This window comes from Cetorhinus maximus, chromosome 27, assembly GCF_964194155.1.
Source record: "Cetorhinus maximus chromosome 27, sCetMax3.hap1.1, whole genome shotgun sequence".
NCBI lineage: Eukaryota > Metazoa > Chordata > Chondrichthyes > Lamniformes > Cetorhinidae > Cetorhinus > Cetorhinus maximus.
In genome coordinates, this window is record NC_135905.1 from 8035769 (window position 1) to 8553139 (window position 517371).

Sequence of the window (517371 nt, forward strand, 5' to 3'; positions counted from 1 at the left end):
AACCATCTTCAGATCCTTCATCAGTGACCTACCTTCCATCATAAGGCCAGAACGGGGGGAGGTTTGCTGATGATTGTACAATGTTCTGCACCATTCGCGACTCCTCAGATACTGAAGCAGTCCATCCAAATGCAGCAAGACCTGGCCAATATCCAGGCTTGAGCTGAAAAGTGGCAAGTGACATTTGAACCTCATGCCGCCAGGCAATGACCATCTCCAACAAGAGAGAACCCAACCATTCAATGACATTACCATTGCTGGATCCCTGACCGTCAGTATCCTAGGGGGGGTTACCATTGACCAGAAACTGAATGAGATTAGACATATAAATACTGTGGCTACAAGAGCAGGTCAGAGGCTAGGAATCCTGCAGCGAGTACCTCGCCTCCTAACTCCCCAAAGCCTATCCACCATCTCCAAGGCACAAGTCAGGAGTGTGATGGAATACTCTTGACTCGCTTGGATGAGTGCAGCACCAACAACACTCTAGAAGCTTGACACCATCCAGGTCAAAGCAGCCAGCTTGACTGGCACCCCATCCACAAACATTCACTCCACCACTGATGCAAGGTGGCATTGCAGGAACTTATCAAACTATTTTAGACAGCATCTTCCAAACCCACTACCATCTAGAAGGACAAGAGACAAAGACACATGGAAACACCACCTGGAAGTTCCCATCCAAACCACTCACCATCCTGACTTGGAAATATATCGCCATTCCTTCAATGTCACTAGGTCAAAACCCTGGAACTCTCTCCCTAACAGCACTGTGGGTGTACCTACACCACATGGACTGCAGCGGTTCAAGAAGGCAGCTCACCACCACCTTCCCAAGAGCAATTAGGGATAGGCAATAAATGCTGGCCTAGCCAGGGACCCCCACATCCTATGAATGATTGTTTTAAAAAGCCAATCTCCTATCCACACTAATATGTTACCCCCTACACCATGAGCTTTTATTTTCCGCACTAACCTTTGATGTGGCACCCTATCAAATGCCTTCTGGAAATCTAAGTACAGCACATCTATAGGCTTCCCTTTATCCACAGCGATTTTAATCCTTCATAGAACTCTAATAAATAGGTTAAATGTGATTTCCCTTTCACGAAACCATGCTGACTCTTCCAGATTACCCTGAGTTTCTCTAAGTGTCCAGCTATAACCTCCTTAATTATCGATTCTAATACCTTCCCCACTACAGGCATCAAGCTAACTGGCCAATAGTTTCCTGTTTTCTGCCTCCCTCCCTTCTGAAATAGAAGGGTTATATTTGTTGCTTAACAATATGATGGAACTTTTCCAGAATCTAACAAATTTTGGAAAATTAACACTAACGCATCTACAACCTCATTAACCACCTCTTTTAAGACTCTAGGATAAAGTCCAACAGGACCCGGAGACTTGTCACCCGGCAGCTCCATCAGTTTGCTCAGTACCGCTTCCCTAGTGATTGTAATTTCACCAATTTCCCCTCTCCCTTTCACCTCCTGATTTACAGCTATTATTGGAATGTTTGTTGTATCCTCCATAGTGAAGACAGAAGCAAAATATTTGTTCATTTCATCTGCTATTTCCTTACTATCTACTATTAACTCCCCATTGTCACTCTCGACAGGACCAACAACACTCACTTTACTTACTCTTTTCTTTTTTAAATACCTGTAGAAACTCTTGCTATCTGTTTTTACATTTCTAGCTAGCAACCTCTCATACTCTAATTTTTTACTCCTGATTAACCTTTTGCTCAATTTCTGCTATTCTTTATATTCTGACCAATCATTTGACTTGCCATTCATCTTTGAGTGATTATATACTTTTTCCTTAAGTTTGATCCTTTCCTTAACTACTTTAGTTAACCATGGAGGGGGGTCCTTCCCTTAGAATTTTTCTTTATAGCAGGAATATACTTAATCTGAATATTCTGAAATATCCCCTTAATGGTATTTCCATCGCTGAATTCCCCCACTATCAACATCCTAGGGGTTACCATTGACCAGGAACTGAACTTGACCAGCCATGTAAATACTGTGGCTACAAGAGCAGGTCAGAGGCTGGGAATTCTGCAGAAAGCAATTCACCTCCTGATTTCCCAAAGCTGTCCACCATCTACAAGGCACAAGTCAGGAGTGTGATGAAATATTGTCCACTTGCCTGGATGAGTGCAGCTCCAACAACACTCGAGAAGCTCGACACCATCCAAGACGAAGCAGCCCACTTGATTGGCACCCCATCCACCACTTTCAACGTTCACTCCCTCCACCACCGATGCACAGTGACAGCAGTGTATACCATCTACAAGATACACTGTTGCAACTCTCCAAGGCTCCTTCAACAGCACCTTCCAAACCTGTAACCTCCACCACCCGGAAGGACGAGGGCAGCAAATGCATGGGAATGCACCCACCTTCAAGTTCCTCTCCAAGCCACACACCATCCTGATTTGGAAATATATCGCCATTCCTTCACTGTTGCTGTCAAAATCCTGGAACTCCCTTCCTACCAGCACTGTGGATGTTCCTACACCACATGGGTTGCAGCAGTTCAAGAAGGCAGCTCACCTGCACCTTCTCTTTAAAGGAATGATAATGGGGGACTTCTGTAGACTGGGAAAAAACAGTTGAGAGGGCAGGAATTCCTCAACTGTGTCCAAGAGAACTTTCTTGATCAGTACACGTCTAGCCCGATGAGGAAGGAAGCATTGCTGGATCGAGTTCTGGGCAATGAATTGGGCGTGTTTCAGTTGGAGCGCTTTTGAGAAATAGTGATCACAATATCATTGGGTTTAAGCGGCTATGGAAAAGGACAGGAAAAATAAAATGTGACAATATTCATTTGGAGGAATGGTAAGTTGAAAGGGATCTGGCCCAGGTAGCTAGGGATCAAAGATTGTCAGGTAAACCATGAATGAGCCTTTAAAGAGGAATTGATTTGGGGATAGATTATTTATACTCCCACAAGGGTGTAAAGGGGATCCAAAGCTAGAACTTCCTGGATGACTAAAGATCTAGAGATTAAAAAGAAACGGAGAAAAGAAGCTTGTGATAAATGTCAAATTCATAATTCATAACCAGGCTGAACATTAAATACAGGGCAGGACTGAAAAAGAAAACAAGGAGCAAAGAGTGTCTAAGAATAGGTTAGCAGGTAACATAACTGAGAACTGAAAAGCGTTTTGTAAACATATAAATAGTAAAAGAGCTGTTTATAAAAAGGATAAAGCTGATTCAACCCAGGATGGAGGAAGAGGGCATGACTGAAGTACTAAATGACTATTCTGCATCTGTCTTTAATAGAGAAGAAGAATGTCAATATGACAGTAGAGGAGGTGGTAGTGGAGAAATTGCATGGGATAAACTGAGGAGGTGCTTAAAAGGTTGGCAACATTCAAAGTAGAAAAGTCACCCAGGTGGGATGCATCCTAGGTTACTGAGGGACACAAGGGTGAAAATAGCAAAGGCTCTAGCCACAGTCTTCTAATCCACTGTAGTCATGGGAGTGGTGCCAGAGGACAGGAAGATTTCAAATGTTTACCTCTACAACCCACCTCCGATCTAAAAAGGAGAGAGGGAAAAACCCAACAATTGCAGACCAACCAGCCTAAAGTCTACGTTGGGGAAACATTGACACATTAATCCAGGACAAAAATAATTAGCACCTAGGAAATTATGGGTTAATAAATGAAACCCCGCATGGATTTGTTAAAGACAAATCATGTTTGACTTTATTGAATCTTTGAAGTAATGGAGAGGGTTGATGAAGGTAGTGCAGTTGATGTGCATCTGGCCAACCTTCAAAAGGGATCTGATAAAGTACCACATAATAGAATTGTAACCAGAATTGAAGCTCATGGGATAAAAAGGGCAGTGACTTAAGTGAATACGAAATTGACTATGGAACAGAAAGCAGAGAGTTGTGGTAAGCATCTGTTGTTCAGACTGGAACTGTGCAATGGTGTCGGTACTGGGACATGTCTATAACTAACCTGTACTTGGGTATACAAGGCATGATTTCAAAGCTTGCAGGTGACACAAATCTCGGAAATATAGTAGACGGTTAGGAGGATAATGACAGATTTCGGAAGGACATAGGCAGACTGATAAAATGGACAGACAAATAATACATAACATTTATTGCTGCGAAGTGATTCATTTTTGTAAGAAGAATCAGAGGCATTATAAACTAAATGGTCCAATTTCAAGGGGGACGCAGGAGTGAAGAGATCTGGGGGTATATGTACACAAGTCTTTGAAGGTGGCAGGACAAGTTGAAATGGCTGTTTACATATCAGTAGGCATTCTTGGATTTTTGCTTTATAAATTGAGCTATAGAGTACAAGAACAAGGAAATTATGTTAAACCTTTATAAAATACTGGTTAGGCCCCCGCTGGAATATTGTATTCAATTCTGGGCACCACACTTTAGGAATGGCATCATGAAGACACTGCATGTGGGCAGGCAAGATTTACTAGAATGGGACCAGGGATGAGAGACTTCAGTAATGTGAAAAGACAAGAGAAATTGGGGTTGTTCTTAGAGGAGAGAAAGGTAGGCAGAGAATTGATAAGCAGGGAATTAATAAAGATGCTTAAAATCTTGAATGGTTTAGGTAGACCAAATAAGCTGCAATGTCTGCTCTGACAGTAACCAGAAGAGACAGATTTAAGATAGTTGGCAAAAGAACCAGAGACGACATGACGAAAGATATACTCACGCAGCCAGTTCTGATGATCTGGAATACATTACCTGCAAGGGTGGAGGAGGCAGATTCAATAATAACTTTTTATAGGGAATTGGATAAATACTGGAAAAGGAAAAAAAAATGCTAGGTTATGGGGAAAGAACAGGGGAATGAGACTAGCTTTCTGAGAGCCAGGGAAGGTACAATAAGCTAAATGGCCTCTGTCTTTGCTAAATTATGAAAAAAAAAAATTTTAAATTGATTTTGGTTGCTTGTGATACATTATTTAATATCTTAAATATATCAGATATGCTTTCTGACATCACCCAGCGTCACCTCCCCTGCTCCACCCACTGCCTTTGATCTGTCATGCTACTTGCCCAATGTATGGTAGTGTTGGTTGGATAAGCAGAAACTTCCTCCAATTAAATATTGGGTAAACAAACCGTCACAACAAAAGTCATTGCCACACATTCTATTTGCTAGCCACTGACCATCCCCCTCACTGGCAACTTTAAGACCGTTCGCAACCTTGACATCTTATTTGATACTGAAGTGAGCTTCCAATCTCATATCCTCGCCATCACCAAGATCACCTAGTTCCATCTCCATTACATCACCCGTCTGTACCCTGGCTCAGTTTATCATCTGCTGAAACCCTCATCCATGCTTTTGTTACGTCTAGATTTACCTCTAGATCAACTATTCCAGTGGTCTCCTGGCCAACCTTGCACTCTCTGTAAACTTGAGTTAATCCAAAACTCTGCCTGTATCCAAACCGGCACCAAGTTCACCCATCAACCCTTTGGTCGACCTACATTGGCTCCCAGTCCAGCAGCACCTTGAATTTTAATGTTAGTATGTTTGTTTAAAATCCCACGATAACCTTCCCTTCATTATCTCTGTAACCAACTTCAGACCTCTATGCTTGTTCAATACTGGGCTCTTGTGCATCCCTGATTTTAATCACCCAACATTGCTACCCATGCATTCAGCTACCTAAGCCCCGAGTTCTGTAATTTACTCCCTAAATCTCTCTATCTCCCCTCCTTTTAAGACACTGCTTTAAAACTTGCCTCTTTGATCAAGTCTTTGATCGTTTGTCATAATATCTCATGCTGTTGTATCGTAGTTTGACTGGTAATGCTCCTGTGAAAGGCAGTGGGATGTTTCACTGCATTGAAGGTGCTACATTAATGCAGCTTGATGTTACGGAATATAAAAATAAATTTTTCAGAAAATTAATGTGATTTAAGGCCAAGAAATAATAGTGAGGCTTGCCCTTTAGGTTTTGTAATTCTGGTATATAATTCATGTTGTTATGAAAGCCATCTTTTTTCAAATCAGCAAATGGTTTTGGTTATGCCATTATCATATAGGAATCTTTTTTAATTACTTCTACAACTTTGAACCAGGTGCTGCCAACTCCCAAACAAGCCTCAACTTGATACCTCAGGCAAGCCCTGACACCACTCAATAAGAGTGTCACTGAAGCAAAATCAATATTGACATAACTGTTTTGGGTCTCTCATACACATGAACTTCTAATGCTGCAATTACTAATTACTTCCATCTAGTCATCTATAAATTTTGACTCTGGCCCCAAGCTTTCTTTTCTGTCCCCTTTTACTGTAATTTCCTACTTCTCTCCCTTTCCCTGCTTCTTGACAATACCATGTCAATGTCATTTTTCTATCCCATCCATCCATTATTACTACTAACAGAATTCCTATTGTGGTGGCATTCAAGGTTCTACTCTACTAGAGTTGGTGGTTGAAGTAGGAACTATAACAATTTCTAAGAATAAGTTCGCTAAATAGTGGAAGGAGAGGGAATAAAGGAAAGTGGGAGTGGGGCTAGTGTATGGTGTTAATACTACTCATTTAGAGGTCAAACACAGGCTAGTTAGATTGAACCTGTTTCCATGTTCTAGTTATTTATATATTCCTATACCACTAATCTCCTTACCTAGTCTGGCCTACATGTGACCCCATACCCACAGCAATGCCTTCTGAAATGGCCCAGCAAGCTACTCAGTTGTACCAAACTGCTACAGAAAAGTCCAAAAGGAATGAAACTGGACAGGCCATCTAGCATTGACTTAGGCACTGGAAATGGCACACCCAGCCCTCTTGACCCTGCAAAGTCCTCCTTACATGTTGAAGTCCTTGGTGAAGCATTGAGAGTGGCAAGGGCACAGAATGTACTCTGGTTTGGAACTAGAATGTACTCAGGGTTGGGACTTGAATGTCCATCACCAAAAGTGGCTCAGTAGCACCACTACTGACCAAAGTGGCCAAGTCCTAAAGGACATGTCTGCCAGACTGGGCTTGTGGCAGTCGGTTTGGGAACTAAAAAGAGGGAAAAACCCACTAGACTTGCCCTCACCATTCTACCTGTCATGCATACATCTGTCCATGACATTTTTGGTAGGAGTAACTACTGCATAGTCCTTGTGACGATGAAGTCCCGTCTTCACGCTGAGGAACTCCATTATGTAGTGTGACATTACCACGGTACTAAATGGGATAGATTCAGAACAGATCTAGCAGCTCAAACAAAAACAAAAATACCTGGAAAAACTCAGCAGGTCTGACAGCATCTGTGGAGAGGGATACAGTTGACGTTTCAAGTCCGTATGACCCTTCATCGGAACTAAAAAATATAGAAATGAGATGAAATATAAGCTGGTAGAGGGGGGTGGGAGGGACAGGTAGAGCTCGATAGGGGGCCAGTGATAGGTGGAGGTCAAGAAGAGACTGCCAAAGATGTCATAGACAAAAGGACAAAGGGGTGTTGACGGTGGTGATATTATCTAAAGGATGTGCTAAGGATGGCCCCCTATCGAGCTCTACCTGTCCCTCCCACCCCCCTCTACCAGCTTGGAGGGTTGGATAGACGAATTCTTTGGAGGTTTGTGCGCTGTCTCTGACGCCTTAACTTCAGGTCTGCATATTCCTGACAAAGTATCTTTGTGTTCGGTGCCTTCCCAAATTAACCTTCTCCATTTTGGTCAGTCAAAAGTCAGGGAGGATGTTTGACCTCTTCAGGGATGGTTTGAGGACATCCCTAAAGCATTTGCCTTGTCCTCCTGGGACTCTCCTACTGCAGCTGAGTTCCAAGTACAGCAGTTGTTTCGGGTATCTGGTATCAGGCTTATAAATTATTTGCCCTGTCGAGCTGGTTTTGAGTGATTAGCACCTCGATGCTGGGCATGTTGACTTGGGAGAGGATGCTGATGTTGGACCACCTTTCTTGCCACCAGATTTGTCCCTCGTCCTTGCTCTCTACCACCCTTGACCTTGTTCTCAGCTGTTATTCTGGTTTATCGCAAAGACATTATCACTACTTACACCCTACACATTTTTCATCTCTGAACATGAATCAATATGATTCTTTGATCAAACTATTTCATTGAATAATCAGTGCAGTCTGCAGGATTAAGAGGAAAGCTCCTGGTGTAAAATGTAAAAAAAAATGCAATATAGTTTTTTCCTCCCAAACATTTCTGCTAATACTGTGTTAGGATTAAGGATTGAACAAACTGAGTAGAGGCAGTTGCTGTTAAAATATTTACGAGAATTGAGAAAACACTTTATTTGTAGAATTGGATAAAGCAAGATTTTCTTTGCTTATAGGAGGCCAAAGATTCAATTACAGTGCTGCAAGAAGACTAGAGGTTTTAAACGCTGATGTGGGTTTTGAGAAAAGTTCATTAATGTAAAATGGAATTATCAGCAAGCAAGTGGATAGAGTTGTGTGATGGAAGAGTAGTTAGTGATATGAAGAAGGCACAAGAGGCAAGGAAAGCCCCTGACTTTCAGTAAAAGTGTGGAGGATGTACTGTTAGCTATACAGAGCAATTTGAGAGGAAATTAGAAACCCATGGAGATAAATCATATTCTGGTAACAGGTTGAGAGCTGTGTTACGGACTGGAGAGGTGTTAATTTAAACAGCATTAACTTCTCCTCTCACCGCCTGTCCATAAACAGAAGGGTGTTTTGATTTGTTTCTGACTTTATAAGTGGTGGTGCATTTTCCAACCCTTCGGTTCTGGTGCGATCCAATTTTCTATTAATAAGCCCACAGCAAACTCGAGATAGAATGAACTCAAAGGATTAAATTATTTGCACACACTCAAAATGCAAAAGAGGGTTTGCAATATCCCCTCATATTCAAATAGGAAAGAAAGCAATAGAGAAAAGAAAGCTTTTCAGTACCGAGACCATTAAGAAAAGAAATATATTTTCACGTGGGTTCCAGAGTCCAGAATCAAAGTCCAATGAGATATTCCTTCACAGAGGTCAGTGGGTTGAAAACTGATGCTGGATAATTCATTTTTCTGGTGTTGTTGACTTCACATGGTGAAATAGTCATGCAGAGATGAATCAATCTTATAGGCGATGGTATGGAATTTCCAGCAAAAGCAGTGTAGATGGGAGCCAGGTGTCCAACCTGGACCAGAGCTCCTTCGAAGTGGCCTGCTAGTCAGATGTTAAACAGCAGACTCAGCTTTGCAGTTCAGCGAAACAATACAACTGGTTCCACAAGCCAGAGGCCCATGTCACATGACTCCCACCACTCCACACCACCTTTGACAAAGGTTGTATCCCTTTTCTGGGTCCCCAAGATAGTTAAATGTCTCAACCATTAAGAATTGAAAGGAAGTTGCGGAGCCCCTTGTCTTAGCAGACGAGCAGACTCCTGTTGGCCAGCCTGGATTATGAAATGCAGTTGGCCTTTGTATAGCTCTCTTTGAATTTGGTCTGTGCAGCCCACAGGGGACCGTTAAGTTGCTCCCCAGAGATAACGATGTGCGAGTTTCCCCAGTACCACCAGGTAGCTTCCTTTGTTCAGTGGTCACAGATAGACATAGATTCAGCCATATAAGGATCGTTGTTCAGTGTTTTAAATTTTAGAAATAGCCATGAGGATATCTATATACATTTTATAAAAATATACAGTGAGGTCTTAGTCCCTCACAGCTGCATAGCGCCAGATTGCATTGAAGACATGCAAGGAGATGGCAGCTGATTTGCTATTGTGCTCAAGATACATAGAGTACGGGTACATAGGGCAGATAACAGGATTAATAGTGGAATGCTGGCAATCATGTATTAGGCCAGAAGTTCCAAGGTGGCATTGGCAATGAACTGCAACTTTAGAAAATATCAATGTTAATGCAGTCATTGTGTTAAGTAGGTTGAATAAAAGCAAACATCCTAAGAGAAGGAAAATTTAGACTAAGATTAAAGAGATGGCATAGGCCCAAGTTATGTTCAGAACGAGGTCAGAGCTTCCATCTTGGAAATGATGGGAGGGAAACAATCATAGGTCTTACTGGATCGGAGAGGTCTTCTTTGTAACAAACCACCTTCAAATGGTTTACCCTGCCTATTAAAACTGACATCAACTGTTATCCCAAGTTGGTTAACAATTGTTGTCAGTTGTAATAGCAAACAGAATAGAGTACTGAAAGAAGGTTCCTTATCATAATCCTGGATACTATATTGATTGTTGGCCAGTCAGAAGGCGAATATCCCAGCATTTACTGGTGCCTTTGGCAGGGAGGGGGCAATGCTTCACAGCTTGTGTTCTTGGCATCTAATCATATGTTAAATCATGACTGGAAGAAATACAAAGGCGCAAAGATGCTATTTGTTTATTGGGGATCACCCCTCTAGCATCCCTAATTCCTCACATTTGTATTCGTGTGCATTTTGAATTCCCATAATTTCTCTACCTCAACTATCTTCCCTTTCTGCTTATTTATCACCTTTCAACTAAAACACCAGAGTGGATGTTTGTTGATAAATATATTAACTAAACAAAAAAGGTATATAGTAATCTTTCACAGGGTGGGACGTTCTACTACATTAATGGCACTATATAATTGTAATTTGATAACCTGCAGGTTATCCTCCCAATTTATTTACCCTACCTTTTCTGTTGTATGGAAAGTGCCTTTAAAAAAAGCTCAAAAGGGAAGCCTCTAAACAATCCTGCATTTACTTTGTACAGTTATTCAAAGTTGCTTTATTCAAATTTTCTGTTCATTTAAATTGCAATCCTGCAACATATGGCTTGCGATGAAAATGTATGGAAAATTTGTTGCTCTGCATATTTTTAATTTCTTTATCAGTCCAAATTTCCTCCACAATTGAGGTTTGAACAATGGAATCTGATGCTTTATTCTAATTCAACCCTATGATCAACATCAAATGGCCCAGGTGTAGCTGCACCAGCTCCCCCACCTGAATCATTGAGCGAAGGTAGAGCAATTTGAAAATGCAGCTTGTCAAAAGTATTATCATTTGAGGAATCCTGCATGGTCATAAAATATGTGGAGGGGCACCCTGGAAAATTAAGATGTGGTACAGAAAGGCAACCATATCCCCATGACTCAAAAAAAAATGGGGGAAATCACCACTGATGGGAAGAAATTTTCTTACCAAAAGAAGTAGATTTGCACCTCAGCTGCGGAGACTGGTTACAAGTTTCATCCAAGCATTAGCTTTCACCAATGAAAAAAGTCTTAAGAAGTTGGTTATTGTCATGGTTTGCACTTGCATGACTTGTGGGAGAAAAGAAACTTGCTGGTAATTGATAATTCAAATAGAAATCCAAATGTTTTTGTGATACTTCACTACATCTTTCACCAGCAGAAGCAACAAAAGGTGCGGATGATTGGTGAACTTTCTTTAGAGTTGCTGAATCGTTTTGACCAAAGTATGCCATTGAAAGACAGGGGAGTCACCTTAATAGTTGACATCTGTGGGGTTTGCTTGAAGTACACGTATATACATGTAAGAGAACTAATATTTTAAGCACATGAGATGTTTGGTGTAAAATGTGGTTGCCATTTATGATGCTGACCTACCATTATTGTTGAATGTCCTGCTGGCACTCCATGTATCCACTCATCAGGAGGGGGCGCCGAAAGCGGAACGTATTGCCAACTGCTTTCAGCACTGTAAGTGTATTCTATTCACAGAGGAAATAGTTGCACTGGATTCTTTACAGGCATAAACAGCGAATCTCTTAAGCACCTAAGTTCTCGATTTGCGACTGCTTGCAGACCTGAGTTTTGAATTTGTTGTCTGTGTTAAGGAGGATGCTGAATTGTTGATGCAATGCAGGAGGATGGTGCTGCTAGAAGTGAGAAAGAGGCCCAAATGTTGCAATGTGCAGAGGAACCAGCCGCCACCATGACCGTGGCATCCAATTATGTGCAATTGCTGAGGAAGTGGCTGCTAATTAAGGCTGATAGCTTGATGGAACTTTTCTCTGCACTAAATACAACAAACTGCCAATTTTGTGGATGGATGTGATATCACAGGAAGTAAGCTAAAATCCAGTATTACACAAAATGATTGAAGTTTGAGTTGCACAACTTGTGCACTGCTTTAGCTTTTATCATATGGATTTTTATGGTTGCTTTGATGTTTTATGGATTTTTTAATGTGCTGGTTCATGTAAAATTGTTTAATTTCCAAAACTCAATAATTAATTTTTTTCATGCAAAGAAGCCGGTCTTAAACTGCATATGTAAGGACATTTTTTCCTTCAGCCTGTACCTGCGCACAGGACAAGGCAAATGGAAAGAAAGACTTGCATTTATATAGCACTTTTCTCAACCACCGGACATCTCAAAGCACTTTATAGCCAATGAAGTACTTTTTGAAGTGCAGTCACTTACAATGCAGAAAAAGTGGCAGCCAATTTACACTCAGCGAACTCCCAGAAACAGCAATGTGAAAATGACTAGATAATCTGTGTTTTTATTTTTTTGAGGGATAAATATTGGCGAGGATAATGGGGGGTAAGTCCCCTGCTCCTTTTCTAGATTGTTACGATTCCTGTAGAAGCCGATAATTAAAGAGAAATTCAAACTTCCAATTAAAAACTGAAAGAATGACACAAGTTGCATGTTTTAAGATGTATACTGTTACAAAAGACGGAAAAGCTCTATTGACTAAACACTTGTAGGCAACTTATACTTTAAATCACAAAACGGAATATCCACTCCTCTTCTCACAACCGAAAAAAATGTACTTCACAGGTATACATTACACTGCCCTTAAAGCAGACGTTCAGTTCTCCCAAAATCAGTCCAAAGTGATTCCTGGCTCTTAAGGGTTTACTCTTCTTTTCCTTTCTCAGCCTGGTAACTTCTAAACCCCAGAACTGTCCTTCATGGTGAGATTATTACTGGAGATTTCTCCCTCTAGCTAAAGCTAGCCAAATCTTCCAGCGTCATTTTTAACTCACCACGAATTTTGTCATTTCAATCCAAGCACAAGCTTCCACCTGCATTCCAACATAGTGAACTGTAGAGACTTTCAGCTTCTAGCTGTTCTCCCTGTCTTTCCTGGACACTGGCAAACTAAACTGTCTGTCATATTCAGTGATATTTTAGGAAAGCCTGACACCTGACATTACAGTGGTTTCTTCTGTACCCTTCCCATCTCAAAGCCCATCACCATAGTAATGTGCATCACATGGGCCTTGTATCCAGGTAGAGATGGTGATTAGCTATCTTTGAGAGCCCAACTACTTTTAACCTTGGAAGTAAATGGACAATTTAAAGCACAACTGCTTACAACCTTGACATCCTCAACACTTTTCTGGGACTTTGGAGACTCACAGTCTATCCACTGTTAGCACACAGGCTGCTTCCATTGTCCCCAAGTGTAAGCACCTTGCATCTTCTGCCCAGTAAAACAATCTGGGCCCCTTTAATCTCTAACATTCAAACTGTTAGGCTTGCTGTCAGGCAGACTTCAGAGCAAGTCATATGACCCTCTTCCTTTTATTCTAAATTAAAGACCCAGTCCCAAAACAACATCATCTTATATACCTCATAATTGCAACAAAATAGTGCCATGGGATCTTGTACATCCACCAGAGCAGACAGATAGGGCCTCAGTTTAATGTTTCATCTAACATATTGCATCTTCGACAATGTTTCCTCAGTGCTGCACTGGAGTATCAGCTTTGATTTTTGTGCTCAAGCTCTGGAGTGGGTCTTGAACCCAGAACTTCATGATTCAAAGGTGAATGTGCTACTAACTGAGCCACAGCTGATAGAGTGTAGAAGGAACAGGTCAAGAGATGGCAATCTTTTTCAATTTGTCTCAAGTCATGAAACTACGTTTAGTACAAATGGATTAAGCTTATGACTCAGCAGAAACGTGGATTGACATGTGCATTCTGAAATCCATACTCATAGTAAGCAATGTATAAGAGCCAGCTATATTGCACAATGACCTCAACATTTTGATAAAAGCAAAATACTCTGGATGCTGGAAATCTGAAACAAAAACAGAAAATGTTGGAAAAACTCAGCAGGTCTAGCAGCATCTGTGGAGAGAGAAACAGAGTTAACATTTCGAGTCCGTATGACCCTTCTTCGGAGCTGAAGAGAAGTGGAAATGTGATGAAATTTATACTGTTTAGGGAGGGTGGGGAAGATGGAGCTGGATGGAAGGCCAGCAATAGGTGAGGACAAGGAGGGATTGACAAAGATTTCATGAACTAAAGGACAAAGGGAGTGTTAATGGTAGTGGTTAGTGCTAAAAAAGGTACTAATAGTGGCAAAAGGTAAGAAAGCAGAATGTGATTATAGCAGAACAAGAGTAGCATTGTATGAAAGAGCAATATGGAACAAGTAACAAATGGCCCTGTAGGGGATGGGGTCGGGGGAGGAGCAGTGGTGAGGGGAAAAGGAATAGAAAATGGGCTAAAAAAGGGGATAAAACCACGGATGAATAAATAAAAATAAGTGGATAAAAAATAAATGTAGAAAAAAGGGGATGAGGATGGAGGAGAGAATTCATGGTCTGACGTTGTTGAACTCAATGTTAAGTCCAGATGAGCATATGTTTCTATTCTCAGCAAATCAAACCAATCGAGAACTTTTTTCCCGACCTTCAGTTTTCCCCTTTCTGCTTCAGGAAGAAATGACTCACCTGGTTCGAAAGACACTGGCAACTGCAGACACTTGACTCATTGCCATTCATGTTTGAACCTGAAAAATGAGTATAGATAGGCTGTTTCTTCAGGCAAAATATCCAAGTAGGGCTTGATTCTGTTCTCATTCCTATCGGTGGCCACTGGACAACAATCAGCAATGGGAGTTTCTCAACCTTTTTTACATCTTCTTTGCCCAAGACTATAGGGGCCATTAACGCTGCAGTGTAGGCTCAAGGGGCTGTATGATCTATTCCTGTTCTATCTGAAATTGGCTAACTAACACAGACCTAGAATAGATTTTTCTGCGGTCCTGCTTTGAGTGGCTCAGTATGACACCCAGCTTTTTATTAGATGGCTCAGTGGGTAAATTAAATGACAGGACTAGAATGACACATTAACTGTCTGCATATGCTGTCAATTTTACTATAGCAAAATAGTGAACCAAGAATTGGTAGAATGGGATCTTGAACATTTCGCAAAAGAAGTTAACATTATTGGCTAAATCAGGAATCATTTTTATCTCAAATTACACTTGACCAACTCATGATCTTAGCAGAATATTGAGCATGTTTTAAAGCTGTACTGTGCCTCACTGCAGAATTACAAATGGAATAAAGTATAAGAACGCAGCCGTAACATGAAAGAATTAACCAAAATTATAATGTAGTTGGAAACCTTTTAATCAGACTAGTTTGAGTGAAAAACCTAACTTCATGCAGAATAATCCTGTCATTGGTTTAATATCAAAATGTTGTAACCTTCATTTCACCTGTGCCACCATAACCACCATTTAATCAAGGGGTCATGTGGCCGATTTGGATTTTAATAAAGTGAGCTATGTGAATAGTGAATGCATATCTCCTTGTCGATATACAATGAGCCCTGCCCTGAGGAACTCAGTGGCACATCATTGCCCCACCTTTATCTGACTGTTGGAAACTTGCATGCTACTTAAAGACTCACACTCTAAAATATTTAACTGTGGTGAAATTTCCCAACAAAAAAAGGTTCCAAATTGTGAATATCCAAAATGCTTCATTACAGCATACTGTTCTACAGTTTGATCTATTAGTTTGAGTCAGGGTTTGCGATAGTTGCCCAACTGTGGTTGTTATTACCTGCCAACAATGAAGCCTGTGAGCAAACAGAAAGGAGGCAATATATCACCACCACCCATGGATAGAAATTACCACACTAGGTAATTATTCTCTTTCTGATTGAACTAGCAAACTTTTTAAAAATGAGGTAAGATTCCATGTTTTATTCTAAGAATGAAGGGTTGAATTGCTTTGGATGCCTGTGTAAAGCTGGTTTTTCAAAATGCAACAGCTATGGACAACTACGATTAACTTTAATATACTTGGCTATCAAAAGATTTTTTTAAATGTTTGAACGAACAGCTTAGTTTAAGTAATTAGCAGGGCAACTTCACTGGGAGACATTGAAGCATCCTAGGTGAACAGTCACTAACACAGGATGCTTTGGTGCTCCTTTCACTCCATATAAAAGGATATTTCAGCACTCTGTCTCACAACACTGCACCAGTGTTCCCTTCCAATAAGATCATCACTTGTCTCTTAAAAATACAGAAAAAAACAGATTGGAAACTTAAAATTAAAACACAAAAACTTATCTAAATTGATTGTAAGAAGGAAAATTGCTCTTTTTAAAATCTTATATGCCAAAGCAACTTTGATTTTGTAGATCAGTGCATCATTAACAGCCTCCTTTTTATAGAAAACTAGTTTTGCAAAAGAGCAGGATTCAACACAAAAGTTTAAACATTTATTACATTTCACCTTTGGGACCTGAATACAAATGCTGCCAACTTCTTCTTTCAGCTTCTTCCATTTTAGTTGGGGTCAGCACAATGCTGGTTGCCCTTCTCCATCTCCTGTCAGTTACCCATTCTTCTTCCGATCCTCTTATGTTTAAGCCTCTCTCCACTGCATCCTTCCATCTGAATTAAGTAGATTCTTGATTGACAAGGGATTCAAAGGATAGTGAGTAGACAAGTTGGAGCCACGATCAGATCAGCCGTGATCTTGTCAAATGGCAGAGCAGGTTCGAGGGGCCGAATTTTTCTTTCATGGGACGTGAGCGTCGCTGGCTAGGCCACCATTTTTATTGCCAATCTCTAATTGCCCTTGTGAATGTGGTGGTGAGCCACCTTCTTGAACTGCCGCAGTCCATGTGGGTACACCCACAGTGCTGTTTGGAAGGGAGTTCCATGATTTTGAATCCAGCGACGATGAAGGAATGGCAATATAGTTCCAAGTCAAGATGTTGTGTGGTTTGGAGGGGAACTTGCAGGTGGTGGTGTTCACGTGCATTTGCTGCCCTTGTCCCTCTTGGCGGTAGAGGTCGTGGGTTTGGAAGCTGCTGTTGAAGGAACCTTGGTGAGTTGCTGCAATGCATCTTGTAGATGATACACACTGCTGCCACTGTGCATTGGTGGTGGAAGGAGTGAACGTTGGAGGTGGTGGATGCAGTGCCAGTCAAGCAGGCTGCTTTCCCCTGAATGATGTCGAGCTTTTTTGAGTGTTAATAGTGCTGAACTCATCCAGGAAAGTGGAGAGCATTCCATAACACTCCTGACTTGTGCCTTTTTGATGGTGGACAGGCTTTGGGGAGCCAGGAGGTGAGTTACTTGCCGCAGAATTCCCAGCCTCTGACCTGCTCTTGTAGCCACAGTATTTTTATGGCTTGTCCAGTTCAATTTCTGGTAACATGGTAACCCCCAGGATGTTGTTAGTGGGGGATTCGGCAGTGGTAAAGCCATTGAATGTCATGGGGAGATGGTTGGATTCACTCTTGTTGGAGATGGTCATTGCAAGGCATTTGTGGCCAATTGCTCCTAATTTGTATGTTTGTATGTTGTATCCGAGTCTTAGGACTTCCTCTTTTCCTTCTGGCAGTCCCATCTCTATCACTCGCCTCACCACATGTTGTCTTTCTCTCTCTCATCCATGTCTTCAGTGATTTTAGAAAGGATAATGAGTTGGAAACTGCAGTGGAATGAGAAATATCTTCTCCAAGTTCTTTAGAGTATCAGAGAGGGGTGATGTGTGTATGTACTTTCAAAAGACCTTTGATAAAATATCATCTAATAGAATTCTTGGGCATGCAACTTGGAAATGTGGTAAATAGTGAGGAGAATAGTAACAAACCAGGAGGACATAGACAAAGTGGTGAAATGGGCAGACACAAGGTAGATGAAATTTAATGCAGAGAAGTGTAAAGTGATTCATTTTGATATGAAGAAATAATATTAACTAAATGGCACAATTTTAAAGGGGGTACAGGAACAAAGAGACTCAAGTTTTTGAAGGTGGCAGGAAAAGTAGAGAAATATCAGGAAAATTAGAGAAATATGTTTTAAAAAAGAACATATGGAATGTTTGGCTTTATTCATAGAGGACTAGAGTACAAAGCTAGGAAGTTCTCCTAAACCTTTATATAACACTGGTTCGACCCATCTGGAGCATTGTTTCAGTTCTGGGCACCACACTACAAGAAGAATGTTAAGGCCTTAGGATGCAGAGAAGATTTATTAGAACTGTACCAGGAAGGGAGATATTGTTTCGTGGAGGCATTAGAGAAACAGGTGTTGTTCTCCTTAGAGCAGAGAAGGTTAAGGGAAGTTTTGATGGAGGTGTTCGAAATACTGAAGGTTTTTAATACAGTAAATAAGGAGAAACGGATTAATTGGATAGTTCTTTGAAAGTCCCAGCATGATGCACTGCATGATTCTGCTGCATTATTCTAAAATTCTATGAAATTAATAACCTAGTAACTGTTTTGGCCCTTATTAATATTCCCTTTGCATTACATGTCCACCTAAAGCATTTAATAATGTTTAATACTTTTTCTACTGCTGAAAAAAGAGACATGTTGCTCAAGCTTTCGTCTGGCACTCATCAGGACAAACGCAAGAGTGCCAATTCAAATGATCACAACAATTTATATCACAGGTGAAATGGGGTGTTGACTGGTTGGTAAGTTGATTCTGATTCGCCGAGACATTGCCATGGAGAAAGCAATGGGGAATGGGCTCCCCAGCTTCTGTGTCTTTCAAAAAAGATGCAAGGTTAGAACGGGTCCCTGTGTATGAACGTATGTTGCTTCTAGCAAGTGTAAATAAACACCATTACTAACTTGACTGATTATCTTAAATTGGTTGTTACTGTAGGTATTAGCGCACTCAGGATTGTTCATATTACAGTAATACAAAGGGAAAATACAGAGGATGTTGGAAATCTGAAGTATAAACAGAAAATGTTGGATATACTTAGCTGCCCTTTCACTTCCTCCCTTCCCAAGTTCATAACCCCAAACACTCCCTCCAGGTGAGCAGTTATTTGCTTGTACTCCCTTCAATCTAGTATACTGTATTCATTGCTCAGAAAATGGCCTCCTCTACACTGGGGAGACCAAATGCAGATTGGGTTATCGCATAGCTGAACAGCTCCATTCAATCCCTAAGCATGATCTTGAACTTCTGGTCCCTTCCAATTTTAATTCCCACTCCCACTCTGACTTTTCTGTCCTCTCCCTCCTGTACTGTTCAATGAAGCTCAATGTAGGCTTGAGGAACAGCAATTCATCTTTTGATTAGGTATTTTCCAACCTTCTGTACTCAACATTGAGTTTAACAATTTCAGATCATAACCACTGCTCCCATTTTTCTCCAGACAGTAGGTGCGGATACCATCTACATTGCCTCCAGATCCATTTTTGTTTTACTTGTCTCATCACCACACTCTTCTGCCTTGCACCACCATCCCTTTTGCCATTTACTCTCTCCTGCCTCCCACCCTATCACAGACCTTTCCTATTGTTTTTTATTCACCCAGACCCCACCATCCTTTCCGTGCGTCTGTACACACTTAGATGTTACAGATGTAACAGGTTTTTCCAGCCTGAGGAAAGATACTGACCAGAAGCGTCAACTCGTTCTTTCTCCATAGATGCTGCATGACCCCTGAGTATTTGTAGCATTTTCTGTTTATAGTTATATTACAATAATTCTGCAGAAGTGAATCTAATTACAGTGCTGTATTCTAAACATAGCAGGGCTTGTGGCTTTTACATTACTTGCTTGCCTAGACCATACCTGACATTGGAAAAGATCCACCATCTGAAATTTGAAGTTGTGTATTTGACTAACATTACCTGCATATTTGTCAGAAAGTTTTGATCACAACTGTCATGTGTGTTATGATGATATAAAAGCAACAGTCGCTCATAATGGATTGTGCAAAGACGTAGGTTCATTTACTTGTGAACAGATATACATGGATAAAAAGCTTGAGGCTTGCAGAGCTGGGTGTGTGTATTCTGCTCCAGGCTGAAGTGAAACTGAGGTTGGATCACATGACACTTCCCTTAACGTGTACAACATCCCCCGCCTTTGGTAAGAGATAGCAACATCCCATCACTTTAAGGCATATTACAACAACAACTCCATCTTGAGAGCTGTAACTTAGGGACTTGCCATGATCTGCAATTGTAATTGAAAAACCAAGTTAAACTTTATGTACAGAATTTCTGTGTTAATTTTCTATAATACCATTGTTTTACAATTCAAAACTGAAGGATAGGAAGAGAATAATTGTGTATACAAATGCCTGTTTCTTGCATGCAGAAACAAAAATAGGCAATAGGTAATAATGTGTAATAGGAACTCGGAGTGCCTGCCTCATGATAGAAGGAGTCTGACTGGAACAGCACAACCATATGTGTCAACCTCTTGGAAGTGGCCCAGCACCCTGTAGACTCGACTAGCTGACATGGGAATCTGTCACTGCCTTGGTTTGAGGCACTGACTTTGTTCTCCCCTCTTTGGGATTTTGTTGGCTGTTCCCTGCAGTAAGGAAGTCTTTTTGTTTCCTCATTATCTAAGAGTCATGGATGTGTGAAAACTAGGCCACAGGTCATGGGTTATTTCTCCTTGTGAAAATAAGATGTGACATGAACCTCCCCACTACGCCACTAATTTGTCATCCTCATGAATGCTGCTCAGAGCCACAATTAAAATAAAATACATGAAGACCCCAAAGAACAGACAAATCAAGTTATTAATGGTGGAAATGGCCACTGATGGTAATTGCAGCACATCCTTTAATAAATACCTTAGACATGTTTAGCCATTCAAGAATAATAGCGCCAGGCTGACAGGGGTTAGTAGGTCAAGCCCACAGAAACAAGAGGCCAAAGAAAGGCAATTGCAGTTTTCTATTCATCTTACCACAAATCCGCTTTGTGCTGCATTAACTGTTTAATTACAGACATTGTTTCTGTAGCCTTGTAGCATCTAATTATATTTCTTTCATATCTCTGTTTAAAAATACTGCAAAGATGCAATGTGTATTCAGGACACACCGCAAACCCCACGGTCCATGTTATCATGATTACAAAACGTGATTGACGCAGGATTATCCCTTGTGCACGGGATTATTTAGGATGTGTCAAAATGATAAGGGCTCAAAATATTTGTTGCCTCTATGGGAGGATGGAAGCTATCCATACTGATTGGTACATGTGGTAGGGATTCAGTTAAAAATTTGAAGTGGGTATTGAGTCTGCTTTCTCCTTCCGCATTGTGAACCAATGCTCCAATTTAAAAACAGAGACAAAATTGTGCACTGATGGGTGTAGCCTTGTGTCGAGACTTGAATCTGGTTAATTACTGTTTGGTTCGTAGGACTCCAGTTGTCTGTTGGCTTTCAATTTACAGACAGTCTCATCACAAACACACAATCATCTTAGTGAATATCAAGTGGTAAATTGATTTGTTTGCTTCCCCTCTTTTTTTAGTGTCCTAAAAACATTTTCCCAAAACGTACAGCCAGTTTACCAAGAAATCTTATGTTTAAATCAAGATTCCAGTCACCTGTGGTTTTAGATCAATATCTGCATACCTTGAAGAGCAAGGGTAAACATAGTACTCTTCCCAGGAATGAAAACGTGAGTACAAGCATCCCACTGTGACCCAGCTGCAGACGATTTTGTCTGAGTACTGCCAGGGGGAGTGGAGAATGGCAGTCATACGTTCAAATTAACATGATCCCTTTTGCCAAGAGAATTTGAAAATTAATGTATGTAGCATTTTACTTTAACTGAACCATGTCTACATGGCCCAGTCATCGCAAACCAACTCAAAAGCAAAATACTGAGGGTGCTGAAAATCTGAACTAAAAACAGACAATGCTGGAAATACTCAGCATGTTTGGCAGCATCTGTAGAGAGGGCAAACAGTTAATATTTCAGTTCAGTCTCCTTTCCTTTTCTTGTCAGGTAATCAATTTTAGCATGCATAGGTTTGGAAAAGTGAGCATTAGCTGGTTATTTGATTATAGATGATATCACAGCCAAGCTTGATTCTGATACTGACTCCATTCTGTATGCATGCTTCCAGAGGGAAAGATGCATGATAATGAAGAGTGGGAGCCTTGACAGTGATTTTTTTTATTGTTCTTCCCCAGGTTAGGAATGTTAAGCCCATTTTTACCCCAGCTGAGCCCAAGTTAACTTGGTATGAACTAGGGATTGAACTTTGCTATAGTGATCAAGATGTTCCGATCTTGAGTTCATGAACATGTTGTCTCCTTCAAAATCTATGCCCATCTTTCCTGCAGCTCCATGTTTGAATCTCCAAGCACAGGTTGCCACCCCTGCCACAGCAGTGACACAGCCAGACACAAATGACATCCTATGTGCATTAGTCCTACTTTTCCCCTTCAGCCTTTGACACGGTTGAAAACGTAATTTACATCCATCATCTTTCCTCCTTTGTCCAACTCACTGCATTTTCTCTGGCTTGGTTCCACCCTTGTGACTACTGCCTCTTAGAACCATATGTGAAGGATAGTACAAGAGCTAGGATTTGTTTTGAGCATTCTAACAGCACTAATTCATAACTTGGAAGTTGGGGAGGGTGGTTGCATTGATATGATCCCTTTTATGACCTCAGGACATCCCGAAGCACTTTACTGTTTTACTTTTGAAATGTATTCACTGTTGTAATGTAGAAAACGTGACAGCCAATTTACACACAGAAATGCTGCATAAACAATAATATGACAAGGTAACCTGTTTTTTAGTAATGTTGATGGATAAATATTGGCCAAGGCATCCGGCACAACTCCCCTTCTTTTCAAATAGTGTCTTGGGATTTTATTTTACAACCACCTGAGAAGGCAAATTGGGCTTCGGTTTAACATCACAAGTGAATAATGGTACAGCCCTACCCCAGTACTGCACTGAAATGGTGGCCTAGATTTTGTGCTCAAATATCCGGAGTAGGACTTGAACTCTCAACCCTTATGACACAGAGATGAGAGTGTTACCTTAAACCATGGGGCCGTTAATCTGGATGCATATGACTTTGTTCACAAAGGCAAAGCAAGATGAGAGTACGTGCTACAGTTTAGCCACAGCGTAGATAATCTGGATGTACATGACTTTGAACTAATCTGGATGTACATGACTTTGAACAAATGCAAGGAGCTGAAGGCAAACAAAGCAAGAAGACTTAGAAATTGAAATGCAGAAGAAAATAAGTGTTGGATTTTCAGCTTTCGCTGGGCCTTGGAATGGAGGTAGGTAGGGCCAAAAATTAACCCTGCCAACCAGTGTACTGGTTTCCTGGCTCCATCCCACCTCGGGATCATTTTTGAGGAGGTGGGATCCAGGGTCAGCAGGACTACCCACCCGCACATGCAGTAGGTAGCCAATCAGGCTAATTAAGAGCCTAGATAAAGCCAATTAAAGGAGGCCAACTGGATTTTTTCAGTTGATCTCCAGGTCCACACAAGTGGCAGGGACCAATTTAGGTGACTGGAGCTGGGACCTTGACAGCAGGTTGGGGACCAGCACTCCAGGTAGGCCTGAAAGCCACAGGGAGTCCTGTAGAGGGGCTTCCCCAAGTCACAATGTTGGCCTGGCTGCCTCTATCTTGTACCTCCCCCTTACTAACCTTGCATTTTCGCTTGCTGCCGTTTTCAAGTTGGAAGGTCTCTGATTGGCCTTCCTTCAAGAGCCCACTCGCTGTTCTTAACTGGACAGTGAACCAGCCCTCTGGGTCTGAATTGGCCATTCCAGTGAAAATCACAGGTGAGTGTTCCCCCGGCACAGGTTCAGGACCCAGAAACAATCCTGACCTCTGCTTCCCTTCCCAGAAGGAAATTCAGCTTTAAATCTTTGAAAGACTATTTGTATCAATACAGAATGTATCCTTATGAGAAAAAAAGAAGTAATAAAAGCACTGGACCAGCATCTCTAAAGAATGTGCTCAAAATAAACTTAAAAGCTGCATAGAAATGTTTTAGAAGACGCACTAGTTAAAGGAAACAAAAGCTAGCGAGGCCTAGGATTTATTCAAAAGTCACTTGGAGAATAATGACATATCATGTTTGCTATTAGATATGGGAATCCAGGCAATTTCTGTCTGTTCAATTATGGAAAGTGCTTAAATTGTAATAATCATCATTTAAATGTTATGTTTTTTTCTGAAGGTGTTTTGAGGGCAATGTGCTGCCAATGCAGATTGAAGCGTTTTCCTTTAAGGGAGTTATATAAAGGCTGCAGATAATACCGCAGAGTTTAACATTATTACTGATTCCGCTGTTCATAAATTATATGGTAGATATTATCTCCCAAGCCATGCTTCCTGAAAATGTGATTTTATGTTTATTAGCTGATAAATGACCTCAACAGATGACAACAAATGTTAAATTAAATTAAAAAAAATAGTTGCCCAAAGTTGTAGGGTAGAATCCTTGCCCATTCGGGATTTTGCTTTTGATTTTGATCCTCTGTATCTGAGGCTGGAGTTACAATGTACTGAGTGCAATCTCAAATAAGTGTGATACTGCCTCCCAACGATTTGAGTACTTGCCAAAACCCTTTCAGGCCGACAGGGACATATATGTGGAGATTGAGTGGTGATTTAATAGAGGTGTTTAAATTATAAAGGGGTGGACAGAATAGATATGAACAAATTGTTTCCAAAACTAAGTGTAAAAGATAGAAAAAATATTTCCAAAGAAGATTATGATGCTGTGATTCATTACAGAAATGATAATTGAAGTGCAGATCACATCAACATTTAAGAATAGGTTAAATAGGTTAAAATTCACAAGATGGCAACCAAGTTAGGAGACTTCAGAAACTTTCTGTATAAAACCACCTAGAGGCCACCAGAGCCTGTAACTGTATTGTGACAATTGACCTGACAAAATTGAATGGGATATGCTGATGTAGCAATTTACAGTGGTAAATGTTAACAAAAACATGTCAGCAATCATAACAACAAGAACTATAGTTTTTGGACAAGAGGTTCATGTCCTACACACTGTTCTAAGTTATGTTGTTTTTTTTTCATTGCACATTTTGGGACATTTTTCTATGTTAAAGCTGCTGTATAAGTACAAGTTACTGTTATTCCAGTGGAATCATTTCGTTTTTTTGCCAGAGATAATCTAGAGGTTATAATTATTCCTAGTAATTATAAAAAGTGCTACTAACATATAATTAGTGATGAGATCAATCTCTAACAGGAATAAAATATCAAATTTATCCCAATGGTGCAAATGATTTTACAATTTGCACTTCATAAAGCATGTCATGTATAACTTCCCTACCCACAGGAAGGAAGGGGACAATTATTGAGAGCCTTTGCTACCTTTTCTTTCCTTGTTTTTTCCCTTTCTCCAAAAAAAGCTTTGAATATATTTCCTAAGGGCCAACCAAGGCTTTGGCTGATGGTTCATGGAGAAGAAATGAAAAGAAATCTAAGGAGACAAAAAGAACATAGTTAATAATGCATTTTGTTTTAGCAAGTTACATAGTAGCAATGTTGGGACACTGGTTCTTAATTGCAACACAGATTTTCAGTGTTGGTTCCAATGATATGTACAGGACCCAGTGAGCACTAGCTCTTGTTTAGATTAATTGTGGAACACTGCACTTTTATCAATTAGTAAGTGATGGTTCACAATTGCATCCTTTAAGGAGGGCAGTATTGATTTATAGTCGTAGAATTAATTGTATTTCTATTGGCTCCAGGCGCCAGGAACTAAATTTCTTCCACACAAAATAGTGTGGAGGCTGGAAATCTGAAATAAAAAAAGATGCTGGGTACAGTGGGTACAATTCTAAAGGGAGTGTGGCGCAGAGGAACCTGGAGGTATATGTGCGCAAATTGTTTAAGCTGGCAGGGAATTTTTTTAAAAAGTAGTTAGTAAAGCATACAGCATTCTGGACTTTATAAATAGGAACATGAAGTACAAAATAAAGGAAGTTATGATAAACCTGTATATAACACTGGTCCAGCCTCAACTGGAGTATTGCACCCAGTTCTGGGCACCGCACTTTAGGAAAGGTGTCAAGGTGTGAGAGAGGGTGCAGAAAAGATTCATGAGATTGGTTCCAGGGATGAGGAACTTCAGTTACTTAGATTGGAGAAGTTGGGACTGTTTGCCTTGGAGAGGAGATTTGGTCGAGGTATTCAAACTCATGAGGGGTCTGTACAGAGTAGATAGGGAGAAACTGCTCTTGTTGGTAGAAGGATCGAGAACCAAAGGGCACAGATATAAGATGATTTGCAAAAGAAACGATGGCAACGTGAGGAAAACTTCTTTATGCAGGGAGTGATTAGGATCTGGAATGCACTGCCTGTGAGTGTGGTGGAGGCAGATTCAATCGTGGCATTTAAAAGGGAATTGAATCATTATCTGAAAAGGGGAGTGGAATTAGGTGAGCTGCTCTTTCAGAAAGTCAAGTACAGACACAGTGCGCCAAAGGGCCTCTTGTGCAGTAGCCATTCTATGATTCTAAAAACTCAGGGTAGGCAGCACCTGTAGAGGGAGAAGCTGCACTAACATTTCAGGTCTGTGACCTTTCATCAGACCTGAAACATTAGCCCTTGTTTTTCTCTCCCCAGAGGCTGTCTGACCTGAGTATTTCCAGCATTTTTCTGTTTTTATTGAAACTAAGGGTGGGATTTTCCGGCCCAGCCCGTCGCTGGGATCATCCGGCCCTACCAAAAGTCAATGGACTTTTGGCTGGCCCACCGCATACACTGAGGTGGGTCCCGACATGACAGGGGCCAGAAAATCATGACGTAAAATCCTTCATTGCTGGTGCTTCAAGAAAATATCAGAGCAAATCTAGCTGAGCTGAGAATGAAGTGATGTATGGTTGCAATGAGTTCAAAATTAATTGGTTATTTGTGAATCCTTTCGGCATCTAATTGAATCCTTTTCTGAAATTAAAATTTGTAGGTTTTCTGTGCAGGTAATTAAAATTTGTCCATTTTGTTTGGGTGTTAATGCTTCTCATCCCCTTATTTGTCTTTCTTTCAGGATAGTTGACCACTGGACCAAGTAATAAAAGCCGTCATCATCTTGTCCTTTTTCCCTCCTGACCCCAGTCCCAAACCATATACATTTAATTGGAGTGGCTCAGGGAGCTAGAACAGCAACAGGAATGAGTGTGCATACAGCTGGTGTTCTTGGGGCCTATCTACTACTGATTCTGCAGATTCAAGGTAAGCTCAAATCTTTCCCCCTTGATCCTAGATTTTCAGTGCTGCACCACTGGCAGCCATGTCGTCAGCCATCTGTTTCCTAAACTCTGTAATTCCCTCCCTGAGCCTCTCATACTCTCTATCTCTCTCTCCTCCTTTAAGCTTTCTTTGAAGATACTTTTGGTTACCTGCCCTATTATCTCCTTACGTTATCTCAGTGTCAAATTTTGTATAAAGGGCCTTGGGACATTTCACCACATTAAAGGTGCGATATAAATGTAAGTTATTTTAAATGTTGGTATTTGAAAATTAAGGTTAATCTGTTGCAAAAAGTAGGAAACTAAATGTCTTTTTCCTCTTTGAGAGGAAGAAAACCTCATTTTTAGAAGGTGTGTTATTTTCGCCCTACTGTTTTCACTCTTGTCTCCGCTATATTTTCGAGCAGGGCTGGGACGGCCGGGGTGGGGGGAGGGGGGGCTGCATGGGAGAGAAGGAAGGTAGATGTGTAATACATGCACAAGGTTCATATTTACCTCCTCCTAATGTGTGGCATGAACTTCACTACACCAGACCCAGGTCTAAAATGTAAATGCCTTTTGAGGTTTGGCTTAACCCTTCACAACATACAAACTGCTGGTTTCTTGGTTTTCAGCCGCTGACTCCAAAAGCATGGACTTTTTTGCAGTCAATAGCTATGTTAATCATTCAGTACTGTACAGTATATTCAAGTCAGAGGTTGAGAGATTTTCATATACAAAGGGAATTGAGAGATATGGCAATAGGGCAGGAAAGTGGAGTTAAGGTAGATGACCTCTCTCTTCACGGACCATGCCCTAAGAGGGTGTTGGCAACCTTGACAACTGTTAACCTTGCTTTAGAGAGGTGGATCATCTTCACAGGTGGTACTTTCATCCAGTTTGTGAGGCCCTTTAAAAAGATCATTCTTTGTCTACCTTGATCTCTTTTAGCAACAATCGTTCCTATCAGCATCAGCCTTCCTAAATCATGATTTCTTATTATGTGCTCAAGAACTTCCAACTGTCTCTTCCTGACCTTGGTCAGCAGAGTTCTTTTGGTCTCAGATTTTACTAGCACCTTCATTGGTAGAGTGACTTGTCCAAGTTTCATTATTTGTCTCAAAAACCACAACTCTGCAGCCTCAATTCTTACTGCAGCACTCCCAACCCTGCTCAAAAATATAGCGGAGACAAGAGTGAAAACAGTAGAGTGAAAATAACACAACTTACATTTATATCGCACCTTTAATGTGGTGAAATGTCCCAAGGCCCTTCATACAAAATTCTTCTCTGCACTGCTTCACTGATCATCCAGCACTGGCTTCCCTATGTCAGAATTGGTGTGATGTCACATTCCAGGATTCTCAGCTTTGTTTTCTTGGCTAATGTTAAATTGATCATAGTCTTTTTTGATTTTTGAGATGCATCTTTGACCATTCAAGTCCTCCATCTTATTTCTTGGTCACAATTTCTATCCGATGTTAATGGACTTCCTAGGTAACACTATTTGCCCACCTATTTGACCTTTTCATCCTTCACCGTGATCTTACATTTTGGTATGATTTTCTTTTTGGACGCTGCTAGACATTTTGTTTTCTTACAATTTATGCTCAGCCCTTTCTTCTCATTTTCATTCACAAAATCTTTTGCTGTTTCTCTTCAGAGTTGACAATAAGAACGGCGTCGTCGGTATATCTTATTAAGGTTGTAACCTCCAACTAAGCCAGGGAGGTCTTCAATCTCCAAGAATATTTTCACTATACAAACTGAATAAATCTGGAGGAAAAAACACCCCTGTCTGACCCCTCTTTTAATCTTCGCAAAATCGTTTAGATCATTCTCTACCATCTTTGTGGTACATTTGCTATCAGAAAGGACTGTAGCGAAAAAAAAGTATTTATATGTTTTATTGATTATAGTAAGGCATTTGATAAGGTGAAACATGAAGAACTGGTGAGCGTGTTAGAGTCTCTTGACCTTGATGGCAAAGATCTGAGAGCAGTAAGAAATCTTTATTGGTAGAAGATGAGCGGCATTTATTGAATCCGTGCTACTTCAAGTTGTAAATGGTGCAGTTATGATTGAAGCAAATGTTACACTCAGTGCATATTTTTGCATGTCTCACCTTATTCATAACTTTTAGTTTTAGTGTTTCTAAGAGGGCCTCTATGCCTTGTAAAATGTTAATCTTCATATACAGACTCCTTCTTGCATTATAAAAGTCTTGTGAGCAAAGCACCTGCCTTTTCAGCTGGGCTTGTGCTTGGTCCCAGGGAGGTCCACTTGAAGGAGAAATTAAAAAGATATTTGTAAAATTAGGACTCGTCTGATGACTGAACACAGTTAACGAATGAGCAACCGAGCCTTAAAATTCAGGTTTGATTCCTAGCATATTTGAGAAACAGATGGGGTAGTGTTAGGAACGCCACAATTAGCATCAGCACCCTTTGATTACAGAGAAGAAATAGGATCAGAAATAGACCATATGGCCCCTTGAGCCTGCTCTAGCATTTAATACAATCATGGATGATCATCGACCTGAACTCCACTTTCTCACTCGGTTCCCATATCCCGAAAACCCTGAATTCCTGCTCTGATCACTATCCGCTAGACAAGGTGTTACTTGATTGTGATACCCACCAAAAAACAAAAGCTGTCGACTAGGCGTCAAGTAAAGCTTTTTATTAGGTAAAGGTATTAAAGAATATGGAACCAAGGCAAGTAAGTTGAGATAGGGGGAGATGGTCGTAATGTCACTGGGCTAGTAACCCAGAGGCCCAGGCTAATGCCTTGAAGACACGGATTCGAATCCCACCACGCCATTAATTTAAATTCAATAATTAAAAAAAAGCTGGAATTGAAAGCTAACTTCAGTAATGGTGACAAAGAAAATATCATCAATTGTAGTAGACACCCATCTTCAGTAATGTCCTTTAGAGAAGGAAATCTGCTGTCCTTATCCGTCCGGCCACATCCAGATCTAGAGCAATGTAGTTGACTCTTCTCTCTGGAATGGCCTAGTAAGTCAGTTCAAAGCAACAAGTGATGGTCTTGTCAGCAACACCCACAACCCATCAAAGAATAATGAAAAAAAAAATCAGCCTATTAGCCTTGATCTAACCAAATGAGGAACAGGTTTGATGGGTTAAGTGGCCTATTCCTATTTAGAAAGTTGGCAATATAAGCAGAAAGAAAGGCAACGTATATGGGAAGTCTTGTTTTAAAAAGTGCCAACATTGTATGAGTAGATTAAACGAATATTTTTGACAGTGCAGCTCGAAAAGTATTATTCAGTTAAGATGGTCGTGTATCAGTTATTTTGCCAAATAAACCCAGAATTGCATTGATGTCATCTGAGCGCCCGGCACTCACTGTTTTATCTTGCTTCTTTCAAGAATGGAGAGAAGAAACCTATTTATAACAAACCTGTCCAGGTGATCGCAAATCACAGTGAAAAAATAAATATTTGATTTTACGTCCATGTGAGCCTATTAGTGCTGGAGAAAATTAACCTATTAGTCACATCTCCATTAGCTGTCATTACTTAAATGAGAAGTAAACCAATATCAAAGTCCAGTGGACATTGGACTTTCAGTTTCTGTTGAAAATAAAACAAGCAGTGAAACACTATGGATGACCCAAAGATTTTTGCTGAATGCTGGCAACGATGCTCTACACTGTTGGGTTTCTAACTACAGGAAGCTCATACAGGAAGTCGTTGTCTGATTGCTAGGGAATTTATTTCTCTCTACACACTGCTACTTCCTGAATGCAGCATACTCAACAGCTCTTGGAGACAATATAAGCAGTTTTATTACATCAATTTTCAAAAAACAGAACAAAACATTAATCACTTGCAGGAAACCAACATTTTTGTGTAGTAATACTAAGTGCAGTAATGTTAAATGGACTTATTGAAAACTAGCATGGTGCAGCACCTTAGAGGAACTGGACAAAACAGATTAAAAATCTGCTTTAGATCTATATTTATGGCCAGAATTTTCGGGTCAGCGGGGCCCGCTGGCCAATGCGTAAAATGACGCACGGTGACATTGGGCGTGCATCCCGACATCACCGCGCATCATTCAAATTTCAGTTTAGCAGGCGCACACCCAAGTCGGCCATTTAAATATCAATTAAAACAATAAACTGAGCTGCCCGTCCAACCTTAAGTTGGCGGGCAGGCAAAGAGCCCAGGCAGCCTTCGCATTTATCATGGAACCTCATCCATGGGCGGGATGAGGTTTCATGAAGGTATTTAAAGTTTTATAAAAATTTTTAATAACATTCATAGGCATGTCCAAGCTGATGTGACACTTTTATATGAGGGGACATGTCTTAAATGCTTTTTTCCTTCATTAAAATTTTCAGAACTTAAACTAATCTCCCTGAGACAGCTCTGTGCGCGAAAGAGCACACTCCCCGACTCAGCCTCCTCCACCCGCCCGCACAGGTAGTGCTCAGCCCGCCCCCCCCACCGCCCTCCAGACGGGGAGAAAATTCTCTCATATGTTTATACCAACAAACAGTGATTTGAGAGAAATATTATAGAAACATAGAAACTAGCAGTAAGAGTAGGCCATTCAGCCCTTCGAGCCTGCTCCTCCATTCATTATGATCATGGCTGATCATCCAACTCAATAGCCTGCTCCCGCTTTCTCCCCATACCCTTTGATCCCTTTCGCCCCAAGAGCTATATCTAACCCCTTCTTGAAAGCATACAATGTTTTGGTCTCAACTACTTTCCGTGGTATTCGCCCTTAGTCCTATGATAATTGTAACAGAATTTTTGTTTGGAGGGCACCATGTTAAAATAAAATCTTCATTTAAATCATGCTCTGGACCAGGGGTAAGCATCAGGTCACATTGATTATTCCTCTTGCACACCAAATCAAACCTAGGCAAATGCTCTCCTATCCTTCCATCTATCTCTAGTTTCTGTCCTGTTTTCCCTCATGTTCTCCTGGAGCTCATCTAGCCTATTAAAATGGCCTATTACTCCATTAGGAACCAGTTAGCTCAGTTGGCTAGATATGTGGTTCAGAATAACACCAACAGAGTGGGTTTGTTTCCTGTTCCAGCTGAGGTAAAATTGGCACCTACTCCCTCCCTCTGCCCCTGAAAGTGGAAGGCAATGGCAAACCACTACTAACAAAAACAGTCAAAATGGTTTAGGATGAAGCATCAGCAGACAGTGAGCCATGGACCTGCCTTCAGGAATGATGTGATGACATTTGCTCCATTTACCTCATTCCTATTAATTTGCTACCCATCTAACTTCCCTTCCTGCCCTGGCTCTTTCCCTCCCTCCCCACTTGCTGAGAATTTAAATGGTTTCTTCCCTTCATAACTGACTTTCAAAAGCAGTAATGGCATTCCTCCTCAAAAATCTCCCCTGTCCTTGTGAATTACCACTTCATCACCAAGCTTCCTTTCCTCGACACAATCCAGAGATGTGTTGATGCGGCCCAAATCTATGCTCATCTTGCCTATGATTTGCTGTTTGAATTTCTCCACTCGGGTTTTCCACCCTCCTGCAGGTTATCAAACAGGCCCAACCAAAGTTACATATGGGGCAGAAATTTACGCTGATCTTGCGGGCACGTGCCCAACCCGATCCGGCGTGAAGTCTCTTGAGATGATGTCGGGCGAGTGTTCCAGCGTCATCTCATGCTGACAAGAGGACAATTAAGCCCATTAATGGCGCAATTGTCTGCAATTTTTTGTCACCCATCCTACCTTACGGTTGGCGGATGGGCGAATCAGCCAGGCAGCTTTTACATTTTTCATCAAACCTTATCCACGGGCAGGATGAGATTTCCGTGATGAAATAAAATATAAATAAATTTCTGTGGACAGCATTTTCAGTAGCTAAATTTTCAGGTGATTTGTTATGATGCATGGACACTTTCTTTCAGCTTCTGAAACCGTTATTTTTGATTTTCAGGTCCTTTAGCTCCCTGAGGCAGTTCTCTGCCTTCAGGGAGCTTTCTCTCAGCACTGGCCCATGCCTGATCTGGCTTTCAGCGCCCGTCCTCTTCCTGCCCCCAACCAGCGTGAAATCGTAGTCGGTGGTCCCTTCCCCGCCCAATCCCAGGCCTGCCGATCTCGCCTACCCACCGACCTAAAAATTCAGGCCATGGTGTCACTTCTAATGGATGAACTTTATCCCTCCTCGATCTCTTTGTGTCATTTGAGACGGTCGACTTTTCCTCCATTCATTTCTGTGGGAATGCCGTTGCTTGGCTTCACTGTTGTTCATTTGATTGCAGCCAAAGCTTCTCCAGCAGTGGGTTCTCTTCCTGACCTCTGGAATCTCCCAGGATTTTAACTTTAGCCTCTCCTCTTCCTCATCCACTTGGGTGGGGATAAGCTTCTACATATACACTAATGGTGTGTAACTCTACTTCTCCATCACCTCTGCCTTTAAGTCACCACTCCTTATGTGCTCTGGGACTACTTGATCAATGTCCAGACTTAGCTAAGCTACAGGTTTCTCCAGTTAAGTGTTGGGAAGGCAGATGCTGTCATTTTCAGCCTGTTCCATCACCAATTCCAACTCCCTCACTGGCCATTTTATCAGGTTGAACCACTGTTTGTGACCCTGTTTTTCTATTTGACCCCAAGCTAAGCCTCCTAACTCCATAGTCCTTCCATCACAAAGGCCACCTTTTTTAACCTCCTTAACGCCACCTGTCTCAAACTACCTGCCTTTGCCACCTCCAGGCTCAACTAATCCAATGGCCTCCTGGCTGACATATAATTTCCACCCCACACAATCTTCAGCTTACCTTTATCCTATCCCTTACCAATTCCTGCTTGCCCATCACTCTTATTCACACTGACCTACAATGACTCCCAACACCTTAACTTTAAAATTCTCATCCTTGTGTTCAAACCCCTTCATGACCTCACCCCTCCTATATTTGTAACCCCCTTCAACCCTCCAAGCTCTTTCTCTGCTTTCCACCCCCCATCGTTCTAAAATTAATAGCTTTTTGCACAGATTCTTTAAGCACAAAGTTTAGTAGCTAATCCCAAAAAGGTGATTTTAATGGTTCAGTTAACTGGTCAATGAATCACCATAATTTCACAAAGAGACCACACCCTTCACATTTAGTTCTCTTTTAAAAGAAAAACATGCTGACCTATACTGGTTCCCTATACTCGAAGCATCAAAGTTGATTTGTCAGCTACAAACCCCTTCCACATTCCTATTTGCCCTACATTTGTCCTTCCTCCAGTCTTACTTCCCCTGAGGTCCACTACCTCTGGCCTTATATCCTCTGTCCAATCTATGATTCTACTGTATAGAATTCCATTCTTAGATCCCTGCGCCTTGCCACTCTCGCCAATTTTAAATGCATCCTTAATGGCCATCCCTTCAAATAAACCTTCGTCCACTTGACATTTTGGATATCGCCTCAGTTGAGTGTGTGGTGTAAACTGTCTGAGTTTATCCTCCAATAATTTGTCATGCTTTTGCTCCTCTGAGTTCACTGCCCTCTGATCCTTCCTTACTCTTCACTTCATGTAAACTCTCCAACCCAAATACATGGCCACCCCTGACCTCACCTTTCCCCAGAGTCTTGCTAGCCCCATTGTATCTATCATTAAAGACAAGGCCATCTCTGATCACTTCCTTGTATCACTGTCTACCAACATCCCCCTTCCATGCCCCAACCCCCAGCCCCTTCTGTATCCGGCTTTGGAAAAAACTATCCCCCAACTCACTTACAACTGTACTTTCAACTCCCAACTGTTTAACTTTTGGCCCTCCGTTCAGCAGAACATTTCTGCAGCTACTGATGTACTCAACCGCAGCCTCACCTCCACCTTTGATGCTGTTATGAACAGGGGAGAGAGGCAAACTGAACACCTTTATTTTCCTCGCTGTCTGTCTGTAAGCAGAGATGTTTTAACATTTGAAATAAGCTATGGCAATTTTAAAGAGACTTGCAGCAAACTCTCTTTAGGGTTAAATCAGGAGTACAGTTTATTCATACATTCAGACCTGGGGGATGGTCGCAACTTCATGTGCACACACAAATGCACAAAATGAAGATAGGAAAGAGGAGCTTTTACAACTATGAATAGCTTAAAAGAAAAAGAACCACAGATATAGATATCAGTTCACATGATTGCCAGAGTCTAGTGAGGGTTCCTTCACGTAGGAGTTACGGTTCAGGCAGGTTCATTTAGCTGGAAGCAGGAGTTGCAGAATTCCTTTAAAGCTGATGGTGACTTTGTGAGGTTAGTTATACAGAGACTTGATCTGCTCGGCAAGTGATGGCAGGAATCATCCAGAAAACCAGGCTTTAAGGATGCCTAAACTTAATGCAGGCTGTTGGTCAGCCTGGAGTCCTGCCTTGGTGTTTGCAGGCCAGAGGTTAAACAGCAGACTGAGTTGCTAGTCTAGAAATGTAATAATAACTTTTCAAAGGGCCAGAAGCTTAGGTCATGTGATGTTGCCCATTGATGAGTCAGTGTCGGGTTAACAAGCAATTTCTGTACCTCTAGTCAAAATCCATTGTTCATCTAAGGAGATTAGCACCTATGTAGGTATAACGAGTTTTGATGGCTCTCCCTTTGCTATAGTACAGGCTGGGGAGACAAGTTGTCTAAATGTGTCCTCACAATGAGAGGCCTGAGATTCCACAAGGATGAGGATTGAGCTTTTGTCCTGTAACAGCTGTTGGAAGTTTTCCAGAAACTGTAACCAACTTGTAAATCATGTGACCCGTAGCAGCCATCTTTTGGTTCAGCAAAGTCCATTTTTTAAAAAGGCAAAAAAAAAAGGTTTGATTTAAACAGTTTACGATCTCTTTCATGTCTTATGGATATGACAATGCCCGCACATCCAATAAAACCATTACTCTTTATGACTCTCTCAATTCTCCAATGCAGCCCTCATCTCATCTTAAGCCCAAGGGATGCAGTCTTGAAAGGTTACGATGGATAGCTGGCTTAGCCATCTGCCAACAGATCTGGCTAGACTACAATAGCACTATTGGATCCTGCTCTTAGCTACTGAAACTGCTCACTATCCCACCACCACTGGAATTCAAAGATAACACCTGGCTTTGTTTTTCAACTGCAAACCGTCTTTTTAAACCCCTTTCTCCTGTCTCCTCTATCCTTACCTCCAACAGTGTAAATGTGAGGAGCTCATGGACTTCTTTGTCACTAAGATCAAGACCATCTGATCAGATGCCTCTGCCATGTCCCTCCTTTTCATTAGCCCACTAGGTAAACTTCCTCTAAACTTTCCCCCTGCCCCAGCCATGAATTCACATCCTTCTCTGGTTTCTCTCCTATTTCCCCTGATTCCCTCTTCGAGCTTATGTTCTCCATGCCAACCATCTCCTGCTCCTTCCATCCTATTCTCACGCAACAGCTGATCAACCATTTGCCCTCTTGGACCCCATGTTAGCTGATATTGTTAACAGTTCTCTCTCTTCAGATGTTGCCCCTCTCTCATTAAGTCTGATGGCATCACCCCTCTCCTCAGCAAAACCACCTCTTGACCCTACGGTCCTTGCAAACTATCAACCCTACTCCAGCCTCTCTTTCCTCCTCAGAGTCCTTGAACATATTGGCTACCAAATCTGTAACTCCATGTTTGAATCCCTGCAATCAAGCTTCCGTCTTGAGCTTGAGAAATAAACTCAGACAGTTAACACAACAGTAAACTCAAACAGTAACAAAACAGCCCTTAACAATGTCACAAATGATGTTTATGTAACTGTGACAAAGGTAATCTATCCCTCCTCATCCTTTTCGATCTGCCTGCAGACTTGGACACGGGTGACCACACCATCCTCCTCCAAGGCCCTCTCCAATGTCATCCAGCTGGGTAGGATTACACTCCCCTGGTTCCAGAGTATCACTTGCAATGGCTTCTCTTCCCACTCCAAACTGTTAACTCTGGTGCTTCCTAGGAATCTCTCTTTGGCCCCTCCTACTTCTCACATACATGCTGCCCGTCGGCAACATCATCTGAAAGCACAGTGTTGGTTTTCATGTACACTGATGACATGCAACTCTTACCTCGTCACCACTTCCCTCTACTCCTTCACTGTTGCTAAATTATCAGGCTGCTTATTCAACATCAAGTACTGGATGAGCAGAAACTTCCTCTAGTTAAATATTGGGAAGATTGAAATCATTGTTTTTGGTCCCCATTCCAAGCTCCTTTGCCTGGCTGCCGACTCTATCACTCTACCAGGCAAAAGTCTGAGACTAAACCAGACTGCTCATAACCTCCGTATCATATTTGACCCCAGTATGAATTTCTGATCTCATATTTACCCCCATCACTAAGACCGCCAATTTCCACCTCCATAACATCACTGGACTTCGTCCTTGCCTCAGCTCAACTGCTGCCGAAACCCCCCATTCATCCTTTTGTTAGCTCTAGGCTTGATTATTCCAATACACTCCTGGTTGACCTCCCACATTCTCCCTTTCGTAAAATTGAGACAATTAAAATCTCTGCTGCCCATGCCCTGACTCACAGCAAGTCCCGTTCACCTATCTCCCCTGTGCTTGCTGACCTACATTCACTCCTCATCAATCATTGTCTTAATTTTAAAATATTCCTCCTTGTTTTCAAATCCCTCCATTGCTTCATCCCTCCCTTTCTCTGTAATCTCCTCCAGTGTCAGAACACTCTTGAGATATTTGCGCTCATCTAATACTGGCTCCTTGAGCACCCCCCAATTTTAATCATTAAACCATTATTGACCATGTCTTCAGGTACCTAGGCCCTAAGCTCTAGAATTCTTCTCCGCCTCCCTACTTTGCTTTCCTCCTTTGAGACGCTCCCTACCTCTTTGCCCAAGCTTTTGGTTATCTGACCTAACATCTCCTTATGGCTTAGTTTTATGTTCTGTTCTATTAACATTCCTGTGAAGTGCTTTGAGATGCTTTATTACATTATAAGTGCTATACAAATATAAGTTGGTGCAAAAGCATTTTAAGAGTTACAAATATATTAATTACTAATTTCTGATTGATTGGAGCCATGTAGCAAGGTTGAGTCTTCAGTTACGTAGTGGGTGAAATGCAGGATTTTGAGCAGCTGTCAGACAGATGGTTGAAAGCCAATGATCCAGGCTGTTGGTGGCAGTGATCCAGAGGATGCAGTAGGGGGAAGTGTTCTGGGGTGATTGGTAGACAGAAATCCTAAGGCAGTCTGCTTTAGCCTAATGCTTCATTTGCCTGCGCACTGAATGTAAGCTGTTTTCAGCTCATGGGTAATGTCAGTTCCTGGAGATTTTGGAGAGGGCCCATAGGAACACTGTGATTATCAGCCTCCGGTAGCTTAACAATGGAGACAAGAACGTGCTTGTCCAATCTACCAGGTGTTTTTGTGGTTTGGATTCATTTCTGTGCTTTAGCTTTTAGCGGTTGCAGTATAGTGGGGGCAAGCTGAGTAGCGAAGATGACTAGAGTGGAGTCAGTGTCCAGATGTAAAACGGTGGAGAAGCAAGATTTTTTGAATGCAGCAGCCATAAATTACAGTGAGGTTTGAAGACAAAGGAGATGTTGGTAACTGAGGCTGTGGTGCTGTTAGCTGAGGCAGCATCCTACAAATGGGAATAGAATCAAAGATCAGAGTTGGCAGCAGAAAAGGATCAGAATTGAGGTGGGTGATGTCCCAGAGAGAGTAGGGGTAGTGGGGCCAGAGAGCAAAGATTAAGCAGAACTAAGAAGCAAACAAGAAGATTTGCATTCAGAAACTAACCGTTTTTTTTAACTTCAAGAAAGATTGCTATTCCTTCTCTCTATCTTCAGAAATTAGCAAACATTTTAGAATGTCCTCTGCCCCCAAGAAGTAGAAGGCATTCTTATAATTACTATACAAGTTCACTTGCATTGCTTCAGTGTGTTTTTTAACCTGAAACAGAGTTACAAAACCAGATGCACAAACAATGCTGAACATTTTATGACCCAGAAAAATAGCTCTCAAAATGGGATTTTTATTCTGGCAAGACAATCACAATTGGTGTGTCTATGTTGGGGCATAAGGACGGTAACAGTGGTGTTTCTCTGACAAATTAATGCAACTAGTTGCCTGCTTCTGCTGGAGTTCTACTGGTGCTATCCCCAAATGCATCTTTAGCTTTTTGGGCTGTCAAAAGTGCTGGCAGGCAACCAAAAAGATAAGATAATTCTCTGATCAAGTTTGTGATCGTGTGCTTGACTGACCATGTGTGAACTAGCATGACAGGCTGTGAAGGTAATAAAGGACCACTTGTACATTGTTAACATTGTGCTTCTGCTTGTTGAACAGGGATGTCTGCATAGTTGGTGCTTGCCAAATGATTGGGTTCAATGACTTTACTGAGGTGGTATCATTAGTAGGGCTAGATTTGCCTGTCAGGAGTTTAATTAAAAATGAGATATGCTGACAGTTCAGCCAAGTTACTCTGAGGGAAATACAATTTATTATTACAGTATATATGTCATGCTAAAATTAATAGCTTCTTGTACAAATTCTGTGGGCATAAAGTTTAGTATCTGGCCCCATTTAAGCACTTTAATTGGCTCAGTTAACTTGTTAATGAATCACCATAATTTCACAATCCACACCTTTCACATTCAGTTCTCTTTTTAAAAATAAACATGCTATTTCCCATTTCAGATCAGTTTGTAACTTTGCATTTTTAATAATTTTGTCTTGCTCTCAATTTTGGGTGCTATAGATATGTTATAGTTGAAAAGCATATTTCTTCTGTGGCGAGGAGTAAGTTTGAATACAAGCGACAGTATAATGCTATGGACTTGGGCATCATCCTGTGCCATAAAATACTTCTATATATATTTTGATTTGAATATCATACAAAGCAGATCATTTCATTTGGACTTTTAAAATTGAAGCCACATTTGCTGTTTACGTGAGATTTCCTTTGTTTCTTTGTCTTGTGAGCTCGTCGTTATAGCAAGTATTCAGTTATGTCTGGAGACGACGCTTGTTTATGGCAACCAAGTTGGCCTGGGAGACATTTGATAGCGTGCAGTGCTTTGTGATGCGGGAATGTCAGGAAGATATAATAATTTTCATAATGTTATTGGAATTTATTGTAAAGCAGAGTAATAGTGGGGTCTGTGCCTATGTCTGTGTATGTGACTTAATTGAATTAAAGGCAGCAGGTCTGAAAGCTTTGATGCATCAAGATAAGTTAGGTTTGAAATGTTAAGTAGGTGAACATGCGGAAGTTTTAGAATGCAAGGTGTAAAGGGAACATTTGCATTTTTAAATAAACCAGCCTAGCTTGAATTCAAAAGAGGGGGGTGAAATGTTTCACGTAGAAAGGAGAAGTTAAGAAACAGTATGTTTATTTTTCCCAAAGATTACTGGTAAAATTCCATTCCAGTACAGCTACAACACTGGCATCTACCCGGCTATGTGGAAAATTGCCCAGGTATGTCCTGTACACAAAAAACAAGACAAATCCAACCCGGCCAGTTACCGCCCCATCAGTCTACTCTTGATCATCAGTAAAGCAACGGAAGGGGTCATCAACAGAGCTATCAAGCAGCACTTGCTTAGCAATAATCGGCTCACTTACGCCCAGTTTGGGTTCCGCCAGGGCCACTCAGCTCCTGACCTCATTACAGCCTTGGTTCAAACATGGACAAATGAGCTGAACTCCAGAGGTGAGGTGAGAGTGACTGCCCTTGATATCAAGGCCACATTTGACCGAGTGTGGCATCAAGGACCCCTAGCAAAACTGGAGTCAATGGGAATCAGGGGGGAAACTCTCCACTGGTTGGAGTCAAACCTAGCAAAAAGGAAGATGGTTGTGGTTGTTGGAGGTCAGTCATCTCAGCTCCAGGACATCACTGCAGGAGTTCCTCAGGGGAGTGTCCTTGGCCCAACCATCTTCAGCTGCTTCATCAATGACCTTCCTTCCATTATAAGGTCAGAAGTGGGAATGTTTGCTGATGATTGCACAATGGTCACCATTCGCAACGACTCAGATACTGAAGCAGTCCATGTCCAAATGCAGCAAGACCTGGACAATATGCGGGCTTGGGCTGACAAGTGGCAAGTAACATTTGCACCACACAGGTGTTCGGCAATGACCATCTCCAACAAGAGAGAATCCAACCATCGCCCTTTAATGTTCAAAGGCATTACCATCACTGAATTCCCCACTATCAACATCCTGGGGGTTACCATTGACAAGAAACTGAATTGGACTAGCCATATAAATACTGTGGCTACAAGAGTGGGTCAGAGGCCAGGAATCCTGTGGTGAGTAACTCACCTCCTGACTCCCCAAAGCCTGTCCACCATCTACAGGGCACAAGTCAGGAGTATAATAGAATACTCCCCACTTGCCTGGATGAGTGCAGTTCCCACAACACTCAAGAAGCTTGACGCCATCCAGAACAAAGCAGCCCGCTTGATTGGTACCACATCCACAAACATTCACTCCCTCCACCACCTACACAGTGGCAGCAGTGTGAAGCACCTACAAGGTGCACTGCAGGAATTCACCAAGGCTCTTCCGACAGCATCTTCCAAACCCACGATCACTACCATCTAGAAGGACAAGGGCAGCTGATAGATAGGAACACCACCACCTGGAAGTTCCCCTCCAGGTCACTCGCCATCTTGACTGGGAAATATATCGCCGTTCCTTCACTGTCGCTGGGTCAAAATCCTGGAACTCCCTTCCTAACAGCACTGTGGGTGTACCTACACCACATGGACTGCAGCGGTTCAAGAAAGCAGCTCACCGCCACCTTCTTAAGGGCAATTAGGGATGGGCAATAAATGCTGGCCTAGCCAGTGATGCCACATACCACGAATGAATAAGAAAAAATTGGTACAATGAGAGACTTATTATTCGAGAGGTAAAGTCCAAAGGCATAGTGAAATAATGTATCTTTGCATTCAAAGGGGAAATTTGTATAAAAGGGATGAGGTTGGGTGCAGGAAAGAAGGAATTCTAAGATCTAACAAGTGTGAAAAGCCTCCAGCATCTAAGCCTCAAGCTGCTGTGTGCAAAGAACTGAAGCCGAGAAAACTCACTTTGAATTCGACTATCCAGGGTGTGTACTTTGCCTGGGTCTGATTAAAATTTGTGTGTCTTACTGTTGCCTTAACTAAAGTGTAACTGGGAATTAGATTAACTAGGAGAGTTAGAAGTTATCATAGTAGTAATTTGTAGACCTTTGTATGTGCTTCAAATCATTTCTTCTATTAATAAAGGTTTAATTTAGTTTTGTAAGAAACCTATAAGACTCAGTGGTCTTATTACCACTGAATTCGAAGGCCACATCTTGAAATACATACAAATTGCGAATCGTTGTGGCAGCTACTTCAAGTTTCCCTCTGGGATTTGAGCAGCTCAGCATTTACCATCAGCTGTGCCATAACAGGAAACCTACACCCAAGTGAGCTAACCTTGCACCATATTGCAAGGTCAGATCACTTAAATACATCTTAAGCATGTCATCTTGAACAATTTGCTGGTAAATTCCAAAACAATTTGTGAAAGGTTCACATTCAATGTAAGTTTTTCTTTAGTCCTTTGAAGCACCAATTCCTTATGGGAGTTCAGTGACTGGGACATGGCTCAAATACTCAATCACACTTGTCTCACTGTCATCTTCCAAGTCAGAAGGTCATGGGTTCAAGTCGCACTCCAGAGACTTAAACATGTAATCTAGGCTGCCACTCCAGTGCACTACTGCAGGATTGTTGCACTGTTGAAGGCATAGTCTTTAAGAGGAAAGATAAACTAAGACCCTGCCATGTCTGCCCCTTCAGTTGGCCATTATACATCCAGGTATATGTTAAAGAAGAGCAGGGTGTTCTCCCAGTTTCCTGACCAGCATTTATCTGACAGCTAAAACAAATGATCTGATACTTATTTCATTTCTGTGTTTGGCACGCTGCTCTGTACAAATTGGGTGCTGCATTTTCTACCTAAACAGTGACTACACTCTGAAGTACTCCATTGGTTTTTGAAGGCTTTGGGCCACCGAGATCATGTAAGCTGTTACGTAAATGCAAGTCTTTCTTTCAATCACATTATGCAGGGTTCCCTAACTTAAATATACACATGGGCCAAAAGACACTGCTCGTGGTACTTTTCCAGTGCTTTGAGCTGCCTGCTGTAGGTTGTTCTAGTCTCCGAAGCTTATTGGAGCGCAGGAATCACTGCTGCCTAGTAAACCATGACCCTAGTCTTGTGTTTGGGATCCTTGTCGTCAAATACTCTTTTTCTCAGTCGGCCAAAGTGGCACATTGGAGGCGATGAATTTTGTCATCTATGTCTGTCTTCATCGAGAGGTAACGCCCAAGATACAGGAAATGGTCCACATTTTCCAGGATTTTGCCTTTGATCAAGTAATAATTCATATTGATTACCAGGCTGATAGAAATAATAGCTTAAGCATTTTCAAAGCATTTGCCTGCTGTGAAATATAACATTTTGGTCCGAATGTGGGGGGATTGTCTTGATCAGGTCCAGGTTTTTATATGGTTTATGACTAATTATGAATCTAAAACATGAGATATAATATGGCCATCCCAGATACACCCATAGTAAAATCACATTTGGAGCATTATGTTTAGTTTGGGGCTGCAAGCTTTATGAAGCAAATTGAGGAAATGTGGAGTGTCACTAGGCTGTTGCCTAATATGAGGGATACATATATAAAGAAAGGTTTGAAGAATTGATACTGTTTTCATTAGTATAGGGGATTATGGGCACTGGGTAGTCGTCCAAAAGTTATGAATTAATTGGACAGACTGTTTCCAGTAACTGAGTCTAGAAGGAAGAGACATAGATATAAGATTAAATATGAGGTTTATGCCAAAAAGCAGGAAAAATTATTTTACATAGAGAATTGTGAAACAATGGAGTGCACAACTGGACTTTGTGATGAAGTAGAGACCATTCAAACTTTTCTTAAAAGTTTGGATTTGTGCTAGAAGGAAAAGGAAATAAAGAGATGGGACTAGATTAGGAATTTGGGATTAGTTCTGCAGCTTTATAGAGGATAAATGCTTGGGTTGAACAGACTGCTTTCCTGTTATAATTTCTAGGCAATGCTACAGTTTTTCCTCATTTTATGTTCACTTGTTCAGTTCCATATCACAGTGATGAAAACAGAAATTTCATGGAGCAAATACCCTCTTATGATCATCTAAATTTGGATTAAAAGGCCCTGAACAAGGTCCTTGAAATTGTATGACTGCCTTTTGAATTTAAATTACCAGAGGAAGTTAAATGCTGTATTGATTTTTGCTGTCGATTTTATTCATTTCTATTTAGATATGGCCTTGCAATAAATTTGATTTGTAGTTTAACCTGTGAAACGTGATCATTGTGTTTTTCTCACTGTCAGAGATTTCAGGAGTGTATATCTGGCATTCTGAACATGTACCCAGTGTGTAAACTGAGTCCTGAAAATTCTTAATCCTATGTGATGCTAACCAATTCACTGTGGATATAATGTTGGCAAGTTTTAGTTTATACAGGATAAGAGTCTGCTTTTGGAAGCCATATTTTGGGTAAGTACGAACAAATTCTCTGGAATAAAGGCAAATTGTAACCAAACATTCAGAAAACAAAAAGTATACCAGATCATCTGATCAAGACAATACTGCTTAAAATTGTTTTCCTATATAAAAGGATTGCCTGTTGCAAAGCTTTCTCTTGAGCAAAAACAACTGCATTATGTTCAGGGCAATTTGCATCACAGAAAATTCATTCAGTTTACCATCTTGACAGGGTCCTAACACATCACTATCATAAATTTGTAAACTTATAAATAACAGTTCAGCAAATTTTAGTAATGTTAATTATCACTTGACCAATCCTTCACTCTTTCATAAGAGTGTCATATATAGATATAGATATGACTACGCAGAGGGTACAATGTAAATATAAAGTATGTAATTGAAAGGTGGCTCTTTTCTATTTTGGTGCTGATCAGGAACTAGTAAAACAGCGCAGTGACAAGCCAAACTGAGAGTTTGGCATGAGCCCGACCATCAGTGAAAACCTGTCAGTTTTGGCAGGTAATATGATACCTTTGACCTGTGCTGGTAACATATTTCTAATTAGAACGTTCATATCTTGAGAGGCCTAAGATTTTAGCCACAAACTTATATAGATTCCTAAATAAATAGACCTTTACCTTTAAAGTAGCTTAGCTTTTTTAGTTTTTAATATTTTTGTTGGAATTCTAGAGGATTTTTCAACATGTTCAGAAATTTAAAATCAAATCACAGTATCCTAGTTGAATGAGAAACAGCAACCGATGCTTAATAAAAAGAATTTACTAGCACAAAAATGATCACAGGCCTGGACCTGTGTCAAACCAGACTTGAAGCTTAAAGTGGCTGAATATTTTTTTGATAGCTTCTCCATGTATTCCAGTTGTTTGACAAATGCCATATCTGTCCCCAGTTGGTCCAAATCCATACAATAGGGATAATGGAAGCTTTCTTAAACCTCTCAGCAATGTGTCTAGTTTACCACATGGCTGGACAATCTGATCTCAGCCAGCCAACAGGAGATTCAAGCTCCAGCTCTTACTTCCCTGTTAGGAAGCAATTAAACTCATTAGCAGGTCATGGCAAGTGTGACACTGAGCCACATAAGGAGATATTAGATCAGACAACCAAAAAGCTTGGTCAAAGAGGTATGTTTTAAGAAACGTCTTACAGGAGGAAAGTGAGGTGGAGAGGCAGAGAGGTGTAGGGAAGGAATTCCTGAGCTTTGGCTCGAGGCAACTGAAGGCACGGCCACCAATCACGGAGGAATTATAATTGGGAATACACAAGAGAAACTCGTCAAAACAATCAATATATAATTTTGAAATCATCTCATTCCAATATGGGCGATGATTCATTACATGAAAAGTGAATGCTGCCCTACTTCTGAGCTTGACAGGATTTACAGCCAATTGCTATTTTAAAGTGCTCACCCAGTTACCATTTCCAAAATGGAGATGGATGCAACCACATTACCTCCAGTAATGTTTAGGAACATGGGAATTAGGAACAGGAGTAGGTCCTTCGAGCCTGCTCCACCATTCTATAAGATTGTGGCTGATCTGATGATGGTCTCAACTCCACTTTTCTGTCTGCTCCCCGTAACCCTTGACTCCATTGTCTATCAAAAATCTGCCTAACCCAGCCTTGAATAAATTCAATGACCTAGCCTCTACTGCTTTGTGGGGAAAGAGAATTCCACAGACCAACGACCCTCTTGAGAGAGAAAAAAAATCCTCATCTTCGTCTTAAAAGGAAGACGTCTTATTTTTAAACTGAGTGATTTAGAAGGCCTTCTCAAGGGCAGTTCAGGATGGCAACAAATGCTGGCCTTGCCACATTACATGAAAGGAAAAAAAATTTAGAAGGCCTGAGCTTTCTTGAACCCTGACTCTGGCTGAGAGCCCTACAGGAAGTGATGGTTCTGATTTAACAATGAAAGGAAGCATTTAATTCATGATTAACTTATCCCATGTCCTGCCTCTCAATAACCTAGAGAGTTATGACTGCACGTGCAGTTTTTAAACTTCATGCAGTAATTTCAGGAGCTTCAGAAAACAACATTCTGATATGCTCCATTGAACGGATGCATTTTACTGATATCTGTAAAGTTACCGATTGTGTGTGTGTATGGTGCAGATATATAATATTTCAGAAGTTGTGAGGTTGAAGGGTGTTAGTGGAGCAAAAAAAACAATCGGCATACAGCAAGGCCAAATTAGTGACAAAGTTTGCATTTATTTTCCTAGCCTGTTTTCACACATCAAAAACTTTATGTAGCTTTTATAACAGGCAAATTTGAAGGAAATTAAGCTTTATTCCTCAAATAATAATGAACCCATCAGATTTAAATCCACCTTTTCAAATCAGGAGAAAACCATTCCAATTAGAGTTTCATATTGTATAACTTTTGTTTAAGTCATGGGGAAGAATTTTCTCCCCGTCAGGGGGGTGAAGTTCAGGAGCGGGTGTGTATTAAGGCCCACCCAGCGTGATGTCCACCAGGAAGCGCTATGCGCTCCCTGTGCAAGCGGGGTGGGGGATTCCCTAAGCTGGAAGTGCGCTCTTTCACGCATCCACGCGAAAGGGTGCGCTCATCTCCCTGAGGCTAAGTGCTGCCTCAGAGAGATCGGCACCAAATTTAAAAATGGTACATGTAGAGAAATGAAATTTCCCTGACATGCCCCCTCATGTGACACTGTCACATGAGTTGGGACATGTCCATCACTTTCAAGTAAACTTTAATTAAATTTTTAAAAACCTACATGAAACCTTATCCCGCCCGTGGATGAGGTTTCATGCTTTCCCTGAAGCTCGCCAGGGCTCCCGGCTTGCCCGCCAACCTTAAGGTTGGACGGGCAGGCCCATTAACTAGTCTAATTACTTTTTAACTGGCCTCAATTGGCCATTGACAGGTCAGCAGGTGCACAGCTGATGCGGCTGCCCCCCCCCCCCCCGCCGACCTGAAAATTGAAATGACGCGGGGTGACATCGGGAGTTCTGCCCAACATCATCCCGCGTCATTTTACGCGTCGGTGAGCGGCCCCGCCCCCCCACACTCACCGATCTCAATATCCTGCCCATAGGGCCAAAGTTTAGACAAAAGTTGTGTCTGTGTACCTAGACCTGTTTTTACATGCGGACTGCTATAGCTTTTACCAGAGTAAGAAGTTTTGATTCTGTTGTAGTCACTGATGAACAACTAACCAGAAATGAAATCACCATCCAAGGTGGGGCTCAAAGCCATGGCCCTGGGATTAAGACACCCATTATCTACCAGCTGAGTTGGCTGGGCTGTTCAACAGGTCGATGTGATGAGTCAAATGTGTGGGTGAAGAGAGTTAGCATGCTTTCCGCTTTTGTGTGCTAGTTTGCTTCTCATTTTCAGCCTGCACCACTGACTAACAACAATGTGAAAAAGGGAGGCAAATGTGTAAGTCTCTCCCTGTCAGTACATAGCGTCTCCATCAACACGTCCTCAGCTGTGCCTTCCTCGTGGCGACACATGGAAACCGGGTTCCTCACAGACCAGGCTCAAGCTTCAGAGGAACTCGAAGGAGGTTTGGCCCCCAGACATGGAATGTGCAGGCCCACCACCATGTGCATACGTCCTGACACTCATGAACCAAACTCTCAGCTAAGGGCAAATAGCTCCACTGTCTTGTACCTCGAGAAGTTGAAGGCTAGGGGAGTAAACCCTGATAAAATACTGGAGTGGATCCCGAAAGGGGACTAATGCCTAAATATGTTATCTTTCCCGCTACCCCAAAACAAAGCCAGTGCCAAATGTAGTGTCTTCCATTCCTTTGGACTCAACTGGGGTAGAGAGTTAGGCCCTAACATTTGAACAGCCCAGGGTCTCCATAAATTTTGCTCAAGCTTGTGCCCTGGAGAAGACATTTTTTAGTTTCGCTGCAGAGTGTTAACAGGAGACAGTGGTTACAAGTGATAAGCCCAATTCGATTGGCATAAAGAATGGGTGCTACGGGCTGCCTCCTCCGACCATCATGTCCCACTGGTCTGCCACTGCCCATCTCAAGTTAGTCAGCTCCTGCTTAGTAAGATGCTGACCCGCCACAGTCCATCAGCTTCAATGGTGCTTGGAGCTTAGAGTGTCTGCTCAACAAGTGGGCGGGATCCATTGCACCAGGTGAACAAGCAATGAATGATGAGGAAGAAGTTGACAACTCATCTATTGGCAAGCTAGAATGTCAGGACCATGTACACTGGCCTGACAGCTGACTTGCAGCTAATCGATAATGCGCGCAAGACAGCTGTGATTCCCATGGAACTTGAATGGCTGAACATTGACATTGCTTCTCTGCAAGAGACCAGGCTTGCGGAGAATGGATCACTGAAAGGAAAACATTACATGTGCATCTGGCAGGATAAGAGTTCAGAGAAAACGCTTAAGCAAGGTGTCAGTTTCACCTTAAGGAGCTTAGTACCCTTGTTGATGGAACCTCCCACAAATGGTTCAGAAGGTGTTCTCTCCATCTATTTCTCAACTCAAACAGGGCCAGCTAACCTCATGAGTATCCGTGCTCCACTGCAGAGGCGAAAGATCAGTTTTGTGAGGAACTTGACACTATCAGCAGAATCCCTAAGTCAAACATCTTTATGTACTGGGGTATTTCAACACAGAAGTGGGCACAGACCATGAGGCATGGCCCTCCTGCTTCGACATCATGGCCTGGGAAAGATGAATGAGAACAGAAAGAGATTACTTGAGCCTTTCTGCTACCATGAGCTTTGTATAACTAACAGCTCGTTTCAGAACAAACCATGCTACATGGTGTCCTGGAGACATCCAAGATCAGGGCATTGGCTCCAGTTAGATCTGATCATCACGAGACATGACTCTGAGAAACATTCTCAACACATGCAGCTACCAGAGCGCTGACTGATACAGATCACTCCCTGCCGTGCACCAGGGTTAGGATGCAGTTCTTGAGGTTTTTTTCATTCAAAAGTAGAAATGCCATCCTCATATCAACATCAGCTATACTGCCTACCCAGATAAAAGCCAACAGTTCCTCAACTCGATTGAATAGGCCCTTTCCGACATTCCCACACACACAGCAGAAGTGAAATGGAACATATTTCGAGACACCGTTTATAATACCACACTCTCAACGTATGAGAAGCAAGAGTGGAGAAGCGCTGACTGGTTCAAGGCTAACATCATTATGATGAACCTGTCATTAAACCTAAGCAGTCCACTCTCATTAATTACAAGAGATATTCAAGCTACAAGACTCTGAATGCACTAAGAGCTGCTTGAAGTAAAGTCCAACAGACTGCTAGGCAATGTGCCAATAATGATTGGTTACAACTTTGCCAGAGTATCCAGATACCCTTCAACACAGGGAATGCTAGGGACCTGTTTGAAAGGATCAAAAAGGCAACGGGGGTCAAACAGCAAATAAACGGATCCATTGAAAACAAAGGCAGGGGAGGTCATCAGTGACTGCAGTAAACATTCGGAGAGATGGGCAATACACTACCTTGAGTTGTATTCTAGGGAGAACACTTGTCAACAAGGAAGCTGTAGATAGGAGGCAGTGACATAGTGGTATTGTTATTGGACTACTAATCCAGAGATCCAGGGCAATGCTCTGGGGATGAATCCCATCATGGCAGATGGTAGAATTAAAAGTTTAATGATGGCCATGAAACCATTGTCGATTGTTGTAAAAACCCATCTGGTTTGCTTTTGTCCTTTAGGGAAGGAAATATGCCGTCCTTACCTGGCCTACATGTGACTCCAGACGCACAGCAATGTGGTTGACTTTTAAATGCCATCTGAAATGGCCTAGCAAGCCACTCAGTTCTCAAGGGCATTTAGGGATGGGCAATAAATGCTGGCCCAGCCAGTGATGCCTCCATCCCTTGGAAAACCTGTCTGATGTGGCAGAGCTGGATATCAAACCCTCGTGGAGTAGCTTAGCAAAACTATTGACTTGTTCATGCCAGGTGCTGGTGCTATATTGCCTGAATTCATCAAGCATGGGAAACTGACACTCCTGCAGTGACACTCCTGCAGTATCTGGACGAACTTCTCTGTTACAGCTGGAGGAAGGAAGGAAGCAGTGCTCCCAGGACATGCGTGATGCAAAAATTGTGACCCTGTACAAGAATAAGGGCAACCTCAGTGATTGCAACAACTATTGAGCATCATGGGAAAAATATTTACCCACGTTTCCCTTGTCAGACTGTAGACCCTGGCTGAACGCATCTACCCAGAATCCCCGTGTGGTTTCAGAACTGGAAGATTTACAATTGATATGATCTCCTCAATCTGGCAACTGAAAGAGAAATGACAAGAACAAAGGAGACCACAATATATTGCCTTCATTGATCTCACCAAGGCATTCGACTGTGTGAGCAGAGGCAGTCTATTTAAGCTGCTGAAGAAATTTGGCTGCCCAGTGAAGCTGCTTAATGTGATCTCTTCTTTCTGTGGCCATATGATGGGTAAGGTTAGTTATGACGGGGAAACATCGCAACCCTTTGATGCCAAACATGGGCAGAGAGGTCAAACATGATTGTGTTCTGGAACCAATGCTCTGGCATATTTTTCTCTTTGCTGCTGTCATATGCCATCAGGTCATCTCAGAGGGTGTCTACTTAGACACCAGAACTGACGAAAAGCTGTTCAGCCTTGCTTACCTGAGATCCAAGGCAAAGGTGTGCCAAGTCCTCATCAGAGAGTTGCTCTAGTCTGATGATGCTGCACTAGCATTCCATATCAAGGAATACCTGCAGCAGCAAATGGACTGACTCGCATCTGTAAAGAATTTGGTTTCACCATCAGGAAGACAAATGTCATAGTCTAGGATGTTACCATACCGCCATCTATCAGCAATGACAATGTGACGCAGGAGGATTTTGATAATTTCACATATCTGGGTACCACAATCACCAGCAATCTGTAACTTGATGCTGAAATCAACACTTGCATCACAAAAACTGCAGCTGTTATGTGCAACCTGAGTAAATGTGTGTGGAACAACAACAACCTGATTTGAGAACACCAAACTGCGAATCAACAAATCCTGTGTCCTCAGGGCATTCCTCTACAGTGGTGAGACCTGGACTCCATATGCTAGGCAGGAGAAAAGGCTGAACAGTTTTTGCTTTCACTGCCTCAGACGCAACTGGCAGGACAAGGTCATCATGACTCAGAGGTCCTGGAGCTTGCTAATTCCATCAGCATACGCTCATTGCTAAGCCAGCGACATCTGCACTAGCTCAGCAGCGTTCATTGGATGGATGACAGCCATGTACACAAAGACTTCCTGTATGGTGAATTAGCACTGGGTCACAACCTCCTGAGCATCCATACCTCCTCCACAAGGACACCTGTTATCACAATGTGAAGATGATGGACATTGGCACTGACAATGGGGAGACAGTTGCTGACTGCTCAAACCTCTGGAGGCTAATTATTTGGAAGGGCGTTTGAAGATGCAAACAGAAGCAAAAAGCTCAGCTGGCCGAGAAGAGGGCCTGGAGAAAAAGAGGCCAGCAAATCGTGCATCTTCTCAGCCCAGTGCCTTCCTCTTCAACAAATGCCGCAGAGACTGCCATGCCAGAGTGGGGCTTCTGAGCCACACCACACGACGTTTAACACAATGACTCAAACCAGTGAAAAAGGCTGACACCAATAACCAGATATCCTGTATTTAAATAAGTTCTGTTGCAATAAATGTACTAGTTTCACCGCAAATGTTTCATTGATCTTTGCTAGTATATATTTCAAAGGCTGTTTTGAACAGTTTGGAAAGCTAATTTTTGAAGTCTTAAATTTTTCTTAAACATGAGGACATTGAGTTTGTGTTTAGAACTTAGAAAAAGGACAGATGCAAAGGAAGCAATTGAATGTCTTTTTATTCTTGCCACTTAGCTTTTCTATGTATTCATTCTCTGAATCACATTGACAGCATTCATTGCCCATCCCTAATTACCCTGAGGTCAGTAAGAGTGAACCACATAATACGGATCGGAGCCATCTAGGCCAGAATGGAAGAGGAGGCAGGCTTTGTTTTGAGTCCTTTTTTAAACACTAATCTAGCAACTTCCAAGATCATTTTCTGCTGTAAACCCATAAAATTATTGAATTTATTTCCCAACTTGCCAAGGATTTGAACTCTTGAAGTCTGGGTTGTTAGTCCAGTGGCTTATTTAGTGTATTGATACCAATGCATTATAGGAAAATATGGCATCAGCCTGTATAGTTTGATGTTGTCCATCATGTTTCTTGTAAGCCACCCTAAACTCAAAGCCTGGTGACAGACCTCTAACCACCGGTACTTGAACCTAGGATATAAGTGGTAGTGTTACACAAGATGTAAAAAGGATTGAGCCTTTTGTTTAATAAGAACAAGTGTGTCCATTGTTTTAGCATCTTTAATCGAGTGAAAATAGCCCGATGCGACTGGCATGTGTAGCAACAGGGAAGATTTTGTGAACTACGTTCCTGACTGAAGGAGAAGCATGGCGGCAGTGTTGGGGGGATGAAAAATTTAAATGTATAATCTATGCTAACTGATCTAACCTTTACAATATTACAATTGCCTAATAACCATTGTGATTCTTTCTCGTGTAAAGGTCAAAATCCTGACAGCATGCTTATGGGAACAGGCATGAAGGCTAATGGTGCTACAGTAGCACCTGAAGATGCAGAACCAAGACTCCATTGTTATTGCTCTGGTCACTGTGCAACTGAAGAAGCGAACAATACATGCAAGTGAGTTACTGCACTGTCCATTACCTGTGGGTGTAAAACACACTGATCAGTTTTCACCTGTAAAGCTGTGAAGTGAAACAGTAAGAGTTTTTGTCATGAGAATTGTGCATTGTTCCTTTTAGATTTTTACCCTGTTGCTTCATTATTGATGTTTAGCCAGGACAGATTTAAAATATTGCTGTCCACCAACACTAAGTCCGTTACTTACACAATTAGAAGTATGGTTGGAACATCTTCCCTCTTGCTTTGAGAGTAGTGAAAAGCTGCAGTGTTAGTCAGGTGGAAAGAAAAGTGGAGTAATTATGCTTTTATCTAATACGTACGATCCTAGTAGCCACACTTTTTAATGACTTGTGTAGCTCTGGTCTGTGGTTCCTTTGGTTCAGCTTTTACTGAACTGAAAATGTACCTCATGACTTCAATAAGTGGTTTTGAATCTTTCTGTTGTCACTTGCCAGTTTTTGCCTTTTTATAGCACAAGGTTTTCAGTATTATGTGATAGTGTCTTCTCTTGTGGCAATGAGTTTCATTTTAGTAATGCAAAATGACATTTATTATTTTAACTTCAGACAGCAGCAAATCTAGCTTATATCTTTAATTTTTGCTTAATGTGCTTTTGTTTTGGTTGTTGGGCTGCATATGATGTTGAGTCAGTGTTCATTTATAGCAGGCCAGTCATTGCAAGTATTATAGGGAGTATCTCCTATACAATGATAGCAATAAGGTCACCTGGATGCCACTGCTGCTATGTATTGTAAATGTTTTACTTTAGTAAAGAATGTTGGAGAACAAAGGCTTGGTTACACACCTCAAATTCATTCTAAATTTTCCTAGTAGAACATAGCCCACTTTCATCGTAACATCAGGGTATATACATCCTCTGTTCTGATTCTGGCCATCTTCCATTCCACCATCGGTGGCAGAGCTTTTAACTGTTCAAGCAGTAAAACTGTAATTATCTCACTAAGTTGCCCTTCTTGCTACGTCTGCTCTCACTTTTGAAATCTTTCTCAAAACTTTCCTGTTTAGCCATGCCTTCATCGCCTCCCCTATTTTTTCTACTGCTTGATATCCATTCTCTGATTGGGCCGTTGCTATGTTAGAAGCACCATTTAAATGCAAATTTTTGTTAAGTTTAACTGTTGTAAGACTGATGTAACTTTGCTTGCTAAAATTGCCATTCCATTCCCAAACAATGATTAAAACCTTAACCACTCTCTCCTGTGTATTGTGCTATGGGTAATATAGGTGTGTCTGACGATTGTTGGTTTACTGGATCAGTTTACCTCTAGCTGCCTGCATGTGGTAAGGAGTCAAACCAACAGCAAGGGTTTCCACCTCTAGTATTATCAATTATCTTCAAACAGTTTGACTAATATCTCACATCAAGTAATTACTCATTTCTTTTTTTATAACACAGAACAAATGGAAACTGTTTTGCTATTATTGAAGAGGACGAAAATGGGGAAATTACTCATGGCTCTGGCTGCATGAGATTAGAAGGAGCAGATTTCCAGTGCAAGGTGAGGCCAATGTTGTAAAATAATGATCTTGATCACCAGTATTATAATATGGATTACTGTTGTATCTTAATTTTGGATATCATGAATAGCTATGCTTTTCTTTATTTGTTCATGGGATTTGGGCATCACTGAGAAGGCCAACATTTATTTTTCATCCCTAATTGCCCTTGAGAAGGTGGTGAGGCACCTTCTTGAACCACTGCAATCCAGCTGGTGAAGTCATACCCACAGTGCTGAAAGGTAGGAAGTTCCAGGATTTTGACCCAGCAATGATGAAGGAACGGCAATATATTTCCATGTCAGGTTGATGTGTGACTTGGAGGGGAACTTGCAAGTCATCGTGTTCCCAAGCTCCTGCTGCCTTTCTTCTAGGTAGAAGAGGTCGCGGACTGGGAGGGGCTGTTGAAGAAGCCTTGGCAAGTTCCTGCAGATGGTACACACTGCAGCCACTGTGCGCCAGTGATGGAGCAAGTAAATGTTTAAGTTGATGGATGGGGTGCAAATCAAATGGGCTACTTTGTCCTTGGAGACCTTGAGCTTCTTAAATGTTGTTGAAGATGGAATCATCCTGGCAATGGAGAGTATTCCATCACACTTGTAGATGGAAGAAAGGCTTTGGGGAGTCGAGAGGTGAGTCATTCATTGCTGAATACCAGCCTCTGACCTGCTGTTGTAGCCACAGTATTTATGTGGCTGATTCTGTTGAGCTTCTGGTCAGTGGTAACCCCAGGATGACGATGGTGGATAATTCAGCATTGTTAATGCCATTGAACACCAAGAGAAGGTGGTTAAACGAACTCTTGTTGGAGATGGTCATTATTGGGCACTTTTGTGGCGCACATGTTACTTGCCACTTATCAGCTCAAGCCTGTATGTTGTACAGTTCTTGTCCAGGCCTGATAACTCAGTTGCATATCTGCAAGAAAATAGTTTTGTAGACCTTTTTATTTTCAGTTTTGCCTTTTTTAAGTTAATGCAAGATTGAAAATGTTCCACCTGTCCCATATTTTAGGGAGCATGCATGTTTGTATTGAATTAGTATAACAGACACAGGTCATTATTTGTCCTCTTCATTGTTATTCACTCTACCTAAGTCGCTTTTTACCTTTCACAGTATTCCTAATTGAAAAGCATACCAATTATTCTCTGATGAAAGATCATCAACCTGAAATGTTAACTCTGCTGTCCCCACAGATACTGCCAGACCTGCTGAGTATTTCCAGCATTTTCTGCTTTTATTTTTGATTATCCGTCAATTGGTACGTCACCCACAATATTGGACTAATCCATTCTTGTCACCCCAACTTCCCTTCAAATCTATAATCAACCTTTTGTATTTTGGCATGTCTAGATTAAGAAATTTATCAATTCATTAATGCAGGCAGATGATCTGGAGACATGAGTTCAAATCCCACCACAGCAGCTGGGGAGTGTTTAAATTCAGTTAGCTAAATCAAGCTGAAAAAGCAAGCTGGTATCAATAACGGTGACTATATAATTACAAGATTGTCAAAAAAACACATATGGTTCACTATGTCCTTTCAGGAAACAAATCTGCCAACCTTACTCCTTCTGGCCTATATGTGACTCCAGACCCTCAGCAATGCGGTTGACTCTTAACTGCCCCTCTGAAATAGCCTGGAAAGTCTCTCAGTTCTTAAAAAGACAATTCACCATTGTTAGGATCTCCGTAGAGATCAATATCTTCTAAAAAGAGATTTGAACTTCCAGTTATTAACTGAAAGAATGTCACAAGATTTCACATTTTAAAACCTTTACTGTAACAAACGACTCAGAAGTACCATTGAATGAACACTATTTTCTTTTTGTGGGCAACTTATACTTAACCTACAGAAAGTGATGTTCTTCTTGCATACGAACAAGGAGCAGGAGTAGGCCATTCGGCCCCTCGAGCCTGCTCCGCCATTTAATAAGATCATGCCTGATCTGATAACCTCAATTCTGCATCCTGCCTACCCCTGATCACTCCCTTGCTTACCAAGAATGTATCCACCTCTGCCTTAAAAATATTCAAAGACTCTGCTTCCAACACCTTTTCAGGAAGACAGTTTCAAAGATTCACGACTCTCCGAGAGAAAAAAATTCACCTCATCTCCATTTTAAATGGGCGACCCCTTATCTTTAAACGGTGACCCCCTAGCTCTAGATTCTCCCACAAGAGGAAACATCCTCTCCGCCCTGTCAAGACCCTTCAGATCTTATATGTTTCAATCCTTGTATACTTATCACTCATTTCACTCTTCAGTCAATTGCAATCCTTTTAGTAAACAATCCACAGTTGCTGCCAGCTTCCAATGGGTTTCCGTATCCACATTTTGCTGATTAGTAACTTCGAGTGATTGTCTCCAGGCGCTTTCCCTCAGAAAGTTCCTTAATCCACCACCAGCCTGTTCCGATGATTCTTCCTCCCTCTGGCCATGCAAGGACAAAACTTCCAGAACCCTTGGATAGCTGCAGAATGCATCTCTTCGACTAGAGACCGTCACCCTCCCACACTCAGCTGTGGTAGCCTGCAAAGCCAAGCCTTTCTCTCTGCTGAGTATACAGAACAGCTGCCTGTCTGTGATAGTCATTGATTTTGTAGGGAAGCTTGTAACCCCATCTCTGACATGGTTTCCTCTGCCCTCCTCTTGGTGTCAACATGAATCACATTAACCTTCAATCCAGGTAGAACTAATGATTAGTTATTCTTGACCTCAGCTCTCTTTTTTATCTTATAAGTTTACAGCACAATTGTTTACATCCGATACCTACAGCATCTTTCTGGAACTTGGGGAGACTCGGAGTCTACTCATTTTGAACTCAGAGACTGCTGCCATAGGCTCTAAGTGTAAATATCTTGCACCTTCTACTCAGTAAAATTACCTAAGCCTTCCTTTGGTCTCTAACAGTCAAAACCATCCAGCCTTACTGTCAGGCAGGCTGCAGAGCAGGTCACATGATCCCTTTCATTTCACTCCAAATTTAAAGATACAGTTCCAAAACATAATAGCTTGAAAAACCTCATCATTGTAACACCGCCAGCTTCTCAAGGACAACTAGGGGTGGGCAGATGTTGGCTTTGCCAGCGATGCCCAGATTCTATGAATGAATTTAAAAATTTATAGCTGGCCCCCTTTGATAGTACTAAAGCTTTACTCTACAATTTGTTCAAGGCACAGAAGCAAAACCAGACTAAGATCCAATGCAGCAAGCTGCTTAATTATAATTGCCTCAAAAGCACACTCCCATAATTGGCTATTTACCTTTTCTGAATTGAACTCCTAAAATTCGCCAGGAGCTACACTCTGGTTCGTCCATTCATACCTATAAAGTATACTTTGACCTTGATAAAATGACCTGGACCTAAACCATTGGAACCAAATGAAAATTATCCAGTGGAGATCCTCTGAAAAAGAGAAAATGTATAAACCCATTATTTTAAAATGTTCTGGTCCTTTTTGTTCATCATGAACTTATCATCCACATCTAAAATTATGACCTCACATTCTGTGCTCCTGCACAGGATTATCTCCCTTTGGATTGCACTGTGAATTAACTATTCCAATAGCAGGTGAAAACTGAGATGCAAAAAAAAAACGTTAATATTTTCTACTAGGCAAGAACAGGCCTTTTATGTAACTTTTTTGTTCATGGAATGTGCCCATCACTTGCAAGGCCAGCATATATTTCCCATACCTTAGTGCCCTTGAGTTGTTGGTGGTGAGCTGCCTTCTTGAACTGCTGTGTTCCATTTGGTGTAGGTGCACCCACAATGTTTATTAGGGAGGGAGTGCCAGGATCTTGAACCAGCGACAGTGAGGTATTTTCAAGTCAGGATGGTGTGTAACTTTGAGGGACATTTGCCAATAGTGTTATTCCCATGTATCTGCTGCCTTTGTCCTTCTGGTGATAGAGGAATGAGTATGGAAGGTGCTATTGAAGGAATTTTGATGAGTTGCTGCAGTGCATCTAGTAGATGGTACATGTACTGCCACTATGATAGTGGAAGGAGTGCTGATCAAGCAGAATGCTTTGTCCTCAGTCGATCTAGTTAAATCCTATTCCCACTACTGTACAGGTGGCCTTCCTTATACTCTGGTTCATATTTTCAAGCTTTTTGAGTTTTGATTTGCTAAGTAGAAAGAAATCGTTGAACTTGTTCAGAAAACTATTTAGCAGGTGAGTTCCATAACTGTATGAATTGTAATGGTTTGAGAAACTTCCATATAATCTTTCATTGTGGCATAGACATAGAAGATAAATCTGTTTTGGAAGATTTGTTCTGAGTGCTAATAAAGTTATCCATTGTCAAAGCATTAATAGATATGCAAGGTTTGAATGAGCAATGAATATCTGCCTGCCAAATGGTTCTTTGCTTAGGTACTGCATTGTGTTTTTTGAACTTGATTAACAGCTCTTTGGAGTGGGAAATGTATTGCAGACTTTTCTTAATATCTTTAGTTTAGTTCCTGGAATTGACAGATACCAGTATTCAGCCATTTCAATTCACTCCAGGTGATATCAAGAAACTGCTGAAGGCACTGGACGCAGCAAAGGCTATGGGCCCTGACAACAACCCAGTTGTAGTACTGAAAACTTGTGCTTCAGAACTAGCCGCACCCCTAGTCAAGCTGTGACAGTGCAGCACAAACACTGCACAATGTGGAAAATTGCCAAGGTATGTCCCACCCACAAAAGACAGGACAAATCCAATCCAACCAATTATTGTCCCATTAGCCTATTCTCAATCAACAACAAAGTATTGGATCATTTAATCGACAGCACTATCAAGTGGCACTTACTCAGCAAGAAACTGCTCACCAATGCTTAGTTTGGGTTCTGTCAGGGCCACTCAGCTCCATTCCTCCTTACAACCTTGGTCCAAACATGGACAACAGCTGAATTCCAGAAGTGAGGTGAGAGTGAATACCCTTGAGTGATTCTCCAAAGCCTGTCTACTGTCTACCAGGCACAAGTCAGGAGTGTGATGAAGTACCCTCCACTTCTCTTGATGAGTGCAGCTCCAACAACACTCGAGAAGCTTGGCATCCCCTAGGACAAAGAAGCCTGCTTGATCAGAACTCCTCCACCATTTTAAAGATTCACTTCCTCCACTGCCAATGCCCAGTGTCAATAGTATGTACTATCTAGAAGATGCACTGTAGCAATTAGCCAATGCTCCGTCGACAGCACCTTCCAAACCTATGATTTCTACCGCCGAGAAGAACAAGCCCAGCAGATGTAAGGGAACACTACCACCTGCAAGTCCTCCTCCAAGTTGCCTGCCTGCACATGCACACTATCCTGGCTTGGAACTATATCACCATTCCTCCACTGTCACTGGGTCAAAATCCTGGAACTCCCTTCCTGCCTACACCATATGAATTGTAGCAGTTCAAGAAGGCAGGGCAGCTCACCACCATCTTCTCAAGACAGTTAGGGATAGGCAATAAGTGCAGGCCTCTAATGCAGTCGGGGGCCGATTGCGGTCGGTGGTCCGTTCCTTGGCCGCTCCCAGGCCGGCTGATCACGGCTGCCCGCTGACCCCAAAGTTCTGCCTCATGTAATGCTCATTCAGAAAGGAGGTTCTGCTCACACTACACCTGAGAAAAACAACATTACAATTACCAACAATACCCACTGAAAAATACCCCGCAAAGTTAGGCTACACATGCAACTGGCATAAATGAATCATTCTTTAAAATAAATGCTGGAATGGAAACTATTTAAAAGAAACTCTGGTTATATTGTCCATCCTTCTAAAATATGCATTTCACCATCTGCTTTTTCACAATTTACTTTTCAATATCTGCACTACTCAACCACATCGTAAGGAATTTCATATTGGACGCACTCAGCTGTCTATGGATTCAAAAGTAATAAGACCACCGAGCCTTATAGGTTTTTTAAAAACTAGATTAAACATTTATTAATAAGAGAAATAAGCACATACATATGTCTACAAATTACTACTATAATAACTTCTAAATCCCCTAATTAATCTAACTCCCAGTTACACCTCCATTAAAGCAACAGTAAGACGGATAGGGAAAAATTTTTACCTTGGCGGGCGGGCGCGCGCCCAATCTGCTTGAGCATAAGTTGATGCACATCGACATCAGGCGAGCGTCGCGGCGTCAACGCGCAGTCGCACGATATTTCGGTCTGCGGCCGTGCACCAGAGTTGGCAGCACGCCCGCTGACAGTTATAAAACCTATTAAAGCCGTTAGCAAAGTTATTAAAAGAAATTTTTCGCTTCTTGCCCAACCTTACAGTTGGTGGGCAGGCAAAAAGGCCACGCAGCCTTTACACTTTTTAGGAAACTTCATCCATGGCCGGGATGAGGTTTCCTAAAGCAAATAAAAATAAAATAAAAGATTTAAAATTTAATTAATAACATGCCCCTGCTCATGAGGGGACATGTTTTATAACATTTTTAATTTCTTTTTTTTTAAACTCTTCATCTCCCTGAGACAGAGCTGCTCTGTGCCTCAGGGAGATTCTCAAGTGCGCATTCGGGCACACGCACCCCTGCCGAGTCTGTCCGATAAGGGCTCAGTTCTGCCCATAGATTTTTAAAAACCCAGGCAAAGAAACATGATACTCTGAACAACCCAATTCAAAGTGAGTTTACTTAACTCCAGTTCGTTGTAGGCAGCAGCTTGAAGCGTAGATGCTGAAGGCTTTTCACACTTGTTAGATCTTAAAATGTCTACCCTTGCACACAGTCTTCGCTCCTTTATACATATTTTCCCCTTTGAATGCAAATTCCCATTGTTTCATTGTGCCTTTGGACTTTGCCTCACTGATCATAAAAATTTATCATAGTAGCAATTTTACTAGTAATCTTTGGGAAAAAAATAAACACACTGTTTCTTCTACTGGTTAGGTGTAATGTTTCACTCCCTCTTTTGAATTCAAGCTAGTCTAGATTATTTAAAAATGCAAATATTCTTTTACACTTTACATTCCAAACTTCCCCCATGTTTATCTATTTAACATTTCAAACCTGGCTTATTTTCTTAAAAATCAAAGCCTTTAGACCAGCTGCCTTTAATCCAATTAAGTCTCTCTCTCTCACACACACACACATGCAGACACATATAGACACAGATACCACTATTTTACAATATATTCCAGTAACGTTATTATATCTTCCTGTCAGGCTCCTAGTCCAGCAACAGCTTGAATTTAAAATTCTCATCCTTGTTTTCAAAAACCTCCATATCTTTGTCCCTCCCTATCTCTATAAACACCCCCAGCCCTATCCTTTGAGATCCTTGTGCTCCTCAAATTCTGGGCTCTTGCACATTCCATTCATCACAACACCATGTGACTTCAGTTGGGTCCACACTAAGCTCTGGAATCCCCTATACTTCTCTGCCTCTCTCTCCTCCTTTAAAATGCTTCTTCTAATCTACCTCTTTGACCAAGCTTATGGTTACTTCTCCTAATAATCTCCTTTTGTGACTGTCAAATGTTGTTTTACTATGTTCCTGTGAAGTGTTGTTACTACATTAAACATAGTATATAAAAATATGTTGTTATTGTTCTTATCAGCCATACTCTGTTTCACAATCCAACCTAACCATTTCACAGTTTTGTTTCCCACCTATCCACTGCATACCAAAGTAGGAATTAGTTAATTTTCCCTTTGAACAACAACTACATTAGTATTTTCTGTTGACTGTCTGTATCCTAAATCATGAACTATAAACATGAAGAAATTATATCCCTTGTTAAATTATACTCTGTTCTTCCCCAAGGCACAAAAAGACAGATTAAACATACAGTAGTTTTTACACTCCCCATGACTTTACATGCTGTTTCTTCAGCCTACCCCTCTTGGCTGATTAAAAAAAAAAGACACTCTAACCCTCTTATTGATATTCCCATAAGGCATTAGAGTCTGATACCTGTCCACAGCTCAGCACTGGAACAAGTTCCAGAATCATTTTTTCTCATTTATATTTTTTTGATTTTTCTTCCTCATCAATTAGGATTAATGGGAATGGAACACTTTTCCGACTTTATGACTCATTTTCAAAAACAGGTGTTGGCAGTTTCAAAACTCGGTTTTGTGTGTTTTGCAGAATGCAATCATTTCCAGGAACCAAGCTAAAGAGAAATTGCTTTTTATTGTTCCCTGAAATACCCTGTAATGTTTCATTTGCCTGGTACTGCATCCTATTGGGGTTTAATTAGGCGGGCTCTGTCTGTATAAATAGACTTTGCAAGCTATGTATAAAGGTTTAAACCTCAAATTTTGTGTCATTAAGATAAATGGCAATTACACCGACAGGTAATGTTCACTTCTTGCTGTGCAATCTCTTCTGATTAATTTTTGAAGGCATCCATTTTGAATGGACCTGCTCTCACAACACAATAGAATCATAGAATTTTTACAGCAAAGAAGAAGATCATTTGGCTGCCTTGCCTATGCCGGTTCTCTGCAAGAACAGTTTAGCTAGTCTCCTGCCTTTTCCCCATAGTCCTGCAATTTTTTCTCTTCAGATAACTATCCAATTCCCTTTCAAAACCATTATTGAAGCTGCCTCCATCACATTCTCAGGTAGTGCATTCCAGATACTAACCATTCACTGTTTAAAAAAAGATTTTCCACATGTCACCTTAGTTTCTTTTGCCATTCACCTTAAATCGGTGTCCTCTGGTTCCCAAACCTTCTGCCACTGGGGGATAAAAATCTGAAAATCACCCTACAGGAAGTTAAAACAATAATAGAAAATAATTTATGTTTTATTAAAATTATCATGCTAATCACATCATTCTAAAATATGGAGTTATTTTGAATAAATATATTCTTAGAACTTTTTTCTCAGTTCACTTTTCCTCATCACTTGTACAACATCACATTGGAAACTAGGCAACAATAAGCAATTTTTTTTTTATACTCATATTGGACCCATATGTTTTTGCTCTTTTAAACATGGAACAGTGGGTTCGACACAACCCTTTCATGTCTGAGAACCAGATTCATGGGATGAAAGTCTCCTCTACCTGCAGATGTGCTACGTGAAATTGGTTTGGGCAATGCCAATCCCAGAAGCCAAGGGCCCATAAGCACAAACTGCCCAAGTTTGCATCAGCTTTATTCTCCGTCTGACAATCTGAAAACATCTGATACATAGAATGGGTACCCTAGATGCAAAGTGTACCCTTCCTAATAACAATACATCCCTCATTTTGATGTACACACAAAATTTACAAAAATGAAGTCTGGGACCATATGCTAGAGCTCACCCCAAGGATATTCTGTCATGCTCCTGTCCCATATTTTATATCATAGTCATTTTATTTAAAGAATGCATATTGTCAGTACACTCGCAAACTTTGGGCTTGATCAGCATGGAGAAAACCGAAGTAATGTACCAACCTGCTCCAGTAAAGCCCTATCTCAAAACAGCTGTTCATATTCTTTCTTCAGTGTTTCCACTGATCTGTTTGAAGTTATGGTAGAAAGCTTAAGAACCCTGTGGAAATTCTACCCCTTTGTCTCTACTGTACATCAAGCAGCGAGGCAAACTTACTAGCAGTGGTAAATCCATTAAAGATAGAACATTAGTTTGTTTAACAGTGTGTATATATACAGAATATGATATGTAAAAATAAAGAATCATTAGGATGTAGCATTTATACTATAAGATAAAATTTAAAAATAATGGATTACTATGTACTTGCATAACTAGGATGCAGCAAAGTTCAAATTAGCCTTTGATCACTTATGATTTAAAATAATATAACAAAGCCATAAACTTTCGTACATCCACCTGTCTTGCAACTTTGGCACATGTGCTGTATTTGAATCGCAAATTATTGTCCACCAGATGAAACATTCTTTTGTTGTTGAATGAAAATTCTGTTTTCTAGAGTTCCAGTGCCCCTGCACACTAGATTGAAAATGGAATATTGTCCAATCCATTTAAAACAGAAGTTCTTATTCCCATGTTGCTCATCAGTAGAGATGTAACCAACATCTTCCTTGGGTCTACATATATACTTTGCTTCATACAGTGACACTGTTGAGTCCTCACTTGTTCTGCATCCTCAAAGCTTCCTTTGACATCACTAAATTCATAAAGCCTCAAATAATTTAAATAATATATGGTATGTTCATGGATCATTTTTAATATCTTTAGCTGTTGCTGGAGATGTATTCAAGCATTTATTTTAAGCAATGTCTTAAAGTTTAATTGATTTGTGATAATTTATAAAAAGGATAATTTTATTGAAAATACTTTAGTTCAAAAAATTAATACAAGCTGCTGTCTGAAACAAAATTTTCCAATAAAATTCATCCTTTTAGGTTTATATAAAATTAATTGATTGTTACAGAAGTATAAGTAGCAAAAAAGAACACTTTCAATCATCTGGAAGATATCCTTGGCGTACTTGCACATTAAATTCAAATTTATTTGATCCACGGAAGTTCTAAATGTAGGTACCATATTTTGAATGCTTAAACATGACCCTAAGCTTTGCATTTCTTGATCTTTATTCCAAAGCATTCTGACAAAGTACCCCTTCTTCTAATTCTCTGACCTCCACATCTGGAAACTGCAGTCTCTAGTTTTTGTTTTAGGAATAACATAAGCCTGCTTTCTAAATAACCAACACAGCTAGCAAGATTATGGGGAAATTATGTGATTCCGTTTTATTGGGAGCGGAGGTATATTCCCTTCAGTTGCCATCACATTTTAGCTGGATGATCTTTGCACTCTGTAACCCATGGGCAGAATTTTCCGTTTGTCGGGCGGGCGTGGAGCCGATCACCGCCAGCGATCGGGGCCGCACTGCCATTTTACGTGGGCAGGCCAATTAAGGTGTGACGTCCGCCGGGAAGCCCTATGCGCTCCCTGTGCGGGCAGAGGGGGAAATCCCAAAATCGAGAGTGTGCTCTTGCGCACGAAAGAGCGCACTCATCTCCCTGAGGCTAAGTGCAGCCTCAGGGAGATCACCTCAACTTTTACAAATATTAAAAACAGAGAAAAGAAAAATCCCTTACATGTCCCCTCATGTGACAATTTCACATGAGTTGGGACATGTTCATAATTTACACAACTTTATTACAATTTTTAAAACCCTACATGAAACCTCATCCTGCCGCTGGATGAGGTTTCATGTCTTTTCTAGTCGCCGCCGGGGCTCCTGGCTGACCCACCAACCTTAAGGTTGGACGGGCAGGTCCTTTAATTGCTTAATTGATCCTGTCAATGGGCTCAAGTGGCCATTGACAGGTTGGCGGGCCCACAGCTGATTTTGCTGTGCCCTTGCCTTCCTGAAAATTTAAATGGGGCGGGGTGACGTCGGGGGTTTTGCCCGACGTCTTCCCGTATCATTTTACGCGTCGGCAAGTGGGCCCCGTCCCCCGCTCACCGATGGTAAAATTCTGCCCCATGAGTTTCTCTACTTTTAGGTAATGGATTTATCATATTCGATGTCCCTTGCGGCATCGATAGTCATTTTTGCTCAAGGATGGACACTTTGCTGCATCTAACCTAACTACTTCCAGTTATATATTAAAAGGAGGGTTGTGTGCAGGCTGTTTGCCCAGTCAGCTGTTGAATCCTTTGACATTGACTCACTATTGTCATGAACACAGAAATATGGTCAGTCTGGTTTCACTGGATTGCAGTTTCCAGATGTGGAGGTCAGAGAACTAGGTTCTTTTAGAAGAAGGGGTATTTTGTCAGAATGCTTTGGAATAAAGATCAAGAAATGCAAAGCTTAGGATCATATTTAAGCATTCAAAATATGATACCTACATTTAGAACTTCCATGGATCAAATAAATTTGAATTTAACGTGCAAATATGTCAAGAATATCTTCCAATGTCAGCTAGTCAGTGAAGTAATCAACTCCATTTTTGTATATTAAGCAGTATAATTGCTTGGGTTCTCATCAGATGTGTAAGGTGCCCAATTAGATATGTCCAAAGATATTTTATTAATGTTTAGTTGTATAAGACTGTCTCTAAAGAAGTGAAGACTGTACTCGTCATTCTTTCAAGAGGTTGAAACTTGTTTTGTCCGGGATAAACTTGTGCGCTGCTGTCCATATCCTTACTTAATCCAAGTCCCGTTCACCTATCACCCCTGTGCTGGCTGACTGCCATTGGCTCCTGGTTAACCAGCACCTTGATTTTAAAGCTCTCATCTTCGTTTTCAAATCCCTCCATATAATTGCCCCTCCTTAACTCTGTTATCTCCTCTAATCCCACAACCTCTGAGTTTTCTGCGCTCATCTAATTCTGGCCTCTTGAACATTCCCACCATTGGTGCCTTCAGCTGCCTGCACCCTAAACTCTGGAATTCCCTGTCTTAACCTCTCTGACTCTCTATCTCTCTTTCTTCCTTTAAAATGACCCTTAAAACCAACCTCTTTGACCAAGCTTTGTCCATCTGACCTAATACGCCAATGGCACCCACATCCCGAAAATGAATTTCTTAAAGACTGAAGTTAACCTGAAAAAGGAAGAGGAAGCTTTTTTGGTGAAAATCTTGAATTCTTGAAAGATATAATGAAAATTAATATAAGTGGTGAATTCTTGGTTTTGAACATAAAATGTAAACTAACCAGCTATTTACTGAGAAGGAAACTAGGTTTGGAAGCACGTAAATCATTGATCTGGGACTTTATTTTTCCTCTGTAGGATTCAACAAAAGTGAGAAAACGGAGAACTATTGAATGCTGTAACACTGATTTCTGTAACAAGGATTTGCAGCCAACACTTACTCCAATTTCTAATTCAGGTAAGCTGAAGGATGATGTGGTCTACTTGTTTATTTGTCTTTAATAGCTTGAAATTATATTGCTAATAAATTTTTGTACAGCAATTCATATAACACTAACCACCTGCCCATATCATTGCATGTGGAGAGTCGAAACCAAGAGTAGCCTTCAGGTGAAGCAATGTTAGAAATTGGGCTAATTGTATCCAGTTCATGAAAGTAATTCAGCTCCACATTTAAAGCCATACTCTACATTTATTATATAATAATTTGATTTTATATTATTATTAACAATTAACTTGCAAAACTTAACAACAACTTGAGATAGCAGGGAAGTAGAGTTGGTTCAAGTGTTGAAGTTTCTCTGCTTTATAGAATGAGGAACTGGCAAGTGCCAAAGTGAGACACTACAGCTCCACCATTGGTAGGGTTGTGTAATTAGGCAATAGAGGTTTATATAATTTTTAATTTTCTTAGCATGTACTGTAGAACAGTACCTGTACTGGAATTGTGATATTCAGCTGCTTCAGTAAAATCTGCAATATATCAAAAGTCTTGCATGTCAACTTGATGCATTATAAATTCCTACGTCCACATTTATAAAGGAAACTGCCTATGTATACATTTCCTTTCCAAGTAAAAAGTGAGCATTATACTGGTTATTGATTTTACAAATAAAAGCTTTCTATTCCTTATCATATTCCTTAATAGGATTTATTTCTGCCTATGTTTCTAGCCTTCGATTTTAAGTATCACTGATTGTGATTAGTTTTCTGATCATAAGCCATTATGGACATATTTTGCTGAATGTCCTTATCACCTGGAGCAGCTGTCTTGCAACTTGTGTCAAACTAACTCTGGTAAATCTATAGTGATGTCCATTTTGACATTACAAATGTGATTGCTGTCAGAATGATATTTTTTTTTGGTATTTTTTTAACATAAACCTTTCCTTTGCAAACAGGTGGACTATTTGAGGGTGATGTCCACCGATTAGGCCTGTTAATCTCGCTGATTGTCTGCATCTTTGTTCTGATTATAATCACAACTGCTTTCTACTTCAGGTAAGAGCTGATTAGAATATGCTTTAAAGGAAAAATAATGTTGCACATGTTCCACTTGTTCTAGCTACTGGCAGTTTCTTAAATTGTTGCATTTTAAATGTTACACAAATATAAAATCTAGAGATGTAGTTGATGTTCCTAGGGTTTTAGCCTTTTTGGGGAAAAAATCATTGGTCGAGGCAGTTGATTGCTTTTGGGAAGGAAACTGTTGATAAAGTTGTTATTATCAAGAGTAGGAAATTAGATAGTTTAGTGTAATTGCTATTGTTCTGTAGCAGGGTGGGACACCAAGGAAAGGGCAAGAAGCTACTATCCTTGTGAGGTGAACATTTCTTAAGTCACTTAGTGCAGGGTTTTCCCTAAGGGTATCCATGGGGCAACTGCCTAGGACATTATTGTCTCTGCTTACAGCTCAGTGCTTCAAACTGGCCTGAAGTTGCAAGACCTGTGAATGATTCCCACAGCCAGCTTGGACACTACTTACTCATGTTTGTGCCTAGAGGTTGAACAGCAATAAAAACTTGCATTTATGTAGCGTCTTTAACATAGTAAAATGTTCCAAGGTGCTTCACAGGGCTGTTATCAAATAAAATTCGACACTGAGCCACAAAAGGAGATAGCTAAAAGTTTGACCAAACAAGTAGGTTTTAAGGAGAATTTTAAAGGTGGAAAGAAAGTTAGATAAGTCCAAACGTTTAGGAAGGGAATTCCAGAATTTAGTGCCTAGACAGCTGAAAACACTGCTGCCAACGGTGGAGAGATTAAAATTGAGATTATGTAAGAGCCCAGAATTAGAGGAGTGTAGAGACCTCAATGAGTTGTAAGGCTAGAACGGGTTATAGAAATAAGGAGTGGAGAGGTCATGGAAGGATTATGAAACAAGGATGAAAATTTTAAGGTTGAAGTATTGCCAGACCAGGAGCCAATGTAGGTCAGCAAGTGCAGAAATCGATAGATTTATGGAAACTAATGACATCAAGGGCTATGGTGAAAGTGCGGGAAAGTGGCATTGAGCTGGCTGATCAGCCATGATCTAAATGAATAACAGAGCAGGCCCAACAGGCTGAGTGATGCGTGAGTGGGACCTTGTATGAGCTGGGAAGCAGGCAACAGAGTTTTGATGACCTCGTTTAATACAAATCTCCATTCTCCACTGTTTAGTGCCGATATGGTTAAATGGAGCCTGATTGATGTCCAATCTATCAAAGGACTAAAAATGTAGTCTGTATGAGGCCTTGGATTGAGCAGAGTAGTGGATCATCACACAGTCACAAATCTTCTTAAGAAACAGTGTCACCCAATGATGATTAGCATATTGTATTTGTATATGTTTTCTATTCTAACATTAGCCTTATTCAATGATAGCACCCTCACTTCTAAGTCAAAAAGTCAGATAGATTGGAGAAGTTAGGACTGTTTTCTTTAGAGAAAAGAAGGTTGAGAGGAGATTTGATCGGGATATTCAAAGTCACGAGGGACCTGGACGGAGTAGATAAGGAGAAATCATTCCCACCCATGAAAGGATCGAGAACGAGAGAGCACAGATTTAAAGAAATTGTCAAAAGGAGCAAGAGCGATATGAAAATAAACTTTTTCACGCAGCGAGTGGTTAGTGTCTGGAACAGTGTGGTGGAGGCAGGTTCACTCGAGGTATTCAAGAGGGAATTAGATGATTATTTGAAAAGCAAAAAACTGCAGGGTTGCGGTGAGAAGGCGGGGGATGGCACTAGGTGAAATGCTCATTCGGAGAGCCGGTGCAGACAGGTTGGGCGGAAAGGCCTCCTTCTGCACTGTAACAATTCTGTGAAAGCCGTGGGTTCAAGCTCCACTGCAGTGCCTTGAGCACCTAATGTAGGCTGGCACTTCAGTGCAGTTCTGAGGGAGCGCTGCACTGCCATAAATGCCTTCCTTTGGATGAGACATTAAAATGAGATTTTGTCTGCCCTCTTGTATCCTTTATTTTTTTCCCCAGTTTAAAGCCTCCTGCCCAGTTTGTGCCAATCCCAGGGGATGTAAGAGCTGTGCAATTTAAAATGGCTCTCTTGCAATTATATGTACTTCAATCTTGTTTCCTTTTTGTTGTTGCATTACAATGGAGGATGATGTTTATTTATAAGCAGTTATTCCACTGTTTATCTGAAAGCTGAACTTTGTTCTGTTGCCTGTGCATTGCTTTTTGTCTCCTTTTTTGGTTTCTGGTACATTAAAAGTGAATGGCTAGCAAAGGATAATGAATACCAATTTTTAAAAAACTTTTGTTTAGGTACAAGGGACAGGCAGACAGGCGTCGCTATAACCGAGACCTTGAACAGGATGTGGCCTTCATTCCACCAGGCGAGTCACTGAAAGACTTGATTGACCAGTCACAGAGCTCAGGTAGTGGATCTGGGCTCCCTCTGTTGGTAAGAGCACTAATTACACAATTTCACATTTTAATTCCCTTGGACAATCACTAACTGACTTGGTTCTTGGTAATTTGTAGCTTATCTGAATGACAATTTATTGCCCTTGTCAGCATTACAGACCTTGGATCCTACCTCGCGCAAAATAGCAGGGATCACACCCAGAATAACTGAGTTGACAATTCAATATTTCATGTTTTTGTTTTGTCCTGTTTAATAGTTGGCTTTTCCAAGCATATCTCAAACCACTTCCAGACAAAAAGGTTTACTTCTAGGCCCCATTAATCCTATAGAATCATGGAGTGGTTACAGCACAGAAGGAGACCAATCGGCCCATTGTGTCCACATCGGCTCTCTGTGAGAGCAACTTGTTTAATCCCATTCTCCCATTTATTTCCCCATAGCCCTGCAAATTTTTTCTCTTCCATTAATTATCCCATTCTCTTTTGAAGGCCTCATTTGAATCTGCCTCCAGCACACTCTCAGTGCATTCCAGATCCTAACCACTCACTGCATAAAAAAAAGTGTTTTTCTTATGTCGACGTTGGTTCTTTTGCCAGTCACCTTAAATCGATGGCCTCTGGTCCTTGATCTTCCTGCCAACTGGAGCAGTTCCTCCCTATCTACTCTGTCCAGAGCCCTCATGATTTTGAACACCTATATCAAATCTCCTCTTAATCAAATTTTATCTTCCCCAAAGAGAAGAGGTCCAGCTTCGTCAATCTCTCCACATAACTAAAGTTCCTCATCCTGCCTTAGAATTCACATGAGGTTGCCTCACATGCCTCGCCCTTTCTTTTTACCTCCACATTCCCTAGTTAGTTAGTAACTTACTCTCTCTTTTTAGCACTTCCCCACTCCCCTGCTGCGTCTCCTCATTGTCAGCTGCAATTGGGAACCTACCTTCTACCCCAGGGTACAACAGGTAGTAACTCCCCTTATCCGATGCTATTTTTTTCCAAAAGAGAGAAACCAGCTGTCAGGTATTCCCCCAGTTTTCACAGAAATATCTGAAGGAGCAGAGAACAAAACTCCCAAAACTCAAGTTTATTATATCCAATCCATTGTGAAGCTCTTTATATAGTTATAAAAAAGATAGATTCTAACTGCAGGAACCCACATTCAGAGACCTTCAATTAGAGAAAGTATACCAAGTCTCCCACTGATGATAGCACAAATTACAAAGGATTGTTATGGTATCAAAAATGGTTAAATGTTACCCACTTTATGACATAATAAAGAATGAGGAAGACTATTCTTACTTCATCAACCAGAAATTAGTTCTTAATTGATTCCAGGGTTTTTGCTTTCACTGCTATCTAAAGTACATTCCACACATTGATCACTTTGTGTGTGAAGAAAAGGCTCCCAATATCAGTTCTAAATTAACCTTTTACTAGTTTGACCTATGGGCCCTTGTCTTCTTTGTTTTTGCAGCTAAATTTAATTTTCTTAATTTACCTCGACAATCTTGTATCTTTTCCTGAGATGAAAAATGCACAAGTTGCTTCAGATTTTCTTCTCGTAACTCAGATCTGTCAGACTAGGGATCAGCTTTATGACTGCCTCAGCAATGTTTGAATGTTTCCCCTAGAAAAACAGAATTTGCATTATATATCATGTTTCACATACTTAGGCCAATGTGACAATTGTTTGCATAATCTTCAAGTTTTCATCTGATAATTTGAAATTAGATGAAGGAAAACTAATAGGTCAACTCCTAAAGGACTAAGTGGATCGCCAACTGCAAAAGAGTAAAGGGAAATGTGGGCTTAGAACACGACGAGGAGATGGTATCTCCAGAATGATGGATATTATTCATATTGGCATTCATTGCCAGACAATACACTGTGCCAAAAGCTAGGTTTAAAAGCAAATTAGACCTTAATATTATTATAGATTCATCAAACAATCCTCCTTATATTTTGTTTTCACTGGAATTTTATTTTAAAAAGCAGTGCAATTTAGATCAAAGATTTTGACCTTCCATATTCGAGTTTCAAGTACATCAGACCACAGTAGCCCACTATTGGAGCATATCAGTACACTGTTGGAACACAGTGGCGCATTATTAAAGAACACTGCCATGCTATTAAAGTGCTCTGGTCTGCTGTTAAAGCATATTGGAATTCTCTTAAAACATTGGCTCAAGTGAAATTTTTCCTGCTGTGTATTAGTGCCAACTATACACAGTAATATTGCAAGAATATAGAGGAAAGGCAACTGTCTTTCAAATGCACAATGAGTCTTTGTTTACATAACTGCCATCAAAAAATACTCAAACTAATAAGCTCCTGACTGCTCAGTAAAATGTTTAAGCATTTTTGTGTCATTCTTGAGGCAAATTAGCATGCGCTGCAGCTTTTGTGTTATGTGGTGATGCTCACTTAGAGTAAAATTTGGGAGAACAAAGGTCTGAGCAACAAGAGCGATTCTGGGTATCAGAAACTCAAGACCAAAAGAACAATGTAGGCAGTTGGGCTTTTTTTAACTTTTGATGCAAGCAGGCTTCATGATGATCATTTAGTCAAGTTTTCGAGATAAGAACTTAACCAAGATTATTTCACTACAGAACTGAATAATTAAGCTATAACCAGTTCAAATGGTACTTGAGTTAAAAATTAAGTGGTTACTGGTAAAAGAGAAGGAAGTCAGATTCCTCAAAATGTTAACAGGGTTGTGGGATAAGCTACAGGAAGCAACCATTGATCAGAGATCATTAGCCCAATGGCTGCCTCCTGTGCTGTAACCATTCTATGATTCTCTGAATAGATTTGAGAAAAAAGTAGACATGCTTTTGAGGAGAGAGGGGATTAGGGAGTAGTGAGAAGTCTCATAATTGGAGTGTAATTATGAAAATTGGCCTTCCCTGACCCTAAAAATAGTTAAATTCTCACCTGTATGTTAATCTAGGTTATTTATATTTTCCGTTTTAGAGAAGGGTTAATTCCCCCCTACACCGTCACCCACCTTTTGTTGGCTGAATGAACAGGCAGGAGATCTACTTTCGATCTTCTGCCAACCGTGCTCTTTCAGCCAACGTTAGAGCAGCCCTAGAGCAATTGTTAATTTCTGATTTTCCTTCCTTTCCTTGTATGGAAGGGCTTGGCCTGGACACCATCCAGTGGCAGAGTTAAAATTAGAAACAGAACGTGTAACAAATCAGCAATATGAACTCTGGTCCTAAAGTGCTATGGAGTCGCAGTACCTCTCTTTGAAAAAGTTGAAGGAATAGATAGTCTTTTGAAGATTGAGGTGATTTTAAAAGCAGAGACTTTTTCATTGATTTTAATCAGTCAGGGACAATGGTAGCCCCAGAAAGAGTATTTTAAAGAAAACATTTTTGCCAGGTCTAAAACAACAACAACTTGTGATTGTATAGCACCTTTAACATAACAAAAGGTTCCAAGACACTTGAATGTTAGTTCACTGCTATATCAACACTCCCATTTATGATAAATTGATGCATCTGGTAAATCTACCTTTTGCTGACTAATATTAAGATGTGCAGGAATTGGTGTCCTTCCTACTTCTAACTCTGTAATAACTCAGGTTTTCTGAAGATGGTAACTCTTGATGGAGAAAGGCTTTGTGGATACCATCAGCCTCTGGTGCCCAAAGTGAGCAGTCTGTTTGTGTGTGGCAGTGACCGTTGGTGAACTGTACAACCATTGGAGTCACATTTGAATTCGATTCTGTTCTTTGCTAACCTACAGACGTGTGCAGTCATGTCCATAGATGTTTTTGCAGCTAGGCTGCAGGATAGTGATAAGTAGCAAAATCCTGGATATTTTCCTGTTTCCCATCCTGGAGGCGCCGAGGCTAATTGTGGCACCACCAACCTACCTGAGATTAATTATTTCAGTACAGAGTTTGAACCTAGCATCATATTGCTTTGTTTGACTAAATGACACACCACAATGAAAATTTACTCTTGAAGCCATTAAGGAAACTGGTGTATCTGTGTTTCATGGCGACGGACCAAAGACAAATCCACCTATACATCATTTGAATGGGTTTTCCTGACAAGAAGATCCTAATTGGCAAATCCTCAAGAGACTGTGCCTGTCATAGAAAAACAGAAAGCATATTAAAATGAACAGAACTTAGTTATAAATTCTGAAAAAGCTTGATTACAAAATTGCTACATTTGGAGAAAGACCAATTTGTTTACAGGTGCAAGTCTCTGCAAGATCCATTTTGTGATGGATTATTAAGTATGAAGCTACATGGTTTACATGCACTAAATGGAAAATGGGTCTTTCTGCAGCTGCAACATTTGATCTCTCTCAGCTGTTTGTGCTTTTTGCTGTTGAGCTGCAATCTCAGCTGTCACCGTCAGCTTTAGAAATGCAGGTATCACAAGTGTGCTATTCTGTTGAATTGGGATTGACAGAATGGATCCTTTCTCCTGTACCTGTGAATGGAAAAAAAAGCTGTAGTTACTTCAAATGAGAAATGTCACATTGTATTTCCCTATTTTACCATGTTGTCGAAGCGTTTCTTCTTGCACTCATCAGGACAACACAAGAATGCCAAATTTCAAACGAACACAACAATTTAAACTGCAGAATAAAAGGGTGCTGATTTGTTGCCAAGTCGACTCTATTGCCATGGAGAAAGCAATGAGGAACTATAGGCTCCCCAAGCTTCCGGGTAATTCAAAAAAGGTTCAAAGCTTGAACATATTCCTATTGTTCGCAGAGAACAGCTCCCTGTACATTAATGCAGGTCGCTTCTCGCAAGCGTAAATGAGCCTCATTACGAGCTTGATTGATTATCCTACATTGGTTGTTAGTGTAGCAATTAGCGCACTCAGGATTGTTTAACAGGTGTTGCCTAATCATGGAATCACATCTAACAGACATTTTGTTTTGAGTATTGCGAGTGCAGGCTGGTTGAGTATGGTCTGTACTCTCTTACAAATAACCGAAGAAACGTGCTGTCTGATTCGATGAGCCAGGCGCTGGAACATACGGCCTATGTTCCTGGTATCACACCAGCACTGAACTTCATACACGATGTTTTACTGACCAAGTAATTAAACAACTCATGTCTTGCCAACCAATTAGCACCCTTTTCTCTTTAGTATAAATTGTTGTGAAAGTTTGAAAGTTGGCATTCTTGCATTTGTTCTGGTGAGAGAACTATGAAAAGCTTCGGCAACATGTCTCTTTTCAGCAATATTCAAGTTCAGTACTACCAAGCAACTGTTTAAATCTGACCCATTAGCATTGCTAAATCTAAGTTGGCATTGAATCCTTGTTTCTAGGACAAATTGCTGCAGAAAACTATCCCAGACACAGTCAAGAAATCCAGTCTGCTTACCCCAATCTATAATGAGAGTTAATATCCCCCATTAAGATTACTTTGCCTTTGTTACAGGTTTGTCTGAGCTCTGCATTTATACAGTCTACCATCTCACAGCTACTACTGGAGGCCTGTACACAACTTCCAAGACAGTCCTAAACCCTTTTTTGTTTCTTAGTTCTACCCATGAAGTTGCCAATGTCTGCTTACCTCCCATTATATTTTCTCTTATCATTGAAATGACTTCATCCATGCATTTGTATAAAGAACACTTATTTGGGCTGTGCATCCTAACCTGTGTTTTTGCTCTACTGTTTTACTCACATGTTTCTTATTTCTCTTTCCTGGTTTAATTATTTTACTTTTTTCATTTTCCTTTTCTCTATAGTGCCTAAAGCATAATTTTTAACTGTTACTCCATTATCTTTTTTAAAAACAATTTGTACTCTTTATTCTACCTTTTCCAGCTAAGCCGCTCTCTTCCTTCTTCCCCATCCCGCCGCCCTCCCACTTATTAGTTTAAAGTAAAGCACTTGTGACTGCCCTATTCATTTCTTATGCTAAAACTCTGGTTCAAGCCCAGTTCACATGCAATCCATCCTGATGGTACTGTGTTCCCACTTGTGCCAGTGTCCCAAGCAATGAAATCCCTCTTTCCCACACCACTAACTTTCAGTCATGCACTAACCTCCCTAATCTGCTTATCACTATTGCAAATTTGTATGTGGCTCAAGTAATAATACATAGATGATGAGCCTTAGGACCCTGTTCTTTAATTTAGCTCCAAGTTCCTGGCACTGTCCAAGCAGGACTGCTTGCCTAAACTTCCATACTTAATTGATCCCAACATGAGTCCCAGCAATAGAATCTTCTGCTTCCTCTGCAATATCCTTTCAAGACACTTCAGGATATCCTTCAGGAAGGCAATATGCCATCTAGGATTCTCGATTCTGCTTACAAAGGATACTACCTGCCCCCTAATTATTGAATCCCCTACAATTACCACATTATCCTTCCCTTCCTTCTCTTCCTCTTCCTCTTCCCCTAAATGATTAACCATGCTACATTATTTATATTCTGATTTTTTACAATTCATATACAAAGTATGGTATGAAAGTGAATCTAAGATTGCACACTGCTGTGTACTGAGCTCTGCTTGTATGCCCAGTGTTACTGATGCTTACCAATATCTGGTACAGTCCTCATATTTTGCAGAGATTAACAAACCATTACTTTGAACATTATTTTGAATTCTTGACTTTTTGCTCGTATGTTGGCAATAATAAACTCCTGTTTTCTTCCTTCCCCCCCCCACACCAATCCTCCATAGGTGCAACGTACAATTGCAAAACAGATTCAAATGGTTCGACTAGTGGGTAAAGGGCGCTATGGTGAGGTATGGATGGGGAAATGGCGTGGTGAGAAGGTGGCAGTAAAGGTGTTCCCTTCTGCGGAGGAGGCCAGCTGGTTCCGTGAGACTGAGATCTACCAGACAGTGCTAATGAGACACGAAAGTATACTAGGTGAGCTATACCACTAATCTAATCACTATACATCAGGTTAACATTATTGGAAAGCTGGAGAGGAGATTTGACCTATGTGCCATCATTTCTCACTGGATGTCATGCTTTCCTGAGATTGCTATAGGAATTTGCTGCTCAGGTAGGAGTTGCTGCACTGAACTTGAAATGCTTGGTTTGTTTTCTTAAAGCATTTTCTTTCTTGCCATCCCTCCTTCCAATTTGTTTCCTGCTATAATCTCCCATCATCTGTATACTTCTTTACCTTATCACTTCCTGATACAGGCAAAGGAGATCAGCTTTTTAGTAATCACATCAAAGATAACCTGTCATGCTCAAGAATGAAATTGCTTTAATCAACAACAGTTACATCTTACTCTACCTGTATCAGAAAAGTCATGGATCCATGATTTTGATAACCACATAGGGTGGTTATGAGAACCTGTATCAGTTGTGCTGAACTTCTCTCTTCAACAGACCAAATCCTAGTACTGCTACCTCTTTGTACCAATTGTGATTAGGGTTCCAAACCCTCCCACTTTAGGTGGGAGTTTACCCAAGTGGGCAATTGGTATCCTCAGTGTTGCTGCTGGCAAATTTGAAGGAGTGGTCCTGCATGCATGGCACCCCAGCCTTTGTGCTTTGCAAATGAGCTGTGTTGTCTAAGCCCTCCTGGTCTCCTCGTTATTCAAAAACAGTGTGTCATTATCGGTTGTGAGGATGACAGCGTAGGGGCCAGTGTAAATCATCTGGAAACGCTTGAGTCCTGAGGGATCAATGGGGAGCAAGAAAGAGGGACTGAGAGCAACACAAACTGGGGAGAGAGAGGGTGGCAGAAACTGATTTGATAATGCCTGCTGGAATATGATGGCCTATGACCGTCAGCTTCAGCAGGCACATCAATGCCTCTAACCAGATGTGGAAGAAGGGTTGGATCATCTCATGCTGCTGCCAAGTGCATGGAAAGGATCCAAGGCAATATTAATGTGTTTTAAATGTCTGTAATAGGTTCTGGTAATGGATACTTGTGTGGAGTTTGATCAGCAGAGAAGACTTTATTCATGACATGAATGTCCCTATTCATGTACGGTTATGAAGTATTTGTTAAAACATTATAAGTAACTTTTTCCATTCCAGTTGATTTGCTGTTCTTGTTTAATAGCAGTATATTTACTCTTCTATCCTTTTTCTCCCCGTTTCTAATTAGACATTTTTTTCCTCCTTTACTCTCAATGTACGGCAGCTTGCATTTACTCTTCAACTTGTATATGGTGACATACGCTTAGTTCTGTCATGATATGTCAAGTGCTAAACTTTGTGTTTTTCCATTTTATTTTGAATAGGATTTATTGCTGCAGACATTGAAGGCAAAGGCTCGTCGACGTGGTTGTATCTCATTACAGATTACCATGAGAATGGCTCACTGTATGACTACCTGAAGTGCACTGTGCTTGATACCAAAGCCCTGCTGAAGTTGGCCTACTCTGCTGCTAGCGGACTCTGTCATCTCCACACAGAAATTTACGGCACGCAAGGCAAGCCTGCTATTGCACATCGTGATTTAAAAAGCAAAAACATCTTGGTGAAAAAGAATGGAACCTGTAGCATTGCTGACTTGGGCCTAACTGTGAAATTCAACAGGTAATGCATGACATCCTGAATCTAAAAGCAAATATTTTGTTAGTAGCGATTGTAACCCTCGGGACTGGGTTGAAATAATAAAGGTATTATTTTACATGAAGCCAAGATACACACTACATACACAACATCTTATAGCATACAAAGAATTATAAAATCTTTCCCACCCAGCTCTTTTGTTGAGAATAAGTGGAGCCTCACATCAGATCTGCATGCAGCATGTTTATCTTCCTGTAACCCTATTTTGAATGGGAAGAAGCACCCTTCTAAGCTCTGCATGATCCTCCTACTTAACTCCAAATAAAACTCTGAAAATGTTGAATTTCCTGATAAGAGCATTTTAAAATAATTTGAACTGTATCCATTGATCCAAAACTCATGTATCCAGCACATCTATGGTACAGACATGAATGTCCTCCTAAGAGAGACATATCTAAAAGTGCAACCCTCTCTATATTTCAATATGGTGTCAGCCCAGAAGGTCAAGTCTGTGCTGGGGCTTGAACCCCATAGTCCTCTAACTTAGAGACAACAGTGCTACCAATTGAGTCAAGCTAACATTTAAGGGTGAAAATGACTGCTGCTATTTATTCAGTGTTTTATCACACACTAGGAATTTTGCCAAGCCTAGTTGCTTTTGGGAGAATAACACACATGATTATTATAATTTATTCTTCCTCCCTGCATTTTTAACTCATGTTTGCTGCAAAATGCTGATTTCTGTACATATAGCTTCCTAGCAATTACTTGAATTTAGATGGTTACCTTTTACCTTGATACCAAAGTCTCTGTATATGTTCCTCCATTTCCCCTTATCTCAGGTTGCTATAGAACGTTTACACAGAAGAGGTAAAAGTCACCATAACTGGCTGCACCAACCATGGCTTTTGGCTTTCTAGTTAGTTCTTTGTTGTCCACATTAAAATGTCTAATAATATCTTTTGGATGGTCAGCTACCAAGCCATCAAACCATGTAGTAGGGTGGGATCCATCTTATTTTTGTGTATTTAGTTGAATTGGGATTAACCCCAAATTTCATCAGTTCCGTTCATGTATATATAGTTGCTAAGTTAGCCTTTTATAAACTATTGACCCTAGAAGTCATCAGAGGATGCCCATTGGAATCTTATTTCATATAAGTTACCTGAAAACTGTACCCAGAGAGACCTTTCTTGGACCAATATGTAGTTCTTAAAGCCCACCATTCAAAGTTCCTCACAAGCAAATCTGTATTTTTGTTGTTGATTTTGTTTTGCAGTCATTGAAGTGCGGGCCTCCATTCTAGATCAACCATATTTGATTTGGGCAGGTAACTCCAAATGATTCTTGGGCTCCTTAGGGTTTCTTCCTAAGTTGTGAGAGTCCAGAACAATATTTAAATTAAGAGCTAGTTTGTTGAGAGGTGATGTCAGAAAGCACTTTCCCACTCGTAAGGTAGTGGAAAACAGGAACTCTCTTCACCCAAAAAGTTATTGATACTAACTTTAATTTAAAATTTCAAAAGTGAGATTGATAGATTTTTGTTAGGCAGCATATTAAGTGTTATGAAACCAAGGTAAGTAAATGGAGTTAAAATACAGAGCAGCCATGATATCATTGACTGACTCCGAGTGCTGGAATGGCTGACTCCTGTTCCTATGTTTGTTTCCCAGTTTTATTTGAATCAGGAAATTTTTATTTCATTTTATATGACACCACCATTCAGAGACAAACATGAGGTTTCAATGCATGGATGCTCGCTGAGGTCACTGTTTCTATGCTTAATGATACAGGAAGTTAGGGTAGTTACTTTCATCCTACATTCCAACCTAGACAGTTTGGTAACTGTACAATGAATAGCAAACTGTTGGTGGGACGCTACCATCTAGTTGGTTAAATGTCCTTATAAGTTGAGTTGGAGATCATATCATTTGTTGGGAAGTCTGGGCGTTTCTTGGATTTCAATTCACAAATTTGTAAAACAACTTCATGGATTTACCAAACAATTCTGTTTAAATTTCTTTTTAATGCACAGGACTAGCCATTGGCAGAACTATTTTGACAGCAGGGGTTGGAGGACCTCAGCTAGGGTCCCCTCCGAAATTTTTATTACTTTGGCAGAGGTGCAGGTGTAATGATTGCCTGAATGAAGAGGAAAGATACATTTATTTACCTCAATGTCTCATATGTATACACACGTCACAAGCCAAGAGCTGGCTAACACTAACTGTCTAGACCAGGGCTTCCTGAACTTTTTCCCACTGAAACCCCATTCTGAGGTTTGAAAATTGTGTGACCCGAGTGTAAGCCAGGTGGGGAGTTAGAGCTGTGAGAGCAGATGCAGGAGAGGGGTGGGGAAGCTGTGAGAGTGGGGAGCGAGAACTGTGGGGTGGGGGGGGTGGTGTTTAAACTGTTGGGTTTTTTAAATTAAATCAATTTCCTTTTCATTGGCTTTTTTGGAGCAGGTCAAACTTAGTCAATTAGGCCATGCCCACCACTGGGGAAAAAAGAGTGCTAGGATTTAAAGGGGCCTTGCAGCTGTTAGCACTCTGTTCGAGCTCCTGTCTTGGAGTTTGCAACCCCAAAATTGCATCTGGGGCTGTGACCCACAGATTGGGAAGCCCTGGTCAAAAGTCTCACATGAAGCATGACCATTGGTGTAAGGTGAATAAATTAATGGGCAGAATTTTCTGCCTGTTGGGCGGGCGGACACGACCCAATCTCCAGGCTGGGAGCTGATCCCCGCCGGAGAAGCGGGCCGCACCGCCATTTTACGTGGGCGGGCCAATTAAGGCCCTGGGCGTGACGTCCGGTGGGAAGCACTATGCGCTTCCTGTCCGGGCGGGGGGATTCCCCAAAAGCGAGAGTGCGCTCTTTCGCGCATGTGCACGAAAGAGCGCACATCTCCCTGAGACATAGTGCAGCCAATTGGCCATTGACAGGTTGGCGGGCCCACAGCTGATTTTGCTGCACCCCCACCTTCCTGAAAATTTAAATGGGGTGGGATGACGTCGGGGGTTCCGCCCAACGTCACCCCGTGTCATTTTACATGTCGACGAGTGGGCCCCGCCCCCTGCTTGCGGATGGCAAAATTCTGCCCAATGTCTTGAAGAGAAATGGAGAATCGTTATTTTGCCAAACATCAGAATTTCTTAATGAATTCAAAATATTTCCATTAGTTTTGAATTCTCCTTCCTAATTCCTGTTCATTGCCTTTTCTTCAAAGTGACACAAATGAGGTTGATATCCCACTGAACACACGAGTGGGCACCAAGCGATACATGGCACCTGAGGTACTAGATGAGAGCCTCAACAAGAACCAATTCCAGGCTTACTTGATGGCAGATATATACAGCTTTGGCCTAGTGATATGGGAGATGTCACGTCGCTGTCTTACAGGAGGTATTTTACAGATCAGATTTCAACATAATGAATTTCTCGGTTGAACTGATTTCATTCAGAACTTGAAATGTAACTGGAACTCCCATACCAAGGCAAATAATGAGCTGTTTTATGTTTGTGCAATGCGTTATTCTGCTGCACAGGTAGATCTATACCCTTTCTTAAAGCCTTGATGTCAAATATACTTTGCCTCAGGTTAACCAGAGTTTAGTTTGGCAAGAGACTGTACAAATTGAAAAATGCTTAAAAGTATCAGGCTCCAGGTTAAAAGCAGCTGGCATTAAATGACTAGTTTGTTTTCCCTCTTTTAAGATTGTTATTTATCTGCAGCTGTATGTGTTATCTGATATATGATTGACAAAATGTACACTAATGCAACACTTTAATTTATATAATTATACATAAATATAGACAGAGATAAAGACAGATGGATGAGTTAAGATGCTCTGAATGCTCTCATCTGTATCTAGTTTGTGACTTGTGAATAATATATTTTGACATATATCTTGGGTGAAACTTAACAAGGTGCAGCACCTATAGGTTTCCCTTAAAATGTTTTGTTAGATAAAGTATTTTGTCCAACCTCAACTATCCTATATTCCATATAAAGACACTTACCTACATATGACAAATTCATGAACAGCCTTGATCATTGAGTTACTTCTTTAATTATGTTGCACCACTTGTATTTTCTATACACCTTCCCATGAGTTTGTTGTGATAGACTCTCTTGATTTTTTTCCCATTTGTTGTCCCGTGCTTCTTCCTCCATTTTTTCCATTTATGAATCCTCCCTTTTTTTACAGATGCTAATTCTTGTTGGGGTATAATCCCAAGGGTACTGGCTGCCTTATGATATCTCAGTGAATTAACCATTCTTCATGCATTAGTCTACACAGTGAGTCACAGTAGGCAATTTAACAGTGGAAGACATCACAATTTAGAGGAATCTTGTCTGCACCCCATTATCTACCTAACCGCAGCTTCCAATATGGGCCACTGGATAACAATCAAGAACACAATTACTTTTGCACTCCAGTAACTTTGAGTCACAGAGGCAAATCGTACCGCCATCCTGGTGCCCTGGTTGAGATTAACTAACCTAGTACAGAACAGCAATCAAACCTGGAACCTTGTGGTGTTCAGTGTATTTTACTGCACCAGGAAATTTCCCACTTCTGATTTTTAACTTGATTTTTTTTCCCTACAGGCATTGTAGAGGACTACCAGTTGCCATATTATGACATGGTACCGAATGACCCCTCCTATGAGGATATGAGGGAAGTGACGTGTGTTAAATGTCTTCGCCCAACAGTTTCTAACAGGTGGAACAGTGATGAGGTGAGGGTTTGATGCTTCTTAATGTGACCTCTAAGGACACTGCAGCCCTTTTGACTGTCTGTGCAAGTGACACTGTTAACAGCTGAAATACATCACTCAGTTCTTTGAACTGAGTTCCCTGTTATCAAAGTTTGGTACGTAAATTGGATCCCTATATTTAAAAGCTAAAGATGTACCAGGAGGGGAAATTTAATAAATCAGATTTTACAGATCAATGCTGATGAAATCTGAAATTCATATTAGATTTCTAGAGTTATCGTAAAACAAAATTATCGTACACTTAGATTTCATGATCATTATGAGCTTGAACTTGCAAATAGCTTTTAAAGCAAAGAATAGATGATTATCATCTCAGAGGTGTAACTAATATCTTAGCAACAAGCCTGCCAATAGGCTGGCAAAGATCTAGCTTGTGTGTAGCTGAAGACCATTTTATCTTCTGGGCCTTGAAGACATTATATTCACCAATGTCTGGATGAGCTAATAGTTGAATGAGATCTTTCTGGGTATACAGTGAAGCCTGCTTCACCCCACCTACTGCACAATGTTCAGGTGGAGTATTGATGACACTCCCTTTCTGTAAAAAGAAACAGCAGGTTTTTGTATCAGGTATGCATGCTGGCTCAGTCTAGATTTCATTTCATAGTTTGTTGCATCAGCTCAGATGTCAGAAGAAGAGAGATTTTATGAAAATAGCCTGTTCTTCCATTCAGTGAGATGTTTGAATGATCCATGACCTAACTCCATATACCCGGTCTTGCCCCATGTCCTACCCATATCATTATTTAGGTTGATAACCTAGCTCAGAATGTCCAGTTGGCACTCTGAATATGGAGTAGATTACTGTCACATTGCATCAGGATGTCAGACAGATTTGCTCATTGATTGAGCAGGGCTGGAATTGGCAGGGGCAAGAGTAAGTTCCATTTGAAGGGTGGCTGGATGAGTTATCTCATGTTGCTTTCCTGCACCACCTGCTGGCAAGTTAGACTGGCCCTGGCAGAAGCTGAGGAGGAGTCTGTAGCACCACAAAATCTAACAAAATAGAGCACACAATTAATTGGGAAGATTTGGGGGAAAATATAGTGAGCCTCAGTCAACTTGGAATTCCAAATTAACTGAGAATTTATATTTTTTTAATTGTTAAGGAAACATTTTTCTGAATGTTAGAACTGCAAGGAAAGCTTTTTGCAGTTTCTTCAAATCAGCCTCTGCTCTTCAATGTTGTCTTTCCCTGACATGCTTGTTTTCACCCCTACAGTGTTTAAGAGCGGTCCTGAAGCTGATGTCGGAATGCTGGGCTCATAACCCTGCCTCCCGGTTGACAGCGCTAAGAGTGAAGAAAACGCTTGCCAAAATGGTGGAATCGCAAGACATCAAGATCTGATTGAGCCACTGAACAGCTGACATTATTGCCCAAAGAGGGTCAGGAACTTCTGGTGTGTAGATAGAGGGCTGGGCATCCAGTCACCCCAATCTCTTCTACACACCACACTAGATAGGCTGCTAATGATGACCTTTAGAATTCAGAACTATTTCACGGATGGCATAGTGTGGGATTAAGGACGTTGAATAATGAACCTCTATGCCATACTTCATAACAACAGCATCATGTGAAAAACAAGACTGTGTAAATTAATGCTGTTGGAATATTTTAAACTTCCTTGGGTTTCCTATGTGTCGCCGTCTTCTTCATGCTCTGTTTGCGGCCTATAGTGGAACGATGCTAGCTGGCACCATGGGAACTCTAGAAATGGTGTCTCACAGCCAGGAGAGATGGTGCTTTCTGTGAAAGCCTCAATTCTGAATGAATTTGAAAAACTATTGCTAGGAGGTTAATAGTTGCTTTTCACCTGCTATCTGTAAATGGGGTCAGGTGAACAAATCTGCCTTTGCCTGTCTTCATGAGCCACGAGGGCACCAGTTATTTCTTTACCCCACCCTCAAAATCTTGTTAAATTGGCTAGTTTTGGGCATTAGCAAGAACTTTGTGAATACTAGCTGCACAGAGTGAGCTTCTGCTGCACGCCAGGTATGAAATGCAATGCTGAGATTTCGTCTCTTCAAGCCCAAATACTTTGTGTTCACAGCTAGCTCCACTGCTCTGATTGCATGTCGGCAATCAAGGGAATTCATTCTTGTCTTCTGGAAACACAATGTTGCTGCCAAGGTTTATAGAACAGTATATTTTCTAGGAATTAGAGAAACCACCGTTCTCATAGTTCTGTTAATTATGTGTCTCAGTTGTCCTCATCAGTACTTATGTATAACCTCTGGTTATAGACTGTCTTAATTTAAGTGTTTTTAATATTTGCTGTCCGAATATTCAAGGAGTATTCAAGGAGTTCCATTTTAAGTCACAGGAAGCCTATTGCTCTGGGGCAAGAGAGCGAGTGAGAATATTTCTTGGTCAGTATGGCTAAACTCTCCACAAAAGGTCAGGCAGTGCAGAGGCTTCAGCCAGTACTGTGATAGTGGTGTGGTAAGTATCTGAAATGCAATTCTGTTAACTTCTCAGGAGGGTTGGGGTGAGAGGGTTACTGACCTTGTATTACAAGGATTCTTCCTATACAAATATAAAATGTTATTAATCGTGAATACAACAGGCACAAGTGAAATGCTACATCTCTTAAGACTTTCAGCAGATGTAGTATGTGTTCTGCTACCATTCTTTAAATTTAGAGTGCCGGTATTGATTTGGTTTAAATTCCATTCCATCGAGTTATCACTAACTATAACGTAAGTGGTATTGGACGTGTTTATTCTCATGGGGGTGAAATATCACTGCCAAGGAATTGAAGCAATCTTGCCAATCCCCATAATCCACCAAGCTATTCCACTGATTCTTCACCCTCCTTAAAGCTCAATGTTGTTTCTCACACTAACAGTGACTGTCGGAAGGTGAGTGTCAGCTTCACTGTGTTCCAGGGAGAAACAAGAATCTGTGATGGTAATGCAAAGTGCTGTTTATTGTAAGCTACATAATGCCAACTCTTGTGTATTTTATTTTATTTGAGTAATTCCAACCATCTTCGTGAATGGATTGATTAATAATCCTGATATAGTGGCTGTCTAACTTGTGCCAGGCCAGATGCCACAGTTTTGCAAGATGTTATGTAACATAATGTTTATATCTTGTGTAGTACAGCTATGAAATCTTGCAAGCTTTTCTTGTAAATATGATAGCCAAAGTAGGGATTAAGGCTTGCCCCTGCCCCGCCCCCCAACCGGGGAAGAATGAGGAAGATACAGTGTTGGCCCATTCATATGAATAGGATTGTTTTTGTTGCATACCATGTACAGTTGTAAACATCACTTCTTGGTTGTCATGTTTACTTTGAACATGAAAGATACAGTGTCCATAAGCAAACTTGAATGTTTATCAGTGAGATGTGATTTTGTGACTCCTGCCCAATCAGTACTACTGCATTACGTATTGCATCATGCCAGCATGTGTAGGCCATGAATCCTGATACACTGCACTGGAGATGGTGAATTTCGGATCTTTTTCCCACAAATATCAAATCCCCATGTGAAAGACAAATGAAACACCGTGACATCAGAACATTATACTTGGATGTTTGCAAATCCGCAGTCTCATCATTGCGTTCCTTTTCCGTAATGTTCTTGTTGGATTGGAACAGCTTTTATCATTTTTAACTTGCTGCAGGGAATTTGCATCAAGAGTGCTGAATCTTCCTTTTAATTGCTATGGAATAATGAATGACCAGTGTAAAAATGGTGAATAATGCTGCCAATTCCTGCATTCACCCTGCCCCTTCTGATCATTCATTATTTTAGTACAATGTACTAAAGGTAATCCTTTTTACTTATCCCCTTAAAACATCACCTGCCTCTCATTGAGGTGTATTCAGTGGATAGAGGAGCAGGAGTTAGTACAGAGAACAACATTGTTGCAATGGAGGTGCAAAGAGGTTCTGTAAACCTGAAAGGGGGAGAAATTCAATGGCCTGTTCCATATTTATTATGGATGCTCTGACCTATCAAAAGGAAACCATGCAAGTCAGGGAGTTTGTTTTAAAGCAAGTGTTTTTAATGATCGTGCCTTTTTTTCTCAAATCAGCCTGCCTTTTTTATTTAAAAAGAAAAAGGAGGGAGAGTTCCATCTGTCGCCTGTCAGACCAGCGTCTCCCTATCAATGTGTCATTGTAGCATAGACAAAAATGTATGAATCAAAGTATTATGAAATCATTTAGTTAGCGTATTTGTACATAATAAATGGACAGACAACAAACGGTTAAAGCAGTAATGTTACTCGAATGCTTATGTCATTGCAAGTAAAATGATTACCATTAAACCAAGTGTACTGATTTATAAACCTATTTTGTACAGCATCTGGTAAAAGGTGCCTTATTAAGTTTACCACAGATTACTTTGCAAAAGGTACATCATGTACACAGATTATGTCCTGTATCTGACTTTTAAGTAAATAACATTATTTTAGTACACAATTGCACTGTTGGCTGTGTTTATTTGTTTTTCTTCCCTTGTGGTTCTTTAGCTGGGGTCATAGCACACAGTGCTACGTGACTGCTGCAGGGTCTGTAGTTATTAGTGGAGACCCAAAGGGTTTGCTGCAACACCCATAATATGACATATAATTTGGTGGATTCAAATAACATGAATTAAAATGTGTGCAAATTTTAAAAACCTGGGTAACAAAATAAGGATGAATAATGTTTTTTTACACTGGCATATTTGCCAGCTCTCATTCCCCAGGCTGTTCTGTGCCCATGACTGGTCTGGTTTTGGAGTTTTTGTTCTTACCTTTAAAAACAATTAAATATATAGCTGAATCCTTGGAGAAAATCCTTCCCCATTCAATGATACTGGTGATTCACCTCCATGAGCCAATTATGCTTTCTTCAGATACAGTCAACAAAGATTGCTGTTCATATGATGAAGACATTTAATCAATTGAACCTCGACTGTATACAATCTATTCAGATACATTATTGATTTTCTCTCAAAGAAATATCCTGCAAATGTTTTCTCTACGCTTCTAACAAAATATCAGGGAAAGAGTAGATTGATTTTGGAAAAATGACATGTTAAGTAGATACACAAGTCTATCACCTTTCTGACCACTCCTCATCTCTCGCCACCCCCATTATGGCCATTTTTTGTAATCTTCTCTGATTGTCACTCCCTAAACTCTTAGCTCTTCCATCTGCTTTCCACTTAACTGCTCTTAACTTTTCCATTCATTACAGTTTTTCTCCCCCTCTCTTGGTTGCTTTCCTCATCAAGGAAGCTTTTGATTTATGGTGTAACTTTGCTAGTCCAAACTTCTAGTCACACTAGATATCTGAGCTGCAGTTTAAATGAGAGGAAATCAGGTGAGCTGAACCTGATGTCCACTTTACTGTCGATGCCTGTGGAATTTCGTAAACTTGGGTGGAAATTATGTCTTATGAAATTATGGAAACATTTTTTAACTACTCTTCTGAAATGCAATGGAAGCAGTTATTGGTTAATTGGAGCATTTATGGACTAAATCCCTCCATGACAGCAACTGCTTTCCACCACAGACCATCAATTTGAATCATTTTATCTTAATATGGCCACAGCAGAGGAGAATGCCTTTCAGCCTGTTGTTTCTGTACTGAATCTCTGCAAGAGCAATTCACCACTTCCCCACCTTTTCCCTATAGCTCTGCAATGTTTTTCTCTTCAGATAATGATCCAATTCTCTTTTGAAAGCCATGATTGAACCTGCCTCCCTCACACTCTCAGGTAATGCATTCAAAATCCTAACCATTTGCTGCGTAAAAAAAGGTCTTTCCTCATGTCGCTGTTGCTTCTTTGCCAATCACCTTAAATCAGTGCCCTCTGGTTCTCAATGCTTCCACCAATGGGAACAGTTTCTCCTTATCTACTCTGTCCAGACACCTCATGATTTTGAATACCTCAATCAGACCTCTTCTCAACCTTCTCCTAGGAGAACAGCCCAACTTCTCCTATGTATCTAAATAACTGAAATTACTCATCCCTGGAAACATTCTTGTGAATCTTTTCTACACTCTCTAATTTCCTCTCATCTTTCCCAAAGTGTGGTGCCCAGAACTGGACACAATACTTCGGTTGAGGTGGAACCAATATTTTATACAAATTTATCATAACTTCCTTGCTTTGAGATTCTATTTTTTTAATTCATTTTATGGGGTGTGGACTTCATGGATTCTCCCGGAGTCGTGGGTTTGGAAGGTGCTGCCTAAGGAGCCTTGGTGCGTTTCTGCAGTGCATTATGTCGATGGTACACACTGCTGTCACTGTGCGTCAGTGGTGGAGGGAGTAAATGTTTGTGGAAGGGGTGCCAATCAAGTGGGCTGCTTTGTCCTGAATGGTGTCAAGCTTCTTGAGTCTTGTTGGAGCTGCACTCGTCCAGGTAAGTGGAGAGTATTCCACCACACTACTAACTTGTGCCTTATGGATGGTGGGCAGGCTTTGGGAGTCAGGAGGAGAGTTACTCGCCGCAGGATTCCTAGCTTCTGACCTCTTGTAGCCACAGCATTTATATGGCTAGTCCAGTTCAGCTTCTGGTCAATGATAACCCCTCGGATGTTGATAGTGATGGTAATGCCACTGAATGTCATGGGGTGATGGTTAGATTCTCTCTTATTGGAGATGGTCATTGCCTGGCACTTGTGTGGCACGAATTTTACTTGCCACTTGTCAGCCCGAGCCTGGATATTATCCAGGTCTTTCTGCATTTGGACATGGACTGCTTCAATGTCTGAGGAGTCGCGAATGGTGCAGAACATGGTGCAATCATCTCCACTTCTGACCTTATGGTGGAAGAAAGGTCACTGATGAAGCAGCTGAAGATGGTTGGGCCTAGGACACTACCCTGAGGAACTCCTGCAGCGATGTCCTGCAACTGAGATGATTGACCTCCAACAATCAAAACCATCTTCCTTTGTGCTAGGTATGACTCCAACCAGTGGAGAGTTTTCCCCCCGATTCCCATTGAATCCAGTTTTTTGCTGGGGCTCCTTGATGCCACATTCGGTCAAATGCTGCCTTGATGTCAAGGGCAGTCACGCTCAACTCACCTCTGGAGTTCAGCTCTTTTGTCCATGTTTGAACGAAGGTTGTAATGAGGTCAGGAGTTGAGTGGCCCTGGCAGAACCCAAAGTAAGCAAGTGCCGCTTGATAGCATTGTTGATGACCCCTTCCTGATGATGGAGAGTAGACTAATGGGGCGGTAGTTGGCCGTATGTGTATGCAGATCCCATATGCTTTTTTAACTGCGCTCTCAACCTTCACCTGCGCCCTGCCACTTCAATGATTTGTGCACACATACACCCAGGTCCCTCTGCTCTTTCACTCCCTGTTGGATTGTATCCTTTATTTTATATTGCCTCTCACCCTGTTTCCTACAAAAACTTGTCTGCCCATTCCACAAACCTGTCCATGTTCTTTTGAAGTTTTAACACTATCCTCCTCTCAGTTCACAGTACTTCCAAGTTTCGTGTCATCCACAAGTTTTGAAATTGTGCCCTGTACACTCATGTCTAGGTCATTAATGTATAACAAGAAAAGCAGGGGTCCTAACATTGACCCCCTAGGGAACCCCACTATAAACCTTCAGCCGGTCTGAGAAACAACTATTCACCACTACTCTCTCATTTCACTCAGCCAACTTTGTATCCATTTTGCTATTATCCCTTTCAGTCCATGAGCTCTAACTTTGTTCACAAGTCTGTTGTGTGGCACTTTATCAAATGTCTTTTGGAAGTCCATGTACACCACACCAGCAGCATTACCTTCATCAGCCCTCTCTGTTACCTCATCAAAAAACCTCAAGCAATTTAGATAAACGCAGTTTTCATTTAACAAATCCATTTGTCCAAGTGACTATGAAATTTATCCGGAATTATAGTTTCTAAAAGCTTCCTAACCACCAAGGTTAAACTGACAGGCCTGTAGTTTATCTTTACATCCTTTTTGAACAAGGGTGTAACATTTGCAATTCTCCAGTCCTCTGGTACCATCCCTGAATCTAATGAGGATTGGAAAATTATGGCCAGTTCCTTCACCCTTTCTTCCCTCCGTATCCTTGGATGCATCTCTTATGGTTCTGGTGACTCATCAACTTTAACTACAGATAGCCTGTCTAATACCGCCACCTTATCAATTTTGATCCTATCAAGTGTCGCAGCTACCTCCTCTTACACCATGACTTGGTCAGCATCATCATCTTTGGTAGACTGATACAAAGCACTAATTTAGTACTTTAGCCATGCCCTTGCCTCCATACGTAAGTCCTCTTTTAGATCCACAATTGCCCCCCCCCCCCCCCTTCCTTTTACCACCCTTTTACTATTTATATGCCAATAGAAGACTTTTGGGTTCCCTTTTATTTGGCTGCCAGTCTCTTCTCATACTTTCTCTTTGCTTCTCTTTTTTGTCTTTTCAATTCCTCTCTGAATCCTATATATTGAGCCTGATCACTCTTTCATGTTGACTTTAAAATAAACTGACTGGTGTAGAATCTAGTACTTTGTCCATATGTAAAGCAGAACTAACCATGCATTCCCTATTTGGCTCTTGATCCACCATCCTTTCTCATTCAGTCAAGGATCTGTTCCTGAGATTGGTACCATTTGCTAAGTCTGGGTCAGTAGCAATCCAATTTCCTCATCAGAAAGAGAGCATGAATGAGCTGTGATAGTCTATCATAAAACAACAGAAAAAGATCATCCAGTCCATCAAGTTCCCCAAGCAACCCATCCAGGGTATTGCCCTTCACACAATTGGCTCACCTGCCACTCGGGCAAACTCCTGGGAGTGGTAAGGATAAACCTGAGGTGAGGGTAAAATTCTACATACTGGAGTGGGGAACTCAGAAAAGGTCAACACGTGGATGGACCCGGCCTATAGTTATTTTCTTAGTTGGGAAGCATATTAAGAATTTCCCACTTCAGTTTTAAAAATATACAGCTAGGCTTTTGTTAGAATTAACATCTTGCAAAATGAATAGGGAAACAAATGGGTGCAACGATCCTATTTGGAGCTGGCTTGCAGTGTCCACAAGTACAAAATAACGGGCAGAATTTTACAGCCCCGTTTCGACGGGGCCATAAAATGCGGCGAGACATTCTAAACCCCATTGACTTCAGCGGGAATGTAAAATTCTGCCCAATGGGTTCTGATGAAAGGTCATCATTAACTCTGTTTCCCTCTCCACAGATGCTGCTTGATCTGAGTATTTCCAGCACGTTATTACAAAATAATGGTTGCTGTAAGACCAGTAGGAGGTCACACAATGAGATTTGCCCACTTTTAGACCAAGGGTTTTGGAAATGGAAGCTTAGCTAAATTATTCTGCCCTTTTGTGCAGTGATGGACTAAGTTAGTAAAAACAAAAGAGCCTGTTGGTGCAGTAATGATGTTTGTGCTAATATCATACTTAGTATAAATATTAAATGAGTTCAAAATTTATTACTGTAATTGTCCCAAAAGGGACGCATCTTTTTGTAATTTCTGAATCAAATGTAATGCATCTACAGGAACGTGAATAAATAGAACCACGAGCTACCAGGAAAATAGGAAGCAGGAGTGGGCCATTCAGTCCTTTGAGCCTGCAAAACCTAGGGGAACTCCTTATAGTGAGTGAGCACAGTGCAACAATGTAAAGGAAGCTGATCAGCAATGGTCTTGTTCCTGAATGGAAACCTCCAACAGTGAATTTGTTAATATTGTCTGATGTTTCTTCTATTTTCAGGTCTGGTAATGAAACCTTAAAATGTTTTAAATAACAGAAATCCACCAAATGTTGTCTCCGGCGGGGTCTGTTGAATTACAACCCCTTGTGTCACCTCTACCCACACATGCTGTCCTTTACTGAGCTGGAGGATGGCGTAGCCCCAAACCAGGCTGTTGTGCTGATGTCTTTTCCTGCTGTTATGAAATGTGATTGTGTGGTTGCCATCAACCGAAAGATAACCAAGACCAGATCCGTGGCCGAACTCCACGGTCACCACGAACACATAGATGCCTTTGAATGGAGCTTTAAAGTAACCTTTTTCCATTGAATAACCATCTCCATAGTTCAGGAAGATCTGGTCAAACTTCAAAATCATGTTAGTTCCTGAATTGTTGGAAAGTCCCACATAAAACGCAACCTGGAATTCTACACAAAAAGTAAGCAAAAGAGATCAAAAGTTAAGCAACTGATTACCTTTTTTTTGTGTTATTGGTTGAAGGATAATTACTGGTCAGGATGTCAGGAGAACTCAGCTTTTTAAATTGTGCAGTAGTACAGACTGCAGCAGTTCAATAAGGTGGCTTATTACCACCTTCTCAGGGAAACTAGGAATGGGCAATGAACACTGGCCTTGCTAGCAACACCCACATCCTGAGAATTTTTCTTTCTTTTAAAAAGTAAATTTGCTACAAAGTTCAGAAAGAAATTTGGATGTAGTTATCAGCAACAACCCAGGCATCATATCAGGATAACACTAGGGCAAACGCATCCCAGTCAAACTTCTCTTAATTTCTGGGAACTGCTACCCAAGGTGGATCAGCTGTTCCACAGACTGGATGAGCAACAGCCTGACTTGATTGTACTTGCATGATCATATCAGTGGGCATTCTCTATTCCTGCCTCAACGACAAGATAAACCCACAAGAGGGAAAACAGTCAAGTATGAGAGCTCTTAGGAATCAACATTGCCTGGAGACCATAAATCTTATAGCTTCAGGGCAAACAAGGGCAAAGAAACCTTTGCTGATTGCCCCCTAATCCTCCCAGGGCCCCACAACTAATCAATTAGAATTGCTCCCTATTAACTTCATTTGGAGGAAGCTGTGAGGAAAACAAGAGCAGAGAATGCACTTTGGATGTAGAAATTTGCATGTCTACCACCAAGAGTGGCTTAATAGTACCACCCTTGAGTCCTGAAGGCACTTCTGCATGGAAAAATGTCCCAAGGCACTTCAGAAACATAAAGGTTCAAACAGATGCCAAAACAAAGAAGCGTAGAGGGATGGGTGACCGAAAGCTTGTTCAAAGAGGTAGGTTTTAAGCAGGGCCTTAAAGGAGGAGAGGGAGACTGAGGGGTTTAGGGGAGGGAGTTCTCTGGCATGGGTCTAAGGTGGCTGACAGCTAGCTGTCAAGGTGGGCAACAGGAGGAAGAACACGCAAAATTCCAGAGAGAGAGGAACAGGGAAGTTGGATGGATTGTACAGCTACAGTAATTAAACACAATAAGGCTGACAAGGTCATGAAGGAATTTAAATATAGGGGTGAAAATATTAATATGGGCAGCAGAGCCTGGGTTAAGCTGAAGTTTATGGAGGGTGGAAGATGGGAGGCCAGCCAGGAGAGCATTGGAATAATCGAGTATGGAGGTGGCAAAGATTGGATGAGGGTTTCAACAGCCAGTGGTCCACCTGGAAAAGGAGGAATGGTGCTGGAGAAGGAGGGTACAGTTCATCACGTCAAAGGCTGCAAAGGAATAATGCACATTAGTCATATTCTTGTACAACTGCTGAAAGGTGCACTTACCCTGTGCATTTGGGATGCTACTTTGGCTGACTGCAATTGAAGCATTTCCATAAATCTCCAGGTGTTTGCTGCCATGGTGGCTTTGCCTGTGCTGTTTTTTCATTCGCTTGGAGCCAAAGCCGCCTCGTCCAATACGGAATGTCCCATTAGAAAGGTTGTGTACACTACCAGTGAGCTTCTGAAACACAGAGATGTGACTGTCAAGGAGCTGTTTTAAAGATGACACGTCTGACTGCACAGTCTCCACTGAATTTGTAAACAGTTCCTTTATTTGTTCCAAGCTCTGATTGTAGTAAGGATCTTCATTATTACAATGGGATTCCAGTTTAATTACTTTCAAATTCAACATTTCAATGTCTTTTTTAATGTTTGATATTTCATTGGAATCATACTTTGAATCGTCCATTTGTTCCTTTTCCAGTGCCTCATGGTTTGCTTCCATGTGTTCAAGGGAAAGGTGGTCTCTATCGTCTATTTCTGAAGAGTTGTCCTTCAAAACATTTTCTCCATAATCCAAACCAATTGATTCCCTAATTTTATCATTTGACCTGCCCTCTTCAAGCACCTGCACCCTTTTGTTGATGTTTTCCAAAATTATTTTATGGGTAGCAAGGTCATTCTCTGTCGCACTAAGGTTTTGATATAAAGCACTAATGGATAGCTTTTGGAGCTCTGTTGCACCGTCAGATGTGATCTCCAATATGTCCTGTCCCGTCACACTCTGCAGAATGACTGTGTGCCTTAAAGCATCTTCCAAAAGGGAACTGAAGGAACTATTGAGGTATTTGATGTGAGAATCCATGGTAGCATCCAATTTTTTCAAATGCCTAATTTCTCTCATAATCATTGTGGAATTCTTCTCAAGTGTTGTGATGTCTTCAGTTAAAGCGTTGATTTTTCCTTGCTGCAAGTACAAGAGGTTCTGGACATCTTGATGTCTTTGTTGAGAAGACCTGAACAAATCTTGAACAGAATAATTTAGATTAATTCGTAGGTCTAGCTCCTGCTGCTTAACATCATTCAGATCAAAGTACATTTTGTCCATAAAGGTACTGGCATTCCTTAGGTTATCAACAACCAAACCATAATCCACAATTAACTTTTGACAGCCGCAAACCTGGTCATCTGCCATTCTATATAACCTTTGTTTCAGTTCTTTCACATCACTGTCAAGGTTGTAAAGAAGTTCCTCGTGACTTGAACTTTGATGGTTAAAGGAAACATTCAGTCTTAAAATGTTCTCTGTGAAACTCATGTTGGTCTCATTCAGTTTTTGATTCATCTCAGTCTTCAGGCCAGCCACCAGTTGTGCACAATTTGACTCCTGCCTCTTCAACTGTTGCTGGAGATCAGAAACTGTTTTTGATGCAGGATGACATAATCCGCAGATTCTATTTAAGTGCGTAAAATTCCTTGAATGAACCTCAACAGTTTCCCTAAGTTGGTCAAAGTCCTGTTTTGACATTCCTTTGACTTGGTGGACGGTTTTCGAGTCGCATGATGAACATGATTTTGAGCCGTTGAGCTCGGTGATCTTTGCTAGACGATCATTTAAAGTGTCGACTTCTTGCCATAGTCTGTCTTGTTCTTTCATCATCTCAGCTGTTGTGTTTTCTAGAAGATGCGATTTCATCTGAATCATCTTCTGACTGCGCTTAACTTTTAGATCTGTCTCTGTTTTAATCATGGTTAGGTTGTGGTCAAGGTTAACCTTCTGGGCGTGCAATTCATAATTTAGCTTATGTTGTTGATCATTCAATATGTCCTCAACCTTCTGCAGCTGCTCCATGTTCTCATCAAGTTTCGATTGTAACTTCGTGCTGATTTCCTCCAGTTCCCTTTGAGGTATTCGCTGTTTTGAGAGCTCATTAATATTCTTCCTGTTGACTTCTATATCTTGTGATAAGTTGAGGACCATATCAGACAGGTGCTGCAGGCTTTTATTAAAGGTTGTCCACAAGGAATGAAGGTGCTGTCTCAAGTAATTTTCAACATGAGGCTTTAATATCTCCTGAAGCGCTGGAAATTCTGTAAAACCAAAAAAATGTTTCATGTAACGGTGAGTGTAAGAAATTTTAGCTGACCAGGTTACAATTCTGTACAACCTTCAACAACGGCCATGATTTGAATTTTTACAAAGCCACCTGTGGAAGGAAACAGCTCAGAGCATAAGGAGGAGTGATGAATGCCAAGGCAAACCAAATACAACAGCAAAGTCATTTAAGGAACCTTTAAGATTGACAACAGGTGGTTTGGCTGAGGAACAGAGTTCCAGGATGGTGAAGCTAGACTGAGCAGTGACACAAAGGGTGCAGAATGGAATATACTGCCAGGGAATTTCAGATAAGGGAATTGGGGTGAGTTTGAGAGATTTAAAAATGAAGACAAGAGTCTTGTAGTCATTGGTCTGGAGTACAGCAGGGACAGAGATGATGGAAGTGTGGAACTTGGGAAAGGCAGAACTCCAGAGACAAGGTTCCTAGAAGTGGAGTTTGTGAAAGATGGATAAAGAAAGTTGGTAAGGGTAGCATTTGAAAAGTAAACAAGCGTAATGAAGGTATAGATGAGGGTCAACAGTGTCTGGAGAAAGATGAGCAATGTTATTATAACATAAGAAATAGGAGCAGGAGTAGGCCATTCGGCCCCTCAAGCCTGCCCTGCCATTCAATAAGATCATAGCTGATCTGCCCCAGGCCTCAACTCCTCTTTCGTGCCAGCTCTTAATAGCCCTCGACTCCCCGATATTTTAAAAATCTATCTACCTCCTCTTTAAATACTTTCAGCAATCTAGCCTCCATAACTCTGAGGTAGAGAATTCCAGACATTTACTACCCCTGGAGAAGAAATTCCTTCGCATCTCAGTTTTAAATGAGTGTCCCTTTATTCTGTAACTATGTCCCCTAGTTCAAGATTCCCCCACTGGTGGAAACATCTTAACATCTACCCTGTCAAGCCCCCTCAAAATCATGTACGTTTATGGAGCTGGAAAATTGCAATTTCTCTCCCAACTCCGTAAAACTTACATTTATCAACACACCATGGGCAGCAATAGGACCATTTACTAGTTTAAATCTACTCTTGTCATGTTTTTATTTATTTGGTGTTTCACCTCATGTCAAACATAAAAGTCCGTCCCCCCCCCGCCATGGTTGCAACATTGCTAGTGCTATAGATCAATGCAATCACTTCATTCATAAGAGCATAAGAAATAGAAGCAGGAGTAGACCAAGCGGTCCATCGAGCCTGCTCAGCCAGTCAATACAATCATGACTGATCTTGGGCTTCAACTCCATTTTCCTGCCCATTCCCTATTTCCCTTGATTCCCCAAAAATCTGTCTATCCTAGCCTTAAATGTATTCTACAATGGAGCATCCACAACCCTCTGGGGTAGAGAATTCCCAAGATTCACAACCTTCTGAGTGAAGTAATTTCTCTGCATCTCAGTCCTAAAAAAAAAAATATCCTGAGACTGTCCTCATGTTTTAGATTCCCCAACCATCAGAAACAATTTCCCAGCGTCTACCCTACCAAGCCCTCTACGAATTTTGTAGGTTTCAATGAGATCGCCTCTCATCCTTCTAAGCTCAAGAGAATATAAACCCAATTTACTCAGCCTCTCATCATAGGATAACCCCTCATTTTAGGTACCAATTTAGTGAACATTCACTGTACCGCCTACAATGTGAGTACATCCTTTCAGTTCAGGTTTGAAGTTGTGGGATTGATGTCATGTAAGACTTTACAAGTTTCAAATGGAAATTTATCCCCTTTGTTCTTGGATTCTCCTGCCCCTCACAACAGCTCTAGTATAAGAGGAAGTGACTTGATCAATGAGTCTCTCTTGGTGTTCTGAAAACAGCCACCAGGAGGTGCAGGAGAGCAATCCTGGGTACTCCCATGCTGGATTTCAGTTAATTTTGATAATTGCAGTGTCCACGGAGTGTCTTTAGGTGTCACTGTTCTCAAGGACAAAATCTAGCGGTCAAAGCTGACAACATTCTCTGTGGAACATAACCACATCCTTGAACGCTTGCAGTGAATTTGCACTCTCGAGTGTGTCAGCAACATAGAACTAACAGCGCAGAAGGAGACCATTGGGAATGTTGTGTCTGTGCCGGCTCTTTGGAAGATGTCCAATTTAATCTCTAATCCTCATAAATCTGCAGATTAGTCCCCTTGAGGTACAAGTCTTTTTGAAGTACCCATGGAATCTGATTCCACCACCCTTTCCTGTTCCAAAGATCGCTAACTCTGAAATTAGAGGTACCTTTGAGCAGTTACTTGGTTCTATACTTTGAAAACATATACTAGTAACCCTGGGGGCCCTTTCTAGCTCAAACATGTGTTCTTATTTTAAAGACCTCAATCAAATGTCCGCACTTGTGAAGTAAAAGTCTCAGCTTTCTAGGCCGATTGTGGTAACTTGTCAGTGCTTAAACGAGATGGCCACCTCATACCTGTGTCTGACCCTTTACCAGGATCTCTATTACCCATCACGAGGGGACCAAAATGGAACTAATATTACTCCCTGAGCCCTGCTTCCCCACCGCTCTCCACACATAACCCCCCCAGTCCCACCCTCTCCCACTGTTTCCGCACCCTACCTGGTGTCAGTAAAAGTGACCCTAAAGCTGTTGGATTGTCGTTAAAAACTCAATTCACTTTTGGGGTGGGAATCAGCTATCCTTACCCTGTATGTGACTCTAGACTCTCACTATATCTCGGCTGCACTGTGATGTAGTCGAGCAAGCCACTCTGTTAAGCTGTCTCAAGACACTACAAAAAGCAGTTCATGAAGGTGGACCACCACCTCAGGGAAGATAGGGATGGACAACAAATGCCGACCTTGCCAGCAACTCCCAGATCTGCAGAATTAGTATTTAAAAATCTCCAACTGCCTAGGAGCGGGAAAGAGGTCCAGTAATAGTTGCTGATGGAGAAGGCTCCTTAACACAGGCTCAGAGCATGTAGTTTACCAGAGACTAAGGCTGGACTGTACCTGTTCTGTTATCCTTGTTTTCCATTGAGGGGTTAATTTTCGTCAGGTTATTCAGTAGTTCTTGGAAGGCTTGTGTGGAGACAGTGGTGACAGAAACATCGTCCTGTAGATGATGCAGCTTCGATTCTGACCCCTGCAGGTCGTCAATTGATGTAACAGGTTCTGCTGCACCAAAAAGCACCACAGATGAGAACATGCAACATCACAGGCAGAACACAGATAAGTAAATGCAATACAGGAATCGCCCAGGTGAAAGAAAGCCTATGGTCCTGTTTCAAAGAATGAGAGGTGGAACAAAATTCTTCCAGGGCGTGACGGGGTAGATGTGGCTGGTGAGTCTGGAACCGGAGGAGACAGTCTCAGAATAAGGGGTAGGCCATTTAAGATTGAGATAAGGAGGAATTTCTCTGCTCAGAGGGCGGTGAACCTTTGGAATTCTCTACCCCAGAGGGGTGTGGAAGCTCAATCACTGAGCATGTGCAAGACAGAAATTGAGAGATTTCTGGAGACTAATGACATCAAGGGATATGGAGATAGTGCGGGAAAGTGGTGTTGAATGATCAGCCATTATCTATTTGAACGGTGGAACTGGCTCAATGGGCTGATTGGCCTACTGCTGTTCCTATGTGCATTCACCTTCTACTATTCTGGTAGTTGCATGGAGTTGTTGACTAATCACAGCACAATTTCCATTAATGAGTCTACAACAAACCCAGGCATGAGATGACGGAACAAACTCCCAGTGATGGAGAGCTTTGAAAACCATAGGTACCTTTGTCCGCCCGAGCACGTTACATCGACATTGTGTCATGTCTCAAATTGCTCAGGTACTGTATCCCAAAACGCTATTTTCTGAAAATCTATCTAATTTTCAGTTGAATGAATCAGTGCTATCTGCTTCTGCTATCTCCCTAGGGACACATTCCACAGAATAGTTCTGAAATTAACCCTTTTGTGGAATAAGCCAAATGGAGCAAGAAGTCCCAAGGATCGATTGCTGGTTGGACTGAGTTATTTGATCTTATCCCAGTCTTGTCATTTGAGTGCAACAACTGCTCTCAGCACTCTTGGGATTAATGCGGGAATATCAGCCAGAGCTCCATTCCAGCTCAGAATTCCAGGAACATATGCGAGTGTGTGTGCATGTGCATCAGGGGATAGCAGGATCTGGTTTGATTACAATGTACTCCACAGTCAAATAGCTTGTATCGACTCAGGTGACCTGTTGGACAGGAGGCCAAACACTAGAGCAAGCCTTTGTAGACCTGTACCCAACAGGGGTCAGCACTATGTGGGAGAGAAAGCAAGCTGAAAACAGAAGAATATAGAAGACAGAATATCCCTGTTACCTTGTCGTGATGAGAGGAGAGTCACCATGGCAACAGTATTTGTGCTGATCAGAACTCAGAGGAACCAGAACAAATACTGAATAAAGTGCAGCTCACAAACCTCACGGGATCAATAAGAAACTAGGATAGAAGGTAAATCCTCAGTGATTGTATATCCCCTCCCCACATCATCACCTCTAGGCCAAACTATTACCACCAAACAAGTAGACAGATTCTTGCTAGGTCTAATAAGAAGGTATACTGGATGTACAGTGAGTTCTTTGGATGGGGACACTTGGCAGTGGTTATCTTTAGTCCCCACCCCCCTCAGTCCCTCATCTGACTGGGTTCACATATACATGAAACACTCTCCTACAAATGATGTGTGGAACAAGCCCCCATTTGATGATACAATGATTAATTCAATTAAATATTAGGAAATTAATGGAATGAATATTTGGGAACAAACTAGAAAAAGTACCTGAGTGAAAATAATCCAACAAACAACAGCTGAAGTTATTTCAAAAGAGAAAGGACCAGCATCAGAGGTGGTTTACATGACACCTGAAGTTAATAAGTTGAAGCCAAAAACAAAGCAGATGTAGAGCTATAAAAGACTTGAGATAAAGTACCACACGAAAGGTTCTTTTACAAGGTGAAGGCCATTATATCAAGGGTAAGTGTAAGAGTGTGTTGATTACAGAATGGTATGTCTTAAAGAAGTCTTTGTAGCCTTCAGTAGCTCAACTAAGTCTTTATTAACTATTAGAACTATTTACACATGTACAGAAAAGGGTAAAGGCTTGGAGCTATGTCCATGTTTAGGTCTTTACACATCTCTGTTCAACACCACACTGACTCCTGGGTTTGGGTCATGTGCCTTCTTCCATCACTGTGTGGACAGTACTGTACTCAGTCCCACATTAACCGTGTATGTGTCAGATCTTTACGCTACAGTAAGTAGATGTTGGTAATGAATAAAGACAACGATTACATGGGGAGCTAGGTCACAATGAGTTAGGGATGTCAATTTCGATTCGATGTATTCCTTAAGGTTTCATCACATGACCTACACCACATGGACTGCAGCAGTTCAAGAAGGCAGCTCACCACCATCTTCTCAAGGTCAATTAGGGATGGGCAATAAATGCTGGCCTAGTCAGCAACACCCACATCTCGTAAATGAATTTTTAAAAAGCACCATTCATCACCAGTATTTCTGCACCAGTTGAAAAGTGAACAGACTTCATTACTCAAGAAAATAATTATTGACTGTCCTGCAAACAGCCTGAATTATCACCAATGTTTTTACAACTGATTAACGAAGAAAACACCTTTTCAGAACCTCTGATTTTTCTCCAGGATGACTGGCAGGAATGTCCTCCAGCTGAATTTTAACTTCTGGAGACATCAAGGCAATCCTGGAGCAGTGATTAAGGTAATGATGCATATTTGGTTAGAATGGGTCTCCCCATCATGTTACTGGGAACCAGTAAGTCCCGGAAAATTGCTGCTCCCAGTTTCTGTTTTTTAACAGCCAGAAGGTGCTGCCCAGGCCCTGCACTGCCCAGACCCCTGCCCAGTTCCTTACTTCATCAACCTCAGGGTTGATGAGGTCGAGGTTGAAAGGCTGAGTGAGTACAACTCTCTCGGAGCAGCTGCTCGGCATCAAGTTGAACCAGGGCATCTGGAGCCGGAACCAGTTCAGCGGTTCCGAAATAACCAACTAGTAGAAGAAAGAAAAGCCATAAGATTTCCTGAAAATCGCAGAGGATTTCATGGGATCAATGCAGGAGCTTCCTGAATAGAGGGATAGAGGGGGAGTGCAGGCTTCCTGCCTGAGAGCTGATTTACATTGTGTTCTGTCACTGACCACGCAGCCTGTGTAGCCACACCTGTCTCCCGAGGCTGCAAACTACACAATAAAGGTTACTCCAGGGACACTACTTGGAACTGGCAGTGAGCCTTGTTTTCTGCTAACTGCTTGCCTCTCCGTTAAAGGGAGGCTCCTTCAGTTTAATGTAACAATTCAGCCGTACTCCCTGGGCAGTTGTGTTTAGAATCTATTTGTAAATAGTTTCGGCTTGTCCATTGCTTATGCTGACAAACTGATCTTAAAATTAGAACCAGGACATTTAGGGTTGGAGAGTCAGTGAGTTTTTGTTTTCACACAAAGGGTACTGGATATCTGAAATTCTCTCTCCCAAAAATGCTGTAGATGCTGGTCAGGTGTCAACTGAAATTTTCAAGACTGCGATCAATAACATTTTATTAGGTAAAGTTATCAAGAGATCTGGAACAGAGGCAGATAAGTAGGTTCTAGGGTATACATCAGCCATGAGCTCACTCAAGGGGCTGAATGGACTACTTTTTAAAAATTCATTCATGGGATGTGGGCATCACTGGCCAGGCCAGCATTTATTGCCCATCCCTAATTGCCCTTGAGAAGGTGGTGGTGAGCTGCCTTCTTGAACCGCTGCAGTCCATGTGGAGTAGGTACACCCACAGTGCTGTTAGGAAGGGAGTTCCAGGATTTTGACCCAGCGACAGTGAAAGAATGGCGATGTATTTCCGAATCTCTTTCCTCACTGTTAACTCACCAACTGGGAGGTGGAGGGCTGCACTCCCTTTTGGATTTTGGATGGGAGAGTGGATGGATTCAGAGGTCACCTGCTCACGTTACTCCCAAATCGTTAAAATGAGACCCAGGATTATTGGGAATTCACCACAAACCTCTACACCTGATTCTCTGAACCTCACTCCAGCCAAGTGACACCACATTCCGAGGGCAGAGCCACTCAAAATTTACGCTTGGGAATGTGAACTCAGAATCAGATTCCTGACAACCCTCTGAGCAAAGTGGAGTATATCTAATAATGTTCCAACTTCATTTGGCTTTGGGTCATTTATGAATGTAATCAGACAGGTTAATTCCCAAATACGTTATTGGAATCTGGACAATGAGAGTAGAGGATTGAGGACAGCCTAGCATTTAAATTGAGATTTTTTTTTCTAAATGCAGTGAGTTGTGGTGATCTGGAATGCGCTGTCTAAAAAGGCGGTGGAAGCAGATTCAGTAGTAACTTTCAAAGGGGAATTAGAGAAATACTTTGAGGGCAAAGTATGTAGAAATGGCGGGGGAGTGAGTTTAATTTGAGAGCCTTTGTCTGTGGCCTGCTGCTGCCACATTTTCACTCCTGAGCACTGGCCAGGGAGTGAATTTGGCTGGGTATTGTGTGGGAGCTTTTATTTAAATGCCATTAATATCACCCAGGCCTCCACAACCCCAAACTCTTTCGGTCCACAGCCAGCTTTTAAAGACGAGGCCTATGGTTTGGTGAACTTAGGGGCTAAGGATTATTAAGACACAGGCTCCAAAATGGGACAGCGCTTCAGGCCAGCTCTAGCATTGTGATACAGCGAGGGTGGAAATGAGGGCAAGGTCTCAATGCAACAGGCTGAACTTCAGTGAGCACAGAGATAGCTGCTGACTGGGGTCCAAAATGTTTCCTCTTCAAGCGTGTTTGGAAACAGGACAGCAAATGTGTCATTTTGAATGATCAAAGTTGCTTTTCAGCCACTCCACTGGCCTGCCCAGTTCAAAGAAGGGCAGAGGCTCTACTTGCAGAGTATCTACAAACACAAGCAATCTTGGCTAATCTGAAAAGTTGCCCATTGTTATTTAATCAGATTGAGGAAGTGGGATTTTTGGAATTTGCCCTCACAGAGATGAGGAATGTTAGCAGTGGGGAATGGAACACTTTGCTATTCTTTCCATGCAGCGTTGATGTGAAGCAGGCCCCACATCACTGCAGCATAGATCAGACGCAAAGTCCCACTCCCTCCACTTTGCCCCATTTAGCGCACTCAGGTTAAATATAGCATAAGGGTGAAATTCCCTCCATTCTCCCTTGGTGATGGGATAAGCTTTATGATCCTGGTACTGTTGCCACAGAGCTTCACGGGACAATCACAGATCAGGACACCCATTCAAACCAGTTGTCGGAACTCCTCGCAGTCCATGAATCAGACAGATCTGTGTTGCCTACAAAAGTCTCTGCTATGAGATATAACGTAATGATGTATCTTAAATCCAACCTTCGAAGAATAGCCCCTACAGTTACAATTTTGGGGTTACACCAGTTCTATATCTCTCATATTTGAGGCACAAATCATTCCCGGACATCAGCCCTCGCTCGCAATCAAACAAACCTTACATGTAAAATATTTGATATTGTCACATTGTACAGAGTCAGGCACAATCCCCATTTGTGGAATTTACGTGAGCGTTTTCATGTTACCCCAGCCTTCGAATAGAGGAAGCATAAACATTGCACCAGACTGTACAACTGATGCTGTGAATTATGACTGAAGCTTGTTAAACATAAAAATCAAAGAATAGCAGAATGGGAATGCACCAGACTCCATTTAGATCACCGGGCAGCGTCCAACTGTACTAGACTGTTGTTTAAAATGGATAAAATTGATCCGTCCCTTTGAGGCCTATGAAAAGGCTTCTTGAAGCCATTTCCCTTTGATAATCTGCCCTTTTTTTCCATTCTTTCAAAATGCGATGTGAGCATCACTGGCAAAACCAGCTCACCCCTGGTTGCCCTTGAGAAGGTACCTTCTTGAACCGCTGCAGTCCTTGAAGTGTAGGTACACCTGTTAGGAAGGGAGTTCCAGGACTTTGACCCAACGACAATGAAGGAACAGCGATATATTTTCAAGTCAGGATGATGTTGGCTTGGAGGGGAACTTGCAGGTGGTGATGTTCCCATGTATCTGCTGCCCTTGTGCTTCGAGGTGGTAGAGGTCATGGGTTTGGAAGGTGCTGTTGAAGGAGCCTTGACGAGTTGCTGCAGTGCATCTTGTAGATGGTACACACTGCTGCCACTGTGCACTGGTGGTGGAGGGAGTGAGTGTTTAAATTGATGGAAGGGGTGCTAATCAAGCGGGCTGTTTTGTCTTGGATGGTGTCGAACTTCTTGAGTGTTGTTGGAGCTGCACTCATCCAGGCAAGTGGAGAGTGTTCCATCACACTCCTGACTTGTGCCCTGTAGATGGTGGACAAGCTTTGGGGAGTCAGGAGGTGAGTTACTCACCACAGGATTCCTGGCCCCTGACCCACTCTTGTAGCCGCAGTATTTATATGGCTAGTCCAGTTCAGTTTCTGGTCAATGGTAACCCCCAGGATGTTGAACAGTTAAATGGACAGTTTAGGGAATGTCCTTGTCTAGGACAGTAAGTGATAATTTGCTGCTTCTTTTTGAGGCCAATCCTGGTCATTTCAGGGAGGTGTGTGTGTTTTGGGGAGTTGGGGGTGGGGGGGGTGGGCGGGGGGGGCGGTTGGGGGTGGGTAACAGGTGTATGTCCGTCGTTAATTCATAAATTAACAAAACAAGCCCAGTTGCAGACAACTTTTTTTAATAACTATAATGTAACTTACTTGGGTTTATGAGTTCTTCGATCACTTGCTCTCCTCCCAGGGCTTCTTTCAGGGAGGCTGGTGCAGTCAGCTCCTCAGGAACTAGGGAAAACACAACAGTTAAAACCATTCCAATTCTTCCCATCCTACTGTGTGTTCCACGTGAAACCATCCCATAATTCAGGAGCACTCGAGGATGGTTGAGATTGTTTTTTCTGCTATGGGTGTTCCTTATATCCAAGTGCGTTGAAGACAAGTCTCAAATGCAAGTATACTGCCTGCATCCAATGCTCCACAGACATGGGGAGAGGTTATAGCGAGCATACATTTAGGAATTGGTGTGTCAGTGGGACATTTATAGAGAAAGAGACAATCGAAGCAAGGAGTCAGGATTGAGAGCCAAAAACTCAACCAGCCTTTGGAAAGGATCAAAAAGGAGAAGCATTAAAAATTGACAGTGTAAGAAACCCAAAAGTCAGGCAACTATTAGAGCAGCTCTGTGTCCCGTCCCCTGTCTGCAAGTTGCTGAGATGCTCATGAGAATGGTGGCTCCTCTGTCACATCACATTGCTTAGCAATGCAGGTCGCCTGCATTTTTTTCTTTATTCTTTCATGGGATGTGGGCGTCACTGGCAAGGTCAGCATTTGTTGCCCATCCCTAATTGCCCTTGAACTGAGTGGCTTACTAGGCCATTTCAGACGGCAGTTAAGAATCAACCACATTGCTATGGGTGTCTAGTCACATGTAGACCAGACCGGGTAAGGATGGCAGATTTTCTTCCCTAACAGGGCATTAATGAACCAGATGGGTTTTGACAACAATCAGTGCTAGTGTCATGGTTACTGAGACTAGCTTTCAACTCCAGATTTTATGAATTGAATTTTAAATTCCACCAGATGCCGTAGTGGGTTTTGAACCCTTGCCCCCTCTGAGGATTAGCCTGGGCTTCTAGTCCAGTCACATTACCCCTGCGCCACCATCTCCCTCATGTGTGCTGCCTGCCTCGATGGGAATGGGTGAGGGCAGATCACAAATCATGATCTCCCCCACACCCAAAAAAAGGGCCTCAGCAACATTTTAGCCCTTGGAGCCACCACCACTCCCACAGTGCGACGTCTCAGTAATTCTAGTAACCTGTTGGAGGACAGATTGCGGAATTGCTCCTTTGAACTTGGGACCAGCGTAATGCTCTGAGGACATGGGTTCAAATCCCACCACAGCAAATTACTGCTTGTTGTAAAAACCCATCTGGTTCACTAATGTCATTGAGGAAAGGAAATCTACCAGCCTTGCACCCACAAGACTGGCACTAAGGAAATGCACGAGTGTGAATAGTTACTTTCCGTTGTATAATTAGATGTGTTGTTGGATAAAGATGTTAATGAAAAGGTTTTCGTGGGTGGGTTTTATTGTAGGATAGTGGCCGAGGAGAAGCTGTGATTGGCCATCTCACATGAACGGGAAAGGGGGGATTTTTTATTTTAAATTCGTTCATGGGATGTGGGCGTCGCTGGCTAGGCTGGCATTTATTGCCCATTCCTAATTGCCCTTGTTCAGAGGGCATTTAAGAGTCAACCACATTACTGTGGGTGTGGAGTCACATGTAGGCCAGACCAGGTAAGGATGGCGGATTTCCTTCCCCTAAAGGGGATTAGTGAACCCGATGGATTTTTCTTAATAACAATCGGCAATTTTAATTCCAGATTTTTACTGAATTCAAAATTCACCATCTGCCATGGTGGGATTTCCCCAGAGCATTGGGGAATACTGGTCACTGACAATACCATTGTGTCACTGCCTCCCCATAAAGGGATATAGTGGAGACATGGCAACAAAGAGAAGCGGTTTTATGGAAACTGGAGTTTGAGCACTCGGTCTCTGACAGCCCGTCCGGAGTGAAGGAATCCAGGATGCATCCTCCCAACCTCCTGCTCTCAAGGTGGCCTCGTGATTCCTGATGGCGGTGACTGCAATGGGGGCAGTGGCTGCGATGGGGGCAGTGATGGCAATGTTATGGAAGTCCCAGCAGACCACCACAAACTTGGCTACTTGCTCCACGGTGAACTGGAGGGCTGTCCCTGAGTGGTCCAGACATCAGCAGTGTTGCTGAACACAATGTTCCTGATAAGCTCTGTAGCTCTCATTATACATGTATTGTTTTTGTGTGGTCAGATGGTGGGGGGGTGGTAGGGTACAGGGCCTTTATCCCTGAACAGCCAGCCTCTGGTTCTCTGTAGAAACCTGAAAATGGTGGGAACAGCAGACTGAATGTGAATTGAAGGCATCGTGGCTGCTGCCAAGATATTGGCCATTCATTGACATGAAGTATTGTGCAGGGTTACACACCAACTGTCCATTGGGAAAATGGTAACACCCTGTGATTCCTGTACCTCTCCCTGTTGTCATGGAGATGCCATAGAGGCATGCATGTGCAGTCAATGATGCTCTGAGCCATCATAAATCCCGCTATCTTGGCAAAGTCCTGCTCACTCTCATTGTTTTCTCCCTAGTAGGGAGAAATACGATGTATTCAGCTCTCCTGGCATAGAGGGCCACCATCAGCTTCTAGCCATCAGCTTCTAGCCAGACAGTACACTGGGAGATGTCTTCTGTTTTGAAATATCCAGACGCATATAAGTTCAAAGCCACCATGAAATTTATGGCCACTCACAGCACTATCCTCACCCTGGGTACGAGACTTCAGGCCTGGTGAAGGAGCTGCCACAGTTCATTGACCATCTCCTCGTTGAATCAAAGAAAAAGAACAAAGAGCAAAGAAAAGTACAGCACAGGAACAGGCCCTTCAGCCCTCCAAGCCTGCGCCGATCATATTGCCCGTCAACTAAAACATTTTGCACTTCCGGGGTCCGTATCCCTCTATTCCCATCCTATTCATGTATTTGTCAAGCTGCCTCTTAAACACCACTATCGTACCTGCTTCCACCACCTCCTCTGGCAGCGAATTCCAGACACTCACTACCCTCTGCGTAAAAAACTTGCCCCGCACATCACCTTTATAGTTTTCTCCTCTCACCTTAAATCTATGTCCCCTAGTAATTGACTCTTCCACCCTGGGAAAAAGCTTCTGACTACCTACTCTGTCCATGCCACTCATAATTTTGTAAACTTCTATCAAGTCGCCCCTCAATCTCCGTCGCTCTAGTAAGAACAATCCGAGTTTCTCCAACCTCTCCTCGTAGCTAATAACCTCCAGACCAGGCAGCATCCTGGTAAACCTCCTCTGCACCCTCTCCAACGCCTCCATATCCTTCTGGTAATGTGGTGATCAGAACAGCACGCAATATTCCAAGTGTGGCCTAACCAAGGTTCTATACAGCTGCAGCATGACTTCCCAGCTTTTATACTCAATACCCCTGCCAATGAAGGCAAGCATGCCATATGCTTCCCTGACTACCTTATCCACCTGCGTTGCCACATTCATTGATCTGTGGACCTGTACACCCAGATCCCTCTGCCCGTCGATGCACTTAAGGGTTCTGCCATTTACTGTGTAATTCCTGCCTGTATTAGACCTTCCAAAATGCATTACCTTGCATTTGTCCGGATTAAACTCCATCTGCCATTTCTCCGCCCAAGTCTCCAACCGATCTATATCCCGTTGTATCCTTTGACAATCCTCTTCACTATCTGCAACTCCTCCAACCTTGGTGTCGTCTGCAAAATTGCTAATTAGCCCAGTTACATTTTCCTCCAAATCATTTATGTATACCACAATCGAATCAAAGTTACCTCAGGCATTGTTACTAGGTGAGGTGGAGATAGGAAAAGTGCTCTCACTGGCCTTCTGTACAGAGCCCTTCTCCTCCTCCCTCTTCATAGTTTACCCTCTCAGCAACCTTTGCTCCATTTGCTGGTTGTTGTGTATTGCACTGAGAAAAGATTAACGTGTGGGTTCACAGCAAGCAGCCATTATTGAACAAACTTTATTTATACCTCACCAACAGAAGGGGCAGCAGAGAAGGCAGTATAACAAAATGCTCAGTTGTTGCAATATACTACACTCCCTCCCCACTTCAAAAAAAACTTACACATTAAATCTAAAATGGTACGTGAACATAATTTTCCACAAGAAAATATGACTAATCCAACATCACGAATACCTGAAATTTAACAGGTTGATTTGCATACTTTTTTTTTACTGTAATCACTACCAAAACACATATATAACTGATATTACCAGAATAAACTTCGTCAAAAAAAATTGTTTTCCTTAAAACCAGTATGTGTTTAACAAAAATATCATAATTTGACGAGAAATAATGAAAAGAACCATTTTTTTCTTCTTCCTTCCTACATATTTTCAATTAATCTATCTGGCTTCTTTCTCTTTCTTTCTGGGTACCCCCTTCCATTTCTATCATCTTGACTTTTCTTTCTCGACATCTCTGATGGTGTCAAATCTAAACTTTGGCTTTGACTACCAAGTCCACTGGGACTGTGATATTGATTAACTCGTATTAATCAACAACCCCAGCTCACTTTGCTGTAGCAGTCAATTTGGTGATACTAGTTTCTTTATGACTTTCACTTTGGACTGCAGGAGCAATTTGGACTGTATGAGGGCTATTATGCTCTCCTTTCGCCAGATTTCCTCTTTCAAGCAAATGATGTACATGACACTGACACAGAATCTCACCAATCTTCATTAGATATACAAATACACCTGGTCTCTTTACAACAACTCCAAACACAGTTCCCCTGATGAATCAGCACCTTGATGGTTTTTCACCGTGATCTTTTGACCAGCACTAAAAACTCTCTCCGTTTCATGCCTGGTGCATCATGACTCATCGCTTTGCCTTGCTTTTCTCTTACTTTGTTACTGACATCAGACTTAAGCAGACTAAAGCTTGCACTGGGAACATACTTAAACAACAACTCATAAAGCGAGGAGTTCTGATGAAGAGTCATACGGACTCGAAACGTTGACTCTGTCTACCTCTCCACAGATGCTGAGTTTTTGCAGCAATTTTTGCTTTTGTTTCATAAAGTGAGCAACCTGTTGTAGATTGTGGGGTTTTTCTGTAAGAGAACAGAAATTTGTCTAGCCTGTGTCAAAGAGAAGCATGGAAATTACTGCCTAGCTTGTCACCTCGCACGTACTTCTGCAAAGACCTCTTCCCAATCTGTACACTTCTTTCTGCAGCACCATTCGATGCTGGGGGATGTGGTGGTTTTAATGTTTGACCCCATTCTTACTCAGAAATATCCCGAACTCTTCTGACATAAACTGTGGGCCATTAACTGACACCAAAACCTCTGGAAACCCATGAGTTACAAAGCACCTTCTCAAAACCTTCATGATTTGGCACTTGTGGAATTGGGCATAGACTCAACATGTATCCATTTGCTATAGCTATTGACCAAAACAAAGTACTCTTTCATTTCCACTTTAAAGAAATTGACATGTACTCATTCCCAGTTTCCTTATGTTTGACCATGTTCTTTATCATTGAGCCAGCTCTTTACTTATTTCTTTTAACTGCGCATAAGGCACTGACCTAGCCTTGTAAAATATTTGCTGTACATTGTCCTTTATCCTGACTTAAGCCTTGTGATGTCTGATTTTATCATTTCCTCCTTGCTGAAAGATCACTTTGTGCTCTCTTAGCACTTCCTCAATGTCAGACATACTCTTACTGATCTCTACTGTAAATAACTTTAGATCTACCTCAATCTCAACCTGGTGGATGGCTGCGAACCGGAACTTTATCACGATCTGGAGTATTGCAGTTTCTTCTACTCCTGCATGCCACATGGATATGATGGACTTTCCCGCAGGCATAGCACTTTGACTGGAAATGGAGGCGTTTAAATGGTTGGTGGCTACCATGGCAACGGTAGCATCTAAATTTCTGATTCTGAGGCTGTGAACTTGGCTGCCACGGCCTAGATCTCACTGACATCGAGTGGACCTCCTCTGCTGGCTCAGGAAAAGAACTCTCTTGAAATCTGCAATTTTCTCTTTCTGCCATTTCCATGCCTGTGGGCTCACTGCAGGTTGCCTACAATGTCAAATTATGCCTTTGCTCAAAAGGTTAGCTTAGGTTTTACGAGTATCCTATGAACATGTCTCTAAGATTGAGTTCTAAATTCACGCCATGCTCACAGTGAAGAGAGAGTTTCTTTAATTCGAGAATGTAAGCTGCAACAGTTTCACTTGGCAACTGCTTCCTTTCACGTAACATAACTGCCAGCAATTTCATTCTTAGTCATGTCATAATATGAGTCCAGAACCTCATTAATTTCAGTATATTCCATAGTAATGGGGTCTCATGAGCAACACTGGTTTGACACTACATCAAAAGCATCTGGACCCATCATGATGAGGAAGACATTTATTTTATCCTCATTTCCTATTTTATTCACTTTCAGCCAAATGTGAAACATTCATTCATAACTACATCAGTCTTCTTTGTTAGGGTTAAATTTCCTCATTGTCCCCAAATACACCATCAGTGTCATTTTTGCGATTATGTACCCTGCTGTACCTTAACATGATTTACACATACAGAGCAACCTTTTGAATTGTTCTCAAACAATTGTTCTTTTGAACTCCCTCAAAATCAACTTTAGGAGTTTCAAAACTTGTGACACATTGTTCTTCTGTCCTTAACTTCTCAAATGAAATAAAAAAAGAAAATTCCATCCCAGCCTCATCCCATCTTTCTGTTGTGTAATGCACTGAGAAAAGGTTAACATGTGGATTCACAGCAAGCAGCCATTATTGAACTAACTTTATTTATACCTCCCCAACAGAGGGGGCAGTATAACAAAATGCTCAGCTCTTGCAACATGGTCATGTTGCAGATCCAGAGGCACTGAAACCAGAGTCCCCATACCTGGTCCAGAATTGGGTCATCAAATCCTGTTTCCTCCCCAAATGTATGGAGCAAGTCTCCAGAGCCCCTTAAGTTTCTGAAACTTACACCAGCGATGCTACTGAGTCCAGCTCAAATGTCTCTCGGGTTGTATCATGAGCCTAAATGTCGTCATGATGTCAGTTGCAAGGTTGTATGGCGCCTCACTAAAAGGTCTGGAGGCTTGTGTGGTTGAACATGAAACGTTTATTGTTAACACACACCTATATATATGCCTCCATGGTATAGCCCTGACTAGGTGCTATCTTCATGTGATTTCTCTCAGACTCTCTCTACACACAGTCTACCATCATATGACTCTCTACATCATACTGTGGGTGGTACTGTTTCCCCAGTCTTTCACTAACCTTTACTAATCTGAATACCCTTATGCTACAATGTCTTCTCTAAACAAGGCACCTGTTACACCACAGCCTTTTCATCCTCTTCACAAACACTGAATATCACACCCGTCACATTTCTCACAGTGGGCCACAAATGGCAAAGATTGTCTCCCATTACCCTGGGTGCGGAAGCCATTTGTTGAATTCCATTTGCACTGTACTCAGAACCCCGACCCTGCCATTTACCTGTGTATTCACACCTGGATCCTATGTATCCAGGACAGCATTTCCACTCCAAGGAGGTCACAATCATCTGCTTCACCTTGTACAAAGGTCTAAGAGCCAGCTGGTACCTGAACAACAATAGCAACAACTTGTATTTGTATAACATCTTTAACATGGTAAAAGCTGCCAATGTACTTGACAAAAACGTAATCCAAAAATATTTGACACAGAGTCACATAACAAGATATTCGAGGAAGTGACTAAAAGCTCGCTCAAAAAGGTACTTTTTAAGGAGTGTCTTAAAGAAGGAGAGAGACAGAGAGGCAGAAAGGTGTAGGGAGGGATCCCAGTGCTTAGGACTCAGGCATTTGAATGCACAACAGCCATTGGTGGAGCAATTAAAATCAAAAATGCTCAATAGCCCAGAATTGGAGGAGCGTAGATGCTTCTAAAATTTATAAGGCTGGGGGAGGTTACAGAGATAGGGAGGGGCAAAAGAATTTGTTATGAAGATGTGCTTCTATCAAATATTGATTTTTAATTCATTTGCTGGAAACGGGAATTGGATTTTTAAAAGGCCGTTTTTTTTTTAAAACAGACTTAAGTGATTTCAACCTGCATCAAGATGGCCGACACTAACTTACATCACCATATATTTCACTTCCAACCCTAAGGACAGGACTCAGCGAGTCTGCAAAACTCACCAAAGACAATGTCTCTTCCCCACCCACCCCCAGCTGTAAAAGGACTCCCTTCCTGTCCTATTGACAAGGTTTCTATGGAAATCACCTACAAAATTCAACAGCTGAAGATGAACAATTAAAAGGTTAATCGCTTGGACAGAACACCTTGACTTTTAAGACAACTCTAATAATTGGAATCTACAATTAAGTTTGAATTACCGATAGTTGGGGAGACATCACATGACCAGCCCAAGTCTTTTGTGTGGCATTGGGCACATGGGTTTCTCAGCAGGATACAACTAGTAGTTGAGTTAAGTGGAGCTCCTGCCTCTCTTTCTCCCTCTGTTACGTGAAATGTTTATTGTTAACACACAACTATATACATATCTCCAAGGTACAGCACTGACTAGGTGCTATCTTCATGTTGACTTCTCTCAGACTCTCTCTACACACAGTCTACCATCCTGTGACTCTCTACATCACACTGTGGGTAGTACTGTTTCCCCAGTCTCTCGTTAACCCTTACTAACCTGAATACTCTTAATATACAATGTCTTCTCTAATCAAGGCACCTGTTACACCGCAACCTTTTCACTCCTCTTCACAATCGCTGAATATTACACCCATCACATCTCCCATCTCTCACAGTGAAGATGTTCACAGTTCATAGCTTGGCATACCTGCAGGCTGAATCCGACGGTTTTGCTTTCAGTGCAGAGATGGTTTAAAGCTGTAGCAGGTCCCTTTGTTTCTCTGGAGACACTGCTGTGGAGTTGAATTCTTTCTTTAAGTAATCTCTGTCTACTGCAGAATCTAACACGAGTATGTATGTGCGGAAATTGGAGTGTATTTTTATTATTTTTACCCTGAACGGTTAGCATAATAAAACTAACCTCTTTCTTTGTTAAGCTCCCATCTCCCCCCTGTCTACCAATTTGACTTCATCTCCATTCTGCAGTAGACAGAGATTACTTGAAGAAAGAATTCAACTCCACCGCAGTCTCTCCAGGAAGACAAAGAGACCAGCTACAGCTTTAAACCATCTCTGCACTGAAAACAAAACAGCCAGGTTCAGCCGGCAGGTACACCAAGCTACGAACTGTGAACTTCTTTAATTTCTTACAGACTATAATTTGGACAAATCCATCCTCCCCTACTCTGTAACCTGTATTTGTGGGTGAACTTCGAGCGTAGGGTTTAGTCGTCTTTTTATGGTGTTAGTCGTCTTTTTGTACCAGGGCCAAATTGCAAAGTATGATGCTTAATCTTGTCTGGAAATGTCAAGATGTGATTGATAAATAATGTGGTTAAACAGGCTGTGATTAGGGGCTGAAGTGGTTAAGCATTTGACAAACTTAAACATGGGTCTATCTGACAGCTAATGCTGAAATAGCAATTACGGAGTATTGTGGCTTATATGTGTTGAAGTTTAAGGGACAAGTCATTATGTTGGGAAGCAAATTATTTGTACCAATGCTTTGGAAAAGCAAATGATGGTTACATATCTTGTAAAATGTTTAGAATCTGTTGTACTAGGAAATGCTTTGAAATACAATGCAGAATTGTGATCTTTGGAATATTTTTGCAAGGAATGTTAAGAGGAATTGAGAGAGTCTGTGGACTGAAATGTAAAGAGATTATGGCATCAGACTAAGCCAATCATGTAAGAGAGATTGGGATATACCCAAATTGGGTAGCCCACCAGAAAAGAGGATACTAGAGACATCGGTGCACACCAATAGAAGAAGGAATCAAAGACCATCAGTCAACAGATTACTTGAGGAGACAGTGCCACAGCTGGGAGGCAAGAACCAGGGTCGAGGAAGACACAGCTGTATACTGCTCCCTATGTTAAGTACCACATAATTTAACCTGTGTTGCCTAATAAATTTATCGTCCCTGATGATCATGGTATGTACCTGTGCGGTCCCCAGTCAGTCACCAACAAGACTCAATAAGAATCTAACACGAGTATGTATGTGCGGAAGTTGGAGTGTATTTTTATTATTTTTACCCCGAACAGTCAGCATAACAAAAACTAACCTCTTCTTCCTTAACCGAGGTTTCCCACCCACTGTGGTTGACAGGGCCCTCGACCATGTCCGACCCATCTCCTGCACCTTTGTCCTCCTCACACCTTCCCCTCCCTCCCAGAACCATGATAGGGTCCCCCCTTGTCCTCACTTTTCACCCCACCAGCCTCTGCATTCACAGGATCATCCTCCGCCATTTCCGCCAACTCCAGCATGATGCCACCACCAAACACATCTTCCCTTCACCCCCCTACCCCTGTCAGCATCCATTCTTAATTAGCACATTTTCTTAGATAATATCACCACCTTTAATACCCCTTTGTTCCTTTGTGACATCTTTTGATTATCTGCTCCTATCACTACTTGCTTGTCCCTACAACCACACCCCCCCCCAACTTCTCTCCCCCCACCCAACCTTAAACCAGCTTATATTTCACCCCTCTCCTAACTTTACTCAGTTCTGCCGAAGGGTCATGAGGACTCGAAACGTCAACTCTTTTCTTCTCCGCCGATGCTGCCAGACCTGCTGAGTTTTTCCAGGTAATTCTGTTTTTGTTTTCCATAGGGACCGTTCCCTCCGGGAAACCCTGCTCTATCCCTCCATCACCCCCAACACCTCAACCCCCCTCCCACGGCACCTTCCCATGCAGTCGCAGAAGGTGCAAAACCTGCCCCTTTACTTCCCCTCTCCTCACTGTCCAAGGGCCCAAACACTCCTTTCAGGTGAAGCAGCATTTCACTTGCACCTCCTTCAATTTGGTCTGCTGCATCCGCTGCTCCCAATGCGGTCTCCTCTACACTGGAGAGACCAAACGCTGGAGGAACAGCACCTCATCTTCCGATTAGGCACTTTACAGCCTTCCGGACTTAACATTGAGTTCAACAACTTCAGACCATGAACTCTCTCCTCCATCCCCACCCCCTTTCTGATCCACGCCCCTTTTTTTGTATTCTTTTTTATTTTTATTTTTATTTGTATTTTTTTTTCCCACTTATTATCATTACTATTATTTTATAAATTTATTTCCATTTTATTCATTATTTTATCCCCAGTTTTTTTGCCTTTTTGGTCTTTTTTCTCGCCACCGTCCCCCTCCCCTTACCTCTGTAAGGTTAATTAGCTTTCTGATGATATCAGCAAAGGTGCCAGAAGAGGTGAAGGGCCTGAGACTGAACAATGGTCACAAAGTTCACGTTCGGTGGTGGGAACAAGTCAAATGCAGATTTTGGGAACTCTTGTATTAAACACACTCATTTGTCTTTTTCCACACCGTCCACCTTGAAAAATGTAATCTTCAATTCTGTCAACGGCATCCTCTAGAGCTCCTGACTCTTAGCCCACTACCTGCCTGGACATCTTCATCAACATTACCGTGTCTTCCACCCCTGGGGAAGCCAGGCCACCTCAATAGACTCAAGCCTTCCACTTGAGAATGTCTAGTAATAGATTTGCTGCACATAGCGTAATATCTTGGCCGGTACTTACACTCCGTTTTGGCAATTAACCATCCCATTCATGCAGGGCTCCATGTTCCTTTGGGCATACCGCTCAACTCCACATGAAACCACGACAGTGGACAATTTGGATTTCACAAAGGCGCACCAGTTCCTAAAGCAAGGGGGGAAAAAGAAGTTTCAAGACTGTAACTCTGGGGTAGGTTTACAGAAGTGAAGATTCCTGTACCTTTCAAAGTGTAATAATGGTTCCTGAACACTAAGATCAGTTATAAAAACTAAATTTTATTTACTACTTCAACAGAGTCGGAGGAGCTGAGATTCTAAAAGCAAAACAAAAGATGGATGTAAAATAGGTAATCTTATCAATGACTGGTTCCTCCAAGTGTGCACAAGGGATAACTAACAGGTAATAAACTAAGGAGAATTAATGACTTATATAAAATGACATATAAATCTCCAAGTACAAAATGAGACAAGAATGTGAGTTGTGTAGCAATTGATGGTGGACCCAAGGTTGAATACTGGGCAGGTATGGTGAGAGTGAAAACAGAGCCATTTTCAAAGACAGTGGACCCCAGCAGACACAGCCATTTACAAGCCCATCAGTATTACTTCAACCCTTGCCATTAGAGGAACTGATTATCAAGAGTAGATTTAAGGGTAAGAAGGGAGTCAAAGGTCATAAGGGGTAAGTAGATTGGGAGTTGGGGGCCAAAGTCAGATCAACCATGATCTATTGAATGGCAGAGCAGGCCCGAGGGGCCGAATGGTCTACTCCTGCTCCAAATTCGTATGTTCACAAGTTAATAAATGGCAATCAATGCAGATTCAGAAAAGGTCTTCCTATTCAGCAAACGTCCTTGACGGTTTCTTTGAGAAATGGCCTCTCAAGTGAACAGTTAAAAATCCCTGTGTACCCAGATTTCCAAAAAGTATTTATCAACATTCCTCATAAAGGTCTGTTGTGGGAATTTAGGATAAATCTTGGAAAGACATTAGAAAGTGTTTGAGGGGAGAAAGAAATGGGAACAGGTTAAATGAGTTATGTCACAAGATGGATCGATTGCTGGATGGGTTCTCCTGGGGATTGGTTTTGAGAACACCACTGTTTTGGATTTACATCAATGGCCTGGATTCAGAAACCCGAGCAAACTAGTCAAGTTTTGAGATGATACAAAACCAGGGGAGACAGCTGCTTCTGTGGAGACAAAACAAGTTGGGGAAAATTTACATGCAGATAGCAAGTTAAATGTAATATGAAATACTGATCATAGGAAGAAAAATTGGGCAATGGATGAATGTACCTGAATATTAATAATGAATTCGACAGAGACATAGGAGTGTTAGGAGACTAAACATTTAATATGTCTTGTACCATGGCACAAAAACACTCAATCAGTCTACAAGAATGTTAAACTATGTAGCCAAGCTGTAGAGTTAGGGTTGCCAACAATCCAGGATTGTCCTGCAGTCTCCAGGAATTAAAGAGTAACCTCCAAGATGCTGGGGTGGGCAACTCTAATAGAAAATCATAGTGGTGTTAAAAAGAGTATATTTTTCATTTATTTTAGAATTCTGTTTATTCATTATATAAAAAAAGTACCTGATCCATCTGGTCTAAACTATTGTAAAGTGTTTTCCGGTTTATAACTATCTCTTTACCAGGGATAGTGAGTCCGTGGGATAACAGCACTCCTGGCATCTGGTTCAGTGTAGATTAATAATATTGCATTATATCTCTCATGTTAGTTATTGTTACAACCAGTCCCAGGGTGAGGTTCCCCCAATTTGTTATGAGCCTGGACAAGGTACCCCAAATTGTTATGCTCCCGGGTGAGGAGGGATGAACTGGCTCCCTTTCTTTATTGAACCCCCTCGGTTCCTCACAACAAAGGTTAATTTAAAAAGGATCCCCTTCCCCTGTGGGTACCTTTCCCCAGTCCAAATTTAAAAGGAGCCAATTTAACCAGGCTGTCTTGAGTCAAAGAAAGAATGAACTTATTAGTTACTAAAAGCAAGGAAAAATAATAAAAACACAACACACACACACACACGCAGGTTAGAAAATGAGAAATTGAGCCCAAAAATAAAAGTTAAAACAAGATAGATGAATCAGCCCTTTGGCTTGTCCATGAGGAGTAGATGACGAAAAGTTGCAGCCACTAAGTTGGGGTGATTCCTGTAGTGCTGCCTTTGGTAGTTGAGCAGTTGGTTTTGGAGATTCTTGGTTCTGCAGGTTAGCTGAAAGAAGTTGCCCTGTTTCCTTTTCGTCTGTGGCTCTGCTGACTTGTGACTTGCTTCCAGCAATCAGAAAGACAGGACCTTTTTACCTGCAAGTGCAGGGATGCCCAGTTGGTGTTCTTCAGCTGTGACCTTCACCGTGCACACATACACCAGAACAGAATACCAGACTAGCACGCAAAACTAGGGGTGCAGTTGGCTTTTTAAAACCCCTTTCATTGTGTATTCCTGGAAGGGAATAAACAAACATGTCTTTTGCCCAAATCTGTTTTCTTTTCAACTAAGTTCATGTTCACAGTCTGGGATATAACTCAACAGGAGATGGTTTTGGCTGAGATGGTAATAATTTCCATTATTTCTGAAACCACAGGATATTACAGTTCAATTTGCATTGTATCTTTTCCTTTAAAGTGCCTCTGTCTGAAGTAGGCTGTGTCACACCTTTTAGGTGCGACATTCCATTCTCTCTGAACTAGTTGTTCAAGAAATCCACATGGGAATTTTCCAGCAAGTGGTTACCTTCCAGTCTCAGCCAGTTCTTATTTGTGTGTCCTTTTTTAAAAAACATATGTCTTACTTAAAAGTCTGTAAGTAATTCGGGGATAGGATCCGTGGTCATGACACTTCTCCACAGGACGAATGAAATGAGATTCATTCTCATTTCATTACAAAAGGAAAAAAATAAATAAATATAAAACAACAAACATACTCATACACACGTTCATTCTCCTGGCCTTGGTTAATATTATCTCTTCAGTTCTAACCGGGTCTCTTTCAGTTCCGGACAGGGCGTCTGAGATCACATCTGATTTCCCGGCAATGTTGGTGATTTTAGGTAGTCCGGTCAGGGAAGCAAACTTCCGATGGCATTCTGTGTCTTAGATTTTTCCACAAAAGTTAATGGATTGTGGTCAGTATAGACAGCGGTCTCTCTGCATCCATTTCGGACATATATCTCAAAGTGTCTGAGGGCCAGTGTAAACCGAGAGTTTTCTTCTCTACTGTGAAGTGCCATTTCTGATGCTTGTTTAGTTTTTTGGAGAAGTACCCGATTGATCTCCCTATCCCTGCTTCATCCTCCTGGGGGAGGACAGCCCCTACCCCGATGTCACTTGTATTGATAACTACTTTAAATACCTGATTAAAGTTCAGAGCTGTAAGCACAGGCTCACCTAATAAAATGGCCTTCAGCTTTTTGAAAGCTGTCTGGCATTTCTCAGTCCATTCTACTTTAACTTTTTTCTGTAGTGGGTCTGTTAGTGGGGCAGGCTACTGTGCTAAAGTTTGGGACCAACTGGTGGTAGAGTCCACACATTCCCAAGAACCTCACGATTCCCCGTTTCGTTGTGGGAATGGGGAACTGTGCTACTGCTACCTTTGCAGCCCTGAGTAGTACTTGCCCTTGACCCACTACATGTCCTAGGTAGCTCACTTGAGCCTGAACGAACTCGCAGTTTGTGAGGTTGGCCGCTAGGTCAGCTGACTGTACTCTCTGGAAGGGGGCTTCCAGTTGCTTTACGTCGCTTTCCCAGGTGATCGCTGTACAATAGGAGGTCGTCTAGGTACACGACGCAATTGGATAAACCCCCAACTAACTGGTTCATCAGCCTTTGAAAGGTGGCTGAGGCATTTCAGAGTCCAAATGGCCCGACACTGGTATAACCCATCTGGAGCTACAAAGGTGGAGATTTCCTTCACAGAGGCAGTCGAGGGAACCTGCCCGTATCCCTTGAGAAAATCTATCTTTGTGATGTAGGCTGCTTTACCTACCCTTCCTATGCAGTCTTCCAGCCGGGGTGTCAAGTAGGAGTCGGCTCGGGTCACTGCATTAACTTTTCGGTAGTCAATGCAGGACCTTGTGGATCCGTCTGACTTGGGCACGAGCACAACTGGGGAGCTCCAGCTACTGCTGCTCGACTCTATTAGTTGGTGCTCCAACATGTAGTTAACTCCTCCCGGACCTGGGACAGCTTCTCTGGGCCTAGACGATAGGGCTGTTGCCTTATGGGAGGGGCCTCTCCCACATCCACATCACCTGGGGCTAGGGTGGTGCAGCCTGGCTTGTCCCTGCACAAGCCTTTAAATGCAGTGAGCAGCCTCGTCAGGTCTCTTGCTGTTCTGCAATTAGGCGGGTGAATAGGGAGTCTAAGTTCTCTAGTATTTCTGTGTTGGCTAGCCGGGTAATAGAGGGTTCAATGTGGGTCTCTCCCAGGTCTCCCTCCAATCCATCCCCACTGCTACCCTCCTCCTCCAGGCTGGTGGTAATAGGACAGATGTGCTCCTTGCTTGTCCCCTTCTCGGGCTGCAATATCGCTTTATCACGTTGACATGACACAGCCTTTGCTTTTCCCCCCAATCTGGGCTCTCAAGTAGATAGTTTACTTCCCAGAGCTGCTTTGCTACTCTGCACGCACCTCTGAACTGGGTCTGTAAGGGTGAAGAGTCACACGGACTCAAAACGTTGACTGCATTCCGCTCCGCAGATGCTGTCGGACCTGCTGAGTTTTTCCAGCTATTTTTGTTTCTGTTTCGGATTTCCAGCATCCGCAGTATTTTGCTTTTATCTGTAAGGGTTCACCTGGTATTGGTAGGAGAACTAAGACATAGGGCGGAATCTTCCCAGGTTTGCACTAAGTGTGGTAGCGGTGAGTAAAATGGCATTTTACCTGCTGGCCGTGATAGTGGGCTTTCACGCCGCATTGTCCCAAACTCGCCGCATCGCTTATGCATTTCTGGAAAACATTTCTGGTTCCAAGGCGGGTGGGCTCTCATTCACCCTCCACACCGTCACCTCGCCGCTTCACCACGCCAGGCACCGCATTTAAAGTACAGCCGCGCTCAGCGCTTCCAGCCCAGGACAGCAGCAAAGGAGACATAGCCCCGAAAGGCAAGAAGCCCTCGAACGCCTTTTGGATGCTCTGGGGGCCGCTGTGATATCCTCTACCCCTGCTCTGGCTGTAAGGGGGGCAGCTACACTACCACTCCAGCTTGGTAGCCAATGGACCCAAGGACACTTTGGGCGTGTGAGAGACATTTTTTTGCACGTCCTCAAAGTGGTGTTCCGGACTCAAACCTTTTAATGGTTGACACAAACAGATTGCAGCAACAAATCACAGCAATTGTGTTCTCAACCTTGAACCTTGCATCACACCCTCCCTCTGTCTTTCATATCTTTCCAGTGATTGCAGCTCTGTTTACAGGCCTAAGCTAGGCTTTGTTCTGTCTGGCAGCCTCTAAAGCTCATAAACTTACCGTCCCCATGACAATGTCTTCCTGCCCTGTCTCATTATTTGACTCCATGGACTTACATTGATTTCTTTTTTTTTTGACTTATCTATTCCCATTTCCAACATTTTGGTAGATTTATTTCAGGTTTATATATTGTCCCTTGCCTGGAAATAGGGATCAGTCCCAGTAATTGGGCAGCAGAATTGGCACCTCAGATTGGATGTATTCCTAGAGATTTTATCACAATTCCCAACCACCTCACCCAGTTACCATTTATCTATCTCCAAAACCTTTATTACCAGTAAACCAGAAGTGTTCAAAGATTATTTTTTTAATGTCCTTATGAATATTCTCACATCCGAGTCCAGGAGATTAAGCTTTCACTCCTGGCAGCATCTGGACCAACCTGGAGGGTTGGCAGCACTTGTTGTATTAGCCATGTGAGCCATGTTGGTAACGCTCTCACCTCCGAATCATAAAGTTCTTGGTTCAAATCCCAAAGCAGGCCATGAGTACAAAAAAAATACAAAGCTGACACTCCAATGGAATACTGAGGGAGTGCCGCACTGTTGGAGGCGCCATCTCATGGATGAGACATTAAACCAAGGCCTCCACCTGCCCGCTCGGGTGGATATAAAAGACCTCGTGCCACTATTTTGAAGAGGAGTAGGGGAGTTAACCCCACTGTCCAATATTTATCCCTCCATCAACATCACAAAAAGCAGATTGGCGCATAACATTTGAGCTCTGAGGTGTTGTACTTGGTGGGGTACCCCCAAAGATGCACTGGGGGAACCCCCATGGAGTCCCCTCGTAAGGTTTGCATGACAATTGCCCAGGAAGTTCAAACTTCTGCTTGGCAACTGCCCTACAATGGGAACCAAATGAAAGTACTGTATAAATCACAAACTTCGGATGGTTCCGACTATCTTGCAGCAATAGTTACCTAGGAAACGTTAGAAGAATTAAAACTTATGGGTAACTATAAGCACTGACACCCTTTGGCTGGTATCCCGGGGCCTCAGAATCCTGTACTGTGAGGAGGACCATTTAGAATGAAGATGGGGATTGGTCTTCAAGTGTCCCAATCACCATATTTCACAGTTAGGGTGCTAATAGATGAGCAAAGGCCGACCTGGGAAGGCAACAGGTTGCCACAGATCACACCTCCCAGAGTTTACTGCATACCCTGGCACGGCCACCTACAACGTTCCCCCTACTTTTGAAAAAGGACGCAAGAATTAGGAGCAAGAGTAGGCCATTCGGCCCCTCGAGCCTGCTCCACTGTTCAATAATATCATGGCTGATCTGATTGTGGCCTCAACTCCACTTACCTGTCTGCCCACCGCACCCCCACCACCCCCATGACCCTTGACTCCCATCGTTCATCAAAGACCTGTCTAATTCAGCCCTGAATATATACAATACACACAATGCAGAATTGTTGTGTGTCTTAGATTCACAGGGCAGGATTTTCTCACAGGCTTCGAGAATCTGTCAAATGGAGGCAGAGGGACCGGCACAGTCATTTTCCAGCGGGCAGTCTGCTGATTGGCCACCTCCAGTCTCCTCCACCCAATTAAACACGTCGATACAGCCAGCCCAATCAGAGGGCAAGCAGCTCTGAAGCCTCAGCAGCCCCGCAAAGAGAGGTGGGTACTGCTGAGATAGGCTGGCGACTGTGAGGGCTCCTCAAAATGGGCACGTTTAAAATGAGGCGGGCCAAGCAGGCAGGCCCCTCCGGACAGTCCATTGGCCTTCCCTTCCTGTGTCACCCCCTCCACCGTCTCTGGGACACGGAGCCTCAGGCTCCAATGGCTCTCCAGATAGCTGTGGGGAAGCTGCCTCCATGAAGCTGGTGGTCTCCCCACACGACAGGGGTGGGGGATACCCCACCCTGGAAAATCGCCCCGTATAGGGTCATTTATTATTTAAATTGACTGCCTGTCTCCTTTTGGCCGCTTGCCGATCCATGTCTTCTTCCGCTCCTGGGAAAAATCTCACCAGTGGGACTGCATCTAGAAGTCCCCCCCGCCAATACGGTTTCCCACCATTTTCCAACATCTCCTGCCTCCCAGCCAGTCACCCCTAGGCCTGGAAAATCCCGGCCATGGAATCATAGAATGGTTACAACACCGAAGGAGGCCATTCGGCCCATCGAGTCCATGCTGGCTCTCTGCAAAGCAACACAGTCTGTTCCACTCCCCTGCCATTTTTCCCTGTAGTCTTGCAATTTTTTTTGCCCTTTGGGTATCTATCCAATTCCCTTTTCAAAGCCCCGGCTGTATCTTTATCACAGTCCTCAGGCAGTGCATCCCAGAACCGATAGATTCGCTATTCCATGGGAAAGTGTTGACTACACCGAGGGGGGGAGAATGTAACAGGCTCGAGATCGGATTGGAGGCAGTTACAGAACTCTACCATCTGCTGTAAAGTTACTTGTGGGCAATCGACATCATAGGCATTGCCAGTGACAGTCAAGATCACCACTGCTACATCCTGCCAACGCCTCCTCCCATGCTGGCAAAGGGACAACCTGACAACTTTAGGAGCTGCCAGTGTCTCTCCTCTCACGTCAATGGGAGCTGGTGGCCTGGAACAGTCTGGTAGCTGGTTCAGTAAATGCTTAACCACAGAACAAGTCATGAGTGGTTGGAACCAATACATATCGTGATTCCATATTCCAGATCCCATAGCTCTGAATGACACTATTTAAGACTCATGTGCACTGTCCCTTTAACACATTATGGGTGACAAGTGGGCATGTACCCTCCCCCTCTTACAGAAGCCAAAGACATACTGACACTAATTCTTTAAATGAGAGTCTTGTTTGTGAGTCACAATAATGATGAGTGCAACAGCCCTGCTCAATCCTTAGGCTCAACACACACGCATATACACAGCCATAGGCACACGCATCTATATACACATGGGCACACTCACACAAATGTACATATGCTCACAGATACACATATATATTTTATATATATATATATATATATATACATACAGACATGCACACACACATGCACATATGTACATGGACACACACACGTGCATATAGACACACGCTCCAGCAGGACTCTGTGCAACAGTCTGGAGCAGGGACGTAGCTGATTTAGGTCTCGCTACTGCCACCCAGTCTGAGATCGAGCTCAGCACAGGTAAAGCACTGAAGCCCGTCCTGTTCCTATGGCAATGGTCTGACATTGAGCAAATGATCAATGAGAGAAATGGCTAATGTTTCTTCCACACTTTAAGAACGGGCCCGCATTCTGCCCCATTATCAGATCACTAACCTCTGTGGCTGGCCTAGTGATTGTTCACTTACACTGAACACACCGAAGAGGGTTAGCAAACCAGTTGTTCAACATTAAGGGCATTTTGTTAAAACACAATTCATTTCTGCAAGGATATCTTACAAGTATTGTTAGGAATTGTACGAGATTGGAGGATATCAGTTTCTGTTTCACTTGCCTTCCTGGTGGTGGTTTTAAGGGTGCACGCATCCTGGTAACTGCAGCCTGCATTAGCCTCTTGGAAGAATCGGAGGTGGTAGTTCGGACATAGGAGAATGGTTTATTGGTTCCCTGGACCACCTCATAGCCCCAGCCACCCAGCTTATCATCAGCACGGCCCTCAACACTTTCAAAGCCTTGGAAGCGCTCAGTCCCTCGATGCCTGCCTGATTCAACCTCGTCTCCGAAGAAATCCTTGTGACTGTTGTCCGCAGCGTTGGGATTCTCCGGGCGTTCCTTCAGCCAGACCAGCCTCAGGCATAGGAAAATGACAAGAAAGCGGAAGGTCATTTTTCCCCCCTCGGTTCAAACGAACCAATTCCTTCCCTGCTGAACGCGGTGAGAATCACGGATGGATTCCTGTTGCCCTGTGAAAACCTCAAACAAAGGAGGAGTAGAAAGTACACTTCTCGACCCTCCCAGTCTGCGTGGGAAATGTCAAAAGGCTGAGGGGGGCAGTGCAGCCCCCGCGTTCCTGTGAAGGTTTGGAGTTGGCACTGAGATTGTACAATGGGTCATAAGGAAACAGCTCACTCAACGATTCCTAGCTTTACCAAAGGACAGGAACAAGGTGGAAGGGTCTTATCTGCAGTCTCAGCACAGGAAAGGGAAGTCTCCAATAGTGAAAAATAATAAATAGAAGCATTATTTTGAAAATGTGTTGCAGCTCGAATGGGCAGGCAGGCAACTTTAAACATCTTCTCAATTCCAGGCAAACAACACCCAGATTGGTGGGTCTTTGTATTATTTTTAACCCTGCCCCCACCAACGTTTTAAAAAATTGATGTCAGAATCTGGCGTTGGCTAGAAAGGCAACAATTACTTGTCCATTCCTGGTCGGCCTGAACAAGTGTTGTTGGGCCTCCCTAGTATTGTAAGGTGCTTGTTACTGACTGAACGGTGGGGCCATTAGGCCACATCTCGATGCTTTGAGAATCAACCACTTAATTGTGGGACTGAAGTTACATGTAGCCCAGACTGGGTCAGCAGGCTCCCTTCATCAAAGTGCATTAGTCAGTCAACCAATTAGCTTGGAAAACATTCCAGAAACTTATTATTTTCTGGCATTGACCCAAAATGCATCAGATTTATTGCGGGGAGTCCTGAGATTGCATTGATGCAGAAATTACTCTCCATTTTATACCACTTTCTGCATTGACAAAAGGAATTTTCATCCAAATGTCCTTCGAATCTCAGTTTCCCACACAAGACAACATCCAACCCACCCAATTGTAAGTGTTGGACCATCCTGAGGAGGAGTAATACTCTCATTGCCAAAGGCAATCAAGCAAAATTTCACACTGAGTTACCCAGCCATTACCGGGGGAGATGCTGGTGTAGTGGTAATGTTACTGGTCTAATAATCCAGAAACCCTGGCTAATGCTCTGGAGACATGGGGTGGAATTTTCCCCCCGTCAGGGGGAGAAGTTCAGGAGCGGGCGTGTGGAGGCGTGCCTCCGATCGGTGCCCCTGATTGGGGGCGCGTCACCATTTTACGTGGGCGGGCCAATTAAGGCCTGTCCAGGATGATGTCCGCAAGGAAGCGCAATGCACTCCCTGTGCGGGAGGGGGGAATGCCTGAGCTGAGAGTGCGCTCTTTCGTACATGCGCATGAAGAGGCGCACTCATCTCTCTGAGGCTAAGTGCTGCCTCAGGGAGATCGGCTCCACAATAAAAAATCTGAAAAACAGAGAAAAAAAATTTCCCTGACATGCCCCCTCATGTGACACTGTCACATGAGTTGGGACATCTCCATCACATTTAAATACACTATTATTAAATTTTAAAAAACCTACATGAAACGTCATCCTGCCCGTGGATGAGGTTTGATGCTTTTTCCAATGCCCGCCAGGGCTCCTCGCCTGCCTGCCAACATTAAGGTTGGACGGGCAGGTCCACTAATTACGTTAATTACTTTGTCAATGGCCTCAATTGGCCGTTGACAGGTCGGCGGGTGCACAGCTGATTCGACTGAGCCCCCGCCGACCTGAAAATTGAAATGAGGCAGGGTGACATTGGGAATTCCACCCGACGTCATCCCACGTCATTTTGCGTGTTGGCGAGCGCGCCCCACCCTCTGCTCACCGACCGGGGAATCCTGGCCATGGGTTTAAATCCCACCATGGCTGCTGCTGGAATAATAATCTGGAATTATGAAAAAAATGCTAGTCTCAGTAATGGTGACCGTGAAGCTATCATTGATTGTCGTAAAAACCCATCTGGCTCACTAATGTGGCAGCAGTGTGTGTACCATCTACAAAGATGCACTGCAGCAACTCAAGAAGGCCCCTTTGACAGCACCTTCCAACCCTGCAACCTATACCTAGAAGGGCAAGGGCAGCAGATACATGGGAACACCACCAACTGCAAGTTCCCCTCCAAGCCATTCACCATCCTGACTTGGAAATAACTGTCGCTGGGTCAAAATCCTGGAACTCCCTCCCTAACAGCACTGTGGCTGTACCTACGCCACATGGACTGCAGCAGTTCAAGAAGGCACCACCAGCTTCTCATGGGCAATAAGGGATTGGCAATAAACGCTGGCCTAGCCAGCGAAGCCCACATCCCCGTGAAAGAATTTTAAAAATGCCCTTTAGGGAAGGAAATCTGCCATCCTTACATGTGACTCTAGACCCACAGCAATGTGGTTGACTCCTAACTGCCCTCTGAAATGGCCTAGCAAGCCACTCAGTTCAAGGCAATTAGGGATGGGCAACAAATGCTGGCTTTGCCAGCGATGTCCACAACCCAAGAAAGAATAAAAGAAAATTCCTGTGCTACCCAGGAGCCAAAGACCCTGTAGACTGATCACCAGGGTCTGCCCCCATTCCTATAATCCTCAATACCATCCTTTGCCAGATAATTTCCCAGTTTATTTTTGAAAGATTTGATCAATAACTATAGCTTTGTCCCTCCCTCGTGCCTAAGGAAAGAGCATTTTGGAAAGACTGAAGATCGTTGAACGAGAGGGGGATTAACCAGTCATCATGGTCCATGTCGGAGCAATAATGTAGAGAAGTGGAGGCTGCAAAATGAGTTCAGGAGATTACGAAGCAGGTTTAGGAGCAGCACTTCAAAGCTGGTATTCCCTGGGTTATTGCCCCAGCCTTGTGCTAGAATAGAGAATAATAGAACAACCAGGGAACTCAACCATGGTTAAAGGAGTGGCGTCAGGGAGAGATTTTCCATTAATGAGGCATTGGCACCCATTCTGAGAAAGTTATTCCGCAATAATGGGTGACATCTGGACAGGTAGGGAGCTCATGAACTGACAAAACCAATAAATAGGGAAGTAACACATCTTTCAAACTGGGAGAGAAAGGACCAAGGGAGAAATCAAAGCAGAAAGAGCAAGTAGAAAAGAAAGAAATGAAAGCAACAAATTAATAGTTAATAAGGTAACAAAAAAGAGAGAGGCTGAAGGAGAAAGTTTCAGCCTCACTTAACCATGCAGCACCGTCAGCTGGAGGGAAGAGATAAGGAGAGATTCTGAATACCTCTGGAGATCTTCAGTGAAAAGCAAACACCAGAACCAGGTTCCAATGGAAACGGGTAGTGAGGAGAATGTTAATTTTGGAACGCTAGATGGCGTTTTTTTTTTTTGTTGCAGCATTGAGTTCCGCAGGATGTTCGAAGCTTTAGGCAGGTCCAGAGTAGATCCACTCAGAAATAAAAACAGAAAATGCTGGAAAAACGTAGGGAGCCTGGCAGCATCTGTGCAGCATCAGATCTGAAGAAGAGTCATACGGGCTCGAAAGGTTAACTCGCTTTCTCTCTCCACAGATGCTGCCTGACCCGCTGAGTTTTCCCAGCATTTTCTGATTCTGCTTCCATTTCAGATTTCCAGCATCCGCAGTGTTTTGCTTTTATTTTAGGTTCACCTGACCTATAGAACCGGGACCCGATAAGCTGAGGCTGTCATCATTAGGAGGTCAGAGCGTGTTTTGACAGAGGGGCTTAAAATCATGAAGGGATCAGACAGAGTTAAACTGTGATTGAAGATTTGAGAAAATAGGGATGTACAAGATTAAATATGAGAGACTTAAGGAGGAGGGTGGAAGAAACTATTTAACACAGAGGGTTGTGAGGCTGTGGAATGTACCACTAGAATGAGTGATTGAGGTAAAGCATGTTAACATTGAAGAATAGGTGAGGTAAGTGGTGGATGGAAAGGACGATAAAAGGGCATTGTGTGCAGGATAGGTGCATGAGCTTTGGGCCACTACACATGTGAAGGGCAAACATTAAAATGGACTGAAATAAAAACAGATAATGCTGGAAATACTTAGCAGGTCAGGCAACATCTAGAGTTAACATTTCAGGTTGATGACCTTTCATCAGAACTGGGGAAGTTAGAAATGTAGCAGATTTTAAGCAAGGGGTGGGTGGGACAGGACACATCCTTTGTTTCTTTCTTGCCCCATCACCCTTCCCTTTGGCCCTAGAAGACTGATTTGTTCTGTCATTCTGTCTTCCACCCTATCATAGACCTTCCTTTCTCCTTGCTGAGATCGAACAGACTCCAGTTTGACTTTTGCAAGGCCCTTAATCCATAGTGTGGGAGTCACGCATCTATGGATTAGATGTAAACACTCTTAAAGGGCGGATAAGTTTGATTTAACTGTTATGATCTGAAGTTATTTAAATCCCCAGCCCTTTAAAGATGAAAAAAGTAGGCTGTCAGTGAGAGTTAAAAAAAATCTCTGTTCTAGCGGTTTCAATAGTTGTTTGTCGAAGTTTTCCCAAGGGGTCTTTATGAATGCCTGGCTGATTTCCAAAAGCTACAATTATCTCAGTACGGAGTTTCTGAGTTCACAGTTTGATTGGCACGTTAAAGAGACTATTAAAGGATTGGCTGTTTAGCAGTACAGAGCTTGGGTATTGCTGAGAAAGCTTTTTATCTTGCACTCATCAGGACACTTCGCAAGAATACCAGTATAAGGGGAAAACGACAATTTATACTGCATGAGTATATGATTCCATGATTGGGCAAAGTTTGCTAAATAATCTTCAGTATGCTAAGAATTATGCTGACAACCAATTTAAGATTGTCAGTCAGGCTTGCAATGTGGCACATTTGCATGTACTGGAAGCTACATATATTAATACACAGGGCCCTGTTCTTTGTAGACAGAAAGAACGTATACACACTTTGCGCCTGTTTCAGCTAAACAAAATAAGTGACAGCCATTCGCTGACTTATTCCTCAGGGCCTTATCAATCAGGGTCAAGCTGCCTGGTTTAAATTTCAGCAATACTTGGCAGTTAATTGTCAGTCACTATCACTGGTGCATTCTCTATGGCAACACCCCTACCAATCAGTATCCACTTGGCAACCAATCAGCACTCTCTTCTCATACAGTATAAATTGTTGTTTCCCCCTTATATTGGTATTCTTATGAAGTGTCCTGATGAGTGCAAGACAAAAAGCTTTGATATCTCTTTTCTCAGCATTAAACGATTAGCTGCATTTGATGCGGGGTATGAATAGACATGTGTTTTTATAAGGGATTAAACACTTGAGATTTACCAAAAAATGCTTTGAATGGGCTTTCATGTATGAGAGTTTTTTAAACTATCAAGTCTATATAGGGAAATCTGTATTAGATTTTTAGAATGTTATTTTTATTTCATCTTCACATGGCTCCTGAGTTCTGCCCAGGGTGGGTGAGTTGGGATGAGGGTATAAAAGACCATGGAAGTTAGGTGAGGGGGGGCATGAGTTGGCATGGACGGTATAAGGGGCCATGGGGGAGTGGGTGCGGGTGAAACGGTGTGAGGGATGAGAGATAGAGGGATTAAAATCTTATAACACAACTGGGATTAAGCCCCAGAGAACCAAGGCGGGCCTTCTAACCGCTCTGCCCTGACACTCCGCCCACCCCCATGGCCACCTACATTCCACACCTGCATCCTCGGACTGAAGATCCGGTGACAAAAGTCCAGGGCCAATAACTCCGCCAGTGCGGCGCTCCCTCAGTACTGCATTGAGGTGTCAGCCTTGATCATGTGCTCAAGTCCTGGAGTGGGACTTGTACCCACAATCTTCTGACTCAAGCACTGAGCTAATTTTGATGTTCTGTTTGATAGCTCCACTGTTCAGCTGGGTAGAACTTATTTTTAATCAACTTATGTCAAGACCTTGGAGCGGGCGCAGAAGAGATTTATTGGAATTGTATCAGGGTGAATAGTTCATGTGAATAGAAACTGGGATTATTTTCCTCAGAGCAGAGAAGGTTAAGGTGAGAATTTTAATAGAAGTGTTTAAAATTATGAGAGGGTTTGGCGGAGTAAACTAAGAAACTGTTTCCATAGGCGGGCAGGCTGGTAGCCAAAGGACACAGGTTTAAGAATAGTTGGCAAAATAATCAAAGAGATTGATTTTACAGAGCAAACCGTTATAATCTGGAATGCACTGCCTGAAAACTGAGTGGTGGCAACTGATTCAAAAATAACTTTCTAAAGGGAATTAGAAACTTACATAAAAAGGAAAAAAAAACCTCAGGGAAAGAAGTGGGAGTGGGACTAATTGAATAGCTCTTTCAAAGAGCTGGCATAGGCATAATGGGCCTAAATAGACTCCTTCTGTTCCGTGTCATTCTATGATCATGTTTTGAGGTTTCAGTCTTCAGCAGGTTGTCCGCCCCATTCCCGTGTTCAATCGGTCCCTAAATTCTCATCCTTGTTTTCAAATCCTTCCGTGGCCTCACTCCCTCCCTCCCTATCTCTATTACCTCCTCTAGTTCCACACGATATCCAATTCTGGACTCTTGTACATCACCAATTTATTTCCTCCTCCATTGGTAGCAGCTATCTGCCTGGGCCCTAGCCTTTGGAATTCCCTCCCTAAAATCTCTCTAACTTGCTCTCCTCCTTTACGATGCTCCTTTAAAACTTTCCTCTTTGCCCAAGGTTTTTGGTCGGCCGTCCCGGTTTAATAACACTCTCAAGAAAGGCCTTGAGGTGCTCCATTACGTTAGAGGCGCTATGCAAATTCAAGTTGCCGTTGTTACTAAATCCAGACTGCCTTTAAGCATTCAACAGTTCAGTAAACTCAGAGCAGTGAACACACAGCTCACCAAACGTTTCAGTCCCCTCATCCTTATTTTTGGCAAGAGCATAGTGATGTGGAGGAGGCCCTAAGCATCTGTGCAGGCCCTCACTGAATGAGGACAGTCAGCTCTGCAGGCACCAAGCTCTCTCCAGCAACGATGTGCATTTGGAGTTGGAACACTAGAGGGGGACAGATACCAAGGAAACAGGAATGCATTTGTAAGGAAGGGCGTTGACTTTTAATTGCCTGTGAGCTAACAGTTCGTGGCGTTGGGGATGAGCTGGGGGGGGGGAGAGGGAGGGGAGAGGAGGGGAGGGGCGGGGGAGGTTGATTGGTAAAGCTTCTACAATGTTTGCACAACTCTAACCTCTCCAGTTTGGAAGTCTGTTGGTCAGAAACACCATTTGGCCAGAATTCTTTTGCGTCGACTGAAGCAACTCGGTGGCCTTGCTACCATAGCAAACAAATCGACAAATAATGGATGTGATGGCCTCGTGGTGTTCCCACTTAGTTCTGGCAGGGTGGCTGAGTTTATTACATGATACGGTTCACCTGTCACTGTTTGTAGTATTTTTTGCCTTAAAACCAATGGTTGTCTTCAACATCTGGGCCATAAGCAGTCGCAGTGGTTCCATTGCATTTTAATAAAACTTGCCATTCCGGTGACAGGTTTGACATGAAACCTGTAGGGTCCCAGCCTTCAGTGTATTGACGGAGTGATCCCTGGTCAGTAGCAGTAGTGTCAAGAGGAATAAAAGGGGGGAGCTGAGGTGATACATTAGCTGCATGACTGCCGACAATTGGCATCTGTGTACTGGCAAATTGACTGAAAAATTGGCTTTATTTTTGCTGGGTGCTTGAGGGGTTTAACAGTCTGTCAGGATCCTGCCAGGTGTGTACAGGGTCAGACAGACCCAAATCGTCTAAAAAATAGAGTCCACAGCACTCAGGGTGATGACACTTAGGGCAGGATTTTTCAGCTGGTGTGCGGGGGGAGGGCCAGACACGCCAGAAATTAAAATGACGTGCGATGACCTTGGGCAGTCCCGAGATATTTTGTCCGGCGGGCGCGCACTGGGAGTTGGCTGCGTGCCCACCAGTATGTAAACGGCCTGTTAAGGCCGTCAAGGGGGTAACCGATGTAATTGTTAACGCTGCCCGTCCAAACTTAAGCCAAGCGGCCTTTATGTTTTTTTAGGAAACCTCATCCACGAGCGGGAAGAGGCTTCCTAAAGCTTTTATTAAGTAAATGAAAAAAAAATTTCCAATATATAAAAACGTGTCCCATCTCATGTTTAATTAAATTTTTAAACCACTTATTTAATAATTTAAATAGCGACTCAATCTCCTTGAGGCACGATTGAGGCGTTATTTCGCATGCATGCTTTCCCCAGCTCTGGGCCTGTTGGTAGCGCTGATTCTGAGGCCTATGTTGGTAGTGCTGATTCTGAGGCCTGTGTTGGTAGTGCTGATTCTGAGGCCTATGTTGGTAGTGCTGATTCTGAGGCCTATGTTGGTAGTGCTGATTCTGAGGCCTGTGTTGGTAGTGCTGATTCTGAGGCCTATTTTGGTAGTGCTGATTCTGAGGCCTATGTTGATAGTGCTGATTCTGAGGCCTATGTTGGTAGTGCTGATTCTGAGGCCTATGTTGGTAGTGCTGATTCTGAGGCCTATGTTGGTAGTGCTGATTCTGAGGCCTATGTTGGTAGTGCTGATTCTGAGGCCTATGTTGGTAGTGCTGATTCTGAGGCCTATGTTGATAGTGCTGATTCTGAGGCCTATGTTGGTAGTGCTGATTCTGAGGCCTATGTTGGTAGTGCTGATTCTGAGGCCTATGTTACACTGTAACCTCACATTGGGTTCTCCCAGTACTAGAGTCGCTGCATCCTCTCTCCCCCCGGGCCCACATCACCCTCCAGTCTGTTTGCAGCAAGTGCTTGTGAATATAGCTTGTCTGTTTTAAATCCTCAACAGGGCATCTAAAAAAAGTGCTTCAAAACATTTAAGCTTTGTCGCTGTTTTGTCACTATTTTGCATTCAGGGGCAGGATTTTACGTCTCGGGGTGGGCCCGACCTGATCGGGTGTAAAATAGCACCTGATGACGTCAGGCGAGCGACCCAATGTCATTGCTCACTCGCGCGATATTTCAGGCACACGAGAGAGTCAGCAACGCGTCCGCCGACGATTGAGAGGCCTATTGAGGCCATTAACCAATTGATTAAAAGCTATTTTTCGCTGCCCGTCCAACCTTACAGTGGGCGGGCGGGCGAATCAACCAGGCGGCCTTCGGATTTTTTTAGGAAACCTCATCCACGGGCGGGATGAAGTTTCCAACATTAATTTTTTTGACAGAATTTTTACTATATCCTTGTTCCTGTGAGTGAGTCCCGTGTGGGGAATTGCTTTGCACCTTCTCAAAGGCTTTATTTCTGATTTTAAAATTCTTCAGCTCCCTGAGGTAGCAGGGAGATTTCAGTGCGCACACACACACACACACATGTGCCCCCACACACGCGCAAACCTTTGCGCTTGCCCTCCTCCCGCCACCCCCACCCCACCCCAGCAGTGCTACGCCCACCCGATGACCTGAAAATCCTGCCCCAGGTAAATATTTATATCCACAGAGTTTTCCGGTTCACACATTCATGGTTAGGCATTCTAGCATCACCCAGAAAATTCTGAAATCTAGATATGTCTAGCATTCTGGACTGGAATGTCCATGAGAATTTTGTCTTGTACTGAACAACGTAGGGACAAATCTCCTTTGGAGATAGTTTCAGCTATCTGGCCTTACACAGTTGCGATATAAAAAGTAAACTTCCAATCTTCTATCAGAGAACCTCGCTCTCCAGCCACAGAATTGCTAGCCTAGAATAAACTACAAGTGAATTTACGACCAGTTAAACATGGCCCATGACTGAATTTCCAATTGACGCTTCCAATGATCAGGTTCCCTCGTGGGAATGTGATGTTGGAGAGTTCATCCTACACCCTTTATAGTCCTGGTTTCAGCCGTTCTCTTCAGTCCCCACCACTAACTCCATACTCTACTACCTCACTGCCTGACCACTACCTGAGGCTAAATCAGTCTGCAATCTTGTCATTCTATTTGACCCTAGACTGAGTGTCCAATTCCACATCCTCCCCCTGATATTTACACACTGCGCAATTGATCTGACCCTGTGTTTACACAGAGAATGTGCAAATGCATAGTGCAGGGCATAGGCTATGTCAAATATGGTAATGTCAAGGAACAGCTGAGTACACTGGATAAAACAAGGGCCACAGGTTCTGACATTCCAGCTGCAGCATTGAAGACTTGTGCTCCAAGACTTGCCGCACTCCTAGCCGGGCTGTTCCAGTACAGCTACAACATTGGCATCTGCCTGACAATGTGGGAAATTTTCCAGGTATGCCCTGTCCACAAAAAGCAGGACAAATCCAACCTGGACAATCACCACCCCATGAAAGGAAGAGAGTTGCAGTTCTTCAATCATCTCAGTCCCGGGACATTGATGCAGGAGTTCCTCAGGGTAGTGTCCTAGACTCAACCATCTTCAGCAGCTTCATCAATGACCTTCCTTCCATTATAAAGTCAGAAGCGGGGATGATCGCTGATGATTGCACAATGTTCAGCACCATCCGCAACTCCTCAGATACTGAAGCAGTCCATGTCCAAATGCAGCAAGACCTGGACAATATTCAGGCTGATAAGTGGCAAATAACATCCGTGCCACACAAGTGTCAGGCAATGACCATCTCCAACAAGAGAGATTCTAACCATCGCCCCTTGATGTTCAATGGCATTACCATCACTGAATCCCCCACTATCCATATCCTGGGGGTTACCATTGACCAAAAACTGAACTGGACTAGCCATATAAATACTGTGACTACAAGAGCAGGTCAGAGGCTGGGAATTCTATGGTGAGTACTCACCTCCTGACTCCCTAAAGCCTGTCCACCATCTACAAGGCACAAGTCAGGAGTGTGATGGAATACTCTCCACTTGCCTGGATGAGTGCAGTTCCAAGAACACTCAAGAAGCTTGACACCATCGAAGGAAAAACAGCCCGCTTGACTGGCACCCCGTCCACCACCTAAAACATTCACTCTCTCCACCACCGATGCACAGTGGCAGCAGTGTGTACTATCTACAAGATGCACTGCAGCATCTCACCAAGGGTCCTTCGATAGCACCTTCCAAACCTGCAACCTTTACCACCTGGAGGACAAGGGCAGCAGATGCATGGGAACTCCACAAGCTGCAAGTGCCCCTCCAAGTCACATATCATCCTGACTTGGAACTTTATCGCTGTTCCTTCACTATTGATGGGTCAAATTCGTGGAACTTGCTTCCTAACAGCACCTGGGTGGGTGCTGTTAGGGTGGGTGTACCTACACCACATGGACTGCAGCGGTTCAAGAAGGCAGCTAACCACACCTTCTCGAGGGCAGTTAGGGATGGGCAATAAACGCTGGCCTAGCCAGGGACACCCACGTCCCATGAACGAAAAAAAAAAAAATCAGTCTACTCTCAGTCTTCGGCCAAGTGATGGAAGGGATCATCGACGGTGCTATCAAGCGGCACTTTCACAGCAATAACCTGCTCACTGACCATCAGTTTGGGTTCCACCAGGACCATTGGGTTCCCGACCTCATTACAACCTTGGTCCAAAAAAGGACAAACGTGCTGAATTCAAGAGGTGAGGTGAGAGTGACTGCCTTTGACATCAAGATAGCATTTGATTGAGTGTGGCATCAAGGAGCCCTAGGAAACTGAGGTCAGTGAGAATCAGAAGGAAAACTCTCCACTGGTTGGAGTCATTCCTCACCACCGCCTTCTCAAGGGTACCTGAGGATGGACAATAAACGCTGGCCTTGCCAACAACACCCACATCCCAAGAATGAATCATTAAAGAAAGCGCCACCTCTATTTTGGACTGGCAAAGGGGAAGCGGCCAGTCCCTGTTGGGGCTGATATCCATCGGTCCATGAAAGAAGTGATGCCAATTTCAGGGAGGGAGTGTGCTGGCGGAGTAAAGGCAACTCCCATGCACTCATCTGAGATGAGAGTGTTGCGAGCTCCTTTCAGGAGGCCACCAAAACTGCACATGGCCCCCGCTTCCTATTGGGCCTATCAGCCAATGGCACTTCTCACCGCTCATTTGCTCCCATTGCATCTCTTTCCTGGCCTGTCACCTTCCTTCATCCACCCACATCCCCTTATCCATGACAGCGTTTAACTGGATTTGCCAGCAGGACAGGGTTGGCTGGGAAATTGCAGTTTTATCCTTTTGTGGGGATGTGGGCATCCCTGGCAAGGTCAGCATTTGTTGCCCATCCCTAATTACCCTTGGAGCTAAGCAGGTTCTTAGGCCATTTCAGAGGGAAGGGAAGTTAAGAGTCAACCACATTGCTTTGGGTCCATGAGTCACATGTAGGCCAGACCAGGTAAGGACAACAGATTTCCTTCCCTAAAGGGCATTAGTGAACCAGATGGGTTTTTACAACAATTAGTCATAAATTCATAAACACCACTGAGATTCCATTCACAGCTGCTATGGTGGGATTTGAACCCATGTTCCCAAAGCATGAGCTTGGGTTTCGCTGGATTACTAGTCCAGTGTCATTACCACTACACCACTGTAGTGTAGTGCCAAGGCAGGCTGGTTGGGCTATTGTGAAGTGTTGACACTAATGCTTGCTGTGATGTGGTGGTGTGTTCCCCTGATCAGAAGAATGGATTTCTCAGGGTACTGGGCTTTCCGGGGTCCCAGACTGGATTCTCTGTGGTGTTGAGTAGGTCATTGGTCTGGGATCTGCTGGGTGTATTTCCTGGGGTAAGGTATCGGGCTGGTTCTGCTGAATTGTCAAAGTTGGGCCAACCGGAAAATCATGCTGGACTGAACTCCGATCAAGGTCACTTAAGGACTGAAATCACATCGTTCATTAGTAAACTCAAATTGTACCGGTCGTAAAGCTAACATTCCAGTCAATGCACATCCTGATGTCAAGTAATCACCTAAAGAGCTTGCTGCAGATAAACAGGATATCCAGAATGTACCCCAGAGAAACACAAATATTGCATTTTTGGCTTTAAAGGCACTGTTTCATGTGGCTGGCAACTGACTGAAGGTTTGGATGGAATGCAGTGGCCATTAATTAACCAGCCATTTCCCATTTGTTACAGAGCAGGGCTGGGATCTGCTATTCATTGATTGCACCCGATGTTTCACTAAGAAGCACAAGTTCTGCTCACTGACAACCTCCTGTCCTGTGAATTATTGAGGAGGCTTAATGGGGGAGGGTAGAGTTCTTTTTCCCCCCCTTGTGAATATTTAGTTAATGCAGTTACAGCATTTATTGTTTATTGATTTCCAGTGACATACAAAGTGCTGGCTGTGCAACTTAGTCTCAGGAAATAGTCGACAGGGAGCTGCTGCAGAATCCCAGAGTTTAAGAAGCTAAGAACAGAATGTAGACCAGGAACCGCCGGGGATGTGAATTTGGCAGCTTACTGCAGAATACCGACTTCATCCGAGGCCAAATCACGCTACATTAAAGGTCACAAGAGGTCATCGGCCTGAAACACTCAGGTACGAGCAAGGTGTGTTCACTGCAAAAACACATACAGTTCCTGCAATAATATTCTGCTCTAGGTAAAGAACTGCATGGGATGGACCGAGGGGTGAGCCACGAACAAGAGGTTATCTTTCACCTTATTTTTCATCCAGGCCTTGATCAGGGCCTGGCATCCATCTCTAAAATGTAAACCAGATTGCAAAAATGTTTTTGTTTAAAATTAAAGCTATCATGGACAAGGACAGCAGATAGATGGGAACACCACCACCCACAAGTTCCCCTCCAGGCCACTCGCCATCCTGCTTTGGAAATATATCGGCCGTTCCTTCACTGTCGCTGGGTCCAAATCCCGGAACTCCCTCCCTAACAGCACTGTGGGTGTACCTACACCACAGGGACAGCAGTCAACAAAATAAAACTACATATTCAGGAAATCTGAAAGCAAAATAAACGCAGAAAATGTAAACCAGGTAGGTTCAAGAAGGCAGCTTCTCAAGGGCAATTAGGGATGGGCAATAAATGCTGGCCTAGCCAGCAAAGTCCACATCCCTTGAATGAATAAAAAAAACATAGAATTTACAGCAGTAAAACAGGCCATTCAGCCTGTATACAAACCTCCTCCCAGCCCCTCTTCATCTCAACCCATCAGTATATCCTTCTATTCCTTTCCCCCTCATTGTATTTATCCAGCTTTTCCTTAAATGCATCTATGCTTTTCGCTTCAACTACTCCTCGTGGTAGTGAGTTCCACTTTCTCACCGCTCTCTGAGTAAAGAAGTTTCTCCTGAATTTTTAAATTGGATTTACTAATGACTATCTCGTGTTACTGGCCCCTTCTCCATGTTTATCCTATTAAACTCCATTCATAGTTTTAAATTCTTCTATTAGCTTACTCCTCAGTCTTCTCTGTTCGAAAAGAGTTGGAAACTTTTTCAATCTTTCCTTAGAGTTCCTCCTAGTTTCGCTAACAGCTTTGTATTTTGTACTTCCCCTGTGCCTCTGTATCCTTTTTATAATGTGGGGACCAGAACTGTTCACATTACTCAAGTGTGATCTAACCAAAATTCTGCACGAGTGCAACATATTTCGCTGCTTTTCAATCCTATCCCTCTGGAAACAAACCCTAGTGTTACGTTTGTGTATTTTATGGCTTTGTGAATTTGCAATGCTAGTGTAAATCAGCCTACATTAGGTGCTATGGTGGGGCTCAAACTCTGAGTCGAAGCAGAGAGGGCCACCAACTGAGCCAAGCTATACCCATGTATGTGCGGCACCTGCTAAGTATAATGTACCAGACTGTAACCCAAAGAAGAAAAAAAGACTTGCATTTATATAGCGCCTGAGGGAATAACAGCAAACTCAAAACACTTCTTGAAAAAATATCAGAAACTATAACAGCTGAGTAAGACCCCCAAGATATCTCTATTTTGGCTCAAGATGTGGTCCACAGGCCTGGATTTTTGCTACCCAGGCAGGTGCACAGTCAGGAAATTTCCGGACTATAAAAGGCCAAGGAGGCGGGTAGAGGGACATGGGTTGGCATGGAGGGTACGAGGGGCCATTGGGGGTGGGTGGAGGAACATGGTTTGGCATAGATTGGCATGGACAGTACAAGGAGCCATTGGAGGTCGGTGGGGACATGGGTTGAGTTGAGTTGGCATGCATGAGGCATGGGGATTGGGTGGAAGGGGTGTGGGAGTGGAAGGGGTGAGAGCTAGAGAGTCTAATAGTGAACAGAACTGGGATGAAGTCCCGCAGAGAACCGAGGCAGCCCTTCTAACAAGCGGCTCCTTTGGGCACCTCCGTTCTGTGTACAGGGGCTGTGTACAGACTCCAACCTGCCCTCGTTCCCCAGAGCAAAAATCACGTCACTCGGGGCACTACCTCCAGAGGCATGAAATTTTCCGACTCCAGCTAACTGTCTCTAAGATCCAGCCTGTAGTGAATAATTAATCGGAAGCATACAGTGAAAGTTGTAAATCTAATTAAACTAGAGTCAAGTCAGGTAAAGCAAATTCATTGTGAAAATAATTTTTTTTGTCAAATAGTGTTTTTGAGTATAATTATTTTGTCTGAGTATTTGTGTTTCATATTTGTGTGATTAAAATTGTTGATTAAAATAATTGCGTGAATGAAGGTAATGAAGTGAGTCGTTGAATGAAATCTGTTAGATATAAGAAACCCTTCAAATAAATTACTTCACAGAAATATTTTTGTGCTCTGATTTTTCAGTTTTAATATTTACCTCATTCAGTTCACATGGAGTAAGGTGACTATCTCAGCTAATCACTTCATAAAAACATTTTCATTATCTTAGTTCTTAAATCTTATTTTTAACTTATACCCCTTTATTTTCCAGCTCTAGGATGCAGACCCCAGTTTGTATTGAATACAGCCAACATTGGAGTCTGATATATTGCCAGTCAGTTTTAATTAGCCAGACAAATTTACCATCTAGATTCACACTTGAATGTATTTGTAGTTGCCGCCCCTGTTGTACCTGATAGTGCCGTACCCCTCGACTCTAACTGAGACCTTCTGATGTTAAGCAGCAGCTCTGCAGACAACCGCTCCCACACAACAAGAGACAACCTACTCAACAACACCCAAGCTCTAACCTTTCAACACTGGAGTGGTGTGACAGCAACTGTCAGACCACCTGCACCTATCATGCAAGATTTTCACTGTACACGTGTTAGCCACTACACCCCTGGAGCTACGGCAACCGCAGAATAATGACCATTGTTGTCATGACTACCATGTCTGTTGCAGTTGCCTACCTTGGCATGAACCCTAATCAATTCCACTGGCCCCTATAATGCTCTAAGTTTTACTTGAACTAGAAATAATCATATAAAAGTGAAATATTGCATAAAAATAAGGACAAAATGTCTGACTTTAAAATTGAAACTGAATTATGAATGGGAAATTAAATACCAGGACATAGCAGGCCTCCGCAGCGCAACTTCTCCATAGTCAAGACATAGGGTTGAGCTGGTTACCCTCACCTCTGAGTCAGCGGGTCATGGGTTCAGGCATCACTGAGCACCATATCTAGGCTGACACTTCAGTGCTCTATGCTGATGGAGTGCTGCACTGTTGGAGGTGCCTGATTCTGGATGAGATGTTAATCCAAGTCTGCTCTCTCAGGTGGAAGTAAAAGATTTCATGTCATTATTGGAAGGGCAGGGGCTTCCCCACCATTGTCTTGGCCAATGTTTATCGCTCAACCAACAGCGCTCAAATAGGTTATCTGGTCATTAGCTCATTGCTGTTTGTGGGAGCTTGCTGTGTAAAAATTGATTGCCACATTTCCTGCAATACAAGAGTGATTACACTTCAGAAGTACTTCACAAGAACGCATTAGGAAATATAGGTAGTTTAAGTAGGTTATATTGGTATTGGTAGGTGTTAGAAATGAGTTTTAGCTTTAAAGTTTAAATTTGATTTGTATTTCTGTATCTGTGTGTTAAGAAAGGTCAAATTGAGTTTTAGTTTCACTTTAAAGAGGTGCCTGCATTTCTAATGAGTTTTACGACTCCTAAAGCAAAGGTAAGCAAACAAGGGTGGAAGAATTGGGCTGTTCCTAGCAACAGGGGTCCAGAGAGGCGGGTCTCTCCCACAGACACACACAGGAGAGAAACAACAGTTTGACTTGGAAGCTGAGGAGTTCAGTTGGTTTTGAAAGTTGCTTCCAGGAGAGACTGGAGCAAAAGGGACAGATAGCCAGTCCCAAGCTAAAGAAAAAACCCAAAATCCAGGAGAATGGAAAAAGGGGAAAGTCCAAAGAAGACCTTCTAGTCAAAGGAAAGACAGGAACCTGCAAAAGGTCCTGTCAAGTTTAAAGCTTCAAGCTGCAGAAAGTAGATTTAAAGTGAGAACAGCTTGCAAGAGGCAAGAAGGTCCAAAGAGACAACTGAAGGTCTGTAACTCTTTGCTATGGGCATGTGAAGCAGTAGTGGTACACTGTTTACAGCTGAGTTGGTGAGTGAGAGTGCATGGAAGACAGCTTGAATGCATGTGGTGACCCAGGGAAGAGGAACATCAGAAGGAAAGTTTGAAACCCTGGAGGTGAACCCTTGCAGAAGGTGTCTGAGAGAAAACGTCGGTTTGGGAGAAGATTGGAAACCCTCATGTGAAAGAAGGAATTCAGGGAGACTGGCTGGTTCACGGTGTGACAAGCATCTGGGGAGAGTTGAGGGGAGATCCATAGCATCTGGTTAAGGTGGCATCTGTCACTTGGTTTCAGAGTGTGGTGTGTCTGACCACAGGGTGCCTTTGGTTTACATGGACTGTGTACTTACTGTGATCATGAGGGTATAAGATAGCTTTTGTAACTTCTGTTATCCTTAAAAATATGTATACATCTGTAAAGGTATAGTTGTGGGTGAAGGAGTATTGTAATATAGTTCATCTTATTTTGTTTAATAAATATTTTTATTCTTTTGTTATAAGTTCAGTAGCGGACTCCTGTGACTCTGTTCAGTAGCTACTCTCCACGTATCTAAACAAACAAATAAAAGTTAGGATCTATCAAGCTGGGTTCCACTCTGGGATCAGGCTTGTCCAAGGATAACCTCAACTTGGATCCTAACAAACACAAGGGATATGAGCAGACCATATGGCCCAATGAGCCTTTTCTGCCATTCAATATGATCATGGCTGATCTTGGGCTTCAACTCCACTTTCCTGCCCACTCCCCATATCCCTTGATTCCCTGAGAGACCAAAAATATGTCAGTCCCAGAGCATCCACAACCCCCTGGGGTAGAGAATTTCAAAGATCCACAAGTCTTTGAGTGAAGACATTTCTCCTCATCTCAGTCCTAAATGATCAGCCCCTTATCCTGAGGCTGTGCCCCTGTGTTTTAGATTCCCCAACCAGGGGAAACAACCCCTCAGTGTTGACCCCGTGAAGCCTCTCCGAAATCTTGTAAGCTTCAATGAGATCCCCTCTCATTCTTCTGAACTCCAGAGAATATAAGCCCAATTTACTCAGCTTCTCATCATAGGACAACCCTTTCATCCCAGGGACCAATCTGACAAACCTTTGCTGCACTGCCTCCAATGCAAGTATATCCTTCCTTAAATATGGTGCCCAAAACTGCACACAGTTTTCCAGGTGTAGTCTCACCAAAGCCCTGTACAATTGGAGCAAGGCTTCTTTAGTCCTGTACTCCAGCCCCCTTGCAATAAAGGCCAACACGCCATTTGCCTTCCTAATTGCTTGCTGTACCTGCGGGCTAACTTTGAGTTCCTTGTACGAGCACACGCAGGTCTCTCTGAATAACAACATTGACAAGTTTCATGCCTTTTTTAAAAATATTCTGTTTTCCATTCTTATGACCAAAGTGAACAACCTCACACTTCTCCATATTATGCTCCATCTGCCATCTTGTTGCCCATAACTCTTCTATATTCTCTTTGCAGCCTCACTGTGTCCACCTTACAACTTACATTCCCACCTAGCTTTGCATTGTCAGCAAACTTAGATACATTGCTCTCTGCCTCTTTGTCTTTGTGGCTGTCACACTCTTTGTAATGCCCTGAAATCATGAAGGAGACTATATAGAAAGCAAGTTTTGCTTTTCTAACTTAAAAGTTGGCTCACTGCATCATTGACATCACTGCAACATTGAATGAGACAGCCTGGTTACAGAGAGTGAATTGGTGGAGGATAGCTCTGGCAATGACATCTTCTGCAGCAACCAGGCTAATTAAGCGTTACATACTGCTGGTTTAGATTTGCAATTCACACTTAGATCACTGTGAAATTGGATAGTCTGCCACTGAAACAGAAGCATTTTGTCACGACCACTCGTACCTATGCACAAAGGGGGGTGACAAATGACATAAAGGAAGAGTTTTATATTGACCCAGATATGTAGGTACAGTAGGTACTAGACCCGTAAGGTTGCAAGTTCAAACCCCTCGCAGGCAAGTTGAAAAACTGGATTCAATAAATCTAGTAATTGGTGGACTGACATCAGAATCATGATCATAAAAGCTGCCAGTTAGTAGCAAAAACCCAGTTTGTTCATTAATGTCCTTCATGATTATATGACTTGCTTTGCGGGAGATTGAATAGTCAGACAACACAGGAAATATCATGAATTTATACAGCACTTTTCATAATCTCAGGACATCACAAAGTGTTTTACAGCCAATGAAGTACTATTTGAAGTCTAGTCATTCTTTTAACAAAGGGAAATATGACAGTCAATTTGCACACAGCAAGGTTTCACGAAGAGCAATGGCCAGATAATCTGTTTCAGTGACATTGGTTGAGGGATAAATATTGGCCATGGCAGCTCCAACAGTGCAACACTGCCTTAGTAATGCATTAAAAATCCTGGGGTGAATTTCTCAGAGGGGTCTCTCTGTCACATGACTTCAGTGGTAGAGTAACCCCAGGAAATAGGCACAAACAGCAGATGGTCAGCAGAACTCCTGCCACAATTCAGCCCCCTTTTGTCTCCCTACACATCCTATCTACAGGACCTAAATTTCCTGGTGTCACATTTTCTCACACTTCTCTCTTCCATTATACAATTTCGTGTTCACTTCAGGGAATGAACCTTGATATCCCTGCATGAGACGTGCTTGCGATAATTGTCCTCTGAAGTGGGCTGGCATGCCACTCAGTTGTACAATTATTAATTTCAAGAAGAAACCCACCATAACCTTTTCAGAAAAACCATGGGAGTCCTTTGCAAGGTAACACAAGATGGGCAATAAATGTACTCACATCCTGAGAATAAGTTTTTTTTTTACAAATGACTGCTCCAACACTAGAAGCAGATAAATTGATCACTTTAGCAACTGATTGAAAGGGGTTCCAATATATGGAGTGTCACTGACCCAAATGATTGGCAGGAAAGTCAAGTGATCTCCTAGTAGCAAAATGCATCAAGCACAAACTGGTCAGCACCAAGACAGCCTTCTAATAGCTAGACAAGCACAAGACATCCTAGATACAGTCTTGATCCAAGAACTGGCATTTGATCAGTTACGTCTGTGGTGGGAAATGTGATCTGCAGGATTTAAATATTATTAAAGATAAATACAAAGCAGAACATAAAGCACATACCAATGTTAGGCTTCACCTCATTGGCACATTTATGCAATTAATAAGGCTTACATTATCAAACTATACTGTACATAAGCTTATTGATGAAATGTCTTAATTTGAATGTATTATTGGGATGATTCATGAATTTTTGGTTATGATTTTAAGAAAGTCTTAAAGTTGGCACCCATTTCAATGCCAAATACTGTAATACAACCTTAAGAAATAATTATAGCTAGGACACATTTGCACATTTGGGCTCCAGCAAGTCTAGCTTAACAGTAAATTGAAGCTAAAGCTACAAAGCTGATTGGCCAGAAGAATGGTCTGAGGGCAGGATCTCCAGTTTTAAAGGGTACAAATTAAGGTTAGATTGTTGTGGGGAAACTAGGAGAGCTCTTCTCACTGGTCAAGAGTTGCAAATATTGGGTTAGAAGTTGTTAGTTGTGTTGATTGAGGTGCACATGCTTGGGCTAAATGTTGCAAAACTATCCGTAAAAAGGGTATAAAAATAGGCGTGTAGCACTGAGGCTTTTGCACTTGCCAAGGGTTAGCATTTGACATAGGACAATTGCTGTGGGGCATTTGTTGGAAGAGAGAGTTAAGGGTAGGGCACTTGCAAGAAAGTTAACATTTACATAGGACATTGACAGTCAACGGGTATTTATCACTGGATGAGGAGTTGCTGTAAGAATCTAGTATTAGGTTTAGTTAGTGGCTAAAGTAATTTCACAGGTTGAGGGGTTGCCATAAGAAGCCAGTATAATACCAGGGCTAAAGTAATTGCCTTAAGGAAGAGAAAGAGGGAGAGAGAGAGAACATGCAGCAGGCAGCTGGGAAATGTGTAGCTTCAGCAGTTAAGGTGGACTGAGAAGTTATGGGTTGAAAAAGGACCCACAAGAGATGAATTCTTAAAGCTGCAAAGGGATTTGTATATATGTTAGAGTTAAGTTGGCTAAGCTAAAGTCTCAAAGGGCATCATGAGTCAAGAGACCATTTTCAAGGAACCAGGAAGAAGAGATCCCAGAAGTCCCGGGATCTATGGGAAAGACAGAATGTCACAGGTTGAGCATGTGTATCGCGCCATGCCTTCACTGCTGAAGTGTTAATTGCAGGAACATAGGAGCAGGAGGAGGCCATTCGGCCTCTCTAGCCTGCTCCACCATTTAACTAGATCATGGCTGATCTTCTATCTCAACGCCATCTTCCCACACTATCCCTATATCTCTTAATGTCATTAAATCAATATAGTCCAATAAAATGCATTAGTTTGCATTCTAAATTAGTGATTAATCCTTTTTGCCAATAAGGTTTTTCCTCAAAGAGAATTTTCTTGCTCTGGGGTTTAGTATAGCATCCGAATCCCTACACCAGAATATACTGCCATAATTCCAAGCACAGCAGGCACAGAGTTGCTTTGAAGCCTACTGGATATTTAAGATGAGAACAAGCCAAAGCAGTTAAATACCAAGCGGGAGCTGTGTGTCACCATCACTACAGAACCCACCTCCATTGTACCACCTACTGATGCTGAGAGTGAGCGGGAGTTTTTGCCTGCTGCAGGATATGAGTTCACTCCGGGTACACGCACCCCTCACCAAGCAGCAGAACCAGGAGTGGTTTGATGACAATGGCAACCTGTTGGGAACATTCCCTGGAGGAAAAGAGGGCACACAGCGCCAACTCTGATCCGAACTCTGCCGGAAGGAAGAGCAAAAACATTACTACGCTGCCTCATGTTAGGGTTGCACTAAATGAATGACCATTAGCGGGGACGAAAACATAAGCTGATGAGATCCAATTCCAAGGCAGACCAGAGTGAGAGAGCACTTCCATCATATTTCAGGTGATAGCCTCAGGTACATACTGCACTTTGAGCACAGACTCACTGCAATACAAACATCATGAACCCTTGGCAGGTGCACCTTGAACTACTGATGCTCAGCGGTGTCACACTGTGACCACAACGATAGAGATCAAATTTCTACCATTACGCTGACTAGCAATGCCATTAAGGCAATGGCGACTGTTACACCTGCAGGGCCAGACCCTTGCAGAGATTTGTTAGTTGTTGTTGTGGAGTTCTCACTGACAAGCTCCACATAACCCCTGTGAAGCGATGGCAGCATTCGACAAAACCTAGGGAATTGGGGTATTTTTTTTCTACACTAAAGGCGCTATAGAAAGGCAAGGAACTGCTTATCAGCAAGAGACACAGCATTACAGCAGTAACTTTCACAGAATTTCACTCCCTGGGAAAATGGGAGTGCTCTTGAATACTCATTTGAAAATGTCAATGGCTCTGGTCTTAATGTTCTTAATCAAAGAAAATTACAGTAATTGGCTTTTATGACTCAGCAAATTCACATTAACAGAAGGATCTCTGCATGATCAAACCTAATTAGTTTGAGATTCTGTTCAAACAGTATATGTATCGCCCCACCCCCTCATAAGCACACACCCTCAACCCCCAATACTGTACCTGCAAGCAATTCACAAAATCTTTTGTTGGCGTGTCAAGTTTAGTCTTAAAGGATTTTTTTAGTTAGTTTACTCTTGTGATGTGGGTGTCACCAATCAGGCTGCTTTTCTTTATAAATATGTGCATCCTGAAGACTTTCAAATAAGGATCACCGAGGGTGAACTGCCATCACATTGATAAAAACAAAAAACTACTGCGGATGCTGGAAATCCAAAACAAAAACAGAATTACCTGGAAAAACTCAGCAGGTCTGGCAGCATCGGTGGAGAAAAAAAGAGTTGACGTTTCGAGTCCACATGACCCTTCAACAGAACTGAGTGTAGTTAGGAGAAAGGTGAAATATAAGCTGGTTTAAGGTGGGGGGCGGGGGGAGAGAAGTTGAGGGTGGGGTGGTTGTAGGGACAAGCAAGCAGTGATAGTAGCAGAGAATCAAAAGATATCACAGACAAAAGGATCAAAGAGGTGTTGAAGGTGGTGATATTATCTAAGAAAAGTGCTAATTAAGAATGGATGGCAGGACACTCAAGGTACAGCTCTAGTGGGGGTGGGGTGGAAAGATTGACAAGGTATTAGTTGTAGATTTTAAAATAATGGAAATAGGTGGGAAAAGAAGAATCTATATAAATTATTGAAAAAAACAAAAGGGAGGGGGAAGAAACGGGAAGGGGATGGGGGAAGGGAGTTTAAGATCTAAAGTTGTTGAATTCGATATTCAGCCCGGAAGGCTATAAAGTGCCTAGTCGGAAGATGAGGTGCTGTTCCTCCAGTCTGCGTTGGGCTTCACTGGAACAATGCAGCAAGCCAAGGACAGACATGTGGGCAAGAGAGCAGGGTGGAGTGTTAAAATGGCAAGCGACAGGGAGGTTTGGGTCTTTCTTGCGGACAGACCGCAGGTGTTCTGCAAAGCGGTCGCCCAGTTTGCATTTGGTCTCTCCAATGTAGAGGAGACCGCATTGGGAGCAACAAATGCAGTAGACTAAGTTAGGGGAAATGCAAGTGAAATGCTGCTTCACTTGAAAGGAGTGTTTGGGCCCTTGGACGGTGAGGAGAGAGGAAGTGAAAGGGCAGGTGTTGCATCTTCTGCGTGGGCATGGGGAGGTGCCATAGGTTGGGGTTGAGGAGTAGGGGGCGATGGAAGAGTGGACCAGGGTGTCCCGGAGGGAACGATCCCTATGGAATGCCGCCGGGGTGGGGTGAAGGGAAGATGTGTTTGGTGGTGGCATCATGCTGGAGTTGGCGGAAATGGCGGAGGATGATCCTTTGAATGCGGAGGCTGGTGGGGTGATAAGTGAGGACAAGGGGGACCCTATCATGTTTCTGGGAGGGAGGAGAAGGCGTGAGGGCGGATGCGCGGGAGATGGGCCGGACACGGTTGAGGGCCCTGTCAACAACCGTGGGTGGAAAACCTCGGTTAAGGAAGAAGGAGGACATGTCAGAGGAACTGTTTTTGAAGGTAGCGTCATCAGAACAGATGTGATGGAGGCGAAGGAACTGAAAGAATGGGATGGAGTCCTTACAGGAAGCGGGGTGTGAGGAGCTGTAGTCGAGGTAGCTGTGGGAGTCGGTAGGCTTGTAATGGATATTGGTGGACAGTCTATCATCAGAAATTGAGACAGAGCGGTCAAGGAAGGGAAGAGAAGTGTCAGAGATGGACCATGTGAAAATGATGGAGGGGTGGAGATTGGAAGCAAAATTAATAAATTTTTCCAGGTCCAGACGAGAGCATGAAGCAGCACCGAAGTAATCATCGATGTACTGGAGAAAGAGTTGTGGGAGGGGGCCGGAGTAGGACTGGAACAAGGAATGTTCCACATACCCCATAAAGAGACAGGCATAGCTGGGGCCCATGCTGGTACCCATAGCCTCACCTTTTATTTGGAGGAAGTGAGAGGAGTTAAAGGAGAAATTGTTCAGTGTGAGAACAAGTTCAGCCAGACGGAGGAGAGTAGTGGTGGATAGGGATTGTTCGGGCCTCTGTTCAAGGAAGAAGCTAAGGGCCCTCAAACCATCCTGGTGGGGGATGGAGGTGTAGAGGGATTGGACATCCATGGTGAAGAGGAAGCAGTTGGGGCCAGGGAACTGGAAATTGTTGATGTGACGTAAGGTGTCAGAGGAATCATGGATGTAGGTGGGAAGGGACTGGACAAGCGGAGAGAGAAGGGAGTCAAGATAACGAGAAATGAGTTCCGTGGGGCAGGAACAGGCTGACACGATCGGTCTGCCAGGACAGTTCTGTTTGTGGATTTTGGGTAGGAGGTAGAAGCGGGCCGTCCGAGGTTGGGCGACTATCAGGTTGGAAGCTGTGGGAGGAAGATCTCCAGAAGAGATGAGGTCAGTGACAGTCCTGGAAACAATGGCTTGATGTTCCGTGGTGGGATCATAGTCCAGGGAGAGGTAGAAGGAAGTGTCTGCGAGTTGACGCTCAGCCTCCGCGAGGTAGAGGTCAGTGCCGCCACATTCCCTGTTGTCCCTGTATGTATCAACCACTGTAAGAACTGTACTTAACACGTCCCCTCGAGCTACTCCAGAGACTGAGCTTGTGCCAGGTGTTCTTGCCTTTTGGTTCCTAGATGTTGTTAATAATCACACTTTAAGTCTATAAAGATCAGAAGCTTTTTACACTTAATTTTGCCATGCTGTCTGGTTCAAAAGAAGGAACTGATTGAACTGGTTGTGTACACATCATTTCAGTCTTGAATGAAATGTGGTCCCCTGGAAGGTTTACACATAACTCATTAGTTCCTAGCTAAGTAGTTCCTAGCCAATTACAAAAATTTACAGATAATACAGCAATATAAAACAGCCCGCTGTAACCATCCTCCTTACTTTATAAACGTTATGTACTGGCCCTATTTCAAGCACTGCACGGAGCATGGTGAATCTGCAAGTGTAAAGCCCTGGGAAAATGAGGTGGTGAAAGGGACAGTTGCATGGTTTTCAATTTCAGCACAATGAAAATGAAGGAAGGAAGAAGCAAGATGTAACTGTAAAGGGTTAACTCTAATAAGAGATACTGAGCATGTGCAAAAGAAGCTATATTACAATGATGTCACTCACTGAGAGAGGATGTCTGAGTAGCATCTCAGAGGGCAGCTCTAGCTACATCTTGGTCCTATCTAGTCTTTGTACATAGTTAGCACGTAAAGAAATGCTTTTTGAACAAAGACTATTGCCTCTCTTCTAGAATGAGAAGCGGCCAAATCCCAAGACAAACCAATGATAACAGAATAACTATCATGGAAACATTTATTACCAAACATGTTAATTGCTGTACTTATTGTAACTGCCTTGGCTATTACCGCTTATTGCGTTTCTTCAAATGAGAATGATTAAGCAGCCAAGAGATGCTCAGGCAGCATTTTCCAAGTTTGAAGAATCAATACTGCACCTGATAAACTGTACAGCAACATCAGCAGAGAATTCATTCATTCGCTTCAACACATCATGTGCAATTCATCAAACTACAGTTCCTTCACAGCTTCACAAGTCCCATCAGCAGCTTCCCTCTCAATCTTTCTGCCTCCACCATTAGTCTTTCTTCATTTGTTGACAATGTTAACCCCGCAATTGGCCTTAATCCCAAATGGAGCACTTTCATCTCCTCCAAGAATCTTAATTTCCTTTTCTATGCCAAGCACTTCTTTCCATCTCAACAGTTCTTTTCTCTGCGAAGTCTAAGTCCCAGCCCAACCATCAACACAAGTCCCATGTATGTCAAAGCTCCAATACCTCTAACACATTCTGAGGACTCAAGAAAACAAAAACTCATCGTCAACAGGTGACGCCCTTTTATCTGTAACATCTAACCCCTCTCCCTCTTGGGGCAAATTGACAACCACATTTGTCTACAGAACAGTTCAAGAAAACCACTGTTTTTGAAGCACTTTGAGGCATTGCTTACAGATGAGATTAGTTATATACAAATGTAAGCCTTTGTCTCCCTTGCTACCTTCCTCGTACCTTTTCTTGGTTCTATTTTACTGACATAGATCGCACCTCACTGAACCCTTTTTTTGCCTTCCTGCACACTCTTGTCCCCTCCCTGTATTCCAAGTTGAAATTAAGACCCATCGCACTGTTTCATATTCTAACTCACTCTTGCCCAAGCTTTGAAATCTGTGGAAATGAAGAAGAGTGACAGGCAGAAAACTTTTATTATGTTACGAGATATAGAACAGTCTAGTAATCAAATGCAGATTATTTCTCTATAACTCAGTAATACAAAGGACTCTGTCCCCGAACATGGGCACCTTCATATGACAAGCCTAAGATCACCAGTATCAAATTTAGACCCAACTCTTGCCAATGCTGCACTCCCCCCAAGGCCAATATGTCCTTCCCAAGGTGTGGTGGCCAGAGCTGCTCATGGTACTCCAGGTGTGCTCTCACCAGTCTTATGATCTCTGTGGAGATCAACAAACCAAAAGAATTGAATTTACCGAACAATCCCAACAAGAAAACCAATGGACAAGATTTCACTTTTGTAGCTTTTACTTTAACAAACAAACAAAAATCAACTTAAGTTAAGCATGAATTAACGGGCAAATTGTGCTCAGTATAACCTATAAATTAAATAGCAGATACAACAAAAATAGAACTCACAGCTTTACTGGACAGTCCACTCGGTATATATGGCACCAATTACAGCCACATGGTCCTTCAAAACTCCGAAGTTCCTCAGGTAGAATTCCAGCTCCTTTTCTTTGAGAATTGAGCCACCAATTCTTATCTAACAGCAGCTCCCAGCCAATCTGAGTTCCACATGCATAGTCTTCACCAAAGTTGCGCACTTTTGCAAAACCCCCACAGCTCTGCTCATGACAGTCTTATTGGCACCGATCCACCAGAATCACCTTTAACTGAACCTTCAGTAATAGCCCCGTGTACTGTGTGGCTGGTTCTGGTCAATTAGTTCCTTTCAAAATAACTGAAGCAGTGGCCGTAACCTTTTCTCCTCTCGTCTCCACTCCCAAATCCAGCTTTCATGTTCACCCTTACTCAATTGTGCCACAACCTCTCTCGAACCTGGTCACATGGGCGAGTATTCACGCCACACTAGGGGGCGTATGGGCCCATTCTCACGCCATGCCCACCCAGGGGATTGGTCCTGGCCTGATCACCTGATCCCCCAAATACATTGCACCCCCCCCACCGACAGGAAACCCATTTTGCCCGGCAAGTCGCGTCATGTCCCGGGACAGGGACTAGAACCAGCTGCTGCTGCTGCTGCCTCTGTCCAAGCTCCAGCTATTCGGCCCAACCTGTGCATGCACCACTGCGGCCTACAGGCAGCTGGCTGACTCAGCCCACAATGGCACAGGACACCAACTCAGAAGGGCTTTGTATTGCTGACACATAACTTCTACCCCCAGGCATTTTAGTCCTCGAAATATAAAGGACAAAATTCCACCAGCCTTTTAGATTATTTCCTGTACATGTTTATGACGTTTTAATGATCGATGTACCTGGACCTCCTCTGCTTCCAGCTTTTCACCATTTAGAGAGTACCCTGTTCTATCCTTTCTCCGTCCAATTGTGGATGACCTCACATTTGGCTCCACTGAAATCCATTTGCTGCAGTTTTGCCCATTTACTTCATCTATTAATAGCTCTTTGTGATTTTATGCTTCTTCCTTCACTGCTTACAGTGCTGCCAATCTTTGTGGTCATCAGAAAATCTGGATATGTGGTTTCCTTCCTCATCTTCTAAGTTGTTAATAAATACAGTGAATAGTGGAGACCCCAGCACAGATTCTTATGCCAGTTACAGTATCTCCCTCGTCATGTGGTGTCCTCGGTTGTCCATTGTGGCTCTCCACACATCTCTACCTCTAGCAGTATTTCCATGATACCATGATATCACGATGGGGCAAGTACACGAGAAGGGCCCCAAGAAGTCCAGGGATTGAGCCCGTGCGGTCGGCACCATTAAGTACCACACTCCTAAATATCTGAGGTAAGTGGCCCAACTGCTGAGTACCGGGCCACTCTCCCTATTCTCCGCCTCCTGCGGCTCTGCCAATTTCCTAACCAGGTCAAAAATTTACTTTCAATTCCATGCGCTTTAACTTTAGCTAAACAGCCTCTTATGAGGGATGAATGAGGACATTACAATCAGTGTTGACCCCATATGTGCCAACCCTCCAGTACTGCCCTGCAGGCTCCAGGACTTAACAGAGCTAATCTCCAGGACACTGCTGTGATCAACCCAGGAGCAAAATCTTCAGCACAATAAAAATTGTGGGTTTTTTTAAACAAAATATTTGAACACTTTGGCTATTGGTAATTAAACAGCATTTGAGATGGGATGATTTCTGACTGTCAGTCAGTGGTCAGGTAATGAAGTATCTATTCGCTTTCTGATTTATACACGAAGACATCCATGAGGATGGATGTATAGGGCGACCAATATCAGGAGTGTGGGGGCAGGGCTGTTGGCGGTCAGAGGTTATCTGATGGAATTGGGCATCAACGCAATGTCCACTACAACTGAATAACCTGCAAATACTCACTAAGTACGAGGAGGTCAGCAGGTGGTTCTTTGGCTATGGAACAGTAATGATGATGATAATGGAACCTTCCACTGAATTGAGAAATGAGTCTCAGTTATTATGGCTGATGGGAGGAAAGCAGAATTGCGAATACACATACATGGTCATGGGTATTGCATAGAGTCTATGAAACTTAGAAGGTATATATCAGCTGATCAAAGTTAACATTGCAATAATTGCACTAGCCACTGTTACTTTCATCTATCTATTCAGCACTTATATATCGAGGGTAGTGTCCTGGTGCATCCAATTCCCCAGGCTAGTGTCTTAGGTCCTCCATCTTCAGCTGCTTACTCAATGACCATTCCTCCATCATTAGGTCAGAAGTGGGGATGTTTGCTGATGATTGCACAACGGTCAGTACCATTCACAACTCCTGAGATACCGAAGACGTCCATGCCCATATATAGCAAGGCCTGGACAACATTCAGGCTTGGGCTGATAAGAGGCAAGTAACATTCACGTTACACAAATGCCTGGCAATGACAGTCTCCAACAAGACAGAATCCAACCATCTCCTCTTGACATTCAATGGCATTACCATCACTGAATCACCCACTATCAAAATTTTGGGAGTTACCATTGACCAGAAACTGAACTGGATCAGCCATATAGATACTTCTTTTTATTCACTTATGGGATGTAGACATCGCTGGTCAGGCCAGTATTTATTGCCCATCCCTAATTGCCCTTGAGAAGGTGGTGGTGAGCTGCCTTCTTGAACCGCTGCAGTCCATGTGGTGTAGGTACACCCACAGTGCTGTTAGGGAGGGAGTTCTAGGATTTTGACCCAGCAACAGTGAAGGAACGGCGATATCTTTCCAAGTTAGGATGGTGAGTGGCTTGGAGGGAACCTCCAGGTGGTGTCTGCTGCCCTTGTCCTTCTAGATGATAGCGGTTGTGGGCTTGCAAGGTGCTGTCTAAGGAGCCTTGGTGAGTTCCTGCAGTGCATCTTGTAGATGGTACACACTGCTGCTACTGTGCATCGGTGCTGGAGGGAGCGAATATTTGTAGATGGGGTGCCAAACAAGCAAGCTGTTTTGTCCTGGATGGTATTAAGCTTCTTAAATGTTGTTGGAGCTGCACTTATCCGGGCAAGTGGAGAGTATTCCATCACAATTTTGGCTTGTGCCTTGTAGATGGTGGACAGGCTTTAGGGAGTCAGGAGGTGAGTTACTCGTCACAGGAGTCCTACCCTCTGACCTGATCTTGTAGCCACAGTATTTATATGGCTAGTCCAGTTCAGCTTCTGGATGTTGATAGTAGGGGATTCAGCAACGGTAATGCCATTGAATGTAAAGGGGCAATTGTTAAATTCTCTCTTGCTGGAGGTGGTCATTGCTTGGCACTTTTGTGGCCTGAATGTTACTTGCCACTTGTCAGCCCAAGCCTGGATATTGTCCTGGTCTTGCTGCATTTGGATATGGACTACTTCAGTATCTGAGGAGACGTGAATGGTGCTGAACATTGTGCAATCATCGGCGAACATCCCCACTTCTGACCTTATGATGGGAGGAATGTCATTGATGAAGCAGCTGAAGGTGGTTAGGCCTAGGACACTACCCTGAGGAACTCCTGCAGTGATGTCCTGCAGTTCAGATGACTGACCTCTAACAACCACAACCCTCTTCCTTTGTGCCAGATAAGACTCCAATCAGTGGAAGGATATCCCCCTGATTCTCATTGACTCCAGTTTTGCCAGGGCTCCTTGATGCCACACTCGGTCAAATGCTGCCTTGATGTCAAAGGCAGTCACTCTCACCTCATCTCTGGAGTTCAGCTCTTTTGAACATGTTTGAACCAAGGCTGTAATGAGGTCAGTAGCTGACTGACCCTGGCGGAACCCAAACTGGGCGTCAGTGAGCAGATTTTTGCTAAGCAAGTGCCGCTTGATAGCACTGTTGATGACTCCTTCCATCACTTTACTGATGATTGAGAGTGGACTGATGGGGCGGTAATTGGCTGGGTTGGATTTGTCCTGCTTTTTGTGTACAGGACATACCTAGGCAATTTTCCACATTGTTGGGTAGACACCAGTGTTGTAGCTGTACTGGAACAGCTTGGCCAGGGATGCAACACGTTCTGGAGCTCAAGTCTTCAGTACTATTGCCAGAACCCATAGCCCTTGCAGTATCCAGTGCCTTCAGCCGTTTCTTGATATCACGGGGAGTGAATTGAATTGGCTGAAGACTAGCATCTGTGATGCTGGGTACTTCTGGAGGAGGCCAAGATGGATCATCCACTCAGCACTTCTGACTGAAGATTGTTGCAAATGCTTCAGCCTTATCTATTATACTGATGTGCTGGGCTCCCCCATCATTGAGGGTGGGGATATTTGTGCAGCCTCCTCCTCCAGTGAGTTGTTTAATTGTCCCCCACCATTCACAACCGGGTGTGGCAGAACTGCAGAGCTTAGGTCTGATCTGTTGGTTGTGGGATCGCTTAACTCTGTCTATCACGTGTTGCTTATGCTGTTTGGCACACCATAGCTTCACCAGGTTGACACCTCATTTTTAGGTAAGCCTGGTGCTGCTTCTGGAATGCCCTCCTGCACTCTTCATTGAACCAGGGTTGATCCCCTGGCTTGATGGTAATGGTAGAGTGGGGGACATGCCGGGCCATGAGGATACAGATTGTGTTTGAGTACAATTCTGCTGCTGATGACCCACAGCACCTCATGACTGACCAGTCTTGAGTTGCTAGATCTGTTCAAAGTCTATCCCATTTTGCATGGTGGTAATGCCACACATCACAATGGGGGGTATCCTCAATGTAAAGACTAGACTTCGTCTCCACAAGGGCTGTGTGGTGGTCATTCTTACCGATGCTGTCTTGGGCAGATGCATCTGCAGCAGACAGGTTGGTGAGGATGAGGTCAAGTATGTTTTTGGCTCTTGTTGGTTCCCTCACCAACTGCTGCAGACCTAGTCTAGCAGCTATGTCCTTTAGGACTCAGCCATCTCGATCAGTAGTTGTGCTACCGAGCCACTCTTGGTGATGGACATTGAAGTCCTCCACCCTTCTGTGCCCTTGCCATCCTCAGTGCTTCTTCTAAGTGTTATTCAACATCAGCTGAGTGGGGGCCAGGCAGTGAGGGGGGGGGTGGGGTGTGGGTATGTGGTAATCAGCAGAAGGATTCCTTGCCCATGTTTGACCTGATGCCATGAGACTTCATGGGGTCCGCAGTCGATGTTGAGAACTCCGAGGGAAACTCCCTCCCAACTGTATCGCCACCTCTGCTGGGTCTGTCCTGCCGGTGGGACAGAACATACCCAGGGATGGTGATGGTGGTGTCTGGGACATTGTCGGTGAGGTATGATTCCATGAGTGTGACTTTGTCAGGCTATTGCTTGACTAGCCTGTGGGACAGCTCTCCCAATTTTGGCACAAGCCCTCAGATGTTAGTAAGGGTTGGCAGCGCTGAGTCAACACATTGCTGTGGGTCTGGAGTCACATGCAGGCCAGACCAGTTCAGGACAACAGAATTCCTCCCCTAAACATCATTAGTGAACCAGATGGGTTTTTATGTTAATCGACAATGGTTTCTTGGTCATCATTAGACCATCTGCTGTGGTGTGATTCAAACCCCGGTCCCCAGGGCATTACCCTGAGTCTCTGGATTTCTAGTCCAGTGACAATACCACTAAGCCACTGCCTCCCACTGTGGCTACATGGGCAAGTGCGAGGCTGGGAATTCTGTGCAGAGTAACTCACCTCCTGACTCCCCAAAGCCTGTCCACCATCTACAAGGCACAAGTCAGGAGTGTGATGGAATACTCTCCACTTGCCTGGATGAGTGCAGTTCCAACAACACTCAAGATGCCCGACACTATCGAGTACAAAGCAGCCCACTTGATCAGCACCCCATCCACCACCTTTATCATTCACTCCATCCACCGCCAATGCACAGTAGCAGCAGTGTGTACCATCTGCAAGATGCATTGCAGCAACTCACCAACGCTCCTTCGACAGCACCTTCCAAACCCATGACCTCTGCCATCTAGAAGGACAAGAGCAGCAGATGCATGAGAACACCACCACCTGCAAGTTCCCCTCCAAGTCACTCATCATCCTGACTTGGAAATATATCGCTGTTCTTTCACTGTCACTGGGTCAAAATCCTGGAACTCCCTCCCTAACAGCACTGTGGGTGTACCTACACTACATGGGCTGCAGCGATTCAAGAAGGCAGCTCACCACCACCTTCACAAGGGCAATTAGGGATGGGCAATAAATGCTGGTCCAGCCAGCGACACCCTCATCCCATGAAAGAATTTTTTTAAATTGTGTCTGTTGTGTCATTACGTTCTATTTAGAAAACTTGTAACATTCTCACATCTCATTTCTCCAGGGCACCACAGAGTGAATTTTGCAGGATGAGGCATCTTGCTTAAACAAAGCAAGATTTGAGAACCAAAGACACCAGATTGGACTCTGAAATCAATTGTCCATCAAGGGTCTGTGCAGATTATAAGATTTACCCTATCCCTTCCAATCCCCTTTATTGTACTGGTTCAGGTGTAAAATATATTGTTTACAGTTTTACAAAAAGAGTATGGGTGTCTGACAAAATTAAGAAGTTTTGCGATTCCGTGTATCTGTTACACTGTAGAGAACGACATGAAACTGAGTTCCAATTTCTTAACTGAAATGTTCAAATCTGGAATTAGCCTTTTGCCCTGATTCATCAGCCCACACCAGAATGTGAAACCTAATTTTTCTGAAATGTTTTAGAATCATAGAAGAATATAGCACAGAAGGAGGCCATTCGGCCCATTGTGGCTGTGCCAGGTCTTTGAAAGCACTATCCAATTAGTCCCACTCTCCTGCAATTTCCCCACAACCCTGTAAGTACTTTCCTTTCATGCATTTCACCAATTTCCTTTCGATAGTTATTGTTGGATCTACTTCCACCATCCTTTCAGGCTGTGCCTTGCATGTCACAGCAGCTCGCAGCATACAAACATGTTTTCTTATGTTATCTCTGGTCCAAGTCAGGGTCATTAATATATATCACAAAGAGCCGTGGATCTATTACCATCGCCTGGAGTCTCCACTCTTTAATGAATATTAACTCATAAATAGCGCAATGCATTTTCAAGGACATTGCAACAAGTGCTGGGGCCAATCAGAGTTAGCAGAGCAGTCAAGTGCCCAAGGGTCTTAGTGTCAGGTGATTAATTATTGACTGACTGCCAGTGAAGTTAGGTCAAAATAGCTGACACTATTTACTCCAATCTGTGTTGTAGACTCATAACACAGTGTCCTCTTGCTCAACAGATATTTCTGTGCCCAAGTTTTGGTATAACCTCACCTCCTATTCATTGTTTGCCTCCTTTCCTGATCTGTTTGACTCTGGCCCTTTAACCCGATTTTTTCAATTACATCTGAATTAGGAACAGGAGTAGGCCACTCGGCCCCTCAAGCCTGCGCCGCCATTCGATAAGATCGGGGCTGATCTGATTTTAACCTCATATCCCTGCCTACCCCGGATAACCTTTCACCCCTTTTTTAAAAAAAACGCTTTCATGCCACCCCCATCCACTCCCATGTCCTATCTGTCTAATTTGAACTCTTCCTTACCCATCCCTGCACAATCTTCCAGATTAATGTTTCATCGGTAGAAACCTGAAAAATTCTTTAGGGGAGGGTGTTGAATGGAAAGTGGGTCCTGACGTGAGAGGTTGTTCATCTCTTGTGGGGGGTGTTATGCAACGTTCACTTAATTCGCTCGGTCAATTCATCAAGGGCCCTAGATTCTCCCGGTAAATGAGGAAGTGGTGAGGCCAATCTGAATGCTAAAAAAAAACTAAGGGCAGAATCTTCCAGTCGGCGTGCAGAGGGGGTGGGCCCAACACACCGACGCGTAAAATGACGCGCCCTGACGTCATCGCGCGTCATCGCGATATTTCGTTCGGCGGGCGCGCGCCACAGTCGGCCCACCGAAATGTTAACGGCCTATTAATGCCATTAAGGGGTTAATTAAAGTGCGTAAGAACGCTGCCCGTCCAACCTTAAGGTTGGCGGCAGGCGAAAAGCCCAAATAACCTTTGCGTTTTTCAGGAAACCTCATCCACGGGCGGGGTGAGGTTTCCTGAAGCTTTTATAAAATAAATAAATAAAATTTCCCACCCTTACAAACATGTCCCAACTCATGTGGCACTGTCACATGGGGGAACATGTTTAAATAAATTTTTACATCATTTATTGAACTGTTTCATTATTTATTCACCCTCCCTGAGGCAGCGCTGTGCCTCAGGAAGATCGCTGCTCTCTTTCCCGACTCTCCCTCCTCCCCCCCGCCCGCACAGCGCTACCAGCCGCGCGTTACGCTGGGCAGGCTTTAATTAGCCCACCCGCGTAAAATGACGGCACGCAGTCAATCACGGGCGGTGATCAGCTCCGCGCCTGCCCCCGCCCAGCCTACCCGCCATAGGAAAAATCTAGGCCTATGGGAAGCATTGATCACAAAATTAGCGATTTAAAAAAGGCAGGAGAGAGGGATTGGGGTTGAGAGGTTCGAGGCTAAAGTTGAGCAATTACAAGTTTATTTTTTGTATCCTGAAGTATCACAAGGACTTTGGGAAAAACTCCCTGATATGGAAGCCATATTCAAATTTTGGTTAGGACTTGCAGTGTTAAGGATAGGGTTACCAACCCTCCAGGACTGGCCTGGAGTCTCCAGGGATTGAAAATCAATCTCCGGGACACTGCTGTGCGCAATCCTGGAGAAAAATAATTGGGACATTAAAAAAGACAGTTTTTTTGTCATTTTATTTGAATATTTCTCTTTACCAATATTGAGAATTGGGGGGAAAAGGGCTGTTTGGTTGACAGTCAAGCATCATCCAATTGGGTAATGAGTCTTCTTGCTTTCCAATTGGTGTAGGAGGGCAGTACAAGGATGGATGTGTTGGCCGACTAATGGCTGAAGCGTGGGGGCAGGTCATGTGATGAAACCTCCAGGAATACACTTAATCACATTTGGCAACCCTAGTTAAGGACTACTGAAGGTGAAGGAGGTGTTGGGGCCCAAAAGAGGGAAGAGAAGTTCTTGAAGGCCATTTTAGTAATGGAGGAGAAAAAAACATCCCTAGGGAACTTCCAAGGGAACAGAAAAAGGCCTAGAGAATAAGCCTTTAAATTAAAGCAAAGATGACCCAGTTTGGAAGCACATTAGACAGACATGAAAATAACTTTGATGAGAGGCAGCACGATGGTAACTTGTTTTAAAAGTGCATGGCCCCACACATTTGTATTGGAGAGCCCAAGACAACAGAAATGAATCACCAAAGTGTTGAAGAACAAAGATCCTGAAGTGTGTAACAGGATTCAAGATCACAGGTGGAATGGTCATATTGAAACCACACTTTTTTTATTGATGGGATGTGGGCATTGCTGGCTAGGCCAGTATTTGATGCCTCTCCCTAATTGCTCTTGAGAACTGAGTGGCTTGGTAGAGCATTTAAGAGTCAACAGGCTTCCTTCTCTAAAGGAAACATCAGTGAACCAGATGGGTTATTACAACAATGGTTTCCTGGTCATTATTAGACTTTGAATTCCAGGTTTTACTTTTTAATTCACTTCAAATTTCACCATACACCATGGTGGGATTTGAACCTGGGTCCTCAGGACATTACCCTGTGTCTCTGGATTACTAGCCCATTGACAACACCACTACACCACTGCCTCCCCTTGACAAACTTAGCTAGGTTCGCACTTTTAAAGTAGTGGGTAGGTCAATAATTATTAACAGTTCCTGTGAAGTTTTATTATTTATTTATTGTTATATATTTATTTGATTTTTATTATTTATTTATTATTCATCAATTATTAACCATTCCTATGAATTTAACAGCAATGGGGCAGTCCTTTGGAAGGACAAAGAACTGAACCGTGAGGTAGAGAGGACTCAAATATATTTCCAAGGAGAAGGGAAGATGGATTGGACCACAGGATCATAAAAGTTTACAGCATAGAAGAAGCTCATTCATCCCACTGAATCTTTGGTAGCGCAGTCCAAATCCCAATCCACTGCCCCCATATCCTGGGTTATCTACGGCAAATGCGTATACCTACTCTTCCGTTAAAAGATGCAGTGGGTTCTGCCTCAACTGTATGCAAAGGAGGTTCAAGTGATGGCACAAGACAGGAATACAGAACTTCACCTTGTAAGGGCCACTGATATTATAAAGATTTAAGGATATTAAAGTGAGATGTCTTATTGGAGGACCAAGAGTGACAGATCTGACGAATTTAGCGGGGATGAACCACATTTTGTGACATTGAAAAGGTCATTGTTTTCACCAAAAAATTGAGGAATTGTAGAATGTGATGCCCAAAACACAGAATAAAATTCCTAGAATCCCATCTAATAAACCTGACTTATTCAGCTAACGCAAAACTCAAAATGTTTGAAAGAATGGAGTAATGCAGCTTTAACAAAATCTATGAAATTAGGAGTTGGATTGAGAAAGCGAGCCAACAAAGCCATCTTCCTTCAGGGTAGCTGTAGAAATGCACCGTCTGGATGGAGGGGGATGGAAAGGAGAACTCATCGATGCTCTAAGAGATTACTTTGGCAGAATTTCAGAGGGAGCAGAGGCAATCAGACGAGGAGTTGACATTTCCTTTCAATAAAGTTGCACTCAGCAGCTCCAATGGTGAATTTATAGAGGATAGGAAGCTGGATTATCAGCAAAGATGTTGTCAACAATTTACAGGATTCTGGCTCGGAGGAGTTACTGGAAAGTGCGAGGGAGCTGGATTCACATCAACGTGAGGAACGGTCGTGAATACAAGATGCTTCAGTGGTGTTAATTCAGCTTCATTGGACACGGAATCTATGTTAAAACACATTCCCACATTGGTATTTTTGTACATTACTGAAAGAAAATTTACTTAAAACACATCAGAGAGCATAAAATGTTAAAATCAACACTCATTTTTAACCAGTTTTCAAGTGATGGTAAAGGCTAGACTCATTATTGAGATTCAGAGCATAGTGGAACAATGACTCAAAGTTCATACAACTGACTGCACACCCTCAATATTCTTCGCAGCCAATGAAGTACTTTTTGACATGGAGTAGCAGCTTTAATGGAGGGAAATGCGGCCACCTATTTGTGCACAGCAAAATCCCACAAACACTTGTGAGGTAAATGGCCAGTTAATTTGTTTCTGTTGGTGTTGGTTGAAGGATAAATATTTGTTAGGACACCAGAAGAGCTCCCTGTTCTCCTTTCAGTCGTGCCATAGAATCTTTTGCATCCACGCGAAAGGCCAGTCAACACAGCAGGTCTTGTCCAAACGATGGCACTTTGACAAAGCAGCACTTCTTCAGTACTAGGTTACGTTTTTTTTATTCGTTCATGGAAAGTGGGCGCCGCTGGCTAGGCCAACATTTTTTGCCCATCCCTAATTGCCCTTGTTCGGAGGGCATTTAAGAGACAACCGCATTGCTATGGGTCTGGAGTCACACCTAGGCCAGGCCAGGTAAGGAGAGCAGATTTCCTTCCCGAAAGGACATTAGTGAACCAGATGGGGTTTTTACGACAATCGACAAAAGGTTGTATGCTCAAGCCCTGAGAGTGTTGAACCCACAATTTTCTGACTCGGGACGAGGGCATGATCACTGAGCCAATGCTGACAGGGCATTCCACCCAATGACAGACAGACATTCAGGCCAACGTGGTCGCTGAGTCGGTCTCTTGGATCCAAAGGGCTGGTTTTGGAGAAACCTCGAGGTAGATCGCCAGCCTATTCTCTTGGCTGGGGGAAGGTGTGTGACTCTGGAACAAGATGGGGCAATAAAACAAAGAACAGAAAACCAAAGGGAAAGGTGAGTTTACAGTCTCCCCTAAGTTGCCGTACAAAGTGCGACACACAATGTCCTCAATGTTTACTTCAGTACTACATAATAAAACCAACCCAGTTATCTTAGAATCTTGGAAAGTTTATGGCACAGAAAGAGGCCACTTGGCCCATCATGTCTGCACTGGACAAAAAACAAGCCACCCAGCCTAACCCCGCTTTCCAGCATTTGGTCCATGGCCCTGCAGGTTATGGCACTTGAGGTGCATACACAGCCACCCTTTAATTGAGTTAGACAAGCAAACAGAGTGTTCTGTCCATGCCCACAGCCTTTCTTTAAATGCCCACTTTTGAACATAGCAAACAGTGCAAAATCTGAATCTACCTACTGGGCCCAATAAGGTAGAGGAAAAAGTAAGTGATCTAACCTAGATTTACATAATGAAGTGGACATTATGAGAATATTAACAAGCATCAAAATTACAAGAGTTTTGTCTCCTCCCCACTACCACAAAGTCATGGACACAGTCTTCTACCCTTTGCTTACGTTGTATACCTGGCTAGAAACAGGATTGAGGGTCACAGTGTTAATTGAGATGGAGACGATTGAATGCTGTATAGGGTATGATGGTTTCTGAGCTACCAGAATCATGGGAAATGTCATGTAGACGTTGTCGACAATGCAATGGTCGATGGATACTGTGGAGTCTTGATTTACCTTTTGGGAGGAGAGAGGAGGGAGGCGGGTGGAGAAAGATTGCATTAGCACAGGAGATCAAATAGTTTGGGTAGATTCTGTTATATCGTATATGAAACCTGGAGGGTGTGAGATTGGGGCCACTTGTTTATACAGTCCTTAAGGTGGTGGTTGAAACGTTGCAGGCCTGAGGGATTTTTTTTTGACTCACTGGAGACATTGGAGATTGGAGGTTTCTGGCTGTTTGAGACAAAATTGTGCCCAACCTTTGTAATGAAGAAATATAATTATTCTTTTTATTTTTTCCAGGTTATGGGCAATATTGTCAAGGCTAGCATTTATTGTGTATCACTGATCACCCAAGCTGGCGTTGGTCCTATGCATGGAACTGCTTCACCCCTTGTGGTGATGGTATAAGGTAAGGAATTCCAGAATATTGACCCAGTGATGGTGAAGGAATAGTGGACAGTGTTCCCATGTATGGTGGACGGGTAGAGATGTGGGATAATTTCCCCACTTTTCTCCCCTTTCAGCTGACTGCAATAGGGTGTACTTTAGTGAAGGAGTGTTTTAATCCCCTTGAGTGCTGTCACTTTACAGGACAGACACGGACAGGCTTTCCTGTAATTATAAGTTGAAAGGAAGGATAAATGTTTATTTTTCACAACTCCCGAAATGTAAATGTGACAAACACTACGCAAACACAGACACTCTCACAAGGAAAGTTGATTTCTAAAGATGTAACATGCACTGAGATTACTAACAGAGCAAAAAGGAAACAGGTCACTTGTTTATACAGCCCTTAAGGTGGTGGTTGAAACGTTGCAGGCCTGAGGGATTTTCTCTTGACTCACTGGAGACAATGGAGATTGGAGGTTTCTGGCTGTTTGAGACAAAATTGTGCCCAATCTTTGTAATGAAGAAATATAATCATGCAGGTAAAAAGAAATAAGCCCCTCTTCTCTGCCTAAGGTGAGTTTTGAGGCAGGATCCTCCCTTGTGCTAGATGGGAGATGGTTTCCCTCTAGCCTTCGTATCTCAGACTAGCTTGTTGAGCAGCCCTTGTGGGTTAAATTGGTATTGGCTCTCTCTAGCCAGTTTCAGTCATGTGATGTCAGTCTCGATGTATGCTATTGCCCATACAATGGGTTGAAGCTGATGTAATTGTCACACAACGGGAGAATGTTTGGTATTCCAGTTATGATTATCCTCCTGGATGATTTTATTCAAAATTCCATCTTCATGGGGCTGGCAGTCATTGTCATTTTAAATCCCTCCATTGAAATGGTGAGGGGTAATCAATCTGCACCTGGGCAGGCTATTTGCATTTTAAATAATGTGCCAGAGATATGTTCAGACAGGTGTATCTCTGCCTGTTCAGAAACCACAGAAGAAGTCACCTAGCTCTGCAGAGTCTATTTTGTGAAGGTACAGTGTCAATATTCCATGTTGCTTTTTAAAAGTAAAGTGTCCAACTCCCAATCAACTGGACATGATCATAACACCATGCCAATGCTGCTCTTATACTTGCTGGTGGTTAAAGGGGAGGGAAGCGCTGTTGCTGCAACATTGATTGCTTTCTACAGTTCATCCTATAAATCATCCATACTGCAGCCACAGTGCATCAGTGATATAGGGGATTGTTGAGCCTGGTAGCAGAGGCACCTATCAAGCAGATTGCTTTGTCCTGGATGGTGTCAAGTTTTTCAGTGTTGTTACCGCTGCACCCATCCAGTCAAGGAGAGTATATGCTATCACATAGCTGACTTTAGCTTTGTAGATGGTTAGGAGACTTTGTCTTCAAGGTAATGAAGTGAGGCCTCTGTTACATTATGGTGATATATAATTATACTATTACAGATGGGCACTATGTCTCATGGATGCCCAGTTTTGGATTGGTAGATGGACTTTAGTCTATCCCATGTGGCATAGTGGTACCACCATGCTGCACAATAACAATGTCTTCAAGATGGAGATGATGTTTTTGTATTTATAAACACTGTGATGGTGATTTCTTCCTTTGCTATCATGTACAAGTGTGCCTGCAAAAGGTAGATTGGTGAAGATGAGGTCAATTAGGTCACTTCTTTGGGTTGGTACCCTTACCACCTGAAGCAGGGCCAGGCAACTATTTCCTTTAGCCAGTTTGGTCAATGCCGGTGCTACCAAACCATAGGTAGTGTTGTACATTGAAGCCCCCCGTCGAAGTACATTCTGTGCCTTTGCTTTCCTCAGCTTCCTCCAAATAATGTTCAACATGAAGGAGCACTGATTTACAATGAGTGACAGGTGATGATCAGTAGGAGGGTTCCTTCACCTTGTTTGACCTGAATACTTCATGTAGTCCAGAAACAACACTGAGGATTCCCAAAGCTAATCCCACCCATGACATACTACTGTCCTCCCACCCAGGAATGGTGATGGAAGAGTTTGTGATGTTGACGTAGAGTTATTATTAAGTGAGTGTTGACTATGTCAGGCTCTTGCTTGACTAGTTTGTGGGACAGCTGTCCCAAATTATGCATCAGCCTCCAGATGCTACATAGAAGGACTCTGGCCCAGGATTGCCTCAGGATTTTCATTGCAGACAGGCCAGTCCAGTTTTAAGTTTCAGTGATCATCTACAGCTATCTTGATCACTGGGCATTAAGAGCTGGAGACATGCGCAGCAAGTCACTGACACAATGAGCAGCAAAAGTCTCTCGCGATACCCTGTACGAAGCTGTCCATGAAGTCCTCCAGAGATCCCAACAGAAGCCTCACAAGTTCCTGGAGACTGTGGAGCTGCAGATCAGTCTGAAGAACTACGACCCTCAGAAGGACAAGCGTTTCTCTGGCACTGTCAGGCTAAAGAGTGTCCCTCAGCCTAAGTTTTCCATATGCGTGCTTGGAGACCAGCAGCACTGTGATGAGGAAGAGCTGCTGACCTCCTTCACATGGACATTGAAGTTCTGAAGAAGCTGAGCAAAAACAAGAAGATGGTCAAGAAGTTCGCAAAGAAGTACGTTGCTTTCCTTGCCTCGGAGTCCCTTATTAAGCAGATTCCTCGTATTCTGGGTCCAGGTCTGAACAAGGCTGGCAAATTCCCCTCTCTCCTCACTCACAATGAGGACATGCTAACCAAAGTGGATGAAGTCAAATCGGCCATCAAGTTCCAGATGAAAAAGGTGCTGTGCTTGGCAGTTGCAGTAGTCCACATTAAAATGACTGAAGAGGAACTAGTCTACAGCATTCATCTGGTCATCAACTTCCTGGTTTCACTGCTGAAGAAGAACTGGCAGAATGTGCGTGCCCTATACAGCAAGAGCAACATGGGCAAGCCTCAGCGCCTCTACTGAGTGCTCGGTGCTGTTGTATATTTTAAATAAAATGTTTTACAGCAAAAAAAAGACTGGGTAAGGGATGTCAGATTCTCTTTGCTGAAAGATATTACTGAACTAGTTGCTATTGGAGCATCGTAACCATTACAATACCTGCTGTACTTTTTATGTTATTGCCCTGCAGGAGAATAAACTGGCTTAACATCACTTGTTTAATTAAAAACAGTGGTCCTGTCTATTTGGAGTGTAGGACAAAGGAGTGAATTATAACAATGACACCAGCTAATAAGACATTGATTTAATCTGAGGTACAGTTCCATAGATACAGACTGCCCTCCAGTAACCCAGTCAAGTGTCTAGGTGTATATGAGTAGTGTTGAATAATTCTGATGCACATTTGGAAATGACGGGCACTATAACCTCATCATCTGTTGTGGTTTTCAGTTCAGTTGGAACTTTTGGCAAGGTCCAGAAAATACTGTGTGTAGTGAATCAAGGCCCAGGGGGAGAGGATTGTGGATCAGACAGTGAGATCGGCCATCTCAAAGTCACCCACCGTATCCTCCTAAACCATCAATACTCAAAAGCAAAGGATCTTTCTCCAGTAGTCTTGGCAATGGATCATTTACCCTATGAAATAACTTGTTCCAAAAATTCTTCAGAGTCATGAAGAGAAGTGCACATTTAAGAAGTCATACAAACTAAATGTAATCAAGTATAAACCTTATTTGATGTCACAGGGTCATGGTGACACTTCCTTATAGATTATGGATTCCACCAAGCAGTTCAGGGAGCGGTGAACCTAACATTAGGTTTTCTTTAGTTTTCTCCCAGTCCTCTCCGACAGGTACTGATACATTCTGAGTGCAGTTTGATGAACACTGCCTGCTCTGCAGCACAAGCTAAGTGGCTGTTCTTTGTGAGCTTAGGCAGTGAATGTAGGCGGGTGTAGGGTGTGGCGGCATTACCTCAGAGCACAGCCACAGCCTCACCCGACATCCAAACGTATATACCTTTCAGCAGGCCAGGCTGTATAGCAAGAGGGAGCAGGAATCCTAGTTAATCCTCACTTCCCCACTAAGGGGTACCAAGACCCATGGTGGTGCTCCTAACAAAAGAAAACATATATTTGCATTTAATATTGCGTCTTGCACAATCTCGGGATGCCCCAAACTGATGTACAACCAATGAAGTGCTTTTGAAGTCTAGACACTGTAAGCATGAGCGAGATCTGTTAACGCAGTACAGACTAGGGACCTTCTGAGTTCTACCTAGGAAGGGGCCGGGGTTCGGGGAATAAGCAGTGCATCTCACCGAGCGCCTGCTCTGCATGCAATCCACTTTTTTTGTGACCTGTTTTCAACCCCAGGTAATAAATTCTCTCATTTGAAAGTGATGTCATTGATTTGTCACCATGTTCAATTCTGTTCAATAGCTGCGAGTTCTCTCCGTATGACCTTGCAAACGTTGCAATTCAATCTTGGAGGTGAGGAGGGAGGTTTTTTATTGGATTTCACCGACATGCTCCAGCGGGTGACATGCACTGCGATGTGGTGACGTCAACACACTGTCACTTCTTCATCAGTGCAAGATTCATGAATTCTCCACACAGATACAAGAAGTAATGCTTCCAGCCTGTGCCTGTAGTGTGCTGTGGCCTGATGTGATGGTACAGTAAAAAATCAATAGTAATAAGCAGATACTTACAATTATGTAAGGGGACTTGGCTGCTGTGATTGTTTTAAAAACAATCCTGCATTTCTTTCACATTAGCACCATCGAATTGCTTAAAAGCTTCAGATTAAATTGAAGGGCCAATGCATCTTGACATCTGACACTAACTGTGCAGCGAGCAGATGGCAATTATTAAACACACACTGTAACAGGTTTTACACAAAGCACTGACGGAACACAAACAAATGGGAGCTCTCCCACAATGCATTTATCAAGCTTCTACTCAATGTGGATGGTGCAGGATGATCATGTGTTAAACACAACACATCGACTTCACAAACCAAAGTCTGTACGTGCAGAATAACACACGACAGCTCCATAGGAACAGGAGTAGACCATTCAGCCCGCGAGCCCATTCGACCATTCAATAAGATTTCAGCCAATCTGTAAACGTATTCTATCCACCTACCTTGGCTCTAGGGTTGCCAGCTGTGATTAAATGTATTCCTGGAGGTTTCATCACACGAATTGCTCCCCATCTCCAGCCAATAGTCGGCCAACACATCCATCCTTGTGACGTGCTGCCTTCCTATGCCAACTGGAAAGCAAAAAGACTCATTACCCAATTCGATGATGCTTGACTGTCAGCCAAACAGCCTTTTATTCCCCACTTTTTCAATATATTTATATCTGGTAAAGAGAAATGTTCAAAGCAAGTGGCATAAAAAACCCAGTCCCAATGATTTTTCTTCAGGGATTGCACTCAGCAGTGTCCTGGAGATTGATCTTCAATTCCTGGAGACTCCAGGTCAATCTTGGAGGATTGGCAACCCTATTTGGCTCATTATATCTTGGCTAGTAAAAATCTGTCAATTTCAGATTTTAAATGATTAATTGAACTACCATCTCATGTTTTATGTGGTAGAGAGTTCCACATCTCTGCACCTCTTTATGTGAAGAAGTGTTTTCTAACTTCTTTCCTGAATGACTCGGTTCTGATTTTAAGGCTACAATATGTCCCCTTGTCCTAGACTCCCCTGCCAGCGCAAATAAATTATTTCAAATTCCTAAAAGTTCAATCAAATTATCCCTCAATCATTTATAGTTCAGGGAATACAAGCCTATTTTATGTACTCTCTCTGCATAGTCTATCCCTTGGAGTATTGGGCGCTATTTGCCCACCAGCTGAAGTGTTGCCTACTTTTGGGAAGGCCCACTGTATTTCGGGCCAATCAGGCACTTCACTGGGCAGCGGTGGGCCTTTCCCCAGGATCAAGGACCCTGGATCAGAAATCCCGACCTCCCGATAGCTGCCGGCCAATCAGAGGCCGGCAACCGTGCATTGCTCGCCAGTGCCGACCGCAGAGGCAGTGGCTCCTCCCACAATGCCCTCACCCTCACCCGAGCATCGCCGAGGGACCCAGGCCACAAGTGAGTAGATGGTCGTAGGGAGGTTCTGGGGTGGGAGTCGCACGGGAGGACGATTGGCATCAAGGGCAGGGGGGTTTAGCGCTGGCAGGGGAGGCCCCTCCTTCCCGATGCCGGGTCCCCAATCAGCTACTTGAGTGCCTTTGAATGAGGGACACCACCCGGAAGCCTGCAAGCAACCATGATAGGGTTTTGGTTTTTGGGCTTCCTGCAGAGCTTGACTCCACCCACCACTGGGTGAACACCAGCAATGCCCACTTAAGGGCCTCAATTGGGATCAGGGTGGGAAAGCCACTCATGAGCCTGATTTGGAGTCAACTTTCCCATTGCTCCCAGGACAGGGCCTCCAATGTGGGAAGTAGTTGGGAAGTTGCTGGCATACAGCCCATGTTCTTTTGCCTTGATGGATTATCCCTGATGTGCATTCCTGATGTCTGTTCTAGAAACAGGAATGAATGTAACAAATACCCAGGAGGAAAAAAAAACAGTAAAAGCTGGGAAATAAGAATACAGTCCAAACTGGTCTTGTATACCTTAAAATGAAACACCAGTAAAACTGGGAAATAAGAGTACTGGTTAGAACTGTCTTTTTCTTTCTGGGTATTATAATTTTGAATACTAGAAAAACAAAATGACATTTTTAATGACCTTTCTCTTACACCATTCATGAGTTTAAACCCTGGTTATTGACCTTGCTTTAGACTATTCTTTGACTCTCCAAACTGCATTCCCCAAAAATGTTTATTTTGGTGCCTGGAAATGTGCCCAGAAAAACACAGATGGAAAGTAGAGACCTTGATTTTATAATAACCCACCCAAGAGATAATTAAACTCTGAGCCTCTAGGGCACATTCGCTAGTTAAGATACACAGAAGCACCAACAATATTTGCCACAGAATTTCCAGACCTCAATAGTGTCCCTTCTTAAATCTTCCTTTCTCAAATGATGTTAAGCTCACATCCAACTTCTCCATCTTTGCTAATAGGCTCTGCTTCCTCATACATAAAGACTACAGTTCCTGTTTGTCACTGCTCCACTTGACATTGATTCATTAAATCTATCTTTCACTCTTATTTGATTCATTAGTCCGGACATTTTTGAACACTGTTGATTTCCCCAATTCTTATCATCTGGTGCCATAGTACCAATGAATATTTTTCTTCAAACATTATAAAATTTGTGCAGTGCAGGGGGAATTAAGCAACAGGTTAGCTCTGGTTGGATTAATTGGAAGAATTGCAGTGTAGTTTCATCACTGAATCTAAAGGAAGAATGTACAAGACAGTTGTGATACTGGCCTTGTTTTATAGTGCAGAAACTTGGGCAACTTCAAGGAGAGAGGATACTAATAAGTTGCAGAGGCTGAGACGGATGTGTGGAATAACGAGAAAGGACAAAATCAGGAACCAGCACATCAGGGCATCAGTGAAGATTAAAATCATAGAGTCATAGAGTTTTACAGCACGGAAAGAGGCCCTTCAGCCCATCATGTCTGCGCCAGTCATCAAGTCCCAATCTATTCTAATCCTGTTTTCCAGCTCTTGGCCCATATCCCTGTATGCTATAGCATTTCAAGTGCTCATCTGAACACTTCTTAAATGTTGTGAGGGTTCCTGCCTCTACCACCCTTACAGGAACACCAGTTCCAGACACCCACCACCCTCTGGGTGAAAAAACTTTTCCTCACATCCCTTCTAAACCTCCTATCCCTTACCTTAAATCTACACCCCCTGGTTTTTGACCCTCCACTAAAGGGAAAAGTTTCTTCCTATCTACCCTATCTATGCCCCTCATAATTTTGTACACCTCAATCAGGCCCCCACTCAACCTTCTCTGCTCTAAGGAAAATAACCCCAGCCTATCTAGTCCCTGTTCATAGGTGACAGTGCAGATGAGGTCATTCATCCATTTCCTGCATCATATGACGGTCCTCCCATATATGCAGTTGGCACTCACCACCCTGGCGATCTTCTTTCATGCAGGGGTGGTGAGAAGAGTGGACCACTTTCTCCCATCTCTCAGGTAAAGGACATCCCTCCTGTCCTCCACTGCATTCAAAAGTGTGTCCAATAAGAGATCGCTGAACCTCAGGGCCGGTGCAATCACATCCTTCTAATAGTGTGGCGACCAGAACTGCACACAGTACTCCAGATGTGGCCTAACTAATGCTCCATCATAACCTCCCTGCTATTGTATTCAATGCCTCAGCTAATAAAGGCAAGTATCCCATATGCCTTCTTAACCACCTTATCTACCTACCCTGTTGCCTTCAAGGGCCCATGGACATGCACACCAAAGTCCCTCTGATCCTCTGTACTTTCTAAGATCCTACCATTCATCGTGTACCCCTTTGCCTTGTTAGTCCTCCCAGAATGCATCACCTCACACTTTTCAGGATTAAATTCCATTTGCCACTGTTCTGCCCATCTGACCAGCCCGTCTATATTGTCCTGTAGTCTAAGGCTTTCCTCCTCGCTATTTACCACACCACCAATTTTCACGTCATCTGCGAACTTACTGATCATATCTCCTACATTCATATCTAGATCATTAATGTACACTACAAACAGCAAGAGACCCAGCACCACAGGACACAGGCCTCCAGTCACAAAAACAACCTTCGACCATCACCCTCTGTCTCCTGCCTCTAAGCCAATTTTGGATCCAATTTACCAAATTGCATTGGATCCCATGGGCTCTTATGGCTGAGACGGATCTGTGGAATAATGACCATTCTCCCATGTGGGGTCTTGTCAAAAGCCTTACTGAAGTCCATGTAGACTACATCAACTGCGCTACCCTCATCTACACACCTAGTCACCTCCTCGAAAAATTCAATCAAATTTGCTAGACATGATCTCTCTCCGACAAAGCCATGCTGACTATTCTTGATTAATCCTTGCCTCTTCAAGTGGAGATTAATTCTGTCCTTCAGAATTTTTCCCAAAAGTTTCCCTGCCACTGATGTTAGACTCACTGGCCTATAGTTCCCTGGTTTATCCCCACCACCCTTCTTGAATAATATTGTGGGAGCACCGAAGAAAGTAGCTGAAAAGAGATTGAAATGGTATGATCATCGGTTGCGAAGAGAGAGAGGAAATGTGGTGAGACGAGTGTTGGAGATGGGACTGCCAGTAAGAAGAGATGAGGAAGGCCTAAGACCAGACGGAAGGATGTGATGGCAAGAGGCTTAAACGCAGCAGGACTGGAAGAAGAATGGGTGACTGTCAGGAGATGGAGAAGGGTGATCAACCAGCATTGTAGCAACTGCAAGTAAAATGGGAGAAGCTGAAAGAAGGAGAAAGAGAGAGCAGGGACCTAGAACAAATCCACAGGGAATTCAATTCATCAATGTCTCCCAGACAGAGCACACTGCACAGAGCCAGAAATCCCAAAGTAACAATGCACAGAAAAACTCAAATCCCAAAGCAAAAATGCACAGAAAGACTCAGGTCCCAAAGCAAAAATGCACAGATTCAAATCCCAAAGCAAAAATGCACAGAAAGACTTAAATCCCAAAGCAAAAATGCACAGAAAGACTCAAATCCCAAGCAAAAATGCACAGAAAGACTCAAATCCCAAAGGGACAATGCACAGAGAGATCCAAATCGCAAAGCAACAATGCACAGAGAGACTCAAATCCCAAAGTGACAATGCACAGAGAGACACAAATCCCAAAGCAACCAAGGTTAACTCCCAAGGATTTTTGGAAATTTGAAATCCCAAGCCATTATCCAGGCAAAATCAAATCCCACATTAATGGTGGGCTTGCCAAACTCAGTAAATTATTCCCGGGTTGTCTGATAAAATCCAAATCTTTCTTCACCTCTCAAACATGCCTTAGTATTTTGTGAACACCAGTTTGATTGGCTATAACTAAAAATAAAATTATAACCCACCTTAAAGGTATTAATTTTAAAACTGTTTTTTAAAAGTTGCTTGAGATGGTTTATGCTCATCAACAAACAAATTCAATTTGAAAAATTGTTTAAGATGAATGCCAGTGATTATAATTTTATTTTTAGTTGTGCCAGGTCAAACTGGCATTCACGGGAGTATTGAAAACCGTCTGCTGCCTAGTGATCTTGTACATTGACAGATGTGAGAAGCAAGTTATCACAGCTGTCCATGTTGCCCAAGTAGGCAGAGTCCTGCAGCAACGTGTCCGTGAGTGGCTGGACAATGTGGGGAGGCAAAGAGGTCCCTGTTACAGGTCTTCCCCAGGTTTTGGGGGAAGGAGGGGGTGTCTAGCCGACACTTGTCGGTGGTGGGTACGAGGTGGTTGAAGAAGTTGGCTTCAGCTCCCCTCCCCCCACAGGGATAGCAATGGGGAACAGTCAGGAGGGTCAGTCTCTTCCTGTCTGTTTTCACCACAATTCCCAACACTCGGAGCAGCACGGAAAGCGGCCAAGGAAAAGGCATGTTCTCCTGCCATGCCAGAGGATTAGGTTGAGGGAACAAATTAATTTGTCAGAACGTGAATTAACTGAGGCAGCAAAACTAAAAGTGCGTATTTTTTCTAAACTTTAAGATAGTGTCTGCAATAGGGTAGCAATATTAATTATACTCCTTAAACACCTGGAAAAAAAAAGCCAACCCATCTCTGTAGCTGAGTCATGGTCTCCATATTGTTTTAGCACAGAATGCAGAATTTATGTTGCAGTTAACTTTTCATGTGCCCGCATTCTAAGGATGGAGCTACATCTGGAAATATGCATATGTCTTTTGTCATATACAGGGAGGTTTTATTTTTAAAAAGCATACAGTGCTGGTCTGTGAAACCACCCCAGCTGTGGCACTCTGCAGTATTTGAGAATGATAGCTACAGAAGTCTTTGCAGCTCTGGGCTGCAGTGATTTTTAGCCAATGCTCTTGATTCCCTGGAACCCATCCAGAAAAGACATTCAGTCCATCGGTCTCCCTCCAGATCAATGTCATTAATATTGCAGCAGCTGATATTCATAGGCACTGCGTGCAGCAGTGGCAAGGCACATCATAAATAGGGCTGGAAAGACTGAGGGCTTCACTCATTGCAGACAGAGAGAGAGAGAGAGAGACTGGTCATAGCAACGGGTGCAAAGAAAAGCTATTTAAGGGCTGGTGCTGAGGAGTTGCAGCAGGTTAGAGTGAGCTGAAAGGAGTGCTCAGCAGCAAGGGCTCTACACTAAAACAGTCCAATCCTTACACCATGGACGTTCTGAGGAAAGGTTTCTCATTTGCCAAGGAGGGAGTGGTGGCTGCGGCAGAGAAAACCAAACAGGGCGTGCAAGATGCTGCAGAGAGGACGAAAGAAGGGGTTATGTATGTAGGTAAGGAAATCACAGTTACGCACCTGCAGCTTGGGGGAAATGTTATCCGCAGGATATTTCGGTGTTTTTTTGTTTTCTCTCTGCTGTTGATTCTTTTTTCTTAATCAGCCAGGGGAGGGACCATGTTTTTGCAGGTCTATGTGTGAAGTGAGAACAGGTTGAATCAGTTTATTGCATCCACCCTGAAGCCCAGTTACACAAGGACAGTTACTCTGTCCCACCAATTAAAATCCACAGTGTGGTTTTCACTAGAATTTAGATTCATTTTGGTACTTACCGTAGGAAAGATTCTCAAAGCCGATATTCAACTCATTGCAATAGGCTTCCCCTCCAACTCTAATCAGTTCTGCAGAATGTGAAAGGTGTATTTTTTTCTGACTTGGAGTATTTTTTTTTGCAACCCCCAAAACTGTACCTGCACCCTGTGAGTTAGTTCTGCACAGGGCTGCTGTGTCTTGCCAGCAACCCTCGTTGGAAACAGACACCTTCGGGACAATCTCTACCAGATTGTGCTCATTTGAATGATGCCTCATCTCAGAGCTCTGTTTCCAGGTTTGAATTGCTCCTCTTTCTGGTCCTAAGGTCAGAAATGGTGCAATATGTCTGTGCTGGGGGCGGGGGGGATATTAGGCTGGTTGTTGTGCGGAAATACTGTAACCACAAGGATAGCACTAAGTGAAAACTCGTCTTCAGGACCAGGGGCAGTGACATTATAGCTGATGAAATCCTTCAGGGTTTTTTTCCCAGCCCTGTGTTGTGGGGGATCAGACTAAGCCAAGAGGCAGGGCTGAAAGCTATGTATTCTGCTGAAGGGAGGAATTCAGCAAAGGGTTGGAAATAGTTGGGGGGGGGAGGGAGAATGGGATTTTTCTTTTTGTTTAATGTTCCACCCGCACAGGATGGAAGAGCCTCACAGCCGCACGTCTTGTTACACAAAGGGGGCCATGAAACAGCACAAACCTTAATGTTCAAGTCACGAGGAGGGCGCCCCAGTTACCTTAACGCATTTTAACATGAATCTTAATCTGCAGAGACCTGGCACATGTTGGCACCTTTAATCTGAGGAGGCACCTGAGGGTTATTGGTGACTGGTAAGTGAAATCTTCACAAACCCCCAGTAAGAATGATAGCTGGGTGAGTTATGGCTAAAGGTGAGTGTGCTTGCTGTTAGTATCAGTTTGGTGAGACAGTGGGTTAGTGACCATACTGCAGTAGGACACGAGTTTACTCAACTGCTTGCACTATGGGCCACACAGCTCGTCTCGGCCACACTATTTAAAAGGATTTGCAAGCAGGGTTGGAGGGGGGGAAGGCTTCCTGATCGAGAGGGACTTTCCTCAAGCCTGTTCCTTGTATCTCAGAGGCAGCCAGCTCAGGGCTGCCCCCATTAATGGGGAAACAGGTCCTCCACTCACCTGTTGAGGACGAGAATGAAGCAAAGGAAGGGGGGAAATGGGGGAGTTGTCAGCAAATCTGTGACTAACAAGAGGACGATTACAGTGGAAACTTAGCTGCTTTTACCAGCTTGTGATGGAGGGTGAGGGGGTTAATTCAATTTAATCCTTTGCAACCAGGAATCGCAGAATTTTAACATCGCAGAAGGAGGCCATTCAGCCCATCGTGTCTGCACAGGCTCTCCAAATGAGCATTATGACCTAGTACCATCCCTTTCCCCTTGTCCCCTTGCACATTGTTTCTATTCACATAATCATCTACTGCCCTCTTGAATGCCTCGATTGAACCTGCCTGCGCCACACTTCCAGGAGGTGCATTTCCAGACCCGAGTTGCCAGGGTTACTGCAGACTGTCAAGCCACCATTAAACCCTGGGAAGAAGCCAGCATTAAAATCAAAGCTACTCCAAACAAACAGCAAATCACTAATGTCTTTGTGCAGATCAAAGAGAAGCTGGTCCATTAGACATCAGGGATTCACAAGAGCCTAGAGAGGAGGGGAGAATTCTCAGAGCTGGAGGTGGTTACAGAGAGAGAAAGAGAGAGAGAGGCCATTAAGGGGATTTGAACATAAGGATTAGAATTTTAGAATCAAGTTGTTGATGGACTGGGAGCTAATGTAGATCAACAAGGCTTTTTTTTGAAAAATATACTTTATTCATAAAATATCTGGAAGAACATTATAAAACATTTCTAAATCGCCATCACAAAAAGTACAATCAACTTTTACACATGGATCATGAGGTGCTGCAATACAATCAATGAGTATTACAGTCATTTCAATATGGTCATTACAGACAGTCAGACAGTGCAATGGTATTGGAGTTATCAACATACATCATGTTACGCTGTGAGGTGCTTCAATACAATTATAATACATTCAATGCATACATTCATTGTGAGCCATACAGCTCGAGAGGTCTATACCTTTCCCAGCCCCTTGGTTCACTATGGCAGAAAGATCTTAGACAGCAACCTTTCAACAAGCACAGGGGTAGCTGTAATTAAATACACCATGTATTGTGGTAGTTGCACGGATCAAGGAACTCCTGCTTCAGTCTGTGGTCTGTGATACACAAGAGTGTTCAAGTGGCCTTTCAACACTCAACGTGTAGGTTCACAGCCCATGGAGCCTCATCCAGCACGAGTCAATGCATACAGGATGAACAGGCAGGTAAAACTGCAGCCTGCTCCCCAGATGAATCAATAAGTAAATTCACAGGCAGGTGTGGTACTGAATCGCACAAATCAGAAAGCTCTCGAGTCCAACTCTTGGTCCCAGGCCAGGCACTGATCGGGGTTAATTATATTTATATCTATCTCTCTTTGCCTAAATTGAAATTTAAATCCAAGCTTTAACCCTGAGATTCCTCTGAGCTTTAGAGATTAACCTGTGTTCTCTGGGTAAGCCAGTTTTGCATGTTTACAGCCCAAATGATTAACATTAAAGAAATAAAGAAAATAAAATATCAGGAGTAGTTTTAATACTTAACAACAGTACCCGCAACTTAAAAAAATGCGTTAATCCAACTTGAAAACCTTAAAATCTGCCCACTTCCCAGCCTTCCATTTGACTTTGGCCCTTAGCCAATGTAATCTAATTTCTCCTAATTGCATCCAATTAAAATATTTAAAACTTTTTTTTACTTACTTTCTGTCCTCCTCCCCTCCCGGTGGCTTCCAGCATCCCTTTTGGAGATGGGAGCAAGGAAAAAGATGAGATTCATTGGATAAGGATTGGTTCCCAATGCTAGCGCTAAAGTCAGAAGAGAAAGGGTTGACAGGTTTAAGCCATGCCACATCAAGGGCGTAATGTGTTTGTCCTGTTAAAGCAGGAATGGGGCAGTGTCTTTGTTGGTGCCCTTAGAGGTGGTGAACCTGCCACAGCTAAGGATTAAATGGGTATCTCCGTGTGCCAGCCAAGCTGTTGGGCATGACTCAGAAAAGGAATTGAGCATTAGAATTACAAGGTTCTTCATAACTGTGCCACCCCAAGATAAGAAAATTGGGCAGTAGAAGCAAGAGCAATGGATTTTATTATTGAACCATCATACCAGGTCACAGTAAAAATATCCCAAAGACCCACGCTCAATAAGAAAAGGTTTTCTGGTTGGTTGCAACTAGGGGAGTCCACATCAAACACACACTAGAATCTGTACATTTATGCAGTGTGACTCCAGCTAGATCCCCAGCAAGTGGTGGATAATGACACGGCACCTTAGCTTCTCTGAATAAAAGCACCAATGAGTCTGGTGCTAGGGTATACACCCAACAAAAGTCAAACTTTGATTGTAGATGTGTGCTATCAGAAGAGGGGAGCAGTTTCGGGGTGCAGGTTACAATGGGGAAAAAGATGCCACTGCCTCTTTTCATTATTAAAGAGGCGCACCCCTGTTTGAAACTGTATATTTGGATGTCAAATGAACAGAGGATTGAGTGTGTCTGTGAAGCCCTTCACAGTTGAATAGGGCACCGCCTCCAGGTGAAATTCTGTCCCTTGCTTATAGAGTGTGAGTATTACCAGACCAACTGTTCCACCTTGTTAAACGGCAATACCTTCACCAGAGCATAGGGAGAAAACTGAAATAATATTCAAGATGTGTGATAACCCCACAGTGGCCCCTCCTTCAACAGTTGCTCAAATTGCACCATGTAACTTCTACTTCTTTTTTTCCCCCAAATAGGCACCAAAACAAAGGAAGGAGTTGTACAAAGTGTGAACACAGGTAACAGATAAACTCCTTAACAAATGGTGATAACTGGAACAGCCATTCCCTTGCAACCCTCTACTGCGTTATTAAGATTTATTTCACATTTCATTGGCAGTGACTGAGAAAACCAAGGAGCAGGCCAGCGTGGTTGGAGGGGCAGTGGTAGCCGGAGTCAACACAGTGGCCAGCAAGACGGTGGAAGGAGTGGAGAACGTTGCAGCAGTCAGCGGGGTTGTTAAATTGGTGAGAATGAGCTTGTGTGTAGTGGAAACGGTCTCGAGGTCCCTATGCCCTGTATTCTGGGCACGCTTTAGCTCTACCTGTTTGACTGGGGTTTCTTACTGCTTTATGTATTCTTTGATAAATTGCAATCTGTGAGTGGGCATCACTGGCAAGATTGGCATTTATTGCCTATCCCTAGTTACCCTGTGATGATGATGGCTGGACCATTTTCCCAAATTGCCATATCGCAGTTTGACACCACTTAGTGGCTTGCTTGACCGATTCAAAGGACAGTTAAGAATCAATCATGTTGGGACTGGAATCAATCACCTCACTTAGAGGCCAAGGCAGGTAAGGGTGTCAAGAATCCCTTCTCCAAAGCGCATTAGTGAACCAGTTTGGTTTTTATGACATTCTGTTAGTTTCATGGGACTTTTTACTGGTAGCACTTTTTTAGTTCTAGAAATTTCTCAAATTCTCAGTCATGGTGGGACTTGAACTCATATTCTCTGGATTATTATGCACCCAGCAACATAACCCCTAACACAACCAAAAGAACAAGCCAGGGTACAGTGGGCTAAAGCACCAATATACAGTGTAGCAAAGTGCCACCACACCCAAATAAACTCACTGAATTCCCAATCTCAGCCTTGTCGCTGTGAGGACAGTATAGAGGCCGTGGAGGGAGGGGAGATATTAAGAGCAAGATAGCAGTGTGGTCGACCCATTGTATTGCAGCTTTTTAAAAATTTACTCTTTCATGGGACTTGGGCATGACGGCCAACATTTGTTGCCCATCTCTAATTACTCTTGAACTGAGTGGCTTGCTGGACCATTTCGGAGGGCAGTTAAGAATCAGCCATATTGCTGTGGGTCTGGAGTCACACATAGGCCAGACCAGGTAAGGATGGCAGATTTCCTTCCCTAAAAGGCATTAGTGAACCAGATGTTTTTGCCACAATCAATGATAGTTTCATGGTCACCATTATTGAGACTAGCTTTCAATTCCAGATTTAATAACTGAACTCAACTTCCACCAGTTTGCTGAAGTGATGGGGTTTGAACCCATGTCCCCAGAGCATTAACCCGAGGTTCTGGATTGCTGGTCCAGTGATATTACCACTATGGCACCATCTCCCCTATTTGGTGGAAGAAGGCTATTGGCAGAGAAAGAGAGATAGGAGAGATTTCTGCCTCATTAAATGGGAAAAAAGGACACACAATTGTTTTGGCTCCTGTTTTTGTACTTTGGATGGCTTTAAGCATCGAAGTTCTGTGTCTGCACTGTGACATCAGCCCTTAAATCTAACCCAACGAGGGGCAATGAAAGCCCCCTTGTTTTTGCTGCTGGCGAACAGTGATCAAAGGTCTGCAATCCAAAACTGTGGCTGGGGTTTAGGAAGATGGAAGGTGGGAGCCTCAGGGCTGGACAGGCTGAAAAATTCAACAACGTGGAGAGCAGAACTGCTACGATGGAGAAACTCTAATTGTTTACCATCAGCGCAATAAAAGAGGAGCCCTACCTGGTAAATGATCAGGGAGAACCCTTGAGAAGTTAAATTGGTCTGGGGCGATAGTGAATCACCCGTCAGTTTTACATCCCACCCGATGTAAATTCGATGGGAAAGAAAGTTAGTCAGGGTGTGAAACAAGTGACCAGTTTCTGTATTGCTGCTTCTGTACTATGCCCACAACCCAATTTCACCCCAGAGGTCACCCCAGAGAGTAAACGTATTTAATTCCTACACATCACCAAACCAGGAAGGAACTGAAGGGCTTGGAGAGGGCGGTAACAAAACAATAGCAAAATAAGAGACTTCGGATGTGAGGTGAAGCTGGAGACGCTTTAGGGCTCCTTTATGTAGAACCGAGCTGGTTAAGAGGACTGTCGGCAGTATTCAGGTAAGGTAAATCGGTCAGCGAGTCAGTAACAAGAGAGCATAAAAAATTAGAAGAGGTAAGAGAGCAAATGGCAGGAAATTGGGACAATGTGGATAGCCCTTCAAGAGAGCTGGTACAGGCGCAGTGGTGCTCTTTTTGTGCTGTAAAACTCTATGGTGATGCCATTTGTCACCTTATTTAGCTGACCTTTATGCTGATTTAATAAGTCCAAAAATTTGATACCACTCCTGAAGAGATTTACTGTCCAGCGCTCAGTGAGTGTGGCTCAGGCATAGACTACCACACTGGGAGTGCTGATTTTCCAGCTGGATCAGTGAATTTGCCCAGTCATGTTTTGCCAGAGATTCTACCCGAGCAGTCAGTCACTTTCCGGATTTAAAATCTGTTTATCGAGCAAACTTTCGATATGAAGGAGAAAGACATCAACATATTTTTTTATAAAATATAAAAATGAATTTTCTCCCATTTATTTTTCCTAATTAAATTATGGGGGTGTTAACTATTGGGCCCATTAAGCTTCTTGATCAATTTTAATCAATTGTATTAATTTCAGAGCTTATACTATGAGTGGAATCTTGTGGAGACAACAGGGGGTCTCTACCGCTGGCTGGAGTGCTGGCGAGACCCCTGCATCACCTTTTTCAGGAGGCCAAGCGCATCTTATGCCACTCAAGCAATTAATAGACCAGTGACGGGTCCTCCCCAGGATCAAGGACCCAGGGTGTGGGAGCCCCGCCCACTAAGGGCTGCTGACCAATCAGAAGCTGGTTGTTCTTCTGTACTCAGCAGCGCCACTGGGAAGGCAGAGGCTGCTTCCAGTACTACACCCAGTGTCGAGAATCAAGGAGGGACCCAGGCCTGGGGTATGTGTTGTTAGGAAGGGGTCATGGGGTGGGCACCGCAGGAGTGTGGGGGGGCGGGGCTGGCAGCAAAGGCAATAGGGTGTTTCTCAGCAGACCCTCTTCTTCTCGATGCTAGGTCCCCCGAATGAAAGAGGGACCCTCCCACTCCCAGGAGCCCGCAAGCTAACACACCAAGGTTTGCTTCTTGTTCTCCTGCATGGCAAGTCCCCTGAAAGCCGTTGGGTTAACCAGTGGCAGTGGGATGAGGCCCTTAAGCGGATGTTAATTGCCCACTTAAGGGCCTCAATGAGAGGTGGGGCAGGAAGGATGTCCATGGGCCTTCCCACCCTGGACTTAATCGGGATGGAGGCAGGAAAATGGCAGGGACCCCGCCCACCGCCCTCCCACCTGATCGAATGCTGCCATCAAATTCGCCACAGGGGAGGGCACAAGATTCCACCCTTCTATCTTCCTATGCATCCAACCATCTTCTGCTCAGTTAAGGCATTGGCAAAGACGGGTGGCTGCAGATTTATTCTGCTGCAAAACCCACTTGTCTCTACCAGTTCTGGTCAATAAGTTGGCACATTATGCATGGAGACAAAGGGGCAATTCACCCACCTGTTGTTAAGCCCGATTCCCACAGAGAAATAGGCTTGAGCTGGCAGGTTCATCGCCCGCTGTGGAACTGAATGTACACACAGAGACCAGGCTTTGCCCTGCAGCTTGTTCTGATCAATGAGGTGCCATTTGGATTGTTAGAAGTGGAACATGGGAACAAAAGAAGGCCATTCAAACCCTCTGGGATAGGATTCTTTTTTATGCTTTCATGTGATGTTGGCATCGCTGGTGAGGCCAGCATTTGTTGCCCATTCCTAATTGCCCTTGAACTGAGTGGCTTGCTAGGCCATTTCAGAGGGCAGGTCAGGTAAGGATGGCGGATTTCCTTCCCTAAAGGGCATTAGTGAACCAGATGGGCTTTTACAACAATTGATGATAGTTTCATGGTTACCATTACTAAAACTAGCTTTATATTCCCGAATTTAAATTCCACTAGCTGCCATAGCAGGATTTGAACCTGTATCCCCAGAGTACTAGGCTGGTCCACTGGATTACTAGTCCAGTGACATCACCTCTACACCACCACCTCCCCCTAAAATAGCAGGGAATAACCAGCCCAGGTGCCCACTTCTGCTGGCCAGTGACACACTGTTGGAAAATTACAGGCCAGGAGAGGCTTGGGTTTGGCTTTGTAGGATGTCTAGCCTGCTGTCTCCAAATACAAAGGTCCTGGCATGAAGACTGACTTGAGGGAGGCTTCAGGCGAGGAGAGGGATGGGCAAGTGTCAATTTAAAAAAGAACAATGAATCAGCCCTTTTCCTGGTCACTTACAGGTTTGTTTGGATGATGTTTGATTGACAGGGAGCTGTTTAATCCATGACAGGTGAAGCAAATAACCCAATAGTACAGGCGACAGTGCTCACTACCATGCCGAAAAGTGGCTACTAAATCCAGGTATGAGTTCCATTCATTTACACGCTAACTGACTATCGGACAGTGCACCACCCCATGTACAACACTGTCCAACTATCCAACAAGATCATGACTGCCCCACCATCCCGAGGCTTCCTGGGACCACACCCTACTCTGGACCACACCCTACTCTGGATCACACCCTACTCTGGACCACACCCTACTCTGGACCACACCCTACTCTGGATCACACCCTACTCTGGACCACACCCTACTCTGCCCCCACCACACCCTCTCCCCCCGACATCAACGGCATTTACTGTTGTCTTTGGTAGTTCACTGACAGAATCACAAGTGCTATTTTAGAGTTGAGAACGTGTATAAGTAACGGCTATTTTAAAACTACAGAGGCTCCCTGTTTTGTACCTGTGTGTGTTGTGGGGGTTGTAGGTACCGGTGTGGGGGGCTGGTGTCAAGGGCGGACTGTTGCTGTTTAATTCAGCCAGTGTTAGTAGTCCTTGTGCCCACCCTCCTCCCTCGATCCCGGGAATGTTTCCATGCTCATCCAGGCCAGTGCTTCTCCTCGAGATGTCCTTGACAATGCTCGCATCCTCTGCATTATTTAACAAGCCCCCATTCTGCGGGTGTGACACTTTTTTGGGAAAGTTTTACTGCAATGCAGATGCGGAAGTCACATGAGAGGAGTGCACTGGTCTGCCTCTCCCCTCCGTGCACATCCTCCTGTTAACCTGTTCTGTGTGTCTTTGCTGAAGTAGGGTTTTTAGGGAACTCCCTAGTGGCTGACTGGGTAGTGAAATATGCTGCGTGATGTCTGCTGTCTGAACGGGTTAACCTGAGCACTGGAATAACTGATGCACTCAGTTCTTAAAATAGCCAAGATCGAACTTGGTCACATGAGTCTGAGCTGCAGAGCTCGGAGCAGCTGCTCTGGGTTAGGTTGTGAATTCTCTGTCCTCCCTCATCCCTGAAACGTCACAGTTCTGAAGCCAGCCGATGTGATACCGGTACAGCCAAAGCAAGCTCGGTGCTGCCGTGATAAAATGCCATCGTTGGAATTGTGGGCCAGAGTGGTGGAAATCACTTCCGTCCCCTTTCCACTCCTGAGCAATGAGAGGATGCTGCCAGTAAGATGGTCAGCACTGGTCAGGGCCTGCAGAGCTCCGTTTACTCAACATATCCTAAGAAATTATATTTTGTTGTGTATCGCTCGTGACTCAGGGTTGCTAACTGTGATTAAATGTATTCCTTGAGGTTTCATCATGTGACCTGCCCCCACGCTCCAGCCACTAGTCGGCCAACACATCCATCCTTGTGACGTATTCCCTTCCTATGCCAATTGGAAAGCAAAAAAAAGACTCAAAAAAGATGATGCTTGCCTGTCAGCCAAAACAGCCTTTATTCTCCATTTTCAATATTTGGTAAAGAGAAATATTCAAAGAAAATGACCTAAAGCCATCTTTGTTAACGTCCCGATGATTTTTCTCCAGGGTTGCACACAGCAGTGTCCTGGAGATTGATCTTCAATTCCTGGAGTCTCCAGGCCAATCTGGAGGTTTGGCAACCCAACTGGACTCTGATTGGTGACTTGCCAACCAACCAGCACTCTCTTCGCATGCAGTATAAATTGTTGTTTCTTTTGACTGTTGGTTTATCTGTCCTGATGAGTGCAAGACGAAAAGCGTCGACAGCATGTCTCAATACTCAAGCTCTGCACTACCAAACAACTATTTATCCAAACATTACTTTGTTGATGAAAATCTGGGAAACTCTGTGGAGAATGTATTCTGTCCTTTGAGCTGAAAGTTCATTTTTGTTTTGTTTTGCGACTTTGGCCCAGAATTTGCTGGCACGAAGCCTCGTGCTGTGAGCACTGTCAGTTAGATTTCTTCTCTCACCCTTCAGCTCCAATTATTTTTGCCCTGAAAATTGCTGGAATTGTGAGCTGATAATGACACAGTGAGAACAACGGGGCGTCTGGGACCTTGGTGAATGACGGGACCAACAGTCTATCTCCTTAACCAATGAGATTTAAGAATTGAGGAAGAGAGAGGGGATTGGCAGGGAAGGAATTAGAGCCAAATCAGATAAAGGAAAGAGAAAGGAAGGGTGAAGAAAAGAGAGAGAAGGGAAAAGTAATAAAAACATTAAAAATGTTTTTAAAAAAACCTCGATGAACAATCTATTAGCTGAAGGAAAAGGCTCCAGAGCTTCTGGGCCTCTGAGGTTGTGTGTCTTTGCAGGAAGATAAACTTTCCCAGGAAGAAAAAGACAGTTCCACATTTTCAAATCCCAGTAAAAATCACTAATACTAGCATCAGGAATACCGGAATTCTTATTCAGACAAGTTTTACTGGTACCCTTCACTTACAAATTTTATTGGTTTTCCCCTTTTGGGAAGGTCCTTCCATCATTAATTACCAGCCCTAACTTGTCGTAGCGAGTGCAATTCATATTTATGGTGCAAATCTTGCAATTTCTTGAAATTCACAGGGAACTTGCAATCCTTTTTTGGGTGAGCCTAACAGTCGAGCGGCTTGTGGCCATTCACAATTCAGGTCGTAGCTCTTCCTCACCACAGTTTTGCTGAATGTTTTGCAACGTGCGCATTAAACTTCCTGGCACATTCCCAGCGATTTCTGGGCCAATGTGTGCATCTTCAATCAGCCATAAAGGGGTTTTGGAATTGGCACAAGAGCAAATAAGTAATAATCTTTTACTAGACAGTGGTTAAGCCACAGTGCGTTGTGCGTTCTTTTGGACACTCTATTATAGAAAAAGTGCATTAATGCCAAAGACAAGGATTAATCTACAAGGAATGATGCTAAAGGTTGGAAGCTATAGTTATGAGAAGAGATTTGAGAGGCTGCTTACCCTGGCCATTCAGCTCATCATTCCTATGCTGGCTGTTATAAGGTGCTATTTAATTCGTCCCATTCCCCTACGCTTTCCTCATTGCCCTGCGTATTTTTCCATTCAAGTATTTACCGAATTCCCTTTTGAAAGTTACTACTGATTCCGTTTTATCTGCCCTCTTACACAGCGTATTCCAGATCATAACACTGTAGTGGGAAGAAAACTGTGCCCATCTCCTCTCTGGTTCCTTTGACAATTCCGTAAAATTTGTGACGCTTGGGTTCTGAAACTCTGTGGATTCTCTGTGACTCTGGCTGAAGGGTGTAGAAGTTGAGGCCATAGTCTCAGGACGAATTGGCAGCAGGCCATCCAGGACTGAGATGAGGAGAATGTTCATCACTCAGAAAGTTGTGAGCTTTGGAATTCTCTACCCCAGAGAGCAGTGGATGCTCAGTCGATGAGTACATTCGAGACTGAGATCGATAGATCTCAAAGAAATCAAGGAGATATGGGGATGGGGTGAGAAAGTGGAGTTGATGTAGAAGTTCATATCTTACTCAGTGGGAGGGGGCAGGCTCAAGGGGCTGAATGGCCTACTCCTGCTCCTGGCCCTTAAATCCTTACACCAGGACCACTTCCTCAAGCAGAGTAGACAGGTGATTTTTTTTGGTAACAATTACGTAATATTTTGATACAGTGACTGAGGAGGAACTATGGGCAGCATATTACTGGGGGGGTGGGGGCAGACGGATCAAACCCCCACCCCGGAAGCAAAATCTCTGAGGAGCCGACCCACGCCATGCCAGCTTGCCCCACAGCCATAATGTGCTGCGGACGGGATGAATAGAGGCCGAGTTGGATTTCCGCCCCTCACTGGGGGCGGTGGGGGGAAGGGGAGAGGAAGTTCTGCCCTCGGGATCTGCCGGGCAATCGGATTGGCCGGCAGCTTCAGCACCAAGGGCGCATTAGTGGGCGCTGCCGAGACTGCAAGCAGGCCCAAGAGGGCCCAATGGATCCTGGAGCCAAACAAGTCCAGGGTCTTGGACAAGGAGGGTTTGGGCAGTTTAGGGAGGTGGGGGGGAGGGCGGGGAGTAGCAGAGGGGTGGTGGGGGGAGGTAGGGTGGTGTGTTTTAAAGGGCAGGTGTGTAGGAAGAAAGAGGGCGCTCTAACTTAGGAGGTCACCCTGCTCGATGAGCAAAAGCCCCCCTCCCCCAAAGACTGTACCCCCATTTCCTTCCCACCCTTTGAAAAAGTTTTTTTTAAAAGCGGCCTGCCCACTCTCGCCTGTCTGCCCACGCCAACCGTTTTATGGTGTGGGCAGCATATTATCGGGGTCGATTGGCTTGTTAATAAGCTCTATTGACCCCTAATTATTTATTTAACTCTGGCAAGCGAGCTGCCGATTTCGGCGCCCGCCCACCTTCCATTTTAAGGGAATGAGTTCAGGGATGGGGCAGGAAGGTGGTGGGGTGGGCACCCACCTATTTTACATGCCCCCACCGCAAGGGCACCTAAAATGCAGCCCTACATCTCTGGTTGGGAAGCCAGCGACAAGGAATCATCAATGTTATTTTGTCAATCAGAGCGAGGAGGAAGGTTAACAGAAATTTATTTACACAGAGTGTGGTTGAAGCTTGGAATGCTTTGCCACCAGAGGCAGGGACCATTGCGCCTCGGAAGGGAAATTGGAGAAATATTTGAAGCAGCAAAGCACACACAGTGATGGGGAGAGAGGAAAAGTGGGATTCATTTGAAATGTTTGCGCACAGAGCCGGGACAGACATAATGGGCCAAACAGGTCCCATTTTGTATGGAATTCTCCAAGAACCCAAAGGAAACCTCCAAGGGAACTAGTTATTGTTTCCTAATGTCATACTACTTAGTGACTTATTTTGCGCAAATCAGGTTGAGAAATATTAACATTAAGGAATGGAAACTCTTCCCCTCTGCTCAAGCATCAAATACCCCCAAATCAACCTCGGCATGGTTTAATCAGAGGGCAAGGCTCCTATATTCTGTGTTAGCAATGTTGTTTATCCCCAGTCAGAGAAGATCAGTCCCAATTGTGCCAAAAAGCATAACTCCCCATGGTCTCTCTCAGTGAGATTGCTCATTGTGGCCTCACGCCCTGTGAGGAATGGGTTATGAATGCAAACCTCATTCCCTGTAAGAAGGAATTGAGAACTTGCCATTTATTTGGAGCTCTTAGAATGAATCAAAGAGACTCGCATTCATTATTTTGAAGTGCACTTATTATTGCTTGCAGCAAATGTGGCAGCCACATTCCATATGGCGCAGTCCGACCAACATGAATGAGATGTTAATCTATTTTTGGTGAGTTTGATTAAAGGAAGAACGTTGATAGGGTTCTTTACACCCAGCAAAGCAAAGATGCCTTCAAACTGATTCAAACCCACTGCTGGGATGCAACAGCAATTAACAAATCCACTGTACCTCCTAGTTGCTCTCCAGTTATACGCTGATACTGATTCATCCCATTCTCATTAGCCCTTCTCTATTACAAATCCAATAAGGCAGGTACTGTCCAATTTAATCTTAAAGGTGATTCGTGTGTTGCTCCTACAGGATATCGCTATGACATTAAAAGCCTTGAATTTGCCCATCTTTCTGAGGCTTTGTAATATGCTTAGCTTTCAGGATCCAATCATATTGGGAAGTCCCCAGGTGAGTGTGTTAAGCTAATTTCTTTCCCAGCGTAAGGACCTGACAATAATTTGTATGGCTGTGTGTCTTGCTAGGATGAATTTGGTAGAGAAATTCCTGCTGAACAGGTGACTGAGGGAGAACACACCTTGAAGCAGCCACTGGCGGAAGCAACAGAGGCCACTGAAGAGGTAGAGTGTGATCTATGAAGAAGACTTTGATCACCCTTTTCTTCCCCTCCTTTCTTAAGTTTCCAAACATTCCATTTTCCTTTAAGTGGCTCCATAATCCAACACTTTATTCTTTGCAGCCCAACCCTTGTTTGTTGACTTATGAACCTTTCCATTTCTTAGTTCATTGATAGATTTGTACAGTTTGGTGCTGTCAATTATCCATGTAGAAATGGTAAATTTTGCATCTCAAGGTAACCAGGCTGAAGAGGGTGTTTCAAAGACGATAGCTTTACAGAAGCATCAGGCAATGGAATATTCCATGAAAATGAAACTAGAAGCTATCAACATTATCAACCCCCCCAAAAGCCACTAGATTTCTCTGACTAAATCCATCAATTTGTTGTTTTCTGTGATATATTCTGCTGAGAAGGAAAGACTGTATGAGAAGGATGCACCATCTGTGGTTAGTTAAGGATGGTGTCAAAATGAAAGAAAAATGTACAATGCTGTAAATATTAGTGGTAGGTTGGGAAAATTTTAGAAACCAGCAATGGATACCTAAAAATAATAAAGAGGGAGAAATTAGCAAGAATGAATGGACAGGAAAAGCTCCTACAAGTAACTAAAATGGAAAAACGGAGCTAAATTGAGCATTGGTCCCTTAGAGGGTGAAACTGAGGAATTAATCATGGGAAACAAGGAAATGGTAGAGTCTTTGAACAAGTATTTTGTATCTGTCTTCACAGTGGAAGACACAAAAAGCATACCAGGAATAGTAGGAAAGCAGATGGCAAAAGGGAGGGAGGAACTTAAAACGATCACGATCGCTAAAGAAGAGGTACCAGAAATACGAATGGTACTAAAGACTGACAAGTCCCCTGGGCCAGTTGGCCTGTGTCCTAGGTTCTTAAAAAAAGTGACTGCAGAAATAGTGGATTGGTTGTAATCGTCCAAAATTCCCTAGATTCTGGAAAGGTCCCAGTGGATTGGAAAACTACAGCTGTAACACCACTATTCAAGAAAGGAGGAAGACAGAAAGCAGGAAACTGTAGGCTAGATGGTCATATAGCTGTCATTGGGAAAATGCTAGAATCAATTATTGACGAGGTAGTAGCAGGCCGGGTGGTCTTGTAGCCCAATGGTAGTGTCCCTACCCCTGGACTAGAAGCTCCGGGTTCAAGTCCCACTTCAAGTGACTCAATGGCCACGGAAGGTATATTCATAACATGGCCAAACAGGTTGATTATCCACCTGTAAACCCTTCCAATATAGCTGATGGCAAGTGGTAAGAGTGGGAGTGTTTCCTGGTCAGCCATAGTGCAGAAGGCAATGGCAAACCACTGCAGTACTTTGCCAAGCATACTCATGGACCAATCCAATGGAAGTCCATGGTCACCATTGCCCTCTTAGGGCATGGTACCTGAAGGAGGAGGAGTAGTAGGCCACTTGGAAAATCATCATATAATCAGGCAGAGTCAACATGGTTTTGTGAAAAGGAAATTGTTTGACAAATTTACTAGAATTCTTTGAAGATGTAATAAGCAGAGTGGATAAAGGAGAAGCAATAGATGTAGTGTATTTGGATTTCTAAAAGGCATTGGATAAGGTGCCACATGAAAGGTTACTACACAAGTTAAGAGCTCATGGTGTTGGGGTGATATACTAGCATGGATAGAGGATTGGCTTACTAACAGGAAAGGGAGTTGGAACAAATTCATGTTGGCGAACAGTAATTAGTGGAGTGCCGCAGGGATCAGTCCAGGGCCTCAACTATATACAATCTATATTAAAGGCTTGATGATGGGACCAAATGTATGGTAGCCAAATTTGCTAACGATACAAAGATAGGTAGGAAAGCAAGTTATGAGGAGGATACAAAGAGTTTGAAGAGGGATATAGATACATTAAGTGAATGGCAAAAATTTGGTAGGTGGGGGAAAATGTGAGGTTGTCCACTTTAGCAGGAAGAACAGAAAAGCAGAATATTATTTAATTAGAATGCTGCAGTACAGAGGGATCTGGGTGTCCTTGTACATGAATCACAAAATGTTAGCATGCAGATGCAGCAAATAATTAGGAAGGCAAATGGAATGGCTTCTAATGCAAGGGGGACGGAGTATAAAAGTGGAGAAGTCTTGCTGCAGCTATTCAGGGCATTGGTGAGACCACACTGAAGTGCTGTGAACAGTTTTGGTCTCCTCACTTATGTTTGGATGTACTTGCATTGGAAACAGTTCAGAGAAGGTTCACTTGGCTGATTCCCGGGATGAAGGGTTTGTCGTGTGAGGAAAGGTTGAGTGGGTTGGACCTATATTCATTGGAGTTTAGAAGAATGAGAGGTGATCTTATTGAAACATTAAAGATTCTGACAGGGGCTTGACAAGGTGGATGTTTAGAGGATATTTCCCCTTATTGGGGAATCTAAAATTAGGGGGCACAGTTTAAAAATAAGGAGTCTCCCATTCAAAACAGAGAGGAGGAAGAATTTCTTCTCTCGGAGGGTCGTTAATCTTTGGAATTCTCTTCCACAGAGAGCAGAGGAGGCTGGCTCATTGGATATATTCAAGGCTGAGTTCGACAGATTTTTGATCTACAATGGAGTTAAGGGTTATGGGGACAGGCAAGAAAGTGGAGTTAAGGCCACCATCAGATCAGCCATGATCTTATTGAATGGCAGAGCAGGCTTAATGGGCTGAATGGCCTACTCCTGTGCCTTTCTTATATTCATGAAAGTCAGGCCATTGCAGAGGTTAATATACATGAAATAAAATAATGATGAGAACACTGTAGCTGTAAATTCATATTGCCTCTTAACCATTGGTGCAGCAGCTCTCTCGTGATGAAGTCCAACTTTCCCACAAGTAATTTACATCAATGGCAATCTGGCCAGGCTGTAATAATGCACAGCAAAGAATATAGTTTGCTGAGAGGTGTCCCCTTAGCTGGAGACTGATGAGTGGTGGGGATTCTCTTACCTCCCCAGTAAAGGAGTTAACAATATTGCAAGCAGTCCGGATCCTTCTGCACTCTGGCCTGTCCTTACCTGGCTAATCTGTGCAGAAGGAGATACACTGAACTGGATGCCAATCTTTGGTCTGAATTTCGCTTGAGGTTATCCACCTGGTTTGGTTGTCAGTTAACATCTGGCACACCCCATTCAAATAATAGCCCACATAATTGTGATCAGCTGATAGTAGATGTAGCTCAGGGGGCGGGGGGGAAAAGAGTTAGCCATGCCTATTTATGTCCCTTGCAGAGGTTAGAGCTATCAATTGATGCTAGACATCAAAACATTCTGTTTGTCTCTTCGCTAAAAGCAAAATGCTGCAGATACTGGAAATCTGAAATAAAAACAGAAAATGCTAGAAAAACTCAGCAGGTCCGGCAGCATCTGTGGAGAGAGAAACAGAGTTAACGTTTTGAGTCCTTAAGACTCTGAGGAAGTCATACGGACTCGAAACATTAACTCTGTTTCTCTCTTCAAAGACGCTGCCGGACCTGCTGAGCTTTTCCAGCATTTTCTGTTTTTATTTCCGATTGTCTCTTCGGTTGGTTCAAACTTTATTCCCATCTGGATCAAGGAAGCAGAAGAATAATTTTCAAGTGGACGAAATAAAACTAAGATAGAATGAGAAGATTATTAGAAAATCTAATTTAAGAGCACATTCGCTATAGTTTTTTTCTGATTGTTACCTTAAAGAATTCTTCATCAGCTTATGAAGATGAACCAGTATTCAACTGCACCTCTGGAAAAACATTTTATCTTTTGGTCTTTTAATCCTATGTTTAATTTTCTGTTCTATCTTTCCATGATAGCCTCTTTCTATCCGCCATCTGTTAATTTTATCTTTGACCTAATCATGAACTCTTGCCTTTCAAGTTTCAGTTGTAAATCTCATTGCTGTGGGGACATTTTCTCATTGTTTGACTCAAATCCAACCTTTCCTTCCCCCAACCCCCAGGTTCCTTCACCGTTGTGTATTTGCCTGTCGGTTTTATATCTCTGCCCCACTGGTTTATTCAAGCACTAAATTGGCACCTCTGTTGTAATATTGCAGTGTGGAGATGCCTGCAGGATTCTGAATACAGGCACAGTGAGAGGGCATAACAACATGAGTTGTTGCATCTTCCCACTTTGTGTGGTAGTGTTGGTAATGGGGTGCTCTTGGTCTATTCTTGTTGTCAGCGTGTGTTGCACTTATGGCTTAACACTGAGGAACATGGTTTTGAACCTCATGCACAGATCACCAGCAATGGTTTATATAGACACTAGAGATTATGGACTTGTAGTCCCATGTCGAGCGCAAACTCCTTCAGTAAAACCATTAAACTCTATGCGCTGAGCTGCCAAGGATTGAAAATCTTTGAAAACTCACCTCAAGTGTTCTGCGGGCACACACTCCAGTATATCACAACATTAAGGGGTGTCCATCCACAAGTTGGCCCATTCTAACAAGTTGTTTTCTCTGCCTCCCTACAGACTGGAAAATGAGGAGCCATCGATTTCTCAGAAGATTCCGGGAGCACTTCCCCTCTCCCCTAAACGTTCACACCAGTGTTGCCATAAAGAATCGAGGACCACAGGTGTCAAGCCCCTAATAGCTAACTATAAAGAGGGGGAATTGTCCAAATCCCTTTCATTTCCAGTCACCTCCCTACTCTCATTCCATGTGTCCCCCTCGGTCGCCAATTTAACAGAGTCCCTTAAATAACCAACTTTGAGCTGCTATTCGTTTCATCACATTCACCCTGTAGTCAGTCGCCTGTCTATCGTCACTCACCTTCATAACAGCACTTCTGTGTATCCATTGTCTGCTTTTAGACACCGAATTACATCGACAATTGCAACTTGTGATGAGTGCAGTGCATGCTGCCCAAATGGCTTTGTGTGTTAGCATTTAAATGTTCTGAGCACATGCAGGTTTTATAATAAATATCCAAATTAAAATAAACTTTAATGAAGTACTGCATCATCTCTTTATATTTATTAATCTTTATCATAAATGCCAACCCTGTAAGATTTGAGGCTGACAATTTATTGATCAGTCAAGCTTGCTAAAATCATTTTTATTCTATCAACTTTTGAGCTCTCTAGTTCACTGGTGATGAATGGGAGGTGTTGTTTTTCCTCTCCTATCTTGACGCCCAGGCATGGAACATGCCACTCCACATTGTCAGTCCAATGCTCTCAGCACAAACATGGTTTGGGATGTAGACTGAGGGTGGTATTTAAAGCAGGCGATGGGAGTATCGCCCGCCAGTTGGAGAGCCAAAGAGAGTCCAGCATTGGTTCCTTTGTGGAAGGCCCACTGGAATTAAGTTCCCATCAGGCACTAAAATAGCCAGAGGCGGGCCTTCCCCGGAATCAAGGACCCCAGGCGGGGGAGGCGGAAGTCCCAACCCCCGCACCCGAGAGCTGCCGGCCAATCAGAGGCAGGCAGCACCAATGGAAGCAGTGGCAGCTGCCAACAATGAACCAACCAGATGCCCAGGATCATTGCGGGGCTCAGGCCACAGGTGAGCGGGATAGGAGTTGTGGGGTGGGGGTTGTGGGAGACGGGCAGAAGGAGGGGGGAGGGGGAGTGGTCAGAGATAAGAGGCAGAGACTGAGCTCGCAGCATGATACAGAAACTGGAATCTACAGAGAAGTGTACAGCACCAGGAAAAGCCATGCTTAATAGATATATGAAGTTAAGATACAGATCTCATTGAAAAGCAGAATAGGCTCAATGGTCTATTCCTGTCTCTATATTCCTATGAATGCCAAAACACATTTTATATTTACAGATTTAGAAACCACAGAGGAAAACACCTTCCCTCAACAGTGTTTTTTGGGAATAAAATCCTTTATCTATTATTAATAAAAACTCACCTATGTCTGCTCGTGCACCATTCATATATTTTCATGTAGAACTAACCTAAACTCGGTAGAAATAGATTGAAAAATATAAGATTCTGCCTGCCTTACTTTGAGAATGTTGCAGATAAAATATACACATCCATATGGTGTAGTCAACTTTGGCTTTGAGAAAGCATTTGATAAAGTTCCACATGAAAGGCTTCTAATTAATCTAAAATTCACAGGAACCCAGGGTGGAATCTATAACTGGTTAAGAAACCAAGCACTCATGAGGTTCAAGTTTGCAGATGATACTAAAATAGACAGGAAGGCAAGTGGTGAGGATGACACAAAGAGTCTGCATAGAGATATAGACAGGTTAAGTGAATGGGCAAAAAGTTGGCAGATGGAATATAATGTGGAAAAATGTGAGATTATGCACTTTGGCAGGAAGAATAGAGGAGCTGAATATTATTTAAATGGAGAAAGACTGCAGAAAGCAGCAGCACAGAGGGGTTTGGGAGTCCTCATGCATGAATCCCAAAAAACTAACATACAAGTTCAGCGAGTAATACGGAAGATAAATGGAATGTTGGCCTTTATTTCAAAGGGAATGGAGTATAAAAATAGGGAAGTCTTGCTAAAACTACACAAGGCATGAGTTAGCTAGAATACTGTGAACAGTTTTGGTCCCCTTATCTAATGAAAGATATACTGGCATAGGAGGCAGTCCAGAGAAGTTTCACTAGCTTGATCCTGGGTATGGAGGGATTTTCTTATGAGGAGAGGTTGAATAGGTTAGGCCTGTGCTCATTGGAATTTAGAAGAATGAGAGGCGACCTTATTGAAATATATAAGATTCTTAGAGGGCTGGACAGGTTAGATGCTGAGAGGTTGTTTCCCCTTGTGGGACAGTCTAGGACTAGAGGGCATAATCTCAGAGTAAGGGGTCTCTCATTTAAGACAGGGATGAGGAGGAATCCCTTCTCTCAGAGGATAGTCAATCTGTGGAATTCTCTACCACAGAGGGCTGTAGAGGTTGGGTCGTTCAAGGCTGAGGTCGACAGATTTTTAATCAGTAAGGAAATCAAGGGTTATGGGGAAAAGGCAGGAAAGTGAAGTTGAGGATTATCAGATCAGCCATGATCTCATTGAGTGGTGAAGCAGACTTGATGGGCCGAATGGCCTACTTCTGCTCCTACGCCTTATGGTCAAAGTCAGACTGATGAATGATATTGAAAATGGGAGACCTGTGGCCTTCAGTTGGTCATTTGTTGCAGAAAGTGCAGAGCTGTTCTTGCAGGCTGCTTTGGCTGACTTGATGATAAAAGTTAGGAGGCTCATCACTGAACCTTCCCGATAAAACCTTAAAAGATGTTCATCTTTTTTGTTGCTTTTTGTACTGTAGCCAGGGGAGCACAGATCTTCAGTACTACTTCCAGGAGCCTCCTCCTCCTCCTCCGATTAGTTATTTAACTCTCCATCACCATTCACACCTGGATGTAGCCGGAATGCAGAGCTTTGATCTGATCTGTTTGTTGTGGGATTGCTTATTTCTGTCTATCACATAAGATAAAAGCAAAATACTGCAGATGCTTTTGGTTTGGTTTTTGTTTCTGTCTACTGCTTTGTGGCATGCATGTAGCCCATGTTGTAGCTTCACCAGGTTGGCCTTCATTTTTAGGTGTGCCTGGTGGTGCTCCTGGCATGCCCTCCTCATTGAACCAGGGTTGATCCCCTGGCTTGATGGTAATGTTAGAGTGAGGGATATACCAGGCCAGGAGGTTAGGAATTGTGGTTGTCTACAATTCTGCTGCTGATGGCCCACAGTGCCTCATGGGTGCTGAGTTTTGAGTTGCTAGACCTGTTTGAAAGCCAACCCATTTAGCACAGTGCTAGTGGTACACAACACAATGGAAGGTATTCTCAGTGTGAAGACAGAACTTCATCTTCACAAGGACTGTGCAATGGCCACTCTTACCTATTCTGTCATGGACAGATGCATCTATGACAAGTAGAGTGTGAGGGTGAGGTCATGAAAGATTTTTCCTCTTCTTGGTTCCCTCACCAGCTGCCACAGGCCCAGTCTGGCAACTACGTCCTTTGGAACTCAGCCAGTTCAGTCAGTAGTGGTGCTACCAAGCCACTCTGGGTGATGGGCATTAAAGTCTCCCACCCACAGTAAATTCTGTGCCCTTGCCACTCCCAACATGGAGGCCCAACCATCTTCAGCTGTTTCATCAATGACCTTCCTTCCATCATAAGGTCAGAAGTGGGGCTGTTCGCTGATGATTGTACAATGTTCAGCACCATTTGCAACTCCTCAGATACTGAAGCAGTCCATGTCCAAATGCAGCAAGATCTGGACAATATACAGGCTTGGGCTGACAACTGACAAGTAACATTCGCACCACACAAGTGCCAGGCAATGACCATCTCCAACAAGAGAGAATCCAACCATCATCCCCTGATGTTCAATGGCATTACCATCACTGAATCCCCCACTATCAATATCCTGGGGGTTACCATTGACCAGAAACTGAACTGGACTAGCCATATAAATACTGTGGCTACAAGAGCAGCTCAGAGGCTAGGAATCCTGTGGTGAGTGACTCACCTCCTGACTCCCCAAAGCCTGTCCACCATCTACAAGGCACAAGTCAGGAGTGTGATGGAAAACTCCCCACTTGCCTGGATGAGTGCAGCTCCCACAACACTCAAGAAGCTTGACACCATCCAGGACAAAGCAGCCCGCTTGATTGGCACCCCATCCACAAACATTCACTCCCTCCACCACTGACGCACAGTAGCAGCAGTGTGTACCATCTACAAGATGCACTGCAGGAATTCACCAAGGCTCCTTCAACAGCACATTCCAAACCCATGACCACTACCATCTAGAAGGACAAGGGCAGCAGATACATGGGAACACCACCACCTGGAAGTTCCCCTCCAAGCCACTCACCACCCTGACTTGGAAATATATCAGCCATTCCTTCACTGTCATTGGGTCAAAATCCTGGAACTCCCTTCCTAAAAGCACTGTGGGTGTACCTACACCACAAGAACTGCAGCAGTTCAAGAAGGCAGCTCACCGCCACCTTTTCAAGGGCAACTAAGGATGGGCAATAAATGCTGGCCCAGCCAGCGAAGCCCACATCCCATGAATGAATAAAAAAAAGTATTGATTCATCAGCTGAGGAGGGGTGTGACAGGTTGTAATCAGCAGGAGGTTTTCTTGTCCCTATTTAACCTGATGTCATGAGAGTTCATAGGATCCGGAGATAATGTTGAGGACTCCCAGGGCAACTCTCTCCTGACTGTACATGACTGTGCTGCCACCTCTGCTGGATCTGTTCTGCTGGTTGGATAGGACATGGTGGGATGGTGATAGAGGTTGCTGTGACATTGGCTGTATGCTATGATTATGGTGAGTACCACTATGTCAGGTTGTTGCTTGTCTATGGGACAGCATTCCCAATTTTAGCACAAGCCCCCAGATAGAGGGCTGACTGGAAAGGGTCATTTCCAGTGCCTGATGTTGGGTGATCTGTCTAGTTTTCTTTTCAACTTTTCCATAGCAGTTTGGTACAACTGAGTGGCCTGAATCTTACATCCATCGGGCAGGCGCGGTCGGCAGGTCCAGAATCGGGCACGAAATGCGCTTCCGTCTGTGATTGGCCCCCGAACACAGTTTCACACTGGCCGACCAATTAACAGCCAGCCAGCCTGAAACACGCGCTGACAAAGCCTCAGCGCTGCCGAGGGGGGAAGAGGGGGTGGGGGGGGCGGGGGGCTGGTGGGCACCAACAAAAGTGAGGATGCGGGTGGGCACATCTAGTGCGCTCCCTGAAGGCATTCGGCCGCTGCAGAGCTGCCTCAGGGAGCTGCAGACCTGGGCAGATTAAATTGAGAAGAAAAAAATGCAGCAAACAGTGCCTATGCGGCACACTCAGGCACCCGACAGCAGAACTCAAAAAACATCCGTCCCCGGATATAATTTTTTATTATATTTCTCTCCGGACATTTCATCCCACCCCTGGATCGTGGTTTCAGCGAAAATGTAAAGGCCGCCTGGCCGATTGGCATGTCCACCAATCGATTTCGATTGACTCCTCAATGGGCTTAACTGTCGGCGGGCGAGCTTCCGATTGTCACGCGCACTCACCGAGCAAAATATCGCGCGAGTGCGCGATGACATCAGGACGCACACCCAACGTCTTCTCACGCAATTTCACACGCTGTTGGGTCTGGCGCGTGCCCACACAACCAGGGTAAAATTCTGGCCGGTGTCTTGCTAGAGGCCATTTCAGAGGGCAGCTAAGAGTCAACCGCATTGTGTGGGTCTGGAGTCACATGTAGGCCAGACCAGGTAAGGACGGTAGATTTCCTTCCCTAAAGGACATTAATGATCCAGATGGGTTTTTATGATAATCTACTAGCTTCATGATCACCATCACTGACTCCAGCATTTTTTAAATTCCAAATTTATTAATTGACTGAATTCAACCTCAGTCCTAAATGATCAATCCCTTATTCCTGAGGCTGTGTTCTAGATTCTCCAGCCAGAGGAAACAACCTCTCAATATCTAACTTGTCAAGCCCCTTTTTAGAGTCATAGAGTCTTGAATCTTGTTTTGTTTTCAATGAGATCGCCTCTGATTCTTCTAAACTCCAGAGAATATAGACCCACATTACTCAGCCTCTCATCACAGGACAACCCTCTCATCCCAGTGAACGTTTCCTCTACTGCCTTCAAGACAATTATATCCCTTCCTTACATATGGAAACCAAAACTGCACACATAATTCCAGGTGGGATCTCACCAAAGCCCTATACAATTGCAGCATGACTTCCACACTCTTGTACTCCAAAACCCCTGCAATAAAGGCCAATATGCCATCTGCCTTCCTAATAACGGAGGGAGTTCAAGGATTTTGACCCAGCAATGATGAAGGAATGGCGATTTAGTTGTAAGTCAGGATGGTATGTGACTTGGAAGGGGAATTAGAGGTGGAGGTGCTCGCACCCACCTGCTGCCTTTGTCCTTCTAGATGGTAGAGATCACAGGGTGGGGAGGTGCTGCTAAAAGGTCTTGGTGAATTTCTACAAGGCATCTTGTAGATGGAACACACTGCAGCCATGGTGAGCTGGTGGTGGAGGGAGTGAATGTTGAAGGTAGATGAGGTGCAAATCAAGTGGGTTGCTTTGTCCTGGATGGTGTCAAGCTTCTTGAGCATTGTTGGAGCTGCACTCATCCAGGCAAGTGGGGAGTATTCCATCACACTCCTGACTTGTGCCTTGTAGATGGTGGACAGGCTTTGGGGATTCAGGAGGTGAGTTACTCACTGCAGAATTCCCAGCCTCTGACCTGCTCTTGTAGCCCCATATTTAAGCAGCTGATCCAGTTCAGTTTCTTGTCAGTGATGACCTAAGAATATTGACGGTGAATGTTGATCACCGCAATTTTGTTCTGAGCCATTTGCATGGTCTGGGTACGTTATTGCTGTGGTCTACCACCTAACTTGGGGACTTAAAAAGGAGCTTACATTGAGGGATGAGGAAATGGGCCAACAACTCCAGCCGAAAGGCCTTTGGGGAGGTGGAAAATTAAAGTCGTCTTGTGCAAACTCATGTCTTTGCGCCACCGATAGTGCCCTCTGAGACACTTCATGTTACAGGAGGGTCCCTGGACATACTCCCCATCCAGGTTTCTTTGAGGTTCCTCCATTGAGGTACTCAGTAGGCCAACAAAACCATGGGTGGGGTGTTGGCAGTGTCAGAAGGAGAGAGGCTTGGAATGCCCCTTCCCTCCTTATTTACATTCTTACAGCATTGGGGAGAGCCCCATTGTGCCCGGTCTCCATCCCATTAAAATCCCTCAGGGGTAGAGATTAGATGTTTCATTTCCATTTCCTCTTTGCAGTATCTAGGAATTGGGTATTCCTCAGGTGCAATGAAGAGAAAAATGTCCCTCCCTTTGTCCTCATAGATCACCCCTACTCCAACTGCCCAATGCTATAGCTCCCCTGTGCCCCCCCACATCTGCTCTCTCCTTGCTCATCATCATGCCCTTTCTATTTAGCACAGAGCTGCCTTGGCATTGCTGACTGCCCTCTGTTGATGAGAGACTGAGATCAGAGTGGGAGACTGGGGAGGCTGTTGATACTCACCCACTTTCCATTGTTCATTGGATCCTCTGGCAAGCTGCTGGCTGCCTGGTGTTGCCCGCTGAATTCCTGGGGCTTCAGGTGAGGGTGATAGTTCCCTGCAATGTGGCTGTTGGGTTTAGACCCAATGAGCATCGACTGAATTCAAAGAGCCACCTCAGATGAAAGCAGGCAGCGAGGAGCCTGAGGAAGAGCACGTATTTGGCAGAATGTCCACCCCAATCTGAGGGAGGTGGCCCATTCCTTGGAAACACTGGGGATGAAACAAAAGCAGCTAACAGGGCAAAAGCACTCTGACAGTAAATGTGGCCTGGAAATTTTTTTCTCATTCATTCATGGGATGTGAGCATCACTGGCTAGGCCAACATTTATTGCCCATCCCTAATTGCCCTTGTTCAGAGGGCATTTAAGAGCCAACCACACTGAGACATTTTAAATCGCCTCTACCTCTCCCTTGGCAAAACACATACACACAGACACACAAACACAAACCCACACAAACATGAACCCCCATATGTGCAGACACACACACACAAACCCGCATAAGTGCAGACACACGAACACACACAAACCCACATTTGTGCATACACATTCACACATATGCAAACACACACAAACCCCAAAATGTGTAGGCACATACATACATATGTGCAAACACACACACACACATGTGCAGACACACATACAAAATAATACATGTGCAGACACACATATATGCCAACGTACATGCACACCTGCAGACATATGCAGATACCCACAGACATACACACACATACAGACATACACACACTGTGTGCAGGCCTACACATGCACATATGTGCCAGTACACACACTATATACACACACAAACACACATGCAGGCACGTGTGCAGACACACATGTACATGTACACTTACACATACACACACACAAAATGGTGGCACAGTTGAAGGGAGGAATCACAAAGATACAAGTAAATTAGTGAAGCAGAATTGAGAGAAATTGCTTTAAAATACAGAGGTCAAATCAAACATTTTTTAAAAACTGAGCAGAAAGCAGAATGGCAATTAATTTATTGAGATGTTTTATTCGGTTAAATGGACTAATTCCTTGTACAAATTTGAGAGATGTAGTTCAACTGTAATAATTTACACCTGCTTCATGTTGCTGATGACAGGTCATTTTCCTAAGCCAGGTATGTTTTTTCCGGCTTTACTAACCACTTCAACCCCTTTTTTCTTCAGAACTTCAGCACCCTCATCAATAGCTGAAAGAACAAAATCGTACTATAAATAAATAAAGTACACCAGTCCAATATTATGAAGCCTATGTGAACATTATTGCCTGTGGCACTGAATAGTACGGTTGACAGTAAAGAAAAGAGCTGTACGGCTTTCAGGAAGATATCAATGGACTGGTCAGTTGAGTGGCAAATGGAATTCAATCCACTGAAGTGTGAGAAATGCATTTCGAGGGGGCAAACAAGGAAAGGGAGTTCACAATAACTGGTAGGATAATGAAGTGCAGAGGAACAGAGGGACTTGGGAGTGAATGCCCACAGAAGCTGAAGGTAGCAGCACAGGCGGGGATAAGGTAAAAAGGCATATGGGATATTTCCTTTATTATCCGAGGCATAGAATATAAGAGCAGGGAGATTATGCTAGGACTGAATAAACACTAGTTAGGTCACAGCTACAGTGCTGCTCACTGCATTACAGAAAGGAAGTGATTGCACTAGAGAAGGTACAGAACAAATTTGCAAGGAATTCTCCAGGAATGCAGAGTTATAGCTACGAAGAAGAATTAGACAGGCTGGAGTTGTTTTCTTGGGAAGAGGGGATTTATTTGAGACGTGTAAATTATGAAAGGTCTGGATAGAGTAGATACGAAGGACCTATTTCCTTAGGGGTTTTTAATAACCAGAGGATGTTGATTTTAATTGGTAGAGGAGGTAGAGGGGAGTTGAGGAGAAATCTTTTTACCCAGCGGGTGGTGGAGGTCTGAAAGAGTGGTAGAGGTAGAAACCCACAACACATTTAAAAAATATTCAGATTTGTACTAAACTGTCATAACCTACAAGGTGATGAATCAAGAGCTGGAAAAGGGTGGGGGGTTAGACTGGATTGGTCTTTTTCAGCCAGTGCAGATACCAAATGCCCTCCTTCTGTGTTGTCTACTGGGTTTTCCGTGTTTCTGTGTTTAGATGTTGCCTGATGTAAGAAAACTGTGAGTAGTGGTGGAGATTGGGCTAAGAATTTTCCATCATTTTCATCCAAAGAGGCAAAGGGAGGAACGGTTAAACTGTACCTTTCTCTACAACCTGCTGTACTTGACTTGCACCCTTCTGAGTTGCGCTTTGTGCTTCCTTTGCTGCGGACAGAAAGATGACATATAGCAACTCAGGTAAAGGAGACATATTCTGACACAATATACCCCACTCCCTCCACTATAAAACTCCAATATACCCCACTCCCTCCACTATAAAACTCCAACATACCCCACTCCCTCTACTATAAAACTCCAATATACCCCACTCCCACCACTATAAAACTCCAATATACCCTGCTCCCTCCACTGTAAAACTTCAATATACCCCACTCCCTCCACTATAAAACTCCAATATACCCCACTCCCTCCACTATAAAACTCCAATATACCCCACTCCCTCCACTATAAAACTCCAATATACCCCACTCCCTCCACTATAAAACTCCAATATACCCCACTCCCTCTACTATAAAACTCCAATATACCCCACTCCCTCCACTGTAAAACTCCAATATACCCCACTCCCTCCACTATAAAACTCCAATATACCCCACTCCCTCCACTATAAAACTCCAATATACCCCACTCCCTCTACTATAAAACTCCAATATACCCCACTCCCTCCACTGTAAAACTCCAATATACCCCACTCCCTCCACTATAAAACTCCAATATGCCCCACTCCCTCCACTATAAAACTCCAACATACCCCACTCCCTCCACTATAAAACTCCAATATACCCCACTCCCTCCACTATAAAACTCCAATATACCCCACTCCCTCCACTATAAAACTCCAATATACCCCACTCCCTCCACTATACAACTCCAATATACCCCACTCCCTCCACTATAAAACTCCAATATACCCCACTCCCACCACAGTAACACTCCAATATACTGCACACCTTCCACTCTAACAGTCCAATATACTCTACAGCCCTGAATCTGAAGTCAGTGGAGAGTAGGGAATAAAACTGGCCTTCCTTCCAATCTCATGTGCTTTCCGCTCAATCAGTTAAGTTAAAATGATCCTCTAATACTCTGATATCCCCATACCCTTATCTCTAATACTCTGATATCCCCCATACCCTTATCTCTAATACTCTGATATCCCCCATACCCTTATCTCTAATACTCTGATGTACCCCAAGCACCTGTCACTAATACTCTGAAAAAACCCCACACACCCGTCTCTAATACTCTGATATCCCCCACACCCTGTCTATAATACTCTTATATACCCCACCCCTGTCTCCAATACTCTGATATAATCCATACCCCTGTCTCCAATACTCTGATATAATCCATACCCCTGTCTCTAATACTCTGATATAATCCATACCCCTGTCACTAATACTCTGAAATGCCCCACACCCTGTCTTTAATATTCTGATATAATCCACACCTGTCTCTTATACTCTGATATACCCAACAGCCTGTCTCTAATACTCTGATATACCCCACAGCTTGTCTCTAATATTCTGATATAGTCCACACCCCTGTCTCGGTTACTCTGATATACCCCACACCCCTATCTATAATACTCTGATATACCCCATACCCTGTTTCTAATACTCCGATATACCCCACACCCCTATCTATAATACTCCGATATACCCCACACCCCTATCTATAATACTCCGATATACCCCACACCCCTGTCTGTCTCTAGAACACTAAGAACATTTCATTATATATCAACGCCCTCGCTCTAACACGCACCTCCATAATTCCCACAATGCAACACTTTCTGATCAACCCCTGACTGTAACATTATTTGATTCCATGTGCCTCACTGTTATATAACATATCCGTCACTGAAACATCGTTATATCTCACACTGTAACAGCCTGGTGTATTCCGCATGCATCAGTGTAACATTCTGATTGATAGTCGTTGCAACTCATAGTAATTTAGGCCCAGTACCTCAACAGCCAGACTTCAATATCCCCCAGAGCTTGTGGCCAACCCTCAATAGCGTGCGGACTGGACATGGTCAATGTGACCACCTGACCTACAAGTGGCGCCTCAAGACTTCGCCTGCCTGTGACAGCCGAAGCGCTGATCAAACCACAGAGCACGCAATAACATCGAGCTCCCGAACCAAGCCTGAGGGCAATATCCTGGAGTTACACTTGCTCTCCAGCAGGGCATTGGACTGGTTAGGGAGCTTGACATTAAAATTATGATGACAGCTTCTGCTTCTGAAGCCTTATAAAAGAAGGAAGAGGAGTCCAATAATTTGGATGAAGCAATGCAAATTACTCAGGAAAGTGGCAATTTAATGTAAAAAAAGAATTCAAGTATCAAATGCATAGAATACAGTAAAGCGCCTAGACTTGAAATTGATCAGGAATACTCTCAGTTTTACCTGTACTTGCCCTGTGACACTCCCTAATGCATCTGCCAGCATAATACTCTAATAATTAAGCCCCTAATATCACAGGTCCTTGCCCAACCAATATATCCGATAAACCATTCTCTGTATAATGATCCTCCCACTAGAACACACTCTGTATGGGGTTCCGAATGGTTCAGAATGGATCTGGACGAACAAAATATGGAGAAGCTAGCAGAAGCACTGTCTCAGATTATCAAAACAACAATGGCTTTCTGTAAAAACACAATAGATTTTTCACTTGAGTCACAAACGTTGGTAGCATTTCACTTCTTCTCAATCCTCTCATCCGTTTGTCACGGTGGACATAACAGTTTCACTCAATCGCCCCGCTTAACTGAGACTGGCAAACTCAACACGCGCCAGGGATCAAACTGGGCATCCTCCTAGTGTAAAATTCAATTATCGATCAGGCAAAGTCAATCATGGAGCTAAACTTTCACTTCTGAACAGCTTAATTACCTTTGTCTTCTGCTGAACCTGTTGCATCGGCCATAGCCTTGTTAAGCTGACTGCCAAACCCAGACATTTCTTCAACTCAAGGAAGGAGACGTTGGTGGTAAAAGGAAAGAGTAACAATGGAGACAGCTATTGCAGCAACAGATTTAGTTGTGTCAGGGTTGTGTGCTGAGCATTTATGGCAAGGTGAAGCTCCGCCCAGGGCGTTCTGTGTTGCAGGAGTTGCCAGTTGTCATTGGAGATACTTCTGTTCATTACCTTGAGGCCAAATATTCAGCGACGAGAGGTGTTTGTGCAAGGAGGGGAGGTGCTGTGCAGAAAATGACAGAATTAAACGAATCGATCCTGAAGGCTAGGGCGGGGCAAAACAGTCAGTTTTAGTTTGCAAGGGAATAGAAATGGGAAATAGCTCATGAGAAAATAGTGGAGGAAAGGAGCAATAAATCTGACCATAGGAACAGTGCTGCCTGTCTCACCTACGACCAGCAGCAAATACCACCCACCCCAATTAGGAAAGAGGTTGAAGTTGCACATATAGCAGTCAGAAGTGAGCATACATTTGCCTCCAACTATCCAAACTGGGTTCACACCATGTTCTGACCCCTTCATTTTAGCTTCCAGCTCCACTCCTAGCATACACCTTATAGTCTCTTATTTAAGCATTGGCTGAGTGTCCAAGGGGCTCTTTAGGAATCTTAGGGCTGGGGTGCAATGTGCTGCCAGTTACTTTAAGCTTGGCATTCCATCAAGAAGGGGGCACATTTGGGGACATCCCCGCCTGGAGTCAGAAAGCTGCGAATCAAAGCGATTTTGACGTCTCCCAGTCCAACCAGTGGACGCGATGCCAGGACACAAAATCATGCTACACCTGGCAACAAATTTGTCAATCTCTCAGCCAACAACAAGGGCAAAGCTGCAAGTTCGGCCCTGGGCTAGCGCTCCTTAAAGGGCCAGGCGCCCAAACTGCAGGCAATATTATTTTTAAGGACTCCAGCTGTGGCAAAGTGCCTGGAAATACCTTGGAGTGCTTTTGGAGGTGTTGTGGTGAAGTTACTGGATTTGCCAGAGTGGTGCAGCTTCCTGTTCTGGTGTCTGGTGACCTGACCATACGAAGGGGGAAACAGGTATGGGGGCAGCAGTGTCTGTGCCTCTGGGTCTGCAACACGACAGGGGGATGGGGCAGAGGCTGCGGAGAGGACAAACTTTGCGCAATGCTCTCTGCCTTGGAGCTGGACTCCTTCATCCTCCTTGTCAGGAAGCCGTGTAGCAGGCCTGCCAAGGCACCCAATATATCGATACCACTATTCTTGAATGACAAGAAAAACTCATAATGGGATGTCAAGTTTACCTATCCATTCGATGGCCTCCTGAGCTGTTGAGTGGAGAAATAAGGTGCCTCCTGCAACAGATTTTAGTGGGCATGTGACGTGCCCCATTGTCTGGGACTCATGGTCACAATCACACTTCAGGTTAACCCCATCTTCCAAAGTAAACAGGCAGGTGCAGCAAGCAATTAGGAAGGCAAATGGTATGTTGGCCTTCATTGCAAAAGAATTCGAGTTCAGAATTGGGATGTCTTACTGCAGTTATACAGGGCCTTGGTGAGACCACACCTGGAATTTTGGCCTGCCTACCTAAGAAAGGATATACTTGCCATAGAGGGAGTGCAGCGAATGTTCACTAGGCTGATACCGGGGATGGCAGGACTGTCGTATGAGGAGAGCTTGGTTCGACTGGGCCTATATTCACTAGAGTTTAGAAGAATGAGAGGGGATCTGATTGAAACATATAAAATTCTAACAGGGCTAACAGACTAGATGCAGGGAGGATGTTTCCCCTGGTTGGGAGTCTAGAACCAGGGCCCGCAATCTCAGGATATGGGGCCATTTAGGATTGAGATGAGGAAAAAATTTCTTCACTCAGAGGGTGGTCAACCTGTGGAATTCTCTACCACACAAGGCAGTGGAGGCCGGGTCACTGAGAATATTCAAGGAAGAAATTGATAATTTTTTGGATATTTGGGGCATCAAGGGGTATGGAGAGAAAGTGGGAATATGGTGTTGAGATAGAGGATCAGCCATGATCATATTGAATGGTGGAGCAGGCTGAAAGGGCCAAATGGCCTACTCCCAGGTTCTATGTTTCCACGATGGAGCATGTGACTGCACTATCCATGCTATCTGTGGATTCAGTCTCCGTCCACCGTCTCCAAGAGAGGTTGAAGCCAGGACCCTCTGATATTGGGCCAGTGACATTTTCTTATGCTGCATGTGTTCACCTGGATATTGGGCTGATAGTAGTTACGTGAATATTAGCTGCTGTTTCCCAGCATGGCCTGTGCAGTTTTAGTGTTCACCTGGTTTGTTTTTCAAGTCTTTGTGACTGGGAATGTCCGCATTGCTCATCACTGCTTCCATCTCACAAACCATGATGGCACCGCAGTGAATGACAGGTGAGGCAATGTGAGACAGCGCTAGCAGTTACTCAGTCGGAGTGGACTTACGTATTCTTGACAACAACTTCCTGCCAGTATTTAGCTGTACCATCCTCTTCAGCGTGCCTCCTGTTGGAACTGGGTGAGTTGCTCATTCAGAGAGCTGGCACAGACACGATGGGCCAAATGGCCTCCTTCTGCATTGTAACAATTCTGTGATTCTGTGAAGTGGCATTTGATTTGATTGCTACCGCATTTGCTAACTCTTAACCATCACATTAGGCTTTGTTTCACCAAGTGTTTCTCAGAGAATGGACGGATAAGCGCACATTTTTTTTTATTCATTCACGGGATGTGGGTGTCGCTGGCTGGGCCAGCATTTATTGCCCATCCCTAATTGCCCTTGAGAAGGTGGTGGTGAGCTGCCTTCTTGAACCGCTGCAGTCCATGTGGTGTAGGTACACCCACAGTGCTGTTAGGGAAGGGAGTTCCAGGATTTTGACCCAGCGACAGTGAAGGAACGGCCGATATATTTCCAAGTCAGGATGGTGAACGGCTTTGGACGGGAACTTCCAGGTGGCAGTGTTCCCATGTGTCTGCTGCCCTTGTCCTTCTAGGTGGTAGTGGTCGTGGGTTTGGAAGGTGCTGTCTTAGGAGCCTTGGTGAGTTCCTGCAGTGCAGTTTATAGATGGTACACACTGTTGCCACTGTGCTTCAGTGGTGGAGGGAGTGAATGTTTGTGGATGGGGTGCCAATCAAGCGGGCTGCTTTGTCCTGGATGGTGTCAAACGTCTTGAGTGTTGTTGGTGCTGCACATGAGGGTACAATGAAAGATACAAAATCCAGTTTGGACAAGGGGGCCATGTTGTTAAACCTTTGGATTACACCGCTATATAATTAAACATTGGGTGGGCCCCGAAGTCCTCTGGAGACAAGATGCTCAGCAGTCACCAACCACAATCTAATCATAGGTGAATCAATCACCTTCTTGGCACTGGACAAAGACTGGTTCACAATCAGTAAGTCCTTTCCCCCCCATGAAGCAGCCTTACTGTCTGATTATAGACTCCCTGCTTGCCCTGTTGTAAACTAGTTGTTAGAGATTGATCAGTGTGATCGACCAATAACCCCACTGTCATTGCAATCATGCAACTACCAGGATGGTAGGAGGCAGTTTGATATAAGAACATAAGAAATAGAAGCAGGAGTAGGTGCTTGGGCCCCTCAGGCCTGCCATACCATTCACTAAGATCATGGGTCATGGTTTACATCAGCTCAGAACTGACGTTGAAAGGTCACAGAGCCGAAACGGAATTTTATGGTCCCGTCACAGCAGGGGCGGGGCTGTAAAATGCAGCAAGCCGTTCAAAACTCCATTGATTTTGGCGTGAGCAGAAAATCCCGCCAGTGGGAGGGGCTGTAAAATTCCACCCATTAACTCTTTTTTTTCTTCCCGCAGATGCTTTCAGACCTGCTGAGTTTTTCCAGCATTTTCTGTATTTTTATTTCAGATTTTCGGCATCTGCGGTATTTTGCTTTTGCATCAAGCGATTGAAATTTTGTTGCAGCCCCTCTAAAGCAAATATATCGTCCCTTAGTTAAGGAGACCAGAAGTGTACACAGTACTCCACTTGTGGTCTCAACAAAGCCCCATACAATTTCAGCACTCCTTAGACTTTAATCCCTTTGCAATAAAGTCTACCTTTATTTGCCTACCTAACTTGCTTGCTGTACCCGCATGTTAACTCTCTGTGTTTCGTGTACAGGGACACTATCTAAATCCCTCTAAACACCAATGTTTACTAAATCCAGCTCTGAAGAAGAGTCATATCGGACTCGAAACGTTAACTCTGCTTCTCTCTTCACAGTTCTGCCAGACCTACTGAGTTTTTCTGTTTTATTTCACATTTCTAGCATCCACAGTATTTTGCTTTTATTTACTAATCCCTCACTTTTAAAACTACTCTGCTTTTCTATTCTTATGACCAAAGAGGGTAATTTCATATTTCACAATATGCTCCATCTTCCACCTCATGCCCAAGCACTTAACATGTCATATCTCATTGAAAATTACAGAATTCTTATGGGGCTAGAAAGGGTAGATACAGAAAGAATGTTTCACCTGGCTGGGGCCGGGGATGGTGGCAGTGGTTTGGTTGGGGGGGGGGGGGGGGGGGGGGGGGGGGTTGAGTGGGGGGATGGGGCACCTAGAACCAGGGGACTCAGTCTCAAAATAAGGGGCAGGCCATTTAGGACTGAATGAGGAGGAATTTCTTCACTCAGAGGGTGGTGAATCTTTGGAATTCTCTACCCCAGAGAACTGTGGAAGCTCAATCATTGAGTGTGTTCAAGACAGAGATTGATAGATTTCTACATACTAATGACATCAAAGGATCTGGGGTTGGGGGTTGGGGGGGCGGGGGGGAGGGTAGTGCAGGGAAATGATGTTGAGGTAGATGATCAGCCATGAGCTAGTCAAATGGCAGAGCATGCTTGAGGGGCTGAATGGCCTACTGCTGCTCCTATGTTCCTATGTTCCTAAACCTTTGCAACATCTTTGCATTCTCCTCATGAATTACTTTCCCACCTGGTTTTGCATTGTTAGCATTGGATCCATTACAATTGATTCCCCCCATCTAAATTATTGCTATAGATTGTAAATGGTTGAGGCCCCTGTACTTATCATGTGGCAGTCCATTAGTACCTGCAAACGGAAAATGACCTCTTGATTCCTACTCTCTGAATTCTCTCTGTTACCTCAGTCCATGTTGATACACAATCCCAAATCCCATGAGCCTTAAATCTTGTATGGCACCTTATTAAATCCCTTCTGAAAATTCAAATATAGAAAATCCCACTGATTTCCTCTTTATCTACTTTGTCAGTTACCCCCTGAAAAACTCTAACAGATATGTCAAACATGACTTCCCTTTCTTAAAGCCATGTTCACTCTGCTTAATCATATTAGAATTTTCTAATTGCCTGTTAACAAATCCCTAATAATAGATTCTAGCATTTTCTCAACTACTGATGCCATAACTGGCCTATAGTTCCCTATTTTCTCTCTCCCTCCTTTCTTGAACAATGAGGTTACATTTACTTACTTCCAATTCTCAGGGCTGTTCTAGAATCTAGTGTTACTGATAGGAGGGATTTAATTAAACAGCCCTGATTTCTCCTCTCACCACCTGTCCATAAACAGAAAAGTGTTTTTGATTTTTGATTCCCCCTTTATAAGCAGTGGTATATTTCTCAACCCTTCAGTTTTGATGTGATCTAATTCTCTATTAATAACCCCACAGCAAACTCGAGATAGGATAAACTAAGAGGGTTAGTTGATTTGCACTCACTGGAATGCGAGAGGAGCGTAGCAATGTGGCCCCCTTTTAATTCATACAATAAAGGTGGGATAGAGAAAGAAAGGGTTTACACGGTAAAGACCACAGAGAAAAGAATTATTGTTTCACTTGAGTCCAGAGTTCAGAATCAAACTCCAATGGTGTATTCTTTCACAGAGGTTGGCAGGTTGAAGACTGATGCTGGATAATTCACTCTGCCAGTAGAGATGACTTCCACAATGGGATAGGCGCATGATATAGAAGTTCAGAAGTCCCCGTAGAAACAGGGTAGATGGGGAGCCAGGCATTCACCTAGACCAAGCCCTTGTTCTGAGCTGCTGATTGCTAAATGGAAGATGGCAGACTATTTGGCAGAACGGCAAGACAATGTAACTAGTTCTCCCAGCTTGGGGGTTGGGGGGGGAGTAACATGTGACTCCCGCCTCTCCAGTTTGGCTTTGACAAAGGATGTATATTCCTTCGTCTGGATTCTTGGGAATGTTAGTGTTTCAACCATTCAGAATTTCAAAAGAGGTTACAGGGTCCTTTGTCCTGGCAGACTAATGGTCCCCATTGGCCAGGCCTGACTTTGGAAATGTAAATGGCCTTTATATAATTCCTTTTGAAGGTTGTTTCTGCAGCTCATAGAGTCATTAGCATCTCTTCAGACTGCCAGAAACTTCCTTTTGTTTGAAAGTCACGGTGAGCCATGGCTTCAGTCATTTTAAAGTCTTTGTCCAGTTTTTCAAATTTTATAAATGATCCAAGAGGATGGACATAGATATTTTATAAAAATATTGGGTCTTAGCTTCACCACACTAGGGAATTCTGGAAGGTCAAAACTCGAATCACAGAAGTGTTACAGCGCAGAAGGAGGCCATTCAGCCCATCATATTTGTGTCCATTCTCTGAATGAGCATTCACTACCTCTGCAGTCACCTCTTTAAAAACCCTAGGCTGTAGGCCATCAGATCCAGAGGATTTGTTGGGTTTTGGTTGTAGTTATTTCTCCAGTACCTTTTATTTTCTAGTTTTAATCACATTAAATCTCTCACTCTTATTAGACCCTTGGTTCCCTGTTATTTCCAGAAATGAACCTTGGTCTTTTCTCATTTGGTAATTCCTACATTCCTGTCTAAAGCACTAGGGCAGCAGGATAACTCCAATCACCACATTTCATCATGGCTTCTCCCCTACACTTTGACCTCTCTGGCACCTTACCCTTAGTCATCAATTCCTTCACTTATGGTCCTACATCCATCGTAACACACTACTCTCACCATCAAACTGCTTAATCAATCCCTCAACTCTGCATACAATGACCCGATTTCCATGAAATGAATCAATCTTCCCCTCTTGTCAGCTCTTTGGTCCAGCTTTCTTTTCTGCTCCCTCAGGCCAGAATCTGAGTGTGTGTGGTTATATATCACCAGATCTGACTTAGTCACAATGAGATTATTCAGTAATTACACTCCTTGCCCAAACACTCTGATCAATTCAAAGATCTTCCTAGAACACAGGGACAACTGTGATTTCCTCTTTTTCTTATCTAAGGCTTTTAGATCTCACATTCCAAGGCCCTCCACCCACTTGCGAAGTGCTCAGGAATTGTTTTGTAATCAAGATCAAAGGCATTTGCACAGGTACAGCTGTTGCTTCCTTCCCTGTTCACACTCTTTCATCTGCCGCCAGTAATCCTCACCCTGAAACATTATCTTTCTGCTGTTCCTCTGCCCTATTTAACTCCAGCTGGTCCATGTCACCTAAATCCTGTTCTATAATCACCTCTCTGCGCAACTCTAGATCATTTAATCCCCCTTCCCACTCCCAAGCTTATTGGCATCATCAATGGATCCTTTTCCTCAGACGCTGACCTTTCCACCTTCAAAATAACATCAGCCCCTCCTCAAAAAGCCCTACCTACCCATCTTCATCTATTGCCTTTTCTCAGTCTTCCATTGGCTCTGGACTGTCACCTCTGTAATATTGTCTGCCTCCTTTCCTGCATCAGCTCATCTGCTGCTGAAACCCTCATCCACGCCTTTGTTACTATTCTCATCCTTGTTTTCACATTCCTCCGTGGCCTCAACCCTCCTTATCTCTATAAACTCCTCCAGCCCACAACCCTCCGAAATCTCTGTGCTTCTTCAGTTCCAGCCTCTCGTGCATCCCTGATTTTCATTGCTTCTCCACTGCCGGCTGTGCCTTCTGCTGTCTAGACCCTGAGCTCATGAATTCCCTCTCTAAACCTCACTAGCACACTCCTTCTTTAAGATGCTCCTAAAAACCTACCTCCTTGACCAAGCTTTTGGTCACCTGTCTTAATAAGTCGTATATTAAATTTTGCTTGATAATGTTTCTGCCTGGGTTGTTCTACTATGCTAAAGATGCTATATAAATGTGACTTGTGGTTGTTGTTGCCATTGTTTCCCAGTTGGGTGCCCATCTCTCCTGTAATTGTCAGCTCAAATCCCTGAATCTGCTTCCACCCTTCTCAAGGCCCAATTAAATCTTCTATAAATGAGACGTAGTACATTAACCATCCTGAACCTTCCCACAGTGTTTGGTATGTTTGACTGCACCATTCTCCTCCAATGCATCTCCTTCATCATCCAGCTCCATAGGACTGCTCTTGCATTGTTCTATTCAAACTTAGCCACTGTATCGTTAACAATGATTCCTCGTCCTTCCCCATCATCATTCGTTCCGGGCTTCCAAAGATCTGCTCTTTCCTCCCTCACCTTCCTTATCTAAATGCCCCCCCGGTGAAATCAAATACAACCATGGGGTCAGCTTACACTCATCATATGCAACTCTGCTTCTCCACTACCTCTCTTGACCATACAACTGTCTACATTTGTCTGAGTTCAAACCCTGGGAGAGTCACAACTTCCCGCAGCTCAACATCAGGGAGACCAAAGGAATTACAGTCACTGACTTCATTCCTTTCCCTGGCTACCCTGAGGCTGGGTTAGACAGCTCAAATTCTTAAGTCGAGCTTCAAATCACACATCCTAACTATCGTTGAGGTCACTTACTTCCATTTTCATAATATTGTCTCACCCTACCCCGACACCACCTTTCCATTGCTGAAATCCTTATCCATGCCTTTTCGCTCCCAGACTTGACTATTCCAGTGTTCGACTTGTTGGCTTCCCATCCTCTGGTAACTCCTAACAGCACCGTGGGTGTACCTACACCACATGGACTGCAGCGGTTCAAGAAGGCAGCTCACCACCACCTTCTCAAGGGCAACTAGGGATGGGCAATAGATGCTGGCCCAGCCAGTGAAGCCCACATCCCATGAATGAATAAAAATAAAGCTCATCCAAAACTCCAGTATTTGTATTATGTCCTGTAGTAAGTCTTACTCATCCATTCCCCATATTCACTGATCAATATTGGTTCCTCACCTCCCAATGAAGTAAATTTACAATCCTTGTCTTCATCTATAAATCTCTCCTTTATTTCATACTACCCTACAACAACCATCTCCACTAGTCCTATGTCTTGTCCCAAACATTCCCTTCCTCTGGCTCTAGGCACCTTTGCATCTTTCCCTCTCTTACCATAGGTGGAAGAGCTTCTTCCACATGGACCCTAGTCTCTAAAACTACCCATATAAATGCCATAAACAGGCTTATCAGCAGAGTTAGAGCTCATGGAATAAGTGGGATAGTGGTATACAAAGTTGGCTGAGTGAGAGGAAACAGAAAGTAGTGGTGAACTTTTCTTCAGACTGGAGGATGGTATAACTGGGTTCCCCAGGGCTTGGTAAGAGAACCATTGACTTTTTTTGATACATGTTAATGACCTAGATTTAGTTGTGCAGGAGACAATTCCAAAATCTGCAGATGACACAAAACATGGAAGTATTGGGAATTGTGAGGGGGACATAGAGCAATAGGCGGACCCTTGAAGATGAAATTTAATGCAGGGCAGTGTGAAATGGTATATTTTGGCTGGAAGAATGAGGAGAGGCAATATAAACTAAAAAGACAATTCTAAAAGGGGTGCAGGAGTAGAGGGTCAGATATGCACAAATTGTTGAAGGTGGTAGGGCAGGTTGGGAAAGCAGTTATAAGGTATATAGGATCCTGGGTTTTATAAATAGAGCCATAGAATACAAAAGCAAGGAAGTTATGGTGAACCTTTATAAAACTGGTGTTCACGTTGGTACCAACGACATTGAATAGACTAGAAAGGAGGTTCTGCTGAAAGAATTTGAACAGTTACCTCCAAGGTAATAATCTCAGGATTACTACCTGAGCCACAAGCACAGCCCTGCAATTATTTTTCTCCTCAGATAATTATCCAATTCGCTTTTGAAAGCCACAATTGAATCTGTCTCCACTACACTCTCAGGCAGTGAATTCCAGATTCTAACCACTCACTGTGTAGAAAGGTTTTTCCTCATGTTGTCCCTTGATTCTTTTGCCATTCATGTTAAATCAGTGTCCTCTGGTTCTCGACCCTCACGCCAGAGGGATCAGTTGCTCCCTATCTACTCTGCCTGGACCCCTCATGATTTTGAACACCTCTGTCAAATCGCCTCTCAACCTTTATCTCGAAGGAGAACAGCCCTAGCTTTTCCAATCTCTCCGCACAACCGAAGATCCTCATCCCTGGAATTATTCTTGTAAATCTTTTCTATACCCTCTCTTCTAGAAAGGAGGTTTGCTGAAAGAATGTGAACAGTTAGGAGCTAAATTAAAAAGCAGAACCTCCAAGTAATAATCTCAGGATTACTACAGGAAGATCTCTGACAGCCTTGAGCTACTCAGGGATACGATTGCCTATGTGCAGGACAGGGGTGTGGAGACCTGCCTAATCAGCCTGGATCAGGAGAAGGCCTTTGACAGAATATCGCACACCTACATGGGGGATGTGCTCTCCAAAATGGGGTTTGGGGAGGGAATCCACAATTGGATCCTACTGCTCTACACCAACATCAGTAGCGCAGTCTCAATCAATGAGTGGGAATCAGATAGCTTTCCTATTAAATCTGGAGTCAGGCAGGGCTGCCCTCTCTCCCCTGTCTTGTTTGTGTGTTGCATAGAACTTTTGCTGAGTCCATCAGGAAGGATCTGGGCATAAGAGGAGTGACGATCCCAGGCAGTGGAAGCACTCAGGTCAAAGCCACCCTGTACATGGACCATGTCGCCGTCTTCTGCTCAGATCCGCTGTCAGTGCGCAGACTGATCCACATCTGCGACCAGTTCAAACTGGCCTCGGGAGCCAAGGTAAATCGTGGGAAGAGCGAGGCCATGTTCTTTGGGAACTGGGCTGACCGATCCTTTGTCCCCTTCACCGTCAGGGCTGACGGCCTGAAGGTGCTGGGGATATGGTTCGGAGGGACCGGGGCATGCGTTAGAAACTGGAAGGAGCGAATGTCTATGCTAAAAAGGAAACTGGGCATGTGGGAGCGACGCTCCCTCTCCATTGCGGGTAAGAACCTGGTCATAAGGTGTGAGGCACTCTCGCTGTTGCTGTACCTGGCGCAGGTCTGGCCCATTCCAGACTCCTGCGCGATGGCGATCACCTGAGCCATCTTTCGCTTAATCTGGAGGTCGAAAATGGATCGTGTCCGCAGGGACGCGATGTACAAGCCTCTAGATAAGTGGGGAATAAACGTGCCCAACATCGCCCTCATACTGATGGCCACCTTTGTGTGTGGCTGCATCAAGCTGTGCGTAGACCCTCGGTACGCAAACACCAGGTGTCACTACGTGCTGAGGTTCTACCTGTCCCCGGTGTTGCGAAGGATGGGTCTGGCCACGCTGCCGCGGAACCCTCCAAGTAGTTGGACCGTGCCATACCACCTGTCCCTCGTGGAAAAATTTATGCAGAGAAACACCTTTGACCACAAGTCCATCAGGCAGTGGTCAGCACGTAACGTCTTAGAGGCCCTGAGGGAAAAGGAGAGGGTGGATCCTGTGGGATGGTTTTCCGAGCAGACTGTCAAAGTCATTTGGCAGAATGCCTCATCGCCAGAACTTTCCAACAAGGACCAAGATGTTGCTTGGCTGGTGGTGAGAAAGGCCCTCCCCGTCAGATCCTTCCAACACGCCAGGAGTCTCACCCCCTCCGCACGTTGCCCTCGAGGTGGCTGTGGTGGGGACGAGACCGTTGTTCACCTCCTTGTGGATTGTGCCTTTGCAAAGAAGGTCTGGAGAGAGATGCAGTGGTTTCTGTCGAGGTTCATCCCGAGCAGTTCTGTGACACAGGACTCTGTGCTGTATGGGCTGTTCCCAGGAACACACACCGAGACAAACATCAACTGTAGCTGGAGGATCATCAACTCGGTGAAAGACGCTCTTTGGTCTGCCCGAAACTTGATGGTCTTCCAGTGCAAAGAGTTGTCCCCGACCAAGTGATGGAGACAGGCACATTCCAAGGTCCAGGACTACGTGCTGAGGGACGCACTAAAGCTTGGGGCAGCTGCCGCAAAGGCGCAATGGGGAAAGGTCGCTGTCTAAGACCTTTCTGCCACAGTGCACCGAGGGGCTGGGAATTGTATAGACCCCTCAGGCTGTATGATTCACAATGAATGTATGCATTAAATGCTAATTGTATTATAATTGTATTGAAGCACCTCAGAGTGCAACATGATGTATGTTGATAACTCCAATACCATTGCACTGTCTGACTGTCTGTAATGGCCATATTGAAATGATTGTAATATTCATTGATTGTATTGAAGCACCTTGTGATCCATGTGTAAAAGTTGAATCTGATTGCACTTTTTGTGATGGCGATTTGGAAATATTTTGTAATGTTCTTCAGATATTTTATGAATAAACTATTTTTTCAAAAAAAAAATCTCAGGATTACTACCTGAGCCACGAGCAAACTGGCATAGGGTACATAAAGTCAAGGAGTTAAATGGGTGGCTCAAAGATTGATGTGGGAGGAATGGGTTTCAGTTCATGGGGCACTGGCACCAGTACTGGGGTAGAAGGGAGCTGTTCTGATGGGCTTCACTTGAACCGTGTTGGGACCAGTGTCCTGGCGAATGGAATAACTAGGGCTTTAGACTAAATAAAGGGGAGAGGAGTGTTCTGGAGAGGGGATCTGTAGACATACAAAGCAAAAGGATATGACAGCATTGCAGGGCAGCTACTTAGGTAATGATACCCAGAGTGTGACAGGAAGGGACAGAGTGTACAAACATAAAAAAGCAGCAGCAAATAGGATCAAAGGGGGGAAAAATGGTAAAAAGGCAAAATTAATGGCTCTTTACTTAAATGCACATAGTATTCAGAACAAAATAAATGAATTAATGACACAGATAGAAGTTAATGGGTATGATCTTATAGCCATTAAGGAAACATGGTTACAAGGAAATCAAAGCTGGGAACTAAATATTCAGGGGTATGTGACTTTTCGAAAGGACAGGCAGGAGGGAAAGGGTGGTGGGGTAGCTTTGTTAGTATGAGATGGAATAAATACGATTGCAAGAAATGATCACATATGGCTGGAGTAAGAAATAACAAGGGGAAGAAGACACTGGTGGGAGTAGCCTATAGACCCCCGAACAGTAGTTATGCTGTCTGACAGAGAATAAATCAGGAGATAATGAGGGCATGTAAAAAAGGCAGTATATTAATCAAGGGTGATTTGAATCTTCATGTAGATTGGGAAAATCAAATTGGCAGAGGTAGCCACAAGCAAGAATTCATAGAGTGTATTTGGGACAGTTTCCTAGAACAATATGTTGTGGATCCAACCAGGGATCAGGCTATTTTGGATCTGGTAATGTATAATGAAGCAGGTTTAATAAGTGATCTCAGAGCAAAAGATCCCCAAGGAAACAGTGACTATAACAAGGTGGAATTTAGCATTCAGTTTGAGAGTGAGAGACTTAGGTTAGAAACAATTGTGCTAAATTTAAATAAGGGTAATTACAAAGGAATGAGGGCAGAGTTGGCTGGAGTGGACTGGGAAAGGAGTTTGGCAGAAAAGACAGTTGATGAACAATGGCAAACATTTAAGAAAATAGTTCATGACTCACAACAAAGATATATCCCAGTGAGGAAGAAGGATTCTAGGAAGGGGATAAACCAACCATGGTTAACCAAGGAAGTTACGGACAGTATCAAATTGAAAGAAAAAACATACAATGTGGCAAAGGTTAGTGGCAAGTCAGAGGATTGGGAAAGTTTTAAAAACCAACAAAAGATGACCAAAGAAATAATGAAGGAGACAATAAACTTTGAGGGTAAACTAACAAGTTATATAAAAATGGACAATAAGAGCTTCTTTAAAAATATAAAAAGGAAGAGAGAGGTCAAAGTGAACATAGGGCCCTTAGAGAATGAGGCTATGAAAATAATAATGGGGAACCAGGAAATGGTGGAGGAGTTGAATAATTACTTTACATCAGTGTTCACAGTAGAAGATACTAATAGCATTCCAAAAATACTAAATAATCAAGGGGCAAAAGGCAGGGAGAAAATAAATACAATAACTATCACTAGAGGAAAAATACTAGGGAAACTAATGGGGCTAAAGGCCGATAAGTCCCCTGGACCTGATGGGTTGCATCCTAGGATATTAAAGGAAGTAGCTACAGAGATAGTGGATGCACTGGTGGAGATCTTCCAAGAATCCTTAGATTCTGGAGAAGTCCCAGAGGATTGGAAAACTGACAATGTAACACCCTTATTCAAAAAGGGAGGGAGACAAAAAACAGGCCAGTTAGTTTAACATCTGTCATTGGGAAAATGTTAGAGTCTATTATAAAGGATGTAATAGCAGAGCATTTAGAAATACATAATATAATCAAACAGAGTCAGCATGGCTTCATGAAGGGGAAATCATGCCTGACAAATTTATTAGAATTCTTTGAGGAGGTAACAAGCAGATAAAGGGGAACCAGTAGATGTAATGTACTTGGATTTCCAAAAGGCGTTCAATAAGGTACCGCACATAAGGCTACTTAATAAGATAAGAGCCCATGGCGGTATATTAGCATGGATAGAAGACTGGCTAACTAATAGAAGACAGAAAGTTAGGTTAAAGGGGCATTTTTAAGATGGAAACCTGTAACTGGTGGAGTGCCGCAGTGATCAGTGCTGGGGCCTCAATTATTGACAACATATATTAATGACTTGGATGAGGGAAGTGAATGTACTATCGCCAAGTTTGCAGATGACACAAAAATAGATGGGAAGGCAAGTGGTGAGGATGACACAAAGAGTCTATAGAGGGACATGGACAGGTTAAGTGGGTGGGCAAAAACTTGGCAGATGGAATACAATGTGGGAAAATGTGAGGATATGCACTTTGGAAGTTAGAATAGAGGAGCTGAATATTATTTAAATGGAGTAAAACTGCAGAAAGCTGCAGCACAGAGGGATTTGGGGGTCCTCGTGCATGAATCACAAAAAGCTAGATTACAAGTTCAACAGGTAATAGGGAAGGCAAATGAAATGTTGGCCTTTATTTCAAAGGGAATGGAGTATAAAAATAGGGAAGTCTTGCTAAAACTATACAAGGCACGAGTTAGACCACACCTAGAATACTATGAACAGTTTTGGTCCCCTTATCTAGTGAAAGATATACTGGTATAGGAGGCAGTCCAGAGAAGTTTCACTAGCTTGATCCTGGGTATGGAAAGATTTTCTTATGAGGAGAGGTTGAGTAGGTTGGGCCTGTACTCATTGGAGTTTAGAAGAATGAGAGGTGACCTTATTGAAACATACAAGACTCTCAGGGGGCTTGACAGGGTAGATGCTGAGAGGTTTTTTCCCCTTGTGGGAGAGTCTAGGACCAGAGGGCATAACCTCAGAGTGAGGGGGCACCCATTTAAGACAGAGATGAGGAGGAATTTCTTCTCTCAGTGGGTAGTCAATCTGTGGAATTCTTTACCGCAGAGGGCTGTAGAGGCTGGGTCGTTAAGTATATTCAAGGCTGAGATAGACAGATTTTTAATCAGTAAGGGAATCAAGGGTTATGGGGAAAAAGCAGGAAAGTGGAAATGATGATTATCAGATCAGACATGATCTCATTGAATGGTGAAGCACTCTCGATGGGCCGAATGGCCTACTTCAGCTCCTACATCTTATGGTCTTATAAGGGAAGGTCATTTGAGTTCTTGGTAAAAGCTCCACAAAGGAACAAGTTCTTCCACTTCAATGACCTCCTAAGGCAAGTATAATAAAAGGAGAAAAAATTTTTGCACATTGCCACTATTTTGGAATAAAATTGGAAAGTGTTGGATATACTCAGCAGGTCAGGCAGCATCTGTGGAGAGAGAAACAGAGTTAATGCTTCGGAGCTGCAAGTTGTTTTTAAGCATAGACAGAGCCAAGAAAAAGTGGGGCGGGGTGAAGGAAGAACAAAAGGGAGAGGTCTGTGATTGGATGGAGGGAAGAAGAGATTAAATAACAAATTGGTTGATGGTGCAGGGAAAAGAGAATGGTAATGGGATGTAAGAGAAGGTGCAAATCATTACAGCAGAATAGCATAGTGAGGAGGAGGCATAGAAAATGTGGCAAGGAGGAGATGGTTTCCATGGCTTAAAAATGTAGTTAGATCCAGGGCTGGACAATACCCTGCTGGCCATGCACCAATATGCGCTCTGTTGTAATGGTGTTGGTTACAGAACGTGTCTGTTAAGGAAGACTTTGTAGTCTTCTGTATGTTGATATCAAGTCCTTATTAACTACTTGTAACTATATACATATATACAGTAAAGGGTACAGCATGGAGCTATCTCCATGTCCTAGATCTTAACATATCTCTGCCCAATACCACAATGACCCTAGCTCTGGGTCATGTCTCTTCTTACATCACTGTGTGGGCAGTACTCAGTGCCACATTAACCCTGTATGTACCAGACCCTTATACTACAGGATCCTACTTTGGAATTGGAGTTTTCAGAAAGCCACATGTCTATGAATCTTTTACACATCTAGTATCTTCAACTTTTCACTAAAACAAAGCATTTTTTAACTTAAGCTGCATTTTAAATGAAGTGGGAGACCTTCAGGATAATTGAAAATACTCTTTTCTGCACCACAGCAGATCAGCAAGACCTTTTGGCTGCGCCACCCAAACCCATGACCTCCGCCATCTGGAAGGAAAAGGACAACAGCTGCATAGGAACACCCTCATCTCCATGTCATAAACCTTCCCATCTTGGACATGTATCACCATTCCTTTGTCATTGCCAGGTCAAAATCAGGGAGTTCCCTACCCAACAGTTTTGCAGGAGTACCTTCATCACAAGGGCTGCAGCAGTTTGGGAGTAAAGTTCCCCTTCTTAAGGGCAATTAGGGTTGAGCAATAAAATGCCAGACATGGGAGTGGTGCTCAAGAATGAGATAAGATTTATGAGAGAAAATAGTTGCTTCCTCTATCATTCTCTTAAACTCTAATTAAATGGTGTTCAGCTCCATAGGTTGATTCCCAGTTTGAAGCAGCAGGAAACAACTTGTTAGGGCCAGCATTTGGCCCTCAAGCTAACTGAGCATCTGCAATACAGTAATTCTGGTAACAGGGCGTTTCCCAAAGTACAGACAGGTGAATCAGCTTTGCGATGTAGTAATCATGTCAAACTGGTTCCATTGAAGCTCTTTTTTTACTTATAGCCTCAAAACAGGGCCTGGGAAACAGCTTCTGTTTGACACGGGGATACTGGGCAGGAGTGATGGGGAGCAGTCATTGTTGGGGTGGGGGGGTAGTGCGTCCAGTATTGCACCACAGAAGGAGCACATAACTAATTGTTGGAAAGCATGAACGTATGTTGCTAAAAATAACCCCATGTTCCAATTTTGCAACACTTTGCTTACATTAACAGAATGTGTGATATTGACCGTGAATGCAATAATTGCATTTATATAGCACTTTGACCTGAAGCATAACACAAAGGGTTTTACAGAGTGGAGGGAGAAAACACGGATAATAGCTGTAGAAGGATCTGATACCTAAAGGGTTAATATTGGACTGTGTACAGTACAGCTCACACAGGTAATATAAGAAGGCACATAGCCTAGAGCTAAGGCAGTCCAGAGATAGGTAGCAACATGTAAAGACCTAGTATGGCGTCCTTTCCATACCTCTACCCTCTACTGCGAATATGTACATAGTTCAGTAATGTTAATAAAAGCTTCCTTGTAACTTCAACAAGACTGCTTCACAGTGTCCAAGCAATGTACATCACAGGTGGTGACAACAGAACAGATCAATAGTGATAAAGGAACAGGTGCCGAACCATGGCGGAATAATTCGAGAGTTGGCTATAAATGTTTTATGGCCAGAAACTTACCTGTGTCGGGCGGGGGTGGTCGTGGAGCCGATCACTGTCCGTGATTGGCTGCGCGCCGCCATTTTACGTGGGCGGGCCAATTAGGGCTCACCCAGCGTAACACGCGGCCGGTAGCGCTCAGCGCTCCCTGTGTGGGCGGGGGGAGGAGGGAGAGTCGCACATGCACGCGCCCGCCCCAACATGCTGACGCCAATATTCAGGTCTATGTTTTTGGTTCGCTTTGCCTGGCGAACGCTAGCTGTGCCCTTGATATTAACACATTAGTTGGTGCTTGAAACAATACAGAGAGAGAGCGATTAACTGAACAAACACTGGTAGTTTATTCGAACTAAGAACAGAGCACGAACACCATCACCTCCAGCTCTAGACTTCCAGCTACCCAAGAAGCCCCTGCGATTGTCAAAACAGTCACATGGTCAACTAAGTACATTCTCTTAAAGATACATAGCACTCCACTTTACCACAAAAAGCTTGGGTTGTTTGGATTTTTGAGAAGGTCTTTGAAGATGCAGAGGGGTGAAAAAGTGGAAGGGTTTAGGGAGGGAGTGGGGCTATGGCAGCTGAAAGGCTGACTGCCAATGGTGGGACAAAGGAAGGTTTACAAAGAAGACCAGAGCGTCAGAGGGCGTGAGAAGGATGCATTGCTGGAAGAACCTAAAAGAAAATGTGGGTTAATGCCATGGAAGGGTTGGAGATTAGGACAAGGCTTTTAAATTCAATAGGGTAGAAATTGGCCCTGGGCAGCAGTACCATATCAGCCAAAAACAGAATTACCTGGAAAAACTCAGCAGGTCTGGCAGCATCGGCGGAGAAGAAAAGAGTTGACGTTTCGAGTCCTTGAGGACTCGAAACGTCAACTCTTTTCTTCTCCGCCGATGCAGCCAGACCTGCTGAGTTTTTCCAGGTAATTCTGTTTTTGTTTTGGATTTCCAGCATCCGCAGTAGTTTTTTGTTTTTGTACCATATCAGCCATCTGTTATATACCTTGTCACATATTCAGATCTACTGCAGTCAATGGAACTGAATATCAGAGAGGATGTATGCAGCCAATGCAACAATACCTAAGACTAGAATTGCCAACCCTCCAGGACTGGCCTGGAGTCTCCAGGAATTGAAGGTCAATCTCCAGGACAGTGCTGTGTGCAACCCTGGAGAAAAATCATCGGGACATTAGAAAGATAGTTTTTATTTTAACTTTCTTTGAACATTTCTCTTTACTAGATATAAAAATATTGAAAATAGGGAAATGAGGCTGCTTGGCTGACAGTTAAGCATCATCCAATTGGGTAATGAGTCTTTTTGCTTTCCAATTGGCGTAGGAAGGCAGCGTGTCACAAGGATGGATGTGTTGGCCGACTAATGGCTGGACTGTGGGAACAGGTCATGGGATGAAACCTCCTGGAGTACATTTAATTACAGTTGACAACCCTACCTAAGACCAATTTCTATTGCAATTCTTCGTAAAAGAAAGATCTAATATGGTTCAGAGAGAATGAGAGGAGTAAGATAGGGGTTGCTGGGTTTTAAGCACTCCCATCACTGCAGCTTTCTCTCAGTACTGCACTGGATTGGCAGTCTGGATTTTGTGCTCAAGTCTCTGGAGTGGGTTCTAAAGCACAACCTTCTGCTGAGAGGTGTTCGCAAAGAACTGAGCCACAACTGAGACTGCCTAGTGAACTCCTCCATGTTACTCATTAGTATTTGCAATGCGTTATGCATCAACAGAAGTAACTCAGACAATTACTTGTGGATATTTATATTTATATACATTTACATTTATATGAACAGTCTCAAAAGTGTGAATCCCCTAGGCATGACAGCAGAGGGCAGGAGCTGTAGTAACTGGTCACCACTGGCATGTTGCACCTATGCATGGTCACCATGTATGACCTACTTAACCTCACCTGGCTACATTCTCTGGGATGTGAGTAACTGTACTGGAGTTTTGCAGAGGTGTGATTGTAAAGTGCTGTGACAACAGCCTTTTCTTCCATTCAAAATTCTGCCTCAGATGTCTGTTGAATAATAAGATATTATTGAAGTTGTTTGCGCGCCAGTGTAAGTCTATCAATTAAACTGCACTACCATGAACTTGCAAAGGCCACCTCCATTTTCTCAATGCTCTCTAAGGCTGCTGCTTTCAGGGTGATCTCAAAGTGATCAAGGGACTGGAAAGGTTTTGAAGGTCTTGTGGACACAATGGGTAGCGTCCCTACCTCTGGGCCAGAAGCTCCAGGTTCATGTCCCCATTTGAAGACTTGATGGCCATGGGAGGTGTACTTATAGCGTGGCCAAACAGGTTGATTATCAGCCTGTAAATCCTCCCTGATGGCGATTGGTAAGAGCAGGAGTGTTTCCTGGTCAGCCATACTGCAGAAGGCAATGGCAAACGGCTGCAGTACTTTACCAATCATAATCATGGACCAATCCAATGCTCACTAATGCTCTCATATGCATGGTACCTGAAGGAGGAAAAGGAAATGTTTTGGGACATACCAGTGTACATCTATTCTAATCGATTATGCACCATCTTAACCAGCACATGAAGCAAGGGCAGCTTCATTGGGCAAATTGCATGCACATTCTATGGCTGGACCCCCTTTAAAAGTCATTATTCTGTATACGAGTTGAGATAAACACATAGGCCTGGATTTTTCAGATGGCAAGGTTTCCCTTCCCGCTATCCGAACACATCCCCACCGACTCCGAGTGCTCCACAGCCATTTCACACTCGAATGAGCGTTAAGTGGCTGCAGGCAGGACTTCCGCCCCTTATTCAGGAGGAAGTCCTGCCTTAGAGGGATGGCCGGCCAATCTGAATGGCCGGCAGCTCTACAGTCCCTGTAGCGACAAGAGCTGCAGTGGCCTGGAGAGGAAGTGCACCAACATACCCAAGTGCCAGAACCGGGTAAGGGGTCCTAGGGCTGGGAGGGTAGGAAAGGCCGGGGCAGGGGCGTGCAAAGGGGGCAATTGGGGTATCAGGGAAAGGGAGGTCCAGCAGCCACTGGGCCTTAAGCCCGCAGTCAGAAGGGGGTTTCTGTTGGAGGCGTTACCCCCCCTCCCTCCACCCCGCCCCTCCCTGTTCCCGCTCCTAGGCCCGTTCTTTATCGGGAGCCCCCCCCATGCCCGGTAAATCCTCCCGCTGGCCTAAAAATTGAGGCTGGCCGGGAAATGGCCCGTTAGTGGCCAATTATTGGCTACTTAAGGGCCTCAGTTGGGCCAAGGGTGGGCTTCCTGTCCGAGGCCTTGCCCACCCCAGCGTAAAATCGCTGTGTGGTAATGGCAGACGGAAACCCGGAGGGAACCCTATCCCTTCAGCTTCATGCTTCCCCCGCAAACCCCGCCCCCTCCCTCCCCCCCCTCACCCCTGCCCTGCTTAAAAACCCAATGGTGGGGGAGCATCAGGTTCTGGCCGTAGTCATCCCAAACTGAGGATGGATTCCAAGTGGTGCCATTCTTGGGTTGCCTCTGTTGTGCCAGGAATGAATGGGGACAACCTCCCCGTTCTAGTTTAGTCTGTTCAAATGGGAAAAGAGTTTAGTGGAAAGGACTTCATTACATAACTAAGATAAATGCGAAATACTGGGGATGCTGGAAATCTGACAGCCTTCCGGACTTAACATTGAGTTTAACAACTTCAGATCATGAACTCTCTCCTCCATCCTCACCCCTTTTTTGATCCCCTTTTTAAAAAATATTTATTTTAAAAATGTTATTTATATTTTTTTCCCACCTATTTCTATTATTTTTTATAATTTATTTCCATTTTCATTGTTTTATCCCCCACCTTTTAACCTATTTTGATCTTTTCTCCCACACCGTCCCCTCCCCCACACCCCTTAGGGCCATTTGTCACTTGCTCATCCTGCTTTCTACTCTTAATGTCACCATCAGCACTTCCTTTATCCAGTATCACCACCATCAACACTCCTTTGACCTTTTGTTTATGACGTCTTTTGCAATCTCTCCTTTGCCTCCACCTATCGCTGTCCTTCTATCCAGCTTCACCTGTCCCACCCCCTTAAACAGTATATATTTCATCACATTTCTACTTCTCTTTAGTTCTGAAGAAGAGTCATACAGACTCAAAACGTTAACTCCGTCTTTCTCTCCACAGATGCTGTCAGACCTGCTGAGTTTTTCCAGCAATTTTTGTTTTTGTTTCATTACATAACTACCTGTGGCAGGTGCATGATGATATTAATGGTTTAACTTCATAGACATTTACCTTTTTTGCCTTATAACCTTCCATCTTCATATGTGGTAGATGTCACCATTGACCTTTTCAAAGATTTGTTTCCATGGCAACTGCACAAGGCATTTCTGTAAGGAAATCTGTACCTCTTCCCCCTCATCCCTTCCCATCTCTGGTTTTTCTTTGCCTCAGTGGTTATGTTATTTGATAAGACTTCTACAGTAATGTGTGGCCTGGGCTCAGCTGCTTTTCTCAGCTATACAATAATGAGGCCAAGCCCTTTCGATTTATGTAGACCGTTGGCCCTGTGCTGAGGATCCCCAATGGATCTCACATCGATTGATCTCTGAAACTCTGACTCTGACTCTGACATGCTGCTGTTCCTGTAAAAAGGGAATAGTGTTGGGGATCCACTTGAACAATGCCCTCAGATTGACACATTTGTGGGCAGATATTGGCTGGTTTGAGGAGGTTGTGTGGTGCAGTGGGTAGCAAATCTACCTCTGAACCAGGAGCACTGGGTTCAAGGGCCGCTTTGTGACTCAATGGTCAAGGAAGGTGTGTTTATAATGTGGCCAAACAGGTTGAGTATCAACCTGCAAATCCTTCCAATGTATGCCAATGGCAGGTATTAATAGCAAGAGAGATTCCTGGCCAGCTATGTGATGGAAAGAAAATTGGAGCCTACCATCACTCTTCATAGCTCTGGGACTACAACATGCATGTAAAAGCATGTAGGCCAGTTAGCTTAACATCTGTTGTAGGGAAACTGCTGGAATCTATTATTAAGAAAGTTATAGAGGAGCACTTAGAAAATCTCAGTGCAATCAGCCAGAGTCAACATGGTTTTGTGAAAGGGAACTCATGTTTGACTAATTTATTGGAGTTCTTTGAGGAAGTAACAAGCAACGTGGATAAAAGGAGAACCTGTGGATGTGCTGCACTTAGATTTCCAGAAGGCATTTGACAAGGTGCCACATCAAAGGTTACTACGCAAAATAAGAACTCATGGTGTAGGGGGTAACATATTAGCACGGGTACAGGAATGGTTAGCCAACAGGAAACAGAGAGTAGGGATAAACCAGTCATTTTCAGGTTGGCAGGATGTGACAAGCGGAGCACCATAGGGATCGGTGTTGGGACCTCAACTACTTACAATTTATATCGACGGCTTGGGTGAAGGGACTGAATGTGTAGTTGCTAAACTTGCTGATGACACAAAGATAGGTAGGAATTAAGTTGTGAAGGGGACACAAGGGGTCTGCAAAGGGATAGAGATGGTTAAGTGAGTGGGCAAAAAGTTGGCAGATGGAGTATAATTTGGGAAAATGTGAACTTGTCCACTTTGGTAAGAAGCATGGAAAAGCAGCATGTTATCTAAATGGAGAGAGATTGCAGAACGCTGAGGTACAGAAGGATCTGGATGTTCTGGTACATGAATCACAAAAACTTAGCCTGCAGATACAGCAAGTGATTAGGAAAGCAAATGGAATGTTATTGTTTATTGCAAGGGGAATGGAATATAAAGGTAGGGATGTTTTGCTACCATTGTATAGGGCATTGGTGAGACCACGTCTGTTGTACGGTGTACAGTTTCGGTCTCCTTATTTAAGAAAGGATATGAATAGGTTAGAAGCAGTTCAGAGAAAGTTCACCAACTGATAGCTTGGATATGGGGGGGAGCAGTTATCTTATGAGGAAAGGCTGGACAAGTTGGGCCTGCATCCATTGGAGCTTAGAAGATTGAGAGGTGATCTTATTGAAACATATAGGATCCTGAGGGGACTTGACAGGGTGGATGATAAAAAGGTGTTTCCCCTTGTGGGAGAGACTAGAACGAGGGGACATTGTTTAAAAATAAGGGTTCATTTAAGATGGATTTGAGAAGAATTTTTTTTTCTCAGAGGGTCGTGAATCCTTGGAAATCTCTCCCCTAGAGAGCAGTGGAGGCAGAGTAATTGAATATTTTTAAGGCAGAGGTAGTTGACTAATAGTTGAGTCAAAGGTTATCGAGGTTAGGTGGAATGTGTAGTTGAGGCCACAATCAGATCAGCCATGATCTAATTAAATGGCAGAGCAGGCTTGAGGGGCTGAATGGCCTACATCGGTGCTTAATTTGTATGTTTGCAACTACATGCTGCTGCTACAGCAACATGAAAACACCTTGGGCGGCGGTCGGTGGGGGGCCTTAGCTGACTGGATGGCTAGTGTGGATCAGATTGGCGCCAACAGTGTAGGGCTCAATCCCCTTTCTGGCTGGGGTGGGGTTGGGACCTGCCTCCTGCCCTACCCGTGGTGGAGAATGTGGTGTTGTGGGTCAGACCTGTCTTTGGGTAGAGAACTGAAGAAGAGGAGTTAACGTTGCCAGTCCATATGATTCTTCTTCAGAGCTCTGAAGAAGAGTCATATAGACTCGAAACGTTAACTCTGTTTCTCTCTCCACAAGTGCTGCCAGACCTGCTGAGCTTTTCCAGCATTTTCTGTTTTTGTTTCAGATTTCCGGCGTCCACAGTATTTTGCATTTATATTTATGAAGAAGATTGGTTGATGCCTCAGATACCCTCTGTGGTAAACAGACTGTTGCCACCTAATTTCCTTGGCTTCTCTTCCTTGTTTTTCCTCCTCCCCTCAATGAAGAGTCTCCTTTTGAGGGAAGTGAGTGCTGAAGAAAATCCTCCCCATTGCTTGCAGTTCACAGTAAAAATGCAGGGATCTCTTCTCACTTCACCCTGATCATTGCACTTCAAAACTATTGCTCAGTTGGAATACAGTGACTTCTTCACATAACTGCCTGCTTTTTTCTTAGTGACCCCCGACATCAATAATTAAGAAATCCTGCTTCTTTTAGAGTTACAATGTGTAGCCGATACAAAACCTTCTGTTTCTCCTTGAAGAGCATGGGTTGCCCATGAGGTGTGTTTTTATGGGATTTCCTTGCAGGTATTTGGATGTTCAAGGCCAAACACGGGGGTGAAGTGGTGGAAAACGAAAGCCTGGTTTATAATAGAAAAACCACCCAAAATCCATAAAACATGTACAAACAAGGCAACCAATGTGCCCGTCTGTAAATGCTGTGGTCTTGTTATTAAAAACAAAGTGGTGGAAAATCTCAGCAGGTCTGGTAGCATCTGTGGAGAGAGAAACAGAGTTAAAGCTTCGCGTCTGATGTGACTCTTCTTCGGAGCTGAAGAGGGGTAGAAATGTGATGGGTTTTATGTTGTTGTAAAAGCCGGGAGGGTCAGGTGGAGCAAAAGGGAAGGTCAGGGATAGGTTAGAGGGCGGGGGAAGACTAAATGACAAAGATGTCAAGGATCAAAAGGCAAAGGGCATGGTAATGGTTGCTACAAAAAAAACAAAGCATTGGTCCAGAGTAAGTGTTAATGGCGGAACAAAGGATAGCTCTGTGTGAAAACAAAAACATCAAAAACAAGATATAGACCGGCACTTGGCAAAAACAAAGATGAGATGGTGTTCCTCAGGCTAGCATTGGGCTTCACTGGAACATTGCAGCAAGCCAAGGACAGACGTGTGGGCAAGAGAGCAGGGTGGAGTGTTAAAATGGCAAGCGACAGGGAGGTTTGGGTCTTTCTTGCAGACAGACCGCAGGTGTTCTGCAAAGCGGTCGCCCAGTTTGCGTTTGGTCTCTCCAATGTAGAGGAGACCGCATTGGGAGCAACGAATGCAGTAGACTAAGTTAGGGGAAATGCAAGTGAAATGCTGCTTCACTTGAAAGGAGTGTTTGGGCCCTTGGACGGTGAGGAGAGAGGAAGTGAAGGGGCAGGTGTTGCATCTTCTGCTTGGGCATGGGGAGGTGCTATAGGTGGGGGTTGAGGAGTAGGGGGTGATGGAGGAGTGGACCAGGGTGTCCCGGAGGGAACGATCCCTACGGAATGCCGCCAGGTAGGGGGTGAAGGGAAGATGTGTTTGGTGGTGGCATCATGCTGGAGTTGGCGGAAATGGCGGAGGCTGATCCTTTGAATGTGGAGGCTGGTGGGGTGATAAGTAAGGACAAGGGGGACCCTATCATGTTTCTGGGAGGGAGGAGAAGGCGTGAGGGTGGATGCGCGGGATATGGGCCGGACACGGTTGAGGGCCCTGTCAACAACCGTGGGTGGAAAACCTCGGTTAAGGAAGAAGGAGGACATGTCAGAGGAACTGTTTTTGAAGGTAGCGTCATCAGAACAGATGCGACGGAGGCGAAGGAACTGAGAGAATGGGATGGAGTCCTTACAGGAAGCGGGGTGTGAGGAGCTGTAGTCGAGGTAGCTGTGGGAGTCGGTAGGCTTGTAATGGATATTGGTGGACAGTCTATCATCAGAAATTGAGACAGAGAGGTCAAGGAAGGGAAGAGAAGTGTCAGAGATGGACCATGTGAAAATGATGGAGGGGTGGAGATTGGAAGCAAAATTAATAAATTTTTCCAGGTCCCGACGAGAGCATGAAGCAGCACCGAAGTAATCATCGATGTACCGGAGAAAGAGTTGTGGGAGGGGGCCGGAGTAGGACTGGAACAAGGAATGTTCCACATACCCCATAAAGAGACAGGCATAGCTGGGGCCCATGCGGGTACCCATAGCCACACCTTTTATTTGGAGGAAGTGAGAGGAGTTAAAGGAGAAATTGTTCAGTGTGAGAACAAGTTCAGCCAGACGGAGGAGAGTAGTGGTGGATGGGGATTGTTCGGGCCTCTGTTCAAGGAAGAAGCTAAGGGCCCTCAGACCATCCTGGTGGGGGGTGGAGGTGTAGAGGGATTGGACATCCATGGTGAAGAGGAAGCGGTTGGGGCCAGGGAACTGGAAATTGTTGATGTGACGTAAGGTGTCAGAGGAATCATGGATGTAGGTGGGAAGGGACTGGACAAGTGGAGAGAGAAGGGAGTCAAGATAACGAGAAATGAGTTCCGTGGGGCAGGAACAGGCTGACACAATCGGTCTGCCAGGACAGTTCTGTCTGTGGATTTTGGGTAGGAGGTAGAAGCGGCCCGTCCGAGGTTGGGCGATGCTGCCAGACCTGCTGAGTTTTTCCAGGTAATTCTGTTTTTGTACTCCATGTGGAATCCACCTGAAGTCCTATCCTTCATGTTTTAAATCTAGCCAGGATTACAGGACTACAAGACGTACAGCGTTCCTCAGACTGATGGTCACATTGCATCCCGAGATCCACGCTCAATGCCCTGCACTGCCAGAAGCGCACACTTGACCTCTCTCTCTCCAGCAGCATCAACTCATCCTATCTCAAAGAGCTGTCATAGACCCAAATTTAATTTTATTCTTCGTCTCACACAACGCCTTAATAAGAAACTTTTTCTCTTTCTTTCAGGTGTTTAGGAACGCAAACTTGAACAACTTATTGGTACTGACGCCCCTTCGGATCCCTCCTCCCCTTCCCCTCCCTTTGACCCCATCCCTTCTTCTAATACCAACTCTTGCCGTGCATTCATTATATCCTCTGACCTTCCCCCCCTCTGACATTGAAAGCTCAGTGCTCAGCAAAGCTTATGCCCGCACCTCAGTGAATTTCTGGCTTAGTACAATGTTGACCTCTTCTTCCCTCACCTTCGCCTCAGTGCTCACCTTTTTGGGCAGGATTTCTCCCCCCTCCCGCGCATCCACCCTCACACCTTCTTCTCCCTCCCAGAAACATGATAGGGTCCCCCTTGTCCTCACTTATCACCCCACCAGCCTCTGCGTTCAAAGGATCATCCTCCACCATTTCCGCCAACTCCAGCATGGTGCCACCACCAAACACATCTTCCCTTCACCCCCTCTGGCAGTATTCTGCAGGGATCGTTCCCTCCGGGACACCCTGGTCCACTCCTCCATCACCCCCTACACCTCAACTCCCTCCCACGGCACCTTCCCATGCAACTGCAGAAGGTGCAACACCTGCCCTTTTACTTCCCCTCTCCTCACCGTCCAAGGGCCCAAACACTCCTTTCAAGTGAAGCAGCACTTCACTTGCACTTCCCTCAATTTAGTCTACTGCATTCGCTGCTCCCAATGCGGTTTCCTCTACATTGGAGAGACCAAACGCAGACTGGGTGACCGCTTTGCGGAACACCTTCGGTCTGTCTGCAAGCACGACCCAGACCTCCCTGTCACTTGCCATTTCAACACTCCACCCTGCTCTCATGCCCACATGTCCGTCCTTGGCCTGCTGCAATGTTCCAGTGAAGCTCAATGCAAACTGGAGGAACAGCATCTCATCTTCCAACTAGGCACTTTACAGCCTTCCGGACTTAACATTGAGTTCAACAACTTCAGATCATGAACTCTCCCGTCCATCCCCACCTCCTTTCTGATCCTCCTTTTTCCCAATAATTTATATTTTTTAAATCTACTTTTCTTTTCCCACCTATTTTCATTATTTTAAAATGTATTTCCATCCATTGTTTCATCTCCACCTTTTAGCCTATTTCGATCCCTTCCCCCCACCCCACCCCCCACTAGGGCCATCTGTCACTTGTCCTGCTTTCTACCCTTAATGTCCCCATTAGCACATTTCTTAGCTAATATCACCACCGTCAACACCCCTTTGTCCTTTTGTCTATGACATCTTTTGCAATCTCTTCTTTGCCTCCACCTATCACTGGCCCTCTACCCAGCTCTACCTGTCCCACCCCCCTCAACCAGCTTATATTTCACCTCATTTCTATAGTCCCTCAGTTCTGATGAAGAGTCATACAGACTCGAACCGTTAACTGTGCTCCTCTCCGCAGATGCTGTCAGACCTGCTGAGTTTTTCCAGCTATTTTTATTTTTGTTTCAGATTTCCAGCATCTGCAGTATTTTGCTTTTATCTTCTTTAATTTGTCTCACTTCCTCCAAGTGAAAGGTGTTGCTATGGGTGCCACATGGGCCTCAGTTATGCCTGTCTATTTTTGTGGTATGTGAAGCATTCTTTGTTCTAGTCCTACTCAGGTTCCTCACCCTAACTCTCTCTCTGGTACATTGATGACTGTATCAATGCCACTTCCTGCTCTCATCTGGAAATGGAAAACTTAATCTATTTTGCTTCCAATATTCATCCTTCTCTCACCTTCAGTTGGTCCATCTCTGACATTTCCCTTCCCTTCCTTGACTTCTTTGTCTCCATCTCTGGTGATATAATGAATATTTGTAGACAGTCTAAGCCCACTGATCCCCACAACTACTTTGACTACATTTCCACGCACCCTGCTTCCTGTAAGGACTCCATTCCATTCTCCCAGTTCCTCCACCTCCATCACATCCGTTCTGATGATGCTACCTTCCACAACAGTACTTCCAATATGTTTTCCCTTTTCTTCAACTGAGGATTCCCCATCACTGTGGTTGACAGGGCCCTCACCATATCCGACCCTTTTCCTACACTTCTGCCCTCTTCCCCTCTCCACCAGAATCATAATAGGGTTCCCCCATCCTCATTTTTTACCCCACTAGCCTCCAAGCACATCTTCCCCTCCCCTGTCAGCATTCTGAAGGGACCTTTCCCTCTAAGACACCCTGGCCCACTCCTCTATCACCCCAAACTCCTCACCCACTTTGCATGGCACCTTCCCATGCAATTGCAGGTGTAACACCTGCCCATTTATATCTAATCTCCTCATAGTCCAAGGCACCAAACACTCCTTCCAGGTGAAGCAGTAATTTACTTGTACTTCTTTCAATTTAGCATACCGTACTTACTGCTCACAGTGCAGTCTCCTCTACACCGGGGAGACCAAACACAGACTGGGTGACTGCTATGCCGAACACTTCTGCTCAGTCTCACCATCTTGCTCTCATGCTCATGTTTCTGTCCTCAGCTATGCTGCAATGTTCCAGTGAAGTCCAACACAAGCTTGAGGAACAGCACCTCATCTTCCCATAGGCACTTCACTTCTGGACATAACATTAAGTTAAACAACTTCAGACCATGAAACCTTGCCTCCATTTTACTTAGTTTTTTCCCAAGTGCCAGTCTGTATCTTGTTTTTTCATGTCTTTGCTTTCACACAGAGCTGTCCTTTACTGTGCTATCAACACTCACTCTGGACCAATGCTTTGTTTCTTTACTATAACCATTACCACTCCCTTTGCCTTTTGTCCCATGACAACTTTGTCGTTTAGGGCTGGATTTTCAAGGAGTTGGAGAGACTGGAGGTCCTTCAAAAATTGTGGTCGGGACTAGATTTTGGGATTCCCGACCCCATTCCCAGGGTTTGCTATTTTCACCAGGCCTTTTAAGCACATTGGTTGGTTCAAGTCATTCTTATCCTAGCAGGCTTCATGGGTGGGGCGGGGCGGGGAAGGGAAGTGGGGAGAGATAGGCATGGCCTAGTCCTCCACAATTGTCATGAAGTCAGGCCAGCCTTTCAAATAGTCATGGTTCACAGCACCTCAAAGGTGTTGTGAACCATAGCCTGCATGGGGGAACCTTTTGAAAATTTCAAAAGGTCCACCTCATTCTCCCTATGCCAAAGGATGCCCTCACCCACCCATGGCCCTTCATGCCCCCACACCAAGGTATGCCCCTCACCCACACCCCATGGTACCTCATGCCAAGGTATGCCACTTGGCACCCATGGCTCCTCATACCCTCCATGTGAAGCTATGGCACTCCATGTCCATTAATGCACTATACACCGTATAGAACCAATAAATGCTATACTGATAGTAGGATGTTTAAACAAAATCCTTTTAAAAACCACTCATTGATAACTTCCCAGTTTGTTTAAAAAAAAGCTCCTTTTTATTACAGGCCAATAAAAGTGTCAATCCTCCAACCTTTAAAATAGCAATTGCAGAAACTGCAAGCATTTGAAACCTCAATTACAGAATGCCTATTTATACAAGATAGGGGTTTCAAGTGCTTGCAGTTTCTACTATCCATACTTTAAAAATGTCAATCATCTAGACCCTTCATTGGCCTGTAGTAAATAGGTGTTTTTTTTTAAAGTGGGGTATTATCAATGAATGACTTTCTGAAAAACCTTTCCTGACACATCCTACTATAGGGTTCCTTGGTTCTATAGTGTATAGTGGGTGAATGGGCATGGAAGCACCACAGCTTGGCATGGAGGGCCATAGGCATTGGTTGGGAGCATACCTTGGCATGGGAGCATGAAGGACCATAGGGAGTGGGTGGTGGGGGGAAAGGTGGCACAGGTGTGTGTGTGGGAGTAAGAGGGGTGAAGACTGGAGGGCCTGTTTTTATTATAACTGGATTGAAGTCCCACAGCATTGAGGTGGGCCTTTTAACCAGCCTCCAAACATTCTCCCAGGTCAGCTGGCCTGACTGCAGACTGAGCTCCCTCCTCCCCCTAGCCCAGAATGAAAACCCCATCCTCCTGCTACTTTCTCCTGAAGTGGGTGGGCCAAGCTGGGAATTTTCCGAATCCTGCTACGAGGATGGAAATCCAGCCCTTAATCCCTCCAACATTCTAATTTCCCTTTTGTTCTACCTGACCCCTGACCCCGCCCCCCCACCTTTTACAACAGCATAAAACCCATCATATTTCTATCTCGCTTGCAGAGTCATATTGGGCTCAAAACACTTTTCATTTCAGATCTCCAACATCCACAGCATTTTGTTTTTATTTGAATGCAGTATTCTTGTTAGCGGTTTTACTATTTTATTTTGTAATGCTTACCTTCTTGTGAAGAAAGTGGTGTCACTGACATGTATATAAACCCTTGAACCTTGCTGGTTTGCTCACAAAACGTATTGGATTGTAGCTGTTCATTGGTATTGTAGGAATGGATTCTACACCACTGAATTTATCGTGCCACCTAACAACAATATAACATTTGGGGATTTTAGAGTTTGAGTTGAGCTTGGCCTGTTTATCAAAGCCCTTGTTGACTTGACCTATTCATAGTCCAGGGACTTCAAAGCCAGTTCTAACATGCTCAACCTCTGTTGCAGCTGAGGTCTGCTATAGCCATTTAAGAAACACGAGGGTGGGGAGTAAAAATAGAAAAACACTGGAAATACAGAGTTCTGGCAGCATCTGTGGAGAGAAAAACAGAGTTAACGTTTCAGGTCAATGACCTTTCACCAGAACCTGAAAAGGTGAGAGAGGTAATAGGTTTTAAAGCAAGCACAGAGGTACAGAAAGGAGGTGGGGAGCAGGTGAGGAAAGAACAAAATGGAAGGCCTGTGATAGGGTGTAAGGCAGGAGAGATTAAATGACAAAAGGGATGACGCAGTGAAGCAAAAAGGGGTGATAGCACAGTAAAGAAACAAAGGATGTGCCTGTAGGGGGTGTTGATCAGAATGCAGAATTATTACTAACATTTAGCCTCAGCAATGATGACCATCAAACTATCGTCATTGGAACAGCGTAGGAGCCCAAGGTCAAAGTTGGAGCAGGGCATAAACTGACAGGTGGCCAGAAGCTTGGGTGTCATGCTTGCAAGTTGAACTGGTGTTCTGCAAAGTAACCACCCAGTCTGTGTTTGGTCTCCCTAATGTAGAAGAGACTGCATTGTGAGCAGCAAATGTACTACTTTAATTCAGTAGGCTAAATAGATCAGTTTCACTTGGAAGTCTATATGGGGCCTTGGACAGAGAAGGGAGGAGGTTAAAGAGAACATATTCCATTTTTTGCACTTGCTAGGCAAAGAGGAGTGGGTGGTCTGTGATTAAAAAGTGAAGCCGGGTGTTGTGGTGGGAATGTTCCCTGCTGAATGTGGAAAGGGGAGGGGGAAGGTGTTTGGTGGTGGCATCAGGTTGGAGGTGGCAAAAAAATGGTAGATATATTGTGCTGAATGTGGAGGTTGGTGAGGTGTCAGGAGAGGACAAGGAGGATCCTCATCATAGTTCTGGGGTGGGGGTGAAGAGTTGAAAGCAGAATGTGGGAAATGGGGGGAGATCCTTGATTGGCGGGGTGGAGCTCTATACTTCTGTAATAATACAGAAATTATACTGCTGTAATAATACTTAAATTATACTGCATGAAATACTTGTTAAAAGTGCTTTAAAGTGTTTTCATCTGTCAAATCAGTTAGGGTAGGTCAATAGGCCTATCCAATGAGTTCGGAACACGGGAAAGAGTTTGTGTAGTTTACCTCATTCTAAATGACAATGTGGCTGCAGCAGAACTGCAACACATACATCATTCAACTTATCTTTCAGTGAATTATGAAGCCTGTGGTAAGGCCCTTGAGCCTGCTCTACCATTCATTAAGATAGTGGCTGGTTTGCTACCTGAACTTCACTTTACCAAGCTATTCCCCATATCCCTTCCTGTCCCAACTAACCTAGAGAGGTGGGGTCTAGGATCCTTCTTTTGATAAAGAACAAACTGCACTCTCCTCCTCCACTTCTCTATTTTACTTTCCATCTTCACTCCACCAATATTCTTTTCCCTCTACTTTTCTTCTTCTCACTCTCAATGTCTTAATCTCCTCCAGTGTTAACCAGTCCTTGCCATCACTTTTCTCTCTAGCTTGGCTTCTTCTCAATTTTTCCCCATCAACACATTTTTCAATAGACAGCCCACAGCGATGACTCAGATGAATTTGGATTGTGAAGTTTGAATATGGACAATGTGTATGAGTTTTCAACATGTACTGTTCAGGTAGCTATACCATGGAATATTTTTCTTTAGCTTCCAGCATTTTCTGTTCAGCAGATTTTCTTCAAATGACTTTGAAAAGCAAGCCAAATTTCAAATGCTTTATTGAGGTAAAATTTACATTGAGCTGTTAAAAAAATGAAAAACAGCTTTCTGGTTACACATTTACCGCCACATTAATTTCGAGTTCTATAAACTTAAGTATATTACGCCGAGAGAGAGAGATATATATACTGGGGTTGGAGGAAGAGAAACGGGTACAGAAACTCCATGTTAATATTCAATTTTCAAAATGAAAAACAGTTGAATTTTGAAGCAACCCAATTATTCACCTGTTTTGTTGCCAATTAGACAAGGTCATTACATAGTGGTGAGCAATTTGGTGCAAACATTCATACAATCAAATTACTGGGATTAATTTAGACCCTGGTCTTTCTTTCCTCTGTTATCTCTGTAAATGTTTGTCTCCAGTTTCCTGGCACCGAAGAGGCTGAGGATGGGAAGGGAGTGAGTGCATCCAATCATTTCAGCAGCACAAGGAGCACGTTGACAATAACCTAATCACATGGCATTGGGGTGGAGGAGTGGCAGAACATAGGTACGGCAACCAATGTCCCAAATTCACACTAATTGTGCAAATTCTCAAATTGCTGCGTTTTTTTGCAGCTGCAATGCCAAGTGGCCTTATTACATTCTGGGAGTAGTGTGCTACCTGATTGAGCCTCTACAGCAGAAGAGACCAAATAAGTTCTGAGAAATCATCACTCCTGATGATTATTGCACTTTAGTCTCAATTAGCACCTTCAACCTCATTCTTGGGAATTTTCTGGTTTTGAGCCCTTTAAGCTAGTTTAGGTCTATCCTAAATATATAACCAAAAGATTCCAAAACCACCTAGGCTTCTTTAATGAATACTTCAAGGCAGTAATGCTTTTAATATGTTAAATATTTCTTTATCCTTTAAATCAAGTTTACATGCTTAAGAGATCTTGATTCTCTTGACAATTTGCGGAAATAATTTATTATCCCATTTGGCATCTACAATGGGACTTATTTCCATCTCTCTCTGCCCCTTCAGCTGCCCTTTTTGAAAAAAAATGGGTTGGAAGTCTGTTTTTTCTAATCTTGCTCCCTAGAGTTGGAGTTTCACTGATTTTTCATATTGTCTTATTAGTCCATCTCAGGTTTGTCTCACACTTAGCCCTTGGGTTGCTCTTAACTGAATAGAACACCCTTAGAAAGTATTCCATTTGTCTTCAACTAAAGTTGTTATCTTTTTAAAAATAAAAAGCTACTAAGTCCCTCTGCCAATTATTTGTGTGCTTCCCCCAAACTTGAATTAACCGTTTTTAAAGTTATATACCTGAGTATTTGGTTGAACCTGGTTCAAAATTGTTTGATGGTGAAGACTGACCCAAAAATGCTCGACAACCAATGACTTTATAACAGTGGGCCGTAAATGGAGAAAATGGATAGCACTAATAACTTCAGCACAATGTCACCAAGGAAGAGGGAGGATTAATGCATGAGAACTTAGTGATAATGCATCAACATGCTTCTGAAATGTCAAAAGTTTAATAATCTGTCAATTCACCCTCATGCAATTACAAAGAATATAGAAAAGAACAAGACTGCTGTTTTAAAAAAGGTTCATCTGGCATTTCATTGCACCAAGGGCCAATGCCAAAAGCTGACAAACCTGACATGCTTAATCTTACAGTAATATGAAACATTCTTCCAGTGTCCCTTTGTCATATGCAATTTCATTCTGAACATTTACCAAGGCCTCATGAGATAGACAGGGGGAAGAAATTTGCCACAAAACCTCCGCAGGGTTTGGCGTCATTACCAGTATCCTGCAGTTTTTGAGCTACCAATCTTGTCAAATAGATCCGAGCAGCTCAAAGCACTCTGGTTACTACTGTGAAAAGTGCATTGTCACAAATCTAACAGGCAAATTTACAAGATCAGATGCTACACTGGTTTGCCTGTGTAATCTGCAAAAACATCATTGTAATACAGGGTGCTACATTGGACACTCCCATGTAGTTCAAGTCAACTAGAAGGTGCCATGTCTTTATGACTTTACTTGCTTATACTCAAGCTGAAGACTTGAAGCCACTCTACAGGGATTACCATACAGATGGTTTACCATACTCTAATAAAGGGATTACATTTTTTTTTAAATCATCAATTTTTACACCTGTTCAAAGTGTTTGAGGCAGGATTGAAGGGAACTTTGAAGACAGATAGCAGTAAGTTTCCAATAAGGCTTACAGAATTCAATGTCCTCACTGTCCTAATTGCTGCACAAAGTGAGGGAGTCATGCACACAGGAAACATGCAAAAAACAGTTTTAAACATAAATATAAATTGAAAAAGTTACATCCTCAGACTCTGCAGTTTTAAATGGAAATTCTACCTAGTAGAGAAAAGTGCCTTTTAAAAAAATGGAGATCAATGAGAGTTTTACTAGTAAAAGTTGCTTTTGTGTTTTGGGTGTTCTGCCCTGTTCACAATGGAGGGTGTATTCCGTAGCATTAATTAAAAAAAAATGCAGCTGCACAAGTTATTTGAAAGTCATGATTGCCAGTTTTAATTTCTGTTTTCTGCACCCCACCCTCCCCCTCCCAATGTTAGGGCAATACCCATATAGCTCCCAATATAAAACTGCACTAAGGGCCTCCACTGATGTGGCTGATTACTCAGGAACACAGGGCCCCCAACTGCACTGCTCCATTGTTCTTCTGAAACCACTGTGCTATAATAAAAATCTGGTATGAACCACAGTGGCATATTTGCTAAACAAATGGATTGACAAAGGAAATGAAAAACATCGCAGGCAGGAAAAAGTAAGCTTTACTCTAGAAATTATTTTTCCATGCATGTCTGCAAACCCTCTCATCCTCTCTTCCATGTATTCTTTAGTCATCTCCACTTTTTACAAGGTTGCCCTGTTTGCACTTGGCTTGATGGCATTCTCTGATGCAAGTTAGATGCACTTTAAGTAAACAGAGCTCCAACCATCACCAGTTATCACTGCGTAGGTGTGCTACCTTAAGGATATCTACCCCTCCAACTCATTCCCCTGAAGTTAGTGACTCCTGCCGACAGCCTGCACTTGTCCAAGTTGTCACTCTTCATATGCAAGTCTCCTCAGCAAGCTTCAGTCAGCTATTGTACCATGACCGGCATCACAGTAGAGCCTGATCCTGACTTCCACAGGTGAATTTTACAGCAGGATCAATGAACCATAAAAAATAACTCCGGTCAAATGCGAATTATAGTTTATCAATTAAAAAAACACTCTGGTGCAGCTTATTAAGATTTAACCGTCCTTAGGCAATATTGTTCTTTTTTGCTATGTGCATATCAGGACCCTAAATGATACAATTTTGTCAAGTGTGCTACAGATAACTTGTAGACATTTGGAACAGTCAGACTCAGTGAAGACAAATGGCAATCCCTTGGTGAAACCCATTCTGTTTGAGGATTGAGGGGTCAAATATGCTGAAGTATCATACCCCCAGATGGCAAACAGGTTTCCAGAATCTCCCTCAATGAGAGTGTATGTCAATTTAATGAAACTAAGGGTTTGTGAGCTAGGGACCACAAATTGGATGCAACACAGTGAAAAGCTCCTCCCTTCAAGTAAATGTAACATGGCTCCCACCTGCCAGCAGTGCGAGATCATAAGATTTTCTGTAAGCCTTAATTTTGACTTGTGGGTTACATTAGTTCTTCAACCTATTGACTAATTCTGGCAGCTTCTATTGTAGAATTAGTGTTCCAATGGTTTAAAAAGTAAAAAGGAAAATAATATTCTATTATATGTAAACGTTTGATATGTCTGGCTGGGAAAAGGGCAAGAGAGGGTTTGAAAAGGACGGATGGTGCCCACTCTATGTGAAGGTCAGGCCAGCCTCGTTATACACCTTGAAAACTTTCTCGATAGCGTTGACGTAGGCAGCTGTTCTCAAATCCAGGCCCAGGTTATACTTCATCCCTGTGCGCATGATTTGCTATAATGGAGGGAAAAATAAAATTATGAAAGAATGCATGCATACTTAATTTAGACTCTTTTCATTCTCATTGGGGTACAGTTCTACAGCTCTGGCATTCCCCTGGCACGTCACTCTACTAACCACTCTAAATGCCCACCCCAAAACAGATTATTCAAATTGAAAGCCACAACAGCTGACCCTAATCCTACTTGCACCCTGATGTCCAAATAGCTGCACCACCTCTGCCTGCCAAGGGCCCAGCTCACTGCCCAGTGACTTGTGCATGTACAAGGATATTGGCAGAGGGCCAAATAAAATTGGAGGGAGAAGAGACGACAGACGATTTTTCTCCAAGTGCGAGAGATCTATTTTTTTTTTAAGAAAAGGTTTTTGATTGCACTTTGCTTTCCACAGTCAAATACCAATTTATAGTAGAAAACAGTTGCAAGAGATTTCAGCAAAAGGAAAGATGCTGCAAGACAGAACTGGCCTTGTTTTACAAGTAGCCATTTACCAGCACAAAGCTCTCAGTACTGAACAGAGGGGTCTTTCTACAGAGCAAACATTTCCGCTAAAAATTTGAATAGCTCAACGTTTGATGATTAACAGCCATGGGTGATTTGGAAGAGTCACATGATCTTTAAACAAATCAGGCTTCATGAAGCACTCTAATTTGTCCTCAGCAACACTGGGCGGACAGGAGGGCATGCCAAGTTTACAGTTTGCTGGCTGTTTTCAATACCTTGTCAAGTAACTCAATCCTTTCACAAATTTAGTGCAAGGAGGCCATCAAAATGGCCGGTGCCATCAAAATGTGTTATTTATGTTTGAGTAGTCTCTGCTAATGGTAGGGCAAATCCCAGACAAGCAGACTCAGTTGGTGCAGCCTTGTGGGCTGCTGTGGAAGCACCATCCCCCAGTGTTGGGAATGTAACTCTTTGTCTAAAGGGTTTATAAGGCATGGATGACTAAACTCAAGAAGCAGCAGGTCACATAATAATGAAACAAATGCTTAGTCATTTCCCTACTTTCAATGGGAAGCTAGATTCAAAAGAGTGTAATAAAAAGCATTCTATCTTAAGCCAATACAAATTAACTGTTTGAAGTTGAGTCTCTCGATTTCTATTTTGTGAGGAAGCAGTACTGAGAACAGACCTAGGAAAGGCAAACACGTGTAAGGAGCACAATTTTTAAAACTAATCAGAAATCGAGCAGACTGCAGGAGGCAACACACTGGAGATTCACAGGGTACGGAAAGCCTGTGACACTTATGTTTTAGGAGATAGTACTGACAGTGCAGGAAGAGCTTTACCCAGAATCTGATAGGAGGCAAGATTTGACATGCTGACTCGAGTCACAGTTTGGATGCACTGAGTGTTCCAGAATCTTGTCCTTTATCTTGGTGGAAATTGCTTGGAATTCTATGTCAACCAAATTTCAGGGTAACAGTGGGGTTGTTACATTCTTAAACAAGTCAGGTTGTATGCAAATGGAGGATCATGCATTCACTTGTGGCATTTGGTTTGATGAAAATTCATTAGCAGGCTCAAAAAGGTATTTTCTTATGAGGAGAGGTTGGGTAGGTTGGACCTGTACTCATTGGAGTTTAGAAGAATGAGAGGCGGCCTTATTGAAACATAAGTTTCTTAGGGGCCTTGACAGGGTAGATGCTGAGAGGTTGTTTCTCCTTGTGGGAGAGCCTAGGACCAGAGGGCATAATCTCAGAGTAAGGGGTCACCCATTTAAGACAGAGATGAGGAATTTCTTCTCTCAGAGCATGGTGAATCTGTGGAGTTCTTTACCATAGAGGGCTGTAGAGGCTGGGTCGTTAAGTATATTCAAGGCTGAGATAGACATATTTTTAATCAGTAAGGAAATCAAGGGGGAAAAGGCAGGAAAGTGGAATTGAGGATTATGTCAGCCATGGCGCAGCAGACTTGATGGGCCGATTGGCCCATGTCTTATGGTCTTATACCTAATGACTCCAGTATTAACTCCTATTCCTACTCTCATGGTTCTGGAGGGAGCACTGGTCAGAAACTACTAACAGCATAACTACCATTTTCAAATTTGCAATCCCCAAGAATGTGGTTCCCCACTGGAAAGACAGGATTAGGGAAACAGCTCTCAGATATTAAGGTGCAGAAGTGGAAGAAATATATACTGTCTTTTTATTAAAAAAAGACAACAGATGTGTGCTGGCCAGAAATGTACAGAAACATAATTCAGGAGATCTATCTGTTTAATCTAAAACTGGGTGCAGTTCTATGTTAAGAAAACTTGGAATTATATAGTAATTTATAGGGTTTCAGAATGTTCCAAAGTGCTTCACAGCCAAGTTAATACTTTGTGTAGCCACTGTTGCAATGTAGAAAGGGCAACAATCAATTTGTGTACAACGTTCTACAAACAGCAAATAAATAAATGATAAATAATCTGATTTAGCGGAGACTGTTTAGGGATAAATACTGCCTAGGACATCAGGAGGGTAAATAGGGCCTCAATTTAATCTCTCATCCAAAAAATAATTAATTGGTAGTGCAGCATTCCCTCTGAAATACAGTGAAGTTTAACAGATGGAAGACAAAAAGCCATCTATTTAAAAGCAGGTCATGAGCTAATTTTAAAATTATGAAGCAGAAAATCATGTCTTGTGGGACCAATTATTATTCTATGCAAATTACCGGGAGAGACAGGTACTTTGGTGAATGCAATACTAAACACCAAGAGTCATACCGCCAGAGGCAAGGGCGTTATGCAATGTCTGAAATCACTATTCAACCCAGTGTTTCTCACACTATTACATAAAAGAAGTTTGTTAGACTTGCATGAATAGCCCGAGTATAATTTGTCACCACACCCATATGCTGCATCATTTGCTGTATTGTGGCACATACCCCTGTGTGTGCCTCAGCTAAGGGGCATAAGGGAGAGCTGGCATAATGATAGCATTTGTGCCTCTGAGCCAGTTGGTTATGAATTAAGCCCCAATTAAGAGACTTAAGTGCAATACTGAAGGAGTGCTGCATTGATGGAGGTCCCAACTTTCAAGTAACATGCTTAATGAGATGTGATGAAATGAATGGGCAGCTAGCTGCCTGCAAGCAGAGAGTAGGAGTAAAGGACAGCTAGTTCAGGATGACAGAAGGTGGAAAGTGTAGCTCCATGAGGACTAATGCGGGGATCAGTGTTGTTCATAATGTTACGAATAAAATATTATTAAGGTTATGTTTTGGGACTCCAAGGTAAAATGGAGGAATGAAGGGGGTCATGTGACATGCTTTGAATTTTACTCTAGAAGCCTGGGTGGCTTGGTGGTTAAAGGGGAAGATGATGCAAAATGTTCACACCTATAGACAATGGCAAGAGCAGTTGTGCCAACTGTGGCTAGATTTATTAGTCTCCAAGTCTCATAGGGAGGTGTTAGGAATGTCAAGTTTTATAAATGGTTATACTTCAAACTGTCTGCTTAATTCCAAGATAAAATAGAGCTGGGGGTCTAGAGGATAGCTAATTAGCATTTCTATCTGGATACAAGGTCCATGCAATTCATGTTGCCATAGAGACAAACTTTGGCAAGGGAAAAGTCATTGTCGCCATTGTAGTATTGGGTTACAGGGTTGCTAAGATATCCCTGAACTCAGACACATGTCAGTCTGCAGCTGAGAGCACAGGGCAGGAGATACAGGCAGCCAGTCCTGCACTTGAGCAGAGAAAATACTGACTCTATTGTTCACTCTGCAGAACACGGTGGCAGCTCATACTGAATAGACTGAGTTCCTGTGGATTTAAAAGGAGGCTGGAAGATTTGCCTTGCTTGGGCTAGATAGAAGAAATCTCCAGTGTAATCCTCACAGAGGAAGTCTGTTCTGGGGTTAGAAGTTACCCAGTTGGGAAAAGAAAGGAGGCAAGTCCTCAGGAGCTGAGAATAACTTGGGACTGGTTCCTGGAGAATGAAGTTTCCACTAAGGGACAGTGTAAAGTATAACCATGATGCAGAGTTCTTAATCATGTTTAACACTAAATGAGGGACTTTCTCTGTAGTTTAGAGTATAAGTTGCCTACTAAATTGCATTTAGTCAATGTTGCTTTTATTCCAGTAAAAGTCTTAAAAACTTGAAGCCTTGCTGTGTGATCCAGTCAGTCAATGGAAACAAATATTTTTTAAAAAGTTATCGGTCTCTATAGGGATTGTAACAAATAATTTATAGGAACAATTTAGACCTTGGAATCAAAACACAATACGGAGGAGGACTGCAGCAAATTACAAGACAACATTAATACATTTTCAGAATGGACAAATAATCGCCAAAATAAATTTCAATACAGGTAAGTATGACATTTTGATGAGAAAATGAAGAAACATATTCCAGTACTTGGAAAAGAATCAAAATGGGGTGGAGGAACAAAGATCTGGGAGTACAAATACACAGATCACTAAAAGTAGTGACACAGGTCAATAATGCCATAAAAAAAAGCAAGCCAAGCACAAGAGGGATAGAAAATTTGACATTACACTGAACATGTATTGAACCTTGGTTAGACTACATTTGGACTACAGTTACCATATTATAAACTGGATATGGAGACATAGAACGGGGTGCAAAAAAGGTTTACAAGGATGATATCAGAAATGTGGGGGTATACTATCAGGAGAGGATGAACACACTGGATCTCCTTTCTCTGAAGAGAAAGCTGACTTAATAGAGGTCTTTAACATTATGAAAGGTTTTGATAGAGTAGACAGAATGCATGCTGCCATTTATGGGGAAGAGGAAAACTAGAGGCCATTAATAGACAAGACATCACCAAAAAAATTAAATAGGGAATTCAGAAGCAGCTTCTTTGCCTAGAATGTGGTTAGAATGTGGAATTCATTGCCACAGAGTAGTTGAGGTGAATACAACAGATGCATTTAAGGGGAAGCTAGGTAAGTATATTAGGAAGAATGGAATGGAGGGTCATGCTCAAAGTTGGATGAGAAAAGGCGGGAGGTGCTTCGATTGCAGCACATACGCCAACTGACTGGTTGGGCTGCATGGTTTGTTTGTGTGCTGTGGAATCTCTAATTCTATGTTACCAAAGCACCATATTCCAGTTCAGGTATATACAATAGATCTCAAGATGAGATTTGAAAAGGAGAAGGGAAATAATTTCTGTCTCCTGGGCAACACTGGTCCTTCAACCAATGCCACTAAAACAGATTGGATTATTTAGCTCTGTTATTTGAGGGACCTTGCAGTATGCAAATCAGCTGCCACACTTTCTTAGCAGTGATTATGCACTAAAAAGTTTGTCATTAGCTGTGAAGTTTTCGGAGTGCCTTGAGGGCATGAAAGACACTATATAAATGCAAGGTCTGTTCTTTTCTAAGTCAGATATGGAACTCGAGGTCTCGTGGAGAAAAGGCAGGGTTAAAATCCCCTGAAATTCCATGCTGCACAAGGTAATATTGGTAGTTTAAACCTCTTATGGTAGCACAGAATTTAGATCACCGAGTGTAAACATTGCACAGATTCCCAAATGGGCTATTCTACCTTCCTTTGCACAACTTATTTCTCTATTTGCATACCTTTGCTGAGCGTTCCATGGTATATGCAAGTCCAGAATGGACAATGTCCTTCTCAGAGGCACCCTGTGGAGAGAGAGGAGCACATTAGTCTAGAAAAAAATAGCAATTGTATGAGAAAATATATAAGTAGCTTAGTGCAACATGCAATCTGAAAGAATGAATTAGGATACTGTTGTTCTGGAGGGAACAAGTTATCTTTAGAACGGATATTGCCCATCTTCTCAGAGTCCCGTATCTAGATCCCCCCCCCACCCCCCGTGTCTCTCAAAATAAGGCGACAGAAGGCAAACCTCATGTGGAATAGTCTAGCCTCAAAGATGATTTTACTTTTTGCCTCATCTCTGGGGCTCAAGTTTTACATCACCTTAAATAAAGTAGTTCAAGTTTTGGTCCCGTCTTCTTTCCCAAATTTTACTCATTTTAATTTAGAACAATCTGGTTTCTGCTTTCAATTCTAGCTTTTAAAAAAAAAGCAAGAATTTAAAAAATAAATTGGGTTACAAAGAAAATTACTTCTGTTCTCATGATCAGGGAATACAAAAAACTGTTGTGAATAAGCAAACCTGGGCTTTGACGACATTAGTTGGATCCTCTGACGTCAGTTCCAAGGTTAGGATTTGTTACTCCTATAAATTATTTTATTCCCAATTGATTTTGGATTTGGATTTTATTCATAAATTCATGACGACTCAATACTTTCCTCCACTTCATGCTTTCCCACAATGATCTCCAGGAGGCACTGAAGCCTTACTACGCTGCAGATCAACGAGCTTCTCTTAAGGAAGATTGCAATTAATTATCCAATAGAATGGCAGCCCTGCTGTAGTGCACAAGGTGACAAGAACGAAAGTGCAGCTCTCAAAGATTCATTGTTGCAGTCCTGGTGCAGTGTTTTCATTCAGGTAAGGCTGAGGATGTGACCAGTATGAAGAGAAAGGTTTGCATTCACTCCATTTCCAGCTCGTCAGATCTTCAGGAATGTCAAGCAAATTTGGACATGGAATTTCTATAACTGTAACTAGTTCTATGCTAATTTAGTAAGAAAAGAATTGCCTTGCAATCAATACAAAAACAACCTGCAAATTTTTCAGTGAGCCACTTGTTCTTGGAAATTATTTTGACAAAAGTAAGTGAATTCTACAGACTCCAACAGAACTCAAGAGACCTACAGTACACCTGCAGTCTATGTCTACCAGAAGGTGGATTGTCTCTGAGGCTGACTCCTCACATGGTCAGTCACTGAGCTGAGCCATATTGCCACCAGAAGGCGTCACGCAGACGTCAAGTGCTTTCCCACAGGAACATAGGAATAGATCATTCAGTCCCTCAAGCCTGTTCCATCATTAAATAAGATCATGGTTAATCTGTATCTTACTTCATCCATGGGGTTTCACTCCATACCCCTCAATATCCTTGGCTATCAAAAATTTGATTTATTAATTGAACTAGCATCTACTGCTTTTTGAGTTCGACACTTCCACATCCTTTGTGTAAAGTGTTTCCTAACTTCTTTCCTGAATAGCTTGATTTTAAGATTAAGTTATATACTTCCCCACCAGTTAAAATAGTTTCTCCATCTGCCCTTTCAATTCCTTTCAAAATCCTCACAAACCCCAGAACAAATCACTACGTCACCTTCTATTCCAAAGAGCACATGCTTCATTTACACAATATCTCCTCACAATTTAACCCTTGGTGTTGTGGTAATATTCTGGGGAATATGCATTGCACTCCTTCCAAGACCAAGGGTTTCTTTCTGAAGTATGGTGCCTAGAACTGTACACAGCATTCCTGTTGTGATCTAATCAGGGCTTTATTTCACTGCAACTATACAAAAGGAGGGACATGCTGACTGATCAGACGCCTTGGGGTGTTCTCTCACACTTTCTAGTCTGAACTTACTGGAGAGAGTAGAACAGGGGGTAACTTTCCTTTCTCATGGTAGTGGGACTTGAAACTTCTTTTGGTGAGGTAAAATAGGACAGAGGACCAATAAGTAAAAATCAACAAGAAACCAACTTTTGCTTGTCACAACCCAATAGTTCAGGGGTTGCCCAACTGTGGGTTGCAACCCCCCATTGGGATCATGGGACAAGCAACTGGGGCCACAAGCTGAGGCAGCAATGACTCAACAACTCCCCCCTCCCATCTCCCCCCATACAAACCCACTCTAACATTTTCTCTTCCCCCAACCTCCCCAAATTTTCACTCTGGAATTGTCCCAAGTGTGAAGCATTAAAATGGGGTCACAGCAGGAAATAGTCTGGCAAGCACCGCCCTAGTTTATATACATGAACTGTTAAAGCTACAGATTAGATTATGTCTGGTCACAGAAGAGCTACTTAAAATATTTTATAGAATGACCCAAATGTAATTCCTTTTTATGTATATTACATTGAAAGTAATTTTGAAATAACAAATTTATAAGGAACGCCTGCCCTGAACAGAGCTACTGCAAAAACACCTATTAAAAGCAACATATCCAAGTGTAACACAGATTTGGCTTTTAATGCCAACATTTATGACACTTCCTTTTCTGAGCAAAGCATAAAAGTTGCTTCAAATTAATTATAAATGCTGGAGGAAAGTCTAAACGTCTCACCAGCTCCCTACAACCCATTAAAAGGCAATGCAGCCTTCGATCAACACAGCGAACATGTTATGCGCAAACATGTCATGCGTTACAAAAGGGTTAAAGCAAACTTCGAACTGAAAAGCTTTGTGTATCTGTAAGGAACATTAGCCGCTGGTGATAGAAACAAAACATGTGAACAGCATTTATGATGAGAAGCATTACTATGTGCCAAAGTTATTTCCAGCCAGAGCCAAAAGTGGAGCAGTCTGTCACGCAGGATCACTGGAGAAAGGAAGGCTCGTTAGCACTTCTACCTATACAGAACTCATTGTTGATTTAAATCTATTTAACCCACCAAAGTGATAGTAATTTCTCAAACCAGGCTAAAGGGCAGTGGTGGAAATTAGCAAATGACAGGCCTTTATTTCATATCCAATGTCAAGAATAAAACATCTGCCAATTTTCCAGCTCTTTTCGTCAAACGAGAATGGTATTATTGTCGTGGGTTATTGCAGAGCATTATTAGAATGGACTCACAGGAAAGTTAACACACAGTATGGAAACAATAAACATCCTGAGGAAAGGGCATAGAGCATTCAAAGCCAGGCAGGTGGACGGAACAAAAACTGCTTTTTACATGGCAACCTCTCAGTCATGACAGTTGCATGGCTTGTGTACTGGGTTCAGGTTTCATGGATCAGATATTATGCACACTTCCCTTTACTGCTCTGCAGTTTAGTACATTCATTCAATGGTGAATTCACAAAGTTTTCGCATCATGCTATCTCAGAACCTACTGGATTTGAAACCTAACCCATTACGTGTGAGCACAGAATTGGCACACTGGACTGGTGGTTAACTCTGCAGGGCACATGCCAAAATGATAGTCCCTGCAGTTCAAAGTAACTAACTGCATAAACGTGCTTTGACATGTTTCTGATGTTTCTTCAGGTATGCTCTGAGTGCTAGGTTGAAACTTGCATGAAACATTCAAAATCTGCTTTATTGCCATAATGGAGATCTGCCACTCCCTCTGGCCTCTAGGCAACTGACTCTTCCTTTCATCAAGGAGACGGCTTCACTATTGTTACAACACATTTTATTCAAGGGAACCGAGCCCAAGTGTTCACTCCAGAATGAATTATGATTTTGAATGCCAAAACATGCAAGGACCAAGAAAAGTAAATTTATGACGTGAGAGTGAACATCACATGAAATACAAGTTTGAATCACAACCTTGACAACAACTGTTCACAGGATTCTAAGCACTGGTGTGCAAATCATGCTCTACCACTGAGCATGACACCTAGCAAGATGATGTGCACAGGCTTATCCTGCTTTGAACCTCCTCATGAAAACATGCTTTGAACCTCATGAAAACAGACTGGAAGGATAAACAGGGAGAAAATAGAGACATGTACACTGATAACAGCCAGCCTTACCTCAACACTACCAGCTCCACTGTCTCTAAAATGTCAGATAGTTTGTCCTCCAATTAATTTTGGAAAAACCAATGCCATTGTCTTCAGACTCCGTCGCAAATTCTGTTGCTTAGCTATCGACTCCATCCCTTTCCCTGGCAACTGTCTGAAGCTGAACCAGACCATTTGGCAACCTTGGTTTCATTAATTGTGCCCGAGATAAGCTTCTGAATGCATATCGGCGCTGTTACTAAGCCCATTTATTCCCAACTTCACTTCCATCTCAGCTCATCTGCTGCAGAAAACAACATCCATTCAGTTATTAACTTTAGATTTGATTACTTCAATGTACTCCTGGTCAACCCTCCGCCCATCTTCCATTCAGTGAACTTGATGTCATCAAACTCTGCTGCCCGTGTCACAACTCACACCAAGTCCCATTCACCCATCACCTGCACTCACTAAGCTATTTTGGCTTCGTTAAGCAATGCTGTGATTTTAAAATTCTCTTGTTTTTCAAATTCCTCCACAGCTTCTTCCCTCCTTATTTCTGTAGCCCCCTCCAGCCCCACAGCCCCCCACCTTCTGCGCTCCTCCAATTCTGGTCTCTTGTGCATCCTCGATTTTAATTGTTCCAGCAATGGCAGCCATGCCTTCAGCTGTCGAGGCCCTAAGCTTTATAATTCCCTCCCTAAACCTCTCAGTCTCTCTCTTTCTTCCTTGAGGATGCTCCGTAAAACCTACCTCTTTGAGCAAGCTTTTAACCATCTGTCTTGATATCTGTGTGGCTCAGTGGCAAATTTTTTAAATAACTCCTATGAAGTGCCTCGACACGTTTTACAACATTAAACTAATATATAAATACATGTCATTGTTGTTTTTCTTGTTTGGAATTAGACACCCAAAATGTGCACAAGAATTAGGAGGAGTAGGTCGTGCACAAGAATTAGTAGGCCATTCGGCCCCTCAAGCTTGCTCCACCATTTAAGATTGTGCTTTATCTGATTGTGGCCTCAACTCCACTTTCCTGTCTGCCCCCCATAACCCTAGACTCCCTTGCTGATCAAAAATCTATCTAACTCAGCTTTGAACATACTCAATGACCCAGACTCTGCTGCTCCCTAGGGAAAATAATTCCACAGATGAACAGCCTTCAGAAAATAGTTCTCTTTACCTCCATCTTAAATGGGAGAACCCTTATTTTTAAACTGTGTCCCCTGGTTCTAAACTCCACCACAAGTGGAAACATCCTCTCAACATCCATCCTGTCAAGTTCCCTTACAATTTTGTGTTTCAATAAGATCACCTCTCATTCTTCTAAGCACCAAAGGCTATAGAGGCCCAACCTACCCAGCCTTTCCTCATAAGATAAACCTCTTTATCCCAGGAATCAGTCACATGAATCTTCTCTGAACTGCTTCCAATGCAATTATATCCTATTTTGGAGACCAAAACTGTACTCAGTACTTCAGAAATGGTCTCACCAACATCCTGTACAATTGTAGCAAAACTTTCCTACTTTTATACTCAATTCCTCTTACAATAAATGCCAACATTTCATTTGCCTTCCTAATCACTTGCTACACCTGCATACCAACTTTGTGATTCATGTACTAGGACACTGAGGTGCCTCTGTACTGTACTGTTCTTTAGTCTCTCTCCATTCATTTGTCACTCAACAGGTAATTTTTCAAAGCAAAACAGGTCTTCAAAACTTGTTTCAAATGGTGGTGTTGGGAGGGTGTAGAAAGCTAAAAAAGGGTGCGTGACTAAGGACTGAATCATATTGCTTAAACTTCACAATCTTCCTGGACAATATAGCAGATTTTCCACCTTGAAACCTATGCCAATGAAATTCCACGTACTGCTAGTTATCAACATTCTTGAGTGGGGCAGGGTAAATGAATTGCTAGGTGTCTAATTTATTGTCAATTTTACAGATCCCTTGCAGGTATAGCACCAAAATCTTGTACAAAATACATTTGCCTGGTTAAAACATTTTCATTGTTTGTTCATTATGTTTAACCCAATACAAATCTAAACTCCCCCTCAACATGATCCACTTCTACTTAAGTTACCAATACAATAGGAGATTTGGTTTTCGGCCTGTACTTTGGTAGCCCTTTTTTCCCCCTGACCGTGGCACATTTTTTATATTCAGCCATTTCTTATGGAATGGAGATAGGTTTTATTGGAAAAAGGCAGTGACTTGCTCTTTCACCTTCCACAACACCCCTCCGTTCAACACTATAAACAATTTCAATTTATTTCACTTTGGAAGAATTTTAGAGAAGTTGAGTAATTTCAGACAGGTCTAGTAAGAGTCCACTGATCCTTCTACATGCAATGAACTCAAGAGTTGACGTTTTGGTTCTAAAAGTGTTAAGTTATGAGTACAGATTGCATTTCCTCGTGTATAGAAAATTAAGTATTTTCTAATTGTAGTATTGGTAATTAAAAGCAATGGCTTGTGGAACTGTACACTAGCATTAGTCACTGCACACTTCACATTCCAAAACCTAAGTAGTTAAATGGGTTACATTATGAAGACAGAGTCCATTGACTAGGTTTGCAATCCTGTGTGTTAAAGATGATTTGGTTAGAGTATTGAAGATCATTAAAGGATTTGATAAGTTTGAAAAAAGCAAAATTATTTCCTCCAGTGGGAAAGTTCAGAACAAGGGATATAACGTTGAAATAACGTTGAAATTAGAGCTAGACCATTTAGAGTGCTGTCAGAAAGTATTTCTTCTCAAATGATTGTGGAAATCTGGAGCTCCTCAAAAAAAAAAACCATTGAGGATTGAGGTCAATTGAAAATGTAATAACTGAGATGAATAGATTTCTATTAAAAAATGTTTTTTCTAACAGAACCAAGGTGGGTAGATGGAGTTAAGATACAGATCAAATGTGATCAACAATACTGCAATGTGGGGGCACACGATGGAAATTAAAATGAATTACCATGACAAAGCATGGAGCAAGTCAGCCAGTGAGACTCAATTCCCAGGGAAGAGTACCAACATTGGCAAAGTTGATCTTGGGTCTCTGATGGGTATAGTGCAGGAAACAAAAAAGGTAGAAAAAGGGAACTTAGTTTTTAAAAAGGATAAATGGCAAAATTTCAGCAGGGTTCCTTCCTACATTCAATATCAGCTGGTGGACTGGACCAGTAATCAGGCTGGAGAGATGTACCTTCTTTGTAAAAAAAAAACACTGGAGAGGTTTTGCTATGTGGTACCAATGTGCAGGAGCACATGGGGTTGTTCCTGAGACACACCACTCAAACTCTCGATCTTGGTTGCGCCATTAGGATGGCATTGTGGTAATATCACTGGACTAGTAATCCAGAAGTCCAGGCTAATGCTCAGGGGACATGGGTTCAAAGCCCGCTAAGGCAGCTGGTAGAATTTAATTCAATTAAAAAAATCTGGAGTTGAAAGCTAATTTCAGTAACGGAATCCACGAAACTATGGATTGTTGTAGAAACCCATCTGGTTTACTAAAATCCTTTAGGAAGGAAATCTGCCATCCTTACCCAATCTGGCCTATATGTGACTCCAGACCCACAGCTGTGGTTGACTCTTAACTGCCCTTTGAAACTGTTGAACAAGCCACTCAGTTCAAGGGCAATTAGGCATGGGCAACAAATGCTGTCCTTGCTAGTGATGCCCACACACCATGAAAGAATAAAAATAAAGGTCAGGTTTTATGGACTGTAACCATCTTTTGTCTGCAAACGCAGCGCCTGCATAACTAGTTACCACACCTAGTTAACATGGATTGTATATGTTCCATAAATGGAACATTCACTGTCCAGCTTTGAAGGAAACACCCTAATTTTGAATGAGCTGACAGAGTTTAAATATATACAAATTGTGCCATTAGCACTTGGCAGTCTTTATCTAAAAATTCAGGTGAGAATACTTGCATTCCCATCACTCAAACAAATTGCCTACACCCTTTATTTGTTCTCTGCTTGATATTCAGCTAAAAAAGCTCAAAAATGAAGGGAAATTATTAATAAACAATTAAATTACTTGTATAGCAATGTGCACAGCACCCAAAACAAAATAAGGAAGCTAGAAGCATTAATTCCTGGAGGAACCAGATGTGGTATGGCTAACTGAAACATGTTAAAGAAAATGATCATCAGTTAAATAGTGCATGATGCAACATATTCAGGGAGGTCCAAATTCATTATCAGTAGGTTATCTGTATATGCCACAGTCCTCTCGAATGTGGCACACACCACCACTGCAGCTGCCCAGGCATGGAATATCACCATTCGTTAAAGAGGAATAGAGGAACTGCGTGCGATTAATTTAGCAAATTCTCTCCCATGCAAATGGGCAAACATTTTCCTTCAGCATATCTAATTTGCTACTACACCCAGGTTTTGCTAAGCCAGCAATAATTTCCGAGTACAAGGTTAGCGTCAGAGTAGCTTTAGTCCTCTTTAATGCATAAACTTCCATCATCCTTAAGATATTAAATATAAAATCTGCTGTATCAAAAACAAGGAGATCTTTCAAGGCCCCATTTTCATTCGTTTGCTCTGTCAAAATCCTTGTGCTGATCGGATCCAGGATTATATTCTTTGGCATTAGGATTACGATATTTTTCTGTTTTCACTTTACTCTTCTAGGCCCTATTCTGCGATAAACCCAGATCAGCGTATTTGTCTGTTAGATTTGGAGAGCTGGAGGCTCAGAGATTGGGGGGTGGGGGGGGGGGCGGGAAGCAGGGGTTTGCGCATTGGGGTAAAGAAGAGGAATAGTCCAAGAAACTCACCGCTATTCTGGCTTGGAATTCTGCTGTTGGTACAACTGGTATGGTGCCACCATGCTTGCCAAACTTCCTCTCCAAACTTTCCTGGACAGACACTAAGGAGGAAATGGAACAGGATTACTGGCTAGGCAGAGTCAAAGTTCAAATAAGAAAATGTGCGGAACTGCTGCAAGATAGCAATTGCTCCCTCCATCCATAAGCTTCTGTGTTGGCTGAAAGATCAGTGTTGGACAGCAGACACAGAAAATTTGAGCACTTTGCGGCGGTGGGGAAGTGAAGACAGTTTTAAAACCTTTCAAATTAAAACATACAATTTACAATAGAAAGCATCTGATGGCCTTCCTAATTGCTGGTGGCTTTTGACAATTGTATTACAAGTTCAGTGTGTCTGAAGCCTTCCCAAAATAAATTTTATCATAAAATAAAATCAAACACTGCTGAAAGCTTAAATTTCATTACACTTTCAATCTAATTCTATTATTCTTCAGTTCTCAAATCCATTATCAATATCAACAGTTCCTACAAAAGTAACAGAAACCACAACATCTGGTATTCAGTAATTTGCTAGTGATAACATTCCAGCCACCATCATGCTTCAAGGGCTTATTGTCACCACCCCCAATTTCAGAATTTTACCTATATGGACAGGGCCTACAGCCAAGTATCTGGATAAAGAAGCATTTCATTAACTGAAGAATGGGGAGCCATGGAATGGGCGGAGGAACAATTATGTATTGCATTCAAGGCAATGATCTTGTTTCTACTCAAAATCTTTGACACTGGGACAAGTCAGCAGATTTCACAAGCCTTTGATAAATTCAACCCTTGCACTATCTTTCTTATGTTCTTGGTATAAAAACCAGCCAGCAAAAGATCTCACTGACTGGCTGCCCTCTACTCCCAACTTCCAGTAAGAATAGTTCAAACGTTATGCGGGCACATTTTAGCCATCTTGTTCTCCATCGCGCAGTTTCCTCCTTGGTGTCCTTGCACCATTCAGCACCAGCAATTCAAAGATCAGTTAATCTAACCCAAGGTCTGAACTGATTAACCATTCCTCATGGAAACTTCAGGGCAGCAGGAGCAGTTTGTTTCTGACATTTTTCTGGCAGGGATGTCGAGGGGAAAAGGAGGATAAGAATCACGTCCACTTCCACAGTGCTCAAGCTAATCATAAGAACTCGGGCGGCAGGTGATTTGTGTCACCCAAGCTTGGCTTCACCGAATCATTACTTCTAGATTTATTGCCATTGTCGCTCCTTTTCATTTCAACTACTAGTTTTTTTGTTATGAGCCTTTGCCGTTGACCATCGTTCATCAAGTTGAAAAAAAAAAATCAATAGCAATGACCTGTCGCAGACTCTCCGCTTTGGACCCTGTTTGCAGACAGAGCACCACTTAGAATGAACTTTTCAGGCATTGTTTCAAAGACTGCCATTGACCTTATCTTCTCTGGAGATCTTCTCTCCATGGTCTCCAATGCGCGTTTACTTCCTTCCCAAGATCCACAAACAGGACTACCCTGATAAACCCAGATTGTGCTTACCACATGGAACTGATTTCTTCCTATCGCAATTATTTTTCGTCTTTGTCCAGTCTCTTCCCACTTACATCCACAACTCTGATGCCTTCCATCACTAACAGTTTTGAGTTTTCTGACCCACCCATGGATATCTGATCCCTCTATATCTCCATCCCTTTAACAGGATTTCTTCCTTGGAGGAGACCCAGTCTCCATTCACCACACACCCCACCTGACTGAACCTGTTCTCACACTGAGCAACTTCTTCCATTCCACTCACTTCCTCCAAATAAAAAAAAGGTGTTGCTATGGGATCCTATAAGGATCCTAGCTATGCCTGCCTTTTTGTGGGATATGTGGGACATTGTTCCAGTTCTCCCAGGTCCCCTCCTTCGCTTCTTTATCCAGTACATTGATGCCTATTAATGCAATTTCCTACTCTTGCCCTGAACTGGAAAATTTAATCAACTTTGCTTTCAGTTTCCACCCTTCCCTTACCTTCAACATGGTCCATCTCTGACCCTTCCCTTCCTCTACATCTATTTCTGGGGCTAGGCTTTCAAACAATATCAGAGATAATCTGAGCTACCTTGACTACGCCTTATTTCACTCAGTTTTTTTAAGAACTCTTATTCCATTCTCTGTTTCTCCATTGCATCTGTTCCGATGATGCAACCTTCCACAACAGTGCTTCCAATAGGACTCCCTATGTTGTGATAGCGACTACAACATGGTACAATTTAAGCTTGTTATGGACAAAGAAATAGACAGGTTGCAAAAAAAACTTTTGGATCGGGGGAAAGCGGGTTTTAGTAAAATAAGACAGGATCTGGCCAAGGTAGACTGGGAACAGTTACATGTGGGGAAATCTACAGGGGAGCAGTGGGGGGCATTCAAAAAGGAAATGGGGAGGGTACAGGCTCAACATTTTCCCTCTAGGGTGATAGGAAGGAGTAACAAGCCCAGAGAACCATGGATGACCAGAGATATTCAGGACACGATGAGAAGGAAAAGAGAGGCTTTTAGCAGGTACAAGGGGAGCAAATCAGCAGAGGCATTAGTGGAATACAGGAAAGTGCAGGGTGGAGCTTACAGCAATTAGGAGAGCAAAGAGGGGATATGGGAAAGCTCTGGCTGGTAAAAGTAGGGAAAATCCCAAGATATTCTATATCAATGGGAAGAGGATAACCAGGGAAAGAGTAGGGCCCATTAGGGGCCAATCCATGCGTGGAGCCAGAGGACATCGCTAGAGTGCTGAATGAATACTTCACATCCATCTTCACCCAAGAGAATGAGGATGAAGGTATCAAACTCGGGGAGAGAGACTGCGAGGTTCTTGAGCAAATTGATATCGGGACTGACAAGGTATTGGAGGTGCTGGCAGGCTTAAAAGTGGACAAATCTCCAGGTCCGGATGATTTGTGTCTCAGACTGCTGAAGGAGGCAAGGGAGGAGATCGCAGGGGCTCTGACCCAAATTTTTAATTCCTCTCTGGCCACGGGGGAGGTGCCAGAGGACTGCAGAACAGCTGATGTGGTTCCGCTATTTAAGAAGGGTTGTAGAGATAAGCCAGGGAACTACAGACCAGTGAGTCTCACGTCAGTGGTAGGGAAACTATTGGAGAAAATTCTGAAAGAGGTAATCTATCTCCACTTGGAGAGGCAAGGTTTGATCAGGACAAAAACAAAAACAGAATTACCTGGAAAAACTCAGCAGGTCTGGCAGCATCGGTGGAGAAGAAAAGAGTTGACGTTTCGAGTCCAATGACCCTTCAACAGAACTGAGTGTAGTTAGGAGAGGGGTGAAATATAAGCTAGTTTAAGGTGGGGGGTGAGGTGGGGGGAGAGAATTTGAGGGTGGGGTGGTTGTAGGGACAAGCAAGCAGTGATAAGAGCAGAGAATCAAAAGATGTCACAGACAAAAGGATCAAAGAGGTGTTGAAGGTGGTGATATTATCTAAGAGAATGTGCTAATTAAGAATGGATGGCAGGACACTCAAGGTACAGCTCTAGTGGGGGTGGGGTGGAAAGATTGACAAGGTATTAGTTGTAGATTTTAAAATAATGGAAATAGGTGGGACAAGAAAAATCTATATAAATTATTGAAAAAAACAAAAGGGAGGGGGAAGAAACGGGGTGGGGATGGGGGGAGGGAGTTTAAGATCTAAAGTTGTTGAATTCAATATTCAGCCCGGAAGGCTGTAAAGTGCCTAGTCGGAAGATGAGGTGCTGTTCCTCCAGTTTGCGTTGGGCTTCACGGGAACAATGCAGCAAGCCAAGGACAGACATGTGGGCAAGAGAACAGGGTGGAGTGTTAAAATGGCAAGCGACAGGGAGGTTTGGGTCTTTCTTGCGGACAGACCGCAGGTGTTCTGCAAAGCAGTCGCCCAGTTTGCGTTTGGTCTCTCCAATGTAGCGGAGACCACATTGGGAGCAATGAATGCAGTGGACTAAGTTAGGGGAAATGCAAGTGAAATGCTGCTTCACTTGAAAGGAGTGTTTGGGCCCTAGGACGGTGAGGAGAGAGGAAGTGAAGGGGCAGGTGTTGCATCTTCTGCGTGGGCACGGGGAGGTGCCATAGGTGGGGGTTGAGGAGTAGGGGGTGATGGAGGAGTGGACCAGGGTGTCCCGGAGGGAACGATCCCTACGGAATGCCGCCGGGGGGGTGAAGGGAAGATGTGTTTGGTGGTGGCATCATGCTGGAGTTGGCGGAAATGGCGGAGGCTGATCCTTTGAATGCGGAGGCTGGTGGAGTGATAAGTGAGGACAAGGGGGACCCTATCATGTTTCTGGGAGGGAGGAGAAGGCGTGAGGGCTGGGCCGGACACGGTTGAGGGCCCTGTCAACGACCGTGGGTGGAAAACCTCGGTTAAAGAAGAAGGAGGACATGTCAGAGGAACTGTTTTTGAAGGTAGCGTCATCAGAACAGATGCGACGGAGGCGAAGGAACTGAGAATGGGATGATCAGGGATAGTCAGCATGGCTTTGTCATAGGGAGATCATGCCTAACAAATTTGATTGTATTTTTTTGAGGTGGTGACCAGGTGTATAGATGAGGGTAGTGCAGTTAATGTAGTTTATATGGATTTCAGCAAAGCCTTTGACAAGATCCCACATGGGAGACTTATAAAGAAGGCAAATGCACATGGGATACAGGGTAATTTGATAAGGTGGATTCAAAATTGGCTTAGTTGTAGGAGACGGGGGGTGATGACAGAAGGATGCTTTAGTGACTGGAAGCCAGTGTCCAGTGGCGTACCACAGGGATCTGTGCTTGGTCCCCTATCATTCATCATTTATATAAACGACATAGATGACTATGTGAGGGGTTGGATTAGTAAGTTTGCGGATGACACAAAGATTGGCCGGGTGGTTAACAGTGAGGTTGAGTGTCTTGGGCTACAGGAAGATATAGACGAGATGGTCAAATGGGCAGATGTGGCAGATGGAACTTAACACTGAAAAGTGTGAGGTGATACATTTTGGAAGGAGTAATTTGATGAGGAAGTATTCAATGAACAGCCTGACACTAGGGAGTTCTGAGGAACAAAGGGATGTTGGCGTGTGTGTCCATAGATCTCTGAAAGCAGAGGGGCATGTTAGTGGGGTGGTGAAAAAGGCATATGGGACACTTGCCTTTATCAATCGGGGCATTGATTACAAAAGTAGGGAGATCATGTTGGAGTTGTATAGAACCTTGATGAGGCCACAGCTGGAGTATTGTGTGCAGTTCTGGTCGCCACATTATAGGAAGGATGTGATTGCACTGGAGGGGGTGCAGAGGAGATTCACCAGGATGTTCCCTGGGATGAAACATTTAAGTTCTGGAGAGAGGTTGGGTAGACTTGGGTTGTCTTCGTTGGAGCAGAGAAAACTGAGGGGCGACCTGATCGAGGTGTACAACATTATGAGGGGCATGGACAGGGTGGGTGGGGAGCAGCTGTTCCCCTTATCCCCTTAGTTGAAGGGTCAGTCACAAGGGGACGAAGGGCCTCTTCTGCACTGTGAGATTCTGTGATTTCTCAGATGAAGATTCCTCGTCACTGTAGATGACAGGGATCTTGACCGCATCTGTTCCATTTCCCGCACTTCTGCTTTTTGCCCCTTCCCCTATCTCCTCAAACCACGATAGGGTTCCCCTGGTTCTCACCTTCAACCTCACCAGCTTCTACATTCAATGATTCATCCACCAATTCTGCCACCTCCAATATGATGCCACCAAATATATCTCCCCCTCCCAGCATTCGAAAGGGGTTGTTCCTTTTGAAACACCCTGCTCCACTCCTCAATCATTTGCAACAACCCCATCCCTTTCCATACATACATTCAGAAGGTACAAACTCCTCCTCTTTTACCTCCTCTCACCACCAACCAGGGATCCAAACACTCCTTCGAGGTGAAACAGCCAATTTACTCGTACTGCATTGTAATTTATTGCACTCACTGTTCATGATGCAGTTTCCTCTATATTGGGACACCAAATGCAGACTGAGTGACTGCTTTGTGGAACATCTTCCTTCAGTCTATGTGACTGAGCTTCCAGTCACCTGTTATTTTAATTCTCCAGCCTTCAATTCCACACACATTCCCTTTTGTTCTTCCCCCTCCACCCTGTTTTCCCTGCCTCTGCTTGCTCAAAACTTAACACATCACTAGCTTTTTCCAGTTATGAAAGGTCATTAACCTGAAACGTCAACTCTTTCTCTCTTCACAGATGCCGCCTGGCCTGTTGGGCTTTCCCAGCATTCTCTGTTTTTATTCTACAGTTTTCAATGCCTGGTGTTCATCTCAACAGCTCTAAGCCAAGTCAGGCCTGATAATTTCATTATTATTTATGCAGCAGACAGACACTTCATGATTCCTCTCCCACCCTGCCAAATTACCTGTTATGTGCTTAACTCTGTCATCACGAGATCTGGCAAGGGAATTACAGCAGCTCATCTTACAACATAAAGGGTGCAGTGTGTCACCATTTAAAAGTTTGTGCACTTAACGCAACATTACTTTTAATTAAGTTACAGGACATTTCTTGTTGTTAGGCTATAAATTGTGTGCATGTGCGCAGTCCTTGGGTGCCAAGCTCGGATAGCTCCCTTCTCCACTTAGTGCCATTCTTATAGAATTGTACACCACCAAATGCACCAGACCAACTCAAGGCCTACCCCTTAAATATGTATAACAGTCAAAAGCACTGTGCATACTAACTAATTAGTCGCCGTATTTCAGAGGATAGGAAGCACAATCCCTGACATTAACAGCAAAACCCTCAAGAACTGTAGCAAACAGATTAAATCTAAAGAAGAAATGAGGCCAGCCACATGATTCCTTAAAACAGTCATTAAGCCAGAGTAATAATGCAGAATTATTACCTTGAGGAATCTTGTGTGTCTGTGACTGCTCAACTGGAACCTTTGATAAGTTTCACCCACCATCTGCGCTGGGTTAAAGCCAAGGTCACAGGTGTCAGGGCCCAAAATTAATGACGCCCTCTAAAATATTATTTAACAGAAAGAATTGCCCCCTCTGTTTAGGAAGGTCTTAAAAATAGCTCCCAAAAGGTGAGAGATTCTGTCTCCCATAATTTTCTCTTGTCAGCCCCTAATCTATACTGGGGTAGAACTCCACATGAGTTTCAGCCCTCCAGCATCTTATCCAAATGACCATTTGGAGCCTGGACAGTGAATATTCCTCTGTGAAGATCAAAAATGTGCCTCACCCTGACCAAATGTCCGTTAACATTCCAGCAAGAATCAGCAGACAGCAATTAAGAGTGGAACTGCTGACAGATTTCCCCCATTTCCTAGCTCATGGACAGATGCCAAATGTAATGGCTCTACTGTTGCCTGAATAAAGGCTTTGGAACACACTATCATTTATCTCATTGCATTGTTGAATCATAAATCCAGATCAAAGAACCACAAAATCACTCTATGATGTTCCCCACAGAGTGTTGGCCTTCAATATTGTACTCAGATACCTCTTCATGAAAGCCTCCACGTCACTTACTTAGAAGATGGTAGTTGGAGTCTCGCTCATATTTGAAGGTCAGACGGCCATAGCTAACGTGGTTCAGATTTTTCAGCCACTCAAAGTAGGAAACGGTGACACCACCAGCATTCAAGTACAGGTCCTGCAAAGGAGGGGAAAGCAGTTACACAGATCAGGACTGCATTGTCCCATGTAGTCCACTGTAGCACCAACCTGCGTTCTTGCTAAATGAAGCATGATTTCATACACTCTTTTCTTCAGGATCCCTCCTTAGCTGCAGCAATGTAGGGACAGGGCAGGAGACTGGTTGCTGCATTCTCCCCCCCCCCCCCCCCCCCCCACCACCCCAAAAAGCAAGCTTCGCTTTCACGTTTAAGGCACAGTAGCAACAGTAGAGACCTCTGACACTCTCAAGAACAGCTGGTGTAGATGTACAGGGGTACATGAGAGGAATAGAGGCTGCAGTGGGTAAATCACCTAAATGGGCTTAGATAATTGATGATGGTCTCTGCAGTGAAGTAATGTGATTTGGAGCCTTAGTGGACATATGAACAAGGTACAGAAGTAGGCCATTCAGCCCCTCGAGCCTACTCCACCATTTAATAAGGTCATGGCTAATCTGATAGTAACCCAAAATCTGCATCCCACCTATGGCCAATAACCTATCACCCCCTTGCTTACCAAGAATCTATCTAGCTCTGCCTTGAAACTATTCAAAGTCTCTGCTTCCACCACCTTTTTAAGGAAGAGAGTCCCAAAGGCTCACGACCCTCAGTGAAAACATTTTGCCTCATCTGTGTTTTAAGTGGGCGACCCTTATTTTTGAACAGTGACACCTAGTTCCAGATTCTTCCACAAGAGGAAACATCCTCTCCACATCCACCCTGTTAGGACTCCTCAGGGTCTTAGATGCTTCAATCAAGTCCAGGTACACACTGAAACACATAAGAATCTCACCATACACTATGGAGAGGCAGGCACTAGCAATTATAGTTACCATGATGTACATTTAAAAAATGAACTTCCAAATATAAAAATACACATTCCCCAGAATTATTTTCTCTGTCTGGAGGGTCAGTGGCAAGTAATTATCAAAAAAAAACAGGTCCATTAAGAGTTTGAGGAAAGATGGACATAAGAGCACAGGACTAGAAGTCCCTTAAGCCTGTTCCACCATTCAATAAGATCAGAGTTGACTAGTATCTTAACGTCATGTACCAGTCTTGGTTCCATAAACCCTTAATACTTACCAAAATATATTCTCAGTATTAAAAAAAAGAGACATTTTTGTCTTGCATTCATCAGGACACTTAGCAAGAAAATACCAATGTCAGGGGAAACAACATCTTTACACTATCAGAAGAGTGCTGATTGGTTAGGAAGTGGACTCTGATTGGTGGAGGCATTCTGCATGGCAACACCTTTACCAAACTCTACATGCCAACCAATCCAGCATCTCTTCTCAAATATAAACGCGTTGTTTCCCCTGACATTGGTATTTTCTTGCCAATTGTCCTGATGAACGCAAGACAAAATGCTTTGACAAAAAGTCTTTTTTTCAGCGATACTCGAGTTCTGTACAACCAAATGACTATTAATCTCAGTCTTAGAAACTTCAATTGAGCTAATCTCAACAGCTTTTTTTTTTAAGGAACATAGGGCTTAGGAGGAGTAGGCCATTTGGGCCTTCGAGCCTGCTCTGCCATTGGCTGATCGGATTATAGCCTCCACTTTGCTTTCTACCCCCACCACCTCCATAACCCTAGACTTCCTTGCTGATCAAAAATCTATCTAAATCAGCCTTTAATAAATGCAATGACCCAGCTTCCACTACCTTCTGAGGAAGAGAATTCCACATTTTGTTTTGGGAGGCTGGTGGGGGCTGTTCAACAATTGCACTACCTTGTGTGTGAAGTACTTTTCAATGTCACCCTGAATTAACTAATTCAAATTTTACGGCTATGGTCCCTTTGCAGAGGTAATAGTTTTGCGCTACATACTCTATTCAATTCCTTTAGTCACCTTAAACACAAATAGATAACCCCTTCTATTTTTAAGGTCTGCAATCTGTCCTCACAATTTAACTGTTTTCACTCTGGTATCATTCTGGTCATTGAGAGATCAGAAGAAATTTTCTTAACACAGAGGAATGGTGGAGCTCAAATTGTTTCGCCAAAGGAAGTAGTCAGAAAGATTAGTGGATTTAGTAACGGAAGCATAGATAAAAAGTAGAAGCAAGGAAATGGAACCTAGCAAGAACTGAGACATGGGTATAAAGGCCTCTTTCTGTGCTTTAAGCCTGCATGATTTTATATGCTAACACCCTGCAACAGGCTGAGCTTTACATGAGCAAAAATATTTATGGATAACAGGCAGATTTTCCTATCTTAAGGACAGCGTAGAAATGTAACTATTCACTCCATTGACTTAGCAAGCATTCAAGTAAAGCTGCTTCTTACTTTACATACAGGGCTGTATTTATTCACATTTTAAGCATAAGAATGACAAATTCAGATTAAGGTCACAGAACTTGATTGCAGATTACACAAGAATGGTAAAAGCAATTGGTGATCAGTTCTTTCTGGTAGAATTGCTTCAGTAATAACTTCAAAAGGCATACTCCAGTGAGAACAATGATACCGTGTGACACATATCTACCAAGAGCAATTTATGTACCAAGTGCACAGCTGAGATAAGGTGAAAGCAATAGGATAGCAAGCTCCAGGTTAGGTATGACTGCATTTTTTATTGAATGACTCTGACAAGCTTTTAAAAATAAAGACATAGCAGGTAGTTGAGACAAGGGCTTGTGGAACTGTACACTACACTGCACACTTTATAGCTGTATTTCAAAACCCAAGAGACTAAATGGGTTAAAATTGAGGATAGGCCACATGGGCTAGATTTCCTATCCCTTGCATATAGAAGAATACAGGCTGATCTAATTTGAGTATTTAAAGTGATTGAAGGATTTGATAGGGTAGAAAGAGAGAAAATATTTCTCCTGCTGGGGCAGCCCAGAACTAAAAGAGGCATAAATTTAAAATTAGAGCAAGGCCATTCAGGCATGATGTCAGGAAGCACTTCCTCACACAAAAGGCAGTGGAAAACTCCCTCAAAAAGCTGTCGAGGCTGCAGAATCAACTGAAACATTCAAAACAGATCGACAGCATTAAGGATTATAGAACCAAGGCAGATAAAAGGTGTTCAGATGCAGATCAGCCATGATCCAATAGAATGGCAGAACAGTCTCAAAGGGTCGAATAGCCTACACCTTTAACAACACTCCTCCTTCAGGTACCATGTTCTGAGAGGGTGTTGTGACCATGGACTTCCATTGGATTGGTCCATGATTATGCTTGGCAAAGTATTGCAGTGGTTTGCTTTTACCTTCTGCAGTATGGCTGACCAGGAAACTATCCTGCTCTTTATCACCTGCCATCAGGCATACTGGAAGGATTTATAGATTGATAATTAACCTAAACTAAAAGCAAAATACTGCATATGCTCTAATCTGAAATAAAAACAGAAAATGCTGGAAAACTCGGGTCTGGCAGCATCTGTGGAGAGAGAAACAGAGTCAACCCTTCGAGTCTGTATGACTCTTGTTCAGAGTTGATAATTAACTTGTTTAGCCACATTATGAATGCACCTTCCGTGGCTATCATGACCTGAAATGGGATTTAAACACAGAGCTTCTAGCCCAGAAGTAGGGACGCCATAAGAACTCACCGTAACCACACTAGGTATTTAAGAGGTTTATGAGCCATGATCCATTTCATGCATGTAGTTTATCTTTTAAACAAAAGTGATCAATCCTCAAATAAGCAGGAGGCCTCTCAGGAAAGATCTCAAGTCAGGGCTGAAACACAATGTGGATGAAAGTGATCTTAATCAGGAAGTGCTACGATTGACATAGCTCATTGCATCTGGAGGGCCAGTTATAAAGAGCTCATTGCATCTGGAGGGTCAGTTATAAAGAGATTAATAGAAAGCAGCAGCCATTAGGAGAGAAGGGCAATACCCATTTAGATGTGAAACAGCAAGTTAAACAATAACTCACTGGAATAACCATGATGTTCCTCTCCATGAAGATCTTGTCGGCTTCTGGAGTTGTTGGCCCATTGGCACCTTCAGCAATGATCTGTGAAAAGTGAGAAGGTTGGCATCAATGTCAGTGTATAGTGCACAAGTATATTTTCTTGTCTTTAAATCCCATCATGGCTTTGCCCCCCACCCACCATCTCTAAATTCCTCTATAACTACGACCCTGAGAGATCTCTGTGCTCATCTAATACTAGCCTCTTGCATATCTCCCAATTTCTCCACCACAGTATTAGTGGCCACGCATCCTGAGGATGTAATAATGTGTTAAAACAAATACAAAATCTTCCTTTATTCCAGTGACCTCTACATGTGCGAATGCAAGGAAAGCACTGAATCAAGATCTGCCTACTCAGCTGTGATGGTCCCAAGAGCTAACTCTGTCTGCTAGCACTCATTATCCTGATTCAAACACAAAGTACCACCACCCATGTTAAGCATTTTTAGCAATCAAGACCTTCCTAATAGGAGACACAAGGAAAGGAAAGCTCAAGAGAAAATATATATGTTTTAAATTAGGTGCTGCCGGAGAAGACACTTGTACGCTCCAGCTTTTTTTTGGGGGCAGGGGGGCAACGGCACATGACATAAAAACAATACCTGAAAGGAAGTGGACGTAGCCTCAGCATAACATTGCAGCCAAAAGACCCTAGCAGTGCAGTGTTCCCTCAGTACTTCACTGGGACCAAGTCTGCAGAATGGGGCTTGAACCCCAGACCGAACTCAAAAGGGAGTGTGTCACCTATGAGCCAAGGCTGATGCCCGGAAAGATATTCCATTTCTGGACACCTCGTGTACTCAGGAAGTGTGAATACACAAACACTTTATAAACCAATAGATTAAATTTGAAATTCAAGCCACCTACATGCTCATTAATGGATCTGCACACACAATTCAGGAATAGCAATGAGCGACCAGATAATTTTTTTTGTGTGTGGTGTTAGTCAAGGGAGGAATGTTAGCTAGTGCAACATGAGAACTTGCAGTTCTTCAAATAATACAGTGGGATCCTTTACATACAGAGACAAGAGATGGGGGTCTCAGTTTAAGGTTTCATCGAGAGGGGGGGGACACAAAACCACCCCCCACCCAACCTCCCTAATGGCCTGAAGCATCAAGATCATAATTGGAAACTTGAACCCAAACTTCTGATTTGGAAGTGAGTGGCAGCAACAACCAAATGGATACATTATGTCCAGACTGTACATACTATAGAAATCTTCTGATGAAAAGTCATACGGACTCGAAACGTTAACTGTGCTCCTTTCTGCAGATGCTGTCAGACCTGCTGAGTTTTTCCAGTTATTTTTGTTTTTGGTTCTGCTGCTCTACTGGCCTGCCTTTGTCCCTCAACTACCACCAAAAAGATTATCGGGACCTTTATTTGTGAACTTGCAGCGTTATCACTTGGCTAGTGTTTACATTTATGAATGATTACAAAGCAACACATCATAAGGATGTGATTGCACTAGAGAGAGTGCAGAGGAGATTTACCAGGATGCTGCCTGGGCTGGAGAGTTTTAGTTACGAGGAGAAATTGGATAGACTGGGGTTATTTTCCCTGGAGCAGAGGAGATTGAGCGGGGGGCATGATTGAGGTGAACAAAATTATGAGGGGCATAGGTAGGGTAGACAGGAAGGAGCTTTTCCCCTTGGCAGAGGGATCAATAACCAGGGGGCATAGATTTAAGGTAAAGGGCAGGAGGTTTAGAGGGGATGTGAGGGCCTTTACTGCGCTGTAGACCTCTATGACTCATTTCTGAAGTGCAAAGCCCAGGCAATTGAACCCTAGTTTTACACAATTCTTTGACACGTGGGGTTTTGATAGTTTTTCCCTATTGATCCTGTTTCGTATAGCAGAAGGGTCGGAAACCAGAGGGCACAGATTAACTGATTGGCAAAAGAACTAGGAGAAGTCTTCTTTAGACAGCAAGTCATGATCTGGAATACACTGCCCGAGAGAGTGGTCAATGCAGGCTCAACATTAACTTAAAAAACATATATATTTTGAAAAAGGGAAGAGATTACAGAGCTATGGGGATAGAGCAGGGGAGTGGGTCTAATTGAGCCAATAAGCCAGCATAGGCATGATAAGACATAATGGCTGCCTTATTCAGAGTTTCTCCTTTCTGAATTTTGTGGGTATGGTAGGTTGGAACAGCTGTTTTTAGCTTAGTTCATTTGTAATAAGGCATATGCAAATTAAAGACACCACAAATTTAAACTTTACATGTGGCCCATGAGAAGCCAGTGTGAACTTACACAATTCAAGGACAAAATGCTTGGATATCTGTGGTGCAGCATCATCCCTCTGTGCTTCCTGACCAACATTGGCTCCCAGCCCAGCATCATTTTAATGTTAAAATTCTCATCCTTATGTTCTAATCCGCCCATGTTTTTGCCCCGCCCTATCTCTGTAGCCTCTTCCAACCGTACAACCCACATATATGTGCTCTTCTAGTCCTAGCCTCTTGAGCAGTCCAGATTTTAAAATTGCCTTCTATTGGCAGCCATGCCTTCAGCTACCCAGGCCCCAAGCTTTGGAATTCCCTCCCTAAACCTCACCACCTCCTCTACCTTCCTTTTCATTCAAGATGCTCCTTAAAACGTACCTCTGAGCAAGCTTTTGGTCATCTGTTTTCTTATATGACTTGGTGTCAAATTTTGTTCGGCAACGTTCCTGTGAAATGCCTTTGACATTTTATTATTTTAATGGCGCTACATAATAAATAAGTGCACTTTGTTGTTGTGGCTGTTAAGGTTTGCTAACACCACATGATGGCAGAAAAAGTACTGCACAGCTTGCATTCAGTTCCATCGCTGCTTTATATAAGTGGGTGCTGATTTTGTTCAAATGCAGAAGAGGGGAAAAAGAGGTCAAGACCCACTGTCGCTATGCCAGATTTCTACCCTTTGTGCTTTGTGTACATTTCTTGGTGTCCCACAGTATGGTCGGAAAGCTCCCACCTGAGACAGGAAGCATCAAATAAACATTTACGTTGTAGGTGGGAGTTATGCCAGTCCGTCTGCCAGCTCATTTCCACTCAGCAAGTTAACTCTCAATTGAAACCAGCCTTAGAGAATGCATTCAGCCTCTTTAGTCTGGAGAGTCTGAGAAGGAGCTGCCAGTAACTTGTAACCACAAAACAATTATTTTTAAACATTATAATTCTAGACCTGCAAGGAACAGCAGCAGGGTTGGAGGCCCTCTGGAGGCTATTTTGACAACGTCGCAGAAGGCCCCACAACCAGTAGGTATTAGCTTTGTTTCTTTGGCTTACATATTCCCTCTCCAAATCAGGGGCTCCTGTTCGTTCAATGATGTTTCTGCTCCTGGTTGAAAGTTAGGGATGAGCTCAGAAATTATGCTCTAGAGTCCATGAGAGGAAACAGCCTCTCAGCATCTAATCTGTCACACCCCCTCAGACTCTTATTTATTTCAATAAGATGATGTCTCATCCTTCTAAACGTCAATGAGAATAGGCACAACCTACTCAACTTTCCTCAAATGACAACCTCCTCATCCCAAGAATCAAGATAGTGAAAGCAAAAAGATAAAAGCAAAATACTGTGGCTGCTGGAAATATGAAATAAAAACAGAAAACACTTCAGCAGGTCTGACAGCATCTGTGAGGAGAGAAACAGAGTTAACATTTCAAGTCTGCATAACTCTTCTTCAGAGCTAAAAACAGTGCTCCTGACATGCCATCCTTCTTCCTTAACCAAGGTTCCCCCCACCACTGTGATTGACATGGCCCGCAACTGTATCTAACCCATCTCTAGCGCCTCTGCCTTCACCCCTTCCCCTCCCTCCCAGAACCACGTTAGGGTCCCCCTTGTCCTCACTTTTCATCCCACCAGCTTCCACATTCAAAGATCATCCTCCACCATTTCCACCAACTCCAGCATGATGCCACCACCAAACACATCTTCCCCCCACCGCCACCCATCAGCATTCTGTAGGAACCGTTCCCTCCATGTCACCCAGGTCCACTCCTCCATCACCCCCAACACCCCATCCCTTCCCCTTCCCACAGCACCTTCGCATGCAATCACAAAAGGTGCAATACTTGCCCCTTTACCTCCTCACCGTCCAAGGGCCCAAACACTCCTTTCAGGTGAAGCACTTGCACCTCCTTCAATTTGGTCTACTGCATTCACTGCAGCCAGTGTGGTCTCCTCGACAATGGGGAGACCAAACACAGGCTGGGTGACCGCTTTGTGGAACACCTTTGGTCTGTCCGCAAACATGACCCAGACCCTCCTGTCGCTTGCCATTTCAACACACCACCCTGCTCTCATGCCCACATGTCCGTCCTTGGCCTGCTGCAATGTTCCAGTGAAGCTCAACGCAAACCGGAGGAACAGCACCTCATCTTCCAACTAGGCACTTTACAGCCTTCCGGTCTTAACATTGAGTTCAACAACTTCAGACCATGAACTCTCTCCTCTATCTTTGCCCCTTTCTTAATCCCTTTTTAAAAAAATTATTTTTATTTATTTTATTCACTTATTTCCATTTTTATTCATTCATTATTTTATCCGTTTTTAAATCTTGTTTTCCCCCCCAACCACCACCCACTCTTCCCCGCAAAAGGGCCATCTGTCACTTGTTCTATGCTGTTCTTTCACAAGAGTGCTGACTCTTGTTCTGCTATTAACACATTCTGCTTTCTTACCTTTGTGCCACTATCAGCATCTTTTTTAGTCATTACCATTAAACACTCCCTTTGTCTTGTATCATGACATCTTTGTCAGTCTCTCCTCAGCCCCCACCTATCGCTGACCTTGTATTCTGCTTTACCTGCTCCATCCCCCTTAAACAGTATAAATTCCATCACACAACTACTTCTCTTTAGCTCTGAAGAAGAATTGTGTGGACTCGAAATGTTAACTCTGTTTCTCTCTCCACAAAAGCTTTCAGACACTGAGTTTTTCCAGCATTTTTTGTTTTAATATTGAGATAGTGAACCTTCTCTGAACTGCCTCCAATGCAAGTATCTTCCTCCTTAAATAAGGAAACCAAAACTGTACAGGATACTCTTGCTGTAGTCTCACCTATGCCCTGTACAGCTGTAGCAAGATTTCCCTACTTTTATGCTCCATCCCTCTTGCAATAGGGGACAGCATTCCATTTGGGTTCCTAGTTGCATGCTGTATCTACGTAGCCAAATTGTGTTCCATGTATGAGGACACCCAGATCCCTCAGTACTGCAGCATTCTGTAGTCTCTCTCCATTTAAATAATATTTTGCTTTTCTATTCTTCCTACCAAAGGGGGATAACCTCATTTTCCAACATTATACCCCATCTGCCTATATCTCTTTGCACTGATCTTCTCAACTTGCGTTCCCAACTATATCTTCAACAAATTCATCTACAATACATTCAGTTCATTCGTCCAGGTCATTAATAAAGGTGGCAAACAGTTGAAGCCCAGCACTGATCCCTGTCGCACTCCACTAGTTAGTTTGCCAACCTGAAAATGACCCACTTATCCTGACTCTTTGTTAGTAAGCCAATCCTCTCTATCCATGCTAATGTATCAGCCCAAAACCATGAACTCTTATCTCGTGTAGTGACCTTTTGTGCGACATCTTATCAAAGGCCTTTTGGAAATCCAAATTCATCACATCTACTGGTTCCCCTTTATCCATCCTGCTCATTACATAGTCAAAGAACTCTAATAAATCAAACACTATTTCCGTTCCATAAGACCATGTTGACTCTGCTTGATTGTATTATGATGTTCTCAATATCCTGCTTCTACTTCTTTGACATTAGGCTAACTGGCCATAGTTTCCTGCTTTCTGTCTCCCTTTATCCCTGAATAGGGGCATTATATTTGTGGTTTTCCAATCAACTGGGACCTTTACAGAACTAGAAATTTTGGAAGATTACAACTCTATCCCTGTAGCCACTTTTTTAAAGACCATCAGGTACAGGAGGCTTCAAGCTTGCTTAGCGTTTTTTCTCTAGTGATAATGATTGTCTTTTCAAGTTCCTCCCTCTTTATCGCTCCCCGATTTTCTATTATTGGGATCTTTTTCGTGTCTTTTACCATGAACACAAATACAAAATATTTGTTCCAAGTCTCTGCATTTCCTCAGCCCTAGCCCTTGTGGGTTAATCAGCTTTATAATTAGCTTTTATATACATGGTTATTCCTGTTTCGCATTCTTACAGACTGCAGCAGCTAACTGGTCTGACATAATCTTTGAACATCCAGACCTTTAGTTCAGTCCAAGTCAATTAAATAGCCCCAAATGCAGTGGTCATGGATTCTTGGATTTGGAAATACTGTTAGCTTAAAATCTGCCAGTCATGTGAACAAACCTTTCATTATATTCTTGTTTGAATTGTGTTGCTTAGGTCCTCCCTTAATGCGTAGAGACATCTGAACAAACATTTCTGACATTTGTTTCAAGTTAGGGATATGATTTTGAATGCAGCTGGTTTTTAATCTCATTAACAGAGTGACTGCATTATTAAACTAACCACAATCATGCTTTGTCATAAGTTATCATTGAAGGGAGACGACGAACAATGGTTCTGTCATCTCTCAGTGCAGTTGCAGGGGGCAATTACAAAAGGTGCACCCTATATTGTAGGGGACAGAAACAAGGTGTTTTAATTGCGGTGGGTAAAGGGCACATTTTCTTCTTGCCAACATGAAGATAGGGACGCAAGATTCCTGCTCACCTTTGCCTTGACTTTCCACGCATTGCTCTTGGTCAGCTGCTTCTCACCGGCTGCAGGGATGAGGATGTCACATTCTGCTTCCAGGACGTTGCCATCATATGGCCGTGCTTTAGGGAATCCAACAATAGTTCCATTTGCCTGTATACACAAACCAATAGGATAATAAGAGCTCAAAACCATTAAACTCTGCAGTTTGAATAAGGAGTTTGGTATGCAATTTTGGCAGGATGTAGCAGGCTAAAAATGCTAACTTTTTAATAATTATAAAACCTACTCAAAAGGGGGTACACAGATGTCTTAAACTGAAAACTTCAGCTCATAAGTCATCTGAACCTCAGATTAGAAAATCACTTCCAATGTTTCCATTCTGTGGAAAAAATGGACTGAAAAATCTATTCGGTTCTGAATCAGCTTGTCTGTTGTTGATAGCAGCAGCAGCACCATGGCTGTTAGACTGCATAGCAACTAAATCTCCAGAAGTTCTCTCCTCTATTAATCTAATACACTGTACCCATAAAACTGCAATTGTTTTCAGTAAAATGAAGCAGTTTCATTTCTTGTTCAGCGCAGACTCAAAAACAAAACGTCTATCAGCTGCTGAATCCAATATGGAGCTGTCTTTAGTTGAAAATAGCCAGTTACAATTAACAAATAGGCTGCTGACAACTGGCAGTGAATTTTTTTTCTTTATTCTTTCATGGGATATGGGCATCACTGCCAAGGCCAGCATTTGCTGCCCATCACTAACTGCCCTTGAACTGAGTGGCTTGCTAGGCCATTTCAGATGGCAGTTAAGAGCCAACCACATTGCTGTGGGTCTGGAGTCACATGTAGGCAAGGCCACGTTAGGATGGCAGATTTCCTTCCCTAAAGGACATTGGTGAACCAGATGGATTTTTATAACAATAGATGATAGTTTCATGGTCACCATTACTGAGATTAGCTTTCAATTCCAGATTTATTAATTAAATTTAAATTCCATTAGCTGCCATTGTGCGATCTGAAGCAATGTTCTTGGAGCATTAGCCTGGGCTTTTGGGTTACTAGCCCAGTGACATTGTCTCTACACCACCCTCTGTCTCCCCATGAAAAAAGAGCTGTAGAAAATTACTAACCCTTCTTGACCCATGATGGAGCAAAGTTCCACGCTATACACTTGAGATTTAACATTCACATACCAGTTTGTAATCCTCTAGCTCCTTCGGGTCAATTCCATCATCATTCCAAATTGAGCCATCCAATTCACCAACGCCGATACACTTGGCTCCATAGCGGTGTAGGTACCTCATTGAGTGCATACCTACATTACCAAATCCCTGTGGGGTATAAAAGAAATACAAGAGTTGGTTAAATTATTACCAGTGTTGGCGCTTTGTGCAAAGGTCTTTGAAAGCTCTGAAAATAGATGTGCACAAGAAGCATTTTTCCTTGAAGTTCCTCCCTTCATCATTTTCTTATCACTACCCATAAAAGAATGCCTTTTGCTAGGGAATGTCCTATGGATACCGATAGCAACTCTGGTACCTCACTTTACTAAATATTCTTCTTGTGGAACACATCACTGTTGAGCCCACTCTTGCCTCATCAGATATCCACACATATGTACTTTTCAGCATAAAGTCACTAGTTAGCAGGAGCAGGAAACCTGATGGGACTTTTTTTCCTTTCACATGCTCAAGGCACTGAGGTCAACTGAAGTATTCCAAGGGCTGCCCTGGCTAATTTATTACAGGCTGGAATTTGAACCAATTAATTTGTAATCTACATGCAATAATGGTTTTATCCAGGAATGATTTTATCCAGGACAACACCAGTTTCCAAATGAATACAAGGGTCCAATAATACCCAAGGCAAAAACTATGCTGCAACAAAATAGCCATCATAAGGATTTCTAAAAATAATTTTTCATCAGAGAAAACAGCAAGTCCTAGATTTCATTCAGACTGCTAAAATATTTCAATTTGCCATATGCAACTTGAAGAGGCCTACTGTTTTATCCAACTGCAGGCATCTAGAACTCAGTGCAATAATTCATCGCCAGATTCAAAAGATGACCTTTCCACATCAGTTGGTTTTTCGCCAAAGACTTGAACAAACTGATCGATTATTGAGCATGAGGAGAATCACATGGAAGTACGCTACGTTCCAGTAAGCCAGTGCATATTGGCAAAGGCTTTGCATTCTATCCGGGTCTCATCATTTACCTAGATGTTGGGTAGGCGAAGGCTTATCCGGATCATAAAGGGATGCAGGTTTGGGAATGATTGGTGACAGCACCCAGTTAGAACACTGAATGTAAACTCTCAAAATATAGCAGAGTTAAATTAATTACACTGCTTTCAGCTTTTCTTTTTCTATCTCTATAAAGTGGAGTAAAAGGACAAAACCCATAGCTCAGGGCACTAACACTGGAAGGAACAGGGCAGAAGGCAAAGTAAAGTCAGTTCATTGTTCAGTATCCACTACAAACCTGAATAACAAAGGTTTTATCTCCAAAGCCGGGGGTCATTCCCAAAACACTCATGTAGGATGCTTCATTGACGAAGTTTTCTATCCCATGGAAGACGCCACGTCCTGTAGCAGAAATACGGCCGTGAATGCCACCCTGGCTGATGGGCTTACCAGTCACACAGGCGTGAGCATTTATATCCTACAACAAAAATAATTTACATACATGTAAAATGTATACTGTTATGACCGATGCAGTTGGTAAAGCTGAGTTTTTTAAAAATCCCAGAGGGAAACTTAAAATAATAGGTTATGACAGTTGTTTAAAGTGTTATGTTTGAGATGCAACTCTAAATTCAGGAATCAGATCACCAGTTCGAGGTTTTACATTAAACTAAATGAAACGTCTTATTAATTTACACAGGTTAAAATATATATACACATGGCTTCAAATTACTATCATAACTTATAACTAATTCCCAAATTAATCTCCATTAAGGCAACAGCAACCCATAGACTTAACCAAACACGAGGCAAGGCATTTTCATCTTACGAATTCAAAATGAGGTTCTTTTCACTTTGGTTCCTGTGGAGACAGTTGGAGGCTTACAGCTGCTGTTGATCTCACATTGCCTCTGCTCTACATACACAACACTGTTGAAGTTATACCTAGCACTGCTCATTGAATGTAAATTCTCACTGTATCACCAACCTCTGAACTAAACCTCTCTAACAATAAAACCCCTTTCATAATACCAATTTTATTAGTAATATAAACACATTGCTTGATACCTGTTAGATAGGTCAGTTTTCACCCTGCTTCTTGAATGCTCAATTCAACAAATGCAAATGTACTACCTCTCTGTTTACCCCTCAAAACTAGGACACATCAAAGCACCCAGACTAGCTGGCTTTAATCCAATTAAGACACCCACAGACCTCTATTTTAAAAGAGAAAAATATTTTCCAATAATATTATATACATTAATAGCTCCATCACAATACACACAATAAAATAATCATTTGGTGTACACTAATGCCGGCAGACAGGGGGCCAGTCCTCTTACCTGTTGCTCACTTCTAAGACTGAAACACCCACCAGCGTCAGACACCAATCTGTTTCACCGTGTCTCCAGTTATTGGAAATTTACAGTGGCTTACTGCTCATACGAGTCATAACCAAAGCAGAGAACTCAGCTGAAAGCTCGGTCAATTAAAAATAGTTGTAATGTACAGGGCAGGAATGTGCCAGGTTTGATCCTTGCTCTGTGTGGTTAGCAGAAGAGTGGTTAGGGCACTGCAATTGGCCTTAGCACCCTTAGTCTTCACTAAGTGGAGGGAACAAAAAGGTGAATGTTTCTACTCCACTGATCATGAACGTGTGCCTCCCGCTGCAAACACAGGTGCCTGAACACAGTGGGGAGCATCAGGCTCGGCTGTGGTGCCCCATAGTCAAATAGCAAGATAAGGTTGACCCATGAAGAATGGCCACCTGGCAGATGTATTGAAGGGTGCCAGCCATCAATGTAACTGTAACGAAGCAGCAAGTCTGTCTTCAGGAGGGGATGGGAACTTTTTTTCCCCTTTATCTTTTGAGAGATCTGGGCTGCGCTTGCAAGGTCAGCATTTGTTACCCATCCCTAACTACCACTGAACTGAGTACCTTGTTAGGTCATTTCAGAGAGGCAGATAAGAGTCAACCACATTGCTGTGGGTGTGGAGTCACATGTAGGCAAAGCCATGATCGGATGGCAGATTTCCCTCCCCAAAGGACATTAGTGAACCAGATGGATTTTAACAACAATCAATGATAGTTGTCATGGTCACCACAGACTAGCTTTATATTCCAGGCTTTTTTAAAATTACTAATTGAATTTAAATTCCATCAGCTGCCTTGGCGGGATTAGAGCCCATGTCCCCGGAACCTTAGCCTTGGCCTCTGGATTATTAGTCCAGTGACATTACCACTACACCACTGTCTCCCCCGGCTGAGAGTTTATAAACTGGGAGGCTATCAGAAAGAAAGACAGACTTCACAGAATTGATTTTGTGACAGACAAACAGGAAGTCTGCACTCCAATTTGCTCAGATTTGTTTCAAATCAAATCTTGGATCAGAAGTATAACCAAAATCTACCAACAAGGCAATGAAGAACACAAATCAAATTACTTTTCAAATTATGTCCCTGTTATTATCGAAAGAACTTGGTACCTGTCAGACTGAACAAAATCTACTACTTCTAAAGAGAAATTAAACAAGTTGGTTCCATATTATATCTGCTTCTCTGCCAGCCAATTACAGAGATTTTCAAAATACAAAAACAATCTATAAAAGTACTTAATACAAGAAGCTATTTAACTCACCTATAAGAACCACCCAAATCTTGTTGGAAATGCATTGGATTTTTGCCCCTGATCCACACTGGCATGCTTTAGCCCACCAACTCTGATTATAAGTCTGCCACAAGCCAGATGTTCCTGCAACTTTCCCCTTGAACTTTTATACACTCTGCAAATGCAGCACAAGCATACTTAATGCTAGAAACTGAACTGGCTTTTAGAAGACAACAGATACAAGAGAACTGGAGCAAGGAATAGATTATGGTGGTTGAAATGCTTTAGATCAGCAAGGGACAGGAGGGAATAATTCTCAGTTATGCATAGAGGAAAATACCTCAAAGCTGACAGTCCACACCCTTGCTGTCCTGAAGTCTCACCACTATATCCCAGCTGACAGGACACTCCTTCCAGTCCCCCTGCCTCCATCCAGTGCAATCATATCACAGCTAACTCCACAGTGCTGAGAGACTCCAAAAGCCTCCCTGTGAAGGTTGAGAGCAGGAAGCCTCCCATAGATCTAGACTGAGGGTAGTTAACGGGTGAACATAATTCAGTTGTAAAGTGATATGTTTGAATTTGTAATTTCATCTACTGTAATTGGCCAGCGAACTGGGTTAAATTCATGTATAACCATAGAAAAAAGCTATTCAAACAATATTTCTGTATACAATGCATTTGGCTAATGACACACTCACAAATAATCACCAAGCAACTAACTGCAGCCATTTAGAACAGTGATGTTCATAATAGGGCCCAGCAACATGTATGCTTCACCCTTCTTTCAGCTGAGTAGCTAACCAGCTTGTTGCTTCATGGCTGTGGGCAGTGACAGGGTTGGGATTCAGTCTACTCTCCATTTCTTGCATTTTAGCACTTGAGACAAAAGAATGTGGAAGGGTCCCTACACAATAGAGCTGTTGGTCCATTGCTTCCTTAGAGCTGTTCCCCACTTGGCCAATGCCCACAATTGATATGATGGAAATTGTAGGAGGAACTGTAGTGGATGTCTCTATTGCATCACAACAGGGCAGTGCATGCGAGTGTCTCAGGGTGCGGCTCAACAAATTTTCCAGAAGTGATACTACTTCACTTGCATACACAATTAGAATTCATAACACACACTGATCTGCCATCTCTTGGTAATCTGATGCAATTACAGATACAGCTCCTATCACAAACTGTACATGCTTAAAATGTTAACTGTCTTTCTCTCCACAGATGCTGTCAGGCCTGCTGAGTTTTTCCAGCAATTTTTGTTTTTGTTTCAGCCAATAGCTGGTTCGTCAAGCAGTTCCCATCACTCTTTGTTGAAGTGTAATTTAATGGAGCTTGCCGTATTGTGTAAATTGTGCAGCAACTTGTGGACAAGGAAAACAGACCTCATGAATTATGGATTGCCTACAGTTGAACAGTTTTAAAAAATTCTTTCATGGGATGTGAGCATCGTTAAGAAGTCCAGTAGTTGTTGCCCACCCCTAATTACTCGAGAAGGTGGTGGTGAGCTGTCTTACATACAAACCTACTTATTAGCAGGGTTGGCCCCTCCGGCCTACTCTGCCATTCAATAAGATCATGGCTGATCAGATTGTAACCTCCACTCCACATTCTATTAGCTTTCCTAATTGCTTGCTGTACCTGCATACTAGCCTTTTGTGATTCATGCACTAGGACACCCAGATCCCTCTGAATCTCAGAGCTCTGCAACCTCTCACCATTTAAATATGCTTCTTTTACATTCTTCCTGCCAAAATGGACAATTTCACACTTGCCCACATTGTACTGCATTTTCCAGATCTTTGCCCACTTACTTAACCCATGTCACTTTGTAGCCTCCTTTCGTCCTCAACTTACTTTCCCACCTATCTTTGTGTCTTCAGCAAATTTAGCAACCGTACCTTCAGTCCCTTCATCCAAGTTATTTATATTTTTGAACTGTTGTAGTCCACGTGGTGTAGGTAGACCCACAGTGCTGTTAGAGAAGGAGTCCCAGGATTTTGATCCAGCAATAGTGAAGGAATGGCGATATAGTTCCAAGTCAGGATGGTATGTGGCTTGGAGGGGAACTTGCAGGTGGTGGCATTCCCATACATCTACTGCCCTTGCCCTTCTAGGTGGCTGAAGTTGCGGATTTAGAAGGTGCAGTTAAAGGAGCCTTGGTGAGCTGCTGCAGTGAATCTTGTATATGATATAACACTGTTGCCAGTGTACACTGGTGGTGGAGGGAGTGAATGTTTAAGGAGGTAGATAGGGTGCCAATCTAGAGGGCTGTTTTGTCCTGGATGGTGTTGAGTATTGTGTGTTGTTGGAGCTGCACTCATCTAGGTAAGCTGAGAGTATTCCACCACACTCCTGACTTGTGCCTTGCAGATGGTGGACAGGCTTTGGGAAGTCAGGAGGTAAGTTACGCATCATAGAATTCCCAACCTTTGACCTACTCTTTTGGCCACAGTATTTACACAACTAGTCCAGTTAAGTTTTGGTCAATGGTAAGCCGCAGGATGTTGATAGTGGGGGAATTCAGCGATGGTAATGCCAAGTTTTGCCAACCCTGCTCTGGCATTAGCTTTGCAAAGATGGCAACTCATCCTCAACCTTGAGTTTCACAAAATTGCTGTACTTGCACATTAATTCCCAATTAAACAAACTGCAGAATGTTAGGGTTGGAATTCAATAGCACAACAACCTCTTTAAATGAGGGGATTTATGTTCCAACCATGTCACTCAACCTCTCCGTCCCAGAAAGGGAACAAATTAAACAATGAAGTCAAATTCTTGAAGATAGAAGACTGTTGTTGAGATTTAAAGCTTACTTTTATTTTCTTACTTTTCCTATCTCTTGCTGTACCTGTTTTGACTCTAAGTCACCATATTTCCTTCTGTGGTCCCCCTCATTCTCAATCCTCAACACTCATTGGTTAAGGAGAATGACTGTTAGTCTCTCCATTCATCAAGGTCCCAGGTGTCATGTGGCCCTTGCTGTGCCATTATCAGCTCGCACCTCCAGCAATTTGCAAGACAGACATTTTTAGGCTGGAGGATGAGGGAAAATGTATAAAAGGGCACACACCACTCGAGCAAAATGAATTCCTGTTACTTCACATATCACTGCAGAATATAAACTTACTTCCTTCCCCCCCCCACTCTACTCGCTATTAGGAAGGCATTTAGTTGCTATTAGAGGAACAAAAAAAATGTTATAATAAAATGCAGAATGCGTAATACAACACAGTCGAAAGTTCACATTTCTCATATTTGTGACAATTTTCATGGTGTGGGGTTAAGGGGAACATTTGAAAATTGAGTCACAGCTGAAATTGTAGAAGAGATGTTCAATAATGAAACCATAGCAATGAACTTAAGGTCTGAAAATCAAGTTTAATTCTTAAGCTCTCATCTCAAATATCTGATGCTCTATCACAAGCTCACAATGTCCGTGTTTTCTTAAATTAGCTTCAAGAGCTCTAAGATACCACTCTAACATCAAGAATGAGCTTGCAGACTCATTTTTTAAAAAATTACCATCGTAACTTATATTTTTAGGGAATACTGGATTTTACAAAATGAGTTTGAAATAGCTTGACTGATGACGGGAGTGATTGCAATATACCGGTGAAGCCCGACGTACGATCTTGGACGTCTTGGGTTAGATTATCTGGGCAGTGTGGTGGACTGAGAGGGGGGCCAGGGTTCCTAATCATTATGCATTGACTATGGCTGGAAGCACAATGTGTAGTTGTCACGTGAATGCAGGACTTGACATGATAATGAAGTCTCTCATGGAGAAATAGCCTACCAACACTCATGGTCAAAGGTCACATGAGTAATGGCAACTTGGGTAACAAGCACTTCCCTGAAGCAGCAGTAATCAGGAGTGTGCTCAAAAGCAGTAGTAGGTTTAATGGCAACATTTGTAGGTAGTTTCTTCTGTAGCAAAGCAAAAAAGCAGTGATTAAATTGCCGGGCACAGGCTGCAGATACAGAGGAGACAGTAAATAGATAAATTAGTGCCAGTGACAGTCAATTACACTGGAATATTAAAAAAAGGGAAGGGATTAGAGGCACTTAATAGTGAATTTAAGGATGTTATCAGTGAAGAATAAGAGCTATGAACTTGGAGTTACTGATGGTCTTTCACAGAAGTAATGAGGGCTTGAGTAGAACTGCAGGTTTAAATGAGACACAAGCTAGTTGGAACAAGACCAATATTATTATTTTTTAAAAGTAATAGACTGATACAGGAGGGATTGGTTGGACCTAAATAGGGTAAGGACAAATAGATGAACCGATGGTAGAGGATTAAATAAAGTACTATTGACCCAATATAGAGGAGAAAGATTGAATTATAATTCAAATGGAGTATGATGTGTGCCCACACTGTCAGGAAAATGATGCCAATGTCCACACATTTTGTAGACAGTCTTAGTGCTGACCATGCAGCACATTGGAGGTCTTGGATTTTCTGTACACCAAACAAGATGTTTCTTTGTGTCCAGTGCCCAGTGCCTGCCCTCCTTTGGGGATGGGGAGGCAAAACATGGCTGGTATGGAGAGCCTCTTAGGCTTTGATGAACAGACAGAGGCCATTCATTCCTTGAACCTGTTCTGCCAATCAATGATCTGTATCGTAACTCTATCCATCCACTTTGGCTCCCCAATACTCTTGGCTTACAAAAATCTCAGTCCCAGATTTAAAATTTTGATTGAGCTAGCAACATCTGCTTTCTGCAAAGTTCCACATTGTGTGCAGAGGTTTTTCTCAACTTTTCTCTGATTTTAAAGTTACGTCCCTTGTCCTAGGCTCCCGAACTAGTGGAAAGTTTCTCTTCCTACCCTATCAATTCCTTTACAAATCCTAAAAACTTGAATCAATTTGGAAGTTGAAATATGGCCAGAAATAAATGCTTAAGTAGGGCAAGAACAAAATCTGGCTTGGAAGGACAGAGTTGCCACTCGCTTGGTTTGCACCATCCTTCCTTTTGCCACTTAAATCATTCCTTTCGACCATTAGGTCTTCCCTTTTGTTTTCCCTCCCTTCACTGGTTTGTGTATTTGCTTAAATACTGGCACATCTCCAACCTTCTTTAATTTTGACTAAAGGTCATTGACCTGAAGCTTTACCTCTGGGCGGGATTTTCTGGTCACGCCAGCGACGGGTATTGTCACAGACAGGAAGCGAAAATTTGGAGAGCAGGCAAAAGTCAAGCTCGTGACAATGCCCATCGCTGGCGGGACTGGAAAATCTTGGCCTCTGTTTCTCTCCTCAGATGCTGCCTGACCTGTTCAGTAATGCCAACTTTTTTTATTTCAGGTTTCTAGTAGTAGCAGTATTTTGAGGCAGAGTTAACAACTGGGTTTTGCAACACTTTAGGTATTGAAAAAAAGAGGCCTTGTGCAGATAATATAATAATGGGCAATTACCACCCACCTAAAAGCGAATGCCCTAATGGAAGCGATGACAACATCCAAATTAGAATGATCATGATTCAAGGTTGTTTCCAGACACAAAGATTTATGAGCATCAGAAAGGAGAACTGGCATCTAGACCTACTTCTTGCAATTAAGATAACATAATGCGGAAAAAGAATTTCAGGAGATAAGTGATTGTCTGCTGATATCATTACAATCAGAGCCAGTGAGTAACAAGACAGAAATATGATTTCAGGAAGGCAAACACCATCAAGATGACAAAGTAAAAGAAATATAGTGGGGTGCATTGCTGAAAAATAGCTTGGCTAACGAAAAGCAGTGAATTTCTAAAGTTATATTATATATGCAGGGCAAGAACTTGTCAAAGAAAGATAATCTAGACAAATCCTACAGGATAAAGGAGCCGGGAGGGGGGGACTGCTACTGTGTGAAAAAATATATGTATATAAATATATTTTAAAATAAAAAACAAAGAGATAGGAAAGGGGTTACTAGAGAGCAAAATGTATTAAACAATAAAACACACCCAACAGTAGAAGGCTGGTTCAGGTAGAAGTCGCAACTAAAGTATAAATATGATTGGATATTTGAGAGAGGTAATTTACTCAATCACACTGAAGGCAGCCATTCAGCCCATTGTGTAAGCCCTCTGAAATAGCCATCACCAAAGTCCTGTTCCTGTCCATTTCCAAATACTTAATACATTTTAAACTGAAATTTGATATGAATTTTGCTTCCACTTCTTGTTCTGTCTGGGGACTCGGCATCCTAACAATTCTCCCCACACATTAAAAAAATCTCTCCTTCTCCCTCTTTGTTCTTTGATAATAATCAAAAATTTATATGAACTTATTTATTGATTCATAGAAATCTATTAATCTCAACAAAAATTTAGCAAATTTGAGATTGTTCAGATCGCCTCTTTACTTCCTCAGTTTTAGAGGGAGCCCAGTTTGTAAATCTTCAAAATCTCTTCTGTGACCTGGCCTTGACATCTTTCCTAAAACAAGGCATTGAAAATTGGATGCAATATTTGACTGTGGGCTAACCAGGGATTTTGTTTGAATTAAAAAAATTAAACCCATTTAAACTCAGGATCACAGGCCTTATTCCTTTGGTAGCCTTCCTTCTCAGGAGATGATGGTTTGTCCCTTGGTGGTCAACTCTGTTAAACAAGCATTGCCTGGTGTGGCTCAAGAGTCCTATGCTGACATGGCAGTCTCTATTGCATTTGCAACAGATGAGGACAGTGGGTTGAGAAGGTGCAGAATTCACTGGCCTCTGCTTGCTCACAGGCTGAATAAGAGATTTTTTCCTGCCAGAAAGGCTGTAGATTGGGGTGTACTGTCACAAACACAGTAGCCGACATGCACATTAATACACATAAGGTTCATTGACAAGCAGATGATTTGCTCCTCCTTGTGTTCCTATCTTCAGATTACTATGCGCTGAAGTTGAAAACTGACTCCTATATCAAAGGGTACTGAAGAGAGGAAATTTATGGAGGCGCTGGCTACAGCAATAAAGAAACAGTGGAGAGGTTCTGCAAAACTGAAGTACAGTATCAACATGTAAAATGGTGAACAAATCTGGCTCAACAATAGGCACATTAGTCAAATGCCAATAGCAAAGTTCCTCAAATGGAAGGAGGCTTGCACCCCACTTCAGAGGTGTAAACCGAGGTACAACAAGTACAAATGTAGAAGTGGCTTTGAAATGGAATGTTCTGTTCAATCTGCATGGCAAAAAAGGGTGTGGTACACTGCTTGCTGCAGACCAATCAACACTGGCTTCAGTTTCATCAGAGCAATCTTAAGCCCTTTGTTACAATTACCTTGAATTCATCTAATCAAGTATTGTGGAAATGAAAAGTTTTGTGAAACGTTTGTTACAATTGAGATACTTTTATCTAACAGCCTGAAACTATTAACGTTCCACTGATACATTCCCCCATTTTTCTCCTCCTATTGCTCTATTGCTCACCTTATGCGCTACAATTTCCTGGTTGGATTTGAATCTCACTTCTGTATCTGGAAGTCAGAATTAGCCTTTTGTAAAATCCATCTCCACTTTCATTAAATAACCTTGCCTTGTACAAATAAAGATTTTCTCAAATGTAATCTAACTGAATTGATTCAGAAGTGATGTATGCATTAAACCTCTTCCCTTGCCATTCAATTTCATTCATGCACTCACCTGGTGTCCCATTGTAGTGGCATATGTATCGGCAATCCATGACATCTCTCTCTCACCTGTACTCATGTCAGGGGCTGGCACGTCAATACCAGGTCCTGGGAGGAAAAGGGAAAATTTTAATCTCAAAAATGTTTGCTCTTTGACATAATTACACTGGAACATGTTAAGAATATAAATCATAGCAGATACCATACAAATTTATTCCAGTCCTATGTCTTCACTCCACACCCTAGCACCCAGCCCACTCCCAGCCTCGTTGACAGACGCATGCTCCTGGCATTACCTGTGCCTGAAGGAAGCCATGTGTGATTAAAGTTTCCACTTTGAGTATTATTAATTTATCTCCCCTCTTCATGCAACAACCACTCCAGCCTTAGGCCAGCTCGCTGAACAGACAAACCTATACTCTTTAGACACGTGGGAGAGAAGCCAAGTAAACATGGAAAATTGCAACATTCTCAGGGCACGATAATCAGATAAATTTCAGTTCTTGAATCATGCTCATCTGACAGTGTTGAAAATGGCCAATGTTTGCTTCTCAGAGGAACTTTGCAGCTAGCGAAGTGAAACCTTCATCCAGGCAGTCTGGGCTGGATTCAACATACATCACGAGAAATAAGGATATTGTTCTAACTCTCTGCGCTATCTAAATCTCAAAATAGTCAACAGTCTGTTGAACAAATTTGAAAGGTTGCACAATTAAATAAATCTTTTCCAAAAACAGAATGGAAATGCAAGCTCCAGTTAATCAAGCAGACCCCTTGTAACCATACAATGATAAAACCTGACTTCCAATTACTTTTTGCATTCACTTATTTTGACACTGTTGATGGGGTGCCACTGTAAACTTCAGATGCCACAGAGCTGAATATAATTAGTTCTGCTCCATACTCAATCCTCTATCTAATCTATGTTGTATTAGATAAAGGAACAAAGCAGGAGAGTCAATGCCTGGATGTGTCTTGGCAGCCAGCAGTGTTGATGTGCCAACACGTGTACTTACCTCCTTGATGTTAGGCCAGAAAGAGGCAGGAATGGACATAATTATTGAAAAACAAGTAACTCCTTACACTGGCAGCACTTATAATCTCAACTATAACTAAGGTGTACAAAGCAGTGAAAACTAGTGGTATGCCAGAGGATTGGGAATTAATTTTGTTTTAAGGAACCAGCAGCAGATGACTAAAAAGCTAATAGAGGGAGAAAATTGATTATGAAAGTAAATTGACAAGAAATATAAAAACAAACAGCAAGAGGTATATAAAAAGAAAGGGGAACTAAAGTGAGCGTGGGACACTTAGAGGATGCGACTGGAGAATTGATAAAGGGGAACAGGGAAATGCAGATAATTTAAACCAATATTTTGCATCAGTCTTCACGGTGGAGGACACTATAAACATCCCAAAGATATCAGATAAGCAAGGAGCTAATGGGAGGAAAGATCATGTAACAGTCTCTATCACGAGGGACAAAGTATTTGACAAACTAATGGGACTAAAGGCAGACAAGTCACCAGGACCTTATGGCCTGCATCCAAGGGTTTTAAAGGAAGTGGTTGCAGAGATAGCGGAGACGTTGGTCAAAATATTCCAGAACTCACTGGATTCCGGGAAAGTCCCAGCGAATTGGAAAACCGCTAATGTGATGCCGCTGTTCAAGAAGGGAGGGAGCCAAAAAGCAGGAAACTATAGGCCAGTCAGCCTAACATCAGTCATTGGGAAAATGCTAGAGTCTGTTATTAAGGAAGAAATAGCAAGACATTCAGAAAAGCTTAACGTAATCAAACAGAATCAACATGGTTTTGTGAAAGGGAAATCATGTTTGACACATCTGCTAGAGATCTTTGAGGATATAACAAGCAGAGTTGAGAAAGGGGAACCAGTAGATGTCGTGTATTTGGATTTCCAGAAGGCATTCAATAACGTGCCACATAAAAGGTTATTGCACAAGATAGGAGCCCATGGTATTGGGGTTAATGTAATAGCATGCATTGACACAGAAGAGAGTTGGGATTAATGGGTCTTTTTCAGGTTGGAAAGACATAACTAGCGGAGTGCCACAAGGATCAGTCCCAGGGTCTCAATTATTTACTACCGATATTAACGACTTGGAGGAGGGGGCAGAGTGTAATGTCAGAGTGTAGTGCCAACGATACAAAAATAGGTGGGAGGGCATGTTGTGATGAGGACATAAGGAATCTGCAAGGCGATATACATTGGTTGAGTGAGTGGGCAAAAACTTGGCAGATGGAGTTTAATACAGGAAAGTGTGAGGTCATGTACTTTGGTAGGAAGAATTAAAAGGCATTATTTAAATTGAGACACACTCCAAAAAAGTGCAGCGTAGAGGGGTCTGGGTGTTCTTGTGCATGAAACACAAAAAGTTAGAATGCAGGTGCAGCAAGTAATTAAGGCAGCAAATGGAATTTTGGCCTGTATTGCTAGGGGGTTGGAATTTAAAAATAGGGAAGTCTTGTTACAACTGTACAGGGTGTTGGTGAGGCCGCACCTGGAGTACTGTGTACAGTTTTGGTCCCCATATTTAAGAAAGGGTATACTGGCATTAGAGGCAGTTCAAAAGAGATTCACTAGGCTGATTCCTGGGATGAATGGGTTGACTTATCAAGAATAGCTAAACAGGTTAGGTCTTTATTCGTTGGGAGTTTAGAAGAATGAGGGGTGATCTTATTGAGGCGTACAAGATTGAGGGGGCTTGACAGGGTAGATGTTGAGAAGGTGTTTCCACTAGTGGGAGAATCTTGAACGAGGTGGCAAAGTTACAGAACAAGAGGACATTCATTTAAAACTGAAGTGTTAAGGAATTTCTTCTCAGAGGGTAGTGAATGTCTGGAATTCTCTACCCCAGAGTGTTGCAGAGGCTAGATCACCGAAAGTATTTAAAGAGGTAGATAGGTTTTTGAAATATCGGGGAGTTGAGGGCTATGAGGAGCTGAGCCCGAGGCAGATCAGCCATGTTCTTCATTAATGGTGAGGCAGGCTTGAGGGGCCAAATGACCTACTTCTGCTCCTATTTCTTATGTTACGCTCTTATGAATCTGCAAGTAATTAAATTAGATGTACATATACAGTTACACACAGGTGAAGTCTACACAGTGAAAGTAAAAGGGGTTTTTTTTACAATTGTTTTTGTGATTGCATCAAGGCAGCATTTATTGTCAATCTTCTAGTTGCCTTAGGGCATCATGTGTCAATCATTTGGTCTGGACCAGAGTCACCTGTAGGCCAGACTGGGTACATTGTTATCCATTGTTTTATCTCCACCTTTTAGACTATTTCGATCCCTTCCTCCTACCCCACCAGGGCCATCTGTCATTTGCTCACCCTGCTTTCTACCCTTAAATGTCACCATTAGCACATCCTTTAGCTAATGTCACCACCGTCAACACCCCTTTGTCCTTTTGTCTATGACATCTTTGGCAATCTCTTCTTTGCCTCCACCTATCACTGGCCCTCTATCCAGCTCTACCTGTCCCACACCCCTCAAACAGCTTATATTTCACCTCATTTCTATTTTTCTTTAGTTCTGATGAAGAATCATACGGACTCGAAATGTTAACTGTCCTCCTCTCCGCAGATGCTGTCAGACCTGTTGAGTTTTTCCAGCTATTTTTGTTTTTGTTACAGAGTTTCAACAGTTCTGCATAAATATTACTGCAATCTTCAGGGCTTTGGGTCACTTCTATTATAACTTTTAGAATTTAACTCAGAATTTAGAATTGTTAGCACTGTTCCAAATTGGAAAACATACAAGGTCAAGCAGGGTACGATTAGGCACCATTCTCTCTGTGGTCAAGTCGCTTCCAGAGAATTGTGTCTGAAGACTGCCCTCAGGCAAATAAGGTTAAGGGATAGGTCAATTGAGATGCAGACATTTAAGGGGATATTTCAGAATGCACAGAATAGATATGTTCCAACGAGAAAGAAAAATTCCAAGGGGAGGACCCACCATCTATGGTTAACCATAAAAGTTAAAGATAGTGTTAAACTTAAATAAAAATAATATAATTATGCAAAGATGGGCAGCAGGTCAGAAGATTTGACAGTATATAAAAAACAGCAAAGATTGACTAAAAGATTAATAAGGAGGGAAAAATTAGAGTACAAGAGAAAGCTAGCTAGAGATATAAAGACAAATAGTAAGAGTTTCTATATTTAAAAGGAAGAGTTAACAAACTGAGCATTGGTTCTATAGAAAGAGAGTCTAGGGAATTAATAATGGAAAATCAGATTGCAGGTGAATTGAACAGGTACTTTGCATTGATCTTCACTATAGACAATACAAGTAACATCCCAGAAATACTATAGCTTTATATTAGGAAATGGAAGGGAGGGAGGAACTCAAGAAAATTATCACCAGGGAAGTGATACTGAGCAAACTGTTCGAACTGCTGGCTGACAAGTCCCCAGGTTCTGATGGACTTCATCCTGTGGTCTTAAAAGAAGTGGCTAGTGAGATATTGATATGTTGGTTTTAATTTTCCAAAATTCCCTAGATTCAGGGAAGGCTGCATTAGATTGGAAAATAGCAAATGTAACTCCTTTATTCAAAAAGGGAGACAGAAAGCAGGAATCTACAGGCCAAATGGCTTAACATCTGTCATAGGGAAAACATTAGAAGCTAGTATTAAAAAGATGTTATCACAGGGCACTTCGAAAAATTCAAGGTAATCAGGCAGAGCCAACATGGGTTTGAGAGGAAAATCATGTTTAACCAATTTATTGGATTCTTTGAAGTAGCAACATGTGCTGTGAATAAAGGGGAACCGGTGGGTGTGAAGACATTTGATAAGGTGCCACATCAAAGCTTATTGCATAAAATAAAAGCTCAAGGCATAAGGGGTAACATATTGGCATTGATACAAGATTGGCTAGCAAACAGGAAACAGAGGGTAGCCATAAGTGGGTCTTTTTCTGGTTGGCGGGATACAACGGCTGGTGTGCCACAGGGATAAGTACTAGGACCTCAACTTTTTACAATTTATATAAATGACTTGGATGAAGGGATTGGAGGTGTGGTTGCTAAATTTGCTGATGATACAAAGGTAGGAAAGTACGTTGTGAAGAGGATATAAGGAGACTGCAAAGGGATACAGATAGATTAAGTGAATGGGCAAAAATCTGGCAAATGGGGTATAATGTGGGCAAATATGAAACTGTCCATTTGTCAGGAAGAATAAAAAAGCAGCATATTATCTAAATGGAGAGAGGTTGCAGAGCTGGGTGCCCTAGTGCATGAATCACAAAAGGTTAGTATGCTGGTACAGTAAGTAATTGGGAAAGCTAATAGAATATTAGCTTTTAGGGTTTAAACTAGATTGGCAGGGGGATGGGAACCTGAGCGGGGAGACACAAGAGAGGGAAACAAAGATAGGAATGAAAGACAGAAAAGTAGAAGGCAAAAGTGGAAAGCAGAGGAAACAAGGGCTAGCAGCAAATAGGGCCACAGTACAAAAAAATTAAAAAGACAAGTCTAAAGACACTGGATCTGAATGCATGGAGCATTCGCAATAAGGTAGATGAATTAACAGCACAAATAGATGTAAATGGATACAATATGATCGTGATTACGGAGACATGGCTGCAGGGTGATCAAGACTGGGAACTGAATATCCAAAGGTACTCAATATTTAGGACGGACAGGCAAAAAGGAAAAGGAAGTGGTGTGGCGTTGTTAGTTAAGGATGAAATCAACGCAATAGTGAGAGGGGATATTGGCTCAGAAAATCTATACGTAGAATTGGTCTGGGTGGAGCTAAGAAGCAACAAGAGGCAGAAAACATTAATGGGAGTTGTCTATAGGTCTCCAAACAGTAGTGATAAGGTAGGGGTCTGCATTAAACAGGAAATTAGATATGTACGTAACAAGGATGCCACAGTAATCATGGGTAACTTTAATCCACATATAAACTGGGCAAGCCAAATTAGCAATAATACTGTGGCGGATGAATTCCTGGAGTGTGTACACAAAATGTTTTTTTAGAGCAGTATGTCGAGGAACTGACTAGGAACAGGCTATCCTAGATTTAGTATTGTGCAATGATAAGGGGTTAATTAATAATCTTGTTGTGCTGGGTCTTTTAGAGAACAGTGACCATAACATGACCAACGAATTCTTCAGTAGGACGGAAAGTGAAGTAGTCCGACCTGAAACTAGGGTTCTAAATCTTAAAGGAAACTACGAAAGTATGAGGCGTGAGTTGGCTAAGATAAATTGGGGAACTTCATTAAAAGGCATGATAGTGGATAGGCAATGGCTAATATTTAAGGAGCAAATGCATGCATTGCAACAATTATACATTCCTTTCTGGCACAAAAACACAACAGGAAAAGCGGCCCAATCATGGCTAATAAAAGAAATTAAGGATAGTATCAGATCCAAAGAAGAGTCATATAACGTTGTTAGAAAAAGTAGCAAGCCTGAGGATTGGGAGCAGTTTAGAATTCAGCAAGGGGGGACCAAGAGATTGATTAAGAGGGGAAAAATAAAGAATGAGTGTAAACTTGCAAGGAACAGAAAAGCAGACTGTAAAAGCTTCTATAAGTACGTAAAAAGAAAAAAAAGAGTAGCGAAGACAAATGTAGGTCCCTTACAGTCAGAAACGGGAGAATTTATAATAAAGAACAAGGAAATGGCAGAGTAATTAAACAACTACTTTAGCTATCTTCATGGAGGATTTCACAAATAACTTCCCAGAAATACTAGGGAACCAAGGAGAAATTGAAGGAAATTAGTATTACTAAAACAATAGTGCTGGAGAAATGAATGGGATTCAAAGCCGATAAATCCCCAGGGCCCGACAAACTACATCTCAGGGTACTAAAGGAAGTGGCCATGGAAATAGTGAATGTGTTGGTTTTCATCTTCCAAAATTCTGTAGATTCTGGAACAGTCCAAGTAGATTGGAAAGTAGCAAATGTAACCCCACTATTTAAAATAATGAGGGAGAAAACAGCAAATTACAGACTGGCTAGCCTGACATCAGTAGTAGGGAAAATGCTAGAGTCTATTATAAAGGATGTGATAACAAGACACTTAGAAAATAGCAATGGGATTAGACAAAGTTAACATGGATTTATGAAGGGGAAATCATGTTTGACAAACCTACTGGAGTTTTTTTTGAGGATGTAACTAGCAGAATAGATAAGGGAGAACCAGCAGATGTGGTGTATTTGGATTTTCAGAAAGCTTTTGATAAATTCCCACATAATAGGTTAGTGTGCAATATTAAAACACATAGGATTAGGGGCAATATACTGGCACTGATTGAGAATTGGTTAATAGACTGGAAACAGAGTAGGAATAAACATCTTTTTCGGAGTGGCAGGCGGTGACAAGTGGGGTGCTGCAGGAATCAGTGCTTGGGCCCCAGCTATTCACAATATATATATCAATGATTTGGATTAGGGAACCAAATGTAATATTTTCAAGTTTGCTGACGACATAAAACTTGGTGGGAATGTGAGTGGCGAGGAGGATGTTAAAAGGCTTCAAGGCAATTAAGACAGGTTGAGAGTGGGCAAATACATGGCAGATGCAGTATAACTTGGATATTCCTACTTCAGTAAGAAAAACAGAATGGCAGAGTATTATTTAAATGGTACTAGATTGGGAAATGTTGATGTACAAAAGGACCTGGGTGCCTTTGTACACCAATCACTGAAAGCAAGTATGCAGGTGCAACAAGCAGTTAAGGCAGCAAATGGTTCATTACGAGAGAACTTGAGTACAGGAGCAAGAATGTCTTACTACAGCTGTACAGGGCCTTGGTGAGACCACACCTGGAATAGTGTGCGCAGTTTTGGTCTCCTTACCTGAGAAAGGTATATACTTGCCATAGAGGGAGTGCAGCGAAGGTTCACCAGGCTGATTCCTGGGATGGCAGGATTGTTATAAGAGGAGAGATAGGGCCGACTAGGCCTATATTCACTGGAGTTTAGAAGAACGAGAGGGGATCTCATTGAAGTGTATAAAATTCTGACAGGGCTGGACAGACTGGATGCAGGGATGATGTTTCCTCTGGCTAGGGGTCAGTCTCAAGATACAGGGTAGACCATTTAGGACCAAGATGAGGAGAAGCTTCTTCGCTTAGAGGGTGGTGAACCTGTGGAATTCTCTACCACAGAAGGCTGTGGAGGAAAAGTCACTGAATATATTTAAGAAGGAAATAGGTTTCTAGACTCTAAAGGCATCAAGGGATATCGGGAGAGTGTGGGAGTACGGCGCTTGAGACAGAGAATCAGCTATGATCATATCGAATGGCAGAGCAGGTTTGAAGGGCCGAATGACCTATTCCTGCTCCTATTTTCTGGTTTTCATATCATTTATTGCCAGGGGAATTGAATACAGAAGTAGGGAGGTTATGCTTCAGCTATACAGGGCATTCATGAGACCACATCTTGAGTACTGCATACAGAATTGGTCTCCTTATTTAAGGAAGATGTAAATGCGTTGGAAGCAGTTCAGACAAGGTTTACTAGGCTAATACCTGGATTGCACAAGTTGTCTTCTGAGGCTAGGCTTGCATCCACTGGAGTTTAGAAGAGTAAGAGATGACTTCATTGAAGCATATAAAATACTGAGGGGTCTTGATAGGGTGCATGTGGAGAGGACGTTTCCTCTTGTGGGAGAATCTAGAACTAGGGGTCGCCCATTTAAGACTGAGAAGAGGAGAATTTTTTTCTCCGAGGGTTGAGTGTCTTTGGAACTGTTCCTCAAAAGGCGTTGGAAACAGAGTCTTTTGAATATTTTTAAGGCAGAGGTAGATAAATTCTTGATAAGGAGATGAAAAATTATTGGGGACAGGTAGGAATGTGGAGTTGAGGTTACAATCAGATCAGCCATGATCTTATTGAATGGCAGAGCAGGCTCAAGAGGCCGAGTAGCCTACTCCTACTCAGCTGCCTAAACTCTGCTCTCTGGAATTCGCTCTCAAAAACACTTCTACACCCAAAACATGTTCAAGCACCCCACCTAAACTGTCTCGATTGGTATTCTGCTTGTTACTGTTACTCTACAAAGTGCCTGTGGATTTTCTTTTGCTATAGATATAAAAATAACAGGTTCAATCAGTCTGGCTTGTTAATCTTCCACATAAACAGTAGTCCTAACCCCATGTACCCATCTCATACCATATCTCTTTATTCCCCTTTCCTTCGACCACATATTTTCTTTTTTAACTCATTCTCAGGATTTTGTATATCCCACTTCTAGTTTCTCCCAGAAAATAGCTGCCTTCTGTTTGATACAACTGAGTGACGTGCTATCTGGGCAGCTAAAAGTCAACCATAATGGTGCGAGACTGCAGTCACATATAGGTCAAAAGCCTGGAGATGATCAAAACTTAAGTATAGGTTTAGAGTGAGGGGCCAAGCTAGGAGCAAGCAATGTTGTAGAGGTGGAAATAAAATGGTTTGGTGATTGGTTGAACATGGACTTCATCTCAGGGTACTAGTCATGATGGTAAGAGGAGTGAGGAGCTAAATGACTAGAGATGAAACAGTACTTAATTTTGCTTATAAGTTTCTTTCCAGTCACATACACTTTCTCCTCTTTCAATTAAAAGGATAGCAGGTTTCTTTCCCCAAAGGACATGAGTCAAACAGTTGGTTTTGAGGACAACCTGACTGCTTCATTTTTCCAGAATTTAAAAAAGTACAATTCAAACTCTTAAGCTGCCATGGTGGGATTGGAATTTGGCTTCTCAGGATCATCAGTCTAGACCTCTAAATTAATAGTCCAGTAACATAACCACTAAGTCACCATAACTGTATTCTTAACCTATGCTTTAATGTTGACAATGGCAGGGGGATACCTTTAACTTACCTGAAGGGCAATGAGCAGGTGTATTAGAAGTATTGGGAAACGCAAAGTTCTGGATTCCTCCACATGCTGTACAGCAAGTCAGTGATGTCAATAATTAGTTTCCCAACCCAGAGGCTGGCCTAATTTACAGCTGGGCCTCCAGTTGGGAAAGAAGCCAGTGAGTGAAGGCCACAGCATGCAGATGCATCAACTTGGGGACTTGGGGAAGGCGTAGTGAATCGATAGCCTGATTATGGTGGTCGGGGAATAGACATCAGGGCCTGGTGGCAGGAGGGCTGGGTAGACCTGGATCCAGAAGGTGGGTATAAAGATGCTTACCTCCCGAATCCATCAAATCCTCACCTCAAAGCTGCCAGGTTTCCTGCCACTGGGGAAACTGGCTGACAGCAGTTAAAAGTTGAAAACGCACGTGACAATCCACCATCTAGTCTCACTTAAAGCCAAAAATGGGAGATTTGGGGTCAGAAACAGATTATTTTGACTTTAACTACCCAAACGGAACCTGCCTGATTAAGGTAAAAATTCAACCCATGGTCTCTGCTCCAATCACTTACTCCGGTAATGTATCCCCATAGTCTCTAAACCCACTGTACAAAACAGAGGTCTTCCTGCTCTCCATCCATTTCTCCTTATTCATATCTATATTTCCTTGTTCTCAAATCACTGGACATGGTCTATTTCTATTTACTCTGTCCCATCCCTTCATAAATTTCAAACACCTTATCAAATCAACATTTAGCTGCTTTTATTGGAGAGGAGATTAAGTCATCAACACATTTGGCAGCAGATGCTACCAAGCCTGCTGAGTAATTCTGTTTTTATTTCAGAAGCAACTGTAGCAATTCACTTTTGCCCAAGCTATCAAGTCTTTCTGTACTTTTATTTCCGCATTCCAGTATTCAGCATCCCAGTGCATATGTGCTATCCCCTCACTATTGCCTCAGTACCCTCGCTACGGTGTGCAGCGTAAAACTAGATACACCAACTGTGCTCTGCCCAAGGTTTTACACAGATTGACCTTAAATCCTACGAAATCTAAAAATAAAACCTAGTATTCCATTCATTTTAAAAAAATAAATCATCTTATCAGCTTGAGTCAGTGCACTTAATGTCATTTACCTGCAGTACCAAATCCCTCTGCTCTAACACATCGAGCTTTCTCCCAAAAGTATTACTTGAAAAAAAATTGCCATTTCACATTCATTAACACTGAATCCATCTGCCATATTTTTGTCCAGTTATCAAAAGACCTTTACAGCTTCCTTTGGCCCTTGCAATTATTTATGCCTATGGTTTAGTGTTCTCTGCCAGTACAAGAAGACACCACTCTCTAACCTTGCATCCAAATTCACTGATGCACACAGAACACAAGTTGTCCCAGAACTGAACCCTGTGGGATGCCGCTCCCCACATCTAAACATTCTTCAGGTAGATATAGCTGTACTGAACTACTTCTGTCTCCAGAGAAGTAGGCCCCTCTTTAAACTTCTCTTGCTAGTTAAGGTACTCAGCTTGCTATATGAATTAAAATGTTCCACTTGTTCTCTGGGGAGGCGATGGCGTAGTGGTATTGCTGCTGGACTATTCATCCAGAGACCCAAGGTAATGATCTGGGAACCGGGTTCGAATCCCACCATGGCAGAATTCAATAAAAATCGGGAATTAAATGACTAATGAAACCATTGTTGTAAAAACCCATCTGGCTCACTAATGGAGGAAATCGGCTGTCCTTACCTGGTCTGGCCTACATGTGACTCCAGACCCACAGCAATGCCCTCTGAACAAGGGTAATTAGGGATGGCCACATCCCGTGAATGAATTTAAAAAAAAACAAGATTTTTTTGAAGTCAACAAGGTCAGAAAATTGAATTATAAGATGTACAGGTAAAACACATGTCTGTTGGTTTAGTGCAGGCCACAATATGAATGGGGTGGTTTCTGATGAACAAGTAGCCTTATGAATATTACACAAAAATATAAAATAGCCAGAAAGAATTCTCCATAAACTTACCAATGAATCCTTTCTTTGCCAGCTCAATGGTAAACCTTCTTGTAATTTTTTCCAATTCAGAATCCTGCAATATTACAGAAAGAGTGTCAGTCTAGAACATACCATGGTACAATGCAAAGCTCTACACAGACTAAAACATGACTCAATTTTGTTTAGAAGTAGGATCTTTCCTACAGTTCAGGCATAAATCAGCAAAACCCAGTTCTTAATATAATGTTGGACAAGGACATTTCTATTCACTTAATTAACAGATTCAAAACTTAATTCAACTGAAAGCATACCAAATAGGCAAATGATTGCAAACATGATACAAGCAACCAAAAATGTTCCATTGTTTACATACATTACTTCAAAGTAATCAAATCAGACCACAAACCAAAACTTAGAGAATATCAACATGCTCTGATAATGTAGTGTGTTGTGCTATAAAACATTTATTGTTTAAAGAAAATATAATTAAATGTCAGGGAAATATAGAAAGAATATATAGGAAAGTATTAAAAGACTCAGGAAATTAGTCAAAAAAGAGCAATAGAAAAATGGTTTCTGGAGATAGAATAGTTTTAAAGGAAAGAAACTTAGACTGGGGTACCCTGGGGCATTATAACAGAGTGCTTTACAGCCAATATAGTACTTTTTGAAATGCAGCCATTTTTGTGATAAAGGAAATGTGGTAGCCAATTTACGCAGTCCCCTCCCACAAGGAGGGGATGAGATAATGACTAATAATCTATTCTAGTGATGCTGATCGAAAGATAAATCTTGGCCAGGACACTAGGGGGAACTCTATGTTAAAATAGTGCCACAGAATCTTTTACATTCACTTCAGGCTTTGATTTAATGTCTCATCTGAAAGACGGCACCTCCTCATTGCTGCACTGAAGTGTCAGATGAGATTTTGTGATCTTTGAATCCACAACGTTCTCACTCAGAGGCAAGAGTGTAACCTTGAGTCACAGCTTAACACCTAGCCAATGTTAGAGCAAGGCTGTGTTTCAAATTAAAATCTTGCTGTAGGTATTCATTGAAGTTTAGCTGGCCACTTCAGTAAACTATTCGAACATCTTGTGTTTAGGGTCATGCTTACACCATCCAGCATCTAAGTATCTGATACTGTAACCCAGGAGTGTGACAGTAGGGCCACGCTGTGATCCGAACTGGATGTTGTGTCTTTCACAAGTGTCTGCATGGAGGCCAGAGATGAATGTTTTATTTCATAGTATATTCAAAGCAAGTTCAACTTATCTTCACTTAATACAAATAATCAATGCATTACACTTCTCCACATCAATGGGTCATTTTGTTCAACTTGCATGAAATGATTTTGGGGTACTCTACAATTTCTGCAAATGCTTACGCTAACACATTTGTTTAAAGCCTGACTGGCAGCGTGTGTATTTCTGTCCCCATTTTACCTCCAGGTTCACAGTGGGGAAGGCCAATGTGCCACCACCTGTGCCAAGTACCTATGCCCAGTGACTTCCCAACAGAATGGACACTTAATGAGAGAAATGACTTTAATGCTTAGTTCATTAGCATTTTAGTAATTTTTAATTTAAAAAAAATACCAAATTAAAAAATTGGACATTTAAATGCAACTATTCAATACCCTCTTTCTGTGGAAATTGGTGAAAAATCCCAAAACGTAAAAGGTACTCAGAGACGAAAGAGGGTAGGTATATATATGTAAAATTCTGGTAAAACAGCAATAAGTAAAAGGAAGCACATTTGCAATAAACCCGTGATGTGTGTGTATAAATATATGTATACATGCAAGAGGTGTGTATGTACGTATACATTTACTCACACATATTGTAAGTCTGCTTTATTTTAATTTACTTGCTGCTTACCCAGCAGGTTCCGGGAATGGGAGGTGCCAGCTCATCACATATGCCGGTTAACTAAGATGCAAGGTGAGATCCGCATTTGCATCCAATCAGAAAGCTCCTGGGTGATCCAGTGGTGATGCAGGTGTTCAGGTCTCACGAGGTGCAAGAGCTTGTGAATCTAGTGGGTGGCACAGAGGGAACACGCTGCTGCAGAAAAGTGGGAGGCTGAGGCCAGGGTGGGGGCAGGCTGCTGGGGTGAGGGCAGGCTGCTGATAGCTACCAGTGAGTTTGACATCTGTTCGTGGTTGAGAGAGGGTGGGACTAATGGGAAACAAGTGCTGTTGTCAATTTCTGAGGGTGAGACATCTCCAGTCAAAAAGCAGACCCGGCAGACCTGACACCAGAATTCTGGTTACTATGCTCTACCAGTTAGTAGAATGTTAGATAACAAATTTTATATTAGTCAGCAGTATATATTACCAGTATTTAGATATAGGTCATGGAAGGAATAGATGCTTTCATTTAATCTAATTTTCATGCAGGATGACTTAATCCTGCTGCAATGCTTCCAACCTGAATGGAAAATATCTGCCAGCTATGGAAGAGTACATTTCAAAACCTGCAATAATTAAAAAGCACTGAAATTCCATTAACAATGTCCAGAGTAAGCAGCTCGATTTCCTGCTAATCTATTCAGAGTATGGCAGAGTCCAATAATTATGGATAATTAGCATGTGGATCTTAGGGCAGGTGAAAAGAAAGTATTTGTTATTTTATAATTCTGTAGAATGACGTGAAGTCCAATTTAAGGTTTGTTGTCAATAAACACTTTCTTTTCCATAAAAAAAGAATCTCACCTTAAGAAGCCAGAAGAACTAAAAAAGGTGAGGAATCTTTCCTTCAACGGGTATCTTTTCCTTAGACACACCATATCCTACAGCTTGTTCTAGCATGCTCAATCCTTATACTTTCAGAATAAACATAAAGCACTAGAACTTGGTTGGAGTCAAGTTTGACAGGCCACAGCAAAATGCAGGAAGCACAGTTTGCACAAATGGGAGCTGCTGCTGGCTGTCTTGTATAACACTTTTTAATTCCAGAAAAGGATGAAGGGATTATTGCACTAATGAATTGAGCGGCGATGTGGAAGGATCAGATATCAAACAGAAAATCTCTCATTTCTTCAGGCAACTGACACAACACGACTCCACAATTTCAAAATGACGACTTCCCTTTTGAGGAATACAAAGAAGGGATAACCTCCAATTAAATATAAGGATACCCATGATTGTTCCAATCAATCAGCCAAGCAGATGTGGCCTACGATCAGGTTCTAGTCAGAAAGCAGCCAGTGGCTGTGTGCATGTCTGATTGACTATTCTAACATTACATCACATTATTTCTAATTGAAGTGAGCTGGATCCATGTCACTACTCTGAAGTGCAATAGGAATACTACTCTTATATACTTGTTTATTTACCTCAACCATTGAATTTTTGCTACACATGTATATTTAAAATGTGTTTCTCTCTTTTTGGAGGCGTGATAGGGTAGAGAGAGAGGGAAAACAGAGAAAGGGGAATGGAGAAGTGTTTTGCAGGTGTGGAATGAGTGAGATATTGCTGTAGGATCATATTTTATATTGAAGTCTTAATGAGTACTACAGCATAGCAGAAGGGTATTGTACTCAGCAGTCTGGGTCTTAGACTTTAAACTTTCTACCACTTTTAAAAACACTTCTCTTTTGACAGCACCGGCTTCAAGTATCTGAATGCAGTGTAGCCTGAATCTACAAAATAACCCAATTTTCACCTCTGTGTACGCTTAAGAAAATGGCTATGTATATCAATTATTACAGGACATTATTTATTTACTTTAAATACATGCATAGACAGTACAGTTCAACATTCAAGGAATTTAACTAATTCCCCATTGTTCTTCTCTAAAAATTAAGTCGCCTCTTGATCAAATATTTTCAGCAATCCTCGAGCAGAGCCATTTCTCTTACATTTTACTAGTCTTTGTGCTCCAACCTTGATGTGCTCCTAAACAAAAACAGAATTACCTGGAAAAACTCAGCAGGTCTGGCAGCATTGATGCTGCCAGGCCTGCTGAGTTTTTCCAGGTAATTCTGTTTTTGTTTTGGATTTCCAGCATCCGCAGTAGTTTTTTGTATTGATATGCTCCTATTCTAGAGTGTAGAGCACTACTTTAGTTAGCCTAAACATATTGATATTATACAAGGGTTAAACATATTCTGATATTATACAAGGGTATTATCAACTTTTGAAAGGCTGTAGTTAAGCTGCATAATCTAATGTGGACGTGTTTGTCCCTATCTCAAGGTGCATCGTTTTCAGTCTAACATTGTAAACGCTGGTGATGGAGAACTTCCTTGCTTTTATATCTGGCTTCATGCTGAGATCCAGCTAAGTTCAGAAAGGGCTAAATCTTTGTTAAGGGGTCCCATTATCTTCATAGGGGCATTACATTGAAGTGATGCATTTATCAGCTCCATTCGCTATACTAGGTCCCCAATAGAATTCAGGCCATAAGTGCATATCAGATCCCCACACCACAGTGTGCCTCCATTACTGGAACCCTGTTGTCCCTAATACATGCTGAAATAATTATGTGGAACTGTGTCCCCCTACATCACTAGATATTTAGTTTCAGTTAGAGTTAGTATCTTTGGAGTGTCAATCAGGATCAAATATTCCCTTTTAAGACATCCACTGAAGGCTCTTATGGACTGATGACAACACAATCTAGTATTCCAGCAGCATACCTTGGTGAGTGGACGGGTGGACAAGAGAGAAAGGAGAGAGTCATCAGGAAGTCAAAATCTTTTAGATGTTGTGGTAAAACAGCAGTCAGCAAGGACCATATAATCCCTCTAATTTAAGTGACAGAAGCTTGATTCCATCATGAGCCTGAACTTAGATTTTGTTTCTTAAAAAGATGGGGAATATGCAAGAACCCTTTATCCAAGTAACAATTTGAGCAATTCTCTGACTATAACTTATCATAAGATGTTAATGACCACTGACTTGGTAAAGTAGCACTTATGCCTGATGTGGGAGGGCAGGGAATTGGTGATCTCTTCAAACTGATAATCCAAGGGTACATCATGCAATGCATCATGCATAAAAAATGTGATCATTCATGAGCATTGAGGAATGCTGGCAAGCTCCAACAGCCTTATTTTCAGGTGTTTTTCTGGCCCTTTAATTGACTTAGGGGATATGTGGTTACAGTTTTGGGGCTGTTCTGTTTTCTCATTAATCCCATTATCTATGTAGCCAGTATTTTCACTTATTTGGATTTTCTGCTTACTGTTATATGACCAAGGTTAAAACGCAAAGAAAATATTAAACTGAGATAGCTATTTCCCTCACAAATTAACATTCCTCCAAGCCCTGAAGTGAAATTTGCAATAATTATTGATCAGTTTCTCTTAATATCGCCAGCATGTTATGAAAGAGGCATCATGTCAACAGGGCACTTAAGCAATCTTTTTCCATTTATCAAAAGATAAAAACAAAAAAACTGCAGATGCTGGAAATCCAAAACAAAAAATAAAAAATACCTGGAAAAACTCAGCAGGTCTGGCAGCATCGGCGGAAGAGTGGAAGGTTCTGTTGAAGGGTCATGCGGACTCGAAACGTCAACTGTACTCTTCTCCGCCGATGCTGCCAGACTTGCTGAGTTTTTCCAGGTATTTTTTATTTTTTGTTTTTTTCCATTTATCCTTGACTGGAAGTCAAGCCTATTCAAATAACACAAGCTTATCGGTAGCGGAAAATTGCACATTAGATTCATTTCTTCCCAAGCAGGAGCGACCACAAACAGGATTTAAGTTAAAATCACTTCTCCACATAGCAGTGCAGGACAAAAAATGTCAACTGCTTTGTTGCTATCAATCTCAATTAACTAACACTTAAGGGACCAAACACGGGACAAGCAGAATACAGCAAACATAGATAGAAGGGTAATCCTCAATTTTAGACTGTTTGCAAATACTCGGTACAGAAAAATTTGAAAATGAATTACCTGCTCTCTCAACATGAGCTGCATTTTGTTGCATAGCAAGGAACAAGTCAGAAGTAAAAGAAAGAGGCTTGTACGCTAATACTTACTGAGTACGTCTTTGGGTTAATCTTCACTCCAGCTTTGGCACCTCCAAATGGCACATCTAGAACACAGACAAAAAGGAGAAAATAGAGAAATCAGCTCATCTTTAGTAAGATGATGAAAGTTTCAGGCTTAAACACATTGCTGCAGGGACAAATAAATGCATTTTTCTAGTCCTTTTATCTCCTCCTTTGTCTCTTTCACCCAACCCCCATCCCCAATCCACTCCTACAGCCCAGCTTCAGGCTACCTTCTGAAAGACTGCTTTTGGAGCCTGCATTCTGTCCATAACGTGGGCCATGTCATTCGATGACCAAACAAAGTTGTACCTATACAAAACTAGGGAAACCCAATTGCAAGTCATTAAACCAATTCCAACTTGCCATTGAGACACAAAAATAGAGTACTACAAAAGATTTGCTAAGAATTAAGGGATATGGGGATCATGCGGGAAGGTGGAGTTGAGGTAGCCATCAACTTGAATGGCAGGGTAGGCTCAAGGGGCCAAACGGTCTATTCAGATCCTTTTGTTTTTAATCCCACGACAAGGCTTCCTTGTACAACCTATCCCATAAATGCTTCCAATGGAACAAAGGCAAAAGGAGAAAAAGGATAATTTGATATATTACACAGGGAAGAATCTTGGGAATCAGGGTATGGGTAAAATGCATCGTATGGTTAGTGGGGTTGGGTGGTTAAAAAGCTCACACTTCAGCTGTTTTAATCTGCATTTTCCAAATTGATTAATTGGGAACATAATTTCAAGTTTCCGCATAAATTTCTAGTTTTTGCATCACACCTTTCCCAGAATGTAAGTCTAGAGATAGTACTAGGACTGAATTCCTCCTGCTATATGTTAACGGCCTAGACCTTTGAGCACAGGGCACAATTTCAAATTTTGCAGATGACACGAAAATTGGAAGCATAGTGAACTGAGGAGGATAGCACAGAACTTTAAAAGGACACAGACAAGTTGGTGGAATGGGCAAACAGGTGGCAGATCAAGTTCAATGCGAAGAAATGTTAAGTAATTAATTTTGGTAATAAGAAATGGAGAGACAATATCAAATAAAGGGTACAACTCTAAAGGGGGCACAAGAGCAGATGGACCTGGGTATATATATATGCATAAGACATTGAAGGTACCAGGGCAGGTTGAGAGAGCAGTTAATAACGCATACAGTATCCTAGGCTTTATTAATTTGGGCATAGAGTACAAAAGCAAGGCAGTGATGTTAAATTTGTATAAGGCACTAGTTCAGCCTTAGCTAGGATATTGCATCCCGTTCTGGGTGCAACGCTTTAGGAAAGATGCAAAGGCATTGAAGAGAGTGCAGAAAGGATTCAGAAGAATGATTCCAGGGATGAGGAACTTCAGTTGTGAGGATATGATGGAGAAATTAGGACCGTTTTCCTTGGAAAAAAAGTAGGCCACAGGAAATTTGATAGCGGTAATGAAAATCATGAGGGGTCTGGACAAAGTAAAAAAGGGAAAAACTGTCCCCATTCGAAGTGATTGGGAAGGAGGGGGCACAGATTTAAAGTAATTGCCAAAAGAAGCAAAAGCAATGAGCAAAAAAATTTTCCACACAGCAAGTGGTTAAGGTTTGGATTGCGCTGCCTGAGTGTGTGGTGTTGGCAGGTTCAATCAAGGCATTTCAAAAGGGAATTAGGTTGTTATTTGAAAATGAACAATTTGCAGGGTTACAGGAAGGCGGCAAGAGAATGGCATTAAGTGAATTGCTTATTTGGAGAGCAGATGCAGACAAGATAGGCTGAATGGCCTCCTTCTGCACTGTAAAAAATTTTGAGATTCTCCTGGATACAGATGGAACTATTCAACATAGAAGCTGCAAAACAGAATCAGTAAATTGATCTCAGTACTTACCAACCACTGCACATTTATAAGTCATCAGAGAGGCCAGGGCTTTCACTTCATCTACACAAACATCCATGCTGTAACGGATCCCTGTAATTAGGCACAGAAACTCCAGTCACCAGAGTATGATCATAACAGCACAAAGGAAACTGAAAAACACCAATGACTATGTACAGACAGACTTTTGAAAATCTGGTCAGAGGTCATCTTTAGGAATATTTAAAGTTGTTTGAGAGAACTTTAATTACCTGTTATTAAAGCAACCAATTATCTGAAATAGTCTTACTTTCTAACTTTTCTTAATTTCCACCAACCTCCCTCTGTGGGGAAGAATGAAACATTGAACAATTCTCAACATTTGGGATGAAATGGTTAATTCGCGAACACATTTTAAAACCTCAATTACAGAACTCCCCAAATTCTCTTCCACTCCTACAAAAATAGGTAATGGCTGCAAAAAACAAGCTAGCGTAGTCCCAGGCCAGGTGAACAACAGAAAAAATAAACATGGTTCTTAATGCTGCTAAACTCAAGAAATCAAGTCTTCTCATTCCCAATTTCCATTGACTCAAGTCAATGTTAGAGACTTACGATTGCCTCTGTAGTCAGAACAGCAAGATGTTATAATTTGCCTTTGAGGGGAAAGGCCGCTGAGACATGGGTACATCAATGAGTGAGAGTCTTCAAGGATTTAATAGGAGAAAAAAAAGTACTCGACTTGTGAACAACACCTGACAAATTTCATTTCAGCTATTATTTCTCATTAACCTCTGTTGTTTTAATGATGCTCCTCATTCCTGGAATCAGCCTCATGAAACTTATCTACACTCTCCAATGCCTTCACATCCTTCTTAAAGTGCAGTGCCCAGAACTGGGTGCAATATTCTACCTGTCGAGCTGTAGATAGACGGGGCTAAATACAAGATCCACACTCTGGGTCAAAGGCCATGGAGGTTCCTTTGCAGTCTAATTTGCTACAGCTGCTACTTTGGTGTCAAATTGAGTACAAAATCAAATTAAGTGCACGATAAAAATGGTACTGTTTGCAACAAAGTGCACTAATAACAAACCAAGGAGGTTTGCAGCAGTTTGTGTTTAGGTCAGATTCTAAGACATTGGCTTCTGCTACTTACACTACTAAATCTGTTACTACATTAGCAGATTGAGGGCCTAGTTCTCTTTTCCCAGATCGATGAGACTTCTGCTGGGATAAATAGGACAGATTTGGTGGCGTGAATGCCTAGAGCAATCTCAAAGATATTTGTCCCTATACTCTTGAGCTAGTCAACAACAATGTAAAAGCAGATACATATTGGTAGGATGCTTAGCACCAAGCAGGAATTCCCATTTGATAAATGCATAATGGGCATTCCACAATCCCAAAGTCAAATTAATGGGTCAGTCACCCCAAGTGCAGATTAGATTATTTTAATAAACCATGGATGTCATGGACTGCCACCACTCCTCACAATAGCATGTCACAGAACATACAGCACAGGGCAGGCCACTCAGCCCAATCTGTCTGTTGTGTTCATACTCCAGTCATCTCTCATTTCATCTGCCTATCTTTTTATTCCATTTTCTCTCATTACACTCATCTAGTTTATTTTAAAAAGCATCTAAACTATTTGCTTCAATCAATTCCTGTGGTTCAGCATTTAAAATATTCATCTTGTTATAATATTTATAAAGTATTTCCCCTCTCCATTTCTTCCCTGCCCCACACTATAACCTTCCCAGAACTTTGCATTATTCCGAAAATTGGCTCGTGTATCTCTCACTTACTTTGTCCCATCATTGGGATTTGTTGGGGAGGGGGGTGCGCAGGCCTTCAGCTGCCTAGGCCTTAGGAATTCCCTTCCTAAAGTTTGCTGTCTCTCCACCTTTACCAGTATTATATATCAGTACTGCCATGTGAATTGTGGATTTCAGCCAAGTTAGATTCTCAGTAGTTGTGATTAAGAAAGAAACTGCTGTTTGAGTTGAAAAGTTGACAGTGTTGGAGATTAGTGCTCCATTGGCACTTGAAGTCACGGCTTGAGCAAAAAAAAAAATCACTGAATGTGAAGTAGTATTTGCTCCCTTCATTCCTTGCTGCTTTCAATACAGGTGGTGGTAGCCTTTTGTCCCATAAGTCAATGGTTTGCACCGTGGTGGTCAATTCTGTATTAAGCGTCAATTGGTGTGACTCAGAAACCCACTCTGCCACGCCAGTCTCTGCCATATTTGCTGCAGAGGAAGAGGCAGTGGTCTTAGAAGGTGCATAATTCTCTGGCCTCTGGGCCCTGTTCTCAGCCAGCTGAGCTTTACATTTCTCCTCATCTCTTCCAATGCCCTTCCAAACAGTCAGCCTCTAGAGGTCACAGCCATCAGCGACCATCTCCCAGTTACTAGTGTTAACGTCCACAATCTTCATTATCTCACTTGCAGGTGTCCTTGTAGCAGAGGTATGGATGGCCAGGAGATCATGACCCAGCAGCCAGTTCACCCTACAAAAGGTCTTTGGGTACATGCTCATCATCCATCTGACGAACATGGCTGAGCCAGAAGAGACATTGTTGGCTTAGTAATGAGTATATGCTGATGGAATTAACACATTCCAGGATCTCAGTTGGTGAACCTTATCCTGCCAAGAGTTGAAGATACATCTGAGACAGTGAAGGTGGAAACTGCTCAGTCTTTTCTTCTTCCCAGCATATGCTGAGTAAGAGAGCATGGAACAGCAGTAACCTGAGAGTACACACCAAACTGCAATCTACCAAGGCTGCACCCTCAGCTCACTCCTCTACTGTGGTGAGACCTGGATAAATACCAACACAGGAACACAATTTTATAATACATAATAAATTTGTATGTTTTCCTAAGACGTTTCAGCATAAAATGAACATTTTGAAATTTAACATGGATGGATTTTGACAGGAGTGTTGGAGAGATAGAGTTAACGGTGGAGGTGGTCACCATTCAGCCCATTAAGTCCATCCTGGCTGTCTGTAGAGGAATCCAGTTGGTTCCATTTCCCAGCTCTATCCCTGTAGCCTTTAAGCTTATTTCCTTTAAGTGCCAATCCATTTTCCTTTTGAAATCATTGATCTTCTCCACTTCTACCACCCTTGTAGGCAGCGAGTTCCAGGTCATTACCACTCACTGTGTAAACAAAAAAAAATTCTTCCTTACAATCCTCCACTGTATCTTTTGCCCAAAAGCTTAAGTCTCTGTCCCTTAGCCCTTTTACTATCAGCTATTGATAACAGCTTTTGTCCACCTTATCTAAACCTCAATCTCATTTGCTCCAAGGAGAAAACTGAACAATACTCAAATTGGGGCCTAGATAGAGCTTTTTACAGGTTGAGCAGAACTTCTCTGCTTTTGCAACCAATGTCTCTATTTATGAAGCCCATGATCCCATATGTTTTGCTAATCACTCTCAATATATCCTACCACCTTCAAAGAACTTTGCACATGAATCCACTGGTCCCTCTGCCCCCTCTTTAGAACTGTGCCAGTAAGTCTATATTGCCCCTCTCTATCCCTTCTACCAAAATGCATCATCTTTCACTTCCCTGTATTAAATTCCATCTACCACTGGTCTGCTCATCCTGCCAGCCTGTGCTCTGTTGTGCTGATTGCTATCATCCTCTCAGTCTGCCATATCTCTAAGTTTGGTACCATTGGTAAATTTTGAAATTTTACTCCATATTCCAATCTCCAAGTCAATTATCTAATATCATAAAAGGCAGTGGTACCAGAAATGACCCTGAGAACATCAGCATCAACCATCCTCCAGTCTGAAAAACAATTTGTGACTCACTATGTTCTGCCTTGAAGCCAATTTTTATCCAAGCTGACACTGACCATTCTATTCCCACAAACCTCAAATTTTGTTAACCAGCTTTTTAGGTGGCACTTTGACAAATGTTTTCTTAAAATACACATAGACAACATCCATTACATTCCCTTCATCAATCTCTCTGTTACTTCAAAAAATTCAATGAGATTAGTCAAGCACACCCTTGTAAACACGCCTTTTGTAAATCCATGCTGGCTCTCCTTATGCAATTTAAGCACCTTGTTGATTCTCCAAGTTCCTGTTGAACCGCTTCCCTAATTACTGTTTCTAAAACCTTACCCGCCCACTGATGTTAAACTGACCAGCCTGTAGTTACTAGGACTGTCCTTAGATCAATAGAGGGTGTCACATTTGCCATTCTCCAATTATCTGGAGAAGATTGGACAATTATGGAAAGCCCTTCCACCGTCTCCACTCCCAACTTCTCTTCCCAACTTGGGATGCAAGCCATCCAGATAAACCAACTTATCCACTCCAAGCACATCCAGCCTCAATTTTCATTCCATTCATTTTCTCTAATTATAACTGTTTCTATGGATATTTTGTCAGCATTCTCTTCCTTAGTAGCCAATGATACAAGGTACTCAAGTATTCTAGCTTTCCCCTGTACCTCTCAAGCATATGCCAGTCTGTTTGTCCCCAACAGACCCCATCACACCTCTAACTATTCCTTACCTTACTTATTTACAACATTTTTGGGTTCTCAGTTATGTTAACTGCTATTCTATTCTCAGATTCTCTCTTTGCCAGTCTTATTTCTTTACTTTCTCTCTCAACTTATTGTATTTGGCCTGGTTCTCACTGAACCTTAAAATTGTTTAAGCTTACCATGATGATCCTTATTAAATTTATAGACATTTTACAAAGTTACATTGTCTGAAAGCCTGCTTGGAGCGCAGTTATGAGCTATATTGATATTCCACATTGGTTGCAGTAACTGTGCAAAGCAACAAACAAGACGAAGGAACAATAAGCAATTGCATTCCACAACGCACCAAGCAGATCACCTCAGAAACACCACCGATATTTTACAGCACTGCAGTGTCTTAGGGCTTGTTTTGCTTGGAGTATGCACAATGCTTAAAATGGGAATATTAGGTTGAACATATACAATATAAACACTATATACAAACTCTGAATTATGCACCAATAGGTTTATTAGCATTCAATACACAGAGTCTAAAGGTTCAGAGATTGCAACCTTTCAGCAAGTATTCCTTCAGACAAAAACAAATCAAAATGAAATTCTACATCTGAATAGACAAAATTAGCAACAAAAGTAACACTGCCCATCACCCAAACCTGCGACATACCAATCCATCAGGCATGCTCATGTGCTAATTCTGGAGTTGCTGTTTTCAAATGAAGTCAGCTCTTATACTGCAAGCACATTTTACTTTGCTGGAGTATGGCATTGACTAAAGTTAAAGGTGCTCTGGCAAAGAGACATTTCCAAATGTGGAGAGCCATGGGGAGGGCTGCATCAGTCACCATTCCTTCGAAATTAAAATTACCCCCTTCAAGTTATTCTGAATACATCACAGCTAAGAGTTGACCAATGACACCGTGGTAAAAGAGTATATCAATACAGCGCTTGTTTCCTATAATGCTATAAGTATTATTTTCAAAAATAGCCTTGGAAGCAATGTTGTATTAGAAATAAGACCACCTACACGCAATGTTTTGGAGTTCTATTTATTTATTTTTAAACAGGGTATTTTTCTGAAGTTCAGGGTTTTCCAACTTTCATTCCGGGAAACATTCTCCCTGTGAATTGGAGTGTTTTGTTATTTGACAAATATCTAGTTCACTTCTTGCAATCTGAAAGAATGGGAAGAACAGCCTCATCACTAATTATAGCTAGTTGTTTATACCACGTGCCCTCATATGATCTACATTTATTTCAGGAAGAGTAGGATACATGCTTCACTTAAGATAAATTAAACAGGAACCAGAGACGTGAGTAGCTTCCAACAACAATTATAATACTTAGACAAGCTTTCCGGTTTCCTCAAGACGAATATCAAATACCAGAAGTCACGCCTATTGCAACACTCCTGAATATTAGTTTATTGCAAGGAGCATCTGATCGTTTCAGATGGATTATTCTATTAGAATGAGACAAGCCGAGACATACTTTCAAAGTACAATTGGGACAAAGACAATTTAAATATGCATATCTGAAATTTTAATTCTCAGAAATATAGTTATATCTTTGTTTTAAGCCAGGGTGTCAAGCAATATAGAGCAAAGGCAGATAGATGAAGTTGAGGTACAGATCAGCCATGATCTAAAAGAATGATGGACCAGACTAGAGGGCTTGAATATCGCAAATCAAACATATTTAAATAGAAACCCACAGGATTCTTGCGTTTGTATTGAATTGTTTGGTCCCTCCTTTCGAGCCCCTTTGGACAGAATTCAAACTCTTTGAGGGTGTAACGAGCATGATGGATAAATGTGAATCAGCAAATATATTTGGATTTCCAAAAGATATTCAATAGGGTGCCTCAAGAGCCAGTGTGTTTTGGATATATTAGCATGGATAGAGGATTGGCTAACTAACAGGAAACAGAGACGGGATAAATGGGTAATTTTCAGGTTGGCTAGCTAACTAACTAATGGAGTGCCACAGGGATCAATGCTGGACCGTCAACCACTTAATCTTTATTAATGGCTTTGATGAAGGGACCAAGTATGCTGCAGCCATGTTTTCTGACAATATGAAAATAGGTGGGAATGCAAGTTGTAAGGAGGATTTAAAGGCCTGGTTCTTGCAGTCCCAATAGCGGCTAACACAGAGGAGTTAACCGATATTATGGGGTGCAACAGCACTACAACTTCTGTCGATCTCATTTACACTGAGATCTGGAAGTTGTGGTGAATGGGCTTCAGAGGAGCCCATGCCAATGGTTCTGTCAGAAAATGTCATTCAGGAACTTGGGCTAATTGCCCAGAAGTTACACAGCTTTTTGGGTTTTTTTTTAAAGCGCTGCCCCTAGCCCTAAAACTCCTCCATCAAGTGCTATTTCTGACATTGGTGGGGCTAAAGGAGCCTTCAAGAGGATATTAGATGATTATTTGAACAGAAATAATGTGCAGGGGTACAGGGAAAAGGAAGGGCAATGGCACTAAGTCATAATGTTCATTTGGAGAGCTGGTGCAGACACAATGGGCTGAATAGCCTCCTTCTGTGCGGTTAAAGTTCTGAGAGTGTGGGTGGAGAGGTATGGGGGTGGATGGGTGCCTGCTGCATACAGAGCTACAATATTACCATTAAATAAAAATTTCAATTCTCAATTAAAGAGTCAAGAAATATTTTAATTTTGCTGACATGTACCATACATTTATTTCCTATTATAACTTTGACAGATGCAACCATTATTGTTTAATATTAAAAATATTTTAATAAAACTCAATGAACACAGGTCGTGTCTGCAGCTCGTGATGTCAATTGCCTGGGGATGTGGCTTCGCCAGTAATGCACTGCATCACTGGGTCTTTGTACTAACTTTGTCATTGGACCCATGCTGCAACTGGGAGAGCAGGTTCCGCTGCAGCATAAACCAAGCTGGGGTCGTACTTCACGTAGTTAGCAGCGAATGTCCGTACTTTGCTGCTGACCACAAGATCCGGGCCAAAGAGTCTGCAAAGGGGTTTGGGTAGGTTATTAGAGTGGGCAAAAATTTGGGGGATGGAGTATAATATGGAAAAATGTGATGTTATCCACTTAAGTAAGGAAAAATAGAAAAGCGGAATATTTAAATGGAGACACTACAGAATTCTGTGGTACAGAGGGGTCTGGGTGTCCTCACACAAGGCACAAATAGTTAGTAAGCAGGTACAGTAAGTAATTAAGAACACAAGGCAAAGCAAGTATTGGCTTTTATTGCAAGGGCATGGAGTATAAAAATAAGGGAGTCTTGCTGCAACTACACAGGATGTTGGTGACACTACACCTTGTGTCCTAGCATGCAGGTTTGGTCTTGTTATTTAAAAGGAGGTACATACTTTCATTGGAGGCAGTTGAGAGGGGAAAAATTTAGCAGGTTGGGCCTACTCTCATTGGAGTTTAGAAGAATGAGAGGTGATCTTATTGAAACATAAGAGATTCTGAAGGGGCCTGACAGGGTAGATGCTGAGAGGTTATTTCCCCTCAAGGTGGGTATAGTTTCAGAATAAGCAGTTGCCCATTTAAAATGGAGGAGGAACAACAACTCTGAGGATGATGAATCTTTGGAGTTCGCTAATCCAGAGAGCTGTGAAGGCTGAATCATTAAATATATTCAAGGCTGAGATAGACAAATTCTAAACTGCAGAGAAGCTGAGGATTATACGAAGCAGGCAGGAAAGTGGATTTGAGGCCAAGATCAGATCAGTCAACAGGACCAGTTTCTGTGGGCCAACATGGCTTAAATTCCATATGTAGTGACAGAAAAGAAAGACAACACAAAAATACAGACAAAGCCCTTCACATTTTTGTGGTTCACACCTCGGGGCACAGTGCCAGTGGTAAATGTTGCCTCTTGTTGCTAAGTTAACCATTTTATTCTGGCTTTAAATGACCAGAGTTCTTAATCTGTTTGCACATCCCAGTGATGCAATTAGAACATTGGTTTATTTGGGCTTCTTTGGCCATTAAGGGAACAATTCCAACCTGGATATTAATTTTTGTGATGACTGACCATGAACAAACATGAAATAGGTTTGCTGAAAGCTGTTCCACAATGCAAGATGAACTTGGTGTTAAAACTGCTGTACATCACCATGAATCTCAATAGACCAATGCCTTTGTGTCATCTGCTAACCCAATTTGGGCCTACTGTGCATCTTAGCACCTCCACTCACTTGGCTTAACCTTCATCACACCCCAGTACTCTAAGTTCATGGCTATCGCTACATTGCCACACATCTTCAGAAGCCTCCTTCAAAACCTACATCAACTACCTGTCAGGGACCTTACTAATTCTTCCCCTAACTCCTGGACAGTGTCCCAATTCCCTTCACTGCTTCACAGAAAGACAGCCAAGCCTGCATCTACAAAATTTCAAATGACTGGTTAGAATAAAATCTTTCAAATAATTTTGAACAGTCGCAATTTTAATTAAACCCACATTTATGTCTTCATTGTGTTTGATACTGAGTTCAGTTAAGTACAGTGTGATCAGCCAAAACTTTGATGGTCAAAAGCCTCAAAACTTGGCCCCACCCCACCCCAAGTTTGCATGCTGAACAGATTTTCTAGACTTGGAAGATCTGATCGACGGAGGGCTGGATCCAGGTAATCTGTTTGTTAGTTGAACTTGAGGGCGAGCATAGAGAAAGGTTAATATAATATTGTGTACATACATTAAAAAATAGAAACCGTTTCCAAAAGCAAAATACTAGAAATCTGAAATAACAAAGTGCTGAAAATACACAGGTCAGTAATGTCCTTTAGAGAGAAAATCTATCCACTTTAGCTGGTCTGGATATTCAGATCCATAGCATTGGCTATTAACTGCCCTCTTAAAAGGCCCAGCAAGCCACTCAGTTGTATTCAAGGAGGAAACTCAGCACCATCTTCATGGGCAATTATGAATGGGCAATACTCACCTTACCAGCAACATTCACACTCTGAACGAATAAAAAAAAAGGACAAAGCAGCCAGCTTCATTGGCACGTCATCCATCACCTAAGCACTAACTCCCTCCACCACCGACGCACAGTGGCAGTGTGTACCATCTACTAGATGCACTGGAACAACTCACCAAGGCTCCTTCAACAGCACCTTCCAAACCCATGACCTCTACCACCGAGGAGGATAAGGGCAGCAGATGCATGGGAACACCGCCACCAGCAGGTTCCCCTCGCCACACATCATCCTGACTTGGAAATATATCACTGTTCCTTCACTGTCACTGGCTCAAAATCCTGGAACTCCCTCCCTAACAGCACTGCAGCAGTTCAAGGTGACTCACCATGACGTTCTCCAGGGCAATTAGGGATGGGCAATAAATGTTGGTCTAGCCAGTGATGCCCAGATCCCATATAAAAATGGAGTGACGGTGCAAGGCAAAGGGGATGATAATGGGGTAAATCAAGAAACAAAATAGGACTGTAATGTGGTGTAAAGGGCAACAGCAGAATCATTACCAATAGCTGCTGTCCAAAAAAAGTGGCAGCAGTGGTCACGATCAAATTGTATAACTCAATATCGAGTCTGGAACACTGTAGTGTGCTTAACTGAAAGATGAGGTGCTATTACTCAAGCTTCTGTTGATCTTCATTAGAAGAGGGTAACGGGCAGAGGACAAAGGCAGAGAATTAAAATGACACGAGACCAGGTGTTCAAAGTCATGCTTGTGGACTGAGCAGAGGTGTTTAGTAATCATGGCATCTGCGTTTAGTCTCCGTCACATTTGTCCTGATTGAGAAGAGTTTGTATTCCTCCATAACTGTGTAAAGGAGGCTGCATTGTTAACAGCACAAACTGTATAGTAAACTAAACTGAAAATACAAGTAAATTGCCATTTCACCTGGAAGGAGTGTTTGGGGTCTTGGAAAGAGAGGAGGGAGAAGATAAAAGGACGTGTGTTGCCTCTCCTGAGCTTGCATGGGGAAGTGTCGTCGGAAGGGGCAATTGAAGAGTAGATCCGGGTTTTGTGGAGGGAATGGTTCAGATGGCATTCCCATGAGTAGCAAATTTTCAAACATTAATTCAATTTTGCAACAGAAGCTGGCAAATGTTTTAAAGCTGCACTTCCTGATCCTCCCTTCAAGCATAGGCACCTTATGTTAACTCCATTATAACAGCCGAAGCTTTAAAGCTCACACTACCATAGTAATATCAGCAGGTTTCTGCTTAAGGTGTGGCCTTAAGTTTGCAATAGAGAACAATGTAGGATTTTGGCGAACTAGAGAGCTCCATTAGCGAATGACTACAGAGCATCTCTGGTGAGCACCACTTTCATTTTCACCATCATGTAAAAATAAACTTATGTAGGTTAAAGGCCAAGAACAAAATGTTAGGTTTTTTTTTAAACGAACATAAGTTTTAAGTCCCCAAATCTTTGGAGATTCCTGATCAGTGTCAAGCACAGCCAGAACAATGATTCAAGGGGAAAACACCATGTATCCTCACAGTGAACAAATTTATGAGTCACCACCGTCTCCTTGCGCCTTGCCCAGAAACAACTTTACTGGATTGCATCCAATTACTCAACATTCATATAAACAATTCTCAATTATTCCTCTTTCTTTTTACATTCTTTTGGCATTAGTCACCATCGTCACATCTGGTATCGAATAAAATTAAAAACAGTACTGCTGTTTTTCTTTCCAGTATCCATAGCAATGATACCTTCCCTTTCCTCTCCTTTCTCACCCCTCCTGCTCTCTCCCTGTTCTGCAAAACTAAAATTTCTCTGCTCAGGCAATAGAAAAGAAATGTTAGGCAACCTGAGCCTAAGACTTATAACAGTGGTAACTGGCAGAACCAACCATGTCATGATCAGAGGGAAGAAGCCAGACAAATAACTATCATGCTTGGAAAAAAGCTGGCCACCAGTCAACTGTAATCTGACCAAGATGTACAGAGCCTCCAATACAGGACCATGGGGATAGCTAAACAGCAAGGTAAAAAGAGAGAGATTCTCTTTGATGCTCGACATGGATTGTTGCTGCAACATGAACAGGATGAAATAATTGAAACAACTTAGTGCCATTTAGTTAAAGAATTTAAATTGATTTTTTCCACCTCTGTTGAAAGACGAGATAGAAGGCATGCAGCAAAGTGATGCTGTCTGGCATAACTGCCAACCCATACTGAGCCAGCCTGGAAGCTTGCGAAAAACTAAATATTGCAGCTACTGGAAATCTGAAGTAAAAACAGGAAATGTTGGAAATATTTAACATGTCAGGCAGCAGTTATTGAGAGAGAAACAGTCAATGTCTCAGGTTGATGTCTTCCATCAGGAATTTACAGTTGTTGCGTATTGGATACTTGATATCAATCAACAGCATCTTAGATGATCAAGTTAGACTATTGAAGGTTTGCTCCATATGGAGATGAGTCAAGAGAAAGTGCACTGAATATTGTAGTCTCAACAACTCAGCCATCTAACTACAGTTGATAAACCATGGCAAATTTTTTTTTAAATGACACTGGCTTCTTGGAACATTAGATCTCTTCTCAGGCAATGACCATCTCCAGCAAGAGAGAAAATCACAACCTTCCCTTGATATTCAGTAGAATCACCATCTTTGAGTCCCCCACCATCACCATCCTTGTGGGGGGCGGGGGGGTGAGGCAGGGTTAGCGCTGACCAGAATCTTAACAAGAGCAGGTCAACAGCTGACTATCTTGTGGCGAATGACTCACCAGACTCCCCAAAAGCTGGCCACAATCTACAGGGGTGTGATGGAATGCTCTCCACTGGCATGAAAGAGTGCAGCTCCAACAACATTCAAGAATCTTGACAATATCCAGGATAATTCTCCACTGTCTTCTATCCATGATCTTAAATGTTAACGCCCTCCAGGACTGGCACACTGTCTGCAGTATGTACTAACTACAAGATGCAGCAACTTGCCAAGGCTTCTTTGACAGCATCTCCTAAATCTGCAACCACTGCCAACTAGAAGGACAAGGTCAGCAGGCGCATAGGGACACCATCGTCTGCAAGTTTCTCTGCAAGCCGTACACCATTCTGACTTGTGAATTATTGCCATTCCTTGTAACTGGGTCAAATTCCTGAAAATCCCTGCTCAGTAGTGTTGAGAGAGTACGTACACCACATGGGCTACAGCAGTTCCAAGGAAACAGCTCGCCACCACCTTCAGCACTTAGGACGGGCAATAAATGTTGGCTTTGCTTGTGACAACCACATCAATTAAAAATAAAAGGTGGGATCACTAAGACACTTAAGTGGAGAATTACTGAAGGAGGCGAACTATTACATGACCCAGAAATTGTATGGACCCGAGTAAACGTGCTACCATACTGTACTTGTGGTGTGCATCTACGTTCCAGTTCAAGTAACAGTAAATATCCCAAATATTTATTCTACAATGCTTATATCCCTGTGACTTTTACATAAGTCACACACGAAAGGAGCAAATAATATTAGTGAACAATTGCTTGGATGAATTGTAAAGGGCTTGGCAGGCACTGTTGAGACTGTAACAAAAACAGAAACAGAAACACCTGGAAAAACTCAGCAGGTCTGGCAGCATCGGCGGAGAAGAGCACAGTTGACGTTTCGAGTCCTCATGACCGAAACGTCAACTTTGCTCTTCTCCGCCGATGCTGCCAGACCTGCTGAGTTTTTCCAGGTATTTCTGTTTCTGTTTTTGTTTTGGATTTCCAGCATCCGCAGTTTTTTGTTTTTATCACTGTTGAGACTGTACTGTTTTCCCTTACAATTATGCAATAAAGAAAAATTCCTTAGTGGCCACATTCCTATAATAGCAGCTACACCTCAACAGGGGTGTCCCAAGACATGGAAAGTGCTACTGAAATACAAGTCTCTGTCTCATTTAATACAAGGACAGCTCAAATCAGCCAATTACAATGGTCCTTGCTGCCACATACAAGAATGGCCATATACTCAAGGACACCATGAAACCATACCCCAGCAGAAGAGGGAAAAAGACTAGGTTCCATTTATGAAGAATAATATAACCTTGTATAAAGGAAACAGCTTCTAAGCTCATATGGCTATCATTAACCTTAGCTAATCAAAAGGTGAAGGACGTTGGCATGTGACGCCATGAAGAGAGACATGAATCGCTGATCAGAGTTCAAAAATCACTTTCTATCATTAACCAGCATGTGTTAGTCTAGCAAATAGACAATATGTACTCTGGTGCAATAACCCATCTGAACAGATTTGTAAAAGCAATCTTGATCTTGCTGGAGTCATTTCCAACTTCTAAACAGCATGATAATTTCATTAAATACCAATTACTGAAGTTTCCATTTAAGTCAATAAAAATTAAGTGTTTCTGATCAAACATATTCTGTAGTGGAAGGATGAGATAGAGGAGAGAAGTGAAAGTCTTTTTGGACCTACTGGTTTCATTCACATAATGGAAATATTTCTAATAATAAATTGCATCTCTAAACCAAGTCATGTTCCATACAAAATGCAAATATCTCAAGTTAAAAAACAGCATTTATCCCTAAACGCCAATAGTCTATCCTTCTTTCTGTCTATTAGGTAGCATTAGCATGCTCATGGATAAACAGGCAAAGAACCAGCCTGACATTGGGGGAATCATCACCTTCGCACTAAAGCAGAACTTGGGCAGAGGTGGTGAGATCATGGCTCGAGTTTGATTTGCTGATGAAAAATTAATTGGAAATCTTAATCTTAAAATTGACTCGACACTTTGGTGGGGAGCTTGGGGGTATCCAATCCCCTCAGGGAAATTGCAGCCCAAATTTTCACTGAGCAGAGGCCGCCCCTCTCTAGAGAATGTAAATAAATTTTCTCAAAGCCAAGATCTTTCCTTCCCATGAGGAAAAAAATTCCAGCTTGATCATCAATCATATTCTCAGAGCAGGAGTCAGCTTCATCGCAACCCAATCCTCCTCAACAATTGAGCAGGCTCCAGTAGATTGCACTCCTACCACCAAACACATCAAGTAGCATCACAATTCTGTTTTGAGTGAAGATCAAGCTCCTAAGTCAATTGACCAGTATATTAATTTTAAAAAAGCACTAGCAGCATTCTAATCTCAGATGTTTAGCATCCCATTCTGAATCAGCAGTAATTCACTGAACTCCTTTTCAAAGTAATGTCTTTACTTCAGCATTGAAAAATGTTTTAAAAAAGATTTGCATTTTTATAGGGCTGTTCACGACCCCCAGACACCTCAGTCAGTTACTTAAAGTATTGCATTGTTGCTGTTACAATATAGGAAACACAATAGCCAATTTGCACACAGCAAGCTCTCACAAACAGCAATGTGATAATGGCCAGGTTACCAAAAATCATGCATGCAATCTCTGACACCAGTTTGCTCCTTGCTATCCCACTCCTTCTGCTTCATCAAATGTGGGCCCACAAAGACACAGCCATCTGGAATTCAGCCTTTGAATCCCTCAGTTTTGCTTTTTCAAAACAACTTCACCTATGCTCTTAGCAGAGTTCCCAAATTGTGTTTTTTGTGGCATCCACATTAGCACTCTGGCCTGCAAAGTGCTGTGATATCCTTCTATTAATGAACAGCTACAGAAATATAAACTTATTTCATATAAGCAGGATCTTCAGACCTTTTCGAATTAGCGACAGACTTAAATTGGTGTTCATGGGATATTTGTGTATAACCAACGTTATTAGGTAAGAATTACTACACTACACAGAATACTTAATTTGGCAAGTAAGATTATACTAGAAAACCTTTGAAGGTTGGCTGTTAAGTGGGGAGAATTTTCATGAAGTGTATTCAGGAGACATTTAAATGAAATCCAGGAAGAAGTATCAGGAAGATGCTCAAAATCAGAACTGGTAAGAAAATTCTGATACAGTAAATAGATCAGAGGAACATCGGCACAGAAGTAGGCCATTTAGTCCCTCAAGCTACATCAAACCAAAGCTACCAAATGTAGCTGCCCTGGCATTAAGCAATTCCAGTGCTAGTGGTACTGCCTCCTGATGCACAGGTCTTGTGCAGCATACTGAAATGAAGTAAACTTTCTGGTTTCACTAACAGCACACACTCTCTCTCTCCAGGTACCATGCCCTAAGAGGGCGTTGGTGACCATGGACTTCCATGTTAATCATGCTCTGGAGGCATGGCTTATCTTCATTGACGGCATATTCATCCGTTTTGCAAGGTTCTTGAAACGTTCTTTTAACTACTTTGAACTCTTTTACCATCGATCTTTCGAATTAGCAGATTTTCTAAATTATCATTTATTACGTCCCAAGAAATTCCAACTGTCTTTTCCTGATCTTGGTCAGAGTTTTTTTGGTCTCAGAATTTTACTGGCACCTCTTCATTGACAGAGTGACTTGTCCAAGATATCTTCATTATCCCCCTTTTAAAAAAACAACTCTATTCCCTCAATTCTTCTCTGCATTGCTTCACTGATGGTTCAACACTTCCTTTCATACGTCAAAACTATTGTGATGTCACATTCCAGGATTCTCAGCTTTGTTTTCATGGCTAATTTTGAGTTGATCATAATCTTTTACATTTTTTGAAATGCATCTTTGGCCAATCCAATCCATTGTATTATTTCTTGGTCGCACTTTCCATCCGTTGTTAACATACTTCCTAGATAACAAAATTTATCTACAAGAATAACAAAATGCTGGAAAAACATTTAGTCTATTTTGTCATTTTGTCAAAATTTGTCTACCCATTTGACCGTTTCATTCTTCATTTTGATCTTACATTTTGCTATGATTTTCTTTTTGGGCATTGCTAGACAATTTGTTTTCTTACAATTTATGCTCGGCTCTTCTCACATTCACTCTACTCCATCAAAAATCTTTTGCAGTTTCTCTTCAGACTTGGCACTAAGAATGGTGCCTTCAGCGTAACTTATATTATTAAGGTTCTAACCTCCAACTAATCTAGGGAGGCCTTCAATCTCAAATATTTTCACTACACAAATTAATAAATCCGGGAGAAAGCACAACCATCTAACCCTTCTTTTAATCTTCACAAAATCGCTTAGATCATTTTCAACATTTATGGCTACAATTTGTTCCTAATAAAGATTTAACATTCTCAGATCTTTGCCAACAAGGTCAAGGGACCGTTCTGCCGAAGGGCCATGAAGGCTCGAAACGTTAACTGATTTCTTCTCCGCCGATGCTGCCAGACCTGCTGAGTTTTTCCAGGTAATTCTGTTTTTGTTTTGGATTTCCAGCATCCGCAGTAGCTTTTAGCTTTTTGTTTTTGACTCTAATATGCTCATCAATTCATGTTTCACCTTGTCCAATGCCTTGCTATAGTCAATAGAATACATGCATGCAGCATAAAAGCAGTTCTCTGTTAACTGACTAAATAGAACACTGGAATGATGCATTTATGTTCCAGCTGGTTTCATGAGACCTGGATGTCAGCAACCAGTGACACAGCATGGGTTGCTGAAACAACAGCTCTTCAAGTGTGTCTGGACTTTGCTTTATACCCCTCAAGCCTCTCTCTTTTAAACCTTCCTCTTTGACCAAGCTTTCAGATCCCCTTCCTAATATCTCCTCCTTTGGCTCAGTGTCAAATCTTTCATCTGATTAGTCTGCTGTGAAATGCCTTGGACCATTTGCTTACTTTAGTTACTCCTACTATAGACAGTGCTTGCATATTTTCACTGGTATTCCAATGTGTACTGTTTATAATACTAATCCCTAAAATTTTGAAAACCTGTGCCATTGTTCTTGCAATCACAACTGCCAGCTTTGTCTTTAAAAGGGAACATGTCTTTGAAATAATGATCCTCCAATTTGGTAGATTCCCCCTCATTCTGAGCACAACAGAAGCAACAGCTTTGTCATGAATGGTTGTTACATTAGCACAAAGGGAAAGATTCCAGGGCCAAATTACATCTATTTTTACCTGAAAATTCTGACGTTTTAAAAAGGATAAATAAATTAAGCCCTTTACAACTATATGTAAATCACTTGCTCTACTAGCATAGTATTTTCCTAAACAAAAACAAAAATAGCTGGAAAAACTCAGCAGGTCTGACAGCATCTGCGGAGAGGAATACAGTTAAGGTTTCGAGTCCGTATGACTCTTCATCATACACACTCGAAACCTTAACTGTATTCCTCTTCGCAGATGCTGTCAGACCTGCTGTGTTTTTCCAGCTATTTTTGGTTTTGTTTCAGATTTCCAGCATCCGAAGTATTTTGCTTTTATCATAGTATTTTCCTATTTCTCTGTCATGCAAGTTACTAACTTGTAAATACACTTGATCAATCATTTTGTCAGTTTTAACTCTGTGATGACACAGAGTTGGACTGTTATGGATTCAATTCCCAGCTATGTGACTTGAGCACGTAATCTAGGCAAAACTTCACTGAAGTATTGAGGGAGTGCTGCATTGTTGGAGATGCCATCTTTCAGATAAGACATCATACCTCTCAAGTGGACATAAAAGGTCCCATGGCACCATTTTGAAGAGTAGGGGAGCTCACCCCAGTGATCTGGACAATATTTAACTCTTAACCAATATCACGAAGAACATTTGGTCATTGCTACATTACCATTTGCAGCTAAACAGTCCAGGTCTCACTGCAGTACAGGAGTGTGGTGATACAGCTGTGTATCAGTGACACACAAGAGCAGAGAAATTCTATCAGCAATGCCTCCGAGACATCCTTCAGATTCAATGGGAGGAACTTCAAACAAACATTAGTGCCCTTGTTGAAGCCAATTCCCAAAGTGCTTCATTGGTCATGAAGTGCTTTGCAACATCCTGATATCATGAAAGGTACTGTTTAAATGCAAGTCCTTCTTTAGTAGTTTTATTCTATACAAAGTAGTCCAGCATTACCTTCCACCCAGCAGATATGCAGGAGGGGCAATATCTTGCAAATTTCTTGGACGATGTTACCTGATGACAAAAGGCATGACCCTAACCTACACCGGTACAACTAGACAGCTTGTTTAAAAAGCTCACACTTTTGCTCTTATTAATCATTGCTGAAAAAGAAACACTTTTGTTGAAGCTTTTCATCTTGCACTCATCAGGACATCTTGCAAAAATACACATCTAAGGGAGGCAACAAATTTATACTGTATGAGAAGAGTGTGCTGATTGGTTGGCAAGTAGGCTCTGATTGGTAGAGGCATTGCCATGGAGAATGCACCAGTTGATTGTGAATGACAGTTAACTGCCAGGCATTGTTTGCCATTTAAACCAGGCAGCTTGATTCGGATTGGTCAAGGAAATGCCCTGAAGAATGAACCAGCTAATAGCTGTCACTTGCTTTGTTTAGCTGAAACAGGCACAAAGAACTGAGTCTTGTGTATTAATATACATAGCTTCCAGTACAATCAAGTGCACCACATTGTGAGCCCAACTGAATCTTTTATTGGTTGTCAGCGTAATTCTTAGCACATTGAGGATTATTTGCAAATGTTGTCCAATCACGGAATCACATCTAATGGCGGACACTTGTGAATTTTGCAAACATAGGCTGGTTGGGTACCATCTGTACCTTGCTGTTGTGAACAACGTAAGGGACATGCCGTTTGATACGTCTCTGGGACATGCGGCCTACATACCTAGCATCACACTGGCACTGAAATTCAAATACCATATTACTCATTTATATGATAGGCAGAACCTCTTTTTGACTTGATGGCAACATCCTGTTAGCGGCGAATACCACTTACATTGCTACTGCATAGTAGCAACATGAAACAATTAGGGCAATGCCTTGACCAAAGTCAAGCTGCCCGGTTTAAACTTCAAATAATGTTCGGCAGTTAACCGTTGGTCACCGTCAACTAGTGTATTTTCCATGCAATGCCTCTATCATTGAGTCCACTTGCTAATCAGCACTCTTCTCATACAGTATAAATTTGTCGTCTCCCTTGGATTTGTATTCTTGCGATATGTCCTGCGTGCAAGGTGAAATACTTCAACAAAAATGCCTTTTTTCAGCAATACTCAAGCTCTGTAATACCAATTACTTATTAATCAGTAAATTAACTGATAGTACTGTTCCGAGATTGTCATCACTTTTCAAGAACAGAACCGACAGGAAAGGATGCAGCAATCTTTGGTCTGTGTTCGGTGGGTGCATACTGAACTGGAACAGTCAGTCGCAGATTGCCAACAATCTAGCATTGTTATACATGCAGTATGCACAACTATCGTACATCTGAAATTGTATACAATAAGAATTATAAAAGAATTTGATGCTCCTAGTCATAGGGAGTAATCAGTTTTAATTTTAAATTTTAGGATGAACATTTGCACACCTGCCATCCTCACTAAAGTACTTGATGCCCAAAAGCTTAGAGACATGCTTGAGTTCTGATTGTCTAAATATTTTTTCAGCTCCTTTTAAGTACCGCATTTTTGTACAATGTGCTAAATAAAAGACCCAGCAATTCTTTCCCATTCAGAAGGACTGAAAAATCTGGACCTTTATTACAGGCAGTAATCCCACAATCAGCTGATGACATTTATACTTGCAGCAAGCCAGTAAACTCCTTATGAAATGGTCTAATCTCAGATTTTGGACAAGAAATAGGGAAACAGAGAGCTATCACCGGCTGTAAGTCAAGTGACTTGAACTTGTGACCACGTATTTGGGAAGTGTCAGCACTGTTAATAACTGTATGGTAAGAAATCTCATTCCTGCTTTTAGTCCTGCAGAGCAATACTTTCCTTTGAACACACTCAGGAAATACCAAACCACTAGGAATTTTAGCAATAGCTGCATCCTTCAATATCTTAATGGGGTGGGGATTAGGCAGAAGACTAGTCCATCTGATGCAAATTGAATGGCCTTTTGGTACATTTGAACTGTTATGTTACACAGCAAAAAGTTTCCAAACAGCATTCCCCAGAGAAGAGATTCAGCTGCTTGCTGTTGTGCCCCTATCAGCTAGCTTAGTATCTAGACATCAATACAATCTGGGGGCAGGTTGCTGGCTCACTTTCCAAGTCATGAAACAGTGTGCAGTAACCTTCTTGCTGCACCCCTCCCCAAAACAAAAGTTTAACAAGAATTCCTTTCACTTCCTTTGTCGACTCTTGAAGGTCATGACCCATATTGCTGTACAATTCTATCGTGTCAGCATCCTGCAATAATCTCAATCCCAGAGTCATTCTTCATATGCAAGCCTTGACATAACATCCGCAACTCACCTGACTGGTAGCTGATGGCAGCATTGTCTACTTCCCTATTTCTTGTTCCAAAATCTGAGACATTGTACAGTGGCCAGAGTGAGGGGACTTGGAGGTGGTGAAAAGAGTTTGCATTTTGTATGGTATCTTTCACATATGAAAGGCACACAAAGCTAATAAAGTACTTTTGAAGTGTTGTCACTGTTGTAATTATGGCCAGGTCACTGAGAAAACTCCCTTGCTCTTCAAATAGTATCATGAGATTTAAGATGACAAGGGAGGTTTTGTTGAATGTTTCATCCAAAAGACAGTGTAGCACTCCCTGTCTACTCTACCAGTGTTCAGCCTAGATTTTGAGCTCACTCGAACTTCTGAGTAGGAGGTAAATGCGTTAGCACTGAATCAAGGCAGACACCACAGATAGCAGTATGGTTAAACTCAATTCAGTCCTAACCTGAGGTCAAGAAGATATAATAATGTCTATAATATTTTGGAAATTATTTTAAAATAGAGTTTAGTGTTGTCTGTGTCTATGTCTTAATCGGATTAAAGCCAGCTGGTCTAGAGGCTTTGATGGTACAGAAAAGTAGTAGGTTTGAAAAGGGAATTAGATAAACATAGCGAAATAGAAGGTGAGGTGCAAAGGAGTGCAATCTGCATTTTTAAATAGACCATTCAAAAGAGCGGGTGAAATATTACACTTAACCAGGTGAAGCTCAGAAACATTGTGTTTATTTTTTAAAAAGCTTACTAGTAAAGTGGATATTATGAAAGGGTTTTATTGTTAGAAGATTTTAAAGTTTAAAAAAAAACCTAGTAACAATGAGAATTTGCATTCAAAGAGGAAAATATGTACAAAGGAAGAGAAGGCTGTTGGTAAAGGAGGAGGGATTCTAAGATCTAAAGCCTCCAGTCTGTAAGCCTCAAGTTTGTCTGCAAGGACCTGAGCTGAAAGAAATTCATTTTGAATGTGACTGTCCAGGGTGTGCTTTGCCAGGGGTCTGTTAAAATTTATATGTTTTACTATTGTCTTACCAGGGGACTAACTGAGAATAAGATTAATTAGGGGATTTCTGTAGTTATTATAGGAGTAATCTTTTTAGATATATGTATGTTCTTACAATCTTTCTTGCATTAATAAATGTTTAATTTAGTTTTAGAAAAAAACCTCGAGGCTTGGTCTTATTACTACTGAATTCAAAGCCTGCATCTTGAAACGTACAAATTGCAAAAATGGGTTATGACAGTTGTTTCAAGCTTCCTTCTGGGATTTGAAACTCAGCCTTTACAAACGGCTGTGTCATAACACCCGATAGTGTCTCACACTGGAGTTGGGGGACAAACAGAAAAAAAAGCACAAGACAGTGATCAGGAGCAAGATGCCTACTGATTTTCCCACCTTAGTTTGAGGACACAAGAGCCTAGTGTAGTACCCCATACTGCTACCCTTGCTAAGATCAGCTAACCCAACACAGGTCAGGGAAACAAACCTGACTCTATATGTGGCTCAGTTTCATAACGCTTAGTGTATTCACGCACAGAATCAAGGGAGATATCTTCTATTTTCAATGGCAGCCACAGTTAAATTTCCCAAAGAAACATATGAAATGAGGTAGGAGCATGAGGAGATACGAACAGCCATAAGATATGGAAGGTACAAGTACAGCATCTTTCTGCAGCAGAGGCTCTTAAAGTTCCAGTAGCGAATGCTAAAGGCTAAGAGCTCAATTCAAGCTCCTATAACAAATTCAAATCCTTGTTGCTAGATTAAGGTCATTTTCTAGTCTATACGTTAAGAGGAGGCCTAACACAACTCATTTCAACATGCATTTTACTCAAGATTGCAGTAGATTGATGGTCCATTGGGCATGGGTGACACCTGAGTTCAATATGTAAACGCCCTGACTGCATCAGATCTAGTCATTTAGTTAGCGATGGAAAACAAAAGCCTTCTCATAACCAGATGGCACTTGATCCTGGCGCTTTTTAAAATTTCACTAGGTTCTGTAACACTGCTAGCATGAGGAACTCTTTCTATCCAGCCATTCATTCAACCTGTTTATCTACACTATTACTGGTCATTAACCACTCAAGCTGCTGTGACACTGTTGCCACAGTATCTCAGCTAGCCACTTTTGAGCTATGCCTGTCATCAGTACCACAGAGCCTATTAGTGCCATTTATTGATAGCATTCAAGTGCCTCAAGATTGACAGGAATCTGAGAGCCACAGGGGCTACCATTTACATATGACTGCCAGTATGTCTTTATGGAATACAGATTATTGGTCACTTCTCCTTAACATGTGCATTAGTATGTCATTTTCATGCATAAATGTAGTACATCCGTTATCTGTTCCTTCTCTTAAGCATCCAGTTATTATTTTGTACAGATGCAAGTTGGTAAGTAGCCATGTCCATGACTAGCTCAGACATAAAGTTGATGTAGGACCTTTGCAGCTGGAAAAAGAGACTTCCAACAGTGTCGACACAATCACCCAGCTCCACCTCAGCCACCACTTTCCAATTCATCATATAAACATAATTTGCCCTGGAAGCCAGGTTGTGCACTGTAATGGATGTGCAGATAATGGCGTGGATAATTAAGTCTGCCTACGTACAAGAGTGCAATTAAGCTCGGACAGGCAATGTAAATGAACAAAAAATGCATACAAAAATTTCTTTAAAGGGTTTCAATAAAATAAGGATAAATTGTTTCCATGGACAGTGGGAAGAGATTTAAGGTAACTGGCGAAAGAATCAGAGGCGAGGCAAGCAGAATTATTATTTTAAAATGCGCTGCCTGAAAGGTTGGTGGAAGCAGATTCAATAGTAACTCTCAAAAGGGAATTGGATAAATACTTGAAGGAAAAACTCACGGGGCTATTGGAGATGGGGGAGGGAAGGGGCATGGGAGTAATTGGTAGCTCTTCCGAATAGCTGCACTGATACAATTGTCGAAATGGCCTCCTTCTGTGTTGCAACATTCTTTGATTCCACAACAGAAGAAAATTCCTGACCCCTCGCCTCTGGTGAAATCCCAGACTGAAAACCAAGATCTTTATATCTCCAGCTTGAAGCAAAATATCAGAGCTGTGTGGTCATTAAATTGTATCAGACACTGGACATTTCAGATAACACCAATTATCCTGCAGTCTCAAGAACAAAGCGTCTGCAAAAATTCAAACTAAGATAATACTCAATTGTATTTATACAAAACTTAACAATACCCACAAGCCCTCCAGTGGATAATCAGGAGTACCAATAATCAAGGTGCCATTCTGTGTATGTATGTGAATGCCACACCTGAAAACCAGGCACTTACATTTAGTCTTCTCAGAAAATCTGCTGCAAAGATTAGAACAGAGAAAACTTGAGAAAATGTTAAAATGCTGCATCACAACTGGGGAATCCAGGACCAACTTAAAGCCAAATAATACTCAATAAACCCGAACTTGTAGATAACTTACATTTATATAGTACCATTATGTAGTAAAACATCCAAAGGCGATATTAGGGCAGGACGAATTTGGTAAAGGAGGTAGGCTTTAAGCAGCATTTTAAAAGAAAAAGAGAAGTCGAGAGGCAGAGAGGTTTCAAGAGGGAAATCCAGAGCTTAGGGCTTAGGCAGCTGAAGGCTTGGTCATCAGTGGTGCAGCAATGAATACAGGGGGTTTGCAAATGCCAGAACTGGAGAAGAGCAGTAGGGCTCAAAGTTACAGAGGGAGCATTGCTTCAGAGGGATTTAAAACAAGGCTAAGAATATTAGCATTCTTTACATGCAGGACTTTATCTCAGAGCACTAAGGACAAACAGGATGGACAATGAATATGGGAGCAGCGGAGAGAGGAATTAAACAGGAAAGCAGCTGACTGGGTGGGGAACCAAAGGGACACTCAAAGAGGATTTTAAGGAACGTTTCAAAAGGCAGGAGGGAAATAACAAGGGAACTGGATAAAGAATGACAGAGGGCAGGTGCAGGATGGTGGAATGAGTAGGTGATGATGGGGGAGCAGACAGAACAATGGATGCAGTGGAAGAGGTCAGTGGAAACAAAGATGCAAATTTCAAAACTGACATGGAGTACAGCATGCTCGTGGAACAGGGTGAAGATGGGGTTTAATGGAATCATGGCAATCAGTTAGTGGCTTTGCAAGTTATGGTACCTTGTATGAAGTTGAAGTTTTTGGAGGATTGATAAACGAATCCTGTCAATAGGACATTGGAGATACAAAACAAAAAGGTGAATGAAGCAAGAAGAATGGGGTGAACGGCGAGCAAGGTTGCGGAAGTAGAAAGAAGTTATTTTGGTAACAGAATGGATGCGAGTTCAGGCCATTTGGATGCCAAGTCTCTGCATCCATTGTGTGTCAACCAATGAGGCTGATGGATTCAAGGAAATAGGTGCTGCTAGTAAAAGATAGCCTCAATTTCAACAATATTTAGCAGGAGGAAGTTTTGCCAAACCTAGGTCTAGATCTTGCTATACTTCCAAATTGCCTGTCTGATATCATCCACCTTGGGTCAATGGGGGAGGCAGCAAGGTAGAGCTCGATGTCTTCAGCATTCAGGTGGAAGGTTACTCGGTGCTGCCATTACCTGTCATCTGGGGTACAAGTAAACGAGGGGAAGAACCAAGTGTCAATGGGAGGTGGACACGGCTAAAGTGGGGAAGTAGACTCCATGCTCAGATAATGAGTAGAGAGAGAAGTGCAAGTGCAATTACAAGATATTCCAGTGACAATGCATTCCAGGATTTTGAGAAGATTTGAAATAGGCTGATAGTTGCAGAGAGATTTAAAGTGGGTTTCTTGAAGACAGGCTGATAGTCATGATTCTGAACAGGGTGGAGGTGATGCCAGGCAAGGGAGGCAGATTGATGTTTTCTTTTTATTAATAACGATTTTAATATACAAACGAGAAGTGAAATTAAATACAGCACAGCAATAAGAGTCACTATTACATGCACACAGGCAGAATTGATCCACGGGAAGCTGGTACTGTACAATAAGTAAATCCTAAGGTCTTTGACGAGTTTTCCGTATATAAGAAACGGGGACTGGAAATCATTCTGGCAGTTAGCATAGGCCATTCCTATACCATTCCTGCACCAAAAGTAATAGGCCAAACACGCCGCTTAAAAACGATGACAGAAAATACAATTCCTAAGCCAGAGACAACACCTAATTTCACAAACACGTCCACCATTCACTGTTCCACCTTCTTCGCAATTTCGGTCTCCACCATCTTAGACTGCCCAGTTTTGGTGAACATGGGGTCGAGGAAGTGAAGTTAAGTGGGCAAGAGCTAGGATGGGAAGTGAAGGGAGCCGGTAAGATAAATGAGCTGAGGGGGAGATGAGATATTATATTATAAAGAGAGGAAAGGGTGAAGTCATGATTTGGATGCCAGATGCAGAAACTTGAGAGTTTTGGAAAGTAAGGAGAGTCAGTGGTCGTAGCAATACTGGACAAAAATAACTCCTTGCACATCAAATCTGAAGTGAAGATGGGGGATGAACCAAGCAGCTGCTTGTACTTCAAAAAAAAAGAAACTTCAAGTTGTTCCTCTCTTCAGGATGATTTTGTAGTTGGTGATTTTGGCAACAAAATGGCAGGGAACGAGAACAATTATACAAACTGAGGTCAATCAGCCAAAAAGTGTTTGCAGGCAGACAGGCTGAGGAAAAGATCAACGACACTCAAGAAGGGGCAACTGATCTGAAGTTGTTGCTCAGCCAAGCAGTGAAGCTGGGGGACTCTATGGGATTGCAATGGTAGAGGAACAAACAGAAATGATATTTATGGAGAAAGACTTTCCATATATGACAATACCCAAGCTGCAAAAGATCAATTAAAAAGCAGCAGGGACAGTTCTGGAGTTAGCTTTTCCAGTAGCAGAAAGTGACAAGTGAGAGGCTATGGGCAGGTTTAGGCAGACATGTGGGAGAATGCAGAGAAGGAAGCAGCTAGAGAGAACTGCAAAGATAAAAACGATAGCGGCTGAAACGATGTGTGCTAAAGATCGAGGTTGTGGCTATGGTTATACTTGGTGAACCAAGTTCACCTCCTGCTGCTTACAAAGCATAAACATCTGCCATGGAAGGGATGGGAGCTCAAGAAAGATTAAAGTCACTAAGGGTCAGTCATTGCTCATTGAAAAGCTGGAGACAGTAAATGAAATTAGGGTGGGAGGAGGTGAGAGAAAGCTCTTCTTATAAAACTACACTGTTTTGGCATATTTCCAACTTTCTGGATGTGTTCTTTAGCGAAATGACTTATAAAACGTAAAAATTCTGAATGATTAAATACAATACTTGTGCAGTTACAGAAGAACCAACACCAGAATTATTTGAACACTAAAAACAGCCACAACTCCAAATAAGGCTGAATGTATCAGAACACAGTTTTGGCTCATTAGGAAAAGAAACAATTCTTAAACCCCTAGAAAAATCAAAGGGTCAAAACGTGGCCGGAAATAAATGTTGCAATGGGAAACCTAGGATCCTGAACAACTTGAAGATGGTTTACAGCACACCTTGTTTTAAATTTTAAGCTACCCTTATAGTATGCCTAGTCTCCCACTCATTCACTATATTAAAAATACACACGACTATACTTTCCTGCACAAGGCAGCGTCTAGAATCTGCACTTGTATTGTTTAAAAATGGGTCGCCCATTTCAGACAGATGAGAATTTTTTTTTCTGAGGGTTGAGATCCTTTGGAATGCTGTCTCTCAAAAGATGGTGGAGGAGGAGTCTTTGAATATTTTTAAGGCAGATGTAGATAAGAGGGTGAAAGGTTATTGGGGATGGCAGGAATGTGGAGTTGAGGCTAAAATCAGATCAGCCATGATCTTATTGAATGGTGCTGCAGGCTCAAAGGGCCCAGTGGCCTACTCCTGCTCCTAATTCGTATATTCATATGTACATTCATGAGTCTCTTCAGCTTTTTGAAGCAGGAACACTACCATAAGCCCCATGCAGTAGAATAAATAAAATTATAAGAAACTCATACAGGATTCCAATTTAGGTCAGGATAGTTACCAATTCCAACTTTGGGGGCGCTGGCAGCTGCCCCATTGAGGGGTAGGGCAACAGGGACAGAGGTGCCTGCAGCAGCCCAATGGAGGGGTAGGGCAACAGGGACAGGGGTGCCTACAGTTACCCCACCAAGGGACAGGACGACAGGGACAGGAGTGCCAGCAGTTGCCCCATTGAGGGGCAGGGTGACAGGGTCAGGAGTGCCTTGCAGCCTGCCCAGCAAAGGGACAAGGGCAACAGGGGGCAGGAGTACCAGCAGCTGCCCACCAAGGGACAGGGACAGGAATGCCTGCAGCTGCCCCCACCAAGGGGCAGGACGACAGGGGCAGGAGTGCCTGCAACAGCCCCATTGAGGGACAGGACGACAGGGGCAGGAGTGCCTGCAACAGCCCCATTGAGGGACAGGACGACAGGGGCAGGAGTGCCTGCAGCTGCCCCCACCAAGGGGCAGGACGACAGGGGCAGGAGTGCCTGCAACAGCCCCATTGAGGGACAGGACGACAGGGGCAGGAGTGCCTGCAACAGCCCCATTGAGGGACAGGGCAACAGAGGCAGGAGTGCCTGCAGCTGCCCCCCCACGAGGGGCAGGAGTGCCTGAGGGGGTAGCATCGCTCTGCCTTACCTCCTTTGCAGGGCGTCCGGTGCTGACTGTGCTGGGCCCGGTAGCCCTCTATCACCTCCCACTCGCCACTGTCCCTCTTGATGGGGAAGGAGACGGACAGGACGTGGTTGCAGGGCTTGATGATCTTCAGGATGCCCCGCACCCGGCTGTGCTTCTGCTCGTCCGACTCGCGGGTCCGCAGGTCCTCCACCAACTTGTCCTCCACGATCTTCGCCCCGCGGTCGAAAAACCCCTCCACCATGTTGAAGAAGTTGGGGTCGTCCCGCTGCTCGTTGGCCGGGGGCTCGGCGGAGTAGAGGCGGCAGCAGAGCAGGGCAGCCGGGCCGCTGAGGCGCTGCAAACCGCCCTCGGCGGACGGCGAGGAGGCGGCGGCGGCGGCCCCGCGAGCCAGCAGCTCCCCTAGATACCGGTACATGGTGCGCGAGATGGGCGGGGGGGGGGGGTCTGTGCGGGAGGGCTGGGTGGATGGATACCGTGCTGAGGTAGACTCTGAGAGCGCTGACAGCACCAAGGACTTTTCTCTACCCCCCACCGCCGCCGGCTTTAGGCTGAAAGACGAACCCCCTCAACGCCGTCACTGCGCGTGCGCTCCCCGCCAGCCGCCCACGCCCACGACCACCACCACCACGTTTGCGTCCGGGGTTTAGGGCGGAGTCGGAAAGGAGGTGGGGCGTTTTCCCACGTGCTTACGCGAAGCGGAGGGGTGGGGCCGACTTAGCGGACGTCGAGGATCGTGTGTTGCGAGGGCAAAGGGGCGGGGACCAAAGGGAGAGGGAGTGGGGCGGCCCAAGGCTAGTGGGGCGGAGGCACAGACGCAACCCCCATCCACTTCCGGTCGCCGGCCCAATGTGACTCAACGCGCGTGAGCCTGCGTCGACGTGCGCGCCGTTGCGATGATCACCTGACAATCAAACCAGCCAATAGGGATTGGCCGACCTGAGGCGCTTCGAGAACCTTCGGTAATTTCCGTAGCCTAGGCGACCCTTTCAAAATATAATCGGTTAAAGAATGTGTCAGGGATTCAGGGCATTCATCACGAAGTATGTATTGAGCGGGAAAAGTTTTGACAAAAAGGTTTAGCTTTTAGGTTTCCCTTTCGTTAATCTTCGGCCCCGTGACGGTGTCAGTGCCAGAGGTAGGGAGGCTGCAAACTTTCTTCAATCTATTGGTGTGAGGCCGAATGTCATTGACCTCACTAGATAAACATTTAATTATTTTGCTCATGTAACTTCCAAGTTCGCAATTTCCTACGGTTTTAAAGTAATTTTGAATGAACCAGATGCAATAGATCAGATACCTGCCAATTAAAGGCAAGTTGACTTCAAACCCCAAAAGTTGGTCAACCCCCAAGTGATTGAGGAGGCTGTTTTTCAAGCTGCATTCATTATGTTTCAGATGCATGGTAACTAGACTGCACAGACATTCTCCACTGTACCACTAAAGGGCTAAATTGCTGACATGACGCTGGGAGTTTTATCTCGACGTTTCTAAATGGGATAGTAAAGCCATTCCCTTCCCATTCTGCTTCAGACTGTTTGCAATCTTCGTCTCATATCTGCTGACCCCAAGGTGAGCTTCCAACCACTTATCTGTGCCATAACAAAGACCGCCTATTTCCACCTCCTTAACATCATCCGAATCTTTTCCTGCCTCAACTCACCCGCTGAAACCCTCATCCAACACCATGTTGATAAAGCACCTTTGATGTAATAAAAAGGCCCAAGGTGCCTCGTAGGGACATCATGAAGCTAAATTAGACACTGAGCAACATAAGGTCAGATGATCAAAGGCTAAATCTTAAAGGATTGGCAGAGGGGTTTAGGAAGGGAATTTTAGAGTTTATGACCTAGGCAACTGGAAGCATAGCCACCAATGGTGGAGCAATTAAAATCAGGAATGCCCTGAGGAGCTGGATGAGATTACATTGATAGGGAGGAGTGAAGCCATTGAGCAACTTGAAAACAAAGATGAGAATTTTAATATTAAGTGTTGCTTGACAGGGAGCCAGTGTAGGTCAGAAAGCACAGGGGTGAATGGGTGAAGCAGACATAGCACGCACTAGTGACAGACTTAAATTTAAGAGTCTATCATTTTCAATGCATGGTTGATTTTCCTTACCTAAAGACACCCCAGCAGTTTGGCTGCTCCAGTTGACTTCAATGTGCCTGAGGTAGTTCCTGCTCCTTATTATCATCTGATAGATTCTTCTTGAAGATGTGGGCATGATCTGAGAACAGTATAAGGTTCAGCTGTAATGACCTCCATGGCTGAATAGAGTTCACTCTTTAAAGTGACACATGAAGAGTAGCCATTTGGGCATTGTTCTGCAGGACTGCTGGCACAAATGAAACTGTAGTGCAGCAAGAGATGTGCTTACAGGAGATGAAAAGTAAAAAGAAAAAATTCCCTTACTGCCCCCCACCCATCCTTTCAGAACAGAAAGAAACAACTGTATAATCTTTTGGTGAGCATGCTGTGAATAATAATCACCCTTCACACTGTAATCATCTGGTAGAAAATTAACTTTGCTTGTGCTATCTTCAAACCCACAAAAGTGTGCACCAACTAAAACTATAGACGTCAGTGGTTATAATTTCTCTGCTGGTGGATTGGTTATGATAAGTTTATTATTATAAGATTATTGGATATCAAGAACAATCTAGTATTCAGTTAATTGCTATCGGGTCTTTGAATTTCCTAGACAAATGTAAATACTAAAATTAGATACGATTGTGATTACCAAGTATGTGTTGCTGTATTCCACTGATAAAAAGAACCCAGTACTGTCATTGTGGCTTACCGAATTTGTCTAGTAAGTACCTGAGTTCAATGTTTGCCCATATACGAAAGGATCAAACAGGTCAGCTCAATGGAAGGAGAGGAGGCAGATGAAGTTAAATACAAACACCGGAAATTGGGTAAAAGAAATGAGATGATAGATTACATATTAAATGGCAACTTGTTTGAGGTAATTGAACAAGGAAGAGATCCATGGAAAGTTGGCCGAAGCATTGGTTCAGTTTTTGCTCTCTCTCTCTTCTGTTTGTAGCTACTTCTGCCAGGAGATCTGCTGTCATGGTGTGCCATGCTTGTCTGTCTTGTGTTATCCTCGCATACAATGTAGTTAATCTGCAAATGCTCTGTGACATCTGTCATCCAGCTAAGTTTAGGTCGACCCCTCTTTCTGCTACTCTCCACTAGCCCCTCCAGCAGTGATCGCTGTAACTTTTCAGTTTTTGCAAGAAGTGAAAGAAATATTCATAAAATATTGGGATGTATCGCTAGAACAAAAACATGTACCTTTAATGTAGTAAAAAGTACTTCATAGAAATGTACTCGGACAAAATTTGACATCCTGCTGTGGGGGATGCGGCGGTCCAGCCAAAAAGTCCATTGACTTTCGGCAAGACTGAAAGCTCCCGGTGGCAAGCTGCGCATGTAAACCCTGGCCTGAATCACATAGCAGACGTTAGGACAGGTGACCAAAAGCTTGGACAAAGAGGTAGGTTTTAAGAAGCTTCTTAGAGGAGAAAAAAGAGGTTTAGGAAAATAATTCCAAAGCTTAGGGCCTAGAAAGCTGAAGGCATGGTCACCAGTGATGAAGCAATTAAAATCATGGATTTGCAAGAAGCCAGAATTGCAGAGTTCTAGGAGAGTTGTAGGGTTGGAGGAGGTTAACAGAGTTAGGGAGGGCCATGGAAGGATTAGAATACAGCAATAAGAATTTTAAACTTGAGGCATTGGTAGATTGGGAGTCAATGTGGTTAGCAAGCAAAGGGGTATTAGGTGAATGGACAGCGTTTATGGACGGATGGCCAGACAGAAGTGCATTGGAACAGTCTAGTCTGGTGGTAATAACAGTATTAATAAAGTTTTCAGTAACAGATGAGCTGAGGCAGAGACAGAGATGGACAGTGTTATGGAAGTGCAAGTAAGTGGTCTTAATGGTGAAGATGATATAGGTTCAGCTTTGGTTGAGGAGGTGATTTTTGAAGCTATATCTGGAAGAGGAGAGGCAAGATCTGGTTTCGCTCTGGTCTCTATATTACAAGAAAGATATGGGGGTAGAACAGGCAGAAATGGGAAGAATGCTATCCTGTTAGAAATGGAAGGATGATTAGTCCTTGCAATATGTTTGTGGCAACTATTTTTAATATTCACAGCATGCACAGCCCATCCACAGATGCAAGCAGTGTGCGATCAGGGCGGTCATTTAGCCTGACTACCTGCCTCTCTTCCGTGGCCATGTCCATGCCTGGGTATCCATGGAGAGGGAGCATGTGATGTCCACTGGTACATTTGAGCCTTTCTGTGACTGGTGCGCACAAGAGGAACTGGAGTGCATCATTGATACTAGTGACTGGGTTTTATTGGATTTCCTTTAAATTACTTAATGTGGAAACATTGAAAATTTACAGCACAGAAGGAAACCATTCAGCCAAAAATGAATGATCCAGTTTAATCCCACTTTCCAGCTCTTGGTCTGGAGCCTTGCAGGTCACAGCACTTAAAGCACATATCCAAGTATTTTTCAAATGCAAAGGGAGTTTCTGCCTCTACCACCTTTTCAGGCAGGGAGTTCCAGATCCCCACCACCTTCTGGGTGAAGAGATTTTTCCTCAACTCCCCTCTAATTTTTCTGCCAATTTTATTGCTTCTGTTTTAATTCTATGACTCAGACTATTGACTCCTCTGCTGAGGAAAATATGTCTTTCCTATTCACTCTAATGGCTCCTTGTAATTTTTTAATAGCCCAATTAAATCTCCTCTCAACCTCGTCAGTTCCAAAGAAAATAGTTACACCCAATCCAATCTTTCCTCGTTGTTAAAATTCTCCATTCCTGCCAACACAAGGAGTAAATCTCCTCTGTACGCTTTCCAGTGCAATAATGTATTTCTTGTAATGCAGTGACCAGATCTGTACTCTTAACTGTGGCCTAACTGGTGTTTTATATAGTTCTAGCACAACCTCCCTGTCTTTATACTCAGTGCCTCAGCTAATAAAGGAAAGTAGGATTTTTCTTTTCCCACCTATTTCCATTATTTTTAAATGTATTTCCATCCATTGTTTTATCTCTACCTTTTAGCCTATTTAGATTCCTTCACCCCACCTCCACTAGGGCTATCTGTACCTTGCTTGTCCTGCTTTCTACATTCCTTAGCACATTCCTTAGATAATATCTCCACCTTCAACACCTCTTTGTCCTTTTGTCAATGACATCTTTTGGCTATCTCCACCTATCACTGGCCCTCTATCCAGCTCTCATCATCGGCATCCTTGCCTTCAAGGATCTCATTACCGTCATCCCCTTTGACATTCTTCTCATCGGAGGAGATGTGCATCTCTTCTATCTTCTCTTTAGCCAGGTCCTCCCGCCAGGGGATCAAAGGTTATGGGGAGAAGGCAGGAGAATGGGGTTGAGAAACTTATCAACCATGATTGAATGGCGGAGCAGACTCGATGGGCCGAATGGCCTAATTTCTGCTCCTATGTCTTATGGTCTCCCCCTGTTGCATTGTCAGGTTGTGTAGAGTGCAGCAAGCTATAATGATGCGCAACACCCTTGGTGGACTGTATTCCAGTGCTCCACTAGACCTGTCAAGGCACTGGAACCTCATTTTCAAGATGCCTATCGTTTGCTCCACCGAAGTCCGGGCTGCGGCATGAGCCTCATTATACTGTTGCTGTGCTGCAGCCTGAGGCCGCCGCATGGGTGTCATCAGCCATGTCCTCTCTGGACATCTTCCAGGGTCCAGAGAGTGTGCAGGGTTGGCTTCTCGTGGACAAGGGGACTGGTCTGCTGGTGTGCGACCACCACAAATGCATCCTACAGTATTGCGCACGATTCCCAGAGAGCATCCAGGGATCTGAGCCCTGCTAAGGATGTAGGAGTCATGGATGCTCTCTGGGAATCGTGCGCAATACTGTAGGATGCATTTGTGGTGGTCGCACACCAGCAGAACATTCAGTGAATAGAAACCCTTGCAGTAGATGTAGTTGACTGCTTGTTGCCACGGAGATCTAAGTGCCACATGAGTGCAGTCAATGGCACCCTGCACCTGTGGGAAACCTGAGATCTGGGCAAATCCCAACTCTTTCTTCCTGGCTTTCCTGATCCCGGTCGAAATGCACAAAGTTCTGTACCTTCGCAAAGATAGCGTCCGTGAACTCCTAGATACACTTGTGCGTGGAGGCTTGCAAGATCCCGCACAAGTCACCTGTGGAGCCCTGGAAGGAGCCACTGGCCTAAAAATTGAGCACCGTGGTCACTTTCACGGCCATTGGCAGTGGATGCCCTCCATGTCCCCCTGGCGCCAAATCCTGCAGCAGGTGGCATATGTGACCGACCAGTTCCCTAGACATGCACAGTCTTCAGCGACACTGGTTCTCAGTCATCTGCAGAAATGACAAGTGCTGTTTATAGACCCTGGGTCTAGCGAAGCACCTATGAGCGATGGCTCTCTGTGGATCTTCAGCTGTGTGCACAGCAAGCCCTGTCACCCCCTTCATCTTGAGGTGGAGGTGCCACCCCCTTTACCGAGCCAGGCGCCTCCGCCGCACTTTTCTTCTTCGTCTTCGTCTTTTCTCCCTGTAAGCCATGAGGCACACCGCTAAATCACCAGGCTCCTGATGTTCTCCTCCTGCAGGACCAAAGAGAGAGATGCGTGGGTTAGCATATGTGTGCTAAGAACCCCTCCTGGTTAAGTCTGAAGGCCCCTTCACACATGCCTGAGAGTGCTGGCCACCATTTGGATGGCCAGTGTGTAGTGCACTTCATGGCTGTCCGAAACCCCACCCACCTCCGGCCCATTTCACTTGACCGATCAGTGGCAGCTTTGGCCACTTGCCTGAATGGTATTCTCTCAGCTCAGGTGCTTGCATTCTCCTAACCCGCACTGCAAGGTTGTGCTGTTAGCTTGAACCATGAGGGATACTGGTCCAAAGTTTAATAATGACATTGCAAGGGGCTGTGAGTGCCTCCACCAGTGACTGCGCCATGGTTACCTTTCACAAGGGGATTGTACAACTTGCCCCGTTGGCCAGTTGTTCTGCTGCCCACTAAAACACACATTAATTTGGAGTCTGCACCCGAGGGGTGAAAAATTCTGGAGCATTTGGTGGCACTTTCATGCTTTTGCATTGCTTGAGTGGGCAGAAAAGCTTCAGAGGCCTGACTCCAAGCATGTCAATGGAGCTGCTGCTGAAAGGTCTCAGCTGCAGAAGAATGCTCACTTTTGACAAGCTTTTAGAAGTGCGTGGCTGCTTCCCTCACCACCCCCCAACCCCCGCCCTTGATTTTTGGCCTTCTCACCATATTGTCTGCTCGTACCCACCATGATGCCCACTGGCAATGGGACCAGATGATTCTTCCCTATGATTCTATAATCTTTTACATCCCCCCCAAAGCAGGAAAATGGGCCCTCAGTCCCTCAGTTTAATGTCTTGTCCGAAAGACAGCACCTGTGACAACGTAGGACACCCTTAGTACTGCACTGGAGGGTCAGTGTAGATTTTCGTAATCAAGCGATGGGAGTGGGGCATGAACCCAGAAACTTGTGACTCAGAGGCAAGAGAATGCTACCAACTTAGCCACAGCTGATGTGGCTAGGTTGTAGGTTTCAGTTCATAGTGGACTCAATCTGCTTATAGAAACTTCCTCTCTGCTGAAAACGCTAGGCACTACTGTCAAGGCCAATTTGAACTGTAACAGAGAGCTCAAGCCAACTTCACAAATTTACTTGAATGGCTAGGTCAGCTTCTGTTACTTGCCAGTTCAGGATTAGTAGCTTTGAAAAAAAAAGTAATTTAATTGCTTAATTTTGTGCAGTTTGCTCATTAGTACTCATGTTTCCCACTGCAATCTAAACATAACAGTAGATTACCCCATTGCTGTAAACAACTAATCCGAAGCAACATATCAAATTTATAACTATCAGATAAAGTAGCAAAGTGGCTAGTGGACTGCTAATCCAGAGGCAAGGACTAAAATCTGAAGACATGCGTTTAAATCCCACTGTGTCGGTTTGTGAATTGGAATTCAGTTTAATTAAATGTACTGGGAATGAAATGCTAGTATCACTAAAGGGTGGCCATGAAGCTAATGGATTGGTGTAAAAACCCAGCTGCTTTACTCATTTCCTTCTCTGATCTGGCTTGTGGTTGATTCTTAGCTGCATTCTGGAATTTTTAAAAAATGTATTCATTAAGAGGATGTTAGTGGGTGTCACTGGCCAGGCCAGTATTTATTGCACATCCATAATTGTCTTTGAGAAGGTGGTGGTGAGCCCCTGCAGTCCATAAGGTGCGGGTACACCCACAGAGCTGTTAGGAAGGAAGTTCCCTGATTTTGACCCAGCGACAGTGAAAGAACAGCGATATATTTCCAAGTCAGGATGGTATGTGGCTTAGAGGGGAACTTGCAGGAAGTTGGTGGTGTCACCATGCATCTGCTTCCATTGTCCTTCTAGATGGTAGAGTTTGTGGATTTGGAAGGTGCTGTCAAAGGAGCCTTGGTGAGTTGCTGCAGTGCATCTTGTAGATGGTACACACTGCTGCCATCGTGCATCGATGGTGGAAGGTGTGAACGTTTATTATGGTGGATGGGATGCCAACCAAACAGGCTGCTTTGTCTTGGATGGTGTCAGGCTTCCTGAGTGTAGTTGGAGCTGCACTCATCCAGGCAAGTGGAGAGTATTCCATCACACTCCTGATTTGTGCCTTCTAGATGGTGGACAGGGTTTGGGGAGTCAGGAGGTGAGTTACTCGCCTCAGAATTCCCAGCCTCTGACCTGCTCTTGTAGCCATAGTGTTTATATGGCTAGTCCAATTCAGTTTCTGGTCAATGGTAACCCCCAGGATGCTGATAGTGGGGGATTTCAGTGATGTTAATACCATTGAATGTCAAGGGGCAATGGTTAGATTCTCTCTTGTTGGAGATGGTCATTGCCTTGCACATGTGTGGTGCGAATGTTACTTGCCACTCATCAAGTCAAGCCTGAAAATTGTCCAGGTCTTGCTGCATAGGGATACGGACTGCTTTCAGTATTTGAGCAGTCGCAAATGGCGCTGAATGTTGTGCAATCATCAGCGAACATCCCCACTTCTGACCTGATGTTGGAGGGAAGGTCATTGATGAAGTAGCTGAAGATGGTTGAGCCTAGAACACTACCCTGAGGAACTCCTGCAGTGATGCCCTGCGACTGAGATGATTGACCAGCAACAACCACAAGCATCTTCCTCTGTGCTAGGTATGACTCTAACCAGTGGAGAGTTTTACCCCTGGTTCCCATTGATTCCTGTTTTGCCAGGGCACCTTGATGGTCACTTAGTTGTATCAAACCACTACAAAAGTATTTACAATGAGACTGTCATTTACCTAAGTATCCAATATGGACACAAAGGTATACTTCAAAGTTGACCCTGCAAAATCCTTCTCACTAACATTTAAGGACTTGTGTCAAAATTGGGAGGGTTTTACATAGGTATGATTCTTTGAAAATGACTATCAGCCAACGTTGCAGATTACTCCATCATTGTTCCTGTCCCAAAGGCAGCTTGTGGCACAGTGGTAAACAGTCTCTGGACCTTAGTTTTATGACATCAGGTCAAATGTGGGCAGGAAAACCTCCTGCTGATCACTGCCTACCACCCTCTCCCAGCTGATTAATCAATACTTCTCTGTGTTGAACACCACTTGGAAGAAACACTAAAGGTAGGAAGGGTTCGCTTGGTGGAGGACTTCAAGAGTGGCTCGATGGCACAAATGCCGACTGAGTTGAGAGTTCCTGAAGGATGTAGCTGCTAACTGGGTTTGCAGCATGTACATAGAAAACAAACACAAGAAAAAACCCAATTCACCTCATCCTCACTTTTTGCAGATATATCTCGCCATGACAGTATTAGCAGGAGTAATCCAGAGTGCCTCTGTTCTGCATTCACACATGCTCCATACGTTTTACGGCACTACAAACGTGTTAAATGGGGTTGTGTCAGAACCGATCATCAGCCCAAAACTGAGCATCCATGAGATGCGATGTCCTATCAGCAGCAGCAGAATTGTATTTCATCATGATCTGTAACCTCATGGCCTAGCATATCTGTCATTCTACCATTACCACCATCAGATCTACCTGAAAATGAGCTACCAATCTGGTGAAATGACAGCACATACATTCTAAACAGCCAAGCAATTCCACAACCAATGGATCAGTTCAAAGCTCTGTAGTCCTGCCATATCCAGTCATGAATGGTGGCAGACAATCAAAATATCTAATGGGAGGAAGACGTTCCATGAAAATTGCCATGCTCAATGATGACGGAGCCCATCATGAGTGTCAAAGACAAGGCTGAAGTATTCGCAATGATTTACAGTCAAAAGTGCCAAGTGAATGACACGCCTCAGCCTCCTCCTGAAGTCCCCATTCTCACAGATGCCAGCCTTTAGTCAATTCAATTCACTCCATGTAATATCAAGAAACGGCTGAGCAAATTCGATACAGCTATGCCTATGGGCTCCAACAACATCCTGGCGGTAGTGCTGAAGATTTGTGCACCAGAACCAGCTAACAGCCAAGCTGTTCCATTGCAGCTATAATACTGGCATCTTCCTAACAAAGAATAACATTGCTGAAGTATGTCCTGTCCACAAAAAGCATGACAAATCCAATCCAGCCAATTTTGGGCATCATATGCCTCTATTCCCAACTTCAACAGGGCCCAAAACTTCAGCCAGTGTCCAGCTCTGGGCACCACACTTTAGCAAGAACATGAAAGCTTTGGTGGGATACAGAAGAGATTTGATTATTGCTGAAAAAAGATACATGTCTAAGCTTTTTGTCTTGCACTCGTTAGGGCACTTGCAAGAGCACCAATATAAGGGAAAAACAACAATTTATACTGTATGTGAAGAGAGTGCTGATCATTTGGCAAGTGGTGTTGCCATGGAGAATATTTGAGAGTGCAAGACGAAAAGATTAGACATGTCTCTTTTTTCAGCAATACTCAAGTTCTGTATTACCAAACGACTATTTGTATACCTGAGACAGAGGTACTATAAAATTCAGGTATCAACAACATAGTTCGACTTACAGGTAAGTTAAAAACAGCTAGGTTATATATTGAATTTCTCCAAGCATGTATTAAACGTAAGGTTGTGCCAGTTTTCTTTCCCAAAAGTATCGATAATGCTAAAGTGAGACACAGTCAACGATTGAGCGAGCATTTATGTGAGATGAGATTGGTAATAGGATTACTAATTAGCACCATGCCCTTCACTGTGCCTGATCTGAGGTGCGCAAATTTTTTCATTTTTCGATTTGATCCGTTTATGCCACTATATTGCTTCAATAGATGAGCGCACCATAAACAGTACCCATTTGAAACACATCCACACCATAAACTCACTTAAGCGGAAGCGGTTTGGAAATGCAATTAGTGATGCCACTAAACACGTAACAAATCTCTTTGACCATGTACTCTCAGAAAGTGAGGAGATTGTTCTTGAGCATTGTTTCAATTTTGGTGTGCCTTCATCCCAAATCAAATGAGAAGAGGTATTAGCTGAGTTTGAACTCCACTGCTCCCAACTATCCCGCCACAAACCAGCACCCGTTGAAGACCCTGAATCTTTGAAAGTGTGCCTAGCTGGTCTAGTGCACGCATATTGTGGGATTCCGAACGACCTGTCCGACTTTGTGTAACGTGAATGTCTTACGGTATTGCGAGGCCTTAAGACCACCCTGGACATATACAACAGTAAACTTTGACAAAGGGACAGGAGTAGTCATCCTTAACAAGCTTGACTATATCAGCAAAATACCCACCATTTATAATGACAGGTCCAAATTCACATCCATTGGACCTGCCGCTCAACATGACTAGACAGCCTTGTCCGAAAGGGTAGGTTAAAAAACGCTTGCTGGTCTTGTGTAAGAGCGATGAGGTACTGCATGATATATGACAGAATTCGTCCTCACTGTTCGCTACATCTGCGTGCGTGTGGGCTGCCCAAGGCACACAACAGTGATGTCCCTCTATGCCCCATCTTATTTATTACTGGTTCTGCACAACGTGAATTGGCCAAATGGTTGGGGGAATTGTTACAACCATTTTTGACCAACTTTTCCACATACACGGCGAAGGACTCCTTCACATTTGCGAAGGCCATACAGGACTTGCATATGGATACCAATGCTGTGTCCTTGTGCTCATTTGACATTGCAAACCTATTTACCAATGTTCCACTTAAGGAAGCCAAAGATATTTGCGCTGCAGTACTATATCATAGCGATCTAGATCCACCACCATTATGTGAATCAGTATTCATTGAACTTGTGAATTCAGCAATTCACGCAGTTGAGTTCCGTTTTGATGACGCCTAAATAGATGGTGTTGCCATGGGATCCCCTCTAGGCCCAGCTCTCGCAAACATCTTTGTTGGGTTCCATGAGAAACGTGTCTTTGATAGAATGACACCTGACCTCCTACCCCTCGAATATTTCCAATATGTGGATGATATGTTTGCTATATTTAAATCTGCAGCTGCATGTAACAATTTCCTTACATGTTTTAATGGGCCCCATCTTGCGCTCAAATTCACCAATGAAATGCAGCAGTCAAATGAACTCTCCTTCCTTGACGTACTAGTTGAGAAATCTGCCAGCGAATTCTTTACCAAAAAGACGTTCTACCTATCACACAAATGAGTAATGTGGTATATGAATGTCAGTGCCAGTGTGATGCTAGGTATGTAGGCCGTACACCTAAAAGATTGGTGGATTGTATCATACAGCATTTCCCAGCCGCTGTTCACAATGGGCAGGGTACAGACCGTACCTAACAAGACCTTGCTTGGAAAACTCAAAACATAGTGTCCAACATTAGATGTGATTCCGCGATTGGACAACGTGTTTGCTAAATAATCCTCAATGCGCTAAGAATTACGTTGACATAAGAACATAAGTAATAGGAGCAGGAGTAGTCTATTTGGCCCCTCAAGCCTGCCCCACCATTCAATAAGATAATGCCTGTTCTGCCCCAGGCCTCAATTCCTCTTTTGTGCCAACTCTTCATATACCTCAATTCCCTGACATTTCAAAAATCTACCTACCTCCTCTTTAAATACTTTCAGAGATCTTGCCTCCACAGCTCTCTGGGGTAGAGAATTCCAGACATTCACTACCCTCTGAGAGAAGAAATTCCTTCGCAACTCAGTTTTAAATGAGTGTCCCCTTATTCTGTAACTATATGCTCTAGTCCTAGATTCCCCCACTAGTGGAAACATCTTCTCAACATCTACCTGGCCAAGCCCGCTCTAATGAATAAAGGTCTAACCTGTTTAGCTGTTCTTGATAGGTCAAACCCTTCATCCCAGGAAGCAGCTTAGTAAATCTCTTTTGAACTGCATCCAATGCCTGTATATCCTTTCTCAAATACAGGGACCAAAACTGTACACAGTATTCCAGATGCGGCCTCACCAGCACCCTGTACATTTGTAACAAGACTTCCCTATTTTTAAACTCCAGCCCCCTAGCAATACAGGCTAAAATTCAATTTGCCTTCTTAATTACTTGCTGCACCTGCATTCTAACTTTTTGTGTTTCATGCACAAAAACACCCAGACCCCTCTATGCTCCACTTTTTTGGAGAGTCTCTCCATTTAAATAATAGTCTGCCTTTTAATTCTTCCTACCAAAGTGCATGACCTCACACTTTCCTACATTAGACTCCATCTGCCAAGTTTTTGCCCACTCACTCAACCAATGTATATCGCCTTGAAGATTCTTTATGTCCTTATCACAACATGCCCTCCCACCTATTTTTGTATCATAAGTAAATTTGGATACATTACACTCTGCCCCCTCCTCCAAGTCATTAATATAGATGGTAAATAACTGAGGTCCTGGGACTGATCCTTGTGGCACTCCACTAGTTACGTCTTTCCAACCTGAAAAAGACCCATTAATCTCGACTCTTTGTCTTCTGTGTTGACCAATCCTCAATCCATGCTAATACCCCCAATACCGTGAGCTCCTATCTTGTGCAATAACCATTTATGTGGCACCTTATCGAATGCCTTCTGGAAGTCTAAATACACTACATCTACTGGTTCCCCTTTCTCAACTCTGCTTGTTATATCCTCAAAGATCTCTAGCAAATTTGTCAAACATGATTTCCCTTTCACAAAACCATGTTTACTCTGTTTGATTGTGTTAAACTATTCTGAATGTCTTGCTATTTCTTCCTTAATAACGGACTCTAGCATTTTCCCAATGACAGATGTTAGGCTGACTGGCCTATAGTTTCCTGCTTTTTGTCTCCCTCCCTTCTTGAACAGGAGCGTCACATTAGCAGTTTTCCCAATCTCCTGGGACTCTCCCGGAATCCAGTGAGTTCTGGAATATTTTGACCAATGCCTCCACTATCTCTGCAGCCGCTTCCTTGAAAACTCTTGGATGCAGACCATCAGGTCCTGGTGACTTGTCTGCCTTCAGTCCCATTAGTTTGTCAAATACTTTGTCCCTCATGATAGAGACTGTTACATGATCTTTCCTCCCATTAGCTCCTTGCTTATCTGATATCTTTGGGATGTTTACAGTGTCCTTCACCGTGAAGACCGATGCAAGATATTGGTTTAAATTATCTACCATTTCCCTGTTAGCAATTCTCCAATCGCATCCTCCAAGGGCCCCACACTCACTTTAGCCCCTCTCTTTCTTTTTATATGCCCGTAGAAGCTCTTGCTGTTTGTTTTTATATTTCTTGCCAATTTACTTTCATAATCAATTTTCTCCCTCTTTATTAGCTTTATAGTCATCCGCTGCTGGTTCCTAAAAAATTCCCAATCCTCTGGCCTACCACTAGTTTTCACTGTTTTGTATGCCTTAGTTTTTGATTATATACTCCCCTTGACCACCTTTGTCAACCACTGTGATTTGTCCTTCTCATCGAGTCCTTCTTTTTGACCAGGATAAATTTTTGCTGAGCGTTATGAAATATCTGCTGAAATGTCTGCCATTGCTCATTCACTGACCTTCCCCTTAGTCTATTTTCCCAGCCTGCTTTAGACAACTCTTTCTTCATGTCTCTGTAATAGCCCTTATTTGAGTTGAGGATACTGGTTTGAGACCTGAGTTGCTTGCCTGCAAACTGAATTTGAAATTCTACCATGTTGTGATCGCTACCCCCTAGAGGATCCTTAACTATGATATCTCTTATTAATCCCACCTCATTACACATTATTAGATCTAAAATAGCCTGTTTCCAAGTAGGTTCTACAGTGTATTGCTCTAAGAAACAATCCCTGATGCACTCTACAAATTTGTTTTCTGTGTTACCCCTGCCAATCTGATCTGTCCAGTTAACATGCAGATTAAAATCACCCATGACAATTGTAGTGCCTTTCTTACACACCTCCATTATTTCCTGATTTATACTTTGTCCTACAGTGAGGCAACTCTTGGGGGCCTATAGACGACTCCCACCTGTGACTTCTTCCCCTTGCTATTCCTTATTTCCACCCAAATTGATTCCACATCATGATCTATTGCACCTATATCACTACTTACCACCACACTGATGCCTTCCTTTATTAACAAGGCTACCCCACCTCCTTTTCCTTTTTGCCTATTTTTCCAGAATGTCAAATACCCTTGAATATTGATTTCCCAGTCTTGGTCACCTGCAACCATGTCTCTGTATTAGCTATCAAGTCATATTCATTTATTTCTATTTGTGCCGTCAACTCATTTATCTTGTTACGAATGCTGCATGCGTTCAGATAAAGAGCCTTAGGCTTTGACTTTTTACCATTATTACTCATTCTGGTTCTAATTTCTGCTGCACTATTCTGCATATATTTTCTGCCACTTCCTGTCACACTTTGATTATCGTTCGGCCCTTCACTACCCTGCACCTCTGCTCTCGTTTCTTTTTGATTTTTTAAACTTCCCTTCAATTGAACTCTTCCCCCGACTGATTAGTTTAAAGTCCTATCTACAACCCTAGTTATACAATTCACCAGGACACTGGCCCCAGCATGGTTCAAATGAAGCCCATCCCAACAGAACAGCTCTCTCTTCCCCAGTACTGGTGCCAGTGCCCGATGAATCAGCACCCTTTTCTCCCACACCAACCTTTGAACCACGCATTAACCTTTCTAATCTTATTTGCCCTACGCCAATTTGCATGTGGCTCAGGTAGTAATCCGGAGATTATTACCTTTGTGGTTCTGCTTTTTAATTTAACCCCTCGTAGCCCCTCAGCAGAACCTCTTTCCTAGTCCTTCCTATATCGTTGATACCTACATGGACCACGACAACGGGGTCCTTCCCCAACCACTCCAAGTTCCTCTCCAGCCAAGAAGAGATGTCCTTAACCTTGGCACCAGGTAGGCAACACATCCTTTGGCACTCTCTGTCTTTGCTGCAGAGAATAGTATCTATTCCCCTAACTATGCCATCCCCTATTACTATTACATTTCTCTTTTCTACCCCCTGCCACTTGAATGGTGTTCTGTACCATGATGTTGTGGTCAGTTCGCCCATCCTCCCTGCAGTCTGTTACCTCATCCACACCGGGAGCAAGAACCTCATATCTATTGGACAAGGGCACTTGCCTGAGGTTCCTCCAAAGCCAAATTCTGGATCCCCATACCTGCCTCACTCGCAGTCACACCTTCCTGTTCCTGACCCCAGTCCAAATTTGATGTAATTAATCTATGGGGTGTGACTGTCTCCTGAAATACAGTGTCCAGGCAATTCTTCCTTTCCCTGATGTATCACAGTGTCCACGGCTCAGACTCCAGCTCATCAACTCTGAGACGAAGTTCCTCGAGCAGCCAACACTTGCTGCAAATGTGGTCACCGTGGATCACACTGGCATCCACCAGCTCCCACATACTACAGCTGCAACACATTGCCTGTCCAGCCATCTCTATCCTATTTAATGAATTTGGATGTTAAGTATTTTAAAAGTGAATTTCTTAACTGTACACTTCAGCTGGAATAATGTCTCCTGATTTAAACTACTTGGCCAATCAAAAGATACACAGAAGAGATACCCACCAGTCACCTATCTGTTTTCCTTTGACGTCACTCTTTGACCCTGACAGGTAGAAACAGGTTTGAAGGAGCTCTCTGCCGCCGGTTTTTTACTTCCCGCCGCCGGTTTTTTACCTTCCACCGCCGCTGCCCTTCTCATGCAGGTCCGCTCTCCGTGTACTTCAATTTAAGATTGTCAGTCTGGCTTGCAGTCTGGCGCATTTGCATGTACTGCAAGCTACATATATTAATACACAGGGCCCTGTTCTTTGCAGACAGAAAGGACATGCACATACATTGTGCCTCTTTCAGCTAAACAAAATAAGTGACAGCCATTCGCTGACTCATTCCTCAGGGCAATGCTTGATCAATCAGGGTCAGGCTGCCTGGTTTAACTTTCAAACGATGCTTGACAGTTAAGTGTCAGTCACGATCAGTGGTGTTTTCTCTGTGGCAAAGCCACTTGCCAACCAATCAGCACTCTCTTCACATACAGTGTAAATTGTTGTTTCCCCCTTATATTGTCATTCTTGGGGGTGTTTTGACAAGTGCTAGATGAAAAGCTTAGACCTGTTGTCTCTTTTTTCAGCAATACTCAAGTTCTGTACTACCAAGTGAATATTTTTATACCTGAGAAGAGATTTACTAAATCGGTCCCAGGTTGAAAGATTACAGTTATTTGGATACATTGGAGAAGCTGGGGTTGTTCTCCTTAGAGCAGAGAAAGCTAAAGAATAGAAGATTTGATTGAGGTGTTTAAAATCATGAAGAATTTAAATAGAGTAAATAAAGAGAAACTGGTTCTAATGGCAGAAGGCTCAATAACCAGAGGGCATTGATTTAAGGTGACTGACAAAAGAATCAAAGGCAACATGAGGAAAAACTTTTTTATGCAATGAGTGGTTAGGATTTGGAATGCACTGCCAGATAAGGCAGCGGATAGGGATTCAGTCATAGCCTAGGAAATTACATAAATATTTGAAGGGGATTTAGAGTAAACTGATGGAAGGTAACTGGAGCCATCTGCTCACTAGGCCAACTATTGAGCAAGCTATTCGACTTCTAAAGAGGGAGTTCTGGTGCCTGGACTGGTCAGGTGGTGCCCTGCAGTTCACTCCTGCAAGGAGCTTGGTTATTGTGGTGATCTGCACGCTCCAAAACATGGCCCTCCAGGGAGGTATGGACTTTGAGGAGGGTGAGACCCTGGAATGGGATGGCTCATTAGACTAAGTGGAGGAGCAGGAGGTAGGAGAAGAGGGGGAAATGGAGGCAGAGGGCAAGGATGCAGAACAAGGAAATGCCCTGGCTGCACAAGAAGCTGGGGGGTTGGGGGGGGTCAGACATGGTGCAAGTGTCCTACCAGGATGCCATAAATGTCAAGGATCTTCTCAGGAAAGTTTCAACTAAACTCCTCTGACCCAGGACGAAGGGCATGGGATGCTGAGGTGTCCATTCTGACACATCCATGGAAGATGCAGGCTGGAACACCTAAAATCTTACTGTCAATGAAGAGTGCACATGTGCCCAGAATCTTTGCCCTCACCTTTTTATGAAGCCTTGATCTCCTTCACCATCTCATACCACTTTTTTCATCATGCCAGTAATAAAAGGAGTCTCAGACATCTGCCTTGATGTGGCATTCATAAAATGATAAGAAAGGGAAACAGTGCACAGAGACAGTGAGAATGCATCCCAGTGACCAGCTCAGTGCGACACAAGTGACTTTTTAAAAAATTAATTTACAGGTTGCCAGTGTCACTGGCTAGGTCAGCATTTATTGCCCTTCCCCAATTGTACTTGAGAAGGTGGTGGTGAGCTGCCTTCTTGAACCGCTGCAGACCATGTGCAGTAGATACACCGACAGTGCTGTTAGGGAGGGAGTTCCAGGATTTTGACCTAGCGACAGTGAAGGAATGACAATATATTTCCAAGTCAGGATGGTGAATGGCTTAGAGGGCAATTTGCAGGTGGTGGTGTTCCCATGTATCTGCTGCCCTTGTCCTTCTAGATGGTAGCAGTCATGGGTTTGGAATCTGCTGCCTAAGGAGCCTTGGTGAGTTTCTGCAGTGCATCTTGTAGATGGTACACACTGCTGCCAATGTGTGTCGGTGGTGGAGGGAATGAATATTTGTGGAAGGGGTGCCAATCAAGCAGGCTGCATTTTCTTGGAAACTGTCAAGCTTCTTGTCCAGGCAAGTGGAGAGTATTCCATCACACTCCTGACTTGCGCCTTGTAGATGGTGGACAGGCTCTGGGGAGTCAGGAGGTGAGTTACTCGCTGCAGGATTCCTAGCCTCTGCCCTGGTTTTGTAGCCACAGTATTTATATGGTTAGTCCAGTTCAATTTCTGGTCAATGGGAAGCCCCAGGATGTTGACAGTGGGGGATTCAGCAATGGTAATACCATTGAATGTCCAGGGGTGAGGGTTAGATTCTTTCTTGTTGGAGATGGTCACTGCTTGAAACTTGTGTGGCACAAATGTTACTTGCCAGTTGTTAGCTCAAGCTTGGATACTGTCCAGGTCTTGCTACATTTGGACATGGACTGCTTCAGTATCTGAGGAGTCGTGAATGATGCTGAACATTGTGCATCATCTTGCACTTCTGACCTTATGATTGAAGGAAGCATTGATGAAGCATTGATGAAGCATCTGAAGATGGTTGAGCCTAGCACACTACCCTGAGGAACTCCTGCATGTCCTGGAGCTGAAATGATTGACCTCCAACAACCACACCATCTTCCTTTGTGTCAGGTATGACTTCAACCAGTGGAGAGTTTTCCCCCTAATTCCCATTGACTCCAGTTTTGCTAAAGCTCTTGATGCCATACTTGGTCAAATGCTGCCTTGATGTCAAGGGCAGTGACTCTTACCTCACTTCTGGGGATCAGCTCTTTGTCCATGCTTGAACCAAGGCTGTAATGGGGTCAGGAGCTGAGAGGCCCTGACAGAACCCAAATTCAGAATCAGTGAGCAGGTTATTGCTAAGCAGGTGCCACTTGACAGCACTGAGTTGATGACCTCTTCCTTCACTTTACTGATGATCGAGAGTACTGATGGGGCAGTAATTGGCCGGTTTGGATTTTCCTGCTTTTTGTGTACAGGACATATCTGGGTAATTTAATCTGACACTAATTAATGACATTCATAACACTAATCACTATACCAGCAGCCGGCAGTCTCAGCCAAGCTTAACCTTGGCTGAAAATCCTTTCCTTCAGCCCGAGTGGACATTGCCTCGACTGATTGGAGTATTGATTACATGGTCTGTAGGCCATTTGCATATTTCCATCAAGTGGCCTCTACTGAGTTGAGCTTTTCCATGGGTGGGGAGTAGTTTCCTGATGTAGGGTAAGTCAGATGGTAACTAAACTTGGGCTGTAATTGGCTGACGGCTGGTCCCTGATGTAGGGAAGGTCAGGTGGTAACCCCTGCCCGGGATTTGATTGGCTGGTAGCTAGTCCCTGACGTAAGGAATTTCAGGTGGTACCCAAGCCTGGGCTGTGATTGGCTGGCATCCAGTGACGGCCATCATTGCCACGAGCTGATGTGCCACTGGGAGATTGGGGCCAATTCCGAGGGGCTCCCATCCATTCCCGGAGAGTTGGCAACCCTAAGGGCAGCATGAATTTGTTAAGGGAAAATTGTGCATGATTAATGTAGTTAAGGTTTTGGATAATGACGACATAAGTGGTGGATGAGTGCAATGCAGTCGATGTTTCGTGTATATGGGCTTTCAGAATGTGTCTGATAATTACCACATACTAGGCTGGTTAGGAAAATTGAAGTCCATAGGATAAAAGGGACAGGAGCAGCTTGGATACAGTATTGGCTAGGAATAGAAAATAGACAGTTGTGGTGAATTGCTGTTTCTTTCAGACTGGAGGGAGGTATACTGGTGTTCTCCAGTGTTCAGTATTAGTACCACTGCTGCTTTTGATAAGCATTAATGACTTGGACTTGTGGGGTACAGGGCTACAATGTTCAAAATTTGCAGGTGACATTTAATAGTGAGGAAGATAGTAATATACTTCAAGAGGACATAGACAGGTTAGTGGGATGGGTGGACACATGATGGATGAAAAGTTTGAGGTTATGCATTTTGGTAGGAAGAATGAGGGATAATCCAAGTTAAATGGTTTTAAAAGGGTACAAAAACAGAGACCTATGGGTGTTTATACACAAAGTGTAGAAGATGACAGGACAGGTTTACAAAGCAAGTAATAAAACAAGGGACCCTGGGCTTTAACGCAGAATCACAGAATTGTTATAGCATTGAAGACCATTTGACCTTTATATAGAGACATAGTAAAAAAGTCAGGAAATTATACTAAATGTATATAAAACTCTAGTTCAGCACCAGATGGAGTATAAAAGGGTGAATTTTCACGTTGGAGGTGGAAAAGCTAAGTCAGGCCTATTTTCAAGTCCCAAAGCCACCTCCACAGGGAGGTAAGTAAAGTCAAGATTTTCAGCAGGGTAATCCCTTAATTGGATTGGAGTCTGAAGAGCAGCTAATTAAAGGCTGCTAGGGTGGCAACGGAGGCAGATCAGTTAAAGTTGAAGGCCCGAATTAAACTCCCCAACGCAGCCATTGCTTTGGTTGCTGTTTGAATCCCGAGGAAGCAAACAGACAAGTTCCTGAGAGCCTTGGAATGGACTGCAGTGTGCAATGAAGTCAGTGGAAAGCTGGAGGCCTGGCACTCAGGGTACAGCAGTCTCCTGTTTCTCGAATAATGACCTGGAGGCGATGCTTGGGGCTATGAGGAAAGAAAGGGGGTTAATCTTCCCAGAGATTGGCAGGAGGAGGCCACCCATCCAGATGAAACAGGCCTGAGTGAAGACAGCTGCCACTGTCAGCGGCAGAAGTGTAATTCGATACGGTGACATAAAAGATTCAATGACCTCATATGCTCTGGCAAGGTGAATGAAACTCCGAACCCTCAGGCCAGGCCTCTGGGCTTGTACCCTCCAGCAGGCATACCACATGAGGTGTTTCAGGGCACATGCTGCTCCTGAGCACCCTAACTGAAAATTGAAACTGAAAAAGGAAACTGACACTTCCAGTTGTGAAGGAAACCAAAGACCACTACCATCTAAAAGAACAAGAGCAGCAGACACATGGGAACACCACAATGTGGAAGTTCCCATTCAAGCTACTCACCATCTTGACTTGGAAATATATCACCGTTCCTTCACTGTCGCTGGGTGAAAATCCTGGAACTCCCGTCCAAACAGCACTGTTGGTGTACCTACATCACATTGCAGCAATTCAAGAAGGCAGCTCAGCACTACCCTCTCAAAGGCAATTAGGGATGGGCAATAAATGCTGGCCTAGCCAGTGAAGCCCCACATCCCATGAATGGAAAAATAGAAAAAAAATTGATAACTTTCCCCTGGTAACCATTCTGCTGTTTTGTTATTCCTACTGTGACTTGTTGGGACAGATTTTTGTTGGGAAAATTCAAGGACGGTGTTGGAACAGCGCTCAGCGCTATGCTCACCCATCATCCCCCCACCTTCCTCACACACACAAACAACAACTTACATTTATATTGTGTTTTTAACATATTAAAGGGTCCCAAGGTGCTTCACAGAAGGTTATCATATTAGCATGGATAGAAGATTGGTTGGCTGGCAGAAAACAGAGTATGCATAAATGGGCCTTTCTCTGATTGTCAGGATGTGATTAGTGGAGTCCCACAGGGAGCTGTGCTGCGGCCTCTATTTATTACAATTTACATCAATGACATAGACAAGGGGAGCGAAGGCATTGTAGTTAAACTTGCAGATAACACAAAGATAGTTAGGAAAGTATGTTGTGAGGAGGACGTAAGGTGGTTGTAAACAGATATAGATAAGTTGAGTGAGCGGGCAAAAATCTGGCAGATGGAGTATAATGTGGGAAAATGTGAAGTTGTTTACTTTGGCAGGAAAAATAAAAGAATGAGTATTAATTAAACAGAAAATGACTACAGAATTCCGAGGTGCAGAGGGATCTAGGTGTTCTGGTGCAGGAGTCACAAAAGGTTAGTATGCAGGTACAGCAAGTATTTAAGAAGGTTAATGGAATGCTATCCTTTATTACAATAGGAATTGAACATAAATGTAAGGATGTTAAGGATGTAAATGTGCTGGGGGTGGTGCTCCTATCTGTCCAGGCACCCACCATTTGTATGAGATCGTGGGCTCAGCGTCAAAGATCCCCCATAGGCTGCTCCCAACACTTAAACCAGAAGTTGGAGCACTTCACTGAATTTTCAGCCCATTGCATTTTACCAAATGATTATGGAGTTAGTTCTGTGGCCCTAAATTTGTGGTCATTAAATTGATTCTTGCCAGGACTTATGGGTGTCAGAAATCCAAGTGTATAACCATTAAAGTTACTCCTGAATTTCTGATGTACATTGCCATTTGCAAGACCTCTGCCACCAGAGCCGACAAGTAAATTTACTCTTATTTGCTTCCATATTGTAAACATATGTATGAACCAGTTCAATATATTCCATTAAACATGATTGATGACAGATTTTGACACAAATGATGTGACTGCAGAGTTCTGAAAGCACTGTTATAAAAGGAATGGACTTCAGGCTTCAGTGAGAGAAACTTTTGAGTTAAATCCTGAGAAACCTTTGAGTTAAGTTCTGTAAAGTCTGATAGTGGGTGGAGTCTCGCCTGCTAGCTAGAGAGTCAATGACAGGCCTGCGGTACCTCTTTTCGGGAAGCCCTGCTGAACGAAACGCCAATTAGGCAGTGGCAAAGCCACCAGCAGGCCTTCTCCTGGAATCAAGAACCAGGGGGAGGAGGGGGTGGTGGTGAAAGTCTTGCCTGGCGAGAACTGCCAGCTAATCAGAGGCTGGCAAATCATGAACTCAGCAGTATCACTGGGGAGGCTACTTCTGTTCCTGGAGGAACTTTCCCCCCACCTGCCAAGAGACCCAGGATCATGGAGCCACCTAGGCTACAGATGAGTAATGGGGCAGGAGGGGGGTCAGAATCAAAGGCAGAGCAGTGGCTCTCAGCAGGCCTCCCCTCCTTTCCAATGTCTAGTCCAGCCACCACCGCCCATCCCGGAGCTGACAAGCTGGCTGCACAATTTCATCTGTCGTGCACACCGCAAAGAGACAGGCCTGGGATAATTCCAACGGTGATGGAATAAGTGGTCATTAATTGGCCACTTAAGGGCCTCACTTGGTGGCGGGTCGGAATGGTCGACCATGGGCTTTCCCGCCCAGAACTTAATGGTGGTGGAGGCGGAATGGCGGCAGGGTTCAGATACCCCACCACCCCGCCTAAGTAGATGCCCTCCCCGCCTCCAAACTTTCCACTAGTGAGAGCACAAGATTCCGCTCAATATGTTTTTAGAAATAGAGCTGTTATGCCCATGTTCCTGTTGCCCTTCTTTCTGAAATATTAGAACTTCTAGTTTAGACTGTATCACTGATTGTATTATAGGAAAAGCATCACTGATAAACTGAGTGCAGCATTTACCTTCAGTTCTTTCCTATGTTTGTGCATCTTTAGGTGCTTGTGTTTATTCAATGATTGAAGACACTTGAGTTAAGCAATCCCTGGATAATGACGCTGAAGGCTGACCTAAATGTTGACTTTCTTCCCCACTGGTCAATAGCACAGCCTACTACTGCAGCTGTCTCATGTTCAAAAAGAACGAGAGATGACCCTGTGCTCAGAAAGTGCTAGCGTCAGCTTGGCAGAAATGGGGCTGCCTTTCTGCCTTAAAACTGGCCAATGTTTTTGGACGTCACTGAACCAGATCTATTGACCTGAAAAGTGACATTACTTCGAGTCTGTCTGTCCAAAGGTCCTTGCCTGAAAATAAAATTTTTAATTTTCATTCAGATGACTGACTATATGGGAATGCCAAAGTTCTTGTACTAGTTTTGGACTTCAATAATTAATTAATTAATTCAAATGATGTGTTGAACATATGTTTACTGTGTTCAGGGAGTGAAATATCTCAGAGCAAAAAACCCATACTAAATGAGACAAAAAAAATTGCATATGATAAAAATCTTTAAAAAAAACTTAAAATGTTGGGAATACTCAGCAGGTCACCTGAAAAATACGGATGAGCAGCTCAAACGAAGGAACAGAATGAAGGAAAGTGGGGAAAGAAAAATGGCACTACCCATTCCTTGCTCTTGATTGCATTTGGCAAAAGGTGGCAACTCTGCAGTTCATTGTTGAAGTGGGACATTGTCTGTTTTAAGTACAAGGCTTACAAGCTAGTTTACGATAGCAATGTAGAATGCTATAAAAGTAACTGACAATTACTAATGCTCCTCGACGAGTGCTGTGGGTGTTGTCCCTCTCTGTCCTATCACTGCCAAGGTTAGGCTGATTCCCCGTGGTGTGTCATGAACAGCCTGTAGAAAGTGGGGGCGTGTTTCTTTGAAACTGGAACCTGATGAATGATGCACGTAATGTGATAAATGTTTTATAAACAGCTGCAGGGGAGGGAAGGGGGAATGATAGTTACAAAGTTAAAGGTTACTGTCAAAATGAATACCATTGATTTCAAAACCTAACTCACTGTGTACTCTGCAAACTGCAAAATGCTTTCATCTCCATAGTCATAGACGTAGCCGAGGAGTAAACATGAGCTTATTTATACCATAATTACCTAGTAAGTAGGAGTCAACATGTCTTTAGACAGGGAAGATTTTGTAAAACCAGTATTCTTTGGAAAAGTGACAATCTGGTCATCTGTGGTAAACCCTACGACATTGGGTACTCAGACTATAAAAAAAGCATTTCAAGTTCCACACGGAAGAGTACTAATTAATTTCCAAGCTGTGGGGATTCAGGTCAAAAATTAGATATGGATAAGAAACTAACAAGGATGGGGTGTAGTGTCAGGGATAAGTACTAAGATAAATGCCCTAGGACTCAGTTTTGGGACTACTACTGTTTACAATATAAATCACTGACTTGTATTCTGAAACTCAGTACAAATTGGTTAAATTTACAGATGATGCCAAAGTAGGGAATTGAAGACAGCAGCTCAAACTGCTGAATGAATTTGAGCACAAAATTCTTGGCTGACAGTCTAGTGGAGAATGAAGGGAATGCTACACGGCCAGAGATGCCATCTTTCAGATGTGTTAAACTGAGCGCCTGTTTGCTCTCTGAAGTGGACATAAAAGATTGCATGGCACTATTTCAGAGAAGAGCAGGGCAATTATCCCCTTTGTCATGGCCAATTTTTATCCTTCAATCAGCATCGTGAAAAAAAATTATCTGGTCATTATCACATTACTGCTTGTGGGAGTTTGCTGTACGCAAGTCGGCTGCCATATTTTCTACATTATAATGGTGACTTAAAAAGTACAATTCATCTTTGGTCATCAAGCTCTTTGGTATATCCTGAAGTTGTGAAAGTCCTATATAAATGGACGTCTTCCTTTCTTTAAGTAAATATGTGACTGGAATGAACTGTGGCAAATGAAATTAAATGCAGACAAGTGTAAAGTAATGTACTAAAGAAGGAAAAAGTGGCAGCAAACATACTTCAAGAATAGTGATATAATTGCTGTGGATGAAGTTGACTTTTAGAAGTCTTAGTAAACTCAAAGCAACTTGCATTTATATATCTCCTTTAACGCAGAAAGTGTTCCAAGACACTTCACAGAGACTAATAGATAAAAAATGGATGGTGTACCAAAGAAGAAGATAATAGGGAGAACTTCATCGAAAAGGTGGGTCTTAAAGAAAGAGAGGGCAGTAAAGAGGCTGAGAGGTTTTGGGAGGGAATTCCAGAATGTGGAGCCCAAATTGCTGAAAGTACAGTTATCAATGGTGGGGTGAAGGAAGAGGGGAGCACAAGCAAGCGGTGCAATAGTCAACACATTCATCCAATGCAGAGTTGCAATCAACCAAGGAAGTTGAATAAAAGTAGAACATTTTGGAAATTTTCACAAGTCAGACAGCAACTTTGCAGACCCAACTTGGAAGGGGTGCGAGGAGACAGGCGACTACGCTGGAGTGAAATGGAGACTCAGTGAGTAGTGAATTAGGTTCACATGGGAATTCGGGGCACGGGGGAAAGAGGTTTGGAATACATAGGAATTATTCTAATTTAATTAAATGAGTAATTAAATTAATTAACTAACTAACCTAAGTAACAATGGAAGGACAGGTGTTATGTTGCAGCTGTGGAAGGTGGATGCTTTTAGATGCCAAGGCAACCCATGACAAACATTTCTGCAGAAAGTGTAAGCAGCTGGAGGAATTCCGGATCAGGATTATTGATCTGGAAGCCGAACTGCAGACACTGCACAACATAAGGGAGGGGAAGGAAGCACCTGGACTCTTTGTTCCAGAAGACAGTCACACCTCTTAAAATAGGGTTGTCTGTTTTGGTCAGCAGTGAGGGACAGGAAGATGTGACCGCCAGTGACGCAAGTAATGGGACCAAACAGGCAGTAGTTGAGGAGCCTCAGACTTTGCAATGTCAAACAGGTTTGAGGTGCTCACAACCTGTGTGAATGAAAGTGAGGTCTGCAAGGTGGATGAGCAGGCTGGCCATGGCACCATGGTACAGGAAGCCGTTCAAGCAGTGGGAGCAAACAGGAATGTAGTTATAGTAGGGGGAAATATAGTGAGGGGGATCTTCTGCAACAAAGAGCGTGATTCTGTGAGTCCAGAAGGCTATGTTGCCTGCCTAGTGTCAGGGTTCAGGACATCTGCTCAGGACAGGGGAGGAACTTGCAGTGGGAGGGGGAGGATCCTGTCGTCATGGTCCATGTCGGTATCAACGACATAGGCAGGACAAGGAAGAAGGTTCTGCATAGTCAGTATGAGAAGCTAGGTACCAAATTAAGAAGCAGAACCCCAAAGGTTATAATCTCTGGATTGTACTCAACCACAATCTGTAACCTCATGGCCTGGCATATCCCTCACTCTACCATTAACCACCAAGCCAGGGCATCAACCCTGGTTCAATGAAGAGTGCAGGAAGGCATGCGAGGAGTGGCATCAGGCATGCCTAAAAATGAGGTGTCAACCTGGTGAAACAGAGGGCTATTTGCATGCCAAACAGCGGAAACAGCATGTGATAGACAGAGCTAAGTGATTTCATAACCAACGGCCTAGATCTAATACAGTCCTGCCATATCCAGTCATGAATGGTTGTGGACAATTAAACAACTCACATCAAGGAGATGGCTACAAATATCCCCATTCTCAATGATGGGAGAGCCTAGCACATCAGTGCAAAAGATAAGGCTGAAGCATTTGCAACAATCTTTAACCAGCAGTGCCGAGTGGATGATCCATTTCTGCCTCCTCCAGAGGTCCCCAGCGTCACAGATGCCAGTCTTCAGCCAATTCGATTCACTCCACATGATATCAAGAAACGGCTGAAGGTACTGGATACTGCTAAGGCTATGGATCCTGACATATTCTGGCAATATTCTAAATGCTTGTGCTCCAGAACTTGCTGCGCCCCTAGCCAAGCTGTCCCAGTACAGCTACAACACTGGCATCTACCCGGCAATGTGGATAATTGCTCAGGCATGCCCTGTACACAAAAAGTAGGACAAACATAACCTGACCAATTACTGCCCAATTAGCCTAATCTTGATCACCGGTAAAATGATAGAAGGGTCATCAACAGTACTATCAAGCGGCACAGGCTTAGCAATAACCTGTTCACTGATGCTCAGTTTGGGTTCCGCCAGAGTCACTCAGCTCCTGACCTCATTACAGCATTGATTCAAACATGGACAAAAGAGCGGAGCTCCAGAGGTGAGCTGAGAGTGACAGCCCTTGTTATCAAGGCAGCTTCTGACCGAGTGTGGCCGGGGGGAAACTCTCCACTGGTTGGAGTCATACTTGGCACAAAGGAAGATGGTTGTGGTTGTTGGAGGTCAGTCACCTCAGTTCTAGGACATTATTGCAAGAGTTTGTCAGGGTATTGTTCTAGGCCCAACCATCTTAAGATGCTTCATCAATGACCTTCCTTTGATCATAGGTCAGAAGTGGGAATGTTCGCTGCTGATTGCACAATGTTCAGCAGCATTTGCGCCACCTCAGATACTGAAGCAGTCTATGTCCAAATGAAGCAAGACCTGGTTAATATCCAGGCTTGGGCTGACAAGTGGCAAGTAACATTTGCGCCACACAAGTGCCAGGCAATGACCATCTCCAACAAGAGAGAATCTAACATCACCCCTTGACATTCAGTGGCATTACCAACACTGAATCCCCCACTATCAATATCCTGGGAGTTACCATTGACAAGAAGCTGAACTGGACTAGCCATATAAATACGGTGGCTATAAGAGCAGGTCAGAGGCTAGGAATCCTGCAGCGAGTAACTCATTTCCTGACTCCCCAAAGCCTTTCCACTGTGTGCAGGTACAAGTCAGGACTGTGATGGAATACTTTCCACTTGTCTGGATGAGTAGAGCCCCAACAACACTCAGGAAGCTTGACACTATCCAAGACAAAACAGCCAGCTTGATAAGCACCCCATCCATAAACATTCACTCCCTCCACCACTGACGTACAGTGGGAGCAGTGTGTACCATCTACAAGGTACACTGCAGAAACTCACCAAGGCTCCTCTCAAACCCACGACTGCTATCATCTAGAAGGACAAGGGCAGCAGACCCATGGGAGCATCACCACCTGGAAGTTCCCCTCCAAGCCGCATCCCATACTGTCTTGGAAATATATCACTGTTCCTTCACTGTCGCTGGGTCAAAATCCTGGAACTCCCTCCTAGCAGCACCTAAACCCCATGAACTTCAGTGGTTCAATATTGCAGCTCACCACCATCTTCTCAAGGACAATTAGGGATGGGCAATAAATGCTGGCCTAGCAACAATGCTCACATCCCATGAATGAATAAAAAAAAAAATTCTCAGCTCTCCCAATTTTCATCAAGGCAGGACAAGGGCTGTTGCGGATTGCAGTACCTGCACCCTACACTCCCGGCTTGGCCTGCTGCAGGGGATAAGCATCTCCTAGCCTCAAGCAATTTTTGTGGAGTCAGACCAGCTTTTCAAAGAGTAGTAGTTCTCGGCGCCTAGTGGTATCGTAAACCATAGTCTGCATGAGAGAACCTTTTGAAAGGTAAGATCAAAAGGTCATAGTATTGCATGGGAGACATAGGTGTGTCCCTCCACAGAACCTCATACCCTCCATGCCAAGTTATGCCTCTCTACTCACCTGTATGGCCTTCATATCCTCAAGCCAATCTATGCCCCTCCATCCACCCACCATGGCTCCTCATACGCCATGCCAACCTATGCCATTCCACCCACACTGCCATGGCCTCAGACTGTCCATGCCAACCTATTTACTGAGTATACACTCTTACCCTATCGTAACAATGTTATGTGTGAAAAGGTTTTTAAAAAGTCATTCATTCATAACTTTCTTTAAAAAACTTCTTTCACTACAGCCCTTTGGAAGTGTCAATCAACCACACCTTTAAAGTATGAATAGCAGAAATCGCAAGCACTCGACACCTCTTCATGTTGTGTAAATAAACATTGAGCAATTGAGAAATAGATCTAAGAGAAAAAGCCCAGACATCCATTAGTCTGTTGAAATGGCTGCACCCAAGGGAAAATATTGTTTGACAGATTTTTTTCCCCACTATTTAGTTTAAACCCTGTTCTACAGCCGCAGTTATATGATTTGCCAAGACACTGGTCCCAGCACAGTTCAGGTGAAGAGTGTCTCAACGATACAGCTCCCTCTTGCCCCAGTACTGATGCCAGTGCTTCATGAATCAAATCTTTTTCTCCCGCAACAATCTTTGAGCCATGCATTTAACACTCTGATCTTTTTTCCCCAAGCTAATTCACTTGTGGCTCGGGTAGTAATCCCGAGATTATTACTTTGTGGTTCTATTTTTTAATTTACCTCCTAGCTGCTCATACTCCCTTAGCAGAATCTCTTTATTTGACCTACTTTTGTCATTGATATCCACATAGACCATGAGAACTAGACCCTTCTTTTGTTCAAAGTTCTTCCACATTGCCTCTCCAAACAAAAATATGAGTTTAAAAAATCAATTTTTTCAGCTCAGTGGAAACTCGTCATGTTTAGTGTCCTTGCCTTTAGACCATTCTAATGATGTCAATGTTGGGGAAAAACTCTATATGTAGATTGTAGAGGTGGGACTGTGATTTCAGACATCCTGATGCTGACATGTTTCCATTGTTAATATTAATTAATAGTTTAATTGTGTTCAGGTGGAGGCCATTAACTGGGGATTCACTTGTGTTGCTCTCAGTTCATAGCACCCTCGCCTTTGAATCAGAAGGTTGTGGGTTCATGTCCCACTCCCGGAAACCAAGAACTGTGAATGTACTCGAAAGAGTTACATGCGATCTGTTGATAACTCGAAAGAGTTATATAAGAACAGACTGAAGCTATGGTTGTTGGATTTGGAGGTACACATGTATTTTTGTGAACTGCCAGATAGTCAAAGATATAATGCCAACTGGGTATGTAGAGTACATGGTGGGCCCACACGGAATTAAAGACAATTTGACATTTAAAAAAAATATTCTTGAGTAGATCTGGTCTTCCCTTCTTTAAATTTCATTTGTACTGATTGGCAAAATGAACATATTGACCTGTCTGGGAAATTGGCTGAGCAGAAGGAGATGGAGAGCAGGGATAATGGGCAGGTACACTAATTGACAGGATGTGACAAGTGGTGTCTTACAAGGATCTGCATTTTCCTATCAGAAATCCTTGGTTTATAGGAACACTTCTTAAAAAAATGCTTTGTAGGTCGAGAAGAAAGCTGAAGCTTGTGTTGTGGGGCCTCAGCAATTCACTGTATTCATTAAAGACTTAAATAGTGGAATAGCTGAAAAAATTGAATGCTGCATATCCAAATTTGCTGATGATGCAAAGAAATATGGTATAGCAAACAGTATAGATAGAAGTGTAAAATTACAAGAGATACTAATAGATTAAGTAAATGAGCAAAAGTGTGGCAAATGAATTTCAATCTAAGCAAATCTGAGGTCGTCCATTTGGACCAAAAAAGGATACAACATGGTACTTTCCAAATGGTGAAAAGCTAGAAATATTGGAGGTCCAAAGAGTCTTGGGGTTCTGCGATATAGATCAGTAAAATGTCATGAACTAAGAAAGAAAATAGTCAAAAAGGTAAATGAAATTTTATCTTTATATCTAGAGGAATACAAGGAGTGGAAATTATACTTCAGCTATACCAAGCCCTGGTTAAACCATACCTGGAGTACTAAGAGCAGTTCTGGGCACCATACCTTAGGAAGGATATACAGTAAGTCCCTGCTTTAAGTTGCCCCATTGTAAGTAATTTTGATTCAGTCATATTTTTAATGCGGGCCAGTATTTATGTTTAGCGTTATGGATTCACATTAATATTATTTTGCACCGGTATGTGACAAAGGGCCGTATGACCCAATCAGCACCGTTTTGGAGCAACCTCTTCTGCTTGCTTACTCTCTCGCTAGCTGATCCTTCCGTTCAATGATCCTCCTGCTGGCTGCTGACCCTTCTGCTCGTGATTCTCCCACTCTCCGCCTCTTCAGCTTGCAGCATACGTCTGCGACCCTGCAAGATCAAGCTGCTCTCAATTCATAAGAGTGCTTCCTATCTCTCACTACTCATCTCTCGAGCCCTCGCTCACAGCGAAGGTACATTCCTACAGAAATATTTACAATATGTTTTATGCCTCCTGCTGGTCTACTGTACTCTTTTCTCTATCCTTATCAGTTTCTTCGTCTTCCTTTGCTGAATTCTAAAATCATCCTAATCTTTAGGCTTCCTACTCATTTTGTAATCATTATAAGCCTCTTCCTTTTATCTAAAATGACCTTTAACTCCTCTTGTTAGCCACTCATTGGACCACTTTGTTGGGTTTTTGTGCCTTAAAGGAATGCATGTTTGTTGTAAATTATGTTTAATACTTTACCCATTTCCCACATCATTATATCTTTTAATGTAATTTCCCTATCTACCTTAGGCAATTCGCCCCATGTACCTATGTAGTTTGCTTTGTTTAGATTTAACTCCCTAGTTTTAGAGGTAATTATATCACTTTCAAATTGATTATAAAATTCCATCATATTATGGCCACTCTTCCTGATAGGCCCCTTTACTACAAGATTATTAATTAACCTTTGCTGCAAAATACCCTGTTCTCAAGTTGGTTGCTTGACATACAGTACTGATCTTGAAAACTACCTTGTGTACATTCCATGAACTTGTACTTCACACTATTATTGCAAATTTGATTTGCCCAATCTATATTCAGATGGTTACTGACTGTATCACACTTATTTCATGCATTTCCAATTTCCTGATTTATACTATACTCTAGACTATAATTACTGTTAAGGCGCCTAAAAATAATTCCCAGCAATGTTTTCTGATCTTTGCTGTTTCTTAGCCCCATCAAAACTGATTCTACTTTTTGATTTTCTCAGCCTTGACCCTTTCTTTCTGTCATTATCCCTTCCTTTATTGTCAGGGCTACCTCTCCTCCGTTTTGCCTGTCTCATCTAAAAGTTAAGTATGCTAGAATATTTAAGTTCTAACCTGGGTCACTTTGCAATCATATATCTATTATGGCTATTAGATCAAATCTGTTCATTTCTATTTTTGCTGTTAATTCATCTAATTTGTTGCAGATGCTTCATGCCTTGTCTTGCCTTGCAATTTGATTGAACTTTTCAAGACATTAGATAGGAAGAAACTATTGCAGCAAGTTGGGATGTCTAGGATAATGGGTATAATCTAAAATTTAAAGCTGGACCTTTCAGAATTGAAATTGAGAAACACTTCTTCATGCAAAGGGTGGTAGAAGTTTGGACATTTCTTCGCGAATGGTAACTGATCAATTGTTAACTTTAAAACTGAGATTGATTTTTGTTAACCCAAGGTATTAAGGGATATGGGGCAAAGGTGAATATATGGAGTTAGATTACCGATCAACTCTGATCTCAGTGAATGGTGGAAGAGGCTCAAGGAACAAATGGTCTACTCCTGTTCTTATATAACTTGTAATGCTGGTGTGAAGCATCAGTCAAAATGTGAACATTTGTCCTAAACTATAACCACTGTTAAGGGCCTGTAAATGTCTCCATGGTTGGGTTCAGCTCAGGGAATTGTCCAGGAAAGAGGGAGGAGACAGTGAATAAAGTGAATAGGGAATAAAATAACCTGACAAATGCAGTAAAGAAGTTGGGCCAACAGGCTGTAAAAATAAATGTCAGGAAACATGAAAGATATAAAGGGATTAAAAAGTAAGTAACAGAAAAATAGTAATTTCAAACAGTTTCTGAAAAAATTAGTGATAACAATGTTGTTTCATTTTGAATAAGCTAAACTAATACAAAAACAGAATTACCTGGAAAAACTCAGCAGGTCTGGCAGCATCGGTGGAGAAGAAATCAGTTAACGTTTCGAGTCTTCATGACACTTCGGCAGAACTGAGTATAGTTAGGAGAAAGGTGAAACATAAGCTGGTCTAAGGTGGGGGGGCGGGGGGAGAGAGAAGTTGAGGGTGTGGTGATTGTGGAGATAAGCAAGCAGTGATAGGAGCAGATAATCAAAAGATGTCACAGACAAAAGGATCAAAGAGGTGTTGAAGGTGGTGATATTGTCTAAGAAAAGTGCTAATTAAGAGTGGAAGACAGGATACTCAAGGTACAGCTCTAGTGGGGGTGGGGTGGAAAGACTAACAAAGTTTTAGTTTTAGATTTAAAAATAATGGAAATAGGTGGGAAAAGAAGAATCTATATAAATTATTGAAAAAAAGGGAGGGGGGAGAAACGGGGTGGGGATGGGGGGAGGGGGAGTTTAAGATCTAAAGTTGTTGAATTCAATATTCAGCCCGGAAGGCTATAAAGTGCCTAGTCGGAAGATGAGGTGCTGTTCCTCCAGTTTGCGTTGGGCTTCACTGGAACAATGCAGCAAGCCAAGGACAGACATGTGGGCAAGAGAACAGGGTGGAGTGTTAAAATGGCAAGCGACAGGGAGGTTTGGGTCTTTCTTGCGGACAGACCGCAGGTGTTCTGCAAAGCGGTCGCCCAGTTTGCGTTTGGTCTCTCCAATGTAGAGGAGACCGCATTGGGAGCAACGAATGCAGTAGACTAAGTTAGGGGAAATGCAAGTGAAATGCTGCTTCACTTGAAAGGAGTGTTTGGGCCCTTGGACGGTGAGGAGAGAGGAAGTGAAGGGGCAGGTGTTGCATCTTCTGCGTGGGCATGGGGAGGTGCCATAGGTGGGGGTTGAAGAGTAGGGGGTGATGGAGGAGTGGACCAGGGTGTCCCGGAGGGAACGATCCCTACGGAATGCCGTCAGGGAGGGTGAAGGGAAGATGTGTTTGGTGGTGGCATCATGCTGGAGTTGGCGGAAATGGCGGAGGATGATCCTTTGAATGCGGAGGCTGGTGGGGTGATAAGTGAGGACAAGGGGGACCCTATCATGTTTCTGGGAAGGAGGAGAAGGCGTGAGGGAGGATGCACGGGATATGGGCCGGACACGGTTGAGGGCCCTGTCAACGACCGTGGGTGGAAAACCTCGGTTAAGGAAGAAGGAGGACATGTCAGAGGAGTGACAAAAGCTACTTTCTCTCTATTGTCTCCTGTCTTCCCTCTTCTGATTGGAGTGCTGACTGCTTGCTAGGATATGATACTATAGTCATCTGTCGTCTCCAGAATCTCACCCACAGGACATTATTAACTTGTAAGCCTTGAAAGTCAACATCAGGAGACTTTTCAACCTCTGGGAGTGCCACAGTCAGGGTGGATTGTGTCTTCACCTGATGTCTACACTTGCATACCTCCAGCAAAGGTTGGTGAATAGTGATTAGAAGTGGAAATCCTGGATGACTTTCCCCTTTCTTAACTCAAAGCCCTTGAGATCTATTTTGGGGCTTCTTCTTGTGCCTTACCCTAAGATTATCTCATTTACGACAGACCAGGCATTTGCACCTGGGATTTTGGTTTGTACAGTGCAACTGCTCACTAAGTGTGGTGAACCAGTTGGAAAGCTGCAACAAGTAACATTAAATTAAATAATAGGAATCGTTGCAGATGTTACAAACTATTTTCAAGTGAACAGTAATCTTTCTGTGCATAGATGTTGGAAGATGATCATTTGTAACTGTATGTTGTTCAGTCAAATGAATAACGAGTCTTGGCGAACAGCAGAACTCTCTCATGCAAATACGTAGATAAAACAATCGCCAGCCTGTTTCTTCGCATAATTTCATGTTAATAAGTTTCATATCGCAATGATCTGAAGCCAACTTAATGATGAGATGCCAATGCACTTGCAATTTTATTTAACAGTTTATGGCCAAGATCCAGCAGGGTAAGGGTTGATTTGCGATCAAAGCACAAAGTCAGCAAATTCACTACGCTGGTTGCTCATTAAAAGTGCAATGTCTGTAGATTATTTACCATTTAACTCCTGATTTTGTTTCCTTCTCTACCTTGGGCAGCTGAGGTGAATAATGGTGCCTAAAACTTTGCCAGGTTGCGATCAGCCAGCCTAATAGTGATCAGAAATCAAATCTGGAATACATTGGTACGAATAGCTCAGTTTGTTTTACCCACATTGTGCAGTATCTTCACCCAGTAAACTGTCAGCAGAGCCTCGAAAATTAATTTATTCCTGAGCTATTTTATTAACTTACCCCCTCTTGTGGTCTAACCGCAAAGTGATAAAATTTGCTCTCAGTGAAGTGACATTGGTCAGTGACCGGCAGCTCTGGAACTCTTAACCCGTGACCACCTGTTTAGGATCTGTACTTTGTGCCCTACATGCTTGACAGATTTTTTTGTAATTTATGGTGCTGAGCTCAGTGTATTGATTTCATAACGCCAAAACTTTAATATGATGTGCATAACACAGAGTTTATTTCAAAAGTATTTCAAGTTAGAATCAGTTGCAAATAAACCTGTTTTCAGGCGCACTGTCAACAAGTATGAGTCAAAGATCTTCCACTGAATAATTCCAAGGAACATTCTGGGTTATGTTATACACCAACTTAACTATTCAGATGAAAAAGATGGAGAATACTGTGCATGCATGTGACTCTTATGTCCTTTTGGTTAGTTAAGCTCAGTTTCCAAGGCTTACTGATGGCTTATCTGGCTAAAACATACAGACCAGGGAAGCCCCAGGTTCTGTACTGAGTAAACTGATCTCAGTCCAGCCATCAGTAGGAGTTCTATAACTGGCCTCAGTACACCCACCTCATCTAGGAAGAGGGAAAAGAAGCCTTATTTCCCATTCCTGATTGCTAATGAGCAGGCCCAGCTGAAAAAGCTCCTTTGTTTTGTGGGTGCTGACTAAGGGCAGGATCAGGCTTGCTGAGATCATTCTATGGTTGAATAGCCTATCAACAATCATGGTATCGATTCATGGATGGAAAATGATCATTTAGTTTTTTTCATTCATGGGATGTGGGCATCACTGGCTAGGCCAGCATTTATTGCCCTTCCCTAATTGCCCTTGAGAAGGTGGTGGTGTAAACACACCCACGGTGCTGTTAGGGAGGGAGTTCCAGGATTTTGACCCAGCGACAGTGAATATGTTTCCAAGTAAGGATGGCATGTGGCTTGGAGAGGAACTTCCAGGTGCTGATGTTCTCATGTGTCTGTTGCCCTTCTCCTTTTAGATGGTAGTGGTCATGGGTTTGGAAGGTGCTGTCTAAGGAGCCTGTGTGTTTCTTTGTCTTACTGGCTAGGGCAATCAGAGCTGATGGAACCGAGCCCCAGGAGTTACTGGCTAAGATTTTGTGATAGGAGTAATGAGTGAGGAGGAGTGAGACCTATTAGCACTCACCATTATTATGGAATAAATTGGACAGCAACATCCAGTGTCTGCACAAATGCAGTTAAAGGCAGAAACCTAGAAGTTGCTGTCTGATTTGCCTGCTCTTCTGCAAGCTTTTGCTACACAGAGAATTTTACATTTTTTAGTCTTTTTTTTTATCAGCCTCTCACTTAATCCCACCTTTTTATTTCACTTTCTATTCATGATTTTACATCAAACTAAATATTCTGATTTATACTTCCTGGCTTAGACACTGTGGTCTTGATTTTATTAGGCTGCCAGGGCTGGGATTGGAGGTGAGCAGGAGCCAAAAATAGCCTCGACAGCTGGCATGCCAGTTCCCCGTCTTTATCCTGCCCCCAACACGACTTGCTAAGGGCCACTTAAGGCCAATTAAAAGAGGTCAACTGAGATTTTCCAGTTGGCCTCCAGGTTCCCACAGGTGGCAGGAGCCAGTGTCAGACTAGTGAGGCCCACACTTTGGGTAGGTCTAGAGGCCCTCCCTGTCTGCCTGGGTGTGGTAGGCTGCCCTGTAAAGGCCTTGTGTCATGTATTTTAGTAAGACATGAATCTATGAACTCGAGAGTTAAATATTAGTATAAGCTCAATATTATATTTTCTCCCATTGTGTTGTTCCTATGGTAACCTGGAACCTGTTTCGAATACTGGCCTTAGTCTTAGCCGTGACACTATCTTGGCTTTAATACAGCAAGTTAACTAAAGCAATATATTGCATGACTAGCACAAATAAAACCTTATTGATGCTGAAAAATGTGAATATTATTTACCTGCCACTTTTGACAATTTGCTTATGATGCTTATGACAGCTTTGTTCTTCCCTCTCTAAAACCTCTTTTTCTCAATTATGTACATTGCACAATTTATTGCCTTAACTCCAATGGTAGTTTTGTAATTTTTGCTAAAGCTGCAAGTACTTCCCAGCTCTTTTCTCCTCAAAACCTCTCCTTTTTATTTCTCATGTTATTTACGTGATTATAAAAGATGCTCCTTCCTTAGTTCACCAGGTAGATTTGTAGGTATTGCTGAAAGCTGCCTTTGTGTTTGGCATGAAATGAAATCAGAAGAAATGAATCCATTATTAACTCTTAATATTCGGCACCTTGAGCAGATGACTATTCACCATGGTCTTGGGTTTGCTGACTAACTGCAACTGCACCGTCTGACCCAGCATTTTTTATTCTTTTTCTCTCTCTGCCTGTACTTGACTATTTTTGTAAATTCTCTGCCTGATTGTCATTGAGCACTTTAAGGCCTTGCAGTTCCAGAACTGCAGATAGGAATCAGAAGTGCTCATGGTGTAGATATCTCTCTAACAAGAACTAAAAATCCCTGGTTGAATTCAATAATTATTTTCTACTTGTTTCTCATATCAAATAACTTGTCTGGATATTGCAATTTCATAGGAGCTAAATGAAAGCTCTCATTCATATTATGCTCTTATCTAAAAAAAACACAATTTGTCTACCTCCCTAGCACACCAGGTCTAGGTGATGTTTTTAGCTTTGAATTAAAGAGGAAGGAGCAGGTCTGCGGGAATAAAAATAAAACTCTTAGTAGTGAGTTCCAACATTGGAAAGGTGGCAACGTAGTGGTAATGTCACTGGACTAGTAATGCAGGCTAATGCTTTGCCAACACTGGCTCAAGTATCACTGTGGCAGCTGGTGGAATTTAAATTCGAGTAATAAATTTGGAATTAAAAGCTAGCCTAATGGTGACCATGAAACTGTTGTCAATTGTTGTAAAAACCCATCTGGTTCACTAATGTCTTTTAGAGAAGGAAATCAGCTGTTCATACCCAGTTCTGGCCTACATGTGACTCCAGACCCACAGCAATGTAGCTGACTTTTAAATGCCTTCTGAAGTGGCCTAGCTAGCCACTCAGTTGTATCAAACTGCTATGAAATCTAAAAGGAATGAAACCGCATGGATCACCCAGCATCAACCTAGGTGCTGGAAACGACAATGGCACACCTAGCCCTGTCAACCTTGCAAAGTCCTCCTTACCAACATCTGGGAACTTGTGCTAAACCTGGGAGAGCTGTCCCACAGACTAGTCAACCAACAGCCTGACATAGTCAAACTCATGGAATCATACCTTACACACTGTTCCAGACACCACCATCACCAGCTATGGGTATCCCTTTCCCACCGACAGGACAGACCCACTAGAGGTGGCACACAGTTGGGAGGGTGTTGCCCTGGGAGACTTCAACATCGACTCTGGACCCCATGAAGTCTCATGGCATCAGGTCAAACATGGGCAAGGAAATCACCTATTAGTTACCACCAACTGTCCCCCTCAGCTGATGAATCAGTGCTCCTCCATGTTGAACACAACTTAGAGGAAGCACTGAGGGTGACAAGGGCACAGAATGTGCTTAGGGTGGGGGACTTCAATGTCAATCAGCAAGAGTTGCTTGGTAGCACCACTACTGACTGAGTTGGCCAAGTCCTAAAGGACATAGCTGCTAGACTGGGCCTTTGGCAGGTCATGACGGAACCAAAAAGAGGGAAAAACCTACTTTGTCTTTTCCTCACCAATCTATCTCTCGTAGATTCACCTGTCCATGACACCATTTGTAGGAGTGACCACTGCACCGTCCTTGTGGAGACAAAGTCCCGTCTTCACATTGAGGATACCCTCCATCATGTTGTGTGGCACTACCACCGTGCTAAACTGGGCATCCATGAGGCGCCATCAGCAGCAGCAGAATTGTGTACAACCACAATCTGTAACTTCATGGCCTGGCATATCCCCCACTCTACCATTACCTCAGACATGGGGGTCAACCCTGTTTCAATGAAGAGTGCAGGAGGGCATGCCAGGTGCAGCACCAGGCATACCTAAAAATGAGGTGTCAACCTGGTGAAGCTACAACACAGGACTACTTGCATGCCAAACAGCAGAAGCAGTATCTGATAGAGCTAAGTGACCCCACAGCCAATGGAAAAGATCAAAGCTCTGCAGTCCTTCCACACAATGTGAATGGTGGTAGACAATTAAACAACCAACCGGAGGAGGAAGCTCCACAAATATCCCCATCCTCAATAATGAGGGAACCTAGCACATCAGTGCAAAAGACAAGGCTAAGACATTTGAAACCATCTTCAGCCAGAAGTACTGAGTGGATGATTCACTTTGGCCTCCTCCTGTGCCTCCTGCATCACAGATGCCAGTCTTCAGCCAATTCAATTCACTCCAGAAGTGTGAGCTGATTTGTTTTGGCAGGAAAGATATGATGAGACAGTATAAAATAAAGGAAGAGCCTCTAAAGAAGCTGCAGGAACAAAGGGATCTCAGTGTATACGTACATAGGTCATTGAAGATGGCAGGGCATGTTGAGAGAGCAGTTAATAAAGCATACAGTATCTTAGGCTTTATTAATAGGAGCATTGAATACAAGAGTAAGGAGGTCATGTTGAACTTGTATAAGATACTAGTTAAGCCTCATCTGGAGTACTGCGTCCAGTTCTGGGTGCCAAACTTCAGGAAGGACGCAAAGGCATTGGAGAGAGTACAGCAGAGCTTCACAAGAATGATTCCTGGGATAAACAGCTGTAGCTATGAGGATAGATTGGGGAGGCTGGGACTGTTTTCCTTGGAGAAAAGAAGGCTGAGAGGAGACTTGATAGAAGTATTCAAGATCCTGGGCGGTATGGACAGGGTAAATAGTGAGAAATTGTTCCCACTCAAGAGTACATCAAGTACTAGAGGGCACAGATTCAAAATAATTGTCAAAAGGAGTAAATGTGAGGAAAACATTTTTCAACCAGAGGGTGGTTGGGGTCTGGAACGAACTTCTTGAAAGGGCAGTGGAAGCAGGTTTGATTGAGGTATTCAAAAGGGAATTGGATTGCTACATGAAAAGAGAGAATGTGCAAGGTTACGGGGGGATAAGGCAGGGGAGTGGGACTAGGTGGAATGTTCTTTCAGAGAACCAGTGCAAACTCTATGGGCCAAATGACCTCCTTCTGCAGTAGATCTCTGAGTGAGCCACTCACCTTGTCCCATTCCCCTGACTTCTCCCTGTTACCCTACGCATTCTTCCTTTTCAGATCATAGTCTAATTCCCTTTGGAATGCTTCAATTGAACTTGCCTCCACCACACTCTCAGGCAGGTATTTCCAAACCCTAACCACTTGCTGTGTGAAAAAGAACAAAGAACAAAGAAAAGTACAGCACAGGAACAGGCCCTTCGGCCCTCCAAGCCTGTGCCGATCATATTGCCCGTCAACTAAAACATTTTGCACTTATGGGGTCCGTATCCCTCTATTCCCATCCTATTCATATATTTGTCAAGCTGCCTCTTAAACACCACTATCGTACCTGCTTCCATCACCTCCTCTGGCAGTGAATTCCAGACACTCACTACCCTCTGCGTAAAAAACTTGCCCCGCACATCTCCTCTATAGTTTTCTCCTCTCACCTTAAATCTATGTTCCCTAGTAATTGACTCTTCCACCCTGGGAAAAAGCTTCTGACTATCGACTCTGTCCATGCCGCTCATAATTTTGTAAACTTCTATCAAGTCGCCCCTCAATCTCCGTCGCTCTAGTGAGAACAATTCAAGTTTCTCCAACCTCTCCTCATAGCTAATAACCTCCAGACCAGGCAACATCCTGGTAAACCTCCCCTGCACCCTCTCCAACGCCTCCATATCCTTCTGGTAATGTGGCGACCAGAATTGCACGCAATATTCCAAGTGTGGCCTAACCAAGGTTCTATACAGCTGCAGCATGACTTCCCAGCTTTTATACTCAATACCCCTGCCAATGAAGGCAAGCATGCCATATGCCTTCCTGACTACCTTATCCACCTGCGTTGCCACTTTCAGTGACCTGTGGACCTGTACACCCAGATCCCTCTGCCCATCGATGCACTTAAGGGTTCTGCCATTTACTGTATAATTCCTGCCTGTATTAGACCTTCCAAAATGCATTACCTCGCATTTGTCCGGATTAAACTCCATCTGCCATTTCTCCGCCCAAGTCTCCAACTGATCTATATCTCGTTGTATCCTTTGACAATCCTCTTCACTATCTACAACTCCTCCAACTTTAGTGCCGTCTGCAAACTTACTAATTAGCCCTGTTACATTTTCTTCCAAATCATTTATGTATACTACAAACAGCAAAGGTCCCAGCACTGATCCCTGCAGAACTCCACTAGTCACAGCTCTCCATTCAGAAAAGCACCCTTCCACTGCTACCCTCTGTCTTCTATGACCAAGCCAATTCTGTATCCATCTTGCCAGCTCACCTTTGATCCCGTGCGACTTTGCCTTCTGTACCAGTCTGCCATGAGGGACCTTGTCAAAGGCCTTACTGAAATCCATGTATATAACATCTACTGCCCTTCCATCGTCGATCATCTTTGTCACTTCCTCGAAAAACTCGATCAAGTTAGTGAGACACGACCTCCCCTTCACAAAACCATGCTGCCTCTCACTAATACACCCATTTGCTTCCAAATGGTAGTAAATCCTGTCATGAAGAATCTTCTCCAATAATTTCCCAACCACTGACATAAGGCTCACCGGCCTGTAATTTCCTGGATTATCCCTGCTACCCTTCCTAAACAATGGAATAACATTGGGCATTCTCCAGTCCTCTGGGACCTCACCCATAGCCAGTGAGGATACAAAGATTTCTGTCAAGGCCCCAGCAATCTCCTCCCTTGAAGTGTTTCCTCATGTCATTTTTGCTTCTCATACCAATTACTTTAAATCTGTGCCCTCGTGTCTTTGACCCTTTCACAAGTGGGGAAAGTTTCTCCCTATCTACTCTGTCAGACCCCTCGTGATTTTGAATACCTCTATCAAATCTCCTCTCAACCTTCCTTTCTCTAAGGAAAACAGTGCTAACTTCTCCAATCCACCTTCATAACTTAAGTTCCTCACCCCTGGAACCATTCTTGCGAATACTTTCTGCACCCCCTCTAGTGCCTTCACATCTTACCTACTGCCCCACCCAGAACTGGATACAGTACTCTAGCTGAGGCCGAACAAGTGACTTATACAAATTCAACATAACCTCCTTGCTCCTGTACTCTATGCCCCCATCAATAGTTTACTGTATGCTTTTTTAATTGCTCTTTCAACCTTCCAACTTCGATGATTTATGCACATATAAATCCAGATACCTCTGCCCCTGAACCCCCTTTAGAATTGTACCCTTTATTTTATATTGTCTCCATGTTCTTACTACCAAAATGAATCACTTCACATTTCTCTGCTTTGAACTTCATCACAGTCCACAATGCTTCCAAGTTTTGTATTACAAGTTCAATAGGGAATGGGCAAAAAATGCTGGCCTTGCCAGTGACGCCCACATGCCATGAAAGGATAAAGAAAAAATAGATGGCAAAGATAATTTTGCAATGAAATGAAACTCTTCATCATGTGCAAAGTGGTGGAAAGTGTTGTCGGCAGTGGTATCAAGTGCTGCTTATTCAGCAATAACCTGCTCACTAACGCCCAGTTAGGGTTCCGCCAGGGCCACTCAGCTCCTGACCTCATTACAGCCTTGGTTCAAACATGGACAAAAGAGCTGAATTCAGGTGGTGAGGTAAGAGTGATTGCTTTTGATATCAAGGCTGCATTTGACTGAGCGTGGACGTCAAGAAGCCCTAGCAAAACTGGATTCAATGGAAATCATGGGGAAAACTCTCCACTGGTTGGAGTCATACCTAGCACAAAGGAAGATGGTTGTGGTTGTTGGAGGTCAATCATCTCAGTCCTGGGAGATCGCAGCAGGAGTGCCTCAGGGTAGTGGCCTAGGCCCAACCATCTTCGGCTGCTTCATCAATAGCCTTCCCTCCATCATAAGGTCAGAAGTGGGGATGCCTGCAGATGATTGCATAATGTTCAGCACCATTCGTGACTCCTCAGACACTGAAGCAATCTGTGTCCATATGCAGCAAGACCTTAACCGCACTGTGGGTGTTCCAACAACACATGGACTGCAGCGATTTAAGAAGGCAGTTCACTGCCACCTTGTCAAGGCCAATTATAGATGGTCAATAAATGCTGGCCCAGCCAGCAATGCCCACATCCCGTGAACGAATAAGAAAAAATGAATTACTAACCTTTTATGGATAGGTTCAATGCTTTCAGTAGGAATTTTAAAAATATTTTTCTTATATAATTATATGGCTTTATAGTCAATGGGCTCAGAAATTAAGGCCCTGGCTGAAACCACTTTGAAAGTGGTTTAAGCCTAGCATTTCAATGGGTTGGTATTGTGTGGAATCCATCTATGAATCAGTGAATTGATATGGTTAAGTTCCTTATTTGAGGCAATCAGAAAAACCTGATGCTGGATTTATTTTCTTTTATAGACAGACTTAATGGGATGACAACACATGTAAAATGTGACATGCTTTTACTAAAAAGTGTTTAGATTTATGTGGTGGACTTGGCAATGGGCAAATACATTCTCTGTTTTACCACTTAAAAGCAGCATTGAATTTCTTTATGCTTTGTAGATTTTAGTTTTTTCAGTCTTTGTATATTTTAATCAACTAACAAATCATCTTCCTTGAGGTTTGACACAGTAATCCCCTGCAGCATTGTAAACTTAAGTGCTTGATTTTGCTGCAGCACTGGCCAGATGTTGTGATGGCATGACTAACAGTAATGCTGCTCATAGACCTGGAAATGATGCTTGCTGAGATCCAGCCTCAGTGCTGTATACAGCACCAGGGCAAATTAATTTTGTCATTTTTTCATTACAAGTGTGATGAAACTGGGGATTAGACTATACAATAAGAGGATTTAAATAGAACCAATCTGTACAGTGCTATCGGAAGCAACTTCATTTAACAGAAAAGATTGACTTTGAAAGACCCTGGGGCTCAGTGGTAAATGTGTAGCGTAATATTAACTCATACAAACCATGAATTCCTTTTAGTGCTGAGTTAACTGATGTCAGCCCAAGACTGCATAAGGAACAGTGCAGTTGGCATCAGTGCCTCAAAGAGAGGGGGGATTAAATCAGCTTACGTTGCTGCTTCGGACACAGTGAAATTGTGAAGGAAAAGTGCATGTCAGACAAGGACAAGCAGTGATGCTCTTTCATGAAGATTTGCCTGCATGAAGTTTGCAACTTGTGTGGTCTATCAGAAGGTTCCTGATGGTTGTGGAATCCTATCTTAACATGAATCATCTTCAAGGGAGGAGGTTTGAAGATAATTTGGAGCAAAAACCATCCATTTGTTATAATTGTGCACTACCCTCACAAAAGTTAACTTTTCTCACATCTAGGCCTAGGATTTTGTGTTGGAGTCATTTGGGGGCGAGTCTCATCAATAAAGTTATTTCCTGAATACTGGCGTACAGCACAATGTTACTTGTATATTTATAGTCACAGACTCGCGTCGTAACCACACTAACATTCTTTTTTAATTGCTTTGGAAGTAAGCAAGAAAGTAAAACCAAATAAGTTAGATCACAAAATGAATCTTATCTTGAAAGCTCTTCCAATGGCTCAGGTACAGATTGAATTCCTGATCTGTGCCTGAGTTAACTGATCTCAGCTTGGCCCATTAATTGGTCCTCAAAGTGTTTGAGCTAGGGAAATACAAATAGCTAAGATTTCTGTTCCTTGTTGTTCTATTATTCTGACTGAAAATGTGCATTTATAGATGCCAGGTAAGGGTGGAATTGGGCTTGGCAATGATGTACCATCTCCCTCCTTTATGGTTAAGTAAGCTACTGACCTAGTTCTCAGTGTGACTCAGTTCCACATTCAATAAGCTACATATGAAAGATTGGTCAGAAAAAAGATAAAGACTTGCATTTATATAGCACCTTTCACAACCAAAGGATATCACCAAGTGCTTTACAAACAATGAAGTACTTTTAAAGTGTAGTCACTGTTGTAATCACAGAATTGTTTTGGTGCAGAAGGAGGCTATTCAGCTCACCATGTCTGCACCAGCCCTTCGAATGAGCAACTCACCAAGAGCCATTTCCCTGTCTTCTCCCTGTAACCCTGTACATTCTTCCTTTTCAGATAGAAGTCTAATTCCCTTTTGAATGCTTCAATTGAACCTTCCTTCACCACTCACTCAGGCAGTGCATTCCAGACTCAAACCACTCGCCGCGTGAAAAAGTATTTCCTCATATCACTTTTGCTTCTTTTACTAATTACTTTAAATCTGTTCTCTCTTGTTCTCGATCGTTTCATGAGTCAATTTACTCTGTCCAGATCCCTCAAGTTTTAAATACCTCTATCAAATCTCCTGTCTTCTTTTCTCTAAGGAAAACTATCCTAACTTCTACAATCTATCTTCATAATTGAAGCTCCTCATCCCTGGAACCATTCTCTTGAATCTTTTCTGCACCCTCTCTAATGCCTTCACATCCTTCCTAAAGTGCAGTTCCCAGAACTGGACACGATACTCTAGCTGAGGCTGGACTTAAACAAGTTCAACATAATCTCCTTGCGCTTGTACTCAATGCCTCTGTTAATAAAGTCCGGGATACTGTATGCTTTATTAACCGCTCTCTCAACCTGTCCTGCCACCTTCAATGACTTATGCACATATACACCCAGGTCCCTCTGCTCCTGCACCCCCTTTAGATTTGTACTCTTTATTTTATATTGTCTCTCCATGTTCTTCCTACCAAAGTGAATCACTCTGCATTTAACTTCGTCTGCCACCCGTCCACCCATTCCCCCAACTTTTCTATGCCCTTTTGAAGTTTTACACTATCCTCCACAAAGTTCACAATGCTTCCAAGTTTTGTATCATCTGCAAACTTTGAAATTGTGCCCTGTGCACCAAGGTCTAGGTCATTCATATATATATATATATCAGGAAAAGCAAGGGTTCCAGCACTAACGCCTGGGGAACGCCACTACAAACCTTCCTCCAACAGGAAAAACATCCATTAACCACTATTCTCTGTTTCCTGTCACTCAGCTAATTCCGTTTCTATGTTGCTATTTTCCCTTTTATTCCATGAGCTATTACTTTGCTCACAAGTCTGTTGTGCAGCTTTGCATCAAACGCCTTTTGGAAATCCATGTACACTATGTCAACAGCATTGCCCTCCCTCATCACCCCACTCTGTTACCTCTTCAAGAAACTCCAGCAAGTTAGTTAAATGTGATTTTCCCTCAAGAAATTTATGCTGACTTTCCTTAATTAACCCACATTTGTCCTCGTGACTTTAATTTTGTCCAGAATTATTGTTTCTAGAAGTTCCCCCACTACCAAAGTTAAATTGACTGGCCTGTAGTTGCGGGCATATCTTTATCTTAAAGTAGAAAACACAGCAGCCAATTTGCACCACAGCAAGTTCCCACAAACAACAATGAAATAATAATTAGATAATCTGGTAGCATTATTGACTGTAATAACATTAGTAAAATCTTGGTGAGATGCAGGAGTCTAATTCAAAAGTCACCAAATACTGTCCGATTATCAATTACAGTTTTAGAATTTGAAATTCTGAGTGGGCTTATGACCGATTTGTATAGCCGTAGTCCTATTGTACCAGATAAACAGGAGATCTGGGGTGTAGGACTAAGTTGGACAGCTTTTTCAACAACCCAACCCAGGCTGATGGGCTGAATAGCCTCCTTTTGTGCTATAAGATTCTATGATTTTATGATAGTGTTTGAAGATTCATGCGAGAAATTATGTTCTCACCATTCAGTGGCTAATGAGGACTGGAGGGTTCATTCAAGGTGTTAAGCTGATCAGTTTGAACAATTCCATTGGATTGCTTCACTTACCATTAGCGATAAAGTGCCATGTAAAAAGTACCACAATATGACTTGTCAGTAATAGTATACAATCAGTAAATAGCTAATGCTAAAATAAACATTATGCCTCTCACATGAAGTCTCTGTCCCTGTATATTACAAAGATGTAAAAACATTATTTAACCACACAGTGTACCTCCTGGAGATAGAAACAATCTGATCCTTAAGTGGTCACAATGGAAAGTTAATGAGAACAATCAGTTCTCTGGTAGCCCAGCTGAATGTATCAGTGAGCCATCTTGAATGAGTTCCAATGACCGTTACATATTTCCCAAATTCCTTCATTGTGGTGAAGAGAGTAGTTGTAATTTGCTTCTAAAAAAATTGGGTATCTGCAAATTGTACAGATGTGTAAGGAATGAATGTTACAATCTCTAGGGTTTTATGTAACTTTCTTTACTCATTAGGGTAATCAGAGCTCTAACATCAAGCAAGGCTTTAAATTTTTAAATCAATTGGTTTTATTCACATTAAATACAAATTTTACAGAAAGATATTCTTACAATCATAATTAGAAATACAGCTCAAAACGGCCAATTCTTCAGCAGCACCTAGTCACCAGAATGGCCATGTGACCTGGTGCAGTTTGATGAATGCCCCATCCTCTGCCCAGTGCTACCATCATTCACTGTAACTGATGCACTGATCCTTTGTTATTTGGCTATGTTTTTGAGCTCTGGCCTTGCATCTAGTGACTACACTGATACATTAATATTTAAGTCATTCCTTAACAATGCCCAGACTGCAATGAGGCTGGAACTCCTAGTTCTTTCTCACACATGGGAGGCATTCTAGCCATACTTTGGCCCAGGGTGCAGCACTACACCAAAATGCCACAAATATGTTTGCCTCCCAGAATCTGATCACTTCACATCAGTGTTGGACTACAATCCTGTGCTACACAGTCTTTCCACTTGATCCTTGTTCATAATGGTCATACTGCTACACATTTCCATTAATTTCTGATACCACTCATGGTTCCCCATCTTGCCTCTCAAACCTTGCTTATTTTTTTCCCTCCAATTTGTTGCATTTCCAACATTTAAGATCCCTAAGATCTATTCTCGGTGTTCCACTAGGTTGTACATGTTCCAGCTGAAGTTGTGTTGATAGGTCATCTGATTTGCTGAAGTGCCCACTGTTCAAACAACCATAAGCTTCATTTTTAAGTATAATGCGTTGAAATACGATGTTTATGATCGTGCATGTAATTTCTAGAAATTCCTGTTGGGACTGCTTTCTGCCTTGAGTCTGCCCATATGTAGCAGACTATCCCACCATCTTTATGAATGTCAAGAACTTACATTCCATTCAAACAAGAGCATGAATCTCTGGCTTTCTATCTCTTGGTTCCTCGTTAAGACACTATTTAAAACCTATTTTTTGACCAAGCTTTTGGTCACCTGTCAAAATATCTCCATGTGGCAAGGTGTCAAATTTTGTTTGATCTTTTCTGATCTCGCCCCTTCAGGCATAAGCCTTGCTGGGGTGCCAAGTTTTCTTGCAGCAGCACAACCTGGATGTTGGGCAGGACTCCACCCTGTGCTATGGTGACCCCTCCCAGCAACTTGTTGAGCTCCTCGTCATTGCCGGTGGCGGGGATGATGCGGATTTTCTCGTTGTCCTGGGCCGCATTACTGGCCAGCTCGAGGATCTCGGCCGTCAGGTAGACGGGGGCTCCGACCCCGACATGCTCGGCATAATGACCCTTGCACAGCAGCCGGTGGATACTGGGAACTGGAGACCAGCTCTGAAAGAGCGAGTCCTGGCCTTGGCTCACCCTTTCCCTCCAGTTTTACTGTGACCAGACATCTTGTTGCCCCTGCTAAAAATCTTCACCAATCTTCTGATGCTCCTGTGAGGTGCTTGGGACATCTTATTAGGGACAGTATATAAATTGTCGTTGAATGCCAGCTTCCCAAGCGGTAGTCATCACATGCCCATTTTAAGGCAGGATTATTTGAAGAAGAGTAACAGCAAGGATTATTTCTAGGAGACCAAGACTACCCTCTTCATCCCTGGTTCAGAACATCTTTGAGACAGCCACGATGCAGAGTAGAGATAAAATTGATCATGCAGCCACCAAGATCAAACACGGTCGACATCTAGGAGCTGATCAGTGACTTGCATAATCCAGGTCTGATATTGCTGACTATTCAGAAAATTGAATCCTTTCCAGCTCGTGTGGGTAATATATTGTGCAATGGACAGTGCAATATATAATTGGCTAGACATTCAAGATCCTTGCTAATTGATAAAATGGCACAGTCCTCTCATGACGCTGCCAGTTGTCCATGGAGAGGAGCTTATTCAAGGAAATAATCGAAGAGTCATTTGCTTATACATCCCTGCTTTGCAGGTTGACTTATGTGAGGTCACCTGTAGCATGTTGAAATGATTCGTATGTGTAGTGAAAGGCCTTTGTGACCTTCACAGGCACTTGGAGTTTCATGGCTCTGGATATTTAGCTGCAGGTCAATATGCAGTGCTCCATTACACCTTTCCTTGTGAATCGTAGCATAGTGGCTATATTTGTCTTTCAATCTTTAAATGCAAGTATAGAGATACCCCTGTGTGACTGGTGCACCCTGGCCAGCCTGGCATCACTTGTGATGATCATCCTCTTCCTCAAAAAATACAGATACAGAGGAATTACCATGAAAAAAACCATTGCGGTCATAATAACGAGGTTCAAAGAAAATTGTCAAAGATACCTGTCACCTAAGTTAAAATAAGAGGAAACAAAGGCCTGGAATTTGCTCAGAGCTCTACCGTCTCAACACTGTAACTTCCCTAAAAGTCCGGTGGAAACCCCATTTGTAGGAGGAAACAAATGTTAACTGTTTGCTCATTAATTCCCCTTGCAGTCTTCAATCATCGCTGAAGTCTCTATCAACGACTTAGACTTAGCAAACATGAGTTTCCACTTTATATGGGAGTGTTGTTGAAATAGTGTTATTCTGGCAGGAATATCAGAAAATTGTGTGAAGGCAATGAATATTTTACCAACATATTTAAATTTTAAGCTGGCATGTTACTATCAGCAGCCAAATATGTCAATGGAATATTTCATGGAATACCAAATAAACATTATAGTTCTTTACCCCCAGATTTCCTGTCAGCTTGCATCTATCTCCAGTTTGACTCTTTGACCTTTTAATACGTGACAGTAGTACAGTGCTTTCTTTGATTACTGCAATCATGTGCACTTGGAGCAGATAGCTTCTCTTTGGTGCCTTTTCAGGGAAGCAGGGCTGACATTTAGTGACAATGTAGAAGATGGACAGGATTGAGGCTGGAAAGAAGGGAGCTGAGAAGTTTATGAAGAGAGGGGAGCAGCAGGCAGCAAGGTGAGCATTGATGCTCAGGAGCAGCAAATAAAGTGATGAGTGAAACTTGGCCATTTTACTGTGGATTGAGGTCAAAATAATTTTAGCTTCAGTATCAAAAGTGTAACTTGTTGCTGCTACTGAGTTGTGACCTTAACAACACTAAATTCTGAAATTTCTATGACAAGTACTGTTTAGTGAATTATATTTTAGAAGCGAACAACTGAAGCAAAACCTGTACGCATAAATTATTTCTCATTAAAGAAATCTATCAAAATAGCACTCAATAAGGTATAAACAATTCTTACCTTCTGAATATATATGGTGTTCTTAAAATATAGATGAAGGAAGGAAACAAGTGGTATGAAAATTGCAGAAGGCGTGTCAAATTAGTGCTTTACGTGGAGAACATGGAGAGACTATATAAAATAAAGGGTACAACTCTAAAGGGGTACAAGAACAAAGAGACTTGAGTGTATATGTACATAAGTCACCGAATTTGGCAGGACAGGTTGAGGGCACGGTTAAAAAAGCATCCAGTATCCTAGGCCTTATTAACAGGGGCATAGAATACAAGAGCATGTCCATGACATCTTTGTCAATCTCTCCTTAGACCCCACCTATTGATAACCTTCTATCCTGCTTTACCTGTTCCACCCTCTAATACAGTATAAATTCCATCACTTTCTACTTCTCTTTAGCTCTAAAGAGTCATACGAACTCAAAATATTAACTCTGTTTCTCTCTCCACAGATGCTGTCAGACCTGCTGAGTTTTTCCAGCATTTTCTGTTTTTATTTCAGATTTCCAGCATCTGCAGTATTTTACTTTTATTTACAAGAGCAAAGAGGTTATGTTGAACTTGTATAAGACACTAGTTCAGCCTCAGCTGGAGTATTGCTTCCAGTTCTGGGTGCCATACTTTTAAGAAAGGTGTGGAGGCATTGGAGGGACTGCAGAAAAGATTCACAAGAATAGCTCTAGGGATGAGGAACTTCATTTTTGAAGATAGATTGGAGAAGTTGGGACTGTTTTATTTGGAGAAAAGAAGGCTGAGAGGGGAATTGATAGAGGTATACAAAATCATGAGGGGTCTGGACAGAGTAGATAGGGAAAAAACGTTCTCACTCGTGAAAGGATTGAGAATGAGAAGGCATAGATTTAAGGTAATTTGCAGAAGAAGCAAAAGCAATATGAGAAAATACTGTTTCATGCAGCGAGTGGCTAAGGTCTGGGATGCACTGCCTGAGAGTGTGGTGGAGCCAGGTTCAGTAGAGGCATTCAAAAGGAATTAGACTGTTATCTGAAAAGGAACAATGTGCAGGGTTACGAGGAGAAGGCGGGAGAATGGCACTAAATAAATTATTCATTCAGAGAGCTGGTGCAGACACAATGGGCTGAATGGCCTCCTGCGCTGTAAAAATTCCGTGATTCTTTAGTTGTTGATGCTGAGTGAATTGTTTTTTTGAGTCCTGATACCCAGTGAATGCCAAGTAAGTGTTTTGGTAACATTGGAGGTGAGTTGATTTTTTTTAATATAAAGTCCAATGCCCAGGATATGTCAAGTGACTGCTTTAACATTCCTGGTTCTGAATTAAAGTTTCTCCTTTATGGAGTTGAAGGTTCAAGATCCAACACACAAATGTTTCAAATGCTGGTGCTGAGAGGAAGTCACAGAATTTACAGTACAGCAGAAGCCCTTCAGCCCCTTGATTCTGTGCCCGTGCTAGCTATCTATTTTATTCCCATTTCCCTACCTTTCCCATAACTTTTTTATAACCTTCCTTTTCATATATAACATTCACCCTAGCTGCAACTACTATTCAACAATGTGTACTCCTCTTTGTGCCAACTTAGCTACTTGCTGTAGATCCTAACCTACTACTTATATGAGTTACAGAGTGAAATAAAGTTCAGCAGTGAGTAGTGAGGATAGTTGGTCTGGAGGCTATTGCATCCTCTACCTCTGCAGCCACTTCTTTTAAGACCCAAGGATGCAGGCCATCGGGTCCAGGGAACTTGTCAGCCTTTAGTCCCATGAGGTTTTCTAGTATTTTTTCTTTAGCCATAGTGTTTCAAATTTTTTTAGTTCCTCCCTCTCTTTTTCCCCTTGATTTACTATTCTTGGGGTGCTTTTAGTGTTTTCTACCATGAAGACATATACAAAATACTCGTTCAAAATCTCTGCCCTTTTCTTATTTACCATTATGAATTCCCCAGCCTGATCGTCTAAGGGATCAACATTTACTTTAGCTATTCTCTTCCTTTTTGTAGACTCGTAGAAGCTCTTACTGTCTGCTTTTATATTTCTTGCTTGTTTACTCTCATATTCTAATCTCTCTATTTTTCTGTCATTCTTTGCTAGTTTCCAATATTTTCCCGCTCTTCTGGGCTACCACTAATCTTCACAGCAATGTATGCCTTTTCTTTCAACTTAACGCACTAGTTCTAAACCCAAGTTCTCACCCTCAAACTAAATGTGAAATTCTATTATATTATGATCACTCCTGCCTAGAGGATTCTTTACTATGAGGTTATTAATTAATCCTGCCTCGATGCACATTACCAAGTCTAAAATAGCCTGTTCCCTGGTTGGTTCCAGAACGTATTGTTCTAAAAAAAACTATCCTGAATACACTCTATGAACTCACCTTTGAGGCTACCTTTGTCAATTTGATTCATCCAATTTGTATGAAGATTAAAATCACCTAAGATTATTGCAGTACCTTTCTTACAAGCCTCATTATTTATTGATTTATATATACTCTGTCCTACACTATAGCTGCTTGAAGGGTCCTTTAAACCACTCCCACCATTGCCTCTTTCCCTTGCTGTTTTTATCTCCATCCAGACATCTTGACCTTCCAAGCCAAGATCATTTCTCACTAATGTACTGATCTCATCTTTTGTTAACAGAGCTATTCCATCTCCTTTTCTTTTCTTTCTACCCTTCTGAAATGTCAAGTATCCTTGAATATTCAGTCCCCAGCCTTGGTCAATTTACAACCACACCCTTCTAATGGCTATCATCTCATACCAATTTATTTCTATATCAATTTATCCATCTTGTTATGAATGCCACGTGCATTCAGATAAAGATAAAGAGCCTTTAATTCAGCCTTTTTACCATTTTTCCCTACTCTAACCCTATTTGCTGGTGAGCATTTATGTTTGTACTTTCTATCCATTCCTGTCACATGCTGATTATTATTACCTGCATCGCTACCCTGCGCTATTTCTTTTTCCTTTCTCATTAACTTTATAAATATCCCCTAACCTGGAACCTTATCCCCCACCCCCTCACCCTACTATTTGGTTTAAAGCCCTCTCTACAGCTCTGGTTATACGATTTGCCAGGAAACTGGTTCAAGTGAAGCTTGCCCCAATGGTACAACTCCCTCTTTCTCCAGTACTGGTGCCAGCACCCCATGAATTGAAACACATTTCTCCCACACCAATCTTTGAGCCACAAATTTAACCCTCTGATCTTATTTACCCCGTGCCAATGTGCTCGTGACTCAGGTAGTAATCTAGAGATTATTGCCTTTTTGGTTCTGTTTTTTTTTTAAACATGCATTGTAGGTTCACCAGGAATGATACAAAGGCTTAAAGAGTTAAATTATGAAGACAAGTTGCATAAACTTGGTTTGAATTCCCTTCACTTCAGATGGTTGAGAAGTAATCTGGTTGAACTGTTCAATAGGGTAGGTACAGAGAATCTATTTTCCCTGGTGTTGGAATACAGACAAGGGGTTACAATTTTAAAATTAGAGTTAGGCCATTCAGGAGTAAAATCAGGAATCACTTTTTCACATAAAGGGTAGTGCAAATCTGGAACCAACACCCCAAAAAGATTGGATGCTGGAGAAATTGGAATTTTCAAGACTAAGATTGACAATTTTTTATTGGACAGGGAGTTCAAGGGATGTGGTGCAAAGGCAGATAAATAGAGTTGTGGTGCATTTCTAAATAGAATGGCAGAGCAAGCTAGAGGGACCAAATGACGACCCCCTGTCCCTGGGTCGAATTTCTTGATGACTGTTCCTATAAGCATTTTTATCACAAAAGTCCCTGAAGTTGAATATGTTTTGTATTAATATAAAAGCAAAATACTGTGGATGCTGGAAATCTGAAACAAAAACAAAAATTGCTGAAAAAACTCATCAGGTCTGACAGCATCTGTGGAGAAAAATACAGAGTTAACGTTTTGAGTCCATATGACACTTCTTCAGAACTCATGTTTTATACCCATGTCCCCTAACATGTATGTTTTGTATTCCTTGCCGAACAAATTTTCCAACAAATTAAATCAAATTTACTCCATTAAAGAGCAGACGTTGCATTCGGGCACAAACATCGAATGCTGAACTCAACAGTGCTTCATATGCTGTTGAGTGCTTTAAGAGGCATGCATCAGCAAGGAAGATGCAAAGGAACTGGGCTGTGAGCGGAGAAAATAGAGCTAGTCTCCTGGGGATAGCCAGCCTATTAATTGATACAGTAGACAAGCAGAGAATAACCAGTGCAGCAGCAATACACCTGCTACCTTTATGTTTAGGCTCTTCTCCTGTTCCCCACTTGCCTCTCTCCATGGTTCCAATGTAATCTTGAGCCCTTCTCCATTTATGCTAATTGTAGTTTTTGACACCATGTATTTTTTAATAATCGTTGTCCTTTGCAACCACTTTTATTTTTCCTCACCAGTTTTCACTTCTTCCCCTCCTGTGCTGAGGAGATTGGCTCCTTACTTGAGTTCCACAGATGCCAATTGGCCCCCTGTATCTAGCCCAGGCAGCCAATTATCTCGTGCTCCCAGGCTGTTCTACCAGGAATTCTGATAGTCATACTATCCTCATACCATGTCTGCATACACAAATACTTCTTGCAGGCCACTGGATATAATCATCCACTCATTAGACAATCTCAATGTGCCAATGGGGAACTGATGATGGATATCCATTTGGATGAAACTGTACACATGAATGTCCTAACGGTTCAGAGAAAATTAATCGTTTTATGTTGTGCTGAGCCAAACATACTAGGGAAGTCCCAAGTTCGACCCATCCTGAGGTACTTTTGGCTTGTTATCGTCATTGTTGGACTACGGGCATGCTCAGTGCCCTTTTGCCAGAGTTCCCATTCCTGATCACAATCCAGTGATCCCTGCTGGAACTGATTCTTAAAACCTTTTCATTTTTCTCCATCTACTTCTACTGAGTACTTTTTTGCTTTACAGAATATTTTATTTAATTCATGAGTGGCAAAGGAACATAACCAGACAAAACAGAAATTCTTATAACTTGAAGCAAGACAGTCCCTTATGTCTGTAATAACTTTAATTTCAATAAAGGACATAGAAACCATTCCAGACGTCTACGTAAATGACGACTCAAGTCATTTTTAACTTACGGCAGTGAAATTGACTCTTGATAGGAGTCTTGTACAGTTAGCAGCACAAATATAGTTAGCTGCCTTTGTTCGCCAACAGCTGTTTTACTGCATCTCCCAATCTGCTGCTGCACTTGCTGCCTCACTCTACAGCCTTGTAAACAGGCTGAGTCAAATAAAGTGGTAAAGTGCGCATGCAAAGATGGGCATTATCCCACAAAAACTACATTGTACCAGCCTGCAACATGGAGAACTTTTTATTTGCATTTATGGAAAGGAACCAAATTATTTGTTTAATCCTGTGCTACTGTAGGCTTATTGGGGGAGGCTGATTTGGAAAACCAAGAGCCAGTCTTCAGCTCAAGCTCCATTTTCTTCTAAAGTCTGCAGTGGGCCTATAGGAGGGCAGAAGGACATGGCAGTTTTAAAACAGGAGAACTGGGCAAGTTTGAAAACTTGGGTAAGTATAAAAGCCCCATCTCAGCAGTTTCTAAACACCGTTATTCTATGGCACCCAAGTAAACTTCGAGTCTTGGGAATATCTAAGTAAAGAAAGAGGAGTTGCTCTGTGTACTGATGTAAACAGGGTTATCACAAGCAGGATCATTTTATAAAAGTAAAAGCAGAAAATGATGGAAAAACTCAGCAGGTCTGGCAGCATCTGTGGAGAGAGAAACAGAGCTAACCTTTCGAGTTCGTATGACTCTTCAGAGCCAAAGAGAAGTAGAAATGTGATGGATTTTATACTGTGGAGCAAAATAGAAGGTCAAGGATTGGTGGGAACTCAGCAGAGATTGACAGAGATGTCATGGACACAAGACAAAGGGAATATTAATGGTAGTGTTAAAGAACACTACTGTTAACATTCCTTTTGTCTTGTGTCCATCACATCTTTGTCAATCTCTCCTGAGCTCCCACTTATCCCTGACCTTCTAGTTCGCTCCACAGTATAAAATCCATCACGTTTCTACTTCTCTTTAGCTCTGAAGAGTCACACAGACTCGAAACGGTAACTCTCTTTCTCTCTTCACAGGCGCTGCCAGACCTGCTGAGCTTCTCCAGCTTTTTCTGTTTTATTTCAGTTTCCAACATCTGCAGTATTTTGCTTTTATCATTTTATGGAAAGTTTGCTGAGTGTTTGCCTCTATGCTGTGTGGGAACTGATTGTCCTCTAGTGGAATAGCAATGTGCTGATATTGATTCAATATTCTATCATTGAATTTTTCACAGATAAATTCTATCTTGCCCATTTCACCTACACTAGCTGTCTGAAGGAACTATCCATTTAGCCCCATTCCCCTGTCCAGTTCAGTAACCTATTAAACTTGAATGTAATTGAGTTCTGTTTGTTTGGAGCGAACGAATGCATGTACAAATGTGCTTGCCTGATGCTTTAGTATCTGTGTGCACTCATTCTGGTACTGAGCTACATATACAGCTTCAATTTCCAATGTGTGCCAAGTTAGATGATCTCAGCTAGGGTAAATTAGATAGTAAACTTTTGACACATCTTCAAAGGCTTTGTATGATCTGTGTGATATCCAAAGAAAGCTGTGATTTACTTGCAACTTTGCTCATCTATATGCTGGGGTGTGTTAATGTTAATTCAGCTGCCAACCCCTCCCCCATCAACTATGAGATGGGTAGCCTAGTCTACTGATCAAAGCGTGTCACCATGCCTGCCCAAGTAGCCGACCTGAAATAGCCCCTGCCGTGGGGCCAATTGGAAATATCATGCAAAGATATTTAAATCTCTATAGTTCTTAGCTTTGTAATTGCTCTTTCAATGATTTGTTGTTTCCATATCAGGTTAAACTGGTGAAAGTGATGAGATTCAGTAGGAGACCACATCACCTGGGAGGATTGAAGAGTTTATCATCCCAACATGAACAATGAAAAGAAAGTTCATGTTTTTCTTGGAGCACCAGCTGTTTTGACACAGCGGAAAACATCAGCAAAAGAAGCAGTAGTTGATGGCAGCTCCAAGAAGTGGCTTCAGTGCCGGGTCTTGTATGACAAAGGATCTCTCAATGCTAGTCCTAGAGAGTGCAGCACCAAGGAGTGTCAGAAACATTTTGTTTGCCATGAAGCAACATCACAATTGAAAAATCAATCTGGACAGTCTTCCGCCTCAAAAAGTGAAGAAGGAAACATAGCATTATCTCAAGAATCCACTTTTGAGAATCTTGATGCTTTCCTGCTGGAACAGAGAATGAGCAAAAAGAGTGATATACTGTATGATAATGACTTCAATACCAGACAGAAAGGAAAACAGCACAGGAAAGGGTTGAGCAACAGAACATTGCTGAACTCTGAAGGGGGTGTCAAAATAACTGAAGAGCATGATCATGATCCCACCAATCCTGCTTGCTCAGGAGGAAGTTTTGAGACACCTTCGGAGTCTTGTGAGGGGAGCAGACAAAGCGGAGAAAATGGGAGTGACAATCGGGACCCTAATGGTAGAATAGCAGAGCAGAATGCACCCTTGAAAGAAGATTGTCCAGAATTTCTCTGTGACTCTCTGATGGAATACCTGCAGAATACCTTTCCAGCTGAAGGGCAGGAATCTTGTTTCAGCTGCACTTCAGTGAATGAAAGTTTATCAACAGATGCTGAGTTCCTCAGTGTGTTGACCGCAAGTCAAGCTGCCATTCTTTCACAGGGATTGTCAGAGAGTCAGTTTATTACACAGGACTCCCATGAAAATTTAAAGGCTAAACTGGAAACAAACACAAAAGATAATGAACTGTCCTGTCAGTCACTTCCATCTACTCATAATTTCATTAGGCCATATGGAAACAGTGCCAATCAGACAGTGTGTGGACAGGTTGACAGTTCAGAAAATACTCCTGAACTTTTCAGCTCACTGAGTAACCAGCAATTTTCCAATGAGGCTGTAGATGGGAGGACATCAGAAGTTTCAGAACATTCCTTCAGTCCCTTCACTAAATGGTCAAAAGATGATGTTGAGGTTAACATTGAGCCATACAGTGGAGGTATCCTGTGCTCTCAGGTTGCAGATAGTTCTAAGTGGCCTTTAAAAAGATCAGTTGAGGCTACCAAGGAGCCTGAGAAGTTAAAGCAGGTGACCCAAACATCAAGATCTCCAGTTCATTTCGATATTGACCCACCATCATGCAAGAAAATAAAGACGATGGATTCTGAGAGAATATCTGATCTAGGGCACTACCTGGAGACACAGAGGAACCGATGGCCAACAACTAAGGTTGGCTTCATTGAAACAGAAAGGCTTAAAAATTGCACTGACAGAAGCAAGCGGTACCACGTTTTGGTCACCATTCTGTTCCGCTGCCTCCTGAAGGAGATACAGATCAAATCAGGAACATTCGCTGGGTGCAGGGTCCCCATAGCAACTATTGTGGTTACAGACCAATCAGGAGTCACTATAAAGATTGCGCTATGGCGAGCTTCTGCATTCTGGGCACTGAGTGTCTCCCCTGGGGATGTCCTACTAGTAACAGGTAAGGGAACATATATTTTGAGACATTTGTTGACCCTTTCAGACACTTGGGGGGAATTTTCCCAGCCAAAGAGTGGCAAGTTTGTGTGTATCAGAAGAGTTAAATCCCCTGAAATTGACATTGGATCAGGATTCCAACATCATCCTGCCCTCTTCTGGGTTTTTGCTGGGCAGGATTGAAGGCAAGTGGGGAACCCCCTTGAATCTTGATTGACAAATTTATCAGAGTTCTTTGAGATGTAACGAGCAGGGTGGATTAAAGTGAGCCAGTAAACGTATTTAGATTTCCAAAAGTCATTCAATAAGGTGCCACATAAAAGGTTACTGCACAAGATAAGAACTCATGGTGTTAAAGATAATATGTTGGTATGGATTGAGAATTGTCTAACTAACAGAAAACAGAGAGTCAGGATAAATGTTTCGTTTTCAGGTTCACTTGTATATTAATACAAGTGCTATTTTTAAAAAACAGACCAGAAAGATTTATATTCAATTCCCGATCTATAGGCCAGAGCCTGGGTATTCTGTGGTGAGTAACTTACCTGCTGACTCTCTAAAGCCTCTCCTACAAGGTACAAGTCAAGAGTATGATGCAACATTCTCCAATTGCCTGGATGGGTGCAACTGCAACAACATTTAAAAGGCTTGACACTATTCAGGACAAAGTAGTCTGTTTGTTATCAGCATCCAATCTAGCAGCTTAACTATTTGGCAGTAAACACTAGTGTCGCCAGCGAGCCCACCTCTCAAGAAAAAAGACATTGTAAAGCGAATGATAGTCAAGAGATGCTTTGCTGAGCCAAAGCTGATGAAAAATTGCAGGGTTTCTCAGGTTGCCTATGTTTCACATCAGTATACATAGTAGCTGTTTGCAGTTTCCGTGGGGCAATAATCAGCACCCATTGTGTGAATCTTTTTTTTTACCTTGGGGAGCTAAAGTACATTGTGGGTAATATTTCAAACACCAGGCAGATACATCAAGAAGCATTACAAACACATCCTTTCATCCAGCAATTTAACTCTTAACATGCTTAGTAACAGCATTCTTAAGAGGCCAGTTGTGAATTGGATCTATCAATTTTACCATATTCATGACTTCTGCCTTATCTGTAACCCCCTCATCTTCACATTACCTGTCATATCTGTAGTTTCTTTTTATGCTTGTATGTTTTCTGTGTTTCATCTTGTCTGAGATCACTATATTAATGAAAAAGAAAGATTGTGCATTTATAAAATACTTTTTGCACATGATATCTCAAAACACTTCAGGGTCGAATTACTGAAGTGAAATCAGGAAAATACAACAGCTAATATGTTTACAGCAAGATCCCACAAACAAAAGATGAAATGAATGACCAAATAATCTGTTTTGGTGATGTTGGTTGAGGGCAGAATGTCAGGCAGGAGATGATGAGAACTTGCTTTTTTTCTCAACTGCTACCATGAGATCGTTTATATCCACCTAAAACAGACAGACAGAGCCTCGGTTTAACATTTCAGCTGAAAGGTGTATAAAATAATAGTGAATTTTTAAAACATCTTCCATTCTTTTATTGGCTCATTCAATCTTTCATCAGTCTTTTTCTCATTGTTTAATCACTTTTGTTTTGTTTAACTTTTCCCCTTTTTATCCATTACCTCTGTGCTCACTAACTATATTATCTCCTTGAGTGGCAACCCCTGAATGTAAAAATTTTTAACCTCCATATTAACCCCTCCCTATTTCTGTAACCTCTTCCAGCCCTGGAACTTTCGGACGGTACTGCTGGCCTCCAATTCGGGCCTCTTGCACTCTCCTAATTTCATTGCTGCACCATTGATGGCTGTGTGTTCCGCTGTCTAGGCCCTAAGTTCTGAAATTCCACTCCCCTCCCAAGCTTCTCTGTTTTACTACATTAAAGGTGCTATATAAATGCAAATTGTTGTTACTGTTTTTGCTCTTTAAATTATTTCTGTGTTTCTCTTTTCCCATTTTTGCTCTGTTTGAGGCATAGTCCTTGCATTCACCAGTGAGCATGCTTCACAAATAATGGCACTTGTCTGAGAATCCAGGCCAGCCTTCTCCTGGCCCCGTCTTGCTTTCTCGGTTGCCAGGACTCCATTATAAACAAGAAACCTTGTTGGAAATTTCTGGCAGTCGTCTCTATACTTCTGTCAATTAATTGGCAGGAAGCTGAAGACAGATGGCTGAGAGAGACTCCAAGGGTGTTGGGCTGCACTCCAGGAGAGTACCCTGTGAAATATTAACAATATCTTCCTTATGATAATGAGAGAATTTCTCATGGTTACAGTAATGTAAGAACAATTAGATGGTTCTTTACACGCAGCAAGGTGAATAGGTCATCTCATTGTAAGGTTCTGCCCTGTAACTACGCCTTAATTCAACCTAATAAAACGTGGGAAAGCCAACATTCGTGTCCTGGTGTGTCACATGCTTATGCCCAGTTTGGTACAAGGAGCATTTAATTTTCTCGCTGCATTGGCATACATCAACTATGTAGAGCACACTTTCAATCACCTGTGCCACACAGGTGGCTTGATGAAATTCCCCTATTTTCTTCCTATCAACTCTGCCCAGACCCCTCAGTATTTTGAATACCTCTATCAAATCTCCTCTCAACCTTCTTTTCTCTAAGGACAACAGTCCTAACTTCTCCAATCTATCTTCATAGCTTAAGTTCCTCATCCCTGGAACCATGCTCCTGAATCTTTTCTGCACACTCTCCAATGCCTTCACAGCTTCCTAAAGTGCAGCGTCCACAACTGGACACAATACTCCAGCTGAGGCCGAACTAGTGTCCTATACAAGTTCAACATAACCTCCTTGCTCTTGTACTCTATGCCCCTATTAATAGGATACTGTATGCTTTATTAGCTGTGCTTTCAGCCTGTCCTCCTACCTTCAATGACTTATGCATATATACACCCAGGTCCCTCTGCTCCTGCACCCCCTTTAGAATTGTGCCCTTTACTTTACATTGTCTCTCCATGTTCTTCCTACCAAAATGAATCATTTCACATTTTTCACATTGAAGTTTGTCTGTTTGGTGTCTATCCATTCCACCAACTTGGCTATGTCCTTTTAAAGTTCTACACTACCCTCCTCACATTCCACAATACTACCAAGTTTCGTATCATCCGCATACTTTGAAATTGTGCCCTGTGAACCAAGGTCTAGGTCATTACTATATATCAACAAAAGCAAGGATCCCAACAATGACCCTGGGGAACTCCACTACAAACCTTTCTCCAGCCCGAAAAAGATGCATTAACCACTACTGTCTGTTCCCTGTCACTCACCCAATTCCGTATCCATGTTGCTGCTGTCCATTTTATTCCGTGAGCTATAACTTTGTTCACCATTCTGTTGTATGGTACTGTATTGAACACCTTTTGGAAGTCCATATAAACCAAATCATTAGCATTATCCTCATCAACCCTCTCTGTTACCTCTTCAAAAAATTCCAGCAAGTTAGTTAAACATGATTTTCCCTTAAGAAATCCATGCTGGTTTTCCATAATTAACTTACATTTGTCCATGTGACTATTAATTTTGTCCCAAATTATTGTTATTAGAAGTTTCCCCACCACTGAAGTTAAACTGATTGGCCTGTATTTGCTAGGCTTATCTTTACACTGTTTTTGAACAAAGGTAAAGTAAAGGGCACAATTCTAAAGAGCGCGCAGGAGCAGAGGTACCTGGGTGTATATGTGTATAAGTCATTGAAGGTAGGAGGACAGGCTGAAAGCAAAGCTAATAAAGCATACAGTATCCTAATAATAGGGGCATAGAGTACAAGAGCCAGGAGGTTATGTTGAACTTGTATAGGGCAATAGTTTGGCCTCAGCTGGAGTATTTGCAATTCTCCAGTCCTCAGGAACCACCCACATATCCAAGGAAGACTGAAAAATTATGGCCAGTGCCTCCACACTTTCCACTCTCACTTCCCTCAGTACCCTTGGATGCATCTCTTCCAGTCCTGGTGCCTTATCCACTTTAAGTTCAGACAGCCTATCCTACTCCTTTTCAATTTTAAACCCTTGTAATGTCTGAATTGCCTCCTCTTTCACCATGGCCTGGGTAGGATTTTCCTTGGTAAAGGCAGATGCAAAGTATTCATTTAATACCTCAGCTATGCCTTCTGCCTCCATATGTAAATCTTGTTTTGATCCCTAATCGGTCCTCCTACTCCTTTTACCACCCGTTTACTATTTATATGTCTATAGAACACATTGGGATTCCCTTTTATGTTGACTGCCAGTCTCTTTTCATAATCACTCTTTGCTTCTCTTTTTTATCATAAAGAAACATAGAAACTAGGAGCAGGAGTAGGCCATTCGGCTCTTCGAGCCTGCTCCACCATTCATTATGATCATGGCTGATCATCCAACTCGATAACCTGTTCCCGCTTTCTCCCCATACCCTTTGATCCCTTTCGCCTTAACTCCTTCTTGAAAGCATACAATGTTTTGGTCTCAACTACTTTCTGTGGTAACGAATTCCACAGGCTCACCACTCTCTGGGTGAAGAAATTTCTCCTCATCTCAGTCCTAAATGGTCTACCCCATATCCTCAGACTGTGACCCCAGGTTCTGGACTCCCCCACTATCAGGAACATCCTTCCTGCATCTACCCTGTCTAGTCCTGTTAGAATTTTATAGGTTTCTATGGGATCCCCCCTCATTCTTCTGAACTCCAGCGAATATAATGCTAATTGACTCAATCGCTCCTCATATGTCAGTCCCGCCATCCCAGGAATCAGTCGGGTAAACCTTCGCTGCACTCCCTCTATAGCAAGTACATCCTTCCTCAGATAAGGAGACCAAAACTGCACACAATATTCCAGGTGTGGTCTTACCAAGGCACTGTACAATTGCAGCAAGACATCCCTGTTCCTGTACTCGAATCCTCTGGCTATGAAGACCAACATACCATTTGCCTTCTTTACCGCCTGCTGCACCTGCATGCTTACCTTCAGCGACTGGTGTACAAGGACACCCAGGTCTCGTTGCACATTCCCCTCTCAATTTATAGCCATTCTGCCTTCCTGTTTTTGCTACCAAAGTGGATAACCTCACATTTATCCACATTATATTGCATCTGCCATGCATTTGCCCACTCACTCAGCTTGTCCAAATCACATTGAAGCATCTCTGCATCCTCCTCACAGCTCACCCTCCCACCCAGCTTTGTGTCACCTGCAAATTTGGAGATATTACATTTAGTTCCCTTATCTAAATCATTAATATATATTGTGAATAACTGGGGTCCCAGCACCGATCCCTGCGGTACCCCACTAGTCACTGCCTGCCATTCGGAAAAAGACCCGTTTATTCCTACTCTTTGTTTCCTGTCTGCCAACCAGTTTGCTATCCATCTCAATACACTACCCCCAATCCCATGCGCTTTAATTTTACATGCATGTGTAAATGCCTTGAACTTTCTATATTCAGCCCGGTTCTTAATATTTTTTAATTTCTATCTCTTCTGTCATCCAGGGACTCCGGCTTTGTTTGCCCTACCTTTCCCTTTCGAGGGAATATACCTTGACTGTGCTCAAAATACCTTTTCTTGGAAGGTAGCCCATTGTTCAGCTGCAATTTTTCCTGCCAACTTTTGCCTTCAATTAATTTGGCCCAGATCCGTTCTTACCCCATTAAAATAAATGCAAAATACTGTGGATGCTGGAAGTCTGAGATAAAAACTCAGCCGTTTCGGCAGCATCTGTGGAGAGAAGCATTAAAATTTTGAGTCCGTGCAGCAAAAGATTTGCCGTGGACACAAGACAAAGGGAGTGTTTTTTTTAATTCATTCATGAGCATCACTGGCACTCCCCATCATTTACTGCCCATCCCTAATTGTCCTCAACCACATGCTGTGGGTCTGAAGTCACATGTAGGACATTAGTGAACCAGATGGTTTTTTATGGTATCAGGATTATTCCAGATTTTTTATCAAAGTTCAAATTTCACCATCTGGTGGGATTTGAATCTGAGTCCCACAGCATTACTCTGGGGCTCTGGCCTACTAGTCCAGCGACAATACCACTATGCCATCACCTCCCCTGGTAGTGTTAAAGACAAAAGAACGTGCTGATAGTGGTATCAAGGTAAGATAGCAGAATGTGTTAATAGCAGAACAAGGGTCAGCATTCTGTGAAAGCAAAACATAAGAACAAGTGACGGATGGCCCTGTGGTGGTGGCGGGGTGAGGCATTGGAAAAAAATGGATTAAAAAAGGGATCAAGAGGGAGAGAGTTCATGGTCTGAAGTTGTCGAACTCACTGTTAAGTCCAGAAGATGAGGTGGTGTTCCTCCAGATTGCATTGGGCTTCACTGTAACATTGCAGCTTGCCAAGGTCGGACATGTGGGCATGAGAACAGGATGATGAATTGAAATGGCAAGCGGCAGGAAGGTCTGGGTCATGCTTGAGCGAAGGTGTTCCACGGAGCGGTCACCCAGTTTGCATTTAGTCTCCCCAATGTAGATGAGACCGCAATGGGAGCAGCGAATACAGTGAACCAAATTGAAGGAGGTGCAATTGAAGCGCTGTTTCACCTGAAGGAAGTGTTTGGGGCTTTGGACGGTGAGGAGGGAGGCAGTAAAGGGGCAGGTGTTGCACCTTCTGTGATTGCATGGGAAGGGGAAGGGGAGTTGGGGGTGATGGAGGGAACAGTCCCTATGGACCGTTGTTCTGCCATTAACCACATTCTGCTATCTTTATGTCACTATCAGCACCTTCTTTAGTCCATGACATCTTTGTCAAATCTCTCCTGAGTTCCCACCAATCCCTGACCACCTATTTTGCTCCACCTGCTGCATCCCTCTTAAACAGTATAAAATGCATCACATTTCTACCTCTCTTTAGCTCTGAAGAAGAGTCATACGGACTCAAAACGTTAACTCTGTTTCTCTTTCCAAAGATGCTGCCAGACGTGATGAGTTTTTCCAGCATTTTCTATTTTTACTTACCCCATTCAAGTTGGCTTTCCCACAGTTAATTATTCCTACTCTGGACTGTTCTTTGTCCTTTTCTGTAGTCGGTCTAAACCTTATAATACAATGATCACTGTCCCCTAACTGTTCTCTTACTGACACTAGGTAAATCCTGGCTTAAATATTTTTAAGTGGTTTACTATTTTATTTATTTTCCATGTCATAGGCCGTTCCTTCGATGGAGTGTCTCTTAGCTAGGAGATCAGGATGCGGACTTGGATGTTGAGTCTTTCATGACTTAGGCTCCCAAATCATTTGTCTCAAATCCCCAGAAAATTGCCCACGTGTTCAGCCCAAATCAGCCAAAAATTTTACACAATGACCCTGATATCACCAGGCTCAGAATAGTTATGGAAAAGGACAATGCACAATCAAGTGTAAAAATAGGTAACAGTAGGGGGCCAAATTTCAGTGTGTTGGAAAGGGATCTGGTCCAGTTGGATTGTGATCAAAAGTTGTAGGCAAAACAGTCATTGAACAATGGGTGGCTCTCAAAGAGATGATGGGGTGAATTTTACACCGGGGGTCACGTTGCTGGCCCCGCCACCATGTTAGAAAAGTTAATCTCAAATCAACTGACTTTAAAAAAGGCTGCCTCACAGTGGTCTTAACAAGTAGAGTGTGGGACTTCTGCCCCTCAGTGGAAGGAAGTTCCAACATCAAGCTCTGCCATCTAATCTGATTGGCCAGCAACTCTTGCAGTCCCAGCAGCACCAGAACTTAGGAGTGGGCACTGCTGAGACTGTAAGCATCTCTGAAGAAGATAGATGGTGACTGGGGCGGGGGCTGGGGGGTTGCCGAGTGGGGTGGAGAGATGGTTTTTGGAGGCCAGGTGGCAAAGCACCAAGGGGGTGGTACAATCTTAGGAGGTGTACTCCTGATGTGCACATGTCACCCCCCAAATGATGTACCCTCCCCCCCCACCCTATGTCCCTGCCTTTTTACCAACCTTGCTTAAAAAAAGCCGTCTTCCCACTCTCCCCCGCCTTCCACTGCCCAATGTATTATGGCAGTGGAGGCAAATTGAGGCCCTTGATTGCCATTTAACTGGGCAGTTAAGGGCTTCAATAGGCCAAAGGCGGAGGGCTAGTGGGCACCTTATCCACCCTGAGTATTATGATGACCGGGGTGGAGGTGGGCAGGAAGACGGTGGTCTACCCACCGAAAACACAACTGGTGGGGTGTCAAAGCCCAATGATTAAGGTACCCAGTAGAAGTATTCTTATATGGGGGAAAAGAAGGGCACCCAAAGCCACAGCTAGATAGATAACGGAACATATAGATGTTAAAATGAGACAGAAAAGAGCTTATGACAATATTACAGTTCATTATACAGCAGAGAGCCAAGCTGAATAAATAGAAATGAGATCTAAAACAGGGAGTAGGAGGGGCAAGGTCAGAGTATGAGAATAGATTAGCAGCTAACACAAAAGGGAACCCAAAAGACCTTTATAAACACGTAAATAATAAAAAAGTAGCCAAAGGAAAGGCGGGGCTGATTAGGGACCAAAAAGGAAAGGTACTAAATGTGTACTTTGCACCTGACTCCACTGAAGAACGAGATGCTGCCCATGTAGCAGTAAAAGAGGGGCAATTGTGATATTGAATGGGATGAAAATAGAAGGGACCCAATGCTCAAAAGTCTGGAAGTTTCAGCCCTTGATTCCAACCACCAGAGGGTGATATTGAGCTGTATAGATGATCAAGATTCAGCAGTAGTGGTAATTGGAAAATGTATAGTTGCTCATGCTCTGCTTGACTTCAGATCAGCCACCATGTTCTGCTTCATCAGTGATCTCAACAGTGATATTTTCAGCCACTTAATTGATATGAGTGCGAGATTTCATTAGATGGTTATGTTTTAAACTGTCTGTTTTAATCTGAGATAAAATGGAGCATGTGCCTCCCTACAAGTTCAGCCTGGTGATAAGCCAATGTAACCTGGTTGCTATGGGGACCAGGGGCCCAGGTCAAGAACTATTGAAACCCAAGTGCCAGCTTCCACACCTAGGCACAAAGACAGAAGCAGCTGGCCAGGCTTTGTGCAGACTTACAGGGCAAAATTTAATGTGAGTTTGGTGGCAGGAGGGCATTTAATGACATGGGAGGGTGGCGACTGGGGACCCTGCCACCTTCTTGCTTCTACCTCAATTAAGTCCATGGTGGGGAGGCCAGTGGAACATTTAAGGGCCTCACTTACTGCCGCTGGTATTAACCAAACAGCGGGTGGGGGGCTTGTCATGCTGGGACCATGACAAGCAAACCTGTGCAGGGTTACTTGCCTGCTCTAGGGGGCGTCCCTCATTCAAAGGCACTCAGTGCCTAATCAAGGGTCCTGGTATCGGGAAGGAAAGGCCCACCAAGAGCCACCTCCTACCCCCCACCCCGCTTTTTCTGCTGCTGCTGATTCTGCTCCTCTCCCCTTCTTTGTGACCGCCACCCTGCACCCTCCCTCCTGCCATTACTCAGTCCTAGCCTGGGTCTTGGGCCTTGAATGGGTGCATTATTGGCAGCAGCCACCGCCTCCCCAGTGACGTTGCTGAGCCATGCAAGCTGCCGGCCTTGATTGGCCAGCAGCTCTTGCAGGGTGGGACTTACGCCACCGGGGTCCTTCATGCAGGCATTTAATTTGGTTGGCCTCCCCTAATGAAGGTGATGCGGGGCTCTGTCCAGCTCTCCAGATGGCAGAGAGCCCCGTCACCTTCATTAAATACCGCCCATAGACTCTCAGGCAGTCTGACTCAGAAATCCTGGACAAAGAGAGAGAGAAGACTGAGGGAAATTACTTTTGATGATCACGGTGAAACGAAGAAATGAGTCTGTTGGAAGCTGGGAGTAACTTTGGACTGGTCTTGTAGAGACTACAATTCTGCGGAGAGTGCAGTGTCATGTATAAATGCATCACAGGGGTTTTCAGTGATGTTAGAAAGTTAAGGGAGGATATCATTATTGTAGTTTGGTGTATTATTTGCCTACTGAGTAATGTTTAGTCAATGTTGCTTTTGGTATGTTTGTTACAGTAAAAGTCCTAAAATGCGAAGCCTTGTCATGTGATCCTTTGAATTGGTCACTGGGAATTCAAATCTCTTAAACATTATTGGTCTCTGTGGGGATAGTAATGTGATAAATAACAATGAAGATGTATTGATTAGAGGCATAATAGGGTTTCAGGCACTCTATTCACATTGCGAAATCTTAAGAAGGAAGGAATAAAATTGCATGCATCTGATTCAGGCCAATCTCATGATGTTTTTGGAAAGAGTCACTAGTTCTGTTACAGCATTTAAGTGGTATAGGGGAGAAAATCAATTTGTATAGCACTGCTTCACGCAGACTACATTGACTCCCAGGGGCTGACAGTACCACAGGCCACAACCAGCATGACTCGTACATGTTTCTTCAATGATTTCAATGAGGAATACCGTACAGTAGTGGCCTGCAGCCCTGCCTGCTCCCAGAGAATCGACGTAAGTCTACAGTCCTGCCATCTTCAATGATTTGTGTGCATAGGTTCCCAGGTGTCTCTGTTCCTGCACACCCTTTAAAATTACACCATTTATTTATTTTTCCACTCCTAATTCTTCCCACCAAAATGCATCACTTCACACCTTTCTGCATTAAATCGTGTCTACCATGCATCTGCCTTTTTCACCAGTCTGTCTATGTCCTCCTGAACCCTATTATCTTCCTTACTCTTTACTACATTTCGAGTTTTAAGTTATCTGCAAACTTTGAAATGAGGCCCTGTATACCCAAATCATTAATTTGCACTACAGTAGATCACAAAGATCATTGGTTCCAACACAGATCCCTAGGGGCTACCACTCAGCTTCCCTCCAGTCTGAAAAACAGCTGTTCACAACTGCCCTTTGCCTTCTATATCTAAGCCAATTTGTATTCATGCTGTCACTGTCCCGTTAATCCCGCTTTAGTTTTGTGAACAAATCTATTGTGTGGTAATCAACGTCTTTTGAAAGTTCACCTTCATTAAACTTCTCCGTTGATTCATCAAAGAACTCAATCAAGTTAGTCAAATAGGAAATTAAAATAGAAAATGCTGGAAATACTCAGCAAGCCTGGCAGCATCTGTGGAGAAGGAAACTGAGCAATGGGCAAGATATTGACCTTTTAATCTTGAAGTCAGGGTCAGATGGGGTTCACAACCTTGCACCTTGTGGGATTTCCCCAAACTGGCCATTTAGTGACCAGAGGGCAGGCTCTCAAAGCTGGAGGGCCAATGAGAGGCCTCCAGCACTGAAGGCACAGCAGCTTTCAGTTCAAGTATGAGAGAGGGCACCTCCAAACCTCCAACTTTTCACACTTGTAAATCTTAAAACGACTTCAGCAGCCAGGCCACCATTGTGGAGAGGGACTCTCTCCACAGGATGTAAGGTTGCCAACTGTGATTAAAGTGAGGTTTCCATGCTCCGGCCATTAGTTGGCCATTACATCCATCCTTGTGATGTGCTGCCTTCCTACGCCAATTGGAAAACAAAACGACTCATTACCTAATTGGATGATGCTTGACTGTCAGCTGAGCAGCCATTTTTACCCATTTTCAATATTTTTACACCTGGTAAAGAGAAATGTTCAAAAAAAATGACAGAAAAAACACTCTTTTTAATGCCCTGATGATTTTTCTCCAGGCTTGCACACAGTAGTGTCCTGGAGACTGATCATCAATTCCTGGAGATTCTAGACCAACCCTGGAGGGTTACCAACCCTAACCTGGTGGCTGTGGCTGCAGTTGCGGCCAGACAGCTGGGGAGGGCCTCAAAGCTTGCCTGGAATACTGACCATCTACCACCAATTGGCTGTCTCCAGGCCTAGTCCTCGATACCTTGAGGGGAACTAGAGGCCTTTAACTGCCATTGTTCGGCTCCTGCTGACTCCAATCCTGCCTCTGGGAAAATGGCATTCAACCAATGCAGAGCAGACCACATTATGAACAGGGAACATAATATACTAAATTGAAAGAAGTACAAGTAAATTGCTGTTTAACCTGGAAGGAATGCTTGGGGCCTTGGACGGTGAGGAGGTAAAAAGGCAGGTGTTTCATCTCCTGCACTTTTGGGAAGGTGCTGTGGGAAGAGCTGGAGGTGGCGAAAGTGGTGAAGGGTGAGCAATCAAATGTGGAGGATGATAGGATGGAAGGTGAGGGATATCCACATCATGGTTCTGGGGAGGGAAGGGTGAAAGCAGAAATGTGGGAAATGGAATGATTGAGGGCCCTGTCAACCATGCTGTAGGTGAATCCTTGCTGAAGAAAAAAGGAAACATATCAGAAGTGTTGGTAATGGAAGGTTCCATGATGTGACGGAGATGCTGGTAGAATGGAATAGACTACTTACAGGGAGTGGGGTGTGAGGAAATGTAGTCGGAGGAGCTGTGGGAGTCAGTGCCGTTATAGAGAATATTGGTCAATAGCGTATCCTCAGAAATGGAGACAGAGAAGAAAAGGAAGGTTGAAAATGGACCATATGAAGGCAAGGATAAGGTGGAAGTTGGAAGCAAAGTTGATTAAATGGTCCAATTTAGGGCAAGAATAGGAAATGGCACTGGTACAGTCATTAATGTACCAGAAAAAGAGGTGAGGGAGGGGACCTGAGTAGGACTGGAAAAAAATAATGTTCCACATACCCCACAAAAAGACAGACATAGCTAGGACCCATGCCAGTATCCATTGCAACACCCATTATTTGGAAGAATTGAGTGGAGTTGAAGGCGAAATTGTTCAATGTGAGAACAAGTTCAGCCAGATGAAGGAGGTTGTTGGCAGATGGGAGCTGGTGAGCCTCCGTTCATTGACGAAATGGAGAGTCCTCAAGTTGTCCTGGTGGGGAATGGAGGTGCAGAGGGATTGGACATCCATGGTATAAAGGAAACTGTTAGGACCAGGAAACTGGAAACTGCCAGTGTGGTGAAGGGCATCAGAAGAAAGTCACGGATGTGGGTGGGAAGAGACTGGACAAGATGTGAAAGAAGTGTTGTGATAGGACAAAAGCAGTTCTGTGGGGAAAGAACAGTCTGAAATGATTTATACCAAAATCTGTTAATCAAACACAATTTGACTTAAACAAATTCATGCTGGCTGTCATTTATTAACCCATGTGGAACTTTATCAAATATTTTCTAAAATATAAGTGCATTATTTTGCTGGACAATCAACTTAGTTACTTGGTGAAAAATAATTCTAGCGGGTGTGTTGATGGGTTTAATCAGATGGTGTGCTGGTGAGTGACAGTGACATCACCTCCTAAGGCACAGCATCACCCCTGCAGAGGTAGGTGGCAGCATTGACACTGCTCACCTCCAGGGTTGCTTTTTTATTCTGGCTGTCCTTAGTCAGATAACTGCCCATAAATTCCAGCAATACAAGTCTGCAAGATAAAGGATGTGTGAAATGAGCATTGGTAATGTCCTAAGCAAGACAAGAAAATATGAGAAAAGACTCAGTTGGTCAACAGCATGTGTAGAGAGAGCAGACAGATTAATATTTCATGTGTGGATCCTCCATCAGAACCAGAAGATATTACAAGATAAGTGGCATTTAAAAAGTATAACAAAGAAGAGAATAAGAAAGTTTGCACACACGCAAATACAGAAACAGAGTAACCTGTAGGGTGTTTGAATGGAAAACAGAAGTTGGTTAAATGTCAAAGTCATAGTAATGAGAGAAATTGAAGACATTTATGAGGTACAGATTTTATATTATATATGAGATAGAGATTATGTGAATAGCTCACTAGGTGGGAGAAGGCTTCCATTTCGACCTGCCTCATTTCCCACTGCTTGAGCTATTCACAGTTTCTCTGTGTCTCATAAATGTCTTAAATTTCTTTGATTTCTCGCATTAGACCTCCTACTGTCTTATGCTAATATTACTTCTGCCAATTTAATTAGCTCCTTTTTTAACTTAGACACTTCATAGCTTATTCTTTTTTTTCTGTTATCTATGTTTTACCAACCTTTCTTCTGCTTTGCTCTGATTTTTGTTAAAGAATCGACTCCTGAAACATTAATTCCTCAGTTCTCTCCAGAAATGCTGATTGACTGCATATTTCCACCATTTTCTGTTGTCACATTTCCAGCTTCTGCTGTTTAACATTTATTAATAACATTCTGTTTTCCTATCATTGATATGAGACTTACTTTTTAATTATCAGGATAACATTCACAAGTCTCCAGCCGTTCAGTACAGTCCCAGTACTAATGGAGATGACAATCCAACTGTAATAGGAGATATAAAGTTGATTAGAGAAGGGCACTTAAAGGTAGTTTATTAGAATGACTATAATTGCATGTTGCAGTACTAAGATCTAAAGCTCAGAGATTGGTCTGTATTGAGTTAGTCAGTTTCAGCCAAGCAGCAGATGAAAGAAAAAGAAAGACTTGCATTTATATAGCGCCTTTCAAGATTTTCAATGCTCTTCACAACCAGTGATTTTTTTTTTGTTGTTAAAGTGTAGTTACTGTTGTAATGTAGGAAGTTATAGTGTTCTAGATTAGGAACACCATCCAGTGGCTCCCACTGCAAATACCCATCTGTTGTTGGTGAATGAGGACTGGATCAGGCTGAGCTGTGCTGCCACTAATTAGGTGAAAAGACCCCCTGGGTGAGGTACCATTATGGCTGTCCTCATTCCAAAGCTGCAACCCAACAAGATTCAGTCCCTTCATCAGAGAGGGAGAGCAAATTGCAAACAATATTTGGAGTTCCCTTGTAAGTGGGCAGCTGCTGTGTCTACTTAGCATCATTAACAGCAACAACAGCTTGCATTTAGATAGTGTCTTTAGCATAGTAAAATGTCCCAAAAGGCTTCATAGGAGTGTAATCAGCCAAACTTGGCAGCAAACCAAATAAGATATTATGACAAGACACCAACATTTTGATCAAAGAGGTAGATTTTAAGGAGCTTCTTAAAGGAAGAGACACAGGTAGAGAGGTGGAGAGGTTTAGGGAGAGAATTCCAGAGCATAGGCCCTAGGCAGCTGAATGCATGGGGTGAAGGAAACTGGGGATGCACAAGGGGCCAGAATTGGAGGAATGTAGAGTCCTCTGAGGGTTGTAGGGCTGGAGGAGGTTACCAAGATAGGGAATTGTGAGGCTGTGGAGGGATTTGAAAATAAGGATAAGAACTCTAAATTTAGGCATTGCTAGGTTTGTCTAAGTGGGCTGTTGATTTGGCTTTGTTCAGAGTTTGAAGTCTTTGTGAGCTTTGAATGAGAAGAATACGGGGCCTGGGCCATGTCCATCAGACCAATGCCATTCTGAGTGCTGGATGTAGCTTCACTGGCTCCTCAGCTCCTTTTCTCTCAAATGTCGGCTGATTTAAATCAGCTGCTGAGAACAGTTAAAAATTATTCTGGGATTATTGTGTTTTGTTTTTTTTTAAATTGTGTGAAATGAATGTCATCTCTGTAGAGACCATTGTGCATTGCACTAAAACATGCCGGCCATTCTTACACCTCTCAATTAGCAAGTGATGCAATTTCCTCTGATTCACAAAAAGTCTATATTAGGAAATATTTTTTAGAATTTAGCCTTTCGACGTTCCATGTGTGTATCAAAAATAAAACACTGGAATTTTTCTGTGTGCAAATTAGCTGCCATGTTTCCTCAAATTACAACAACAATTACACTTTTAAAACGTGTAAAGTGCTTTGGAATGTCCTGAGTTTGTGAAAAATGCTACATAAATTTAAGTTGTTCTTCATCGCTTTGGTGAGGTAGCTGGCGGATGTAGGTTGTACCCTAACACTTGCAGGAGAGAAAGGGAGCAACAAGCTTGTGTTCATAATCAATTTATATTCTGCTGCCCTCTTCCAACAGTATGGGTGGGTTTATCAGCCAAATGCAGTGCATGAAGGTGCTCTAAGTACTGAGATAAGGCTGCCTTGATTTCAAACGATAGGTGTTAAGTTAAAATCAAAAATTGATTAGAACAGTGGACTTATCTCCCATCCTTCTAGTTATCATGCAGTCAGTGAGGGAGGCATCATTACTATTGCTTTGCTTGAAAATCCTGGTTTTGGTGTACATAGGTGGCAAGCTGAATTATTGATGATTTTTTGTAAACTACAGCCTCTGCTGGATACTGGGGCGAGGAGAGGATAAACAGTTACATTAACTACAGCAGAAAGATTACTCTGTGCACAAGGAGTAAACCCATTCTTAAGAAATGAGTTAATGATTTTGTGTAGTGCACAGGAAATCTTTCCATAACCTATTTCTAATGGAGAAATACCATCACTTACTGCTCACGTTGATGAATTTCAGCTGAATCCCAATCAATAATGGCAGTAACATCTTGCATTTATGTACCTTTCTATAAATATACTTTTAACATAGTAACATGTCCCAAGGTGCTTCAAAAGAATATTGTCAAACAAAATTTGACAACAAGCCACATAAGGAGATATTAGGGCAAATGACCAAAAGCGTGAACAAAGGAACATCTTAAAGGAGATGGAGAGGCTAAAAAAGGGAGTTCCAGAGTTTAGGGCCCAGTCAAGTGAAAGCACAGACAATGATGGTGGAGAGATGAAAATCAGGGATAAACAAGAGGCCAGAATTGGAGGAGTGCAGAGACCTGAGAGGGTTGCAGGGCTGAAGGAAGTTACAGAGATAAAGAGGAGCTCGGCCTTGGAGGATTTGAAACAAGGATGAGAATTTTAAATTTGAGATGTTGCCAAACAGAGGCTATGTAGGGCAACAAGCACAGGAAAGATGGTGAGTGCAACTTGGTGCAAGTTAAGTTACTACAGCTGAGTTTTAGATGAACAAAAGTGTATGGAATGTGGAAGAATGGAGGTCAGCCAGGAGTGCATTGTAATAGTTAGATCTAGGGGAAAAAATAAGAGGGGTTCAGCAGCAGATGAGCTGAGGCAGGGGCGGAGATGGGTGATGTTACAATGGTGGACGTAGATGGTCTCAGTGATGGCGTGAACTTGTGGCTGGAAATTCATCTCAGGGTAAGATATGATACCAAGGTTGTGAATGTTCAAACTCAGCCATCAGGGAGAGGGTTGGATTTGGTGTCTAGGAAATGGAGTTTGTGGTTTAGAAACTAAATATGTTAAGACAACAAGAACTTAGATGTATATTGAATTTTTCGTACCCCATGGATTACGTTTGAAGTAGGGTCACTGTTGTGACTCGAGGCAGCCAATCTTCATACAGGAATATCCCGCAAACAGCAATTATGAATAACCAGTTAATTGGCCTTTTTTAAGTGAAATTAACTGATGGAGAAATGTTAGCTGGAACACCAGAAATTCTCCTTGTTTAAGTTTGAATTTACATGGCATCAATTACATTCACAGATTAGTGTATAATGTCTAGTCCAAAAGACAGCATCTCCTATAGCACAGCTCAACATTATGCTACAGTGCCAGCCCAAATTATGTGCTCAAATCTCTGGGGTAGGGCATGAACCAATGACATTTTGACGTGAGGCAAGAGTGCTTCCCATTGAGCCAAGTTGTGAAGTGGAAATAGTTTGTGTTATAGTTTACAAAGTGATTTTTCTCTCCTAAACCACCTCTTCTGAAAGTATCAATTTACACAAATCCCCTTAAACGTTTAAGGGGCAAATTCACTGATTTCTAATTCAGCATCCCAGATGCAGAACAAGCTCTATGCGGTGGAAAAGCATGTTAAGGAAATGGACAGAAAATGTTGTGGTCCAAATGGTTGCACTAACTCCATGTGCAAATATGCAATACAAGTTCATTAATATAAAAGCAGGTCAGCAGATCTTCTTGGTGCTGCTGAACCCAATGATTTTTCTAAATGTCTATATATTTATGAATAAAAAAAAAACAGAATAGCTCCTCATCTTTACTGCAGATATCTTTTGGGTTGTCAAAATTATCAACCAGGTTTAAAATGTGCTTATAAGTGAAAAACGATCCCTTGAATATTTTGGCAGGAGAGATGGGACCAAGGTTCCTTTTCATCAATGGGTAATTTGCTTGTGTTTATGCCCTTTCAGATGTCGTTGTACATTGCAACCAATGGCGAGGAGAGGAGTTGTTGCAGTCCACCTCAAGGACTAAAATGATCAAGCTGGGACCGTGCTTACAGATTCAGACTGCACAGTGTGAGTGCTTTGTTATTAGTATGAGAAAAATAGACAATAGCACTTGGGGTTAACCATATGCTTGACTCTGGATGCAAAATGCAGGAGAAAGTTCAGTACCTTACCAAAGTAAACTGCAGCAGTGTTTGTTGCCAGTGAGCCTGCTACTGAGATGGGAAAGCTTGAATGATTTCATCTGAACCCAGAGTTGTAATTACAAAGGGTAATTGCCCCTGGCTCCAGTATCAGAGTGAAGCTTCGTAGGTCATCAGTGTGAATCAGGCTATCATGCTGGTGTCTAGAGAAGCGCTATCGTTAAATATGTTTAAGGCTGGGATAGACAGATTTTTGATCTCTTGGGGAACCAAGGGATATGAGGAGCGGATGGGAAAGTGGAGTTGAAGCCCAAGATCATCCATGATTGTACTGAAAGCCGGAGTAGGCGCAAGGGGCCATATGGTCTACCCCTGCTCCTATTTCTCATGCTCTTGTGTAAGCCAATATTGGCAATGAAACCTCACAGTCACCCCTATAACCTTGATGTCAGTCCAATCACTTGTAATTTACTCTGTTGAATTTGTGGTGGATTAATCCAATTTATGGGTAATGTTTGAGGGTCAGGGAGGGTAAGAAAAAATAAAGTCAAAATTAAGGACCAATAAATGTGATTGTCATTTGAAGCTGGTGTTTAGGGTGAGTGTTACAAGCTGTTGGTCAAGGTTAGGATTCAGGGTGAGTTTGAATGTTGAGACTGGGATTCAGAGTGCGGTTTGATGTTTACACTGAGATTCAGGGCGAGTCTGGATATTAAACCTGTGGTTTAGGGCAAGTTTGGGTGTCAAGATTGAGGTTTAAGATGAGTCAAAGTGTTGAGACTGGGGTTTAGGTCAGTTTGTGTGTAGAAACCAGGATTTAGGATGAGTCTGAGTGTAGAGACTGGGGTTCAGATCGAGTCTGGATGTTGAGATGGGGTTCAGAACGAGTCTGGATGTTGAGATGGGGTTCAGAATGAGTCTGGATGTTGAGACTGGGGTTTAGGGTGAGTCTGGGTGTTAAGACTGGGGATCAGGCCAAATCTCGATGTTGTGATTATGATTCAGATGGCCAGATATGATTGTTTATTGAGATTGTTAATCGAGTTAAAATCTGTTTGAGTTAGGTCCTTACACATTGCTATTAAAGACACTGGATTGAGTGAGGTGATCCAGATTGTAGGCGCTGTGAGTGATCTGACCCAGATTAAAAGCACTGGATTGAGTGACACAATCCCAAAGTCATTTGGAAGCTCCCCCTGTCTATTATTAGCCACTGTTATACTTAGACTGTTGAACAGGAGCCCTGTTCCTTCAGTTTCTGTCCTAATCCTTGTAACCTGATCTAAATGTCTCCCATCAATCCAGTGCCTGTGGTTCAAGATTAGTGTCAGTTTGGTTGTATTGCTTTATCTTGTTAATTTTGCTTGTTGGATATTTATCTGTATGAATAAAGCTAACTTTTCCTGAATGTTTTGTTTCTAAAGGGTCCCAAACAGTGAATGCAATGGCACTGAAGGAGCTCATAGCATATATTGCAGCTCAACACTCCCATCTTTTGGCTGTGGAGCCCACAAACCATCAGCATCTAGAGTCCATGCAGTATGTGAACATTTATAAACTGCAACCAGGCATGGTGGTACATGCACGACTCAAAGTTGTCCTCATCACTGTGCTATCAGGTCTGTGACCTCTGATTTCTCCCATTTTTTTTCCTGATGTTAGTTCCCTTTCTCTCCTGAAAGAGCAAGAATCCACAGATACCTACTCCCTCTCACCCTAGAACCTTACTGTCAAGAAGATATAATAATTCTCATAATGTTATTGGAATTTATTGGAAAAAACAGTAATAGTGGAATGTTTCTATGTGTGTGTGAGAGAGATTTAATTGAATTAGAGGCAGCTAGTCTAGGTGCTTTTATCTAAGGAGAGGTTAGGTTTGAAATGTTAATTAGATAAACATGGGGAAGTTTAGAAACATAGATGTCAAGGGAACATTTACATTTTGATATAAACCAGACTGAATTGTTTTCAAAGGAGGAGTGAAATGTGTCACCTAGCCAGGTGACGTTTAGAAACGGTGTGTTTATTTTTCCCAAAGATTACTGGTAAAATTTAGTACTATGAGAGGGTTTTATTATCAGGGAGATAGAGTCCTAAGGCATTGTGAAACAATGGGTATTTGCATTCAAAGAGAAAGATATGTATAAAGAAGGAGCAAGGGCTGTGTGGAAGGGAAGGCATTTTAAGATCTTACAAATGTGTGAAAAGCCTCCAGCATCTATGCCTCAAGCGGCTGTCTTCAAAGGACTGAAGTTAAGAAAATGGAAGTCGACTTGTTCAGGGTCATGTTTCTTTGCCTGGGTCTTTTAAAATCTGTGTGTCTTACTGTTGCCTTATCAAAAGTGTAATTGGGAGTTAGATTGAGTAGGGGATTTAGAAGTTATCGTAGTAATAATTTGTAGATCTATGTATGTATTTAAAATAATTTCTCTTATTAATAAATGTTTAATCTAGTTTTATAAAAATCTAGAAGACTTGGTGGTCTTACTACTACTGAATTCAAGGCACGCATCTCAAAATTTATACAAATTGAAAATTAGTTGTGACAGTTGTTTCAAGTTTCCCTCTGGGATTTGAACTGCTCGGCATTTTCCATCTGCTGTGCCATAACACTTACCCAAAACAGTTATTGTGTGAGTACTAGACAGAGAGTGTGGCAATTAAGCTGTTTAACTATGGATGGCATCACATGATACACTTGTCAGGACAAGACAATCTCCCAGCATTGACCCCTTGAAAGCAATAAGGAGGGGGAATCCTGGCTAATGTATTTCATTCCTTCTCTGTCTATTTCTAATCTGAGATCAACTAATTCAGCACAGACTGGAAATCAAACACAGCTGATTTTTTTGATCTCTTTGTCCAAGTTTTTGGTGATCTGACCTGATACCACCTCCTTGCGCCTTGGCTGTCAAAATGTTTTTATTGCGTCACTCTTGTTAGGCACCTTGGCATACTTTGCTATGTTAAAAGTATAAAATGAATACAAGTTATTGTTGTTGATTTCCAAACTAGGAGTGGGTTCACCCATTGAGGATTGGCTGCCATCTGACATTCAAAGCAGAGAAATTTTTTTAATTTTCATTATGGTGAGGGACATTACTGCTGGAGAATGGAACTTTCCCCACTGATAAACAACAACAACTTGTAATTATATAGCCCCTTTAACTTAGTAAAACGTCCCAAGGTGCCACACAGTTATCGGAAAAAATTTGACACCTAATGCATAAGGAGATACTAAAACATGTGACCAAAAGTTTGGTCAAAAAGGGAGATTTAAGGAGCGACTTAAAGGGAAATAGAGAATTTAGAGAAGTTTAGGGAGCGAACCCCTGAGCTTAGGGCCTAGGCAGCTGAAAACATGGCTTCCAAATGAGATGGCAAAGGTATTAGGAGATGCGTGACAGGCCAGAATTGGAGGAACGCAGAATTCTCGGAGGGTTATTGGACTGGAGGAGGTTGCAAAGATAGGGAGGACTGAGACAATAAAGGAGTTTGAACTCAAGATGAGAGTTTTCAAATTGAGGTTTTGCTGAACCAGGATCCAATGTAGATCAGCAAGCACAAGGACAAATGGATGAATGGTACTTGCCACGAGTCAGGATATAGGTAATAGACTTTTAGATCAGCTGATGTTTACGAAGGGTGCAAGATGTGACACCAGTCAAAAGAACATTGCAATTCTCAAGTCTGGAGGCAACAAAAGTCTGGATGAGAGTTTGAGCAGCAGATGGGACTGAATCAAGGACAGAGATGGGCTATATTATGGAGACTTGAGGCTCCAGTGTCAACATCAAATACTCTCAGGTTGCCGCCACCTCTGTTGTAAGGCTCCTTTTACCCTGCCCTGAGCTTCAGTCCTACCTTAGAAGAGCACCTCCTACTCCATTGTTGTGACATTTTTCCATTTCATTCACTAACCCAATCTCTGAATGATATTACTAAGAAGGAGCAAATTTGTGATGTAGGCATAAGTCCACAAGATATTTGCACAGACTCCTAGTAAATAGGACCCTTGCATCCAGTAAAAGAGACTTTCATTGCTTCATCCGTATTTTGGATGAGACGATAAACTGAGGCAAGGAAGTTCTTCCACTTGTTCTGGATTATTTAAGAAAAGCCAGCATGGTTTGGTTAAAGACAAGTTATGTTCGACTAACTTGATTGAGTTTTTTGATGATGTAACAGAGAGGATTGGTATGGGCAACGCAGTTGATGTGGTGTACATGGACTTCCAAAAGGCGTTTGATAAAGTGCCACATAATAAGCTTTCCAGCAAAGTTGAAGCCCATAGAGTAAAAGGGACAGTTGCAGCGTGGATACGAAGTAGGCTGAGTGACAGGAAACAGAATAGTAGCGAACAGTTGTTTCCCAGACTGAAGGAAGGTACACTTTGTGGTTTACCAGGGGTCGGTACCAGAACCCCTGCTTTTCTTGATATATATTGATGACGTAGAATTGGGTACGCAGGAACAGCTTCAAAATTTGCAGATGACACAAAACTTGGAAGTTTATGAACTTTGAGGGAGATAATGATAGACTTCAAGAGGACATAGACAGGCTCATGGAACGGGAGGATACATGGCAAATTAAATTTAATGCAAAGTGTGAAGCTGCATTTTGGTGGGAACAACAAGGAGAGGTAATATAAAATAAAGGGTGCAATTCCAAAAGGGAGTTCAGGAATAGAGAGACCTGGGAATATATGTGTATGTGTCACTGAAGGTGCAGGGTAGATTAAGAAAGCAGTTAATGAGACATACTAGATCCTGGGCTTCATAAGTAGAGGCATAGAGTACAAAAGCAAGGAGTTTATGATGAACCTTTATAAAACCCTTGTTCACCTTCATCTGGAGTATTGTGTCCAATTCTGGGCACCACACTTTAGGAAGAATGTGAAGGCTTTAGAAAGGGTATAAAAAAGGTTTATGAGAATGGTTCCCAGGTTGAGGGACTTCATGGATAGATCGGAGAAGCTAGGGATGTACTCTTTAGAGAAGAGAAGGTTGAGAGGCTATTTGATAGAAGTTTCAAAATCATGAGGAGCCTGGACAGAGTACACAGGGAGAAACTGTTCCCATCGGCGAAAGGTGAGAACCAGAGGACACTGACATAAAGTAAATGGCAGAAGAACCAACTGCGACATGAGGGAAAGCATTTTTACAGTGTTTAGGATCTGGAATGTACTGCCTGAGAGCGAGTTGGAGGCAGATTCAATCATGACTTTCAAAACGGAATTGGATAAGCACATGAAGAGACAGAATTTTCAGATCTATGGGGAAAGGTTGGGAGATATGGGACTAGATGAGTTGCTCTTGCAGAGAGCTGGCATGGACATCATGAGTGAATGGTCTCCTTCTGTATTGTAAGCATTTTATGATGCACTCCATGATTCTATAGTTAACTTTCAATCAACATCACTAATACAGATTACCTGGTCATTATCACATAGCTGTTAGTGGTACTTTGCTGTTTTGATTTCCTACATTACAACTGTGATTACACTTCAAAAAGTACTTCTGTGGTGTAAAGCACTTTGGGACATCCTGAGGTCACAAAAAGTACTACATAAAATGAAATGTTTCTTTTAAGTTTTCTTTAAACTTTGAACTTTGATCTGGAGGTGAAAGACCAGCATTCCCACCCGGTTCCCAGAAATAGTGGTTTTTAATAAAAATCTTGTTTTAATTCAGTAGTTCAAAGGTTATTCTGACCTTTATCCTATTAAAGCAAGGTTTCCTCATGTTAGAGACATTTCATGTTAAGCCTTGTATAGCTTTCAGTTTTAGATTTTGTTGTAAAAGAATAATGGAAGGTCAGAGCAGGAAAACTCCCTTCTTTGGAGGAGCCAGCAAAGTTAGGGAGGGGCTAATCAGCCAGCGGTCCCTCTCTGATTGCTATTTAGTGACTCAGCTACAAACTGTGTGTTTGGATATTGGGTGAGAACCAGTTCAGAATAAAATGCAGTATTTATCATTTGATTCCCAAACACAGGTCATTAACAAGCACATTCAAACGCTTCCATTATTTTGTGATTCTGTTCAGTAAAATGTTTTCAGGTTACTGCAGTTGATGGTGCACTGTATAATGTAACATTACCTCACATACAGAGAACACCTACACATATCGAGGAAAGGCGCAACAGAAGGTAGTGCTGAGTGTGGAGCAAGTCAAAGGTCACCCAGGAACGTTAACACTTTGGGGAAATTGGATAGCCTGGCACACTCGGATTCAAAAGAAATTGGGTGAGTGAAACATAACATCTAAAGTAAGGAGTGATCGAGGGAAAATGATGGACAGTGTGTAAGGCATGACTGAGGGAGAACGATGGACAGTGTGTGTAAAGAGTGACCGAGGGAGAATGATGGACAGTGTGTGTAAAGAGTGAAGAATAGTTAATAAGGGTTGCTATGTAAGGATCGTTGAACAATGGAAAGCCTGTGTCCCTTCCCAGTTTTCTTCCACTAATTCTGAAACTGCTGTTTCTTGTTTGGTAAATCAAGATATTGAGATTAGTTCTGTTGAAGGGTCATGAGGACTCGAAACGTCAGCTCTTTTCTTCTCCACCGATGCTGCCAGAGCTGCTGAGTTTTTCCAGGTAATTCTGTTTTTGTTTAAGATATTGAGATTGTCAGGCCGTTTAACTATGAAATGAGCAGTGAATTCATAGCTTTGCTGGATCTTGTCTTCGCACAATGTAAATGCAGGGATGGCATTTGATCAGCAGGATCCATGGCTGAATTTTCCATTCAATGAATTGAGTTCATTAAACATGGTGGTTTTTGATTCCGTGATACCAGGATTCTTCAAGTGCAGACTTGTTGAATTTGGTTTGCTAGAAAGATCATTGGCATCCCCGGTGTAGGCTGGATACTACGATGAGAACGCTGATCCATTATCACCCAATGAACCCTCACGTACAGACAGAACCTCATCAAGACTGCAGAAAAAATTAAAATCTGCAACAACCTCCTCATTAAACTAGCCAGTATCGCATTGCCCTTGCCGTCATGTACTCAAGTGCAGAATACTGTGCCCCAGTGTGATACCAATCTGCCCTTACCAAACTTATCAATATGCAACTCAACTCAGCAATCACATCATCACAGGTACTCTTCAACCAACTCACTGTCCCTGGCTGTCAGTTCTAAGCAATATTTCACAACTCTGTGCCCCTCTCCCTCCCCATATCACAAGGGTAATTTCAACAGGCACGCTACTGGAGAAGGTTTATTCCAACTCAAGCCTGCCCTTATTCAATGACCTCCTCCGCCCACCAACAGTACGCCTTCCCTCAAACTACCCATGTGGTTAAACCCACCACACTGAGGACCAATAGCTGAGGACCCATGACAGAAGGATTGGCAGGAAAAAACATCTGCCAGAAATCACTCTCACATCATTCACCTCACTACTCATCCACCACCTGGCTTTGATCTCCCACGCCAACAGTTGGCTTCTTTAAACCGTTTCCGGACTGGCCAAGGCCTCTGTGCAGCCACCCAATATCAATGGGGTCGCCAAGACCATCCAGGCTGCGGCTGTGGTGCAGTCCAAGTAATGACCCACATTGTCGAGGAGTGTCCGCTAACTTAAACTTGAAGGTGGGCTTAAAGAACTCCATCTAGCCACTGACAAGGATATTGCTTGGCTCTGTGACTATGCACATGGTAAATAAGCCCTAAGCCTGGCCCAGCTTGGTTAATTCAGCACACTAGGCATCGTACCTGTGATTCCCAGTCCTGTATGGACAATGCTACATTTCTACTGTCTTTACCCAGCTAATCTGATAACCTTGCTTCTTACCATTGTATTTATTGTTAGTAGCTATAGCCCATCATTTCTGCATCTCTGGGTCTTTCAGGTCATGTTTGGGACTTCAGAAATCTGCTGGTCTTTCAAAATCCCATCACTGGGGATCTGGAACTGCACACCACACCTTGGTCGTCCTGCGAGTGCTTGTTTGATGATGATGAAAGGGCCATTACATTCAAGACCAAGTACCAACCCAGCGAGACAGACTCTATTAAAATGATGGACCTATCCACCCTGCTTCACACCAGATATTCAGGTGCATATATAGTTATTTGATGGCAACAGCAGCATAACCTAGGGTCACTGAGACTCAGGTTTTACTTAAGAGTGAGTTTGAACCCTGGAGTATTTTCTAATGAATTACTCTGATGGCACTTGTGAAAAAGTGAACATTTTTAAGGGAGAATTATCAGTTCAATTTTCTCCTCTCCTTGTCTGGAGGTCCTGGTTTCAGGCATCAGGCACCTGGCCCAAGTGGCTAATTTTTGTGTAAACGCAAACAGTAAATATTAGTGAAATTCTCAATTCTCATCCAGGTGTTCTGAGAAAGAAAAAAGAACTTGCATCTATATCGTGTCTTTCACAACCTCGCAATGTCTCAAAACAATTTACAATCAATTAAATACTTTAGTGGCGTGGAAAACGTTGCAGCCAATTTGTGCACATAACAATCCCAGAAACAGCAATGTGCTAATGACTGGATAATCTGCTTTAGGAATTTGGTTGAAGGATAAATATTGGTCAAGGCAGAACTCGTGTTGGATCATTTATATCAGTTTGAGAGGGCAAATGGGGTTGACATCTGATCTGAAATATGGCAACTCCAATTGTGCAGCTCTCCCACTGAATTGTCAGCCTGGATTTTGTGCTTAAGCCTCTGAAATATAACTTGAACCCACAACCTTCTGACTCAGGTGAGAATGGTACTGACTAAACTAAGGCTAATACCCAAGTCCAATTTTAGTGTTCATGTAGTGCCCCAGCTGAGATCCGCAAACTAGGAGTGAAATCTTTTAGTCAGTATGGTTCACTCGGACACTGGGCAATGGTGTTACCAACTGCACCACTGGGAGGAACAAAGGAATGGGACACTTCTGGCAAGAGTGAGCTGCATCACTTCTCAATAACTTTGTTTTGACTGTAGTGTGAGAGCAACAAAGGAATCGTTAAAAGAGAAAGTAGACCAAGGTCCATCTAGTTTGCCCTCCACTCCTGGTAGTCACATGTTACAACAATGGACTTTTGGCAAGACTGGCTTGATATCCTGACTTTGAAGGTCTGGCTGTGTGATTCACTGGAATAAGGGAGCAGGTTGCAACTGTGTAAAGACAGGGGTCTGAGGCACAGATATCATTCTCTAACTAAAGCAGAAAATACTAAACCCTTTTAACTATTCACAGCAGAAGTTCACTGGCTTAATTCTTATCTGTGCTGAATTGGCTGGTTTTTGCTAGATGGCAGTGTGATGCTGCCAAGGTATCCTGCTCTTCACCAGTATTCAGTGATCCTTGGTGGAATAGTCAAATCAGTTGAGAATGCAGTCAATACACAGCTGTGGTACCCTCCCTCCCACAGTAAGTTGCCTTTTACCTGCTGATGCTGGAAGGTGCTTGTTGCTGGATGGCAGACTGTGATGCTGTCCATGGTGGAAAAGTAGTAATTGACAAGGCAACTCTTAATTGAAATTGATATAGCTGAACTAGATGGCACATTGGAACTTTCATACAGAATGACTCAGTTCAACCTATGGTTGTCACTCGGGCTTGAACAAGTTTTAGAAACAGAAATCTTAGCATAGACAGAGAAATGTTGGCCTTTGTTACCTATGTTGAACGTGATACAAGAATTTTAACCTGGTGCAGCGTGTGGGTTTGGGTCCAGGTCGGATGTTACAATTGGCAAAAATGCGAACGTGTTCAGAGTCTGGTTCCATCCTGAATAATTTTACATTGGCGAGCTTAACTTTAGCTGTGGATGAATTATTGGAATCAATTTTGAGTGGCAGGTACCTTGGAGGCCCCTGTCTCCTCATCTCCCCAACTCCAACAGCCAAGTAACCTGAAACATCACTGATCTCTAGCACTTTCTCTTCTGGAGTTGCTAGCTGTGAGATGTGAAGGACCACCTTCAATTCTCTTCCTCGAGTTCTGTGCTCACTTTCCCCCACATTATATTCCATCTGCCATGTTATTGCCCACTCACTTAGTCTGTCTAAACCCTTTTGCAGTCTCTTTACATCCTCCCAGCTTACTGTTGGGGTCAATAAGGAGCAGGAGAGAGATTCTCTTCTCCAGCATTAGGAAGAAGAAACCTGTTACTGCCACAAAAAACGTATGGCTGGAGGTGACCCAGGAGCTCAGCAGCAGAAGTATTCTGCCACTTTTCAGTGCATGAGGCCCTTTAATGCCCTATGCAGGACAGGAAAGGTAAGTATAGTGCAAATTTATCCTGGAGGTTGAGTTCATAGAGTGTATTTGGGACAGTTTCTTAGACCAATATGTTCTGGAACCAACCAGGGAACAAGCTATTTTAGACCTGGTAATATGTCATGAGTCAGGATTGATTAATGACCTCATGGGAAAAGCTCCTATAGGTAAGAGTAATCAGAACATGATAGAACTTCACAGTCAGTTTAAAAATGAGAAATTTGTGTCTGAAACTACTGTCTTAAACTTAAATAAAGGTAATTACAAGAGTATGAAGACAGAGTTGTCTAAAGTGGAATAGTAAAATAGGTTAAAAGGAGAGAAGCAGTGGCAGATGTTTAAGGAGATATTTCAGAACTTTCAACAAAGATTTACTGAATGGGATAGATTTTAATCAGATCTCGCAACTCAAGACTGGGCATCCATGAGGCGCTGTGGGCCATCAGCCGCAGCATAATTGCACTCAAACACAATCTGTAATCTCATGGCCCGGCATATCCCCCACTCTACCATTACCATCAAGCCAGGGGCTCAACCCTGGCTCAAAGAAGAGTGCAGGAGGGATGCCAGGAGCAGCACCAGGCATACCTAAAAATGAGGTGTCAACCTGATGAAGCTATCACACAGGACCACTTGCGTGCCAAACAGCATAAGCAGCAAGTGATAGACAGAGCTAAGCGATCCCACAACCAACGGATCAAATCTAAGCTCTGCAGTCCTGCCACATCCAGTAGGGAATGGTGGTGGACATTTAAACAACTCACTGAAGGAGGAGGCTCCACAAATATCCCCATCCTACCCCCATCCTAAGTGATGGAGGAGCCCATCACATCAGTGCAAAAGATAAGATTGAAGCATTTGCTACAATCTACAGCCAGAAGTGCCGAGTGGATGATCCATCTCGGCCTCCTCCGGAGGTCCCCGGCATCATAGATGCCAGTCTCCAGCCAATTCAATTCACTCTACGTGATATCAAGAAATGGCCAAAGGCACTGGATACTATTGGAGCTATGGGCCCTGACAATATTCCAACAATAGTACTGAAGACTTGTGCTCCAGAACCTGCCGCGCCCCTAGCTAAGCTGTTCCAGTACAGCTACAACACTGGCATCTACTTGGCTACATGGAAAATTGCCCAGGTATGTCCTATACACAAAAAGCAGGCCAAATCCAACCCGGCCAATTACCGCCCCATCAGTCTACTCTCCATCATCAGTAAAGTAATGGAAGGGATCATCAACAGTGCTATCAGGCGGCACTTGCTTAGCAATAACCTGCTCACTGATGCCCAGTTAGGGTTCCGCCAGGGCCACTCAGCTCCTGACCTCATTACAGCCTTGTTTCAAACATGGATAAAAGAGCTGAACTCCCGAGGTGAGATGGGAGTGACCACCCTTGACATCAAGGCTGCATTTGATCGAGTGTGGCATCAAGGAGCCCTAGCAAAACTGGAGTCAATGAGAATCAGGGGGAAAACTGGTTGGAGTCATACGTAGCACAAAGGAAGATGTTTGTGGTTGTTGGAGGTCAGTCATCTCAGCTATAGGACATCACCACAGTAGTTCCTCAGGGTAGTGTCCTCGGCCCAGCCATCTTCAGCTGCTTCATCAATGACCTTCCTTCCATCATAAGGTCAGAAGTGGAGATGTTCACTCATGATTGCACGATGTTCAGCACCATTCGCAACTCCTCAGATACTGAAGCAGGCCATGTCCAAATGCAGCAAGACTTGGACAATATCCAGGTTTGGGCTGACAAGTGGCAAGTAACATTGTGCCACACAAGTGTCAGGCAATGATGATCTCCAACAAGAGAGAATCCAACCATCGCTCCCTGATGTCCAATGGCATTACCATCACTGAATCCCCCACTATCAACATCCAGGTGGCTATCATTGACCAGAAACAGAACTGGACTAGCCATATAAATACTGTGGCTACAAGAGCAGCTCAGAGGCTAGGAATCGTGCGACAAGTAACCCACCTCCTGACTCCGCAAAGCCTGTCCACCATCTACAAGGCACAAATCAGGAGCGTGATGGAATACTCCCCACTTGCCTGGATGAGCGCAGCCCTCACAACACTCAAGAAGCTTGACACTATCCAGGACAAAGCAACCTGAATCCACAAACATTCACTCCCTCCACTACCAACGTGCAGTAGCAGCAGTGTGTACCATCTACAAAATGCACTGCAGGAATTCACCAAGGCTCCTTCGACAGCACCTTCCAAACCGATGACTTCTACCATCTAGAAGGACAAGGGCAACAGATAGATGGGAACACCACCACCTGTAAGTTCCCCTCCAAGTCACTCACCATCCTGACTTGGAAATATATCGCCGTTCCTTCACTGTTGCTGGGTCAAAATCCTGGAACTCCCTTCCTAATAGGACTATAGGTGCACCTACACCACATGGACTACAGCGATTCAAGAAGACAGTTCACCACCACCTTCTCAAGGGCAATTAGGGATGGGCATTAAATGCCAGCCAGTGAAGCCCACATTGCATGAATGAATAAAAAAAATACTCAATTGAGAAGGATGCTACAAGAAGGATACACCATCTGTGGCTAACTAAGGAAGATAAGGATGGTATCAAATTGAAAGAAAAGATGTACAATGCTGCAAAGATTAGTGGCAGGCCAAAAGATTGGGAGAGTTTTAGAAACCAGCAAAGGATGACTAAAAAAAATGAAGAGGGAGAAATTGGATTCTGAGAAAACTGGCAAGAAATATAAAAACAATAAAAGGTTTTACAGGTATATAAAAAGGAAAAGAGTAGCTAAAGTAAGCATTAGTCCCTTAAAGGATGAGACTAAGGAATTAATAATGGTAAACAAGGAAATGGCAGACTTTGAATAAGCATTTTGTATCTGTCTTCACAGTAGAACTCGCAGAAAGCATCCCAGGAATAGTAGATAATCAACTAGCAATGGGAGGGAGGAACTTAAAACAATCACAATCATTGGGTGCAGCGATTGTGGGTACGTTGGTTGTAATCCCAGCAGGTGGAAAGGTCCCAGCAGATTGGAAAACCGCAAATGTAACATTACAATTCAAGAAATGAGGGAGACAGAAAGCAGAAATCTACAGACCTGTTAGTAATCTGCCATTGGGAAAATGCTAGAATCCATTATTATTAGTAGCAGATCACTTAGTAAATCATCATGGTTTTGTGAAAGGGCAACCGTGTTTGACAAATTTATTAGAGCTCTCTGAGGATTCAATAAGCTGGGTGGATAAAGGGGAACCAGCAGATATAGTGCATTTGGATTTCCAAAAGGCATTCTATAAAGTCCATATAAAAAGTTACTGCACAAACATGGTGCTGTGGGTGACATATTAACATGGATACAGGATTGACTAACTAACAGGAAGCAGAGAGTTGCGATAAATGGGTCGTTTCAGGTTGGCAACCTGTAACTATAGGAGTGCCACAGGGATCTGGGTTGGGGCCTCAACTATTTACGATCTATGATAATAACTTGGGTGAAAGGAAAGACTGTATTGTAGCCAAATTAGCTTATGACACAAAGATAGGTAGGAAAGCAAGGTGAGAAGAGGATACACAGAATCTGCAAAGGGAGATTGATAGATAGGATAAGTGAGTGAGAAAAAAATTGGCAGATGAAGTATGTGGAAAATGTGAGGTTGCCACTTTGGCAGGAAGAATAGTAAAGCAGAATATTATTTAAATGGAGAGAGACTACTGAATGCTGCAGTACAGAGGGATCTGGGTGTCCTTGTACATGAATCACAAAGAGATAGCATCCAGGTACAGCAAGTAATTAGGAAGGCAAACAGAAAGTTGACCTTAATTGCAAAAAGGATGGATAGAAGTAGCAAAGTCTTGCTACAGCTGTACAGGGCATTGGGGAGACCACACCACGGTGTTAATATCAGATCCTGCCTCTCTCTTGGGGATTAATTTTACACAGCCTCATTTCCAAATGCATTCCATTTTATTACTTTCCTCCTAAAACCTTTATATTCGTCCTCCTTTTGTAACTACACAGTACCTTTGAATGCTGTAAGTGATTTATTGTCAGGCATACTTGTGACAAAGCATCTCACTCCAATTTTTTCCAATTCCTTTTATGGTCCTTGTGCTTCCCTTGTAATAATGGGCACTCATCTTCGACTTACCAACCAATAGAAGTAACTTCTCTATATACCCAGTAATTGTCATGAGGGTACTCTTCACACTGATGCAGTGTAGCTACTATTAATTGAGATCAGATTCATTCATATGGACCATCCTACAGCTGACACTAGTTGAGACGACATTATTTTATGCATACTGACACAGTGACTCTAGCACTATGTGGACCTTAGAAACACTTGCACAATCAATTCTGCACACTGATGAAAGTATCAGAGCCAATAATGTCCTCTTCCATTTGGATAAAATGGTTAAAGGAGAGCGTCTGTATATAAATTTACACACAGAATCATTTATAATATTCATTGTACACATTCTGCAAAGCATCATTGAAGCTAATATTTTAAATCCTTCCAACACCATTGGCCAGGTATCACCCTCATTTTGTGTATTTTTTAATACTAACCGAAAAACATAAACTGTGTAATAGGGAAACAAATACGAGTTGAATATTTTCCCACTGAGGTATCTCTGTGAAGGACCAGAGCTCACAAGGTCAGGACGCTACAGTAGTTGAAAGGAGCAGAGGAAAAAATGATGGCAATCAAGAACTAATGATTAGGTGACACCGAGCTTGGATTTTAAAGACTGAGGAATGAAAAGTGTTCCGTGGATATGATTTCCTGAGAAAGAGGATTTTTAATCTTTGGCATGCTCTACCCCAGAGGACTGTGGAAGCTCAGTTATAAACTATGTTTAAAGTAAAGATTGACAGATTTCTAAATGCCAATGGCGTGAAGGGATATGGGGATAGTGTGGGAAAAAGGCGTTGAAGTGGATGATCAGCCATGATCATATTGAATGGGGAAGCAGGCTTGATGGGCTGAATGGCCTGCTCCTGCTCCTATGTTCCAATGAAGTTCTGTGTCTGACAAATGTAGAGAAAATAGCCTGAGGACATGACAATGTTTGTAGGGTTCAAAATGTGCAGATTGGCTCAAGTGACCCACTCACTAATAATTGACAAATCAATAACCAGTATCGGAAAAAAACTCGTAAATCTCCTTTATAAAAGTTGTACATTCACTGAAAAGCATTCAGTAATGCTTTTGAGAGATGAGCTGAGGAGCAATTGATCCTGTAAGATAATGCCATATGGAGCTCTAGCTATATCCTTTCATTTAACTCCTAGTAGAGTGAATTTTGTTCCTGTTTTGATGTTCTTGATTGCTGATTTTAGCAATGGACGCTCCCGGGGTAGCCTCACCTGCTGGGTGCATTTATTGGGATATTGTGTAGTGTTGCCCATGATTTACTGATTTGCTCTCCCAATATCTAAGAGTCCTTGTTGGCTGCAGTCGTTCATAAAATCAGCTCCATGCCCTTCTCTTGCTAATTTCTTCCTACCTCTCCTGAAGGTATTTTCTCACTGCTGGATACAGCAGACGGTGTGAAAATCAATCTGGGAGGCCCCTGCCCTACCCAGCTCAGTATCATGCCTGTTGATGCCTTACTTACTAAGCCAGCAAGGAGTCACTGTATTTTATTTATAATATGTAATTAAGAACATAACATAAGAAATAGAAGCAGGAGATGATCATGCTGCCCATCGAGCCCGCTCTGCCTTTCGGTACGATCACGGCTGATTTTGGGCTTCAACTCCACTTTCCTGCTGGCTCCCTTATCCCTTGATTCCCTGAGAGACCAAAAAACTATCTATCTTGGCCTTCAATAAATTCAATGATGGGACATTCACAACCCTCTGAGGTAGAGAATTCCTAATATTCCCAACTCTCTGAGTGAATAAATTTCTGCTCATGTCTAAATGATTTACCCTTGTCCTGAGACTGTTTCCCCTTGTTCTAGATTCCCCAGCCAGGGGAAACAATGTCTTAGTATCCACCCTGTCAAGCCCCTTTATAATCTTGAATATATTAATAAGATCACCTCTCATTCTTCTAAGCTCCAGAGAATATAGACCCAATTTACTCTGCCTCTCATCATAGGACAACCCTGTCATCCCAGAGATCAATCTAGTGAACTTTTGCTGTACTGCCCCAATGTAAGTATATCCTTCCTTAAATATGGAGTATTCCAGATATGGTATCACCAAAGATCCATACAATCTCCTTACAATAAAGGCCAACATGCCATTTGCTTTCTTAATTGATTGCTGTACCTGCAGGTTAACTTTTTGTATTCCTTGTACAAGTACTTGCTGAACATGTACAAGTTTCATGCCTTTTAAAAAAACATTCTTCTTCTCTATTCATATGACCATAGTGACACTTGCCCACATTATACTCCATCTGGCACCTTGTTGCTCACTCACTTAACTTGCCTATATCTCTTTGCAGCCTCTTTGTGTCTTCCTCACAGCTTGCATTCCCACTTAGCTTTGTATCATCAGCAAACTTAGATACATTACTCTCTGTCTCTTTGTCTAAGTCAATAATATAGATTATAAATAGCTGAGGCCCCAGCACTGATCCTTGCAGCACTCCACAAGTCACAGCCTGCCAACTTGAAACCGCCCCATTTTTCCCTACACTGTGCTTCCTGTCCGTTAACCAATCTTCTATCCATGCTAATATATCACTCCCAATTCCACGAGCCCTTATCTTGTGTATTAACATTTTGTGTGGCACTTTATCAAATGCCTCTTAGAAATCCAAATATGCTACATCTACTGGTTTCTCTTTATGTACCTTACTAGTTTCCTCAGACAGGACTTCTCTTTCGTAAAACCATGTTGACTTGTTCTAATTAAACTATGCTTTTGTAAGTGCACTGTTAAGCTTTCCTTAATAATAAATTCCAGCACTTTCCCAATGACTGACGTCCAGCTATTTAAGTTCACTGCTATCTGTGTCTCTCTTTGCAGGAAGCGTTCAATTAAAGGTCCACATAGTAGCAATGCAGTGGTATGCTCATTCTACTCTTAATCCCTTGTTCATGATGGACGCCTTTACTCCAATGGAGACAGTTTTTGCCTCGCTGTCCTATTTTACATACTCTGGCTGTGGAAGCTGTGGCTCTGAACTGGGATTTGATGAAAATGGCATCTACCAGCAGTGTATTTCATGCTTACCAAACAGCACCCTGCGAACCTTTTACAGGTAAGAATTCTGTCCACAGCTTCTTCCCATCAGTGCCCACATCACATTAAGCCATGTATCCATGGTGAAAGGTAAACAGGAAAGTGTGTTACAAGGCTGTAAGTGGGTGATGCAATAACTTGGTAACCTACAAGAAGAAGCAACACAGATAATTGTGAACAATGCATACGGGGACATACAAAGCTAGGGGCCATGAAGGTAAGATAGTAGTAACTTCAGGAGAAACTTCTTTACTCTGAGAGTGGTGAGAATGTGAATTTTGCTACCACATGGATTAGGTAAGGTGAATAGTATAGATGCGTTTAGGGGGAAGCTAGGTAAGTACATGAGGAAGAAAATAACAGAAGGTTACTCTGATGCGGTCAGAGGATGCTTGCGTGGAGATAAACATTGGCATAATGACGTATTTTTGTGATGTAAAATTCTTCACAATTCTATTTAATGTGGCAGCCAAAGATCTTCCTATTTCATCTTGGTGTTTAAAATTTCTGTATGTCGATGTGGTGATGTAATTGGGCCAAAAGTGAGCCTTCCTTTTTACACAGCCCTGCTGTAACTCCTGTAGGAGTATGCTGGATGGCCTGAAAGTAGACCAGTTACATCAGGGATTCTCCAGGGCCTTATAAGGACCAGAGCCTCCAACTGCCCATCAATAGACTAGTGGTATAGGAAGGGATGGGCAGTTCTATTGTCATAGGTTAACATGTCCCAAGCCTGACAGCAGATTGAGTTATGATTGCTGACCAGTATGCCCAGTGAAAGCCTGCCAACTAGTGCTTGCGAACTACTTCAGGCATCTAGGGCATTGACATGTGTTTGATCACCACCTCCTTTTTCTAATAGGACTGATGGGGACACTGACATTTTTCTGGGGGTTGGAGGAGGGGGCTCCCAGAAAATCCTCCAAAAGCCTGCAAGATTTTACTGATTTTATGCCTTCTGGGGGTCTGGAATGCAACCCTACTGGCACAGTCCACTACCATTGGAATGCTAATATACCTCCTCCTGAGCCTGTTAACTCTAGTGAGGTCAGCGGCAAAGGTCTCAGATAGATGATCACCGCTAATTTTGGCCCAACTAACTTTTTGATCAGGTTGGAGGTAGGAGCAAGCAACGCAAAGGGAAGCTTAATTAGCATCTAACTAACTTTCTACATTGCATGCAAATGCCTCCTGGAGCAAAAGTGATAATACAATAATTCCAACCCTGTATTTATGTGTGAGGCAGTGACTGATATCGTCAGCATGAAAGCAAAAAAACATTTGTTCCAGTCCCTGCACAATTGGTCATGTTATTGATTTGCCATGCTAAGTCTCCCCAAAAATTTTCGATTAAAGATTAAAGTTCCTGCAATGGCTTCTTGTAGTGGAAGGTTTCACCTGAGCTGCTAAGGTGTCAGCCATTGCTCAGTGAGTAGCACTCTCACATATGAGTTCAAGCCTCACTCCAGAGACTCACATAGTCTAGGCTGACATTTCAATGCAGTAGTGAGGGACTGCTGTACTACTGGAGTGCTGTTTTGCCAAGGACGCATTAAACCAAGGTCTTGTCCATTGTCTCAGGTAGACATAGAAGATCCTTTGGCACTTTTCAACTAAGAATAGGAAATCCTTCCTGTCTTAGCTGATATTTATCCTTCATTCAACATCTCTAAGAAAGGTCCTTTATCTCATTCTTGTTCACTTGATCTTGTGGTGCATAATTTGGCTGCTGCATTTCCCCACATTGTAACAGTGACTACACTTCAATGAAATATTTCATTGACCATGAAGCTCATTGGGATGTCCTGAAATTAGAAAAGGTGCTTTCTATATATGCAAGTTCTTCCTCTAATTGTGTTGCTTCATTACTCAGCAATGGCCACCCACACCCCTGCACCCAAGACACCATTGCCTAAACAACCCTTCGCCTCCCAATCGCTGGGGTCTGCCTGCCTGGTCCCGGCTTCTCCAAGGAAACTCTCCAGTCTTCAAGAGAGCCTTGGCATCCTCTCCTTTGTGATACAGCCTCATTAATTGGCCACATCTGATTGGGCTTACAGTTCTGGTGGATGGGGGTGGACTTTCATTCTCAATTGGCTGGCGGCTCTGCTGGCAGCCTGTTAATTGGTTGCAGCTGGTAAAATGCTGCCCCCCCCCCCCCCCCCCCCCCCCCAACCAAGGTCGCTGCACCTGCCAGAGCAAGGTAGGCTTTTGGACTTGACCCTTTCCAGAAAAATTCAGCCCATAGTGTAGACTGTCTATGTCAATATGTCAATAGGCTATTTCACCATGGAAGGCATTACAGCTGAATCTGATACTCCACTATAATAACAACAACTAATATAGCACCCTTAATGTAATAAAACATCCCAAAGCATATCACAGGACTGCAAAATTTGACACCCAGCCCTTAAAGCAATATTAGGGCAGACAGCCAAAAGCTTTGTCAAAGAGAAAGATTTTAAGGAGAAAAGGTTTATTACTTTAACCGGTTTAAAGGAGAAAACAGAAGTAAAGAGGTGGAGACGTTTAGGGAGGGAATTCTAGAGCTTAGAGCTGCTTAGGCAGATGAAGACATGACCACTAATGGTGGAAGAATTAAAATCGGGGATACTCCATAGGCCAGAATTAGATAAATGTAGTTGTCTCGGAGAATTATGGTGCTGGAGAAGGTTGCCGAGATAGGGAGGGTGAGGTCATGGAGGGACTTGAAAACAAGGATGAAATTTTAGAAGTTGCTTGACTGCGAGCCAGTGTAGGTCAGCGAACACAGGGTTGATGGGTGAATGGGACTTAGAGCGAGTATGGACATGGCCTTTGACAGCTGTCATGGAGAAGGATGGATTGGCAGCTAGGAAATGAAGTTTGCAGTATGGATTGCAGACAATCAATCTTTCCGATGTTTAGTTGGAGGAAATTTCTGCTCATTCAGAGCCGAATGTCAGACAAGCAGTCTGATGGTTTAGCAACAGTGGAAGAGTCAAGAGAGTGAAGTTCTGGTAAAGCTGGGTGTTGTAAGCGTACATGTGAATGTTAATGCTTTTCGGATGGTGTTGTCGAAGGGCAGCAGTGTAGATGAGAAATAGAAGAGGACTAAGGATGGATTCTTGGGGCACCAGAACTAATGGTGCAGGAGCAGGAAGACAAGCTATTTCAGTACTCTGACTGCAATTACATAAATAAAAATGGAATCAGGCAAGTTGACGACAGTGCCCGACAGTAAAGAAACATTGGAGGCAAATGGTATGTTCAACCATTTCCAAGGTTGCAGACAGATTTGTAAGGACAAGGAGGGATAATTTACCTTTGTCACAATCGCATAGGATGTCATTAGTCCGACATCCATTGATCCATAGCGAGAGGATTCGAGTGCAGGAGCAGGGATGTCTTGCTGCAATTATATAGGGCCTTGTTGAGACAACACCTGGAATATTGTGTGCAGTTTTCGTCTCCTTATCTGAAGAAGGATGTTCTTGCTATAGAGGGAGTGCAGCGAAGGTTTACTAGACTGATTCCTGGGATGGCGGGACTGACATTTGAGGAGAGATTGAGTCGGTTAGGATTATATTTGCTGGAGTTCAGAAGAATGAGGGGGGGGATCTCATAGAAATCTATAAAATTCTAACAGGACTATACAGGGTAGATGCAGGAAGGGTGTTCCCGATGGTGGAGGAGTCCAGAACCAGGGGTCACAGTCTGAGGATACAGGGTAGACCATTTAGGACTGAGATGAGGAGAAACTTCTTCTGAGAAATTTCAGAGAGTGGTGAGCCTTTGGAATTCGCTACCACAGAAAGTAGTTGAAGCCAAAACATTGTATGTTTTCAAGAAGGAGTTAGATATAGCTCATGGGGCGAAAGGGATCAAAGGATATGGGGAGAAAGTGGGAGCAGGCTATTGAATTGGATGATCAGCTATGATCATAATGAATGGCGGAGCAGGCTCGAAGGGCCGAATGGCCTACTCCTGCTCCTATTTTCTATGCTTCTATGTTTCTACATTTCTGTTTAGAAAGAATTGCTGGGTAACAAACAGGAATGGAAACCCTCCTTAATCCAGGATTAGTGAAACCAATTGTTAGAGGCCCCAGCTGCTGCCTGAACTGAGCCCAGCTAGGCTGGATTTCTAGGGGATTTTAATTGAAATGATGAGAAGATTCTCCCTGTTTACTCACCCAGCACTGTTCTTAAAAATAACTCAGGATTAGACAAAGTGTTAGGCTTGACAGAGGGAAAGGCAGGATCTTTCAGCAATGAGCAGCAGTTGGAGTTTTCCTTACCTCACAGTTCTGATGTCGTATGAGTCCCCAAGGCGCTTCACAAGACCTTTGTCAAGCAAATTTAACATAGAGCCACATAAGGAGATATTAGGACAGATGATCACAAGCTTGATCAAAAAGGTAGGTTTTAAGGAGCATCTTAAACGGGGTGAAGAGGAGAGATTTAGGGATGGAATTCCAGTGCTTAGGACCCAGGCAACTGAAAGCACGGCTGTCAGTAGTGGAATGATTAAAATCGGGGATGTGCAAGAGGCCAGAATGGGAGGAGCACAGAGATCTTGGGGAGTTGCAGGGCTAGGCGAGTTTACAGAGATAGAAGCGCAGCCATGGAGAAATTTTAAAAAGAGATTTTAAAATTGAGGCATTGTTGGACCAGGAATCATTTTTTGTCGCTGAGCACATGGGTGACCTTATGTTCCTGGCACAGGAAAATTACATAAAGATGGATGAATAAGTTCTTCATCTTTTGCAAAAAGAAGTTTTGCTTTGTAGATGTTTCTGTTCCAACTTTTGGAAAAGCAACTCATTGTGAGGGATTAGTTATTCTGTATCTAACAAGTGCTCAGCATGTCTTAGGAGTATTAAATATAACAGAATTGAGAAAACTCTACTCTGCATCTAATCTTTTACTTCTGCCTTTATCCTACTTGTCCTGTTCTGAAAGTATTGATGTGTTCCTGTGGTATAGGGGAAACACAGATTGCCGTCCTCCAAGGAATTACAATCAAAAGGGCATGCACGAGAGATTTAACTACAATACTTAGTGCTGATTCTCTGACCTATGCTCCTCTCCACACTGGGAGCAAAATACTGATCAATTTACCCAATGTGTCACAGGGATGTTAGTTGTCCTCAAGTGCCTAACTTTCATGATGACCTTGATATTGAGGGGTGATCTAATTAAGATGATTAGGAGCTTTGTTAGGGTAGATAAAAACTATTTCCCGTGATGGCAGAGTTCAGAACAAAGAGGGAATAACCGTACGATCATAGCTAGGCCATTTAAGGGTGGTCAGGAATCACTTCTTCACACAAATAGAGCAAATCTGGAATTCTCTCCCTAAAAAAGCTGTAAAAGCCTGGACAATTGAAACTTTAAAAGCTGAGATTGATACATTTTTGTTAGGCAAGGGCAATAAGATTTACTGAACCAAGGTGTTTAGTTGGAGTGAAGATACAGATCAGCCATGATCTGATTGAATAGTGGATCTGGCTTGAGGGCTTGAATGGCCTTTTCCTATTTCTGTGAGGCTGATGAACAATGCTCAGATACATTTGCATTGTTTTCAGCAGCCTTCCACCAAATAGCCATTTTTTGATGTTTGAGTTTAGACAATGAAGGTCACCTGGCTACTCGGTGTGGACATTCCCCAAGCTCAATTGTCTCCTCAATGTACACATTGCAGCAGAAGTCACTGGATAGCATTCTGAGGTAAACAACCTGGCTGATATTTCCCCTATTCTTTATTAAGGGATACTACAATGGTCATGCCTCAGCTATTGTGCTGGCTGAACACAGGATGGGGACTAAATCTGAACCTCCTTGACCTGTTCCATACTGTAAGAAAGAGTTTTCCATCACCTAAATACATTCAAAGCTATCAGTTTATTACAAGCGCCACCTACTGATACAACATTTTCTGCAGTCACGCGATGCATGCCCACATATGCTTTTAATTTCCAACAATCTGCCTTTAGATGTCCTCTCTTTTATTTCATTCATGGGATGTACGTGTTGCTCGCTAGGCCAGCATTTAATGCTCATCCCTAATTGCACTTGAGAAGGTGGTGACAAGCCGCCTTCTTGAACCGCTGCAGCCTATGTGGTGTAGGTACACCCATAGTGCTGTTAGGAAGGGAGTTCCAGGATTTTGACCCAGCGATAGTGAAGGAATGGCAATATGGTTCCAAGTCAGGATGGTGCGTGGCTTGGAGGGGAACTTTCAGGTGGTGGTGTTCCCATGTGTCTGCTGCCCTTGTCCTTCTAGATGGTGGCAGTTGTAGGTTTAGAAGGTGCTGTCTAAGGAGCGTTGGTGAGTTCTTGCACTGTGTCTTGTAGATGGTACACACTTGCCATTGTGTGTTGGTGGTGGAGGGAGCGAATGTTTATGGATGTGGTGCCAATTAAGTGGGCTGCTTTGTCCTGGATGGTATCAAGCTTCTTGAGTGTTGCTGGAGCTGCACTCATCCAGGCAAGTGGAGAGTATTCCATCACACTCCTGGCTTGTGCCTTGTAGATGGTGGACAGGTTTTGGGGAGTCAAGAGATGAGTTACTCGTCGCAGGATTCTTAGCCTCTGACCTGATCTTTTATGACAAACATAAACTGTTAGGCCCCTTGAATCATACTTATCCTCCATACTATCTTTTTTACTACCCTGAGGAGTATCTCTCTTTTCATTGCTGTTATCTTCCTCACTGTAACCAGTATTCTGTTCAATCAAATCTCTTATCTCTCCAGTTTCTGTGTGGGTTTGCAAATAATGGTCTGTTGCTACTCACGTTTGTGAGATAATTTGTGTTGTGAATATACCGCTGCTACTCACCATGTTATATTATCACAGCTGAGTGTTATGTTATATTATGGTGCTATCTGTCAACTCCAAAAATGGGTCTAGAGGAGCTGTAAATGGGAAAGACAGAATTATTACTAACAGCTGCCATCCAAAACAATGGGGGCAGAGGTTATGATCTGAAATTGTCAAACTTGATGTTCAGCCCAAAAGGCCATAAAGTGCCTAACCGAAAGATGAGGTTCTGTTCCTACGCTGAGCTTCTTAGGAAGTACAGGAAACCGAGGGAAGAGAGAGAGAGAGACCAGTGTGGGGTGGAGAATTTAAATGACAGGCAACTGGAAGCTTGGGGTCATGCTAGTGAACTAAATACAGATGTTCTGCATGTCCTGACCTGCCGAGCACCTTCACGTTACAATGGCATGCAGGCACATACAACATCATACAACAATTTGCAGTCATCAGCCATTATTGTACTGCTCTTAGAAACCTTTTGGTCTTCTAGGTGAGGCCTTATTCCAAAAGGGATACTATTTTTAAATTCTTCAATCAGCAATACTTCTCTAAGGTTTTCAAAATTCTAAATCAATCTTCGTAGTTCTATAACACCTATCAAGTACCATTCCCTTTTCCCTAGCAAATTCCACATAAGTCTGATTCTGTTTCTTCGTTAGATTTTTAAACTTCTGTCAGTAAGCTTCCAGAACTAACTCATACACATTGAGAACAGCATTCTTCACTGTATCATAATCACTAGACCATATATCCGAAAGCAACAAATACAATCCTTACACTTTTCCCCATGAACGTCCTTTGCAATAAAACTATCCAACTTTCCTGCCCCCTTGTAACTTTGTAGCAGTTTTATCAAGCAATGCAAAATACATTTCAACTCCTTCGCACTGAATTTTGGCACTAGACGAATATTTCTTGTCAAATCTAAACCAGGAATTAAATTTGAATCATTGTCAAGTTTTCCTGCTATCCGCTGTTTGTGCAATTGAAGCTTTTCGCTATCCAGGCCTCTGGGAGTTAAGGTTTTCTTTTTCTCTCTTTCTCTTTGAAACTCAAGTTCAAACTTTCGTATTTCCCTTTCTTTCTTTTTCCTCTCTTTTGAATTCAAGTTTTTTTCTTTTCTGTCTCTTCATGAGGCTTCTGCCTTTCTGACTCAAATTCCAGTTGTTGCATTTGCAATTGAATTCCAGCTGAGTCAACCTGTGTGCTAATTAAAGGTTCAGGTGTTGAGTCAACACCTCAACAATTTCTGCCTTTTTAGTTCTTACTTCTCAATCTATTTTCAATTTCTCTCCTACTGCTGTCAAATTAACCTTTTATTAATTGTTGCAGGGTACTCAGACTGGTCCTAACTTTTTGAGAAATACTTCAGCAGTAGAAGCAGCCATGTCAACCTTTCACTGATTGCAGAAAAAGTAACTGTGAAATCTTGTTCATTTAAACTCTGGCATATTCCAGTGTACTCATTGCCAGCCTCTGGATTTGAATCCTGCAAGATCCCCCAATTTGTTACAATCCTGTGGAGACCGATAACTTTTAATAAAATATTTGAATTCCCAGTGAGCAACTTAAAGGTATTGCATGACAAGTTTTAAGACTTGCACTGTACCAAACAAACTAATAGCAACATCCACTATACCGGGGTGGGGAACAGTTTTCTTATCACAGGCCATTCACACATAGACAAAATCACTCGCAGGCCACACGCGCACAGAAATCAACTTACTTTAGTTTATTCTCTTTAGAGAGAATACAGAAACATTCTACTCACCCATTGTTTTAATGTGACACTTGAATTTGAACATTATATTGTTAAATATTATTATAGTAATTTAGCTGATGCTTTTATCCAAAGCAAACTCTTAATGATGATGATAAATACTATTTTGAAGGCGCTACTGACATAGGTTTGTATTTTTAGAAATCTTGCTGTGGGCTGGATGAAATTGAGCAACGGGCCAAATCCGGCCCACGGGCCATGGGATTCCCACCCCTGGACTAAATGTTAAATAGTCATTTCGTAGTACAGAACTTGAGTATTGCTGAAAAAAGAGAGATGGCTAAGCTTTTCATCTTGTGCTCATCAGGACACTTCGCAAGAATACCAATATAAGGGGAGAACAACAATTTATACTGTATGTGAAGAGAGTGCTGATTGGTTGGCAAGTGGTGTTGCCGTGGAGAATACACCAGTGATGGTGACTGACAGTTAACTGCCAAACATTGTTTAAAATTTAAGCCAGGTAGCTTGACCCTGATTGGTTAAGGGTTGGTCAACGCTTTCCACAGAATTGCAATCTTTTCAGGAAACAGTCTAAAGTCGTTCCCAGCTCCAAAGGTTCACATCTCCCTGTTTTGCCGAGTCGTAGCATCCAGCGACTGTTGAAGGCCCTCTCCCCCTAAGAATTCCCAAACCACTTTCAGCAGTAAGACCTCCTCCTTTGATTTCTCTTCCTAGCCTCGCCAGAGCAAATCTTCCAGAGTCCTTAAAATGCTGCAGGCTCCTTCTCTTTGACCAGTGGACAAGCTTTCCCCAGCATTCTGCTTGATTACTAACAGCCTTTTTCCTGTGAAGACCACAGCAACTGCATCTTTCTCTCTAATCTTTTTCTCTCTCTCTCTCTGCCTGTCTGTCTGTCCGTCTGTCTCTCCCTCTCTCTCTGTCTCTGTTCAAAGTCTCTGAGACACAAAGTCTACAATAACAAGAACATCTGCTTCTGCCTTTGCTTTCAGATGTTAAAATATAGCACATGCATTTCAGTAACATCTAACCTAGGCCTCCAGTCCCCATGGTGACCAAGCCATACTGGCTTGTTGTTGGGCCAAACCAATGGCAGGTCACAGGACTCTCTTCAATACACCATTTTACCTTAAATTAAAGAGACGGTCCAAAACATAATCATCTAATAACACCATGCATTCATAACAATCAGTACGATCCAACATAAGTATGTCAGTAGTGTACCTAGCCAGAAGAAATGTTGGGAGATCCCTGCACATTCCCAATCAGTTAGGAGCAAGCTATGAGTTGGTTTGGACTGTCAGCTTGACATTGTTTTCTTTATGTTTTCCAGACCCGCAGTGCTTTCAATAACAGACCAAGATTCCCGGATTGACGTTCTTATCTCATCCAAACTCATGGAGAAGATATTTCTCAATATTCCTCCCACCTGGCTAAGCAAACTCATAGGTAACTGACCCCAGCTCACATATTAAGTAAAGGATATTACCAGGATAATCAGATAATAGGAGGAAAGGAAGGTAGAGAGGAAGAAATTTTTAGAGAGGGAATTCCAGAGCTTAGGGACTTAGTAGCTGAAGGCACGGCCACCAGTGCTGGAGCAATTAAAATCAGGGATGCCCAAGAGGCAAGAATTGGACAAGGGCAAATATCTAGGAGGGTTGTAGAACTGGCAGATGTTACAGAGCTAGTGAGGGTAGGGAGGGGTGAAGCCGTGGAGGAATTTGAAAGCAATAAGGACGCAAATTTTAAAATTGAAACATTACTTAACCGGGAGCCAATGTAGTCGGCAAGCACAGGGGCAAGGGGTGAACAAGACTTGATACAAGTTAACAATAACAACTTGTATTTATATAATGCCTTGAGCATAATAAAATGTCCCAAGACGCATCACAGGAGCTTTTTTTAAAAAGTGACACTGAGCCACTTAACGTGATAAGAGTAGCCTAGTCGGAGAAGTAAGTTTTATGGAGCACATTAAAGGAGGAAATTGAGGTAGAGAGGCAGAGATATTTAAGGAGTCCCAGAGCTTGGAGCCCAGGCAACTGAAGGCACGGCCACCGATGCTGGAGCGATTAAGAACATAGGAGCAGGAGTAGGCCATTCAGCCCATCAAGCCTGCTCCGCCATTCAATACAATCATGGCTGATCATCCACTTCAATGCGTTTTTCCCACACTATCCTTTTATGTCATTGGTATTTAGAAATCTGTCGATCCCTTCTTTAAATATACTCAATGATTGAGCTTCCACAGCCCTCTGGGGTAGAGAATTCCAAAGATTCAAAACCCTCTGAGTAAAAAAAATTCTCCTCATCTTGGTCCTAGGTGGCTTCTCCCTGATTTTGAAATTGTGTCCCCTGGCCCTAGACTCCACAACCAGGGGAAATAGCCAGTTCTACCCTGTCTATCCCCTTAAGTATTTTGTAGGTTTCAATAAGATCACCTCTCATTCTTCAAAACTCTAGAGAATACAGGCCCAGTTTCCCCAATCTCTCTTCATAGGACAGTCCCGCCATCCCGGGAACAAGTTTGGTGAAACTTTGCTACACTCCCTTTATGGCAATAATATCCTTCCTAAGGTAAGGGGACCAAAACTGCGCACACAACTCCAGGTGCAGTCTAACCAAGGTTCTACATAACTGAAGCAAGACTTCGCTACTCCTGTACTCCAATCCTCTAGCAATAAAGGCTTCATTACCATTAGCCTTCATAATTACTTGCTGCACTTGCATGTTAGCTTTAAGTAACTTACTGACAAGGACAGTCAGGTCCCTTTGTGCATCTACACTTTCTAATCTCTCACCATTTAAGAAATACTCTGCACATCTGTTCCTCCTACCAATGTGGATAACCACACATTTTCCCACATTATATTCCATCTGCCATGTTCTCGCCTACTCACAAAGTCAGTCCAAATCTCCTTGAAGCCGCTTTGCATCTTCCTCACATCACGTACTCCCACCTAGCTTTGTGTCATACGCGAACTTGTAAATATTACATTTGGTCCCCACATCCAAATTGTTGATATATATTGTGAACAGCTGGGGCCCAAGTACTGATCCTTATGGTACTGCACTAGTCACAGCCTGCCAGCACAAGATTAAAATCAGGGACACTTAGAAAGTCAGAATTAGCACACGTAGGTATCTCAGAGGGTATAGATAGGGAGGGATGAGACATTGGAGTGATTTGAAAACAAGGGTGAGAATTTTAAAATCAAAGAGTTGCTCAAGTGGGAGCCAGTATAGGTCATTGAGCAGAGGGGCGATTGGTGAATTGGATATGATGCAAGTTAGCATACAGTCTGCAGAGGTTTGAATGACACCAAGTTTACAGAGAGTGGAATGTGGGAGACCAGCCAGAAGTATTTTGGCCTAGTCAAGTCTGGAGGTAACCAAGGCATGGATAAGGGATTTCTCAGCAATTGAAATGAGGCAGAGCAGTAGGGCGACGCTACAGAGCTGGAAGTAGGTAGCTTTATTGCTAACATGAATATGTGATCGGAAGCTCATATTAGGACCGGGTACAACACTAAGGCTGCTTGGAAATAGGAAATCAACAGTGACATTCTAATCCAAACCCAATTTGTTTCTTTATTTGTTTTTCCAATATCATACACCGTTTGGAAAGATCAAATAATCATTTTGATTCATTAACCTGTGTTCATCAGTGGCATTATAGCTGAGATTTTTTTTCTTTATTATTTCATGGGATGTGGGCATCGCTGGCAAGGCCAGCGTTTATTACCCATCCCTAATTGCCCTTGAACTCAATGGCATGCTTGGCCATTTTGGAGTCAATCACATTTCTGTGGGTCTGGAGTCACATATAGGCTAGACCAGGTAAGGACAACAGATTTCCTTCCCTAAAGGACATTAGCAAATCGTGTGCGGTTTTTACAGCAATCAATTCATGGTCACCATTACTGAAACTGGTTTTCAATTCCAGATTTATTTATTGACTTTAAACTCCACCAGCTGCCATGGTGATGATGCCATGATTCAAACCCATGTCCCCCAGAGACCTCTGGATTACTATTCCAGTGACATTACCACTATGCCACTGTCTTCCCTCCTCTGTTTCCCTAGAGTTTGGTCAGCAGAGCAGCTGCGATACATGGTTAGTTCATTGTTCTGTTCCACAATGGAAATCAGTATTAAAATGGAAAGTATCTGGATGAACCTATTTGAGAGATCAGTCACTAAAGTGCTGGGTTTGTGTGTTGCAGGCCCATCTGATAAGGTGACATATGGAATGGTGATGGCGGATTTGTGCTGTTCGTTGTTTGCAGACCCTTGTGACTATTACGTACTGACATTGCAGAGCCAGTTCCATCTGGATGAAAACAGCATCGCAATGAAACAGGAATTCTATTTGTTGAATTTCTGCCCTGATCGTTAACCTCTGAGCTTGTTAGGAACTGAAAGGTGAATTTACCAATCTCCAAACTCCCCAGGTGAGGTGTGGGGGCAGTGTGGGACCAGTGTGTGTGTCAGGTAGGGTTGTTGTGGAGGGTAATTATGATGTGAGGAGGCAAGTGTGGGTCGGGAATTGTCCGTAATGCCCATAGGCCTATCGTCAATCCATGCTCTTTTCAGGGATTGCTCCCGCTGGGTGCTGAGGGACAATAAACATTCCCTTAAGTGTTAACTCTATCCTTTTCTTTTATTATTATTCATTCGCAGGACGTGGGATTCACTGACAAAGCCAGCCTTTATTTTTCATCCCTAGTTGCCCTTCAGAAGCTGACGGTGGGCAGTTGCCTTGAAACACCACAGTCCTTGTGGAGAAGGTACTCCTACAGTGCAAATTGGGATTGTGTGTGACTTGGAAGGGCACCTGGAAGTGATGGTTTTCCCATGAACCTCCTACCATTGTCCTTCTAGGTTGTGGATGTCATGGGTTTTAGAGGTGCTGCTGGAGAAGCCTTGGCAGCTTGCTCAACTGCATCGTATCAATGCAGTCACATTGTGCTGGTAATGCAGGGAGTGGATCCTGATATTTCAGAGAGTAAATGCTACTTAACCACAGGATTGAGAAAGGCCCCTAGCTTGACTCTATATCTGCCATCAGTGCTTCAGATCTCAGTGCTCAATAGGCATGCAGACTCACAACAGATTGCTAGGAGTGCAGTGATGCCACCCTAAGGGAGTGGTAATGGCACTGTGCAAGCAAGCCTCCTGTTCTTTCTCAGGATGACAGTAGTTGTGCTCCCAATATTGTATGGCAGCCAGCCCCAACTGCTGCCACCATGCTGAGATGTTTCAATCCAAAGCTGGGTCGTCAAGGCCCAGAGCTGCTCAATGGCGACCTACAAGACCATCCAGTGAAACTAAGCAGCCTTCAACCAGCCACATTGCAGCCACTCAGATGGCACTATGTAGGAGCACTAGGTCAGGCAAGGGCACCTTCATAGGCACTAAGAGAACGCATAAGGGCAGAAAGTTCATTTTTATTTGTACAATTGAATGTATTCTTGGATAAGCATGTTATGTAAAAGTTTTTGTTGGTGGTTTTTATTGTTGGATCATGGCCAAGGGGACGTCCAGATGGGTGTGCAGCCACTTGGAAAAGTAGATCCATATTGGTCAAGGAAAATTGTCTGTGTGTCATGAAAATATAATAATTTTCATAATATTGTTGTGATTTATTGTAAAAGCGGGTTAATAGTGGGGTTTGGATAATTTCTGTGTGTGTGTGTGTGCGTGCTTGTGTGTGGGATTTAATTACATTGGAGACAGCTGGAGTGCAGGCTTTGAGTCTTCAAAAAGAAGCTAGGTTTGAAATGCTAAATACGTAAACATGGTTGAGGTTTTAGAATGAGGCGTAAGGAAAATTTGCATTTTTAGATAAACCAGAGTAGTTTGAATTTCAAAGAGATGGTAAGATGTTACACCTAGGTAGAAGAAGCTGAGCCAAACAGCGTGTTCATTTTTCCCAAAGGTTACTGATAAAATTAGTACCATGAAAAGATTTATATTATGACAAAGGTAAAGTTCCAAAGACATATCGGAACAATGGAATTTGCAGTAAAAAGGGTGAAACATGTATAAAGGAGATGAGGCTATGTGTCAGAGGAGAAGGCATTCTAAGATTTAACACAAGTGTGAAAAGCCTCCAGCCTCTGTGGATCAAGTTGCTGTCTCCAGAGACTGAAGCTGAGAAAACTCACTTTGAATTCTACCGTAAAGGGTATCGTGTTGCTTTGCCTGGTCAGTTTAAATCTATTTGTTTTTTACTGTTGCCTTAACGGAGGTGTAACTGGGAGCCAGATTAATTAGGGGTTGTAGGAGTTATTATAATAGTGATTCGTAGACCTTTGTATATGCTTGAAATCTTCTCTTTTGATATAAAATGTTAATTTAGTCTTCTAAAAACCTCTGAAGTCGTGGTAGCCTTATTACTTCTGAATTCAGGAGAAGTATCTTGAAATAAAATTCAAATTGCAAAACAGTTGTGACCGTGATCAAGTTTCCCTTGTCGATTTGATCCACCTGGCACACATCATTTGCCACATCATAACAAGTGGAAATGAAGCCTCATAATCCGCTCTCCAGCAGCCTAACAGCTAAAAACAGCCCCCAAAGCTGTAATAGGTATTACTGTGCCCTGCCTGCCTGTAAGCACCAAATGCCAAATACTCAGCACACTATTTCCACAAACTCAGCCTAAGCAAAACTAAGTCAAAAGCACCTCAGCTAAAACTTATACAGTGCTGGTGCAGGGTCCATCTAGCAGTTGAGGGGTTGTTCTTTGTGGTGTGATGCATGACTTTGCTCAATGGACCTGAGTGATCCAAATTTAGTAGATGGGCGTCACATCAGCTAGTAAGACCATGTGACATCAGGATCGGGCTGGATCAGTTGCTTCCAATGCACACAGGGGATGTTTGAGTGAGCACCCTTCTCAAGATTGCACGTTGCCAGAAGTGGCTCGAGGCGCAGCATTCCCCAGCAGACATTGCTAGTTCCATAGCACCATCTCCAGCAGCACTGCAGAAACTCAATTCAATGCATAATAGTCGACACAAGAGTGTCCTGTCTTTGCATCTGGGATTACTGTCTTAATGGGGATGAAATCATGGCAAGTAACATTTGCGCCACACAAGTGCCAGGCAATGACCATCTCCAACAAGAGAGAATCTAACCATCACTCCTTGACATTCAATGGCATTACCATTGCTGAATCCCCCACTATCAACATCCTGGGGGTTACCATTGACCAGAAACTGAACTGGACTAGCCATATAAACACTGTGGCTACAAAAGCAGGTCAGAGGCTAGGAATTCTACTGCATGTAACTCACCTCCTGACTCCCCAGAACTTGTCCACATCTACAAGGCACAGGCCAGGAGTGTGATGGGTCTCTTTCCACTTGCCTGGATGAGTGCAGTTCCAACAACACTCAAGAATCTTGACACCATCCAGGACAGAGCAGCTCGCTTGATTGGCACCCCATCTACAAACATTCACTCCCTCCACCACCGACGCACAGTGGCAGCAGTGTGTACCATCTACAAGATGCACTGCAAGAACTCACCAAGGCTACTTAGACAGCACCTTCCAAACGCATGACCACTACCATCTAGAAGGACAAGGGCAGCAGACACATGGGAACACCACCACCTGGAAGTCCCCCTCCAAGCCACACACCATCCTACTTAGAAATATATTGCTGTTCCTTCATTGTTGCTGGATCAAAATCCTGGAACCCCCTCCCTAACACCACTGTAGGTGTACCTATACCTCATGAACTGCAGTAGTTCAAGAAGGCAGCTCACCACCACATTCTCAAAGGCAATTAGGCATGGGCAATAAATACTGGCCTAACCAATGATGCTCACAATTCATGAATGAATTTTTAAAAAGCCACTAGATACTAATGAGGTGCGGATGCTGAGGTGGATGTGCGGAGTAACGAGAAAGGATAAAATCAGGAACTTGCATTTCAGGGGATCAATCAAGATTGTGGGAGCATCGAAGAAAGTAACCAAGAAGAGATTGAAATGATATGGTCATCTGCGGGCAGAGAGGAAATGTATGAGATGAATGATGGAGATGGGACTGCCAAGAAGGAGAAGAGGAAGGCCTAAGACTAGATGGAAAGATGTAGTTACAAGAGACTTGAACATAGCGGGATTGGAAGAGGAATGCGTGATTGACAGGAGGAGATGGAGCAGGGTGATCAACCAGCATTGTGGTGACCCCAAGTAAAATGAGACAAGCCAAAAGAAGAAAAGAAGGGACCTCTAAAGACAGACGATACTGAATCAGGTTCAAATGGAATGGATACAGGGTAAGTTAGAAGATATGAATGGAATATTAGGCTGGGAAAAATCAGCATTGGATGTGTGAGAACAGGGAAGGAAGGATGCATTCATTTAGTGGAAGTTCACAAGGGATATAATTTAGCAGCAGGTACCAGACCTTTTGCACTCTGTTAACAAACAACTTATATAGCGCCTTTAATGTAAGGAAACATCACAAGGCACTTCACAGGCGCATTAGAAAACAAAGTATGACATGAGCCACATAAGGAGATTTTAGGTCAGATGACCAAAAGCTTGGTCAAAGAGGCATCGTTTAAGGAGTGTCTTAAAGGAGGAAAGCAAAATAGAGAGACGAAGAGGGAATTCCCGAGCTTGGGGCCTAGATAACCGAAGGCACGACTGCCAATGGTGGAGCAGTTATAACTGGGAATGCAGAAGAAACCAGAATTAGGAGCATAAATATCTTGGAGGGTTGTGAGACTGGAGGAGATTATAGAGACAGGGTGGGGCAAGACCATGGAGAATTTGAAAACAAGATTGAAGCTTTTAAAATCCAAACATTGCTTGACCGGGAGCCAATATAGGCCAGCAAGCACAGGGGAGATGGGGGAATGGGACTTACTGTGAGTTAAGACACAGGCAACACAGTTTTGGGATAACCTCAAGTTTAAGGAGGGTAGAATATGGGAGACCAGCTAGGACTGCATTGCAATAGTCAAGTCTAGATTTATCAAAAGCATGGATGAGGGTTTCAGCAGCAGATGAGCTGAGACAGGGATGAAGTTGGGCAATTTTATGGAGGTGGAAATCTGAGATTGGAAGCTCATCTCAGGTTCAGATATGACACCAAGTTTGCAAATAGTTTCGTTTGGTCTTAGATTGTTTCCAGGGGTCAGTAGCTAGAGAACTGAGTTTGGAGCGGCGGCCGCAACCATTAGCTTCATTCTTCCTAATATATATTTAATTGGAGGAAGTTTCTGCTCACCCAGCACTGGGTGTTGGATAAGCAGCCTGATAATTTAGCAATAGTGGAGAAGTCCAGAGAGGTAATGATGAGATGGAGTTGGGTTTCGTCAGTGTACATGTAAAAACTAACGCTATTCTTTCAGATGATGTCTCCAAGGAGCACCATAAATGAGAAATATGAGGGGATGGTGCAAGGATTAATCCTTGGGGGACACCAGAGGTAATGGCTGGGGGGCAGGAAGAGAAACCATTGCAAGTGATAGTCTGAATATAGTTAGATAAATAAAAATAGAGCTAAGTGAGAGCAGTCCCATCAGCTGGACAATAGTGGTGAGGCATTGGAGGATGGTCAACTGTGTTGAAGGCTGCAGACAGGTTGAGAAGGAGAAGGAGAGAAAGATTTTCTTTGCCACAGTTACATAGGGCGTCATTTGTGACTTTGATTTGAACTGTTTCTGTTCTATGGCAGGGAGGAATCCTGATTGGAAGGATTCAAACATGGAGTTCTCGAAAAGATGGGCATGGATTTGGGAGGCAATAACACGTTCAAGAACTTTGGAAAGGAAAGTTGAAGATGGGGGCAGAAGTTTGCAAGGATGGTAGGGTCAAGGGTTGGTTTTTGAAGAGATGGCTAATGATGGCAGATTTTCAGGAGAAAGAGACAGCATCTGAAGAGAGAGAACAGCTAACAATATCAACCAGTATGGGAACCAGGAAGAGAGATTAGGTGGTGAGCAGTTTAGTGGGTAGAGGGAGCATGAGGTGGAATTCATGGGCAAGATGAACTTGGAGAGGACATGAGGGGAGATAGGAGACCAGAGAAAAATGAGAGTTCAGGGCTGGGGCAGGAAGGGTCTTTAGATGAAGTTTGGCCCAGTGGGCTAGTGAAAGGGAACGATAAAGCAGAGGCAGTTGATCAGATGGTCTCGATCTTAGTGACAAAGAGGTCCATGAGCTCCTAACACATTGCAAGAGGTGAGAGTGGAGAGTACAGGGGAAGAGGGGCTTAAGAAGATGGTTAAAAATTAAAGCTCCTAAGAATCAGGCAAAAATTTCACATTCAGTGGCAGCCTGGATGATCAAAGTATGAACCATACTGTTTGACAAGGACTCATCAAGGCAGTGGGACAGTTGTCATGTCATGTTGATGAAAATTTGAGGTACACCATCCTGGACGACAGGACATACTTCATCTGAGGTCTGGATGCAGTTGCCAGAGCAGCCTACTTGGACTTCAACAGGAGAGTGTGAACATGGATATACATATGGAGCAATTACATACTCATTTAAACAGTTCCACCCTCTCCATTGTCCACAATAATGAGTGTCGGCAGAAGCTTGGTCCTTATGTTAAAGATCTTGAAGAGGAGGATAAGATGAATTTGAAACTAAATAAGGTTACAGGAAAGTGGACAAAAAGATTTGAATGACACTTATCAGTAATAAATTTTTGAAGTAATATGTACAAGACTCAGACTGATAAAAGCGATAGATGGCCATATTTTAACCAGATAAAGAAATGGCTAGATATTAGAGCAGAAGGGGACATAGCATTGTTCCTATAATCCTCTTATGGCTTATGGGCAATTACAGTGATCAAGTTGAGGGGGGAAGTCTGGTCGGGCATTGTTCCTCGGCTGAGGCCAATGACCATGAGCATTTATGGACATATTTACTGTAGCTGGATGACAATAAGAAGAACTTAACTTCCTACTTGAGAGAATGTGAAGAGGGTAAAACTGTTAAAAATGCAAAGGGAGGATTTGGATTTGGAATTGGAGTTGGAAATCCCCTACGTACACCTGAATGTGGGATTAAAAGGGTTCAATTCAAAACAGGCCAACTCCAAAATGGGAAAGGAACTCTAGTTTCTCACATGTTGCTGGCAGCTCCAAAATAGAAAACAGGAGAGAAACCTTGGAGATCAGAAAGAAAGCAGGTCTGACATGTTTTTTCAGGGTTTGTCTCAGTTAAAGATTATTTTTTTAAATTGATTACTTGGTGATATTGTAACTATGATTTATACAAGCAATCACAGATTTACACTTGCAATCTAAATTATCAATGATATCAGATATTAATCAACACCATATATTACTGTGGTTGTACTTATTGCTAGCTGTAGCGTTGGACTACATCATGCCTCTGTTTGAATATAAAACCCTCTCATTTGACTAGGACTTCGTCATCACAAGCTATACCACTAATGGAACCAGTAGAGTGAGGTTATACAAAGTTGTACATTGAGAGCAATGTTCCCTCCAATTTTTCTTCATTGTACAGGGCCTGTTTCAGTGCACGATACATTTGGATTGCTGCATGGTCACACACCGGCACAGCTTAGAGAGAACATTGATTGCGAGGCTGATAATTGCTGCTTTTCACTAATTTTGTTAATACTTATACTGCAGTTGACAGGAATGTGTGTATACGAAGGCCTTCTAATGAAACATGAGCAAGGGAGGACCTGCAAATATCAATGTTTTCTTTCCATATGATTGTTGTAATGGTTGGACTTCCTATCTTCCTTGACCTGTTTGTAGTGGTTGGACTTCCTATCTTTTTTGACCTCGTGGTATATTAACTGCAGTTGAAATATGGCTGCTAAGCATCCACCGTAGAACGTTTCAGCACAAAGACAGACCATCGGCCCCTCAAGTCTGCCTCGGTATTTCTTTCCACGTGAACCACCTAGTTTAATTCCACTGCCCTGCACTTTGTGATTATCTAAATTTGTGCTCTCTTACTGCAAATTTGCCAACCAATGAAAGTAATCTATCATTATTTATCTTAATGTCATTCACGATCTTGCAAACTAACCTTTCCAATGGTTTTCCCTCATTCCATGAAGAGGTTTGTGGTCTACTTTAGCTACCCCCCATCAGCCTAATGATTGATGTTGGGCATGTATAACTGCTGAGAATGCATGTACCACCATTCTGGGTGGGCTGCTTTGCTGCACTGATGTATTGCTCCCTCCCAATGACAAAGATGCTAACACTTGCTGGGGTACAGTTCCATGGGTGATGTCTTCCTCCCCAGTGCTTCGGCAAAATGCCAATTGCTTGTGTACATGCCCAGACTGTACACATTGCCAGACTGTTTTACCATTGGGGTGTAACAGGGCTTGACCCTGTTATCTGTGCTGTGGATTTTCCAGGGAGCAGTCACTGAATAAGGATCAGGAGCAGGAACCCTGGCCAGGATTTTCTGGCCCCGCACACCACCGGGATCTTCTGGTCCCGTAAAAGTCAGTGGACTTTTGGCTGGCACACTGCATTCCCCACAGCGAGTCCTGCCGCAACAGGTCCCGCCACGGTGGGGTCGGAAAATCCTCTCCTTGTCTTTTCCCATTCCATGCTAAGGTCCACTGAGGAAAATTGCAAAACCCTACCACTGCCCTAGCACAGATTAGTGAACTCAACATATCTGACTTGAAACCAAAGGTGAGCTGTGTGGTTCAGTACCTTACTACTTGAGCAGCTCGGGACTGCCAGATTGGACTGCCTCACTAAGACATGCTGCTATTTCAGATTTTCCCATTTTCAATCATTTCTGCAGCTGTTATGTGCCCCTAACTCAGGATCAATCAGGTTATTCAAACTGAAATTGGGAGCCTTCATTCGAGCAGCTCCAATTGTCCTTTATGTTTCCATAACTGATTGCTTGGGGTAGAATTTGTGTTGGATAATTATCCAGGTCTGTAGGAGGGATCTGGGTGCTCTGTGAGGCCTTTCCTTGAGCTTCCTCCAAGCGATTAAGAGTCAGGAGAAATTCAAGATAAACATGGTTGATTTGTTTTGATAAACTAGGCTTTATTTAATGTGATTTATGGTTGCAATATTCTCCTACTGCTAAACACCACGCATACTGTGTTACAGGCTACAACATCACCAATTCTACACTTTTAAAACACTATAACACTATCACCAATGCTGCACAGTGTATAACATGTACAGTGTTATAGACTGCAATATCACCAGTTCTGTAAATTGTATAACAAAGTGTTACAGACTACAGTATCACCAATTCTGCAAAGTGTATAACAGGCACAGTGTTACAAACTACAGTATCACCAATGCTGCACAGTGTATAACAGATACGGTATTACAAAATACAATATCAATTTTGCACAGTGTATATCATGTACAGTATTATAGACTGCAATATCACTAGTTCTGGAAATTGTATAACAGGTACAGTGTTACAGACCACAACATCAATTCTGCACAGTGTATAACAGGTACATTGTTACAGACTACAGTTGCTAAGTTGTATATTAGGAAATGTTATTTGCACTACAGCAGTAGAAAGCACTGTATTTATGTATAAATCACCACCAGAAGAATAAAACAGTCAGCAGACATGATCAGAAAGCTGCTGTACAGGATTTTGTGCCAGAGGTTTGAGAGGTTGTAGGAACAGGCAAAATCCTTCAGCACCATAGGTATCCTGGCCCTCGAGTAGCTGCTTCAAGCCCTTGTTGAGTGCATGCAACTGCTTTACAAACTTCTTTAGTTTGTTAATCATCTCATTCCAGTTTTTCACCAGCTTGCCACTTGCGTTCACGAATGATCCCACAACAACTCGCCCCAACAGCTGGCTAACAATTGGGTGAGGTAGCAGCTGCTCAACATTTCCTGTAGAATTTTACTGCACTAAGGCCAGCAGCAGGGAGGAAATGGCATAAAAGAACCCTGTGTCACACAATCCAACTGTATCTCTGAATCTATTCCTCACAGGCTGTTAGCTAAAGTTGAAACGCATGGGGTTGAAGGGAAAGTATTGACATGCTTAGGAAATTTGCTGAGTGGCAGGAGAAAGGGAGAAGGGATAATTGGCAGGTACTCTAATTGATTAGATGTGACTAGTGGTGTCCTGCAGGGATCTGTGTTGGGCTTCAACTAATCACTATATTTATTACTGAGTTAAATAATATGAATGACATGAAGATAGGCAGCATTATAGGCAATGTGGATGCAAGCTTAAACAAACCAGTATTGTGTAGCAAACCAGGAATTTAGAAGGTTAAGGAGTCATTAGATCAAAGTTTTCAAGACATTAAGGTAAACAAATAGTTCCTCTCTGTTACCTTATTTCCCCTGGTTTGGGAGTCTGACTAGGAGGGGTAATCTAAAAATTAGAACCAGACGGGAATGAAATTATGAAACACTTCTACACATAGAAGTTGTAGAAGTTTGGAATTCCCTTTTCCAAATGACAGCTGATGCTAGATAAATTGTTAATTTTTAATCTGGGATTGATAGATTTTTGTTAACCTAAGGTATGAAGGAATTTGGGGCAAAGATGAGTAGATGCAATTAGGTCACAGGTCAGCCATGGTCTCATTTAATGGGGGAACAGGCTTGAGGAGCTACTGTGATGGCCTGTTCCTCATTTCTGTCTGTATCTCTGGATCAGTCTATCTATCTGCATTTCTAGGTCAGTCCTATCCCTGTATACCTGGGTTGGCTGGTCTGCCTGTGTCTCTGGGTTAATCCATCTCCCTGTATCTCTGGATCATACAGACTGTTTGTGCCTCTAGGTTTGTCTACCCGTTTGCATCTCTGGGTCTGTCCACCTCTCTTCTCAGGATCGGTCCACCTGGCTGTATCTCTGGGTCATTCCAATTGTCTGTCTTTCTGTCAGTCTGCTTGCCTGTATCTTTGGGCCTGTCTTTCTGTGTCTCTGGAACTGACAATCTAACTTTTGCCTTTTCATCACCCACCTGGAAACAAGTCTTTCATTCCATGTGAGTTTAGTGTTTGATTCTTGACTGAATATCAAATAGAAGGGGGATTTTCACAAAGAGGATTGAAGTCTCTGATTGTGATAACAGATTTCTTACTTTGATTAATGTGAGCAGAAACCCATTCTGTTTCCTGTTCATACTGTTCCATGAGCCCGAGCTTTCCGATGTTTCTTTCCGGATGATTTGTCTCACTGTAATCCTCTGGAGGCTTGTTTAAATTTGGATTAAAGGCTCTCCAGACACATACTCCTGTTATTGGAGATGAAGAGAAAGGCAAGGATCAAATTATTGTCAGTGGCAGAGGGTAGTATGAAAAGCAGTGGTCTGAGAAAAGGCTGTTCATACCATCAAGCTCATTCTGCCCAATAAATCAATCATGCAATGCTTAAGATATGTCACTTAGTGTAGGACTGAAACTTATCAACCAGGAATTATTGATTCTACCTGTAAGCTGATGATACCCATGTCACTCATCTCTGTCCCCGACTCAATCCATCTGTTATGAAAACCCTCATCCATGTTTTTGTTACCTGTGGATTCAACTATTCCAATGCTTTCCTGACCAGCCTCCCATCTTCCATCCTCTGTGAACTTCTCATTTAAAACTGCTGCCCGTACCCAACTCAGAACAGTTTAATTTACCCATCACCCCTGTACTCTCTGACCTACATTGCCTCCCAGTCTAGCAACTCCTCAAATTTAAAATTCTCAGCCATGGCCTCACTGTTTCCTATCTGTATAACCTCTTCTAGCCCCACAGCCCTTTGAAATCTCTGCATTCCTCCAGTTCAGGTCCTTTACACATCCCTGATTTCCTCTCCTGCACAATTGGTAGCTGTGTCATTGAATATCTGGTCCCGAATCGCTGGAATTCTCTCCCTAAAGCTTTCTGCCTCTAGATCTCTCTTCTCCTTTAAGATGGCTCTGAAAACCTACCTCCTTAACTAAGATTTGGCCACTTGTCCTGTTATTGCTCTGAAAAAATGCCTCAGAATGTTTTACTATGTTAAAGGTGCTGTATAAATGCAGGTTGCTTTTCCTGAAACTCAAGCTTTGATCCCTGATCTGTGTTGAGTTGGATAATTTTAGCTGGACCATTTGCATGAGTCAGATAATTGGCCTCAGTCTGCTTGTATTAAGGAAGATTCAGTGTTTTAAATCAAGAACATTAGGTGAAGGGCCGGTGCTAAGATTCAAAACTAAGAAAGGAAGACATGTGTCAGGGACACCAAACATGAGTTTTAGAAGCCTGAAAGGGGAGAAAGGAGTTCTACACTCTCCACTTCCCAGCTTTTATCTAGAAAACCCCTGCCAGGGTGAAGACTAGCCTGAGCTGTGATGTGCCCTGTCCGCAGGGCACCACTGGCAATTGGACCACCCCTCATGTTGCCCAGACTGCCCATCAGCTAATTCAGCACAGAACCGGGAATGAGAAATGAGATTATATCAAGCTTTTCCTATTCAAGGTCACTCATCTGTCACTCATTGAAATTCAAACATAGGAACTTAACAAGATAGCATACAGGCTGAAAATGAAGAGGCATTTTTTTTTTTAACGAATGGAAATCTGTGTTTAAATATTCCAGGTTCCTACCCATAAACTCAAACAATGAACGGTGTAGATCCAGGTTAGTGTTGGTTGGATTATCAGCTCCAATATATTTGTTGTTCACCAGTCAAAACTGCACTCGTGCTTGAAACTTTGGTGGAATGATGGTCGGAATACTTTCAGTTCTGGAAAGCAAGGGGTTTTGTAACATCAGACTGTGACACTAACAATATTATTCAGACCGTGAAGTTGCTGGGAGAATAGACTGACATATGTTTATGGGTGACCGAGACCTGTTTGTAGAGAATGTTTTATTGGCTGCTAGAAAAGTTGAAACTGTAGACATGTGGAACTTCTCAAAAACTGAATGCTTAGCGCTTAAATGTGTAGCAGGGACTGAGCCTTATGACAGTCTCAGGTTCTTTTGCTGGTCTATGTAGAAGTTTCAGCCTTGGTCAATGGTAACACGCTCAAGACATGAATCAGGAACAGTAATAGGTCGTGCAGCTCCTCAATCCTACTCCATCATTCAGTAAGATCGTGGTGGAACTTCTACATCAACTCCACTTTCCTGCCCTATCCCCATATCCTTGCTTCCCTTAGTGCTCCAAAATCTACTACAGCATCAAACTTTGCAGCCTATTACCCCTATTGATAGAATCTCCAGCCAGGGCTTTAGAAGTTTTTAGCTGAGTCAGAGATTGTCTACATCAGAGACTTGAAAACACAATCTAGGCAAACATTTCAGTACCATACTAAGTGTAGTAATTATGGTTTTATTTAGTTATGATGTATCTTTAAGAATAATGCTTGTTAAGGAAGATCACATGATCTTAGTAACCAATAGGAGAGTACCGTGGGTTACCTCAGCAGTCAGTGTAGAAATGGAGTTGAAAGCACATGTGCAATTGCTGCTGAGTATATTGTAAATAAACTTAATGTTTCCACCCAAGAAGTGTCTGCAGATCAACTCTATCACTAATAGTACAACTCAGCCACCCTACAACATTGAGGGAGCACTGCACTGTTGTTTCGAGACGTGAAACATAAACTCTGTCTGCCTTCTTAGGTTTACGTAGAGAATCCCAGAACATGATTTGAAGATAAGCAGCAAGATCTCCCCAGCGTCCCAACTCCTGGCTAATATTTGTCCCTCAGCCAACAGCACTAAAACAAATTATCCATCCATTATGTTAATACTGTTTTTGGGAACTTGCAATGCAAAAATTGGCTGCTTTGCTTTCTACATTACAATAGTGCTATAAAGTTCTTCATTGACTCTAAAGCTCTTCGGGATGTCCTGCTGGTTGTGAAAGGTGCTATATAAAGGTCAAGGAGTAGCCTGCCAACACACACGAATGGGAAGGTGCTGGAACTGGTGACTGATTGAAGTACCAGATGGTTACTGGCAGCTGAGAAACTTAACAGAGCCAGATGAACAGCACCTCATCTTTCAATTATTTTACACTTTACTGTACACTTTACAGCCTCCTGGACTCAACATTAAGTTCAAGAATTTCACACAAAAGCTCTGTCCCCCATTTTGTTTCTTTTGCTTTGCTTTTTTCTTTCAGTAAGCAGCACCTCTACTCTAGGCACATGTTTTGTTTCTTTATTTTCTTGCTCCATCTCTATTCCCTTTGGCCCTGGAGGTTTAACTCTTTTGTCAACATCTCCCATCTTTCACCCTATCACAGACTTTCCTCTTGTGGTTGTCCCACCTTCCTCTTGTGGTTGTCTCACCTACCCCATGCTCAAATTATATTACATTTCTAACATGTCCCAGTTCTGATTAAAGGTCACAGACCTGAAATGTTAACACTCTCTCTTCATAGATGCTGACTAACCTGCTGAGTATTTTCTAGCATTTTCTGTTTTTATTTCAGATAAACTGAAGCTCCATCCGTATCTTTAGCTGGATGTTAAGGCTCTCATGACACTGTATGAGGAAGCACAAGGTGCTTCTGTTCTAATCAACATTCCTGCCTCGACTAAAACCCCTGAAAACAGATTCTCTGATTACCCATTCATTTGCTGTTCATGGAACCTTGCTGCATTTGCTTACAGCAGTCATCACACTTAAAAGTAATTCAATGGTTCTTGGATGTACTGAGGACACCATAAGCTGCTATACAAGCAGTAACTTCTCTCCTTTTCAAATTTCAGTTGAAGCTGAGAGGCTCCTCCCACTCCATTATATTTTTGCATTCCATGTCTTCTGGTAACACTGTAACACTGACTAGTTATTGTCAATGAGTACAGACCTATCAGCCTCTTTGTATTGGGATTCATAGCCAAAAAGCACTGGGTTAAGATTCCCTCAAACCAACCCTCATTTGAGCTCCCTTTCACTGGCAGAGGGAGAAGAGTCTGTCCCCTTCCTTTGATTGGTTTGAAACCCATGTGAAAGTAAAGCACTGATACATTGCAGTACCTGCAGTCCTGATATTAAGTCTTTCATTCTAGGTTCACTTACCTTTGAGCTACTGGTTGGCTGGAGGAGCACGGAAGTGGAACCTGGTGGTGACTGTTGCCATCAGTCGACGATAAATTAGGTCCCCAGACAAAGTGAAGTACGAGCTTCCGTAATGACAAAAGGCACATCTCTTCCTCCAGAGGTAAACAGCTACTCCAACCAAGAAGAGGAAGAAGACGATTCCAAGTACTGCTGCAGCTTTGACTGAAATATCGGAGATCAACAGTAATACGGAAATTGTGAACATCATCTGAGCAACACAAAGATGGGCTAAATACGCTTGTTGGTTTTACTTTCCAATTGTTTCTCTCCTCCCCCACCCCCGCCTCATTGGAGTGTCTATTACCCCTAGCTGGACTTAGACATTGGGTTAACAGGCTATTCAACTGTGAAATACATTACAGTCATCCCAATGCTGTTGTCACTTGACCTCCACAAGCATACGTATTTCAGCTGCAGTTACCAGATATAAGCTGGGAGCGAGAATGCTGGCTACTATCACCACCAACCCATCACCCCCTACCAATCAGGATTGCATTTTGAAAGTCCTTCAGGAAGTTTAAAAGACTGAGGTTGAAGTTTTGGGCAGAGGTAAAGGTTGGAGGGGAAGGTGAAGGATGGGAGAAGGCTGAGAGAGAGGTCAATGGTGGGAAAAGGATTGAGGTGCTTCCACAGCTGGTTTATAGTTCATGCTGAAGCTACTGGTAGAGTGCAGGGAGATTACTCCTTACCCTCAAGTGTCTAAACCTTGAACAGGTTGTCACTCTCAGTGATCTGGTCCTAACCCCAGCAGCTTAACATTGAAGCACAGCTTCAGTCTTGTGGTCATGTGGCATGGATTGTGTGGTGCACTCTGGGTACTGTAGTTCCTTAGGAAAACACACATGCAATTTATCAACAGCAGTAGCACCTAAGACCCAGATAAAGTTTCCAGCTTTGTTGCCAACCCTCCAGGATTGAGTTAGAGTCTCCAGGGATTCCAGATTAATCTCTGGGCACTGCTGTGAGCTACACTGAGGAAAAAAGTCAGAGGACGTTTAAAAATTTGTGGGTGCAAAATTCAGTAGCTCCCAGTGGTGTGTCACCTGCATGCACCTGAATACCTTGAAGGAATGCTATTGTGACACCAGTGACCCGAACAGACTAATGCAATGTCAAGATATTTAAAGGGCCACTCAATAAGTTGCAGATGAGGTATCTTTGACTTAGAAAGGCAAAGTTTGTGGAAACAATGTGGTGAATTGCTGGAGTTATTTGGAGATATATGCTGCACTCAGTAAAATAAGAAAGATCAATACCTTGCACAGGTATGGGGGTAGTTTTTGTAGCACCACTTGGTCTGTAACTTGAGGTGAGACAAACCTGTGACTCACTTTGTGCTCTGCCCGACGTTCTTATTCACCTCTACGTGGTATCTTGGATGAGGTGGAGAAAGCCTACTCACTTGTCTCTGATTGCGGCTTCACCTTCTTCAGAGTCCCTTCCTCTTTTGAGGGTCTGTTATGGAGAGTACACAGATCACCACCAAGCATAAGCCCTTTGTAGGATTATACTGCAGGATGTCACCTGACTGGTCCAGGCATCAGAACCATTCACAGCTGAGATGAATGTGGTTGTTGTCCTTGTCTTTGAGGTGCTGGGGGTGACACGTTCAGAAGCTGCTGCACAGATGTTCCCTCAGACAAGTCAAGGAGGTTGATAATGATGGTGCCCTGTGAGGGATGGCATCCTCATCCTCCTCCTCGGTGACTGCCTCAGTCTTTGGCTTGTGCTCTGGATGGCTAGAGAGGAGCACCAGCTGGGACACAACTGGCATCCCCTCAAAACATCTCCATCATCCATGCCACTGACCAGTCAAGGCTGCATAGGGCAGCTTGCATCCTGTGAATGTCAGTGCAAAGTTACTGCATATGCTGTCCATGAGGTTGACCACACTCTCAATGGAGGAGCTTGTGCATTAAAAACCCGGAGCTATGGTGGCACACATGAATTGAATGACTCCTCTATTCTCAGCCCATGACCCCACACTCCGTCAAGGTACTCTGACATGTGGAAACATGTCTGTTGCTGCTGATGAAATAGCTCCCTTACTAGTGACTCCAGAGGCCCTGCACCTGTGCCCAGCTGAGCATGTTTGCGTATATTCTCCATTCTCTGAGGAGGTCTGCTCACAGCTGCCTCTCTCCTCCTGCTCACTATCTATGTGCATGCGAGGACCCAACAAGGTGACTGAATAGATGGAAGGTGTCTTCTCCCAGTGCTGACACAGGAATTTGTTTTTGCACTTCAATGGTTAGACCTGTGGGAGATACAAGAAAAGACCATGAGAACTAGCCTTGAAGAGCAGAAACCTCTGTAGTGCTGAGGCTTCCCAATGCAACTGAGTCTTCAGCATGCTGTCAAATAGACTGGAGTGCACTGCTCCCCTTCATCCATGCGTGGATTCACCCTCTCCATCAGAGATACCTATCTCATCTTTCCCAGCTTGCTCGTGGTCAGCTACCCTGACGACCTCCAGTTCTCCCTCTCCCATGGCAGTGACAATATACAGGATGAGAAGCTTTCCTCCTGTCTGCACCCATTCACAGGCATTTTGTGTCAATTTCTTCTGTTAAGACAAAAGAGAAAGAAATAAAGCACTTCGGACCTGTATGGCTAATGCCAATAGCTCATTGAGCTAGGAAGCTGCAGTGCTGACAATTCCTCAGCAGTGCTATGGCTCTGAGCATTGTTGAGGGGTCAGTAGGTACCCTTGGCAGATATTCATTCCTCCCATGTTCAGGAGCAGCATGCACCCACAGGCTCCTCAGCTGGGTGTCTGCTGGAGATAGAATACCCAGCGGCCTTTCATGAGGGTCTGTCTTTGCACTCAACTTGCCAAAGCAAAGAAACTCATTGAACTTTTCCCTGCATTGAACCCAGTTCCTCCTGACCACATTCCACCTGGTAATGGTTTCAGCCACCTCTATTCAGGCTTGTTTTGTTTGGGGAGGAAGTGGTCTTCTCTGCTACTCTCTAGAAAGAGGAGCTCTCTCTCCTTTCCCTCACTGCTTCGAGGAGGATCTCCAGGGCTGTATCTGCAAACAGCGAAGGGCAGTCCTGTCCTGGGTTCCAGCCCTCTGCCTTTTTTGCTCAATGAATTATACAACAATTGAATCAGTCCAAGGGCACATTAATGGCAGCCCCTCAGCGGAACTGGCCAACCCACCTTCTAACAAATTAAGACACCGTCCCTGTGAAAATCAAGGCCTGTGACTGCTTTCCCCCACCCAAGGTGAGATCAGGGTCAGGGGAAACAGTCCCAATGTCCGTTTCCCAATCCCAGAAGGAAAATCAGGTCCGTGTGTCTCTCCTGGCCTCCGCTTGTCCAATCAGTGTCTCCAAGGTGGCATCATTTAAGCAGGGAGTGGCACGGTACAACTTCTTCTTTAACCCTGAGTGTTCCAAAGTGATTATCCAGCGGCATGAAACGCATAAGTGCAGCTTATCTTTTATAGGAACTGTGTCTTTAAAAAGGAGTATGTGATTTCCTCACAATGCTAGCTGGCCCCCTGCAATGTACAGATGCCGCCTGCAGAGCTAGCAATGCAACACAGGGTCTGCTCTGGGCCATGCTACAGCCATGAAAATGAGGTGGCTGCACTAATTTTACATGCTGCACACTCAGTTTCTAACACTGCATTTTTAAGTTTTTCTTTGAGCACTTTTTATTGTAAAGGGTGTTGGAAACAGGAAAAAATGGTGTTTTACTGACAGTCATGAATCATCCAGTTGGCAAGGCAAACTTGTTGGCTGCAGGACGTCATGTGATAAAATGTCCATGAATACATCCAGCCTGAATTGGCAACTTGAGTGGGGAAAACTTCTTAAAAAGAGTTTTTTTTTAGGTTGGCTTAATGGTTCTAAATACTGAGCACAGGGCAATGGTGTCCTAGTTTCCTTATACCAATTAATTTTCCTTTATAATCAATATTTGCAAAGAAAAAAGGGTCAATTCAACTTGGTTACACGCAACGCAGCTTATTCCCACCCCACACAATGCAGTTACTCACAGCTCTCCATAGTTCACTGTTGCCCTACATCTAGAAGCTTTGTTTATTACTCTCATCTCACTTTTAATTCTAAAATGCTGGAAGCAATTATGCTGTCACAGACGTATTGGGATAATTCTTGGGAGGCTCTGGGCCCCCACATGTGGAACTCTTCACATAGCTTTTGACTGACTGAAATCACTACATATTAACTCCCCGCATCGCCTCTTGCCTTCACCCCCAAATCGGAGCCAAAGTTTAGCTGACTGTGCAATTAGGAAATCTGGAAGTTCCCAGTTAATTCTTTGATGTAAATAAAACAACCAGCGTCTTTCCTCCACTGCAAACCATCTTGTTAACCCCTTCTCCACTGTCTCCTCCATCCTGATCTACAGCAATAAATGTCTGGCAAGGATATATCCTTGGCCTGTTTCTGTTTCTCATCTACATGCTTTGGTTTCCACAGGTATTCTGATGACACCCAGCTCCACCTTACCACCACTTCCTCTGGATTCCTGTATTGTTACTAAATTATCAGACTGCTTAACCAATATCCAGAAATTTCCACCAATTAAATATTGAGAAGATGGAAGGCATTGTCATCAGTCCCCACTCCAAACTCTTTTCCCTAGCTACACTGACTCCCTGACAAGCAATACCTCAAGTTTTAAACTCTCATCCTTGCTTTCAAATCCTTCCATGGCTTTGTCCGTTATCTGTAATCTCCTCCAATCCCCCAACCCTCTGAGATATCTGTGCTCATCTTATTCTGGTTTCTTGAATATCCCCAACTTTAATTGCTTCACCGTTTGCGGCCACGCCTTCAGCTGCTTACACCCTAAGCAATGGAATTCCCTTCCTAAGCCACTGTAACCCTTTACCTCTCTTCCTTTAAGACGATCCTAAAAACCTACCTTTGATTAAGCTTTTGTCCATCTCCCTTGTTATTGCCTTATGTGGCTCAGTGTCTAATTTTGCTTTACAATCTCCTGTGAAGTGTCTTGGGATGTTTTGTTATGTTAAAGACACTATATAAAAAGTTGTTGTGGATGCATCAATTGCTCAGTATGTGCTCCAGCCATGCAGTGAGGTCACAGACAGACTATCATTTAAAATGCTTCTCAGAAACAAGGAAGATTTGAAGATAAGACAAGAATGAGCATATCTCACTATATTTTGCTTGAGACTCTTATATTTTCAAGATCCAACCAATTTTAGAGGGTAGTCTGGTCTGCAAGATAATAGGTATTAGTTACCTTTAACATGTCATTCCTTTAGAGCAGGATTAGGTTCAGACTGGACAGTCCTGTCAGTCCAACAATACCAGCCAATGTTCAATAATCTCTATTCTCTGCTTTTGGAGTCCTAATTACTGAATCTTCATGCCTGCACATTTCCAGAATTTTCAGGGTTTGTAGTCAATTGACCTCTCTTCTTTTGGTTACTTTATTTCCAAGATAATCTATCTTATCAATTGTAATTTCAGCTGACTGAGATGGGAAAAAAGCTTTCTTCCTCTGTTGCATTCTTTATAGACAACATGTAAATAACCATCTAGACAAGAGTATTTTGTAATATAATTTGGTTACGCCATGGTAAACCCTTCAGATAAAATTTTATTTTTCTTGAGTGCTTGAACAGTGACTCAACATCAGTATATTCCATTTGATGTCTAGTCTTGGTGGCTATCCCACAGAGGCTGGAGAGGCCATAGATACTTTCAAGACGTGACATTACCTTTGAAGGCATACAAGTTTTCTGACTCTTTGCCATTTGTACCTTAAGCAAGAATAACTGTAAAGAAATTACATCCCTAAGATTGGACATACTGCAATGAGTCAAAAAGCTAAGGAAATTGGCACAAGTAAATTCACAGGCTATCTGAAGTCAGGCAAACTGAGTGAGCTTTCGTAGGACCCTGCAACAATCTCTAACCCAGTTTGGAGGGAGTTGGGAAAAGTTCAGATTTCGCCAAAGCCTGGATCAGTTTAAAAATACACGAGTGGACCAGGAGTTATTAGTCGAGAACATCTTCAGCGGGGTGTGAAGTACAAATTAAACCAACTCACATCACAGCTGCATTTTGGTTTACAAAGGGTTTAAATAAATAGGTTTAAACTAAAAGACGAGCAAACCTTGTGAAACCTCCAGCTGGATGAGAATGGATTGATTAATTTCTCTGACTGCACATCATTATACCTTTCTTAGGATATCTTGTTAATTAAGTTAATTTCATTCCGACAAAATCAGAAGTACAATCAGAGCAAAAAGTAGAACCTGTTCATAGCATTTCCTTACCAGAGACAATTACTGCAGTAAAATAACCTGTAATAATTAAAATATTTCAGAAACTTACGAAACATCATTGCTCATGGATCAGCTGCTTCTGTTCACTTGGTCACTGCAGTTAAATCAGCAGTAAACACCTTGCACTATGTCCAGTGAGAAACTACATTCTAATAAGATTGGCCGTTGCTTTGATTGACGTAAGTCACAGTATCCAGGGGAGAAAAGAGATGACTGCTAATTCCCCAGTCAGGTTGGGGGATCAGACTGCTGTAAGTGACTGCAATTGATTAAACAGAAACAATTTGTATGTAACTATCATCGAATCATTGCATTTTGTTTGAGTCTCTCCTCCTATCACCTGGTGTCGCTCCACCCACCACCTACCTACCTCAAACTGCCAGTCCTTCCATAGCACATTGTTAGCTCTGCCATTGCCCACTGACAAATTGCGATGTGTAAGGATAAGGGCGGAATCATCCCAGAATTGTACTAAGTGCTGTAGTGGGTGTGAAAAACGACATTTTACCCAGCAGCTGCAATGGTAGATTTTCGTGCCGTATCATCCCCTTCTTGCCTCATTAATTATGCAGCCATGGCAAACATTCCGTCTTGCTGGCAGCCGGCCTTTGAATCACCCACATTCCGTTACTTCACCGTTTCCTCACTCCAGGTGCCATATCTAAACTGCAACCGCACATACAGTTCTCAATGCTTGTAGCCCAGGACTGCTCCAGTGAAGACATGGCCCTGAAAGCCAAGAAGAGTTCAGTGATTCCAATGAGCAGGGCTTCTAATGAGATGCTAAAGTATTGAAATTAGGTTTACGACGTGTGGTGGCGGGAAATGCGTGCCACTATCGACAGGTAGAGCGGACGATCACAAACTGGTTTCATAATGGCATAAAACCGATTTTTGACCTTCTCGCCATATTGTCCACTCATGCCGCCAAACACACCCGTCACTGGAATGCCTTTTGGAGGCCCGCAATGATGTCCTCCATCCCTTCTCTGGCTGCAGGAGGTCCAGCAATCTCACCACTCCAGTTTGGGAGGCGGTGGCAGTGGTGGTCAGTGCCAACACTGCACAGAAGAGGTTGGCCATCCAGTGCAGAAAAAGGATAAATGATCTTACCTGTGCTGCCAGGTTAAGGCAACCATCTCATCACTCTAAACTCACACACTCACAAGGCCATCATATATTCACTGGCATTTTACTCACTGCCACTCAAAGGACATCACCACACCCTCACATCTCCATCTCCATCTGGCCTCATCTCCTCTGGAGACTGCCTCCTCAGCCCTCACCATCTTGAGGCCGCTTGCATAGATCAAGATGTGCCCCCACAACACACCCTGGGATACTCACCTTCCCCAGTACAGCCCTCATCCTGCAGCCTCCTCCCTTGCCTGAGGCTACTTCTCCCCCTTCCTCAAGCAAGCCCTTGCCCTGTAGCCGTTGAAAAGCCACCCCACCTTGTGGCTGGTCTGGTAGGTAGAGACCTGCCCATGAGCCCCGCTAAAAGTGATGTGGTGCTGCCTGCGAAGCCTGGCACTGATGACTGCGAGTGCTGCCCGAAGCAAGGTAGGCAAACAAACCTCGAAGTCCCGCGTGAAGTGCAGCTCACAGGGTGCACGTCACTTACGTACAGTTGTGAAACACGTCGGCGTGATTCCCAGAGATCCAGCGTGGTGGATGATTCCAGTGAGCAAGGCTTCTAATGAGATGCTAAAGTATTGAAAATAGATTTATGATGTGCGGTGGCGGGAAATGCGTGCCACTATTGACAGGTAGAGCGGACAATCACAAACTATTTTCACGATGGCATAAAACCGATTTTTAACCTTCTCGCCATATTGTGCGCTCATGCCGGCAAACACACCTGCTGCCAACGGGAGCGGAAAATTCCACCCGGAGAATCTCAAAGTAATGTAGTAGTTATGCTGCTGGGCTACTAATCCAGAGTTCTGGGCTAATAATCTGGAGAACACAAGTTCAGACCTCACTGTGGCAGTTTTAGAATTTTAATTTAGTTTTAAAACTCTTGGAGATTAATGAACTGGTGACTGTAAAAGTGATCATGAGCTGTCAGATTGTTGTAAAAACCCACTGGATCAATCATGTTGTTTAGGGAAGGCAACATACTGTGCTTACCCGAGCTGGCTTATATGTGACCCTAATCGAAACATGGTTGATTCTTAATTTACCTCTGAAGTGGTCTAGCAATCAATTCAGTTTTATCAGACCACTATGGTTAAAGAAGGCCCTACACCATTTTCTCAAGACAATGAAGATGGAAAATAAATGCTGCATATAAATGCATCCCCTTGCCAACAACATCCATGATTCAAGAACGAATTTTAAAAATATATTAAGTTTTTGTTTTATGAAAAATAATGTTTAAATGGTCTTAATTTTTTAAATTTAGTTTGCAGATGGTTAAGGTGAAAGGGAACTTGATTATTATGGTGTATAGAGAAGGCGGGGGTTTCTGTGGATAGGGATAAAGGCAATGACGGGAAGGAACTGTCTATTGGTGTTTGCAATTGACCAACAGGCCAAGAGAATCTTTCCAATCTAACGAGGGAAGTGTGTACAAAAAGAAATTCTGACTTCAATATAAGGGGCATAGATTTAAATCTATAAAGTGTGCAATATCTTTGAAAATGTGATCCCGAGCACAATGTTGGAGATTCCTAAAATTGCTCAAGGAACAAGTTACAAGCATCGCCACCATTGAATGTATTATTAAACATTAACAAGGGGATGGTGGAACAGGGCAATGTCAGAGACACCTTGGCATCAGTGACCCCAATGTATAGTTTGTGAGGTTTGAGCGGTGGATAGTAGCAAGGAGAGTTACTTGGAGACAGCCAGCTTGGCAAAAGGATTAGCATTCAGATTTCGAAAGGTAGATTTTGAGGAGGAAGTGAAGGAAACTAAACAGGACAGCAACATTAGAGAGAAAGAGCATGGAGGAGAAGTAGACAACACTTAGAAATATTCAGAGTAAGGAACTGATGTAACCACAAGGGGAAAAGGGTAACAGGGAAAAGAGCAATGTGAACAAAAACAGAAGTAATAAGTGGAATAATGGCAAAACAAGAGACTGAGCATGTAGTAGGTAGCATGATGAACAAGTATAAAAACAAGGGAAAGGAGGTTACGAACTTGTGAGCTAAAATAGAAACTGAGGATGGGATAGTAGGTAATATTAAATAAATTGTCAGGTTTCTATAAATATAGTTGCAACAAGTAGGTTATTCAAGACTCTGCTGTTTGTGGCCTAACTCCAAACACTGATGTTTATGCAGTGTTCAGTCCCATTTGTAACTTGTCAAATAATGAAGCAGTCTTTGTCCACATGCAGCAAACCCTGGACAAATTTCAGGCTTGGGCTTGCATGTGGCAAGTAACATTAATGCCACACAAGTGCCAGGCAATTACAACCTCCAACAAGAGAGAATCTAATGATCACCCCTGGAAATTCGATGGTATTACAAACCCAGAATCCTCCAGCATCAACATCTTGGGGGGTTATCATTGACCAGAAGCTTAACTGGACCAGCCACTTAAGTAGTATAGTTATAAGAGCAGATCAGAGGCTGGGAATTCTGTGGTAAGTAACTCACTTCCTGACTCCCCAAAACCTGTCCACCATCTACAAGGCAAAGTCAGGCTTGTGATGGAATACTCTCCACTTGCCTTGATGAGTGCAGCTCCAACAACATTCAATACATCCAGGGCAAATCAGCCTGCTTGATTGGCACCTGATCCACCACCTTTCATAATTACCCTCTCCACCGCGAGCACAAGGTGTAGCAGTGTGTACCATCTGCAAGATGGACATCAGCAACTTGACAAGGCTCCTTCAACAGCACCTTCCAAACTTCTAGCTTCAACCCCCGAGAAGAATAAGGACATCAGAAGAATAAGGTAATTATGAAAGGTGGTGGATCAGGTGCCAATCAAGCAGGCTGATTTATCCTGGATGGTGTCGAACGTATTGAATGTTGTTGGAGCTACACTCATCAGGCAAGTGGAGAGTATTCCATCACGTGCCTGACTTTGCCTTGTAGATGGTGAACACCACCACCTACTGGTTCCCCTCCAAGTCACACACCATCCTGACTTGGGAATATATCACGTTCCTTCACTGTCGCTGGATCAAAGTCCTACAATACCCTCCCTACCAGCACTGTGGGCGCATCAACCAACACCACTCGGACTGCAGCAGTTCAAGAACACAGCTCACCACCACCTTCTCAAAGGCAATTAGAGATGGGGAATAAATGCTGCATTCTATACAGTGTATTTTTCAGGGAGGACTCACTGAATAACTGTCAGGAGCAGGATCCCTGGCATTCTCATTCTGAGCTAAAAGGCACGGAGTCAAAGCTTTGCAAATTCCTTTGCTTTGTTAATCATCTCGCTTCAGTTTTTCAGCTGTTTTGCACAGGCATACTTGACTGGCCCCATCATAGTCTGCCCCAACACCGGGCTCTCTGCAAGGTGTGGGGGTTGGTGGGGGTGGTGAAAGGAAAACATTTCAGTGAGAGCTTCTCAGGGTAACAAGGGATGGACAATAAATTTTAAAAATGAAGTTGGCATTTGTATAATGTTTTTTACAGCCTCAGAACATCCCAAAATTTGGTCACTGTGATGTTCTCTGTGGTCAAACAGTCTCCTACTGTCAGTGTCTAGGTTAACACATGAAGATTGACCACTCAGGCCAGAATTCGGGGGTAACTGGCATCTGTGGAACTGTAAGCAGCCAGGCCATTCAAAAGAGGTGGGAGAAAGTTCTCATTCAATTTGGAGAAACTCCGACATGTGGGAGTGCACCTATTGCTGCTGATCTAAGTAGAGCCTCATTTCCTGTGAATCCCCAGACCGTGCATCTGCGCCCAGCTGAGCAGAGTTCCATCCTCCGAGGGGGGCTGCCTCTGTCAACTGTTCCTGCAGACTCATGATGTGCTCCTCACCTCGTGCCATCCTATCTGATCGCGCATCTACCTGACTGTATCTGTACTGGTGGAGAGTGCGCTTGTAAGATGTGACGGTGCTTGTTTTAAGGTCTGCTTTGGCAGCGCCTGGCATGCTGATGGTCCAGGAATTGATCTTTGCACTTCAACGTCTGAACCTACAGGAGACACAAGAAGAGATTACGAGTACGAGCCATAGACAGCAGAAGCCTCTGCAGTGCTGAGTCTTCAACATGCTGTGGGACATGCTGGAATTCAATGCGCCCCCTATATGTATGCATTCCAGCAAATTGACCACCCAACCAGCCGTCCAACCAATCGCAGTCTGAAACTATGAAAATTGAAGGCTGTGGCTCTTTCACTCTGGGGGCTGGATCAGGACCTGGAAACAGTCCCAACATTGGTTTCCTGCCCCCGGAAGGGAAATCAGGCTTAAGGAATGGCAAAGCCATTGCATCTTTAAAAGAAAAATGAATTAATAGTTAAAGCAATATGAGGCAGTGATATTTATTTTGAATTGACCTAGCAAAGAGCGACAGAGTGATCTGTGTTATAAACTACTTTACTCTCAGTGTTTGGCACCAGTAATGCAGAGAGGGAAAGTTAGTTTCAAAAAATGTAACAAGTGAAACAAACCTGCCCTGTTCTGCCATCTGGTGGTGCACTGACAGGAGCAAACTTCTTGCATCTCGTTTGAATTCTTTAAAGAGCATCTGTGAAAGGTAAAGGGAATACTGTAAAATAAATTAGGTTTGTAGAGGACACATTTCCTACACTCTTCTAAAGTACCAGATAAACGTTTGATGAGCTTATGAGTGACAGGAACTGACCAAAATTAAGATCTTCAATTTAAACCAGTAACTTCAAACTTCTCATAATAAATCAATATTAATGTATTCCATTTTAAACATTTCATGCATTTAAATTAATTTGATCACACGACTTTATTTAAACCTAAACTGTTCGACCTTCAAGTTCAAAAGTAGTAATGGTTGATATTTAATTAAAATATCGAATGACTTAATGTTAAGATAAAAAGAATGTCTTCTACAGTTCTTTCCCCATCATTCCTCAGATGAACAAAGAAATTGAACTCAAGGATATCCAGCGGTGAGATCATTATGCAAAATGAATCTTCAATTCCTTTTGAAAGAACTAAAATTCAAAGGTTCTCACTGAAAGCATTACCTCTTAAATGTATCAAGCAACTCCTCTGTATCCAGCAGAGATTTTAGAAAGAAATCTTCAAATCCTATTCATTTTGCAGTATTCCAGTGGGCAACATCTTTTCAATTCATTCTCATTAAATGTGAGACAGATCTATAAACCAGATTAGTTTTTATTTGAGGAGCGGTATGTCTATTTGTACCTGTAGACGTGAAGCATGGCTACATTGAGGAATGGGTTAATTTTGCCATTGTTGCCACTCAGTGCTGTGGGGTCAGATACTTCATAGCCATATGCAGAGAAAAGCTCCATCTACTCTACCTCAATCTCAAAAGCATCGGTGTGGCATTTCCATCTCCAAACTCAGTCGTCCTCATGGTACAAGACGTACTAGTCTAATGACAGTTTAGAAATGGCAAAACTAATTTCACACGTGACCTTTGCAGTCAATGAGTAGAGACTTTCATCCCATCATTGTGGCCTGGATTTGAACCCAATGCACCAATTTGTCCAACTCACACTTTTACCAGCCAGTTCGCCTAATTTATGTCAATAGTTTAAATCTTAGACATTGGTTTTTGTTTAGAGTAATTTGGGCAGAAAAGTGGCAGATAGAATTCAATCCAGAGAAGCGTAAGGTAAAGCATTTGGGGAGGGCAAACAAAGCCAGGGAGGCTCAGGGGTGACTTGATTGAGGTGTACAAGATTATGAGGGGCCCATATAGAGTAGACAGGGATGCCTTGTTTCCCGTAGTGGAGAGGTCAATTACCAGGGGGCATAGATTTAAGGTGATTCATAGAAGGATTAGAGGGGACATGAGGAAAAACTTCTTTACCCAGAGAGTGGTGGGTGTTTGGGATTTGCTGCATGGTTTGGTGGTGGAGGTAGAAACTCTCAACTCATTTAAAAGGTACCTGGATCTGCACCTGAAGTGCTGTAACCTGCAAGGCTGGAAGGTGGGATTAGAATGGGCAGCTAGTTTTTCTTTTCTTTTTAGGCTGGCACTGACACAATGGGCAGAATGGCCTCTTTCCATGCTGTAACTTTTCTATGGTTCTAACCAATTATTATGTGTTTTGTGATACGCATTATTGGACCAAACACATTTAGATTAAACACATTACTCTGGATATAAAGTATGGTATAAAGACAACAAATTAATTTGCTAAACATCTTTGGGTCAATCTTGAGCTTCTGCACCTGACATAATCTCAATGAATGGGACTGCCAGATTCATGGCACTCCTGAATTGCTAGTTATTAAAATCGGTGGTGAGAAAATTCGAGTGCCACCAAAGCCATACACTACCCTTATGCTAAGTTCCTGATCTATACAACCACCACATTGATAGAGGAGTTCTCACCAAATGTATCCTCTTGTACCAGTCTTCCTATTGGGGAATTAGGCCGATGATTGTGAGCGCACTGACTTGGGTTCATTTAGCAGCAGGTAAAAGTATTTACCAATTTGTGCAAACCTCACCAGGTTCAGCGAAGGAACTCAGGGATGGGCAAGGGGCCAGAGTTGGAGGAATGCAGAGTACTCAGATGGCTGGAGGTCTGAAGGCAGTCACAAAGGAAGAGAATGGCGAGACCATGGAGGGATTTCAACACTAGGATGAGAATTAATAATCTGAAATGTTGGTGACCTGGGAGCCAGTGTATGTCAGTGAGCACAGGGTTGAATGGTGAATGGAATTTCATGCATGTTAAGCTATGTGCAGAGTTTTGGATGAATTCAAATGGGTGGGGAGGGTAGGGACAGGAGGCCAACAAGGGGAGCAGTGGAATAGTCAAAGCAAGGCTGCTATCCACAGGAACACTTCTCTGCAAGAATTGAAATGAGGAGTGGGAACTCTGGCTGATTTGTTGCCTAGGCCAAGTATGTTGGAATCAATTTCAGCATCTCACTGTGTTTTCAAAGGTATATACTCAGCTGGAATCTTGCCCTTCAAAATTTCTAGTTCAGCTCTGCTGTGTACATTTTCCTGTAGAACTGCTTCATTTACCTTTAGGCTCTTGCATTTCATTGCACTGATGTGGGCAGCAACCATCTTGTGGTTTACTTAACTAATGTCTCCCTTGCTCTGGAGTCTTTTGTTTTTGTTTTTCTCTCTGGGGCTTTTTGCTGCCCTTTCTCTGGAGTCTTGTTGCCCTTTCTCTGTTGGCATGTTTAGGATTACCAGCCCAAGCTTTAGACTTGCTTCAGCTGAGATAAGTGGCCGTTGTGTCCTGTCTATGATCTGGAACTCTAGACCTTCCTGCTTGCCATTGCATTGGGCTGTCAGACTAATTTGTCCTCTCGGCATGAGTATCATGCCATCATATAGCTTCAACTTCATGCTAACTCCAAAAATTGTATATAAGGGAAGAATGAGTCTGAAGCTGGTCTTTTACCTCAAGCAGCTTCATTCTTCAGCCAGCTCAACAGAGTGACAGACCCCCAATTCCTTTTCCCCCTGGAGCGTTACAGCTGAACCCATTTATGGGTGAGCCAGTGCTCATCACCTGTTTTAACAATGCAATTGTCTTAACAATGTAATTGCTATACAATCTAATTGCCAGTCAACAAGATGATTGTTATTGGACCTTGACAATGTAAATGCTGATACATTGACACCTCAATTTTGAAGGTTTCATTTTTGGATCATCAGGTTGTGCCACTTCACACAGGCCTGTGATGGTCATTATGTTGTATGGCACACGAGTGTCGATCTGACATTTCTTGTTCGCTTGACACTCTCCCTCTGTGGTCATCATTGTAACAGTCGCAAACCATTCATCGCCTGTAGATTTGATGGAACCAACCTGTTGCAATCAGACTCATCTGCTGATATCTCCCCAGTGGCCATCTGTATAGGCTTGTTTTGCTTCTTTCCAATGAAACACTTTTATGCAAAATGATACTGTTTCTTGCAGTTAAAACACTGGTTTCCCCATGCTGGGCAATCCTTCTTTTCCTTTGTGTGCTGTCCTCTGCAGTATTTGCATTGTGCCCTTTGCCTGCAATTGCTCTGTTCTTTTGGCCTGGAATGTCTCTCAGTATAATGCATCTCCTGGTCTGCTCTGCCATATATATACTCTAGCTGACATTTCAAAACTTCCGCATTTTGGCACATGCCTATCGCTTTCTTTGGCATCAGTTTCTCATCTTTCAGTAGACTTTCTCTCACTGCAGGGTCTCGCACACCTAAGACCATTTGATCTTTAATCAAATCATCTTTTAAGTTGTCAGAGTTCACATGATTCTGCAAGCTGTTTTCCAGCCCCATCATTGTGGGACCCTCCACGGGAGATTCAGCAGCACAGCCAAAAGTCCATTGAATTTCGGTGGGACCGGACGATCCTGGCAGCAGCAGGGCCAGAAAATCCCACCCATAGCGTTCATAAGTAATGTTCACTTGGGGTTCAAAGCGTTCATTCATTCAAAATTTCTGCCGTCTGTTTTCCTTGCTCATCGGTTAGATTTAGAGTGGTATACACTTTGGAGCAGTCCCTCCACAGCAGTGTTAGGAGCATGGCTACTCTTATTGGTTCCAGCTTGTTAATTAAGTATGTTTCAATCTCATAGTTTTGCCATTGCAAGTGGAAAATCTGCCAATTTTTCCACGTATCTCCTTTCGTTTCTACCAGAGAAAGGAGTAGAATATTTACTGCAGCCATGTTAATCACTCAGTATTTTACTTGCAGACTTCAGTTTGTTTGCCTTCCCTTAACTCCTTTTTTTCCCTTTTCTTATCCTTATCAGCAGCTTTGTGCTTCTTTAGTGCTTTATCCTTAACTCCTTTTTTAGTAGCTATTTTGCAGGTTTGAACATTTCTGTGTGCCTTTCTGAGCTATGTCTTCTATGGAAACTTCTGACATCATGTTTCAAGTTTAAGGACAGCAGTGCTTCATCAGTGTCTTCTCAGTGAGAGGCTTTATTGAACTGAACTCAAGATGTCTACCTCCAGAGAGACAGACTCATGGCACAGCAACATGACTATAGAAAGCCAGGTGTGACATCAGACAGATTACATTTAATAATATGGTGATCACTGGTGATAAACTGAAAATCTATAAGGTGTGCAATACCTTTAAAAACATGATCTCTCACATAATGTTGGATGGTTACAATCAGTCAAGAAAGCTTTGCAACCATAGCTGCTATTGAACCTAATATTTAATATCAACTAGGAGATGATGGAACAGGTCAGTGTCAGAGACAGCTTGGCAACAGTGACCACACTATGGTGGCTTGTAAGGTTTGAGGTAAGTAGATAGTAACTAGGAGAGATTACACAATACAAGATTCCTCAGGTCTAAGTTTGTACCTCTGGAAAAGTATGAAAAGAAATAGAAAGAATTCAGCACTTCTTTGAATAAACTGAAGGATGAGTTGGCAGAGAAGGCACAACAATGGTCAATTTTCCAGGAGGCAGCAAACAAATACAAAAAAGAATCGGAAGAGTTGAAGAATCAGCTAAATGAAACCAGAGAGGCTTTGGAGGCAAAGTTGCAGAATTTTAAGAAGCAGACAGCTGATGAAATTCTGGGAAACTCAACAACTGAGTTCACTCAAGTCGAGCTTGCATCTGAGAGTAGTATGGCCAATATGGAAGCCAAAAAAAAAGACCGAGATTAAAGTCAGTGTTAAAAAGAAGTTCCATTGAAAGGAGACACGGGCCAGAATCTTCGGGTCAACGAGCGGGATGAGGTTTCATGAAGGTTTTCAAAGTTTATTAAAAATTTTTAATAAAATTAATTGACAAGCCCCAGCTCATGTGACACTGTCACATGAGGGGACATGTCTGAAAAAAATTTTTTTTTCTTTATTAAAATTTTAAAAAATCAAACTAATCTCCCTGAGGCAGCTCTGTGCCTCAGGGAGATTTCTGCGCTCTTTTGCGTGCATGCACGAAAGAGCGCAGGCCCAACTCAGCCTACTCCCCCATCCCGCACAGGGAGCGCTCAGCACTTCTGGGTGCGTGTCACACTGGGCAGGCCTTAATTGGCCCGTCCACATAAAATGGTGGTGTGCAGCCAATCACAGCCAACGATCGGCTGCACGCCCGCCCACGCCCACTCCTGCCCAACCCCCCCGACAGGAAGAAAATTCTCCTCACAGAAACAAAAGTAAGGCGCTGATCCTGGCAGCATACAAGTATACTTTTGTATATAGGCCTGGATATCAAATTGCAAACACCAGTACACTTAGTCGTTTGCCTTTACAAGAAAATGATGACGATGTCTTAGTTCCACAAGAACTTGCGTTATTGTTAAATTTCTTAGACTCATCGGTGTTATATGCTAGACAGATCAGAAACTGGATCAGTCAGGACCCAGTCCTATCTCAAGTACGAGAATAAGTGCTTCATGGTTGGTCACAAGAGCCTGTATCTGACTAAATGAAACTGTACTTTAACAGAAGACATGAAATAACCAGCCAGGATGGTATTTTATTGCAGGGAGCACGAGTGATAGTTCCTCCAAAGGGAAGAAAGCCATTATTAATTGAACTACACAGTGCACATTCAGGAGTTTCCCAAATGAAGACCATAGCACAGATGACTGTGTGCTATGCAATTAAAGAATTGTGTGCAATGTCAGCAATTGCAAAAGTTACCTTCAACAGCTCCATTACACCCTTTGGTGTGGTCAGGAAGGCCATGGGTACGATTACACATTGACCATGTGGGACCTTTCATGGGAACAATGTCTCTGCTCATGGCTGATGTCCACTGAAAATAGATGGACATATATGAGGTGAAGTCACCAATGTCTTCTGCTACAAGTGAGAAGCTCCATCAAAGTTTTGCCATTAATGGACTACCAGAAGTGGTCATATCTGGTAACGGCACGGCATTTACGAGTGCAGAGTTTTAACGGTTTATCGGCCTCAACGGTATCATTCATGTAAAAACTTCACCGTACCATCCTTTCTCAAATGGACTGGCCGAAAGAGCAGTCCAAACGTTCAAGTCAGGCATGAAAAAGTTAACTGGAAATTCCCTAGCAATCAAGCTAGCACGCTTTCTTTTTCATTACAGGACCACCCCTCACACAACGACGGGTGTCACACTTGCGTAATTATTGATGAAACGCCATCTCAGGATGAGATTGAGCTTAATAATGCCGAATTTAGTAGGGAAGGTGGAAAGGAGTCAGGGAAGTCAGAAAACTAGACACAACTGGCATAGCCGTGAGAGGAAATTTACTGTGAGAAAGTGGGTATATGTGAATAACTTTGGAGAAGGACCAAAGTGGTTACTGGGTGAAATAAGTGAAGTGACTGGACCTCTATCTTCACATGTGAAGGTGGGAGGCCGAGTCATACGGAGACATGTGGACCATCTAAGGAAGAGAGAAATAAATCACCAAGAAATGATTCCACTAGAGTTCATGACCGGGTCAACGGTTCCTGTTGAGAGAACTCAACCTAGTACAGATGTGTCTGATGTGCCTGCTGCACCTGCAAGAGTTGAAGAAACAGATTTACAGGAGCCCGCCAAAGAATCTGGGGCAGAATTTTGCCGTCGGTGAGCAGGGGGCGGGGCCTGCTCGCCGACACGTAAAATGACACAGGATGACGTTGGGTGGAACCCCTGACGTCATCCCGCCCCATTTAAATTTTCAGGAAGGCGGGGAGCAGCAAAATCAGTTGCGGGCCCGCCAACCTGTCAATGGCCAATTGATGCCATTGACAGGATCATTTAAACAATCAAAGGACCTGCCCGTCCAACCTTAAGGTTGGCGGGCAGGCCAGGAGCCCCGGTGGCAAATGGAGAAAACATGAAACCTCATCCAGCGGCGGGATGAGGTTTCATGCAGGGTTTTAAAAATTTTAATAAAGTTATTGTGTAAATTATGAACATGTCCCAACTCATGTGACATTGTCACATGAGGGGGACATGTAAGGGAATTATTTTTTTTCTATTTTTAATATTTTTCAAAGTCCAGGCGATCTCCCTGAGGCTGCACTTAGACTCAGGGAAATGTGCCCTCTTTTGTGCGCATGCGCGAAAGAGCACACTCTCGCTTTTAGGGATTCCCCCCCCACCCGCACAGGGAGCGCATAGCACTTCCCGCCAGACGTCACGCGTAAAATGGCGGTGCGGCCCGCTTTGCTGGTGGGGATCAGCTCCCCACCCGCCGGAGATTGGGTCGGCTCCCCGCCCGCCCGACAGGCAGAAAATTCTGCCCCTGATATTCAGATAACTCCAGGAAATAAGGTTCCTAACAAAGCACCCGAAGTTGTACAGCTGAGACGTTCTACACGCCTGAGAAAACCCCCAGAAAGACTGAATTTGTAAATTACTTATCTGTGTAAATAATTTGCTATTTTGAGAAAATTGTAATTGTAAATGTAAGATGTATGTTCCGAGTAAAGGGGGAGGGATCTGGTAATTATGGTTTTATGTAATGTGTAGTATATCTTTAAGAAGAATGTTATAAAGGTAGATCACATGATCTTGTGTAACCAATAGAGGAGTAGCGCGCGCTACCTCTGTAGTCAGTAGTCTGTAGTTAGAGTCAGAAGTATGGAGATAGGGTTTGATGTAGAAGCACACATATGTGTAGCTACTGAGTACTTTGTAAATAAACAGAATGTGTTCCACCTAAGAAGTGTCTGCTGATCAACTCTATCTATAGTATCAACTTGGCCATCCCACAACAAGTGTGCACCTGGGATTCACAAGTCCCAACACTGCCATTAGTTCTTTATAGCGGTATCCTCTGATTCTCAGCCTTACCACCAATGGGAGCAGTTTCCCTCTATCTACTCTCTATACCCCTCAAGATTTTGAATACCTTTAGCAAATCTCCTCTCAATCTTATCTAAGGAGAATAATCACAGCTTTTTTCAATCTATCCACATAACAGAAGTCCCTCAATCCTGTAACCATTCTTATAAATCTTTTCTGCATTCTTTCTAAAGCCTTCACATCCTTCCTAAAGTGTGGTGCCCAGAATTAGACACAAATACTCCAGTTGAGACCGGACCAGTCCTCAAGATGAACAGCAAAAACTGTTCCTCCACTACTGAGAGCAAAATCCAGGCAGTTATATTTAATAATTTACTTCATTTATTACAGACAATTCTGTACTCTAAAACACCCTGACCAACAATACAGAATAACGCATGTTAGCCCCGTGTCAAAAACATACTGTGCATAGATTTAATGTGAAATTGTGAAGATGATTTCTCCAAGACTCCAAGGATTTCCCTCCTTTCTTTTCGCTTCCTTCTAAGTAAAATGTGCATCTGTTACTTGCACTATTTTGGTTTTGGTACTCTTAAATATCAAATGCAACCCTTACCTCATGTTTTACAACTGCCCTTTGTTTCAATCATTTACCAAACAGAAAGGAGAGACCTCATTAGTGTCATTTTCACATTAGACCATCCTCTGATATAAACAATCCTCTGGTGCATATACTCATGGCACCTCCTGCTGTGATAAAAGCCACAGTTTCAGAAGCTTTCTTCATCAGCTGCATTAATAAGGGCTTTTCAGAACATGATTTTAAATAAATTCATTCCATATGATAGTTTTGACTCCATTGAAACAAAAACAATGTAAAAACATCCTGATAGTCTTACACTCCTCCCACTTGATGTTAGTTCTCTCATTTCCCGTAGTCACTGCCCCTTTTGCCCACTGTCAATCCTCCCACTACCCACCCTTACCCCTCCTATCATCCACTGACTGTGCTCCCATCATTCTTTGTCAGTTATGCTACCACCCGCTGTCCCTCACCCAATGCCTGCTGCCAGCCCTCCCTGTTGGAAAACTCCTTCCTGTCCCTTTTAATGGATTTGTATGAGAAGAGACAGTAATGGTCTTAATTTTACCGTAATAATAAGGGTGAGGCTCACACTCAGTAAGAGGCGCACAGTCAGTGAGGGCAGACTTCAGCCTGAGTGAGACCGAGTGAGTATATTTGGGAATTTGGATCAAGTGGGAATTCGGTGCATGGGAGAAAGAGGTGCAGTGGGTAAGGTTTACTGCAAGAGGTGCGACTTGGAATAGAGTGCTGGGAGCTGGGAGTTGGGAGTTAGGGAAAGAGGTGCTCTTTTGCTTTCTAACTTTCTCAGCCTTCAGGAAGTGGTCCTACCCTGCTACAGGAGAGGAAGCTAGTTTATTTGGTGAGTATCTGGTCAGTGACTAGGGTTTATTCTATTCCTAAGATTCAAAATAGTCTAACAAGTGGTGGTAAGGTTAATAAAATATATAAAACATTAAATAAATAATTGAAATAATTAGGACACATTAAGGATGTCTCTCACAGCTGCAGCATGTGGGAGCTCCTGGATGCCAGTTTGATCCAGGGCAAACACATCTTCAGCAAATGTTTGAAGTTTGAGCAGCTTCAGCTCAGAGTTTATGAGCTGTAGGCTGAACTACAGACACTGTGACGCATCAGGGAGGGGTAAAGTTACCTGGATTCTTTGTACCAGGAGGCATTCACACCTCTTAGGATAGGGTCTTCTGATTCGGTCAGTGGTCAGGGACAGGAGAGTGTTACTGCGAGTGAGGCAGGTAAGGGGACTCAGAGGGCAGGAGTGCAGGAGTGTGAGCCTCTGCAATTGTCCAACAGGTTTGAGGTTTTTTTCAGCTTGTTTGGATGAGAGTGGGGGCTGCAGGGTGGATGAGCTAACTGGCCATGGCACTGTGGTACAGAAGGCCATTCAAGTGGGGGGAGCAAAAAGGAGTGTAGTAGTAGTAGGGGATACTAAAGTCAGAGGGATTGACATCGTTCTCTGTAGCAAAGAGTGTGAGTCCAGACGGCTGTGTTGCCTGCCCGGTGCCAGGGTGCGAGGCATATGCTCGGGGCTGGAGAAGAACTTGCAGTGGGAGGGGGAGGACCCAGTCCTCATGGCCCATATAGGTACTAACAACATAGGCAGAACAAAGAAGGAGGTTCTGCATAGTCAGTATGAGGATCTAGGCACCAAATTAAGAAGCAGAACCTCAAAGGTCATAATCTCTGGATTATTACCTGAGCAAATAGGACAAATCAGATTAGGGAGATGAAGGTGTGGCTCACAGACTGAAATGGGAGAAGTGGGTACCAGTTCATGGGGCACTGGCACCAGTACCATTGGGACAGTCTACACCCAAAACGTACTGGGACCAGTGTTCTTGCGAGCCGCATAACTAGGGAAGTAGAGATGGTTTTAAACTAAATAGTGGGAGCAAGGGATCATATTTGGGAAGATGTGGTTAATCAAAGAGCAGAGACAAGACATAAGAGGTATTATTACAGAAAATGAAAAACAGACCATGACAGGAAATATTACAGGAAACTACTAAAGGAAATCAACAGGTGAAACTAGAGGTTATAAAAATAATAAACAGATAAAACTAAGAGCTCTGTATCTGAATGCACGTAGCATTTGAAACAAAACAGATGAACTGAGAGCACACATAGAAATAAATAATTACGACATGGAGGACCTGGATTAGGACCTGAATATTGAAGAGTATTGGACATTTAGGAAGGGCACGAAGCAAAGAAAAGGTGGAGGGGTGGCTCTGTTAATTAATGATGGTATTAGCACAGTAGAGAGGGATGACCTAAGCTCAGGAAACCAGGATGTAGAAACAGTTTGGGTAGAGATGAGAAATGATAAAGGCAAGAAGTCACTTGTGGAAGTTGTGTACAGGCCTCCTAACAGAAACCACATGGTAGGGTTGAGCATAAAGGAAGAAATAATTGGAGCTTGTCAGAAAGGCACGGCAATAATCATGGGAGATTTTAATTTACATATAGACTGGAAAAGTCAGATGGGCAAAGATAGCCTAGATGAGGAGTACATTGAATATTTTCAGGATAGTTTCTTAGAACAGCATATTCTGAAGCCAACCAAAGAGCAGGCTATACTAGACCTAGTATTGTGCAATGAGATCGGAGTAATTAATGATCTCAAAATGAAGGTGCCCCTAGGTAGCAGCAACCAAGCAACCATAATATGATTGAATTTTACATTCAGTTTGGGGGAGAGAGGAGTGGGTCTGAGATGTTATTTATAGTTCCTGTTTTTTACTTCCTGGTTTTAATTCTGCGCATCTCAGTGAGGATACTTCATTCTGAATGGTTAAAGATCCTTGCTGTTGTTTCACCTGTTTGCAGATGCCACAGATCCCCTGTAGGAGGTGCCCCATAGAAACAGTTGCTGAGAGAAACTCCCACTAACAAACCCACAAAATGTTTGTGGGAAACTGTGGTCTGGTGAACAACAGACCATCCCTTCAACACTGATGGAAAAATCTAGGTCATTATGTTTAATAATTCACTTCATTTATTACCCCCAAATCATTAACCTTGAATACTCTAGCCATCAAAACATTCATCTCTGTGGAGGAATAAAATACACGTATAATTGTGAATTAAATAAAGCGACTCGGCTAAATGGAGCCATCACGTGAAGCTTCTCTAGACAGATAGCAGCTGACCCTGCCTCTCATGCATTTCAGGCCCCTAAAATAATGATTGGAGACATGGCCGTACTTAAACCTTGGACCCCAGCTGAGGCTCGCGCCATGGTAGCCGAGGCACCCAACCCCATTAAGCGTCCCGCAGCCTTCCTCAATTGGTTGGAGCAAATGTGTGTAATTTATCAACCCCTTCCAGGCGACTTACAAGCCTTATTAAAATTTGCTTATGGCAGCTCCTGGGCCACACTGAGGGATACCATTCAGGTGCCACCTGGGGAAAATGGGGATTGGCGGTCCGATGATGATCAAGCTGACACGGGAAATGAAAGTTTAGAGCATTGGTTACGAGGGAGGGGACGTATTGCAATTATGGGGGCAGCACAGAGACATGGGGACCTGGGGGAAGTAACTCGGTGTTTGCAGAAGAAAGATGAGGGCGCCCCTGATTTTATTGCCAGATTCCGTAATACCTGGGAAGAATATGCAGGTGCTCCCTTGGAGGGCAACAGGCCCTTGGCTATTCAGACGCTGCTGAACTGTATGCTGCCCCAACAAGCCCAGGCCTTTAAGATGCGAAATCTAAATTGGCAAACTATGCGCTGGTCCGAAATTACCACTACTTTGGTCAATATGGACCGTGAGGGACTGTTTGCTAGCCCCCGGGAGGGTCCCAAACAACAAAAGACCCAATTCTATCGTCAGGAGCAGGGCAGATTTAAGGGACAGGCTAGGGGTCTGAGACAGGACAAATCCCAAGACTTTTGCCGTAAATGCGGGAAGAAAGGGCACTGGGCCAGGGACTGCCCATCTACTCCCCCCAAGGAGCATGCTATGCCACACGGGCAGCCTATGACCGTGGTTCCTTCTTTTACTTATAATAACCCTTTTCCACAAAATTAGCGGGGCCCAGGGGAGGTTATGGTACAGGGAGCGGTTATATCACTTTCCCAAGACTCGGAAGCACAACCTATGGTAACCCTTAGAATAGGAGATACTCATTTACGAGCCTTGGTGGACACTGGCGCTACCCTGTCCTCTGTACCCCCCTCCCTGGGATTGCCCCTTAGTCAGAGCAGGGTAGTGACTGTGGGAGTGTCTGGGGTTCCTTTATCAGCCCCTATCGAAACGGGTTGTTTTATCATTAAAGGACAACCGTGTCGAGGAGACACTGATACTATCAGCAACCACTCCCTTACCCCTGCTAGGACGCCAGACCCTGTGCAAATTAGGAGCCACTGTACCCCTCAGGGCATGTATATGGAGGTACCCTCGCCCCAGACCCATCAGTTAACGTCTCTACTCCTTACCCCCGAAGCTGAGCCCGAACCGACCTTATACTGCTGGCAACTTGAGGGTAACCCTTAGGCGGGAAAGATGGGCCGCTTGTGGCAGGAAATTGACAAGCTGCCGTTTTTAACTCCTGTTAGGACTGTGAAAAGCCTGTTACAGGTGGTGCAGTATTAGCCTCGCTTACACTGTACTGCGTGGATTACAATGAAAGATTACCCTGAGTATCGCCAGAAGGCCAATGCTCTTGCAGGACAGTTAACCTCCGTCAGCCCCGACCCCTACCTTTATTTTGGGGAAGCGGGCAGAGGCGTCCCGGTGCACCTAACCACAGAGCAGCAGCCCCTGTTCCGTATGGACCTTGATTCAACGCCCCACTTGACACTCGTTATTCGGCTCCCCTTCCTGGCAAAGCACATAGGTCCCATGATTAAACGGTTACAGTCGGCCTCTACCTCTGAATGCGTTGGATCTTTTGAGTGGTTTGGACCTGCTGAGGGTAGAATATACCTCCCTGGTATTTCCTGTCAGTTAATCGACCCTCTTGCTGAATTTCAGCGGCAGCAGCCCAGCCTCGTTGGCCCTCCAGCTTTGGACATAATCAATAGTGATTTGTGGGCCCTGCACAATACTCATGTAGGCCGAGTGCTCACTGCCCCGGTCCACCGTGTCATACTACAAAAGGATGTTGTGCTGCCCTGCGTTCAACAGTACCGACTGACCCCTGAAGCTGAGGCAGGCATCGCATCAGTCATAGACTCCCTGCTCCAACAAGGGGTTCTCAAGCCTACTGTCAGCACCTGTAACACACCAATACTGCCTATACCTAAAGTTGGACGGCCAGATGAATGGCGTTTTGTGCAGGACTTGCGAGCTGTAAATAACATCGTGATTCCCATAGCCCCGGTGGTGCCCGATGTAAATGTGATTCTATCCTCTATCCCGTCTGAAGCTGCGGTTTACACTGTAGTTGACTTGTGTTCTGCATTCTTTTCCATCCCTCTCCACCCTGATAGCCAGTATTTGTTTGCTTTTACATATAAAGGACGACAATATACCTGGACACGGCTTCCCCAAGGGTATACCGAGAGCCCCGCTGTGTATGCAGCTGCTGTGAAATGTGATTTGGAAGAATGCTGTCTGAATGGAAACTCTACCCTGATACAATATGCTGATGACCTTTTAGTGGCCTCACCTACCCTGGAAGACTGTGTAGAGGACTCTGTGACTTTGCTCCAATTCTTAGCTACAAGAGGCCACAGGGTATCAAGGTCTAAACTACAGTTCTGCCAGTCACAAGTCCAGTACCTGGGATTCACCTTGAAGGCTGGAACTCGGCAAATAGGACCTAAGCGATTACAGGCTATCCTACGAATACCCCCTCCTAAGACTAAAAAGGAAGTCCTTTCTTTTCTAGGCATGGTTGGCTATTGTCGACAATGGATACCCGATTATCGCCTGCATGATGCTGTCCTCCGTGCTGCTACTCTGAAAGAAGCACCCGCACTCGTTCAATGGACTCCAGAACGGGAGTCAGCATTCCGAGCCCTCAAGACAGCTGTAACAACAGCCCCGGCTTTGGGGCTACCTAACTATGCGCGCCCTTTTCAGTTGCACGTCTGTGAGAAGGAAGGAATCGTCACGGGAGTGCTTACACAGGACCATGGAGGAGGAAGGAGGTCAGTTGCTTACTACTCTACGGCTCTCCCAGTTGTAGTACTGGGGATGCCTGCCTGCCTCCGTGCCATCGCAGCCACCGCTGCCATGGTCGAAAAGTCTTTACCATTGGTCCTCAACCACCCTTGTCAGCTGCGAGTACCCCATGCTCTCATGTTACTTTTAAACTCTGCCGCTACACAACATTTTACTGCCTCACGACGTACAGGATACGAAGTAATTTTGCTATCACACCCCAATTACACCTACCGCTGATCACCTGCAATTAATCCTGCCACCTTTGTGCCAGAGCCCTCAACTGATGCGGAGCATGACTGCCTCACAGTGGTCGAACGAACTACCTCCCCCAGGGAGGATCTGCGGATAGACCCCCTACTCGATCCGGATGTTATCTTTTACACCGACGGCTCTTCTCATCGACCAAGAGACTATTTACTCCTCGCCGGTTATGTCATCGTGGACCCGCACCGCACTGTGGAAGCCTATGCATTGCCCCCTGGCACTTCAGCGCAGGCAGCGGAACTTTTTGCCCTCGCCCGAGCCTGCATCCTGGCCGGTGATCAGGCAGCCAATATTTACACCGATTCCCGCTATGCCTTTGGTGTTGTGCGTGATTTCGGACAGATGTGGAAAAATCGGGGTTTTATGACATCAGCGGGAAAGTCCATCAAGCATTCCCAACTTGTATTAAACCTCCTCGAAGCAATTCAGTTGCCCAAGCGCCTGGCAATTATTAAATGTGAAGCACACACTAATTTAACTGATGATGTCTCCAAAGGAAATGCCCGCGCTGACCAGGCAGCCAAAGGGAGTAGCTGCCGCACAAGTACCTCTCCTGCAAGCTCTCCACATCTCCAGCCACCCTCCCATCCCTGTTTTAGAGTCTTCTGAACTACAGACAGCACAACAAAACTCTACTCAACAGGAAAAGCGGACATGGGAACGGGCACAATGCAGTCCTAAGGAAGGAGTTTGGTTTCATCCAGATGGGCGGGTGGTATGTCCCCGAAGTCTGTTTTTGCCCCTGTGTCGCCTAGTGTATGCACAGGCACACATGGGCTAAGGAGGGATGCAACATGCGAGTAACCAACAATGGTTTGCGCCAGGCATAACCCCAACCATACAAAAAATCACTCGCTCTTGTTCAATTTGCCAGCAGAATAACAAAGGGCCAGCAGCCAAGTATGATCACCTCCCGATGCCCAAGATACCCTTCGAAAATTTACAAATTGATTTTGTACATATGCCCCCGGCCTTGGGATATAAGTATATGTTAGTGATAGTAGACATGTTCACCCGATGGGTAGAAGCTTACCCCACACGAAAAGATGATGCTCGAACGGTAGTGAAAATATTGTGGAAAGAAATAATACCTAGATACGGAATACCTATGGGAATAAATAGTGACCGAGGGACTTACTTTACCGGAAAGATAGTAAAAGACTTAGTGCAGGTTATGGGATTTCAGTGGAGATTGCATATTCCCTACCAGCCACAGTCCTCAGGGATGGTAGAACAGGTAAATGGGGAATTAAAAAACGCCCTGTCTAAAGTTTGTCAGGATAATAAACTCCCGTGGCCAGAAGCACTCCCAGTAGTGCTTTATGCTTTGCAAAATAGAAAAAATAGATCCACTGGAATAACGCCCCATGAAGCTCTTATGGGACGTCCTATGACTACCGGAGCCCAGCCCCCTGTATGTGCCAAAAAATTAGCCTTAGTATGGAACGATGAACAGACTTTGGCTTACGCCCAAGCACTATGCAAAACTGCAGCTGAATTGCACTGAGAGGGTAAGGCAGGCTCAGGTGACCGCAGAAGATACTCCTATACACGACTTCCAGCCAGGTGATCAAGTGTATGTAAAAAATCTAAATAAAGACTCTCTTTCTCCTAGGTGGAAAGGACCCTACCTCGTGTGGCTAACAGCTCGGACAGCTTTGAAGGTTGAAGGGAAGGAAGACTGGATCCACGTCACCCGCTGTAAAAAACATTGTCTGGCGACAGTATAGCAACTGTTACTAAGTGATTTAACTTGCATTATGTATAGGATATTGTTCCTTGTTATATTCCGCGGAGTATGCCCAAGGGACCCTCACCCAAACACCTTTTTGTCTCTATGCCGCACCTATGCTAGAGAGGTAGGACAGGGTGCCTGTTGGATATGTGCCCAGACTCCCCAACATGGGGGAGAGACGGGTAATTGGCGTGCAGTTCCTCTAAAAGACACTGAGTATGCTGACGTTCGAACTTTTGATATTGTAACACAGCAGCACAGTATGTTTAGGGGTTGGTTCCGTCGCTCTCCACCTGCCAATGGGTGGAACTATACAGAACATGGGATTAGAATTAGATCCCCACTAGAGCCGGTAAACGCCACCTGCTGGTGTTCCAACCTTACACTCAGCACTTATGATCTGGGACGAAGCTCCTGTCATACTGCAGTATCATACATCTTTGACCTATCTGTCCGAAAGCCTGCCGGTGCTGAACATCCACCAGACCCTCTTAATGGTACATATTGTGGAGATAAAGCTTACCCCTGGTTGCCTGGGATGCCTCAGCTGTCCTTTTCCTCTAACATGTCTAGGAAATTCGGAAAAGAACAAAAGCACGCCCACCTGGAGTGGCTGTTGCTACCTAGCATACTTAAATCCCTATCTTCGCCATATAGGTAAATCAGATATGCACCCACATCGGCGCCTGCATCTCCGTGGCATCTCGGAATCTGAGCGATTCTGGATGATTGCTTTGCCCCCTTATGGATCAGCTCGTAATTCACGTGAAATTATCAACCTGGCAGCTGCGCTTGAAAAAGTCGCTAATTCAACGGCTGATGCTCTGATTAAAACACAGAAGCAGATCTCAGCCAGCACCACTGAAATGGTAGCATTACGCCTAACCGTATTACAAAACAGGATGGCTCTTGACTTCCTTCTAGCTGAAAAAGGTGGCACTTGTGCTATGATAGGCTCAGAGTGCTGCACTTATGTCCCCGATGTCTCTGAAAATATCACTGACTTGGGAAAGCATGTCATGGACAAGGTACAAGAAATAAAGAAGGCTGAGGAAAGTTCGAGCGATTTTTATAAAAAAGATTCTCCGTGGTCTACAATACTAGGTTGGTTTTCTGGTTGGGGAAGTTGGTTGCTATACTTTTTAATTGGGATAGTCGTAGCATGTATCACAGGGTGCTGTGCGTGTGTTACTTTACGGATTTGCTGCTCCCAGATTATCAATAGTGTCTCCACTGGATTAGGGGGGGCCCCAATCATTCCCCAAATGATGCGCACTGGCCCCAGCGAAGCCCACTGGTGGGGAGAGAAAGTTTACCCCGCCAGGGACCGGCCTTTTCCTCATGGTTATGAACCCCCATATGACGATGAAGATATTATTCCTCACTGGTGTTAATCTAAAAGAAAAGATTAACAAGGAGGGACTGTGGAGGAATAAAATACACGTATAATTGTGAATGAAATAAAATACACGTATAATTGTGAATGAAATGAAATACACGTACAATTGTGAAATAAATAAAATACACCTATATTTGTGAGAGAAATAATGTATAATGTAATTTACTGTAGACTGTCCCCAAACAGTCACGCAGCCAGCACATAAATTAGCAAATCAAAGGGCCAGTGCTACCTTCCCAGACTAAGGGGCTCCGGATGTCAGATACGGTGGCAAAATCTAAGAGAAAAAAACTATTGTGTGTGTGCATTGCCCAGGATATGTAACCAATTAGCACTGTCTATTTGCTAAACAATTGACATTGTCCTGTCTATTTGCTAAACCATTGACATTGTCCTGTCTAATCGTTAGACCATTAACACTGATCGCTATCTTTTGAAACCATTTGAAACTATTGTAATTGCCCAAGTTTCTGTCACGAACCTTTCATATATCTAAACAAAAAGCTAAAAGCTACTGCGGATGCTGAAAATCCATATTTCATATATCTATGTGTGTAAAGAGGTGTTAGGCAGAGACTGGTTCGCTCCGTTGTATGCGACTAGGCTCTCCGTGATATCACGACTTTAATAGACTTCCTAGACAAACCTCCGGGTTCTGAGTGTTCACTCCGTTTTTCCGCGACAATCTCAAACACCCTAGCCAACAATACAGAATAACACATGCTATAAGCCATGTGTCCAAAACTTACTCTGCGAAGAGTGAGTAAGTGTGAAGCTGTTTTCTCTGAGCCTCGCAAGATTACCTTCCTTCTTTTCTTTCTGTCCTTATAAGTAAAACACAGCGTCTGTCACTTGTACTGTTTTAGGTTTGTGGTTCTCTTCCTACCAAATGCAACCTTTCATCATGTTTTACCACTTCCCATTTGCTTCAGATTCCTCCTGGGTATTGACTATCCACCAATTTGTGTCATCAGCAAGTTTGAAAATTATGCTGTTCTGTTGAAGGGTCATGAGGACTCGAAACGTCAACTTTACTCTTCTCCGCCGATGCTGCCAGACCTATTGAGTTTTTCCAGGTATTTCTGTTTTTGTTTTTTCACTAGCTACAGTTACTTTGCTCTTTCCCATGAGAACACCTGAGTCTCTTCTCACCACTTGGCCTCCTCAGCAAAGGCTGGAAACGGTGTAACATTGCGCAAGTGAAAAGTGCATACACCTGCAGGTGTCCGTTGCTCACTCACAATATCCATGTCCTACCTGACATACAGATCTGTACCATTAAAGCACTTTTTTCAAGTACGGTATATTGTACAGTTTAATGGTGTACAATGAATATTCTCTTTTTTCATCTGAATTTCATTGGATCATTTATTATTCATTTTATTTACTGATTTATGTTTTAAAATTGTCAGCCAGTTATTTCTCTCTATCTCCCTCTTCTGCTGGCATCTCACTGGGCTACAATTGCACAGCTGCCAGTTCACTCCTATATCTTGCCCTAGTGACTAATGTTCATTTGTGAGCCTTGTCAGTGGCTGCTGGAGGAACGTTTGGCCAGAAGATGGCATCATGACAACTGCTGCTCACCAAACTACTAAACACACTCGTTCTTTCTACAGCGAGCACTTGGATAACAATTGGAAGATTGGGAATCCTGGCAGATATCCAGGGGCAGAAAAGCCTATTGTAGCACCCCATACCATTTCTCCAGTTTGGATCAGCAAACCCGGAACAAGCCAGGGATTAAACTATAGATTCTCCAGGGACAATTTTAACCTAACCTGCCTGACAAGAAGCTGACCTGTTCAGGTGCAAGATAAAAGCAAAATTCTGCGGATGCTGGAAATCTGAACTAAAAACAGAAAATGCTGGAAAAGCTCAGCAGGCCTGGCAACATCTGTGAAGATAGGAACAGAGTTAACGTTTCCACTCCATATGACTTCTTCAGAGTTCTGAAGAAGAGTCATATGGACATGAAACGTTAACTCTGTTTCTCTCGCCACAAATGCCAGACCGGCTGAGTTTTTCCAGCATTTTCTGTTTTTACTTCCGTTCATGTGCAACGCTGGTTTTTCACCACAGATTTTACTCTCCATTGAAGTCAGTGCAGATGGATATTGGGCCAGGTGCAGATCTGCCATTTCACCCAATGCATTTCTTAAAGTTGATCCCTTTCTGTTCCATATGGCTCAGCTACCCACTGCACAAACTCAGTTTTCCTATTTGACGCTTTTTCTCTGAATTGTACACTGATTTTCACATCGGTGTGTAGTGCTGACAGGAACATTGGCCACAGTGGCTCCAGTATTAGTCTAGAGGTGGCTTCTGAGCTGAGTTTGGAATTGCGGGTTGAGACCTGGAAGTCAACTCAATGGGTCAGAATAGTGATCACAACTCAGTTAAACCAATCAATTTTGACTTCACTTCTCCAAGCTGTGCAGCAGTGATGCGCATCTGAATAACATGATCTAAACTGTAATTAAAGAGACGATGCACAAATAGAGATTGGAGGTGTTCAAGATGGGTGGTGCAAATGGAGAGAACAGTGATGCAATGGTAATGTCACAGGACTGGTAATCCAGGGGCCCAGGCTAATGCTCTGGGGACATGAGTTCAGCTGGTGGAATTTAAATTCAATGAATAAAAATCTGGAATTAAAAGCTAGTTTCAGTATTGGAGACCCTGAAACTATCATTGATTATTGTAAAAACCCATCTGGTTCATTAATGTCCTTCCTGGAAGGAAATCCGATGCCCTTACCTGCTTTGGCCTACAGTTAACTCCGGAACCACAGTTGTGATTGATGCTTAACTGCCCTGTGGAATGGCCCAGCAAGCCACTCAGTTTAAGGGCAATTAGGGATGGGCAACAAACACTGGCCTTGCCAGTGATGCCCACATCCCATGAAAGAATGAAAAAAAAAAACCACAGAAGAAGGGCAGCATCCAGATTTGGTGGTGCAGGGTAATCCCTGCAAGTACTGCTGTATACAGCAAGAGCAAGAGGAGCATGCTACTCCCCAGCAATGGGAGGAAGAAATCTGCAGCTCTCATCAAGGAGACATGGGTTGGAAGTAATCAAGGAGGTGAGCAGCAAGAGGATGGTGTTCAGGTCTTGGATGCAATGTACAAAGCGGCTTGTGACCTAACCAGGTCAGGAAAAGTGAGTACATTTTCCGATTCAACCACACCTCCCCCGCAAATACTTTACTCTGTCTTGCTAAGGCATACACCAACACATCACTGCTCACACTCATTCAACTTTCAACAGCACCCACCTTTCACTTCCTATGAACTGCATCATATGCATATATCCATCCATGGCTGCCATTCAGCTCAGTCCTTATGCAATGTGATGCATGTGTCCCATAGTTGCCCTCACTTGAATGCACTGAATCCATCAGGTGAATACCAAACCTTCACCCTGTCACAGGTCTTCTTTCTCCCCATTTGTGGGTGAAGAAAAGCACCAAACCTTCAGATTGGGTGCAGACCATCACAAATAATCCAGTTAACAGTCCCTGCTGAGAATGCACAGCGACAGGCAGTGTTCCGTTCTGCCGAAGGGCCATGAAGGCTCGAAACGTTAACTGATTTCTTCTCCGCCGATGCTGCCAGACCTGCTGAGTTTTTCCAGGTAATTCTGTTTTTATTCCCTCTAAACTGTGCAGGTGTGTGACTGTACAGCATTCCAGAACTTACTGCAAAGAGCAAGAATAGCCTGCACCCGAGAAGTGATCTCTTTAAGACGTGTGAATGAACATGGCAATCTTTTAGGAGGGTCTAGCAGGACAGCCCTGGACCCACTGGATAAATTCTGCATGGAGTGGATGGTGAGCTCGAAATGTGCAGCTTTTAACTTCAGAAAACACTTCTAGCAGCGAGTTTAAGTGGATGTGCCTGGAATGTTTGTACACTAACTTGGTGCAGCTAGAGGCCTGTGAGTGTAACTCAGTCACTGCCTGAGGTGTGAAAAACTGGAAGGTCACGTGGCTAAGCCAGGAAGTGAGAGGTGGCTTCAAGCTTTATCGTGTTTCTGCTCCTCTCTGCCTGTTGTACATGTTCCTTACCCCATATGGCAACTGAGGTACCAGAAATGAGATCAAAAGGGGTAAAGGGGCTGCTGAGTGAGCAAGTGAGTTGGGGGAAGTGTGTATGTGTGTGTTTGGGGTTGGGGAGAGAGACAGATTACAATGGGTGGAATTTTCCTCTCCAGAGACTAAGTGCAGTGGTTGGCATGAACAGTGGCATGTTTCCCACCAGCCAGCGTGGCAGGTTTCTGTGCCAGATCATCTGCTTTTCAGCTCATTAAATATGCATGAACATGAAACATGTCGTATCTCGTGGCGGGGCGGGCTAGGATTGACCTCATCGGATCATCTTTCCGGGCACCATATTTAAACTGCACCCACACACATCATTCACTCTCTGCAGCCCAGACACGGGAACTTCAGACAGGGTTGTCAGATGCCGTCACCAGATTGCAATGGATGATGGAGGAGCCTGGTGTCGTTGTGCCCACATGCCAGCACGCCGAGATCAACACTGGTAGGATGGCTACTGCCATGGAGACTTTTGTCCAGGACATTGTGCCTGATATGCACCAGGACCTTCACTCCATTGCGCTAGGCATAGGTGGGATCCCTCAGTGGTTAAGCGAGATGTGGATGGGGCAACTCGACTTCACTTCAGGTATCCCTTCTCCTCAAGGAGTCAGGCAGGGAACCTCGGGCACCCATAGGGAGGAGGACTGTCAGCTGGACACCCAGGGGCCATCCATCCTATGTGACTCCAAGAGTATCCATTCGATCTCAACCTCCTCTGCTTGTGACCCCCCATCATCTGCAGCTCCAAAGGCCAAGGAGGGTGCAGCTGCCCCACAGCAGGAGACCCAAAGCAGGCCAGGGCCCTCCAGGCCTCAGCCCTCCAGAGGACACCCGCCAAGGTCGTCACAGACAGCAGGGCGTAGCAGTCAGCAAGCTGCCTCCACCTCTGTTGTGGATGTAGGGGAAGCACCTAGACGTAGCGGTAGGGTATGAAAAATTAAGAAATATTAAGAGCACAAAAGTAGCATGAGCGTCCACAATCTGTATAGAATTATAAATATAAATAGATTTTTACTCATTCCACTTCTCATTTTGTGTATGCCTCTTCTATCTTATGATATGATCTGTGGTCAGTTGTGTCACAGATGTGCCCCTCCCAACCCCTTCCTCCTAGATTTCCCATAGTCAGCCTCCGTTCTATGGTGTCCGAGACCATCTCATTACAGTGCCTGACTCTTCTCTGTGCAGCATTGACATGAGTGAAGCCTCTGCCTCTAGGAAGGTTGTGGTTAGCCAAGGCATCTCTGAGACCTGTTTCAGAGGTTCATATAATGTTGCCTCGTGAGTTTAGAACCTCAGGCTGCTTTAGATCCCCCGATGCTTCTGCATTGTAGAATGCTCAATGTGGATCTTACAGGATTGAATAGAGACATGCATGGAGTCAGTGTCTTGAGTGAGCTTTACATATGAACACAAACTCAGAGCTCTTATGCGTTCCTTTCTTCCTGCTGTGTTATCTCATGTCCGTGTCTACATGAACATTACCCCAACATTAGTCCCCACCTTCCAACCTCCATGATTTAGAGCTGTGAGCCTCATTGACATATGTTGAGCCTTGCGATTCCTACTAGATGGTTAAAACTGTGCGGCCTAGGAGCTGCGTGCAGAGGCCCCGGATGCCTGACTTGGACATGGGAGGATGCTGCGCTAGGCCAGAAGGTCTGGCTAGTGTCCCATCACATCACCATGTCAGTTGACCATCTCAGAACTGGCAGAAGGTTAATATGCAACTTGCCATCACATCGATGTGCCTGGGTTCCATGTGCAGTCGTCAGACTGTTGGAATGAAAATGTGGAGGCCTCAAATGGGATCAGAGCAAGTTCTCCAAGACATCTAAGTGTGCTCTTTATCATCAACGATTGGGGTCCTTAAGGCCTAGATGGAATGTCAGCATTTTCTTTCGGGCCCACAAATGCCAAGGCGAGGCAGCACGGGACACTGGGAGGCTCCAGACAGAGGCATGGTCATGTGTGCTTGATAGATATCAGACTATGCTGCTCCTGAAGGTTTCACGGTCCACCGAAAGGTGAGCTGAAGAGCAGCTTCACATCCATTACTCAGAGTTACAGATGACTGCGTCCAGAAGAAATATATAATGCTGGGGACTGAGTATAATGATGAGGCCTGAACATTTGTCTTGCCTGAACAATTGCCTATGTGGATAAAATGCAGTACAAATTCAGAATTGACCTCACACATGAAGGTGAGAACCATTGAGTGATGGCTCTCCTTGAGGCACCTTGCCAGACTGCAAGCATACTGCCACGAAGAGCATTGAGCTCCTGCCTCTTGAAGGCTGCCTTAGGCAGTGGAATGTTGGCAAGATGCTTGAAGAGGCTGCACCATCTCAACTGTGCACACAAAACGCCACGTTGCAGTTTTTATCCCATAACAGAAAGCCACATGCTCCCGAGGCTGCTGTATCTTCCAAGGACGCGAACATCATGACGCAAGATTGTTACGCCTCATTCAGAGATGGGTGTGCTGCGTTGACTTGATTAGGATCGCAACAAAGGTGGTAAGGTGGAGGGCACTGGTGAAAGAGGCTCATAGGAGCTAGTCATCATCATCCTCCTAGAAACTGGTGGCTATAAGCATGTCACGTGCATGCCTGCCTCATCTGGCCCCTGCTATGGCATCTTCCTCTGGAACCTCAGCATCCTCGTTCTCATTGAGTTCAGCCCTCTTGACGCCCTCATCACGGAGGAGATGTCTAGTTCCTCCATCTCTTGTTCTGGCAAGACATCCCCCTTTGGAGCGCCAGGTTGTGTAGAGCGCAGAAAGCCATGATGATGCGGGAGTCCCTCTGGGGATAGCACTAGAGAGCACTGCCTGACCTGTCAAGACATCGAAAACGCATGTTCAAGATGCCAATGTCTGCTCAATCAATGAACATGCTGCAGAATGAGCATTGTTATACCTCTCCTCTGAGGCACTTTGTAGCTGGTGAATGGGCGTCATCAACCACATCCTTTGCGGGTAGACTTTGTCACTAAGGAGCCAACCCTGGATGCGCTGAGGGCCCTTGAAGATCTGTGGCACCAGTGAGTGCTCATGATGTATGAGTGGTGGGAGTTTCCAGGGTATCTCACACATACCTGCATTATCTGCTCCTGGTAGTTGCAGACCAGCTGCACATTGAGAGAGTGAAACCCTTTCCTGTTGACGAATTGTAACGGCTGTTCCAGGGACCTCTTAAAGCCACATGATTGCAGTCAATGGCAATGTGCACCTGTGGGAATCCAGAGCGCTACAAATCTCACTGCTCTGGCAGCCTGGCTGGGTTCATCTCAGGGGAACTGGACGTAATTGTGCACTTTGCTAAATAGGGCGTCTGTAACCTCTCAAATGCATTTGTGAGCAGATGCTTGAGAAATCCCATAGAGATCCCCAGGGGAGCCCTGGAACAAGCCACTCACAAAGAAGTTCAGAGTGGCAGTCACTTTTAGAGCCACTGGTAATGAATGGCCTCCCAGTCCCTGTGGCACCAACTTCTGCAGGCGAATGTGGCAGATGTGAGCCACCACATCCTTAGACATATGAGGGTATCTATGGCACTGTCTATCACTCATCTGGAGGTATGAGAGGCATCTTCTGTACATCCTTGGTCTTGCCAGATCGTTCTGCTCAAAGGCTCTGTCAGCCTCAGCTTCTCGGTCTTGAGGGGGCTCCGCTGGCCCAAGTTCATCAGGGTGAGGCTCTCCCCTTAGCCCAGCATGGTGGTGACAGGCCCTTCTCCTCTTTCTTAGTTGCCTGATTACCAGGGTGAAGGCAACGTTGACTGCTCCATCCAGGAGGCACTCGTGCTCGTGTCTGTGGAAACATTGGACAGAGACATGTATGAACACAAACCTGCAATGGTCACCTTCCAGTCGCCAACTAGGGAGACATTGTGGAGCCTATGGGTCACTTTCACCCCAGCCATTACATCCCCACTGAGTCCCTTGGACCGCGATTACAGCCTTCTGGAACACTGATAGGTGACATACCCCCATAGTCCCCCATGACCCCCAAATGATGCAAGCATGACAGAGCTTTGACACAGGGGCTTGGATCTGACTGAGTTCTGCCAGGTGAGAGAAGCCACAGCCGGGACACTGTCAGACTGTATCCTTAGGATTACACAACAGCCCCAACTTGCACGTGTTATGAGAGTAATGTGAGGGAGGTGGTCTTCAAAATCTTCAACTGCCAACTGCAAGGTTTAGAGATCTTAGGGCCATTAGTCATATGTATTTTGGCCCATGGCCCCTTTTCAGCTGGTTCCTTCTGACACTCTGGATTTCCCACGAGAGGGACAAAGAGTCTTCGGAAGCCAGTCCTACAATAGCCCCTAATCAGGTTTATACTCTCGCAAGAATGCGCAACATGAATTAAGGTGCCACATTGCCTAAATTGGCATTTGACTGTTCCTAACATGTCTCAGTTGTGCCTTCCTCAGCATTTGGTTAAGTGGAAATTAGTTGGTTAACCCTTTAATCAGCCCACAAGACCAGCTTCGAACGTCTCCCCGCCCACGCCCATGACCGTAAAAATCCCTCCCATCGTGCTGGAGGAGCATCATGTTCAGGTTTCCCTCCCTCCAATCGCTCTCCTACTTCTCCCTCTAACCCTTGATCCACTTGGTATAGTGGTTGATACCCCTGTTCTTTCCCCCGAACCATTTGATGTTGATGTCCCATCTTGAAGCCCAGTGTACTGTGACTCACAGAGACCACCATCTCCCATGATACCATCAGGTACCCCCTCCCACATTACTTTTTCCCCATCTATAGGCTGAAGATGTCTCCCAAGTGTGACTGTGTCATCAGCATCAAGCCACCAACCCCCAGGACCGACGTGTGTGAGGAACTGACCATGCCCTGCGCACCATGCTGGGCATGACTCACACAGGACTTATAGGCCCTCTCCCTCCCTGGACTGGGACCTGGACAGATGTGCCAAGCACAGCCCTTTAAATTGCGGCGCAGATCCACAGGACCGACTTTGCTTTGTGACCCCGCCACTGGTTGCGAACTGCCCAGGACTGTCTCTGCTTTCTGGCTCCGACTAATTTCCCTCCACCACCAGTCACCTGTCTGTGTGCTCTGTTCCCTAGTCATCTCCCATCCCTTCACTCAAGCCCTTTCCCTCCAGCACCTTCCTTTGCCATTGTCTTGTCTAACCTATATCTGGTCATGATTCAGGACGGTCTAATTAGCCGCCAGTATGGCCATTTGATCTGAAGTGGGAGCGTGATTCTGGTGATCTACCTTTTTCATGAGTATTCATGATATTCAAATGCATTGAAATGCGGTTCCTGACATGTCACAGTGGGCTATCTGATCCAAAAGTCAGGAGTGGAAAATTGTGAACTTTTTCACGCTGGCACGAAACTGCCTTTATGCCACTTTCCATATTTTCCCATCCCTCCCGCCATGATACCTGCCGCTGACAGGACTGGAAAATCTCATCCAATGTGTCTGTGGAGGTGGAGGTGAGGGGGCTTCACTGGGTCTCCTGTCACCAGGGAATATGGAGAGTTTGGTTGAAATCTACATGAGTTCACAATATAATAACATTTTTACAAAGTGCTTTGAAACACAGATTTTCATAATTAATTATATACCGAATGTTACTCTGCTGCTTTATTGCTGTTTTGTTTTTGCTGGTGTCTGGGATCAGATTAATTTTCAGGTGTTAAAATGGGGTCACATTGGAAAATAGATAGCTTGGGAAGCATTGTTATAGGAGCACCCTGTGTGCAAATTGGCTGCAGTATCTCCTACACTGCAACAGTGACTAGAGTTCAAAGGTACTTCATTGGCTATAGAGCACTTTGAGACATCTGGTAGTCATGAAAAGCACTAAATAAATGCAAATCTTTCCTTTTAAGCATGAGGAGCGATCCAGTCTGAGCTGACCCGAGTTCAAATGGAATTTCTCAGGCCCAGAAACCTCCCTCAGAAATCAATGCCTCACAACTTGAGTTGTCTCAGAAATTCCCTCCAGGACATCCCATTCTATGTGGAGGGGTTTTTTTATTACTCCTGTACACTCTCCATTTCCTGACCCTCATCTGCCACCCAGACACACACTGGCATTCCACCTTGCCGTCCAGAGGAGACGGGCTCTCCAGTGGAGGGTTATCTATACAGGAGCCCACCCGTTTTCCATTGGTATGGAGAATGTTGTAGAGTGCAGCAGGTTTTGAAACAAATTCACTGTCTCCCTGGTCACATGCAGTTTCTGCGGCTAGGTGATTCCGTGTTTCGTGTGTGTGTGGAATGTGAGATGTTGCACTGCCTCTTCCATTCCATTCTTTGAAGAAGCTGCTCCTCAACATTTCAGTCCCGCACTCCTGATCTTTGCCCACCCAATATGGAGGGGATCGGGCAAAAACACAGGACCTCCTGGACCTGGTCAAGAAGTCCATCCACAGGTCCAGGCAGCTGGTAGTCCAGAGCTACATTTAATATAACTGTCTGCCTCTCTTCTGCAGCTATACCCACACTTGTGTGTCCCCGCAGAGTGTGTCCCAGTCCACTTGAGGCATTCGGTGATCAGTGGGTACCAGAGGGGATTGGAGTGTGTCATCAACACAAGGGACAACATTTTACTTTAATGTAACGTTTAAAATCTTTATAATTAGCAGCTTTTTGCTTGTGCCCCTTTAAAAGGGAGATACTTGAAAACTCTTATTGCTGGCTAATCCCAATTACTTCACTGATCCTAATACAGACCGGGATAGTCATCGTGTGATGTGCAGAGAGGCAGAAGGGTTTCTGAAGTGTATTCAGAGGAATTTTCTTGAGTAGTACATTTCCTGTCCAATGAGGCAGGAGGCTTTCCTGGATCTGGTTTGGGGAATGAGGCATTTTCAAGTTTGCAGGCTGTTACTAGTGGAGTGCCACAAGGATCAGTGCTGGGGCCTCAGGAGAATGTGAACACTGTTGATGTTTAAGAAAACTGATTTAGCACAAGATATTTTGACTTGGGGCCTTCGAAATCTTGAGAGATTTAGCCGATTCATTAAACGTCGTCTCATTAATTTTCATCAATTTATGAATTAAGGCAGTTAGTTCAGCCTGGTTGTTCTTGTAGTATAAAGATGTTTGGGCAGAGAAAAGGTCAATGTGGGACTGGAGAAACAGTACTGCCCATCGTATGATGTAGAGAGTCACATGATGGCGGACTGAATACAGTAGAGCCTAGCAAAAACCTACATGGAGATAGCACCTAGTCAGAAGATGTATATAACTATGGCCAGAATTTTAAGGCCCCATCACAGTGGGGATGGGCCTGTAAAATGCAGTGAGCCATTCTAAACTCCATTCAGTTCAGCAGGACCATAAAATTGTGCTTTCGTAAAATTCCACCCAACAAATTGTTAATAAACGGTTTATGTTCAACCATACAAGCCTCCAAACCTCTTAGTGAGACACTAAACAACCTTACAACATGGTGGCAGTGAAGAATGGACCCCCAAAATCCTAAAAACATGAAAAAATTAAGAAACTGCCATCTGACCTGCGAGAAGTGCGCCTAAATTGAAGACACAGTGACGTTGGAGATCGCCTAAAAAGAAGCTCCATTGCAGACATGGAGGTTGAAGCACTCCACCTGGGTCAAGGGGCTTAGACAGATCCATGGAAAGGGTAAGAAAAATACAGTAAAAAGGCAGAAATTACCCAAATCGGCAGCAATAAAGATCAGCACCAGCATACCGGAGCAAAGCTGGAAAAAAGCTGCAGCAATGGGTCCACAGCCAGTGCCATAACACATGGCAGCCAAGTTCAAATGACCAAAAGAAAGTTTTAAAATCAGCAGTCAGAACTTATATGATCTAAGCTTAAAAAAACCAAATACCTGGCCCAAATGGCTTGTTTGAGGATTTCCTGGGGAATCAATTGCTGGGCCTGCGACCAAGGTCCTATAGGCTTGGCAAGAAGAATTGAAAGCTCGGTTACAGCGGCGCCATCTTGGAAGAGAAAACAAAATTTAAAGAGGTACTCCCCTGTCCTGAAAAACGGCCAAGGATAGTAAATTAAAACTTCCAGACCAATTTGAGCTCATACAAGGACCAAACCAGATGCAAAATTGGGCATCATGGAGAAGAATATTTTTAGATTACACGTGTACATTAGGATTAAGTCAGAAATCAGAAAAAATGCAAGTTAATACATTTTTGTATTTGTTTGGTGTATTTGCAGATGAAGTAATCCTAAAACAAGATGAATCCTCAACCACATTTGGTGAGATATTAAAAGATTTTTTTTTGACAAACATTTTAAACTGCAAGTTGTGGAGAGCGCAGACCTTAGAAAAAGGTCTAGGACAATCCTATGAAAGGAATGAAAGGGCAAAAGCAAACAGCACGATGGCGGCAGAGAGGCAGAGGACCACCCGGAAGTCTTAAAAATATACATTTTTGAGAATCATGAGACATTACCCAAATTGCAACAGCAGGTGGCAGTGCAGAGCAAGCAGCTAGCTGTTAATAAAGGAAAACTATCTGATGTAACCTCAAAGAAATAAACCCAGCAAAAGGAAAATGAAATAAGACAGGAAAATGTTTGCATCAAGGCTGAATTTGAAGATTTGAAACAAAATTCAAGTTGAATATATACTTTTGAAAACGCATGATAAACTAAAGTCTTCAATGAACCTAACTGTTCATGATCTGAACAAACAAATCTCTGGGGTGTCACAAAGGTACAAAGAGGCTTTGAAAGAAACAGAAAGGTTGAACGTTGAGAAGAATGCAATTAGCAAAAATCTGATTTGTGTACAGACTCAGCAGGTATCCCCAGAAAAGCACAAGGAGGACAACTCTGAATTCCATTGTTGGCAAATCAAAAAGGGAGTTGGAAGAATTCAGCCAGAAATACAGCCAGGCACAACAGCAGGCAGAAAAGGTACTCAAAGAAATCACTGCGTTGGAAGACTCTTTGAGGAACCCACACGTGCCCCTGCAAATATATGAGGAGTTAAAAAGGATGTTGAATACAAATTAGAGAAAGCTGCATTGGAACTATCAGTGACAAAGCAATGTACTGAAGCACAGAGTGAGAAGTCAAGAGCTGAACAAGAAAATAAACAGTTGAAAGAACTGCTGATTGTCCCTAAAGATCAAATGCAAAAAGAGAATACATAACCATTCAGCAGCATGAAGAAACGAGGACTGTCTTGAACACCACAATTGAAGAACAACTGAACAAAGTCGAGGAAACCCTGTTGAATTACAAGAAAACTCAAGGCGAAGCAATTGAGCTTTGCAAAGAAAAGGAAAGCCTATTGAAGGACCTTCACATGCTACAAGGATCCCTCACAGAATCTCACAGTGCAGAAGAGGCCCTTCGGCCCATTGAGTCTGCACCGACACGTGAGAAACACCTGACCTACCTACCTAATCCCATTTACCAGCACTTGGCTAATAGTCTTGAATGTTATGACGTGCCAAGTGCTCATCCAGGTACTTTTTAAAGGATGTGAGGCAACCCGCCTCCACCGCCCTCCCAGGCAGTGCATTCCAGACCGTCACCAACCTCTGGGTAAAATAGTTTTTCCTCACATCCCCCCTAAACCTCCTGCCCCTCACCTTGAACTATGTCCCCTCGTGACTGACCTTTCAACTAAGGGAAACAGCTGCTCCCTATCCACCCTGTCCATGCCCCTCATAATCTTGTACACCTCGATCAGGTCGCCCCTCAGTCTTCTCTGCTCCAACGAAAACAACCCAAGTCTATCCAACCTCTCTTCATAACTTAAATGTTTCATCCCAGGCAACATCCTGGTGAATCTCCTCTGCACCCCCTCCAGTGCAATCACATCCTTCCTATAATGTGGTGACCAGAACTGCACACAGTACTCCAGCTGTGGCCTCACCAAGGTTCTATACAACTCCAATACCTCAGATTAAAGTGTGTTCCTCTGGAAAATTACAAAGAGAAGCAAAATGAGTTTAATGTCACTTTGAAAGAACTGATGAACCACTTGGCAAAGCGGACTCAGCAATGTTCCATATTCCAGGAGGAAAATGCCAGGCTGCAATCAGACATCCAGATATTGAAAGAAGGAACACGGTTACAGTACATTCCTCTTTGAGATAATGAAAACATCACTGAACAACAGAGATTTAGAACTGCAGGAGGAAAAGGAGGAGATGAAGAATTCTTGTGTACAGGAGCGACAAAAAGTAGAAAACTTGCAGCTCCAATTCGACAGTCACAAAAATAGTTCTCTACCACTTCTACAGCATACCCAAGTGAAAGTAGAAGTTCTCACAAAAGGAGCAGGAAAAGTGTCAGAAACAATTAGCAGAAGTGCAATTACAGAATGCGAACTTGATAGATAGCACAGAGGAATTAGGCTCTGCTAAGAGGAAACTGTTCAGTGCAGACAAAATACAAGCTTGCTAATGAAAAATTAGAACTGGATGAACTTCAAGTTTCAGAAGTCTCTATTAAATATTGTGAAAAATGCCTGGAACAGGACAAGGAATTACTGCTGAATTATAACAGTTGGTTGAATGCAGAATTAACAACCAAATCTGATGAAAAGTTGGAACTTCATTGTGAAAGAAAATGAAATTTTTGATCTTCAGTCCAACCTGAAGAACAGGAAAGATGTGATGCGCAGCATGGAAGAGCAAATCCAGATTTTAAAAGCATATGAATATATGAAATAGGAGCAGAAGTAGGCTATTCAGTCCCTTGAGCATGCTCCACCATTCAATAAGATTACGGTTGATCTGTTTGTGTTTCAAGTTCCACATTGTCACTTATACCCTATAACCTTGCCTAACAGTGACCTCTTTGAATTGCTCATTAACCTCCTAGGGGTACCCTTTCTCTCTCTCTCTCTCTCTCTCTCTTCAGCACAAACAGCTCTTGTAACTTAGATCAATTCATTTTTTTTTAAGTTACAGAAAATTCAGTAGCGGACTATCTACCTCCCTTAAAACATATTATAAGCGCTCAAATCTGTCCCGATTAAAAGTTCCAGCTGGTGGGAAGCTCTCTCCTTTACTTTTGAGTCCATTTAACTCAATCAGAAACATATTGGACATTTTCAGGACCGTAATGGACACAAAAGAAAACACAGAAATTACTTACTTTTCACCTCCAGGGGACTCGAACCCCTGGGTATACTACCACTACTTTTTTTTTTTGTTTTCATACCCATCTTCAAAGTTCCTGATTTAAGCTCTGGTTTCGCCAGTTTCGGTTTGTTCTTAGTACTTTGTGAAGCGGGGGGAGTAGCTGTTGCAACCTCCCATTTTTCTGAAAAGAAAACACAATTAACAGCGCGGCGCATTTCCTACCCTCCATTCCTTGTTCCAGTCCTACTCCGGCCCCCTCCCACAACTCTTTCTCCGGTACATCGATGATTACTTCGGTGCTGCTTCATGCTCTCGTCGGGACCTGGAAAAATTTATTAATTTTGCTTCCAATCTCCACCCCTCCATCATTTTCACATGGTCCATCTCTGACATTTCCCTTCCCTTCCTTGACCTCTCTGTCTCAATTTCTGGTGATAGACTGTCCACCAATATCCATTACAAGCCTACCGACTCCCACAGCTACCTCGACTACAGCTCCTCACACCCCGCTTCCTGTAAGGACTCCATCCCATTCTCTCAGTTCCTTCGCCTCCGTCACATCTGTTCTGATGATGCTACCTTCAAAAACAGTTCCTCTGACATGTCATCCTTCTTCCTTAACCGAGGTTTTCCACCCACGGTCGTTGACAGGGCCCTCAACCGTGTCCGGCCCATCTCCCGCGCATCCGTCCTCATGCCTTCTCCTCCCTCCCAGAAACATGATAGGGTCCCCCTTGTCCTCACTTATCACCCCACCAGCCTCCGCATTCAAAGGATCATCCTCCAACTCCAGCATGATGCCACCACCAAACACATCTTCCCTTCACCCCCCCGGCGGCATTCCGTAGGGATCGTTCCCTCCGGGACACCCTGGTCCACTCCTCCATCACCCCCTACTGCTCAACCCCCACCTATGGCACCTCCCCATGCTCACGCAAAAGATGCAACACCTGCCCCTTCACTTCCTCTCTCCTCACCGTCCAAGGGCCCAAACACTCCTTTCAAGTGAAGCAGCATTTCACTTGCATTTCCCCTATCTTAGTCTACTGCATTCGTTGCTCCCAATGCGGTCTCCTCTACATTGGAGAGACCAAACGTAAACTGGGCGACCGCTTTGCAGAACACCTGCGGTCTGTCCGCAAGAAAGACCCAAACCTCCCTGTCGCTTGCCATTTTAACACTCCACCCTGCTCTCTTGCCCGCATGTCTGTCCTTGGCTTGCTGCATTGTTCCAGTGAAGCCCAACGCAAACTGGGGGAACAGCACCTCATCTTCCGACTAGGCACTTTACAGCCTTCCAGACTGAATATTGAATTCAACAACTTTAGATCTTGAACTCCCTCCTCCATCCCCACCCCCTTTCTGTTTCTCCCCCCTCCCTTTTGTTTTTTCCAATAATTTATATAGATTTTTCTTTTCCCACCTATTTCCATTATTTTTAAATCTATACCTTTAATGACCTGTCAGTCTTTCCACCCCACCCCCACTAGAGCTGTACCTTGAGTGTCCTGCCATCCATTCTTAATTAGTACATTCGTTTAGATAATATCACCACCTTCAACACCTCTTTGTTCCTTTGTCTGTGGCATCTTTTGATTATCTGCTCCTATCACTGCTTGCTTGTCCCTACAACCACCCAACTTCTCTCTCCACCACCCCCCCACCCCCCCCGCCACCCCCCACCCCCACCTTAAACCAGCTTATATTTCACCCCTCTCCTAATATTACTCAGTTCTGTTGAAGGGTCACGAGGACACGAAACGGCAACTCTTTTCTTCTCCGCCGATGCTGCCAGACCTGCTGAGTTTTTCCAGGTAATTCTGTTTTTGTTTCACCACAGTAGTTATTGAGCTGAATGAAAAGATTCATAAGCTTGAAAAAGAGTTGGAAAATAAGAGAGTAAACAAATATTTGGCTAAAATTGTGAAACAAGTCAACATCTTGGGGGTTACCAATGACCAGAAACTGAACTGGGCTAGCCATGTAAATACTGTGGCTACAAGAGCAGATCAAAGGCTAGGAAGCCTGCGGTGAGTAACTCACCTCTTATTCCCCAAAACCTGTCCACCATCTACAAGGCACAAGTCAGGACTGTGATGGAATACTCTCCCCTTGCCTGGATGAGTGCAGCTTCAAAAACATTCAAGAAGCTCGACACCATCCAGAACAAAGCAGCTCACTTGATTGACATCCCATCCACCAACATTCACTCCCTCCACCACTGACACACAGTGTGTACCGTCTACAAGATGCACTGCAGGAACTCACCAAGCCTCCTAAGATAGCACCTCCCAAATCTACAACCACTACCATCTAGAAGGACAAGGGCAGCAGACACATGGGAACACCACTACCAGGAAATTCCCCCGTTAGCCACCCACCACCCTGACTTGGAACTATATTGCCGTTCTTTCATTGTCGCTGTGTTAAAATCCTGGAACTCGCTCTCTAACAGCACTGTGGGTGTTCCTACACCACATAGACTGCAGCGATTCAAGGAGGCAGCTCACCAACACCTTCTCAAGGGCAATTAGGGTTGGACAATAAACGCTGGTCTAGCCAGTGACGCCCACATCCCGTAAATGAATTTAAAAAGAGTGGAAATGAAGGTTCCATTTTTGAAACGTCAGGAGAAGGAAAATCTGAGTCCACTCTAGGAATGAACGGAGTGCACATTCCCTCCGGAAGGAACGGGACAAGCCCAAGGTGTCCAAATAAAGCAGACGGGTTATCAATAAAGAGAAATTCAACTCGAAGGAGCATAAAAAGTGAATCAAATGGAGACAACTTAGTGCTGAAAACACCAAGTACTACAATTTCAATACCAAATCGATAAAGTCAACACAAAGCAACTGAGACCACCATTCCTCCAAATGTGACAAGAACGAGGTCTGGAAGAATTGTCAAACCTCTAGACCATCTGAATTTGTAAAGACAAGAGACTTGAGGGGGAAGAAGGGTAGCTTGGAAGTAAAGAAGATTGCATTATAAATATATTTTATAAGGACTTGGGAGGTGGTGTATTATAAGGGTGTCCTGGCAGAGCAAGGATTAATGTGGAACTGGAGAAACAGTACTGCCCATGATATGATGTAGAGAGCCACATGATGGTGAACTGAGTATATAAAGCCTAGCAGAAGTCAGCATAGAGATAGCATCTGGTCAGAAGACGTATATAGTTATGAGTTGTGAATAAACAGTTTATGTTCAACCATACAAACCTACAGACTCTTAGTGAGACACCAAACAAGCTTACAACAGTATTGTTTTCAGTTTGGCAGTAAATGACAAAGGAAACTAAAATCACCCTGTGATTTGTGATTGAGTGGTCAAAAAAGGATCACATCCAGAAAAATGCTGGATTGTCTATTGCAATTTCAATGGGAGCAACTGGAGGCATCTTGTGACTGGATTGTACAGGCTACCAAATAGTTTGAAAAAAAGAATAGGTGGCATTGAACACCTGTCAACTTACCAATCGCAAATAAATGAACCAGCACAGGCCTGATGGGCTGAATAGCCTCCTTCTGTGCTTAAACCATTCTAAGATTCTATGAGTTAACAAAACTTTGATGCAATCATATTTTAAATGAGATCAATGAATTAAAATTCAGTCTTCCCCAACAGGATTGTGTTTCCCAGAAATGTGAAAGTTAACGGCAGGCATATTATCACATATGAATGGTCGCTGATTATTTTAATGAATTTGTATTCCTGAGGGATGCAATTACTTTACAATTGTTCAGTGACTCTGCTATCAAAGTAGCAACAGTTTTTTTTATTCATTCGTGGGTGTGGCTGTTGCTGGCTGGGCCAGCATTTTTTGCTCATCCCTAATTACCCTTGAGAAGGAAGTGGTGAACTGCCTTCTTGAACCCCTGCAGTCCATGTGATGTAGGTACACACACTGTGCTGTTAGGAAGGCAATCCAGGACAAACCAGTGTAAGCGACTCAAGGAAATCAGATCAGGATTATTGATTTTGACCCAGCGACAGTGAAGGAACGGCGATATATCTCCAAGTCAGGAGAGTGAGTGGCTTGGAGAGGAACTTCCAGGTGGTGGTGTTCCTATGTACCTGCTGCCCTTGTCCTTCTAGATGGTAGTGGTTATGGGTTTGAAAGGTGCTGTCTAAAGAGCCTTGATGAGTTTCTGCAATGCAACTTGTAGATGGTACACACTGCTGCTACTGTGTTTCGGTGGTGGAGAGAGTGAATGTTTGTGGATGGGGTGCCAATCAAGCATGCTGCTTTGTTCTGGATGGTGTCGAGCTTCTTGAGTGTTGTTGGAGCTGCACGCATCCAGGCAAGTGGGGAGTGTTCCGTTACATTCCTGGCTTGTGCTTTGTGGATGGTGGACAGGCTTTGGAGAGTCAGGGGGTGAGTTACCCGCCGCAGGATTCCTAGCCTCTGACTTGCTGTTGTAGCCACAGTATTTTTATGGCTAGCCCAGTCAGTTTCTCATCAATGGTAACCCCTAGGATGTTGATATTAGGGGATTCAGTGATGGTAATGCCATTGAATGCCAAGGGACGATGTTTAGATTCTCTCTTGTTGGAGATAGTCATTGCCTGGCACTTGTGTGTTGCGAATGTTACTTGCCATTGTTCCTTCATAGACTATGGCAGGAAATTTCTAAACCTAAATCTCATTTAGGATGAAAGTTATTTGACAGAATTTATATATATTTGATTGGACAAATTATATCTATGGGACATGGGAATTACCTTCAATAGTAACTGCGGTCACTAGGGTCCCTGACTTAAAAACCATCCAAGCCCAGACATTGTGGGCAACATTTTCCCCCTATCGGGGGGGAAATGTGGGTGCGGGCACGAGAGGGCAGGCTTTTGATCAGCGCCCCCGGTCAGGGGGACGCCGTCGTTTCATGTGGGTGGGCCAATTAAGGCCCGCCCAGCGTGGTGTGCACCAGGAAGCACTCCCTGTGTGGGCGGTGGGGGGGCGGATTCCCTCAGCTGCAGAGTGCGTGTGCATGAAAGAGTGCACAGATCTCCCTGAGGCAAAGTGCTGCTCCGATTTAAAACTTTGAATAAAGATTAGAAAAAAAATTTCCCTGCAATGTCCCCTCATGAGACACTGTCACATGAGTTGGGACATGTCCATAACTTTTATTGTAAGATATTCTGCATTTTTTAAATCACTCATGAAACCTCATCCGTGGATGAGGTTTCATGTTTTATCACAAGCCCGCCTGGGCTCCTGGCCTGCCCGCCGACCTTA

General features: G+C 43.0%; 5 protein-coding genes, 1 long non-coding RNA gene and 1 pseudogene across 17 annotated transcripts in view; 4 read left to right on the forward strand and 3 right to left on the reverse strand.

Moving 5' to 3' along the window:
• Positions 1–88892, forward strand: part of bmpr1aa (bone morphogenetic protein receptor, type IAa) — a 250312-nt gene extending 161420 nt beyond the window's left edge. For 5 of the 7 annotated variants that reach the window (XM_078530645.1, XM_078530642.1, XM_078530644.1 and 2 more), the window contains 11 exons: positions 27026–27210; positions 53350–53488; positions 54909–55011; positions 67686–67785; positions 68729–68828; positions 71092–71230; positions 77871–78063; positions 79404–79701; positions 82904–83079; positions 84290–84420; positions 85682–88892. In XM_078530645.1, coding sequence (XP_078386771.1) covers positions 27150–27210; positions 53350–53488; positions 54909–55011; positions 67686–67785; positions 68729–68828; positions 71092–71230; positions 77871–78063; positions 79404–79701; positions 82904–83079; positions 84290–84420; positions 85682–85807 — 1566 coding nt within the window. In that variant the 5' untranslated portion in view covers positions 27026–27149 and the 3' untranslated portion in view covers positions 85808–88892. The remainder of the gene's footprint in view (positions 1–27025; positions 27211–53349; positions 53489–54908; positions 55012–67685; positions 67786–68728; positions 68829–71091; positions 71231–77870; positions 78064–79403; positions 79702–82903; positions 83080–84289; positions 84421–85681) is intronic. The other 2 variants (XM_078530647.1, XM_078530648.1) reach the window with 1 other exon arrangement.
• Positions 88893–93898: 5006 nt separating this feature from the next.
• On the reverse strand, positions 93899–128875 carry LOC144668525 (multimerin-2-like). The gene is made up of 7 exons (XM_078530641.1): positions 128284–128875; positions 119366–119488; positions 115185–115291; positions 107734–107814; positions 100957–101121; positions 95957–97984; positions 93899–94579 (listed from the first exon to the last, which is right to left on the reverse strand). The coding sequence occupies exons 1-7, from the start codon at positions 128613–128615 to the stop codon at positions 94188–94190; spliced, it is 3228 nt and encodes a 1075-aa protein (XP_078386767.1). The 5' UTR covers positions 128616–128875; the 3' UTR covers positions 93899–94187.
• Positions 128876–165221: 36346 nt separating this feature from the next.
• On the forward strand, positions 165222–171965 carry LOC144668483 (large ribosomal subunit protein uL1 pseudogene; annotated as a pseudogene).
• A 7672-nt stretch (positions 171966–179637) lies between these two features.
• sncga (synuclein, gamma a) lies at positions 179638–199591 on the forward strand. The gene is made up of 5 exons (XM_078530640.1): positions 179638–180308; positions 184446–184487; positions 184588–184715; positions 194546–194641; positions 199104–199591. The coding sequence occupies exons 1-5, from the start codon at positions 180188–180190 to the stop codon at positions 199113–199115; spliced, it is 399 nt and encodes a 132-aa protein (XP_078386766.1). The 5' UTR covers positions 179638–180187; the 3' UTR covers positions 199116–199591.
• Positions 199592–207672: 8081 nt separating this feature from the next.
• Positions 207673–212752, reverse strand: LOC144668527 (uncharacterized). Its single transcript, XR_013573515.1, has 3 exons — positions 211743–212752; positions 208919–208981; positions 207673–207878 (listed from the first exon to the last, which is right to left on the reverse strand). It is a non-coding gene; the product is annotated as an uncharacterized LOC144668527 (long non-coding RNA).
• Positions 212753–247059: 34307 nt separating this feature from the next.
• On the reverse strand, positions 247060–343228 carry LOC144668528 (glutamate dehydrogenase, mitochondrial). The gene is made up of 13 exons (XM_078530650.1): positions 342624–343228; positions 314315–314395; positions 312432–312487; positions 306464–306527; positions 294610–294704; positions 284670–284849; positions 283378–283515; positions 282200–282337; positions 275458–275538; positions 271413–271536; positions 263889–263980; positions 255099–255161; positions 247060–249544 (listed from the first exon to the last, which is right to left on the reverse strand). Exons 1-13 carry the CDS (start codon positions 343036–343038, stop codon positions 249425–249427), a joined length of 1647 nt encoding a protein of 548 aa, XP_078386776.1. The 5' UTR covers positions 343039–343228; the 3' UTR covers positions 247060–249424.
• Positions 343229–343563: 335 nt separating this feature from the next.
• On the forward strand, positions 343564–467973 carry shld2 (shieldin complex subunit 2). Of its 6 annotated transcripts, none has more exons than XM_078530655.1 (11): positions 343565–343582; positions 374855–374990; positions 401818–403490; positions 421484–421591; positions 423090–423284; positions 427776–427910; positions 429530–429736; positions 438895–439129; positions 448991–449106; positions 451887–452085; positions 466662–467973. In XM_078530655.1, the coding sequence occupies exons 3-10, from the start codon at positions 401894–401896 to the stop codon at positions 452057–452059; spliced, it is 2766 nt and encodes a 921-aa protein (XP_078386781.1). In that variant the 5' UTR covers positions 343565–343582; positions 374855–374990; positions 401818–401893; the 3' UTR covers positions 452060–452085; positions 466662–467973. The 6 variants fall into 6 exon arrangements, with proteins under 6 accessions (XP_078386782.1, XP_078386781.1, XP_078386777.1 ...); XM_078530654.1 differs by lacking the exons at positions 343565–343582; positions 466662–467973 and adding exons at positions 343621–343758; positions 400322–400468 and having other exon boundaries at positions 374855–374962; positions 451887–454111; XM_078530651.1 differs by lacking the exon at positions 466662–467973 and having other exon boundaries at positions 451887–454111.
• The last annotated feature ends 49398 nt before the right edge of the window (positions 467974–517371 follow it).

What these genes read in the sequence shown, in the direction of transcription:
- sncga (XM_078530640.1), top strand. Translation starts at nt 180,188, where the DNA reads ATGGACGTTCTGAGGAAAGGTTTCTCATTTGCCAAGGAGGGAGTGGTG. An exon ending in TGTACAAAGTGTGAACACAG is followed by an intron (nt 184,488 to 184,587) that starts GTAACAGATAAA and finishes TTTCATTGGCAG; the next exon opens with TGACTGAGAAAACCAAGGAG. An exon ending in TCAGCGGGGTTGTTAAATTG is followed by an intron (nt 184,716 to 194,545) that starts GTGAGAATGAGC and finishes GTGTCTTGCTAG; the next exon opens with GATGAATTTGGTAGAGAAAT.
- LOC144668528 (XM_078530650.1), bottom strand. Translation starts at nt 343,038, where the DNA reads ATGTACCGGTATCTAGGGGAGCTGCTGGCTCGCGGGGCCGCCGCCGCC. An exon ending in TTAACCCAAAGACGTACTCA is followed by an intron (nt 306,528 to 312,431) that starts GTAAGTATTAGC and finishes GTAATATTGCAG; the next exon opens with GATTCTGAATTGGAAAAAAT. An exon ending in CTCCAACTACCATCTTCTAA is followed by an intron (nt 263,981 to 271,412) that starts GTAAGTGACGTG and finishes TTTCCTCCTTAG; the next exon opens with TGTCTGTCCAGGAAAGTTTG.
- shld2 (XM_078530655.1), top strand. Translation starts at nt 401,894, where the DNA reads ATGAACAATGAAAAGAAAGTTCATGTTTTTCTTGGAGCACCAGCTGTT. An exon ending in CCTCATCACTGTGCTATCAG is followed by an intron (nt 423,285 to 427,775) that starts GTCTGTGACCTC and finishes CCTCACATACAG; the next exon opens with AGAACACCTACACATATCGA. An exon ending in ACCCTGCGAACCTTTTACAG is followed by an intron (nt 439,130 to 448,990) that starts GTAAGAATTCTG and finishes TATGTTTTCCAG; the next exon opens with ACCCGCAGTGCTTTCAATAA.
- LOC144668525 (XM_078530641.1), bottom strand. Translation starts at nt 128,615, where the DNA reads ATGACCTTCCGCTTTCTTGTCATTTTCCTATGCCTGAGGCTGGTCTGG. An exon ending in TTAAAACCACCACCAGGAAG is followed by an intron (nt 119,489 to 128,283) that starts GCAAGTGAAACA and finishes CCCTTGCTTTAG; the next exon opens with GAACTGGTGCGCCTTTGTGA. An exon ending in ATCCAGGTGTGAATACACAG is followed by an intron (nt 107,815 to 115,184) that starts GTAAATGGCAGG and finishes TGTTTTCCCTAG; the next exon opens with TTCCTGAGGAGCTGACTGCA.